Genomic DNA, 576,716 nt, shown 5'->3' on the forward strand with positions numbered 1-576,716 from the left:
TGCTGGCATCTCCACATCCAAGCCCAACACCACAGGACAGATGTTAACCATCCATTGACCTATCCTTCAACTATACTAATCTATTACTCTCAACTACATATATCCTTTTCTTGTGTGTGGCACCTGATCGAATGCCTTTTGGAGATCCAAATATAGTACATCGCCTAGTTCCCAATATCTACCCGACTAGTTATTTGCTCGATATGGCCACAACAGGAAAGGAAGCGAAATGTAAAAACAGACAAACAATGAAGAGAAAATAAATGTCCTAATGAAATTTTAATCTAATGAAGTGTGATTGACCTGAAATGTTTATTTCTGTTTTCTCTCCACAGAAGCTGCCTGATCTGCTGTGAGTTTCCAGCAATTTTCTGCTTTTATTTCAGATCTCCTGTACTTGCAGAATTTTGGTTTTGAAATACTTTTCCTATTTTATGTACAATTGTATGTTAATTTAAAAAAAACAAGTATATTGCAGTTTGTGCATTTTCGAAGTACAATTCAGTAAATCGTACTTGGTTTAGCACACTCGGCTAAATCGCTGGCTTTTAAAGCAGACCAAGGCAGGCCAGCAGCACGGTTTGATTCCCGCACCAGCCTCCCTGAACAGGCGCCGGAATGTGGCGACTAGGGGCTTTTCACAGTAACTTCATTTGAAGCCTACTTGTGACAATAAGCGATTTTCATTTCATTCATTCAAATGACAGAGTGACTCAATTGTAAGTAAGAACTGAAAAAGCTGGAAATACCTAGCAGGAACTGAGGAACAAATTTAACATCCCAAATTGATGATCTTTCATCAGTGAATCAATTACTTTGTTTGGTAATTTCATGTGTTGATAACCCTCTGGTGCTGCTTAACATCAGACAGAAGGGAAGAAGCTATAGAGGAGCAGTCATGTCCATTAATCATCCACTTATTGCCTGCAAACTTGAGTCAACCAGCCGATGGAAGAGTTTGCATGCATGCATTTCATCCTCTCATTAAAAACTCGACCAATTTTACTTTCCCCTCTTCTCCTGAACTTCTGGAACTTTCTAGGTTTTCAACTCGGTAGATGTGAATTCACCCAAGTGAGGCCTTGTCCTAAGTAGCCATTATTGCATCCTGACATTGGGCAGAATCTTCCCATAATTAGTCAGAGTGTTGGTTTCAGCACTAATACTGGCGTATAGCTCTCCAGCTGCACAGCCAGGTTTCTCTCCAAATTATCTGGCAATCGGTGCACAGAGACTCTGGGGGCATGGTTTGCACCATCACTCTGGCAGGAAGTGGGCCTGACAGAATCAGCAACCCCAGCTCCACAGAGATTGGGGTGCAATCTTTAAATGATGCTCCGATCTGCATCTGAGATGTACTCCACTCCCACCCTCTACGGTCACGGGTGCCACCACTGTGCCAACTTGCCATGCAACAGTGGGCCAGGAAGGTAAATTTCAACCTGAACAAAAAATACAAATAGAGAGATGAGAATCCAAAATGGGAGAATGAAATGAAAATCGCTTATTGTCACAAGTAGGCTTCAAATGAAGCTACTGTGAAAAGCCCCTAGTCGCCACATTCCGGCACCTGGTCGGGGAGGCTGGTACGGGAATTGAACCGTGCTGCTGGCCTGCCTTGGTCTGCTTTAAAAGCCAGCGATTTAGCCCAGTGTGCTAAACCAGCCTGAAGCAACAGTGAAACATAAAATATACTGTGCAAAGGAAGGAACAAATGGGGGATTAAATCCAAACAAAATCCTCGCAATGAGCAGAAGAGATCAGGGAATCCAGAGATTTATAGTTGCAACTCAGAGATTAAAAGGGTGTATGGTTACACACAATGAGCATGATCACAAAGCACGGCTATATTAACAAACCATTTTATCATTCAAAATCAAAAATAATGACCAAATGTAGCAACATCGCTCAGCACAAAAATACATTATTTGGCCCATTTGCAAGAAGGGCTGAAATTTCTAAAATACGACGTTTCAGCTGTTTTACAATACAGAAAAGCTTTAAAATAATGGAGGTCGTGCGATTGCACTTTAAGCAGGCATGCCCGAGGTGTGCTTTGTGTTACATATAGAATGATACCATTATTCTTTTAATCTCGCAGCAACTATCTGGTGCTAGGTTTACCTGTTACTACAGAAAAGGCCCATATTTTGGTTGGTTGTTCTGAGTTATTTAATAATTTCTGGTCTGTTTCATAACTGCTTTTGTATTTCTAAGCTCTAATTTCAAAATAATTTATTGATGATTAAAATCCACTTGTTTCTATTTATAATTTATAACATTTGCAATAAAATATTACTTTTTTTTTGCTGAATTTAGATATGCCACTCATTCCAGATACGCAAAATATTGTTCATCAGTTGTACTGGTAGAAGTAGTCGAAGGCTGTATCTTATAAAACTGTATCACCTTAAATACACTTCAAATACTGATACAGGACACTTTAATCAATGGAAAATATTTAAATAGTAAGGCAGTTTTGTTCCAAGCAGAGAGCCATATGTTGAGAGAGCCATTTTACGAGGAGGCCTGCCTTCTCTTGTTAATGTTGTAACAGTGCCGGTGATGCACGTGATCGTGAGTTTCCTTTGTAGAACTGTATGTAGTTCATTATGAGCTGGAAAATGTGGAATAAAACAAATGGGAGTTCCCAATGAGAATGGTTAATTCCAACAGTGTTCAAAATGGACATTATGTTACAGATTTCTTCTCTTTTGCTTAAGAACAGCCCAGCAATGTTAATCATAAGGTTTTCCTTTCACAACCAGAAGTAGCAGATTAGAGATCCCGAAGATGTCATTTCTCGAATCTGCCTTAAACAGCTTTATAATGTGTTTTAGTTGTTGTGGTTTCATAGATTTTATAGAATTTATAGTGCAGAAGGAGGCCATTCGGCCCATCGGGTCTGCACTGGCCCAACCTATCCCCCGTAACCCAGTAACCCCACCCAACCTTTTTGGAAACTGAGGGCAATTTAGCATAGCCAATCAACCTAACCTACTCATCTTTGAACCACGCGAGGAAACCGGAGCACCCGGAGGAAATTCACGTTGACATGGGGAGAACGTGCAGACTCCGCACAGAGTGAGCCAAGCTGGGAATCGAACCTGGGACCCTGGAGCTGTGAAGCAACTGTGCTAACCACTGTACTACCATGCCGCCAAGCCTGCTATGGCAAGATCAACTTGTGTTGGGAGAATTTAATTTCTGGAGAACAAGGCTGCAAAGAAATGTTCAGCACAGGAAAGGGGCTGTTTAGCACAGGGCTAAATCGCTGGCTTTGAAAGCAGACCAAGGCAGGCCAGCAGCACGGTTCAATTCCCGTAACAGCCTCCCCGAACAGGTGCTGGAATGTGGCGACTCGGGGCTTTTCACAGTAACTTCATTTGAAGCCTACTTGTGACAATAAGCGATTTTCATTTCATTTCACTGTCAGTCAGTTACCCTGGAAATGGAGATTGCATCGATGGGGAGAGACTAGGGCTAAGGGTTGAAGGTTATGCCTTTACTGATTTTCTAATATGGACGTTGCATAACGCGAGGCTGATCCCAATCAGGCATACAAGGCCCTCAAAATCCTGTAAATTTCTACGTAACAGCATTGTGGGAGCATCTTTACAACATGGGCTGCAGCAATTCAAGTAGCAGGCACCATCAGCTCAGAGTGCAGTGCAGTTGGGCAATTAATACTGGCCCTGCCCGCGACTGTCTCATCCCGCTAGGACTCCAGCATGTGAGCGCTGGTACTGATAGGGTGCAGCAATTTTTGCATACTTTTCTTTCTCTGTGTGTCTTCAAAATCCTCCGTTCCAATTTAACTTTTACTTATGCGATGCGCCGGCCTCCTGAAGCTGTGGTTCAGGTGCCTGGACAGCTCTGGAGGAGCCTCTAGTATAATGCTGAGGGTCGCCTGCATTGTGGCGGCCTGCTGCGTCCTCCACAGCACCGCACAGCAGAGGGAGGGATGTGTTGGAGGAGGAGGAGAAATGGCAGGCTTTGTCTGACGAGGAGGATGCAGATGGGCAGGACATGGAGCCCAGGCGCGCACGATGTGTGCGCCAGGGTCAATGCACACAGAATGCTCTGATCACCACCAGGTCACCGACTGCGGGGGGGATTGGCAAGGGACACGGACACCGCATCCCAACCACACCCTCCAACACGCTCCCCCCAACCCCCCCACTGCAACTCCCTCCGTGATACATACCTGTCGCACAATGGGGTGGGGGCTCTGGGTTGGCAGTCACACCAGGTCTGGTCCATGGGATGGAGGATGATGACAACGCGCTTTGTGATGAGCTCTGGTGCTCCACATCGATTGACAATGTCTGACTCATGCCCACAGTAGCACCCACAGGATCTCCTATTCCCTCCCTCCAGCATCCACCCATTCCAGCCCCCACCCCGGTCAGACCAGGCCAGCCCACCGATCAGACAGAGCTCCAAGACAGTTGTAACGGTGGCAATGTGAACAGATATATACAGATTTGTGCCAGGCCGCTATAAGTAAACTATGCCCTGCACCCATGCCAACTTAACTAGTGTCTAACATCCTGGCTATAGGGGCCCTAATGCTACGTCTAGGTGGTTCCCCAGACGGTACAGCAGAAGTGAAGTCGGCCTGCTGTGATTCCATCCCCTCAACCTGGGTCCCCGTTGGCGGGTGTCTTCTGGAGCGGAGTCACCGGCAATAGAGCACAGGGAGTGGACCATCTCCATCTGGGACAGTGCCATCTCACCCATTAACTGTGCCATCACCTTCTGGGTTTGCGTCACATCAGCTAGTGACTGTGCCATCTCCCTCTGGCACTGGGCCACCTCATTCTGTGTCTGCGCCACAGCGCTAGGGCAATGCCTCCGATGTTCCTAGCCATGGCCTGCTGTGACTAGGCCACGCTCAGGAGCGCCGCTGCGATTTCCAGGTAGCTTTGGGACATGGTCGCCTGTGAAGTGACAACCCTGCCCTGGGCCTCGGCCAGCGCCTGCACAGAATGCCCCAGGTCTTAGACATGCTGATCCATAGCCGAAACCATCGCCCCCAATGCCTCCACCGCGGACGCCACTCGTGCGGTGTTGGCCAGGGTGGTACGCATGGTGGGCACCACCTCCTGCTCCTGCAAGGGATTGGACTCCTCCAACTGCACCTGTAGGTCTTGGATGCTCAGCAACAAGCCCTCATGCAGTCCCTCACTCTGCGACTGCATCTCCACTATAGATGGGAATGTTTGTTCCAGAAGATCGTGATGGCAGCTAGTCCCTGGGGTTGGCCTGCCCTATGACCATCCACCCCCTCGGGAGTTCTTACCTCTACCTGCTGTACCGGGACAACTGTGTGGTGCGCACCAGATAGTGGGCTGGATTCTCCAACCCCCGATGCCGAAATCGCGTTTGGCGACGGGGCGCAGAATCCCCGATGACGATGAAATCGGGGACGCCGCTGCTTTCGAGATGCTCTAGGAGTACGCCACGCGCCAGATTCACGGCCTCCGAAACTTGGCTGAGGCCCGCCCTGCGATGCTCCGTCCCCGACCAGCCGAGTTCCCGACGGCGTGGGCAACGCTTGGTCTCACCCGTCAAGAGCTCAGCGTGGTGGCTGCGGACTCAGCCCAGCACCGCTACAGTCGGGGGAGGCTGATCCGCGGGCAGGGTGGCATTATTCGGGGCTGGGGGCACTGTGGTGGGGCGGTCCGAGGTGCACGCGCCGGCACTATTTCGTGGGCCAGGTCCACGGGCTGTATCCTCCATGAAGCACGCCACGTCCGCTGCAGGCCGCCGGCATGCGCGGCCACGGACCCGGCAATTCTCCAGGCCGTATCGTCAGCTAGAGTCGGGAGCCTGGTTGCTAGGCACCCCTCCACCCCCCGAACAGGGAACCGGTGGCCGTTTTGCGGCAGTTTTCCTGGCGTGATTCGCAACCGTTTTCACGCTGGTGTGGGGACTTAGCATCCAGAACGAAGAATTCAGCCCAGCTCCGGCCCCCCCCAAAAAAAATCCCGTCGATGTGAATCGCGCAGCGCGCCTCAGAGAATGTCGAGGACTGGCGCAACGCAATGGGCCCCGGGGCCGCCCCAATTCACCGGGGCGGAGGGGCCGAAGTCCCCTCGACGTGACCACGGGTCACACCGAAGTAAATCGAACCACCTATTTAACGGCGTCAACCAGCACAGTCATGCTGGTTGACGCCGGCCAGTGCGGAGGTAGGGGTCGGCGTGGGTCGGCCGCCGGAGAAGTGACGGCACGGCTGCAGGTGGTTGGGGCGGTCGCAGGAGACGTTGGAGTGTGCGTGCCGGAGGGGGGGGGGGGGGGGGGGGGCTTGTGGGGAGGGGAGGAGGGGTTTGGGAGGGTACATGATGGAGAGAGTGCAGTGACGGACGCCCTATATGCCATTGCGGACCACGACATCCAGTTCCCTGTGGACCAGGCCAGCCAGGATGCCCGGGTAGCGGGCTTCGCTGCCGTGGCCAGGATGACCTTGGTCCAGGGGGCGATCGATGGGATGCACGTCGCCGTGCGGCCACCTGCAGATAACAGAGCCGTGTTCACGAATAGGAAGGGGACCTATTCCATGAACATTCAGGTGGTCTGTGACCACCGCATGAGGATCCTGCACGTCTGCGCCCGGTATCCGGGCAGTGTACATGACTCATCCGTATTGGTGGAATCTTTCATTCCACCATGTTTGAGGGATGCCCCCCCCCCCCCAAACGGCTGAGGGACTGGTTGCTGGGCGACAGGGGTTACCCATTGCGGTCGTGGCTGATAACGCCTATACGGAGGCCACAGACTGACGCGGAGAACCGCTACAACGATGCCCATGCAGTGACCAGTGGTGTGGTCGAGAGGTGCTTTGGGTTGCTGAAAATACGCTTCAGGTGCCTGGACCACTCTGGAGGGGACCTCCAGTACCCGTCAGATAGGGCCGGCTGCATCGTTGTGGTCTGCTGCATCCTGCACAACACAGCCCAGCAGAGAGGCGATGTGCTGCAGGCAGAGGAAGGGGAAGAGGAGGCGCAGACCTCCCCAGATGGGGGCAATGGCTAGGACAGACGGGCTGGACATAGACGGAAGGCTGCCCACCGTTACCGGCTAGGCCAGTGGGCACGGGGCAGGCTGATAGCCGCCAGGTTCACGGGATAGGGGAGCGTGGGAATCGCCGAGTATGGACACAGACTGCACACTACGGTACCAGCCTACCACCCTCACTCCACCCACCCAACACCAACCACCCTCACCCCACCCGCATGCACACCACCCCTCCATTGCACATCCACCTGCGGCACAACGGGCCGGGCTCACACGGTTGCCAGTGAAAGCGTGTCTATTGCAGGCCATGGAGGATGATGACGACCCGCTCTGCGATGAGCTCTGGGCTCTACATCGTTGGACAATGTCTGACCCATGGCCTCAGTACCACCCTCCACCCGGACCGTCCCTGCATGCGGCCGTGACACAGCAGCGCACGGTCCCGTCGTCTGCCCGGGGGGATGGCGAGGACGACCTGGGAGGGGGGGGGGGGCACACTCACCTGAGGCCGACGTTCTATCACCCCTCACACACACACTGGCGCTCACCTCACACCACGCACCCGCACGCATCGGACAGAGCACAAAGGCAGCTTCTGTGGGTGTGCAAGTGATTTTAATAACGAACAGTTCACTAATCTGTGCCCTGCACCTGTGCCAATTTACTCAGTCAAATTTTTTGGCCTTACGGGCCCTATGACTACGTCTAGGTGGTTCCCCAGACGGTACAGCAGAACTGGAGGTGGACTCCTGTGATTCCTGCCCTGTGACTAGGGACACCTTTGGCGGCCGTTTCCTGGGGCGGCCCGGCCTAAATGGACCAGGCTGCGGCTCAGGCGACTGGGATGGCGAGCTGCCAGCCTGTCCTGCCCGTTGCCCACCAGATGCACCTGGGACGGAAGGGGGGGGGGGTCCGAGGTGGCGCGGTGTTCCGGGACCTCCCCAACAGGGGGACCCGGAACGGGCCTCAGCACCTCCTCCTCCCTCGGGGTGCCCGATGGTCCCCGGGCCTCTACGTGGGTCGGGGATGCGAACAGACCGAGCATCTGACGAACCCCCAACACCTGGCGCTGCCAGTCCTGGAGGCCCACCCTGGCATCAACAAGGGTCTGCAAGTTTGCAGCCATGGAGCTCAGGGAGTTGGCCATCCCTGTCTGTGTCTGGGCGACGCCGGCTAGCACCTGGGCAATGGCACCGATGCCCTGTAGAGACTGGGCCATTGCCTGCTGAGATTGAGCCACGGTGTTGAGCGCCTCTGCGATCTTCTGCTGGCTCTGGCTCATGGCTGCCTGTGAGAGGACAGCCATGTCCTGGGCCACGACGCCGCCTGCACAGAAAGCCCCACACCTTGCATACTGCGACCCATGTCTGACACCGTCACCACCATTGCCTCCACCGCGGACGCCACCCGTGCGGTGTCATCCTGGGTGGCGCATGACCGGCACCACTACCTGCTCCTGCACGCGGGTGGACTCCTCCACCTTCGTCTGCAGCTGCCGCAAGCCGGCCGTTAGCCCCTTTGATCGTCCCTTGGTCTGTGCCTGCATCGAGTCTATGGGTGGGTGTGGTAACTCCAGGAAACCGGGACCCGTCTGGGCAGCAGATGGTTACTCGCGCCGGGCTGCCCTCCGACCGCCCGGCCCCTCGGCTGCTCCTGCCTCCACCTGCTGGACCAGGACGGCTGTGTTGTGTGCACCAGTTACTGTCCCAGATGCCTCATCGCTAAGTGCCTAACCGAGGTGAGTGTCTCTGCGATGGTGGAGGGTGTAGGAGATAGCAGTGGCGTAGTGGCGTGCTCCTCATACAACTCGAAGTCCGGGTCCCCTGGAGTGGTGATTCCTGTCCATCCGTCCCGTGTGTGTGGGTGTCGTGTGCGTCAGTGTCCTGGGTGTCGGTGTCCTGGGCATTAGGGTCCTGTGTGTTAGGGTCCTGCGTGTCGGTGTCCTGTGCGTCAGTGTCCTGTGCGTCAGTGTCCTGGGTCGGCTGCGACGGGGGCCTGTTGCTGTGGCTGTCCGCCTCGTCGCTGGGTGTGGCCCGCCGACGTCGCCGCTCTCACACTAGATGTGGGCGGCATCCGCCTGGTGCTCCGGGTCTGTCCCTGGCTTGTGGCTGCCCTGGAACGTCCTGGGGGCATTGTTTGCCTCATGGGTTGGTCTGTCCCCCCTTCCCCCATATCCCCTTCCCCCATATCCCCCTTCCCCCATATCCCCCTTCCCCCATATGGAGTCACGGGGAACTTATGGGGGACTTTCCTCTCTATAGTTTTTTAAATCTCGATGGGCCGAAGGACCTCCTTCTGCACTGTTACTATGATTCCCTGTGAACGTTAAAACCTGCCATATTTCGATCCCAGTCTTGGTCACCTAGCAACCATGTATTTTTTTAAATAATCCATGTCCCTCATTTTTTTTTCATTTTTAAAAATAAATTTAGAGTACCCAATTCATTTTTTCCAATTAAGGGGCAATTTAGCGTGTTCAATCCACCTACCCTGCACATCTTTGGGTTGTGGGGGTGAAACCCACGCAAACACGGGGAGAATGTGCAAACCCCACACGGACAGTAACCCAGAGCCGGGATCGAACCTGGGACCTCGGCGCCGTGAGGCAGCTGTGCTAACCACTGCGCCACCGTGCTGCCCTATTGGCAACCATATCTGAGTGATGGGGAACATGTCATGCCCTCCAAATTGAGTTTACACCTGAAATTCATTCAGTTCTTCCTTCCTGAGTGTTTATTTGGGCCAGATGCCCTTATCTGTCCTCCTGTTCTAAAGTTTGAGTCACACATTTTCTATTTCTCTTTGTGGCTTGGATTTTAGTTTTCCTTTCATCTGTAGTACCCAGAGCACAATTTCTAACTCTACTCTCCACTCTTTTTTTCAAATTATTATCCTTGTTACTTTTTCCACCTGGGCCGTCCCCCCCACATACTGGTTCAACCATAAAAGTTGGGTGGATGGTGAACCTACCTTATTTTACATGTTGCTAAAGATGTTGTGGGCCTGTTTGGTAGGAATGAGGCCGCTGTACACCAAATGCTGTGATGAAAATATTCACAATGACAATTATGAATACTAGGCCGGTGGTGATGTTGTTGAGAACATCCAGCTTGGCTTGCTTCCTGGGGTCATTCAGATCATACTTGACTGAAAAGCAGAGTGAGAACAGTAATTGAGCAATTGTAACTGAAACACTCAACATTTATCATTAAATAATAACGGCGAGGCAAAAACGTCAAACCTTACAAATATCATTGCTATTCTTTCTGGTCATCAAGTGCCATCCAGGCAATTTTCAAATTGCAACTCAAATTATAGCATTAACTTTGAACACTAACAGCCAAGCTGCAATGTTAACCATATTTCAAGATTGACTGGATTACAGTGTTGACAAAGACTGCTCACACACATAAAGCGACCAGATACTTTCCACTGCACATTCTTTTAAAGTGACAGTTTTGTAATATATTTTCTGTAACAGAAAGTCTAGCTGTGGGGTGGCACGGTGGCGCAGAGGTTAGCACTGCTGCCTCACGGCGCTGAGGGCCCGGGTTCGATCCCGGCCCCGGGTCACTGTCCATGTGGAGTTTGCACATTCTCCCCGTGTCCACGTGGGTCTCACCCCCACAACCCAAAGATGTGCAAGGTAGGTGGCTTGGCCACGCTAAATTGCCTCTTAATTGGAATTTTTCTTTTAATTTTGAAAAAGATAGTCTAGCTGCAATAGCATATGTGGTGCCAAAATAAAACACAAAATGCACATCTGGCTTATTACCAATGCAGGAAGAGCTTCTAATTAGAGCTACTGTCCTTGTTTACATCATTACCTTTCAGATGGATTACAGAAAGGATGGGGAAATATCGGGCTGGATTCTCCGATCCCCGACGACGAAATCACGTTCAGCGACGGGGCGGAGAATCCCTGATGACACCCAAATCGTGGGCGGGGCCGCTTTCACGATGCTCTGCCCCCTGAAAAACGGCAAACTCTAGGAGTATGCCACACGCTATATCCATGGCCTCAGGCCATTGCCTTGCGATGCTCCGTCCCCGACTATTCCCGATGGCATGGGACACGTGTGGTCTCACCCGTTGTGAGCTCAGTGTGGCAGCTGCAGACTCAGTCCAGCGCCGCCACAGTCGGCGGAGGGCCGATCCGGGGGCAGGGGGGGCTTTGATCGGAGCTGGGGGCACTGAGGGGGGGGGGGGCGGGCAGTCTGGGGCGCACGAGCGGCCGAAGGGGGGTATTATTTTTGCCGTCCGGGTCAACGGGCTGCGTCCACCATGAAGCACGGCACGACCACTGCAGATGGCCGCCGTGCGCATGCGCGGCAGCCACGGACCCGGCAATTCTGCAGGCCGTATCGGCAGCTAGAGCTGGGAGCTCTTCGCTGCCTCCCTGCCAGCCCCCCTCCCCGGACATTTTCCTGGCATAAAACGCCACCGTTTTCTCACCAGCGTCTCCCAAACGGAGAAACCAGTTGCACCCATATAGTTCATTTTACCATAAGGTCCGCAATGTTTCAATCTGATTATGGGACCAATCCACATTGCTGATGCTATATCAATAAGGCCATTACTGTTGTGCTCAGTCTGCCGTGAGGCCGCAGTAAATTTATTGCTAATGAAGTAAACAAAATACTACAGTTCCAGAGATTAGAACTAGGAGCCAAATACAAGGCACTGGTTTATTCCTGATCCCAGCTGTGGTCTGGGGAGTCGATGAGTGGGTGTTATTTTCAGCAGTGCAAGTTGCAACCCTGCTGAAACCTGGTATTTTGAGTAAATAGGCTGAATCGTCAGACAATAAAGTCTGTCACATCGCTTTATGATCTATATTGTGCATGTTGCTCATCGGTTTGAAAAATAATCACGTTGCATTAATTGTCAAATTATGGCATTATTATCGAACCTCAGAGGAGTTATGCTCATTCACGTACGTGGTTTCACCCTATGCCCAGTGCCCTAATTAAACCTGTAAATTCAGCCAACAACAACAAAACACAAACCATTGCTGGAAACACTCAGCACTGGGTCAAATAAATGTGATACAGAAAGACTAATGTCAAGCTGCCATACTGACTTTGCTCAAAGGCTGTTCTGTTCAGTGAGAAATTAACTGATGGAGAGATTATGGACATAATTAATAAATACCAGGGGACAAGTTTAAAAGTTTAACTGTCATAACTTCCAAATAGTTTTAACGGCATGACGTTTTTCTTTCTGACGCTGAATCTCCTTGGAACATAGTTTGTCCCCTTTACAGTTGAGTACTGCCTTAAGATCCAAAAGGTGGTGAAGTGGGCTTTATACCACAACACGGTCATTCAGGTTGCACACAATTGATGGCTCACTGTTAAAATTCTAGCTGAATTGGGCAAAGTTTCCCCCAAATCTCAGATTTGAGCAGGGTTGCAGCTTACACTGAATTGCTATTAACCCTGGAAATAACACCCACTCAGTGGCCACAGCTGGGATCAGGAATAAAGCAGCCCCTTGTTTTTGGCTTCTCGTTCTGATCTCTGGAAATGTGGTATTTTTATTTACTTCATTGGCAATAAATTTACTCTGGCCTCATAGCAGACTGAGCACAACACGAGTGCCATATTGATGTAGCATCAGCACTGTGCAGTGCCCCCCCCCCCCCCCCCCCCCAATCAGATTGAAACAATACGGACATTATGAGAAAGGAAACTTAGTGGTTGCATGTGAGCATTATATTTCCCCCTGTTTTTCTTGTAATCCAGCAAGTACCTGAGTATAGTGCAGGCTCTGGGTGTGCCAGTGGTGTTCCTGTTTTTATAACTGCTAATTCATCCATATTGGTAGGACCTTGCTTTCAGATGATTCATAATAGAGTAAGTTTGCCTTTCATACAGACTTAATTCACGATACGGTGCTTCATATTTCCAAACAGCAGTCAATTTAGTTTCTTTTTTTTTGTACTTTCACCATGCAATCGCCATCAATCAAAACTGCCATTATTCAACACCCACTCCATTAGAATTGAGATATCTCCAAATGGCTGAATGAGTAATAGACTACAAGCTCTGCAGCCCAGATGATGCCAAGATTAATTCTTAGCTGATATCATCCAGGGTCCAGAGACCGACCTTGGCACACATGCTTTGGAAAAGTAAATAATGCAAGACAGGATTCCCGCTCTGAATCACCAATAAATGTGTTGTTGGCGAGGGTGGTGGGGGTGGGGAAGAGCATCGAGTGATCAGGCACTGGCTCAGATAATGCCCTCTGTGTTCAAATTGCCTGCCAGCGCTCATATAAGTCACTTGGATCATTTTTTAGCTTTGAGCTCTCTGCTTTAAGAATTTTCTAAGTGGAAGGATTCACAGACTGACAAACTTTGACTTTGGTCATAATCGTCTTTTTAGACCAGCTGATGAAGTGGTTCTCCGGCAGAGCAGAAGGCATCTCAGGTTCCCACGGCCCCTACAATGGGTGGGGAGAGCAGGCAACTGAAAACATGAGCATTACTCCCAATGTCAACACCCAACTGAGAGTCAGCGCTGAACCCTCCACTTGCCAGCACCATCAGGAGTGGGCTTTGAAGCCTGTACCTTCTGATTCCAAGGCAGGAATATTACTACTGAGGTAAAGCTCAGACGAAGTAGCAGAAGGTGACCACAACCTGTGGGACTGTACCCGAGAAAGCGAAAGAAGAAAAATTCAGAGGGATTGGAAATTTGTGTTTCATTGGCCGTGAGAATGCATTAAAACTCCACAGCATAACAATGAAGATATTTTCTTCTTCAAAAAACCTGTGAATTTATACAAAGTCGTAATCAAATAAGTGTCCGACTGGATATTATTTGTAAAAATGCTGAGTTCCTTGTTTTTTTAAAGATTTTCAAAGCACATAATTCCCAAATTTCTCTTCTGCAAATTATCTTGCACCATTATCCTATACTGTAAATTGATACACTAGGAATATATATGGAGTATTAATAACAGACAAATGGACTTTTTATTCAAAATGTAATTATCTCATTGTGACTCAGCATTAACTCACCAATGAATATCAGTAAGATGCCCACTATTATCTGAAATATGAGTGATATGCTAATGAGAATGATGAGTGGCACGTAGTAGCTGAAGCCAGACCCTTGATCAACCACTGCTTTGAGCTGTGATGCATTGGCCATCAGCAAGGCAACATCCAGCATGCTTTCTGCCGCACTCTTCTTGTTGGCATAGTGATTGAAGTTGATGGATTGTCGTCGTCCCCTGTGCGGATTCTGTTGTGTGAAAAACATGTTGAGAACAAAATGAGGTTTTGTGGAACAGATAAAACGTTACATTTTATGCCGTTTGACTGTAATTCCCAAAAGTCTGACTCATTCTTTACCACAAAGGTAGCCCGGTAAAGCTTTTCCCTGTGGAACACTATCCAACACACAGTGAGCACGATGTGCGCAATAGGTACTGAGGGCTCATTGCATTTTAAGCTAGAAATCATTTTCTAAAGCAATTTTTATCAGTCTGAATTGCCAAAGTGCCCTTATCAGTAAAACAGAAAGGACAACTACTTGCATTTATATAACACCTTTATAATAACATGTTCAAAGGCACTTCACTGGAACATTATCAAACAGAATTTGACACCTGTTGCCATCCGCACATACTTTAGAAAATCTTACATCTGTGTACATTCGCTATCTTAATTCCGATTGTCATAATTTCACTTCAATCTTTTCCATTATAATTCCATATTTATAATGGAAACTGTCTGTGCAAACTTGTCTCAATGTAATGATACCCTCCCACCCATGGTGGTTCAGCGGTGGTTCTTGACAAAGAGGCTCAAGATTCCGTGATAAAACTGGTCTGTGCAACTGGACAGTTCCACGCCAGTTTTCTGCCTGAGTCCGACACTTTGCCAAATTCTGGTAAGAGTCCGCCATTAATTTTCAGTAACTGAGAAAGGATTATTAAAATAATGTTATAATTGCTAAGATTGCATTAGAACCATAGAATTCCTACAGTGCAGGAGAAGGCCATTCGGCCCATCGAGTCTGCACGGATACTCTGAAAGAGCACCCAACCTAGGCCCATTCCCCTGCCCAAGGCCTGCAACCCCATAACCCCGCCTAACCTGCTTTGGACACTAAGGGGCAATTTAGCATGGCCAATCTACCTAACCTGCACATCTTTGGACTATGGGAGGAAACCGGAACACCCAGAGGAAACCCACACAGACACGGGGAGAATGTGCAAACTCCACACAGTCACCCAAGGCCAGAATTGAATCCGGGTCCCTGCCGACGGGAGGCATCAGCACTCAGCACTGTGCCACGGTGCCACATTGTTCTAATTTTTAAACATGACTGCTGAACCTCTTCTGCTTCATAAACATGGAAGAATTTAAACAATACTAGTCTCAGATATGAAAGATCATCAGCTTCGGAAGTTCAGTCTGCTTGTCTGTCTGCAGATGCTGCCTGGCCAGCCGAATATTTCCAGCATTTTCTGTTTTTATCAAGCGCTTTTCTGTGTCCATGAGGAACTTTTATGTGTGGCTGGTTGACTACCCCTTTATTTAATAGCATTTTGTTCTGCACTTCATACTAAATATGGCAACATTTCTATCACCAAAATGTCAAATCAAATGCATCCAACATTTTTATGCCAGAACATAAATGTCATAATTCATGAGTGCCTAACAGTCTCTTTGCACGTTTACCGTCAAGAGATGCTGCAAATGTTTTTGCCAGAAGGATAAATGTTTAGGAAATACTTTCTTTCCTCTCGACATGAACAACAATGTTGGGTGGTTCTAATCCAAGGTCAGGAAGTATTGAAAATCCTTTAATGCACATGATGTGATAATTAAAGATTTAGCTTTTAGAAACAGTGCAGTGGAAATATAATTTATGTAAATATTTATATTTTTGAGGGACTAAGACTTTACACTGTATATATTTTTTGTACAAACTACACAGAAAATCTGTTCATTGCTATCTCTAAAAATTTCAAACAGGCAAAGACTTAAAATGACTGAATCTATGGCTTGGATTTTTCGTCCATTGGGTGCACACACTTGACATGTCCGGAGACAGATGTGAAACTCACTTTTGGCCGAATCAGCGGTGGCACATGGTTTCGCGCTGGCTGGCCAATTCATGGGCAGCCAACTTGACACGTGCGCTGGAAAAGAATCAGTGCTGCCGGGGAGGCCGTGAAGAGGGCATTTCATGCGCTTCCGAATCAACCACCAAAGTAGCGCAAAATCCTGGCCTATGTCTGTCTCTGATCTTGAACAAAAGGAGCTACCTGACTGCATTGAGGAAACGCACACATCGTTATCCCTGAAGAGCCATTAATTATCCTCAGTGGGGGCTGCGTAGACCAAATTCAAATGCCATCTGCATTTCATAACATTCAATTCAACATGCATTCAATTATTTTTTTAAGTAATTTTATTCAAATCTTTTACATTTTAACATTTGAAAAACATTACAACATGAAAATAAACTCAAAGCAAAACCCCGCACCCCGGTCCCCCCCAACCCCCCATCCTAACAGTTGACGGTAACTAGTTCTCCAAAATGCAGAATAAACAAATCCCATCATTTGTGGAACCCCTCATTCATTCCTCTTAGGGCAAATTTCACCTTCTCCAAATGCAGGAAGTCCATTAGATCCCCCAGCCACACTGAGGCAGAGTGTGGAGAAGCTGACCTCCACCCCAACAAAGTCCACCTGCGAGCGATCAGCAAGGCGAAGGCTAAAACATCTGCCCCCACTCCCGCCTGCCACTCTGGCAGGTCTGACACCCCCAACATGGTCCCCAGGGGACCTGGCTCCAAGTCCACATGCAAGATCGCTGATATGGTGTGAAAAACCTCCAACATTTCTCCAACTTTGGGCAGGACCTGAACATTGGCACATGATTATCTGGGCCCGTTCCCGCACCATTCACAATAAACCCTACCCCCTCAAACAGCCAGCTCACCCTGAACTTCATCAGATGCACTCTGTGTACTACCTTTAGCTGTATCACAAGGTTGAGGCATTCATCCTCCGCAGAACCTCACAACACAACCCCTCCTCCATCATCATCCCCAACTCCTTCTCCCATTTAGCATTCACCCCCCCCCCCCCCCCGACGCCTTATCCTCCTCCATAATCGTCCCATAAATCGCCAAGATGACTTCACTCTCCAACCCCATCATCCACAACACCTCCTCCAACAACGGGGAGGAAGGTGTTACTGGAAAAGTTGGAAAGACCATTCTCGCAAAGTGTTGCACCTGCAAGTACCTAAAACTCTCCCCACAAAGGAACCCAAACTTCACCCCCAATTCCCCCAAACTTGTAAACCACCCTGCCAAAAACAAGCCCTTCAACTCCAACACCTTCTTTCCTCCCATCTCCGAAACCTCGCATCGATCCTCCCGGACTCAAACCCATAGTCGTCGGATCGGCATCAATCTCGACTCCACCCCTAACCTAAAGAGCTGCTAAAGTCCATATTTTCAGGGAGGCCCACGCCACCGGACTCCCCAAATATCTACCTGGGGTAAACGGGAGTGGCACCATTGCCAGCGGTCGCAACCCCGAGCCCCATACAAGAACCTGCCTCCATCCTCACCTACAAAGCCTCCGTCTCCTACTCCAACACCACACCTTCTCCCCATTTCCCTCCCATAATAGTCTTTCAATTCTTAATGGTTGCGACATTTAACAATAAAGATGAGGAATCCACGTTCTTTGTTAAAAGACAGTTTGGGGAGGCGGGAGTCATGTGACATGGGCCTCTGGTTTGTGTAACCAGTAATATTGCCCTGCTGAACTGCAAAGTTTCAGTCTTATTTTGTTCCATTTGATTATCAGCCTCTCAGACAAGTAACTCTGATTTGCTTTGGCAGTCAGGAGTCTGACATCCTAAGCACATGGCCGGCGAAGCAGAAGTGGCTTTGGATGATTATGGCCTCTCCACTGGGAAGCTTGTTCTTGACAAGATGAAGGGTGATGGTGATGAAGATGGAGAAAAGAGTGGGGGCGATGACACATCCCTGCTTGACTCCAGTCTTGAAAAGGTTTTTGTCTTATTTCCACCGGTGAGGACTGTCACCTACACCTCATTGTGGAGGAGTCGGAGGATGTTGATAAATTTCTCTGGACAGCCTTTGACAGGGTTTTCCATAGCACTTGCCAATTGACTGAATTTGAAGCCTTGGTCAGATCGATGAAGGCCATGTAGTGATTGATGTTGCTCTTGGCATTTCTCCTGAAGTTGCCAAGCAGTGAAAATCATGTCCGCTGTTCCACCATTTGGTCAGAAGCCACACTGGCTTTCCAGAAGGATTTCTTCAGAGACTGGATCACGTAACTAACATGTAAAAGGTGCAAACCAGTGATGGGAGAATTTGGCTTGTGTGGGACAGAGAAAATCACATTTGACATGATTTATTGTAGCACAAATACATTTCTTCTGTAATTATAGTTCCTCACCGCAACTTCTTCCTACCACCAGTGATGGACATTGTGAGCACCCAAGGAAAAAGATAATGAGCGGGATTTTCCATCAGCGGGGTTCTCCTATCTTCCAGCAGTGTACCCACTCCTGTCGGTTTCCCAGTGGCGTGAGGTGGCCACAATGGGAAATCGCGTTGTCAAGTGGCTGGACGGAGAATCCAGTGGACGGTGATGACGCACCGCCGGGGAACACACAGCTGGCGGACCAGAGAATCCCACAGAGTGACTTACTGAACATTTTCCACTATTCAGATGGATAGTGTGAACATTTCTTATACATACACATATCAATGCACTTTATTTAAATAAAGATATTGCAAACCTTTTTTAATAGTGTAAGTTTTCTGCCCACAACAGAAATCAATTCAAACAAAGCCCCTAATTCCTAACAAATTTGGAATATTCTATATCTGTCATACTCTCTGGTCTCCATTTTGAAATTTGGTACGAGTATCCATCTTCCACTTCAACTCGAGTCACTTTATGTCAAAATGCCCCTTTTTTGTATTTTCATTAAGACCATAAGACATAGGAGCAGAATTAGGCCACTCGGCCCATCAGGTCTGCTCCGCCATTCAATCATGGCTGATATTTTCTCATCCCCATTCTCCTGCCCTCTCCTCATCCCTGATCCCTTTATTAATCATGAACCTATCTATCTCTGTCTTAAAGACACTCAGTGAATTGGCCCCCACAGTCTTCTGCGGCAAAGAGTTCCACAGATTCACCACCCTCTGGCTGAAGAAATTCCCCCTCATCTCTGTTTTAAAGAATCATCCCTTTAGTCTGAGATGGTGTCCTCTGGTTCTAGTTTTTCCTACAAATGGAAACATCCTCTCCACGTCCACTCTATCCAGGCCTCGCAGTATCTTGTAAGTTTCAATAAGATCCCCTCTCATCCTTCTAAACTCCAACGAGTACAGACCCAGAGTCCTTAAACATTCCTCATACGACAAGTTCTTCATTCCAGGGATCATTCTTGTGAACCTCGTCTGGACCCTTTCCAAGGCCAGCACATCCTTCCTTAGATACGGGGCCCAAACCTGCTCACAATACTCCAAATGGGGTCTGACCAGAGCCTTATACAGCCTCAGAAGTACATTCCTGGTCTTGTATTCTAGCCCTCTTGACATGAATGCTAACATTGCACTTGCCTTCTTAACTGCCGACTGAACCTGCACATTAACCTTAAAAGAATTGTGAACAAGGACTCCCAAGTCCCTTTGTGCGTCTTATTTCCTAAGTGTTTCCCCATTTAGAAAATAGTCTAAGCCTAAATTCCTCCTTCCGAAGTTCATAACCTCACACTTTTCCACATTGTATTTCATTTGCCACTTCATTGCCCACTCTCCTAGCCTGTCCAAATCCTTCTGCAGCCCCCTTGCTTCCTCAATACTACCTGTCCCTCTACAGATCTTTGTATCATCTGCAAACTTAGCAACAGTGCCTTCAGTTCCTTCTTCCAGATCATTAATGTAAGCTGCCAATGTGAATTGCTACAAAAATAGAAATGTACAACTGAGCCCTTTTACTGAGCTTTTCTCTCAACAGTTTATGGTGACTGTCAGAGTTTACTGAACAGCAGTTCCTTGCTTTAAACCCTGTGGATTGGCAGACTTAAGGATGCTCCTGTGTGAAGACACATTCACCTGAGCTAAGATATACACAAGAAGAAAATTGCTGCACCTTTAACTTTGTCAATTATATTCAATAATACCCTCTACTTAACCTTGAACTGTAGATGTCCCAAGTAGCCAAGCAGAAATTCCACAAAGACTTGTGCCTCTTCAAAGTTCCCATTCAGGACCTGTTGTGGTGGGTGCTCTGGATCCGTGGAACACATACAGGTCACCAACACTTGAAATAGTGCAACACTATTTTATTGAATCATTAACTGTTTAACATACTCTGACTGTGGGTTAACACGATACTAGCTTTAACTAAAGACCTTTGCCTTGTCCTAGCCAGTCGATGCACTCAGCACATGGTGAATGTCTGTGCTGCAGGCTGTGAGCTCTGTCCTCCTAGCTAGCTGCAGCTCAATTGAACGGGAACTCTGATGCCCCCTGTCTTTATAGTGCGTGTGCTCTAACTGGTGATTGGCTGCGGTGTTGTGTGTGTTGATTGGTCCCACTGTGTGTCCATCAGTGTGTGTCTGCACCATGATATAATGGTGTATATTATGACAGGACCCAGGCAGCACATTTGATGTCCCAAAAAAAAAACACCATACAAGTACGTGTACTGTAGAAACTGGAAGCATGCAGACCACTTGGTGTGATGCATCCAAGTCCATGCCATTTTCTACACAAATAATTTCTAACAAGATATTATTGATTTTACAATAAAATGCAGGTTATTGGAAGGAGTTCAAATTCCAGTTAGCACTGATTTCTACCTCATCAATTAGTGGACATGAGTTTTCATCTCCTGGCCTGAGCAAGTAGGTACCATGTCATACAGGGGACAGTTAATTTGTACCAGACAGTCCCATTTTCCTAAATGAAGTGAATAAGATAGATGTGGGAAGGAAGAAAAGAGAATACGCAGTCTTGGTACAGTAGCATATTCAGGGAAGAGGACAAATAGAAGTACAAGGAGTAATACAAATACGTGCTTGCAACAACCCCATTCCTCAACTAATATACAAACAATACACAATGTAGATTGCTCAGCAGAATTTTGATGAAAGTGAAAACTATTCTGGGTGACTGCTCATTTCATGGAAATAACAAAACTTATTTGTGTTGAAACTGAGCCACGGAAAGACTGACACAAGCGGGAAGTCCCTATTGGTGACTGAGGTTATCTTATCCGGCCACAGGACAAACACAGAAGTTTACCCAAGTTGTTTATTGAAATTTAACTTCAGGAATATGTCCATGATAGCTGCAAATAGAAACTGTTATTCCTGGGAAAAGGTAAACAGCTTATTGCATGAAGACACCGCAGCCTGTTCAGTGATGGCAAAATGGCAATAGTGGGTCCATGTGGATATACCATTGCAGACAAGATTGTTATGATCGTTTTAATTATTCAATCCTCACTCAAGAGTTAGAGACAGTCCAAGATATCCTGCAGCTCTGAAGCCAACAGCACTAAATTCAAATTAAGTGTTTCTGTTCACAGAAGAAGAAAGTGTTCAGTTTTTATGATGCCGCCTCTTCCAGTTTACAAGACATTTACACAAAATTAATGGATCAGTTGAATTGTTATGTTTCTATGATTCTCAAAGGTTAATGGGTTTGCTGTGACTTCTCTACAGCCTAATTGGAGGTATGACTGAACTTACTGCTTTGGGCACAGTACTTACTAAACATGAGAACACTACCACCCACAAGTTCCCCTTCAGTCACACACCATCCTGACTTGGAGCTATATTGCCTTCACTGCCGCTGAGTCAAAATTCTGGAACTCCGTTTGTGACAGCACTGTGGTTGTATCTACACCACATGGATTACAGCGGTTCAAGTTGGCTCACCACTACTATTTCAAGGGCAATTAGGGGTGGTCAATAAATGCTGGGCTTGCCGTTAAAGTCCACATTCCATGAACGAATAAAAAACATGGATTCCCATAACTTCCTGCACCAAGAGTCACTCGGGAGGATTTCAACTACTATGGCAGGAAGGTGTAATAACAGAAGGGGAAATAGAGAACGAAAATATAGGGCGGGAAGGAGTGGCGTAAACCACTCCGGCGTTGGGCCGCCCCAAAGGTTCAAGAGCTAGGCCGGCCTCGGAGTGGTTTGTGCCACGCCAGTCGGCGGGGAAGGGGCTTGGCGTCATGCCAACCGACGCCGAAGGGCCTCCGCAGACCGGCGCGAGTTGGCGCATGCGCGGGAGCGCCAGCATGTGCTGGCGTCATCCCAGCGCATGCACAGAGGGCTTTGTTTCCGCACTGGCCATGGCGGACCGCTACTGCCGCCGGTGCGGAATAGAGTGCCCCACGGCACAGGCCCGCCCGCGGATCGGTGGGCCCCGATCATAGGCCAGGCCACCGTGGGGGCACCTCCCGGGGCCAGATCCCCCGCGCACCCCCGAGACCGTCCGCGCTGCCAGGTCCCGCCGGTAAGGACCTACTCTAATTTACGTCAGCGGGACCGGCAAAAAACAGGCAGCAATTTGGCCCATCACGGGCCAGAGAATCGGCGGGGGGGGGGCCACTGCCGGCGGCCGCCGACCGGCGCGCCGCAATTCCCGCCCCCGCCAAATCTCCAGCGTCGGAGAATTCGGCAGCCGGCAGGGGCGGGATTCACGCCGACCCCCGGTGATTCTCCGACCCGGCAGGGGTCGGAGAATCCCGCCCAAGAGAACAACATCACCCTGTCTGCTCAAACGCAGTGGTTTGAAGTGTATTTGTTTCAATGCCAGAAGTATAGCAAATAAGGCAGATGAACTTAGAGCACTTATTAGTACTTGGAACGATGACGTTGTGGCTATCAGAGAAACATTGTTTAAAAAAGGGCAGGATTGGCAGCTGAATGTTGGAGGATGTAGATGCTTCAGGAGCAATAGAGGGGGATGTAAAAAGGGTGGGGGAGTAGCATTACTGGTTAAGGAGAATATTATAGCCATACTGTGGGAGGACACCTCGGAGGGCTGATACAATGGGGCAATCTGGGTAGAGCTCAGGAACAGGAAGGGGGCAATCACAATGTTGGGGGTTTATTACAGGCCCCCCAGCTGCCAGGGAGAGATAGAGGAGCAGATAGGTAGAGAGATTTTGGATAGGTGCAAAAGTAACAGGGTTGTTGTGATAGAGGATTTTAACTTCCCCAATATTGACTGGGACTCGCTTAGTGCTAGGGGCTTGAATGGGGCAGAATTTATAAGGTGTATCTAGGAAGGCTTCTCGATGCAAAATGTAGATCGTCCGACTAGGCAAGGGGCAAAACTGGACCTGATATTAGGGAATGAGCCTGGACAGGTGGTTGAGTTTCAGTAGGGGTAAATTTTGGGCGGGATTCTCTAAAAATGGGGCTATGTCCCCACGCCAGCAGGAAAACGGGTGCCAACGACTCCGGCATCAATGGTCCCCGAAAGTGAGGAATTCTCACCTTTCTAGGAGGCTAGGTTGCCGCCGGAGTCGTCCCCGCAGCTCCAACCGGTGCCAAAGGGCCGGCCCGAGTTCGCGCATGCGCGGAACGGCTGGTGTGATCTCGCGCATGCGCGTACTTGCCGGCGTATTTCCACGTATGCGCGGAACAGCCGGCGTATTTACGCGCATGTGCAGGGGTTCCCTTCTCCGCGCTAGCCCCCGGGCAATATGGCGGAACCCTACATGGGCCCGGCGCGGAGGAAAGAAGGCCCCCATGAAACCAGCCCTCCCGCAGATTGGTAGGCCCCGATCGCGGGCCAGGCCACCATGACACCCCCCCACCCCCCGGAGCGCCCCCGCACACTTACCTGCCAGGTCCCGCCATGTGTGAGGTGAGTAATTCACGCCGGCGGGACTGGGCAAAACTTTACGGCCACACGGCCCATCGGGGCCCGGTGATTCGGGGTTGCCGCTGTCAAAGGCCCCCGACCGGCGTGGCGGGAATCCTGCCGGCCCCCAAAAAACGGCGCCGGACAATAGGGCAGCTGGCATTATGGCGGCAGGGCGGGATTCTCGCCTCCTCCCAGGATTCTCCGACCCGGCGCCGGGTCGGAGAATCCCGGCCAAAGGGGCGAAATTCTCCCGAAACAGCGCGATGTCCGCCCACTGGCGCCCAAAATGGCGCCAATCAGACGGGCATCGCGCCGCCCCAAAGGTGTGGAATGCACCGCATCTTTGGGGGCCGAGCCCCAACATTGAATGGCTAGGCCGACGCCGGAGGAAATTCCGCCCCGCCAGCTGGCGGAAACGGCCTTTGTTGCCCCGCCAGCTGGCGCGGAAATGACATCTCCGGGCAGCGCATGCGCAGTGGAGGGAGTCTCTTCCGCCTCCGCCATGGTGGAGACAGTGGCGGAGGCGGAAGGGAAAGAGTGCCCCCACGGCACAGGCCCGCCCGCGGATCGGTGGGCCCCGATCGCGGGCCAGGCCACCGTGGGGGCACCCCCCGGGGTCAGATCGCCCTGGACCCCCAGGACCCCAGAGCCCGCCCACGCCGCCTTGTCCCGCCATTCAAAAGGTGGTTTAATCCACGCCGGCGGGACAGGCAATTTATCGGTGGGACTTCGGCCCATCCGGGCCGGAGAATCGAGCGGGGGGGCCCGCCAACCGGCGCGGCCCGATTCCCGCCCCCGCCGAATATCCGGTGCCGGAGACTTCGGCAACCGGCAGGGGCGGGATTCACGGCAGCCCCCAGCGATTCTCCGACCCGGCGGGGGGTCGGAGAATGACGCCCCTGATATGTGGGAGTCTTTCAAGTGACAGTTGATTAGGATTCAGGAAAGTCAAGTTCCTGAGAGAAGGAAGGATAAGTACGGGAAGTTTAGGGAGCCTTGGATAATGAGGGATATTGTGAACCTCGTCAAAAAGAAAAAGAGGCTGATGTACAGTCTAGAAGGGTGGGGACAGTCAAAACCCTTGAGGAGTATAAAGAAAGTCGGAAGATGCTTCAGCGGGAAAGTAGGAGGGCTAGGAGGAGTCATGAAAAGTCCTTTACAAGTAAGATTAAGGTGAATCCCAAAGTTATTTATTCTTATGTAAAAGGCAAGAGGATAGCCAAAGAAAGGATTGGACCACTTGACAGTGGGGGAAATCTATGCTTTGAGCCAGAAGAAATGGGCGAAGTGCTAAATGAGTACTTTGCATCAGTGTTCACCATAGAAAAGGACTTTGTGGAAGATGATTCTTGGGTAGGATATGTGGACAGTCTGGTTCATGTTAACATTGAAAAGGAGGAAGTATTGGGTGTTTTGAAAGACATTAAGGTAGATACATCTCCTGGGCCGGATGGGATTTACCCCAGAATACTGAGGGAAGCAAGGGTGGAACTTGCTGGCACCTTGACTGGCATCTTTGTATCCTCATTGACTGCAGGTGGGATCGCAGAGGACTCAAGAATAGCTAATGTGGTACCGCTTTTTAAGAAAGGTAGCAGGGATAATCCATGAAACTATAGGCTGGTGAGCCTCACGTCAGCAGCAGGTAAATTATTCGAGAGAATTCTCAGGGATGAGATTTATACCCATTTGGAAACAAATGGACTCATTAGTGATAGACAGCATGGTTTTGTGAAGGGGAAGTCGTGCCTCACAAAATTGATTGATTTTTTTGAGGAGGTGACAAAGATGATTGATGAGGGGAGGGCGATTGATATTGTTTCCATGTACTTCAGTAATGCCTTTAACAAGGTGCCTCATGGCAGACTGGTGCAAAAGGTGAAGTCACATGGGATCAGAGGTGAGGTGGCAAGCTGGATACAGAACTGACTCGGTCACAGAAGGCAACCAGTAGCAGTAGAAGGGTGTTTTTCTGAATGGAAGGTTGTGACTAGTGGTGTTCCACAGAGATCTGTGTTTGTACTACACATAAATGATTGAGGAAAATGTAGTTGGTCTGATTAGCACGTTCGCAGATGACACCAAGGTTGGTGAAGTGGCAGAGAGTGTTGAGGATTATCAGAGGATATAGCAGGTCATAGATAGATTGGAAACTTGGGCAGAGAAATAGCAAATGGAGTTTAATCCAGGCAAATGTGAGGTCATGCATTTTGGTCGGTCTAACGTAGAGGGGAAATATACCGTAAATGGCAAAACTCTTAGGAATATAGAAAGTCATGGAGATCTGGGCGTGCAGGTCCACAGATCTTTGAAAGTGGCAACACAAGTGGATTAGGTAGTCAAGAGAGCATACGCAATGATTGCCTTCATTCGACAGAGCATCGAGTATAAAAACTGGCAAGTCATGTTACTGTTGTATAGAACCTTGATAAGGCCGCACTTGGAATATTATGTGCAATTCTGGTCACCACACTACTGGAAGAATGCGGAGGCTTTGGAGAGGGTGCAGTGGAGGTTTACCAGGATGTTGGCTGGTCTGGAGGGTGTTAGCTATGCAGAGAGGCTGAATAGACTGGGACTGTTTTCATTAGAACAACGTAGGTTGAGGGATTATCATAGATTATCATAGAATTTACAGTGCAGAAGGAGACCATTCGGCCCATCGAGTCTGCACCAGCTCTTGGAAAGAGCACGCTACCCAAGGTCAACACCTCCACCCTATCCCCATAACCCAGCAACCCCACCCAACACGGAGGGCAATTTTGGACACTAAGGGCAATTTATCATGGCCAATCCACCTAACCGGCACATCTTTGGACTGTGGGAGGAAACCGGAGCACCCGGAGGAAACCCACGCACACACGGGGAGGATGTGCAGACTCCGCACAGACAGTTGCCCAAGCTGGAATCGAACCTGGGACCCTGGAGCTGTTAAGCAATTGTGCTATCCACAATGCTACCGTGCTGCCCATAATGTTTACTTTTGTACATCCAACTCTTTATCACTTTAGAACACGAATGAAAACTCTTCTCTCTAGACTTATCATTGGAATTTAAGTATTTTTGTTTGACGCATTCATGTTCTTAAGAACTCTGAATGCCCTAACTTCCTTTAGCATTACTGCCTTGTGGTATCTATTAGCAAAAGGCTCAAAAGAAATGAGGCCTCTTTAAATTCTAAAGCTCTCATGAATGGTTGATTAGTTTTAAGTATCTGTTGAATCATAGAATTTCATAGAATTTACTGTGCAGTGTTGGGGTTCTCATTGTGTTCCTGGTGTATTTGTAGACTTGGAATTTCAATAAAGAACATATAAACAATAGTCTAAATATTATTATATGAGAGATTTTCTTGGTTTACTTGCCAAAGATGGAAACAAGCCCAGACTTTGGAGCGATCAACTTGTTTATAAGCAGGTTACATAGGTCCCCTTGAAGGGCAGTGTTAAATCCCCCACAAGACCCATGGGGACAACCCCATTGATCTCCCCCTTACTTGTGGAGTACGAGCTCCCCCACTGAGGGGCGGAGGCCCAACAGCGGGCTCATTAATTCCTCGAGTTAAAAGCATGCCCAGGAAGGAGCCAGTATCTCAGGATGGTCCTAGCTGGGACTTGGACTGTTGCTTAGTTGCTGTATTTCCTAGCTGTGAGTAGGAAATAAACCACCTTTTCGGGACTCCCCATTGACGACAATTGGCAGATAAATACCATGCTTATTCAGCAGCTACTTGATGCAATACAGAAGAAAGTTGATAAAAGCTTCAAGCACGGGTCACTATCTTTATTGAGAGAATGAAATACCTCCCAAGGATAGAGATAAATCTGAGACATATGCAGAAAGAGTAAAAGAGAAATTGTAGTTAAGCAGCATTTGCCTGAGAGTGAAAAATAATCAAAGACAAATATGGAAAATCAACAGACATCACACAGAGCACAACATCTAGTCTGGCACCCCTTGGTTCTCAGGCATTGGTTAATTCTATGTGGGTATTCCAGAATTAAGAAAACAGTGCGACAAGCGTTGACTCATTTCTAGAAATGAGATTATTAAGGGGAAGCCACTGCAGTTCATGTGTCTGGGAATGATTTGATTTGTCTGAATTCTAGCCCGTCCCGTGTTTCTTTCCGGCATCGCCATTAAAAGCGTCTTGCCAAATTTCTGCAATGATGCAAGGGCACTTTTGGCAGCAAGTAAACTGTTAAGTTCATCCGACAGTTTAACTTTGGACTGTTCTGAATTCAGAGACAAAGAGGTTTTCTGCAAACCATGAAACAGGGTTACAGAATTCTATTACTTAGATCTCTAAGCATTGACATTTAATGGTAGGGAATTTGTCGCAAAGAATTGTGGAATACAACGTTCTTTTTGATTTGAGGATTTAAGCTTTCGTTATGCCTTCCAAAATCCTCCCTCGTCAACCTTTTTCCAGTTCAGATGGCAGCAGGAACAGAAAGCTACTCCAGATTACTTCCAGGTACCTTCTCATCATTTTCTGGGAACCAGTCCCCTGGGAGACGAATGGACCCATGTAACGATGGGCAGGCATTTTGTAACAACATTTAAATGTGGGAAATGTAGCTTCTGCCATATTCTTCAAATGCAGAGCACAGGGGCTGTCTGTTACGTGTTTGGTGCTCAAGAGTTGGCGGCTGAGTCCTCAGCGCATAAAGCCTGTAAAAGAGCAGGTCCCAACATCAGGAGAAACTATGCTATGGATTATTCACTGACTGTCTGTGTGTCGACTCACGTGAGGCCTGGAAAACCTCTTCACTCAGTCTGTCTGCCATGTGTAATTGACTACAAGGCCGGAACAGGAGCCAGCAAGAGGGATGCAGTATCTCCCGTGTATCCTACAGGAGCAGCACCCTAACCAAGATGAAGGTGGCTCCCTCTTACTTTGTTTCACATTGCCATGGGAAAGAGGCCAAAGAATGCCATTTTTGAGATCAGGTTACAGGCTACTCTACAAATCAATGAATATCACAGGCAGACAGACAGCAGTTTTGTATGGCTTTCAGAGACAAGAGGCTGCCTGTGGCTTTGTGAACTACCGCAGCCAGATGCAGGAGACAGACGGACTCTAGCTGGTGAGACACATCCTGTAGCCTTCTACAGATTCCAGGAGATTCATCCTGGCATAGCAGGGGGTATGGAAACCCATCATTACAGGTTATATTGCTGGTGGTGGATTTAAGGAACTCTCTGAAAAATGAAGAAAGCTGTAGCAATGGCCACTCAAAATTATTAAGCAGCGAAACAGGAATATGGGGACCATTTGGAAGCTGGGAGCAACTGTAGATTGTTTCATAAGAGGACTGTAATTCAGTGGAGAGTGTGATTGTGTTAAGCATAAAAGGGAAACATTCCTTTTTGTATTTTAAAGTATAGTTGCCTACTAAAAGGAAAGTGCAGTCTGTAGCGTTTTTAACTATTTGTTACAGTAAATGTTTTAAAATGTGAAATCTTGAAATCCTTTCATCTACTACCTGGATGTTTGAAGTTTTTCTTATAAATGTTATAGATCTCCACCGAGATCGTAATAGAAGTCTTTCTGCTATTCCTGTAAAATCACTATAGCACTCTAGTTTCACGTATGCAGAAATAAGAGAAGAAAAGCTTTGAAAATTGCCATCTACACAATGAGTTGGAATGAGCCATTGGTATCATCAGTGGGTATGGTTACTACCGAGAACCATTAGCCTTTGTTTCTACAACGCAAGCCAGACAAGGAAATTGATTCACAATTTCAATGGTTATTTGATGTCAGTGGGACAAAATGGTTAACTTTTCTAAAACTTTACTTGATATCATAATATATTTAGTTATCGCAACTTATGTGCCATTTTTAAGGTTTTATCACTGTGGAGGTCCTCTTAGATTCTTTGATCTAGCTCCTTGATATAGTTTCCCGTATGGTTAACGTAAAAAGCTATCCTTGTCAGTTCATCCTCTGGGACATATTAAACTCACCGCCCAATAGAACTGTTGACTTAATTTCAATATATTCTGCAAGAGATAAGCCTCTCTTGTTAGACTGAGGTGAATCATTTACTTTGTAACTGCATTGCAAAACTCTATGCATGAAATTTGCTCGTTTTAGGTTTTCCTTTAAAGCTCCAATGTTAACAGCTAATAAACATTTCTATTCAGTTACAAAAGCAGAGCAGCAGATTGTCCCGAGCTTCTTCCAACTATGTTGCTGTTTGTGGACCTCGCTGTGCCCAAGCTGGCTTCCTAAGGCAGAATTTGTCAGATGGCGGGATCTCGCTTCCCGGAAAGTCGGCAGGCAGCCCTCGAATGAGTGTTAAGTGGCTTCACCTGCCCATCACTCAGGAGGAAGACCTGCCTTAGAGGGTAGCCAGCCAATCTGCTTGGCCGGCAGCCCTCCAGTCTGCAGCGAGAGCACTGCAGTGGATAGAAGAAAGTCAGGAGGAGGCCTGACCCTAAGTTCAAGTACCAGAGGCCTAGCTAAAGGGTGCCATGGCAGCTTGCAAGGATGGTAGGGAAGGCCTAGGGGGGTACGCAGGGGTGGTCAGGGTCGCACGGTGAGGTGGGGGGGGGGGGGAAATCTGGAAGTCACAGGGCTGTAAGTGGGGGGCACCCAATTTCAGAAAGGGACTTCTGATGTAGGTGTGGTAAACCACTATTGTATTGTACTGTTGTACTATCACATGCCTGGGCTTGTCCCTGCTGGGTCCGAACCACTGTAGTATATAACCTGCGTATTGTGGTAAACTGCCACTGTATTATATGTAATGTGGAAGACTACTACCTGCTGGCTCCGCCTACCCCCGGGCTCGGTATAAAGGTGGCTAGTCTCCGTCGCTGCCTCAGTTCGGGATCCAAGGCCAGGAGGCTTTCTGTTTAGTTTATTAAAGCCTCAGTTACGTTCACCACTCGTCATGTGTTCATTGATGGAACATCAATTTAATACCGTAAACATCTAATATGAATTTGTCACTCAAGCCTGATCGCCTAGAGCTGGACCCACAGGCAGCCGACATCACTGCAACATTCGAGCACTGGCTAAACTGCTTCGAAGCGTACCTCGGATCTATCACCGAAGACTTCACCGACCTCCAAAAGAAGCAGATCCTCCACGCATGGGTGAGCCCGCAAGTCTTTCTTCTCATCAGAGACACCACCTCGTATACGGAGGCGATAATGCTGCTGAAGGGACACTATGTAAAGTCTGTAAACGAAGTGTATGCTAGGCACCTACTTGCCACGAGACGACAACGCCCTGGGGAATCACTAGCAGAATTGCTTGCGTGCCTTGCGAGTACTCTGCCGGGACTGTGACTGTCAGGCAGTATCGGCTACCCAACACGCGGAGCTGTTGGTCAGGGGCGCTTATGTCGCAGACATGAAATCAAACTACATCCTAGAAGAGGGTACACTCGGCCTCCCAGAGACAGTGCAGCTCTCAAACTCACTGGTGGTGGCCTTCCAGAACATGGAGGCCAACACTTCCGACCGCTCGGCACCCTCGTGGACCTCGTGGGCACCGCCACCATCCGACTCGAGTGCAGCGCAAGCCTGTGCCGCGCAGCAGCCCGCCAGCGCCGGAGGCCCAAAGAGCCAGGGTAAGCATCCCAGACAACGCTGCCCTGCACAGAACGTGACTTGCTGTGGGAGGAAGGGCCACTTTGCGAAAGCCTGCCAGGCCCGATCGCTCCCGAATACTCCTAGGCCGAGCAGCGCTGCCTGCTGCCTGTCAGGGCCACCCCCTGCTGCCACGCCACCCGCCATGTGCGACCCATGAGCGCTGCCATCTATGCCGCGATCTTCGATTTCGCCCACCACGTGCGACCCATGGGGGCCGCCATCTTTGACGCCATCTTGCACTCCACCCGCCACACGCAAACCACTGGGGCCGCCATCTTTGACGCCATCCCCGATACCACCCGCCACGCGCGACCCAAGGGAGCCACCATCTTGGGACCACTCCGCAACCTCCCGGGAGCCCTGCTCACCCGGTCGTACGCTGGCCGCCGCTACCTCCAACCGGCCTACCTATCACCTTCCGAAGCTCGCTTCCAGCACACTCGACCAGTCTCGGCCTCATCACCTCACAAAATCTACGATGACCGACCAGATCAACGGGCACGAGACAACCTGCCTTTTCGACTCCGGGAGCACAGACAGCTTCATACACCCAGATACCGTAAGGCGCTGCTCCCTCCCAATTTTACCTGCGACCCAGAAAATCTCCCTGGCTTCCGGATCACATTCAGCAGCAATCCGGGGCTACTGTGTCGCGACCCTTACCGTACAAGGCGTAGAGTACATTAACTTTAAACTCTACGTCCTTCCCCATCTCTGCGCTGCCCTATTACTGGGGCTCGACTTCCAGTGCCACCTCCAAAGCGTTACTTTAAAGTTCGGCGGACCCCTGCCCCCCCTCACCGTCTGTAGCCTCGCCACCCTTAAGGTCGCCCCACCCTCGCTCTTCGCTAACCTCACCCCAGACAGTAAGCCCGTCGCTACTAGGAGCAGGTGATACAGTGCCCTGGTACGACCTTTATCAGGTCGGAGGTCCAGCGACTCCTGCGAGAGGGGATCATTGAGGTTAGTACCAGCCCCTGGAGAGCCCAAGTTGTGGTCGTCAAGACTTGGGAGAAGCACCGGATGGTCATCGACTACAGTCAGACCATCAACTGGTACACGCAGCTCGATGCGTACCCCCTCCCCCGCATATCTGACATGGTCAATCAGATTGCGCACTATCGAGTTGTTTTTCGGCCTTCTCTCTCAGAGATTCAATCTTCCTGGCAGCCAACAAATTGAGGCTGGGTGAAAAACAGCCTTTGGGTGACCATTACTTAGCCATTTAAGGGCCCCAATGGGGGAAAGGGCGAGTTCCCATCCAAGGCCTTGCCTGTCCCAGGGTAAAATCACTGTGTGGTCAGAGCAGGTTGGAACTGAGAGGGAATCCCACCCCTTCAATTTGATACTCTCTCCTCACCCTTAAAATCCTGCTGGAGCGGGAGCCTGTAATTTTGGCCTATATTAAAAACGACTGCATTTCAATAAGTGCACCATTTGCTATAAAACTCATTGGGAAGTCCTAAGATGACAAATGGTGCTTTACAAATGTAAATCGTGCTCTGCCTCGAACTGGTAGAAGGAAGATCAGTGGATTGGCTTGTCTTCCACCAGCCTATCTTTCTACCTCCCCCGGGAAAGCCCTTACAATTAATAATGATGTCAGGGCAGTAGAATGATATTTTTTTCACTGAACTGTTATGGCAGCTGTTGTCAATCTGTATAATACAATTTTGTTAATATACTACCGAATGGTCCATTAAATTCACAAGCCTGTGCTATTGATCCACAACTTTCTCCTTGTAATAAAAATCCTGAACGATGACCTCCATTGTGATTATACTTCACAAACTTGCTACACCAGCAGGCTCCCTAATCAATGTGGGGTCGTCTTCTTTGCTGCACAGAATTACATCTGTTTCATGTGGAGTATTCAGCAGGTAGAACAAATTCACAGTAGTTTTCTGCATCACCCTCATTGGCCTCATTATTGTAAAGTGCTTCGGGAAGTTGTGAGCGAAAAGGACTACATAATTACGAGTTAATCCTACTTTGGTAAAAGTGCTCTACCTTCCTTGTCAAGATGGAGGAAAACCTGTCAGAACAACAGAAACTCCTGGTTTTGCTAACAGAATTGAAGCAAACAGTTTGAATAGTTTATTCTCTTGCCTAAAACTATGGACATTTGTCAGCCACGAAAACCAGTTACAGTAGGAGCAACATTTTTCTTTATAGACTGTGCTTTCTAAGTTATTTCTGTGCTTATGGCGATTTCCACATTCTCATGAAAATCACTGATGCACCACTGTGGGAAAAAGCCATTGATTTCCTACATTAGAACCAAAGTAAGTATGAACGGCTGTCATTGAATTACAATGATATGCAGACATCTTAACAAAACTCACATTGCACTGATAAAGCTGCCTGCTCCCATAACTCTGCAGCCAGTTGCTTACTAAAAACCTCCAAAGGGGTCTGGTGCCATGTAAACATAGCAGAGATATACCGTATCTCGTTAATTCCCACTTTCTCTTCAAGATGCTTTAAATTAAGTGCACAAAGTATTAGAACTATAGAATTTTTACAATGCAGAAGAACGCCATTCAGCCCATCGAGTCTACACTGCCTCACAGAGCCAGGGACCCAGGTCTGATTCCGGTCTTGGGTGACTGCCTGTGTGGAGTTTGCACATTCTCCACGTGTCTTTGTGGGTTTCCTCCAGGAGCCCCAGTTTCCTCCCACAGTCCAAAGATGTGCAGGGGGATTGGCCATGCTAAATTGCCCCTTAGTGTCCAAAGATATGCATACCAGGTGGATTAGTTGGGGTCAATCCACTGGGTTATGGGGATGGGGAAGGGGAGTGGAGCTAGGTAGAGTGCTCTTTCAGATGGCCGGTGCAGACTCGATTGGCTGAATGGCCTCCTTCTGCACAGTAGGGATTCTATGGATATGGAATCTATATTTGTTTAATCTTTGAATTTTTTAAAAGAGATTCAGAATCTGTTACATTACAAAGAGAAGATGCTTCAAACTTATTTTTTTCTAAGAGGATAAAGAGAAGCTGAAAACAGCATCTTTTAAAATGTCCTTACCCCATATCTGCTTCTCTTACCTTCATTCATTTTTGTATTGCAGCATATGCTAACCAATTCACAGAAACTTACTTCAGTCTGACCGAAGAAATTCCCACCCTGTCTGTAGCCACAGACCAACAGCAGTGGTGGAAATATCTTTGAATTAAAGCCTGTACTTCCACTATCATTTGGGAACAATTGCTGCGTGTTCATTGAGAGCATTTAATCAATGTGAAGTAGCCAATAAGGCCAAGGAAATACTGGAATGTATTGTCAGAATGTTAAGACTATGGAATTCATTTTGACCACAACAGAGAGCCTTTCCATCATGGTGAAAATAGTGGACAAGTCTGAAAGTTGCAAGTTCTAGCCCTGAACACAGTACTTCCCAATTTTGTGGGAATAGTTCTTGCTTTGTAGAAGTGCAGCTCATGGGGGCAGCTGTCCATTTAAATCATCAGCTGCCTCCACTCCACTCAAGTCAGATACTGGTAGCTCAGGAGTATGTGCAGAGTAGATCTGGTAAAAGCAGGTCTGAACTTTCTGAATTTCTTTGGAAAGTTACGGTACACATTTGGAGAGGTATGGTAAGATACCGCTTTGGATCTGGTCCCAGAACACCTTTGCTGAAGGGCAGGTGCCCTTTGGGGGAGTTAAGGTACCCTTTTGAATTTCTAAAAGTAGGCTTGAATGTGCATAAAAAGTGCATTAACTGTCAAGCTTATTGGAACTGTCAACAAACTAGTCAAAATCAACTGTCAAGAGGACCTGTAAGAAGTGTCAAGAGGTGTTCTCAAAAGCAAAGGGAGCTGTCAAGCTATCAAGGCTTTAAAGTCTTGCCCTTTAAACATTTGAAAAAGATATCTAGTGTTTTTTTAAAAATCAATGCTTGCTTTTTCATTCTGTTGATATTAGTCTGTGGGCTTCCATTACTAGATTACTGCTGCATAATAGATTTGTCAACCATCCATTATCACAGTAGGGTGCCTGCCATATCACAGTTTGATTGACAGCTGCTGGGATTAAACAATTGAATTAAATATTTATTGTCCTAAGACTTTATGTAGTTGCAGGAATGCAAATGTAGTAAATGTTTTTTTATGAATGAGAGTGTTTTCTTCAATAGACTGAAGTCTGCAAAAGACAATTTGAACTTTATTTTGTAAAAATTAATTTTATCTCATCTCTGAATGGGTCTAAATTCTTTCCGTGGGGGATACTGGGTGAGTTAACATGGGAGATGTAAGGGCAAAGGGTGGTAGATGGGGGACATGTGTTGGCATGATTTGGCACCATGAGGGCTTAGGGGTTATAAAGAGCCATGTGCAGTGGGTACAAAGGCATTGGTTGGAATGGAGGATATGAGGGACCTAGGGGGTGGCTATGGGTTATGAGTTGGCAAAAATGGGGCATGGGGAGTATTTGGGGGGAATGAGGGGGTGAAGGTTGAGAGCTGGAGGGATGTCTTTTGTTTAAATTATTGGACACAATGCCAAGGAGGGCCTTCCACCCAGCTCACCTCCATACCTGGCTTCCTCCACATTACCTCTCGGGTGGCTCACACTAACTTCCAATATAGCACACCCACGCCACCCCAGACTGAAAGTCTGACACTCAGATAACCATTTTCAAAAGTGGGGTTTGTGGAGCCGAGTATTCTCTCACTCTGCACAGCCAACCATGGATGAAATTCAGGCCTACCTGGACTGTTTTACAATTAAACCTTGAAGAGATCATTGGTGGATCTTCATTGGGAATAGTGTGTGGCACTTGGCTCCCTCCCTTCAAGAGAACATTGATACATTGGAGAAGGCTCCGAGAACAAGGATATTCAAATTGTAAGTTAGGTAAAATTGTACCGATACAAGTGCCAAAGCAAATGAGAATAGGCAGATGTTAAGCATAATCATAAATAATGAGCCAAATGGTTAATTTAATAACAGCAGATTTCTAGAGCTCAGTTTATATTAGGCAAATCATGAAATAACATTTTCCTCAGAAGATTATGGATGATCCATATTCTTAATTCTTGGGCAGCTGAAATTTATCTGGAGTTTGAATTCAAACCTTAATCAAACCAAGGAACCCAAAATGTTATCAATTATATATCTCTTCTGAAATGATTAGCAACAAATTAAATTCAGGCACCTTAAATTAGTTCAATGAATTAATGAGCAATGATAAGTGTATTAGCATACTAACAAGAATTTGCATTTATATAGCATCTTTAACATAGTAAAACATCCAAGGCACTTCACAGCAGCATAAACAAACAAAAATTAATACGGAGCCAAAGAAGGAGATGGTAGGCTAGATAGTCAAGTATTTGGTCAAAGAGAGAAAGTTCCGGAAATACTCAGAAGGTCAGGCAGCAGATGCAAGGAGAGAAATGGAGTCAATGATGCACTATCAATTACGACGAGACGAGAGTAGAGAGTAATCGAGGCTTTATTAAGCAGAGATGTGTTGCCTCCTGCAGCTGCTGCCGAAACGGCTGCAGCTCAGAGAGCCCACACATTTATACTCCGCCGACTGGGCGGAGAAAATAGGCAGGGATCTACCCCCGTACCTGTAGTACAGGAGCCTTACCGTATTAACTCTCATATACGTATTATACAAACAGTGGTGACTACCATAGTCAACAAACTGGATTTTACAGCCATTCCTGCGAGCAGAATCTTCCAGCCCAAACAACGGGAAACCCCGTTAACAGCGGTGGGACCAGGTCAAGAAGTGGAAGTGATGGTGGCAATGGACACGGAGAAGCGTTTGATCGGGTTAAATAGACGTATCTGCTTAAGGTGTTGGGTCGGTTTTGGGGGGGATGGCATTGCCGAGCTTGTTGGATTACTACTGGGCGGCAAACATTACTACTGGGGAGCAAACGTTGCAATGACTAGGAAATGGGTGGTGGAGGAGCAATCAGTTTGGGGGTGGATGGAGGCACTGAGGGTTTGGAACCAGCGTCGACAGCACTTTGGTTTTGAAGGCATGTCGCTGTGGTCGCCGATTTGCAACAATCATAGGTTTGCGCCGGCGAGGTTGGATGAGAGGTACCGGGGGTGGCGACAGGTGGGGATAGAGTACTTCAGTGTTCTTTTCATGGGAGAAAAGTTTGTGGATCTGGAAGGGTTCAAGGAGACATACCCGTTACCAAAGAGGAATAGGTTCAGGTATCTGCAGGTTAGGAACTCTGTTGGAGGGTGTAGGTCTGGAGGGGAATGGGGGCTGGCGATGGAGGCGGTTGCGATTGAGGTCATGGAGGGATTTGGAGACAAGGATGAGAAATAAGAATCTCAAAACCAATAACAACTTGCATTTATATAGTGCTTTTAACAAAGTAAAATGCTCCATGGCACTTCACAGACCTTTTATCTAACAATGTTTGTCACATAGGCAGGTATCTGGACAAGAAGAGCTCACCACTTCCTTCTCAAGGGCAATTAGAGATGGGCAATAAATGCTCACCTAGCCAGTGATGCCTACATCCCGAATGAATTAAAAATAAAAGGGCAGGTGACCTAAAGCTTGGTCAAAGAGGTATGTTTTGTGGAATGCCTTATCAAGGAGGAAAGGAGTTGAGAGGCAGGTGTTATATTCCTTGCCTTTTCCTCCAAGATAGCCAGATATGTAGAGAAATGAAAATGAAAATCACTTATTGTCACAAGTAGGCTTCAAATTAAGTTACTGTGAAAAGCCCCTAGTCGCCACATTCCGGTGCCTGTTCAGGGAGGCTGGTACGGGAATTGAACCATGCTGTTGGCCTGCCTTGGTCTGCTTTCAAAGCCAGCGATTTAGCCCTGTGCTAAACAGCCTGGTGTTGACAAAGAATATCAAAATAGGAAGTTTGAATCAAAACAAATGTATTTTACACTACTAAACTTGATTAGGTTTGCACGCTTTACTGAGTAACAGATACTAAACTAATAATACTGAATCTGCAGTACAGTAATCAATATTCCATCTAACTATTAAACTACACTATCACTTGACCTTGTGCTATATCTCTACAATGAATTCTCACTCTGCTCTCATCAGCTTCTCATCATGTTCTCCCAGAATTCCTAGAGGTGCTGCCTTATATACAATACCTTAGTAACACTGTCTAGTGTTTGATTTACACATTGTGTCTGATGTTAACCCTTTACTACACTTGTACTATACATATCATTACAGCAGGGTGGTTTAGCAAAGGAATTTGAGCTGAAGGCCTTGGCATCTGAAGGCCCAACTGCCTCAGTGGGGTGGAGGAAACTGAGATTGTTCCAGGAGCCAGAATTGGAGAAACACTGAGATTTTGGGGAGTTGTGCAGCGGGAGGTGTTTGCAGAGAAAGGAAGGGGTGAGACTGTGGCGCGATAAAAAAAAAGGATAAGAACTTTAAATTTGAGGCATTGCTGATCTGGAGCCAAATTTGAGGCATTGCTGATCTGAAGCCAATGTACGGAGTGAACTTAGAGCCAATTAGGATTTGGGCATAAGACTTATGGATGTGCTGAAAACATTTGAAGGATGGAAAATTGGAGGCTGGTCAGGATCATAGAATCCCTACAGTGCAGAAGTAGGCCATTTGACCCATCGGGTCTGCACTGGCCATCCGAAAGAGCACTCTACCTTGGCCCACTCCCCACCCTATCCCCATAACCCCGGAACCTAACCTGCGCATCCCTGGACACCAAGGGGCAATTTAGCATGGCCAATCCACCTAACCTGCACATGTTTGGACTGTGGGAGGAAACCGGAGCACCCCGGAGGAAACCCACGTAGACACGGGAAGAACATACAAACTCCGACAGCAAAGCTGGCATTGAACCCGGGTCCCTGGTTCTGTGTTTGCAACAGTGCAAACCACTGTGTCACCGTGCCACCCATAACAATGGAGAGCATTGGAATAGTTGAATCTGGAGGAATAAACGATGATGAACAAAATATTTCTCTAAGCTTAAGCCAGCATGTTGAGTCAAACATTACAAAATAGTTATGAAATGATTGACTGTGTTTGTAAATGTCAACATTTTAGGCAAAATTAACTTTTTGAACGATAGTAACAATTTCCTTATGGCAACTAAACTTTAAAATACTCACTTGATTTAATATTCTGGCTAAAATTATTTCCCCTTTAATTGAAATACAGGGCAGGATTTTGGGTCAGGATCCCAATATTGGGTCAAATGGGGGTCACAACCACACACAGTGAGGGAATCACCATGCAGTGATTTTTCTCAAATTGTCCTCTTAGGGCCAAAGGAACAGCCGCCTGCTTTTTCAGGTGAGAGAGAGAGAGGGAGAGAGGGCGCACTTCCTTCATTCATTAGAACCCTTCCACAATTCAGTCACTGGCGCCAGCTGAAGCCAGGTAGGTGGAAAGGGCCTCAAAGTATGTGCCCCCGGCCTACTGCCAGGAGCCGCCAGGAGGCAGTTGGCCTCACCCACTATGACAAAGTTAGAAATGCATGTCCCTTTAAGAGTAAACCAGGTCTTGTTTCAGAGTGAATTGAGAGCAGCTGATGCTCATTGAAGCTTATACTTAAGAGCTGGGTTTCCCCTCATTTGGGGTTTGCCTCTGGATAGGGAGAGGATTGAGCAGAAACCAGTGTGTGTACTGAACTGCAATATCACAATAAAGCCTTTGTGAATCATCAGGATATCTTCTGCTGCCAAACTTGGTAAATGGAGATTCACCAGTAAAACACTCTATGCCTTGTGGGGACTGGAGTCAATAGCCCCTACTTTGCCGTTAACTAGCTTCAATTGAGTATCCTACTGACCCGTCCTGCCTTCAAAAAAATAGTCTGGGGCGGAATGGCGCTGACAAATGCTGGCTGGTGCATGAATCTCCAAGCTCTCCCGCCTCCATACTCCCCCCTCATCTGCGAATGAAAGTCCTATCCAGTGTGATGATGTCATGGTTGTGTTGTAATTCACCGACTGACCACTAGGAGTCTCATGTACTAGTGAGACTTAGTAATAAGTGAATGATAGAGTCAGGTGACCTTAGACTGACTGCAGAGCTTGGAGAGAGGTTGCTTGTGCATGATCATACTGTTATTCATCTGTTGTTTTGTATATTGTTCATCCACAGCTAATGTTAATAAATTGTTTATAGCTTTAGCTACAAGTGGTCTTGTAATATGAATCAGGCCATCTGACAAGAATGTCACATGGTACCAGGGTTGGATGGAGCCTGCCATGAGGTCCACAGAGATTTGAAGATTTTGCAGACTGCCAGAATTAACAGCAACTGGCGTGTGTTTTAAAAGCAATTTAATCTGTTTTTTACTGCAGTAAAGGGGTTTCCTCTGGGTGCTCTGGTCTCCTCCCACAAGTCCCAAAAGACGTGCTGTTAAGAACATCACATCCAGGATTTCTATTTAATCTTATAACTATATTAATACTTTCTCCTGTACATGTTTATATTTTAAACTTGCATGCTGGTAAGTCAATGTACATTATCTTGGCAGTGAATTCTCCAGTGGTTTAGGATGCAAGGATTTATCTGTCTCTAAGACAACTTTTGTTAAATATCCAGACTTGTCAGAGAATAAAAAGCTGTTTGAAAATGATTTCATGCCAAAGTGTGAAATTGTTCACATTATCATGTTGACTTTCCAGCTGGTATGTTAGTGGGTTTGATGTTTTTGTCCTGCAGATATTTGGGAAGTTTGATTGGCTTGAAATTTCTAATCTGCAGTGTTTCAGAGTGTAAAATAATGTGAACATTAATGCTCTCATGTTTTTCCTTTAGATATTTAATCAAAAAGTCACATTTAACAGTAATCCTGCTTGTTTCTATATTCATCAATATTCTGGATCAAAGGCTGGGATTTTGCAGAGCCTTTGGGGGCAGGCCAGAGGCAGGAAGGCTGGCAAAGTGGCAAGGGAAGGTATCGGGTGACAACCCTGACAACCTCTTATGCCATATGATTCTTTTCAGTAGAGCGAAAGATAGCCCACCCACCGGAGCTCAACTGAGCTAGGCTATCTTCTGCTGCCTAACTTGGTAAATGGCCATTCACCAGTAAAACACACTATGCCTTGTAGGGACAGTCAATAGGCCTTACTTGGCCATTAACTAGCTTTAATTGAATATCCTGCTGACCCCTTTCCTGCCTTCAAGGAAATAGGCTGGAGCGGAATGGTGCTGACAAATGCTGGCTGCCACATGAATCTCCATGCTCTTGCCATGTGGAAAGACTGCAAGGTAAATCCTGGCAGCCTCCAAGTGGGCTCCTCGGGGGTCCCTACTTTTTGGATACTCTTGACCAACAAAGGCCTCCTCCCCTGACAATAATTGGACCCCTGTGGCATCAGCACCACCTGGCCTCAGCAGCGACTAGCCAAGACCTACCTGACTGGCCCTGGTGCCCCCAGACCTCACTTACCTGTCTGAGGGTACGTGTTCAGCCATGCATCCTCTGCTGCAGAGCAGTGGTCATCATTGCAGGAGCACTGTTGATGTTGCTGGCCCTCAGATTGGGCAGCTCTTGTTGATGGCCGCCTTGTTGACAGCAACCACTTGATTGGCTGCCGCTTGTAAAATGTATCCCTCCTATCCACTGATGCAGGGTTTCAACCCACTAACCACCACTCCTCTTCCCCACCCATCCCGCAAAACAACCCCTTTCAACCCTGGTTGCAAAATCTTGACTAAAGTTTTTATCTGTAGCATTCAGTGCCGTGCACATTTCTTTCTTTTTTAACTGGACAAATGTTACTTAATAGACTGTATCTATTAGCAGTTGAACAATTATGTTTCAGCCTGGCACTTTGGATCACATCCCATCGAGATTGGTGAGGTGACAGTTTACGCAATCATCTACAGACTAACTGAATTTTATATAATCCTGAGCAGTGTTAGTACTGACCCCGGGTCCATGGTGCTAGCAAAATAGCACCCTATCTAGGCCCACACCCCTGCCCTATCCCCACAACCCCACCTAACCTATGCATCTTTTGATGCTAAAATTGCCGCTTCGTGTCCAAGGATGTGCAGGTTAGATGAGGTGGTGGGGATAGGGTGGGGGAGCGGACCAAGATGAGGTGCTCTTTCAGAGGGTTGTTGCAGACAAGACTGGCCGAACGGCCTCCTTCTGCACTGTAGGGATTGTAGTCTATGAAAAATAGCGGCCACAGAATGATGGTGTGGAAAATCCTATAGCAAAGCAGGATTGTTCATTTAGCCCAAATGTCATCCAAACTTTTTTGAGTTGATTTAACCTGAAATTGCTCCCTTTAATCTTGTGTTCATTAAAGCTTTCGATTGCTGCACATTTTCACATTTCTTGTGGTATGAGATACTTGGTGGACTGTAAAAGTAGAGGGTAATAAAATCAAGGTCTTTGTTTATTGTATCATTTTTAATAATAATCCTCTTTCCATCATTTCTACTTGAAAGGTTTAGGTTTTGCCAATTGACTTAAGGCTTCACTCTCATTATTCAACTGAAGTGTGTTGGGGAATTAAATGCTACGGTGCTTACGTAACATTGTCTTTTGACCTTGGAACACGTGTTCAAGTCCAGCCTGGACTCAGGAAAGGAGGTCACATTCTTTTGCTGGCAATTAGGATCTTATCCAATTATGTCACTGGGAATTTAGTAAAGTACAATGTGGGCATACCAAATGTTTTGATTGCACTCATTTGATCTGTTAATAATGCCCAGCAGCACTGATGTAGTTTTTTCTCTTCCAAGTCTGGATTCTGTCTGGAGAGAGTGTTTTGAGCTGTGGGTTGGATTATAGGAGTGATGAATTAAGCGGACCTTAATGCTGGCATCGTTCATCATGCTTACAGCTGTATATTGGATTTCGCTGGCTTCTCACTTGAAGAATTCACCTCACCTTTTTAGTTTCATCCTATTTTCTGTCTCCCTTATCAGCCACAGAGCAATAGCTTGGATTGCTCTACCTTTCCCACATGTTGAAATGTGCCTGCTGTATCTCCTCAATGATCATCCAATCATTCTTTGTTCCGCTGGCTTTGGTTCCATTTTAGATCTCCTCTCACCCCATTAAAGTTTCTAATTTTGATCTATTTTAAATTGTTCCCTGTTCTGCTTCATTACTTATCTAAAACTTCTGACTCAATAATAACTCTTACCCAAGGGTTCCCCCATAAACATTTGGTCTCTGTGGGCCATCCCATTTCACAGTACCAGGTTGGCAATGCTGCCTTCCTCGCTGGACCGAGAACATACTGGTCAGGGAAGTTCTTAATGAAATTCAGAAATTCCTTCCTCTCATTTTCCCTTTACGCTAACATTATCCCAATTGATATAAAGTCGCCAATATCACAACTAGTTTTTGCGCATCTCTGATTTCCCTATGAATTTGCTCCTCTATTTCTCTAAATAGTTGGGAGATCAATGGAATATCCCCAGTAGTGTGATCATATATTTCTTTTCAATTCCCAAAAAATGGATTCTGTCCATAAAAGCAAATTACTGTGGATGCTGTAATGCAGATTCTGCCCATGTTATCTTGAGGATATTGTTTCTTCCCAATACTACAATGTCTTTCCTCATACTGCCACCCCACTTCTTTTTCTCCTTCTCTATCTTTTCAGAACACTTTGGGGTAAATTTTCCTGCAGCGGGAATTATCGTGGGTGGATGGAAAATTTGGCAGACCATTGAAAGGTCCGTTGACCTCAGGCAGGAAGTTCTGGTCTCGGAGCTGGAAAATCCCACCCCTTGTAACCATGAATATTAAGCACCCAGTCCTTACAATTTTTAAGCCAGGCTTCCTTTACTGCTACTACATCATATTCCCATGGACATATTTCTGTGTGTAGCTCACCAACCCTATTCACCACACTTTGTTTACATACATATGTTCTAAATCTAAAGTCTTCCTAGTCTTCTGGTCCTTAGTCTCCTGGTCCTATCTAATATAGTATTACTTCTTCCTTTAGTAATGTCCAATGCTCACTACTTTATGCATCATCTTCCACTTACGGACGTCTACATGCTGATGACCACCCCCTTCCAATTTGGTTTAAACTCTCCCTCACCACATGAGTGAACCTCTTCAGGACATTGGTCCCAGCCTGTTGAGGGCAACCCTTCCCTTTCAAAAAGGTGCCTTGTGCCCCAGAATTGGGTCCCAATGCTTCTCAGTCTGAAGCTCTCCCTCTTGCACCATGCCTCAAGACACATTGATCATCCTATCTCTATGTGGCACTGGAAATAATCCAGAGAGCCTACTTTTTAACTTTCTCCCTAGCTCCTGGAAGTTTGACTGTGGGACCTCAATACCCACCTGTGTCATTGCTACTGATGTGCACCACAATTTATGGCTCACTCTCCTCCTGTAGAATAATCTGTTATTAAGGCAATAGACCATAGGGGACTTGGGATGAAGGTTACAGAAATGACTGTCTATCCCCTTAACTATGGAATCTCCCAGAACGACTGCATTTCTGCTCTTTGTTGTTCCTTCCTGTGCAGTCCCTGGTCAATTAGGACCATGGTCTGAACTGCACTCCATCAAGGGGTTGTTACTCCCAACATTCTCAAATGCGGACTGCCAGTTTAAGCATGAAACCCACCTCAAAGACCCTTAAACCTCCCTCGTCCCACTCATTTGGGTGACCGTGCGGTCTACTATCCTGAACATTCTCTGGGCTGGAATCTCCGGTTTCCCAGCCATGTATTTCTTGGTGGCGCGAAGGGATCCTGACTTCCCACAGTTTGTCAATGGGATTTCCCATTGAAGCCACCCCACACTGCTGGGAAACCTGGGTGCGGGGGTGCGCTGCTGGCAGGAAAAGTGAATTGCAATGGCTATGGAATTCCGGCCTCTGTCCAAGTCCGGAACCTTTGCCAAAACCACTTCATGAATTGATCCAGAAAACGTGGCCTTCCCTATGGTCTGCGGTGTCTCCAGCTGTCCTTCAAGCTCGGAGACTATGAGCAGGTGCTCCAGCTGTTGCCGACAGTCCCCACACGTGTGGCACCTAAGACAGATGAAGTGTTCTGAAGTTCCCAAATGGCGCAGGGAACAGATCTCCGCTGCCCATGCATGATCTTAAAAAATTATATTCCCTCTCTTGGAATGCAGTTAGTACCTCGTCCAAACAATTAATTTTAATTAATGCCTCTAGACCTATTCTGCGTTCAATATTTATTAATAACTTATACTCACTCCAATTCAATGTTTTTAAGTTTCCAGCTGCTAGGTTAGACCAAGGCGCTAATTTAAAGAGGTGGGAGGGGGAAAGAGAGAAAAAGAAATGTTCACCTACCAATTACTTACCTGGCTTCCAGTGATGCAATGCTTTGATTTTTGATGATGATTTGTATTGTTGCTGTTGTAAAAATCCCACCTCAACCCACTCCAATAATAATCAACACCTTTTAGCATTCACGTGGAGGGGAAAAAAAGACCCAAGTGGAGAGAAAGCAAAAAAAAACTCAGCCTCGAGGGAGTCGGAAGGAACCCAATCCTCCCCAAGGTAAAGAAATTTGCCCAGGCCTTCGCAGGTTAAAGACATGCTGGATTTTCCGAATCTGCGGTTATGACCCCAGCACCAATGCTCCTTCCGGTGGGGGGCTAGCAGCCGCGCCACTTAAAGCCCCCGGCTTTACCTGCTAATGTAGAAGCAGAATGGCCGGGTCCATGGCTGCGAACGGCGGCCGTGCCGTACAACATGGCAAATACTGACCCCTGTAACCCCCTTGTCACCACCGGACCACCTCCCACCACTCCCCCAGCCCCCGTCGATGCCCCTCCTGCCAGCGGAACGCCCCCCCCCCCAACTGTGGCGGCGCTGGACACAGTCCGCAACCACCACGCCAGGTTCACGAAAGGTGAGAGGACACGTGTCCTGCGCCTTCAGCAAGTCGGCCCATCGGGGCAGAGCATCGGGGGAGGTCCTCAGGTGACGTCCTGAGGCAGTCCCACCGGCATGGTACGCCATTTTTCAGGGGACGGAGCATCCGAAAAACGGTGCCCCCCCCCCCCCCCCCCCCCGCCCCGCCCGATTTTGAACTCTCCAGGATCTCCCAAGTATTCCAATGATTGGAGCACAAGATACCATCACTTCTACCATGCCATCTATCTCGCGCTCAGGCAGACAAAACCTAGACCCTAGCTGGGGGGGGGGGGGGGACCCAGCAAGCTCAGCCACCTCCAATCCCTCACAACAAGCATCGAGAACAGGATAACAAAAGGACCAGTGATCGCTGGGCCCAACCGACCCCTGGCTTTGAAGACAGAATACGTTGTGCTCCGTCAAAACTGATGCACCCAGCCTCTAAATCAGGATTACCAAAGCACAGCAGCCAATCCTTTGAACTCAATCAGGAACTTGCCTCCTGCTTCTCGACAAGGGTCCAGGCTTAGGGACACATCCTGCCCGGCCCACACTCTCCTGCACCACAGGACAGACGACACACCATGCAACAGGAGTTTGACAACACGAGGGCAGGCCCTCACCAGGAAAATGCTCTTTCAAGTGCAAGAACCTTTTCGTACCCCTCCACCATTCTCATAAAAGTACCCCGCAATTCTTCAAAATGAGCCTCAAAGACCTGAACCTCAAGCCAAGATCCTCAGCCAAGACCACACCTTCTATGACGGCCATCATCCAGATGTACGCAGCACCATCGAGGCGAGAGCCCGCTCAACAGGAACTGCGTCACCCCGGCTCACTCTAACCGCCATGAACAAGTAAGGATTTTAACATGTTATCTTGGCTCTTCCTCACAGAAATACTGGTCAGGAACTTCCTGGGACATAGTACCCCCAAAACGAAAGTTGACAATAAAGCATGCAGCAGGATAAAATGCTGGATTGGCGGATGAGTGGAGCGGAGTTTACAGAAACACGCCCACTCCTGTGCTCACATTTCATGAATACCCCCCCGCCCCCCCCCCCCCCAAATAAATGTTTTTTTTTAATTACTGTCTTTTAGTAAATGGAACCTGCTGTCCTTAGCTATACACCTGTCCTATGTATGACTGGCAAGCCAATCAGTTATAGGGATGATCACTAAGTAGCAGATTTGCCAGTGACATACATGCTGAGTGCATGGAAATAATCTGTGTCAGTCACACACGTACATTGTGACAACTATTTACAACAACTGGATATCTGAATGCAGAATATGGACTGCAGGGGGAAATACTTCTGCCACTCATTAATATTTTTCAGGATTCAAACATCTCCAGGTTTGCATTTCACATTATCTGCCCTTTCCAATTTTGGTCTGTCCTGTACACATTATTGCTGGGGGACCCTCCTGCCCTGTTTACAAAATAATGCAATAATAAATACGTGATGTTCAAGGCAGCCTCTTTCATTCACTTGGAACCAGGAGGATGAGCAGCTCTCACCCAACATAACTGTTCTTTATCCCCGTTATCTTGGCAAAGGGATTCCCAGTGTCCACCGACTGGCATTGGGAAAAAGCCGCCGGTCTATTCTGAGATTTCAAATAAAATATTTAATGGGCGCGTCCATCTATGGATGTACATATATTTTTCACATTCCCGGGCGCTGTTTTTCTGGAATCCCCACATTACAATGAAGCGTTTGCAGGTCGGATGGAAGGCAGCTGGGCCTAACTCGTGGAGCTAAATCCAAACATGCCCACCTGTGGCCGGCAGCAGTAAGTGGTGCGGCCACGGGCTGGCTTTGGGTCCGCTCTGAGCGCCCGCAGCCCGCAGTGGCGGGAGCTGGCTGTGTGTGTGTGTGTGAATGAAGCCACTCTGCCCCTTCCTTACCTCACCCACACCCCCATCTCTGCCGCCGTTCCTCGGATCGCCGTTCAGCTCAATGTTTTCCGACTCCATCGTGTTACACCACTCTTCTCCAGAAACAAGGGAAGTTATGTCAAGTGCAGGAAGGTGCTCGGCGCCCGCAATGTAACTCTCGATGTGTGACTGTAGTACAGTATTCCAGCGGTCTCACAGGATGAGGGCGTCCCCCCGGACTAACTGGCCAAGCAGCACTGACATCTACACTGGAGGGGAACTCCACCTAGTGGGATCATGTCGACCAGAAGCTTTCAGTTCACTGTTTGAGTTTTAATTGTAAAGTCCACTTAACTGCTCGGTTCCTCAAATTAGACAGCCTCTTAATGTGCATTTTTGTGAAGTTAGTGAATCTTTTTAAAAAAGATTTTTAAAATTATTCTCCTCATTTTAATCAAAAACACAACAAAAGATAACCAACAATAACAAATGCAGGATCAATCCCCCAACCATTATCCCCTTCAACATACAAACCCAAGTGAATCTTAACCCGCTGTACATTTCAACAATGTACTTATAGAATCATAGAATCATAGAAGTTTACAGCATGGAAACAGGCCCTACCAGTCCATGCCGCCCAGTTTTTACCATTAAGCTAGTCCCAGTTGGCTTTATGAGTTTCAGGGCCCTCCCCTGATTGATGCACAATCAATACTCTCGAGACAAAGAGGAGTCATATCTAATCGGCTTTAATCAGCTAGAACTGTACCCAGCAGCGATGATACAGAAAGTGAAGGCTGCTGGGACGGCATTGGTTCCTATACCCCACCTCTCAGGGCGGGGCTATGTGCATTAGCCAATGGTAGACCCCTAGGTCTAGCCAATGGTCATTCACCTCTCAGGTACTGCAATACCTGGTATTACCACACAGATGTTCCCAGGTAAGCTTTGCACTATAATTGCTGGGAAACGTAAACGTCCGGTGGGCAATTGCCCTGCACTGGGAACCATCTGAAAAAATTATTTAAATTACAAACCTTAGGGGCGGCATGGTGGCACAGTGGTTAGCACTGCTGCCTCATGCTGCGGAGGACCCTGGTTCGATCCCGGCCCCGGGTCACTGTCTGTGTGGAGTTTGCACATTTTCCTCCTGTTTGCCTGGGTCTCACCCCCACAAGCCAAAGATGTGCAAGTTAATTGGATTTGCCACGCTAATTTGTCCCTTAATTGGAATATTTTTTTAAATGACAAACTTTGGATGGTTTTGACTGGTTTACATCAATAGTTCCCAGAAAAAGTTAGAAGGATTCAAGCTGCTTCTGCGTAACTACAGTACAGATCCACCCGGACCCCTCACTGGACTGCTCTCACGGGACTCCCCTCACACTCTCAAATGCCCAGGAGACATCCCCCACTTTCTAACTACCCCACAACTGGACTCTCCCAATGCCCACCATCCCCCCAATGGGGCACAGCCCCCCATGCCTCAACCAGCCCCATCATGGGACTCCCCAACCCCCTTACTTCCCCTTCATGGAAAATCTCCCCCATGGGGACGCTTCCCCACCACTGCACCCCCATCGAGACCCCACCTGCTGGGCCCGACTGCCAGCCTCCCCCAAACCCCGTGCCATTGCCAGGACTGGCTCACCCCACCCACCCCCAAAACTCAAACAGAAACACCCCCCAAGTGTCAACCCTACCCCTCATGCCTCCCTCACCCACCTCACTGCTGCCATGTCCGACTCTTAACACTCCCCCCACCAAAGTCCAATTTGACACAACACGCACACACTCTCTGCCCCCTCCTAAGGCCCAACTCGCATTACCCCAACAGGCCCGAACTGACCCCCCCCCCCCCCCCCCCCCCCCCACACACACACAAAAAGGGCCCAACCCAACCTGAAAACCCCCAGGGCCCAACCCAACCAGACCAAACGCAACCCGATGCCGCCCCCCCTTCCCCCAGGGCCCGACCACGTGATATATCCAGCTACCATTCCCAGTACATTCTGCTGATCAATTTTCATGCCATCTATTACCTCTATCACCTCCCGCCAAACAATAGTTTAGCAGCATCCTGGGTAGGACGGTGACACAGTGGTTAGCACTGCTGCCTCACAGCGCCAGGGACCCAGGTTCGATTGCGATCTCAGGTTGCTGTCTGTGTGGAGCTTGCACCATCTCCCCATGTCTGCATGGGTTTCCTCCGGTGCTCCTTTTTTCTCGTACAGCCCCAAAATGTTCAGGTTAGGTGGATTGGCCATACCAAATTGCCCCAAAGTGTCCAAAAGATAGGTGGGGTTAGAGGGATAGGGTCTAGGTAGGGTGGTCTTTCGGAGGATTGGTGCAGACTCGATGAGCCAAATAGCCTTCTTCTGCACTGTAGGGATTCTATGAATCCTCTTCCTTAGTAAACACCAATACAAAGTGCTTATTAAGTATTCTAGCCTCGTCCTGTGCCTCCATGCTGGAGCAGCCTATTTGTCCCTAATAGCCACTAAACTGCCTGCTATTACTCACCTTTTATATGTCTGTAGAAGATTTTGGGGTTGTTTTTTATGATAAATGCCATTCTATTCTCATATTATCTTTTTGCCAGTCTTACCTTTCCTCTTCACTTCCTGTCTCAGTTGATTGTAATTTAGCCTGGTTCTTGTTGAAGAATTCACCTGACATACACCATACACTCTTTGGTTTGGTTGCCTCTACTTTCCCTCATTTGGAATGCAATAGCCTGTACTTGAAACACCTCCTCCTTAAAGATTGTTCATCATTCTGTTACAGTTTTTCCTGCCAAATTTTGGTTACATTTTATCCCGGTTAGATTCATTTAGATCCCGTTGAAATTAGTTCTCTTCCAATTTAGAAGTTTGACTTTAAACTGTTCCTTTCTCTTCTCCATTATGATTTAAACATTATGTTACCATGATCACACACTGAAGTGTTCTCCCACAGCCACCTAATCCACTTGACTCACTTCATTCCCCAGCACCAGATCCAGCAAGTTTATTTCGTAACCATAGATATCACTCCTCCTGCTGGATAATCAGTGTTACTGAATGTTACTGAATATCCTCCTGAATTTGATATGATTTTGATATGTAGATTTTCTTCAAGCTGACTTAATCTTCTACAGAAAGCCAATAAACAGTTAAATGCCATCACCACTTGCAATACTTCATCAGCTTTGAGCTCTCTCCACAAATACTAGCAATAATCTCCATGCTACAATTGAGTCCTCTAAAGGGGTTTGACTTGTAACATTACTATGATAGCTTTTGAATGACGATGATAGATATTGGAACTCGGACCAGGGCCGTGGGTTCAAATTCACCCCAAAACAATGAAGTGAACATATTCTTTCTTCCTGGAATGTAGAAAATAATTACTAATGGGCATAGCCACAAAGCTGTTCCACATATTTCCCCTGCCAAACCCAAGCTCTCTTATAACCTTCCAGTTGTTCATTGCATTTGTAATTGTCCACATTTCAGGAAGGTGCATCTTCAAAATGCAATGCAAACCATCTAGACAATTCCAATTGACTCAGTAGCTACAGACTTTCGGGGGGGGGGGGGGGGGGAGGTGGGGGGAGTATCAGATTTCCACAACCCTAATGAACAAGGTGCTGACTGGCTTCACTCCTTATCCCCATGAGACTCCTCCACTTTCTAATTTTAAAATCATTCATAATTTTATGACATAACAGTTCCGGAGTCCTCCACCAGAGGATATTGCCTGTATTTACTCTATTGAATCACTACCATTTTAAAGACCTTAATTAGAACACCACTCAACCTTCAAGGTGGACACAGAACTGGCTAGGCCATAGAAGGCAGAGAGTAGCAATGGAAGGATGCTTTTCTAATTGGAGGGCTGTGACCAGTGGTGTTCCACAGGGATCAGTGCTGGGACCTTTGCTCTTTGTAGTATATATAAATGATTTGGAGGAAAATGTAACTGGTCTGATTAGTAAGTTTGCAGACGACACAAAGGTTGGTGGAATTGCGGATAGCGATGAGGACTGTCGGAGGATACAGCAGGATTTAGATTGTTTGGAGACTTGGGCAGAGAGATGGCAGATGGAGTTTAATCCGGACAAATGTGAGGTAATGCATTTTGGAAGGTCTAATGCAGGTAGGGAATATACGGTGAATGGTAGAACCCTCAAGAGTATTGAAAGTCAAAGAGATCTAGGAGTACAGGTCCACAGGTCATTGAAAGGGGCAACACAGGTGGAGAAGGTAGTCAAGAAGGCATACGGCATGCTTGCCTTCATTGGCCGGGGCATTGAGTATAAGAATTGGCAAGTCATGTTGCAGCTGTATAGAACCTTAGTTAGGCCACACTTGGAGTATAGTGTTCAATTCTGGTCGCCACACTACCAGAAGGATGTGGAGGCTTTAGAGAGGGTGCAGAAGAGATTTACCAGAATGTTGCCTGGTATGGAGGGCATTAGCTATGAGGAGCGGTTGAATAAACTCGGTTTGTTCTCACTGGAACGAAGGAGGTTGAGGGGAGACCTGATAGAGGTCTACAAAATTATGAGGGGCATAGACAGAGTGGATAGTCAGAGGCTTTTCCCCAGGGTAGAGGGGTCAATTACTAGGGGGCATAGGTTTAAGGTGAGAGGGGCAAGGTTTAGAGTAGATGTACGAGGCAAGTTTTTTACACAGAGGGTAGTGGGTGCCTGGAACTCGCTACCGGAGGCGGTGGTGGAAGCAGGGACGATAGTGACATTTAAGGGGCATCTTGACAAATACATGAATAAGATGGGAATAGAGGGATACGGACCCAGGAAGTGTAGAAGATTGTAGTTTAGTCGGGCAGCATGGTCGGCACGGGCTTGGAGGGCCGAAGGGCCTGTTCCTGTGCTGTACATTTCTTTGTTCTTTGTTCTTTGTTCTTCCCATCTTAAGGGAATAGGAGCCAAGTTTGTGCTACCTATTTTCATTATTTAGCCTTCTAAGCCCTGATAATCTGCTGAATCTGAACTATATTACTTCAAAGGCCAATATATCTTTCCTGGGCTCAATGCCCAAAACTTATTATATCTCTGGAGAGGTATTTAAAAAAAGACTAAAACAGAAATACAAAAGAGAAAACTACTACTAAATACAACAAAATCAAAGAAAAAAAGCAAAAATAAAATTGAATTAATCATCAAACGTGTAAGTACACAACTTCACAATGTATTGGATCTAGTTGTATACCATACCATAGATATGGCCTAACTAGGACTTTGTAAAGCTGTAGCAAACAGGGCCAGGGAGAGAAATCATGGGCCCTGGTGCTCCTCCTGTTTCCAGGACCCTTATTCTCACCAGCCAACCACCTCCTCTGGCACCCACTACATTAATCCACCCATTGAATCATGCATGATACTTTTCCCCTTTAAAGATTGACCGATCAATTCACCAATCACAGAAAAGTCCTAGTAAAATAACAACACCCATTGTTGGCATCTGGTTACAAATATTATCCAATATATATGCAGCACGGGTCGTTAAAAGCAGCAACATTATGATGCAGTGTCTATTTGTGTACGCCCCATAGGTGATCTCACCACGACTATTAAACAAACCAGAAAGGAATCATTTTACTTTAACAGCATTGTGCAATATTGTTAATTTGCCAGGAAAGTATCCCAGTATTTATAACACTGTGTGGGCAAAAACACTGATTTCAGTGACTGTTGCAGGCTTCATTAATATGCATCCTGTGCAAATGGTGACAAGAAGTTCATATTTGGGAATATATTATTTATTTGCAACCCAGATAAACAGCACAAGATCTTTTCCATTCTGTAGACGCAGAAGACAATTTTCATCTTCAATATGGTTATTTCATGCAAGGGGTGTAATCATATAAGATAAAATTACTTTTGAGTAATAAAGTGGAATGATTGAAGAACATAGGTCATCACTGTTGTAACACACAGGAGGGGTTTTAATTTAAACAACCCTGATTTCATCCATCACCACCCATTCGTAAACAGAAAGGTGTTTTGGATTTTTGATTTCCACCTGTATAAGTTGTACTTTCCCCGACCCTTCCATTTTGAAGTGATCCGATCCTCTGTTATTAAGCCCACAGTAAACTCGAAACAGGGTAAAATCAGAGATTAAAGCAAATTACTGCTGATGCTGGAATCTGAAACAAAAACAGAAAATACTGGACAATCTCAGCAGGTCTGACGGCATCTGTGGAGAGAGAAGGGAGCTAACGTTTTGAATCTGGACGACTCTTTGTCAAATCAGAGATTAGTCTATTTTACACACACTCAAAACATGGAAAGTGAGTTCACAACACCACCCCCTCAGCCACCCCCAATACATTCAGACAGTAAAAGAGGGATAATGGAAGGAAAAAGGTTCAGGGCAAAGACCACAGACAAAGTAAGAATTCTAATTTCATATGAGTCCAGAGTCCAGAATTAAAAGTCCAATGGGGTATTACTTCAGAGACTTTAGGCTGATGCTGATGAGAGGTAATCCACTTTTCCGGTAGCGCTGACTTCCACAATGGCAGAAGCTTTTAGAGGTTAATTAGCCTTGTAGCAGGCACTGGTACAGTTCAGATGTCCCAGTGGAAACAGTGTAGATGTGGGCCAGGCAATTTAAACCCGGACAGAACTCACAGGCTGCTTTTTCCTATTGATGGAAGGTGGCATAGTGCCTCCTTTGGCCTCACAAGGCAATATTACGGGTTTTAACAGCTTTGGGGAGGAGTGGTGGATGTGACATACTCCTACTTCTTCATCTTGGTTTGGACAAAGGATGAATATTCCTGGTCTGGAATTTTCAGGTGATTACTGTTTCATCCATGAATGAGTTTGCCAGAGGTTTCAGGGTCATTTGTCCTCACAGATGGCGCACCTCTGTTGGCCAGGGCTTTGCCTTGGGAATGTAAAGGGGCCTTTTCGCATTTTCTTGGAGTTTGATTTCTGTAATCAAATGGGGGCATTAGCACATCTTTAGGGATAACAAAGTTGCTGTGGTTTTCTGAAAGTAAGTAAACAAAATGACAAGATTAAAGCCAATGGAAAAACTTCTTGAGAATCACATGCAGGATAAAACACGTTACTGATTCACTATGAGCCCATTGTACTATCGTATCCTGACAATTTCACCCCTCAAAGCCCACTTACAGTAAACTTCCATTAGCAACAAAATACGTCAAAGTCCAGTTATGATTCCACCCTATGTTCACAAGATGATTGTGGATGGCAAAGTCATCTAGCCCAGATGACCTCATCCATCCAGATTGGCATATGCATTAGAAGCAGGTGTTGGCCATTCGACCCCTCGAGTCTGCTCCGCCATTTGATAACATTAGACCACAAGACCATACAATCATAAGACGTAGGAGCAGAAGCAGGGTATCCGGACCATCGAGTCTGCTCTGCCATTCAATGAGATCTGGAACGCGATTCTCTTCGGCCGACGCTGGAATTGGGAAAAGCGATTGGGTGGGGAACCGAGCATAAGGAGAAAATCATGGCTGGCGCCGGGCACTCAACAGAATACCACGCTCCAGTGCCTTGACAGCACTGTCAATGCATTCTACTCTGCACGTTCAGTAAACGCCATTGGCATATCATTAGTGGTCCTGACCCGGTATTCTCCAGGTCTCCACGGTACTCCGTCTCCGCCCAGAGGAATTACCGAAGGTAAATTTCACTTCTGGTTTTAAAAATCGGGCAACAGGCGCCGTGGCTGACGAGGGAGAAAGAGGAAGTAGGATGTGCGGAAGTGCGACTATGGGCAGCCGGTCCTGCCGCTGGCAGGGCAGGCAGGGGGGTTAGCGGTCTGCCTGGGCCAGGGGGGAGCAGCGAGGGTGAAGGGGGTGACCAGGGGATGGGCCGTGGGGTGAGGGTGACCCCCCTTAGGACCAGGGCATCCAGGCATGGACAACCATTGCCGCAGCCATCTTGCTACACACCCCACTGACCACCCACCATGGCCTGTGGTTGCGCAGAGTGACACCGGCCGTATGGGTACCCGTACCCCACCACCCCATCTCCCACCCTCCACCCCACCAAGTCCAATCCCCCTAACCAGCCGCCACCCACCAACGGGGCATGATGTGGCTATCCAAGGGTAACGCCCACAGTAGTCCTACAGGAGGGTGCCAGACGGGTCCGTGGAATGTACCGCTGGCATGTGTGGCAGCAACCAATGGTATCCTGACAGCAGGGACAGGCGGCAGAGACAGAAGACCCCACAATGCCGAGCACCGACGGGGCCAAGGGTGCAGAGGGCAGAGTGGCATGGGGAACAGCTGGGTGTGGGCGAGGGGATGGGGGGGGCAGAAGGGGACCCGCAGGGGCAGTGGCAACAGTGCAGACCAGAGCCCCCGTGTATCCCAGTGGACCTGGTTGAGCATGGTTATACACCATGTTAATAGATCTGACTTTTCCCCTCTGCAGACAATGGCTATCGGCACCCAACTAGGAATCTTAGCTGTCACAGCCCTGGGGGATGCACTGAGGCTGTACAAGCAGGAGCTGCTCGAGGAGGACCCTGCACCAGCGGAGCCCGCCCCAAAGAAAAGTTTATTTGGAGCAGCTCCGCTGCTGCAGAATCCTCCTCGAGCCAGCCAGTGAGGATGGAGAGCCGGCCGCCCAACAGGCCAAGGCGGACGTGGAAAGGAGGCACCGCATCAGGCCTTGTATGTACCGGTGGCGCCCGTCATTCGAGGACTCATCGGACCGGGCATGCCATTGAAGACTACTGAGCAGGGGGACAGTGCAACATAGCTTCCGGATCATGGTGCACCCTGCACCGCAAGGGTATGGGGGAGGACACCCGCTCTCGGTAGCCATCACCCACTCCCGTTTACGCCACGGGATCCTTCCGGGTGCCCAGTGGGAACCTGTCTGGGATCTCACAGACCTCGGTGCACATGTGGATCTGCGGTTTCACTGAGGCCCAGTATGGGCAGCGGAGTTCGCCTCCATGGCTGAGGTGCCCCAAGTCCAGCACAACACCTTCATCCTGACATCTTCGAGATGCACCCCTGGCTGAGGGGTTGGCTCCTGGGTGATAGGGGCTACCCGCTGCGGTCGTGGCTGATGATGCCTATCCAGAGGCCACAGACCGTCAGAGACCTGCTACAACGACGCCCATGCAGCGACCAGGGGTGTGAACGATTGGTTTCTGGACCGCTCTGGAGGGGTCCTCCAGTATAGCACTAGGAGGGCCTCCGACATTGTGGTGGCCTGCCTTGTCCTCCATAACATCGCGTAGCAGTGGGACAACGTGATGGAGGAGAATGCACGGCAGACTTCATATGACGAGGAGGATACGGGGGAGGACGAGGATGCGCAGCCATGGAGCTAATGATATGCGGACGACATTTACCAATGGTATAGTGTAGGTTAGATGGCTTTTGTTTCGGTGCAACATCGTGGGCCGAAGGGCCTGTACTGCGCTGTATTGTTCTATGTTCTATGTTCTATGCAGTGTAGAACACATTGATGCCGCTGTCGAGGCACTGGAGCATGGCATTCTGTCGGGCGCCTGGTGCCCAACGCCGACCACTATTTTGGCCTCACGACCGATTCTCCGCCCAATCGCCTTTCCGAATTCCGATGTCGGCTGGTGGAGAATCCCACCCAGGATCTTGAGTCCTTTTGAGGAGAAGGCCATGGAGCTCACAGGGAAGGAGTGGGCTGCACAGACAGCGAGGTTGGCCTGTGACAGAAAAGTGAGGAGTCACTGTACCTTCATCCAGATGACCAGCCTCAAGTGAGTTTTTTGTTGTCCAGCTCCTTGACCAGGCCATGTACTAAAACTATGTCCCTTGCCTTGGAAAAACATCAACCGATGAGGCTGGACTGACAGTCAGCAGTGCCCCCCCACCCCGGCCACCCTCGACACCACCTCAGAGGAAATCTCCAAGGAGGACATGGATGACTCGGACCAGCTTTCACCCCCACCATCCACCGTTGCAGAGACACACACCTCGGTGTGCGAACTTAGCAGACAGGTGTCTGGGTCACTATCTGGTGAGCACCGCACTGCTTCTGATTCACATCAGTTGGAACAGGAACGTCCCAGGGATCAGATAGTCGGAGGTCTACTGGATCCCAGGGCTCAGCTATGCCTTAGCAGGTGCCATGTCTTTGGATGCATTTATCCCATGGCTGCTTGAGATACAAAGGCAGAACCAGGAATACCAGGAGGAGTGTGACCGACATTCCTGCAACTACAAGACCAAATGAAGGAGTCCCAAAATCGCTTGCCACAGGAAATTGTCCCATTGGGCAGACGCATCATGAGTTCATGAAAAGCAGGTCATGTTTAACTAGTTTACTGGAATTCTTTGAGGACATTACAGTGGACAACGGGGAACCGGTGGATATAGCGTATCTGGATTTCCAGAAGGCATTCGACAAGATGACGCACAAAAGGCTGCCGTATAAGATAGAGATGCATTGTGTTACGGGTAATGTAATAGCATGGATAGAGAATTGGTTAACTGACAGAAAGCAAAGAGTGGGGGTAAATGGGTGTTTTTCTGGTTGGTGATCAGTGGCTAGTGGCATACTTCAGGGATCAGTGTTGGGTCCGCAATTGTTTACATTTTACATAGATGATCTGGAGTTGGGGACCAAGTGTGATGTGTCAAAGTTCGCAGATGACACTAAGACGAGTGGTAGAGCCAAGTGTGCAGAGGACACTGAAAGTCTGCAGAGGGATATAGAAAGTTTAAGTGAGTGGGCAAGGGTCTGGCAGATGGAGTACAGTGTTGGTACATGTGAGGTTGTCCATTTTGGTAGGAATAACAGCAGAACGGACTGTTATTTAAATGGTAAAAAAATTGCAGCATGCTGCTGTGCAGAAGGACCTGGGTGCCCTTGTGCATGAATCGCAAAAAGTTGGTTTGCAGGTGCAGCAGGTAATTAAGGAGGCAAATGGAATTTTGTCCTTCATTGCTGGAGGGATGAAGTTTAAAAGCAGGGAGGTTATGTTTCAGCTGTAGAGGGTGACGGTGAGGCCACACCTGGAGTACTGTGTATAGCTTTGGCCTCCTTACTTGAGAAAGAATGTACTGACACTGGAGGGTGTGCAGAGGAGATTCACGAGGTTGATTCCGGAGTTGAGAGGATTTGCTTATGAGGAGAGACTAAGTAGACTGGGACTATACTCATAGGAATTGAGAAGAATGAGAAGGGATCTTATAGAAACATATAAAATTATGAAGGGAATAGATAGGATAGAAGCTGGGAGGTTGTTTCCACTGGCGGGTGAAACTAGAACTAGGGGCATAGCCTCAAAATAAGGGGAAGTAGATTTAGGACCGAGTTGAGGAGGAACTTCTTCACCCAAAGGGTTGTGAATCTGTGGAATTCCCTGCCCAGTGAAGCAGTTGAGACTACCTCGTTGAATGTGTTTAAGGCAAAGGTAAATAGATTTTTGAACAATAAAGGGATTGAGGGATATGGTGAGTGGGCGGGTAAGAGGAGCTGGGTCCACAAAAAGATCAGCCATGATCTTATAGAATGGCGGAGCAGGTTCGAGGGGCCAGATGGCCTACTCCTGCTCATACTTCTTATGTTCTCATGAAATGTTGCTGCCGACGCGTGGCACCCAGGCCAACATTGCAAGGGTGGCATCTACAGTGGAAAGCCTGGGTCAAGGGGTCAGAACCATGAGTGGAAAACTCCGAAGTATGGTTCTGTTATAACCCCCACGAAGACCACAGGGACACCATTGTTGATCTCCCCGTGGGACTCGTGGAGTACGAGCTTCCCAGTTAGGGGGCAGAGATCACCTAGCTGGAGCTCATTAAAGGTCAGCCAGGAATAGCAGCGACCGATGACATTGAGGTTTCTAGAGCTGACTCCAGCTGCGTCTCCATCCCAGGGGGAAGTACTGGAGCAAATCCCTGGGTCTTCCACCCAGGAGACCGTGGGAGTGACCAGCCCTTCTGAATCACTGCTTCCTGAAACCGACGCAAAATAATAATTTTTATTAGTGTCACAAGTAGGCTTACATTAACCCTGCAATGAAGTTACCGTGAAAAGCTCCTAGTCGTCACATTCCGGCGCCTGTTCGGGTACACGGAGGGAGAATTCAGAATGTCCAATTCACTTAACAGCACGTCTTTCGGGACTTGTGGGAAGAAACCGGAGCACCCGGAGGAAACCCACGCAGACATGGGGAGAACATGCAGACTCTGCACAAACAGTGACCCAAGCCGGGAATCAAATCTAGGTCCCTAGTGCTGTGAAGCAATAGTCCTAACCACAGTGCTACTGTGCCATTCATCACAAGGGCAGTGGGCAGAACAGGGATGACGCAGCAACATCGGTGCCACCTGAAAGTAGGCCAGGGCTCTACAATCCCTGGCCTTCCAGAGGGTGCCGGTCAAAGGTTCTCAGGCAACAAGGCGTGGAAGGCAGCAGGACACCTCCATTTCTGATGTGCATCCTGGCAATATACCGAGACATTATAGAACGGTGCGCAAGGGGGAGGCAGTGGCGTAGTATAATAATAATCTTTATTGTCACAAGTAGGCTTACATTAACGCTGCAATAAAGTTACTATGAAAAGCCCCGAGTCGCTACACTCCGCGCCTGTTCGGGTACACGGAGGCAGAATTCAGAATGTCCAATTCACCTAACAGCACATCTTTCGGGACTTGTGGGAAGAAACCGGAGCACCCGGAGGAAACCCATGCAGACACAGGGAGAACGTGCAGACTCCACACAGACAGTGACCCAAGCCGGGAATCAAATCCGGGTCCCTGGTACTGTGAAGCAACAGTGCTAGCCACTGTGCAACTATGCCGCCCAAACGGTATTGTTGCTGGATTGGCAATCCAGAGATCCAGAGTCATCCCCTGGGGACTAGTGTTCGAATCCTGCCATTGCAGGTGGTGAAATTTGAATTCAATAAAAATCTGGAATTAGAAGTCTAGGGGGACCATGAAACCATTGTTGAATATCGTAAAAACCCATCTGGTTCACTAATGTCCTTTAGGGAAGGAAATCTGTTGTCTTTACCTGGTCTAGCCTACATATGATCCCAGGTCCACAGCAATGTGGTTGACTCTCAAATGCCCTCAGGGATGGGCAATAAATGCTGGTCCAGCCAGCAACTCCCACATCCCATGAACGAATAAAAAAAAGTAAGGAGTTGTAACCATGCAGAGTGAGCATGGTTGAAGTTAGGCTCAGATAGTTGGGGGTCATAATGAAATTGCACTTGCCACCTTATCAAAACCTCTTGTTGTTCACACACTTAAGGCCTCACTCTCTTTGACCCTCCTCCCACTGGGATAGATTTCCACCCCATCAGGACCCTGCTTTTCTCACAGGCCCTCAATGTAAGGGAAATGGTCCCACTCACAAGAGAGTAATATACGTCCTGGAAGGAGTCTGGCATTAATCAGTCAGTCCTAGACCCTCACTCCTAATCCACCCTCTAGTGTAGGAATGTAGGCCCCGCACATGAGCCGGGTAGTCAGCATGCGGGTAGCAGACAGCTAGGAGTCAGACAGCTGAGGAGAATCAGAGTTTTCCTCACTGCAAGTCGTCATCACCCTCCTGCATTGACAGGATAATCAGGCAGAAGGACTTCCTAGGACCAGGAATCTGGAAACTTGCAGACCTCCTCCCTTGGTCGCAGAGGGGTCACAGGCTCTTGGTGGGGGGATATTGTACAGCTGTCGGACAACATGATAGTCCTGTTGTGCAAAGCAGGAAGAAATGAGGGCATCTTTGGTCCTCCTGCCCATGCAAACCCACGCCCATCCTGGCCTCAATCCTCCAGCTCCACTTCGAATTCTCCCTCCACTTCCTCTTGGACTTCCTCCTCATCGGAGGAGACGTTCCGCTCCTCCTGGTCTTCATCATGATGGACGCTGCCCTGCTGCTGTGCCAAGTGATGCAGGGCACAGCAGACCACCACGATGCGGGAGACCCTCTGGGGACTGTATTGCAGGGCCACACTGGACCTGTCAATGTAGTGGAAATGCATCTTAAGTGTCCCGATGCACCGCTCAATCACAGAGCGGGTAGCACTGTGAGCCTCGCTGTAACAGCCTCTGATTCAGTCTCAGGCCTCCACAAAGTCATCATCAGCCAAGACCTCAGCGTGTATCCCTTGTCCCCAACGAGCTATCCCTGCAGCCTGGGGTGTTCTTCAAATATCCCAGGGATTTGAGATTGCCCAAAGATGATACTGTCATGGACACACCCTGTAGAATGTGCACACACGTGCACGATCCACATCTGGTGGTTACAGCCCATCTGGACATTAAGGGAAAGGAACCCCTTCCTGTTAATAAATGGGAATCCCTGATGCCACGCAGGTCACCCCTTGAGCCCTAGAACAATCGCGTGGCATTGAGGTTTAGGGCTGCCATGACCTTCACGGCCACTGGGAGCAGGTGCCCTCCCCATCCACGAGGCGCCAAGTTGGCAAGAATGTCACACAAATGCCACACTGTCTCCCTGTTGAGGCAGAGTATCCTCATGTCCAACAGCTCCACAAAGACACATGGATCCTGTAAACATTCAGTCTCCTTCATCTTTGAGCCCCCTGTTCAGCTTCTGCTGTGCCTGGCCCTTGAGCCTGCCCTGCGGCGCCCTGGCCTCCTGGTGCTGGGTTCTCCCTGGGTGCAACTGGCAGTTGCTGCTGGAGTCTGTGCTCCTCCTGCGTTGTTATAAGCAGCATTGCCAGCTCCATTGACTCCATCCCAAGACTCTCAGAAAGCTGCGAGGGATGAGAGTCAGAGAGAGAGTCAGATTGGTGTTCCAGCCGGTAACCTTCAGACCCACCCCTCAACCTTTGTACTCTCGGTCCTCGAAGCAGCCATTCCTACACCTTCTCTGGCAGTTAGCGCTCATTCACATGTCTGGTGCCCTTCCAAAGTCATCACGTGACCAACCCAAGCCCTCGCCACTTCAGAATCAACTGTGGCCTCCTGTCTGGTTGTCCCCTCCCTTAATATATACATCACTGTGGGTTCTGACAGACTGTTTCAATGGTCGCCTATCCCTCATGGGCAGGGTAACTGGACACTTATGTTTTCCTTGAGGGCTAATGGCTCTTCTATGGTGGATGCTGGGGTCCGGCAATTATGCTTACATATTTGCATCGATCCCCTGCACCCAACCCTTTTTCTTTGAAACACGAGTTTTCATCCATATCCTTGACTTTGACAATGTGGACAGCTGACATTGTTAAAGGTTAACTCATGATGGCCAATTAGTTTGACGAGCATGAGTCTCAGGAATGTTAGAGGGCACTGGTTAACTCATGTGCTTAGAGCATGGTGCTAATAACACCAAGGTCATGGGTTCAACCCTCATTCTGGCCAAAGAGACTTGCCCATCTTGTTTATAGGAGGTCTATATGTGGTTCAACGGGCTGATAATCTGCTCCTTTCACCACTATTCCAAAGGGTTAAAAAAAATCAGGATACGGGCGTGAAGGTACGACAACTACTGCGACCATCCTGTGTACAGAAACAGGCACAATTACTCTCCGTATCAGAGATAGGCAAGACTAAGAATCACTATTCTTACTCAGGCTGCATCATGCCAAGATCTCATTGATATCAGGCCTTTAGACTTGAGATTCCTGGACAGTCACTCCATTTATTTTAAATAGATCCGTGGGGGACACCAAAAGTGACTTTTTGGGTTTGGAAAGGGAAGGTATTGCAGGTGATTATTTGGCTATGATTAGATAGATAAAGAGTAGAATCAAATGAATGAAGATGTATGATGGCGGAAACACACCAGAGGAAGAGGATGTGTGGTTAATCGAGCATTATGGCTAAAGCTCCTGCAATTTCCTCACCTACTTCCTTTATAACCTTGGATGGAAGTTACCAAGCCTTTGGGATTTGTCAGCCATTCAATGCCATTGTTTATTTCTAATATTCTTTTCTTGCTTCAGTTAACATTAGTGAGTTCCAACTCTTGATTCATTATTAATTTCCCAAGACTGACACAAAGTAATTATTCAATGCATCTGCCATTTCCTTATTATTCCCATCTATTTTTAAAGGTCCCACATTATCCTTGACTATCAATACTCTGCTAATGTGTGTAAAAAACTTTTAGCATTTATTTTAACATTCTTCACACATTTCTTCTTGTATTCTTTTTGTGCAACTCTTTCTGTCTTTTTGTCTTTTGCTTTTCTTTATCCCCTAGACCTTCCGTGGAATGGCAATCGTTGTCACACCGTTATGCTACTCTGTATTTCTTGCATGGTCTTACGAGATCAGCTTCTCCAGAAATGCAGAATGCATTAGTGGCATTAGTGCATCACAGGAGCAGACTGATAGAAGGACGTTGATTCACGTGAAGCTTGCACCATGGCTGCATGTGTTGAGGGTTCTCACTTGTGTCTTTGGCCCCCACCTCCCTCCCTGCACAAGTGTGGTCATACTCCTCGCCAGCCTGTTCAAGGATTTTTTTCCTCAAACAGTGTTAGGGTCTTCAACTCGAGCATGACTCCACCAGGCTGTACCCGCTCACAGTGGTTGTACTCAAATTTATCCTGTAGTGAGACAAATGGGGAGAATGTAGGCAAGACACGTGCCAGGCCAGGTGGTAATGATGTCTGGCATGCCTGGGAGATGAGTGGGAATGAGTTGTGAGGAGCAGAGGAGTTACTGGATGGATTGGGGGAGGGGGGGGAGGGGGGGGGGACCATAAAACATAGGAGCAAAATTAGGCCACTCGGCCCATAGAGTCTGCTCCACCATTCAATCATGGCTGATATTTTTCTCAACCCCATTCTCCTGCTTTCTCCCCTGATCCCCTTATTGATCAAGAACCTATCTATCTCTGTGTTAAAGACACTCAGTGATTTGGCCTCCACAGCCTTCTGCGGCAAAGAGTTCCACAGATTCACCACCCTCTGGCTGAAGAAAATCTTCCTCATCTCTTAAAGGATCCTCCCTTTAGTCTGAGATGGTGCCCTCTGCTTCTAGTTTTTCCTACAAGTGTAAACATCTCTCCACGCCCACTCTATCCAGGCCTCACAGTGTCCTGTACGTTTCAATAAGATCCCCCCTCATCCTTCTAAACTCCAACGAGTACAGACCCAGAGTCTTCAACCGTTCTTCATTCAACAAGCTCTTCATTCCTGGGATCATTCTTGTGAACCTCCTCTGGACCCTCTGGGAAGGGAGGCAGCATTACAAGAGTTGGGACCCCAGAGGTGGCTGGGAGAGAGATCACCGTGGAGTTGTGAGGGCTGTGTTCAGGGGTGCTGAGGGAGACATGAGGAGGCAAACTTACCCTGGATGCACAAAGAAGTTCATTCATCTTCTTTCGGTACTGTAGCCCCGTCTGCTTATGGAGTGAACTGGCGCTCGCTATGATGGCCACAGCCTTCTAGTTGGGATTGGTGACATTGCGTGCTGGGCAACTGCCCAATTGTGGGTATAGGATGTAATGCCTCTGCTCAACACCATCCAGGAGTTTGATGCTGGCTTCCTCTGTGAAATGTGGTGCTGTCTTCTTGGCAGCCATCCCTCCCACCTCAACCCCCCGGACTGGACATGGAACAAGTGCTGGTGAGCAGTTTAAAAGGAGCTCCGCACTGATTACAGGGGCGAGAGAATCCGAGGCAAGCTGTGAAACACGTGAAAAGTATTTTTTTCTAAAAGTGGCTGAATGTCCAAGGATTCTTTTCACTAACGCAGCTAGAGGGAGTCTCTCCAGTTTTCTCGTTGAGTCCGACCCTTAGAAAAAAAATCGGACGAACCGGGAGTGCAGGAGGCGAAAGAGGCCGGCATTCTGGCCTTTGCGTCCCTAGTAGCCCAGCGAAGGATCTTGCTAATGTGGAAGGAGGCGAAGCCCCCCAGCCTGGAGGCCTGGATAAATGATATGGCTGGGTTCATAAAGTTGGAGAGGATTAAGTTCGCCTTGAGAGGGTCTGCGCAGGGGTTCTACAGGCGGTGGCAACCGTTCCTAGACTATCTCGCGGAGCGTTAGAGGAAGGTCGGTCAGCAGCAGCAGCAACCTTGGGGGTGGGGGGTGGGGGGGGGGGTGGGGGTGGGGGGGTGGGGGGGGTGGAGGGGACGTCCTGGGAGGGGGGGGGAGGGGGGACTGCCTGGGAGGGTGGATGAGCAAGAGATAACATGAAGGGTTGGGGAAACCGGCATGTACGGGTGAGGGCCAGTGTACAAAGCTGTGTAAATATATCATTTTGCCATGTATATATCTTGCTCTGCGCGATTTCTCGTTGTTTTTTTTGTTACGAGGTGGGGGGGGGGGGGTTATTGTTTGTAAAGGGAGAAAAATTGTGTTAAAAAACTTTAATAAATATATTTTTTTTTAAAAGAAAAAAAATCGGAAAATTTTGCCAAATTAAATAAAGTTTCCTCCACAATTCTTTGGCAAATAAGTTGTCATGTTTCTATTCAGTTTCTACTTTGAGACATTTTTGTTTCTCGCTTGATATTTTTCCTGCAATTGCTCCTACAGTTGGACAGTTTATGATTTCAGTACTGTCTCAGTGTGTACTCCAAATATTATGATGTTGATTTTCAATCTTTTATATAAGATTTGAGGTCTTGTGCCGCAGTGGTAGCATTCCGCCTCTGGGTTCAAGTCTCAATCCAGGACTTGTTGGTCATGGAAGTAAGATTCACAATGTAGCCAAGCAGGATGCATATCAACTTGTAAATCCTCCGAACATACACCATTAGCAAGTGGTAAGAGATTCCTGGTCAGAAATATGATCAAAAGAAATTGGAGCCTCCATTGGGCTCCTGTCTGCAACAAATGTGTAAAGTTGCCGTAGCAACTCAGACTCCTTGGGGGATCAGTTAACTCGACAGTCAGTGCAGATCAGATTGGTGCCAATCCCCATTCTGGCTGGGGTGAATTCGGGACATGCCTCCTTGCCTTAGCCGTGGTGGAGATTGCAGCGTTATTGGCTGAACCTGCCTTCGTGTAGAGAACAGAAGAAGAAGGTTCGATGTTTAACTGGAGAATTTTGAATGGGGATAAGGAGTAATGTTAATAGAAATTAGTATTTAACATTAAATTGAACATATTAAAAGCATTTGTATAATCACTTTCCACATACTTGATGGGTCCTTTTCTGACAATCCAGGCAGGCAGTGGCTGGTGGGGTACCGTAGGGATCTGTGCTCGGACCCCAAGTGTTCACATTATACATTAATGATTTGGACGAGGGAACTAAATGTAGTACCTCCAAATTTACAAATGATACAAAGTTGGGTGGGAGGGTGAGCTGTGAGGAGGATGCAGAGATGCTTCAGCGGGTTCGGACAGGCTGAGTGAGTGGGCATATGAATGGTAGATGCAGTATAACGTGGATAAATGTGAGGTTATCCACTTCAGTAGCAAAAATAGGAAGGCAGATTATTATTTGAATGGGTGTAAATTGAGAGAAGTGGATACTCGGTGAAACCTTGGTGTCCTCATGCATCAGTCACTGAAAGTAAGCGCGCAGGTGCAGCAGGCAGTAAAATAGGCAAATAGTATGTTGGCCTTCATAGCGAGAGGATTTGAGTATATAGGGATATTTTACTGCAATTGTATAGGTCTTTGGTGAGGCCACACCTGGAGTATTGTGTGCAGTTTTGGTGTCTTTATCTGAGGAAGGATGCTCTTGCTATGGAGGGAGTGCAGCGAAGGTTTACCAGGCTGATTCCTGGGATTGTGGGACTGTCATATGAGGAGAGACCAAATCGAATAGGATTATGTTAATTCGGGTTTAGAAGAGTGAAAGGAGATCTCATAGAAATTTATAAAATTCTAACAGGATTAGACAGGGTAGATTCAGAAAGAATGTTCCCGATGGTGGGGGAGTCCTGACTAAGGATCATAGTTTGAGGTTAAGGACTGAGGTGAGGAAAAATTCCTTCACCCAGTGAGTGGTGAATCTGTGGAATGCAGTACCACAAAAAGTAGCTCAGGTGCAAAAGTGTAATTGTGAGAAGGAATTAAATATAGCTTAAAGCGATAAAGCGATCCAGGGATATGGGGGAAAGTGGGATCAGCCATGATCATAATGAATGGCAGAGCAGGCTCAAAGGGCCTATGTATGTTTCTATGTAGCCATAATTGTGACAGTGGCCCGATTTGGGTGATCATTGGTGAAGAAATGGAGCTCACCATTCATGCTTACAACTGCCCAACGACCTTTTGTGGAATTTTGCAATATCAATTTAGAATAATTAGAGATCCATTTTAGCGACATGTACTCAATGTACTCTGTTGATTATTCTTTTGTCTACTATGTACATACTGTGTACGTTCCCTTTGCCGCAGAACAATACTTTTCACTGGACTTCGGTACATGTGACACAAATATCAATCAATCAACATACTCTTTATGGGGTTTCTGGAACCTGCGTAAGTGGTTTAAGCAACGACATGTCTCTTCAACCAATCAGATTGAAGGACCGTTATTGAGACTCGCAGAGGGGGTTTTTAACTTCCAAAAACAGGTGGGTTTGTGTTGGGTGGGATGTTAAAATATTAAAAATATGAAATCCAGACCCCAATCTGCTCACTTGTGGTTTTAACAAAGATGGGAGATGGGATGGGCAACCCACCTGCTCCCAGGAGGTGCATCAGTCATTTAATAATATAATGAATTATATTTAATGACTGATTCCCAGGCCCCTCTACTTATATTCTTAATCCAGCTGCCTGCTTCACCTCCCCACAACCGAGCCTCCAATCGTCCCTCATTGCTCAAACTTCCCCTCTGCTTTGCCATTTGATCTCTCCCCTCCTCCAGCCTCCAATCCTTCCTCTGGCCTTGGATCCCTTCACCCCATTCCCCAGCCTTCCAGATCTTCCGTCTGATCTCCTCACTTACCTCCCTACAGTGCAGAAGGAGACCATTCCACCCATCGAGTCTGCACCGGCCCTCTGAAAGAGTGCCTGACCTCAGCCCATTCCTACGCCCTATTCCCATAACCCCACCTAACCGACACACCTTTGGATACTATTTAGCATGACAAATCCATCTAACCAGCACATCTTTGGACTGTGGGATGAAACCAGAGCGGCCAGAGGAAACCCACGCAGACACGCAGAGAACATGCAACCTCCACACAGTCACCCAAGCCAGGATTTTAACCCGGGTCCCTGGCACTGTAATGCAGCAGTGCTAACCACTGTACCACCGTGCCACCCTGCTTAGGATCCCAATCTCACACAAACCCCTCTTTGCTGCCTGACTTGACAGCAGCCTACTGCCGAAGGCCTACTCGCCCAACAGCCAGCCTTTCAACCTGCTTAGCGATGGCCATGAAAGGGAAGCGAAAATGGTAATCAGTTCCTGCTTTTAAATCTGGTAGGCCCTGAGGGAAATCCATTCTTCTGTGTTCCCTGACTGTGAAATTGCCCATTTACATCCCACCAAGCTAGATTGGTGCCACCGCCTCTAAATCAGGAAATGTGAGTTAAAATATGCCATTCAATGCGTAATCATGCACACAAATCAAAATAAAGATTGGGAAAGAAATGTGGTAATACGCCTATGGGCTATATCATAGGTGGAAGGTGTGCGACCTCCAACCAGCAGGTGGTGGTACAGACACACCATGCAGTCTCAAGACTACGGTCATAAGACCTGTGACTCTGATATAAAGGGAGACACATCCAGACATCTTTGGAAGAACATTGAGAGGGTAATAAGGCATACGTGTGAATGGTCAGTGCTACACAGAGGAGTAAAAAGACTCCATGATAATGTGCTCTGTATCAGATGCTATCTTACCACACGAGACTCAATAAAAGATTCTGGTTTGGACAAGTCGAAGTGTTTGGTGAGTTCCTTCTTGAAGTACAAAGGACCAAACACAACCAGAAAGATGGGAGTAAAAGAACGGTTAAAGATAGACTGAAAAAGTAAATAAAACTCCAACAATAATTAAAAGTGAAGGGATGGGATTCCACATTTGTGGTATTAATTAAGACTTATTATGCCGTTAAAATGTCACTCATCCTTGAATGGCCCTCCCCCCAATATTTTTTGACATATTTGGTGGGTATCTAATGGATAAAAATTACAATGTGGCGTCCTCCGTGTGTTTTAATGTTGAGTCTCCGGCAAGGTAATGGTAAAGCAGCAGACAAATCAGATAGCAACATTCAGCCACTGCATTGCCCTCGGCATGCGCAACAAGCGAATCACGCAAGAACCCCAAATCAAGCTCCGTGCCGGGTGGATAGCGAGTCCCCGACTTGCTCCGCCTGGCGCAATCTGGATCTCGCCCTCGCTGGGCATGATCCAGATCAGCATATTTAAATGAGCCATTAGGCCACGCCTGCGAACCCTCGACCGTTTAGCACTGGTTTCCACAAACGTGGACCAGGCGTGGTGGCACCTCTGGAGGTCTCGCAGGCCAATAGAGACCCCTGGGTGGTCGGAGACATGGCAGAGTGGTACGCCGGCACTCCCCTTGGCACCCAGCACTGCCAGGGTGCTGGGGTGGCACTGCCATGGTGCCCAGCTAGCAGTGTCAATGTGCCCAGGTGTCAGGTTGGCACTGCCAGGGATCCGGCCCAGAGGGCTTTGCCCATTAGAAGGGGGGATCCAGGGGCCACAGGAAGGTTAGGAGGGTATAACGGGGGGGGGGGGGGGGGGGGTGGTACAGAAACAGGGAGAGGCCAAAAAGGAGGAGGTATAGACATTGAGGCTGCTGTTGAAAATGGCGCCCGATCTGTGAGGAACCGGCCCTGCTGATGAGCTCAGATCGCCAGTGCAGGAAACCGACTAAAGTGTGGCCTCAATGGGAAGAATCTCCCCGAGGCTCAAAAACTCTGGTAAAGTGCCGGTGAATAAAGGGGTGAATCTCAGCGATGCAGCCACTGAGAAACACCGGCTAAACGTGCCCAAAAGCGGACTTTGATTTATGTCCGCTGAATCGTGCCTCTTGGCTTTCAACCAGTTCTGAATTTTCTATATACCGTCAAAGATTCAAACACTATGGGGCGCGATCCAATTACCACGCTGCACCTGAACGTCAGCTCGCCATGCGCAGCGTAGCCGATTAAAGCCGGAGTTCCCCATTCCTGGGATCTACCCGCTCGCAATGCCTCTCGAGATCTAATATGATCTCGAGAGATGTTGTGATGTAAGCCCTGCCCATTGTGGGCGGGATCACATTTTGGCAAATCTGCATATTAGAGTAAGACAGCTAGTCTCACTTTAATGTGCAGATTCCTGAGGTACCTGAAGCTTTGGGATCTACCTTGTTTGCCTTGGAGACTTTGGGTGAGTGCCATTTGGTACTGGTCTCCACAAATGGAATAGTACTTGTGGGGATCTCCCAGGGGATTAGATGCCCCCTAGCTGCATGCCCTTTGGGCAGGCTGGTGCCCTGGCATTGGTGCCACCTGGCCACTGCCACCTGGCCACTGCCAGCTGGCATGTGCACTGCCAGGGTGCCAAGCTGGTATTTTTTGTATGTGCATGATTGGGCTGGGGTGCCCTGTGTGGTTGTTGGGGATGCTGGGAGACCTCCTAAAGTGTGTTTGGAGGGCTTGGGGGTCACCTCAGGGCCTTGGAGTTTGGGATGCCATTTAAAAATGGTGTCATGGTCCCTATCTTCCCAATTAGTTGAATCATGCCCTATGCATTCATTCCCAAATGCTTTCAGTTTGCCACATTACAAGTTTCAAAATACCCTTATGCTGGAAGAGACCTCTGCAGATACAGTAGTCCTCTGGTATCTTTCCCAAGTTATAATATTTAATATGCATGCCTCGAGAGCAGGTGTTCAGAGTGTTTAACCAAAGAGACATTGTATTCAAACTTGTTCCCCCTTTTATCAATTTCTACCTGAAGACTCTTTCCAGTAAGTATGACTATGGAACAAACGCGATGGGAATCTTGAAGAATTTTATTGCGACCTTCCTATCTGTTTGGCCCAATACAACAGCAAGAAAAACATTTCAATACTGAGTCACTGTTATTACTTTTTCGAGAAATCCTGCCTTAATATGATATGCAAAATTCTGGTCCGCATGTTAGGACTCAGCATTATGTCAATGGATTTCATTACCCTCTCTGAAAGAGACAAAATTATAGTTCAAATGGAATAATTACATGCTGCATATTTTTCCTTGTGCATATGTGTTTGTACTGATAAAGTATATGTTATTGTTCAAGTGCAGCTGTCTGGAACAGTTATAGCTGAGATTGCATGAAATTGCTGAATACTTCATTCAACGAGGTTCATTAATGCACAAGAAACCCGATCCCATAAGGATAGATATAAACTCGTCAGAAAATGTATGATATACATTTTGAAAGTCTACGGGTGGGATTCTCCAACCCCCCGCCGGGTCGGAGAATCGCCAGAGGGCGGCGTGAATCCCCCCCCCGCCCCCGGCTGCTGCCAAATTCTTCGGCCCCCAAAGAATTGCGTTGACGTGAATCGCGCCGCCCGCCATTGGAGAATGGCGAAGACCGGGGGTGACGCAATGGGTCACGGGGCCGCCCTAATTCTCCGGGCCGGATGGGCCGAATGCCCCACTGACGTGACCACGGGTCACTTCAGCGTAAATCAAACCACCTATTTAACGGCGTCAACCAGTCGTGATGGTTGACGCTGGCCAGCGCGGAGGTAGGGCTCTGCTTTGGGCGGCCGCAGGAGAAGTGATGGCACGGCCGCAGGTGGTGGGGGGGGCACAGGACCCATTGGAGTGCGCGTGCCGGGGGGGCGGGGGAGGGCGAGTGCCGGGGGGGCGGGGGGGGCGAGTGCCGGGGGGGCGGGGGGGGGAGGGCGAGTGCCAGGGGGGGCGGGGGGGGCTAGTGCCGGGGGGGGGGCGGGGGGGTGAGGGCGAGTGCGGGGGGCGGGGGGGTGCGAATGTCGGGGGAGGGGGTTAGTGCCGGATGGGGGGTCGAGTGCCGGGGGGAGGGTGTCAGCGAGTGCCGGGGAGGGGGGGGGGGGGGCGAGTGCCGGGGAGGAGAGGGCGCGTGCCATTAAGGGGGGGGGGCGAGTGCCGGGGAGGGGGGGGTGAGTCCCGGGGAGGGGGGTGGGGCGAGAGCCGGGGGGGGGGGGGGCGAGTGCCGGGGAGGGGGGGGGCGAGTGCCAGGGAGGGGGAGGGCGAGTGCCAGGGAGGGGGGGGGAGTGCCGGGAAGGGGGGGCGAGTGCCGGGGAGGAGAGGGCACGTGCCGGAGAGGGGTGGGTGCGACTGCCGGGGAGGAGAGGGCACGTGCCATTAAGGGGGGGCGAGTGCTAGGGAGGAGAGGGCGAGAGCCGGGGAGGGGGGGGGGGGCAAGTGCTGCGGAGGGGGGGGCACGCACTGGGGAGGGGTGGGTTTGGGGGGGATGTCTGCCTGGCTAGGTGCCAGCTTCTAACAGTCGCGACCATGTAGCCCATGGCACCTGGCTGCCGGGGGGGTGGGGGGCGTATATGGGCAATGGTGACATGTCGTCTATCCCCCCCCCCCCCCCACCCCACCCCCTGCAGGCCATTATGTTTGGTCATCACCCAGCGATGTTGGCCGCCGTGGCGGGAGCCGCAGTACTACATGTTGCCCTGGGGGAGCAGGAGCAGGAGCGTGCCCACAGCGGGCTTCGCTGTGGCGGCCAGGATGCCCATGGTCCAGGGGGCGATCGATGGGATGCGTGTCGCCATGCGGCCACCTGCGGATAACAGGGCCGTGTTCACGAATAGGAAGGGGACCTATTCCATGAACATTCAGGTGGCCTGTGACCATCGCATGATGATCCTGCACGTCTGCGCCCGGTACCCGGGCAGAACATAGAAAATACAGCACAGAACAGGCCCTTCGGCCCACGATGTTGTGCCGAACCTTTGTCCTAGATTAATCATAGATTATCATTGAATTTACAGTGCAGAAGGAGGCCATTCGGCCCTTTGAGTCTGCACCGGCTCTTGGAAAGAGCCCCCTACCCAAACTCAACACCTCCACCCAACACCAAGGGCAATTTTGGACACTAAGGGCAATTTATCATGGCCAATCCACCTAACCTGCACATCTTCGGACTGTGGGAGGAAATCGGAGCACCCATAGGAAACCCACGCAGACACGGGAGGATGTGCAGACTCCGCACAGACAGTGATCCAAGCCGGAATCGAACCTGGGACCCTGGAGCTGTGAAGCAATTGTGCTATCCACAATGCTACCGTGCTGCCCTTAAGAATAAATAAATCTACACTATAACATTTTACCGTAATCCATGCACCTATCCAATAGCTGCTTGAAGGTCCCTAATGTTTCTGACTCAACTATTTCCACAGGCAGTGCATTCCATGCCCCCACTACTCTCTGGGTAAAGAACCTACCTCTGATATCCCTCCTATATCTTCCACCTTTCACCTTAAATTTATGTCCCCTCGTAATGGTTTGTTCCACCCGGGGAAAAAGTCTCTGACTGTCTACTCTATCTATTCCCCTGATCATCTTATAAACCTCTATCAAGTCGCCCCTCATCCTTCTCCGTTCTAATGAGAAAAGGCCTAGCACCCTCAACCTTTCCTCGTAAGACCTACTCTCCATTCCAGGCAACATCCTGGTAAATCTCCTTTGCACCTTTTCCAAAGCTTCCACATCCTTCCTAAAATGAGGTGACCAGAACTGTACACAGTACTCCAAATGTGGCCTTACCAAAGCTTTGTACAGCTGCATCATCACCTCACGGCTCTTAAATTCAATCCCTCTGTTAATGAACGCGAGCACACCATAGGCCTTCTTCACAGCTCTATCCACTTGAGTGGCAACTTTCAAAGATGAATGAACATAGACCCCAAGATCTCTCTGCTCCTCCACATTGCCAAGAACTCTACCGTTAACCGTGTATTCCGCATTCATATTTGTCCTTCCAAAATGGACAACCTCACACTTTTCAGGGTTAAGCTCCATCTGCCACTTCTCAGCCCAGCTCTGCATCCTATCTAATTCTCTTTGCAGCCGACAACAGCCCTCCTTACTATCCACAACTCCACCAATCTTCGTATCGTCTGCAAATTTACTGACCCACCCTTCAACTCCCTCATCCAAGTCATTAATGAAAATCACAAACAGCAGAGGACCCAGAACTGATCCCTGCGGTGCGCCACTGGTAACTGGGATCCAGGTTGAATATTTGCCATCCACCACCACTCTCTGACTTCTATCGGTTAGCCAGCTCGTTATCCAACTGGCCAAATTTCCCACTATCCCATGCCTCCTTACTTTCTGCAGAAGCCTACCATGGGGAACCTTATCAAATGCCTTACTAAAATCCATGTACACTACATCCACTGCTTTACCTTCATCCACATGCTTGGTCACCTCCTCAAAGAATTCAATAAGACTTGTAAGGCAAGACCTACCCCTCACAAATCCGTGCTGACTATCCATAATCAAGCAATGTCTTTCCAGATGCTCAGAAATCCTATCCTTCAGTACCCTTTCCATTACTTTGCCTACCACCGAAGTAAGACTAACTGGCCTGTAATTCCCAGGGTTATCCCTAGTCCCTTTTTTGAACAGGGGCACGACATTCGCCACTCTCCAATCCCCTGGTACCACCCCTGTTGACAGTGAGGACGAAAAGATCATTGCCAACGGCTCTGCAATTTCATCTCTTGCTTCCCATAGAATCCTTGGATATATCCCGTCAGGCCCGGGGGACTTGTCTATCCTCAAGTTTTTCAAAATGCCCAACACATCTTCCTTCCTAACAAGTATTTCCTCGAGCTTACCAATCTGTTTCACACTGTCCTCTCCAACAATATCGCCCCTCTCATTTGTAAATACAGAAGAAAAGTACTCGTTCAAGACCTCTCCTATCTCTTCAGACTCAATACACAATCTCCCGCTACTGTCCTTGATCGGACCTACCCTCGCTCTAGTCATTCTCATATTTCTCACAAATGTGGAAAAGGCCTTGGGGTTTTCCTTGATCCTACCCGCCAAAGATTGTTCATGCCCTCTCTTAGCTCTCCTAATCCCTTTCTTCAGTTCCCTCCTGGCGATCTTGTATCCCTCCAACGCCCTGTATGAACCTTGTTTCCTCAACCTTACATAAGCCTCCTTTTTCCTCTTAACAAGACATTCAACCTCTCTTGTCAACCATGGTTCCCTCACTCGACCAGCTCTTCCCTGCCTGACAGGGACATACATATCAAGGACACGTAGTACCTGTTCCATGAAATGTACATGACTCATTCGTATTGGTGCAATCTTTCATCCCACCATGTTCGAGGGACGCCGCCCCCAGCTGAGGGGCTGGTTGCTGGGCGACAGGGGTCACCCGTTGCGGTCGTGGCTGATGACGCCTATACGGAGGCCACAGACCGATGAGAGAACCGCTACAACGATGCCCATGCCGCAACCAGGGGTGTGTTAAAGAGGTGCTTCGGGCTGCTAACGATGCGCTTCACGTGCCTGGACCGCTCTGGAGGGGACCTCCAGTACCCATCAGATAGGGTCGGCCGCATCGTTGTGGTCTGCTGCGTCCTGCACAACACAGCCCAGCAGAGGGCCGATGTGCTTCAGGCAGAGGAGGGGGAAGGGGAGGAGCAGCAAGGGGAGGCGCAGACCTCCCCAGATGAGGAGGATGGGGGCAATGGTCAGGACAGATAGGCTGGACATGGATGGGAGGCTGCCCACCGATACCGGCTGGGCAAGCGGGCATGGGGCAGGCTGATAGCCGCCCGGTTCATGGACTAGGGGGGGCGTGGGAATCGCCGAATATGGGCCCAGACTGCACACTACGGCACCAGCCTACCACCTTCACCCCACCCACCCACCAGCCTACCACCCTCACCCCGCTCACCCACCACCAACCACCCTCACCCCACCCGCATGCACACCACCCCTCCATTGCACATCCACCTGCGGCACAACGGGCCGGGCTCACACGGTCGCCAGTGGAAGCATGTCTATTGCAGACCATGGAGGATGATGACGACCCGCTCTGCGATGAGCTCTGGGCTCTACATCATTGGACAATGTCTGACCCATGGCCACAGTACCACCCTCCACCCGGACCGTCCCTGCAGGCGGCCGTGATGCTGCAGCACACGGTCCCGTCGTCTGCCCGGGGGGGTGGCGAGTACGACCCGGGGGGAGGGGGAGCACACTCACCTGAGGCCGACGTTCTATCGCCCCTCACACACACACTGGCGCTAACCTCACACCACACACCCGCACGCATCGGACAGAGCACAAATTCAGCTTCTGTCGGTGTGAAAGTGGTTTTAATAACAAACAGTTCATACACGTGCCTTAGCCCCTATAACTTATCTGTGCCCTGCGCCCGTGCCAACTTACTCAGTGTCTAATTGTTTGGCCTTACGGACCCTTTGACTACGTCTAGGTGGTTCCCCAGACGGTACAGCAAAACTGGAGGTGGACTCCTGTGATTCCTGCCCTGTGACTAGGATCCCTTTGGCAGCCGCTTCCTGGGGCGGCCTGGCCTAGATGGGCCAGGCTGCGGCTTGGGCAACTGGGATGGCGAGCTGCCAGCCTGTCCTGCCCGTTGCCCACCAGATGCACCTGGGATGGAAGGGGGGGAGTCCGAGGTGTCGCGGTGTTCCGGGGCCTCCCCTACAGGGGGACCCGTAACGGGCCCCAGCACCTCCTCCTCCCTCAGGATGCCTGATGGCCCGAACGGTCTAAGCATCCGACGTCCCCACGATACCTGCCACTGCCAGTCCTGGAGGCTCACCCTGGTATCAACAAGGATGTGCAAGTTTGCAGCCACGGAGCTCAGGGAGTTGGCCATCCCTGTCTGTGTCGGGGCGACGCCGGCCAGCACCTGGGCAATGGCGCCGATGCCCTCAGCGATGGCCTGCAGAGACTGGGCCACTGCCTGCAGAGACTGGGCCACGACGTTGAGCGCTTCTGCGATCTGCTGCTGGCTCTGGCTCATGGCTTCCTGTGAGAGGGCAGCCATGTCCTGGACCATGGACGCGCCCGCACGGAACGCCCCAGGCCTTGCATACTGCGACCCATGTCTGACACCGTCGCACCCATTGCCTCCACCGCTGACGCCACCCGTGCGGTTTCAGCCTGCTCCCTGCTCCTGCATGTGGGTGGATTCCTCCACCTTCGTCTGCAGCTGCCGCAAGCCGGCCGTCACCCCCTTCGATCGTCCTTGGTCCGTGCCTGCATCGGGTCTATGGGTGGGTGTGATAACTCCAGGAAACTGGGACCCGTCTGGGCAGCAGATGGTTGCCTGTGTCGGGCTGCCCTCCGACCACCCGGCCCACGGCTGCTCCTGCCTCCACCTGCTGCACCGGGGCGGCTGTGTTGTGCGCACCAGTTAGTATCCCAGATGCCTCATCGCTAAAGTGCCCAACCGAGGTGGGTGTCTCTGCGATGGTGGAGGGTGTAGGAGATAGCAGTGGCATAGTGTCGTGGTCCTCATCCGACCCAAAGTTCAGGGTCCCCTGCCGTGGTGATTCTTGCCCATCCGTCCCGTGTGTGAGTGTCGTGTGCGTCAGTGTCCTGTGCGTCAGTGTCCTGTGCGTCAGTGTCCTGTGCGTCAGTGTCCTGTGTGTCAGTGTCCTCTGCGTCAGTGTCCTCTGCGTCAGTGTCCTGTGCATCAGTGTCCTGTGCGTCAGTGCCCTGTGTGTCTGATGCACGATCAATTTCACAAAGACTAAAGTTGGGTACAACTGTGGCTTTATTACAGTCAGATACGTGGCCTCCTGCTGCAGCTGGCAAAATGGCAGGGCACTGGAGGTCATGCATATTTATACAGTTCTCCATGGGCGGAGCCAGCCGGCAGGAGCTACCAGCGAACCTGTACTGCAGGTCCTACCTTACATCTCCTATTACAGTGGTTCACCACATTCACCCCCTGTTAAAAATGAGTCCGGCGGGGGTGACGTGAAACTATATACAATTAGTGCAATTATGTACAGTGGTAGGGAAAGAAAAGTCCATGTTGACGGTCCGGAGTCCGTCAAAGGTTCAGCCGGTCCGGTGCTTTGGTGCTTCGTTGGGAGCGGCGTAACGGTGGCAGAGATGTCGGTGCTGGCGGTGGTGGAGGTGGCACCGATGGCAGTGGTGGCGGTGCTGATGCTGGCCAGTCATCGGGGAACTCCGGGAGCGTGCAGAAGTCCTCCTCGTCCTCTTGTGCGGAAAAGAGGAGGAGGGGTGGTCCAGTGGGGTCAATATTGGCGGCGCGGTGGGAGGTGGGGGGGGGGGGGGGGACGCATTGGTGGGGGGGGGTGTTGGGGTGGAAACTGACGGTGCCAGGTCCCTGAGTGAGTCAGTATCTTGGCGGCCGTCGGGGAACTCAACGTAGGCATATTGAGGGTTGGCGTGGAGCAGGTGAACCCTGTCCACCAAGGGGTCCGCCTTGTGGAGTCGGACGTGCCTACGGAGAAGGACCGGTCCTGGAGCAGCGAGCCAAGTCGGGAGCGACACCCCGGATGTGCACTTCCTGGGGAAGGTAAAAACACGTTCATGGGGTGTGTTATTAGTGGCGGTGCGCAATAGTGACCTGATAGAGTGCAGAACGTCAGGGAGGACCTCCTGCCAGCGAGAGGTTGGGAGGTTCCTGAACCGTAGGGCCAGCTGGACGGCCCTCCAAACCGTCCCATTCTCCTGTTCTACTTGCCCGTTTCCCCGGGGGGTTGTAGCTGGGCGTCCTGCTGGAGGCTATATCCCTGCTGACCAGGAACTGACGCAGCTCATCGCTCATGAATGAGGATCCCATGTCACTGTGGATGTAGGCGGGGAAACCGAACAGAGTGAAGATGGTGCTGAGGGCCTTGATGATGGTGGCAGACATCATATCGGGGCCTGGGGTGGTGAAGGGGAATCTGGAGTACTCATCGACCACACTGAGAATGTACGTGTTACGGTCGGTGGATGGGACCGGCCCTTTGAAATCCACGCTGAGGCGTTCAAAGGGGTGGGAAGCCTTCACCAGGCGCACACGGTCCGGCCGGTAGAAGTGCGGCTTGCACTCCGCACAGACCTGGCAGTCCCTGGTGACTGTCCTTACTTCCTCGACAGAGTAGGGCAGATTGCGAGCTTTGACCAGATGGTACAATCGAGTGACCCCCCGGGTGACAAAGGCTGTCGTGTAGGGCCCGGAGTTGGTCCACTTGTGCGCTGGCACATATACCTCGGGAGAGGGCGTCTGGGGGCTCGTTGAGTTTACCGGGGCGATACAAGATCTTGTAATTATAGGTGGAGAGTGATGCGCAATCAATTACACTCAAGACGAAGTGATTTCATAACTGAGGGCTTTAATCTACTAGAACCTTTTCCCCAGCAGCTTCGATACAAAAAGTGAAGGCTGCTGGGGCGGCACCATCTCTTATACCCCGCCTTCAGGGCGGAGCTACGTAATACAGCCAATGGTAGACTCCTGGGACTAACCAACGGTCATCAGCCTCTCAGGTACCGCAATACCTGGTACTACCACATTCACCCCCTGTTAAAAAGAGCCCGGCGGGGGTGGTGGCCAGCGTTAATAGTCGCCTTTAGCATGGTATGACCAGGTATGGAGGTACCGTGATGTCGAGGATATTTACAAAGTGTTCATCGTGCAGTAATCAGTCGATCGATAGGCCTGGTCGTCCTTCTGGAGCGTCTGGGCCTCGGCGGTGATTCTGATGAGGGTCCCGGCGGATGCGACTCCGGGAGCGTGATGTCGTCCTCCCTGGCAGCTTCGTCACCCCTAGGCGGCGCTGTGGGGTCAAAAGGTTGATAGGGAGAGGGGCGCCTGTAGGGGACGTCGGTGGGTGGTCGGGCCTAGGCAGGAGCGGCGGGAGTACTGACCCTCCAGTGAGGTGCTGTGGGGGAGGTGGGGGTGGGGGCAATGGTTCGGGTGCACGTGGGGTTCCGGCGGGCGCCAGGTCCCGAAGGGAGACTGTGTCTTGCCGGCCGTCAGGGAACGCCACGTAGGCGTACTGGGGGTTAGCGTGCAGCAGGTGGACCCTCTCGACCAACGGGTCCGACTTGTGCGCCCGCACGTGTTTCCGAAGTAGGTGTCGCTAGCCAGGTTGGGAGCGAGGTCCCAGAGGAGGACTTCCTGGGGAAAACAAGGAGACGTTCATGAGGCGTCTGATTTGTGTTTGTACAGAGCAGCGACCGGATGGCGTGGAGGGCCATCGGGAGGACCTCTTGCCAGCGGGAGACCGGGAGATTCCTGGACCGTAGGGCCAGTAGAACGGTCATCCAGACCGCTCCGTTCTCCCTCTCTACCTGCCCGTTTCTCCGGGGGTTGTAACTGGTCGTCCTGCTCGAGGCGATGCCCCTGCTGAGCAGGAATTGACGCAGTTCGTCGCTCATAAAGGAGGACCCCCTATCACTGTGTATGTACGCGGGGAAACCGAACAATGTAAAGATACCCTGGAGGGCCTTGATGACGGTGGTTGCGGTCATGTCTGGGCAGGGGATGGCGAATGGGAACCGGGAGAACTCATCAACCACGTTCAGGAAATACGTGTTGCGGTCGGTGGAGGGGAGGGGGCCTTTGAAGTCCATGCTGAGGCGTTCAAAGGGACGGGAAGCCTTTATCAGGTGCACCCTCTCTGGCCGGTAGAAGTGCGGTTTGCACTCTGCGCAGATTTGGCAGTCCCTAGTGACTGGCCTGACCTCTTCGATGGAGTAGGGCAGGTTGCGGGTCTTGACAAAATGGAAAAAACGAGTGACCCCCAGGTGGCAGAGGTCCTCGTGGAGGGCTCGGAGGCGGTCCACTTGTTCAGTGGCACAAGTGCCGCGGGACAGGGCATCAGGAGGCTCGTTTAGCTTCCCCGGACGGTACAAGATCTCATAGTTGAAGGTGGAGAGTTCTATCCTCCACCGCAAAATATTGTCGTTTTAGATCTTGCCCCGCTGTGCATTATCGAACATGAAGGCAACCGACCGTTGGTCCGTGAGGAGAGTGAATCTCCTGCAGGCCAGGTAATGCGTCCAGTGTCTCACAGCTTCAACTATGGCTTGTGCCTCTTTTTCGACCGAGGAATGGCGAATTTCGGAAGCATGGAGAGTACGGGAGAAGAAGGCCACGGGCCTGCCCGCTTGGTTGAGGGTGGCCGCCAGAGCGACGTTGGACGCATCGCTCTCAACCTGGAAGGGGAGGGACTCGTTGATGGCGCACATCGTGGCCTTTGCAATGTCTGCTTTGATGCGGCTGAAGGCCTGGCGGGCCTCCGTCGACAGGGGGACGTTTGTGGACTGGATCAGGGGTCGGGCTTTGTCTGCGTAATTGGGGACCCACTGTGCATAATAGCTGAAGAACCCGAGGCAGCGCTTTAGGGCCTTGGGGTAGTGAGAGAGGGGGAACTCCATAAGGGGGCGCTTGTGCTCAGGGTCGGGGCCTATGACTCCACTTCGCACTACGTAGCCTAGAATAGCTAGACGGTCGGTGCTAAACACGTATTTATCCTTATTGTATGTCAGATTAAGGATTTTCGCGGTCTGGAGGAATTTGCGGAGGTTGGTGTCGTTGGAGGTTGGTGGTCATGGCCGCAGATGGTGACGTTATCCAGATACGGGAACGTTGCGCGTAAGCCGTACCGGTCAACCATTCGGTCCATCTCTTGCTGGAAGACCGAGACCCCATTAGTGACACCAAAGGGGACTCTTAAAAATTGATAGAGCCGCCCATCTGCTTCGAAGGCAGTGTACTTGCGGTCACTAGTACGGGGGGGTAGCTGGTGGTAGGCGGACTTGAGGTCCACCGTGGAGAAGACCTTGTATTGTGCGATCCTGTTTACCAGGTCGGCTATATGGGGGAGAGGGTACGCATCCAGCTGCGTAAACCTGTTGATGGTCTGGCTGTAGTCCATGACCATCCTATGCTTCTCCCCGGTCTTTACCACCACTACTTGAGCTCTCCAGGGACTGTTGCTCGCTTCGATGACCCCTTCCCCAGCAGCCTTTGGACCTCTGACCTGATGAAGGTCCGGTCCTGGGCACTGTACCGTCTGCTCTTGGCGGCGACAGGTTTGCAATCCGGGGTGAGGTTCGCAAATAGGGAAGGTGGGTCGACCTTAAGGGTCGCGAGGCCGCAGACAGTAAGCGGAGGTTTAGGGCCGCCGAATTTAAAGGTCAGGCGTTGCAGATGGCATTGGAAGTCCAGCCCCAGGAGGGTAGCCACGCAGAGGTGCGGCAGGACGTACAGGCGGAAATTGTTGAATTTCCTGCCTTGGACAGTGAGGTTCGCTAGGCAGAACCCCTTTATCTCCACCGAGTGTGATCCGGAAGTCAGGGAGATCCTTTGGTTTACAGGGTGGGTTACAAGTGAACAGCGCCTTACCGTGTCGGGGTGAACAAAGCTTTCCGTGCTCCCAGAGTCCATCAGGCACGACGTCTCGTGGCCGTTGATGAGGACCGTCGTTGTAGCCATTGCGAGTGTCCGGGGTCAACTTTGGTCCAGTGTCACCGAGGCCAGATGAAGCAATTGCGAGTTCTGGTCGTGCAGCGTGTAGTCGGCCGTGCTGGGGGCCTGGGGCCCCATCCAAGATTGCGTCACCCATGGGTCGCACATGGTTTCCGGGGATGAACAAGATGGCGGCAGCGATGGACAAAATGTCGGCGCCCACCCATCCAGCGTGGGGTCCGGGGGGCAAGATGACCACGCAGCCCAGGGAGCTCAAGTAGTGGTGGTAAAGACCGGGGAGAAGCATAGGATGGTCATAGACTACAGCCAGACCATCAACAGGTTTACGCAGCTGGATGCGTACCCTCTCCCCCATATAGCCGACCTGGTAAACAGGATTGCACAATACAAGGTCGCACGTGGCCCTAGGATATGGGGGGTGACGGTGAGTGCTGGCCGGTCGGGGCCTGAAGGGGGGGTTGCTGCAGCGGTCCATAGTCGCTGGAGACCGCGGGTCTGGAAAACCCCCACAAAGTGGCCCTTCTTGCCGCACCCTTTGCAGGCAGCGGTGCGGGCCGGGCAGCGCGGGCCAGGATGGTTCGTCTGCCCGCAGAAGAAACAGCGGGGCCCGGCGGTGTTAGCGGGCCGTCTCACCGCGCAGGACTGCGGGGTCAAGGGGAAGGTCTGAGGGGCTGCCGCTGCGGGGTGCCACGCAGCCCAGGGGGCTGCAGCGCAATCGGGTGCAAAGGACTGCGCGTTTTTGTAGGCAACGTCCATGGACCCTGCCAGGGCCCGTGCCTCTCTAAGTCCCAGAGTGTCCCTTTCTAGGAGTCTTCGGCGGATATCGGGGGAGCTCATACCTGCTACGAAAGCATCCCTGATTAAAAGTTCCGTGCGTGCGCTCCCCGAAACTTGCGGGCAGCCACAGTTTCGGCCCAGCACCAGTAGCGCCCGGTAGAAATCTTCCAACATTTCCTCGGGGCTTTGCCGCATAGTCACAAGCAGGTGACGAGCGTAGACCTGGTTTACCGGGTGGATGTAATGTCCTTCCAGCAGTTCGATAGCTGCAGCATAGTTCTCCGCCTCCTCGATAAGGGGTTAGAACCCAGGACTGACCCGGGAGCGCAGGAGATGCATCTTCTGTCCTTCCGTGGGGGTGCCTACGGCCGTGTCGAGGTAGCCCTTAAAGCACACCAGCCAGTGTTTAAAAATAGCAGCAGAGTTCTCCGTGTGGGGGCTGAGCTGGAGGCACTCCGGTTTGATTCGGAGATCCATCGTTGCAACTTAAGTTGTAGTAGATTAAATTGATGCGCAATCAATTACACTCAAGACGAAGTGATTTCATAACTGAAGGCTTTAATCTACTAGAACCTTTTCTCCAGCAGCTTCGATACAGAAAGTGAAGGCTGCTGGGACGGCACCATCTCTTATACCCCGCCTTCAGGGCGGAGCTACGTAATACAGCCAATGGTAGACTCCTGGGTCTAACCAATGGTCATCAGCCTCTCAGGTACCACAATACCTGATACTGGTACGAGAGAGCTCGATTCTCCACCGCAAGATTTTATCATTTTTGATCTTGCCCCGCTGTGTGTTATTGAACATGAAGGCTACTGACCGTTGGTCGGTAAGGAGAGTGAATCTCGGAAATCTCTAAGTACGGAAAGGTGGCCGCAAACCGTACTGGTCGACCTTTCGGTCCATCTCTCTTTGGAAGACCGAGACCCCATTTGTGACACCGAAAGGGACCCTAAGGAAGTGGTAGAGACGACCGTCCGCCTCGAAGGCAGTGTATGGCCGGCCCGACTTCCGGATGGGGAGCTGGTGGTAGGCGGATTTCAGGTCAATTGCTGAGAAGACCCGGTACTGCGCAATCTGATTGACCATATCAGATATGCGTGGGAGGGGGTACACGTTGAGCTGCGTGTACCAATTGATGGTCTGGCTGTAGTCCACGACCATCCTGTGTTTCTCCCCAGTTTTAACCACTACCACTTGGGCTCTCCAGGGGCTGTTGCTGGCCTCGATAATTCCCCTCCTTATGCAGCCGCTGGACTTCGGACCTAATGAAGGTCTTGTCCTGGGTGCTGTACCGTCTGCTCCTAGTGGCAACGGGCTTGCAATCCGCAGTTAGATTGGCAAAAAGGGAGGGAGGATCGACCTTGAAGGTCGTGAGGCTGCAAACGTTAAGGGGGGTAAGGGCCCGCCGAATTTGAGGGTGAGGCTCTGGAGGTTGCACTGGAAGTCCAGGCCCAACAGGAGTGCAGTGCAGAGATTAGGAAGGACATAGAGGCGGAAGTTACTAAATTCTACGCATTGGACCGTGAGGGTGACTGTACAAAAGCCTCAGATGGGGACGGAGTGGGATCCGGAGGCTAGGGAGATCCTTTGATTGGCAGGGTGGACCGCGAGGGAGAAGCACCTTACCGTATCTGGGTGAACAAAGCTTTTGGTGCTCCCGGAGTCCAGCAGGCACGAGGTCGCGTGGCCGTTGATTTTAACTGTCGTCGACGCGGTGGCCAGGTTGTGCGGGCGATATTGGTCCAGCGGCATCGAAGCGAGCTGCGGGTAGCCATCGGATGCTTCGGGTGGCGAGCGTGTGCGGTTCTGATATCCGGAGACCCTGTGGGGGACAAGATGCCCATTGCAGGGTTGGGACAAGATGGCGGCGCCCATGGTGTGCACATTGCAGGATCGGGCCAAGGTGGCGGCACCCATGGGGCGCACGTGGCCGGAGGGGGACAAGATGGCGGCGCCTATTGGTCGCACATGGATCCGGGAGGAGAAGATGGCAGCTCCCATTGTGCGTCTGGCGTGGGGGTGGGGGCGATAGCGGGCGCGATCGCAGCAACTGCATGGGCCTGGCACACAGCCGCGAAGTTACCCTTTTTACTGCAGACTTTACAAGCTGCAGTGCGGGCCGGGCAGTGTTGGCGGGAGTGCTTCTGCTGACCTCAGAAGTAGCAGCGGGGACCCCCGGGGTGCGCGGATCAGCGTGCGGCGCAGGCATATTGGGAAGCAGGGCCCCGGCTGAGGAGGTTGTCGGCGGGGTCCCGGATGGGTAGGAAGGAGTAGAAGGGTGGGCAGCGTGGCAGGAGAGGTACGATTGACGTTACGGGATGCGACTGTCATGGAAAGTGCCAAGGTTTTCATCTCCGCCAGTTTGAGCGTGGCCCCTTCCAGTAATCATTCTCGGATGCGGTCCGACACAATCCCCATCACAAAGGCAGCGCGCATGAGGAGATTCGCATGTTCGGCGGCCGTAACCAGCGGTTGTGTGTATGTTGGCAGAGGTTCACAACACATCCTGCCAATGCAGCCTGCATGGGTGGGTGCAGCCAAGTCGGTTGCACCTCAGGCTGTGCCTCCCAACGGATGTTGGAGGGGGGGAGGGGGGGACGGACGCGGGGGTGGCGTCCTTTGTGCTGCGACGCGGGGGGGCTGTCCTTTGTGCTGCGACGCGGGGGGGGGGGCTGTCCTTTGTGCTGCGATGCGGGGGGGGCCGTCCTTTGTGCTGCGACGCGGGGGGGCCGTCCTTTGTGCTGCGATGCAGGGGGGGGCCGTCCTTTGTGCTGCGATGCGGGGGGGGGCGTCCTTTGTGCTGCGACGCGGGGGGGCCGTCCTTTGTGCTGCGACACGGGGGGGGCGTCCTTTGTGCTGCGATGCAGGGGGGGGGCCGTCCTTTGTGCTGCGATGCGGGGGGGCTTCCTTTGTGCTGCAATGCAGGGGGGGCCGTCCTTTGTGCTGCGATGCGGGGGGGCGTCCTTTGTGCTGCGACACGGGGGGGGGCGTCCTTTGTGCTGCGACGCGGGGGGCCGTCCTTTGCGCTGCGACGCGGGGGGGGGGCCGTCCTTTGTGCTGCGATGCGGGGGGGGCGTCCTTTGTGCTGCGACGCGGGGGGGCCGTCATTTGCGCTGTGATGTGGGGGGGGCCGTCCTTTGTGCTGCGACGCGGGGGGGCCGTCCTTTGTGCTGCGACGCGGGGGGGCCGTCCTTTGTGCTGTGACGCGGGGGGCGGGCCATCCTTTGTGCTGCGACGCGGGGGGGCCGTCCTTTGTGCCATGACACGAGGGGGGCTGTCCTTTGTGCTGCAACACGGGGGGGCCGTCCTTTGTGCTGTGACGCGGGGGGGAGGCCGCCTTTTGTGCTGCGACGCCGCACGGCGTCCTTGACGGGTGACGCCGTCACGAATGGAGTCACGCCGCTGCTAACCCATTCTAGGCCAGAGAATTCGCGACTTTTCGGGGGGCCCGACGCCGGAGTGATTTGCGCCTTTTTTGTCGCCGGGTTCAGGCAATCGCGCCGATTATCGGAGAATCCCGCCCTACAACTCCTTCTCTTTAACATCACAATAATTGCTGAAGGAGCTACTCATGTCACCAGTTTTTCTGAGCAATACATAGACATGCTCTTTGTAAGTTAAAGTATCAAGATGAGGGAAAGCTGGGCAGCACGGTGGTGTAGTGGTTAGCACTGCTGCCTCACGGCGCTGAGGACCCGGGTTCGACCCCGGCCCCAGGTCAATGTCCGTGTGGAGATTGCACATTCCCCCCGTGTCTATGTGGGTTTCACCCCCACAAGCCAAAGATGTGCAGGGTAGGTGGATTGCCTCTTAATTGTGAAAAAAATGAATTGGGTACTCTAAATTTTTTTTAAAAATAAGATGGGGGAAAGCTTTTCACATGAACTGGCATGGTAGTGATTTAATGACCCCCTACTTCTTAGTAACATGTCTTTGACTGCAGGTTCATAGTTCCCCTTTATCCTTAAAAATAGCTGTAAATATACATAATTACATGAAGAACCTTGGAAAAATGAATGGTCCACACAAACATTTACAAACAAACACCACGTGAAAGACCCAACATAGAAGGACCTTGGTTTTGACTTCCCACAAAGCTCAAGGGTATCGCACAAACCATGACAGATGTGGCTATGTGGCTACATGATGCACAAAATGGAGAATTAAAAACTCTCCTGTGTGTGACTTTGGTCACCCAAAACTGACCATGGATACCAGCTCATAAATACAAAGGAGGTGTTACGGCGATACACACTGCCACTCCTGAAATAATATCCTGGCTGGGCCACCTTGACGTAAAATGACATGTTGTTGCTCTATACCCAGCCATACAAAAGAAGAAAAATTACACGATGGTGTGAAAATGCCAGATTCATTTATTTAATTTAGAGGTGCAGGGGTGCAACAAAATGCAGGGAAAGCATCACATTTCCAGAGGACATATTCCCCAGAAAGGGCTACACATAACAAAAACATTTTTAAATGAAAATATAGAACTTCTGGCAAAAAATGTTTTAGCATAATTTTAATAATCCTTTTCAGAAACATACAAGAATAGCTGAGAGGCAAGCCTCAGTATAAGTATTATTCATAAATGTAAAAACCAAGACCATTCTGTGTTCATGTTAAGAAGGACTGAAGAAAGACATTCAGTCCATCAAGCTTAGTCCTCCTACAAACCATGTTCCTTTTTCCAATTATGGAGTCTACCCAACTTATTCTTCTGAGTCAAGGTTCTGCAGTACCTTGTCAGCATGCTGTGTATCCAACTTTTCTGGAAGGAGTAAATCTGAAAGGGTAAAACTTAAACCAGATCCACCATTGCCAGTAAAACAACTATTTTTTCAATCTTTATTTTCATTTGAAGCATGACAGCTTCCAAATGCTTCCATGATGTTAGGCTGCCAATCTGAGATCCAATCTTGGATGAATCACAGTTTTCTCCTCAACACTGAAAAGACTGAAGCCATCATTTTCAGCTCCTGCATCAAACTCTGTTCATTTGCTATTGAGTCCCGTGCCAACCTCAGACTGTTTCCCAAGCCGTATCAACTGTAATCAACTGTAATAAGACCTATGAAAGTTTGGAGGATAAGATAAAATTCCCTCCCGTTTGGTGCAAAACGGGCTGCGTGAATGGGAAACAGCAGTTACCCGTTGCCACTTTGCTGTTATGAACTTTCTCATCAGATAAAACCAACAAACCACCCAGCAATGACCTAGGATTTATAACTGGCTTCACAAAGAGCACTAGCATTTGTTCGCTGGTCCTCCCATTGAATGCAAAGAATGCAGTGGAGGCACAGCTGATGAAATTTCTCTACCGCTCTTTTGTGTTAATGCATACCCCATGTCTCAATTCACTACAAGAGTGTGGTCGCAACAACTGCTCTGTACACTAGGATTTGAAGATCTCAACTGGAACACCATCTGGGCCACAGGCTTTGTTGTGTTTCATCTGTTTGATTGCTTGTTGCAGCTCCCCCACTAATGGTGGCTCACCCACGGATTCTAGCACAGGATACTGGGATAGCCTGGATGGGCTGATGGTAGAGAAGCTGTTGAAAATGGCCTTACCAGCATCGACAAATAACATTGGCATCTTGAAGAAGAGAAACACCAACCTGTGCGCAAAGGAGATTTTGTCCATTTGACCTTGATCTATAAATGGCTCTGGAGGTCTCAAAAAAGCTTTGCATGTCATGATGGTCAGCATATTGTTGGATAAGTCAGGCTTTCCCTTCCCACCATAAGTCCTTTATTTTCTGGATTTTAAGCTGCACGTTTGTTGTGATTTGTTTGAAAACTGTCTTCTTGACTTGTGACCTTGGTTCACAAGACTCCAAATTGACATCACTACCCTTAGTGAAACTCACATTCCTGAGGAGGGACAGCTGAAGGGAGTACACCTTTTACTGGAAAAGAAAAGCTGGCAAAGGCCCTGGTATCTACAGAGCTGGTTTTCCACCTGGAATAGGATCTTGGATGCATTGTCAGAACTCCGAAGCTGTATAAGTGAAAGACTCGGGAATCTTCACGAACATCTCTGTTGGAACCAATATGCTGCCATCAACATTTATGCCCTGATTCCAGTGAAGATGTTTAAGAAATCTTCTCTTCTGACCTTGGTGATGTCCTCAGTGCCATCCCTAAAGAAGAAAAGATCATCCTTCCAGAAGAATTTAATGCCAGAGTTGGCCATCACACTAATATCTGCAGCAAAAGCATAGGGAAAACCGCTGAGGGAAAAGCCAAAGCAAATGGCATCCTCTTGCTGAAAAAGTGTGCCCAGCATTGTGTCATTATAACAAATCGCCTTTTCCATCATCAGGACAAATACAAGATCAATGTACTGACAAAGGGTGGCATGATGGCACAATGGTTAGCACTGCTGCCTCACAGCACTAGGAACCCGGGTGCAATTCAGGCCTCGGGTCACTGTGTGTGGAGCTTGTATGTTCCCCCCGTGTCTATGTGGGTTTCCTCCAGGTGCTCCAGTTTCCTCCCACAGTTCAAAAATGTGCGGGTTAGATGGATTGGCCAAGCTAAATTGCCTCTTAGTGTCCAAAGATGCGCAGGTTAGGTGGGGTTACGGGGATAGGGCAGGGGAGTGGGTCTAGGTAAGTTGCTCTTTCAGAGGGTCAGTGCAAACTTGATGGGCCGAATGGTCTCCTCCTGCACTGTAGTAATTCAATGGTTCTATGTTTCTAAATCCTGAATTCCATCATTGTTCAGGTCAAAGATCTAAGTCATACCTGTGTCATTTAGAACATAGAACATAGAACATTACAGCGCAGTACAGGCCCTTCGGCCCTCGATGTTGTGCCGACCTGTGAAACCACTCTAAAGCCCATCTATACAATTCCCTTATCGTCCATATGTCTATCCAATGACCATTTGAATACCCTTAGTGTTGGCGAGTCCACTGCTGCTGCAGGCAGGGCATTCCACACCCTTACTACTCTCTGAGTAAAGAACCTACCTCTGACATCTGTCTTATATCTATCACCCCTCAATTTAAAGCTATGTCCCCTCGTGAAAGACATCACCATCCGAGGAAAAAGGCTCTCACTGTCCACCCTATCCAATCCTCTGATCATCTTGTATGCCTTAATTAAGTCACCTCTTAACCTTCTTCTCTCTAATGAAAACAGCCTCAAGTCCCTCAGCCTTTCCTCATAAAATCTTCCCTCCATACCAGGCAACATTCTGGTAAATCTCCTCTGCACCCTTTCCAATGCTTCCACATCCTTCCTATAATGCGGCGACCAGAATTGCACGCAATACTCCAAATGCGGCCGCACCAGAGTTTTGTGCAGCTGCAACATGACCTCATGGCTCCGAAACTCAATCCCTCTACCAATAAAAGCTAACACACCGTACGCCTTCTTAACAACCCTCTCAACCTGAGTGTCAACTTTCAGGGATCTATGTACATGGACACCGAGATCTCTCTGCTCATCCACACTGCCAAGAATCTTACCATTAGCCCAGTACTCTGTCTTCCTGTTATTCCTTCCAAAATGAATCACCTCACACTTTTCTGCATTAAACTCCATTTGCCACCTCTCAGCCCAGCACTGCAGCTTATCTATGTCCCTCTGTAACTTGTAACATCCTTCCGCACTGTCCACAACTCCACCGACTTTAGTGTCATCTGCAAATTTACTCACCCATCCTTCTACGCCCTCCTCCAGGTCATTTATAAAAATGACAAACAGCAGTGGTCCCAAAACAGATCCTTGTGGTACACCACTAGTAACTGGACTCCAGTCTGAACATTTTCCATCAACCACCACCTTTTGTCTTCTTCCAGCTAGCCAGTTTCTGATCCAAACTGCGAAATCACCCTGAATCCCATGCCTCCGTATTTTCTGCAGTAGCCTACCATGGGGAACCTTATCAAACGCTTTACTGAAATCCATATACACCACATCAACTGCTTTACCCTCATCCACCTGTTTGGTCACCTTCTCAAAGAACTCAATAAGTTTGTGAGGCACGACCTCCCCTTCACAAAATCGTGTTGACTATCTCTAATCAAATTATTCCTTTCCAGACGATTATACACCCTATCTCTTATAAACCTTTCCAAGATTTTGCCCACAACAGAAGTAAGGCTCACTGGTCTATAGTTACCGGGGTTATCTCTACTCCCCTTCTTGAACAAGGGGACAACATTTGCTATCCTCCAGTATTCTGCCACTATTCCTGTAGACAAAGATGACTTAAAGATCAAGGCCAAAGGCTCAGCAATCTCCTCCCTAGCTTCCCAGAGAATCCTAGGATAAATCCCATCCGGCCCAGGTGACTTATCTATTTTCACACTTTCCCGAATTGCTAACACCTCCCCCTTATGAACCTCAAGCCCCTCTAGTCTAGTAGCCTGAATCTCAGTATTCTCCTCGACAACATTATCTTTTTCCTGTGTGAATATTGACGAAAAATATTCACTTAGCACCTCTCCTATCTCCTCGGACTCCAAGCACAACTTCCCACTACTGTCCTTGAGTGGCCCTACTCTTACCCTTAATTTGATCCCTGTGTGGGACGAATGCCTAGTGGACAGATCATCAACCTATTTGATCACTGATGAACATCCACATAGCACTAAAATATTTCAAGGACCAAAATTCAAACAGAAAGAAGATCAATGTCTCTGCCCTGAAACAGTCCAAAAAAAATGGAGTGCAGCTCCCGCCCGTTCTGGAAGGTTTTCACACACCCAACTCAGTTACAAAACAGTGGGATCTAATAATGGCAGCTGGAATAGATTCCTGTGCCCAGGCCATTGGTTTTGAGCATTGTCATCACCAGGACTGGTTCAACAAAAATGATGCTAAAATATGTGATCTTCTAGAACAAAGATGAGCTGTCTTAATTGCCTGACAAAATAACCTAAAGCACCGCATTTGAAAGTCGCCATAGTCCCACAAGCTGCTCTCCCCTTTGAGAGAAAGAGCTGACTGATGGCAATTTAACCTGAGGGTCGCCACAACTTAGGCAAGGGACAAGATTGAGACAGTGGGCCTTCATGGTAACCGCAACCAGTACGGGAATTGAACCCATGCTGATGGCCTTGCTTTGCATCATGAATTAGCCGCCCAGCCAACTGAGCTAACCGACCTCACTAAAGCACTGGTTACAGCTAAGGCTATGGGCCCTAACAACAACCCAGCTATAGTCCTCTAAAACTAGCCGCACCCTTGGTCAGGCTGTTCGAATGTAGCATGGATTTGTTCAGGGAAAGTTTTGTCTGACGAATATCGTTGAATATTTGAGGAGGTAACAAGGAGGGTCAATCATTTGACGTAGTCTACATGCATTTTAACAAGGCTTTTGATAAGGTCGCATTTGACAGACTAGTTAAAAGGAAAAGCCTATGACATCTAAGTCTAAGTGGCAAGTTGGATCCAAAAGGAAGGAAGAAAAGTGTAATGGCTGATGAGTATTTCTGTGACTGGAAGGTTGTTGCAGTGGGCTCGGTACTGCTTTCTGTGGTACATATCAATGTTTTGGACTTGAATGTATGATTCAGAAACTGGCAGAAAATACAAACATTTGGCCATGTTGTCAATAATGAAGAAGAAAGCTGTTGACTGCAGGAAGATTTCAATGGACTAGTAAAGTGGGTGGAACAGTGGAAAATAGAGTTCAATCTGGAGAAGTGTGAAAACATACATTTGGGGCAGGTTAGCAAGACAATGATAGAATACTGTTGTAGAGGGGGCATGGAGATGGTGGGTAACTTTTCCCCTTGCTCTTTGCCTCTCAGTCAACCTCAACAAGATGTGTGTTTAGAGGAAGTATTTTACCTTTTCAGAGTTGTGACCTTTATTAATAGGCACAAAGCAGGCTTTTGGTAAGATCAAATCAGAAGGAATGATAACATTCATTCACACAACAATGTTAGCTCATTGAAAAACACTCACTTGCTCAAGCACAAGACAAAACACAGACAAGTTAAGATAGATTCTAGAGAATGAAGTATGCAACTAGAATATAACAGATTAGAAGAAGCAAATCAGATTCAGATTGAATTCTTTAAGGTCGGTACAGGACTGGATGGATTCTCTCTGGGGCTATTTGGAAATGAATGGAAGTTGAAAGTCTCTGGCTTTCCAGGTGAGGTTGGGGGTGGGTTTCTATAGAGGTAAAGTTTTGTAGGCCAAAACTAATTAGCACCCCTCGCACTGCCTGGGTTGACTGATTGTTAGGCAGGATTCTGTTCTTCTGGTTGGAAGAATGGTGTCTCTTGTCCTGATGATGTCCAGATTGAATGCTTTCCCTCTGGTGTTTGAAGTAAAAGATTTGTCATCTAAAGACAGTTTTAATCACATCATCAATACTCATATTGTCCACCTTTAATGTTTTGGAAGTCCAATGTCGTTGCTGAACAATGATTAAATGGATGGGTTATCTGTGCCTACTTATGATTAACTGGTTTCTGCAGTTCTTTTTTTAAGTAGCGAGCTTGGGGATAACGGGTCTCGAAATCCATTGATTTTGAGTTTGGGTTGGCCCACAAACAATAGAAGGTGCAAATTCCACAGATGGTTTTCATCTTGGTATATCCATTGAAGGGAGGACACACCACCCATGATCATTTACATTTTAAGAATTTTCCAGATGCGTGCTCAGATATGTGTTAATCCTTTGAGCAGAAATCACAGAAGGTTACCTGACCTGGAGGAGGAGGCTCCACAAATATCCACATCTTCAATAATAGGGGAGCACAGCACATCAGTGCAAAAGAATCATATCATGCACAAAAGAAGATGGTTGTGGTTGTTGGACATCAATCATCTTAGTTCCAGGACATCACTCCAGAAGTTCCCCAGTGTAGTGTCCTAGACCCAACCATCTTCAGCTCCTTCATCAATGACCTTCCTTCCATCATAGGGTCAGAAATGTTTGCTGATGATTGCACAATGTTCAACACCATTTGCAACTCCTCAGATATTGTAGCATTCCATGGCCAAAAGCAGCAACACCTGAACAATATGCAGGATTGGACTGACAGGTGAGAAGTAACATTTGCACCATACAAGTGCCAGGCAATGACCATCTACAACAAGATATAATCTAACCATCACCCCTTGACATTCAATGGCTTTACCATCACTGAATCTTCCACTGTCAACATCCTGGGAGTTACCATTGACCAGAAACCGAGCTGGATCAGGCATATAAATACTGCTACCCTGTAAAATTCAGTATCTCAAAACCAACTGCAACTCTAGTCTCTGTGTTCTAGTCTGCTGTTCGAGTTTCATTGTGCTACTGTGTACTGTGAGGATCACAGCTGAAGAACATCGACTAGGTACCCTTGCACTGGCAGGTTAAGCCACTCTCGCTCTGATTGCTCAAGCAAATCAAGTTAGCAAAGCCACAGTTGAAAATGAAGCAGGCCAACTTCTTTCAGCTAACCTGCACAACCAAGAATCTCCAAACACAACAGCTGAAGTCAGTGCTACCAGAATCACAAATCTTAATGGCCACAACATTTCATCATCTACTCCTCACGGACAAGACAAATACTGATTTGTATATATTTTTTAATTTAATTTTTGGGACTCAATTTTCATTTCTAATTTGTGTATGCATTACATTTTATTATCTTCTTCTCACATTTTAGCCATTAATAAACTCACTCTTTCTTTGACTCAAAAAAGCCAGGTTAAATTGCCTCCTTTTAAAACATAAGTACATCTGGACTGGGAAAAGATATACACAACGGAAGGGATCCTTTTAAAATTAACCTAGATACGACCATCCAAGGGGTTGAATAAAGAAAGGGAACCAGTCATTCCTCCTCTCTCAGGGGCTTAACGATTTGTGGTTATCCCACCCGAATAATAACAAATTTGGGCTTGTGCCAGGATAGTTCCTGCAGAGGGGATGGAAGATAACAAATCTGGGGACCTCTCCTGGAGACCGGTCGTAGCACTATCTTTCTGCCTATGTTGCTGAAACCAATGTGGCTGTTCAGCCTCCCCACAGAGAAATGTCCTGCAACCGCTCTGTGACATCCTTGACTTTGGCACCAAAGAGGCAACATATCATCCTGGGGTCATGTCTCCAGCCACAGAAATAACTGTCTGCTCCTCTAACTAATAATTCCCCGATCAATATTGCTCTTCCACCCGCAGCACAGTGGCACAGTGGTTAGCACTGCTGCTAGCAGCGCAGGGGCCCGGGTTTGATTCCGGCTTTGGGTGGCTGTGTGGAGCTTGCAGATTCGCCCCATGTCTGCGTGGGTTTCCTCCCGGTGCTCCAGTTTCTCCCCACAGTCCAATGATATGCAGATTAGGTCGGGTTACGGGGGTAGGGCTCGGGAGCGGGCCTGGGTAGGGTGCTCTTTCGAAGGGTCGGAGCAGACTCGATGGGCTAAATGACCTCCTTCAGCCATGTAGGGACTCTATGAATTCTATTCTTCTTTGGATTCTTCCTTTCCCCCTCATGTGCAGCTGAGCCACCCATGGTGCCATGGGCTGGGTGCTTGCTACCCTTCTCTGTGGACCAGTATCCAAAATGGAAAACCAGTTTGTGAGCAAGATAGACTCAGGGGATTCTTGTACTATCTGCCCAGTTACCTTAGGCTACCTGGCAGTCACCCATTTCCTCTCTGCCTGCATGCTCCTAACCTGCTGTGTGGCCACCTTCCTAAACGTGCTATCCACTGAGTTTTCTGCCTCATGGATGCACCATGATGACTCCAGCCACGGCTCAAGTCCAAAGCCCAGAGCTCAGGCTTCAGAAGCTGCTGACACTTTCTGCAGTGTGCTTGTCTGGGACACATGGTGCATCCCTGACTTCCCACATGTACATTCCACTCAACCAAGCTGCCTTACCATACCTTAACTTTACAAACTATTTATCGAGTCACTCACCGATCAGCTTTTTTCCTGTACCAGAGTGAGAACCAAATATTGGAGACTGTAATAGGTAGAAAAAGAAAGACGCACCTCCTTCCCCATTTCACAAAACTCCCTCACTTACCAAACTCCCAGCTGCCCACTCTGTCCAAGCTGCGCTTTGATAACCATCTACAGCAAGTTGCCAATGTTCTTTTGACAGAAACTTTCAAGCTAACAACCTTTTAACGTAAAGTGGTTAAGGTCTGGAATGCATTGCCTGTGGTGGAGCAGGTTCAATTCAAGCATTCTAAAGGGAATTGGGCTGTTATTCAGAGATGAAGACTGGGTTAGGGTTATTGGGAGAAGAAGGGAGAATAATACTAAGAAATTTGCTGATTTGGAGGGCTGGTGCAGATATGATGGTCTGAATACCCTCCTTCTGTGCTGCAATATTTCTACGATGCTGTGAACCTCTACCATCTGGAAAGTGAGGACGACAGATGCATGAGAACATCTTGACCTGGAAGTTCCCCTCCAAGCTCCGGCCCATCCTGACTTGGAACTTTATTGCCGTTTCTGCACTGTTGCTGGGTTAAAATCCAGGAGTTAACAGCACTGTGGGTGTAGCACCACATAACCTGCAGCAGTTCAAGAAGGTCTTGCCAACAATGTACACAGCCCATGAAAGAATAAAAAAGAGCAAAACGCCCTTAAGGGGCAAATGGTAGCATCCTGAAATAAACTTAGAGTCATATGATGGAACTAATAAACAGAAATTGGAGGGCCCATCCTCACCCAATCTGCTGGATAAAACCTGGCAGAGTTGCTTCAAAGGGCTTGAAGATGCTAATGAACATGTTGGAATTATAGTGACTGCTGAAATTGGACATTGCTTATCTCTGATAGTTTCTTTAGTCTGCAGCTCCACTCAAGCCGTCAAAGCCTCTTATGGTCCTGTTCTTGTTGCATTGCTCTGGGTGGAAGAGGAGGAAAAAAAAGATTAGCAGAAACATCAGCATCATGGAGCAGGAATGGTGACTCTGTAGGAAGAGAAGGCATCCAGCCAACAGGGTGACCTTTCTGGGCCTCACTGTGAAAAGCAGTAAAGGAGGAATCTGCTGCTGATCTTTTGCATCCGCCTACAAGAAAACCTGTTGCTTGCTGAGCCAGGAGGGGCCGCTGCCTTGTCAGCACCTATAAAGTGATCACTTCCTCACTTGTTTGCCTCCTTCCATGTGGCTACAGACATCTCCCAGATCTGGCAGGCTGCAGTCCGCAAAAGCATCAGAGACAGTGTACAATTTGCCAGGGAGAATCAGTATATTGCTTTTACTGCAGATGAAAGCCGTCAAACTGAGAGAGCCTTGGGGTTTGAAACATTGGCTGGCTTCCCTCGAGTACATGGTGCTATTGACTGAACTCATTTTGCCATCAGGGCAACCAGGATCTGACAGACGTTTCATAAACAGGAAATGGCTTCACTGCATGAAAATGTATCTTGCATATAATCACAACAGAAGCTTGTGCCTGGTTCCCAGACAGCTGTCACAATAGATGACATCACAATGATTTGCAGCCAGAAATCATAGCACACAAAAGGAGGCCATTTGGCCCATCATGTTTGTGTTGACTCTCTGCGAGAGCAGCTCGCTTAGTTTGATTTTATTGCCTTTTCCCCAAATTATTTCTCTTCAGCTAATTATCCAAAGTCCTTTTGAAAGAGGCAGTTGAATTTGCCGCCTGCTATGACGGGGCCAAGATCTGTGCTCCAATCGATTTCTCCCTTACACAGCTGAGAATGAACTCCCCTGATAATTGGGAGCAGGTTTCCCCTTAACAAGGGGAAACTACTCCGTGTAAAAACCCTGACCTGGGTGCAGGTCAGTGTCATAATATACACACAAGTATATGATGGTGCAGAGACAGACACTCACTGACACACTGAAAGACCAATCAACACACAGAACACAGCAGCCAATCACCAGACAGGACACGGCCACTATATAGCCAGAGGGCACTAGTTTTCCCGCTCATTCGGGATGCAGCCTCTGAGACAGCCAGAGCCCGTGATCAGTAACACAAACATCTACCATGTGCTAGCAGTATAGTCTGGTCAGCTAAGCCTCAGGTCTCCAGTCAACCTAACATAGTGTCAACCCACAGTGCAAGTATGTTTAACAGCTCATAGCTAAATAAAATAGAGTTGTACTTCTACAAGTGTTGGTAGCCTGTCTCTCTCACTGCTCTGGTAAACGCAGTCCTCGCAGACCCAGCATACCCAACACATCAGTCAGGGAATATGGCCCTTCGGGGAGAGGAGTAGTACTTTTATTATTTTATGTATACCGTAATAAACTAGTCATTAATTTCTACCCTACCCCGTGTTCCTGTTATCTCTCCCGTTTGGGTTCTACACCTCCACTGCATGTTCAGGCAGTGTATATCAGACCACTCTGCATGGAAAGGATTTCTCCTTATGCTGACTCATTCTGCCAATGGTAAATATTTCTCCCTGTCTAATTTGCCTGGACCCCTCATGATTTTGAAAGCTCTATCAAATCTCTCAACTTTTTCTTCTCCAAGAAGAACTGTCTTGAGCTTTGACAACCATGGGCGGGATTCTCTGTCAGCTGACGCCGGAATCGGGATACGCGATTGGGCAGAGAATCAGTTCTGATGGCAAAATTGGGGTGGGCACCCGTTTCACGCCAAATCTTAATTCTCCGTCGCCTCGACAGTGGCACCAATGCGTTCTAGGATGCACATACAGTGAACACCCATGGTATATCATTAGCGGGCCTGACCCGGTATTTGCGCCCTCCCCAATTTTGGCGTCAGAACTGATTCTCTGCCCAATTCCGGGGGGGCCTTCCAGTTGGGCGCTGGGAGGGTCGCCCGCATCGTGGCGGCCTGCTGTGTCCTCCACAACATCGTGCAGCAGGAGGGCAACGTGCTGGAGGTGGAGGATGAATGCCAGGCCTCCTCCGACGGGGAGGATGCGGGAGAGGGCAAGGATGGACAGGACTTGGGTCCCGGGCAGGCACGACGTGCGCATCAGGGCCAACACACACAGGATGCTCTGATAGCCTCCAGGATCATCCTTGGGGCAGGGCGGAGGGGTAAAGGGCACGGACACCGCATCCCACTCTGTTCAGAAGCCCAAAACCTGTCTGGACGGCAGCTAGTCCCTGGGGTCAGCCTGCCCTCTGACGATCCGCTCCCTTGGCCCCTTCCCAGAAGCCCCCAGCCATTTCATCTTTAAATCACTTCTCCTAGTAAATCACTCTCCAGAGCACCCCAGCCCCCCACAATTCACTCCTCCCATGCCCATTGAAACCTGTCCATACAGATTCCAACGACCGCAACCCCTCCCCCCATCTCTCTCCCGTTGACTAGCCAACTTACGTTAGCTAGTGAGGTGGCCCCTGTCAGTATCCCCTCCCCCACATGCCAATATCAAAAAGAAAACCAACACAAAGGCCCCCCTCACGCAGACCTTCCAAACCCCCACCACAATAATCCCTCAAACCAAGAAGAAACAAATCCCAACAAATTACCCCAAAGTCCCAAAACCCCCCCCCCCCCCGCCCAACACAACCTGAAAGAAGGAAAAAAGATAAAAAGATAAAAACAAATTCCAAACTCAATTCAGTCCCAGTCCTTCAGCCTTCATGAACGCCTCTGCCTCCACCGCCATCTCAAAGTAGTAGTCACCTGAGTTATGTGTGACCCTCAGCTTCACCGGGTAGGCCACCCCAAACATCACTTTGCTTTCCCGCAGCCTTCGCCCAACCAAAGGCCATCCGCCTTCTTGCCAGTTCTGCCGTGAGATCCTGGTATATATGAATGCCACCGCCTTCCCACCTCACCTTTCGATTCAGCTTCGCCCATCTCAACACCTTTTCCTCCACCTGGTGGCTGTGAAAACAGATTATCACAGCTCTTGGTGTTCGCCTTTGGTTTCAGCTGGAATGACCAGTGAGCTTTTTCCAGCTCGGGGAGGGATCCTCCTCCTTCGCCAACAACTTGGCGAATATCTCCCCAAAATACTCCATCGACCTCATGCAATCCCACAATCCGAAGATTCTGCCTATGAGACCTGTTTCCCAGGGCCTCCACTTTGGCTCTCAGTCCTTTGTTACTCTACTCCACCCTCCGTAGCTCCTCACCTATCAAGATGAACTGTGTGGTAGTCTGTGTAGAGGTATTACGGTAACTGGTAATGCTGGAACACCATTGGTAGATATTGCATGTTTCCTATTAGTCAAGCTGTATGGTAGCCCCACCCAGCAAGGCGGGGTATAAGAGCCCGTGCCGCCCCAGCAGCCTTCATTCTGTACCTGAGCTGCTGGGGGAAACATCTAGCTTATTAAAGCCTTCAGTTGGACTACAACCTCGCTTTAGTGGTCATTGATCGTGCAACAATTTAATAAGCTAGATTTAAAAGGGTGGAGCTCTGAATCAAGCCAGAGTGTCTGCAACTCAGCCCCCACGCGGCGAACTCAGCGGCAATCTTCAAGCACTGGCTGGCGTGCTTTAAAGGGTATCTTGGAACGGCCGAAAACACACCCACGGGAGAACAGAAACTACAAGTTCTGCACTCGAGGGTGAGCCCGGAAATTTACACCCTCATCGAGGACGTGGAAGACTTTGATGCAGCAATAGAGCTGCTAAAAGGACATTGTATTCGCCCGGTAAACCAGGTCTACGCCCGACATCTGCTAGCAGCGAGGCGACAAAACCCTGGGGAATCGCTGGAAGAATTCTACTGTGCGCTCCTGGTGTTGGGGAGAAACTGCAGCTGCCCGCAAGTTTCAGCGAGCGACGACACAGAACTCTTGATCCAGGACGCTTTTGTGGCAGGTATGCTGTCCTCCCAAATCCGCCAGCGATTGCTGGAAAAAGACACCCAAGGCCTCAAGTGCCCTTGCAGGCTCCCTGGATGTGGCCTCCAGAAACGCCCACGGTTACGTTCCCGACCGCGCGGCAGCCCCCTGGGCAGCGTGGAACCGCTCCGCAGCCGACGCTGAGACATCCCCCATCCCCCCACAAGCTTGTGCTGCAAGGTGGCCTGGCAACCCCGGGGGGCCGCGCTGCTACTTTTGCGGGCAGGCCAAGCACCCCCGGCAGCACTGCCCGGCCCGCGCATCCACCTGCATCAGATGCAGTAAAAAGGGCCACTTCGTGGTGGTATGCCTGGCCCGTGCGGTTGCCGCGATCTCCGGCGGCGAATGCGGACCGCCACCGCAAACCTCTCCATGGTCCCCATGCGGCCAGTGGGCACCGCCATCTTCCTACTCCAGGGCCACGTGCAGCCCCCGGGCGCCACCATCTTGTCCCGCGGATGCCACGTTCGATGGGTGGGCGCTGCCATTTTGTGCACCCCCAGCCATGTGCGACCAATGGGAGCCGCCATCTTGGATGGACTCCCAGGACCCCAGCTCGGCTGACCACACACCGCCCGAAGAGAACACTCAACTGTTGAGATTAGCCTCGGTGACCTTGGATCAGTCCCGGCCTCGAACACTCTCAACTGCTACAACAACAGTACTAATCAACGGGCATGAGACGTCCTGCCTAATCGACTCTGGGAGCATGGAGAGCTTCATACACCCCGACACTGTAAGGCGCTGTTCTCTCCTTGTCCACCCCGTTAATCAAAATATCTCCCTCGCCTCCGGTTCCCACTCAGTAGAGATAAAGTGGTTTTGTGTAGCAAACCTGACAGTCCAGGGAAGGAGTTTAAAAATTACCGGCTCTACGTCCTTCCCCACCTCTGCGCGGCCACACCCCTAGGTTTAGACTTCCAGTGTAATCTCCAAAGTCTAACTTTCAAATTCGGCGGCTCAATACCCCCCTCACTGTCTGCGGCCTCGCGACCCTCAAGGTCGATCCTCCTTCCCTGTTTGCGAACCTCACCCCGGATTGCAAACCCGTCACCACCAGGAGCAGACGGTACAGTGCCCAGGATCGGACCTTTATTAGGTCAGAGGTCCAAAGGCTACTGAGGGAAGGAGTCATTGAAGACAGTAACAGCCCCTGGAGAGCTCAAGTAGTGGTGGTTAAGACCGGGGAGAAGCATAGGATGGTCATTGACTACAGTCAGACCATCAACAGGTTTACGCAGCTGGACGCCTACCCTCTCCCCCGCATATCCGACCTGGTAAACAGGATCGCGCATTACAAGGTCTTCTCCACGGTGGATCTTAAGTCCGCCTACCCATCCGCACTAGTGACCGCATATACACTGCTTTCGAGGCAGATGGCTGGCTCTATCACTTCTTAAGGGTTCCCTTCGGTGTCACCAACGGGGTCTCGGTCTTCCAGCGCGAGATGGACCGAATGGTTGACCGGTACGGTTTACGGGCAACATTCCCGTATCTCGATAATGTCACTATCTACTGTCACGACCAGCAGGACCACGACACCAACCTCCAAAAATTCCTCCAGACCGCAAAGATCCTTAACCTTACATATAACAAGGATAAATGTGTGTTTAGCACCGACTGCCTAGCCATCCTCGGCTACGTAGCGCGAAATGGAGTTATAGGCCCCGACCCTGAACGCATGCGCCCCCTTATGGAGTTCCCCCTCCCTCACTGCTCCAAGGCCCTGAAGCGCTACCTAGGGTTTTTCTCTTACTATGCCCAGTGGGTCCCCAACTATGCGGACAAGGCCCGTTTCCTGATCCAATCCACAGCTTTTCCCCTGTCGATAGAGGCCCGCCAGACCTTCAGCCGCATCAAAGCAGACATTGCAAAGGCCACAATGCACGCCATCGACGAATCCCTCCCCTTCCAGGTTGAGAGCGACGCGTCTGACGTAGCTCTGGCGGCCACCCTCAACCAAGCGGGCAGACCCGTGGCCTTTTCCTCACGTCCGGCAGGGATGGTGGCCTGATATTACAACATGGTAACGTGGTAGAAATTATAGTTATGGATGTACCGTAATACCTCCGTACATTGTTTTGTAACTATTTACAATTCTATTTACTATTTACAATTTATGATTCACAATTAACTATACACTTTAAAATGAAGCAATCAGTCGATCAGGGGCCCTGGTCGTCCTCGCCCCAGCAGCCTTCATTCTGTACCTGAGCTGCTGGGGGAAACATCTAGCTTATTAAAGTCTTCAGTTGGACTACAACCTCGCTTTAGTGGTCATTGATCGTGCATCAAACTGCGACACTGCCTCCTCCACCCCCTTCAACAGCTCATCTTGCTCCCGTGCCTCTGTCGACATCTTTGCCGAAGACTCCTTCATTGGGGCAGGCGTCTCATCCACCCACTCCTTGAGCAAGGCCATCATCTCCTTTCGATGCCTGTCGACGTGCTTGGAAAACAGTCGCTCAAACTCCCAATACCATCACTTCAGCCAGCTTACCCAAAGTTATGGACGAAGGCCCACCCAGCAGTCTTTCTCCTGCCATCTTTCCTCCCACTGAAAACCCCACCAAACACACCGGCGGACTATCGCACGGACCCTTTCTTCCCAGGTTATTTTTCTGGTATTTTGTTGCCTCAATCATATAAATTCTCCCTAAAATCTGGGTGAAAAGGGCCAAAACGAGAGCTCTAACAGGAGCCCCCCAACATGCGACCTTTACCTGCATATCGCGATTGGATGTCCGTCGCCTTCATGAATAACCTCAGCTCGTACGGGAAATGAACCTGTGATGTGTCCTCACTCTACATCTCGAACCAGCTGTCCAGCCAACTGAGCAAAACTGGCCTCCATTGAGGTGTACAAAATTATGAAGGACATCGATAAGGTTCATAGGAAGAAGATTTCCCCCTTAGTGGAGGGTCAGTAACCAGGGGGCATAGATTTATGGTAATGGGCAGCAGACTTAGAGGGAATTTAAAGTAAAACCTTTTCACCTAGAGGGTGGTGTGAATCTGGAACTCGCTGCCTGAAAGGGTGGTAGAGGTGGGAATCCTCACAACTTTTAAGAAGTATTTAGATGAGCACTTGAAATGCCATAGCATACAAGGTTATGGATTAAGTGCTGGAAAATGGGATTAGAATAGATAGGTGCCATAATGGCTGGCGCAGACACGATGGGCCGAAGGGTCTCTTTCTGTGCTGTATGACGTTGTGACTCTAGAACACACCTGAGCAATGTTTTGGGTAGATGCTAGTATTGTAAATATACTGTCTAGAGACAGGCTAGTTCTGGAGCATAAGTCTTCAGCACTACTGCTAGGATATTGCTGAGGCCGATAGCCTCTACTCTATCCAGTGTACTTACTGTGTCTTCATATCTCGTGCAGTGAATCTAATTGACAGAAAACAGCATCTATGACGCTAGAGATTTAAAAAGAGGCCAACTTGGCACTTCCAGTTGAAAATGGTTGCAAGTGCTTCATTCTTGTCTCCTTCAGTCATGTACTGGGCTCCATCATCAATAAAGAGGCTGTTGGTGGAATCTTCGCCTGCTGTTAGCCGCTTAATTGTCAACTGCCATTCATTGCTGGATGTGGTGGGATTGCAGAACTTTGATCTGATCCATTGGTTGTGACATCGCTCTTTTTAGCCTAATTCATGCTGCTTCCACATGTATGTTGTCCTGTGTTTCAGCTTCACCAGGTTGTCACCTCATTTTTCTCCTTCCTGTCCTCCTGTGAGGAAGAATGGCATTCCCGGTCCTCCTCTTCATCCAGCTTCAGGTCTTTTTGTTTATTCACGTTACACAGTGCACAGTAGAATACCACAATATGACACACCCTGGCTGGTTTGTTTTGGATCCTGAGTGATCAAGGCAAGGGAAGTGTGTCTTCTAGATGCCAATGGTCTGTTTAATGCAGGGAGTAGGCAGAATGTGGTGTCAGCCCACAATCAGATCAATATTGAATGGTGGACAGGCTCTAGGGACTGAATGGCCTACTCCTGTTCCTAATTCATATTTCATACGAGGTTGCAACATCTCACTATCTCTGTGTCTGGATACCAGACAGACATCAGGAAGCATCCCTTCGGGGATTAATCCTTAACCCCAGCAGCCACCAAGGGATAATGGTCTGGCAAAGTGCGGCACATGGAATTCTCACAGGATAAAGAAATCATGACAGCTGCCCAGGAAACGAGCGCACATCGGCAAGATCTTGTGGTCATCGACCAGTTGGACATTCAATGCGTGGAAGCCTTTTCTTTTCTAAATCTAGCTGGTTGCTCTCTCCGTGCATTGATGGCTCAGTGGATACAATCAGTGACCCTCCTGGACCTGAGGGAATCTATTTATAGCAGCAAACACAATGCTGCACAGCTGCATCTGTCTCAAAATGGATGTAATTGCTGCCCTCTTGAATAGGGCATCAATGACCTACCTGATGGAGTGATGAGCTGCCAATTATTAGGTGCCTCTCATGTCTGTAGTGGATCCCAGGTAAACTGGATGCATAAAGGCTGGGGCCATGGTGACTATACCTTGGGGGCCGTGAGGCCTCAGGTTATTATGCAGCAGAACACAAAGCCCAAGACCAATTGCCTGGATAGGCACTGTCTCCTTTGGCACTTGTACTCTAGTCATTTACATGTAGCTGACTCTTGGGCAACATACCTGATGTCTTGGTTAGTGCCTTGTAGAGATCTACCATGCGGATCTAGTGAAGTCTCGCAACACTAAAACTCAGTCAAAATTTGAGCTAAATGTCTCAGATGCAAATAAGAATCTTTTATTGCCTCTACTTGATTACAATTGAGAGAAACTTAAATCTATTCTCAATAAAGTCCGGCTAGCAAAGGACTTAAAGAGAAGTAACTTATAAACAATTTGACTTTCAAAATAATACAGAAAAGGTTTCTTGCTTACGGCAAAACAGCTTGATTTACTTCAAGAGTTAGAGTGGAAAAGTGAAAATATGAAAATAGAGATAGCGAATAGTTAGATCAAAGTATAGAATGATCCTGGAATAAAGATGGCCGTGCGGACCATCATGTTTAAGGAGAATTTTATCAGTCTGAAGCCATCTGTCTACACCTCTATGTCGTCCTAATTGGTTTGGGTGAGAATCAAATACATTTGATTCGATGGTTAACTATCAATCCTCAATGTGCAACATAAGTTCTGAATGTTTCATGTTTGAATGTTTGTGTATGCTATGGAATGCGATTTTGTGCTATTACTGTGCTGTATCAAGACTGGTTTTTACTGGTTTTCTACTGACTTTGCTTTATCCATATTCTGGACAATGGTGCCTTCATATTACAATGGTGCTTACTTCGACCTTGATCTCGATTACTGGTACAGTTCATTTCTTAATATGAAACTAACTTTAAAATCTGTTCATTAGAACAATAGTTTGTTCATTTTGTCAGCAAAATGTTGTTTTTATCTCCAATTAGTTTGTAGATGTGTCAGGCTTTTGCGCTTCTGTTGAAGTTATGTTTTGTCATGGTCTAAGGTTATGAGTACTGAAATCCTTATTTTAAAATGGGTATTAAAACTGGGCTTTAATATTTACATTAAAATAGCCTTTTTACCTATCTGAAAATAGTTGATTCCCTTCATGCCTTCTTCCTCTTGTAGTTCTGGCTCTGCTCCTCTGGTTTCCTCCTGACCAGCTGGATGCACCTGCTGAAGCTTCTCCTTCCTGCCCTGTCCAATGTCAGCATAGGTTGCTTACACCACAACTCACTCGCCTGCTGCTGCTCACTTACCAGGGCTTCCTCTGCTTCCTAAGTGATACCAGCAGCTTCACATCCCTCTGAAGATTCCAAACACCCACTGTTGATAAATGCAAGTGTTATGGGCCAGGGTTTAGAGAAGCCCAAAGTGTATCATGGAATTCACCTGACCCACAACTTTTACTAGATTGTGGTATGGGGAGCACATGGCCCACTCTACAGGTATGGTACAACAGAAATGGAAAAGTATTTTTTAAAACAAAACAATGTTTACTCTATGAACTCAAGTTAACCTTTTTAAAACATACAGTGAACATCTTAGCAACCATCAATTCAAATACAACCCACAAAGAATACACTAAGTAATCCGTAAGCTGTCCTTTTAACATCCAGAAGACGTAAAACACCTTTTAACAGAAGCACATTAGGTTTACATTCACTACTGAGAACATTTATAATTCAGAATTCACCAAATGATCAAGAGATAGTCTTTTGATGGCAGAGAGAACAGCAATACACCTGCTTGGTCTGGCTTCAGCTCCAACACTGAAAACAAAACTGAAACACACCCTGCAGCAAACAGCCTGAAACGAAAGTAAAAAGCTGTCAGACAGCGCAGCTCCACCCACACTCTGACATCACTGCAGTAGTAAACACCCATTTCTTAAAGGTACTATCACTACAGATATTTATATAGACACCCATTTATAAACACCCATTTCTTAAAGGTACTCTCACATGACAGCAAGTCTCTCAGCAACACCGGTAACCACTATATGCCACTGGTTGAGCAGCTGAGTTGAAATCTCCCTTTTTCACAACTGTTGAAGTCTAATGGGATTAATTCGCACTCCTGGCTCTTGGCTCTGTTCTTGACAGCTGCAGCCTGACGTGTCTCAGACCCTCCGTTTTGCCAAATTGAAAACCTCAAACTGTGGCGTAAATGCTAATGAGCTCTACAACAAATTCAACCAGCTGTCAATTGAAGGTGTTGCTGGCTCCCCCTGCTGCCCTCCATTTGAAAATCACATTGCGTTCAAAGGCATCAGCAAGCAGTGATGGCACCCAAGATCGTAATTTTCAATGTGCGTTTGCACTTGACTTCGAACTTACGGACTATTGAAAATCCAGCCCGTTCTGACAGCATTTATCCTGTCAAACTCCCTCAGAATCTTACATATTTCAATAATGATGTGAAGATGCCAACGTTGGACTGGGGTGGGCACAGTAAGAAGTCTTACAACACCAGGTTGAAGTCCAACAGGTTTGTTTCGAATCACTATCTTTCAGAGCTCAGCTCCTTCATCAGCTCCTTCACCGGATGAAGGAGCTGTGCTCCGAAAGCTAGTGATTCAAAACAGACCTGTTGGATTTTAACCTGGTGTTGTAAGACTTCTTAATATTTCAATAAGATCACCTCTTATCCATCTAAACTCCAATAGGTCTAGGCCCAACCTGGTCAACCTTTCCTCATCAGACAACTCCTTCATCCTAGGAATCAAGCTTCCCTGAACTGCTTTCAATGCAAGTATATCTTCTCTCAAATGAGGAAGACAACACTATACACATCATTCTAGGTGTAGTCTCACCATGTCCAGTTCCCACTTTTATAATCAATAAAAGTCAACATTCCATTTGCCTTTCTAAATACTTGCTGTACCTACATGTTAGCTTTTGTATTTCTTGTATTAGGACACACCCAAATCCCTCTGGACTGTAACATTCTGTAGTCTCTTTCTATTTAAGTAATATTTTGCCTCTCTATTCTTCCTACCATAGTGAGTAACCTCATATTTTTCCACATTCTACTCCATCTGCAACTTTTTGCCCACTCACTTAACCTTTGGTCTTTTGCAGACCCTTTGTGTCCTCCTCACAACTTGGCTTCAGCTCCACTTGGACCCTTCATGCAAGTTATTAATGTAGATTGTAAATAGTTGAAGCCCAGCACTGGCCCCTTTTGCACCCAACTAATTACAGTTTCCAACTTGAAAATAGACTATTTCTCCCAAGTTTCTGTTTTCTGTTAGTTAACTATGTTGTCCATGCAAATATATTGATTATCTCTAACGCCATGAGCTCTAATCTTGTGCAATAACCTTTATGTGGCAACTTATCGAATGCCTTTTGGAAAACCAAATACACTACATCTACTTGTTCCCCTTTATCCACCCTGCTCATTATATCCTCAAATAACTCCAATAAATTTGTCAAATATGATTTGCCTTTCATAAAACCATATTGATCTGGCTTGATTATATAATTATTTTCTAAGTGTTTTGATACTTCTTCCTTAATAATGGATTTTCTCCATGACTGATGTTAGGCTAACTGGCCTCTCGTTTCCTGGTTTTCTCCTTTATACCATGGGCAGCACGATAGCACAGTGGGTAGCACAGTTGCTTCACAGCTCCAGGGTCCCAGGTTCGATCCCCGGCTTGGGTTAGTGTCTGTGGGGAGTCTGCACGTTCTCCCTGTGTCTGCGTGGGTTTCCTCCGGGTGCTTCTGTTTCCTCCCACAGTCCAAAGATGTGCAGGTTAGGTGGATTGGTCATGCTACAAATTGTCCCTTAGTGTCCAAAGATGTTCAGGTTAGGTGGATTGGCCATGCTAAATTGCCCTTAGTGTCCAAAAAGGTTAAGTGGGGTTTCGGGGATTGGGTGGAGGCGTGGGCTTAAGTAAGGTGCTCTTTCCAAGGGCCGGTGCAGACTCAATAGGCCGAATAACCTACTTCTGCACTGTAAATTCTATGATTCTATGAATTATATTTGTAATTTTCCAATCTGCTGGGACCGTTCCAGAATCTGGGCAATTTTGTAAGATTAAAACTATTGCATCCACTATCTCTGCAGTCACTTCTATCAAGACCCAAGGGTGCAGGTCATCAGGTCCAAGGAACTTGTCAGCCTTTAATCCCATTAATTTGCCTAATATGTTTTCTCTAGTGAAAATAATTGTTTTATGTTCCTCCATCCCTATTGTCCCTTAATTTTCTATTACGATTCTAATGCGTTTGGTGTCATTTAGGGTGTCACATACGGGGCTGTTTAGCACACTGGGCTAAATCGCTGGCTTTGAAAGCAGACCACAGCAGGCCAGCAACACGGTTCAATTTCAGTACCAGTATAGCCACCTAAAATGGCTGATTCCCCATTAATTTGGCCAAAACCCGATATGAAATGGCTAACTGAAAAGGCTGATGGGAAAAGCAGCCAACAGGACACAAACGGACAGCTGCAGACAGAATAGCGTATTCGGCTCTGGGGAAGTCGGCCCAGATCGATACCTGCGAGTATTAGCAGCACATCAACACAGACATCTGCAGTTTAATCGGCTATCCCCGGGAGCAATTGCAACATATTAGCAATTGAATGCCGGGCCAGACCTCTCGGCACCTGCAGTGGCCGAAACAAAGACAGGTGAACCACCACCCCCCGAAAAATGTACAAAACCCCAGTAACAGAAAATGTATGATCCTGCGCTTGACTGCCAAGCCAGGAAAGAGTATATTGAATGTTATAATTGTTGTTGTATGTTTTAGAAAGATAGGATGATGCAATGCTTGATGAGTGTATTTAGGTAAAATTAGAAGTTCCAAGTTTTTTATTTTGTAGATACATGCCCCTGCCTGACATAGCGTCCTCAAGAATTGTTTAGGTAAATTTTTGTACATAGCTAGGGTCAGAGTAGTGGCCATGTTGGAGGTGTCCCCTCGGTCAGGGAACGGAAAGGCCAAAATTTATGTAATCCTTCACGCTTCGCGTTAGGATCACAAGGAGGGTTTGTAGCCATCTAAAATGGCTGATTTCCCATTAATTTGACCAAAACCCGATATAAAATGGCTAACTGAAAAGACTGATGGGAAAAGCAGCCAACAGGACACAAACGGACAGCTGCAGACAGAATAGCGTATTCGGCTCTGGGGAAGTCGGCCCAGATCGATACCTGCGACTATTAGCAGCACATCAACACAGACATCTGCAGTTTAATCGGCTATCCCCGGGAACAATTGCAACATATTAGCAATTGAATGCCGGGCCAGACCTCTCGGCGCCTGCAGTGGCCGAAACAAAGACAGGTGAACGACCACCCCCCGATCGAGGAATCGCCCCATTATTGGAGCATATCGAACCCAGTGATTGGGAACAAGTCCAATCACTTGGGACTCAGGGTCAAGGGCCGCCCCGAGAGGCGGGAAGCCCCTGGGCCCTATAAATTGAGGGGCCAAGTTCAGAGCTCTCTCTCTCCCTTCTTCTCCTGCTCGCAACCTTCGCAAGAACATTGGGGCAGCACGGTAGCATGGTGGATAGCACGATTGCTTCACAGCTCCAGGGTCCCAGGTTCGATTCCGGCTTGTGTCACTGTCTGTGCGGAGTCTGCACGTCCTCCCCGTGTGTGCGTGGGTTTCCTCCGGGTGCTCCGGTTTCCTCCCACAGTCCAAAAATGTGCAGGTTAGGTGGATTGACCGTGATAAATTGCCCTTAGTGTCCAAAATTGCCCTTGGTGTTGGGTGGGGTTGCTGGGTTGTGGGGATAGGGTGGAGGTGTTGACCTTGGGTGGGGTGCTCTTTCCAAGAGCCGGTGCAGACTCGATGGGCCGAATGGCCTCCTTCTGCACTGTAAATTCTATGACATCTATAACATCGACCAGAAACTGTAAGTTTGACTCCAGCGATCGCGACCCGATAGAGACTCCTAGCCATCGACCCGTATCAGCCTTTTGAATCCCGCAGGCCAGACCCAATTCGATAGACCATTCGTTTCCCTGACCTGGTGGGCCATCCCCAAAAGTTAAGTATTAGCCAGTAGTGGTAGGTTTTGATATAGACAGTAGGATTATTGTGTAAGTATTTATTGCTGTACATGATAAATGACCGTTGATTTCAATCTTACTAAGCGGTGTGCTGACTTATTAATCATAACTCAAGCTTGAACCACGTGGCGGTATCCGAAAGATACCTGGCGACTCGTGAGCAAAGGTGACATAATCAGAGCTAATAAAACTAAGGTTAATAAGAGCAACACCAGCCTCCCCGAACAGGCACTGGAATGTGGCGACTAGGGGCTTTTCACAGTAACTTCATTTGAAGGCTACTTGTGACAATAAGCGATTTTCATTTCATTTTCATTTACCATGACAACGATGATAAATTTTTGTTGAATAGTGAGATGGAAGCCCGATCTAACTGCCTCCTGTGATCTAACCGGTTCCCCAGTAAATGGTCATGCGGGCACCGATTAGTACAATTGCGGACCAGGCATCATGGCACCTGAGGTCTCCCAGGGACATGGAAGAGTGGCACCCTGGCTCTCCCTCTAGCACCTGGGCACCTTGGCACTGCCACCCTGGCACTACCAAGGTGCCCATGTGGTGCTGCCAGGCTGACAAGAGCACTGACATGATTTCAGGGTAGCAGTGCCTTGGTGCCCAGGTGCCAGGGTAGCACTGCCAAGGGTCGGGGCCTGAGGAGGGCCAAACCCATAAAAGGAGGGATGAAGGGGGTATGACGGGTAGGGAGGTGGAGGGTGAATATGAAAGGGCCTCTGAAAGGTTGGGGGGGGGGGGTGAAGGGTGGGGGTGCTGAATGGGGGAGCATGAAAGGGGCTTGGGAAGGTGTGAAAAGAGGGGCCCCCAGCAACTCCATAGTGGGGTATCCTCACTTGGGGGAGGGGGATTGGGGGATAATGCCCATGTGTGTGGGGGGGTGACATTGTCCATGGATTGGGGGTGTGGGGAACCCTCAAGCTCACTTAGAGATCGGGGTACCTTTACAAAATGGTGGCCCGATCTCTGAGGAGCCGATCTGGCCAGTTAGTTCAGTTCCCCAGTGATGAAAATAATTCCAAGTGTGGGCTAGCCCAGAGAAGAATTCCCCAGGGTCCACAAAATTGATTAAATGTGGTTAGATCGCGGTGGGGAGCTCACTAACAGAGTCCGGGTGAAACTCCCAGCCAATCCATCCTGAAATGACACTTAGAAACCTTTCCTTTAGTTTGTGCCCAAGGTGTCTTGTGCACAGTGTTCAAAAACTTATTTTTCTTCAGTGAGAAAAGGAGATGAAAAGTTCCGTATGCTGCTTCAACTGAGCACCTCAAAGTGTCACATGTCACCCATCCCAAATTTGGTGAACACCAGCCAGGTGAAGCACAGAGCACTAGTAAGGAAGAGCAAATACAGGGGAAATTGGAGGTGTTGCACCTCCTGTCTTTGACTTAGCTCATTGGAACCAACAAGTGCTGAACCAGACATTTATATCTCACATGTCTTGCTTACGAATATTTGGTCCCCCAATATCGTCAGTTCATGCAATTATTCAAGAATGTGCCAAATTGCCTGTATGTATGTATGGGATGTTTGCAGAAAGGCCCACAACCCACAGCTGTGCAATACAGGGTAAGTGGGATTAAATGTCCTTGGACTGCAAATCATATCTATCCTTTCTGCCTTAAACAGATAAATCAGGCCCTCGTCATCTTTTAGTTGCACAGTAGTCTCCTCCCATAGGAATGTCAAATCCAGGTGAGCCATCAACAAGATAACATTCCTTTGCAATAACTACTCTGAAACTATCATTCCAGTGTGTATTAATTGATACTTCCTGAATGTTTTGAAACAAACAGGCCACAGATCAAGTGCTGTAAACTGTAGAATAGATAGGTGTTTGATGGCTGGCACAAGCATGATGGGCCGAAGGATCACTGTCTATGAAATCTCAATGACAATGACTAAAAGATAAAAAACTTTGTAAACCTTTACTGGACAAAATGATTCAACAGTGAGATGGGAAAGAAAATAGGGCGGGATTCTCCCATTTGGCGGCTGAGTGTCCACCCCGTCAGAAACGGCATCGCGTTTCACGACAGCGTGAACGGGCCACTGGGAGTACCGATTCTGGCCCCTATAGGGGGCCAGCACGGCGCTGGAGCGGTTCACATCTCATCCGACACAAACTGTGCGCCACGCCAACCCGCGTATGCGCGGTGGCCTCCCTCAACGTGGCGGCCCCGACGCAACATGGCACAGGAGTTCAGGGGCTGGCGCATAAGAAAATAGGCCCGGGGAGCAAGAGGCAGGCCCGCCGATCGGTGGGCCCCGATCACAGGCCAGGCCACATCGGAGGCCCCCCCCCCCACCGGTGTCGGAGCCCCCCTCCCGCCCCCCACAGGCCACCACCCGACCCTGCGCGCAGAGATCCTGCCGGCGGCAACCCGGTGTGGACGGCGCCGGCGGGACTCTGCCTTCTCAGAGCGGCCGCTCGGCCCATCGCGTAGAGCGGCCTGCGACCGGCGCCGCGCCAAACGCACCGGCGTCGGGGTGGCGTGGTGTGGTTGCGGGGATTCTCCAGCCTGGCGTGGGACTGGGAGAATCCTGCCCACAGCCTTTGGAACCTCGATACTTCGAAACATTAGCCATAATATTTTTTTAAAAATAAATTTAGAGTACCCAATTCATTTTTTCCAATTAAGGGGCCATTTAACTTAGTCAATCCTCCTACCTGCACATCTTTGGGTTGTGGGAGTGAAACCCACACAAACACGGGAGAATATGCAAACTCCACACGGACAGTGACCTAGAGCCGGGATCGAACTTGGGACCTCGGCGGTGTGAGACAGCAGTGCTACCCACTACGCCGCCGTGCTGCCTAAATTATCCTAAATATGAACAAACGTGTTCAGTTGTTTTTCGGGCCAGGTCCTATATAATGGAGAATTCACTATCTAGCACTGTTTAGTGAACCTAACAACTATAAAAGGATAATGGGTGGAATTTTCCATTTTCCTGACTAAGTGTCAACTCAGACAGGGAAAGCAGTGTGTAACCAATAGATTTTTCCCGCCATATGTTTTGACACTTGGTCAAAAAAGACCCTGGAGGTGGGTCGCAAAAATGCACAGCAACAGCAGCCTTCCAGAGATCGAGGCGTTGTTTTTAAAGGACGCCCGATCTGAAACAATAAGAAAAAAACTTCACCCCCACCCCGGCCACATGGACAGGGGAATCCTCCCCAACAATGAATGATGAATTAAGTTAAATCCCCAACTTACTTGTTAGGGGGCCATCGAGCTCCCCTCACCCCACCTCATAAGGACAGGGCACCCCCATCCCCGGCATGGGAAACCTGTCACCCGGGCACCTTGGCACTGCCAGTGTGGCGTGCTACCCAAGCACCCTGCTGGTGCCAGGTTGGCACTGCCAGGGTGTCCAAGTGGCACAACCAGGGTGCATGTGTGGCAGTGGCAAGGTAGAAGCGGGTGTGCCAGGGTGCTATCCTGTCCACAGCCCAACCACCAGGTAACCTCCGACATCCTGGGAGACCCTCCCAGGTGCTGTTACACCTGCTGCACGTTTGTGTGGACCAGTGCTAAATGGTGCCGTGGAGTGGTCTCCCAGGCACGAGCGTTCAATCCCGGGCCTTGGGAGGCTCCAATGCAGACATATTTAAGTGAGGCTTACTGTTCTCGTGAGGCATCCCGAGCGTCACAAATCTCGCCATGTCCGGAGTCGGGTGCGACGAGGCTGTTAATCAGCCCGTTAACTCTATTTCTCTCACCACAGAAGCTGGCAGACCTGCTGAGCTTTTCCAGTATTTGTTTTTAAAATTCCAATCTGCAGTTGGCCGATTACAGACCAACTTCTGAAGTATGAAGAAACCATGACACAGAGCTGCATCTTTTCGACAATGAATGATATGTGCTTCATGATGGCTTAAACTTTAAAAATCAAGTCCTTTAGCATTTAACGTATTTTGGCAGGCTTCTCTGCCATTCTTCACCCGAATTCTAAGAACCCTGCAAGTGTTTTCATGCTTATCCCTCAAGTGCACGCTTATGGAGAGATGGAAGAGTTATGTTGTAGCACAGAAGAAATTCCAAGAAAACTGGATGGTCAGATCTTTCCTTTTCTTAATGTTTATTCCTTTTTCAGTTATATTAGTTCCTCTGACATGAAAAATGTCATTCGGGAGAAAAGTAATATCGGCGATGTTTGGTATCCAGCATGAGTAACAACCTTTTGCAGGTTCCAGCTTTCAGTTGGACTTGCGTCCAGTCAGAAAATATAGGTCATTTTGTCAAAGCCTTAAACTGTGTGACTGCTGAAAAATTTCAATGTCTACGCTACGATGCTTGTTTCATCTTGTAATGACAGAGCTGTGGTCACAGTTTCGAAACCACTGAAAAAGTGATGTCACTGAAAAATTGTTGCCAGGATATGTTGGGCGGCACAGTAGCACAGTGGTTAGCACTGTTGCTTCACAGTGCCAGGGACCCCGGTTCGAATCTCAGCTTGGGTCACTGTCTGTGCGGAGTCTGCACGTTCTCCCCGTATTTTTTTTTTTTTTTTTAATTTTTTATTCTCCTCCATTTTCACATTTTCTCCCACATTTACATCCATCAACGATAAACAATAATCAGCAAGATATGTCAGTCCCCATAATAACAACAACGATCCCATCTACCCACCAACCCCCAAACCTCAACCCACATGTTTACATAAACAAATGACAAAAATAAATCAGGGATTACCCGTAGTCACCCTTAATCTTACACAGCTCCCACCCCCCCCCACCCCGCACCCCCCCACCCCAGGTCTCCAGCTCTTCCCGTCCACTGCCTCTTGTAAAACTCCTCCCCCTACCCTCGGTTCCTTCCCCCCCAACTTTCGACCCCGGCTAGACCACTCGGACCCTGTTCTGCCAGGCTCCGATGGCCGCAGCCCCTCCCCCCACCTCACTCCCATTCACTGGCCGACACACACCGGCCAGCGTGGAGGCCCCCGCCCGGGTCCCTTTCCCACTTGCCCGGCCCCAGGAAAGCCCAAAGATCCCCTTTTAGCCCACAAACCCCACCTATCCACCTACACCCCAAAGAACTCTCATTTCGAGTGAAAGTCCCGTCCCTTCCCTCGTCCAAATATATACCACCTTGGCTCCTTTAGTCTCTACACCCGCGCGCAGTGATACAAAAAAGAAGAAAATACAGTCATGAGGTTACATCGGCACATGGCCATTCCTCAGTTTGTCAGTTCTGCCACAGACCTTCTGCTTTCGCAAACTCCTCCGCTGCTTCCGCCGTTCCAAAATAAAAGTCCCTGAGCTTGTAAGTCACCCTCAGCTTCGCTGGATATACAATGCCGCACCGCACCTTGCTAATGTACAGTGCCCTCTTCACCCGGTTGAAGACAGCCCGCCTCCTTGCCAGCTCCACCGTAAAGTCCTGGTACACACGTATACCAGCTCCAGCCCACTGCACCACCCGCTTCTGCTTGGCCCAGCTCAGGACCTTCTCCTTCACCCTGTACCTACGGAAGCACAGTCACTGCCCTTGGTGGCTCACTCGCCTTTGGTACAGGCCTCCACGACCAATGAGCCCGATCCAGTTCATATCGGGAGGGGTCCTCCCCCTCTCCAGTAGTTTTGCCAGCATCGCGGCAAAATACTCAGTCGGCTTCGGTCCTTCAACTCCTTCGGGCAGCCCCACAATCCTCAAGTTCTGTCGCCTGGATCTATTTTCCAGGTCTTCCATTTTTCCTCACAGATCCTTGTTAGTATCCATCACCTTCCGCATCTCTTTCCCCATCGAGGCAAGTTTTTTTTAAAATATATTTTATTGAAATTTTTTTCCCTGAGCAACATTTTTCCTGCTTACAAAACAAGCGAAACGATAACAGTAACAAAACAGAAATGTTTAAACTTTTTAACAATAATAATAATAGTAGTAATAATATACAAGTAACAAAACCTCGTACTCTATTGACCTATACTCAACTGCCTCCCCCCCCCCCCCCCCCTCCCCCCCTGGGTTGCTGCTGCTGGTCATCCTTCTTCCCTCTAACGTTCCCCTAGGTAGTCGAGAAATGGCTGCCACCGCCTGGTGAACCCTTGAGCCGATCCTCTCAGGGCAAACTTTATCTGCTCCAGTTTAATAAACCCCGCCATATCGTTTACCCAGGCCTCCAGTCCGGGGGGTTTCGCCTCCTTCCACATGAGTAGGATCCTGCGCCGGGCTACGAGGGACGCAAAGGCCACGACATCGGCCTCTTTCGCCTCCTGCACTCCCGGCTCTTCCGCAACTCCAAATAGAGCTAACCCCCAGCCTGGTTTGACCCGGGCCTTCACCACCTGCGAAATCACTCCCGTCACTCGCTTCCAATACCCTTCCAGTGCCGGGCACGCCCAAAACATATGTGCATGGTTTGCCGGGCTCCCACCACACCTCCCACATTTGTCCTCCACTCCAAAGAACCTGCTCAATCTTGCCCCCGTTATGTGTGCTCTATGTAGCACCTTAAATTGAATCAGGCTAAGCCTGGCGCATGAGGAAGAGGAATTTACCCTGCTTAGGGCATCAGCCCACATACCCTCCTCTATCTCCTCCCCTAATTCTTCTTCCCACTTTCTTTTTAGTTCGCCCACCGACTCCTCCCCCTCTTCCCTCATCTCTCTATAAATCTCTGACACCTTGCCCTCTCCGACCCACACCCCTGAAAGCACCCTGTCCTGTATCCCCTGTGTCGGGAGCCGCGGAAATTCCCTCACCTGTTGTCTAGTAAACGCCCTCACCTGCATATATCTCAAGAAATTCCCCCGGGGTAACTTATACTTTTCCTCCAGTGCTCCCAAGCTCGCAAAAGTCCCATCTATGAATAAATCTCCCACCTTCATAATTCCCAACTGGTACCAGCTTTGAAATCCTCCATCCATTCTTCCTGGGGCGAACCTATGGTTGTTCCTGATAGGGGACCCCACCAGGGCTCCCCGCACCCCTCTCTGTCGCCTCCACTGTCCCCATATGTTCAGTGTTGCTGCCACCACCGGGTTCGTGGTGTACTTTTTCGGTGAGAACGGTAGCGGCGCTGTCACCAGCGCCTCTAGACTCGCCCCTTTACAGGACCTTCTCTCCAGCCTTTTCCACGCCGCTCCCTCACCCTCCATCATCCATCTACGTATCATTGCCACATTGGCGGCCCAATAATAATCTCCCAAGTTCGGTAGTGCCAGTCCTCCTCTGTCCCTACTGCACTGAAGGAACCCCCTCCTTACTCTCGGAACTTTCCCTGCCCACACAAAGCTCGTAATGCTCCTATCTATTTTATTAAAAAAGGTCCTGGTGATTAAAATAGGGAGACATTGAAATACAAATAAGAACCTCGGGAGGACCATTATCTTAATTGCTAGCACCCTGCCCGCCAGCGATAAAGGCTGCATGTCCCACCTCTTAAAGTCCTCCTCCATTTGTTCTACCAGCCATGTCAGATTAAGTCTGTGCAAGGTTCCCCAGCTCCTAGCGATCTGAATCCCCAAGTATCGGAAGTTTCTTTCCACTTTCCTTAGCGGTAAGCCTTCTATCTCTCTACTCTGGTCCCCTGGATGTATCACATATAATTCACTCTTCCCCATGTTTAGCCTATACCCCGAAATTCCCCGAACCTCCTCAAGATTCGCATAACCTCTATCATCCCCCCCGCTGGGTCCGACACGTATAGCAATAGGTCATCCGCGTATAACGAAACTCGGTGTTCTTCTCCCCCTCTATTCACCCCTCTCCATTTCCTGGAGTCTCTCAGCGCCATGGCCAGAGGTTCAATTGCCAGCGCAAACAACAATGGAGACAGCGGGCATCCCTGTCTTGTTCCCCTATATAATCGGAAATACTCCGATCTATGTCGACCTGTAACTACGCTTGCCGTCGGTGCCCCATAAAGTAGTCTAACCCAGCGAATAAATCCGTTCCCAAACCCAAACCTCCTTAACACTTCCAATAAATACTCCCACTCCACCCTATCAAATGCCTTCTCTGCGTCCATTGCCGCCACTATCTCTGCCTCCCCCTCCACTGAGGGCATCATTATCACCCCTAATAGCCGTCGCACGTTAACATTCAATTGTCTCCCTTTTACGAACCCTGTCTGGTCTTCGTGCACCACCCCTGGGACACAGTCCTCTATCCTCGATGCCAGCACCTTTGCTAGCAGTTTGGCGTCCACGTTCAATAGTGAAATAGGTCTATAGGACCCATACTGCATCGGATCTTTGCCCCTCTTCAAAATTAACGATATCGTCGCCTCCGACATTGTCGGGGGTAGTGTCCCCCCTTCCCTGGCCTCATTGAACGTCTTCGCCAGCAACGGGGCCAACAAGTCCACATATTTTCTGTAGAATTCCACCGGGAACCCGTCTGGCCCCGGGGCCTTCCCTGCTTGCATGCTTCCCAGTCCCTTAGTAACCTCGTCCACCTCAATCGGCGCCCCCAGGCCTGCCACCGCCTGCTCCTCCACTTTCGGGAACCTCAACTGGTCCAGGAACTGCCGCATCCCCTCCTCTCCCTCTGGGGGCTGAGACCTATACAGTTCTTCATAAAAGGTCTTAAACACCTCATTTATCTTTCCTGCCCTTCGCAGGGTGTCTCCCCTTTCATCCCTAATTCCTCCTATCTCCCTCGCTGCTGCCCTCTTTCGCAGTTGGTGCGCCAACAGGCGACTAGCCTTTTCCCCATATTCATACCTCCTCCCCTGTGCCTTCCTCCACAGTACCTCCGCCTTTCTGGTGGTCAGAAGGTCAAACTCGGTCTGGAGTCGTCTCCTCTCCCTGTACAGCTCCTCCTCTGGGGTCTCTGCAAATTCCCTGTCCACCCTTAAAATCTCCCCGTAATCTATCCCTTTCCTTGGCCTCTGTTTTCCTTTTGTGGGCCCCAATAGAAATCAGCTCTCCTCTGACCACCGCTTCCCATCGAGGCAAGTTGATCACCGTGCTGCAATAACGTCTCCTCCACTTCCTTCAGCGCCTCCCCTTGCTCTCGCACCTCCGCCACTGTGCTCGCCACCTCCGTCCTCACCGGGGAAACCGCCGCCTCCACCAACACACTCAAAGCCTCCCTCATCTCCTTCCTCACCGTCTCCATGCATTTCGCAATCTGCGCCAACTGCTTTTCAAATTCCGCAGCCATCACCTTGGTTATTTCTTCAGCCGTAAGCAGTGCAGCCTTCCCTGGTGCTCCAGCCTCCATTTTTCCTGGTGACCCCACGGTGACCTTTCCACTCCCCGACGGACCTCCAGCTGATTTTTTTTCGGCCGTTTTTCTGCTCACCCTCGACATTTGTCTTTGGGGGGTTTTTCCCTCCTGTGTCTTCTCAGTGCCTCCTCCGTGCCTTCTCCCTTCTTCTGCCGCCTCCGCGGACCCTGGGACCGTGCTTAAAGCCCCGAAATTGCCGTTCCCGAGCGGGGGCTCTCCATTGTGCGGCCGCCTCCCGCCCACCGTCACCGGAAATCCGTTCACCCCGTATTTGCGTATCGTCCTCTGGGCGCTCCGCATTTCTCCCACATGTCTCGAAAGACGTGCTTGTTTGGTGAATTCGACATTCTGAATTCTCCCTCAGTGTACCCGAATAGGTGCCGTAGTGTGGCAACTAGGGGATTTTCACTGTAGCTTCATTACAGTGTCAATGTAAGCCTATTTGTGACACTAATAAAGATTATTATATTCCTTGAATATATTATATTGATTTGAAAATTTGTATTTCTTTTTATTAAATGGAGCTTCTGTAAGAAAGTAAGTGGCAAAGGGCAACTGCAAGTAGGCTACAGGAACTGAATAAAACAATGCAGCACAAAGTAGAAAAACGTGAAGCAGCATTTTGGAACGTAACCTAAAGCTAACTTATTCAATAAATAATAGATAGAATGTGGCCTTTTGATTTGGCGACAATCCATCTTGGGAATCACACAAGCTGTGAATTACATAACCTACCACCTGGAATGCTGCTGTACTCTTCTCAAATTCATACAATCCAAATAATGGTATTCAGCACACACTTTACCTGGCTGCTTCCTGTATATTTAAATTTTCTTTCAAAATTTAATGAAACCAGTATAAAAGAACTTACATTTCTTAAGAATGTATAAATTAACAAATGTTTCCCAAGCACATGAAACATATTAAGGTTAAATCAATGTATAAAAGTCATTAATGGCTCTTAAACCTGCTGATGAAAGGTTATTATTAATGTTTATTCATAAATACCTGAAGTTCAATTTAAAATCCAGGTAGATTTCATGTCTTGATGCCATTTAGTTGTAATTTTAGGCCCATTTATATCTTTCAGGGCCTCTCTCCTTCCTAAACTGGGCCCCGCAACAATCCATGAACTCTACAATCCTCCAACTCTGGCCTATTACACATCAACCACTCCTTTTGCACCACCACTGGTGGCTGTGCAGTCAGCCGACCGCATCTTAAACTCTAGACTTCTCTTGCTGAAGATCGCCACCTCCCTCTCCTCTTTTAAGACTCTCATTTAAAAGCTCAACTGTTTGACTAAGCTTTTAGTCACTCCTCTTAATAGCTCCATCTTTGGCTCATGTTTATTTTTTATCTGCTTCTGTGAAGTGCTTTACAATGGTTTTTCTACATTAAACATGCTATTGAAATTAAATTTGTTGCTCGTCATGAGAGTTTAGTTTTGCCAAACCTGTGGCTACTTCTGAGGTATATGGCAGAAGAAACATACCTAGATTTTGGTTATAACCAATTTTGTAAGACACAGACAGGATTTTAAGCTTCAGATGATTAGAAATTAATCCTTTAATTTAGTTGTATACTTGAGATTGAATTCTAAGTATACATTATTACACCTGCTGTAAAATATAAAAATGCTGCTTTAAACAAAACAAGTTGGTGTAGAGATAAGCTTCATAATGCAAGCCACAATATTTTTATATGTTTGTATATATTTACTCAATCACAGGATATGGACGATGTTGATAAAACCAGAATTTTTCTCCATTTCTAATTGCTTGGTAGCGGGCCACCTTCTTGAACTTGAACGACAGCTGAATGGTTTGCTGAGCAAGCTCAGAAGTCAGTCAGCCATGTTCCCTCTTTTACTTTCTGTAATTTTCAGGATATTTCTGAGGAGGAAAGAATACTGAACGGAACAGAACTCCCCCAAAAGTAGATGCAGGGATTGCAGGCATCACACAGACTTGGTGCTGTAACGTGGTCTCCATCATCAGTGATATAGGATCACATGACACTGGCATGTGCTGAGAGACAGTTCTCTGTGAAGCCCTTAATCTGCACATAGTCAGAAAAATGTTTAATAAAGGTTAAAGTTCATCATCAGCCTTGCCTCCAGCAGTCACATTGGATCCGAACCTAAGCTAAATCCCACAATGAAGATGGAAGATAGTGGCAGTGATAAAGACAACAGAAAAAGCACAGAGTAAATGGCCCAGTAACTGAAAGAGCAGCAGATGAAATGTCTGCAAGGAAAGGACAGTGCGGAAACAAACATCAATAGAAATTGAAGAAAAGTTAGAGTGAAGAAGAGCCATGGAGAAAATGGTCCCTTTGTCAGAGTGCTTCAACCATGTGGAAGGTGCAGATCAAGCTGAGAAGTGGCAGAACTACCGTCATAAGTTTACCGAGTACAAAACCGCATCAGGACTAACAGACAAACTAGAATGAAACAAGGCAAGTGATGTGTTGGGTGTTCTGGATCACAAACAGGTCACCAACACTTGAAGTGGTGCAGCTCTATTTTATTATAAGGTTAACTATATTAACATACTTGAACTGTGGGTAAATGCAATACCAGCTTTAACTGTTGACCCTTGCCTAGTCCTAACCAGGTGATGCATTCAGCACATGGTAAATGTCTGTGTTGCAGACTGTGAGCTCTGTGCTCCGAGCTGGCTGCTACTAGAATGAGCGGGAACTCTCCTGCCCCCTGTCTTTATAGTCCGTGTGCTCTAACTGGTGATTGGCTGCGGTGTTGTGTATGCTGATTGGTCCCACTGCATGTCCATCAGTGTGTGTGTGTGTGTGTGTGTCTGCACCATAATATACTGGTGTATATTATGACATCCCCCCTTTTATATAAAGAACATGTGCCTGCGTGACAATAAATATTGTGTAGTGAATGTACCTGACTATGTGTGTGCATGTTATTTACATGACTATGTACATGAGGCTAATCTATTTACACGGGAAGAAATAGGATGTCACACCAACAACAAAATGAACATTATATACAAACTACTGGAACGATGAAACAGGATAACAGAACAGATCAAAGTGTCCAACATTATAAAACTCATAAGTCAAGTCTCTGAGGTGGGTGACGAATTCTGGTTGACCGCCTCAAGGGTGGGTCAGGAGCCACCGGCTGAGGAACGGGCTGGGCATCGGCAGAGTGAGGAGGATGCAGAGTATTCGGAATCTCCACATAGTCCAGGTTGGGGACAACAGGAGGGCGTGGCACCGGTGGAGGATCACGTAGTGAGCGTGGAACGAGACGAAGGGCACGCCAGTTGCGGCGGCGAATGGAACCATCTGGCAGATGAACCAGGAACGAGCGGGGAGCCACCTGCCGAAGAATCACAGCAGTTGCAGACCAGCCACCCTCCGGAAGATGGATGCGGACGTTGTCATCCGGCGCTAGAGCAGGGAGATCAGTTGCCCGAGCGTCATGCGCCACCTTGTGTTGTGCAAGAAACTGTTGCATCCGCTGAAGGACCGGAACGTGGTCGAGGTCTGGGACGTGAATGGACGGCACCGTGGTCCTGAGGGTGCGACCCATGAGCAGCTGGGCTGGCGACAGGCCCATGGAGAGTGGGGCTGAATGATAGGCCAGCAAGGCGAGGTAGAAGTCGGATCCTGCATCAGCAGCCTTGCAGAGGAGCCGTTTGACGATGTGGACGCCCTTTTCTGCTTTGCCATTGGATTGGGGGTGCAGGGGACTGGATGTCACATGCACAAAGTTGTACCTGCTGGCAAAGTTGGACCATTCCTGGCTCGCGAAGCAGGGGCCATTGTCCGACATCACAGTGAGTGGGATGCTGTGACGAGCAAAGGTCTCCTTGCAGGCACGGATGACCGCCGATGATGTGATGTCGTGCAGGTGTACGACCTCCGGGTAGTTCGAAAAATAGTCTACAATCAGAACATAGTCCCTGCCGAGAGCATGGAACAGGTCAACGCCTACCTTAGACCAAGGGGACGTGACCAACTCATGGGGCTGTAGGGTCTCACGTGGTTGGGCCGGCTAGAACCGCTGACAGGTGGGGCAGTTGAGCACTATGTTGGCGATGTCCTCATCGATGCCGGGCCAGTACACAGCCTCTCGGGCCCTCCATCGTCACTTCTCCACACCAAGATGGCCCTCGTGTAGCTGTTCCAAAATGAGCTGGCGCATGCTGTGCGGGATCATGATGCGGTCCAGCTTCAGGAGGACACCATCGACTACTGCCAGATAGTCTCTGATATTGTAGAACTGCGGGCATTGGCCCTTGAGCCACCCGTCCGTCATGTGGCGCATGACACGCTGGAGTAGGGGGTCGGCCGCAGTCTCGCGGCGAATGTGGATAAGGCGTTCATCCGTGGCCGGCAGATTGGAGGCCGTGAAGGCCACATGGGCGTCAACCTGGCAGACGAACCCCTCTGGGTCACACGGGGTGTTGACTGCCCTGGACAGAGCATCGGCTATGATCAGGTCCTTGCCCGGGGTGTATAGGAGCTGGAAATTGTACCGCCGGAGTTTAAGCAGAATGCGCTGGAGGCGAGGAGTCATACCATTCAGGTCTTTTTGTATAATGTTGACCAGCAGGCGATGGTCGGTCTCGACAGTGAATTGGGGGAGGCCGTACACGTAATCATGAAATTTGTCAACCCCAGTCAACAGGCCCAGGCACTCCTTTTCGATCTGCGCGTAGCGCTGTTCCGTGTGGGTCATGGCACGTGACGCATATGCAACGAGGGCCCATGATGAGGCCTCATCGCGTTGCAGGAGCACCGCCCCAATGACGGATTGGCTGGCATCCGTTGAAATTTTTGTTTCCTTCGTGGGATCAAAAAATGCCAATACCGGGGCCGTGGTGAGCTTGGTCTTAAGCTCCTTCCATTCGCACTCGTGGGCGGGAAGCCATTGGAAGTCTGTCGTCTTCCTGACCAGGTTCTGGAGAGCTGTGGTATGGGAGGCGAGGTTGGGGATGAACTTCCCCAGGAAGTTGACCGTGCCCAGAAATCAGAGGACCGCCTTCTTATCCGCTGGCTTCTGCATGGCCGTGATGGCTGCCGCCTTGTCCGCATCCGGCAGCACACCCAACCGGGAGATGTGGTCCCCGAGGAACTTGAGTTCCGTCTGGCCGAAGGAACATTTGGCTCTGTAGAGGCGAAGGCCTGGGTCCCGTACTCGTTTGAAAATGCGCTGGAGGCGACTGATATGCTCCTGCGGGGTGGTGGACCAAATGATGATGTCGTCAACATAGACCCGCACACCCTCAATGCCCTCCATCATTTGCTCCATGATCCGGTGGAATACTTCTGATGCCGATATAATCCCAAACGGCATCCTGTTGTAGCAGTATCTGCCAAACGGGGTATTAAAGGTACACAGCTTTCTGCTGGACCTGTCCAGTTGAATTTGCCAGAATCCTTTCGAGGCATCAAGTTTGGTGAAGATGTTGGCCCGAGCCATCTCGCACGTGATCTCCTCGCGCTTGGGGATAGGGTAATGCTCCCTCATTATGTTGCGATTCAGATCCTTTGGGTCAATGCAGATCCGGAGCTCGCCGGAAGGCTTCTTTACGCACACCATGGAACTGACCCAGTCGGTTGGTTCCGTCACTCTGGAGAGCACTCCTTGGTCCTGGAGGTCCTGCAGCTGCTGCTTGAGGCGGTCCTTGAGGGGTGCTGGGACTCTGCGAGGTGCATGAACCACAGGCGTCTTGTTTGAGCAGGATTGTGTAATTGTATGGAAGTGTGCCCATGCCTTCGAAAACGTCGCGGTGCTGGTCGATGATGGCATTGAGTTGCGCCCTGAAGTCCACATCCTGGAAGGCAGACGTGTCCTCTGGAGAGAGAGAGTGTACTCGTTGAACGAGGTTTAGGAGTTTGCACGCCTGTGCACCCAGCAGAGAGTCCTTCGAGGAGCCCACGATCTCAAAGGGAAGGATGGCTTTTCACGAGTTGTGCATCACTTTGAGTTGGCATGAACCGGTAGCAGGAATGACGTTGCCATTGTAGTCCACTAGTTGGCAGGTCGACGGAAGAATGGTTGGTTTAACCCCAAGGGTCTGAAAGGCTGACCACGCTAGGAGATTAGCGGAAGCACCAGTGTCCAGGCGGAATGGTATCTGGGATCGGTTGACCGTCAGGGTGGCACACCACTCGCCGTCTGGATCAATGCTGTGCACCGACAGCGGCTGGTGGTTTTGAATCGGGGACAGCCTGTTCTTTGTTATAACAGCGACTCGAAAAGGCTCCCTCGGGTCCTCGGTGTCACTGGTCTGCGGGAAGTCGGAATCGGACTCGGTTTGGGGGTAGGTTAACTGCTTGCTGCAGGGTTCTTCAGAGGTTTATTTCATTTCCTGGTACAATTTGAGGCATTGTGCTGTCATTCCAGGTGAAGGAAGGTTGTTTTACAGCTTTAAAAGATTTTTTCTTTGATTTGGGAAGTTTCCCCTTTAAATGGGTGTGGTCCGGGGCCTCTGACGTCATGACGCGCGTGACGTAGCACGTAGGAGGCGTTTGCACATGTGCAGATCATGGTTCATTTACTGATGGCCGTTTTCGTGATTGCGCATGCGCGGCGTCGCGTAACTGCGCAAGTGCAGTCTCTTTAGAAAGATGGCCGCCGACCAAAATCATTCTCTGCACCGGGATTTCGGCCTCGAGGTGAATACTGCCGCTTCTCTTACCTTTCCTTGCTGGCTGGAGTGCGTTTTCCTCACAGTATTTGCCGAATTTGTCCAGGACTGCCTGGAAGTCGCTCCTGTTTTGCCCCTTGGAGAACTTGAATTTTTAAAAGATTTCTTCTGCTCTGGCACCGGCGATGGTGAGGAGAAGCTCTGTTTTTTCAGGATCGGCCAGGTCTTCTAGTTCGGCTGCCAGCAGGAAGATTTCAAACTTTTGCCAGAATGCCCGCTAGTTTTCGCGGAGATCGCCGTGGCACTGGAACTGCTGCGGAACCCGGATCTTGAACATCTTGCCTGGGTGTCGTTGCTGGTTGTCACTGTACGCTGAGGTGTGGCTATCTGGACTGAACCAGTTGACTCCTGGTATCATGATGTGTTGGGTGTTCTGGATCACAAACAGGTCACCAACACTTGAAGTGGTGCAACTCTATTTTATTATAAGGTTAACTATATTAACATACTTGAACTGTGGGTAAATGCAATACCAGCTTTAAATGTTGACCCTTGCCTAGTCCTAACCAGGTGATGCATTCAGCACATGGTGAATGTCTGCGTTGCAGGCTGTGAGCTCTGTGCTCCGAGCTGGCTGCTACTAGAATGAGCGGGAACTCTCCTGTCCTCTGTCTTTATAGAGTGTGTACTCTCACTGGTGATTGGCTGCGGTGTTGTGTATGCTGATTGGTCCCACTGCATGTCCATCAGTGTGTGTGTGCGTCTGCACCATAATATACTGGTGTATATTATGACAGCAAGCACCCTTCTCTGCACCATAGGCATTGAAAAAATTTAAATAATTTTTTTTTTAAAAAGGTTACTCTCTGTGTGAAGTTTGCACATTCTCCCCGTATCTGTGAGGGGTTCCTCCAGGTGCTCCGGTTTTCTCCCACGGTCCAAAGATTTTTTTAAATTTAAAGTTGCCAATTTTTTTTTCTCTCCAATTTAGTAGCAATTTAGCATGGTCAATCCACCCACCCTGCACATCTTTGGGTGTTGGGGTGGGACCCACGCAAACACGGGGAGAATGTGCAAACTCCACACGGACATGACTGGGGGCCTGGATTGAACCCAGTTCCTCAGCACTGTGAGGCAGCACTGCGCCACCATTCGGCTCTCCAAAGTCCAAAGATGTGCAGGTTATGTTGATTGACCATGCTAAATTGGCTCTCAGTGTCCCTTAGCGGAGAGGAGTGGATATAGGTAGAGTGTCCTTTCAATGAGGTGGTGCAGTCTCGATGGGCCGAATGGCCTCTTTCTGCACTGTAGGGATTCTATGATTCTATTATTTGCAATTCTCCAGTTATCCTCACCACCTCAGTATCTAAGGAGGGTTGGCCGGTCCTTCTACAACTTCTGCCCTCTTCTCCCCTTATCCTCATTTGCATCTGATTCAGTATTGGAGACTTATCAACCTTATGTGCAGCAGCCTTTCTAACACCTCAACTTCATCAATGTTTAGCTCATCCATTGTTCTCAGCTGCATCCTCTTGCACTATGACTTTGGAAGTACCTTCCTCCTTGGTAAAGACTCTCATTTCGTACCTCAGCAATGCCCTGTGCCTCCATACTAAATGCCTCATTTGGTCCCTACTCAGCCCCGCCCCTCATTTTAGGATGCTCATACTATTTATATACCTATAGAAGAGCCCATCGCTCTGTGCAGAGCTTGGATTTCGTAATTGGCGATCGAGTGGAGAATCCGTTTTGATGCCGAAATCAGTTGCGGCGCCTGTTAGACACATGTTTTGTCTGCTCCGCCCCCTCCAAAACGGTATTATCGTGGTACGCGCCGCACGATGTTGGGACGACCTCAGCGCGTCACCTGAAGGCCATTCCCCCCAATGCTCCGCCCCCGATGGGCCGGGTTCCCGACCGCGCGGTTGACGTGTGGTCTCAGCTGTGCGGGAACCCTGCATGGCGGCTGCGGACTGTGTCCAGCGCGGCCACAGCCAGGCGGGAGCCATGCTGCTGGCCCGGGGGGCTTTTGTGAGGGCTGAGGGAATTGGTCGGGGTGGCCAAGGCAGCACTATCTGGCAGGTCAGGTCCGTGCACGGCTGGCGCCATGTTTTACAGCGTGACCGCTGGAGGTCTTTGCCGTGCACTTGCACAGCCATGGACCCGGCCATTCTCTGGCCGTTTGTTTTGTGGAGGCCGGGGGTTTTACGGTACGCGGCACGACTGCTAGCCCCTCACCGGTCGCAAGATCGGTGAGGGGATGTCGCCGATTTTCTTCACGTAAAACGCCACAGATCCTCTACACTTAGCCTCAGAAAGAGAGAATCTGGCCACATATCTTGGGGAGCACAAATGTAGGCGGTTTCTGGGCAGTGGTTTCGGAGACTCTGTTAGAAATAGTGGGGGTGAGGATGTGACCGTGCCCTTTGGTGGCGATTTTTGGTGTTTCGGATCTGCCAGAGCTGCTGGAGCGGAGGGGCCGATGTTGTGGTCTTCGCCTCTCTAATTACTTGGTGGCAAATCTCACAAAGTTGGAGGTCGGCAGTGCCCCGGGGTCACGGCGTGGCTGGGGAGTTGTATGAATTTTTTTAATTGGGAAGATCACGTTTGCTCTCAGGGGGTTGGAAGAGGGGCTCAATGTAAGATGGACGCTCTTTCTGCCCTTGTTTGAGGATCTATTTGTCGCCAGTGGGTAGTTGGTGATTGGTTGGCGGGAAGGGGGCTTTGGGGTGGCTTTGGGGAGGAAAAGGGGAAAATTGACAAACTGAATCATGTTATGTTTGTTTGTTGTATGTGTCTATTACTGATTGTGCTCGGAATTTAAAAAACATTTTAAAAAAGAGGAAAGGTGACGTGTGGGATCATTGTTGAATCGGGAATTGGGGTTGTGGTCACTGGCACTTGCAGTTGGATGTGTTGACCATGGACAGCTTGGTCAGGAAGGTGTATTTGGTGGCTACTTCCACAAGCCTCCTCCTTCTTAAGGGCAGCACGGTAGCATTGTGGATAGCACAATTGCTTCACAGCTCCAGGGTCCCAGGTTCGATTCCGGCTTGGGTCACTGTCTGTGCGGAGTCTGCGCATCCTCCCCGTGTCTGCGTGGGTTTCCTCCGGGTGCTCCGGTTTCCTCCCACAGTCCAAATATGTGCAGGTTAGGTGGATTGGCCGTGATAAATTGCCCTTAGTGTCTAAAATTGCCCTTAGTGTTGGGTGGGGATACTGGGTTATGGGGATAGGGTGGAGGTGTTGACCTTGGGTAGGGTGCTCTTTCCAAGAGCCGGTGCAGACTCGCTGGGCCAAATGGCCTCCTTCTGCACTGTAAATTCTATGATAATTATCTATGATAATTCTTTTCTGCTGCTCACTGTATACATGATGGCAAGGTTGTGCAGGATGCAGCAAACCCTGACAAATTGTGCTCTTAAGTGTACTGCAGGGCTCCCCTAGTGTTCAGGCTGTGGAAGATTGCTTAAGCATCCCAATGATCTACTTGATGACTTTTTCTGTGGCAGCATTGCTCTCAGTATAATTATGATACGCAGATGTGTATGTGTTACACACCAGAGTCATGAGCCAAGTGGTCAGCAGGTAACTTGCTGCCCAATAATTATCATAAAATCCCTCCAGTGCAGAAGGAGGCCATTCTGCGTTGGCCCCTACTCCAAGAGCACTCTATCTAGGCCCAATCCCCACCCCAATCCCCGTAATCCCACCTAACCTTTGGGCAATTTGCCATTGCCAACTCACTTAACCTGCACATCTTTGGACTGTGGGAAGAAACCGGAGCACCAGGAGGAAACCCACGCAGACATGGGGAGAACGTGAAAACAGGCAGTCAGCTGAGGTCAGAATCGAACCCAGGTCCCTGGCGCCTTGAGACAGCAATGCTAACCATTGTGTCACTGTGTTGCCCTAGCCAGCTCTAGTTTCTCATGGTGGCTCAAACACTGATCGTACAGAGGGCTGGTACAGAACCAAAGCAACTTGATAGCTGCCAGTATACCAGGCATTGACCACATGATGCCCTGAATGTTAATGCATCTCTGAATTTACATGCAGCACCTCCAACATGATGAATGTGCAGCCAGCGATACCCTGCACCATAGGAAAACTATGTCTGCAATACAGAGTGCCAGTGATACCCCTTATGTAACAGTAAAATGACAAACTGGAAATGTCACCTGCTTTAGCCTGGAAGGAGTGCCATGTAAAAAATATTCATGGCCACAGTCACCTCCATAGCAACTGGCCATGTTGTCCTCGTCGTTCTCTGAGCTGCAAAAGGTGACAACTTTTATTAGTGACACAAAAGTCATACACTATTTCCTCAATGAAGTTGAGCTAGAATTGCTCCGTGAAGACCGTGGGTGAATATGACTTGGTGCAAAGCTTTTTTTCCTCCTTTATTTGAGCAACTTGTCCTCCTCTGTGTCACCTCTGATCATTTTCCCTGTCAATCTGCAGGCCACGGGGGGTGGAAAAAAGAGTGCCCATGACTGGGAGGAAGTGGTCTGAACATAATCTTTGAACATTCACCACATGCACACCACTCCCTGTAAATCAGCATGCAGCAGTACCAATCAGTCAAAAATGTGCTCCTTCCAAAGCAGGCTTATGTCCTAACTGGTGACATGATCTGGCTATTTTGCACACTTCCACTGCACATTCTCACTGTTCACACTAACTACCTTCCCAAAATTACATCCACCACATTCTGCACCGAAGTGGACATGCAAGGTGGGAATACTGTTTTAGAAAAAGGCACCTTTAATGCCAAAAATACACATGATAAACAGCCATGATTTGTGGCTGTTTCATGGGGCGCGATGTAACCGAATTGCAACAGAGTCCCATGATGAGTGCGTTTAGCCGGGTGTTTCAATTTAAAAATGGTGTCCCGATCTCTTGATCCCCCTTCCACAATGCGATCCCTGGACACCCCCCTCCCAAGAGCCCCAATTCACCTAGTTCTACCCTCCTCCCCTGCACTCCACCTCACATGTGCAGGCAACCCCAGGCCCAAGCCCCGGCGCAGTCACAATGCCAGTCGGGTATCTTGCCACTGCCAGTTGGGCACTTCCCTGGCAGTGCCACCCGGGTGACAGTCAGCAGTGACAGGGCACAATCTGGCAGTGCCAATGTGCCCAGTTGGCAGCAGCAGTGCCACCCTGCCCAGAGGCCAACCAGCTAGGGGCTTCCGATTCCCTGGGCGACCCCCTTCCGCTGCTGTTACATCTGGTCCCCATTACCGGGAACCAGAACTGAACGGTGCTCACCGGGGGTCTCCAAGGTGAAGGGTTAGATCTCATTACCACAGGTAGATCAGGCAAGATGCATATTAGATTGAGACTAGCTACTCACTCTAATATGCAGATTTACCAAATACTGATTCAGATCGTGACGTCTTGCAAGATCCCGTTTGATTTCGCAAGGCGTGGCCAGCCGGGTAAATCCCGGAATTAACCTCTCCCAGCATCTACTGGCATGTTGCAGCCCATTCTCCTGAATGGGGGCACGACATGTCCATTAGATCGCGCCCATCATCTTACCTGACAATTACTGCGCACCACTGTAGTAATCAATATAACTGCTTAACATAAGTGACAGATTTTGGATTAATCTTAAAACTGTAAAATGAATTTTACACATGCCAACCCTTTGTGTTAAGGTTGACCTGTGAGCTCACCTGCAACACAACTCAGTTTATACTTCCCTAATTGCTGGTCCCTGAGTCTCAAATTTTATGCTGTCAGTCTCACAACTGAGCTAACTCACTAATCCAAATCCTGCCCATAAAACCAAATCTAATGTAATTTGTGAGTCAAGGTTTTTTTTTAAAACATATAATCATGATTCTTTTTCAAGTCTTTCTGAAAACGCCCCTCTTCAGTGATTCATTTGGCATTTGGACATCTGGGTTTCGTGAGTTTGCGCTAAACCCTGTTGACTACATTTTCCTCTCAAACAAGATTTTACTTTGCTTGACTGTTGAATGTGGCAAGTAGAAAGTTGGTGCTACAAATTTTGTGCGTATATTTCAGTAGCTAGATTTATACAGTGTCTTCAAATGGAACGCCCCCTCTGACATGGGAGAATGCTCGCAAGGTTCCTCTTGCTCGACGCTTTGATGACCACATGGGTGCAATCAGTGATGCCCTGCACATGTGGGAATCCAGATATGGAGGTAAAAGCCACTGTGCCTGCAAAGTCCTATCTGTTAGAAATGAATGTACTAATAAATAGGGCGTCGGTGAACTGCAAGTTGCTGTAGTGTGCGCTGCCTGCAAGATGCCATCAAAATCTATTGCTGATACTTGTAACAAGCCAGAGAACATCAGATCTTAAGAACATAATAACTAAGAGCAGGAGTAGGCAATTCAGTCCCTCAAGCCCGCTCCACTATTCAATACAATCCTGGCTGATCTCTTCTCTGCCTCAACTCCACTTTCCTGCCCAGTCTCCATAACCCTTCAACCCATTACTAATTGAAAACCTGTCTATCTCCTCCATAAAATTGCTCAATGTCCCTGTATCCATCACATTCGTGTAGTGGATTCCACAGATTCACGATCCTTTGAAAGAAATAATTTCGCCTCATCTTTATTTTAAATCTGCTACCCCTTATCCGAAAACTATGATCTCCCATTCCAGATAGCCCCATAAGAGAGATAATCATAGAATCCCTATTGTGCAGAAGGAGGCCATTTGGCCCATCGAGTCTGCACCAACCCTTGGAATGAGCACTATGCCTATTCACAAGTTTCCAATCCTACCTATCCCCATAATCACATAACCTAACTTGCACATCGCTGGTCATTAAGGGGAAATTTAGTATGGCCAATCCACCTAACCCGCACACCTTTGGACTGTGGGACGAAACCAGAGCACCCGGAGGAAACCTAAGCAGACTTAGGGAGAACATACAAATTCCACACAAACTGTCACCCGAGGCAGGAATTGAACCCGGGCTCCTGGCGCTGAGAGGCAGCAGTGCTAACCACTGTGCCGCCATGCTACTCGACGTCTACTTTGTCAATACCTTTTTTTATCATCGTATATACCTCACTTAGATCTCCTCTCTTTCTTCTAAACTCGAGATATAGGCCTAAACTTCTCAATTACATAGTACAAACCCCTCATCTCTGGAATCAATTTAGTTAACCTCCTCTGAACTGCTTCTAATGCAACCACATCCCTCCTCAAATAAGGGGACTAAAACTGTACACACTACTCCAGGTGTGGTCTCACCTTGTACAGTTGCAGCAACACTTCCTTAATTTTACACTCTAATCTTTAGCCATAAAGGCCAACATTCAATTAGCCTCCCTTATTCCCTGTTGTACCTGCATGGTAGTTTTCTGCACGAGGACATTCAGATCCCTCTGTATCGAATAGTCTGAAGTTTCTCTCCATTTATATTAGACACCTCTAGATGTGCTCCTTCCAGCTTTGCAGTGATACCCAGTTACCTTGGCAGTGCCACTTCCTATAAGTCCCTAGGGTGTAGGCCATCAGGCTCTGAAGACATGTCGACCTTCAATCTCAATAGTTGGTTTCGTACTTTTTCCCTATTGATGATGATTGTTCTAAGTAGCTCCCTTTCTATTACCTCCGCATTGCCTGTTACTATTGGGATGATACTAGTGTCAAATCAAAAAACAGCACGCAACTGAAAAACCACCCTGAGTAAAGGTCAACAACTAAGGCAACTGCTTCAAGGTGAATGAATAAGTATGTTCAACATCTCTTTACTACATTAACATGAACCTTAGTATCAGCTGGGGCTCAGCTGGTAGCATTCTTGCCTCTGAGTGGATTCATAGAATTTACAGTGCAGAAGGAGGCCATTCGGCCCATCGAGTCTGCACCAGCTCTTGGAAAGAGCACCCTACCCAAGGTCAACACCTTCACCCTATCCCCATAACCCAGTAACCCCACCCAACACTAAGGGAAATTTTGGACACTAAGGGCAATTTATCATGGCCAATCCACCTAACCTGCACATCTTTGGACTGGTTCTTCAAGACTCACTCCAGGACTCGAGCACAAAATCTAGGTTGACATTCCAGTACAGTACAGAGGGAATACTGCAGCATCAGAACTGCTCGTTTACTGTATACCCTGAATATCCTCTCAGGTGAACAAAAAACATTCCATGGCACTATTTTGAAGAAAAGTATGGGGAATTATTCCCAGTGTCTTGGCTATATTTATTCCTCAATTAACAGTACAAAAGAATTATCTGATCATCATTAGCTTTTTGTTTGTGAGAGCTTGCTGTGCGCAAATCGGCTGTCCCGTTTCCTCCATTACAACAGTGACTTCACTTCAAAGATTGTTGGTGCCGACTCGATGGGCCGAATGGCCTCCTTCTGCACTATAGGGTTTCTCTGATTCGATGATTGTCACTTGCAAAAAGCATTTTGGGGTGTCCTGAGATTGTATGAGATGAAAAATAGAGCTGGATCTTACACTCCTCACTGGCAGATTTGAAGGCGGGGCACCTAAAATGAAATGGGTGGCATGCTCACTGCTTACCCGCCCTCCCTGCCCCCTCCACAATTATATGTGTGGCTGGGGAATCAGCAGGTGGCCCCTTGCTGTAATCATTCGTCTGATCCAGCGCGGCACAATCTCTGGGGATTTATGTCATGTGGAAGCAAAGGAAGAAACAGCATACCTCGTAACCAGTCCAGATGAAAAAAACCTTCACTGGTTCACACACATCTAAACCAAGAAGCATAAATTAGATTCAAATCATACACAGAAAGTGAAATAAGAATTTGAAAAGAAAGATGGGAATTAAGAGAGAGAAAAATGGTACAGAAAAAGTGAAAAAGTGTAATGAGAGAAACTGCCCTTCTTGACATTGAATGTGGTATCACGGAGTCCTAGCAGAATTTAACTCAATGGGAATCGGAAATCTTTCCACTGGTTGGCATCATTTCTAGCACAAAGAAAGGTTATTGGAGGCCAATCATCTTCTGGATTTCCATCTTTAACTGAGCATGTGCATAGTCCAGAATTTGCTGTGTGATTTACACCACATTGAGTTCAGTTAACTTTGCTGGTGTTCTTAGTGCAAAGCCTGGTCCAAGTTGTTTTTCTCTTTTTCTTTACACTCTAGGACTTTGTCCTTTGAATATTTATGCTTGATAGTCCGATTAAATACTAACATTCATGCTTGATAGTCAGTTTAAATACTATGTCCTGTAACAAAGTTAAAACCTGGATTGAGAGCTTGGATTGATAACAATATCAAGCAATTAGAATTGACATCTAAGGACTACATGTGTCAAACTGATTTATAAGATATATGCCTGAATAGTAGCAAAAAATAGATATGTGTACGTCTGTCATTAAACCAGGAGGGGACCTAATAAGATATCTTGCAAGACAAATTGAAGAGAAAACACATTATGTAAAACTGTACGGAGAGACCCATTTTCTGAGGTGTTTAGATTTTTGGTAAGAATCTGTCTCACAGTAAAATATTTAGGATTGCTCCTGAGCAAAGACTGAACTGCCTTTGATCTCCTGGTGTATTTCCTTTCCCATTTCTCCCAGTTTTCTTGATGCTGGTGACACCTCCCGGGATACAATCATGATGCCAAAAGCCCTCCAAAATCGTCCTTAAGGGTTGCAGCCTTAGTATGTGGAATACAATTTAATAACTACTATTTTGATTAGATGTAGTGGAAACCTGCAGCTTGTGGTGCCTTTCTGATAGTTCTAAATATATTTCTTTTTCTCCCCTGCCATTGGTTCTTTTTCATTTACCCCATACAGTGCCTTGAGCAAACCTTAATTTCCCAAGAGTGATTATTGAAGATAAAAGCAAGTTGTGACTGTCCCTGTTGGCATTACCTGATGAGACCAGATGGTACCATCATCAGCTGCAGTTAATATAGCAACATTGTTCTGCACATATAACGGAGACGCCTTTCAGAAAGGCTGACTCGGTATTTTCACGTGGCCAATCTTTCTCACCTAAAACATACATGACAGTGAGTAGCATCCTGACCACAATGGATTTGTGTTCTTAAAGGGCCCCTTGGGTGAAACAAAAGACATGAAAACGAAAATTTCAAAACTGACGACAAACTATATTTTTCTTTTTTCTTGTTTTTTGAGAACGTCCACAAGATTATGATAAAAGTTAATATCTCAGAAGGGGTATGAATGTTTTTGTGTTTCTGATCTAGCTCTAATTGGAGATTATGCTGAGATGAAATGGCTGAGGGAGTGGGAGTTGCAGCTCATCTCCTGAGCGACTTTCTTAAATGGCCCAGTAGACGGATGAGCCCCTTAACCACAATCACAGTTGCCAAATGTTCAGCTTATTTTTCCCCCATGTGACACATTGTACGGTTCTAAAGTTCTTCTTCTGACACTTTGCATTGTCTTTTGAAGCTGATTTGCTGCTCTTTTTTTGCAGAACCAAATCTTGAATATTCTACTAAACAGAAGCAATGGAGCTGACTGGCGGTTGATATCTATGAAAGAGGCTTGATATGTACAGAAAGCAATTCACGATAGAAGTATTTCCCAAAGTAACTTTTAGCATATTGCCACCTTTAGTTGCAACCTGTGCTACTGCTTGGTTGGGACAGATTTCCCACTACAAGTACTACAATATATGAATAGTGATGCTAACTGTGTGTTTATGCACACATTGAGCAACATGCAATAGGCACAATCTACAATCCAAAGCTACCATTATGTTTAGTGGACTGTGGTTGAATGTGACTCAGTGTTGTTAAATATGCTTGAAAAGGCATTGTATATGAGAGTGTCAAGTGTATAAATGCCTTACATACTTTTCCCTACGAGGAAGATCATAGGAACATAGGAGTAGGAGGGAGTAGGCCATTCTGCCCCTCAAGCCTGCTCTACCATTCGGTTGGATCATGTCTGATCTTCTATTTTAATGCCACTATCCCCATAACACTTGATAGCTTTAATATCGCAAAATCTACCAATCTTTCACTCGAGCTTGCTCAATGACTGAGCCTTCAAAGCCTCCAATGGTAAAGAATTCCAAAGATTCACTACCACCTGAGTAAAGAAATTCCTCCTCATCTCAGTCCTAAATGGCTTTACTCTTATTTTGAGACTGTGTGCCCAGGTTCTAGCCCCCCCTCTCCCTCCCCCCACCCCCTCCCCCCTCCCCCCTCCCCTTCCCCCCTCCCCCCTCCCCCTCCCCCTCCCCCTACCCCCTTCTCCTCTCCCCCTCCCCTCTCCCCCTCCCCCTCCCTCCTCCCCCACCCCCTCCCTCCCCTCCCCCTCCCCCTCTCCCCCCCTTGCCCCCCCCTTCCCCCCCTCCCCCCTCCACCCCCTGGCGGAGGTGAAGGTGCTTCGTTCGATGGAACTATTGAGGGATCCTGAAGGTTGTTCAATGATCATGTCATGGCTTTGGCCTTTCCAAGTGGCATTGGTGGTGTTATTATCCTGAAGTTTGTCAATAATTCTGGATTTTATTCCCTTTTGATTATGCTATTGTTTTCATGATTCATCTTTTCTCCTGACAAGGGTGTGCAATATTCAAGCACAAGGGCAAGGGTCGCTTATTATCCTGTTTTGGCAAAAACCTTATTGAATCGGTAAAGTGATATGTGGTTTGTGAACACTTTTGCCCCTTTTTTATGTGCTGTAATTCTTGCATTTACGAGGTGGGAATGTATTTTGGACACCCCTTGTCTTGTTTATAGAGAATGTGAGTAGAGCCATGGTAGGGGATTGGTGAATGGTTGGTATAGTGGCAAAGGGTAGGGTTGGATAAGGCCTCACTTGGTTTTAGGAAAGCCCCCAGTTAGAGTGAATTGTATTGGGGTTTTATTTTGCTTTTATTTGCTTCTTTGAATCTTGAGAATCCGTGCTTATCTCCTATGAAGGCCCAGGACAAATCATGTATCCTGGTGAGGACTGGTTCCTTGTGATTCTTCCTTGTGGTTTACATTTTTGGAACTGTTGGAATAGGGGGAAATGAGTGGTGGTGTGCATCTGGGTGTGGTCGGTTAATCCTTATTTAAGTTTCTGAAGTGAGAGTCTGTATGCTATGCCTCTGCGTTCCTGGAGCCCTTCTTTGGGTTTGGGATAGGCTTGATGCTTTCCTCCAAGCAGTTTTATATAATGGTTTCCTGAATGCTGCGTTTGTTGTATTTGGGTCTTCCAAGGGGGGGAGGGGCAGTGTCTTTGTCTCTGTTGATTCTTATGTTCAAGAATATGCTGAAATAGGCCAGGCCCGGTACCGTGGCTGATTTCTGTTGCCCCCTTATTCTTGGGACATCCCTTCTCGCAGGCACTTATTGGGAATGTCCTAAGAGGCTCAGCCTTGAAGTTTTTGAGTATTCTTGATCTACTGATTCCTAAGTGAACGTGGGTGTGGGCTTGGGTCGGGTCCTGTACTGTGATTGATACCCTGACTTGTTTCATTGAATTCTTTCAATAATAACCGTTGCCTGCCTACTGTTATACCTTTTAATGTAGTTTCCCAATCTACCACACCTAATTTGCCCTGATACCTTTGTGGTTTCTTTTTTAGATTTGTTTAGATTTAAGACCCTAGTTTAGAATTGAACTATATCACTTTCAAACTTAATGTAAAATTCTATCAGTGTACTGGTCGAAGGAAGAGACTTCATGGAACGCACGGTAGGCTGGATAAGAACAAGGCTTATTTTTGCGAGGGCCACGAAGAATCCAGCATGAGTTTTAAGGATACAAAGTAATAACATTTATTTACAATAACATATATACATAACAGTAGCAGTAACTTCCCTTGCTACATACTAATTCCTGCTGGTTCCTGAACTGGCCAGCTTTATTTATATGAGGAGTTTACTAGTGGTTTCTCCGCCCCCCTCATTGGGGAAGCTCATACTCCCACAGGATTGTGGGATAGTCATTAGTCCCCAGCCAATGGTAAGTAGGCAGGTGATAACACTTATTTACACGATACACAATTACCACAAGTACTATGGCACTTCACCCCAAAGGGACATCCTCTCCGACCTGCACCCAGGCCAGGGTTTATATACTGTGAAGCTCCTCTCAGTCAGGGGGAAGCTCCGTCCCCTCAATTACCAGGGAAGTTCATATTCCATGGTGTAGGAGAAGAATCCCCCTGAGGGGGTCGTAACACCCATGTTCTAGTCACCCTTCTCTAAAGGTTCCTTTATAATGAGATTATTATTTTATTAATAATTACTTAAAGCACTTTACTTGAAACTCAAATTGTAAAAGATTATTAAATCCCCTATGTCATCCTCAGTGCTATGATTGGAGACGATTCACCTCTCCCCCATCTGTTTTGGTCAACATTTATTATAATAGGATGCCCACCAAGGAATTTATGCCTAGCCTTACAGAGGAATATTGAGACAGGTGAAGGCCTTGAGCCTGTTCTGTCATTAAATGAGATCATAACTGATTTGTGACTATATTCCATGTACCTGCCTTGCCACATTTCCCTTGACTAAAATCTATGAATCTCAGATTTAAGATTCACAACCAAGCATACTCACTTTAGGTACAGGGGGTGCAGGTTGCTCGGGATTGCGGGGGGCTCCATAGGTACAACATTTCTAGTTTGGTGGGGAGGGTGAAAGCTTACCTGGCAAGGTGTATCAACCCCAACCTCTGTCTCCCTCTGTCATTGGTGGGTCGGGTACAGGCGGTTAAAATTAACGTGTTGCTGCGATTTCTGTTTATTTTCCAATGCCTGCTGATTTTCCTGCCAAAGGCATTTTTTTAGAGAGATTGAAGGGATGATTACCTCATTCATATGGGGAGAGAAGGTGGCCAGAATTAGAAAGGTGCTATTACATAGAGGAAGGCAGGGAGGGAGTTTGGGTCTTCCGAACCTGATGTATTATTACTGGGCGGCGAATGTGGAGAATGTATGGAGCTGGGTCAGAGGGATTGACTCCCAGTGGGTCAGAATGGAGGAGAGTTTGTGTAGGGGGTCGGGATTGAAGGCACTAGCAACAGTGCTGCTCCCGACGGCCTCGGGGAAATACTCAGAGAGTCCGGTAGTAATAGCTTCATTGAGAATTTGGAGGCAATTCCTCCAGCACTTCGGGTTGGGCCAGGGCCAAGGGAAATGCCGAAGGGGAATCATAGATTTGAGCCAGGGAAGTGGGATGGAAGATGGGAGGAGAAAGGAATTAAGGCACTAAAAGATTTGTTTCTTGGGGGTAGGTTTGCAGGATTGAAGGAGCTGGGAGCGAAGTATGGGCTGGAGCAGGGGGAAATATTTAGATACATGCAGGTTCGGGTCTTTGCCCGAAAGGACATACAGAGCTTCCCAGTAGAGCTGGCTTCCACATTGCTGGAGGAGGTGCTGACGACAGGGGGACTGGAGTAGGGGTAGTGTCGGCTGTTTACGGGGCTATATTGGAAGAGGAGAAGGCTAGAAGGGATCAAGGCAAAGTGGGAGGAAAAGTTGGGAGAGGGTATGGAGGATGGATTCTGGTGTGAGGTGCTCGGGAGGGTGAATGCCTCCACCTCATGCGCGAGGTTGGGGCTGATACAACTGAAGGTGGTATATAGAGGACACCTCACGAGAGCGAGGATGAGCCGGCTCTTTGAGGGTGTAGAAGATGTGCGTGAACATTGGGGGGGGGCGCGCAAACCACGTTCATATGCTTTGGCCCTGTCCAAAACTGGAGGATTACTGGAAAAAGGTTTTTAGGGTGACCTCTAAAGTGGTGCATGTGAGACTGGACCCAGGCCCTCGGGAGGCCATATTTGGGGTGTTGGACCAGCCGGGGTTGGAAATGGGCGCGGAGGCAGATGTTGTAGCCTTCGCCTCATTGATCGCCCGAAGGCAGATCCTGTTAGGGTGGAGATCAACCTCTCCACCCTGTGCCCTGGCGTGGCGGGGGACCTGCTGGAATTCTGGACTCTTGAGAAGGTCAAATTTGAACTGAGGGGAAGGATGGAGGGGTTCTACAATTCATGGGCATTATTCATTATGCACTTTCGAGAATTGGATACATCAAAAATTTGGGGGGGTGGTTGTGAGAGTTGGGGAGAGGGGGACTGTATGTGTTAATGGTGACTGGGTGATTCCTGATTCCTTTTTGTTATTTGTTTATGTTAACATGCGGGCTAATGTTTGGGGGTTTAATGGGAGGATGGGATTGTTGTTATTGATATGGGGATTGGCATTGCATTCGTTACTGATTATTGTTTATTGTTGGGTGTACATTTGGGAGAAAATGTGAAAAAGGAGGAGAATAAGAACATTTTTTAAAAAAAACAACTAATCTAGCATCAGTCAACATTTATGGGAGAGTTCCTAACTTCTACTACCCTTTGCATGGAAAGTGTTTCCGAATTTCATTCCTGAAAGTTCTGACTCTAAGGTTTAGAATATGCCACCTAGTATTAGGCTGCCCAATCAGCAGAAATAATGTATTTCTATCTACTCAAACAGTTGTTCTTAATATCTTGAAAACTTCTGCTTTTTTGATTATTTTCTGCACCTGTTCATGACATTTTAACGATTAATGTACCTTGACCCCAAATCTCTTTTGACTGCCAGTTAGAAACTTTTCGACATTTAGAAAGTATCCTGCATAATCTTTTTAAAGACCAAAGGGAATAATCTCACATTTGCCTGCACTGAAATACATTCCCCACAGTTTTGCTATTTATTTAATCTATCAATATCCCTTTGTAACTTTACGTTTCCATCTAAGCTGCTTACTATGCTGCCTATCTTTACGTCACTGGCAAACTTGGATATATGGCTTGCTATTGTCTCATCTAAGCCGTTAATAATGTTACAATCCCTTCAGAGACCAATTGCTTTTAAAAAGGTATTTGAATTCCCAATGACTAACTAGAAAGATCATATGACAAGATTTCAAGGTTTCAGGCTTTAGTTTAACAAATAGACTGAACGTAATATTGACTAAACAATATTGTTTAGGCAACTACTTCTATTCCTAATTCATATGTTTGTGCGTATGTTCATATGTTATGCTTTAAACTACAGGAAATTAACTCCTTGTTTAACTGTTAACATGACCAATAATCCCCCTGCATTTATATTTCATGCTAACACTTAAGTGGACACATTTTTCTTCCGGAACCAGTCCAAAGTTATTTGCCACTCCTGATGGGCTGCTTCCATTTTCCTTTCACAGTCGGATAACTTCAAATACAAAAACTGACTTTCAATGTGGCACTGGGTGTTCCCTTTCTCTAGTTCAAGCTAGGTGAATCTTCAATCCTCCTTTAAATCCTCATAAACCCAGTCTCTTCAATCTGAGTGGGAGCTCATTTAACCTCCCATTGATTCAGGCCATCAAATCTAGGGGACGTGTCACATAGAATCACAAAATTGTTACAGCCCCATCTTTAGTACCTACTACTTCTCTAATGATAATGAATGTTTTAAGTTCCCCCCCTCCCTTTTGCCCCTAAATTTTCTACTATTATTATTGGGATGCTTTTAGTGCCTCCTACCGTGAAGCCAGATATAAAATATTTGTTAAAAGTCTCAGCTATTTCTTTATTTCCCCAGTGTTATCCTCCAAAGGATTAACTTTAGCTATTCTGTTCTGTTCCTTTTCATAAACTTGTTGAAGATCTTAGTGTCTGTTTTTTTTTACTTACTTGCCCTCACAATCTATTTTCTCCCTCTTCATGATTTTATTACAGTACGAAGACTTACAACACCAGGTTAAAGTCCAACAGGTTTGTTTCGATGTCACTAGCTTTCGGAGCGCTGCTCCTTCCTCAGGTGAATGAAGAGGTATGTTCCAGAAACACATATATAGACAAATTCAAAGATGCCAAACAATGCTTGGAATGCGACCCCCACCATCTGGCCTGCGAAATCCTACCAACTGTCCTGGCTTGATGCAATTCACACCTCTTTAACCTGGGGTTACCCCATCTCTGGATCTGTAAAGATTTAATCACCTGCTAATGGTCGCATTCCAAGCATTGTTTGGCATCTTTGAATTTGTCTATATATGTGTTTCTGGAACATACCTCTTCATTCACCTGAGGAAGGAGCAGCGCTCCGAAAGCTAGTGACATCGAAACAAACCTGTTGGACTTTAACCTGGTGTTGTAAGACTTCGTACTGTGCTCACCCCAGTCCAACGCCGGCATCTCCACATGATTTTATTAGTCATCCTTTGCTGGTTACTAAACGTTTCCTCTATCTTCTTTTCTACTACTAATCTTTACAATATTATATGCTTTTTCTTTCATTTTGATACCATCCTTAATTTCCTTATCCCCTGTCTCCTGCTGCTCAGCAGATTTCCTAATGAGGCCAATAATTTTCCTTCAATTCCACACAATTCATTGTTAGCACCAATCTCTTATGAGGGACTTTATTGGCCAATTGTTCTCTGTTCTTCTCTTCAAAGAGGCACTATTTAGGATGAAAATAGGCTGTGAAAGGCGGATAGAAATGTCAACTGGATGATTCCTTCTTTAGCTTTTGTCCACAATTATCTTAAATAACCACTGCGGGTACCAAAAACACTGACATGACTCACTAAGTAGTGCCAGTTTATCCCATTTCATCATATTATTGTACTTTATGTTCTGACTGCCAATTCCAAATGCTGTGAGATATAAATAGTACAATCAACAAAATTGAATATGCTTTTTTTCAGAACAGTTTGCTTTACTTTTCTTTATTGTCATGTGGTAGATTCCAATTTAATTCCGGTTCATTTATAGACAAATTAAAGAACGATCTCTTCTTTTTCCTAATTTTGAATTTTACTGCAACCTTTACTGAAAATGTTGTAATGAAAGTTTGAATTGTGAATAGCAGCGCAGAAATGAAGAAGGTTAGGTGACGGCTCTTTGTTCCTGAACCTTGAGATCTAGTAAGGTTGGAGTTACAATTATGAATAATGGAACAGTTTATAAAATATTGTAGTGATTTCATCATAAAAAAGAAAGGCGGCACAGTGACGCAATGGTTAGCACAGCTGCCTCAAGACGCTGAGGACCCGGGTTCGATCCCGACCCTGGGTCACTGTCCGTGTGGAGTTTGCACATTCTCCCCGTGACTGTGTGGGTCTTACCAACACAACCCAAAGATGTACAGGGTAGGTGGATTTTCCACGCTAAATTGCCTCTTAATTGGAAAAAAGTAAAAGAAATAGAAGAGATTCCTTCACTGAAAAGAAAGCAATAATAAATTCTTTCCTTTTCCGAGGTGGGCCGATGGAAATAAGATGAAGGTTTATGTATCCAGTATCTCCTAGATTTGAGATCTGTCCACACAAAATTAATGGCAACAATGTGTCTATGTATTTATATCCATTGTTCTTTCTATGTGTTATGTTATGCTATGTAACTATGTATACAATTCAGTGCAGTGCACATATTTAATCAATAAATGCATCTTTATACTTGAGCACATGATTGTGCATATATATATACAATACATGTGTGTACTTACAGTGTCATTTCTGTTTCTATGTGCATTTGCATGTATGTAGCATCATTCCTGCTGTGTAGAGTATCTCATACCTTAAGCGCAAATATAAGTTTGTTAACAGATTTAAGGATTTTATTACAAGAAAAAACTTATATTTAGATAGCATTTTTCACAATCTCAGCACAACCCAAAACACTTCATAGCTAATAATTTCCCTTTTGAAGTGCAGTCACTGTTATTATGTGATGACACAATTGAGCCAATTGTCTCCAGTAAGATCCCACGTAAAGCAATGAGATGAAAGAACGACATAAAGGAATTTCACCTCCTGTTGCATCTTACTATGTTGTTCAAATTATGCAGTGCTCAATCAATGACATTTATATTCGCCATATGAATAAGTAGTTTTTAAAATTGTGATTCTTAAAAGTAAAAAGAGAAAATACAATTGCACTGCACACAACAGTAAATAATAGACAGTGTTCATGAAGAATTATTGAGCACAAATGAGTAAAGAAAGAAAAACTTGCATTTATATAGTGCCTTTCACATCATCGGCACCTCCCAAAGCACTTCATAACTAATTATGCACTTGTTGTAAAGTAGAAAATGCGGTAGCTAATTTGCATACAGCAGGGCTCTGCAAACTGCAGCGAGATAATGACCATATAGTCATCTGTGGTCATTTGAGGGGTAAATATCATCCAGGAAACAGAGGATTACACCCATGCTCTTGTTTGAAATAGTGACGTGGGACTTTTCATGTCCACCTGAGGACAGCTAGGCTTTAATATCTCATCCAAAAGATGGAATCTCCAACAGTACAACTCCCTCAGTGTCAGCCTGCCCTAGACTGTGTGCTCAATTTTCTGGAGTGCTATGTGAACTCACAACTTTCTGACTCAGAGGCGGCAGTGCTACCAACTCAGCTACAGCTAACACCATGAGGTGTAAACTTGTTTGGTGCACATGGAAATGTGTTCACCCTCACCAATCTCAGTTGTACCATATGGAGAGATACTCAATAAAGGCAATTATGTCCATACCCTAATGGATGCAACATCCTGAGGTGATTTGTGTGGACAACCCCTGTACACAGAATAACACAAGAAAGCAAGAGACAAAAAATGCATTTGGCCAATCAAATCCACACCTTTGAATCAGTTATGTGCATTGTGTGCTGTTATCACCTCTTCCCCAATTGATTAATATCCTAAAAAAGTGAATAATCGCTGGTAAAACCTTCAAAAAAATCCTGACACATTTCTGTGTCTATTGAATGTAATTTAGTAAAAACTTCATGATACAAAATTAAAAGTGCAACCATTATTAATTTTGACATGGTTGAAACCATGGTTTTCTAAACGTATTTTATCATCTGTCTATATTTAGCCTTGTAACCATTTGTAACCAGATATTAATTCAGTTCCTTTCTAAAGGGGGTAATTGACATAACACTGGCCACTTTTTAATGGTAGTCGTCCAAATAACGATCTCTCTGTGGAAATTTGTTGCTTGAGGTCTGCTGTTTGATATTTGGGTTCTAACTTTTCAATCATATAGCCGCCTAGAAGTACAAAACTTGAGCATTGCTGTAAAAAGAGACGTGCTATTGAAGCTTTGCATCCTGTCATGGAGACAGCATGAGAAAGCAGTGTACACACAATGGGCCAAATGGCCTCCTGCTGTGCCACAGCAATTCTGTGATTCAGTAATTGCCAAGCTTTTGTCTAAATTCAAACCAGGCATGTCAATTGTGATCGGTCAAGGCATTGCCATGGGGAATGAACCAGGAAAGGGCTGTCCCCCAAGCATTTGTTTAGTTGAAAAAGGTGCAATGCATGGACATGTTTTTTCTGTCTGCAAGGGACAGGCTTTGCATGTGAATATCTGTGGTTTATAGCACATGTAAGTGAGCCACACTGTGAGCCTGACTGATAATGTCAAATTGGTTCTCGGTGCAATTCTTAGCACAATCAGGATTGTTTGGTAATTGTTGTCAATCATGGAATAACATCTCATGTTGGACACTATGCTTTGAATTTTACAACCATGGGCTGGTTGGGTACTGTCAGTACTTTGTTTTTCGCGAACAGCCAAAGGGATGTTCTGTTTGATGTGATCTGCCAGTTATTGGGACGTATCACACTGGCACTGAAATTCTTATACCATATTATTCATTTGTGTGATAGGCAGAATGTCTTTTTGGTTTGACACAAATGGTATAAGACCATAAGACATTGGTGCAGAATTAGGCCACTTGGCCCATCGAGTCTGCTCCGCCATTCAATCATGGCTGATATTTTCTCATCCCCATTCTCCTGCCTTCTCCCCATAACCCCTGATCCCCTTATTAATCAAGAACCTATCTATCTCTGTCTTAAAGACACTCAGTGATTTGGCCTCCACAGCCTTCTGCAATAAAGAGTTCCACAGATTCACCACCCTCTGGCTAAAGAAATTCCTCCTCATCTAATTTTTAAAGGATCGTCACTTTAGTCTGAGATGGTGTCCTCTGGTTCTAGTTTTTCCTACAAGTGGAAAGATCCCCTCCATGTTCACTCTATCCAGGCCTCGCAGTATCCTATAAATTTCAATAAGATCCCCCCTCATCCTTCTAAACTCTAACGAGTACAGACCCAGAGTCCTCAACCGTTCCTCATACGACAAGTTCTTCATTCCAGGGATCATTCTTATGAATCTCCCCTGGACCCTTTCCAAGGCCATATGACCAATGAGAGTCAACCTGTCTGGTTTGAATTTTAACAAAGCTAACTTTGTTTAAGTTAACAAAGTTGGCAGTTAACTGTTCTCTGGTGATTTCACCAACTAGAGTCTTCTTGTCAGCTACTCAGCACAATCTTTTCATGCAGTATAAATTGTTGTTTCCTTTATATTTGGTATTCTTACGAATCTATCCTGATGAATGCAAGACAAAAAACCTCAATAGCACGTCTCTTCTTTCAGCAATCTTTAATCATATTTTAAGTTAATTAGCCTATTTGTATCTGTGTTTAATTAACTGCTACAAAACAATGTTGAAAGAGAGTCCATAAATCCTTTCCAAATAAAATTACTGACCTGAAAAATAAGAATAGAGAAGAGTTTGGGGAGCAAGCAGGAATATGAGATTAAAATAAATTACTGAAATAGAAAATTACATTAGCAAAGCCAGCATCTGTGCAATAATGCTTTATGAATAAACAGTAACATTTAAGATTTTAAATGTGTGCAATACCTCTCATCAGTTTTCTTTACTGTTCTGAAAAAAGTATTGTCATCTCTCCTCTAAAGTTAGGAAGATCAGCAAGATGTGCAGAAGGAATCAAAAAGTTGCCAAGGGATATAGATGGATTAAGTGAGTGGACAGGTTGGTAAAAGGAGTCCAATGTGCACCAGTTGAAAGTCATCTGCTTTTGATATAAGAAAGGCAGTTCAGAACATTTTTTTAATGGTGAAAGAATATAAACTGTGGGAGAACAAAGGGTTTGGGTGTTCAGGTAAACAAATCATTAAAACCTATTGCACACGTAAAAGTAATCAAAAGGCCTAATGGAATATTGACCTTGATCTCAAATTGGGAGGAATACAAAGGAGATTATGTTATGCTTCAATTGGATGAAACGTTGGCAGACCCCATTTTATGCATTGAAATTTCCAAGACTGAAATAGATTTTGGATTTTGTTCGGTAAAGACATCAAGGGATATAGTGCAAAGACAGATAAATGGAATTGAGGTATAGATTAGCCATAATCTAACTGAATGGTGGAACAGGAGTGAGGGGCTAAATGGTCTACTCCTGTGCCGAATTTGGAGATTGAAGTCTGAATCATTCTGATGTTCTTCAAAAAGTTTCCAGTGTGCCAGATTTATTTTCAAAGCAGAGTGCCCAAAACAATACAAATATATGTCATTACTATAAGAAAGGGTTAAAATGATCTTTTTAAAATCTTATCATCAAATGCTTTGGGGATGTATGCCCTATTTGATTAGCCTGGTGACAGCTTTTCATTAAGAGGGTGCCATCAGTGTGTGTGATCAACAATCATACCCAAATTATTTTCCATCAATTAAATTGGCATTAATGAATGCACAGGCATATTTATGTTGACAGTGGAAGCATCCTTGAGATCTGTGCTGCAACCTAAATTTATATTTGTAACTTGAACATAGGCATAAGGGAATGAGATTGAGCTTTGGTGATAAAACCAAAATAGTGGACATAGAAAACTGAGGGTAAGTGCAGGGTGTTGGAACAGATGAATAAATAGGTTTGCAGAGTGTGACAATAGATGCAGTTCAATGTGAAGCAGCACAAATTGGAGGGAAAAAAATGAAAATGAAATTGGCCCTAAACAATGACATTCTTTTCTAAAATATTTTTATTCAAACAACATTTTCAATATAACAAACCCCACAACAATACAATCAACCCAACCCTGTCTTATTCCCAAAATGCACCCATCCAGTCCCCCTAAACCCCCTCCCACTCAACCCCCCGGAAAGAAAACAAAACTTTAACAAACCCTTAACCCAACTAAAAAGATGAACCCCCCCACCCCGCCACAGCTGATGGTAACCAGTTCCCTGAAAAATTAGATGAAGGGCTGCTACTAGAACTATACCACCAACCCCCTCCTGGTATAATTCATCTCCTCTAGGTGCAAATATTCCATCAGGTCCCTCAAACAAGCCGAGGCCTGAGGCGGCATCGGGGACCTCCACATAAGCAGAACTCACCTCCAAGCTATTAGCGAGGTGAAGGCTAGGACATCTGCCTTTGTCCCCATCTGCAACACTGCTGAGTCCAGTACTCCAAAAGTGGCCACCAATGGGCACGGTTCCAGCTGAATGAAAAACATCCCTGACATTGTATCAAAAAAGGAGACACAGAAACTAACAAGCTTGGGGCAAGACAACACATGTGCGTGTGATTCGCCGGTCCCCTGGAGCACCGCTAACACCTACCCTCCACACCCGAGAAGAACCCATTTATATGCACCCTAGTCAGGTGCACCCTGAGCACCACCTTGAACTGGATCAGGCTTAACCTCACACACCAAGATGTGAAGTTGACCCTGTCATATGAGAGTACCTTTAAGACATGGATGTTGAAGCAATATACCTTTAAGATAACAGTGATGTCAGATAGTGGGTGGAGCTGAGCAGTGCAGCCATTTTGAAGTTTCAGTTTGAAAAAGAGCTTGCGTGTGTCTGTGTGTTTCCAGAGAGCTGCAGTTTGAAAAAGCAGCTTGTGTGTGTCTGTGTGTTTCCAGAGATCTGCAGTTTGAAAAAGCAGCTTGTGTGTGTCTGTGTGTTTCCAGAGATCTGGAGAAAAAGAGCTTGGGGAGTGTTATAACCTGCCTGCTTACCATTGGCTGGGGACTAATGACAATCCCACAATCCTGTGGGAGTATGACCTTCCCCAATGAGGGGGGCGGAGAAATCACTAGCAGACTCCCTGTATAAATAAAGCTGGCCAGTTTGGAACCAGCAGGAAGGAGTAAGCAGCAAGCGAGGTTGCTGCTGTTGTGTATATATATGTTATTGTAAATAAATGTTATTTCTTTGTATCCTTGAAACTCGTGCTTGATTCCTCGTGGCCCTGACAAAACTGGCGACGAGGGTTAAAGTAAATAGCTGTCTACACTGCTGAAGCCACCTCCCTGGATTTTTGTTGGATACAGGTTGGAAGTTGTTTTCTATTACACCATGCCTCTGTACGGACGTTTGAATGTTTTTGATGCTGCGCTGGAAAGCTGGAACCAGAATGCACAACGGATGCATTACTATTTCCGGGCAAACAATATCACCGAAAACGAGCGCCAGGTGGTCATATTGCTCACCGCCTGCGTCCCGCATACATTTGGGGTGATTAGGAGCCTTACGTACCCAGCTGCGCCGGACACCAAAACGTTTGATGAACTTGTGGATTTAGTGGGTCAGCATTTTAACCCAACCCGGTCGACGATGGTCCAACGTTACCGGTTTAATACCGCTGAGAGGACCCCAGGAGAATCCCTTGCCGACTTTCTATCCAGGCTACGCAGGATTGCGGAGTACTGTGACTATGGTGAGACCTTGTCAGAAATGTTACGCGACCGTTTGGTTTGCGGTATTAACAATGCGGCCACCCAGAGAAAGTTGTTAGCTCAGCCAACATTGACTTTTCAACAGGCCATTCAATGAGTATTGTCCCGAGAGAGCGCAAAACGAGGAGTGCAGGAGATACAGGGAATGGAAGTGCATGCCTTGGGGCACAACCCCTTCCGTCCGAAAACGTCCCCCCGCACCCCTGCGGTACCTTGGCGAGCCGACGTCCGGATCGACGCCAGTGGCCGTCGGACATTCCTCCCCGAAGGGAGCCTTCTCCAGAACCAATGGACGAGGAGCCATGTCCGTGTCAGACTTGTAGGCGCCGACCCCGTCGCGGACGGCAGTCCTGGGGGCTCCAGAGGCGCCGTCGTTCTGACCGAAACTGGGACCAGCCCAGGGGCCGTACCTTCCATGTGGATGAACCTGCGGCGACTACTCCTGAGGACGTGGAGATGGAGGACGACTGCCTGCAGCTGCATTGTGTGGCAGCTCCCCGTGTGGCCCCCATTAAGGTGACAGTACGGGTCTATGGTCACCCGCTTGAGATGGAGTTGGACACTGGCGTAGCGGTCTCCGTGATTGCCCAGAGGACATTCGACCGCATCAAGCAGGGTATACAGACCCTTACATTAACCTACACACAGGCCAGGTTGGCCACCTACATGGGGGAACCATTGGACATTGCAGGAACTACGATGACCCCTGTTGTTTATGGACACCAGGAGGGGCGTTTCCCACTTATCGTGGTGCGCGGCCATGGGCCCAGCCTGTTGGGTCGCGACTGGTTGCGCCATTTGCGCTTGCAGTGGCAGCACATCCTCCAAACAGTTTCTGGAGGGTTGACTGAGGTGCTAGGATGATACCCAGATGTATTCCAGCCCGGTTTGGGGCAAATAAAAGGGGCCGTAGCCCGTATCCAAGTTGAACCAGGAGCCACGCCGCGCTATTTCCGGGCGCGCCCGGTGCCTTACGCCTTGCTCAAGAAGGTAGAAGGGGAGCTCACTCGTTTGGAAACTTTGGGTATTATCATGCCCGTCCGTTTTGCTGACTGGGCAGCACCAATTGTACCTGTAATGAAGCCAGATGCCACAGTTCGCTTGTGCGGTGACTATAAACTTACAGTGAATACGGCTTCCTGACTCGACCGATATCCAATGCCTCGCATAGAGGATCTCTACGCAAAGCTTGCAGGTGGACTCTCGTTCACAAAATTAGATATGAGCCACGCCTACCTACAGTTGGAGTTGGACCCTGCCTCCCGACCATACGTAACGATTAATACACACCAGGGCCTGTATGAATATACATGTTTGCCCTTTGGAGTATCCTCTGCCTGCGCTATTTTTCAACGCATTATGGAGGGCATTTTGAGAGGTTTACCGTGTGTCGCTGTCTACTTAGATAACGTTTTGATCACAGGGACGTCAGAGCAGGAACATTTGGAAAATCTGGAGGCTGTCCTTAGACGCTTTTCGGAGGCTGGAGTCCGTTTACATCGCACAAAGTGCGTCTTTCAGGCGAAGGAAGTAGTCTACCTGGGTTATCGGGTGGACCGCGAAGGTTTGCACCCCATTGCAGAGAAGGTACGTGCGATTCAACTGGCCCCCGCCCCGACTGACACTTTGCATCTTCGATCTTTTCTCGGCCTCTAAACTATTACGGGAAGTTCCTCCCCAATCTGGCAACTGCGCTGGCCACGTTGTATCTTCTGCTAAAGAAAAATCACACCTGGGTTTGGGGTCAGCTGCAAGAAACCGCTTTCCGGCGGGTAAAACAACAATTGTCGTTGTCTGGGTTACTAACCCACTATGATCCTGGAAAGCCTTTGCTCGTCACATGTGATGCATCCCTGTATGGTATTGGGGCTGTCCTGTCCCACAAGATGGAGAATGGGGCCGAATGGCCGATAGCGTTCGGCTCCCGCACATTGACTGCAGCGGAAAAAAAGTACGCGCAGATCGAGAAGGAGGGCCTGGCAGTGGTCTTTGCGGTGAAACGTTTCCACCAGTACGTGTATGGCCACCACTTCACTATCGTGACTGATCATAAGCCTCTGCTGGGTCTTTTCAGAGAGGATAAGCCAATACCGCCCATTGCTTCCGCTCGGATCCAGCGCTGGGCTTTGTTGCTCGCTGCATACGAGTATTCTCTGGAGCACAAACCAGAAACGCAGATAGCGAATGCCGACGCGCTGAGCCGATTGCCTTTATCGACCGGCCCCATGTCGACCCCCACGACCGGTGAGGTGGTTGCAACCCTAAATTTTATGGACACCTTGCCTGTCACAGCATCACAGATCCGTGAGTGGACCCAGACGGAGCCAGTCCTGTCAAAGGTTCGACACATAGTCCTGTATGGTGGGCAGCAAAGACAGCTCCCAGGCGAGTTGCGGGCATTTTCCTCCAAGCTGTCAGAATTTAGCGTGGAAGACGGCATCCTCTTGTGGGGGACGCGTGTGATTGTCCCGGAAAAAGGACAGGAGCTGATACTAAGAGACTTGCACAATGGGCACCCAGGTGTGACCAAAATGAAAATGTTGGCCCGGAGTTATGTTTGGTGGCCAGGCCTCAATGCCGACATTGAGAAGGTGGCCCAAAACTGTTCCATTTGTCAGGAGCATCAGGAGCTTCCGCCCCTACATCACTGGGAATGGCCAGGGTGGGCTTGGGCACGCTTGCATGCGGATTTCGCAGGCCCTTTTCAAGGATCCATGGTCCTTTTATTAATTGACGCCCAGTCTAAATGTTAGAGGTGCATAAGATGCTAGGCACAACGTCCTGCGCAACAATTGAGAAGATGCGTTTGTCTTTTAGTACACATGGCCTCCCCGAGATGCTGGTCACGGATAACGGCACTCCATTCACGAGTGAGGAGTTTGCGAGGTTCATGAAGATGAACAGCATACGCCATATCCGCACTGCCCCTTACCACCCGGCTTCAAATGGGTTGGCAGAGCGCGCAGTGCAGACATTCAAACGAGGCCTAAAGAAGCAGTCTTCCGGGTCAATGGACACGAGACTGGCTCACTTTTTGTTTTCGTGTAGGACCACCCCGCATGCGGTGACTGGGGTAGCTCCCGCAGAACTCCTAATGGGCTGGAGACTTCGCTCCCGCCATGGTATGGTTTTCCCGGACATTGGCGCAAAAGTAGGCCGCACACAAGAACGGCAGGGACAGGGTTTTTCTCGGCATCGGCCGATTCGGCAGTTTGCGACGGTGACCCAGTGTTCGTTCGCAATTTTGCTGGTGGTGCCCAGTGGGTCCTGGCGTAATCATTCGCCAAACGGGCCCTATATCTTACCAGGTGCAAGCCCAGGGTTGTCTCTAGCGCAAACATGTAGACCACGTTCGGTCCAGAAGACTATCCCTTCCAAAGGTTCCCCGCCCCCGGAGCTCATTTCTACAGCCGCAGAGACCAGAGACAATGGAAAGTAGTCCTCACAATCTTCCTCTAGTGCCTCACTCAAAGCCTGCGCAGGTCATTACAGAACCGAATGGAGATAGAGACGCCGAGATGACAGAGGCAGCAGACTCTGACTCCGAGATGGAGACACAGGACGCATCAGAGGGGGAATCCTCGGGCCCACGGGCCTTGCATGTACAACCGTTACGCCGTTCATCACGGAAGCGCCGGTCTCCGTCTCGTTACACGCCGCCCGATCCAGCGCCTCATGCAAATGGTGTCCGGCCTGCGGCAAAACAAGTCCGACGCCCTCCTTCGCCAGGGTCTTCAGTGGATTCCTTGGACTTTGGGGGGGAGGGATGTTATAACCCGCCTGCTTACCATTGGCTGGGGGCTAATGACAATCCCACAATCCTGTGGGAGTATGAGCTTCCCCAATGAGGGGGGCGGAGAAATCATTAGCAGACTCCCTGTATAAATAAAGCTGGCCAGTTTGGAACCAGCAGGAAGGAGTAAGCAGCAAGTGAGGTTGCTGCATTTGTGTATATATATGTTATTGTAATTAAATGTTATTTCTTTGTATCCTTGAAACTCGTGCTGGATTCTTCGTGGCCCTCACAAAAGGGAGTGTCTGTGCTTTGCAGTGAGCTGGATTTGCTGTGATCTCTGCCATGAAAGACTATCTCTGGATCATTTGGGTGATTTAAACTCATAATAGTAAAGCCTTTAACCTGATGTGATTCTGTTTAAAGATGTTAAGTCTCTTGGAAGTTTGAAGGAATATTTTGAGGGATTATTTACTGTTGTAATATTTTCGGAGTTATCTTTGAAGTAAGGGGTGTTAAGAGATCCAATGTTTATTTAAGATGTTAAGTTGAGTTCATGGAATAAACATTGTTTTGTGTTTAAAAACCCACGTGTCCATAATTGTAATCCCATACCTAGGGAACAAGCCGTGTGCTCGGAAAAGCAACAAATACATTAAAGGGGGAAGTTGGTTGAACTCCATGATACATTTTGGGGTTCCAAAATCCACAATCCCCCCATATTGACCAAACCCAACTCACCCTCCCACTTCCTTTTTACTTCCTCCAACTATACCTGCTCTGTCGCCAACACCTGCCCATAAACCTCCAAAATCTTACCCTCTCCTAACTTGGCTACGGACAGGACCCTGTCCATAAACGAGGGTGACAGCACCAGAGGAAATGAAAGTAATTCCTTGTGTAAAAATCACGCCCCTGAAAGTATCTAAATACATTCTCTCTCGGGAGCCTGAACTTCTCTAACAGTCATCTAGGCCGGTAAATCTACCCTCCAGAAACATGTCTCTAAACCTCTCTAACCCCTTCCTCTCCTCTGCCCTAAATGATGAATTTAACCCAAACGGCACAAACCTATGGTTTCTGCAAATCAAAGCCCAATGGAGAATTGGAACCCAATGTAATATGCTGCCTAAACTGATTCCAAATCCTCAAAGTGGCTATCACCACCGAACTTGAAGAGAATCTAGCAGGGGGAAAATGGGTGTGGCGCTGTAACCAGGGCCCTCAGACCCGACCTTATGCACAAAACCTCCTCCATCTGCCCCATATAGAGTCTGGATCCTCAAACCACCCCACACCTTATCAATATTTGCCGCCCAGTAATAGCTTAACAGATTGGGCAATGCCAAACCGTCCGACTACCTATCCCTTTGCAAAAACATTCCTCAAACCTGAAGAGCCTTACCAGCCCAAACAAAAATAGATATCAATTTGTTAACCCAACAGAAGAAAGCCTTGGGAAGAAAGACTGGGAGACACTGGAACAAAAACAAAAACCTTGCGAGAATATTCGTCTTCACCATTTGTACCCTTCCTACTAGGGTTAGAGGGTCACCTTTCCAAATCGGCCTTCACCCCATCTACCAGACTAGAAAAGCTAAGTTTATGAAGCGTGGCCCAATCATGGGCCACCCGGAAAAGCCAGATACCGGAAGGTAGACTTGGCAGGACGAAACGGCAGCCTCCTCAGATCAGCTCCCATCCCCGGGGGGGTTCATTGGAAAAAATTCTCTCTTACCCAGATAAAGTTTATACCCTAAAAAGGAGCCAAACTTCCTGTGCAGCTCCATTATATCCCACACATTGTAGAGAGGGTCCATAATATATAGTAATTGATCATCCACATACAAGGACACATTATGCTGCCTAACCCCATACTCTATCCCCCTCCATCTGGTAGACAACCTCAATGCAATGGCCAGCAGTTCGATTGCTAAGACAGACAACAGTGGAGACAAGGGGCACCTCTGTCTTGTACCCCTCTTCAGTAGGAAATAACCCAAACTCAGGTCATTAGTATGCACACTCACGGTGGGGGCCCTGTATAAAAGCCTAATCCATGAAATAAATTTGGCCTGAAGCCAAACTGCCCCAGGATCTCAAAGAGGTACGCCCACTCAACCCCATCAAATGCCTTCTTTGCATCCATCAAAGTAATCACCTCTGGCCTGGTCTCTAAGGAGGGCAACAACACAACATTTAACAATTTCCTAATATTGGCCGACAACTGCTGACCTTTAACAAATCCAGTCTGCTCCTCCGAAATCACCCCCGGTAGGCAGGGTTCCAATCTCATCGCCAGGACCTTAGCCAACAATTTAGCGCCAACATTTAACAATGAGACAGGCAATACAACCCACATTCCACGGGATCCTTGACCTTCTTCAGGATCAAGGAAATCATGTCTGCGGCAGCGTTGCTGGCAACACCCCCTGGGACATGGAATCATTAAACATATCCAGCACAAGTGGGAGCAGCTGACCAGCAAACTGTTTGGAAAATTCAATGGGGAACCCATCCGGTCCTGGTGCCTTGCCCATCTGCATTAACCAAATACAACTCTTGATCTCCTCCAGCCCAATCAGCATCTCCAACTTCTGCCTTCTCTCCTACTTTACCGCTGGGAAGATCAACCCATCCAAAAATTGTCTCATTGATGAGCCCCCTACTGGAGGCTCTGACTCATACAACCCATGGTAGAAGGCCTCAAACACCTCATTAACCTTCTCTGGGGCAGAACTATCCCGCCACCCGAGTCCCTGACCTGCACAATTTCCTGGAAAGTTGTCTGCCGCCTAAGCCGGTGAGCCAACAGATGACTCATAGAAAGTCACCCTCGAGCGACACAGCTTACATGTTGTCCATAACCCAAGCTCCATTTGCAACTTCTTTCTGCCCGCCAATAACCATGGCATCGGGGCGATTGAGTACTGGTGGTCCGCCTCGAGAATGGAGTCCACCAGTCTCTGCTTGTCAACCCAAATTTATCCCTCTACACCCTAAACAAGATTATTCCCCCCTAACCACCACCTTCAGGTCCTCCCAGAGCTTTGATGGCGAGGCCGCTTCGTTCTTGTTGAACTCAACATACTCCGCAATGGCAGAGGATACCCGCTCACAAAAACTCTTATCCACGAGCAACGCCATGTCCAATCTCCACAAGGGTCTCTGAGAGTGCCCTGACTCCAACATCAGGTGCGCAAAATGCGGACCATGATCCGATATAAGGATTGCTGAGTAACTTGCACCCTCACCCCATAGAGAAGAGACCCACCCACCACAAAGGTGTTCATTTCGGAGTTGACCCGGTGGACATGAGAGAAATAAAAAAACTCCTTATCCCTTGGAAACTTGAACCTCCACAGGTCAGGCCCCCCCCCCCCCCCCCCAAGCATCCATTCAGTGAACACCAATAACTCTTTCGCTGAGACTTGGGACTCGACCTATCCAAAGTCGGATCCAAAACACAATTAAAGTGGATAGACGCCATGAATGGACTTTAATGAATGCCGAGTCATTCCAGTTCAGTGCATAGACATTAACACCAGTACCGCTGGTGTGCCTGCCAACGTCGTTTGATCCTGAATTCTTAAATGGGTCTCCTGTAAAAAAAAATCACATCCACTTTCAAACTTCTCAAGTGTGCAAAAACCCAGGACCTTTAACTCTCTCACGTTCCAAGATATCAACCAAATCGGGGACTTCTGGCCACTCCCCCTCCCCTCCCTCCCCAACTCAGGATTAGCCATTTCCACCCTAGGAGGCAATCCAGCAGTGCCTCAACCTGCGCCAGCTCCAGGCTTACAGGTGGCTGCACATCCCCCATAAAGCCAGTCCCAAAACAAAGGAATCGTCACTGTCAGCAGTCTCCACCACGTCAAACCTCACGTTGCTCCAGTACAGCACTGCCTTGGATTATTAAACGCCGCAAATCTTCTCGCTAGCTCCAGCCCAACATCTTGGTATATTCTGATGGCATTGCCCTACCATCTACAGTCTCCATAGTCCTTCACCCACCTCAGGACCGACTCCTTATCCAGGTACCGATGAAACCTATGATCGCCCGAGGTAGCCCCCCCCAAATCACTGCTTCTGCCTTGGCGATCTATGGACATGGTCCAACACAGGAGGGGTCAAGAAGACCCCCTCCCCCACCAATGTTCCAAACCCCTTGGACATATAGGGCTGGATTCTCCCGCCCCGCCCGTCGCAAGAACACCACAGGCGGGCCGCGTACAAAGGAGGATTCCATTGACCTTGAGCAAGATTCTCTGGTCGCCAGGCAGACGTGACCGGGGTACCCCCCCAAAGTTTGTGGAGTTGGAGCGCTCTAGGCCCTCCGGGAGCCCAATGAACCTTAGGATTTGTTGCCTGGAGCGGTTCTCCAGATCGTCAATCTTGGCCTTTAGCACCCTCCACTTCTCCGCCAGGAGGCAATCCAATCAGTGTGGTCAGAGAGCACCACCTCAACCTTCTGTATCATCGCCCATGTACCTCCATCTGCTGATCCATCGTGTCCATGGTCCCCCGAATTGGGGCCAAAGCCCCCTCCATTGTCTTCTCCAGATCCTCAGCGATTGCCTGCTGCTGCTTCTTAAATTCGTTGCTCTGGAACTTACGCAACTTCTAAGTTGTCAACTGAGGGGCCACAAACTCAGCATACACCACCGCCATGTTCCTCCCTGCTGGGGATTTAGGAACTTTTGATTCCGTTGATGCTCCCTTGCCTGACTTCTGCTTTGAACTACTTCTGTTGGACATTACTCGAGCGAGAGGGCCTTATTTAATAAAATTCTGAAAATTGCCCAGAAACCAGACAGAAAGGGCCAAAACCAAGTACCTTGCTGGGAGCCATTGCATGTGCAACTGTTCACCACATCGCCACCACCAAAGTCTCCCACAACAATGACATTCTTATTCAAGAGGAGGAACAAATATCCAAGAGTCCAGATAAGGTGAAATTGCAGAAAGAATGGGCATTTTAAAAAGCCAATAGGATTCTGGGTGTTTAATATATGGGACATTGAATATTAAAGCAAGAACTTGTGCGACAAATGGGTTAGTTGCAGTTAGAGTATTGTATGCAGTTCTGGACACCTCATTATAGGAAGGATAATAGAGCGCTGGAAAGATTACAGTGTAGATTTGTTATAAATATACCATGAATAGAAGGTTATATTTATTAAGAATAGCCTGAAAGTTTTTTTGCAGAAAATTAACAAGTTTTCAAAATTAGGAAAGTTTTTTGAGTGCAAACTGGTAAAGATTATTTTGACTGGCCAATCAATGAATGGCAAACTCATGGTTATTACATAAAAAATTACAGTGGAAATTTACTACAAGATCTTTTTTTCTTGGAGTTGTTAGAACCATGGGAAATCTGGACAAAAATGTATTTTAAGTTGGAGACTATGACATCAACGAGGAATATACTGAGAGGAAATAGCTTCAGACAAGGATCTAACATTATCACAGATAATATGCATCAAATAGGCTCCGACTGAACTGTCAGTTTTCTGAATCTATGTTTTCTATACTATAAGCGTAGGTTACCTTTTTGCATTAAAATCTCTTTGTTACTCTTTCAGCAACTAGGTTATTTTAAATGCTAACAATTTTCCTTGTACTGTAACTGTACTTAAAAAAAAATAATGTGGACTCAGACTAGACCAGCATTTATTGCCCAACTCTAATTGTCCTTGAGGAAGTGATGGCGAGCTGCATTCTTGAACCAGCACATGGTGCAGCAACGTCCACAGTGCTGTTAGGGAGGGATTCCAGGATTTTGAGACTTCTTTTCACGGCCTGATAGAACTGAGTGGCTTGGTAGGCTAGTTCAGAGTCAACCACATTGCTGTGGGTCTGGGGTCACATGTAGGCCTGAGACCAGGTAAGGATGGCAGGTTAGTGAACCAAATGGGTTTTTCTGACTCTGGACAATGGTTTCATGGTCATAAGTAGACTCTTAATTCCAGATTTTTACCGAATCAAATTCCACCATCTGCTGTGGATTACCTCACCAGAGCATTATAAGACCATAAGACCATAAGACATAGGAGCGGAAGTAAGGCCATTCGGCCCATCGAGTCCACTCCACCATTCAATCAAGGCTGATTTCAACTCCATTTACCCGCTCTCTCTCCATAGCCCTTAATTCCTCGAGAAATCAAGAATTTATCAACTTCTGTCTTAAAGACACTCAACGTCCCGGCCTCCACCGCCCTCTGTGGCAATGAATTCCACACACCCACCACTCACTGGCTGAAGAAATTTCTCCTCATCTCTGTTCTAAAGTGACTCCCTTTTATTCTAAGGCTGTGCCCCCGGGTCCTAGTCTCCCCTGCTAATGGAAACAACTTTCCTACGTCCACCCTATCTAAGCCATTCATTATCTTGTAAGTTTTTATTAGATCTCCCCTCAACCTCCTAAACTCCAATGTATATAATCGCAGGATCCTCAGACGTTCATCATATGTTAGGCCTACCATTCCTGGCATCATCCGTGTGAATCTCCGCTGGACCCGCTCCAGTGCCAGTATGTCCTTCCTGAGGTATGGGGCCCAAAATTGCTCACAGTATTCGAAATGGGGCCTAACTAGTGCTTTATAAAGCTTCAGAAGTACATCCCTGCTTTTATATTCCAAGCCTCTTGAGATAAATGACAACATTGCATTTGCTTTCTTAATTACGGGCTCAACCTGCAAGTTTACCTTTAGAGAATCCTGGACTAGGACTCCCAAGTCCCTTTGCACTTCAGCATTATGAATTTTGTCACCGTTTAGAAAATAGTCCATGCCTCTATTCCTTTTTTCCAAAGTGCAAGACCTCGCATTTGCCCACGTTGAATTTCATCAACCATTTCTTGGACCACTCTCCTAAACTGTCTAAATCTTTCTGCAGCCTCCCCACCTCCTCAATACTACCTGCCCCTCCACCTATCTTTGTATCATCGGCAAACTTAGCCAGAATGCCCCCAGTCCCGTCATCTGGATCGTTAATATTTAAAGAGAACAGCTGTGGCCCCAACACTGAACCCTGCGGGACACCACTCGTCACCGGTTGCCATTCCGAAAAAGAACCTTTTATCCCAACTCTCTGCCTTCTGCCTGACAGCCAATCATCAATCCATGTTAGTACCTTGCCTCGAATACCATGGGCCCTTATTTTACTCAGCAGTCTCCCGTGAGGCACCTTATCAAAGGCCTTTTGGAAGTCAAGATAGATAACATCCATTGGCTCTCCTTGGTCTAACCTATTTGTTATCTCTTCAAAGATCTCTAACAGGTTTGTCAGGCACGACCTCCCCTTACTAAATCCATGCTGACTTGTCCTAATCCGACCCTGCACTTCCAAGAATTTAGAAATCTCATCCTTAACGATGGATTGTAGAATCTTGCCAACAACCGAGGTTAGGCTAATTCGCCGATAATTTTCCATCTTTTTTCTTGTTCCCTTCTTGAACAGGGGGGTTACAACAGCGATTTTCCAATCCTCTGGGACTTTCCCTGACTCCAGTGACTTTTGAAAGATCATAACTAACGCCTCCACTATTTCTTCAGCTATCTCCTTTAGAACTCTAGGATGTAGCCCATCTGGGCCCGGAGATTTATCAATTTTGAGACCTCTTAGTTTCTCTAGCACTTTCTCCTTTGTGATGGCTACCATATTCAACTCTGCCCCCTGACTCTCCTGAATTGTTGGGATATTACTCATGTCTTCTACTGTGAAGACTGACGCAAAGTACTTATTTAGTTCCTCAGCTATTTCCTTGTCTCCCATCGCTAGATTACCAGTGTCATTTTGGAGCGGCCCAATGTCTACTTTTGCCTCCCGTTTGTTTTTAATGTATTTAAAGAAACTTTTACTATCATTCCTAATGTTACTGGCTAGCCTACCTTCATATTTGATCCTCTCTTTTCTTATTTCTCTCTTTGGTATCCTCTGTTTGTTTTTGTAGCCTTCCCAATCTTCTGACTTCCCACTACTCTTTGCCACATTATAGGCTTTCTCTTTTGCTTTGATGCATTCCCTGACTTCCTTTGTCAGCCAAGGCTGCCTAATCCCCCCTCTGATAACCTTCCTTTTCTTTGGGATGAACCTCTGTACTGTGTCCTCAATTACTCCCAGAAACTCCTGCCATTGCTGTTCTACTGTCTTTCCCACTAGGCTCTGCTCCCAGTCGATTTTCGTCAGTTCCTCCCTCATGCCCCTGTAGTTACCTTTATTTAACTGTAACACCTTTACATCTGATTCTACCTTCTTTCTTTAAAATTGCAGACTGAATTCTACCATATGATGATCACTGTCTCCTTAGTGTTCCCTTACTTTAAGATCTTTTATCAAGTCTGGCTCATTACATAACACTAAGTCCAGAATGGCCTGTTCCCTCGTGGGCTCCATCACAAGCTGTTCCAAAAAGCCCTCCTGTAACATTCAATGAATTCCCTTTCTTTGGGTCCACTGGCAACATTATTTACCCAGTCCACCTGCATATTGAAGTCCCCCATGATCACTGTGACCTTGCCTTTCTGACATGCCCTTTCTATTTTGTGGTGCATTTTGTGCCCCTGGTCCTGACCACTGTTAGGAGGCCTGTACATAACTCCCATTATGGATTGTTTGCCTTTGTGGTTCCTCAACTCTACCCACACAGACTCCACATCATCTGACCCTATGTTGTTTAGTGCTATTGATTTAATTTAATTCCTAATTAACAAGGCAACCCCGCCCCCTCTGCCCACATCTATGTCTTTTCGATAGGTTGTGATTCCCTGGATATTTAAATGCCAGTCCTGAACCCCCTGCAACCACGTCTCTGTCATGCCTACCACATCATACCTGCCAGTCACAATCTGGGCCACAAGCTCATCAACCTTGCGCGTACACTGCGCGCATTTAAATATAGCACCTTTAATTCTCTATTGACCGTCCCTTTTTGTTTTCTTAGTGTGGTGGACCTTGGTTTACTGAGCCTTTCCATACGCTGTGTCATATTTTGTGAGATGGGGACTATTGTAACCTCTCCTGAGTTCTGTCTTTTCGTGCTTTTTTGTATTCCTAAGCAGCTACCCTTCCCACTGATTACTTCACCTCTTGGTTCCCTGACTTTCCCTTCCCCCCCCCCAATCTCTAGTTTAAAGTCCTATTGACCACCCTATTTACTCTTTTCACCAGAACACTGGTCCCAGCTCAGTTCAGGTGGAGACCATCCCAACGGTATAGGTTCCCCCTGTCCCAAAACTGATGCCAGTGCCCCATGAAAAGGAACCCCTCTTTCCCACGTCACTCTTTCAGCCACGTGTTAACTTCCCTTATTTTTGCCTCCATATGCCAATTTGCACGTGGCTCGGGCAGTAATCCGGAGATTATGACCCTTGAGGACCTGTTTTTTAATTTGAATCCTAGCTCTTTATAATCTCTAACCAGGTCCTCTTTCCTAGACTTGCCTATGTTGTTGGTAACGACATGGATCTCTGGACGATTAACCGAGTATAATATTACGTTGCCAATTATGATTTTTATATAGATTCCACTAGCATTACTACAGTAGAAATTGAATTGGAAAATTTTAAAAGATCAAAAATCTTTGGATATTTTCTTGGTGAATAGACAATTTGACAAAAACTTGTTTATTGAATTAATTGGTTAACAGCCTATGAACATAAGAACATAAGAACTAGGAGCAGGAGTAGGCCATCTGGCCCCTCGGGCCTGCTCCACCATTCAATGAGATCATGGCTGATCTTTTGTGGGCTCAGCTCCACTTTCCGGCCCGAACACCATAACCCTTAATCCCTTTATTCTTCAAAAAACTATCTATCTTTATCTTAAAAACATTTAATGAAGGAGCCTCTACTGCTTCACTGGGCAAGGAATTCCATAGATTCACAACCCTTTGGGTGAAGAAGTTCCTCCTAAACTCAGTCCTAAATCTACTTCCCCTTATTTTGAGGCTATGCCCCCTAGTTCTGCTTTCACCCGCCAGTGGAAACAACCTGCCCGCATCTATCCTATCTATTCCCTTCATAATCTTATATGTTTCTATAAGATCCCCCCTCATCCTTCTAAATTCCAACGAGTACAGTCCCAGTCTACTCAACCTCTCCTCGTAATCCAACCCCTTCAGCTCTGGGATTAACCTAGTGAATCTCCTCTGCACACCCTCCAGTGCCAATACGTCTTTTCTCAAATAAGGAGACCAAAACTGAACACAATACTCCAGGTGTGACCTCACTAACACCTTATACAATTGCAGCAGAACCTCCCTAGTCTTAAACTCCATCCCTCTAGCAATGAAGGACAAAATTCCATTTGCCTTCTTAATCACCTGTTGCACCTGAAAACCAACTTTCTGCGACTCATGCACTAGCACACCCAGGTCTCTCTGCACAGCAGCATGTTTCAATATTTTATCATTTAAATAATAATCCCTTTTGCTGTTATTCCTGCCAAAATGGATAACCTCACATATGAATAGGTCCTCTGTGTATCACAGAGATATCTAGAGGGATGAGAAAGTATAAATATCAACATTAGATTGAGGTACATCAGAAATCATTGCAAGATATGTGGTTTATAATTAAATGGTCACATGCATGTTGAAATGCATCTAAGGAATATTTAGCTTTTATGGTTTAGAAATGCACCTGCTTCATTGATGAGAGAAATTATTTTCTTTTTAAAGCAAGGTTTTTCAAACTGTGGATCACGACCCATGGGTGAATCGTGGGCAGGTGTTGAGATGGTCATGGAGCAAACTACTGCGGAGTGCCCGATCACGGGAGAAGCGTCCAATGGCCACGATCGGCTTTTAAGTTGGGAATGCCGGCCGCTACTGGGTTTTAAATGTGAAGGTACAGTCTTCCCACCAGAAGCGGCACAGAGAGCAGATCACACACCTGGCACGTAAACTGACGCCACGTGTACATCCGTGCTTTTGCCGTGAAATCACAGAGGAGCGATTCCTCAATTTTCTAGCTGTGAGCAAGCAAGCCACAGGACTGTGAAGAATTGAAAATTGATTATTTTGTTATAAGGAAGAAAGGGCCAAAAAACAAATAGGCCAGGAGCTCACAACTGAATCTGCTAGAGAGAGCTGCCCAGGAGAGTCCATGACAGACAAGGCAGTGCTCATGAGAGCTACTCAAGAGAGTCCACGGCAGGACAAAGTTATGCTAGTGTGAGCTATATTCAGAGCTCTAGGGCCTCTGGTGAACAGCAGAATAAGGAGAAACTGAAATTGGGAACATGGCAGAATAAAAGTGATTTCTTGAGGTATGACTTTGTTAATTGTGCCAATGCAAATCAGGATGCAAAGTCCATGTGTGTTATATGCAGTGAAGTACCGGTAAATTAGAGTTTTAAATCCTCAAAACTTCAAAGGCATTTGAAGACAAAGCATGGCGAGTTTGAGGACAAACCTCTTGATTTGTTTCGAAGGATGCAGCGAGAACCTAATCCATCAGCTGATGTCCTTAGCAAATATGTAACATTGAATGACAAAGCAAATGAGATCGTGAGGACCAAGCAGTCTCACCCGACGCATTAAACGTGAGCAAAAATGATGTATTGCAAATGTTGGCCAGTGTGGGTCGCGAAGGTCGGCCACTTGGTGAAAATGGGTCCCAGGGAAAAAAGTTTGAAAAACACTGTTTTAAAGCATACATACTTTATTGAACATATTGTTTGGGGCAGCATGGTGGCGCAGTGGTTAGCACTGTTGTCTCACGGTGCCGAGGGGGTTTCACCCCCACAACCCAAAAAGATGTGCAGGTGAATTGGCCACGCTAAATTGCCCCTTAATTGGAAAAAAAATAATTGGATACTCTAAATTTATATTTTTAAAAATTTAATGTATTGTTTTATCACATCACCCTTTATGGGGAGGCTTTGCTATAAGATCAAAGGTCTCAAAATGATTTGTAGTCAGATCCATTGGTAAGACTAAACACAAGTAAAATTAGCAAATGAGAAATTATTACACAATATTTTGGCATTTTATTAGTTAAATGATGCCTCAGTTAAAAATAACCCTCTTGAAAACAACTGTGATGACAGCTAATTGATATTTCTTCTTGTAATCCTTTGAATGACTGTTCTGGATGCCTTCAAAGCTCCTGGTAAATGTAGAATCAAGATAAATGCATCATAAGCGCCCAAAACATGAGCAATTAAAATGTGAATTGTAAGGAGTATATTATCCCAATTGTTTATTACGTTTTACTTATTGTCCAATAGACAATTGAATACCAACAAAAAATAAATTGTATTGAGTTATCAAATAATTTGCATTTTTTTCTTTTGATTAATTATTTTTAGTTATTTTTTCTTTGGCACTTTTGAATGATTTCTTACATTTTTTGTGATTCGTATTTTACCTGGTTGATCCTGCCAGTAACATATGCTTGTCTCAAAGATTAAGCCGTGCATGACTACGTACACACGGCCTGTACAGTGAAATTGCGAATGGCTCATTAAATCAGTTATGGTTCCTTTGATCGCTCCAAACATTATTTGGATAACTGTGGTAATTCTAGAGCTAATACATGCAAACGAGCGCTGACCCATGTGGGAATATGTGCATTTATCAGATTGCTTGTCATTTATATAAATTACATAGATGACAATGTGGGGGGGTAGGATCAGTAGGTTTGCGGATGACACAAAGATTGGCCGGGTGGTTAACAGTGAGTTGAGTGCCTTGGGTTACAGGAAGATATAGACAGGATGGTCAAATGGGTGGATAAGTGGCAGATGGAATTTAACCCTGAAAAGTGTGAGGTGATACACTTTGGAAGGAGTAATTTGGCAAGGAAGTGTACTATGAAAGGTCTGACATTGGGAAGTTCTGAAGAATAAAGGGATTTTGACGTGTTTATCCATAGATTTCTGAAGGCAGAAGGGCAGGTTGAAAGGTGGTGAAAAAGGCAAATGGGACACTTGCTTTTCTCAATCGGGGCATAGATTACAAAAGCAGGGAGGTCATGATGGAGCTGTACAGAATTTAGTGAGGCCACAGCTGGAGTACTGTGTGCAATTCTGGTCGCCACATTATAGGAAGGATGTAATTGTACTGGAGGGGGTGCAGAGAAGATTCACCAGGATGTTGTCTGGGATGGAACATTTAAGATATAAAGAGAGGTTGGATAGGCTTGGGTTGTTTTCTCTGGAGCAGAAAACACTGAGGAGTGACCTGATTGAGGTGTACAAGATTATGAGGGGCATGGACAGGGTGGATATGGAGCAGCTGTTCCCCTTAGTTGAAGGGTCAGTTATGAGGGGACACAAGTTCAAGGTGAGGAGCAGGGGGTTTCGTGGGGATTTGAGGAAAACCTTTTTACCCAGAGCGTGGTGATGGTCTGGAATGCACTGCCTTGGAGGATGGTAGAGGTGGGATGCCTCACATCCTTTAAAAAGTACCTGGATGAGTACTTGGCACACCATAACATTCAAGGCTATGGGTCAAGTGCTGGCAAATGGGATTAGGTGGGCAGGTCAGAGCCTTTCATGCGCCGGTGCAGACTCAATGGGCCGAAGAGACTCTTCTGCACTGCACTATTCTGTTGTTCTGTGATATGTAATTATATTTTGTGTTTATAATTATTTCTTTCAAGCATGAGCATAAAGAATAAAAAGAATCATAAAGCATATATTTTAAAAAGAATACCAGAGAAATTGGGGTGAAAACAGAAAATGGAATGTTAAATGTAATTATGGTGGTAACAGAAGATCCTGAGAAATCTTAAGAAGGCAAAATTTGCTATCAAAATAACAGCAAGGCGAATTATTTATCTGTACAAATGCTTTAGGCAAGAAGCATGCTCCGCCTTCAACTTTATAAAAATTGCATTTTGCTTATAGTCTTTCCTTTAAAGAACTTGCGGGGTATTAACCCATCAATTGCCCATTAAACATGCCAAAAAAAATTAAGGCATGCCATTCCAAGCACAAGTACCCTTTTAATTATGTGAACATTTTAATGACTATCAATGCTACTCTCTGGAAGCAAAAAATAACTGCTACAAATGTGGAATCGCATTAATTCAGGTTGCGCATATTTTGAAATGATTTAAAAATGTCCATTTTTTAAAAAGAAGCTTCACTTTCTTTTCTGTCAATCCCATATTTCCCTCCCTTTATTTCTGTTTCTGTTCCTTGATTGACATTGAATTCACCCGCCTGTAATTTATCCTCCATTTCAGTCCTTCTACTATTTATTTCCAATCATTAAATCACATTAGTTAATGAGATACCCTGTTGGTTCATCAGTTCACTCAGGTCCCAAATGTTCTGTTTCCCTCACAGTGCCTCCATCAGTTCACACTATCAGCAACTTCATAGTAGGCAAAAACCTTTTTGAACAAAGGGTGTGGGCAAGTTTAAACAACAACAAATATCATTAGATGCCTTACTGCTGATTCTGATCAAAAGTGTTTCTTTGGGAAAAATAGGTTGGAAATGGGTGATGTATCTTAAATATTTTTTTTAAAACAAGTTATAGCATGCTTGTTGGGGGGTTCACATTAGTATTAATCTTCCTATTATATAAATGTATAAAAAGAGGATAACTTTTCTTTGCCTGGGGTGGAGTGAAGCTTTGTGCTTTTCAAAATGTGGGATATCTGTGAAATAGAATATTTTCCCCCATCATTTTAACCCATTGCTAAACTAAGTCTAATTTGCCAAGGATTGGGAAGGAACCAAAGCTATGAGCTGTATGCCTCAGGTACAAAAGTAAAACTCACTGATGGTCAAAATCTGAAATGAAAACAGAAAATGCTGAAAATACTTGGCAGTTTTGGCAGCATCTGTGGTGAGAGAAACAGCATTACCGTTTCAGGTCAATGACCTTTCATCAGAACTGGCAAAACAATAACAGCACCTTGTACTTATATAGTGTCTTTAGCATAGTAAAATATCCCACAGGAGCATTATAAAACAAAATAGGACATTAGGGCAGATAACCAAAAACCTGGTCAAAGAGGTCGGTTTTAAGGAGCATCTTAAGCAAGGTAGAGAGAAAGAGATTTAGGAAAGGAATTCTAGAATGTAGGTCTCGGACAGCCAAAGGCTGTCCAATAGTGGGCAAATTAAAATTGGTGATGCTCAAGAGGCCAGAATTAGAAGAGCACAGATATCCTGCAGTGTTATGGGGCTCTGGGAAATTACAGAGATGGAAGGCAAGGCCATGGAGAACTTTGAAACAAGTATGAGAATTTTAAAATAATGTCATTGCTCAAGCAGGAACCAATGTAAATCAGCCAACACAGGCATGATGGGTGAGTAGGGCTTCGAGCAGAATATTAACTGCCAAGGGGAAGCAGGTACGGTGTGGGCAGGTGGTGGTTTGTAGCCTTCAGAAGTGGTGATAGTTTGGAACCCGACAAGGTCCCGTTCACTTCTGGGTCTAATCCAAATGGATTTGCATGGTGAGCAGGAAACCCCTGGGTGTAGTCAGGTAAGAAATTAAAATCTTTAAACTTGCAATAACTCAGCACATAACGCAGAATTCTGGCTTTAACAGCCAATAGACCTATTTCCTGAGCTGTGTGGAACCTGCCTGGGTGAGACCAGTGGAGACTACTTCTTCAGTGAAAGTGACTGACTGGGAAGCCTTCAAACAGTGAAATTGATAGGCTGCAGCCCTGCGCAAGTGAGAGATTGGTGCCCCTAACACTTCTTTTGAGAGTGTACTTGCACCACTTGACAGCCAATTTCCAGCTTCTTGGAATTCAGTTCATCTGCCTCAGACTTTACTTATCTTGATCTGCACAGCTCTACTGTCAGCCTTCACCACAGCATGGGAGCAACATAAGGAGCTTGACCTTGCACCTCTGATGAGGATCAAGAGAAAGAGCAGGAGTAACACCGGTGTCAGCACCAGAACTAGCCTCAGCCACATGTTGCTCTACAAGACAGAGGGTTGGACACAGGAGCCAGGATCCCCAGCACAGGCAGAAGATCAGATTTATCGACACATGTAAGCACCAATATCTTGGGAAGCTTCGACTTCTACAGAAAATCATTCCTGACATCTGCAGCCTCCTGGAACAAGACCTCATTCCCAGTGCATCAGGTGGCAAACAGTGCAAGTGGCTGTCACAGGAGGCCCCCTCCAGCTCTGTGCACCTCTCTGCAGTTCTGCACATACTTCTCATGCAAGGAGAGAAAGCAGAAAATAGTGAGTGTGAAAATGGATTACGTCAAGAGGAGAGAAGGACAACATGTGCAGGCCGCGAGATGGCACAAAAATTAGGAAGAGAGGGGCACGGTGGCACAGTGGTTAGCAGTGCTGCCTCATGACGCCGAGGACCCGGGTTCAATTCTGGCCCCGGGTCACTGTCCGTGTGGAGTTTGAACATTCTCCCCTGTGTCTGTGTGGGTCTCACCCCACAACCCAAAAATGTGCAGGGTAGGTGGATTGGCCACGTTAAATTGCCCCTTAATTGGGAAAAAATATGAACGTGAGTGTGTGTGTTCTTTTTATGAATTCAAGGAATGTAGGCTTTGCTAGTTAGACCAGCATTAATTGCACATCCCTAATTTCCCTTGAGCTTCCTTTTGAGCCACTGCCGTGCATATATTGTAGATACACCCACAGTGCAGTTAGGGAGAGAGTTTCATGACTTTGACTGGCGACAGTGTAGGAACAGCGATATATTTCCAAGTCTGGATGGTGAGTGACTTGGAGGTGGTGGTGTTCCCATGTGTCTGATGCTCTTACCCTTGTAGATGCCAATGGTTGTGTGTTTGGAAAGTGCTGTTCAAGGAGTCTTGGTGAGTTTCTGTAGTATATCTTGCAGATGGTACACACTTCTGCTACTGTGTGTCAGTGGTGGAGGGAGTTAATGTTTGTGGATGGGGTGCCAATCAAGTGGAGTTGTTGGAGCTGCACTCATCCAGCCAAGTGGAGAATATTCCTTTACACTCCTGACGTCTATCTTGTGAATTATGGCTAAGCTTTGGGGAGACAGGAGGTGAGTTTCACACCACAGGATTCCTAGCCTCTGACCTGCTCTTGTAACCATAGTATTTATATGGCCAGTTCAGTAAAGTTTCTGGTCAATGGTAACCCTCAGGATGTTGATAGTGGGGATTCAGCATTGGTAATGCCATTGAATGTCAAGGGCTAATGGTTAGATTCTCGCTTGTGTTGCACGAATGTTACTTGCTACTTGTTAGCCCAAGCTTGGATATTGTCCATGTCATGTTGAATTTGGGCATAGATTGCTTCAGTATCTGATGAGCCACGTGAATGGTGCTAAATACTGTGCAATCATTAGTAAACTTCCCTACTTCTGACCTGGTGATAGAAGGAAGCCTGAGGAATTCCTGCAGTGATGTCCTGGAGCTGAGATGACTGACCTCCAACTACCAAAACCATTTTTCTTTGGGACAGATATGACTCCAACCGGCAGAGAGTCGTGTCCGCCCCCCCCCCCTCCCGGCCCCCCCGATTCCCATTGACTCCAGTTTTGTTAGAGCTCCTTTATGCCACACTTGGTCAAATGTGGCCTTGATGTCAAAGGTGGTCACTCTTGCTCCAGCAGAAGCTGAATGTTGTTTGTTCCGGTGGGGTTGTGAGGAGCTGCTTAGAGTGAGAGGAGTGAGTGGAGCTGCTGAGGAGTGTTGTGCTGGAGAATGCTGGGAAAGTCAGAGTGTGAGGGTTGGTACCAGAAAGTGTTACTCCATTCACTTTCCTGCCCTTCTGTGGTCCTTGACTCCTTTGGGGTGCTGCCTACAACTTCTAAGGATCACAATCCTGAAGCTCATTTCCTCAGCCACTTGTATCCACGCCTACTTAGTTTGAAAGGCTGGACATTAAGCTCGAAGAATATTAGCTCAATTTGGATTGGACACGTTGCAATTTTATGGATTCAATATTAAGTTCAACAATTTCAGGTCATAACCTCATCTCCCATTATTTTTATTTTGTTTATGGACAAAGGCTGTTGGTGATGATTCTGCTATTCTCCTCCAACTCATTTATTTATTGTCCCAGCATCATCTCCTTTTTGTCCTCCACCATGATCCCTCTTGCCTTCCACCCTATCTCAGACCTTCTCTTTTGTTCTTCCTGCCACTCTACCCACTCTTTCCCTGTACTTGCTTAAAACCAGCTGTATCCTTAATCATCCACCATCATCCAGTTGGTTGGGACTGTGTTCACCTACCTCCATGCATATGTATCTAATCATAGCTGGAAAATTATCCTCAGTGGCTTCTCTTTCTGCTCCTACATCATTACCTTTGTTGTCCCCTAAGGGTGGCACGGTAGTACAGTGGTTAGCACAGTTGCTTCACAGCTCCAGGGTTCCGGCTTGGGTCACTGTCTGTGCGGAGTCTACACATTCTCCCGGTGTCTGCGTGGGTTTCCTCTGGGTGCTCCGGTTTCCTCCCACAGTCTAAAGATGTGTAAGTTAGTTGGATGGCCATGCTATATTGCTCTTAGTGTCCAAAAGCATTAGGTGGGGTTACTGGGTTACATGGATAGGGTGGAGGTGTGGGCTTAGGGAGGGTGCTCTTTCCAAGGGCCCGTGCAGACTTGATGGGCTGAATGGCCTCCTTCTGCACTGTAAATTCTATGATTCTATGATCTATGCCTTCCTATTTCTCATCTACATGCTGCCCATCAGTGACATCATCTGAAAACACAACATACATTTCCACATGTACCCTGATGGCACTCAGTTTTATCTCATGGCCAACTCTCAATTTTGATGCCTCCATTTCCTCTGAATTGTCAGACTGCTTGTCTAATACATTTACCTTATCTGGTGCCAGTGCACAAATTACCTATTTACTTATCTCAGTTTCATAACTTGCTACGGCATGATCACTATTCAGTCAGTAACACTTCTATGAAGGCTGTGACTAACCTTGATCAAATACATTTATAATTTCCTGAATCAACTGTTTCAATCCATTTTTAATACTCTAAATGCATTTTTACCCATCTTACACTTACCCATCTCTTACAAAGTTACAATTTTTCTAATCAAGTTAATATTCTGAACCAACTCTGGCCTTCATGTAAAACCTCGCTCTTTCCTTAACATTTCACACTTATTAGTTTCCAAATTCTGAAAAATTAAAGATATTAGAAAAGGTTTATTGAATTAATTTATCTCAATTAATATTGCAATAGGAAGGCTACAATTGGTGTCACTACCATTGAGTTAGGGAAAGCACAAAAAAACCCTGGATTAGCTCATTACAAACCAGTTGCCATTGCTGAAAGTACAGTAGAAGACAGAATTGGCAGTCTTTTATGCCATCACTGTTAAATAGCCTGATAATATTCACTCAAGGTAATTTGCCTTTTCTTGGTTCTGTCAATATCAACTACAATTTTCCAACCATTGTAGCAAATGACTGGGAAATGGTGGGTTGGAGAGGACAGTGGATGCAGAATTCCCAAAATATGTGACTTCTGGATGAGACTCCCTGCAATATGAACCTGGAAAATTGGTCTCATTGACGAGGTTCAGATCTGAAGACTGAAGATGTGGACAAAATAACGGAAAGCTTTTATTATTATGGCATTTCAGCAGAAGTGGAGGGGGTTAGGGTTAGAGAAATCAGACATTTATATAAGATTTTAATTTTATTGTACTGCATTAATAAACGCGCTGAAAAGTTTGAGCATTATAACAGATGCAACTCCGATCCATGTTGCCGCTCACTTGTCCTGGTTGTTTAAGTTCCATGACAGTACTATAATTGTCCCTCATACCTCAAGTCTTCTCATTAGAACAGCAATGTATCATTAAATAACAACTAATGCTTGTCCATTAGTTATAGATTTAAAAAAACTGCAAGTGACATTGTAAGAATTATGTTTATGTATTTGTGAATGAGCATTTACCACCAGCGTTTCTTGAGTGCGTTGACCACGAAAATATAAATATTTATCACAATAATCCATAGCTCAGTGTGACATAAATGAAAAGTTAATAAAGATGTTCCTACTAAAAGATTTGAAGGCATAACATACTGGCACAGGTATTATGCAATGGGTTTATTTTCTAACAGAACATTACAAATGTACTCTCTGCAGGCTTCAAAGCCTGTTTATCCTTTGCCGTGTACCGCAGGGTATTGACTGTCCAACTGACACAAACAACGCTATTGTGATAAAAGCAAAATACCGCGGATGCTGGAAACTTCCTGAAATAAAAACTGAAAATGCTGGATACACTCCGCAGGTCTGACAGCATGTCTGTGGAGGGAGAAACAGAGTTAGCGTTTTGATTGCGTCGAGTCCAGCTCTTCAGCTAATGTCACTTTATGTCTAAAATAAATCACATTAATGTCGCCTCATTAAGACTTGTGGGGCCGGTGAGGTCGGGACGAACCCCGCGTCAAGTGTATTGGATTGGCACTGGGTTGAGTCGGGTTTGACCGGTGTGTGTGTGAGCAGCAGTGACAGCGCGCGCGGCTGGATGGAGCCACCGGCGAAGCCCACCTGGGGACAAGTCTCGCGCTGCGGCTCGCGCGGCTGCAGGTGGCCGCGCGCACCGACACTGGCGTGCCGCCGACGTCACGGGGCGTGCGTGCGCCCGGGAGCCGCCCGCGCCGCCGCCGCCGCCGGAGGGAGGGAGCGAGTTAGCGGGAGAGCGCGGGCATGTCGGAGCGCTCATGACGACACGGGGCTGGAGGCTTTAGCTGTTCCCCTGAATGGATAAAGTTGCAGCTCCGGGGCTGTTGTGCGAAGGTGTCTTTTGGGCGGGGGGACAGTTGGTGCCGGGGTGGTGGTCGGGGAGGGGGAGTTGAACACCGAGAGAGCTGCGTCAGTCGGGGCTGCGGTCTTTGCAGCGAGGCATCGTGTCAGCTCCCATCCCCGGCGCGGCTCCCTCCAGTTTGGTCATTTTATTTGCACGCACATCTATATATTTATATATTTTTTTGTTTTCGGACATAATTTAAATGGAGCCCCGGGAGAGCGGGAAGCCGGGGCTGACGGAGATAACCGCCGCCGCCGAAGGGAGTGATAACGGCGGCTCAGGGGGAGACGACGCCGCCGGCGGTGTGGTGTCTGCGGTCGGCGCTGCCGCTGGGAATGGCCCCGAGTGCGGCGAGGGCGGACCGGAGGCGGCGGCGGCTCACACCGGCAGCTGCGGCAACATGGACTCTGCTGCAGTGATGATGAGGAGGCGGCGAGCGGCGGCCCCCGGGCTCAATCCCCTCGGCCAGGATTACCCGCGCCACACTCAGCGCTTCATCAGGCGGATCGTGCCGCTCTCGGTGCCGCTCTCGGTGCCGCCGCCGGTGTCGGCGGAGCGGCCGAGCCGGCTGCTGCAGAACGGGGCCGAGCCGGAGCCGCCGCAGAGCGTGGCGCTGAGGGCTCTGCGGGGCGAAGCGGCCGCCGAAGGCTCCAGCACCGAGAGCCAAGCCGGCAAGAAGGGCAGCGCCACCGAGAGTGTCAGCGCCGACGAAGAGAAGGACGGCAAAGCGGGCGAGAGCGCGGCCAGGGAGCCGGCGGAGAGCCCCAAAGACCTCACCAAGTCCAAGAGCGAGGAGAACGAGGAGGAAGCGGAGATGAAGGCGGTCGCCACTTCCCCCGACGGCAGGTTCCTCAAGTTTGATATTGAACTTGGAAGAGGCTCTTTCAAAACTGTCTACAAGGGTCTGGATACGGAGACGTGGCTGGAGGTCGCCTGGTGTGAGCTTCAGGTAAGGTGCTGACACTGACCGCCTGCCTGTACTCTTGTTAAATAACTCTTAACTCTCCCAGCTGTCCCACTTGTAGTAAAAATTCAATTCGCTCACGGGAGAGAGGTTTTGGGTTTGTTTGAAACTCCATGCCCGCTTGTTTGGGTACATTTCGACGGTAGATGTCAAACTGCTGTGCAATCCACACCGGTTACTCTCCCAAGTCCCAGTCACTGAAAATGTGAGCAAAGCATTAAAGGGACATGTTGTATTCTTGTAACCGTTGTGTTTGCAAATCTGGCCAATGTCATTTTAATGTATCAATGGTATCGAAGATGGCCGAATGTCGATAGATGTACGTCGTTTAATAAATGTAAGAAGGGGGGATAAAGCCACTGCCAACAATCTGGAGGATTGGGAGATCGGGCAGGTCTTTTCTTTTGACGCAAGAGGTTTAGCGTGACACTTGTCAAGCTGGGAAACTACCCATTCCCCGAGTTTACAGCATGTTTTTTTTTCATTCCACCCGCGCGTCACCTATTTACTTCACGTTAATACTCTTAGTCATCCCGGAAAACTATCTTTTCCCCTGGATATGAAGAAGTCTGGGAGCGAGGTGAGGATGCTGGCTAACCTATTTGAAGTTTCTACATTACTTCCCTAGACCATTTTAAAATTGCCCTGTTCTGAAACGCCCCTTGTTCTGTCCGTTATTAAATCGTGGGTTAAAATTAGTCCATTTGTGTATGAATTAACATTCCATCGTTTTACCTTTCAAAAAATAATTTCGGGTTAGACGCAATGAAGCTCGTATTTTCTTTGGTTTTATCGCTTTAAAGGGAAAAGTCGATTGCGCAGCAGCCTGTTCAGCGCTGGTGAGATGTCTAAAATAGATGATTCAGTCCAGATTCTGATCAGCAATTACATCCAAGTTTGATAAACTCAATTTTCTTATGATTGCAGTGCAACTTAAGCTTAAAGGAAATCCTATTTGAACCTTCCAAAACATCAACATGATGTATGTGATTATTTCAAGTTGAATATGAAGAAACTTTCATTACAGTATGAGGTTATAGTATTTGCGTACCGAAAGAAACAGAGTTGCTGTCTAGAGTCAGGTGGTTATTGTGTAGAAACATCTTCCTTCTACCATGAGTGCTTTTTGGGATTGAGAGCAGCAACTGCTATCCTGTGTACAAAATATGTCAAATCCATTGGAAGGTATTTAATCTCTTTTACTGCATAAAGAGGTGGTAATTGTCTCTGCAAAATCCACTTTCACCATCCTAAATGTTACTTCTCTTTAGTAAGGGGTTAAGCCAGTGCTTACATTTTTTTTCTCCTGGTGTGACCCTGTTTTAATGCCTCAGATTTCATGTGACCTCCCCCGGAGTGGTAGCGGGGGAATGGTTACCTCCTGAAGGAGTTTGGGGTGGGTTTAACTGGATGGAGGGGGTTTAGCATGGTGGGAATTGTTTAAACTGCAGGGTATTTAAAAAGCAAAACAGTTCCCTTTTCACAGGCTTCTGTTCCAGCAGCAATTGGTCCTCAAAGATCCAAAGATCCGTCTGTTAAGCCATGCCCACCAACAGGAAAAAAAGGAGGAATTAAAGGGGCCTTGCAGTTGTTGGTGTTCAGGCGGAGCTCCATGATAGCCTTGGATCTCTCAACCCCACTGAGATGGCGATCCACAATTTGGGAAGCCCTGGTTTAAGCACTTTTGCTTTAATGGCAATAGGTGCAAATGTTATCTCATTTTGCATTGTATGGCACTGGTGCTTTTATGTATATTTTGGCATTGGGGCAAATTACAATTGCTGGAAGTTCCTTGTGTAGGGAGAAAATGCACCATTTCTGTAGAAAATATGGCAACCTGTGAGTTTCCTTTGGGTTTGAGATGGGGTTGAACAGAAACTGCAGTAATACATTATAGGTCCTCAGTCACAAGTTTCAGATGCTGGTCTCGTTGAACAAATTTTTCTAACTCTTCTGGGCCTTGATTAAACTTGGTGGTTTTTGTAGAGTCTTGTAGAGTCTATCATGAGAACAGAGGGGGGGGGGGGGGGGTTGCCGATGAGACTGATTCATACAACCATCACAGAAATAGATATGTAGAAGGGATTAAAGACAAAATACCGAAGGTGCTGGAGATCTAAAATAAAACCGTGCTGGAAAAACTCAGCAGGTCTGGTAGCATCTGTGGAGAGTGAAACAGAACTAATGTTTCAATTCAAATATAATTTTGAGTCACCGACTCAACATTAATTCTGTTTTTCTCTCGACATGTGTTGTCAGACCTGCTGAATTTTTTCCGGCACTTTGTTTTTAAGTAGAAGCAATTATTCTCCAATTCCTTCATGAATGGGTGCTGTGAATCGTGGTCAGTACTCCATTCCTGTGATGAACCATTAAATGAGGATGTCCCACACACGCAAAACATTGCAAAGCTTCCTCTATCAATTCAAAGCATGTAAGGGTGGCTAACTAACACATGCATGCACCTTTTTTAAAAAAAAAAAATGTTTTATTGAATTTTTTTTCCCAAACAACAATTTTTCCCCTCTTACAAAGCAAACGCAACAATAACAATACAGAAATTTTTAACAATACACAAGTAACAAAACCCCATTATCTTTGACCTAAACTAAACTAAACCCCCCTCCCCCTGGGTTGCTGCTGCTGGTCATCTGTCTTCCCTCTAACGTTCCCCTAGGTAGTCGAGAAATGGCTGCCACCGCCTGGTGAACCCTTGAGCCGATCCTCTCAGGGCAAACTTTATCTGCTCCAGTTTAATGAACCCTGCCATATCGTTTACCCAGGCCTCCAGTCCGGGGGGTTTCGCCTCCTTCCACATGAGTAGATCCTGCGCCGGGCTACTAGGGACGCAAAGGCCACAACGTCGGCCTCTTTCGCCTCCTGCACTCCCGGCTCTTCCGCAACTCCAAATAGAGCTAACCCCCAGCCTGGTTTGACCCAGGCCTTCACCACCCGTGAAATCACTCCCGTCACTCCCTTCCAATACCCTTCCAGTGCCGGGCACGCCCAAAACATATGTGCGTGGTTTGCCGGGCTCCCGCCACACCTCCCACATTTGTCCTCCACTCCAAAGAACCTGCTCAATCTTGCTCCCGTTATGTGTGCTCTATGTAGCACCTTAAATTGAATCAGGCTAAGCCTGGCGCATGAGGAAGAGGAATTTACCCTGCTTAGGGCATCAGCCCACATACCCTCCTCTATCTCCTCCCCTAGTTCTTCTTCCCACTTTCTTTTTAGTTCGCCCACCGACTCCTCCCCCTCTTCCCTCATCTCTCGGTAAATCTCTGACATCTTGCCCTCTCCGACCCACACCCCTGAAAGCACCGTGTCCTGTATCCCTGTGTCGGGAGCAACGGCAATTCCCTCACCTGTTGTCTAGTAAACGCCCTCACCTGCATATATCTCAAGAAATTTCCCCGGGGCAACTTATACTTTTCCTCCAATGCTCCCAAGCTCGCAAAAGTCCCATCTATAAATAAATCTCCCACCCTCCTAATTCCCAACTGGTACCAGCTCTGAAATCCTCCATCCATTCTTCCTGGGGCGAACCTATGGTTGTTCCTGATTGGGGACCCCACCAGGGCTCCCCGCATCCCTCTCTGTCGCCTCCACTGTCCCCAGATATTCAATGTTGCCGCCACCACCGGGTTCGTGGTAAACTTTTTAGGTGAGATAGGTAGCGGCGCCGTCACCAGCGCCTCTAAACTCGTCCCTTTACAGGACTTTCTCTCCAGTCTTTTCCACGCCGCTCCCTCACCCTCCATCATCCATTTACGTATCATTGCCACATTGGCGGCCCAATAGTAATCGCCCAAGTTCGGTAGTGCCAATCCTCCTCTGTCCCTACTACGCTGAAGGAACCCCCTCCTTACTCTCGGAACTTTCCCTGCCCACACGTAGCTCGTGATGCTCCTGTCTATTTTATTAAAAAAGGTCTTGGTGATTAGTATAGGGAGACATTGAAATACAAATAAGAACCTCGGGAGGACCATCATCTTAATTGCTTGCACCCTGCCCGCCAGCGATAGAGGCTGCATGTCCCACCTCTTAAAGTCCTCCTCCATTTGTTCTACCAACCGTGTCAGATTAAGTCTGTGCAAGGTTCCCCAGCTCCTAGCGATCTGAATCCCCAGGTATCGGAAGTTTCTTTCCACTTTCCTTAGAGGCAAGCCTTCTATCTCTCTACTCTGGTCCCCTGGATGTATCACAAATAATTCACTCTTCCCCATGTTTAGCCTATACCCCGAGAAATCCCCGAACCCCCTCAAAATTCGCATAACCTCTATCATCCCCCCCGCTGGGTCCGACACGTATAACAATAGGTCATCCGCGTATAACGAAACTCGGTGTTCTTCTCCCCCTCTAATCACCCCTCTCCATTTCCTGGAGTCTCTCAACGCCATGGCCAGAGGTTCAATTGCCAACGCGAACAACAATGGAGACAGCGGGCATCCCTGTCTTGTTCCCCTATATAGTCGGAAATACTCCGATCTATGTCGACCTGTAACTACGCTTGCTGTTGGAGCCCCATAAAGAAGTCTAACCCAGCTAATAAACCCGTTCCCAAACCCAAACCTCCTTAACACTTCCCATAAATACTCCCACTCCACCCTATCAAATGCCTTCTCTGCATCCATTGCCGCCACTATCTCTGCCTCCCCCTCCACTGGGGGCATCATTATCACCCCTAATAGTCGTCGCACGTTAACATTCAGTTGTCTCCCTTTTACGAACCCTGTCTGGTCTTCGTGCACCACCCCCGGGACACAGTCCTCTATCCTCGATGCCAGTACCTTTGCCAACAATTTGGCGTCCACGTTCAATAATGAAATGGGTCTATAGGACCCGCACTGCAACGGATCTTTATCCCTCTTCAAAATTAACGATATCGTCGCCTCCGACATCGTCGGGGGTAGAGTCCCCCCTTTCCTGGCCTCATTGAACGTCCTCGCCATCAACGGGGCCAACAAGTCCACATATTTTCTGTAATACTCCACCGGGAACCGTCTGGTCCTGGGGCCTTCCCTGCTTGCATGCTTCCCAGTCCCTTAATAACCTCGTCCACCACAATCGGTGCCCCCAGGCCTACCACCCCCCGCTCCTCCACTTTCGGGAACCTCAATTGGTCCAGGAACTGCCGCATCCCCTCCTCTCCCCCCTGGGGGTTGAGACCTATACAGTTCCTCATAGAAGGTCTTGAACACCTCATTTATCTTTCCTGCCCTTCGCACCGTGTCTCTCCTTTCGTCTCTAATTCCTCCTATCTCCCTCGCTGCTGCCCTCTTTCGCAATTGATGAGCCAACAGGCAACTAGCCTTTTCCCCATATTCATACCTCCTCCCCTGTGCCTTCCTCCACAGTACCTCCGCCTTTCTGGTGGTCAGAAGGTCAAATTCCGTCTGGAATCGTCTCCTCTCCCTGTACAATTCCTCCTCCGGGGTCTCTGCAAATTCCCTATCCACCCTTAAAATCTCCCCCAGTAATCTTTCCCTTTCCTTGGCCTCTGTTTTCCTTTTGTGGGCCCCAATGGAGATCAGCTCTCCTCTGACCACCGCTTTTAGTGCTTCCCATACCACTCCCACAGGGACCTCGCCGTCGTCATTGACCTCAGGTATCTCTCAATACACCCCCGCACTCTTGCACACAATCCCTCATCCGCCATCAGTCCCACATCTAATCGCCAGAGTGTTCTCTGCTCCCTTTCCTCTCCTAATTCCAGGTCCACCCAATGTGGGGCATGATCCGAAGCCGCTATGGCTGAGTACTCAGCTTCTTCCACCCTAGAGATCAACGACCTTCCCAAAACAAAAAAATCTATCCGGGAGTACACTTTATGGACATGGGAGAAGAAGGAAAACTCCCTAGCCCTAGGTCGAAGAAATCGCCATGGATCCACTCCCCCCATTTGGTCCATAAACCCCTTAAGTACCTTGGCCGCTGCCGGCCTTCTTCCGGTCCTTGAGCTGGATCTATCTAGCCCCGGGTCCAGCACCGTATTAAAGTCCCCTCCTAAAATCAAGTTTCCTACCTCCAGGTCCGGTATACGCCCCAGCATCCGTCTCATAAATCCCGCATCGTCCCAGTTTGGGGACATGCATGCACCTTTGAACACACCGAATGATGGGATTGAAAGATATTTTTGACAGTGAATTTTATAAAGTCCGTATTTTGCAAATGATAGAGCTTTTAACTGCCACCACTTGGTACATACTAATCTGTCGTCTTGATGCTGTGTAGCTATTAAACTGAAATTCACTCCATTCAGGTTACATAGGTTTGGCATAATTTGAAAACAGCTACTTATATAACCTAGATCACAAAAGGAATAGCATCCATATAAAGATTAAAAAAAAAGTATGAATCTCATGCATGTTAACATATTTAACATTTAAATATTGGGTTTTATTTATTCAGTTTGACTCTTGAATGTTTCCAGGAATGCAGGGTTACATAAATTCTTGTTTCCAGTCTGTTTATTTATGTTGGATGTATAAGAATTGGCAGCCTGCTGTATTCTTGCAGGTGCTATGTTTTCATTTCCACAATGAAAATAGTTTATTTTGAATGTTTGTGTTTAGTAGTTGGCCTGACAAATCTATTGAGTTTATTGAGAAATCTAATGGTAAAACTAAAAACCAATTGAAATGCACAAAGTAGTATAATTAGTGGTAAGTAGAATAACGCTGGCATTGTTCTATGTTTAGCCAGCAAAACATTGCTTTAATGACATGTTCTAGAAAGCAGGTAGTATTCTCCCAAAATGCTATTGCTATGGTGAAATGGAATAAACCGTAACTTCACCAGTCTGGAAATCTATTGTTCGGAAATGCCACTTATCTGGAAATTTTGAGCAGAGCCAAGCAACTTATGGAATTGTCTTAGCTGAAACATGGAAGATAAGGTAATTGGATCAGTAAAGAATCTTTATTACTGCTTTTATTTTTTATCACTGCTTTGTCTTCAGGTAAATCTTTCTGTCTGCAGTATTTTCTGGTTCATGTACTTGTGAAACATAGGAACGTAGGAATTAGGAGCAGAAGTAGGCAATTCAGCCCTTCAAACGTGCTTTGCCATTCAATCGGATCATGGTTGATCTCTTTTTGGCCTCAAAGCCACCTCCCTACCTATTCCCCATATACCTTTAACCGGTTAGATATTGTAACATCATTCTACAATCCAGTAAATTCCAGAATGCAGCAATGTGGGCACAAGTATTTTGGACTGCAAAGGCTGCAGATAATTTTGAAATAAGATTATGGACAATTTACATCAGGAGGATAATGTCATCATCCGTTTGAATAATATTCCAGTTTGTTACCACTGAAACTATCTATCTTGGTGCTAGCTATTGACTCATCTACCTCTCATGGCTCCTTATGCGTTCTGTCCTTTGCAACTGTGAGTTGAGCTGACCAAGAATACTTGGCCTCTGTCAAAGTTACCTTTTTCTCTTTGTATGTTGCTGAACCCTTGGCCATTCTACAACTCCAAATTCTTATTCCAATGTGCTCATCATTTGGTGTCTTTGTCGACCCTCCATAAAAGGCTTATGTTTGTTGACCTGGAACTGAGTGGCTTCCTGGGCCATTTCATAGGGCATTTTAAGGGTCAAACACATTGCTGTGGGTCCAGAGTCACATGCAGGCCAGATCCGATAAGGATGGCAGGTTTCCTAGGACAGGTGGGCCACGATGCAGACGGGTGTTAGAATTTTACAGTGCAGAAGGAGGCCATTCGGCCCATCGAGCCTGCACCGGCTCTTGGAAAGAGCACCCTACCCAAGGTCAACACCGCCACCCTATCCCCATAACCCAGTAACCCCACCCAACACTAAGGGCAATTTTGGACACTAAGAGCAATTTATCATGGCCAATCCACCTAACCCGCACATCTTTGGACTGTGGGAGGAAACCGGAGCACCCGGAGGAAACCCACGCACACACGGGGAGGATGTGCAGACTCCGCACAGACAGTGACCCAAGCCAGAATCGAACCTGGGACCCTGGAGCTGTGAAGCAATTGTGCTATCCACAAGGCTACCGTGCTGCCCTGTTGGGAGGGTCACGGAGCTCCTGGCATTTTTTGAGATTGGTGGCCGCTGTCATCTTGTAAATCGAAGCGGCAGCAGTATGCACCACACGTGTCCTGCACGTACACTTAATTTCAAGCACTCTGTGTATGTGATTTTGTTGCCAAATCACGGAGGAGAGCTTCTTCCATTTTCCAGCTGCTGAAAAGCAAGCAAAGAGGACTGTGAAGATGTGCCTCTGGCTATGTTGCCCCATGGTGTCCAAAAAGTTAGGTGGGGTAGTTTGACAGCATGGATTTGGGTAGGGTGCTCTTTCAGAGGCTCAGTGCAGTTTCGATCAGCTGATTGGCCTCCTTCTGCACCGTAGGGATTCTATGTTATGCAGGGAAGTACTGGCAAATGAGAGAAGTTTCAGATTTTGAAAGAGAACTGGCGGGTGAAAAAATCCTATTGCAGTTGAGACCGCAGAGTCAGTTATTAACTTATAGCTCACTCCAAATGTAAAGATGATACTGCTGTACCTGAACTGTGATACCACATTTTCAAAACTCATCAAAAGCCCATGAGGCTGTCAGCATTCTGGAGTAGCATCTCTCAGGAGTATCTAGTGCTGAGTAAAACCAGCATTTTGTTGCTACTGCCCTTCATGACGACCTACAAGTGCGAGGTTGGATTTCCTGTTTTCATAAAGATGAAGACAGCACAAAGGAACTTACCAAAGTCTGCACCTGATATGCACATTGCCCTCTTCTCCTGTGAACAAATTGCCCTCTTCTCCTGTGAACCTGGTTTTGGAGTGAGACTGTGAGGATGAAGCAGGCTCCCTGTTTGCCCTTTAAAGGTCAGTGAACGTGCTGTGGATTGCGAAGGTTGGCAAAAGTGGGCCCCGTGGGGGTGGGGGGAGTTTGAAAACATGTCCTAAGAGATGCATGACCCACATAATTACATAATTAATTAATTATAATTTAGAGGGGTATCTAAGCCAGAGATCGAGAGTACTGTATTTAGCTTTCACATTTATAGTGGAAGTCTAGTGCTAGGAAACATATAGTTAACAGTAACTTTTAAAAAAACTTTTAATTTAATTTACTAATTAATTGACGCAATGACAATTAGGGGGGTGCAGTGCTCTGACTGTGAGATGTGGCAGGTCCGGGAGGCTTCCAGCGTCCCGGATGGCTTCATCTGCAGAAAGTGCACCCAACTGGAGCTCCTCATAGACCGCATGGTTCGGTTGGAGCGGCAGTTGGATGCACTTAGGAGCATGCAGGTGGCGGAAAGCATCATGGATAGCAGTTATATAAATGTGGTCACACCCAAGGTGCAGAGAAATGGGTGACCACCAGAAAGGGCAGGCAGTCAGTGCAGGAATCCCCTGTGGTTGTCCCCATCTCGAACAGGTATACCACTTTGGATACTGTCGGGGGGATAGCCTATCAGGGGAAAACAGCAGCAGCCAGAGCAGTGGCACCACGGCTGGCTCTGATGTTCAGAAAGGAGGGTCAAAGCGCAGAAGAGCAATAGTCATAGGGGACTCTATAGTCAGGGGCACAGATAGGCGCTTCTGTGGACGTGAAAGAGACTCCAGGATGGTATGTTGCCTCCCTGGTGCCAGGGTCCAGGATGTCTCCGAACAGGTAGAGGGCATCCTGAAGGGGGAGTGCAAACAGGCAGAGGTAGTTGTACGTATTGGTACTAACAACATAGGCAGGAAGGGGCATGAGGTCCTGCAGCAGGAGTTCAGGGAGCTAGGCAGAAAGTTAAAAGACAGGACCTCTAGGGATGTAATCTTGGGATTACTTGGATGAGGGAGTTGAAGGGTGGGTCAGTAAATTTGCAGACGATACGAAGATTGGTGGAGTTGTGGATAGTAAGGAGGGCTGTTGTCGGCTGCAAAGAGACATAGATAGGATGCAGAGCTGGGCTGAGAAGTGGCAGATGGAGTTTAACCCTGAAAAGTGTGAGGTTGTCCATTTTGGAAGGACAAATATGAATGCGGAATACAGGGTTAACGGTAGAGTTCTTGGCATTGTGGAGGAGCAGAGAGACCTTGGGGTCTATGTTCATACATCTTTGAAAGTTGCCACTCAAGTGGATAGAGCTGTGAAGAAGGCCTATGGTGTGCTCGCGTTCATTAACAGAGGGATTGAATTTAAGAGCCGTGAGGTGATGATGCAGCTGTACAAAACTTTGGTAAGGCCACATTTGGAGTACTGTGTACAGTTCTGGTCGCCTCATTTTAGGAAGGATGTGGAAGCTCTGGAAAAGGTGCAAAGAAGATTTACCAGGATGTTGCCTGGAATGGAGAGTAGGTCTTACGAGGAAAGGTTGAGGGTGCTAGGCCTTTTCTCATTAGAGCGGAGAAGGATGAGGGGCGACTTGATAGAGGTTTATAAGATGATCAGGGGAATAGATAGAGTAGACAGTCAGAGACTTTTTCCCCAGGTGGAACACACCATTACAAGGGGACATAAATTTAAGGTGAAAGGTGGAAGATATAGGAGGGATATCAGAGGTAGGTTCTTTACCCAGAGAGTAGTGGGGGCATGGAATGCACTGCCTGTGGAAGTAGTTGAGTCGGAAACATTAGGGACCTTCAAGCAGCTGTTGGATAGGTACATGGATTACGGGAAAATGATATAGTGTAGATTTATTTGTTCTTAAGGGCAGCACGGTAGCATTGTGGATAGCACAATTGCTTCACAGATCCATGGTCCCAGGTTCGATTCCGGCTTGGGTCATTGTCTGTGCGGAGTCTGCACGTCCTCCCCGTGTCTGCGTGGGTTTCCTCCGGGTGCTCCGGTTTCCTCCCACAGTCCAAAGATGTGCGGGTTAGGTGAATTGGCCAATGATAAATTGCCCTTAATGTCCAAATTGCCCTTGGTGTTGGGTGGAGGTGTTGAGTTTGGGTAGGGTGCTCTTTCCAAGAGCTGGTGCAGACTCGGGGGGCCGAATGGCCTCCTTCTGCACTGTAAATTCAATGATAATCTAGGACAAAGGTTCGGCACAACATCGTGGGCCGAAGGGCCTGTTCTGTGCTGTATTTTCCATGTTCTATGTTCTATTACTCCCTGTGCCACGTGCCAGTGAGGCTAGAAATAGGAAGATAGAGCAGCTAAACACGTGGCTAAACAGCTGGTGTAGGAGGGAGGGTTTCCGTTATCTGGACCACTGGGAGCTCTTCCGGGGCAGGTGTAACCTATATAAGAAGGACGGGTTGCATCTAAACTGGAGAGGCATAAATATCCTGGCCGCGAGGTTTGCTAGTGTCACACGGGAGGGTTTAAACTAGTATGGCTGGGGGGTGGGCACGGGAGCAATAGGTCAGAAGTTGAGAGCATTGAGGGAGAACTAGGGAATAGGGACAGTATGGCTCTGAGGCAGAGCAGACAGGGTGAAGTTGCTGAACACAGCGGGTCTGGTGGCCTGAAGTGCATATGTTTTAATGCAAGAAGTATTCCGGGTAAGGCAGATGAATTTAGAGCTTGGATTAGTACTTGGAACTATGATGTTGTTGCCATTACAGAGACCTGGTTGAGGGAAGGGCAGGATTGGCAGCTAAACGTTCCAGGATTTAGATGTTTCAGCTGCAGATAGAGGGGGATATAAAAGGGGTGGCGGAGTTGCGCTACTGGTTAGGGAGAATATCACAGCTGTACTACGGGAGGACACCTCAGAGGGCAGTGAGGCTATATGGGTAGAGATTAGGAATAAGACGGGTCCAGTCACAATGTTGGGGGTTTACTACAGGCCTCCCAACAGCCAGTGGGAGATAGAGGAGCAGATAGGTAGACAGATTTTGGAAAAGAGTAAAAACAACAGGGTTGTTGTGATGGGAGACTTCAACTTCCCCAATATTGACTGGGACTCACTTAGTGCCAGGGGCTTAGGTGGGGCAGAGTTTGTAAGGAGCATCCAGGAGGGCTTCTTCAAACAATATGTAGACAGTCCAACTAGGGAAGGGGCTGTACTGGACCTGGTATTGGGGAATGAGCCCGGCCAGGTGGTTGAAGTTTCAGTAGGGGAGCATTTCGGGAACAGTGACCACAATTCAGTAAGTTTTAAAGTGCTGGTGGAAAAGAATAAGAGTGGTCCTAGGGTGAATGTGCTAAATTGGGGGAAGGCTAATTATAACAATATTAGGCGGGAACTGAAGAACCTAGATTGGGGGCGGATGGCTGAAGGTAAATCAACATCAGTCAGTTGAAAGGAATTCAGGACAGGCATGTTCCTGTGAGGAAGAAGGATAAATACGGCAATTTTCGGGAACCTTGGATAATGAGAGATATTGTAGGCCTCGTCAAAAAGAAAAAGGAGGCATTTGTCAGGGCTAAAAGGCTGGGAACAGACGAAGCCTGTGTGGAATATAAGGAAAGTAGGAAGGAACTTAAGCAAGGATTCAGGAGGGCTAGAACGGGTCACGAAAAGTCATTGGCAAATAGGGTTAAGGAAAATCCCAAGGCTTTTTACACGTACATAAAAAGCAAGAGGATAGCCAGGGAAAGGGTTGGCCCACTGAAGGATAGGCAAGGGAATCTGTGTGGAGCCAGAGGGAATGGGCGAGCTACTAACTGAATACTTTGCATCAGTATTCACCAAAGAGAAGGAATTGGGTGATGTTGAGTCTGGAGAAGGGTGTGTAGATAGCCTGGGTCACATTGAGATCCAAAAAGACGAGATGTTGGGAGTCTTGAAAAATATTAAGGTAGATAAGTCCCCAGGGCCTGATGGGATCTACCCCAGAATATTGAAGGAGGCTAGAGAGGAAATTGCCGAGGCCTTGACAGAAATCTTTGGATCCTCACTGTCTTCAGGTGATGTCCCGGAGGATTGGAGAATAGCCAATGTTGTTCCTCTGTTTAAGAAGGGTAGCAAGGATAATCCAGAGAACGACAGGCCGGTGAGCCTTACGTCAGTGGTTGGGAAATTACTGGAGAGAATTCTTTGAGAGAGGATCTACTCTCATTTGGAAGCAAATGGGCGTGTTAGTGAGAGGCAGCATGGTTTTGTGAAGGGGGGTCGTGTCTCATTAACTTGATAGAGTTTTTCAAAGAGGTCACAAAGATGATTGATGCAGGTAGGGCAGTGGATGTTGTCTATATGGACTTCAGTAAGGCCTTTGACAAGGTCCCTCATGGTAGACTAGTACAAAAGGTGAAGTCACACGGGATCAGGGGTGAGCTGGTAAGGTGGATACAGAACTGGCTAGGTCATAGAAGGCAGAGAGTAGCAATGGAAGGATGCTTTTCTAATTGGAGGGCTGTGACGAGTGGTATTCCACTAGTGCTGGGACCTTTGCTGTTTAAAGTATATATAAATGATTTGGAGGAAAATGTAACTGGTCTGATCAGTAAGTTTGCAGACGACACAAAGGTTGGTGGAATTGCGGATAGCGATGAGGACTGTCAGAGGATACAGCAGGATTTAGATTGTTTGGAGACTTGGGTGGAGAGATGGCAGATGGAGTTTAATCCGGACAAATGTGAGGTAATGCATTTTGGAAGGTCTAATGCAGGTAGGGAACATGCAGTGAATGGTAGAACCCTCAAGAGTATTGAAAGTCAGAGAGATCTAGGTGTACAGGTCCACAGGTCACTGAAAGGGGCAACACAGGTGGAGAAGGTAGTCAAGAAGGCATACGGCATGCTTGCCTTCATTGGCCGGGGCATTGAGTATAAGAATTGGCAAGTCATGTTGCAGCTGTGTACAACCTTAGTTAGGCCACACTTGGAGTATAGTGTTCAATTCTGGTCGCCACACTACCAGAAGGATGATGAGGCTTTAGAGAGGGTGCAGAAGAGATTTACCAGAATGTTGCCTGGTATGGAGAGCATTAGCTATGAGGAGCGGTTGAACAAACACGGTTTGTTCTCACTGGAACGACGGAGGGTGAGAGGCGACCTGATAGAGGTCTACAATATTATGAGGGGCATAGACGGAGTGGATAGTCAGAGGCTTTTCCCCAGGGTAGAGGGGTCAATTACTAGGGGGCATAGGTTTAAGGTGAGAGGGGCAAGGTTTAGAGTAGATGTACGAGGCAAGTTTTTTACGCAGAGGGTAATGGGTTCCTGGAACTCGCTACCGGAGGAGGTGGTGGAAGCAGGGACGATAGTGACATTTAAGGGGCATCTTGACAAATACATGAATAGGATGGAAATAGAGGGATACGGACCCAGGAAGTGTCGAAGATTGTAGTTTAGTCGGGCAGCATGGTCGGCACGTGCTTGGAGGGTCGAAGGGCCTGTTCCTGTGCTGTACTTTTCTTTGTTCTTTGTTCAGACAGCTCTGAATTGGTAATCCAATGGCATTGCCACTACACCACCATCTACCTCCTTTTGTTGTCCTTTACCTAGCCCAGCTTATCCATCAGGCCGGTTCTTATGGAACTACAATGGTCCTCTACCATCGATTGCATGTAATTTAGATTTCTCCATGGTTTCAGCCCATTCCATCCTGCAATCGTCTCCAGACTTGTTTTCCCTTTGCTCGCTTTTTCGATTCCTGCTTTTTGCTTCCTTTATCCCATGAACAGGTAGTTAGCTGTGCCCATAATATTTAACTGAACTTCCATTTCACTACTTCTCTTGCTTTCTTTTAAGACCTTTACCAAATTTGTCTTTTCTCCCAAATATTTGATTACTCTTCCTAAATGTTTTCATCTGGCTCAGTGTTCCATTCCTCTTAAAACAAAGAACAATACTGCATAGATACAGGCCCTTCGGCCCTCAAAGCCTGTACCGGTCATGATACCAACCTTTGCCAAAACCCTCAATACTTCCTTGTGCCGTATCCTACTATACCCATCCTACCCATGTGTTTGTCAAGATGCCTTTTGAGTGCTGTTAATGTATCTGCTTCCGCAACCTCCGCTGGCAATGCGTTCCAGGCACTCACCACCGTCTGCATAAAAAAACCTGCCTCGCACATCTCCTCTAAACTTTGCCCCACGGACCTTAAACCCATGCCCCCTAGTGACTGACCCCTCCACCCTGGGAAAGAGTGCCTGCCCGTCCACTCTATCCATGCCCCTCATAATCTTGTAGACCTCTATCAGGTCACCCCTCAACCTCCGTCTTTCGAATGAAAACAGTCCAAGTCTATTCAACCTCTCCACATAGCTAACATCCTAATAAACCTCCTCTGCACGCTCTCCAAAGCCTCCACGTCCTTCTGGTAGTGTGGTGACTAGAATTGTGCGCAATATTCCAAGTGTGGCCTTACCTAGGTTCTGTACAACTGTAGCATGACTTACCAGTTTTTAAACTCAGTGGCAGTTCCAATGAAGGCAAGTATTCTGTATGCTTTCTTGACTACCTTGTCCACTTTTGTTGTCACCTTCAAAGATCTGTGGACCTGCACGCCCAGATTTCTCTGTCTTTCTATATTCCTAAGAGTTTTGCCATTTACGGTAAATTTCCCCTCTGTTAGACCTGCCAAAATGCATTACCTCACATTTGTCCGGATTAAACTCCATTTGCCATTTCTCTGCCGAAGTCTCCAGCCTATATATGTCCTGCTGTATCTTCTGACAATCCTCAACACTATCTGGCACTCCATCAACCTTGGTGTAATCCATGAACTTACTAATCAGACCAGCCTCATTTTCGTCTATACTACACAAAACAGAGGCCCAAGCACAGATCCCTGTGGAACACCACTAGTCACAACCCTCGATTCAGGAAAAACGCCCTTCTACTGCTAGCCTTTGCCTTCTGTGACCGAGCCAGTTCTGTATCCATCTTACCACTTGAGCTTTGATCCCGTGTGACTTCACCTTTTGTACCAGTCAGCCATGAGGCACCTTGTCAAAAAGGCTTTACGAAAGTCCATGGAAACAACGTCCACCGCCCTCCCCTCATCAATAATCTTTGTCACCTCCTCAAAAAATTCAAACAAGTTAGTGAGGCATGACCTCCCCTTCACAAAACCACGCTGTCTATCGATTATGAGTCAGTTTGTTTCCAAATGGATATAAATCCTGTCCTTGAGAATTCTCTCCAATAATTTACCTGCTACCGACATGAGGCTCACCGGCCTATGGTTTCCAAGGATTATCCCTGCTACCTTTCTTTTTTAAAAAATATATTTTATTCAAGATTTTTTGGCCAAACATAACAGTACATGGTTTTTCTTTTAAACAACAATAAAGCAATATAAATAACAGTGGCCAGTTTTAAACAAGTAAATAAATAATATATAAACAGAAACAAAACTAAATGGCAACTGCCTTGTCAAAAATAGTTACACTCCAAAAATACAATCCAACAGTCCCATATACATTACCTATACAAATGTGTATACATATACAATGACATCCCTAAGAGCCCGCCTGGATCTCCCCCCCCCCCCCCCCGGTTGCTGCTGTTTTTCTTTCTTTTCATTCCCTCTATCGTTCTGTGAGGTAGTTGACGAACGGTTCCCACCGCCTGGTGAACCCTTGAGCCGAACCCCTTAATACGAACTTGATCCGTTCTAACTTTATAAACCCTGCCATGTCGTTTATCCAGGTCTCCACGCCCGGGGGTTTGGCTTCCTTCCACATAAGCAATATCCTGCGCCGGGCTACTAGGGACGCAAAGGCCAAAACATCAGCCTCTCTCGCCTCCTGCACTCCCGGCTCTTCTGCAACCCCGAATATAGCCAACCCCCAGCTTGGCTCGACCCGGACCCCCACCTCCTTCGAAAGCACCTTCGCCACCCCCCACCCAGAGCCCGAAGTGGCAGTCTACCGGGTATCGGACCAGACAGATTTCATATGGGGAAGAGGGCTGACACCCTTGCCTTTGCTTCCCTAATTGCCTACCGGGGAGTCCTGCTCGGCTGGCGATCAGCACCACCCACAGCTGCAGACCTATTGGAATTTCTCCACCTGGAGAAGACCAGATACACCATTCGAGGGTCTGAAGATGGTTTCCACAAAGCGTGGCAACCATTCACCAACCTGTTTGAAGCCAACAACTGAGTGGGGCGATGCATGGGAACCACCGGGACCACAGAAAGCAGACAGGAACGAGAGGTGGGGGGCAACAGGGGGGAAACGCCAAGGGGGAGGCCAGAGAGTGACCAACACAGGGACTAGAGGGCTCAACACAATGCCGCACGAAAAAGAACCCTCAAAAGACGAGCCGACAACAGGAGAGAACGAGCGGAAAAGAAGGGAGTGGAGGCCAAGCGACAGGGAGAGGAAGGACAAATAGGAACAACAGGTAAAATGTAGCCGCCTCATCTATTTCTATGTACAGTGTAAAAATGTAAGCTTTAATAAAAATATTTTAAAAATTCCCAATTGCTCTGTCTCTTCTTTAGATATAACGTCACCTTTCTATGAGGACTCCGTATGATGAACTGGATGGGAATAACATTCTTTAATTAGGATTTTAAATTATTCCAGACCTTCTCTGTTGTGTGGCACTGCCACCATGCTAAATGGGATAGATTTCAAAAATACCTACAAGCAACTGAAAACTGGAAGTCCATAGTGCTGTGGGCCAGCAGCAACAAGAAAGTTGTACTCCACTATCTGTAATCTCATGGCCTGGTATATCTGCCACTCTACCACTACCATCAAGTTGGAGGAATCTATCCTGGTTCAGTGAAGAATACAGGAGGGCATGCCAGGGGCAGCACCAGGCACATCTAAAATCGAAATGTTAAACTGGTGAAGCTACAGCAGAAGCAGCATGCAAGAGGCAGAGCTAAATGATCACACACCGACTGATCAGATCTAAATTCTGCAATCCTGCCATAAACAGTCATGAATAGCGGTGGACCGTTAAACAACTCCATGGAGGAGCAGATTCCACAAATCCCCATCCTCCCATGTTGGGAGTACCTGACACACCAGTGCAAAAGGCAAACCTGAAGCATTTGCATCTTCACCCAGAAGTGCTCGATGGTTGATCCATCTTCGCCTCCTCTTGAGAGGATGAGCAAAGTGATGGAAGATGTCATCGCCCATGCTATCAAGTGCTATCAGTTTGTCAACAATAACCTGCTCACTCATGCTCCGTTTCGGTTCCACCACTGCCTCTTGGCTCCTGACCTCATTTACAACTGTGGTCCACTCGAGTAGAGTACAATTCTGCTGTTGCTGATGGCCCGCTAAATCAAAGGCTTCCAGTTTTCAGTTGCTAGATATATATTTTTGAAATCTATCCAATTTAGCATGGTGGCAGTGCCACACAACAGAAGGAGGTCTGGAATAATTTTAAATCAACAATCCTATTAGGGAATGTCTGATTTGGCACCAAGGAGCCCTGGAAAAACTGAAGTCATTGAGAAGCAGGGGAAAACTCCACTGAATCATACTTGGCACAAAGGAAGATCATTGTGTTTGTTGAATGTCAATCACCTCAACTCCAGGGCATCACTGTAGGAGTTCCTCAGGGCAGAGTCCTAGGCCCAACTATCTTCAGCTGCTTAATCAATGAGCTTTCCTCCATCATAAAGTCAAAAGTGAGGATGTTCGCTGACGATTGTGCATGTGCAATGTTCAACATCATTTGCGACTCAGATACTGAAGTAGTCTGTGCCCATGTGCAGCAAGACTTGGATGCTATTTAGGCTTGGGCTGACCATTGGCAAGTAACATTTGTGCCCCACAAGTGCCTGGCAATGGCCATCTGCAACCAGAGAAAATCTAATCATAATTCCATGGCATTGCCATCACTGAATCCTCCACTATCAACATTCTGGGGTTACCAGTGATCAGAAACTGTACTACCACATAAAGCACAGGTCAGAAGCTGGGAGTTCTGCAGAGTAAATCAAGACCTCGCTGCCCAAAGCCTGTCCACTATCTACAGGAGTGTGCTGGAATGCACTTCATTTGCCTGGAGTGCAGCTCCAATACCACTCTAGTAGCTTGGCACTATCCAGGACAAAGCATAGTGTTTGATAGGCACCCTGGTTATCGTTGATGGACAGTAGCAACTGTGTGTACCGTCTACAAGATGCGCTGCAGCAACTTCCCAAAGTTCCTTCAATTGCACGTTCCAACCCGGTGATCTGTCCTGCTTCGAGGGCAGTGGATGCGTGAGAACACCACCACCAGGTTCCCCTCCAAGCTATGCACCATCCTGACCTGCAACTATAAAGCCATTCCTTCACTGGTCAAAATCTTGGAATTCCCTTCCTAATAGCATTGTGGGAGTACCCACACTACAAGGACTGCAGCACTTCAAAAAGGTGGCTCACCACCACCTCGAGGACACATTATGTAAATGAATGAAACGCGTATCTATACCAATATATTTAAAAGCCACGCAAGCTTGACTCTCCATTTCAAAATCTAATCTAATAACACCCCTATCATTCCACAGTATCAACCCATAAGATATCATGTGCACATCATGAAGATGCTTGTAAGTTGCCCCCTTGTCAGTGCAAAGTTGTAGAATCTTTCAGCTGAGCACCACATTTCTCAACAAAATGTAGATCTTAAAAAATACTGCACCCTGGAAAAATGATTCGGATCACAAGACACATTTGTTTACTTCCCATTGTTTTCCTTCTGCATCTGCTGCCTCTTGGAGGGTTTCAGAATCGCTTATTTCTGTTGCTCTGCAGAAATGCAAAGCTGATTGATCTACACTCCGATGACACTTGGCCAAAAGAGCTAAAAAATGTTTTCATACTTTTCCAGCTGTGGTTGAGTTCTCGGTGTCATCCAGTTGCTCTTCAAAACCCCTAGAATATTGCTGTAGCCTTAAATGCTATCTTCGAGGAAATACTTGTCTTCGAGAGTGGGCAACTGTGATTCACTAGACTAACTTCTAGGATGAAAGGGTTGCGCTTGAATGAGATGAGTTGTATGGGCTTATATTTTCTCTTTTTAAGTGATAGGTTATTAAAACATTTAAGATGCTGAGTGGCAGTTTTCCATGGCTGGAGACACCGTCTCAGAATAAGGGGCCTGTCATTCAGGACTGAAGCGAGGAGACTTTTTAAACTAAAATTGTAAAGATTTCAAGTTCTCTGCCTCCAAGGGTTGTGGATGCTTAGACATTGTGCTCAAGGGCAATAAGAGAACAGCGGGATCGCGTGGAAAAGTAGAGCAGAGTATAGCTGCAATCTTGAATGGCAGAATAGGCTCAAAGGGCTTTGATGGGCTCTCATTTTATAAAATGTAAAACATTAAAAATATATCTCTACATTTTGGAGTTTTCAATATGTTCTATAGTACTAAATGAGTATGACTTCGGAAGCCCCTTATAGAAGTACTTCTTCCACCACCCAACCTGTATGGACATGAACACAACCAAATTAAAAATTTGTAACAGCCCAACATTTTGGATACTTCTGCAGAGACATCTGCTAATGGAAAAAAATACAACTATTTTTCTTTCTTGAATCTCACAATTGTATCAAGTTGTGTCATAGTTGTCAGATAAAGAAATTTGAGGGTTCAAAGTCCCATGAATTGAATACATACTTAGGATAACATCAGTGGAGTGCAGTATTGCCAAGAGATATAGCCGTGTCAGCCAGAATGATGGAGAACCATTTTACGCAGCAAGTGTAAATGACCTAGAACTTGCTGCCTACGAAAGTGGCCAAAGTGGAAGCATTGAATGATTTTAAATAAGAAATAAGCACTTGAAGGAAATGAATAAGAGTGGGAAATGGAACTGTTTAGATTGTGCTACAGATAGCCAACAAATGATTCTACTATGTGTTGAGATCTCTGGAACCAACAGCCCTCCCAAGTGAGGGTGCTATTGCTTAGCCATATTTTAGTACTTTGAACAAATTGCAGGCTGGTAGCTGGCTTCTAAAAATGATACACAGTAAAAAGCTGCCGTGTGCCATTATAATCATTAGAATGTAATATAGTCTTAGATGAATAAGATGGTAAACCAAGGAGAAAATATTAATTTTGAATGCTCATTTAAAATAAACAGTGGGAAAAGCACCAAAAGATAGTGGTTTAAACTAGTAAATGGCAAATTTAAGACAAAAAAGAGCAGGTTCTTCACAATGATCAAAGCGTGGAATGGACTTCTGGGTAAGTTGAGGAGGGAGAAATCTTGAACTGTTCAAGAGTAAAATGTTTCCTTGGAGTAGTGGGGGAGGTGTGGATTATGGAATTCTGGATGATACCCATATCGAGCTTGTGATTTGTGAGAAGGAAGAAACTGAATAAAAGAATATCTGTATGTGCTTCTCTTTTAAATAAAAGTAGAAAAAAGGCTAAGAAATATATTATATGCCTTTTGTTTCATAGTCATATAGTACAAAATAATGTAGTTGTTGACCAGTCTTGGCAGTTGATATTTATCAATTAGCCTGCACTTCGACTAGGTTATTTTAATTTTATAAATGAAATATCCAAAATTAATGTACATTGTATTATGCCCGTGAAATACATTTTTTATTCTTTACCTCCACCTGCCAGTGGAGGTAATGTTTTCACCCCCATTTATTAGTCTGTTTGTCTATAAACAATAAATTTGAAGAACTAATGGACAGGTTTCAACAAATGCTGGTACACAGCCAGTGAATGGTCCAAGGAAAAACTGATTATCTTTTGGCAAAGTTGTGGATCATGATCCTGGAAACTTTTTAAAGGATCCGTTAACATTGGGAGATGGGGGTGAATTGATTTATTTTTAGAATGCTGTGACAACTCAAAATATGTCACAAAACTCTATGGACAGAGTTTTCAGAGCAGATTATAGGATGAGGATTGGCTTGAAACCTCCTCATTGAGGTAGAATTTTTTTTCTTCCGCTTTGTAGTTACGGAGCATCAACCAGACAGGGAACCTCATCAAGGAAGTGCTATGTAATTATGGTAATATTTGAGTTAACACAGCGTGGCAGAGGTATAAACTCTACTCCGTGCTCTCTTCACGTATTTGATTATTGCAGTTAGATACTCTTGGTCTAAGGGGTGGTTGGAATTTCTCCCCCTAATGTTTTTAACTTTGCATAAATTACCTGAATGCTTAATGCAAATTGGTCAGGATGATCATTACAGAGAGGCCCATCAAGTCCCACCTACACTCTGCAAGAGGTATTCAGCTAACCCCACTCACCTGCCCTTCCTGTAACCTTGCATGTGTTTTATCCTTGGATGTTTAATTTATTTTTGATAGCAATGATAGAATCTGTCTCCACCACCCTCTCATGCAGTGTTTCCGATTCTAAACACTTGCCGCATTTAAGAATGTTTTCACATCGCCTTTGGTTCTTTTGCTAGTCACCTTAAATCTGTGACCTGAGTCTCCGCCCTTCCCTCAAGGGGAACAGTTGCTCTATTTACTCAGCCTAAAGCCCTCATGATGTTGAACATTTCTATCAAACCTCCTCTCCTACAGGAAGACAAGCCCAGCTTCTCTGATTTATCTATGTAACTGAAGTCTCACATTCCTAGAATAATTTTTGCAAATCCTCCCTGAATCCCTGCTAAAGCTTGATATCTTTTTAAAGTGTCTATCCATAATAATCTAGTCCAGAATAAAATTTGGCCATATGGCTTGAGAACCATTTATGCCAGAGTTTTTGATATTGAATCGGATAGGATCCCCGTTGGCAGCTCAGGTTGGAGAATCCCCCCTCATCAGTGTTCGACCTATCAAAAGAGGAATTAAAAAAAAAAAAATTTGACTAAAATTTTTCCATCTATACCAATAGTTTCAAGTGGGGGTATGCTTGAAATATTTGGTCTTCTAATGTGTTGTCATTTCCCAAATCCATGCCCATCCTTCCTGTTTGAATCGCCCCAATCAAATTTCTTATACTGTCACAGAATCAAAATGACTCTTGCCGAAGTCTTGAAAGACTTCCTACATGATTGACAAAGGTAAACAATCCATCTGCGCTCTGGGTACTTCTGCAGTCATTGACCACGCATCCTTCTCACAACACCTCTCCACCGACATCCAGCTGGGACTGTATTCGTCTGGTTCCGTTTTTATTTACCTAATCATAGCTAACATATCACCTGCAATTGCTTCTCTTCCTACTATTGCATTATTACTTTTGATAACCTGGAGGGATCTATCCTTGGCCCCTTCTACTTCTCATCTACACGCTGTGCTTCCTTCAGCGACATCATCTGAGATCGCAGCATCGGTTTTCACTGACACTCAGCTTAACCTCATCACCCATTCTCTTGACTCCACCATTGCTAAGTTATCAGGCTACTTATCAGACACCCAGTCCTGGATGAGCAGAAAATTCCTCCAGTTAAATAATGGGAAGCTGAAGCCATTGCCGTGCGGTAGTTTCTGTTCACTAGTTGCTGATTCCATGAGGTTAACCAGATTGTCCACAAATTTATTGTCTTATTTGACCACAAGATGAACTTCTGTCCAGATATCCATGCCATCCTAAGACCACCTATTTCCACTTCAGGAACATTGCTGATTCTGTCCACTGCTAACATTGCTGATTCCATCTGTTGCTGAAACCCTCATTCATGCCTTGTTTTTGTTTTTAACCTCTAATCTCAACTATTCCAGTTAACTCTGCGCTGATCTCCAACTTTAAGTCATCTGTTGGTCCTGTCCCTAAGTCCCCTTCATTCATCATTCCTGTACTCACTGATCCATACTGGCTCCTGATCCAGGATAAAGCAGCCCACTTGATTGGTACTCCATCCACCAAATTAAACTTTCACTTACTTCACTACTGATCCACTGCGGCAACACTGTACTATATACAAAATGCAGTGTCAAAAACAGACCATTGGAGTGTTTAAATAAGTGTTCCACTGTGTGGGTTGCTCTGGTGAAACCCTATAGTACCTGCAATTTGCAAGTCATCTTGGCTTGCTGTATTGTATCCTACACGGCACGATGGTATAGTGGACGCCGGCATAGCGGTTAGCATTGCTGGCTCACAACGCCATGGACCTGGGTTCAATTCCGGCCTTGGGTGACTGTCTAGTGTTTGTACTTTCTTCCCGTGTGCGTGGGTTTCCCCCAGGTGTTCCAGTTTCCTCCCACAGTCGAAACATGTGCAGGTTAGGTGGATTGGCTATGCTAAATTGCCCCTTGGGAGTCCAATGGTGTGCAGGCTAGGTGGGGCTATGAGATTGTCATAGTAGGGTGCTGTTTTAAAAAAAATATATATATATTTTATTCAAGATTTTTTGGCCAATCATAACAGTACGTAGTGTTTCTTTTAAACAACAATAAAGCAATATAAATAACAGTAGCCAGTTTTAAACAAATAAATAAATAATATATGAACAGAAACAAAAACCAAACTAAATGGCAACTGCCTTGTCAAAAATAAATACTCTCCAAAGATACAATCCAACAGTCCAATATACATTACCTAAAACAAGTGCCTATACATATACAATAACATCCCTAAGAGTCCGTCCGATTCCTCCTCCCCCCTGGGTTGCTGCTGTTGTCGTCTTCTTTTCCATTCCCTCTATCTTTCTGTGAGGTAGTCGACGAACGGTTGCCACCGCCTGGTGTACCCTTGAGCCGAACCCCTTAGTACGAACTTAATCCGTTCTAACTTTATAAACCCTGCCATGCCGTTTATCCAGGTCTCCACACCCGGGGGTTTGGCTTCCTTCCACATTAACAATATCCTGCACCGGGCTACTAGAGACGCAAAGGCCAAAACATCAGCCTCTCTCGCCTCCTGCACTCCCGGCTCTTCTGCAACCCCAAATATAGCCAACCCCCAGCTTGGTTCGACCTGGACCCCCACCACCTTCGAAAGCACCTTTGCCACCCCCACCCAAAACCCCTGTAGTGCCGGGCATGACCAGAACATGTGGGTGTGATTCACTGGGCTTCTCAAGCATCTCGCACACCTATCCTTTACCCCCAAAAATTTACTGAGCCGTGCTCCAGTCATATGCGCCCTGTGTAACACCTTAAATTGTATCAGGCTTAGCCTGGCACATGAGGACTATGTGTTTACCCTACGTAGGGCATCAGCCCACAGCCCCTCCTCAATCTCCTCCCCCAGCTCTTCTTCCCATTTCCCTTTCAGCTCATCTACCATGATCTCCCCCTCGTCCCTCATTTCCCTATATATGTCCGACACCTTACCATCCCCCACCCATGTCTCTGAGATCACTCTATCCTGCACCTCCTGCGTCGGGAGCTGCGGGAATTCCCTCACCTGTTGCCTCGCAAAAGCCCTCAGTTACATATACCGAAATGCATTCCCTTGGGGCAACCCATATTTTTCCGTCAGCGCTCCCAGACTCGCAAACGTCCCATCTACGAACAGATCTCTCAATTGTGCTACCCTTGCTCTTTGCCATGCTCCAAATCCCCCATCCATTCTCCCCGGAACACACCTATGGTTATTTTTTTATCGGGGACCGCACCGAGGCTCCCGTCTTCCCCTATGCCGTCTCCACTGCCCCCAAATTTTCAATGTAGCCACCACCACCGGGCTTGTGGTGTATTTCTTCGGTGAGAACGGCAACGGTGCCGTCACCATAGCTTGTAGGCTAGTCCCCCTGCAGGACGCCCTCTCCAATCTCTTCCACGCTGCTCCCTCCTCTTCTCCCATCCACTTACACACCATTGAAATATTGGCTGCCCAGTAGTACTCACTTAGGCTCGGTAGTGCCAGCCCCCCCCTGTCCCTACTACGCTGCAAAAATCCCCTCTTCACTCTCGGGGTCTTCCCGGCCCACACAAAACTCATAATACTCTTCTCGATTCTTTTGAAAAAAGCCTTCGTGACCACCACCGGGAGGCACTGAAACACAAAAAGGAATCGCGGGAGGACCACCATTTTAACCGCCTGCACCCTACCTGCCAGTGACAGGGACACCATGTCCCATCTCTTAAAGTCCTCCTTCACCTGTTCCACCAACCGCGTTAAATTAAGCCTATGTAATGTACCCCAATTCTTGGCTATCTGGATCCCCAAGTACCGAAAGTCCCTTGTTACCTTCCTCAATGGTAAATCCTCTATTTCTCTGCTCTGCTCCCCTGGATGCACCACAAACAACTCACTTTTCCCCATGTTCAATTTATACCCTGAAAAATCCCCAAACTCCCCAAGTATCCGCATTATCTCTGGCATCCCCTCCGCCGGGTCCGCCACATATAGCAACAAATCAACAAATCATCCACATACAGAGATACCCGGTGTTCTTCTCCTCCCCTAAGTATTCCCCTCCACTTCCTGGAACCCCTCAATGCTATGGCCAGGGGCTCAATCGCCAGTGCAAACAATAACGTGGACAGAGGACATCCCTGCCTCGTCCCTCTATGGAGCCAAAAATAATCAGACCCCCGTCCATTCGTGACCACGCTCGCCATCGGGGCCCTATACAGCAACTGTACCCATCTGATATACCCATCTCCAAAGCCAAATCTCCTCAGCACCTCCCACAAATAATCCCACTCCACTCTATCAAATGCTTTCTCGGCATCCATCGCCACCACTATCTCCGCTTCCCCCTCTGGTGGGGGCATCATCATTACCCCTAGCAGCCTCCGTATATTTGTATTCAGCTGTCTCCCCTTCACAAACCCAGTTTGGTCCTCATGAACCACCGCCGGGACACAATCCTCTATCCTCGTTGCCATTACCTTGGCCAGAATCTTCGCGTCCACATTCAGGAGGGAAACAGGCCTATAGGACCCGCATTGCAGCAGGTCTTTTTCCTTCTTTAGGAGGAGCGATATCGTTGCCTCTGACATAGTCGGGGGCAGCTGCCCCCTTTCCCTCGCCTCATTAAAGGTTCTCATCAGTAGCGGGGCCAGCAAGTCCATATATTTCCTATAGAATTCAACTGGGAATCCGTCTGGTCCCGCGGCCTTCCCCGCCTGCATGCTCCCAATCCCTTTCACTACTTCCTCCGTCTCAATCTGTGCTCCCAGTCCCGCCCTCTCCTGCTCCTCCACCTTAGGAAATTCCAGCTGATCCAGAAAGCACATCATTCTCTCCTTCCCATCCGGGGGCTGAGCTTCATATAATCTTTCATAAAATGCCTTGAACACTCCATTCACTCTCTCCGCTCCCCGCTCCATCTCTCCCTCCTCATCTCTCACCCCCCCCCCCCCCCCCCCATCTCCCTCGCTGCTCCCCTTTTCCTCAGTTGGTGGGCCAGCAACCTGCTCACCTTCTCCCCATATTCGTACTGTACACCCTGTGCCTTCCTCCATTGTGCCTCTGCATTACCCGTAGTCAACAAGTCAAATTCTACATGTAGCCTTTGCCTTTCCCTGTACAGTCCCTCCTCCGGTGCCTCCGCATATTGTCTGTCCACCCTCAGAAGTTCTTTCAACAACCGCTCCCTTTCCCTACCCTCCTGCTTTCCTTTATGTGCCCTAATAGATATCAGCTCCCCTCTAACCACTGCCTTCAGCGCCTCCCAGACCACTCCCACCTGAACCTCCCCATTATCATTGAGTTCCAAGTACTTTTCAATACACCCCCTCACCCTTAAACACACCCCCTCATCTGCCAATAATCCCATGTCCATCCTCCAGGGTGGACGCTGTTCTTTTTCCTCCCCTATCTCCAGGTCCACCCAATGTGGAGCGTGATCCGAAATAGCTATAGCCGTGTACTCCGTCCCCGTCACCTTCGGGATCAGTGCCCTTCCCAAAACAAAAAAGTCTATCCGTGAATAAACTTTGTGGACATAGGAGAAAAACGAAAACTCCTTACTCCTAGGTCTACTAAATCTCCAGGGGTCTACTCTTCCCATCTGCTCCATAAAGTCCTTAAGCACCCTAGCTGCAGCCGGCCTCCTTCCGGTCTTGGACCTCGATCTGTCCAGCCCTGAGTCCAGCACCGTATTAAAATCTCCACCCATTACCAACTTCCCCACCTCTAGGTCCGGGATACGTCCTAACATACGCCTCATAAAGTTGGCATCATCCCAGTTCGGGGCATATACGTTCACTAAGACCACCGCCTCCCCTTGCAATTTGCCACTCACCATCACGTATCTGCCCCCACTATCCGCCAGTATGGTCTTTGCCTCAAACATTACCTGCTTCCCCACTAGTATAGCCACCTCCCTGTTTAGTAGGGTGCTGTTTGAGGGTTGGTGCAGACTCGATGGGCTGAATGGCCTCCTGCATGGCAAGGTTTCTATGTCTGCACTTCAGAAACCCGGTTTTTGGAATCTCGCAACATTTAAGGATCTGGATGAGCTATTGTAAAGCTCACCCTCAAATGCATCCATGTTTTTCACTTCCACCACTCACTATGTTAGTGAGTTCCACATCCTTGCCACTCTTTGTGCAACAAGGTTTCTTATTAATTCCCTAGTAAAGTTCTTGGTGATTATCTTTTCTTGATATCTCCCAGTTACGCTCCTCCTTAACCAAGCCTTTGGCCAGGTGCTTAACATCACCGTGTGGCTTGTGAAATTTACCATTTATAATCCTTCAGTCCAGATGTTTCATTGCATTAAAGGTGTTAATAAATACAAGTTGCAGCTAAAGTGGGATAGGTTGTGTTCATTATGTAACTCCACTTCTCACAGTTGTTAGACTGGTGTTGGTTTAGTGGATGTTCTGTTTTTTTGTCTGGTGTAACCATTCTTTCAGCTTTCCAAAAAACCCATGAATTATTTGTAGATCAGTGGATTTGTTTGTGATGAGTATTATGTTGTAGCAGTAATAGTATATTTGACGGTCGGCATAAACATGGTGGGCTGAAGGGCCTGTTTCTGTATGACTCAATGACTCACTACAACACACATCCACTGATCTACTAATAATTCATGGATTTTTTGGCACCCTGCTGGTCATGGGCTTCCAAACACAAAAGCAACCCTCCACCATCACCTTTAGGCTCCTATTAATCTAATTTTGGATCCAACCTGCTTTAGATGACATGGGCTCTGACCTTTTGGACCAGCCTTCCATTGAATTATAGAATTCCTAAGAGGGCAGAAGGAGGCCATTTGGCACATCGAGTCTACACCAACCCTCTGAAAGAACACCCCAGTAACCCATAACCCCACCTAACTTTTGGACACAACAGATAATTTATCATGGCCAATTAACCTAACCGCGTATCTTTGGACGGTGGGTGTGTAGTAGTGTGTTAGGAGGATTACGGTACCTGGTAATGCCGGAATACCATTGGTGGAGAATGTACTTGTTCCCATTGGTTAAGCTTGTACGTTAGCTCCGCCCTGCAAGGCGGGGTATAAGAGTCTGTGCCGCCCCAGTTTTCTTCTCTACCTGCGCTGCTGGGGGAAACATCTAGTATTAAAGCCCTCCGTTGTCTCCAATCTCGCTTCTGGGGATATTGATCGTGCATCAATTTAATACGCTAGTTTTTAAAGAATGGAGCTCCGAATCAAGCCGGAGTGTCTGCAACTCAGCCCCCACGCGGCAAACTCAGTGGCAACCTTCAAGCACTGGCTTGGCGCGCTTTAACGGATATCTCGGAACGGCACCCACGGGAGAACAGAAACTACAAGTTCTGCACGGTGAGCCCAGAAATCTATACCCTCATCGAGGACGCGGACGATTTCGATGCAGCAATGGAGCTGCTGAAAGGACATTATATTCACCCTGTAAACCAGGTCTATGCCTGACATCTTCTAGCGACGAGGCGACAAATCCCGGGGGAATCACTGGAAGAATTCTACCGTGCGCTCCTGGTGTTGGGGAGAAACTGCAGCTGCCTGCAAGTTTCGGCGAGCGACCACATAGAACTTTAGATCCGGGACGCTTTCGTTGCAGGTATGCTGTCTTCCCAAATCCGCCAGCGATTGCTGGAGAAAGAGACACTAGGCCTTAAGGAGGCATGGGTCCTTGCCGACTCCTTGGATGTGGCCTCCCGTAACGCCCGCGCTTACGTCCCCGACCGCGCGGCAGCCCCCAGGGCGGCATGGACCCCCCCCCCCCCCCACCGTGGCCAACCCCGAGGCATCTCCCGTCCCCCCCACAAGCTTGTGCTGCGAGACGGCCTGGCAACCCCGGGGGGCCCCGCTGCTATATTTGCGGGCAAGCCAAACCCCCCCACCCCCGACAGCGCTGTCCGGCCCACGGCCCATTCATCCATCTGCAAGGGATGCGGCAAAAAGGGCCACTTCGTGGCGGTATACCAGGCCCGGGCTGTCTCTGGGGTCTCCGGAGGCGAATACGAACCGCCACCACAATCCCCTCCACGGTCCCCGTGCGGCCAGCGGGCGCCGGCATCTTCCTCCTCCAGGGCCACGTGCGGCCTCCGGGCGCCGCCATCTTGTCCCGTGGACGCCACGTGCGATGGATGGGCGCCGCCATTTTGTGCATCCCCAGCCATGTGCGACCAATGGGCACCGCCATCTTGGATGGACTCCCAGGACCCCAGTTCCGAATGGTTGACCGGTACGGTTTACGGGCCACATTCCCGTACATCGATAATGTCACCATTTGCGGCCAGGACCACGGCACCAACCTCCGAAAATTCCTCCAGAACTCAAAAATCCTTAACCTCACGTATAACAAGGATAAATGCGTGTTCAGCACCGACCGCCTAGCCATCCTCGGCTACGTAGTGCGTAATGGAGTTATAGGCCCCGACCCTGAACGCATGCGTCCCCTTATGGAGTTCCCCCTCCCTCACTGCTCCAAGGCCCTGAAGCGCTACCTAGGGTTTTTCTCTTACTATGCCCAGTGGGTCCCCAACTATGCGGACAAGGCCCGTTTCCTGATCCAATCCACAGCTTTTCCCCTGTCGATAGAGGCCCGCCAGGCCTTCAGCCGCATCAAAGCAGACATTGCAAAGGCCACGATGCATGCCTTCCAGGTCGAGAGCGATGTGTCCGACGTAGCTCTGGCGGCCACCCTCAACCAAGCGGGCAGACCCGTGGCCGCCTTCTCACGCACCCTCCACGCCTCCGAAATCCGCCATTACTCCGTCGAAACGGAGGCCCAGGCCATAGTAGAAGCTGTGCAACATTGGAGGCATTACCTGGCCGGCAGGAGATTCACTCTCCTCACTGACCAACGGTCGGTTGCTTTCATGTTCGATAATGCATAGCGGGGCAAGATGATAAACGACAAGATCTTATGGTGGAGGATCGAACTCTCCACCTACAACTATGAGATCTTGTATCGTCCCGGGAAGCTAAACGAGCCTCCTGATGCCCTATCCCGCGGCACGTGCCAACGCACAAGTGGACCGCCTCCGAGCCTCCACGAGGACCTCTGCCACCCGGGGGTCACTCGATTTTTCCACTTCAAGACCCGCAACCTGCCCTACTCCATCGAGGAGGTCAGGACAGCCACCAGGAATTGCCAAATCTGCGCGGAGTGCAAGCCGCACTTCTACAGGCCAGCGAAAGCGCACCTGATAAAGGCTTCCCGTCCCTTTGAATGCCTCAGTATGGATTTCAAAGGCCCCCTCCCTCCACCGACCGCACCAAGTATTTTCTGAACGTGATTCACGAGTACTCCCGGTTCCCATTCGCCATCCCCTGCCCCGAAATGAACGCAACCACTGTCATAAAAGCCCTTCATAGTATCTTTACGCTGTTCAGTTTCCCCGCCTACATCCACAGTGATAGGGGGTCCTCCTTTGAGCGACGAACTGCGTCAATTCCTGCTCAGCAAGGGCATTGCCTCGAGCAGGACGACCAGTTACAACCCCTGGGGAAACGGACAGGTAGAGAGGGAGACAGGACCGGCCTGGAAGACCATCCTACTGGCCCTGCGGTCCAGGAATCTCCCAGTCTCCCGCTGGCAGGAAGTCCTCCCGGATGCCCTCCACTCCATCCGGTCACTGCTCTGTACCACGACCAACCAAACACCTCACGAACGTCTCCTTGTCTTCCCCAGAAAGTCCTCCTCTGGGACCCCGCTCCCGACCTAGATGGCAGCTCCCGGACCCGTCCTGCTCCGAAAACACAGGTGGGTGCACAAATCGGACCCATGGGTCGAGAGGGTCCATCTCCTCCATGCTAACCCTCAATACGCCTACGCGGCGTACCCCGATGGCTGACAGGATTCGGTCTCCCTACGGGTCCTGCCACCCGCCTAATCCCCATACACGCCCCCGCCACTAGTCCCACCCTCCCTCCCACTGGCGCACCCCACAGCTGCCCCCTTCCCAGGTGGATCGGTTCTTCCACCGGCCCCGTCTAGGCCCTGCCCACCGGTGCACTCCACAGCCTCCCCCTTCCCAGGTCAGTCGGTCCTTCCACCGGCCCCGTCTAGGGGTGATGAAGCTGCCACAGAAACCGAAACCGCACTCCCGGAGTCACAGACGCCCGAACCTCCACCAGCATCACCACCAAAGCTACGACGATCGCAGAGGGCGACCAGGGCCCCCGATCGACTAATTGCTTCATTTTGAAATGTACATTACATAGAGGCAGAACGCTGTACGGAGGCATTTTGGTACCTTCATAACTGTAACTTCTACCACTTTTACCACGTTGTAATACGAAGCCACCAACCCCGTTGGACATTTTTTAACGGGGTGAATGTGGTAATCTGTGTTAGGAGGATTACGATACCTGGTAATGCCGGAATACCATTGGTGGAGAATGTACTTGTTCCCATTGGTTAAGCTTGTATGTTACCTACGCCCTGCAAGGCGGGGTATAAGAACCCGTGCCGCCCCAGCAGCTTTCTTCTGTACCTGCGCTGCTGGGGGAAATATCTAGCGTATTAAAGCCTTCAGATGTCTCCAATCTCGCTTCTGGGGTTATTGATCGTGCATCAGGGAGGAAACCCACAAACGTACAAACTCGACACAGTCACCTGATGCTGGAATTGAACCCGGGTCCCTGGTGCTGAGGCAGTAGTGCTCACCAGTGTGTTACCGTGCTGCCCATGTGAGACCTTGTTGAAGGCCTTACTGAAGTCCATGTAGACCACATCAACTGCGCTGCCCTCAATATATTTAGTTAACTTTTCAAAAAACACTAGTTAGACAGGATCTCACACCAACAAATCCGTGTGACTGTCCCTGATTAATCCTTGCCTTTCCAAGTGTTGATTAATCATGTCTCAGAATTTTTCCCAATAATTTCCCTGCCACTGACGCTAGATTAAACTGGCCTGTAATTATCTGTTTTCTCCCTGCTGCCCTTCTTGAATAAAGGTACCACATTAGCTATCTCCAGTCATCTGGTACGTCACCTGCGACCAGCGAAGATTATAAGTTTCTCTCTCAGCAATCTCCTCTCTTGCCTCTCTTCGCAGCATAGGATACATCTCACCAGGCTGTCGGGGTTTATGTATCTTTATGCCTGCTAAAAAAATCTTGTACTTCATTTTTATTCATCTTGCTGTGCTCTGGAACTTCACTGTTGTAACTGAAATCTCCAGCTATCATATGTTTCTTCTTGGTGAAATACAGATGAAAGATGGTCATTTTCAGACCTCGCCCACGTCCTCTGGCTCCACGCACAGATTGCCTCTTTGGTCCTTTATGGGCCCCACTCTTTCCCTGGTCATCCTCTTGCTCTTAATATATCTGTAAAATGCCTTGGGGTTTTCCTTAACCCGATCTGCCAACGATTCGTGACCCTACTTTGCCCACCAAATTTATATTTTTGCACCCCCATACTTTCTGTACTCCTGAAGGCCCTCTGTTTTTAGAGTTCTTTACCTACGATATGCTTCCTTTTCTTTCTTTATCAAACCTTCGATATCTCTTGACATCCAGGGTTCCCTGGATGTGCCACCCTTGCCCTTCACTCTTGGAGGAACACGTTGGCCCTGAACTCTTACTATTTCACAATGGCAAAAATTCTTATTCTAGCTGGTCGCCTATTTTATTATAATGCAGCTCTGCTTTTCCCTTAAGTAATTTTTTTTCATTCCCCCTGTACCCTACTATGACTCCAAAGAATAATGAGTACTAAATGTAAATTTGGGCGGAAGGTAAACCAGTAAAAGTGCTCACGCTGGTTAGCACTGTTGCTTCACAGCAGCAGGGATCTGGGTTCAATTCTGGCTTTGGGTGTCTCTTTATGTGGAATTTGCACTTTCTCCCAGTGTCTGTGTGGGTTTCCTCTGGGTGCGTGGGTTTCCTCCCGCAGTCCAAAGACGTGCAGGTTAGGTTGATTTGCTAAATTTCTGCTTGGTATTTTTTGTGAGGGCCACGAAGAATCCAGCACGAGTTTCAAGGATACAAAGAAATAACATTTATTTACAATAACATATATATACAACAGCAGCAGCAACTTCGCTTGCTGCTTACTCCTTCCTGCTGGACCCAAACTGGCCAGCTTTTTTTATACCGGGAGTCTGCTAATGATTTCTCCGCCCCCCTCATTGGGGAAGCTCATACACCCACAGGATTGTGGGATTGTCATTAGTTCCCAGCCAATGGTAAGCAGGCAGGTTATAACATCCCTACCTCCCCTAAGTCCAAGGAATCCACCGAAGACCCTGGCGAAGGAGGGCGTCGGACTCATTTTGTCACAGGCCAGACACCATTTGCACGAGGCGCTGGATCAGGCGGCGTGTAACGAGACGGAGACCGGCGCTTCCGCGATGAATGGCGTAACGGTTGTACATCCACGGCCCGTGGGCCCGAGGATTCCCCCTCTGATGCGTCCTGCGTCTCCATCTCAGAGTCAGAGTCAGAGTCTGCTGCCTCTGTCATCTCGGTGTCTCTATCTCCACGGGGTTCTGTAACGATCTGTGCAGGCTTTGAGTGAGGCACCAGAGGAAGATTGATAGCACTACTTTCCATTGTCTCTGGTCTCTGTGGCTGTGAAATGAGCTCCGGGGGCGGGGAATCTTTGGAAGGGATAGTCTTCTGGACCGAACGTGGTCTACATGTTTGCGCTGGAGATGACCCTGGGCTTGCACCTGGTAAGATATAGGGCCCGTTTGGCAAAAGACTGCGGCAGGACCCACTGGGCACCACCAACAAAATTGCGAATGAAGTCATAGAAGTCATAGAATTTTACAGTGCAGAAGGAGGCCATTCGGCCCATCGAGTCTGCACTGGCTCTTGGAAAGAGCACCCTACCCAAGGTCCACACCTCCATCCTATCCCCATAACCCAGTAACCCCACCCAACACTAAGGGCAAATGGGAACACTGGGACACCGGGCACAAACTGCCGAATCGGCCGATGCCGAGAAAAACTCTGTCCCTGCTGTTCTTGTGTGCGGCGTACATTTGCGCCAATATCCGGGAAAACCATACTAAGGCGGGTGCGAAGTCTCCGGCCCATTAGGAGTTCTGTGAGAGCTACCCCAGTCACCGCATTGGGGGTGGTCCTATACGAAAACAAAAAGCGAGCCAGTCTCGTGTCCATTGACCCGGAAGACTGCTTCTTTAGGCCTCGTTTGAATGTCTACACTGCGCGCTCCGCCAACCCATTTGAAGCTGGGTGGTAAGGGGCAGTGCGGATATGGCGTACGCCGTTCATCTTCATGAACCTTGCAAACTCCTCATTGGTGAATGGAGTGCCGTTATCTGTGACCAGCACCTCGGGGAGGCCATGCGTACTAAAAGACAAATGCATCTCCTCAATTGTTGCGCAGGACATTGTGCCTAGCATCTTATGCACCTCTAACATTTAGACTGGGCGTCGATTAATAAAAGGAACATGGATCCTTGAAAAGGGCCTGCGAAATCCGCATGCAAGCGCACCCAAGGCCGCCCTGGCCATTCCCAGTGATGTAGGGGCGCGGCCGGCTGAAGCTTCTGATGCTCCTGGCAAATGGAACAGTTTTGGGCCACCTTCTCAATGTCGGCGTCGAGGCCTGGCCACCAAACATAACTCCGGCCAACATTTTCATTTTGGTCACACCTGGTGCCCATTGTGCAAGTCTCTTAGTATCAGCTCTTGTCCTTTTTCCGGGACAATCACGCGTCCCCCACAAGAGGATGCCGTCTTCCACGCTGAATTCTGACAGCTTAGAGGAAAATGCCCGCAACTCGCCTGGGAGCTGTCTATGCTGCCCACCATACAGGGCTATGTGTCGAACCTTTGACAGGACTGGCTCCGTCTGGGTCCACTCATGGATCTGTGATGCCGTGACAGGCAAGGTGTCCATAAAATCTAGGGTTGCAACCACCTCACCGGTCGTGGGGGTCGGCATGGGGCCGATCGATAAAGGCAATCGGCTCAGTGCGTCGGCATTCGCTATCTGCGTTCCTGGTTTGTGCTCCAGAGAATACTTGTATGCAGCGAGCAACAAAACCCAGCGCTGGATCCGTGCGGAAGCAATGGGCGGTTTTGGCTTTCCTCTCTGAAAAGTCCCAGCAGAGGCTTATGATCAGTCACGATAGTGAAGTGGCGGCCATACACATACTGGTAGAAACGTTTCACCGCAAAGACCACTGCCAGGCCCTCCTCGATCTGCGCGCACTTTTTTTCCGCTGCAGTCAATGTGCGGGAGGCGAAAGCTATCGGCCGCTCGGCCCCGTTCTCCATCTTGTGGGACAGGACAGCCCCAATACCATACAGGGATGCATCACGTGACGAGCAAAGGCTTTCCAGGATCATAGTGGGTTAATAACCCAGACGACGACAATTGTTGTTTTACCCGCCGGAAAGCGGTTTCTTGCGGCTGACCCCAAACCCAGGTGTGTGATTTTTCTTTAGCAGAAGGTGCAACGGGGCCAGCGTAGTTGCCAGATTGGGGAGGAACTTCCCGTAATAGTTTACGAGGCCGAGAAAAGAACGAAGATGCGAAGTGTCAGTCGGGGCGGGGGCCTGTTGAATCACGCGCACCTTCTTTGCGACGGGGTGGCTAACCTGGCCTGTGTGTCGGTTAATGTGAGCGTCTGTATACCCTGCTTGATGCGGTCGAATGTCCTCTGGGCGATCACGGAGACTGCTGCGCCAGTGTCCAACTCCATCTCGAGCGGGTGACCATTTTGACCCGTACTGTCACCTTAATGGGGGCAACACGGGGAGCTGCCACACAATGCAGCTGCAGGCAGTCGTCCTACGGAGTAGCCTCCACGTCCTACGGAGTAGTCGCCGCAGGTCCATCCACATGGAAGGTACGGCCCCTGGGCTGGTCCCAGTTTCGGTCGGAACGACGGTGCCTCTTGCGCCCCCAGGACCGGCATCAGCGACAGGGTTGGCGCCTACAAGTCTGACACGGACATGGCTCCTCATCCATTGGTTCTGAAAAAGGCTCCCTTCGGGGAGGAAAATCCGACAGCCACTGGCGTCGATCCGGACGTCGCCTCGTCCAAGGTACCGCAGGAGTGCGGGGGGACGTTTTCGGACGGAAGGGGTTGCGTCCCAAGGCATGAAGCTCCATTCCCTGTTGCTCCTGCACTCCTCGATCTGCACACTCTCGGGACAATAGTATTTGAATGGCCTGTTGAAAAGTCAATGTTGGCTCAGCTAACAACTTTCTCTGAGTGACCGCATTGTTAATACCACAAACCAAACGGTCGCGTAACATTTCTGACAAGGTCTCACCATAGTCACAGTACTCCGCAATCCTGCGTAGCCTGGATAGAAAGCCGGCAAGGGATTCTCCTGGGGTTCTCGGAGTGGTATTAAACCGGTAACATTGGACTATCGTGGATAGGGTTGGGTTAAAATGTTGCCCCACTAAGTTCACAAGTTCATCAAACGTTTTTGTGTCCGGCGCAGCTGGGTACGTAAGGCTCCTAATCACCCCAAACGTATGTGGGCCACAGGCGGTGAGCATTATGACCACCTGGCGCTAGTTTTCGGTGATATTGTTTGCCCGGAAATAGTAACGCATCCGTTGTGCGTACTGGTTCCAGCTTTCCAGCGCAGCATCAAAAATATCCAAACGTCCGTACAGAGGCATGGTGTAATAGAAAACAACTTCCAACCTGTATCCAACAAAAATCCAGGGAGGTGGCTTCAGCACTGTAGACCGCTATTCCCTTTAACCCTCGTCGCCAGTTTTGTGAGGGCCACGAAGAATCCAGCACGAGTTTCAAGGATACAAAGAAATGACATTTATTTACAATAACATATATCTACAACAGCAGCAGTAACTTCGCTTGCTGCTTACTCCTTCCTGCTGGTTCCAAACTGGCCAGCTTTATTTATACCGGGAGTCTGCTAATGATTTCTCCGCCCCCCTCATTGGGGAAGCTCATACGACTACAGGATTGTGGGATTGTCATTAGTCCCCAGCCAATGGTAAGCAGGCAGGTTATAACCGTATTCAAAAGGTTAGGTGGGGTTAAGGGGAAAGGATGGGGGCTTGGACCTAGGTAGGGTGCTCTTTCCAAGGGTCAGTGCAGACTCGATGGGCCGAATGGCTTCCTTCTGCACTGTCGGGATTCTATGAAAAGACTCCCACTTTCCAAATCTAGTGGTTGAAGATGTGCTGGTTTGGAGGCGTAAACCTGGCATTATCTACTCCAGGTGGTTTCATAGCAAAATCATTGGCCAAGATTTTGCAGTCAGCTGTGCATAAGCACCTGTTTGTTACATTTTGTGCTTGCCCATAAACCTTTTGGGAGTTTTGTGCTGGGTCTTGCAGAAATACATTTTGATGGAGCACCCTCTAGAGGGGATTTGGGACTTGTGCAACAACTAGACAACTGTGCATCATCTTAACCAACCAACCAACCAAAGTGAACAATTATTACAGTACAGTGTCTGTACCAAGAAGTATACATTAGAATATTTAATTCCTATGCAGAAAGCAATATGAAGAGAAGGAATAGAAAGATAGGATTAAGTGAGAGATGAGAAGCAGAAAGGAAATTTAAAGATTTTACTTTTTGAGCAAATCTCCAACAATAACTGAAATCAGAGAATGAGACTGCATACTGGTAAAACTAAATTTTCCGTGCCAGAGAGGTTGTTTGGGAGTAATTAAGATTTAACACGCCATTTAAAAATTTACTGACAAGTGGATGGAGAACTTTTTTCTGTTTTATAATAATTTTTATTCTTGTCACAAGTAGGCTTACATTAACACCGCAATGAGGTTACTGTGAAAATCCCCTAGTCGCCACATTCCGGCGCCTGTTGGGGTACACGGAGACTTTAGAATGTCCAATTCACCTAACAAGCACGTCTTTTGGGACTTTGGGAGGAAACCGGGTCACCCGGAAGAAACACGCGCAGTCATCAGGAGATTCTGGCATCATAACTGATTTTTCTTGGTCGTGGCCTTCTCCCCCGCCTTGATTTTCGCTTCCTGCGTCTCCGGCCACCTTTCTGTCTTGTCCATTGCCGCTTACCGGGTGCCCAATGCCTCCACTGCTGCCACCATTACCATAATTTCCATTTTAATGGCATCCTTGAACTCTTGCGAAAGGAACTCCCCTCCATTCGTTCGTGGAGAGTTGGGGGTGGGAGTTGGAGTTGGGGTGGGGGGGAGGAGATGCGGGATCTGCGTCTGCTCCGGCAGTCCTTCCCGCTCAGGTGTGGCCGGGGTCTCGTTGCCCCGTGTGCTTGACATAGCCTCCGTCCTCCTCTCACAGCTCTTACTGCCTTTGCAGTCTCTTCAGCCCCTAGGGTTACTGCTGCTAGGCATGTCTTTATGGTGTTGGAGGAGTTTGAGGGTTTTTTCCCTGGATTTAGAGGGCTATTTTGGGTTGAAAGTACCTAAATTCTTGCAGGGAAGAGTCACCTTTCGTGTGTCTGCTCAGCACATCTCTGTCGCCGGAAGTCCAATATATGGTATCCTTAAGAATGACCATGCTAGTAAACGACAAGATGTTTTGGATCGTGACATTTTCAATATTCAGTTGCTGCATCTGGGCAATAAAATGAGGTTGCTCCATTGTAGCATGCGGTGGAATTGAGCAAGATTGACTTTCTGCTTATTTGGCATATTTGCAAGACTGTGTATAGCTTCACTCTCTCTTGGGAGCTACTGCTAATGCCATTTAATGAGCAAGCTGTTTGTGGGAATCAGTAGATGAACTGTTGAAATAAAAATGAACATGTATACTACCATAGCTATCTGATTAAAAGTCCCCTTCTCCGTCACACAAATGACAAATTATAGGAAAGTTCAACAACAACCAGTCATTATAAATTGCTGTCAGAATACTGAGGTCACGGAAGGATCAAAAGTGATCTTGGTGAGTAAGAGCTAGGGATTCTGACATATCTTTCGATGATGTCACTGAGAGGCAGCATGTGGATGTGAAATAGGAAATGAAAGATGGGGGATTTTACAACTAACTGAATGGGGATGGGAGGGGGGAAGAGAAGGCATTGTAAATGGAAACCCGCACAGGTACTGGGAGAACATGCAAACTCCACACAGTCACCCAAGGCCAGAATTAAACCTGATCCCTGGTGCCTTGAGGCAGCAGTGCTAACCACTGTGCCACCAATAGGACTGATCTAGCAGATGGTGTGTTTTGTGGATAAGATGAGCTTGGAGAAGGCATAGAGAGAAGCCAGAAAAAGCAGCAAGTTGAGACCTCGGGTGGAGGTAACCGTGAGGGATCGTTCAGCTTCGTGAGGAAGGGGAAGGGAAGGATTTGGCAGTAGCACGCAATTGGCTGGTCATAATGACAAATAAATCCCTGATCCCCCCTCCTTCATTGCAGGAGGAAGCAGAGAGAGTAAGGATGATGGTTGGAAATGGAGAAAATAAACTCTGGTTATCCTGCAATTTCAAGACCATTCTGGTAGAGGTGAGCTGAGTTCAGAGCAGAGAAGGTTGGCTGTACTGGGGCAATAGTCATGCTGGGAGTTAAAGTGCTTTACTGGGAGCAAGGATAATTAATTGAAGAATACTTTGGGGCATCTGAGGGCATGAAAAGGGGCATCTGAGGGCTGCCCTGGATCCTGATGGATTACCTATGTCTGAGAACTTGCAGGAATTTCTTCAAAACCCTTTTCCCCCCTCAAAGCCAATTTAATAGGCAAGGCAATGTGAACCACATGGACCTTGTGTCCAGGTAGAAATGCTGATTCAATGTTCTAGAGACCCCAATCTTCTTGGAAGTAAATGGACAGTTTAAAGCAACCTGTTTTCAACAGTTAAGAAATGTTCGGAACACCTTCATAGAACTTTGTAGACTAACAGTCTAACCGGTGTAAATGCAGATGTTTCTGCTATTGTCACCTTTCTAGCAAAGAACCTGCGTCTCCTTTGAATCTTTAACAGTCATGTCACCCTGGCCTGTTTTCAGATAAACTTCAGAACCTGCCACATGACTCCCTTTGTTTCATCCTAAATTCAAGACATGGTCCCAGAGCATAACAATCTTAACCTCATTTGTAATAGTATACTGTAAAATGTTTGCCATGTATCACATTTTTAAGGCTATTCTGAATTTCAAGTAGTACACTTTCAAAGAGTTTGAAATTTCAAAAGTATCAAAACATTTTGAAATCTAGTAGTTTTACTGAATTTGCTTGAAAAATATCTGACTTAAAAACATCCTATAATCTTGGATTAAAACTTTGTCTAAATGTTCCAGGAGTTCTATAACTAACTCTGCAGTCGAAGAGATTTAAAAAAACAGGTTAAGTGACCCTATCTGCATATCCAAGGAAACCTAGACACTAAATATTGTTTGATAAGTTTGAAGAACTGGGTAGAAAAGTTAGACAGACAGTTAATAAACCACCAAAAAATCAAATATAAGATGATAGATTTGAAATAAATCTTACAAAAGATGAGAAATTAGAGTTTCATTGCTAGTTTGAGACTTGAAGGTATATGATAAAGTTAGACCTTGTAAACCAATTAAGAGCGTAGAAAGTGGAGTCTATAAGGAAATGTGAAAGAAGGCTAGTGGGTAGTCTCAAATTCTCTTTTTACTCCGTATTTAGTATTGAAAAAAATTTTCAGGCTGGACAGGTGGCACGGTAGTACAGTGGTTAGCACTGTTGCTTCACAGCGCCAGGGACCTGGGTTTGATTCCCGGCTTGGGTCACTGTCTGTGTGGAGTCTGCACGTTCTCCCCGTGTCTGCGTGGGTTTCTTCTCAAATCCCGAAAGACGTGCTGTTCGGTGAATTGGACATTCTGAATTTTCCCTCTGTGTGCTGTCGTGTGGCGACTAGGGTATTTTCACAATAACTTCATTGCAGTGTTAATATAAACCTACTTGTGACACTTATAAAGAACATTATTAGTTTTGCAATGAAGGACTAATGAGAATCTTGCAGAATATTTTTAAAGAAATTATTGTGGCAGTGTAAACATAGACGTACTAGAGAAAGATATGGAACAACTATTAGCTGCAGAAAAGTTATTGTTCTGGAAAAACAAACTCCTAGGTAGACCACCAAGCCTGCAGAACAGGCATCCTAGGCTGTTCAAAGGAGGGAGTAGCAGAGATTTGGGCCATATTGTTTCAATCTCTAGTAAGTGTACAAGTTGTGCTACGTGACTGAACATGGTTGATACAAAGGATAAGCTAGTCATGATAATTTATAGTCTAATGTCTGTTGTTGGAAATCTGGCAGCTGGGTTAGTTTTGGTTCCTTCTCATGCATTCTGACTTCATCTACAATTTTTAAAAAAATAAAGCAATAGTGAAAACTTTAACTGCAAATAGGAATTGGTTTTCTAGCATTTTATTTTCCATCTAATTTAGAAAACAGAATTATATCATCTTGGAGGCTATTGAGAGTGAATTCCATTTGGGAATGTTCAAATGCATCCTGGGAATAAGGCACACTCTGCATGCTCCGATCACAGGATCTGCTAATTGGAGTCACTGCTCTGTGCAAAAATATTAAGACCAAATCCAGATTTTTGGGAAAGCCTGAGGCTTTCAAGTACCAACACTAATGAAGGTACTTAAAGTCACAAAAACAGTATTTATAATTGAGTTTAATCATGCAATTGTGAAGTGTTTTATTGCCCTTGTATGTGAGTTAGAAATGTGAAATTATAGATCAATTGCTCCGAAACCTGAAATAATTCATTATTTTCTGAAGCTTGCAATACAACTCTCCTGTTAATAGAAGCATAGAAAATAGGAGCAAGAATAGGTCATTCAGATATTCAATATGATCATGGCTGATCCTCTATTTCAACACCATACTCTGTTCTCTCTCCATATCCCCTGATACCTTTAGTGTCTGGAAATCTATTTTGTTCTTAAATCTAGTGACTTGGCTTCCTGTGGTAGAGAATTCCACAGGTTCATCACCTTCTGAGTGAAGAGGTTTCTCCTCATCTCAGCCATAAATGGCCTACCCCATATCCTCAGATTGTGACCCCTTGTTCTAGACCCTCCCCCTTCCCAGCCAGAGTAAACTTCATCCCTGCGTCCAGTCTGTCCAGCCCTATCAGAATTTCATGTTTCAATGAGATCCCCCCTCGTTCTTCTGAACTTCAGTGAATACAGGCCTAGCTGATCCAATATCTCCTTGTATGACAATTCTGGCATACCAGGATAAGTCTGGTGCACTCCCTCCATAGCAAGTATATTCTTTCTTCGATATAGAGACCACAACTGCACACACTATTTCAGACCAAGGTCCTTTACAGCTATTGTAAGACATCCTTGTTCCTTTACTCAAATCCTCTTGCAATGAAAGCCAGCATAATATTTATTTTCCTAACTGCTTGCTGAACCTGCATGATTGCTTTCAGTGACTGGTGTGCAAGGACACCCACAAGTACATCAGCATTTCACAATATGTCACCATTTAAATAATAGTCTGCCACTATTTTTCCAATCAAGTGGATAACGTCCCACTTATCCATTATATGCACATGCCATGTGTTTGCATACTTATCATCCTGAAGCCTTTTCACAGCCTCCTCACCATTAACATTCCTGTAGAGTTTTGTGTCATCAGCAAACTGGGGCCTAAGCATTGATCCCTGCGGTGCTCTAGTAGCCGAAAAAGACCCATTTATTCCTACTCTGTTTCCTGTCTGCTAACCAATCCACAATCCGAGCCAATATATTACCCCCATAGAACATAGAATTTACTGCGCAGAAGGAGGCCATTCGGCCCATCGAGTCTGCACCGTCTCTTGGAAAGAGCATCCAACTTAAGCCCACGCCTCCACCCTAACCCCGTAACCCAGTAACCCCACCTAACCTTTTGGACACAAAGGGCAATTTATCATGTCCAACCCACCTAACCTGCACATCTTTGGACTGTGGGAGGAAACCAGAACAGACACTGGGAGAACATGCAGACTCCGCACAGCCAGTGACCCAAGCTGGGAATCAAACCTGGGACCATGGGGCTGTGAAGCTACTTGTGCTGTTCTAATCCCATGTGCTTAAATTTTGCACACTTTGTGGGACTTTGTCAAAAAGCTTTCTGAAAATCCAAATACATTGCACCCACTGGTTCTCCTTTATCTATTCTACCAGCTGCATCTCCAAAAATCTCCAGCAGGTTTGTCAAACATGATTTCCCTTTCAAAAATCCATTCTGATTTATTCAAATCCTGTTGATATTTTCTAAGTTGTCCTGTTATCACATCATTTATAAAATACTCTAGCGTTTCCCTACTACTACTGTTAGGCTCTCTATTATAGGCGTTTGAAAGATGACAACCAACACATCCACTATTTCCTTGTTCACCTTTTAATGTCCTGGATGTAGATTAGCAGGCCCTGGAGATTTATCGGCTTTCAATCCCATTAATTTCTTAATTTTCTTCAACATCGCTGCTGAATGAACCCTTGTAAACTAGCCATTCTATCTTGAGTAAATGTTTTTACTGCTCTAGGTGTAATTGCATAAAAGCATTTAATGTAATAACTTGTTTTTTTTGCATTCCTTTTGTTTACTGCTGTTTGTCTAAATTGGCTTCAAAATTAAGTGTTTGTGATGTATGCTTTAGTTGGTGTTTAATAGCATGGCTTTAATGTGACCTGTTCCTGGAATTATTTTCCAAATTGCAAATAGCTTTGTTTCTATTTACGTTATACTCGGAGAAAAGTTTGTTGTTGTAGTTAAAAAGCTATGGTAAAAGTGCCCAACTGGGTTGAATTGTTCTAACTGAACGCTTTTAACTTTGGCAATTACAGGCACGAATCAGACAATTACCTTTAAATCTAAGCTTAAGTGTTGAGCTTTGCAGAAGGAAAATCAAATAAAAGAAGATAAAAGATGGTTATCACCATGATTTCAGATACAGAATAAGGATTTAAGTGCTTAAATGTTTTCAGGATCATTTGTAACAAAATAGTGAATATGTAGTTGCATTATCTAGAAAATGGCAAAATACAGGAGATAGATAGCACTTTCATTTGTTAGTATAGATTCTCATGGAAAACAGTATGTTGAGGGTATTTGTACTTGCTGCCACATAAAGCAGGTAGCATTGACAAGAACAGGAGCCTTAATACATAAGGGAAATGGTAATAGAGGCATGCAGGGTGAGAAAACATTAAAATGAAAGGCAGTGATGATATATTCAGGAAAGAAAAAAAGGTGGGTGTGATAATTTAGACCTTATGCCAGTGTTCTTCAAACTTTTTTCCGGGGACCCATTTTTACCAACCGGCTGACCCGCGCGACCCACCATTTTCTCTTACCTTGTTTGCTGCTGACAAAAATGGCGGAAATGGTTTTGGGCCCCTTTGGCCCTTGTACGCGCTCCTCCAATGGAACCTTGTTGGATGAAGGTGAAGCCTTCCGGTGTCGGAAAGTATGGAGTCTCCATCTGTCCAAAGTTCTGTTTTTTTTTCCTGTAAAACTTTATCAAATAAACCCCCCCCCCCCAACTTGTAAAAAAAATAAAATGATTAAATAAATGAAAAAAAAAATTAAATGAATAAAATAAAATGAATAAAACCCCCATAACTTGTAAAACAAAACCTGCGACTGTTTAAAAAAGAAAGTGGCTGCACTGCGCACCTGTGCCCGATAATCGGCGCGCATGCGCAAAACTAGCGCATGCGCGCTGATGATCTGGCACGCATGCGCAATGCGGCCATATTTTTTTACCTGTTCACAGCCATTTTGAAGGCCGCTTGCAGCCAGCGTTATTAACAGGCGGCTGTTGCGCGCAGATTTGCGCGATCGGGAGCGCCGCGACGGACGGCTCAGCGACCCTCCCGACATCCCCCCCGCGACCCACGGGTGTGTCGAGCCCCCGAGTTTGACACTGCCTGAAATATGCTATTGCACTCGAGGGATGTTAAGTGTTTATTTGGTTATAATTAAGAAACAATAGAAGAACTGTGAGGAGCATACTAAAGGCCACCAAATAATGAGATGAGAGGAGAAAACCGCAGAAAGACAAAAGGGCTACAAAGTAGTGATAATGTGGGACTTCTCTCATGTCAAGACACCAGGGGGAACCCCCCTGTCCTTCATTGAAATCATCTTTTATGTCCATCTGAGAGCAGAGAGGACTTTGGATTAACGCTTCATCCGAAAAATGGAACCTCTGACAATGCAGCAATCCTTCAGTACTGCACTTGATTGCCAGCCTAGATGTTTAAGTCATGTAGAGGGACTTGAACCTGGAACCGTTTAACTCGGAGGTGAAAGTGTTGCCATTGGTGCCACAGCTGACCCAATAAAAATGTAAATTGCAGAGTATGTTGCAGTAAAGGAAGAGGTAGTAGTGAAAATGGGTAGGATAAAAAATAAAGAGGAAGTACTTCAAAGGTTGGTAGAACTTGTAGTAGAAAGGTCACCTACTCTGGATGGGAAAATTCATCTACTCTGGTTGTGATGCATGTTAAATCATTGAGAGAAGTTAGGGTGGAATTTGTGAAGGCTTTGCTCCAATAACCAATCCTTAGATTTGGGAGTGGTGCCTGGGAAATGGCAAATTGCAGATGTTACACCCATGTACAAAAAGAAGCAAAGGATATGATCAACAATTATTGACTAGTCTAACGTTTCAAGGGAAGGTTAGAGGCAAAGTTGTTTAGCACTTGGAAAAATGACTTAATAAAGTGTAATTGGGGAGGGGGGGGGTCATTTTTAACAGCCCTAATTTCTCCTCTCACCAGCTGTCCATAAACAAAGGTGTTTTGATTTGTTTCCTTGTAGTGGCATATTTCCTAACCCCTCGAGTCTTTGTGTGTGGTCTAATTTTCTATTGTTGACTCCCACGCAAACATGAGATGAGGTGAATTCTGACGCAGCTAAAACGCAGGAGAAGGGTTTGCAATATCACCTCCATACTCAAATAAAGAGAGGAATAGAGAAAATGAAGATTTGCAGTACAGAGACCACACAGAAAATAAATATTACATGGGTATCAAAGTCTAGAATGAAAGTCTAATGAAGTATTCCTTCATGAATGTCAGTGGATTGAAAACTGCTGCTGTATAATGTGCTTTTCTGGTGGTGTTGACTTCACGAGATGAGTATGCAGAGATGAATCATTCTTGTAAGCAATGGTGCAGAACTTTCAACCGAGGCAGAGTTCCACCAGAGCGGAACTCCTGGTCTGTGAGGCTGCTTGTCAGATGACAAGGAGTTGACTGAACTATTCAGCTCAGCGAGGCACTGTTACTTGCTCCACAAGCCATAGGGTGAGGTTCTAGTCAATCAAAAAGAAAAGTCAGCATTGATTTGTTAATGGTAAGTTGTTTAAAAATAAGAGGTATTTAAGTATGTCCAGTCAGTAGGTGAGCCCCAGCTGAGGTCAAAGCCTAGATGATGAATTGTGGTGGCCTCCTGAAGAAAGTCTGATCTGGCAGCTGTGGTTACTTTTTATTTTCAATCTTTGAAAAATTCTTCATAGGGCACCTCTATCTTGAGGCCCTGCTATTTCCTCTCTAGTCTGGGAGCTCACTTACTGACCTGAAGAGGACAGGGCACATAATTGGACATCCCCATAAATGTCCCGATGCTGGTATTTGTTAGGTTCCTCATCCGTATATTTTGCTGATGTTGGGATCAGGGCCTGGGAATGATTCGGCTTTGTGCACTTGCTGTTCACCAAACCTTAATTTCTGTTGTCCGGTTTTCATCTCTATCTCTAATAATAATTGAAACTACACGTGTTGGTGCCATAGCAACTCATGTTTTTGTCTCCCAAAGGGCGGCACGGTGCTCCCACTTATTTAGTCTGCACTACAAAGATGTATATATGCCCCAGCAAAAATTATTATATTTGTTTTTCAAATTAGCATGTTTTGCTATTTAACTACAGGTAATATTTTTTAATGCAGCACTTTAATTTTAAAAGAACCAATTGATTAAATTTAAAAATGGGGACTGAATTACATTTGCATGTCCTGCTGCAGATTTCTGTGCTCTGTTTCATTTGAAGATTGCATGTGGTTGACTTCACCTGATGACTGCCATGAACAATCTACTGGTTGCATTGTAAAAGTTAAATTATTCTCGTCCTTTTTTTTTCTGTTTGAATAATTGCTTAATCTCTGAAATGCAGGATTCAAAGTTAGGCGTTGTATGATAAAATCAGGACTAGCAGACCGTGCATTATTTAACTACGATGAGGTAACAAATTTATAAGAGTAAAATGACTACATAATCTGGAACTTAACTGGTAGGAAACTATGTTAGACGTTTTAGTTGCTGTGAAATGAAGAGTCTAAAGTTCTTGTTCCTTTTCACCAAACACCATTTATTTCACTTCCACAGCTTCTGCACAAAACTCTTAACAACACACCACCTGACAGAGTCCACCTGAAGCCCCCGTTACATATCAGTGTCAATTAATGGATACTTAACATAAAAGAGACAACTAATTGCAATGTCTCTTAACCCATTACTTAACACTGTAAGGGAGGTAAGCACACTGTATTCAATATCCCATCTTGTTAGTGTGCTGTAGCTGCACCGTATACAGAATGCACTGCAGAAACATGGTTAATATGAGGTAGATCTACTCAAAACTCTTAATGACTTTTACCACTGAAGAACAGAAACAGTAATGTTGTTGGAACATTGGCCTAAATCTTGCGTCCTTGTTCGCGGTTGAGAAATTCTGGTGCCACTGAAAGTCAATGGAGTTTTGGCTGGAATGCCAAATTTTCCATTCTTAGATCATAGATCATGGAATTTACAGTGCAGAAGGAAGCCATTCTGCCCATTGAGTCTGCATTGGCCCTTGGACAGAGCACCCCACTTGAGTCCCCGCCTCCACCCTATCCCCGTAATCCAGTAATCCCACTGAACCATTTTGGACACGGGAAAGTAGATTGGCCAATCCACCTAACCTGCACATCTTTGAACTGTAAGACGAAACTGGAGCACCCGGAGGTGTTGTGGGAAAAATCAACCACTTCAAGAGTCAGACTTGCTGTGTTCAAATAAGTGCAGTTTTATTGTTACACGAAGCTTCGGGAGAAAGCGTACGTACCCCGCGGTACAGTAGCCAGCCTTTCTCCCGGTTTGAATGGCAGTCATTCATTTTATACTTTGGGTTCACAATGAGCCCAGATACAAAACAATTATCACCTTGTTATCTTTAAACAGCCACTTCGTGTTCACAATGAGCCCAGATACAAAACAATTATCACCTTGTTATCTTTAAACATTTTATAGATTGTACATCGCTATTTGTAAGCGTTTTGCCATTTACACATGGCCACAGTCAGAGGTTTTACAGGTTACAGGCAGCAGCAGGAAAGTAGTATCGATTGTCCCTTTGTTTTAGGAAATGGCCCAAGACATTCGTATTAGCATACTATTGTGTACATCTTGGCTGAAGTCAGCTTTATTCAAGTGGTGTCCCGCATTTATGTATTTCTTAATCTTCCTGTCTGGCTCCCTTTGTCCTGGATCTGTACCTATCTGTCCTACTGGACTCCAGGCATCAGTTATGTCTGCTTTATTCTCCGTGTCTCCATCTTGTGTCAGGCAGCCAACTACTGTGCCAAGTGCCCTTTTGAACCATTTCCCACTTCAGGAGGAAACCCACGCAGACACTGGGAGAACGTGCAGACAGTGACCCCCAAGATAGGAATCGAATCCAGGTCCCTGGCGCTGTGAAGCAACTGTGCTACCATATCATTCTTGCTCGGAAGAGATCATAGAATCCCATCCATTGTCTCTGAATTTCCCTCCTAGTCACAAACACTGACTTGAACATCTATAAGCTTTGATGTATAAAAAAAGAAGCCATATTTGACTAAAAATGTAAATTATGTTTTTCTTTCTCCATCCACGGATGTTGCCAGACCTGTTGAGTTTTTCCAGCATGTTCTGGTTTTAATGAGCATCCCTTTTATTTTTGCAGGAATTTTGCGGTATCCTGGAATTCACAATCTAACACCATTGTGGTTCAGGATGGTGGCCCAAGGAATATGCAGTAAATTTGGCTTTGCCAATGTCATTGAAATCTTGGGAACAAAAAATAGGAAGGCTTTTTTTTAAAAGCAATTTAAAAAGTAAAAGGGCCGTTAATGAGGGTGCGACCACATCAGTAAAGAAGGGAGCCTTTCGAAGAATACAGTGGTGGCAAGCGATGTTAAATAAATGCTGACTTTATACAATTAGGAGACAGTGACAACATAGAAATAACTAGAAAAGGAATTTGTTCTGAAAAAATAGAATTGTGGATGAACCGGAATTGATGATGTGCCCTGAGGCTGTTTAAACAAGGCCAAAGACTCTGACCACAACTTTGATTTTATTTATTATTGTCACATGTATTAGTATACAGTGAAAAGTATTGTTTCTTGCATGCAAGGCAGACAACGTATACAGTACATAGGGAAGGAAGGAGAGACTACAGAATGTAATGTTACAGTCCTAGCTAGGGTGTAGAGAAAAGATCAACTTAATATGAGGTAAATCTACTCAAATGTCTGATGGCACTTCCGGTGACCGCACGTTGGAGGGATCCTGCTCAGGAATAGAATTTTCGGGGTTTTAATGCCCGGTCCCAGGGACAACGGATGCTGAAAAAGTTGTAGGAAGACACAGTGAGGAGAAATGTCCAAGTTTTTGAAATAAATGGCTGTGAAAAAGGGGGCTAATGAAAGTCCGCCGGTGAGTGGAAAATTCGGCGCAGGAACTATAAGGAAAGCGGAGGCTGGGGCGCCGGGAGAGGCCGCATTGCTCACGGCAGAAAGAATGACTACGGTGATGGCCGTAGAACTTGAAAAACAGTTCACAAGGCACATGGAAGCAATGAAGAAGGAGATGGGGGTGGTATTGAAAGTGCTGGTGGAGGAGGCGATTGCCGCGGTGAGGACGGAGGTATCGAGCACAGCAGCGGAGATGCGGGAGCAGAGTGAGACACTGAAGGAAGTGGAAGAGGCATTATCGCAGCACAGTGATCAACTCACCTTGATGGGGAAGGAGCTGCAGAGGGTGATAGAGACCAACGAGGGTCTGCGAGCCAAAATGGAAGACCTGGAAAACAGATCCAGGCGGCAGAATCTGAGGATTGTGGGTCTGCCCGAAGTGGTGGAAGGCTCGAGGCCGACGGGAGTATTTTGCCACGATGTTGGTGGAGGTACTGGGGGAGGGGGACGATCCCTCTTGATACAAACTGAATCGGGCTCAAGGTCGTGGTTCGTAGAGGCCTATACCAAAGGCGAGTGAGCCGCCAAGAGTAGTGACTGTTTGTTTCCATAGGTATAGCATGAAGGAGAAGGCCCTGTGCTGGGCAAAGCAAAAACGGGTGGTGCAGTGGGCTGGAGCTGGTATACGCACGTACCAGGACTTTGGTGGAGTTGGCGAGAAGGCGGGCGGCTTTCGGCCGGGTGAAGAAGGGACTGTACAACAGCAAGGTGCAGTGCGGCATAGTGTATCCAGCTAAGTTGAGGGTGACCGACAAATCCAAGGACTTTTAGTTTGGGACGGCGGAAGCGGCGGAGTGGTTTGCGAAGGCAGATTGACTGTGGCAGAATTGAGAAATGGCATTGAGAGCCGGTCTTGTACTGATGTAACCTCATCTAACTTTATTTTTTCACTGCGTGTTGGTGTATGTACTAAACGAATCGACGCTGTATATTTGGAAGCTGTATATTTGGACGAGGGAAGAGTTGGGACTTTCATTTGCAATGATGGTTCTTTGGGGCTTGGGAGTGTATGCTGCGGTTGTGTGTTAAAGGGGATTTCTTTGTTTCCCTGGGACCGGACAGGGGAAGGAGACCCGGACGGGGACCTCCACGCTGGTTGATTTAAGCCAGCCAGTGAGGGGGAGGGGCTACGGCCATCGGGGCCTGATAGAACAGGTTTCAATGAGTCTAGCCGGGGTGAAAAGTTGGGGGAAGGAACCGATGCTGGGGGGAGGAGTTTACAAGAGGAAGTGGAGGGGAGGAATCTGTGTGGGTGTTGGGGGGGGTGGGATACAATTCATGGGTGTCATTCACAGTACACTTTGGGGGATTGGATGGCTTTGCATATTGGGGGGGTGGGGGGGCGGTGGTGCGGATGGTTGACTATATATATTAAAGGTGACTCACCATGGGCGATTCCTGATTCTTTTTTCTTGGGAGGTTCTTTTTATTTGATGCTTATATTGTCATGCGGGCCGTTGTTTGGGGGTTGGTGGGAGGATGGGATCGTTGTTGTTAATAAGGGGATTTACATTGTATTCATTACCGTTTACTGTTGGTGGGGTGTAAATTTTGAAGAAAATGTGAAAAGAATAAAAATATTTTTTTAACAGTGATGGCAGCAGGGAAGAAGCTTTTCTTGAGTCGGTTGGTACGTGACCTCAAACTTTTGTATCTTTTTCCTGATGGAAGGGAGTATGTCTGGGGTCCATGGGGTCCTTAATTATGCTTGTTGCCTTTCCGAGGCAGTGGCAGCGGGAATTGTAGACAGTCAATGGATGTGAGGCTGGTTTGCATGATGGATTGGGTTACATTCACGACCTTTTGTAGTTTCCTGCGGTCTTGGGCAGAACAGGAATCATACCAAGCTGTGATACAACTAGAAAGAATGCTTTCTATGGTGCATCTGTAAAAGTTGGTGAGAGTTGTAGCTGACATGCCAAATTTCTTTAGTCTTCTGAGAAAGTAGTCGTTGGTGCCAAAGAGAAAATGCTGGAAAATCTCAGCAGGTCTGGCAGCATCTGTAGGGAGAGAAAAGGGCTAATGGGTCATCTGGATTCGAAACTTTGGCTCTTTTCTCACCCTACAGATGCTGCCAGACCTGCTGAGATTTTCCAGCATTTTCTCTTTGGATTCAGATTCCAGCATCCGCAGTAATTTGCTTTTATCTAGTCGTTGGTGGGCTTTCTTAACTATAGTGTCGGCATGGGGGAACCAGGACAGGTTGTTGGTAATTTGGACACCTAAAAACTTGAAGCTCTCGACCCTTTCTACTTCATTGGCCGTAGACAGGGGTAAGTCCTCCTCTACGCTTCGTGAAGTCGATGACAGTCTCCTTTGGTTTGTTGACATTGAGGGAGAGATGATTGTTGGCGCACCAGTTCACCAGATTCTCCATCTCATTCCTATACTCTGTCTCGTCATTGTATTCAAAATGTTTGAATTCTTGCTTAATGTTCAAAATATGACATGGAACTGGGGAGTAGCCAAGATGAGAAATATTAAACTGAGTATCGATACTCCAAATAGTCTCATCAATTGTGGGAAAACACTTGGTTGATGCTGACCAGTTGTTGCATTTATGTGTTTGGAATTAGAGTTAATTTCAAAACCATCTGGAGTACACTAAAGGGAAGGGAGTAGATGTAGCATTTGCATTTTGAGTACATATATTGCTGTGGCTGTAATTGAAAAACAATGCAAGACAATATTTACAAAATATATCTCACTTTCTACAGTTTCCAAAATATCTGGCTGAATTGTTCAAAAGTAGCGTATTTACAAATCTCCTCTTGTATTTCATACTATATTGGAAAGTTTTTCTACGCACATAGTTTAGTGTAGAAGCACTAAATTTCTACTCTGATTAAACTGAAGTGCAAACATCGGAAAGGATAGGAAACTAGAATATTATTCTAATGGAGAGAGACTACAGAAGGATCTAAGTGTCTTTGTAATCTCAATGTTAACATATAGGCACTTAGGCAAATGGAATGTTGGCCATCAGTATAAAAGTAGGGAAATCACTGTTCAACCTTACAGGGTGTCAATGAGAACGCACCTAGAGTGCAGTATCCATTTTTGTTTTCCTTATTTACGAAGCAATGTCCTTGCAATAGAAGGGAGTTCAGAGAAGGTTTTGTAAGTTGATTTCCTGGGGTGGAAGAGGTTGTCTAATGAATAAAGACTGAACAGGTTGGACCCTTGAGCATTGGAGTTCTAAAGAATGAGATGTGATCTTATTGAAACATTAAAGTTTTGTGGGGGTTTGCCAGGGTAGATGTTGAGAGAATATTTTCACTCATGGGGGAATGTGCAACTTGGGGTGGGAGAAGTTTCAGAATAAGGGGTCTCCCGTTTAACACTGAGATGAAGAATTTCTCCTGAGGGTCATTAATCTTTGGAATTCTCATTAGAGAGAGGTGGAGGCTGGTCATTCAATATATTCAAATCTGACATGGACAGATTTTTGATCTACAAGGAAGTCGAAGATTGAAGTCAGGCAGGAAAGTGGAATGGAGGCCATGACCAGATCAGCCATGTTTTTATTGAATGGCAGAACAGGCTCGAGAGATTGAATAGGCGGATACTCCTATTTCTATGTTCTTATACGCAAAGCCTCTTTGAGTTTGTCATGGTGTAACTTTTGCTCCATCTATTTTACCATTGCAGCTAATCATGTAATCTGTCAAGGAGAAAACCCCCAAAAATAAATCCTATTGTCAACTGTGCAGGTGGTTTGACATGGGAGTCTGTGTGTGTAAAACACGTATGTAGTTTCCTATAGGTTTGAAATCATCTAACGTGTGAAATTTTAGTTTATTTTCACAGGTGTTTTGTGTTTTTTCACTTATTTATTGGTTTGGTGGTTAACGTTGTTTTACACATTTGACACTGCCAAACACTATTTTCATTTTATGTATGCCAAAATTTTATATCCAAAATTAGGCTACATAATTTCCTTTAACTTTAGGCCCAGGAAATGGAAGACAATATTTATTTTGAGCAAAGAGCTGCACAACAGGCAAATTTTCAAAAAGACTGTACACTAAATTTCTTGTGTGTGTGTTTTTTAAACTTTCTATTACGTTGGAATATAAGTTGTCTCTGATGCATAGATTGAAAACAGCAGAGGCACAAGAATATGACCAACTCCCACATGAGAAAAGATACATATTTTCATGTCCTGAAGTGGTGGTGGACCATTTGCAACGGGATGCATTTTTGATTCAGTGAGTAGAGTGCATGTATCTGTGAAACAGCAAAATATTCATTTTGAGAGATGTTAAAGCGCATTATTGGTGTGCAGCGGAAATAACTTAATCTTACCTATACCCCATAGTACTAGATCTCTCTCTACTGTAACTTTGCAGTTCTCTTTCGCATCACAATATCCTCGTTCTGCCTGGCTGCTGAACAGCTGAAATGTATTTGACATTGTTGTTTCCACTGCTCCAGTAATTCTTCCAATAGAAAACCATTTTATCTATTGCGTCAGTCCCAGCTTTATGAAGGAACAATCCATTTCCCTGGATTTTCTCCATTGCCCTGCAATTTTTAACTTCCAAGCAGTAATCTAATTCCCTTTTCTGATCATCATGACTCATGTCACGTGAGAGTACTTTTAAGAAATGGGTGTGTATATAAATGTCTGTAGTAAGAGTACCGTTAAGAAATGGGCGTTTACTACTGCAGTGATGTCACAGAGTGGATGAAGCTGGGCTGTCTGTCAACTTTTTACTTTAGTTTTTGAGCAGGTTGCAGGGTGTTTTAGTTTCGTTTTCAGTGTTGGAGCTGAAGCCAGAACAAGCAGGTGTACTGCTGTTCTCTCTGCCATCAGAAGACTATCTCTTGATCATTTGGTGAATTCAGAATTATAAATGTTCAGTGGTGAATGTAAACCTAATGTGCTTCTGTTGAAAGGTGTTTTAAGTCTAATGGATGTTAAAAGGAAAGCTTAAAGGATTACTTAGTGTTGCATTCTTTGGGGGTTGTATTTGAATTGATGGTTGCTAAGATGTTCACTATGTTTTAAAAAGGTTATCTTGAGTTCATAGAATAAACATTGTTTTGCTTTTAAAAAATACTTTTCCATTTCTGCTGCACCACACCTGTAGAGTGTGCCGTGTTCTCCCCATACCACAATCTATTAAAAGTTGTGGGTCAGGTGAGACCGTGAGGGGTGAACATATTGTGGTTGCGTATCATGTGTGGTATTCTAGTTTAAGTAGGGAGTGTGTTGTGGACAATGGCTCTTTCAGAGGCTCTCTAGTGTTTGGGGTTGGAGACGGTCACGTGCAGTTCCTTACGGACAGAGACTAAAAGCAGACTGTTAGATTTGGCAAAAACATTGCAGTTAACATTACCTGACAAAATGCAAAAAGATGAGATGGTTAAGCATTTAAAGTTGCCTGAGATACAGTTTAACTCATTGGAAATGGCAAAAATTCAATTACAACACAAATGGAACATGAGAAAGAATTAAAGTAGCTTGAATACGAAAGAGATAGAGAGGAAAAAGAAAGAGAGAAGAAAGGAGAAAAGAAAGAATAACCCGAGCAGAACAAAAAGAAAGAGAAAGGGAGATACAGATCAGGGAAAAAGATAGAGAGAGAGTTTGAAAGTCAGAAAATGGCCATGAAACATGACAGTCAGTTAAAATTGGCAGACGTAAACGGAAACGTACAGTTGGATGATAGTGATGAAGATAGTGAGAAAGAGCGTCAAAAGTCGAAGGCTTGGTGGGAACTTATTTAAATATGCCCAAGCATTGCCAAGGTTTGACGAGAAGGAGGTAGAAGCCTTTTTCATTTCATTTGAGAAGGTGGCTAAACAAATGAAATGGCCACAGGACATGTGGGTATTACTGATTCAAACAAAGCTGATAGGTAGAGCTAGTGAAGTGTTTGCATCACTACTGGAGGAGGTATCTGGGACGTATGAGGAGGTGAAAAAATCCATCTTTAGGTGCATGTGAACTAGTGCCCGAAGCCTACAGACAAAGGTTTAGAAATTTAAGGAAAGAATTTGGTCAAACATACATGGAGTTTGAAAGGATCAAACAGAGTAATTTTGATAGGTGGATAAGGGCTTTGAAAATAGACCATACCTATGAAACTCTGAGAAATTATACTTTTGGAGGAGTTTAAAAATTCAATTCCTGATGTAGTGAGAACTCATATGGAAGAACAGAGGGTTAAAACTGCAAGATTAGCAGCAGATATGGCAGATTATGAATTAGTTCATAAATCAAAGCTTGGCTTCCGACATGAGTTTCAGCCTGTGAGGGATACAAACTGGGGACATGAGAAATACTCAAGTGGTAAAGGTAAAGGTGATCTGATGGAAGATAATAAGGAGAGTGTACCTCAGATTAAAAAAGAAATCCTGGCGGCTGGAAGAGACATGAAAAGTTTCAAATGTTTTCACTGTAATAAACTAGGCCATATAAGTCCGTGTTGGTGGTTGAAGAAAAGCACTGGGAAGGCTGATGTGGTAAAACAGGATAAGACAGTGGGGTTTGTTAAAGGGGTAAAGGAAAGCCCAAGTGAAGCAAAGGAGGTGCAGAAGATTGTACAGCCGGATGAAGAGGTGATTGATAAGGTGCCAGATGTCTTTAAAGAATTTACTTGTGTGGGTAAAGTTTACTCGTGTATCAGGAGGAGCAGGTAAAGAAGTCACAATTTTAAGAGATACGGGAGCTCGTCAATCTTTAATGGTAAGAGATGAGGAGTTATGTAGTCTGGGAAGAATGTTGCCAGAAAAGGTGATAATATGTGAAATTCAGGGTGAGAGGAGGAGTGTTCAATTATATAAGGTAAGGTTGGAAAGTCCAGTGAAGAGTGGTGAAGTGGTAGTAGGAGCAATAGAGAAACTATCTTGTCCAGGAATACAGTTTATCTTGGGTAATGATATAGCTGGATTGCAGGTTGGAGTGATGCCTACTGTGGTTGATAAGCCAGTGGAAAAACTAGACAACTGAAGTGTTGAAGGACGAATATCCTGGGATTTTTCCGGATTGTGTAGTAACAAGGTCGCAAAGTCACAGGTTAAGACAAGAGGAGAAATCAAAGTGAAGATGAAGTGGAAGTGCAATTATCAGAAACTATTTTTGATCAGATGGATGAACAAGAACAGGTGGAGGATGAGGCAGATATTTTTAGTTCAGGAAAATTGGCGGAGTTCCAACAGAAAGATATAGAAATAAAATGGATGAATCAAAGCATACACGGAAGAGAAATCTGCGTGTATACCAGTGTTATTACCGTAAAGGTAATGTCTTGATGAGAAAATGGAGACCTTTACATATGCAGGCGTATGAAAAGTGGGCAGAAGTTCATCAAGTAGTATTGCCGTAGGGTATAGAAAGGAGGTGTTACGAGTTGCACATTGAGGTACCAGTGTGAGGTCATTTGGGAATAAGGAAAACTCAAGCTAAAATACAGAAACATTTTTATTGGCCTGGACTACATAAAGATGTAGTTAAATTTTGTCAAACATGTCGCACATGTCAAGTGATAGAGAAACCTCAAGCAGTGATAAAAACCAGTGCCCTTAATACCCATTCTAGCATTTGAGGAACCTTTTACAAGAGTCCTAATTGATTGCGTAGGACCGCTTCCTAAAACAAAAAGTGGGAATCTTAAAGTGTTTTGAGGATAATGGATGTGTCTACTAGGTTTCCAGAGGCCATTCCAGTATGTAATATTACAGCTAAAAAGATTGTGGTGGAATTACTTAAATTCTTTACTAGATATGGACTGCCCACAGAAATACAATCGGATCAAGGATCAACTTTTACCTCGAGGTTATTCAAAGAAGTTATGGATAGCTTCGGACTAAAACAATTTAAATCAACTGCGTACCTCCAGAATCGCAGGGAGTGTTAGAAAGGTAGCATCAGACATTAAAGATAATGTTGAGGGCTTATTGTCATGATTATCCCAAGGATTGGGATAAAGGAATTCCATTCGTACTGTTTGCAATTAGGGATGCACCTAATGAGTCAACCAAATTCAGTCCTTTCGAACTAATATTTGGTCATGAGGTAAGAGGACCACTTAAATTGATAAAGGAAAAATTGGTGAATGAGAAATCGGAAATTACATTATTGGATTACGTGTCAAATTTTAGGGAACGATTAAATAGAGCAGGTGAATTGGCTAGACAACATTTAAAAGTTGCACAAAATGTGATGAAACGGGTAGCGGATAAGAAATCCAAAGTTCGTAGTTTTGCCAGTGGAGATAAAGTTTTAGTGTTGTTGCCAGTGGTAGATGAACCTTTAAAAGCTAGGTTTTGTGGACCTTATCAGATTGAAAAAAATTAAGTGAGGTGAATTATGTGGTAAAAACACCAGATAGAAGGAAAAGTCACCGAATGTGTCATATGAATATGATTAAAAGGTACTTTGAAAGGGAAGGAGAGAAAAAGGAGGTTTTAATGATTCTAACTCCGTGACGAACCAAATCCAGATGACTGTGAATTTGACATACCTCAAATTAAATTGGAAAACGAGGTTGTTGTTAAAAATTGGGATAAATTGTTGAGTTACCTTCCAGATGAAAAACGGACTGACCTGAAAAGAGTTATTGATATCACATGGGCATATTTGTGGAGATAAATTGGGAAATGCTAAAATGGCTACACATGATGTAGATGTGGGAAATGCTGTTCCAATCAAACAACATCCATACAAACCATTTAAAGTTGGCACAGGTTAACAAAGAGATTGAGAGTATGCTTAAAAATGGCTTAATTGAAGTGGGTTGCAGCCAATGGAGCTCACCCATAGTGATGGTACCTAAACCCAGACGGTACCCAACGGTTGTGTGTGGACTATAGAAAGGTTAATGCAGTTACAAGAACAGACTCTTATCCTATCCCACATTTGGAGGCTTGCATTGAGAAAGTGGGACAATCCGCTTTTATTTCCAAACTAGATTTACTTAACGGTTACTGGCAGGTACATTTATCCGAAAGGGCGAAGGAGATTTCAGCTTTTGTGACTCCAGATGGTAGATACCAATTCAAAGTTATGCCATTTGGCATGAAAAACGCGCCAGCCACATTTCAACGGTTAACTAACCAAGTTGTTTCAGGATTACCCAATTGTGCGGTATACATCAACAATCTGGTAATTTTCAGCCAGACATGGACAGAACATTTAAAACATCTGATGGAGTTATTCGATCGACTTCAGGAGGCGGGTTTGGTGATAAACCTCGCCAAAAGTGAATTTGGAAAGGCCCAAGTCACTTTCCTTGGCCATACAATCAGACAGGGTCGAATGGTCCCACGGGATGTGAAAACAAAAGTTATTGGGGAGTTTCCGATACCCTCGACACGATGGGAAATAATGCGATTTCTTGGTATGAGTGGATTTTACCGGAAATTTATACCCAATTTTAGCAGTGTGGTCGCTCCACTGACTGACTTGCTCACGAAGCATAACAAATTCCAGTGGACAGTGGAGTGTCAACAGGCATTTGACGGCCTGAAGGCTGTGTTAACGACTGCTCCTGTGTTAGCCATCCCAAATTATACGAAACATTCAATGTAGCGGTTGATGCGAGTGATGTGGGTGTAGGTGCGGTGCTTCTCCAAGACGACGACGAAGGGCTTGAGCGGCCTATTGGTTATTTTTCAAAGAAATTGAATTCTCACCAGAAAAAGTATTCCACGATTGAGAAGGAGACTTTGAGTTTGGTGCTGGCTTTGCAACATTTTCACATTTATGAGACCAGCAATCCGTTTGACTCCGTTATATATATTGATCATAATCCGTTGACGTTTCTGGAGCGATTCCGGAATAACAATGCAAGGCTGTTTCACTGGAGTTTATTGTTGCAGCCATTTCATTTAAAAATAGGCCATGTGGCAGGACGAGAAAACATGATAGCCGATGCTTTGTCACGAATGTGATGAACGGAAGCAGTTTCAGTTGGAGGAAGAATAACTAAAACAAAATGGACTATATTATTATACATGTTTGTGTGTGTTGATTTTTGAAACTAAAAAGTATATTTACTGGGTGCATTTCTTAAAGAATAGTGAAAAGGTGAAAAATGAAACCATCTTGAAGTTGATGGTTTATTTTATTTTCTTGGGGGGAGTTGTCATGTGAGTACCTTTAAGAAATGGGCGTTTATAAATGGGCATGTATATAAATATCTGTAGTGTGAGTACCTTTTAAGAAATGGGTGTTTACTACTGCAGTGATGTCAGAGTGGGTGGAGCTGGGTTGTCTGTCGTTTTTTTACTTTCGTATTTGAGCAGGCTGTGTTTTAGTTTCGTTTTCAGTGTTGAAATGAAAATGAAATGAAATGCAAATGAAAAGTGCTTATTGTCACAAGTAGGCTTCAAATTAAGTTACTGTGAAAAGCCCCTAGTCGCCACATTCCGGTGCCTGTTCGGGGAGGCTGTTACAGGAATTGAACTGTGCTGCTGGCCTGCTTGGTCTGCTTTCAAAGCCAGCGATTTAGCCCTGTGCTAAACAGTTGGAGCTGAAGCCAGTCAGAGCAGGTATACTGTTAATCTCTCTGCCAGCTTTTTATGATGTCAGAGTGTGGATTGAGCTGGGCTCTCTGTCCACTTTTTACTTTCGTTTGCGGCTGTTTGCTGCAGGGTGTTTTATAGTTTCGTTTTCAGTGTTGGAGCTGAAGCCAGAACAAGCAGGTGTACTGCTGTTCTCGCTGCCATCAAAAGACTATCTCTTGATCATTTGGTGAATTCAGAATTATAAATGTTCTCAGTAGTGAATGTAAATCTAATGTACTTCTGTTGAAAGGTGTTTTAAGTCTTATGGATCTTAAAAGGAAAGCTTGAAGGATTACTTAGTGTTGTATTCTTTGGGGGTTGTATTTGAATTGATGCTAAAATGTTCACTATGTTTTAAAAAGATTAACTTGAGTTCATAGAATAAACATTGTTTTGCTTTTAAAAAATACTTTTCCATTTCTGCTGTACCACACCTGTAGAGTGGGCCGTGTTCTCCCCATACCACAATCTATTAAAAGTTGTGGGTCAAGGGAACTCCATGATACACTTTGGGGTTCTCTAAACTCTGGCCCATAACACTCGCCTCATAATTTTCTTTTTCCTCATGATGCCCCTGGTTCTTAAAATATTTTAAACTTATGGCCGCTGTTTACTGGACACTTTTCCGTTACTGGACACATGATCTTCACATCTCTGTTCCAACGAGAACAACCTCAGTTTCTTTAGTCTCCACATAAGTCTTAGCACTGGTAACATTTTAGTAAATCTCCTAGTTCCTCTCCTAGGCCTTTATCTACTTTCTAAAATGTGGTGTCCAGAATTAAATGCATTGTGCCAACTGAAGCTGAACCAGTGCTTTGGAAAGGTTAAGCATAAGCCCCTTGCTTTTGTTCTCTGCTTTTAATAAATCCAAGGTGAGGAACTTTTATAAAAAAGAAATCTTCTCAAATTGTCCAGTCAATCTTCCAATAATTTTTGTAGGAGCATTTTCGGGTCTGTTTTTGCATTTCCTTGAAAAGTTCAATCATTACCTCTGCCACAGAAGGTGGGCAAAGGTAATGCTTATTCCCCTGTGTATTAAAACAATAAATGTCAAAGATTAACTGACAGATTTCTACGCAATTTGGCACACTGGTACTGCCCATGATGAACTGATTAGTTTGTGGCAAAGATACGCATACTGGTCCTGGAATTTTTTAAAGGATCTGTTAGCATTAGAAGATGAGATAAAATTACATTTTTGTTTTAGAATGTTGTTGATTGTTTTAGGAAATTGTGGTTGTCTCAGCTGATGTGGTGAAATTTGTCATCGCTGTCGAAATATGAGCTGTTAATGAAATGATTTATTTTTTCAGCTTCATAATTACAGAGCATCAACAGGCAGCGAAAAGCCTTCAAGAGCTGCATAATTGTAATAATGTTAAGTTAATGCAGCATCGCAGACATCTGCGCTCTACTGCATTCCTCATTTATATTGACCGTCTTCATTCATGCTACTGAAATTATTTGCGGTGCGTGGCACAATTTGAAATTTGCAAATGACACTAAACTTGGAAGTGTTGTAAATAGTGAGTTCAAGAGTGTAGATCAAGTGGTGACGTGATGAGGTGGCTACCAAAAGTGTCATGTGTTGGGAGTGTGAGAATTCTCCCTGGGAGAGTAGAATCATGAAGTAGCTGTTCAGCTATTGAATAGAATATGGTTTGTTACAAGTCCTTGTTGTCCCTGTTGGGGAACCCAGCACTTCTTCATGGTGTCAGGAGTTGGTAATGTGACACAAGGACTTTGCTGTATTAACCTATTCGTCTTTGATGAAAACATTGCAGACAGGTGGGAAAAGTTTTGGAAGGAGTGGCACATTTACTGTGGTGCTGCATTATCTGACTAACCAAAAAGGTACAAGCTTACACCTTACTGAACTTGGCAGCACTTGAGGGCGTTGAGAAATTAGAGGAGGAGAAAGAGGACCCTGAAATAACTCTTTTTTTTTTTTAAAAAAAAGTTTGAAAATATTTGGCTTCTGATGATAAATATGATTCTTGACAGGCATGTGTTTAATTCAACAAACAAAGAGCAGATGAATCAGTGAGTGCAATCTTATAGAGCGACCTTGACAATCTTAGTGAAGAAATATGCTTTTGGCACCCTCACTGATAAGCCAGTAAGGGATCGAATAGCCTGCAAAGTCCACAGAAAGCTTGTTCGCAAGCAGCTGCTGCTAGAGAAGGATTTAACACTGCAAACAACCATTAGCATCTGATAAGCGAACAATCAGAAAAGAGCTGCATAGGTTTTAGGTGGGAAACACAGGTTTTTGCAGCACAATGCGTGCTCTGCTACAAGTGCAGAGGCCATCACCCCCTGAACAGAACAGCTCACCTATTCATCATCTGAATTTTGAAACTTTGCATACGTATGGGCCTTTGAGCATATTACGCGCAACCCCCTGTACCCATAGTCCAACAGCTTGGCGGAATGGGCGGTATGGTCAATTAAGCATCTTCTGGAGAAATGTGCCCAGGATCGCACAAATTACTGTGTTACACTCCTCAACCTGTGACATCTGCCATGACGGCCTTCCCTCGTCAGCCCAAAGACTTTTTTCCAAGTGAACCAAGACCACAATTCCTACTGCTAAGGATCTGCTGCAACCCAGACTTGAAATCAATATGAGTGATACCCTCATGCAACACTGATTTGAGAATTATGATCGAAATGCTCACAGACTCTGCCCTCTAACACCTGGTCAAACGGTCAGGATGTTCAGACTGCATGTGGCCATGACAAATTGGCAGTGGTACACAGTCATGTCCTGATGCCCCACAATTGAACAGTTACGTGGTAGCCTCAGACGGTGTCCACTACATATGCACCTGCTGTCACCCATTACAGGTATCAGAGCCAGTCCCAACAGATGCCACAGCACAACTTCCCACTACTGTCCTTGACTGGCCCTACTCTTACCCTAGTCATTCTTTTATTCCTGACATATCTATAGAAAGCTTTAGGGTTACCTTGATCCTACCTGCCAAAGACTTCTCATGTCCCCTCCTGGCTCTTCTTAGCTCTCTCTTTAGGTCCTTCCTAGCTAACTTGTAATTCTCGAGCGCCCTAACTGAACCTTCATGTCTCATCATTACAAAAGCCTCCTTCATCCTCTTGACAAGTGTTTTGACTGCTTTAGTAAACCATGGTTCCCTCGTTCGACCACTTCCTCCCTGCTTGACTGGTACATACTTATCAAGGACACGCAATAGCTGTTCCTTGAACAAGCTCCACATTTCCATTGTGCCCATCCCCTGCAGTTTTCCTCTCCATCCGATGCATCCTAAGTCTTGCCTCATCGCATCATAATTGCCTTTTCCCCAGATATCACTCTTGCCCTGCGGTATATACCTATGTCAGTTTTAAAGTCTACTGATCAAGTCAAATTTTATGCGAATACAGAATCTAGAAAGTTGTTTGTCCAACGCAAATATAGATGGTTGAATTGAATTCAAAATACAATTCAGTTTGTGGTAATTTCTTCAGATCAAAATGCACAATACAAAAATGAAACGAAAGGAAATAGCTGTTTGCAAAGCAAAGTGAGAATAGGTTTCAAAGGTTAGGTTAAAGATGAATTCGGAGAGAGATGATTTTGGAACGAGCAAAAAAGGTTCTCTCCTGGTCTCATAAGGTAATCATAATCTTTTGAGGTTCTGTCTCCTTTCTAACTGTGATTGGGTTAAAATAATTATAATTCATCTCATTGACCGAAATGTCTGTCTATCAAGTTTTAAGAGATAATGTAGCATGAGAGAATTTCTCCATGTTTCCATAATTTGATGTGATTGAACCACCTGTTTCCCACCATGTTTTCTAGAACTGGGATGTTTGCCCAGTAATGGTAACAGTGAGTCTATTCTGCAATGTGAATACTGTTTGAATACTGACTTCCTTATCAGATCTTTTCCCATGCTCTCCGCATTCTCTGCTGTCATGGCTAATATATGGTTTTTAATAGTATAATGTCACTAAATCATTTCTTCCCTTAAACTTTTATTACCTCTAAGAAAAGTAGATTTCTATTTGCGGGGGGGGGGCGGGTAGTTTGCTGACGGTGACTGCAGATTTTTCTTAATTTAATCTTGTTAGTAGGTTTGGCAGCAATCTTGGGTGGGCCTGGTTGCTGTACTTGCATAGGCTGTTGGATAATATCCCTCTTGGTAGAAATAGCTGACTCCAGATTGAGGTGGAGGGAGGGTAGGAGGCCCCCAATTCGATTGGTCATCTGGAATGTCGGGCTTGGATGGCCCAAGGTATTTGCTCACCATAAAATTTTAAATGCTGATGCGATAGTGTTTCTGCAGGAGACTCACTTAGGTCAGACACCAGACAAGCTTGCGGGAGGGGGAGGAAGCGGTGGGGGGTGCGGTGGAGGAGACTTAAACTGTGTTCTGGACCCCAGGATGGATCAGTCCAGGCCCTGACTCCCATCAGGGGGGGGCGAGTGGCGAAGGCATTGTTGATTTTCATGGAGCAGGTGGGGAGGGGCAGATCTCTGGTGTATTTAGCATTCGGGTGGCGAAAGATTCCCCCGCCCCTTCCCAATGGTTCACCAAATATACTTGCGGATCAAGGGTGGATAGCGCTCTCCTCCTTTTGGTGGAGGGGGTTGGTTACTTGGTGGATGTGAATTCTGACCATGCCCCACATTCTGTTGATTTGGCAGTAGAATCTGGTTCTCTTTCTTCTCCCCCCCCCCCCCCCCCCCCAATACATCATGGGAAGGACCAGACACAGCATTATTAGCCGGCAGGAGATTCTGTGAACGCATGGCCACCCTATTGGGGAATATATTAAATTCAATAAAAATGAGTCTATCTCAACTTCAATGCTGTGGGAAGCCTTATAAGATGGTTATCAGGGAGGGGAAAGTTCCGACAAAGTATACATGGAAAAGACTGCGAGGGTGGAGCGGCAGAGGCTGATGAACCCCACCCTTGAGGTGGACAATCGGTACTCACTTGCCCCAACCCTGGAGTTGCAGGCAAGTAGGAAAAAGGTACAGACACATTTTTAATTATCAAAGGATAAGGCGGATGGCCAGCTGCAGCAGTCAAGGGGGTATTTTATGAACCCCGGGAGAAGGCCAGTTGTCTTTTAGCACACCAGCTGAGGCAGCAGGCGGCTTCCCGGGAAATTGTGCGGATATGGGACTCGAGTGGTAGCCTGGTTTCCGCCCCACCTCCGGTCAATGCGGCTTTTGAAACATTTTATCGGGATCTCTATGGATCGGAGCCCCTGGCGGAGAGTTTGGTCATAAGTGGGTTTTCCATCCCTGTGGTGGAGAGGGAGAGTTGGAATACCCGTTGAGCCCAGAGGAAATTAGAAAATGCGTTGGGTTGAAGGAGACGGGTAAAGAAACCCCCTGGGCGTGACAGTTTCCCCATTGAGTTTTATAAGAAGTTTGCGGAACAATTGGTCCCTCTAATTTTAGATATGCTTAATGACTCCTTGTCCCAGTGTTCGTTGCCCGTTACACTTGAGCAGGCATCTATTTCCCTGATTCTTGTGCAGGGCTCTATTTCCCTGATCGGTAGGGCGTTCCTTCGGCAATCAAAAGGTTTGGCTTTACCTATTTTATTATTGGGTAGCCAATATTGAGAAAGTACTGGGGTGGTTTAGTGATCCGGGTTCCATATGAGGGACAATGGAGGTGGGTTCCTGTGAGGGTTCTAGTCTGGGTGCATTAGCAACCACATTGCTACCGTTTTCTCTGGCAAAATTTTCCTCTAATCCGGTAGTGGTGTCCACCCTGAGAATCTGGAAGCAGTTCAGACAGCATTTTTAACTTGGGGCTAACAAGGACATGGAACAATCTGCAATAATCACCCCTTTTTGCCAGTGGGTTTGGGCTCGACGTTTAGGTCATGAGAGGGGAAGGGTTTGGAGCGCTTTGGGGACTTTTATATGGAGGGAAGGTTTGCCAGCTTTAAGAAGCTGTCGGAGAAATTGCACCTCCCTGGTTCCAATCTGTTCAGGTACTTTCAGATTTGCGATTTTTCACTCTAGGCTTTTCCCTCTTCCCTCTTTCCTCTTGGCGCCACCACCCTCCGTGTTGAAGAGGATTTTGCCTTTGGCTGAGTTTGGTGGAGGGGGGGGAAATTATATTGAGCATATATGGCCAGATCCTATCCATGGCACTGACTCAGTTGTCCATGTACTCCTAGAAGCTATTGCTGTCCTCTCTCTTTATTGCATTTCCAAGTTTCATATCATCTGCAAACTTTGACATAATGGCGGGTATACCCAACTCCTGTATAAAAATAGGGCAGTGAATCGGATGATGTTGCAGTTCAGATAAATGTAACCCTATTTTTAAATGAGGAACAGCATCTTCTTGGTTCTTTGATCTACCATGTTTGTTCCTGAAGTTAAACCGTCCATAAGCATTGTGATTAACTATTTTATTCTGTTTAGTTTGATGATAGCCCTCTCATCAGTGTAACGATGAACCAAAGGGAATAGGTCTTGATAGACCTAAAGTGGCTTGGTTTAGGGTGGCATGGTGGCGCAGTGGTTAGCTCTGCTGCCTCATGGCGCTGAGGACCCGATCACTGTGTGGAATTAGCACATTCTCCCTGTGTCTGCGTGGGTCTCACCCCCACAACCCAAGCTAGGGAACGTGAAATGGCCACGCTAAATTGCACCTTCATTGGAAAAAAAGAATTGGGTATTTTAAATGGGGGAAAAAACCCTAAAATGGCTCAATTTTGGATTCTGCAGCTCCTCAGTCTGTACTGAAGGAAACACCTAAGAGTTAACCCACTGCTTTTGAAACTGCTGTTTTCTATTTAACTATAATATAAAAATCTAAATATTAAATAATGCAGCCCCAGGTAAAATGATAACCAGATTATGTCTTCATCCTACTTCAATTGTCCACTCTTCTCCAACATAATTTCAGACGCTGACACTTTTACATGGAGTCCAGACTATCGGAGATTCAACAGTGTACGGGATAATTTGACAGATGCATTGAGAAGGACAATTACGGGGCGGGCATCCATGACTACATTTCATAAGTATTTCAGAATGTTTTGGAACACCGATTTAGGGGCTGTTAGCACAGGGCTAAATCGCTGGCTTTGAAAACAGACCAAGGCAGCCCAGCAGCACAGTTCAATTCCCGTATCAGCCTCCCTGAACAGGCGCTGGAATGTGGTGACTAGCGGCTTTTCACAGTAACTTCATTTGAAGCCTACTTGTGACAACAAGCGATTTTCGTTCATTTCATTACAGGATCACTTTTTTTCCTGAAAGAACAATCATGCGGATAATAAAACCTTGTTTTTGACATTCAGCATAATTTTCAGCACCTCCTTAAAAACTGTGTACGTTCTACTCCATTCCCCTTTCGCTCGGTAGAAGGAAGCAATTTTAAGTCACTTGTAAACTTAAAATAAAGCATCCAAGACCAAAGGTTCAATCAGATTCGGCAGGTTTAGTTAAATCAGGGCAGTCTCATTAGCCTAAGATTCCTGTTGCACACATCTGTAGATAATTGATCTTTGTCCAAGAATTAGTACAAACAATGTAATGAATTTTGAAAAGCAGCACTTCTCATAGTGTAATTATGTATGCTACTGAACCATCCAAATTGGAAAGCATCTTTTTTGCTTGCAAATTTCCCAGCATAAATAGGCATATTGTTTAGAAGGTGGAGGTCAGATTGAAGAGCTTTGTATTTGACTATGGAACACATCTCTTTTTAGTGTGTAGATAATGCATCTGTAATGCAATACATTGTTTCAAAAAGCTGAGCTGGGCAGTATTTTAGTGTCTTGCTGTTATTAACCTGAGGGCTGGCAAAGCATTGCTGCATCAAAAGCATTTTCATAGGGCAGCACGGTGGCCTTGTGGCTAGCACAATTGCTTCACAGCTCCAGGGTCCCGGGTTCGATTCCGGCTTGGGTCACTGTCTGTGCGGAGTCTGCACGTCCTCCCCGTGTGTGCGTGGGTTTCCTCCGGGTGCTCCGGTTTCCTCCCACAGTCCAAAGATGTGCAGGTTAGGTGGATTGGCCATGATAAATTGCCCTTAGTGTCCAAAATTGCCCTTAGTGTTGGGTGGGGTTACTGGGTTATGGGGATAGGGTGGCGGTGTTGACCTTGGGTAGGGCGCTCTTTCCAAGAGCCGGTGCAGACTCGATGGGCCGAATGGCCTCCTTCTGCACTGTAAATTCTATGATAATCTATGATAATAGAAATGCAATGCTGTTGTAGTAGAATTCAGCACTGGATGTTATCTATCAACATAATTTTTTTAAAAAAATTAGCCGACTTGCAAAGCAAAATATTAATTCCTCATTAAATTCCAAATCAAACTTTAATCAACTTTATTTTATCCATTTCTTCTGCTACTCCGCTCCAAAGAGAAGAGGAAAAAATGTAAGACATGCATTTATATAGTGCTTTTCATGCCCACCCAATGTCTCAGCACCCGACAGCCAGTGAGAAGGTTTTTTAAAAAAAATGTAATCCGTGTTATACTGTAGAAAACACAGCAACCAATATGTGCTCAGCAAAGTGAAGATGATGATCTGTTTATTGTGATGTTGACTGAGATAATTAAGAAATATATATATTTTTATTAAAGGCATTTTACATGTACGTGAAAACATCAGAAGATCAACATGAACAGAAACCACAGGGCCCCAACACCCCAGCTCACCCTGCCTTGCTAATTTTTCCCCCTTATCCCCACCCCGCTGACCCCTCAATTCACCTTGAAGAAATCAATGAACGGTTTACACCTCCTGGTGGACCCCTCCTCCGATCTGCGCAAGTCAAACTTGACCTTCTCAAACTGAAGGAATTCTGCCAGGTCACTCACCCATACCCTCTCTTTTGGTGGCTCCGAGTCCCGCTAACTCAACAAGATCCGTCTCCAGGCAAAGGCCAATACATCTATCTCTCTCCCCACCTGGAAATCTGGATATTCCGACACACCGAAAATCGTCACCTCCGGACTTGGGGAGGCCACCCTCACCCCCACCCCCAGAATCTTGGACATCACATCTGAGAGTCCCCTCAACCTCTGACATGCCAAAACATGTGGACGTGTTTCGCCGCCCACACCTATCCTCCACCCCTGCAAAGAACCAGATCATTCTTACAATCATCATGTGGGCCCTATGCACCATCTTAAACTGGATGAGGCTTAACCTTGCACACAATGAGGACACGTTCACCCTCCGCAGAGCCTCTTTCCACGTCCCAGCCCGGACTGGCGAGAATGGAAGGGGTGCCAACAACAGTGCCCTCAGACTTGTCCCTCTACACAAGGCCTCCTCCATCCGCCTCCACAATAACCCCATCTCCACAGCCCATTTCCTCACAATCGCGATGTTCACCGCCCAGTAATGGCAGCATGGTAGCGCAAGTGGTTAGCACTGTTGCTTCACAGCACCAGGGTCCTGGTTCGATTACTGGCTTGGGCACTGTCTGTGCGGAGTCTGCATGTTTTCCTCGTGAATGCGTGGGTTTCCTCCGGGTGCTCCAGTTTCCTCCCACAAGTCCCGAAAGACGTGCTGTTAGGTAATTTGGACATTCTGAATTCCCCCCCCCCCCCCCCCCCCCCCCATGTGTACCTGAACAGGTGCCGGAGTGTGGCAACTAAGGGATTTTCACAGTAACTTCATTGCAGTGTTAATGTAAGCGTACTTATGACAATAATAAAGATTATAATTCATGAAACCTAGCAATGCCCGCCCCCGCCTTGCCCCCTCTCCAAAACACCCTCCTCACCCACGGGCTGAGAGATAAATATTGACCAGGATGAAGTGGATAACTCTGCTTTTCATAGGAAGTATTTTACATCCACTCAGGCAGGCAGATGGGCTCTCTGTTTAACGTCTGGCCCAAAAGGTGGCACCTCCTATAGTGCAGCTCCCTCAGTACTGCATTGGAGTATCACCATAGATTTTTATGCTCGAGCCCTGGACTTGAATCTGGAAAAGCTCAACAATTCTACCACCGAATTGTGTTTAAATTTGAATCTAGCAAATGTTAACTTTTCATTAAGTTGCTATTTTAGAACTTTGGTGATAGTACTCAACAATCATCTTTAAATTTTGAAAAATATAATATTGCAAGATATCCAACAAACAGTATTAATTTAGGGCATTGAAGATTCTTTGAGAAACAATACAGGCATGAACTGAAAATAGCCTGTAATTATAACCTGTATGAAAGTAAATTAACAACTGAGGTTAAAAAGAAGTACATTACATTAATAGCGTATTAACTTGGCCACTTGAGTCTAACAGCAGCATTTTTTAAAGATGAGACCGATCTAACACTAGTCTGGCATGTTTACAGTACTAACATTGTGAAACTATCCATGCTTTTGAGTATTTAGGGACATTTCATTTTATTGGGCATATTAATGTAACAACAATGGTTTCTCAAGTACAGCAGAATAGCACCAACACAGCTACAGGGAGGAATGGTGATGCAATTCTAAATGTTAAATTTCAAATGCAAAAGTGCAATTAAGAGTAGCACAAACAGCCAATTTCCAATATTAATATGGACATAGGATGCATGTCCAGCGACAACATTTTTCACATGTTGTATACATTTTTGTTTCTCATACCATTTCCAATTGTTAGGATTTAGGAATACGGTAATGCCTACTTCTATAATTTAGGTTGCCTAATCCATACTATTCAGCCCTGATACCACCTTTTCCAAATGTAACCATCTGCCATTTTGTCAGGCATGGCTCAAAGATGTGCTGTTACATGTGACTAATCATAAACAATACCATAAGAGATTAGCCAGCTTGTGCTGATCTTACAAGTATGAAAGACTATGGTAAATCTTATTTTGTGACCTGTGAACATAGGAAATGTTTCAAACGTTACAGATAAATCCTATTTTAAAGTCCTGGCTGTAAAACCAAAATGTCAAGCTTGGCTCAGTGGTAGCACTTATTTTTTTTGCAACTATCAGAAGAATGAGTTTAAGACTTGAGTAGATTATCTTGGTTGACAGTTCAGTGTAGTGCATTACTGAGGGGCTCAGTAATTTTAATACAAAGATCAACAACTGACAATGGCATATAACTGATTTTCTATCCGCATCCTCCTTAATTCAATGCCTGATAATTGGAATCAGTTGTCATTTATCCCCAGGAGGGATAAGTAGATGATCAAAATTCAATGGCTCTGAGTCAGCCATTTTATTTCTTAATCAAGCAATTCATAACCATTTCAAAATTGCACATCTCCAGTTTAAAAGACAAATGTACAAGAATCTCATGTCTATTGAACCAAAAATATTAGTTCATGTACGGTGTTCAATTGAGGGAACAATATCTAAACTGAGCTTGACTAGGTGTAAAAATGCAAGTGACCAATGTGGTTTTGGGGACATTAGGGAACAGTGAAATGCACCACAAGGTGAGGAAGATCGTCTGGTGGGAAGGGATAATGTGTTCTTAAACTTTCGATATACAAAAAGCTTTGTTTTTGAATCACGGGGGCACACATGGCTTTTGCATCATGCCTTTTGTGATGAGGATGCAATATTTTTTTAATGTTTAAAGGTATGAAGAATAGGCCTTAAGATAACTCTGAAAATTGGTGCAGGTATAATGTGCAATAATGGTCTTTTTAAGAAATGTTCTGGTGTGGATGATTCTTGCGTTGCATATTTCATTCCCATTCCTAGTTCCCCCAAGAAGATACTTTGAGCTGCTGAAAGTTTTTGATTTATTGTTGAAGGATATTTTCAAGTTGGTGTTTTACAAGGCCACTTCAGAACTGTTCAAAGTGAACATGTGGATTGGAGTACTGTGTAGGCCATATCAGTTAGGGATGGTAGATTCCCTTCCTTGCCATGAGTAAGTGGTGGTTTAAGAACAAACTAGATGCTCTTGTGCTGTTAAAAAATATATATAATGTTTCTCATAAAGCACCATTATATACTAGCAATGGATGAGGATGTTTTTAGCATTTTGGAAGACCATATAAGTTCGTAAGATATAGGAGCAGAATTAGGCCATTTGGCCTATTAAGTCTGCTCTGCCATTTGATCATGGCTCATCTCACCCTTCCTTAACTCCACCGTTCTGCCTATTCTCCATAACTCTTCAAACCATTACCAATTAAAAGTCTGTTGTAACTCCTCCTTAAATTTACTCACTGTCCCAGCATCCACCGCACTCTGGGGTAGCAAATTCCACAGATTTACAACCCTTTTGGAGAAGTAGTTTCTCCTCAACTTTGTTTTAAATTTGCTACCTCTTATGCTTTTGTACCTCTTGTTCTAGAATGCCCCACAAGAGGAAACATCCACTCCATGTCTACTCTATCCATCCCTTTTATCATCTTGAATACCTCAATTTGATCTCCCCTCATTCTTCTAAACTCTAGAGAGTATAGGCCTAAACTGTTCAATTTCTCTTCATATGACAAATCCCTCATCTCTGGAATCAACCTAGTGAACCACCTCTGAACTGCCTCCAACGCCACTACATCTTTCCTCAAATAATGGGGCCAAAACTGTGAATAATACTGCAGGTGTGGTCTCACCAATGCCTTGTATAGTTGCAACAACATTTCCTTATCTTTGTACTCTATGCCATTTGCTATAAATACCAACATTCCATTCGCTTGCTTTATTATCTGCTGTACCTGCATGTTAGTTTTCTGTAACTCCTGAACAAGCACCCCCAGATCCCTCTGCAACGGAGCACCCAAACGTGTCTCCCTATTTGGATAATAAGTTGCCTTCCCATTTTTCCGACCAAAATATAGGTTCACTGTCTAGGCAAAATATATATCATTTTTTAAAAAAGTATTTTGTTCCAAATTTTCAACATTTTTACAACAAACACAACAACCCCCCCTACACATTAAACCCCCTTCCTCACCCCCACCACCCCTCCTTCATCAGTCAACATTAACCAACTCTCCAAAATGCAAAATGAACAAACCCCAACTATTGTAGAACCCATCACTCGCCTCCCTGAGAGCAAATTTCACTTACTCCGGGGCCAAAAACTCCATAGGTCTCCCTGCCATGCCAAGGCACAGGGTGGAGAAGCTGACTTCCACCCCAACAAGACCCGTCTGCGAGCAATCAGCGAGGCGAAGGCCAAGATATCTGTCCCCGCACTGGCCTGCAGCTCCGGGCAGTCTGACACCCAGAATATAGCTTCTAGGGGATTGGGCTCCATATCCATGTGCTGAAAACTGTCCTCCAAAACCCTTCCAGGTTCGGGCAGGCCCAATACATATGCACATGTTTCGCAGGGCTCCTCCCACATCACTCACAGACGTCCTGAGCTCCCTCGAACAGCTGGTCATCCTCAACTTTCCCAACCTAAAATGCTAACATGCACCATTTTAAATTATTTGCTGAATTAGCCATGCTAATCTACAAGGGGAAAAAAAGGAAATTTGAGAGAAGATTATTGCAGAATTGAAGCTGTCTCTGGGGTGAATGGAAGATTTTTTGGGGGGCGCGGGGTGCAATGAGGTGATGGGAGAGTACTCCTATTTAAATAGAATAAGCAGACACAATGTCCTGTTAGTGCAAAGAGAATGTAAGGAAGCAACCCTGAAAAGGTCCTACTTTTGTAAGAAAACTGAATTAAGGTTGTGCTTTAGAAAGCTTGTTAGAACTAAGTATGTCTCTGGTGATATCAGGTTTCAATTACTCAATGTTAAGCACACATAGGATTGACTAGTTTGAATGGAGGAGTTATGTGAATATAAATGTACTTATTTTGTTCTGTCTCTGCTCTTACGAGTTTTTGCAACTGATGAGCAGATCTAACTTTTGTCAGACAAATAGAATTTGAGTGTTATAAATTCTTAATTTGTGTCTATTTGGATCTGGATTTGTTTATTGTCACATGTACCAAGGTACAGTAAAAAGCATTGTTTTGTTTACAGTCCAGACAGATCATTCCATACATGGGAAAAAACATAGGGCATACATAAATACCAAAATGTAAATACATAGACGGGCATCGGGTGAAGCATACAGGAGTGCAGTACTACTCAGTAGAGAAGATGTGTGAGATCAGATCAGTCCATAAGGGAATCATCAAGAGTCTGGAAACAACGGAGGAGATAAGTATTCCTTGTAATGAAATCAAATGATTGGTCAGCTATTTGAATGGGAAAAGATGTTTTTAGCCTTGTGGAGTTAAAATATAAAGGAGTTCTTGACTCTGAAACCAGAACAATGATTGGAAAATAACTTGATGGGACTTGAGTAGCTTGGATAAATCTTAAGTTTGGAAAATAAAATATCCAGTGCAGCATAGCCTCTAAATTAGGAACTTTTAATGAAGATTCCAAATATTTATACATCACTTACGAGGTGCCTTCCGAAACAGAGCAGACATTGAAAGTAGGAAGGAATAGCACAACTATAAACAAAGATTCAGCACACTGGCCAACCCAGTTAGTGATAGATGAACTTTGAGGGATAAATTGTAAAACTGAAGAAAAATCTGAAACAGTAGCATTTCTTTCTAATATTAAAAGAAAATATCATATCAAATACTGTATATCTAATCCTCTCAAGAATTTGAGAATTTAAAAAAATTGTGCTTCCAACTGTTCCAGAGTTCTTGCTGCTCGCACATACAACTCAATTGTTTTACTCTGCTTCAGATACTTGCTTTACTTTATAATGTATTAAAATATGATGTGCTTAGTCCCTCCTCCCCGTTTATTTCATTGTCTGTTTAGGGGAGGGTATACCCCCTCAAGCAGTCACCCATACATGTCCCCACAGCTCTCCTCCCCTAGGTTGCCTACGTTCAAAATTCTTTCTACTAGTGAGTGTCCTGTTATCTGGGGGTACATCGTTATTTCTTTGCGGAGGAAGTTTTTTGACTTGAATGTATCTCAGGTCGTTCCCTCTTGGTAACTGGAACCGCTCCATGAGTTCCCCAGGGTCGCTACTCTGGCGGTTAGGGACATGTACACTGATGATAGAGTCCTCTCATCCTGTCTTCACCTTTTAAAGGTGGTGCCCATTATTATGAGAGTGAACCTATGGTTGTTGCAGATGGAGGCTACGGTGGACATTTTGGTTGGGCCAAAGTGTTACCTCATTTGGTACCACATTCGGAGTGTGGCGACTACCACTGGGCTTCTCGAGTATTTGGCCAGGTGGTGATGGGATGGGGAAGGAATGAGTGGGCGGTTGTAACTAGAGCTCGGAGGGATGTTCCAGTGCAGGAACTCTCCTCCATCCTCACCCACTCTGCTCCTGATTCCTTTTTTTTTTTTTTTTTTTATAAATGTTTTATTGAAAATTTTTTCCCAAACAACAATTTTTCCCCTCTTACAAAGCAAACGCAACAATAACAATACAGAAATTTTAAACAATACACAAGTAACAAAACCCCTTTATCTTTGACCTAAACTAAACCCCCCCTCCCCCCCCCCCCCCCCCTCCCCCTGGGTTGCTGCTGCTGGTCATCTGTCTTCCCTCTAACGTTCCCCTAGGTAGTCGAGAAATGGCTGCCACCGCCTGGTGAGCCCTTGAGCCGATCCTCTCAGGGCAAACTTTATCTGCTCCAGTTTGATGAACCCCGCCATATCATTTACCCAGGCCTCCAGTCCGAGGGGTTTCGCCTCCTTCCACATGAGTAGGATCCTGCGCCGGGCTACTAGGGACGCAAAGGCCACAACGTCGGCCTCTTTCGCCTCCTGCACTCCCGACTCTTCCGCAACTCCAAATAGAGCTAACCCCCAGCCTGGTTTGACCCGGGCCCTCACCACCCGCGAAATCACTCCCGTCACTCCCTTCCAATACCCTTCCAGTGCCGGGCATGCCCAAAACATATGTGCGTGGTTTGCCGGGCTCCCGCCACACCTCCCACATTTGTCCTCCACTCCAAAGAACCTGCTCAATCTTGCTCCCGTTATGTGTGCTCTATGTAGCACCTTAAATTGAATCAGGCTAAGCCTGGCGCATGAGGAAGAGGAATTTACCCTGCTTAGGGCATCAGCCCACATACCCTCCTCTATCTCCTCCCCTAGTTCTTCTTCCCACTTTCCTTTTAGTTCGCCCACCGACTCCTCCCCCTCTTCCCTCATCTCTCGGTAAATCTCTGACACCTTGCCCTCTCCGACCCACACCCCTGAAAGCACCCTGTCCTGTATCCCCTGTGTCGGGAGCAATGGAAATTCCCTCACCTGTTGTCTAGTAAATGCCCTCACCTGCATATATCTCAAGAAATTTCCCCGGGGCAACTTATACTTTTCCTCCAATGCTCCCAAGCTCGCAAAAGTCCCATCTATAAATAAATCTCCCACCCTCCTAATTCCCAACTGGAACCAGCTCTGAAATCCTCCATCCATTCTTCCTGGGGCGAACCTATGGTTGTTCCTGATTGGGGACCCCACCAGGGCTCCCCGCACCCCTCTCTGTCGCCTCCACTGTCCCCAGATATTCAATGTTGCCGCCACCACCGGGTTCGTGGTAAACTTTTTAGGTGAGATCGGTAGCGGCGCCGTCACCAGCGCCTCTAAACTCGTCCCTTTACAGGACTTTCTCTCCAGTCTTTCCCACGCCGCTCCCTCACCCTCCATCATCCATTTACGTATCATTGCCACATTGGCGGCCCAATAGTAATCGCCCAAGTTCGGTAGTGCCAATCCTCCTCTGTCCCTACTACGCTGAAGGAACCCCCTCCTTACTCTCGGAACTTTCCCTGCCCACACGAAGCTCGTGATGCTCCTGTCTATTTTATTAAAAAAGGTCTTAGTGATTAGTATAGGGAGACATTGAAATACAAATAAGAACCTCGGGAGGACCATCATCTTAATTGCTTGCACCCTGCCCGCCAGCGATAGAGGCTGCATGTCCCACCTCTTGAAGTCCTCCTCCATTTGTTCTACCAACCGTGTCAGATTAAGTCTGTGCAAGGTTCCCCAGCTCCTAGCGATCTGAATCCCCAGGTATCGGAAGTTTCTTTCCACTTTCCTTAGAGGCAAGCCTTCTATCTCTCTACTCTGGTCCCCTGGATGTATCACAAATAATTCACTCTTCCCCATGTTTAGCCTATACCCCGAGAAATCCCCGAACCCCCTCAAAATTCGCATAACCTCTATCATTCCCCCCGCTGGGTCCGACACGTATAACAATAGGTCATCCGCATATAACGAGACTCGGTGTTCTTCTCCCCCTCTAATCACCCCTCTCCATTTCCTGGAGTCTCTCAACGCCATGGCCAGAGGTTCAATTGCCAACGCGAACAACAATGGAGACAGCGGGCATCCCTGTCTTGTTCCCCTATATAGTCGGAAATACTCCGATCTATGTCGACCTGTAACTACGCTTGCCGTTGGAGCCCCATAAAGAAGTCTAACCCAGCTAATAAACCCGTTCCCAAACCCAAACCTCCTTAACACTTCCCATAAATACTCCCACTCCACCCTATCAAATGCCTTCTCTGCGTCCATTGCCGCCACTATCTCTGCCTCCCCCTCCACTGGGGGCATCATTATCACCCCTAATAGTCGTCGCACGTTAACATTCAGTTGTCTCCCCTTTTACGAACCCTGTCTGGTCTTCGTGCACCACCCCCCGGGACACAGTCCTCTATCCTCGATGCCAGTACCTTTGCCAACAATTTGGCGTCCACGTTCAACAATGAAATGGGTCTATAGGACCCGCACTGCAACGGATCTTTATCCCTCTTCAAAATTAACGATATCGTCGCCTCCGACATCGTCGGGGGTAGAGTCCCCCCCTTTCCTGGCCTCATTGAACGTCCTCACCATCAACGGGGCCAACAAGTCCACATATTTTCTGTAATACTCCACCGGGAACCCGTCTGGTCCTGGGGCCTTCCCTGCTTGCATGCTTCCCAGTCCCTTAATAACCTCGTCCACCCCAATCGGTGCCCCCAGGCCTACCACCCCCCCGCTCCTCCACTTTCGGGAACCTCAATTGGTCCAGGAACTGCCGCATCCCTCCTCTCCCTCTGGGGGTTGAGACCTATACAGTTCCTCATAGAAGGTCTTGAACACCTCATTTATCTTTCCTGCCCCTTCGCACCGTGTCTCCCCTTTCGTCTCTAATTCCTCCTATTTCCCTCGCTGCTGCCCTCTTTCGCAATTGATGAGCCAACAGGCGACTCGCCTTTTCCCCATATTCATACCTCCTCCCCTGTGCCTTCCTCCACAGTACCTCCGCCTTTCTGGTGGTCAGAAGGTCAAATTCCGTCTGGAGTCGTCTCCTCTCCCTGTACAATTCCTCCTCCGGGGTCTCTGCAAATTCCCTATCCACCCTTAAAATCTCCCCCAGTAATCTTTCCCTTTCCTTGGCCTCTGTTTTCCTTTTGTGGGCCCCAATGGAGATCAGCTCTCCTCTGACCACCGCTTTTAGTGCTTCCCATACCACTCCCACAGGGACCTCGCCGTCGTCATTGACCTCCAGGTATCTCTCAATACACCCCCGCACTCTTGCACACACTCCCTCATCCGCCATCAGTCCCACATCTAATCGCCAGAGTGTTCTCTGCTCCCTTTCCTCTCCTAATTCCAGGTCCACCCAATGTGGGGCATGATCCGAAACCGCTATGGCTGAGTACTCAGCTTCTTCCACCCTAGAGATCAACGACCTTCCCAAAACAAAAAAATCTATCCGGGAGTACACTTTATGGACATGGGAGAAGAAGGAATACTCCCTAGCCCTAGGTCTAAGAAATCGCCATGGATCCACTCCCCCCATTTGGTCCATAAACCCCTTAAGTACCTTGGCCGCTGCCGGCCTTCTTCGGTCCTTGAGCTGGATCTATCTAGCCCCGGGTCCAGCACCGTATTAAAGTCCCCTCCTAAAATCAAGTTTCCTACCTCCAGGTCCGGTATACGCCCCAGCATCCGTCTCATAAATCCCCGCATCGTCCCAGTTTGGGGCATACACGTTAACCAACACGACCTCCATTCCCTCCAGCCTGCCACTCACCATTACATATCTACCTCCGCTATCTGCTACGATGTTCTTTGCTGCTCCTGATTCCTTAACCCATCCCTGTACTCTTTCTGCAGTAGCCGCCCAGTGGTAGAACTATAGGTTTGGCAGGGCCAGGCCTTCCACAGTTCCCCCTCCTTTGCAGGACCTTCTTTGGATCCCCCCCCCCCCCCCACCCCTACACGCACCATGATTAGCTTGTCGACTATGTTGAAAAAAGCCTTGGGGATATAGATCAGGAGGGATCTGAACAGGAAGAGGAACCTGGTAGCACGTTCATCTTGATCATCTGTATCCTCCCTGAGGGGCAGAGTGGGAGTGAGCCCCACCTCTGCAGGTCCTTTCTGACTTCCTCCACCAGACTTGTCAGGTACCATTTATGGATTGGTGTCCAGTCATGGGCCAATTGGATCTCCAGGTAGCTGAATTTGGTCTGGGCCGGTTTAAACAGCAATGATGGTGTTTGTGTACGCTCACCATGGGAGCACTGTACAGCAGTTTCATCCAGGAGGTGAATCATGGCCCAAACCCAAATCGTTCCAGCCATTTGACCCTGTTGAAGGCATTTTTCTGCGTCCAACATGATTACTTCTGGTGTTCTCTCCCCAGTTGGGGTCAGTATCACTTTCAGTAGGCACCCGATGTTCGATGTTAGCTGCCTGCCTTTGACAAAGCCCCATCTGGTTCTCCGCAACTATCTCTGGCACGCAGCTCTCCAGCCGCCTCGCCAGGATCTTTGCGTCCACTTTAAGGAGTGAGGTGGACCTGTAGGACCCACAATTAGTCGGGTCTTCGTCCTTTTTTGGGATCCGTGGCTTTGAGACTTGGGGCCAGTGTTGGTTGACTAGCGAGTCTGAGAACACCCCATGCAGGTGTGGGGGCCAGTGCTGAAGCAATTTCGTTGTAGTAGTCTGCCAGGAATCAATCTGGTCACAGCGCCTTCCTCTTCTGCATGGAGTTGATACTTTCCATGACTTCCCCCAATTCCAGTGGTTCTGGTGCTTCTAGGCCCCATCTCTTATCTTCCCCCACGGACCGGCATGTCCAGTCCATCGCGGAATTGCTTCATCTCTGAGTTTACCTATGGGGGACTCGGAGATGTACAACCCTCGGTAGAAGGTTGTGAAGGCTTTGTTTATCTTTTTCTGGTGCAGCAAACTAGCCTGCCGCTTCTGTCTTTAACATGAGCTATTTTCTTTGTAGTTGTCAGCTTTCTCAGATTGTGAGCTAGCAGGCAGCTATCTTTGTCTCCATGTTCACAAAAGGTCCCCCATGTCTGGCGGAGTTGGTTGACTGCTTTCCCAGTGACTATCAAGTCGAAGTCCATTTGCAACTTTTTCCCCTCCCTTAGAGGGAGGGGGAGGACTCCGAATCGAAGCGCTGCACAGGGTGAACTTCACCTCCACATGTGCAGGGCTGAAGCTAACACAGTTAAAGGTGGTGCACAGAGAGCGCACCTAACCAGAGCTTTTATGAGCAAATTCTACCCGGAGGTGGAAGACAAATGCGAAATCTACCAGGGAGGCTCAGCCAACCACACCCACATGTTCTGGGCACGGCAGAGAATCCTGCTTGACTGGCGTTCGGCAGCACCCTCCAAGGTTGCAGGTTGGCTGGCTGACCTGCCGGAATTTCTCATGCTGGAGAAAATCAAATTCGCCACCCACGGATCGGAAGAAGGCAGGCGGGGGAGGGGGGAGGCAAACAAAAAGGAACATGAGGTACGAGCAGGACGGACAAAGCCACAAGGGACCGGTCCGATGGCAAGCTAATGCCCAAACCAAATTGTATACAAATACCTGTAAATATGGTGTCTCGGCCATATTGGAGAATGTACAATAGTTATGCCAATTAACGGGGTAGGGGTGTGGGGAGGGGGTGTTGGGGGGGGGGGGGGGGGGGGGTGGGGGTGGTCACGGCCATAGTTGAAGATGCTTGCTTGTAAATATGTGTGGATTTTTCATGGGTTTTTCTCTCTGATCATGTATCGATTATAATTTGGATATAAAATATGAAAGCTCAATAAAAAGAAAAAAGAGATATGCTGGTACTGGAAGTGGCATGAACCAATTTATGGAATAAAGTGCATTATGGGATTTTATGTTCGGATCTGTGGTACTTTCTGGGAGCACACTCCTCATTATGGGCAGTTTATCGGAAAGGCACAGTTTCCAGATTGTGGGACACAAGCATATTGAGACAACTGAATATGCATTTTACAATACAGCTTTAACATGGCTGTCAAATGGTCCTCTGCAGTTTGCTGACCATGGTGTGTAAACCCATGCACACATCTCGTGCTTAGGCCAGTGGAATTCAAATACCAGCCAGGTAATGTGAGCAAACCTGCACTACAACTACTGATCTCAGACTGACAGCTGCAATGAGAATGCTATTTGACCAAGAATGAGAAATTATATAGTTAATTAAGATGACAAAATCCTACATATTATTGATCATCACGGCCTTTGTATAATTAGTAAATGTACTGCAAAATGATTTGGTTGCATTTTTAACTGGAATCATATTAAAACATTGATCGTACACTCCTCAATTTATGATTAGATTTTTAAAATCGGACCTTCTGTTCTAACTTTCCATGCAGGACAGAAAACTTGCAAAGGCAGAACGTCAACGATTTCGAGAAGAGGCAGAAATGCTTAAAGGATTGCAGCATCCCAATATTGTTCGATTTTATGACTCTTGGGAAAGTACTCTGAAAGGGAAAAAATGCATTGTCCTAGTTACTGAATTAATGACCTCAGGAACTTTGAAAACGTAAGTATTTCATCTAAAATATTTGCATTGGTTCTGTTGGCAAATAGTTTATTACATTTTTATCAAGAAGTAGATGATATTCTTCAGTGTAGTGAATAAAGCTGATTAAACGTTAAATGATTGTATACATTTTACTGTGCTGATAAATGGAATGAAAATCTATTACATATTGAAATATTGAGTGGGGGTTTAAGATTAGAAAAGTTCTGTATCTGCAGGAGATGCTGCAAATGTAAAGTTATATTACTATTTAATTACAAAGGCCTGAAGTCACTTGTAACAAACCTCGACCGAAATTCCCTACTGATCACAGAAAAATCACCTTTGAAGCCTCTCAGATATGTGCCATTATACAGATAAAATATAGACGCGATCAAAGAACAAAGAAAAGTACAGCACAGGAACAGGCCCTTCGGCCTTCCAGGCCCATGCCGACCATGCTGCCCGACTAAACTGCAATCTTCTACACTTCCTGGGTCCGTATCCCTCTATTCCCATCCGATTCATGTATTTGTCAAGATGCCCCTTAAATGTCACTATCGTCCCTGCTTCCACCACCTCCTCTGGCAGCGAGTTCCAGGCACCCACTACCCTCTGTGTAAAAAAACTTGCCTCGTACATCTCCTCTAAACTTTGCCCCTCGCACCTCAAACCTATGCCCCCTAGTAATTGACCCCACTACCCTGGGGATAAGCCTCTGACTATCCACTCTGTCTATGACCCTCATAATTTTATATACCTCTATCAGGTCGCCCCTCAACCTCTGTTGTTCCAGTGAGAACAAACCGAGTTTGTTCAACCGCTCCTCATAGCTAATGCCCTCCATACCAGGCAACATCCTGGTAAATCTCTTCTGCACTCTCTCTAAAGCCTCCACATCCTTCTGGTAGTGTGGCGACCAGAATTGAACACTATACTCCAAGTGTGGCCTAACTAAGGTTCTATACAGCTGCAACATGACTTGCCAATTCTTATACTCAATGCCCCGGCCAATGAAGGCAAGCATGCCATATGCCTTCTTGACTACCTTCTCCACCTGTGTTGCCCCTTTCAGTGACCCGTGGACCTGTACACCTAGATCTCTCTGACTTTCAATACTCTTGAGGGTTCTACCATTCACTGTATATTCCCTACCTGCATTAGACCTTCCAAAATGCATTACCTCCCATTTGTCCGGATTAAACGCCACTGCCATCTCTCCGCCCAAGTCTCCAAACAATCTAAATCCTGCTGTATCCTCTGACAGTCCTCATCGCTATCTGCAATTCCACCAACCTTTGTGTCGTCTGCAAACTTACTGATCAGACCAGTTACATTTTCCTCCAAATCATTTATATATACTACGAACAGCAAAGGTCCCAGCACTGATCCCTGCGGAACACCACTAGTCACAGCCCTCCAATTAGAAAAGCACCCTTCCATTGCTACTCTCTGCCTTCTATGACCTAGCCAGTTCTGTATCCACCTTGCCAGCTCACCCCTGGTCCCGTGTGACTTCACCTTTTGTACCAGTCTACAATGAGGGACCTTGTCAAAGACCTTACTGAAGTCCATATAGACAACATCTACTGCCCTACCATTGGTGCCTACCATTGCAGAGAATAAAATTGAGATCAGGAAAGCAAATATTGACTAACAATCTGAACTGGCTGATGTCACAAATAAATGGCACAGACTGGAGAAGGTAAAAGAGCAATTTAAGCACAGTAAAAATCATAAAACGATGGAGCAAATTAAAACAACACCTCCCATCTGAGAAGCATTGGCAACGATAACCCTATTCCCACAAAACAGAAGCCTGCAGACCATAAGATATAGGAGCAGAATTAGGCCATTTGGTCCATCGGGTTGACTCCGCCATTCGATCATGGCTGGTATGCGTCTCACCCCCATTCTCTTGCTTTCTCCCTGTAACCCCTGATTCCCTTATTAATCAAGAACCTTTCTGTCTCTGACTTAAAGACACTCAGTGACTTGGTGTCCACAGCCTTCTGTGGCTTTGCGCAGGTGGTAGCGAGGTTTGCTAGAGTCACACGGGAGGGTTTAAACTAGTATGGCAGGGGGGTGGGTACCGGAGCAATAGGTCAGAAGGTGAAAAAATTGAGGGAGAACTAGGAAATAGGGCCACTACAGCTCTGAGGAAGAGCAGACAAGGAGATGTTGCTGAAAACAGCAGGACTGGTGGCCTGAAGTGCATATATTTCAATGCCAGAAGTCTAACCGGTAAGTGTCATGAGAATGTCACTTTAAGAAATGTTTGGCTGATCGTGTTACTGCAGTGATGTCAGAGTGTGGGTGGAGCTGAGCTCTGGCTCTGCTTTTTAGTTTCACTTTGAGAAAAGCTTGGGTGTGTCTGTTTTTTTGGTTTCGTTTTTCAGTGTTGGAGCTGAAGCCAGACAAAGCAGGTGTACTGTTGATCTCTCTGCCATGAAAAGACTATCTCTTGATCATTTGGTGAATTCAGAATTCTAAATGTTCTCAGTAGTGAATGCAAACCTGATGTGCTTCTGTTAAAGGTTTTGTTTTTAAGTCTTATGGGTGTTAAAAGGAAAGCTTAAAGGATTACTTAGTGTTGTAGTCTTTGGGGGTTGTATTTGAATTAATGGTTGCTAAGATGTTCACTATGTTTTAGAAAGATTAACTTGAATTCATAGAATAAACATTGTTTTGCTTTAAAAAAAATACTTTTCCATTCCTGCTGTACCACACCTGTAGAGTGGGCCGTGTGCTCCCCAGACCACAATCTATTAAAAGTTGTGGGTCAGGTGAACTCCAAGATACACTTGGGGGTTCTCTAAACCCTGGCCCATAACAGATGAACTTAAGAGCTTGGATTTGTAGTTGGAACTATGATGTTGTTGCCATTACAGAGACCTGGTTGAGGGAAGGACAGGATTGGCAGCTAAACATTCCAGGATTTAGATGTTTCAGGTGGGATAAAGGGGTATGTAAAAGGATGGAGGAGTTGCGCTACTGTTTAGGGAGAATTTCACTGCTGTACTGCGGGAGGACACCTCAGAGGGCAGCGAGGCTATATGGGTAGAGATCAGGAATAAGAAGGGTGCAGTCACAATGTTGGGGGTTTACTACAGGCCTCCCAGCAGCCAGCAGGAGATAGAGGAGCAGATAGGTAGACAGATTTTGTGTTATAACCTGCCTGCTTACCATTGGCTGGGGACTAATGACAATCCCACAATCCTGTGGGAGTATGAGCTTCCCCAATGAGGGGGGCAGAGAAACCATTAGTAAACTCCATGTATAAATAAAGCTGGCCAGTTTGGAACTAGCAGGAAGGAGTGTGCAGCAAGGGAAGTTAAACTCGTGCTGGATTCTTCGTGGCCCTCACAAAATTTTGGAAAGGAGTAAAAGCAACAGGGTTGTTGTGATGGGAGACTTTAACTTCCCCAATATTGACTGGGACTCACTTAGTGCTAGGGGCTTGGATAGGGCAGAGTTTGTAAGGAGCATCCAGGAGGGCTTCTTAAAACAATACGTAGACAGTCCAACTAGGGAAGGGGCTGTACTGGACCTGGTATTGGGGAATGAGCCCGGCCAGGTGGTAGAAGTTTCAGTAGGGGAGCATTTCGGGAACAGTGACCACAATTCAGTAAGTTTTAAAGTGCTAGTGGACAAGGAAGTGCTGGTGGAAAAGGATAAGAGTGGTCCTAGGGTGAATGTGCTAAATTGGGGGAAGGCGAATTATAACAATATTAGGCGGGAACTGAAGAACATAGATTGGAGGCGGATGTTTTTTTTTTTAATAAATATTTTATTGAAAATTTTTGGTCAACCAACACAGTACATTGTGCATCCTTTACACAATATTATAACAGCACAAATAACAATGACCTATTTTATATAAGCAAAAAACAAAAAATAAATAAATATTAAATAACAAAAATGAAAACTAGCCCTAATTGGCAACTGCCTTGTCACAAGTTACACCCGCCCCCCCCCCCCCCCCCCCCCCAAATCCTGGGCTGCTGCTGCTGCCTTCTTTTTCCCCTTCCATCTATCTATCCGCAAGGTATTCGACGAACGGTTGCCACCGCCTGGTGAACCCTTGAGCCGACCCCCTTAGGACGAACTTAATCCGCTCTAGCTTTATAAACCCCGCCATGTCATTTATCCAGGTCTCCACCCCCGGGGGCTTGGCTTCCTTCCACATTAGCAATATCCTGCGCCGGGCTACTAGGGACGCAAAGGCCAAAACATCGGCCTCTCTCGCCTCCTGCACTCCCGGCTCTTGTGCTACCCCAAATATAGCCAACCCTCAGCTTGGTTCGACCCGGACCCCCACTACTTTTGAAAGCACCTTTGTCACCCCCATCCAAAACCCCCGTAGTGCCGGGCATGACCAAAACATATGGGTATGATTCGCTGGGCTTCTCAAGCACCTCGCACACCTATCCTCCACCCCAAAAAATTTACTGAGCCGCGCTCCAGTCATATGCGCCCTGTGTAATACCTTAAACTGAATCAGGCTTAGCCTGGCACACGAGGATGACGAGTTTACCCTACTTAGGGCATCCGCCCACAGCCCCTCCTCGATCTCCTCCCCCAGCTCTTCTTCCCATTTCCCTTTTAGTTCATCTACCATAGTCTCCCCTTCGTCCCTCATTTCCCTATATATATCTGACACCTTACCATCCCCCACCCATGTCTTTGAGATCACTCTGTCCTGCACCTCTTGTGTCGGGAGCTGCGGAAAATCCCTCACCTGTTGCCTCGCAAAAGCCCTCAGTTGCATATACCTGAATGCATTCCCTTGGGGCAACCCATATTTCTCGGTCAGCGCTCCCAGACTCGCGAACTTCCCATCCACAAATAGATCTTTCAGTTGCGTTATTCCTGCTCTTTGCCACATTCCATATCCCCCATCCATTCCCCCCGGGGCAAACCTATGGTTGTTTCTTATCGGGGACCCCCCCAAAGCTCCAGTCTTTCCCCTATGCCGTCTCCACTGTCCCCAAATCTTCAGTGTAGCTACCACCACCGGGCTTGTGGTGTAGTTCCTCGGTGAGAACGGCAATGGGGCTGTCACCATAGCCTGCAGGCTAGTCCCCCTACAGGACGCCCTCTCTAATCTCTTCCACGCCGCTCCCTCCTCCTCTCCCATCCACTTACTCACCATTGAAATATTAGCGGCCCAATAGTACTCACTTAGGCTCGGTAGTGCCAGCCCCCCCCCCCCTATCCCTGCTACGCTGTAAGAATCCCTTCCTCACTCTCGGGGTCTTCCCGGCCCAAACAAAACCCATGATGCTCTTTTCAATCCTTTTAAAAAAAGCCTTCGTGATCACCACCGGGAGGCACTGAAACACAAAGAGGAATCTCGGGAGGACCACCATCTTAACCGCCTGCACCCTCCCTGCCATTGACAGGGCTACCATATCCCATCTCTTGAAATCTTCCTCCATCTGTTCCACCAACCGCGTTAAATTTAACCTGTGCAGTGTGCCCCAATTCTTAGCTATCTGGATCCCCAGGTAACGAAAGTCTCTTGTTACCTTCCTCAACGGTAGGTCCTCTATTTCTCTACTCTGCTCCCCAGGATGCACCACAAACAGCTCACTCTTCCCCATGTTCAATTTATACCCTGAAAAATCCCCAAACTCCCCAAGTATCCGCATTATTTCTGGCATCCCCTCCGCCGGATCCGCCACATATAGTAGCAAATCGTCCGCATACAAAGATACCCGGTGTTCTTCTCCTCCCCTAAGTACTCCCCTCCACTTCTTGGAACCCCTCAGCGCTATCGCCAGGGGCTCAATCGCCAGTGCAAACAGTAATGGGGACAGAGGACATCCCTGCCTCGTCCCTCTATGGAGCCGAAAATATGCCGATCCCCGTCCATTCGTGACCACACTCGCCACTGGGGCCCTATACAATAGCTGCACCCATCTAACATACCCCTCTCCAAAACCAAATCTCCTCAACACCTCCCACAAATAATCCCATTCCACTCTATCAAATGCTTTCTTGGCATCCATCGCCACTACTATCTCTGTTTCGCCCTCTGGTGGGGCCATCATCATTACCCCTAACAGCCTCCGTATATTCGTGTTCAGCTGTCTCCCCTTCACAAACCCAGTTTGGTCCTCGTGAACCACCCCCGGGACACATTCCTCTATTCTCATTGCCATTACCTTGGCCAGGACCTTGGCATCCACATTTAGGAGGGAAATTGGTCTGTAGGACCCGCATTGTAGCGGGTCCTTTTCCTTCTTTAAAAGAAGCGATATCGTTGCTTCAGACATAGTCGGGGGCAGTTGTCCCCTTTCCTTTGCCTCATTAAAGGTCCTCGTCAGTACCGGGGCGAGCAAGTCCAAATATTTTCTATAAAATTCGACTGGGAATCCGTCCGGTCCCGGGGCCTTTCCCGTCTGCATGCTCCTAATTCCTTTCACCACTTCTTCTACCTCGATCTGTGCTCCCAGTCCCACCCTTTCCTGCTCTTTCACCTTGGGAATTTCCAGCCGATCCAAAAAGTCCATCATTCTCTCCCTCCCATCCGGGGGTTGAGCTTCATATAATTTTTTATAAAATGTCTTGAACACTTCATTCACTCTCTCCGCTCCCCGCTCCATCTCTCCTTCCTCGTCCCTCACTCCCCCTATTTCCCTCGCTGCTCCCCTTTTCCTCAATTGGTGTGCCAGCAACCTGCTCGCCTTCTCCCCATATTCATACTGTACACCCTGTGCCTTCCTCCATTGTGCCTCTGCAGTGCCTGTAGTCAGCAAGTCAAATTCCACATGCAGCCTTTGCCTTTCCCTGTACAATCCCTCCTCCGGTGCTTCCGCATATTGTCTGTCCACCCTCAAAAGTTCTTGCAGCAACCGCTCCCGTTCCTTACTCTCCTGCTTCCCTTTATGTGCCCTTATTGATATCAGCTCCCCCCTAACCACCGCCTTCAACGCCTCCCAGACCACTCCCACCTGGACCTCCCCATTGTCATTGAGTTCCAAGTACTTTTCAATACATCCCCTCACCCTTAGACACACCCCCTCATCCGCCATTAGTCCCATGTCCATTCTCCAGGGTGGGCGCCCTCCTGTTTCCTCCCCTATCTCCAAGTCCACCCAGTGTGGGGCGTGATCCGAAATGGCTATAGCCGTATACTCCGTTCCCCTCACCTTCGGGATCAATGCCCTACCCAGCACGAAAAAGTCTATGCGCGAATAGACTTTATGGACATAGGAGAAAAACGAGAACTCCTTACTCCTAGGTCTACTGAATCTCCACGGGTCCACACCTCCCATCTGCTCCATAAAATCTTTAAGCACCTTGGCTGCTGCCGGCCTCCTTCCAGTCCTGGACTTCGACCTATCCAGCCCTGGTTCCAACACCGTGTTAAAGTCTCCCCCCATTATCAGCTTTCCCGTCTCCAGGTCCGGAATGCGTCCTAGCATCCGCCTCATAAAATTGGCATCATCCCAGTTCGGGGCATACACGTTTACCAAAACCACCGTCTCTCCCTGTAGTTTGCCACTCACCATCACGTATCTGCCCCCGTTATCCGCCACTATAGTCTTTGCCTCGAACATAACCCGCTTCCCCACTAATATAGCCACCCCCCTGTTTTTCACATCTAGCCCCGAATGGAACACCTGCCCCACCCATCCTTTGCGCAGCCTAACCTGGTCTATCAGTTTCAGGTGCGTTTCCTGTAACATAACCACATCTGCTTTAAGTTTCTTAAGGTGTGCGAGTACCCGTGCCCTCTTTATCGGCCCGTTGAGCCCTCTCACGTTCCACGTGATCAGCCGAGTTGGGGGGCTTCCCACCCCCCCCCCCTTGCCGATTAGCCATCATCTTTTTCCAGCTTCTCACCCAGTTCCCACGCAGCTGTATCTCCCCCAGGCGGTGCCCCCCCGCCCATCCTCTCCCGTGCCCGCTCCCCCCTTTCCCCAGCAGCAGCAACCCAGTAATTCCCCCCTCCCACCCCCCCCCGCTAGACCCCCCGCTAGCGTAATTACTCCCCCCATGTTGCTCCCAGAAGTCAGCAAACTCTGGCTGACCTCGGCTTCCCCCCGTGACCACGGCTCGCACCGTGCGACGCCCCCTCCTTCCTGCTTCTCTATTCCCGCCATAATTATCATAGCGCGGGAGCCAAGCCCGCGCTTCTCCCTTGGCCCCGCCCCCCATGGCCAACGCCCCATCTCCTCTCCCTCCCCACCTCCCCCCATCACCCCCTGTGGGAGAGAGAAATGTTACCACACCGCAGGATTAGAACATAAAACCCCTCTTCGCCCCCCCCATTCGCCCCACCACTTTGTCCAAACGTTCTTTTTAATAATCCACTCATTCCAGTTTTTCTTCTACAATAAAAGTCCACGCTTCATCCGCCGTCTCAAAGTAGTGGTGCCTCCCTTGATATGTGACCCACAGTCTTGCCGGTTGCAGCATTCCAAATTTTATCTTCCTTTTATGAAGCACCGCCTTGGCCCGATTAAAGCTCGCCCTCCTTCTCGCCACCTCCGCACTCCAGTCTTGATAAACCCGGATCACCGCGTTCTCCCATTTACTACTCCGAGTTTTCTTCGCCCATCTAAGGACCATTTCTCTATCCTTAAAACGGAGGAATCTCACCACTATGGCTCTGGGAGTTTCTCCTGCTCTCGGTCCTCGCGCCATAACTCGGTATGCTCCCTCCACCTCCAACGGACCCGCCGGGGCCTCCGCTCCCATTAACGAGTGCAGCATCGTGCTCACATATGCCCCGACGTCCGCACCCTCCACACCTTCAGGAAGACCAAGAATCCTCAGGTTGTTCCTCCTTGCGTTGTTTTCCAGTGCCTCCATCCTCTCCACACATCGTTTCTGATGTGCCTCCTGTATCTCCGTCTTCACCACCAGGCCCTGTATATCGTCCTCATTCTCGGCTGCCTTCGCCTTCACGACCCGAAGCTCCCGCTCCTGGGTCTTTTGTTCCTCCTTTAGCCCTTCAATCGCCTGTAGTATCGGGGCCAACAGCTCTTTCTTCATTTCCTTTTTTATCTCTTCCACGCAGCATTTCAAGAACTCTTGTTGTTCAGGGCCCCATGTGAAACTGCCACCTTCCGACGCCATCTTGGTTTTTGCTTGCCTTCCTTGCCGCTGTTCCAAAGGATCCGCTGCAATCCGGCCACTTTCCTCTCCTTTTTCCATCCGTGTCCAGGGGGAATCCCCTTCTGGTTTACCGCACGGTGTTTTTAGCCGTTAAAATTGCCGTTGGGGCTCCTATCAAGAGCCCAAAAGTCCGTTTCACCAGGAGCTGCCGAAACGTGCGACTCAGCTGGTCATCGCCGCACCCGGAAGTCTGGAGGCGGATGTTTAAGGGTAAATCAACATTTGACATGTGAGAGGTTTACAAATATCAGTTGAAAGGAATTCGGGACCGGAATGTTCCTGTGAGGAAGAAGGATAAATATGGCAAATTTCGGGAACCTTGGATAACAAGAGATTTTGTAGGGCTCTTCAAAAAGAAAAAGGAGGCATTTGTCAGGGCTCGAAGGCTGGGAACAGACAAAGCCTGTGAGGAATACAAGGAAAGTAGGAAGGAGCTTAAGCAAGGAGTTAGGAGGGCTAAAAGGGGTCATGAAAAGTCATCGGCAAATAGGGTTAAGGAAAATCCCAATGCTTTTTACACGTACATAAAAAGCAAGAGGGTAGCCAGGGAAAGGGTTGACCCAATGAAGGACAGGGGAGGGAATCTATGTGTGGAGCCAGAGGAAATGGGCGAGGCACTAAATGAATACTTTGCATCAGTATTCACCAAAGAGAAGGAATTGGGTGATGTTGAGTCTGGAGAAGGGCGTGTAGATAGCCTGAGTCACATTGAGATCCAAAAAGACAAGGTGTTGGGAGTCTTGAAAAATATTAAGGTAGATAAGTCCCCAGGGCCTGATGGGATCTACCCCAGAATACTGAAGGAGGCAAGAGAGGAAATTGCTGAGGCCTGGACAGAAATCTTTGGATCCTCACTGTCTTCTGGTGATGTCCCGGAGGACTGGAGAGTAGCCAATGTTGTTCCTTTGTTTCAGAAGGGTAGCAAGGATAATCCAGGGAACTACAGGCCGGTGAGCCTTACATCAGTGGTAGGGAAATTACTGGAGAGAATTCTTCGAGACAGGATCTACTCCCATTTGGAAGCACGTGGTCATATTAGCGAGAGGCAGCACAGTTTTGGGAAGGGGAGGTTGTGTCTCACTAACGTGATAGAGTTTTTCGAGGAGGTCACGAAGATGATTGATGCAGGTAGGGCAGTGGATTTGTCTATGTGGACTTCAGCAAGGCCTTTGACAAGGTCCCTCATGGCAGACTGGTACAGAAGGTGAAGTCACACGGGATCAGAGGTGAGCTGGCTAGATGGAGACAGAACTGGCTAGGTCAAAGAAGGCAGAGAGTAGCAATGGAAGGGTGCTTTACTGATTGGAGGGCTGTGACTAGTGGTGTTCTGCAGGGATGAGTGCTGGGACCTTTGCTGTTCGTAGTACATCTAAATGATTTGGAGGAACACGTAACTGGTCTGATTAGTACGTTTGCGGACGACACAAGGATTGGTGGAATTGCGGACAGTGATGAGGACTGTCAGAGGATATAGCAGGATTTAGATTGTTTGGAGATTTGGGCGGCGAGGTGGCAGATGGACTTTAATCCGGACAAATGTGAGGTAATGCATTTTGGAAGGTCTAATACAGGTAGGTGTTATGGGCCAGGGTTTAGAGAACCCCAAAGTGTATCATGGAATTCAACTGACCCACAACTTTTAATAGATTGTGGTATGGGGAGGACATAGCCCACTGTACAGGTGTGGTACAGCAGAAATGGAAAAGTATTTTTTAAAGCAAAACAATGTTAATTCTATGAACTCACGTTAACCTTTTTAAAACATAGTGAACAACTTAGCAACCATCCATTCAAATACAAACCCCAAAGAATACAACACTAAGTAATGCTTAATAACGTCCCAAACAACATCATGAAGACAAAAGAAACACCTTTTAACAGAAGCACATTAGGTTTATATTCACTCCTGAGAACATTTATAATTCTGAATTCACCAAATGATCAAGAGATCAACAGTGCACCTGCTCTGTCAGGCTTCAGCTCCAACACTGAAAACGAAACTAAAACACACCCTGCAGCCTCCTCAAAAACGTAAAAAGCTGACAGCCCAGCTCCACCCACTCTATGACATCACTGCAGTAGTGAACACCCATTTCTTAAAGATCCTCTTACTACAGATATTTATATGCACATCCATTTATAAAAGGTACTCACATGACATAGGGAATATACAGTGAATGGCAGAACCCTCAGGAGTATCGACAGTCAGAGAGATCTTGGTGTACAGGTCCACAGGTCACTGAAAGGGGCAACACAGGTGGAGAAGGTAGTCAAGAAGGCATACAGCATGCTTGCCTTCATTGGCCGGGGCATTGAGTATAAGAATTGGCAAGTCATGTTGCAGCTGTATAGAACCTTAGTTAGGCCACCCTTGGAGTATAGTGTTCAATTCTGGTCGCCACACTACCAGAAGGATGATGAGGCTTTAGAGAGGGTGCAGAAGAGATTTGCCAGGAGAGGTTGAATAAACTTGGTTTGTTCTCACTGGAACAAAGGAGGTTGAGGGGCGAGCTGATAGAGGTATATAAAATTATGAGGGGCATAGACTGAGTGGATAGTCAGAGGCTTATCCCCAGGGTAGTGGGGTCAATTACTAGGGGGCATAGGTTTGAGGTGCGAGGGGCAAAGTTTAGAGGAGATGTACGAGGCAAGTTTTTTTTACACAGAGGGTGGTAGGTGCCTGGAACTCGCTGCCGGAGGAGGTGGTGGAAGCAGGAATGATAGTGACATATAAGGGGTATCTTGACAAATACATGAATATGATGGGAATAGAGGAATACGGATCCCGGCAATGTAGAAGATTTTTGTTTAGACGGGCAGCATGGTCGGCGCAGGTTTGGAGGGCCAGAAGGGCCTGTTCCTGTGCTGTACTTTTCTTTGTTTGTTCTTTGTGGCAATGAGTTCCACAGATTCACTTCCCTCTGGCTGAAGAAATTCCTCCCCTCATCTCAGTTTTAAAGGATCATTTGTTCAGTCTGAGTCTGTGCTCTCGGGTTCTAGTTTCTCCTACTCTTGGAAACCTCTACACTGTGTATCCAGCGCAGAAATCCAGCAACTAAACCGATGACACTTCATTTGCAGAAATTCAGCTGGTTTAACACATCTATGCCATCAGGAGAAATGTGAGCTTCCTCGCACCTGATTAAGGGCAAATCAGTGTTGCCACACTACGCCACCATTGAGGACATGGAAAACTTGGGCTTCCTGCCTTATCCCCCACAGAGGATAAATGTGAAGTACCCCTTTCCCCATGATGATATTTTTTTTGAGAAACTCTACCACTACACCCCAGCCCCACGTGCTTCCACCCTTCAGCATAAATGTATCTATTTCTGATCCATGACAGCCAAAGCTGGCAGCAAGCAGAAAATTACATTGATGTTGAGTCCTTAACAAAGAAAAACATCCCAATGCATGCTAATTGTGTACCTTGTGTTGCCCTATTATGTTTTCTTTTTTCTTTTCATGTACTAAATGATCTGTTTGAGCTGCACGCAGAAAAATACTTTTCACTACCTCAGTACACCTGAAAATAAACTAATCCAATCTAAAGAGGCATCATCGGGAAAAGGATTTTGAGCCAAAGGAGGAGGTATTAGTGGGGGGTAGTCAAAAGCTTGAACGAAGAGGTAGTTTTCAAGGGTGTTAAGGGAAAGGAGTCGGTGAAAATGTTTGGGGAGGAAATTCCACCACAAGAGGACCTATATTACTGAAAGTATGCCTGCCAATGGCTGGGAAATGTATGCCTCAGAAACCTGGAAAATAAGTAGAGATCTTTGGAGGCATTTGAAATTTAGATACCAAGACATAAATTCCACATATAGACCATAAGACAACTAAAGAGGTGCTTGAAATAGTCAAGAGTGAAAATAATTCTTCTGAAGAGCTCTTCTGGAGAGCGAAGTGGAAGGCAGCAGAATGAGGAATCAATCTAGGTGTAATTGGTTGACCCATGTCAGAGCAATTACAGATGAGCTACGTGGATGTGATGAGGATGGCGCAAGACAGATGAGCGTGGCATACTGTGACAGGAGATCGCCTGGAAGAATAACTGCAAACAGTAGCAATACTTTATTGTGCACTGAAAGCATAAAATATTTACAATAGTAAAAACAAAATGCTGAAAATACTCTGCAGATCTGACAGCATCTTCTCTCTTGATAGTTGTTGCTTGAATCTGCTGAGTATTTACAGCACTTTCTTTTTTCAGATTTCCAGCATCCATATTCTTAACTAGTTTTCGAAGTAAATTTAATGCAAAAGGTGAAACCAGTGGCGTTGATTTTTCTAAATTGTTCTTTGCTCCTTCAATTATCCAGTTACACGTGGGCAGTCAATTTGCTAAATATTATACCTGGCTTTGTTAATGGGAGGTCACTCAGCTATGACATTTTGCTGATTTAAATCTTTTTAAGGAAAAAAAAACGTTATTCCAATTAGATGGGAAAAAAAACTGGAATGCAGTGTGTTTAAAATGTAAATAAAGCTCTGTGTCAGGCAAAATAGAGGCTGTACATTAGGGAACTGTGCATCAGTTTGTGATCAATAGAGGCTACTGAACAATTAATGAGGGACGTTCTAGCCAAACTCCGTGTTCTGTATGAAATGTTACAGTATATTAGATAAAGTAATCAATCCGCCATAATAGTCACTGGGAATGCAGATGATGCAACTCAAGTTTGTGTGATTGTAAGGGAACATTTGTTGGCATTTGACTTACCATTACATGGGTGAAGGAAAGTTGCTGATTTGATTTCAAATGGTGAGCACTTTTGAACTATGCTCATATGCAACTAAAATAATTAAGCATTATATCATGTGGGTTTAACAATAAATGTTTTGTTGCAAAATACTGCATTGGGATGACTTTCATTTATTAAATCTTTTCCATTTTCTGTGACCTTTTGTTACAGTGTGTAACATTTAATGAAGCAATCCTATGCAATCAGTTTGTATTTTAGCTTTATAAGAAACAAGCTTACTGGTTAAATTCACTGTTGGGCAGTGTTTTAGCTATTTAACTATTGAAAAAGAATGTGCTGTGGTAGTTATGCCACTGGAACCAGATTAAGGTTTCAGGACCACCATGGAGCAAGGGAATAAAAATTCAATTAACTAAAATTAATCTGGAATAATAAAGTTAGTCTATGGTGAATGTGCAGTTTTGTTTTCCTGAGGAGGTGGGCGGGCCTCCAATTTCCTGGGTTTGGAGTCACATGTAAGCCAGAAGGCTTCCTTCCCTAAAGTTATTAGTGAACGATATGGGTTTTTACAACAGTTGACTATTTTAATTGTCTTTTAATTCCAGATGTTTATTGAATTCAAATTCCACTGTTGGGATTTGAACATGCCTCCCCAGAGCATTACCCTGAGTCTCTGGATTACTAGTCCAATGACAATATCACTGCGCCATTTCACTCTGGGATCAGGATCCTGACCTCCTCCTTCAACATCGCATCAGCACCCTGATGCCCAATGAGATTTTTAACAAATTCTGTTAGTAGTCAGGTTGCATGCTTGCTATGGGTCAAAATCCTGTAGCTCTCTCCCTAAAAACATTGTGGGTGTACCTACACCTCAGAGACTGCAGCAATTTAAGAAGGCAGCTCACGCACCACTTTTTTGACGGTGACTAGGGATGGGTAATAAATGCTGGCCTAGCCAGTGATGCCCATATCCCATGAATGAATTTTTAAAAAATATACTTGTCACCCGCCTCTGGGCTAGTTTTAGAATGGAATCCCTGCAGTGTAGAAGGAAACCATTTGGCCCATCGAGTCTGCACTGACCCTCCAAGGACACCCTACCTAGGAGACTAAGGGGCGGTTTAGCATGGCCAATCCATCTAGTCTGCACATCTTTGGACTATGGGAAGAAACCAGAGCACCCTGAGGAAATCCACGCAGTCACGGGGAGTATGTGCAAACACCACACAGTCACCCAAAGCTGGAATTGAATCCTGTTCCCTGACGCTATGAAGCAGCAGTGTTAACCACTATGCCATCGTGCTGTCCTTGGAGAATCAGATAGGATGGTGAAGGTCTGTGGCGGTAGGTTGGCGTGTTGGTGACAGCCAGTTAGCATGAAGGCCCCTGTTGAGGCCAAAACATGGGCAAACCTAGGGGAGCTGGGAGAAATGCTCCCCAAAACCCACCATAACAATAGGTACACAACTGCAGCCCCAGTCCATCCGAAAAGGGGAGGGAGGGATTGCCCCTCCATGATAATGGTCTGGCAACTATGACCTTTTTGAATGTTAAAAGTTTATAAAAATTCTTAAGAGGATGCCTCCATGTTGATGGGCCTTTTGTCCTGTCTGATCTTTTAGTGCTTTAGGATCTCTGATTGGCACCTCCAGCTTCTGGAGCTATCCGCTATACTTCATTGGATGGCAAGCATGCATCCTGACTACTAATCGCGTTTTGTCAAAAAATCTCATTCGTCATCAAGGTGCTGATGCAAGATAGGAACGTCTGGGTCCCGACCCTAGGATGAAAATTTAGCTCCACAAAACTATTGGATCTGGTATACAATGGTATACAAGGGAAAGAAATCTGATCGTATCCGGTCTGGCCTACATACGAGTCTGGTTTGTGGCAAAGCGGACAGGTCAGAGGCAGGAAATCCTGCGGCGAGAAACTCACTGCTTGACTTCCCAAAGCCTATCCACCATCTACACAAGTCAGAAGTGTGATGAAATATTCTCCATTGGTCTGGATGAGTGCAGCTTCAACAGCACTCGACAAGCTTGACATCATCCAGGGCAAAGCAGCCTGCTTGATTGGCACCCCATCCCTCACTTTAACATTCACTCCCTCCTCCACCAATGCACAGCGGCAGCAGTATGTACCATCGACAGTTGCACTGCATCATCTCACCAAGTTCCCTTTGACAGCATCTTCCAAATCTTTTATCTCACCTAGATAGGACTAGGGCAGCAGATGCATGGAAACGCCACCACCTAAACACAAGATACTGACTTCGAACTGTATCACTGTTCCTTTGCTGTCGCTGTGTCAAAATCCTGGAAACTTCCTCCCAAACAGCACTGTGGGTGTAACCTCGCCATATGGACTGCACCAACTCACCACCATCCTCCCGAGGGCAATCGAGGATGGGCAACAAATGCTGGCCGAGCTGGCGACAACTGCATTTCGTGAAATAATTTTTTTAACTCCGTTGAATTCAAGAAGGGAGCACTCACTCCCATTTGTAGGGCAGTTAGGAACAGGCAGTAAATATTCGCCTTGAAAGTGATTTTCCCATCTTTTGGAATTTTGTTTTTAAAAATTAAGATTTGAATTGAATGAAAAAAAAAAAAAAAAGAAAATTGCTTATTGTCACAAGTAGGCTTCAATGAAGTTACTGTGAGAAGCCCCTAGTCGCCACATTCCGGCGCCTGTTCGGGGAGGCTGGCACGGGAATTGAACCGTGCTGCTGGCCTGCTTGGTCTGCTTTAAAAGCCAGCGATTTAGCCCGGTGTGCTAAACCAGAATAATCCTGAGATATTCACAATTGCTATTTTAATTTTAAGAATGCTGCTGTAACTGAATATTTCTATTTACTTGCAGATATTTAAAAAGATTTAAAGTGATGAAAACAAAAGTTATGCGAAGCTGGTGCCGGCAGATATTGAAAGGATTATATTTTCTACACACAAGAACCCCACCGATTATTCACCGGGATTTAAAATGTGATAATATTTTTATTACTGGTCCTACTGGATCAGTGAAGATAGGAGATTTGGGTCTTGCAACTCTAAAGCGTGCCTCTTTTGCCAAAAGTGTTATAGGTAAATACCTGACGATTCCTTCAGATTTATTATGTTACATAAGGACTTAAGAAATAGGAGCAAGTTTAGGACATATGGCCCCTCAAGCCTGCTTCTGTGCTTAATAAGATCATCGCTGATCCTCAATCTCAATTCCACTTTCCTGCCCTAGCTCCACATCCTTTTATTCTCTTGGAGTTACAAAATCTATAGATCTAATATTCTCCGTGGATGGATAGAGATTTCAAAAGATTCACCAACCTCCTGAGTGCGCATCTGATTCTGAAATGGCAGTCCTCTTATCCTGAACCTATTAGACCAGCCATTCGGCCCATTGAGCCTGCTCCACCATTCAATGGGATCATGACTGATCTAATATGATCTTCATCCACACTCCTGTCTTATCCTCATAACCCCTGATTCGTTTTCTGTCAATCTCATCCTTGAACGACACAGCCCTCTGTGGTAAAGAATTCCCCAGATTCACTACCCTCTGAAGAAATTCCTCCTCCTCCTTTGCCTTAAATGCCTACCAGTTCTAGATACTCTAGACCGAGGAAACTGTCTCTCAGCATCTACTCTGTCAAACCCTCTAATCAGTTAAATTGACGATCATTTTTCTAAACCAGACACACTTTAAGCCAAGTATACTCAATCTCTCCAGTTGGACAATCCTATCATTCCAAGAATCAGTCTGGTGTGCCTTTGTTGCACCTTTTAAAGGCAAATAAAACTTAGTGGGAATCGAGACAAAAACTGTATTTTGTACTCCAGGTGTGTCTTACCAAAACCCTGTACAAATGCCTTTCTAATTGCTTACTGTACTTGCATATTAACTTCCAGTGTTTAAGGGCGGCGTGGTGGCGAAGTGGTTAGCACTACTGCCTCACTGCGCCAAGGACCCGGGTTCGATCCCGGCCCCGGGTCACTGTCCATGTGGAGTTTGCACATTCTCCCAGTGTCTGCGTGGATCTCACCCCCACAACCCAAAGATATGCAGAGTAGGTGGATTGGGCACTCTAAATTGCCCCTTAATTGGAAAGAAAAGAATCGGTTACTCTAAATTTATATTTAAAAACTTTCAGTGTTTCTTGCACAAAGACGACAAAAATCTCTGAGCATCAACATTTAACAGTTTTGTATCATTTAAAAAATATTCTACTTTCCTATTCATCCCACCAAAGTTTCAGCTGTTACTGCAACTGGCCAGTTATACTAGTGCTGGTTAACTCACAGCCCAATCAGCATTAAGGAACAATCATCCCCAACTGGATGAGTCCCATGCAGGGTATAACACTGCCATTCTTCCACCTTCTCACCATAACCCTGCATATTCTTCTTTTCCAGACAAAGGTCTAATTCCTCTTTGAATGCTTTGATTGAACCTACCTCCATCACACTCCCTCACTAGGCAGTGCATTCCAGATCTTATCCACTTGAGCACCTCTGTCAAAGCTCCCCATAGCCTTTTCCCCACAGCCATCAATCCTAACTTCCCCGACCTATCTTGTGAAGTTCTTCATCCCCAGAACCATAGGACAGGAGTAGGTCATTCAGCCCCTCGAGCTGCATGTTCTATGAACCTGTCCTGCGATTCAATGAGATCATGGATGATCTGTCACCGAACCATGAACTTGCCGTTGGCCCATATCCCTTAATATCTTTGCTTAACAAAAACTTATCTATCTCTGATTTAAAATTAACAACTGATCTAGCTTCAACTGCTGCTTGTGAGCGAGAGTGCCAAACCTCTACCACTCTTTGAGTGAAGAAGTTCTCCCTAACCATCTCTCTTGAATGGTCTAGCCCAAATTTTTTTTTAAAAGTATCCAATAATTTTTGTCCAATTAAGGGGCAATTTAGCGTGGCCAATCCACCGACCCTGCACATCTGACCTGAGGCAGCAGTGCTAACCACTGCGCCACTGTGCCGCCCATTTCTAGCCCAAATTTTTAGAATATGCCGCTAGTTTTAGAATCTCAAACCAGTGGCAATAGTTTATCATCTTGGTGAATCATTTCTTCACTCTCTCCAATGCCTTCAGATCCTTCCTAAAATGGGGCACTTAGAACTGGATGCAGTACTCCAGCTAAGGCTGAACTATTGTCTTTTTCAAGTTAAACATTAGCTCCTTAATAAAATCGAGGACATTAAATGCTTTATTAACCACTCTCTCAACCTGTGCTGCATTCTTCAGTGACTTATATGCATATACCTCAGGGCCTCTGCTCCTGCAACCCCTTTAGGGTTGTACCCTTTTGTATCATCTCTCCATGCTATTTATACCAAAATAAATCACTGAATTTGTGGCTTGATGGCTTGAGTGCTTGGAATCTTGACTCCAACTCTGTTTGTAAATTTGGTGTACCTCATTTGGGTAATTAATTGCTTTCTGTTGGCTTGCTATGTGGATCGTAAGATCACAGGGATGAAATGGAGAGGAAAATCTGCTCATCTTCCAATTTCACTGTTGCATTCGCAGTTTGAAAATTCATAACTTTATTTGATCATGTATGCTTTAAAATGGCCTAAGAATCTTGTTTACATAAGACTTGTGTAATTTGAAATTCACAGACATTAAATATAATGTTTTGTATGATGTTGTGTTTAGTTGTGATGTTATCAAAATAATGCAAATTGATGCCCGGTTCAGTTCAGAATTATGAAGATGAATTCCTACAATGAGTGGTTTTATTTATTTGTATAAGTATTAGTGGCACACCCAAGTTACTGATGCAGATGTCCCTCCAGAGCACAGAAAAAACCTGGATAATTATACTTGGTGCTCGTGAGAAAATTACAGTTTCACAATGTTTAATATATGCTTTTGCAGTCCACTTAAATAAGTGATGGTAGTAGCTCCCTTCTGATTTATACTTTGAATCTAATCGTTCCAGAAGATGGCACCTTCTCAGACAGTTCCACAGACATATCCACAAATAAAGCCAATGAAATGAAAGTTTGTTGCTACGACTCTGTACATTTTGGATGGATACAGAATGTTTCAATGTAGTCTGCAGCATTTATTGTGTTTCCCTGAGCAAAATCTGGAAATTGTCTTGTTCTATAGTCACGCTGTATTCTGAGTTGACCATTTGACTGTCTTTTTTTATGTTGGAGAACTCTTGCATAGAGTAAGCCAACCTCATTGAGTCCACTATTCTGCATGGTTTTAGAGTCTTTGTGCAGGAACAGGGAATTCTTGTTTTATATTAAAAATATTTGTGTTTTTAAATTTATTGGCGACAATATAAGAGTTGCCTGTATACAAGAACAGCTAGCACATACAAGGAATCATGCGCGCACAGTTCATGGTTTCCTATTCATGATTATCTGAGATAACAGTTTTTACCGTCAGTTAAGTTTTTGGGATGTATTGGAATGTTACATTTGCTTTTAACTATCTTCAGGTACTCCAGAGTTCATGGCCCCAGAAATGTATGAAGAACATTATGATGAATCTGTGGATGTGTACGCTTTTGGAATGTGTATGTTAGAAATGGCTACCTCAGAATACCCATACTCAGAATGTCAGAATGCTGCCCAGATCTATCGGAAAGTTACAAGTGTAAGTGTTCATTATCCAAATGAATAACTGTTAAGATTTTGAATGTAGCAAGCATATTTTTGGCTAGATGAGAAGTTTGTGTAGTAATATTAACTAACATGTGTGAGCTTTTTTTTGTGCACTGAAATTCTATGCTTTCCAAATCCATTTGAATTGTGCTGTGAGGGAATAGAACTATTCCAAGAATTCTTGAGTATTTTCCTCAAGGTTTTGTGTCTGCTACCTTCATGTATACAGTTTCAGTATGAATATTTCAGATGGCATATTGTACTGACAGTTTTAGGATCAAATAGGTTCATAGTATTTTTGATACTGTTCTGGTGGTAATCTGAAGTTCAAAGGATATAGCATTGTTTTTATGTGAGAATTAAATGTATTATGCGGCTTTTTGTTTTAGACCGTTCCAATTTAAGAAACTACAGCCTTTTAATTCCTCTCGTGTCCCCACCCTTTTTCCATTTTCTTTTTGTTGGTTTCAACAAATATATTTTAATTGTTCACAGGCAGTAGATGCTGCATACAACACAGCTGCACAGGAAGAGGACTACTGTAATGTAAATCCTGACACCTTGGAAGTCTTTCCAAAATAAATACTGCTTCACATTTTGTGAAAGGGAAGCATTTATACCGTGCCTCAAAATTATTGCTGAATAATTTCCACTGAGGGCTACTTTTGTAGATCCCAAATTCAAGCTCATCAAACTAATGAAATCGAAGCCATGGGATCTCTTCATGCAATACTATTATAATTCAGTCTTGGTTCCATTAAAGTTTAAAATCTCAGTGAAAAATCCCTTTCTATAATAGTCCCTCATCTGAACTAAAACTTGTTTTCTTATGATTTTTTTATGTGAGGCAAATAGATATAGGAGGTTAACAATTGTTATTTGCCCATTGAATTTCACATTAAAGTTACATGGGTGACAACTAAGTTATCTCAAGGTGGCAGGAATTCAAAGGGGAGGACTAACTTTTCAGTTATTCGGGTTGGACCGCATCCAGAGTATTATCATCGTTCTGGTGACTACAACAAAACATATGTTGACCTTGTAATTGAGCCCAGCACAGATTCACCAGACTGATACTAGAGCTTAAAGGGTTAAATTATGAGGGTAGGTTGCATAAACTTGGCTTGTATCCCCTTAGAAGATTGAGAAGTAACCTAATTAAGGTATTTATCATGGGAGAATATAAGTGCTCTCTTTCCTGTAATCAGTATATTTTGTATGGAAAGAACTGTGCCTTTTCTTAGCCTTGGCTGGGTGTATACCAATTAAATAATTAGGCACATTTTTGAGACTTTAATGTAAAGGTTATTTATTCTCACAAGTTTATCCTGAATTTCAAGGTCACTGAATTGGTCTTGCATGCCAGGAAATGCACATGTGCACAAACATGCACACATGGGGCCCCCATGATACAGATAAAGATAGTGCGCATAGTCAATTCAGTCTCTGATTTATGATGTCTGGTTTCCCTATGGCAGGCGTGCGGGTTCCTAAATTGATTCCATAGTTTAATGTTGAAGTGATAGCCTTGTAAAGAGAATGGTTGTGAGGTTTCTTGGAGTTGAATATCTAAGAGATGAACTTTGAAACTGGAATAGGCCAAGTACTTTGGCTGCTTGATGACTTGCAATGTAGTTTCAGAATTGGGTTCTCAGATTGGCTGACATCTGATGTTTTAATAAATTTGCTGAGGTAACAAGGGATGCAGTCCTGAGGCCAGCTTTGATTATGTGACCACTGGGTTAAAAATTCTGAGGTCTACCCAGTCTGGTTGGGATGGAGGAGGCCATTGTGATACAATGACATATTGATAGTGTCCATTGAGTTTCAATTTCACGAAACATGGAGACAGGTAATCTGGAAACTCTACAGTCTTTGGATGTTGACTCATCCTTAAACAATGTGTGTGTGAATTTCATAGATGGCTGTGAGGTTCCCTCACTTCTGTCCATATTTGATTAGGTATTTGCTGGAAACGTGCTGCTATCTGTAGTCCCAATGCCAAAAGGCATATTTACAGCAGCTATCTTAACAACTTTCTTTGTGTCCAATCTTTAAAAAGTATTGTCTGAAAGTTTGTAATATGACATGCCTGTACTGGGCATGGCATGTAGTTAAAATGTAGGGGAGTGAAAAACAAGGAGGCACAGTTGTCTTACAATTCAAACTATATCATCTGGGAGTAAGACCAATTCTGTCTTTCACAGGGTAGGGAAAACTCCTGTTTCAAGCTTTTGGATTTGTGGTAAATTGAAACATTCAGGGCACGATTGAACGGGAAAGTTTCTAAGTGTCATTTGTGACAGGTTTTGCTCGGAGTTTCCCGCCAGCTCTGCTGGCAAGCTCCCCATCACTATCTAATGACACTTGGAGGTGATCCTATGGCCACACTGTGCCAGAAAAGCTGCTCGCCATGGCCCAGCGTGGCCATTGAAAGCCGGGAGATCCCGCTCCCAGGATCTATCCAGCTCGCCACTCCTCGCAAGATTCAACGCGATCGCGTGGGATGTTGCGAGGTGAATCCCGTCTTTGGCAAATCTGCATATTAAACTCACTCTAATGTGCAGATTCCTGAGGTACCTGTAGCTTTAGGATTCAATGCCTCAGAGACCCCGGGCGAGCGCCGTTTGGTACTGGTAAGATGGGGGTAACACCGCAACTCGACCCCTATTTGGCAGCTGAGTACTCTTTCTCCTGACGTGACATCACACAGACTAGGAAAGTTAACTCGTTTCTCTCCATACAGATGCTGTCAGCCTCCTGGGGTTTTCAACTATTTTCTATTTTTACTTCGATTTCAAGAATCCGCAGTATTTTGCTTTTACTCTTTCCTACAGTCTGTTGACTTTTGAAAGCAAGACTAGTTAACCAACCTAGAATGGAGTTCTTAAAAAGCATCCAACACTGGACTATCGTGAGGCACATATAACTATTCCATGCTTTTGCGATTCCTGCGTTAAAATTATATGGAACTACAAAAATGAACAAGATAAGACATCTAACAACATCTGTGTTCATCAACTCACTATATAGCATACATCCCAACTGAGAGAAAAAATCCTCGGACAAATTTTATCAAAAGATCTGGAATATTTCAGGAGACATTAGTTGCCCCATAAGCATCAGATGAGCATAACTAATGCCTACCAGCCTTCCACAAATATGCTGCAATTCTTAATTAATTGTAAGAATTATGTTTAGCAGTCATCATTGATTTAGGTTTTTTAATAACAGCACAATTGACTTGAGAGCAAAGACATCTGTAATGCTGAATTATTTATTTATGAGTAGCCTCTGGTTGCAACTGCTTCTCAAGTTATGAGCCCGAGATCAAAACTTTGAAATGTCATTTTATTTAATAAACGTCTAATCAATTATATTGAGTCTTTGTGCAGGACACATGGAATAGCTTGAAGACCGAAATTGAAAAACCTTTGAATTTCACATTTTTAAATCATTGCCTATATTTTGAAGATGGAGTGTTGCAATGTGAATGTTTGTTGTAACGTGTGTAAAATATTCTATTATTTACCCAAAATACAAATCAATTAGTCAATTAAAATTTAACAAAAACAGGGAAAGAACAAAATGGCGAGGTCCATTATAGGGTAGAGAGCAGGAGTGAGTAAATGAAAATAGTTATGATGGTGAAAGGAAAAATGAGGTGGTAATGAAACTGTCCAGAGGAGATCAAAATAATTGCAGCAAAAGGGGATGGAAATCTGGCCAAGAGGAGGCTCCCATAGCCCAGGAACATGGTGGAAGGAAAGCAGATAGACCCCATGGGTGCTGGGCATCCAGCTGGCCCTGTGCAAATAGGAGATCTTACACCCCGAACACCAGTCCTCACCTCTTCTACTTCCTGTGTCACTAGTTGCCCATTACCAGACCTGCAATTGGAAATAAAATTGAAGAGGTGGTGAAGACCTGAAGTTGTTAACTCCTGAGGCTGAGGCTAAGTAATGAGGTCCTGTTCCTCAAATTTCCCTTGCGCTTCACTGGATCAATGCAAGGTGCCAAGAACGGAGGTTAGAGATACAGAAAATTAAAATGGCAAGTTACTGGAAACGCCAGGTCATACTGACAAACCACATTGAGGTGGTCAGCATAGCAATAACCCATTTTCTGCAGTCCACATAAATTGAAAGGAAATTATAGCTCCTCTGTATCTGTATTTACAGTGCCAACAGTATTTCATACCAATATGCGAAGCACACTGAAAGGATGTTTACTTTTACTTTGTTTTGGAAAGTGACTCCTAGGCTGTTAATGTTATATAAGTTAACTCTATGAAGAGTTTATTATAAATTGATAACTGTAGGTGCAAATGTCTGTTGCAGTGACGTAGTAATATCTCTAATTTATCATCCCCTCTTTCTCCCCTCCTGTTTCTGACAATCAGATTTCAAAGAATATTCTCTTTTTCAACTGTTTTTTTCCTATCCTTGTGTTTTCTCTTCATATTATGAATACACTCAATCGGTAGTGAAATCTTCGGGTGTATTGTCCTTGAAGCATTTAGCTGGAGTTAGATGATTCTAAAGTTTACATTGAATGTCTTGGATTGTCTCTGCCACCTGATCCATAACATCTGTTCATACTGTTTTCTGATGTAACGAATTTCAGAAACGTGAGGCATCCAGCAAATGCTGTTAAATGTGTGGCTGTGATTTTTTTTTTCTCCCCTCCCATTTGAAAGTCTACCCCGACAGTAAGGTTGTCCCAGTTTTGTTTCTTCCATGTACATGGAGGTCTGTATTTGCATCTGACCAGAAGCATACTTGAACTTCTAAGTAAAAAAGGAATTGTGGGTCGGAAGGGATTGCTTTCATGAACATTTCAAGAAACATGCACTAGCTAAGCAAAATTCTGTCCTGTAAAGGCATTGGGCGCTTTCTGTGGCACAACTGTCGTCTAGTATGCGTCACAAATGTCAACAAATCAGTTCTCAGAAACTGGACCAGTGCTACTTGGGTGACTGTTTTATTGCCGTTGACTGCTGAAAGGCTTTGGTGCAGTTTTAGGCAGTTGCCATGGAATCACTGTCAATTTTCTCTCCATTAATATGAGGTAGGAAAATGATCTATTTGCTACATGCTTGACCACCTCCTCCTACATGAGTGATTGAAGTTTCAACAATTTTTAAAGAAAAAGCTGAGACAATGAAGGATACTTTTGTGAAATCTTTTGTCCATAGCAATCCTTTAATAATTCTGTTATTTAATGGGCATGCCTACGACATTCCCCAAGTTTCAGCTCCGTCCCATGTCAGTAACAACAATTTGTCAGTCCAGTAACCTTTATTTCCAGATAAAGTACACTGTGTCAATACTGATGCCCACCATTAGCAGTGTCCTTGTTATTTGTCATGGTCAAACAAGGTACGGGAAATCTACTAAAGAAGGCAACATTCCCAATTTAAAAAGTAAAACAGTTGGATGTCTGTAAAATAAATTGTTTGTATTGCCATGGCTAACGCTTGGATCCTTTGAAATTGAGATGAGATAACATTTTTAGCAGTATCTAGGTATCTTTGCTGCAATAATGTTTCCATTGATCTTGACATCGGTACTAGAACAATGGACCAAGGTATCAAATTGCAAGGATCTTTAGTTTTCTTGTAGATCTTCAGAAATGATCATCTATTACATTGTTTCCAAATAATAAAATCTTGCTGCTCAAATATTCTTCTTTGTTTTCTGTATGGTAGCTATCTCAATCAGGTTTCAGAGTTTTAAACTATTGCTGTATTTATTCCACACCTTACCATCGAATTATAGAATCCCTACAGTGCAGAAGGAGGCCATTCGGCCCATCGGGTCTGCACCTACCCTCCAAAAGAACACCCTAACCAGGCCCCCACCCTATCCCTGTAACCCCACGCATTGATCATCGCCGATCCATCTAACCTACACATCTTTGGAATAATCTGAGGACAGTACCTTGTGCTGATTAAGAGGACCTGAAGATGTACGCCAGTCAATGGTTATGACAGTAATATTTTCGTTTTGTAATTCTCAAAGCTGTACTTAGTCGCATTTGAGGTCCAATGAGCAACATTGATTCCTGTTCTTTCTGACTTAATATTATGGCTTAGGAAGTACATAAATATAAATCTGTTCAATTGAATGATTGTCCTGATGCCTATTTTCTATCCATTTGTCTTTTAATCTGAGATGGTCTTGGTAGAAATTCTGCTTGCTTGTGCAATGCAGTGCAGCAATATTTTGAGAAGTAGATCAGACTTTTTGTGTCAACAGAAATTATTTGCTCGGACATAATTTGCTTTGGCAATGGGATGCAGAATCTGATGATTAAAGCCAGACCTGGACAGTTGGTTATAGATTTATGACAAAGCACAGCTTGGATTTAAGCCCACATGCTTGAGTATGCATTTGAAGCAGTTGATATGCTGTGTGCTACAAGATTTTTTTTAGAGCCGAGTAAACTATCCTATGGTAATTGTTAACTGCAATATTTAAGCACATGTTCTGTGAGGTGGTTTTGGGGGGGGAGGGGCTGGACAACAGAAGCTGTGGTCCGTGATAAAACCCATAACGTAGGTAGAAACAATTATGGCATCTTTAAGGTAGAATTTCAGGAGCTAGGGAAAAAATAAACTGTGTTCATGAGTATATAAATATGAAGATCAAGTGCATCAAAAAGCATGGCTGGAAAAGTCGCAGGTGGAAATGTTTCCGATTCTTGGGCATTCTTGGGATCCTCGATTTTTCTGACCAACAGACCACAATCAGTAAGAATGAACAACAACACCTCCTCCACAATAGTCCTCAACACCGGCGCCCCGCAAGGCTGCGTACTTAGCCCCCTACTCTACTCCCTGTACACACACGACTGCGTGGCAAAACTTGGTTCCAACTCCATCTACAAGTTTGCTGACGATACGACCGTAGTGGGCTGGATCTCGAATAACGATGAGTCCGAATACAGGAGGGAGATAGAGAACCTAGTGGAGTGGTGTAGCGACAACACACTCTTCCTCAATGCCAGCAAAACTAAAGAGCTGGAAATTGACTTCAGGAAGCAAAGTACTGTACACACCCCTGTCAGCATCAACGGGGCTGAGGTGGAGATGGTTAGCAGTTTCAAATTCCTAGGGGTGTACATCTCCCAAAATCTGTCCTGGTCCACCCACGTCGACGCTACCACCAAGAAAGCACAACAGCGCCTATACTTCCTCAGGAAACTAAGGAAATTCGGCATGTCCACATTGACTCTTACCAACTTTTACAGATGCACCATAGGAAGCATCCTATCGGGCTGCATCACAGCCTGGTATGGCAACTGCTCGGCCCAGGACCGCATGAAACTTCAGAGAGTCGTGAACACCACCCAGTCCATCACACAAACCTGCCTCCCATCCATTGACTCCATCTACACCTCCCGCTGCCTGGGGAAAGCGGGCAGTATAATCAAAGATCCCTCCCACCCGGCTTACTCACTCTTCCAACTTCTTCCATCAGGCAGGAGATACAGAAGTCTGAGAACACGCACAAACAGACTCAAAAACAGCTGCTTCCCCACTGTCACCAGACTCCTAAATGACCCTCTTATGGACTGACTCCATTAACACTTACACCCTGTATGCTTCATCCGATGCCAGTGCTTATGTAATTACATTGTATATGTTGTGTTGCCCTATTATGTATTTTCTTTTATTCCCTTTTCTTCTCATGTACTTAATGATCTGTTGAGCTGCTCGCAGAAAAATACTTTTCACTGTACCTCGGTACACGTAACAATAAACAAATCCAATCCAATCCAATTGGAGGCAGTTCTGGTGGAAGGCACACTTGTATGAGATGTAATTTCACCTGAACAGAGATGAGATCAATATTCATGCTCAGATGATAACTAATATTGTTGGGGTATGTTTTAAACTAATTTGGCAAGTGGATATGCACCAGAAAATAAAGGAGGAGCAGCAATGAGGTCAGAGCTCAACGATATTCTCAGAAATATCCCAAACATTGCAGGGAAGTTTGAGTAAAAGCAAAAGTGATGGAAGATATTATTGGAAGTCACTGCTCATAGTGTTTAATACTCTGATTATTTCCCTTCAATGGGGCACTAGACAGGGCTGCCCACTTTCTCCACTCTTGTTAGCTCTGGCGATAGAGCCGCTCTCTTAAAGACGAGATCCTCTAGTCACTGGAGTGGTATTAACTGAGATGAGTGGAGCATAGGGGTCTCTCGATGCAGATGACCTACTTCTACATATTACAGTGCCAGCTCCCTCCATCGACAGCATAATGAAGTTACTTAACACCGTTGGCTCCTCTGGATATAAATTGAACTTCGGCAAGAACGAATGCTTCCCGGTTAACCCTCCTGGGAGAAGAGTCTAATTGTGGGTGTTATCTTTCCGACTCTATAATACAAGCTTTCGTTATCTGGGGGTCCTGTGGCCCACAACTGGGCCTCACGTCATAAATTGAATTACACAAGCCTGATAGTGTTAAAACGGATTTACAGAGGTGGAAACCTTCCTCTATCTTTGGCGAGTAGAACTCAAACAATTAAAATGTATGTGCTCCTGGGAGGTTCTTATTTTTGTTTTCAATATCTTCCCATTTTTCTGCCCAAATTCTTTTTTATTAAAGTTAATAAATTGATATCTGTTTTTATTTGGGCGTCTAAGACCTAGAATTCGTAGCATTCTACTCCCAATAGGATAGACAGACTGGTTGCTTGGCCCTCCCCAATTTATTGTGGTGACTTTGTCTCCACGAGGACTGTGTGGTGGTCACTCATACCGATACTGTCATGGACAGATGCATCTGTGGCCGGCAGGTTGAGGATGACGTTAAGAATGTTTTTCCTCCTCTCCTCGCCACCTGTCGCAGATGCATGCCAGTCTATCAACTATGTCCTTTATGACTCACTCTTTGACGATGCTGCCAAACCACTCGGCACCCTTGCCACCCTCTGCTTCGTCCAGGTGGTGTTCTACATGGAGTACTACTGATTCATAAGCTGAGGAATGCGGTAAATAACAGGAAGTTTCCTTGCCAATGTTTGACCTGACGCCATGGGGTCCAGCGTCAATGTTGAGGACTCGCAGGGCAATTCCCTCCCGACTGTATACCATTGGCTGCTACCTCTGCTGGGTCTGACTGTCGGGGCAGGCATACAATATGGCAATTTGTCTGGGACATGATGATCATGTGAGTATGACTAAATCAGGCTGTTGCTTGACTAGTCTGAGACAGCTACAACTGAGTAGCTTGCTGAATTTGCGAGTCAACCACATTGCTGTGAATCTGAAGCCACATGTAGGCCAGACTGGGTAAGGTTGGCAGATTTATTTTCCTAAAGGACATTCATGAGCCAGATGGGTTTTACGACAATCGACAATGGTATTAATTACAGATTTTTATTGAATTCAAATTTTGCCATCTGTCATGGTGGGGTTCAAACCCAGGTCCCCAGAACATTACCCTAGGTCTTTGGATTACTCGTCTAGTGATTGCTTCTTCACTGTCTCCCTCACATTTGGCTTGAATTAATGAACATGGGGGAACTCTTTACTTTGTTTTTTTCCCAATAGAACAAGATGGCCAAATTTATTGTCAAATTCAAACGTGCAAATAGCAAAAATATAGTAATACTAGGAACCTTGCAGTACCCTGATCTCGATTGGGAAAACAGAGTACAAAGACTTGCGAATGAGAAGTATTTCTGACAGAGAACAGTTTTGATCAATGCATCTCCAGCCCAACAAGGAAGGAAACAGTGTTGGATCTGATTCTGGGAGATGGAGTGTGTTGCACTCTTGAGATCCTCTAGCTAACTGACTGTTTCCTAATTCAACTTGCACCAATAATTGACAAAGATAGAATACATCAAAAGTAAAAATGCTGAACTGGGGAAGAGCTCATTTCAATGGCGATCCAGCACAGGTAGATTGAAAAAGGCAATTGCAGGGCAAAGCTAAACCGAGCAATGGAGGGCTTCCAGGGAAGAGATGGTTCAGGTACAAGTTACACATTTTCTTGGAAGGGAAAACCAAAGCATCCAAAGCTAATAAGCTGGGTGATAAAACAAACAAAAGGTAGAATAAAACCAAAAAAGAAGTCTTGTGACAAATGCCAGGTGTAAGGTTCATTTAATAACCAGGAAGATTATGGGAGCTAAAAAAAATGAATATGGGAAGGAAGGAAAGGTTATGAGAAGATTATCAGGCAATATCAAGTTGAACCCTAAAACACTTTCTTTCTGAACATATCAAGTTGTGCTGATTGAAGGAACCAACCGACCTTCACGTTGAGTTAGAGGCTAAAGTACTTTGCATCTGTCTTCACAAACAAAGCAGTTGATGTGAAGGTCATACTGATAGAAATGAGGGATATTGTGAACAGGATAATATATAAAGTAGTATGAAAATGGTAAGCACTATTCAAAGTTGGCAAGTCACTATGTCCAGGTGGAATGCATCCAAAGTGCTGAAAGAAGCAGAGGTAGAAGTAGCAGAGCCATTGTCACATTGTTTCAATCTCCATTGGAGTAGTGCCAAAGAATTTGAAGATTGCTAATGGTATATCACTTTTCAAGAAAGATAGAGGAATAAATTAGGAAACTATAGGCAAGTGTCTAACATTGGTGATGAGGAAGTGAGAAGTTGTTGGAAAGCATCATCCAGGATAAAATAAACTTTTATTTGGAAACGCAAAGGAGAGCCAGAAAATAATTGTTGAAGGCAATTTGTGTCTGACTAACAATTGAATTTTTTGAAGTAAAAGAAAATGTTGACCAAGGTAGTGCTTTTGTATCAATGGACTTCAAAGCAAATTTTAAAAGGGCCACATAAGCATGTTTGGATGCAAGCCCATGATTAAAGAAAACAGAGTTGTGGATATGGAATTGGCTTAGTGTCAGGTTACAAAGGGTGTGATGGTAGATGGATTTTTTTCAGACTGGGAGTTCATTGCAGTGGTGTTCCCCCATTGGGTCTGCTACTTTTTCACCTTTGGTAAATGACGTGGACTTGGGTATAGGTGCAGCATTATAAAGTTTGCAGATAATATGAAACTTGGCAATGTATGTTATAAGGATATTTGTAAACTCTCGGGGTATTGAAATGTACGTAAGCATGGTAGATGAGTTCAACAAGAAATATGAAGTGATGCGCATTCGGAGGAATAATATGGAAAGATAATACGCCATAAATGGCACAATTTTGGGCAGTGTGGATCAACAGGTGTCCATATGCACAAATCCTAAGGGTGGCAGGACAAGTTGATAAAGTGATTCAAATAATATGGACTGCTTTGGTTTATAAATAGAGGCATAGGATATAGTGTTTTTCATAATTTGTTTTCAGATATTCAGAAAACGAAAATACTCCATGGGCAAACTCTGAATGCACATGCCCCAGTCACATGAGTCATGATGAGTGTCTAAAATGTGGAACACTTCCAGTACCTTGGAAGTTATCTCTCACAGAACGTGACATTGACAAAGATATCCAGCATCGCCAAAATCTGCTGGTGCAGCCTTTGGCCACATGAGGAAGCAAGTATTTGAAGATCGTGACATCAAAGCTGAAACCAAGCTCATGGTCTACCACACGGCCACAATCCTTTCTTATTTATGGGGCTGAAACACAGACAATGTATACGAGGCACCTCAAAGCACTGAAATCATACCATCAACACTGCCTGTGGTATATCTTTTATAGCAAGTGGAACAGATGCACCAACACCATTGTCTTTGCATAAGCAAGCACCACAAGCAGCAGCGATATTATAATCAACCACCTTCAGCTTTGTTAGGTTTGTCATGTAGTTTGGATGTCGGAAACCAGGCTACCAACCAGGGTATCATCACCCACCTCAGTTCAGGCAAATGCACCAGAAGAGGGCAGAAGAAGCACTTTAGGATGAGTTGAAAGCCAAAATGAAGAAATGCAGCACTGACAACCCCTGGCAGACAAGGGTGGCACAGTGGTTAGCACTGCTGCATCACAGCACTGAGGACCCGAGCCTGGTCCTGGGTTACTGTTCGTATGAGTTTTGCATGTTCTCCCCTTGGTCTGTTTGGATCTCACCTCAACAACCCAAAAATGTGCAGAGTAGGTGTGTTGGCCAGAATTGGGTACTTGTTTTTTTAAAAAAATGTTTTAAATCCTGGATTTCAGCGATGCTGGATATTTTTGTCAATGTCAGCGTTCTGTGAGAGAGAACTTCCAGCCGGTCGTCCAGGAGTGAACCAGATGGTGGCAGCCTAAGAATTTTGAGAACCAGCAATGACAAAATTAAGAGGAAAAGTGAAAGTGGTCAAAAGAACATGCCATAACCTGAACTAATGTAAGTGCCCTATGTACCATAAAATCTGCTGATCCTGAATTGGCATCATCAACCACCTTTGGACTCATGGACAACAATCATCCTGGCTAGTGAGGTATTGTTTCTTTTCCTGCACCTAGTAGTGCACAAGGCAAAGTTTCATCTGTTCTCATAGTGAGTTTTTTTTTCCTTGAACAGGTCGCTAGCCTGTTGCCAGAGCCTTAAAGCTTGAGGGGCGCCACTTTGCATCAAGCTTTGCTGACCAGGAGTCTCTTCTCTCTCCCCCCCCCCCCCCCCCCCCCCCCCCCCCACACACACACACACACACACTCTTCTTGCTTGCTATTGACTGGGCACTACATTCCAGAGAAGTTATAAAGGCCTTGAGCTGCATGGAAGTTTGCCATGATGTTACCAGGGATTATAAGGACTTCAGTTATGAGGACAAGTTGGAAAGGTTAGGCCTGTTCTCCTTAGAACCAAGCAGATTGAGGTGATCTAATAGTTTGCAAGATGATCTGGAAGAAGGAACTGAAGGCACTGTTGCTAAGTTTGCAGATGATACAACGATCTGTAGAGGGACAGGTAGTATTGAGGAAGCAGGCGGGCTGCAGAAGGACTTGGACAGGCTAGGAGAGTGGGCAAAGAAGTGGCAGATGGAATACAATGTGGAAAAGTGTGAGGTTATGCACTTTGGAAGGAGAAATGGAGGCATAGATTATTTTCTAAATGGGGAAATGCTTAGGAAATCAGAAGCACAAAGGGACTTGGGAGTCCATGTTCATGATTCTCTTAAGGTTAACAGGCAATTAGGAAGGCAAATGCAATGTTACCATTCATGTTGAGAGGGCTAGCATACAAGACCAGGAATGTACTTCTGAGGCTATGTAAGGCTCTGGTCAGACTCTATTTGGAGTATTGTGAGCAGTTTTGGACCCTGTATCTAAGAAAGGATGTGCTGGCCTTGGAAAGGGTCCAGAGGAGGTTCAGAAGAATGCTCCCTGGGATGAAGAGCTTGTCGTATGAGGAACGGTTGAGGACTCTGGGCCTTTATAACTTCTCTGGAATGTAGTGCCCAGTCAATAGCAAGCAAGGAGGGGGGGGACTCCTGGTCAGCAATGCTTGATGCAGAGTGATGCCCCTCAAGTTTTAAGACTCTGGAGTTTAGAAGGATGAGGGGGATCTTATTGAAACTTACAGGATACTGCGAGGCCTGGATAGAGTGAATGTGGAGAGGATGTTTCCACTTGTAGAAAAAATTAGAAACAGAGGGACGATCTTTTAAAACTGAGATGAGGAATTTCTTCAGCCGGAGGATAGTGAATCTGGAACTCTTTGCCTAAGACAGAGATAGATAGGTTCTTGATCAATAAGGGAATCGAGGGTTATGGGGAGAAGGCAGGAGAATGGGGAACGAGAAAAATATCAGCCATGATTGAATGGCGGTGCAGACTCGATGGGCCGAGTGGCCTTGTTTTGTTCCTATGTCTTATGAGGGGTTTTGAAAGAACAGATGGAGAAAAAACTATTCCTTCTGGTGAGTGAGTCAATAACCAGTGACCATGGATTTATAATCATTGGCAGAAGTTCTAGAAAGGAGACGAGATTTTAAAAAAATTGTTGAGATCTGGAATGTTCAACCTGAAACGTCGGTGGTAACTGCATAAATAATTCTTAAAAGTTCAACAGGGACTTTGAAGGTGCGGAACTTAAAATTATGGGCAAAAAACAGGGGCATGGGGTTAAATGTGACTGCTCTTTCACAGAACATGGGCATGACATGCCAATGCATCCTGTGGTGCAAAGCTTCCAGGTTGACTGGCAAAAAAAGCTTGTATGAAAACTCCATGCCGCCCTTCAGGTTTTTCACAATGTTATTTTAAATCCAGGTGCCTTCCATTAACAGAATTATTATATAGATTGGTGACATTTATAATAAATAGTAATGCATTCTGGATTAATTATCATCTTTCAATGGATTTAAATATGCCCACTATTAACTATGAAACTAATATTACTGTTGAGCACTGCTCTGTGATTAATTTAGCTTTCATGCAGGTGTGCACTTGGGCATTGTGTACTGAGAATTGTCTGCCATGAAAATGTTTTGTTGGACAAAGAGTGTATTGTGATTCGGTTGGAGACCGTTAACATGGAAATTTGAACACTTCATAATTAACTGAACTGTGCCACAATATTTCACATTTCTAAACAAAAAATCATACTTTATTGCTTATAAAAAGAATGAAGTAAGCACACTAGCCTAGTATTGTGGTTTCTAACCACTTATGCTATGAAATCAGTTGTACAATTTACTTCTAGCTGCTTTTTCCGCTCTCAAAATCCAAATTGAACTTGAGCCCAAGCCACATTGCACGCTGAACAATAAAGTTAGTATTGCTTTGTTTAAAGTGCAAGTCTGGCTAACAATCATCTCTTGTTGGCTGTATTAACCCAGTGAGATAATCTACACCAAAGCAAAATTACAATTGTTTGCTTTCTGAGTGAACTCGCAGATAACCTGGGTCATTGACCATTTCTATGACAACGTGGCATACTTTGTGATGCCATCAAACAGAAATGTAAATTAATTGTTTTCCCTTTAACTCAATTCTTTGTTTTGTAACCCATATGAATAATTAATATTTTTAATGGATTTAATTAACTTCTCCCCAGAATCCCTGGTTCTACTATGCAACATGCTTCTTTTCATTAACAAATCTGATCTTGTAAAATGAACACAGGTTAATTAAAACTAGGCACTTGTTTGATTTGTCATTTCATTAAGGTTGTCTTTCAATTTCTTGACCAGGTCTTTTCTTTTATTTCTAACAATTTCTAAAACTAAAAGTTATGTTCTGTGAACTAGATATTCGTAACAAGTGTAAAAGAGTAAGAGTACATGGAATGCATGCCTCCATGATTGAGCATATAGTGTGACTTGAACACTGAGCAACTAATTTTTTTAATTGGCCATTTAGTTGTGACATGGTGTAAAAAAAAAAAAAAATAAGGGCAATTCTGAAAAGTTTGCCGTAAATCAACACGTCTTAATTATTTTAAGAGTAGCTCTCTCAAATTTTTAAAGCATGACAAAGTGAGTGGATGTTTGTGTATCTGGGGCCAGACATAGCACATGCTGTGAGGATACTGTTTTGAGTTCTGCGTTTTGAGATACTGTTTGCAATCGGTAGCCGTAGCCCACAGTCTAAAATATTCACAGCATTCTGGGCAAGTTATTAGTGTCACTCGAATGATAACGGAAGGTGGTGTAGGAATTAGTGCCACCTGGATCAAGCTACACTGTAGGCAAAGTAAAGGACGCTTTGTTTTGCACAGAGCCATGTTGTACATGAGGTTGCAAAGTAGAATTTCAAAAACAGCAAAGAACACTGCTTGAATGCAAAAGCATACTGCAGATATTAGAAATCTGAAATAAAGAACAAAATAATCAGCCTAAAATAAATTGAACATTGCTAAAGATCAAGTGGTTTTGAATGTGGGAGTTTAAAGTGCAATATACAGTAACATTTCTTAAAGTGAGGTACAACTCCTTTCAAAGATGCAATGCTCCTTTTTATGATGATTAACCATCTTAATTTGTTTAAAGAAAAAAACGCTATCACAAGATTGGATTGGCAATGATTAAACTGACATTGCACTTCCATTTGTACCAGAATTAAAAGAAAGTCCACATTTTTGTTAGAACAAAATTATCTGGATTTAAGTAACTACTTTTCAAGTCCTTTTCTGTTTTTTTTTACCTCTGAGCGATCACTTAGATATTTTCCTTTGATACCAATTGCTTTCTCGGTAAATCATACAGTGAATTCTATCTGGCTCTTTGCAAGGAAATTAGGTAATTCCATCAGGTGAATACTCTATTATTATCTTAGAAATTGCTTTGTCTCAAAGTTGGTCGAGTGGAACCAAAACATACTGCCTGAAGGTCATCAAAGTGGAATAAAAAAATATAAGGTTTTATTTTGAGTGAAAATGATTTAAAATAGTTTGTGTTCTCTCCTTTCTGACTTAATTGTACCCACATAGCTTTAAGTCATCAGAGAAGTAACTTGTGCCTCAATTTCGGCATCTGTGTACCTGTATGCCAATAGACCATTGTCAAAGAAGGAAAAAAATGAAAATCGCTTATTGTCACAACTAGGCTTCAAATGAAGTTACTGTGAAAAGCCCCTAGTCGCCACATTCTGGCGCCTGTTCGGGGAGGCTGGTACAGGAATTGAACCGTGCTGCTGGCTTCCCTTGGTCTGCTTTCAAAGCCAGCGATTTAGCCTGTGCTAAACCAGCCCCTCCATGAGTAGGGCACAGTGACACACTTTAATAATGGCTGTCATTTCAAATTTATAAAATCCTTTGTGATATACATTTTTGCTGGTCGTAAATATGTTTCACCTGGCTGATGTGAAACGTGCAACGTATCAATAATATGCAAACTATTTGACAGGGAAAATATTGCAAGTAAATTTGCTAATTTGATGGTGATTTTCTTTTTGTCAAATATCAGCCTGGCCACAATTAAAATGCGTCTACTTGTGCGGTGACAAATTAAGTCACCTTCAGTTGAATTGTTCATCAGTTTGGATAAATTCTTACTGTAAGCCCAGACCCACATGGCTATTTTACAAAGCCGTCAGACATAAGTTTACAATTACATATTAAAAGGCATTCACACGTTTTTAAAAATAGTTTTATAATTCTTCTGTCTGTACTGATTAATTTGCTGAACAAGGGACAATGGCAATATTGAGGATAAACTGGATTATCCATTCATGAATACGTACTTCATGTCCCTGTCTTGATTTCCACCCCCATGCAGCAAGGTACTGAATGATTCCTTTCGCAGGTAACCAAATGATGGCAGTCATCTTCTGGCACTGTTCAACTGTGTTTCTTGGTGGACAGTAAAGAAGCAGTACTTAAGTCTTAGTGAGCAGGACGCCACGGTGACGCAGTGGTTAACACTGCTGCCTCACGGCGCTGAGGACCCAGGTTCAGTCCCAGCCCCGGGTCACTGTCTGTGTGGAGTTTACACATTCTCCTCTTGTCTGTGTGGGTCTCACCCCCACAACCCAAAGATGTGCAGGGTAGGTGAATTGGCCATGCTAAATTGCCCCTTGATTGAAAAAAATAATTTGGTGCTCTAAATTTTTCAAAGAAAAGTCTTGGTGAACTTGGTAGCTTCTATCTTGGAGATAAGTTATTTATTACTGTATGAGACTTTTGATATAGGACCATAGAAAAGTTACAGCACAGAAAGAGGCAATTCAGGCCATCGTGTCTGCTAGCTGAAAAAGAATCTAGCCATCTATTCTAATTTCACCTTCCAGCACTTGATCTGTAGCCTTGCAGTTACAGCACTTCAAGTGCTGATTTAGGAACCTTTTTAAATGGTTGCCGGTTTCGACTTCCACTACCAAACCAGGCAGAGAATTCCAGACACCCAGCGCCCTCTGGTGAAGTTTTTCCTCATGTTCTGTCTCATCCTGCCTGCCAATCACCTTAAATCTGTGCCCCCTGGTAATTTACCCCTCTGATAGGGGAAGCAGGTCTTTCTGTCCAGTCTATCAAGTCCCCATATCTTAAACACCCCAATTAAGTCACCCCTCACCCTCCTCTGTTCCAAGGAAAATAATCCTAGCCTGTCCAATCTTTCTTACAGCTGCAATTTTCAAGTTCTGGCAACATTCTTTTAAAAAATCTCCTCTGCTCACTCTCCAGAGCAATTATGTTCTTCCTGTAATGATGCGATCAGTATTGTAGAAACAATTTCAGTTGTGGCCTAGTTTTAGCATTATATCTCTGCTTTTGTATTTTATTCCTCATTCAATAAGGGAAAGTGTTATAACCTGCCTGCTTACCATTGGCTGGGCACTAATGACTATCCCACAATCCTGTGGCAGTATGAGCTTCCCCAATGAGGGGGGCGGAGAAACCATTAGTAAACTCCAAGTATAAATAAAGCTGGCCAGTTTGGAACCAGCAGGAAGGAGTGTGCAGCAAGGGAAGTTGCTGCTGCTGTTATATATTTGTTGTAAATAAATGTTATTACTTTGTATCCTTAAAACTCGTGCTGGATTCTTCGTGGCCCTCACAAAAGAAAGCATTCCATATGCTTTCTGTATCACATTATCCACCTGTCCTGCCACCTTTTGAGATGGTAAGTTCAATAAAAGGTGATAACCATGTTGAGGGCTTTACGGTATGCATAACACACAAAAGTGCTAAGTAGAATGCTGGTGCAATTATTGAACTTGAGATGTGAACTCACTGATATGTGAGCTCCCTAAGTATTACCTGTGGATATTCTTGAAAGGCATGAAATAAAAGGCAAGAAAGTACTTCAATGAACCAATTGTTGCAAAGGTTACAAGCTGAAAAAGAAAAAACTGGCAAGTATTTAACAAATGAATGGTCTAGATAAGCATAATAAAGAAAAAGAATCTTGCACACATATATGGTACAATGTATTCTCATCACAGCATTTATAGGAGGGTTTATTGACTGCAAGGTTGTACAAAATTGTCCAGAGTTTAATAGGGTCTGAGGGAGAGACTGATAGAGAAACTCAAGCCAGACAAAGCTGATTGGCTATCTTCACTAGAGGTTTTAAGACTGACTTTTAAAAAAAAATATCCTCTATAAGTGAAGATCAATAGTGCTCTGACTGGCAAGAATCTATCCCCCACACTATAGGGATGTGGTACTGGGTTTGTGAAATGGGATAAGGGGATTTATTATACTTCTACAGCCTCTTCTGGATCTGAGAAAAAAAATCAAGTTGTCACCACATCATTTGTTGCTATAGTGCTTGAAGTACATTTTCATTCAATATGCAAAACATATCTGGCTTCTTTGAGTTTCAGCTGAAATTGATTGCTGAGCAGAAAGCATTTTGTAGTTGTGGCATTCTTTGGGGTACCAATATAATGCGTATGTGAGAGATATAGCACCAGTTCTTCCTTTAATAATTTGTGTATTGGTATTTTTGTTCTAATTTGCTTTTCCACATTTGGTTTTAAATGTTTTTAACCAATGGGATGTTCTTTTGAAATTTCATCTTGACTGCCCATATCTAAAAATGGAAATTATTATTGTGATGGAATACTCCCTTTGAATCGAGATATTTTTTGTGAATTGCCAATTGTACTTACATAATACTAACATAGATTAAGTTCAATATAATTTAAAGCTACAGTTTTGGAGAATCCACACTAAAACTAGACTACCGTTTGTAGTTTATGTTGATTTTGATAACTGATTATGAATATTTGAAGCTTGGAGGAATATTGTCCAATGGAAAAAATGACCAAGTTTGTGCAACTTTGTGTTCTAAATTTTCAGGGTGTAAAACCAGCAAGTTTTGGCAAGGTCACAGATCCAGAAATAAAAGAGATCATTGGGGAATGCATCTGCCAGAATAAAGAAGAAAGGTTTGTAACAAAGTCATGAACAAGTGCGTATTGTTTATCAGGCCTGTTAACTCATTACTATATATTACTAATAAGGCATTTGCAATAAATGTTTTTTGGCCAGTTATCAGCGAGTCCTTGACTTAGTTTACAAAGTGTTATTTTTTGCTTTTAATATTTATTATTAAAGAACAATATATTGCATTCAACATAGAATGATACAATTCAACACTTGTGTCTGGTGTTAATCATTTAACTAGAAGAGAGCCCCAAAACATTGGCAGTCATACTAGTATATTTTAATAAAACACTACTTTACAGCATTTCTAGTTATTCTTTCACCAAAGACTTTAACAGAACCCAAACTTATTAATCTGGAAAAAATCTACATAAAACTGTCACTGCATTACCAACAGCCCTAGGAATATAAATGCAAATTTTGTCAAGAGCCTGGCATTGTGACTTGCTTATAGTTGTAGAATATGAAAGTCTAATTGCAACTATTGTCTCCTAAATTGAAAAGACCGGTTAATAGACTTCATTTTTATGAGGAATAAATCCTTGTCTTTAAATCTGCCTATTGTAATTTCCGCATCTATCAATGAAAGAAACTGTTTCCAAATGACCAATCTTGTTCCAGGACCCAATTCTTGTTTTGGATTCAGGTTATTGTAGAAACATTAGAACTATTCCCTTGAGTCTTAAGTTGGTGTGTGGACAAAACCATTGAAGTGAGACTGGGGAGAAACTTTAAATGATATAGACTGTTATCACCTTTGTCAATAGAATCAACACCGATGTATTTTTAAAAAATATATTTTTATTCTCCTTTTTCACATTTTCTTCAAAATTTACACCCACCAACAAACAATAAGTGGTAACAAATACAATGTCAATCCCCTTATCAACAACAACAATCCCATCTTCCCACCAACCCTCAAACAACAGCCCCCATGTCAACATAAACATCATATTAAAAACAAAAAGGAATCCGGAATGGCCCATAGTCACCATTAACATATATAGTCCACCCACCCAACCCCAACCGCTAATATTCGAGGCCATCCAATCCCCGAAAGTGTACCATGCATGACGCCCATGAATTGTAGAACCCCCCCCACCCAAAATCCTCCCCTCCAAAACACCTTACCCAGTATCAGTCCCCTCCCCCAGCTTTTCACACCTCCTAGGCTCATCAAAACCTGTTCTACCAGGCTCTGATGGCCTGCAGCCTCTTCTCCCCCCCCCACCTGATGCAACCATCAATTCACACAAGACGAAGAGTTGAAGTGAACAGTGGTTTTAATCAGCTAGATCTGTGCCTGTCTGCGACTGCTCTGTACTGAGTGCCGCCTACAGGCTGCAGATCTATATACCTCCCCCGAGGGGGCAGAGCCATAGGCGGAGCCGGCAAGGGCATCAACATAATACAATACAATGTAATGCAATACAGTGGTGAATGGTAGCAGTAATACATTCACCACATTCACCCCCTGTTAAAAAATTGAAGTCCAGCGGGAGTGAAGTGTGCTCACAGATCGAGTCTGTCCGGCGCCTTGATCGTTCGCTGCGATCGTCTGAGCTCTGGCTTTGCTGCGGGCTCGGGTGATGAACTCGTCGCTGCGGGCACGGGTGTTGGGCTCGTTGACTCTGGGAGCGTGTCGGCTGGAGCTTCATCACTGTAGGTCGGCAATGGGGGGAGGGGGGGGTGTAGGCCATGTAGGGGCGGGGCGGTGTTCGCTATAGGGTGGGGGGGTAGATGATGGTCGCAGGGCAACTGGCGGGTGCCAGTTCCCGGAGGGAGACTGCACCTTGTCGGCCGTCATGGTGCGCCACGTAGGCATACTGAGGATTGGCATGAAGGAGCTGGTACCTCTCGACCAGGGGGTCGGACCTATGGCTCCTCACGTGCTTTTGGAGGAGGACAGGCGACGGCGTTGTCAGCCAGTACGGTAGCGAGACCCTGGAGGTGGATTTCCTGGGGAAGACAAATAGGCGGTCATGAGGGGTCTCGTTCGTGGCTGTGCAGAGGAGCGACCTAATTGAGTGGAGCGCATCGGGGAGGACCTCCTACCAGCGGGAAACTGGGAGACATTTAGACCTTGGGGCCAGAAGGACGGCCTTTCATACCGTCGCGTTCTCCCTCTCCACCTGTCCGTTTCCCCGGGGGTTGTAACTGGTAGTCCTGCTCGAGGCAATGCCCTTATCGAGCAGGTACTGATGCAGTTCGGCGTTCATAAACGAGGAGCCCGGGTCACTGTGGACGTATGTGGGGAAACAGAACCGGGTGAAGATGTTATGTAAGGCCTTAATGACAGTGGCTGCGGTCATGTCGGGGCATGGGATGGCAAAGGGGAAGTGGGAGTACTCGTCAACGACGTTAAAAAAATACACGTTGCGGGCAGGGGAGGGGCCCTTTGAAATCGAAGCTGAGGCGTTCAAAGGGACGGGATGCCTTCAGGTGGGCCTTGTCTGGCCGATAGAAGTGCGGCTTGCACTCCGCGCAAACTTGGCAGTCCCTGGTCATGGCCCTGACCACCTCGGTGGAGTAGGGCAGGTTGCGGGCTTTGATGAAGTGGAGAAGCCGGGTGACCCCCAGGTGACAGAGATCATTGTGGATGGCCTGGAGTCGGTCATCTTGCGCGCTGGCGCATGTGCCGCGTGACAGGGCATCTGGGGGCTCGTTGAGCTTCCCCGGACGATACACAATATCGGAATTATAGGTGGAGAGTTCGATTCTCCACCTCAAGATTTTATCATTCTTGACCTTGCCCTGCTGTGTGTTGTTGAACATAAAGGCTACCGATCGTTGGTCGGTGACTAGGGTGAACCTCCTACCAGCCAGGTAGTGCCTCCAATGCCGCACAGATTCCACAATGGCTTGAGGTTTTTCGACCGAGGAGTGTCGAATCTCGGAGGCGTGAGGGTACGGGGAAAAAAAGGCCATGGGCATGCCTGCCTGGTTAAGGGTAGCGGCCAGGGCGACATCTGAAGCGTCGCTCTCCACCTGGAAGGGGATGGACTCGTCTACCGCGTGCATCGCGGCCTTGGTAACGTCTGGCTTAATGTGGCTGAAGGCCAGGCGGGCCTCAGTCGTCAGGGGGAAGATGCTGGTTTTGATAAGTGGGCGGGCTTTGTCCGTATAGTTGGGGACCCACTGGGCATAGTATGAAAAGAATCCGAGGCATCTTTTCAGGACCTTGGGGCAGTGGGGGAGGGGGCGTTGCAGGAGGGGGCACGTGGTCGGGATCGACCCTAGGACTCCGTTTTCCACGACATAGCCGAGGATGGCTAGTCGGGTTGTGTGGAAAACGCATTTCTCCTTGTAGGTGAGATTGAGGGCTTGGGCGGTTTGGAGGCACTTCTGAAGGTTAGCGTCGTGGTCCTGCTGATCATGGCCGCAGATGGTGACGTTATTCAAGTACGGAAACGTGGCCCGCAGTCCGTACTGGTCCATCGTTCTTTGGAAGACCGAGACCCCATTGGTGACGCCAAAGGGAACCCTGAGGAAGTGGAAGAGGCGGCCGTCTGCCTCAAAGGCAGTGTAGTGGCGGATTGGGAGCTGGTGGTATGCGGACTTCAGATCTACCGTGGAGAAAACCCGGTAGTGTGCAATCTGATTCACCATGTCCGCTATCCGGGGAAGGGGGTAAGCATCAAGTTGCGTGTACCGATTTATGGTTTGGCTGCAGTCTACAACCATCCGGTTCTTTTCCCCTGTCCTGACGACCACCACTTGGGCTCTCCAGGGGCTATTCCTGGCCTCGATAATCCCCTCCCTCAGGAGCCGCTGGACCTCTGACTTGATAAAAGTCCTGTCCTGGACACTGTACCGCCTGCTCCTGGTGGCGATGGGTTTACAGTCGGCGGTGGGGTTCACTAAGAGCGAGGGAGGGGTGACCTTGAGGGTCGCGAGGCTACATACGGTGAGAGGGGGTAGGGACCCGGCGAACTTCAGGGTCAGGCTCCTGAGGTAGCACTGGAAGTCCATTCCTAACAGGAGAAGAGCGCAGAGATGGGGGAGGACATATAGTTTAAAATTGGCGTACTCGGCGCCCTGTATCGCAAGGTTCGTGACACAGTACCCCCGGATCTGCACGGAATGTGATCCGGAAGCAAGGGAGATTGTTTGGGATGCGGGGGAAATCTGGAGAGAACAGCGCCTTACCGTGTCTGGGCGTATGAAGCTCTCCGTGCTCCCAGAGTCAAACAGACAGGGCGTTTTGTGCCCATTGACCCGGACGGTCATCATCGAGTTCCTGAGGTGCTTGGGCCGTGACTGGTCGAGGGTGACAGCGCTGAACTGCGGGTAGCCGGCGTGGTCGGAGGTAGCGGAGTGGTCCCAAGATGGCGGCCCCTGTCGGTCGCACATGTCAGGCGGCGTTGAAGATGGCGGCCCCCATGAGTCGCACCTGGCGGGCTGAGTTCAAGATGGCGGCCCCCATGAGTCGCACATGTCGGGTAGGGTTAAAGAAGGCGGCCTCCACGGATAGCATGAGGCAGATGACACGACAGAAGGGGGCGCTACCACCAGGCACGCAGCCATGCTGCGGGATCTGCAGGCCAGTGAGTCTGTGAGCCGGGCCTGCAATTTAGGAGCTTTGGATCTGGCCAGGCAGACTTTGGCAAAGTGTCCTTTCTTGCCGCAGTCGCTACAGGTCCCGTTCCGAGCCAGGCAGCGCTGCCTGAGGTGCTGGTTCTGGCAGCAGAAATAGCAGTGCAGCGCCCCGGGTTGGGCGGGCAGCCGCGCGGTACAGGCCTGAGACACCCTCTGGTCAGGTTTCCATGAGTGAATCGCGTGGTTGGAGGGAAAGCATTGAGGCTCTGGAAAGCTACTTTTAAGGAGGTGGATAGTTTTACCGTCTCTTCTAGGTCGAGGGCGCCCTTTTCGAGCAGGTGCTGTCAGACATAGTTGGACCGGACTCCAGCCACATAGATGTCCCGGATGGCGAGTTCCATATGCTGCGAGGCCCTGACGTCCTTGTATTTGCAGTTTCGAGCGAGTACTCTCAGGTCGTGTAGGTATTCCTCCAGCGATTTTCGCCATGGCGTTGACGACGAGTGGTGAGGAGATGCCATGCGAACACTTCGTTCACTGGCCTCACGTAGTGTCTTTTCAGGATCGCGACTTCGTCAGCGTACAAGGTCGCTTCCTCAATAAATCGGAGATTCAGTGGCTCGCCCGGGCGTGGAGGAGACTCAGTTTCTGTGCCTCTGTGACGGCGGGCGAGGAGGAGGCGGCGAGGTAGGCCTCAAAACAGCGGAGCCAGTGCAAAAAGATTCCTTCAGCTTCAGTGCCTGTGGGTCGAGTTCCAGTCGATCAGGTTTGAGGGTGGCTTCCATAGCGATATCTTAGCTGATTAAATTGATGCGACCGTATATTCACACGAGATGGAGTTGAAGTGAACTGTGGTTTTAATCAGCTAGATCTGTGCCTACCTGCGACTGCTCTGCTAAATCTCCACGGGTCTACACCTCCCATCTGCTCCATAAAATCTTTAAGTACCTTGGCTGCTGCCGGCCTCCTTCCAGTCCTGGACTTCGACCTATCCAGCCCTGGTTCCAACACCGTATTAAAATCTCCCCCCATTATCAGCTTTCCCATCTCTAGGTCCGGAATGCGTCCTAGCATCCGCCTCATAAAATTGGCATCATCCCAGTTCGGGGCATATACGTTTACCAAAACCACCGTCTCCCCTTGTAGTTTGCCACTCACCATCACGTATCTGCCCCCGTTATCCGCCACTATAGTCTTTGCCTCGAACATTACCCGCTTCCCCACTAATATAGCCACCCCCCTGTTTTTCGCATCTAGCCCCGAATGGAACACCTGCCCCACCCATCCTTTGCGTAGCCTAACCTGGTCTATCAGTTTCAGGTGCGTTTCCTGTAACATAACCACATCTTGCCTTAAGTTTCTTAAGGTGTGCGAGTACCCGTGCCCTCTTTATCGGCCCGTTCAGCCCTCTCACGTTCAACGCGATCAGCCGGGTTGGGGGGCTTCCTACCCCCCCCCCCCCCCTTGTCGATTAGCCATCCCCTTTTTCCAGTTCCCACGCAGCTGTATCTCCCCCAGGCGGTGCCCCCCCCGCCCATCTCCTCCCATACCAGCTCCCCCCTCTCCCCAGCAGCAGCAACCCAGTAATTCCCCCCTCCCACCCCTCCCCACCCCCGCTAGATCCCCCGCTAGCATAATTACTCCCCCCATGTTGCTCCCAGAAGCCAGCAAACTCTGGCCGACCTCGGCTTCCCCCCGTGACCTCGGCTCGCACCGTGCGACGCCCCCTCCTTCCTGCTTCTCTATTCCCGCCATGATTATCATAACGCGGGAACCAAGCCCGCGCTTCTCCCTTGGCCCCGCCCCCAATGGCCAACGCCCCATCTCCTCCACCTCCCCTCCTCCCCCATCACCACCTGTGGAAGAGAGAAAAGTTACCACATTGCAGGATTAGTACATAAAACTCCTCTTTCCCCCCTTTTTAACCCCGCTCTTCGCCCCCCACATTCGCCACCACCACTTTGTTCAAACGTTCTTTTTAATAACCCGCTCATTCCAGTTTTTCTTCCACAATAAATGTCCACGCTTCATCCGCCGTCTCAAAGTAGTGGTGCCTCCCTCGATATGTGACCCACAGTCTTGCCGGTTGCAGCATTCCAAATTTTATCATCTTTTTATGAAGCACCGCCTTGGCCCGATTAAAGCTCGCCCTCCTTCTCGCCACCTCCGCACTCCAGTCTTGATAAACGCGGATCACCGCGTTCTCCCATTTACTGCTCCGAGTTTTCTTTGCCCATCTAAGGACCATTTCTCTATCCTTAAAACGGAGGAATCTCACCACTATGGCTCTGGGAATTTCTCCTGCTCTCGGTCCTCGCGCCATCACTCGGTATGCTCCCTCCACCTCCAACGGACCCGCCGGGGCCTCCGCTCCCATTAACGAGTGCAGCATCGTGCTCACATGTGCCCCGACGTCCGCTCCCTCCGCACCTTCAGGAAGACCAAGAATCCTCGGGTTGTTCCTCCTTGCGTTGTTCTCCAGTGCCTCCAACCTTTCCACACATCGTTTCTGATGTGCCTCATGCGTCTCCGTCTTCACCACCAGGCCCTGTATGTCGTCCTCATTCTCGGCTGCCTTTGCCTTCACGACCCGAAGCTCCCACTCCTGGGTCTTTTGTTCCTCCTTTAGCCCTTCGATCGCCTGTAGTATCGGGGCCAACAGCTCTTTCTTCATTTCCTTTTTGAGCTCTTCCACACAGCATTTCAAGAACTCTTGTTGTTCAGGGCCCCATGTTAAACTGCCACCTTCCGATGCCATCTTGGTTTTTGCTTGCCTTCCTTGCCGCTGTTCTAAAGGATCCACTGCAATCCGGCCACTTTCTCCTTTTTTCATCCGTATCCAGGGGGGATTCCCTTCTGGTTTACCGCACAGTGTTTTTAGCCGTCAAAATTGCCGTTGGGGCTCCTATCAAGAGCCCAAAAGTCCGTTTCACCGGGAGCTGCCGAAACGTGCGACTCAGCTGGTCATCGCCGCACCCGGAAGTCACCAAAGATTTTCAAGAGGCAACCACGGTCACAGTAGAATGTAACATGCAGGAGTGCACCACCAGCTCACCTGGAGGGAGAAGCACACCTTGGAGATAAATTCTTCACTGTAGCACTGAGGCGAAGCCAAGTCAGTCCATTATAAGTCTGCATTCAGTCAGAAATAACCATGTATTCTGCTTTTTGATTAATGCCCTTGTGTTATCCCCAACAAGCGTGAATCAAGGCAATGTCCTCTATTATAGAATTTCAGCACCAGAGCTGATACCTCTTTTCGGTTTCCCAACCTAATATTTTATAAGGGTCAGGTCTTGGGTCATGTAAATCCAAATTCTTTAAGAATATAGAAGTTTCTTTAGACCCCAGATGTTTTGTCAATCATTTAATTTGTCCTGTCACACTACCAAAATTTAGCTATGTATATCATGAAGCCATGATAATTGGTCAGAAATTAAGGCGTGTTACCGTTATTCAACAGATGGTATGACAGGGAAAGGATAATTAAGTGGAAGGCAAGAATTTCCTTCCTTATTCATCATTTTGGAAAGTAACTATTCCAAATTTTTTTTTAAAAATTCAAATATGAAACAAAATAATGGAGTCTCTTCCTGTCGCTATTTCTGGTGGGAACATTCATGTCCTAACAACCCAACCCCTCAATTCCTATAGTTGTCATATCATTTGGTGGAGAAAACAATTGCTGCAGATAACCTGTTGTAAGAAAAAGAATGGGTTCAATTTTCAGATATAAAGAAAGTTTTCAAAATTGAATATTGAGGCGTGCTGGTTGATGAAAATAAGTTATAGATGAGGGGAAAAAAGTTGTTTCCTTCGTCAAAGTAGCTGGAAAAATATAATTTCACAAGTACAAAAATTGGCAAGATTGCATGTGTCGGTATCAGATGTAGCCAAACTGAACTAAAGCTGCAACTGGATGCATTGGATGAAACAGCTGGTCAGGTAGTATTGGTCTGTTAATGGCCAGAAAACTGATAGGTCCTTTGAAAGATTTTGCATGGTGGTTTGGGTTGAGTAGGAGGATAGGGCTGCAATATAAATATATATGTTTGTATTTATTTTCACCATTGAAGATTATATGGTGGTAGGTACAAATGTTTTGGATATTGACTCCTTGAATGTAAATGTATAAATGGCCTTGGATTGATTTGAGGCACTGAGTATTGATCAGGTTGCTGGACCTGATAACATTTAACTTCAGGTACTGGAAAAAATCAGAGAGGTACTATGTCAGCCATTAACATAGCTGCCTAATAGTTCTTTGAGATTTGGACTAGTTTGAATTGACTGAAGAAAGAGCTTGATGCATGAATGCTTGCACTTGTGCCAACCCCATACTTTAATATCTATACAGGAACATAGGAACAAGAGTAGACCATTCAGTCCCTTGAGCATTTTCTGCCATTATGGCTGATGTGTATCTCAACTCTATCCAGTTTTCCTCCACATCTTGTAACTAATGTTTTCTGTAATTCACTTTTAATAGGCTTGAATAGGCGACTGTGGGGGGAATGGGTGAAGAGAGAGGGAATGGGTAAAGAGAGTGAGGGTGTGTGGATGTAAAAGTCAGTAACTTAGTATCAGGTTAATCACAAGTGATGGATTGACATTGATTAAAACTGCTTTTTTTGTTGTGAACTTATTTTCAGTTGTATTGCTTCAATTCTGCCAAGTTAACACAATGTAAAATTTTAAGTAATGTATGTTCTAAGATGCTGTTCGATTTGCGCTGCTTCACAAGCAGACATTGCATTCGACAATATTAGAGGACCATGAACCTCTCAAAACAGGTGCAATTGTGGACTCAGTTTGCACCTGGATTGCCGACTGTGCCCAAAGCAGAAACTCTACCCTCAGCTGATTGAGTGTTGTGTTGTTTTCCAGATATGCTATAAAAGACCTGTTAAACCATGCATTCTTTGCTGAAGAGACGGGGCTAAGGGTTGAGCTTGCTGAAGAGGATGATGGGAGCAAAGATTCAATTGCAATGAGACTCTGGGTCGAAGACCCGAAGAAGCTGAAGGGCAAGCCCAAAGATAATGGAGCTATTGAGTTCAGTTTTGACTTGAATAAAGAAAATCCTGATGATGTTGCACAAGAAATGGTAAGGTTCATATACTGCAATGAGAGTGAGATGAAGCTTAATTATAAATGAAAGACGTATATACAGATAGCGTGAGATCACATTCATGGAACATCCTGAATTGCTTTTGGAATGCAGTCACTTGTTTTTTAAGCCAATGCAGCAGATTCACAAACTGCAAACAAATGCATGATGGACCAGTTTTTGGTGATGATTAAGGCAAGAAAGTTGGCACAATGGTTAGCACTGTTGCTTCACAGCCCCAGGGTCCCAGGTTTGATTCCCGGTTTGCGGCACTGTCTGTGCGTTTTCCCCGTGTCCGCGTGGGTTTCCTCCAAGTGCTCCGGTTTCCTCCCACAATTCCAGAAAGACCTGCTGTTAGGTGAATTAGACATTCTGAATTCTCCCTCCGTGTACCCGAACAGGCACCGGAATGTGGTGACTAGGGGATTTTCACAGTAACTTCGTTGCATTGTTTATGTAAGCCTACTTGTGGCAATAATAAAGATTATTATTAGATGAAGTCCCTGATCATGTTCTGTTGACTGGCCAAAGTGAATGGTGAACTGTAGAAGCTTTTGAACTGTCGAAGCTTTTGCTGTCAGCCTCATTTTCAAAGACAAAATTGTTAATTTATCGCGCGTTGAGCACCAGATGCCAGTAACTAGCAAGGTTAGTAGCAAAGATGTGTTTTCTTCCTTATCCTTCAAAGTTATCCTTAATGGTTCTGATTTTTTCATACAGAATCTTCGAGTTCTTCGTAAAACCTGGTACCATGTCATGTTCTGTAGATTGGCCGAAGTGAATGATGCACTACAGAACATCTAGTTTAAATAATTTATTATGAAACAACTGCGTGGTAAGATAACTAGGATAAATAAAATAAGAAACTACTAACATTAATTAACTATTGTTAGAGGTACTGCAAAATACGTCTGTCCTCCAGTACGACCTACTCCCAACTCCCCAGCCACAGGGTCATATGGTGGGTTTACACTGCCACCTATTGGTCGGAGGTCATGCATAACATTATGTACAAACTTGCTTTATGCATATCATCACATCCCCTTTCCTTTTGAAAATGAAATTATTTACATACATTAAATTACTTTTTTACATTTCACCATGATATGAAGAACTATTTACATGTACATAATCTTTTACAGTCTGTCATAAGTTCAGTATTTCTGACTTCCACCGTATCCTTGTAGACCTTCTCAGTGCCTGCTAAACTTGCAAAGATTCTTCATGTTGTTTAGTGTTTATTGCTTGAGTTTGATGTTCTTCATGTATTTATGTATCATCCTCTTGTTGTATAATCTTCAGATGTTTCAGGATTGTTGCATGCTTCTAGTGGTTGCATCACAAATGGTTTGAGGCATTTCATTGACTCATCGGCAAACATCTTTGTGGATTTGGTTCAAAATCTCTCCCTTGCCTCCTTTTTTTGTCAGAGTCTGTTTTTTTGACAGAGAAGCCTTTCTGCTTCTGGATGAGCAGATTTCTCCAACACTTGGCACTGAAGCAGGTTGCCACATGTGCCTTTTGTTTGCTTAGACGTACACTCTCCTGCAATGTGTGCAGTTTCGTACCATTGTTATGGTATCCCGGAGTATAACCCAGTTAATAGACTGTTTTCGGTTCTCTTTTTACACTTTTTTTGTTTCATTGTGCTCTGCATGGAGTTCGCTCAGAACCACCGATCTTAAAGATTTCAGAATAATTGTTCTTTTTTCGTAGCAAAACTCCATCTGCAACACTCAACTCTGCTCTCACGTTGTAAAAAACAGAGCAGGATTCTCTGGGCCATCCATTGCGAAGATATCTTCTCACCTTTTATGCAACATTGGATCTTTCTTAGTTTCCTTCTTAGTTTCTTTCTTAGTTTGACACCATCAATACAGGCCATCCATTGTGGAAGTTCTTTAGTGCGCTTCTTTATCCATACCATTGAATTAACCTAGTCTGTAGGGACTTCAGTACGCTAAATGACACCCAAGGCAGTCATTCTCTCTTGCTCTGCCTTTAGTTTATCCCTTAATGGCACTGCCACAGGTCTTGCCGCATGCATCACAGGCTTCGCATATTCCTTTAATTGAATCTTGTAGGTGTATGGTAACGTACCAAAGCCTTGGAAAATTCAGGGAAATCATTCAGAATGGAGTCTCCTGAGGGACGAGGGCCTGTTGCAGCATTGTCTGCACTACAGACTCGTTGGACTAGCTGTAGCTCCTCACACGCTTCAACTCTAATTAAAGACTCGTGGTCTGCCACCATCATAGAAAATTTCAACTTCTAAATTTTATTTTTGACATCGACATCAAGCTCACATGCTCCTAACAATACCATTCTGGTAACTATTTTTCGTTGAATTCGCAGCTTTTTTACATCGGACAGGTTGAGGTTGGCCGTCGCACCAGTGTCGAGCTTGACTGTTATCACTGTGCCATTTATCTTTAATGGCACTGTCCATTTATCTTTATGATTTTCTGCCTTCAATTCACTATTGCTGCATATTAGTACAAATACATTGTTATTTGGTATGACGAGTCTCCTTTGTCTTTGCTGGAGATGGTGTCTATAAAGAATGTGTCCTCTAGGCACACTTCATTAATAGCGCTGATACTCTTTGTTGAGACCTTCTCCTTGAATAACATTGGGTTGTAAAATGATTCTAGCCATTACAAATGGCTCATGTTTTTCCATAAGCAGGGCACTGCCGTTGCAAATGCCGTTTGCCACATCGCAGACATAAAATGGAGGATTGGGTTAGCTGCTCAAAATGGCCACCCGCACTGGGAGCTTGCTTCTTATTCAGCTGCATCACCACACTAATGGCGCCTGCGCCTCTTCTGCCTTCGCACCAAAATGTCGGAGATTCAAGGTGCTGATCTGCTTTGCTGCAAGCTCACTAGCGTGACATATTTGAATTGCACTTTCAAGTTGCAGGTCTGTTTCCTACAGAAGCCACTCCTGTACTTTATCATTGGAGATTCCGAAAACTACCTGATTGCGTATCATTGACGACTGGTGTGTGCTGAACTTGCACGACTGCGCCTTCAATCGCAAGTCAGTGAGGAAGCTATCGAATGCGCCTCCTGCGTTCTGGGTGCGCGTATGGAATATATAGCACTCTAAAAGATTTCTTTCTTTTTTTTTTAATGAACATTTTATTGAGGTTTTTTTGGTTTGACAGCGACAACAAAATAAACAATATACATGAATCTATAAACATAGTGCAAAAGCCGTCTTTCTCCCTTACAGGTCCCACCTTTATTAACCCCCTACTCTAAGCTAAATTAACCCCCCCCCACCCCTTCTGCTGACGATTAATTTTCCGCAAAGAAGTTGACGAACGTTTGCCACCTCCGGCGAACCCTACCATTGACCCTCTCAAGGCGAACTTGATTTTCTCCAGAGAAAGCTAGCCATGTCCGATAGCCAGGTCTCTGATTTTGGGGGCTTTGAGTCCCTCCAAGCTAATAATATCTGTCTCCGGGCTACCAGGGAAGCAAAGGCCAGAACGTCTGCCTCTTTCTCCTCCTGGATTCCCGGATCCTCCGACACCCCGAAAATTGCCACCTTTGGACTCACTGCCACCCTTGTTTTTAACACCGTGGACATGACATCTGCAAACCCCTGCCAAAATCCCCTAAGCTTTGGACATGTCCAGAACATGTGGACATGGTTCACTGGCCCTCCCGCACACTTTGCACACCTATCTTCTGCCCCAAAGAACCTGCTCATCGGGACCACTGTCATGTGAGCCCGGTGAACAACCTTGAATTGTATCAGGCTGAGCCTGGCACATGTTGTGGACTTGTTGACTCTACTCAACTGCCCATAGACCATCCTCTATCTCTCCTCCCAACTCCTCCTCCCACTTGCGCTTCAGCTCTCCAGTCTGCGTCTCCTCTGACCCATAAGTTCCTTGTAAATGTCAGAGACCCTCCCTTCTCCCACCCACCCTCTGGAAACTACCCTGTCCTGTATCCCCCTTAGTGGTAGGAGCGGGAAGGTTGAAACCTGCCTGCGTAGGAAGTCCCGCACCTGCAGGAACCTGAATTTGTTTCCCCTCGCCAATCCAAATTCCTCCTCCAGCTCCCTCAAGCTAGGAAAGCTCCCCTCTATCAACATATCCCCCATCCTCTCAATCCCTGCTCTCTGCCATCTCTGAAACCCCCCCATCCATCCTTTCCGGGGCAAACTGGTGATTATTACAGATTGGGGACCAGACCGATGCTCCCTCTGCTCCCACATGCCTCCTCCACTGCCCCCAGACTCTCAGGGCCGCCACCACCATGGGGCTGGTGGAGTACCGTGCCGGTGGGAACGGCAGAGGCGCCGCTTTCAACGCGCCTAAGCCGGTGCCCTTACATGAAGCCGCCTCCATACGCTCCCATGCCGACCCCCCCCACCACCACCCACTTCCTGATCATGGCTATATTCGCCATCCAATAGTAGCTACTGAAGTTTGGCAGCACCAGCCCGCCATCTCCCTGGCTCCGCTCAAGCATCCCCCTCTTTACTCGCGGGGTCTTGCCCACCCATACAAGGCCAGTGATAACTTTGTTGACCCGTTTAATGCGAACAACAGTGGGGTGAGGGGGCACCCCTGTCTCGTCCCCCGATGCAGCCTAAAATAGTCTGATGTTGTCCTATTCGTCCGTACGCTCGCCACAGGAGCCTGATACAGCAACCTGACCCAGTCAATACAGCCCCGCCCAAATCCGAACCATCCCAGTACCTCTCACAGATATTTCCTTTCTACTCGATCAAAGGCCTTCTCTGCGTCCATTGCGACCACTACCTCCACCTCCCTACCTTCCGAGGGCATCATGATCACGTTTAATAGCCGCCTTACATTGGCCACCAACTGCCTTCCCTGAACAAACCCCGTCTGGTCCTCCCCAATAATGTCTGGAAGACAAAATTCAGTCCTAAGAGGGCAAAATTTTGGCCAGCAGTTTCGCGTCCACATTCAATAGGGATATCGGCCTGTAGGACCCACACAGCTCTGAGTTCTTGTCCTGCTTCAGGAACAGCGAAATTGTGGCCTGTGACATCGTCGGGGGAAGCACCACTCTCTCCCTTGCCTCATTGAATATCCTCATCAACAACGGCCCCAATATCCCAGAGAACTTTTTATAGAACTTCACTCGGTACCCGTCCGGCCCCGGGGCTTTACCTGACTGCATGGCCTTCAGACCCTCCGCTATCTCTTCCATCCCGATCGGGGCCCCCAGCCCTTCTACCAGCTCCCCGTCCACCTTCGGAAAATTCAGCTCCCCTAGGAAGTGCCTCATCCCCTCCGCATAGAGCCTACTGTAAAACTCCCTAAACATCTTATTCACCCCTGCTGTGTCTCCAATCAGTTTCCCAACTCCATCCTTTACTTTCCCTATCTCCCTGGCTGCCTCCCTCTTTCTAAGCTGCTGTGCAAGCATTCTGCTGGCCTTCTCGCCATTCTCATAAATCCCCCCCCCCCTCGCCTTTCTCAGCTGCTCCACCGCCCTCCCTGTAGTTAACAAGCCGAACTCCGCCTGTAGCCTCCGCTGTTCCTTTAAAAGTCCTGCCTCTGGGGTCTCCGCATAACTCCTGTCAACCTGTAGTATCTCCTTTACCAGTCAGTCCATCTCTGCCCTGTCTACCTTCTCCCTGTGGGCCTATATGGAGAATAGCTCCCCTTGAACCACTGCCTTCAATGCTTCCCAGACCACCGCTACCGAAATTTCCCCTGTGTCATTGACTTCCAGGTAGTTCTGAATACATTTCCTCAGTCGCCCGCACACCTCTTCGTCAGCTAAAAGACCCACGTCTAACCTCCCAGTGCAGGCGCTGGTTACTGTCTTTACTAACCTGTAGGTCAACCCCCCCCCCCCCCCCCCCCCCCCCCCCCCCCCCCCCCATCTGCTCCATGAATCCTTTTAGTTCAAAGCAAATTACTGCGGATGCTGGAATCTGGAATGAAAGAGAAAATGCTGAAAATTCTCAGAAGGTCTGGCAGCATCTGTAGAGAGAGAAAAGAGCTAACGTTTCGAGTCCGATGACTCATTGTCAAAGCCTTTTAGTTCCTTTGCTATTGCTGGCACCCTGCCCATTTTCGAGCTTGACTGGGCCAAGCCAGTCAATAACTGTTGAAGTCCCCTCCCAAGACCAACCTGTGCGAGTCCAGGTCCGGTATCTTCCCCAGCATCCTCTTTATAAACTCCACATCGTCCCAATTTGGAGCATACACATTTACTAATACCACCTGCACCCCCTCCAATTTCCCACTGACCATAATGTACCGGCCTCCCACATCAGAAACTATTATTCCGGGCTTTTTCCCGCGCTAGGGAAGGACGGCACACTGATTGGGAGATTCCCACACCGGGGGGGGGGGGGGGGGTGGTCAATGGGACGGCGGGGGAAGCCGGGGTCAGCAGGAGTCAACTGACTTACGGGAGTGCTATGGGGGGAGCAAAAGAGCTAGACATGGGCCTAGCCGGGGGGGGCGGGTAGGGTTGCTGCTGCACTGGCCGAGGGGGAATTGGACACAGAAGAGGTGGGCGGGGCGGGGGTCCCCCGTCTGGGGGACTGGAGGGTGAGGGCGGCGCGGGCACGGGACTGGCCTAGAAAAGGGGATGGCTAGTCGGTGGGAGTGAGAGGCCCCCCAATCCGGCTGATGACGTGGAATGCGAGGGGCCTGAATGGGCCGGTAAAGAGGGCCCGAGTGTTCGCTCACTTAAAGGACTGAAGGCAGACGTGGTCATGCTTCAGGAGACACATCTGAAGGTGGCAGACCAGGTCAGGTTAAGAAAGGGATGGGTAGGACAGATATTCCATTCGGGGCTGGGTGCGAAGAACAGAGGGGTGGCAATATTGGTGGGGAAGCGGGTGTCGTTTGAGGCCAAGAATATTGTAGTGGACAATGGTGGTCGATACGTGATGGTGAGCGGTAAGTTGCAGGGTACGTGGGTGGTATTGGTAAATGTATACGCCCCGAACTGGGATGATGCTGGATTCATGAAGCGTATGTTGGGGCGCATTCCGGACCTGGAGGTAGGAAGCTTGATAATGGGTGGGAATTTTAATACAGTGTTGGACCCAGCACTGGATCGCTCCAGATCTAGGACCGGAAAGAGGCCGGCTGCGGCCAAGATGCTTAGGGGGTTTATGGACCAGATGGGGGGGGGAGTAGATCCGTGGAGATTTGCCAGGCCGCAGGCCAGGGAATTTTCTTTTTTCTCCCACGTGCACACAAAGCCTACTCCCGGATAGATTTTTTTGTTCTGGGCAGGGCGCTGATCCCGAAAGTGGAGGGAACGGAGTATTCGGCCATAGCCATTTCAGATCACGCCCCGCACTGGGTGGAACTGGAGTTGGGAGAGGAGAGGGACCAACGCCCGTTGTGGCGGTTGGATGTGGGGCTGCTGGCAGATGAGGCGGTGTGTGGGAGGGTGAGGGGGTGCATTGAAAGGTACTTGGAGGCCAACGACAACGGGGAGGTGCAGGTGGGGGTGGTATGGGAGGCGCTGAAGGCGGTGATCAGGGCTCATAGGGAGAAGATAGAGGGCATGGAAAGGGAGAGGTTAGTGGGGGAGATTTTAAGAATGGACAGGAGATACGCAGAGGCCCTGGAAGAGGGACTACTTGGGGAAAGGCGACATCTCCAGACGGAATTCGACCTGTTGACCACAGGGAAGGCAGAGGCACAGTGGAGGAAAGCGCAGGGAGCGACGTATGAGTATGGGGAGAAGGCGAGCCGGATGCTGGCACACCAGCTCCGTAAGAGGATGGCAGCGAGGGAAATAGGTGGAGTCAAGGATGGAAGGGGAGCTACGGTGCGGAGTGCGACGAAAGTAAATGAGGCATTCAAGGCCTTCTATGAGGAGCTGAACAGATCCCAGCCCCCAGCGGGGGAAGAGGGGATGCGACGATTCTTGGACCAACTGAGGTTCCCGAGGGTGGAGGAGCAGGAGGTGGCTGGTTTGGGGGCAGCAATTGGGTTGGAGGAGCTGATCAAAGGTCTGGGGAGTATGCAGGCAGAGAAGGCCCCGGGACCGGACGGGTTCCCGGTTGAGTTCTATAGGAAGTACGTAGACCTGTTAGCCCCGTTGCGAGTGAGGACTTTTAATGAGGCAAGGGAGGGAGGGACCCTGCCCCCGACAATGTCTGAGGCGACGATCTCTTTGATCCTGAAGCGGGACAAGGACCCACTGCAATGTGGGTCGTACAGGCCGATCTCGCTCCTCAACGTGGATGCTAAGTTGCTGGCAAAAGTGCTGGCTGCGAGGATCGAGGACTGTGTCCCGGGGGTGATTCACGAGGACCAGAGGGGATTTGTAAAGGGCAGGCAGCTAAACACCAATGTGCGGCGGCTCCTAAACGTGATCATGATGCCAGCGGTGGAGGGAGAGGCGGAGATAGTGGCGGCTATGGACGCGGAGAAGGCCTTTGACCGAGTAGAGTGGGAGTACCTCTGGGAAGTGCTGCGAGGTTTGGGTTCAGGGGAGGGTTTATTAGTTGGGTTAAACTCCTATACAGAGCCCCGGTGGCGAGTGTGGTTACAAATTGGCGGAGGTCGGAGTATTTTCGGCTGTATCGTGGGACGATGCAGGGGTGCCCCCTGTCCCCCCTGTTGTTTGCATTAGCAATTGAACCCTTGACCATGTCATTAAGGGAGTCTAGGAAATGGAGGGGGGTGGTCCGAGGGGGAGAGGAGCATAGAGTGTCGCTTTATGCAGACGACCTGTTGCTGTATGTGGCGGATCCAGTGGAGGAGATGGTGGAGGTCATGCAGACTCTAAGGGAGTTTGGGGTTTTTCGGGCGATAAGCTTAATGTAGGAAAGAGTGAGCTTTTTGTAGTAGAGTCAGGAGACCAGGAAAGGGGGATAGACGATCTACCGCTGAGCAGGGGGGAAAGGAGCTTTCGGTACTTGGGGATCCAAATAGCTAGGAGTTGGGGGGGGCCCTACATAAACTTAATCTGACGAGGCTGGTGGAGCAGATGGAGGAGGACTTCAAATGCTGGGACATGTTGCCGCTCTCGCTAGCGGGTAGAGTGCAGTCGGTCAAAATGGTGGTCCTCCCGAGGTTTCTTTTTGTGTTCCAGTGCCTACCAATTGTAATCACCAAGGCCTTTTCTAAGAGGGTAGGCAGGAGTATTATGGGTTTTGTGTGGGCGAATAAGACTCCGAGGGTAAGGAGAGTGTTTCTGGAGCGCAGTAGGGACAGAAATCTGGGTGGCTACTACTGGGCAGCAAATGTGGCGATGATCCGTAAGTGGGTGATGGAGGGAGAAGGGGCGGGCATGGAAGAGGTTGGAGATGGCATCCTGCAAGGAAACGAGCCTGGGGGCGCTAGTGACGGCACTGCTGCCGCCCTCGCCGACAAGGTACACCACGAGTCCAGTGGTGGCGGCAACGCTAAAGATCTGGGGCGCAATGGGAGCCTCGGGTGTGGTCCCCGATCAGGGGTAACCATCGGTTTGTCCCAGGAGGGGTGGACGGGGGTTTTTAGAGCTGGCATCGAGCAGGGATTAGAAGAATGGGGGACCTGTTCATTGACGGGACGTTTGCGAGCCTAGGGGCACTGGAGGAGAAGTTTGGCTACCCCCGGGAAATGCTTTCAGATACATGCAGGTGAGGGCGTTTGTGAGGCGACAGGTGAGGGAATTCCCGTTGCTCCCAGCACAGGAGATTCAAGACAGGGTGATCTCGGGTGTATGGGGTCGGAGAGGGCAAGGTGTCGGCGATATACCAGGAGATGAAAGAAGAGGGGGAGGCGTTGGTAGAGGAGCTGAAGGGTAAATGGGAGGAGGAGCTGGGGGAGGAGATTGAGGAGGGGGCTATGGGCTGATGCCCTAAGTAGGGTTAATTCCTCTTCTTCGTCTGCCAGGCTTAGCCTGATACAATTTAAGGTGGTTCATAGAGCGCACATGACGGGGGCGAGGCTGAGTAGGTTTTTTGGGGTAGAGGACAGATGTGGGAGGTGCTCAGGAAGTCCGGCAAACCATGTCCATATGTTTTGGTCATGCCCGGCACTGGAGGGGAGTGGCAGGAACAGTATCGAAGGTGGTGAAAGTCCGGTTCAAGCCAAGCTGGGGGCTAGCACTATTCGGAGTAGTGGACGAGCCGGGAGTACAGGAGGTCGGAAAATGGCCGGCATACTGGCCTTTGCGTCCCTAGTAGCCCGGTGAAGGATCTTGTTAATGTGGAAAGAGGCGAAGCCCCCCAGCGCGGAGGCCTGGATAAATTATATGGCAGGGTTTATCAAATTGGAGTGGATAAAGGTTGCCTGGAGAGGGTCTGCGCAGGGGCTGTACAGGCGGTCGGGCAACCGTTCCGAGACTATCTCGCGGAAGCGTTAGATGAAGGTCGGTCGAGCAGCAGCAGCAACCCGGGGGGGAGGGGTGGGGGGGGATGTCTTGTGTGGGGGGTGGGGGAGGGGGGGATGTCTTGTGTGGGGGTGGGGAGGGGGGATGTCTTGTGTGGGGGTGGGGGAGGGGGGATGTCTTGTGTGGGGGTGGGGGAGGGGGGATGTCTTGTTGTGGGGGAGGGGGGATGTCTTGTGTGGGGGTGGGGGAGGGGGGGATGTCTTGTGTGGGGGTGGGGAGGGGGGATGTCTTGTGTGGGGGTGGGGAGGGGGGATGTCTTGTGTGGGGGTGGGGGAGGGGGGATGTCTTGTGTGGGGGTGGGGGAGGGGGGATGTCTTGTGTGGGGGAGGGGGATGTCTTGTGTGGGGAGGGGGGGTGGGGGAGGGGGGATGTCTTGCGTGGGGAGGGGGATGTCTTGCGTGGGGGGGTGGAGGGGGGGATGTCTTGCGTGGGGGGGTGGAGGGGGGGGATGTCTTGCGTGGGGGGAAGGGGGGATGTCTTGCGTAGGGGGGATGTCTTGCGTGTGGGGGGGAGGGGGGATGTCTTGCGTGGGGGGGAAGGGGGGCTTGTTTGGGGGGTATTTGAGCAAGAAAATACATGAAGAATCTGGAAAACTGACATGTACGGGAGGAATCCAATGTAGAAAGCTCTGTATCATATCGATTTACTATGTTCATGTCTTGCTCTGTGCACTTTTTCTTTTTGTTATGGGGGGGTTTGTTTGTAAGGGTGAAAAACTGTTAAAATTCTTAATAAATATATATTTTTTTAAAAGAAAACTCTTTAGGATGAACCATCTGTGGCTAACTTTTAAGGATCGTTTCAAATTGCAAAAAGGCATATTTAGGAATGCCTCAAAAGTTAGTGGTTGGCCAGAAGATCTGGAAAATTTGAGAAACCAGCAAACCATTAAAAGAAAATATGAAAAATGAGAATGTGACAAGCTATCAGATATAAAAAACAGATAGTAAGAGAGTCCAGAAGATCATAAATAGGAAGAGAGAAGCCAACGTATAAGTAAAGTAAATTGGCGGCACGATAGCACAGTGGTTAGCACTGTTGCTTCACAGCACCTGGGACCCGGGTTCGACACCCAGCTTGGGTCACTGTCTGTGTGGAGTTTGCACGTTCTCCCCGTGTCTGCGTGGGTTTCATCCGGATGCTTCGGTTTCCTCCCAGAAGTCCAGAAAGACGTATTTGTTAGGTGAATTGGACATCCTGAATTCTCCCTCTGTGTACCCGTACAGGCGCCGGAGTGTGGTGGCTAGGGGATTTTCACAGTAACTTCATTGCAGTGTTAATGTAAGCCTACTTGTGACACTAATAAAGATTCTTATTATTATTAAAGGTTGGTCTCTTGGAGAATTAGACTCCGAAATGGCAGAAACTTTAAACAACTATTTTGTGTCTGTCTTGATGATAGAAGAAGCAAAAAGGATTCCAAAAATTGTAGAAAATCAAGGGAAAAAGGGAGTGAAAAATTTAAAACAACAATTACTATGTGTAGAGAGAAGTTACTAGGAAGACTAATGCCTGACAATTCTGTGACTGATCACATATCCTTGGTCTTAGAAGAAGTGGCTGCAGCAATAGTAGTTCTCGTCTTCCAAAATTCTCTATATCATGGAAAAGGCCCAGTGGAATCTCAGATTTCAAATGTAACGCCCCTGTTCAAGAAAAGAGGGAGACAAAACCAGGAAGCTATCGGTCAGTTAACTTAACATCTGTCAAATGTTTAGATACATGCAGGTTCGAGATTTTGCCAGAAAGGAGATACGGCTTCCCGGTGGAGCTGGCCTCCACATTGCTGGAGGAGGTGCTGACAACAGGGGAACTGGAGAAGGGGGGTAGTGTCAGCGGTTTACGGGGCTATTTTGGAAGAGGAGAAGGCACCACTGGAAGGGATCAAAGCAAAGTGGGAGGAAGAGTTGGGAGAGGATATGGAGGAGGGGTTCTGGTGTGAGGTGCTCCGGAGAGTGAATGCCTCCACCTCGTGCGCGAGGTTAGGGCTGATACAGCTGAAGGTGGTATGCAGAGCACACCTCACGAGGGCGAGGATGAGCCGATTCTTTGAAGGAGTAGAAGATGTCTGTGAGCGTTGCGGGGAGGGGGCCCCGCTAATCACGTTCATAGGTTTTGGTCCTGTCCAAAGCTAGAGGATTACTGGAAGGAGGTTTTTAGGGTAATTTCTAAAGTGGTGTACGTGAACAGGCCCCCGGGAGGCCATATTCGGGGTGTCAGACCAGCCAGGGTTGGAAACGGGTGCGGAGGCAGATGTTGTAGCCTTCGCCTTGTTGATTGGCCGAAGGCAGATCCTGATGGGTTGGAGAGCAACCTCTCCACCCTGTGCCCTGGCGTGGCAGGGGGACCTGTTGGAATTCTTGACTCTTGAGAAGGTTAAGTTTGAACTGAGGGAAAGGATGGAGGTTTCTACAATTCATGGACATTATTCATTATGCACGTTCAAGAACTGGATAACATCGAACATTAGTTGGGGGGGGTGTTGGGAGGGTTGGGGGAGGGGGGCGGTGTGTGTTAATGGTGACTATGGGTGATTCCTGATTCCTTTTTGTCATTTGTTTCTGTGAACATGCGTGCTAATGTTTGGGGTTTGGTGGGAGGAAGGGATCGTACATAAAAAGCAAGAGGGTAGCCAGGGAAAGGGTTGGCCCACTGAAGGATAGACAAGGGAATCTATGTGTGGAGCCAGAGGAAATGGGCGAGGTACTAAATGAATACTTTGCATCAGTATTCACCAAATTGGTAGATGTTGAGTCTGGGGAAGGGTGTGTAGATAGCCTGGGTCACATTGAGATCCAAAAAGACGAGGTGTTGGGCATCTTGAAAAATATTAAGTCCACAGGGCCTGATGGAATCTACCCCAGAATACTGAAGGAGGCTAGAGAGGAAATTGCTGAGGCCTTGACAGAAATCTTTGGATCCTCACTGCCTTCAGGTGATGTCCCGGAGGACTGGAGAATAGCCAATGTTGTTCCTCTGTTTAAGAAGGGTAGCAAGGATAATCCCGGGAACTACAGGCCGGTGAGCCTTCCTTCAGTGGTAGGGAAATTACTGGAGAGAATTCTTCGAGACAGGATCTACTCCCATTTGGAAGCAAATGGACGTATTAGTGAGAGGCAGCACGGTTTTGTGAAGGGAAGGTCGTGTCTCACTAACTTGATAAGAGTTTTTCGAGGAGGTCACTAAGATGATTGATGCAGGTAGGGCAGTGGATGTTGTCTATATGGACTTCAGTAAGGCCTTTGACAAGGTCCCTCATGGTAGACTAGTACAAAAGGTGAAGTCACACTGGATCAGGGGTGAGCTGGTAAGGTGGATACAGAACTGGCTAGGTCATAGAAGGCAGAGAGTAGCAATGGAAGGATGCTTTTCTAATTGGAGGGCTGTGACTAGTGGTGTTCCACTAGTGCTGGGACCTTTGCTGTTTGTAGTATATATAAATGATTTGGAGGAAAATGTAACTGGTCTGATTAGTAAATTTGCAGACGACACAAAGGTTGGTGGAATTGCAGATAGCGATGAGGACTGTCAGAGGATACAGCAGGATTTAGATTGTTTGGAGACTTGGGCGGAGAGATGGCAGTGGCGTTTAATCCGGACAAATGTGAGGTAATGCATTTTGGAAGGTCTAATGCAGGTAGGGAATATACAGTGAATGGTAGAACCCTCAAGAGTATTGAAAGTCAGAGAGATCTAGGTGTACAGGTCCACGGGTCACTGAAAGGGGCAACACAGGTGGAGAAGGCATAAAGCATGCTTGCCTTCATTGGCCGGGGCATTGAGTATAAGAATTGGCAAGTCATGTTGCAGCTGTATAGAACCTTAGTTAGGCCACACTTGGAGTATAGTGTTCAATTCTGGTCGCCACACTACCAGAAAGATGTGGAGGCTTTAGAGAGAGTGCAGAAGAGATTTACCAGAATGTTGCCTGGTATGGAGGGCATTAGATATGAGGAGCGGTTGAATAAACTCGGTTTGTTCTCACTGGAACAAAGGAGGTTGAGGAGCAAGCTGATAGAGGTGTACAAAGTTATGAGGAGCATAGACTGAGTGGATAGTCAGAGGCTTTTCCCCAGGGTAGAGGGGTCAATTACTAGGGGGCATAGGTTTAAGGTGCGAGGGGCAAAGTTTAGAGTAGATGTATGAGGCAAGTTTTTTTTACACAGAGGGTAGTGGGTGCCTGGAACTCGCTACCAGAGGAGGTGGTGGAAGCAGGGACGATAGTGACATTTAAGGGGCATCTTGACAAATACATGAATAGGATGGGAATAGAGAGATACGGACCCAGGAAGTATAGAAGATTGTAGTTTAGTCGGGCAGCATGGTCGGCATGGGCTTGGAGGGCCGAAGGGCCTGTTCTGTTCTGTACTTTTCTTTGTTCTTTGTTGTTATTGATATGGGGATTGACATATTTGTTATTGATTATTGTTTATTGTTGGTGGGTGTAAATTTGGAGAAAATGTGAAAAAGGAGGAGAATTAAAAAATATATATTTTTAAAAAACTTAACATCTGTCATTGTAAAAATGCTGGCATCAATTATTAAGGAAATAGTAGCAGGACATTTAGAAAATCTTAATGCTATCAAGCAGAGTGAACATGATTTTCTGAAAGGAATATCAAATTTAGTACATTTATTAGATTTATTTGAGGATGTAGCCAGTAAGATAGATAAAGGAGAACTGGTAGATCTAGTGTATTCTGATTTCCAAACTGTGTTCAATGAGGTGTCACATAATGGTTGCTGCACAAGATATGAGCTCATGGTTGGATAATGTATTATGGATTGAGGATAGGGCAACTAACATAAACAGAGTTGGGATAAATGGGTCATTTTCAGGTTGGAAGCTGTAACTTGTGAAGCTGTAACTTGTGGGTTAGTGCTGGAGCTTCAACTATTTACAATCTATATTAATGACTTGAATGAAGAGACAGTATACATTATAACCAAATTTGCTGACAGGCAGCGATGAGTAGGAAAGCACAAAGAGTCTGCAAAGGGATATAGATAGGTTAAGTGAGTGGACAGAAAAAAAATGGCAGGTGGAGTATGATGCGGGAAAATGTGAGTTTCAGAACGTTTCTGCGAAGAAAAGAAAATCAAAATATCACTTAAATGAGAGAGACGTTAATATGCTGCAGAATGGGTGTGTTTTACCCGAGTCACAAAGTTAACATGCAGGAACATCAAATAATTAGCATGACAAATGGAATGTTGGCCTTTTATTGCCAGGAGGATTGGTTTATAAAAATAGAAAAGTCTTGTTACAACTGTACAAAAACCATGCCTGGAGTAGTGTGTGCATACAGATTTGGTCTCCTTATTTAAGGATGGTTATACTTGCATTGGAGGCAGTTCAGAAAAGGTTCATTTGGTTGATTCCTGGAATGAATGGGTTACTTTATAAGGAAAATTTGAGCCTATACACAGGAGAACGTGAGGTAATCTTAGTGAAGCATAATAATAATCTTTATTGTCACAAGAAGGCTTACATTAATACTGCAATGAAGTTACTGTGAACATTCTCTAGTCTCCACACTCCGGCGCCTGTTTGGGTACACAGAGGGAGAATTCAGAATGTCCAAATTACCTAACAGCACGTCTTTCGGGACTTGTGGGAGAAAACAGGAGCACCCGGAGGAAACCCAAGCAGACACAGGGAGAACGTGCAGACTCCCCACAGACAGTGACCCAAGCTGGGAATCGAACCTGGGACCCTGGCGCTGTGAATCAACAGTGCTACCGTGCTGCCCCTTCTAAGATTGAAGCTTGATGTCGAGAGGATGCTTACTCTTGTGGTGGTATCTAGAACTTGGGGGCACAGATGCAGAGTAATAAGAAGTCTCCCATTTAAGATGGAGATGCGGAGTTTCTTCTCTCCAAAGGTCAATAATCTTTTGCGCTCTCTCCCCCAGAGAACAGTGGAGCTTCTGCCTCCCGGCCTTGAATACATTCAGATTTTTGATCTACAAGGGGAGTCGGGGGTTATGGGGAGCAGGTAGGATATTGAGGCCGTGATCTGATCATCCCGATCTGATTGAATACTGGAGCCGACTTAAGGTGCCAAATGGCCTACTCCTGCTTCTATTTCATATGTTCTATTAGCTGTTTCAGTTATCTCTGACAACCATCACATTGGAGCAGAGTGCAGCAAGTTATCTCCACAAAATATCATGAACAAACCCTGGTAACTACACACCAGTATTATTGCAAACTGTGCTGAAGCTATTAGAAATCAGTCAACGAGAAGCGCTTTAAATGCCTCATGGTATTGTTACAGGATACTTTTATTTGCTGTTCTCTCTCCTCAAAATGAAGGAGGTCAATGTTCATAGTTCAATAAGCATACGATACATGCAGTCATGGTTAACATACTCTTAGTGCTTAACTGAAGAAGGGAATGGGTAGGTTGGGAACTTATACATGTTAACATTTCTCGGCTCAGCATGGTATTTGACCAGGTCATACCTCTGTACAAACTGCCACATTTTGCAAATTTCTCTGATGCCAGGTGACAACCCACAAGTCTTTGCACTATGTTAAAATATAACTGAATTTAAGGAGCATTTAATTGAACTTTTCCCTGGACATAACTTTTTAAAGTAAACTAGTTTTCTTAATGAGCTCCTTTTTTCCATTGGGCAAATAGGATTGCTGTAATCATGTACTTTATTTATCAACAGTTTTACTTTTGTTATATACAGGACTGCTATTGTGCCAATTGACACCTTATATGTAGGTTTTCAATTGTTTCATATCCCATTCTACAAAGAGGTAGGGTTGATGAGTACGAAGAGTTTGAGTACTTTACAAACTTACTCCGCTTTCGATCTGTGCATCAGTGCAAGTTCATAAAGTGCCAACGCTCCTGCTGGGATTGAGTTTTAAAATTTTTCCAGAAGACTGCAAAGCACAGGAGACAAAATTCTGCAAAGGACAGGGCACTGTATGAATATATGTAGCTTCTAGCATGCATGAATGGGGCACACTGCGATCCCGACTGATCTTCAATTGTCAGTGTAATTCTTAACACAATCAAGATCGTTTAGCAAGTGTTGTCCAATTGCAGAATCACATCTAATGTTTAGAGTTATGCAAACAAAGGGCTAGTTGGGTCAGTAATTTGCCTGTTGTGAAAACAGCTGAAGGGACGTGCAGTTTGATACAATCCACCAGTTGGAACATATGGTATACACACCTGACACTGAGATAGGCAGAATGTATTTTTGGCTTGATGGTAGCATCCTGATATTGGGGAATAAGGTAGACTGGGCACTTTTCAAGACACAAAATTTCAGCCCATTCATAAGTTTGTGCGATATACAGCGAACAATGATCTGGTCAAGATTGTCATTATCCGATGGGATGGCTTTGCCCTCTATTTCATGTAGGGTGACTATATCTATAAAATGCGTGCCATTTTTAATGATGGGTCCAAATTTCGATCCATTGGGCCTGCCACTAAGTGATTGGACAGTCCTGCTCGAAAACAAGTTACAAAAATACTTGTTGGACTTGTGTAAGAAGAATGGGCTGACCGGTGGTATATGTTTTTAGATTCATCCTCAGTTCACTACGTTCTCCTGTGCATGAGCTGTGCAAGCCACACAAGTGATGCCCCTTGTCCATCTTATCTATGACTGCTTCTGTATAACATGTTTTGGCCAAATGGTTGAGCAAGTTGTTGCAACTAATTCTGAGCAAGTATTCCACATACATGGTGAAGGATTCCTTCACCTTTGTGAAGACCATACAGGACTACCATATCAATAGCAATGTTTTTTTGCCCATTCGACATTACTAGCCTAGTCACTAATGTGACGCTCAAGGAAACCATAGACATTTGCATTGCATTATTATATCTCGGTGATCTCGGCGTTCCACCTTTATCTGGATTTGTATTCGTTAAACTTCTGAACTCAATCACCCATGCACCTGAGTTCAGTTTTAGCAACACCATGTATGCCTATATAAATTATTTTGCCATGGGATCCCCTCTGGGCCCAGCTCTCTCAAACATTGTCAGTGTCCACAGTAAACACCTTTGCGATGGAATGATGCCTAACGTCCTACCCATTGCATATTTTGGGTGTGTAGATGATGCATTTGTTATATTTGAATTCGCAGCTGCATGTAGAGTTTTTTTCCGCACCTTAATGGCTCCATCTTGTGCTCAAATTCACCTTTGAAATGGGGCAGTCAAATAATTTTCCTTTCCTCTATATGCTCATTGAGAAATCTGTCCATGGTTTCTTTACTTCCGTCAACTGCAAGCCTATCTTCACTGGTCAATATGCACATTGGAATTCCTGCAGCTTTGTAAGATTGGCCTTATTGGCAACCTTGTAAAAAGGACCCAAACCATTTCCTCACCATGCAAGCTTTAAACTCCGAACATAGTGTTTAGCATTAGATAAGATTCTATGATTCTGGTCAACACTTGCTAAATGACACTGGCAACTAATTTAAGATAATTTTGGCTGGCCATGTGGCTCACTAACACGTGCTAGAAGCTACATATATTCACACATTTCTTTGCAAATGGAAAGTGCATGTCCACGCATTATGCCTTTTTCAACTAAATAAAAGCTTTGAGGACAGCCATTCCTTGGTTCATTCCTCATGGCAACACCTTGACCAATTAGAGTCCATAACCAATCAGCTTCTCATGCAATATAAATTATTACATCCTTTACAATTGATATTCTTGTGACTATGTCCTGAGTGCAAGGCAAAGAGCTTTGACAGCATGTTTTTTTCAGCAATCTCAATTTTTGTACTGCAAAACAACTATTAAGAGAAGTATCTGTTCAGTAGGTACAGTTTGGTAGCAGTGTGCAAATATGGGAATGAATCTTAATTGTTGGCAGGTGATTATGAACTGAGAAACGGTCAAGAGGTATAGGGCCCATTATTTTGCTAGGTGCACATAACACCCTCTTCGAGATCATAGCCCTAATGAGTTGGACAAGGTACCAGTTAAGATGCTCATCGTGTCAGCACTTGAGGCAGCCAAACATTTTGCTTGGTTTGTAGTTCCAGATATAGTCTGTTGAATATCTGATTTGATAAGCACATGTCCAAAAAGTATTTTTGCCTACATTTTGGTGGGAGCCATTTTCTACCATGGCTAATCATGCTACTCAATGGGCAGCAGACCTGATGCAAAGTTTTTAAAGATTATATTTATTGAGGTTTTACTTTTTAATGAAAAATTCAATAAAACTACAGGAATGTTACAGCACAGCAAGAAAAAGTAAAGGCTCAGCATATCTGAATACAGAAGAGCAAGGGAAAACGACAGTGCAACGAGGTCAATACAATTATTAGACATAACTTGATACCTCTAAAAGCCCCACCAGAGAAGAGGGGAAAACAGCTGAAAGCCATGAGAATATGGTGAAATGGTGCACACCTTCTCACGTGGCGATTGCTCGCAATTACCACGAGAGTTCAGGATAAATCTTTTGCGCCATGTTCTGGCGGGCACCAATACCCAACTCCCTTAAGTCCTGCTGCACCAGAGACACCACTGACACACCACCACCTCCTTCTCTCTGATGCCAGGCCTGGCTGTGCACCTGCAGCATTCAATCCTGGATTCTTTCTACCCACCCATAAAAATAAAACAAATTTGCGAGGATCCCAGTTATATGAGGAAGCTACATATACACCACACAACGTAACATAACCCCAGTCTCTGACCCAGTACAGAACCAACTTTATTCCACACAATTATGCAGAAAAGACCAGCAGCTATATATTCGATTGTGATCAGTGCTGTCAACATCTCCCAACAAAATGGACGGAGAACTACCAGGAGTGGATCACAGGATAACAAAAGGTCAGGGCCTAATCATGGGTCCATATTGCCCAGGTGCACACTCATCATCATTGGTGGGAAAGAGAAAACAAAAACTGCTCAAATAAAAAAGCGTCCCGAACAAAATGGGGGTAACAGGATAGCAACTAAAGTCTAGAACTATGCTCAACCCCAGGCTCCTTTGCATAGAAGAGTCCTCCCAGCATGTCCCTAATAAGTGCCTTTGCGAAGGGACTACCCAAAAATCCAGGGACAATAGGATATCAATCACAGCACTGGACCTGACCTAGCCCAGCGCACACCAACCCACAAAAGGCAGTACCTCCAGGATCCTCAGCACACTCTGAAACCTATACCCCAGCCAGTCCGACACTGCCTCTACCCCACCCAGGGCAGTGCATCTCCCCAACCGTTATCAAATCAAAATAATTCGGCAACCGCAATCGGGAAGACCCCATCGCTGAAGAGAAGAAGAATTGTCAAGACACCAGGTAATTGGGTGCCCTGGGAGAGGAGGAAGCGGGGGGGGGGGGGTGACTCCCTCCACTTCTGTATAATAAACTTCCTACCCATTGCATATATTGGATGAGTAGATGATGCATTTGTTATATTTGAATTTGCAGCTTCATGCAGAGTTTCCTTGCGCACCTTAATGGCTCCATCCTGTGCTCAAATTCACCTTTAAAATGGGGCAGTCAAATAAGTTCCCTTTCTTCTATGTGCTCATTGAGAAATGCCCCCCCCCCCCACCGGACCACCAAACCAGGATTTATAACCGCATAATGCTCACCCCGATGAAAGGAAGAAAACAATCCGAAGAGAAAAACAGCCAAATGAGAAAGAAAAATCTACTTAGTTTTTTTTTACTGGCGTCCTGACCACAAGGAAGGTAACAGTATCAACCAGAGTGCAGGACTTGGCTCAACCCCAGGCTACCGTGTACAGAAGAGTTCTCTCAGGAAGTCCCTATCATGCTTTTGGAAAGGAACATCCCAAGCTCCGGGGACAACAGAATACCAAGCACCGCACCGGACCTGGCCTAGCCCAACATCCTGTGACTCAAAAATCTGCTTTCCCAGAACACCGCAAAATCGATACCCCAGCCGGTCCTGCACCAACTCAACCACACCCAGGACAGTGCACCTCCCTCACTGAAAAGCACACTGCTCACTCAGATGAAGAGAAGAAAAAACCTCAAGGGAAAAACACCAGTTGGTCTAGGAACAATCAACAAATCAATCTACGATTAACTGAGTCCACCTCAGCGTGCGCCATCACTCATCCCCTAAAAGCACCGACCTCAAGGAAAAGTCAGAAGGGACCCAGTCCTCCCCCGGTACATAATCTGCCCAGGACGTCAACAGAGATAGGCACCGATTCTTAAATTCAAAATAACACAAAGCTAAATTAAAATCTGATACGGTTAGCTCCAACTGGGGGGGCTATCCTCCATCTCAGTGAGGACTTAACTAACCCTACCAACCAACTCCACACTAACTAGCCACCCAGCATCCTGCCATGGCTACTCTCATCTTCACTATCAACGAGATAAGGGGTGTCCAAAATACACTCCCCATAACCGCAAGGATAACTACGTAAAAGAAAAGGAGCAAAACTGCACAGACCACGTAAGCACACAATCAACCTAATTTGTTTTTTGCTAGAACTGGATAACCGGCAACTTTCACCCTCATGGTCATGCCTCGCATAATTCTAAGGGATAACGTCACGGATTATTGAAGAACTGCAGAATAACACCCATGTTGCTTGAGAAGGCCAAAACCATGGCAGGATCATTGAACACTTCTCTGGATTCCTTGAGGATTCAACAAATGAAACACCTTCACTTAACAGGATAATATAAGACCAGCAGTCAGGGTGCCCAACTGAGCACAGACCCCGAAGATTGGATGCATCATGCTCCGTCGAACCTGATACAACCAGCCTCCAAATCTGGGTTACTAAAGCATGACGTCCAGTATTCAAACTCAGTCAGGAGCTCGCCTCTCACTTCCAGTCAGAAACCAGACACATGGAGACTCTTTGCCTGGCCCTTGCCTCCCGAATCAGCCAGGATATGTGACGTGCAATGCAGCAGGATCTCAACGAATTAAAGGTGGACCCTTGCCAAGGAAAGTGCTCTATCAAACGCATGGATTCTCTCCTGCGCCTCCACCATTCTGTCAAGGATACTTTGCGGTTCCTCGAGTTGAGAACTAAAGACTTGCGACACTAGCTGAGATCATCATCCAGAACAACACTCAGAGGCGGTCATCATCCCAATGCCCACTGCACCGTCGAAGCTCATGCCCATTCATCAGCTCAATGCCACTGCAAGCTGGGCCCACTCCAGCCGCCTCAATCACACGAGGATTCTTTATGATTTAGCTCGGCTCCTCATAGCAAAACTCCAATCAGGATTGTCCAGGGACATATGACCAAGCATATGTCCCTAAAAAAGACATTGCAAATGTGCACAAGGATAAAGTAAAGGATCAAAAGTCGAGCAGAGCCAGAGCTCGCAAGAACACAAGTGCTCCTACACTCACATCATGTGACCCCTCCCCAACCTTTGGGCTAGGTATGCTCACTGATTCTGGGATATCTCCTTTCATTGTTGTCGGTGGAAATTGTGATGTTTAACCTACATGCTGCTGTTTAGCTCATGGTTTTAGTTCAACTTTTCACATTTTCAAGCTCAGTAACTCTTCTAAAGTAGCAACTATCATTCGTTGAAGTAATTAAAATATTTAATGTGGGAATGAGTACTTGTTTTTTTTAAAAGCTAATTCATGATAATAGCCAGTCTTTAATTTGCGTACTTTTCAATTTTAGCTTCATCAAACTCCAAATTGTAACTACTTTAAACCTGATATCCACTATACATTGTTAATCAAAATGTACAAATGTCTTTCTTCTCTGCATTCAGTGCTTGTGCAATAATGTGTCAATTGATTTCTTCTGCAATTTTGAGTCTGAAGGTTTTTTAGCTTCAACAGTTAAGATCATTGATTATACCTGAAATTTACAGCAACCTTGAATAGTTTGGTTTAAATTTTCCATCAGATTCTTGTGTAAGCGGGACAGCATTTTTTGTACATTTATAACATTTATTCATGTTGATGTTTTGGTTGCAGGTTGACTCTGGTTTCTTTCAAGAATGTGATTCCAAGACAGTTGCCAAATCGATACGAGACAGAGTAGCCTTAATTAAGTGGAGAAGGGAAAGGTGTCAGCAAGTAAATGTGACTAATGCACAAAGAGAAAAGACCGAATTGGAAAAGCATCATCAAGTTGTTGGTACACCCCAGTCAGGCCAGCAAATCCCCTCAGAACCGGAAGAACCTGAAGCAGATCAACATGTGCATCAGAACCTGCTCATCAGCGTCACGTCAGTTATGTGTAAGTGTAGTCATCAAAGTGTAGACTTTGTGCTTCGCAATGCAAAAATGTTTTAAAATTCTGTCTGGTATGAAATAAAAATAATCAGTTTTAATAACGTTTTATTGCCATCTAGCATTTGAGATTTATGTTTGGTCATCGCCACAGAAATTCTGAGATCAAAGTGTGTTGCACTTTTTTTTCTTCCATCTACCCCCTTTAAAATGCTGTTTAGGGACATAAAACGTAACTAAATGTTAGAGCCTCTCTATCGTGCTAAGATGACTGTCATCACTCCATTTGTCATAACATCCCCAGCAGTTTCATTTTAAGATTGTGTGTGATCAGAAAATGCATTGTTACAGAATATGTATGTGCATACAGGTAGGATATTTTTCAATGAAACCGACATTTAATTTCATCAAATTCATTCGTCAATAAGATGTCAAAATTAGCTTTGTGGTTGGCATTTAACAAATCTTTGTCATTCTGAAAGAGTTTGCAACTTAGTGTAGATAATATTCAGACAGTTAAAAAAGCCATAGCAGCCCATTGGCTGTAAAGATGCGACCTATCACCAAGAAGCTGTATGATTGCATTCTCTGCTCCCAGGACTCCACCGATATATTGTTCTAGGGGACATTCATTATACTTGATTATTGGATAATTTATTGAAAAGCAGCTTTTTATATTTGCGTTTCATAAAGCGTGAATGTTTTCAACTGTTTTGAAGACTATTCCATATTATTGGCCCAAATTGTGTTCCCATATGCATTTTCCAAATGAACATTGAAAACAAAATCTAACATTAAACTAACTTGCCTTGAAAGCAAGTAAGCAGGCAAAAGCTTGTAGAAAAAATAAAGTTAAAAAGAATGCGTGAACATCGTTTTATTGTCACAAATTACAATTAGATATAATGAACGTTGACCATAAGAGAGAACACAGTTGACTAAATTTGAAAATGATGTGAAAAAGAATAGTTAGTGAAAATATTAACTGGATCCATCATTCTGTTTCCACTTCTTTTCTCTTTACCCTTCAAGATCCTTCTCTTCCTTCTTTCACTTTTCCACTCTCGGTTGCTGTACCCTCCCTCCCTCCCAAATTCCTATCCCAACCCTTTTTTTATTCCTCGACTTTCCTGCTCTTTTGCTCCCAGCCCAGGCTTGACTTCCACGTGGATAAACCTACAGCTTACTGCTGTGCCTCTCGCAGCACCATCCTATGTGCTTGCCAAGATATTTGGCACAGACATATTAATGAACAGTGACTCCAATTGCCTCATCTTTTTGTTGACTTTTCCACTTCATGGGCCCACTAGTGGCAAATCTTGCATATCTCTTTCTTGTCCAACTTGTCTCTCCCACTGTTGATCCCATGGACTCAGCCAGTGCATCAGCTCTCGTCACTCTGCTACAAATCTCCCATCTTAATATCTATTCACTCGTGAATGAGTCACTTGCAGTCTATGAACATGTGGTGGATGATTGCATGGACATAATGGCCTTAACAGAAACCTGGTGGAGGGTGATGCTACCTTCCCCTTAAATGAAGCCTCCCTGCCTGGCTATATCTTCAACCATTTTTGGTACAACTTGCCTGTTGTACCAAGAGACAACTGTCTTTTTGCTTTTGTGCAGTTAGAATGGAGGTTCCTCCTCATCTAGATGACTTGTTATGCTTGCACCCAAGCAGGGACAAGACCAGATACTTCCAGTTTCTGGTTATCTAGAAGTCATAAACAAGAATGGGCTGTTATGACTTGCATCATTCTTCAGGATGTACTGGCTCTGACCACCCAAAAATGAGTTTGAAACATATGGGAGCAGTGTGTGTTCTGAACATATATCTTAATACTTCATGGTACAGGGTACTTACTACCTGTCATTTGGATTGTCCGAATTGACCAGCTGTTTTACAAATGCATTCTGTGGACTTATAAGAAAATATTACTATTTATCAACTGTGTATTTTAAAGCCGACAGCACTTGTGACAGTGGCCAAGGGTCAACACTTTACTCTGACTCTCAAGGAAGCCAGCAGAGTGTAGTCTACTCATCTGTTCATGAGCCAGTGCCCCCTGGAGTACAGCAGATCAGCAGTCCACCTCAGAGTGAGATTCAAGCATCTTCCATTAGCTCACAACAACTGTTGGCTCAATACCAGCACACAGCTACAGTAAGTTTAAAAAAAAAAAAAAAAAATGTTATCATGCAACTTCAATGTTTATCTTCTGCATTACTGTAAAACCATCTTTGTTCTTTTAATTTGAGTATCTGCCAACTAAAAATTGCATGACTGGACCAATAACTATTAACAAATGTAAAATAATTTAATTTCATCCCAAAGCTGATTTATGATTCCATTAATTCATCAGTCTCCGAATGGAGACTTGAGTATAGCATGAGCTATTACATGCAAATGTCATCAAAGTAATCAAGTTTAATAACTGTAAATTGTAATGTTGAAATCTCTAAATTAGTTTGGTTTGCTAGAAAGCTCTTAATTATATTATTTACTGGCAAGTTTCAAAATCCACTAAGGATCGAAACATAGCTCCACTGTGGTCTTCATAGAGTAAAAGTGGGAAGACGAGTTTTTAAAAAATAAAACAACTTTGCAAACCGTACTGTTCTGTGGCTGGGCTGGCCTCATCTGTTCAAGTATCTCGAGTATACAGATTGGGGTGCTGAAACCTATTGTCGTCTTAATTGTGAATTATTGCTTTTTAACTGAGGGGCTTGAAGATGACATTCAGTCATGCTTTACCCTTGGGAAAAATTGAGATGAAGCCCGTCCACCATATAGCACATCTTTTTTAAATGCATTGTGTGGGACCTTATTTTTTCTGTGTGTCACGAGTTTTACCTTTTTAACTGGAACTATCTCTGACTTTGCAAGTAAGCAATTTAATTATTACAAAACTGCAGTTGTATTTTGCTGGCTGAACTTAAATTGTGAAGTTATCAATTCCATGGTAAAGAATGGATGTGTTATAAACAGCAGATAAACTGAGACTGGGTGGATTGAGAATGTCACAGAGGTGGCTACAGACGGTCTTTGTATTAGAGAGGAGGTAGGGTAGATGGTCAAATAGGAAGCTGAGCATGCAGACAATACAGTGGCCAAGGAGAGGGTTGGAATTTGTTGTGATGGAATGAATTTGTGGCAAAGGCTGAAAGAGATGGCTTTAGTAGGCCCAATTCTTAATTTTAAACATTTGCTGCTCACCAGGACTAGATGTTGGGCAGTGGTTGAGATGTCATCAGTGTGTGTTTGCCACTTGTTATTGTGCAATTTTGATATTGGCAAGAGGCAGCATATAGATGAGAGAGGAGGATGCAAAGGATCGTTCCTTGGAGTGCAAAAGTGATAACGTTGAAGGAGACCACATTTGAAGGAGATTTTCTGCTTATGACTGGATAACACAGAAATTAGGAGCAGTAACAGGCCATTCACCCCTTCGAGCCTGCTCCTCCACATGATATGATCATAGCTGACCTGATTGTGGCTTCAACTCCACTTTCCTGTCTCCATTGCCGATCAGAAATCTAACTCCGCCTTGAATGTATTTAATGATCCAGTCTCCACTGGAAGAGAATTTCACAGTCTAATGCCTCAGAAAAAGAAACTTCCCATTTTCTCATTCTTAATGGAGAAGCATAAAAAAGAGGAACCGGAGAAGGCTATTCAGCCCTTTGAACCTGCTCCCCCATTTGTTACCATTATGGCTGATCATCCAACTCAAAAGCTTGTTCCTATTTTTCCCCCATAACCGTTGATCCCTTTAGCCCCCAGTGTTATATCTAACTCCTTGAAAACGTAAAATGTTTTGGCCGCAACTGCTTTCTGTGGTAATGAATTCCACAGGCCCACTCTGGATGAAGAGATTTCTCCTCATCTCAGTCCTCAATGGTTTATCGAGTATCCTTAGACTGTGATCGCTAGTTCTAGACTCCCCTGCCATTGGGAACATCATTCATGCATCTACCTTGTCCAGTTCTGTTGGAATTTTATAGGTTTCTATGAGGCTCCTAAACTTTAGCGAATATAATCCCAACCGACTCGATTTCTCCTCATACATCAGTCCTGCCATCCCTGGAATCAGTCTGGTAAATCTGTGCTGCAGTTCCTTTATAGAAAGAACGTCCTCCCTCAGATATGGAGTCCAAAACTGCACATACTATTCCAGGTGAGGTCTCACCAAGGCCCTGTATAATTGCAGCAAAACATCCCTGCACCTGAAATCGTCTCGCAATGAAGGCCAACATCCATTTGCTTTCTTTACTGCCTGCATAATTACTTTCAGCAACTGGTGTACAAGGACACCCAGGTCTCGTTGCATATTTCCCCCTCTTAATCTACAGCCATTGAGTAACCTGCCTTCTTGTTTTTGCTACCAAGTGGGCAACCTCATATTTATCCATATTATACTGTATCTGCCATGCATTTTCCCACTCAACTTGTCCAAATCACACAATCATCTGTGCATCCTCTCTCAGCTCACATGCCCATCCAGCTTTATGTCATCTGCGGGTTTGGAGCTATTACATGAAGTTCCCTTGTCTAAATCATTAATGAACACGGTGAATAGCTTGCACCAATCACTGCGGTACCCCACTAGTCACTGCCTTCCATTTGGAAAAATACCTGTTTCTACTGTTTCCTGTCTGCCAAGCAGTTTCCTCTCCATCTCCAGACACTACCCCCAACTCCATGCGCTTTAATTTAACACATTAATCTCTCTTGTGGGACTTTGTCGAAAGTCTTCTGGGAGACCCTTAATTTTTAAACTGTGGCCCCTAGTTCTCGACTCCCTCGCAAGTTGAAAAATTCTCTCTCCATCCACCCTGTCAAGTCCCCTCACGATCTTATATGTTTCAATAAGATCACCTCTCATTCTTCTAAATATCAGTGGAAATCCAAGCCGTTCAACTTTTCCTCATAAAATAATCCCTTCATCCCAAGGATCAGTCGAGTGAACCTCACTGAACTGCTTTTAATGCAATTATATTCTTTCTTAAATAAAGAGACCAAAGGTGTACATATTACTACAGATATAATCTCTGCCAACACCTGTATAACTGTAACAAAACTTCCCTACTTTTGTATTATGTTCCTGTTGCAATAACCAACAACATTCCATTTGTCTTCCAATCACTTGCTGCCCCTGCATATCAGCTTATTGTGATTCCTGCACCAGGGCATCCTGATCCCTCTGTACTGTAGAGTTCTGACATCTCTCTATTTAAATAATAAACTGCTTTTCTATCCTTCCTGTCAAAATGGACAAGTTCACATATTCCCACATTTATACTCCTCTGCCAAATTTTTGCCTGCTCAACCTGTCTATGGCTCAAGTCCTGTTGACAACTGCCTAACAATTTGTCATCAGCAAACTTAGCTACAATACATTTGGTCCCTTCATCCAGGTCATTGATACAGATTGTAAATAATTGCGACCCCAGCAGTGATCCCTGTGGCACTCCACTTGTAACAGCTGTAAACCTGAAAATGACTCATTTATCATTACTCTCTGCTTTCTGTTTGCAAACCAATCCTCTATCCCTGCTAATATGTTACTCCCTGCCCAATGAGCTTTTTTTTGTGCAGTAACCTTTGAAGCACCTTACCCTAATAATGCCTTTTGGAAATCCAAATACACCACATCTGCAGATTCCCCTTTATCCACGTTGCTTGTTATTGCCTCAAATAACTTTAAATTAGTCAAACATGATTTCCCTTTGACAAAACCATGCTGACTCTGCCTGATATTAGGATTTTCCAAATATCCTGTTATTATCTCCTTAATAATGAAATCTAAGCCTCTGGGACCTTTCAAAAATCCGAGGACTTTGGTGGGTCATAAACAATGCATCTGCCATCTCTGCAGACATTTCTTTTAAGACCCTCATATTACCGGTGGCAAAGTGGTTAACACTGCTGCCTCATGGCGTTAGGCATCTGGGTTCAATTCTGACCTTGGGTGACTTGTCTGTGTGGAGTTGGCACATTCTCCTGTGTCTGCGTGGGTTTCCTCCGGGTGCTCTGGTTTCCATAGTCCAAAGATGTGCAGGTTTGGTTGATTGGTCATGCTAAGTTGCCCCTAAATGTCGAAAGGTTGGGTGGGGTGCTCTTTCGAAGGGTCAGTGCAGACCCGATGGGCCAAATGGCCTCCCTTTGCATGAAAAGAGATTCTATGAAAAGCTATCAACTTCAGGGGACCTGTCAATCTTTAATTCTAAGTCTTCAGTTTTCCAAGTAATTTTTCCCTTGTGATTGTGTTGAAGTTTCTTCCTTTTACCTCTTGATTTTTAAACATTTTTGGTATGATTTTGTATATTCTACAATGAAGTTAGATACGATATCTGTTCAACCCTTCTGCTACCTCCTTATTTCCCATTATTTTTTCCCTATTCTCACCCTCTTAAGGGACCAATGCTCACTTTAAGTTACTCTCCTTTTTAAATAATTGTAGAAACTATTGCTTTTTAAAATATTTCCAGCTAGCTTCCTCTCATACTCTAATTTCTCCCTCATTTTTTAGCCATTCTTTGATTTCTAAAATCCATCCAATTTTCTGACCTACCACTATTCTTCGCAGTTTTATACACTTCCTTCAATTTGATGCGATCCTTAACTTCCTTCGATAACCATGATGGTTCATCCTTCACTTGGAGTCTTTCTTCTTTAGTGGAATATATCTTTGCTCAGAGTTGTGTAATATTTTTGTAAATGATAAGTAAGCATAAAACAAAGCGAGGCCAGTCCCACTCTGCTGGTTTACAGAGGAGAGATGTTTGTGGAGGATGGCATGGTCCAACATTCTGGGTTTCAGAGAAGTCAAGAAAGGTGAGAGGGGGAATAATGCACCAATGTTGCAGAGGATGTCATCTTGAAGGAAAAAAGGGGAGTCATCAAAATTAAAGATCAAATGAGAAACATTTAGAAAGAAATATATAATAAAGAAAAGGTAAGAGACGTAGAATTAAAGAATCTGGAATCGATTAAGAAAATAATTTGGAAGAGTGAGGAAACAAAAAATAGAGGGAAAACTATTGACAGATCAGGGTTTATGTGCTGGTACTAGTTCAGAGAACTTGTTAGGTTGAACCCTCTATTTGTTACCTTTCCATCCAAAATAACACTGTGCTCTAGATCATTAACAGGGGAGACTAGGACCCGGGGACACAGCCTTAGAATAAAAGGGAGTCACTTTAGAACAGAGATGAGGAGAAATTTCTTCAGCCAGAGAGTGGTGCGTCTGTGGAATTCATTGCCACAGAGGGCGGTGGAGGCCGGGACGTTGAGTGTCTTTAAGACAGAAGTTGATAAATTCTTGATTTCTCGAGGAATTAAGGGCTATGGAGAGAGAGCGGGTAAATGGAGTTGAAATCAGCCATGATTGAATGGTGGAGTGGACTCGATGGGCCGAATGGCCTTACTTCCACTCCTATGTCTTATGGTCTTATACTCCTCTCTGTTACATTTCTTCTAAAATGCAGCTTCATGGAAAACACTCTTTATCAGTCGTTGCACATAGTCTTTTTTTGGTTTAGCATTACATCATAAGTTAATGAATGGGAAGTTATATTCTTGCTAATTTAATATCCGGCAATTCTATTTTTTTAACTTGTAATTAACTTGTTTCTAAAATGATGGGGACCTGGAGTGAAAAGTAGGACAATTCAAAAGTTATAGCCTAAAATATTTTTGGGGGACGGCACGGTGGCATAGTAGTTAGCACTGCTCCCTCACAGTGTCGAGGACCCGGGTTCGCTCCCGGCCCCGGGGCACTGCCCATGTGGAGTTTGCACATTCCCCCCCCCGTGTCTGCGTGGGTCTCACCCCCACAACCCGAAGATGTGCAGGGTAGATGAATTGACCATGCTAAACTGCCCCTTTATTGGAAAAATTAAAAATATATATGTATATATACTTTTGTGATTTGGGACAAGTGTGGCAGATTGCTGATAAGAAATTGGAACCTACTTCCACTAAGACCCCATTCTCTTTAGCAAGAGAACAAAATTTGAGTGGGGAAGGTGGTTGCAGTACTGTTGGTGAGGGAGACATGAGGAAAAAATCTGCACTTGTTCAGTTTCAGTCAGGAAGCAACTGATTATATTTGATCTAGAAGCAGTAACAGCTAGAAAAAAATTGTAATGACTTTAAAATGTAATTGTTTCAAAATTAGTTTGAAAAAGACTTTTAAGTAACTTGCAAAGGGATTCGTTATAATTTTGGACTAATAAGAAATACTGATCCATGTTTCCTGGCGAATCTTGACCTGGAAGCAGTACCAACAGGACGGAAGATAAAGTACAGATGCTATGTGGGTTCAGTGCTGTAGCAGGGACACAATTATAGAACTACTAGTGTATTTCGGAGCAAACTAAGCTCCCCCAAATGATCAGTTTTCTGACTGGCTGTAAGAGAACTCCCGGTACTGGTGAAACAATACATAAGCGAGCTAAAAGGGACTGAATCCTAAAAGCAGTGTGAATAACAGGCATGCTAAAGAGCTGAGTGTTGGGTAATCACACCATGAACTGGTGAGTTGATCAGTTGCAAAGGAACTTTGGAAAGCTCTGCCATCAAGACTGCTGTGACCCAATTAGAACTCTACTCTCAGTGTTATCTGGATCCTCTATAGAATAAGGTTGCTGGTGAAAGTTAGTGAGGCCCAAGTACATTGAGTGAGGAAACCATGTCAGGGAACTGGAGCTGAAGATGGATGAACTTTGGATCATCCGGGAGGCAGAGGGGGTGATTGAGAAGAGTTACAGGGAGGTAACCACACCCAAGGTACAGGACAAGAATAGCTGGGTTACAGTCTGGGGGAAAAAAAAAAACAGGCAGACAGTGCAGGGATCCCTTGTGGCCGTTCCCCTTCAAAACAAGTATACCGTTTTGGATGCTGTTGGGGGGGATGACCTACCGGGGGAAGGCCCTAGCGGCCAGGTCTCTGGCACTGAGTCTGGCTCTGGGGCTCAGAAGGGAAGGGGGGAGAATAGAAAAGCAATAGTTGTAGGAGATTCAATGGTTAGGGGAATAGATAGGAGATTCTGTGGTCGCGAGCGAGACTCACGGAAGGTATGTTGCCTCCCGGGTGCCAGGGTCAGGGATGTCTCGGATCGTGTCTTCAGGATCCTTAAGGGGGAGGGGGAGCAGCCAGAAGTCGTGGTGCACATTGGTACCAACGACATAGGTAGGAAAAGGGGTGTGGAGGTAATAAACAAGTTTAGGGAGTTAGGCTGGAAGTTAAAAGCCAGGACAGACAGAGTTGTCATCTCTGGTTTGTTGCCGGTGTCACGTGATAGCGAGGCTAGGAATAGGGAGAGAGTGCAGTTGAACACGTGGCTGCAGGAATGGTGTAGGAGGGAGGGCTTCAGGTATTTGGATAATTGGAGCGCATTCTGGGGAAGGTGGGACCTGTACAAGCAGGACGGGTTGCATCTGAACCAGAGGGGCACCAATATCCTGGGAGGGAGGTTTTCTAGTACTCTTCGGGAGGGTTTAAACTAATTTGGCAGGGGAATGGGAACCGGATTTGTAGTCCAGCAACTAAGGTAGCCGATATTCAGGATGCCAAAGCGTGTAATGAGGCAGTGGGGAAGGGAACACTGACAAAGGAGAGTACTTGCAGACACGGAGATGGGTTGAAGTGTGTATACTTCAACGCAAGAAGCATCAGGAATAAGGTGGGTGAACTTAAGGCATGGATCGGTACTTGGAACTACGATGTGGTGACCATCACGGAAACTTGGATAGAAGAGGGGCAGAAATGGTTGTTGGAGGTCCCTGGTTATAGATGTTTCAATAAGATTAGGGAGGGTGGTAAAAGAGGTGGGGGGTGGCATTAGAGATAGTATAACAGCTACGGTTAATTAGAGATAGTATAACAGCTGCAGAAAGGCAGTTCGAGGAGTATCACCCTAATGAGGTAGTATGGGTTGAAGTCAGAAATAGGAAAGGAGCAGTCACCTTGTTAGGAGTTTTCTATAGGCCCCCCAATAGTAGCAGAGATGTGGAGGAACAGATTGGGAAACAGATTTTGGAAAGGTGCAGAAGTCACAGGGTAGTAGTCATGGGTGACTTTAACTTCCCAAATATTGAGTGGAAACTCTTTAGATCAAATAGTTTGGATGGGGTGGTGTTTGTGCAGTGTGTCCAGGAAGCTTTTCTAACACCGTATGTAGATTGTCCGACCAGAGGAGGGGCAATATTGGATTTAGTACTTGGTAATGAACCTGGGCAAGTGATAGATTTGTTAGTGGGGGAGCAGTTTGGAGATAGTGACCACAATTCTGTGACTTTCACTTTAGTAATGGAGAGGGATAGGTGCGTGCAACAGGGCAAGGTTTACAATTGGGGGAAGGGTAAATACGATGTTGTCAGACAAGAATTGAAGTGCATAAGTTGGGAACATAGGCTGTCAGGGAAGGACACAAGTGAAATGTGGAACTTGTTCAAGGAACAGGTACAACGTGTCCTTGATATGCATGTCCCTGTCAGGCAGGGAAGAGATGGTCGAGTGAGGGAACCATGGTTGACAAGAGAGGTTGAATGTCTTGTTAAGAGGAAAAAGGAGACTTATGTAAGGCTGAGGAAACAAGGTTCAGACAGGGCATTGGAGGGATACAAGATAGCCAGGAGGGAACTGAAGAAAGGGATTAGGAGAGCTAAGAGAGGGCATGAACAATCATTGGTGGGTAGGATCAAGGAAAACCCCAAGGCCTTTTACACATATGTGAGAAATATGAGAATGACTAGAGCGAGGGTAGGTCCGATCAAGGGCTGTAGCGGGAGATTGTGTATTGAGTCTGAAGAGATAGGAGAGGTCTTGAACGAGTACTTTTCTTCTGTATTTACAAATGAGAGGGGCCATATTGTTGGAGAGGAAAGTGTGAAACAGACTGGTAAGCTCGAGGAAATACTTTTTAGGAAGGAAGATGTGTTGGGCATTTTGAAAAACTTGAGGATAGACCAGTCCCCCGGGCCTGACGGGATATATCCAAGGATTCTATGGGAAGCAAGAGATTAAATTGCAGAGCCGTTGGCAATGATCTTTTCGTCCTCACTGTCAACAGGGGTGGTACTAGGGGATTGGAGAGTGGCGAATGTCGTGCCCCTGTTCAAAAAAGGGACTAGGGATAACCCTGGGAATTACAGGCCAGTTAGTCTTACTTCGGTGGTTGGCAAAGTAATGGAAAGGGTACTGAAGGATAGGATTTCTGAGCATCTGGAAAGACACTGCTTGATTAGGGATAGTCAGCACGGATTTGTGAGGGGTAGGTCTTGCCTTACAAGTCTTATTGAATTCTTTGAGGAGGTGACCAAGCATGTGGATGAAGGTAAAGCAGTGGATGTCGTGTACATGGATTTTAGTAAGGCATTTGATAAGGTTCCCCATGGTAGGCTTCTGCAGAAAGTAAGGAGGCATGGGATAGTGGGAAATTTGGCCACTTGGATAACGAACTGGCTAACCGATAGAAGTCAGAGAGTGGTGGTGGACGGCAAATATTCAGCCTGGATCCCAGTTACCAGTGGCGTACCGCAGGGATCAGTTCTGGGTCCTCTGCTGGTTGTGATTTTCATTAATGACTTGGATGAGGGAGTTGAAGGGTGGGTCAGTAAATTTGAAGACGATACAAAGATTGGTGGAGTTGTGGCTGTTGTCGGCTGCAAAGAGACATAGATAGGATGCAGAGCTGGGCTGAGAAGTGGCAGATGGAGTTTAACCCTGAAAAGTGTGAGGTTGTCCATTTTGGAAGGACAAATATGAATGCGGAATACAGGGTTAACGGTAGAGTTCTTGGCAATGTGGAGGAGCAGAGAGATCTTGGGGTCTATGTTCATACATCTTTGAAAGTTGCCACTCCAGTGGATAGAGCTGTGAAGAAGGCCTATGGTGTGCTCGCGTTCATTAACAGAGGGATTGAATTTAAGAGCCGTGAGGTGATGATGCAACTGTACAAAACTTTGGTAAGGCCACATTTGGAGTACTGTGTACAGTTCTGGTCACCTCATTTTAGGAAGGATGTGGAAGCTTTGGAAAAGGTGCAAAGAAGATTTACCAGGATGTTACCTGGAATGGAGAGTCGGTCTTACGAGGAAAGGTTGAGGGTGCTAGGCCTTTTCTCATTAGAACGGAGAAGGATGAGGGGCGACTTGATAGAGGTTTATAAGATGATCAGGGGAATAGATAGAGTAGACAGTCAGGCTTTTTCCCCGGGTGGAACAAACCATTACAAGGGGACATAAATTTAAGGTGAAAGGTGGAAGATATAGGAGGGATATCAGAGGTAGGTACTTTACCCAGAGAGTAGTGGGGGCATGGAATGCACTGCCTGTGGAAGTAGTTGAGTCGGAAACATTGGGGACCTTCAAGCAGCTATTGGATAGGTACATGGATTACGGTAAAATGATATAGTGTAGATTTATTTGTTCTTAAGTGCAGCACGGTAGCATTGTGGATAGCACAATTGCTTCACAGCTCCAGGATCCCAGGTTCGATTCCGGCTTGGGTCACTGTCTGTGCGGAGCCTGAACATCCTCCCCGTGTCTGCGTGGGTTTCCTCCGGGTGCTCCGGTTTCCTCCCACAGTCCAAAGATGTGCAGGGTAGGTGGATTGGCCATGATAAATTGCCCTTAGTGTCCAAAATTGCCCTTGGCTTTGGGTGGAGGTGTTGAGTTTGGGTAGGGTGCTCTTTCCAAGAGCCGGTGCAGACTCAGGGGGCCGAATGGCCTCCTGCACTGTAAATTCAATGATAATCTATGATTAATCTAGGACAAAGGTTCGGCACAACATCGTGGGCCGAAGGGCCTGTTCTGTGCTGTATTTTCTATGTTCTATGTTCTATGAAAGTGAAACACCACAGGCGGGATTCTCCGTTGGCCGACGCCGGAATCGGGGCGTGCAATCGGGCAGAAAACAGCTCCCAAGGCCAAAATCGCGGCAGGTGCCAGTTTGACGCTGAATCCCGATGCTCCGCCTCAGCGTCAGTGTGACACACAGCGCGCGTAGTTGAAACACTGTTCACATATCATTAGTGGGCCCAGCCGCAATTCTCCACCTCCGATGGGCCGACAGCCTGCATTAAACCTGGTGCCCTGGGTAGTCTACGTGACCGCCCCGGGGCACTCCCCTGGGTGCCCTCTGGCCCCAGCTGACCCATCAGCTGTTTGGGTTCTCCAGCACAACCTGTCCCATCGTTTCAGCCCCGATCAGTGTGTGTGGTGTGTGTGTGTGTGTGTGGTGTTGTTTAAGCGCGGCTGCAGTTTGTCAGCCTTGCAAGTGTCCATCACAGACCCAGCGATTACCGCACCTTTTTTTGTGGGTTTCAATGGTGTTCCAGGCGGCACTGGTGCTAGCTCTTCACAGGTAGCAGAATCGGTACAGGTGAGGCACTGATTTTTCTGATGTGAAAATGATGCTCCCTGATCCCTTGCCACTCTGCCAACCTCCTAAGAGCCATTGCCAGGGGCTCTATTGCTAGCACTTACAGTAGCGGTGATAGCAGGCACTCCTGCCTTGTTTCCCTGTGTAACCCGAAGCTTCGTGAGCTCATATTGTTGTTCCATACACTCAACACCGGTGACACATATAACAGGCGCACCCATGCCACAAAGGTAAATGTTATAATTTTCTCATAAGATAGGTGGTCAACTGAGAAAAGCTTTGAAGATTGTATTAATGACCCATTAACCTCTCCCTTATTGGAACTGATAGTAGTGTGCTAAATGTTCCTTGTATTGTTAGGTCCCATTTTGCAATCACAAAAAGACAATTTTGGACGTCAAGAAACTTGCTTTAGGGATAGAACCACTCAGTGTCACTGTCAGTAATTCAAAATGGATTAAGTATCAAGCGCAATCACAGTGGGCGGGTTCTTGATGTAAAACTGCAGAACCCTCATTCCATGGAATCTGAAGAATGATAACTTCTGTGTATGTTTCAAATCTACTACATAGAATGTTTATCTTTTGCAAGAATATTATTCCATCATGCTGATTTCATTGTAATTTTGCATTTGCTCTGGTTGCCCATATTTTAATTTACTATTCCTAATTTTGTAAATTCTGTGACTATTGAAAATGTTTTTCATTATTTTCATTAGTTTAAATGTTGTTTTTGTTTTGCCAAGTTTTGCCTTATAACTAATTGAAATGAGAAACTTACTTCATGCTTTACCACCTATGTACTAGTCATTTATATATATTTTTTGAAAGTATTTTTATTCCAAATTTTCAACATTTTTACAATTTACAACAGTAACAAAAACCCACCCAAGACGTTAACCCCCCCCCCCCAACAAACCCATACTTCCGCCTCACCGCCCCTCCCTCAGTAGTCATTGGTAACCAACTTACATGCAACCCGGATATGACTTCCAGGGGATCGGACTCCACATCCACATGGAAAACCCCTGAGATGGTGCTGAAGACCACCCTCCAAAACCTTTCCACTTTTGGGCACGACCAAAACATATGTACATAGTTCACAGGGCCCCTCTCGCATCGCTCACAGACATCCACCATCCCCTCAAACAGCCAGATTATCCTTCACTTTGTCAGGTGCACCTGTACGCTACCTCCAGCTGTACCAGCCTCAGTCTCGCACACAAAGATGAGGCATTCACCCTCCACAGCACCTCGCACAACAATCCCTCTTCCAGCGCCGTCCCCAGCTCATCCTCCCATTTAGCCTTAGCCTCCTCCCAGGACACCTTATCCTCCTCCTCAAATCCTCCCATAAATCGTTGAGACAGCCCCTCCCCCCTCCAGCTGGCAACACCGCCTCCAGCAAAGAGGAGGCGGGTGCTTTCGGAAAGGCCGGGAAGACCTTCCCCGCCAAGTCCTGCACCTGCATGTACTGGAAACTCTTCCCCGTGCCAACCCAAACCTCTCATTCAGCTCTTCCTTATCCTGGCCAACTAGTGATTTTTATAAATGAAGTTCATTATCATCGATGATATATCATTACTGAATTTCTCGAGTATGCAATGTGCTCTTTCAAACACTGACCACCGTTTTGACAGCATTGTCTAATTCTTATAGCGTATTCCTACTTAGTGCTCAACATTAAAGTACCTGTAGTTAAAATTAAACTTCAGGAGCACATGATGTCAGTGGAAAATAACACAGGATGTATTAAGGGCAGCTTTTCCACTTTGCATCTTTGAAAATATGTCTTACACCCTAGGTTCTGGAGCTTTTGGTAAAATAGTTACAATGCTTTGAAACCTTTATGAAATATAGAAAATTAATACTTGAGGGATGTCTGGTGGCAAATGGAAGTAACCAGCCCTGAACTGCCTAATTATGCGGCAGTGTAAAGTTTCAGTTTTGCACACTAGCCTGAATTAAATAATTATGGGACCAAAAGAGAAAATGCTGTGAAATCTCAGCAGGTCTGGCAGCACTTGTAGGGAGAGAAAAGAGCCAACGTTTCGAGTCCAGATGACCCTTTGTCAATGCTAAAAGGCATAGAAAGTGGGAGATATTTATACTGTGGGGTGAGGGAGTGAAAGATTTATAATAATTATATGAATGTATTTTGTGTTTGGTATGCTGTATTTTTATTTACAAGCACTTCGACTATTGCCGCTTTGAAAGATAGCCATATGGCAAATAGTAAAAGAAAATGTGAATTTGAGTAAAAGAGCAAAGCACAAAATTAAGGAAATAGTATTTTTTATTATAGCCCAACCCTATGATGCATGCCCCATCTTTTGCATTGCCTATACAATCTCATCAACTTGGGCTCCAGCAACATTACCAGGAACCAGCAGCACTTGTTGCAGTGCAGATGGGACAACCACAACAGGTGAGCACTCTATCCAGTAAATTTTGTTGTTAAACTAAGGGTCCTTTACAGAATGAACTGCATTGCTGTGCAGTTTGTGAATCTTTCTAGTTTTGTTACCTTACCGATATATTCTGATTTCTCATAGTTGGACCCTTATTTCTGCACAGCAACATTCCATTTTCAGGTAGATATTATATTCTAATTGCACATGATGTTCTCATTGGTTTGTCCTTCATTGGATGGCAAAATCTTATTCTAATTATTCTAAACATAGTGGGGTTACTATTGGAATCATTTGCATTTTTGCCTCTTGGTCCTGTTTCACATACAACACCTTGTGTAAGAAGGGTGTCTTAAAGGAGCTAATTTTACTGAGTGGTTTATATTATCAGTGGATGGAAAAGGACAGATGACAAATAGCTTTGAAGCTATTGACAGCAACTTGTGTCGGGGTCATCTTACTTGAAATGTTGATGGTAATTGTACATCGATACAGGTAAGTAAAACAAATTGTATGCAGCATCTGTCGATGGTGTTCAGTTGTGCAGTGAATTCTTGCGTATTGTTTTTTCAGAAACAGGTGCCAACAGTACAGCCGCTTGTCCAGCCTGCATCTCAGCCACTGCCACAGTATCAGGTTCAACAAGCTCCGATGCCAGCACAGCTATCCCAACCTCCTACACAATTGAAACCATTACAGATTTCTTCAGTACCACTTCAACTTAACCAAGCAACTCCGGTATATCTCTTATTTTAATATGAACATTATATTTTAAAATTATTGTTGCTAGAGCATAAGAAAGCAATTTATCAGGTCATTGCTTGTTACACTTGAGTCAAACTGTTTTACGTGCACTTGCACTCTCTCACTGCCCTCAAACATCATCCCCGATTTGTTAACTCGTCGGGGGAAGCATTGTTGAGGGCTTTTAGGACGTGAGAATTATTGAAGAATTAAGACCAATGCTAAAAAAATGTACCATCCTTATCTACAGTAACACCTCAAAAGTTTTTGAGAGCCAGCCAAAAATGGCTTGAAATTAAACCTCTAATTTAATGGGAATGTATTGATTTTATATTCTGCAGCATTATCCTGGTTTGATGCTTTACAGACTTTTCTAAATACCATGGAATATTAATCATGGAGCTCCTGTTTTGCATTTCTATCTAATTCCAGCTCAATTAAAACTACTTAATTTACCTAGATTTGCTATTTAGGTTGACTGCCACCAACTTATGCTGCAGTTATTCTTTAGCAATGAATGCAGTGCCCATAATTAAATGGCAAAAAATGCCTTTGGCCGTATATGAATTAAATTAACAAGTTAACACTTAATGCTATAAATGATCTAATTAATAAGAAACTTGCATTTATGTGGCACTTTTCATGACCTCAATGCCCCCAGGAACACTGCTGCCAATAAGGTACTTTTGAAGTATAGTCATTGTTATAATGTCGCAGCCAATATGTGTGCAATAAGGTTCTATAAAGCAGCAATGGGATAAATGGTTGGTTGGAGGATAAATGTTGGTCAGGGCACAGGGAAGGCTCAACTGTGCTTTCTTTAGTAGTACCAGAGGATATTTCATATCTATCTGAGCATGTAGGTGAGTTTAATGTTTCATCAGAATGATTCCACCCATCTCCAATAATGTAGTTCTCCCTGCTTCCTGCACTGAAATGCAAACTTCGATAATGTGATGAAGTTTTGAAATGGGACTTCAACCCATTACTTTTTGTTTCTGAGGTTGGTAGCAGATCTACTCTTGTATTCCATTGCAAACTACAAGATTATGAAATAGCAGTTGAACAAAAACAATTTGGCTTTCCTACTGAGCTTTTCATCCACATTAGTAATGCTAGACAGCCTTGTTTTTATATGCAGTTGTTTCTGATAAATTAAAAGGATAGGTACTTTAATATGATTTATTAATGTGTCATATATTTAAGTGTATCTTTATTTTGAGACAGATTTGTATATTGAAATCTGTCATGTGGTTGGATGTATTTAGTGCATTTGGGTTTTGTGCATCTCTTCTCCTTTCAAAGTTGCCTATTTAACATTGTACCGACTTCCGGTTGCGGCGATGCACTGCTAAGCCGCACGTTTCGGCAGCTCCAGTTCTAACGGACTTTTGGGCTCTTTTTGAGAGCCCCGACGGAAATTTGTTCGGACCAAACCCAGTGTGGGGTGACGAAGTAAGGCGTCCCCCCTGGTGTGTATGGAAAAGATCGGTGGTAGTGGCCAGATTGCGAAGGATCCTTTGGAGCAGCGGCAGAGAAGAGAAGGAAGAAGCAAGATGGCGACGGATGGAGCCCAGACGACATGGGGCCCGGACCAGCAGGAATTCCTTCGACTGTGTGTGGAGGAATTAAAGAAGGAGGTGCTGGCGCCGATGTTGTTGGCAATCGAAGGGCTAAAAGAAACGCAAAAAGCCCAGGCGATAGAGCTCTGTGGGGTGAAGGCGAAGGCAGCTGAGAACGAGGATGAGATTCTGGGTCTAGCGGTAAAAATGGAGTCGCACGAGGCGCTACATAAGAGGTGTATCGAGACTTCCGGTTGCGGCAGGGATGAGCTAGCCGCACGTTTCGGCGGCTCCAGCTCCGACGGAACTTCGGGCTCTTTTAAGAGCCCCAACGGGGACTTGGACGGCCGTAAAACCCGGTGCGAAGCGCGAGGGAAGGGAGTCCCCCCCGAACGACGGAGGGAAAAACCGGCGGCGGCGGCTGCAGCCCGAAGAATCTGCAGCCAGAAGGTCAGAGGGAGTGGAACAAAATGGCGGCGGAGAAACCACAGGTGGCATGGGGGCCTGAGCAGGACGAGGTGGTGAGACGGTGCGTGGACCTGCTGAAGAAGGAGGTAATGACCCCGTTGTTACAGGCAATTTGAGGGGCTTAAGGAGACTTTAAAGACCCAGGAGACTGAACTTCGCGTGGTGGAGCAGAAGGTATCAGGTATTGAGGACGAGGTCCTGGGCCTGGCGGTCAAGACTCAGACGCACGAGGCACTTCATAAAAAGTGTGCTGATAGGATTGAGGCCCTTGAAAATGGAGCGCGAAGGAAGAACCTTAGGATACTAGGTCTCCCGGAGGGTGTGCAAGGAGTGGACTGTGGAGCGTACGCAAGTAAGATGCTGAGCTCACTGATGGGTGCTGAGGCCCCTGCGGGCCCCATGGAGGTGGAGTGGGCAAATCGGATCCCGGCGAGAAGACCAAAAGCGGGAGAACCACCCAGGGCGATAATAGTGTGATTCTACCTCCTTAAGGACAGAGAAGAGGTCCTGAGATGGGCTAAAAAGGTGCGGAGTAGCAGATGGGAGAATGCGGTGGTAAGGATCTACCAGGATTGGAGTGCGGAGGTGGCGAGAAGGAGGGCGAGCTTCAACCGAGCCAAAGAGGTTTTGCACAAAAGGAAGGTGAAGTTTGGGATGCTGCAGCCGGCAAGACTATGGGTCACGCATCAGGAGAGACACTATTATTTCGAGACGGCGGAGGAAGCATGATCCTTCATCAATGAAGAGAAACTGGACCGGAACTGAGGGACGGATGCTGCAGGGAACTGTTATTGTTGTTATTATTGTTTTTGTTAATGGGATGGTGAAAGTTAATCGAGAAGTAAACAGGGAAGGGGGGACACACTGGGGAAATGTGGGCGCCGGTGAGGGGGGAGAGGCGGGACATAGTCAGAGAATGGGGAAGGAGAGGGGGAGGGTAAAGGGAGCTGCGCCATAAGAGGCGGGTCAGGTAAAGGGATGTTCCCGCGCCAGAAAGAATAAGGCGGGAAAACAGGCGCAAGGCGGATGGGAGTTCCCTCACACCGGGGGGGGGGGGGGGCCGAGGAGCGAGCAGGAATAGCCGGGGTCAGTTGAAGTCAGCTGACTTACGGAAGTGATATGGGGGAGCAATCAAGCTAGATAGGGATCTAGCGGGGGGGGACAACTGGGTTGCTGCTGCGGAAATCCAAAAGGAAATGGCTAAAGAGAGGGTGGTCGGGGGCGGAATGCGACGCTGGGGGAGCGAGCGGGAGCGCGGAGGCGGGATATGGGACTGGCCTAGAGAAGGTAATGGCTAGTCGACACGGGAGGGGGGCAGGTAGCCCCCCAGTGAGGCTGATCACGTGGAACGTGAGAGGCCTGAATGGACCGATAAAAAGGGCCCGAGCGCTCGCGCATTTGAAAGGACTAAGGGCAAACGTGGTTATGCTCCAAGAGACGCACTTAAAGGTGGCGGACCAAGTTAGGCTAAGGAAAGGATGGGTGGGACAGGTGTTCCACTCAGGACTGGACGCAAAGAACAGAGGGGTGGCCATTTTGGTGGGTAAACGGGTAGCATTTGAAGCAAAGAACGTCGTAGCAGATAGTGGAGGTAGATATGTAATGGTGAGTGGTAAGCTGGAGGGAATGGAGGTCGTGTTGGTTAATGTGTATGCCCCAAATTGGGACGATGCGGGGTTCATGAGACGGATGCTGGGGCGTATTCCGGACCTGGAGGCAGGAAATTTGATTTTAGGAGGGGACTTCAATACGGTGCTGGACCCGGGGCTAGATAGATCCAGCTCAAGGACTGGAAGAAGGCCGGCAGCGGCCAAGGTGCTTAAGGGGTTTATGGACCAAATGGGGCGAGTGGATCCATGGCGATTTCTTAGACCCAGGGCTAGGAGTATTCCTTCTTCTCCCATGTCCATAAAGTGTACTCCCAGATAGATTTTTTTGTTTTAGGAAGGTCGTTGATCTCTAGGGTGGAAGAAGCTGAATACTCAGCCATAGCGGTTTCGGATCATGCCCCACATTGGGTGGACCTGGAAGTAGGAGAGGACAGGGAGCAGAGAACACTCTGGCGATTAGATGTAGGACTGATGGCAGATGAGGGAGTGTGTGCAAGAGTGAGGGGGTGTATCGAGAGATACCTGGAGGTCAATGACGACGGCGAGGTCCCTGTGGAAGTGGTCTGGGAAGCACTAAAAGCGGTGGTCAGAGGAGAGCTGATTTCTATTGGGGCCCACAAAAGGAAAACCGAGGCCAAGGAAAGGGATAGATTACTGGGGGAGATTTTAAGGGTGGACAGGGAATTTGCAGAGACCCCGGAGGAGGAGCTGTACAGGGAGAGGAGACGACTCCAGACCGAGTTTGACCTTCTGACCACCAGAAAGGCGGAGGTACTGTGGAGGAAGGCACAGGGGAGGAGGTATGAATATGGGGAAAAGGCTAGTCGCCTGTTGGCGCACCAACTGCGAAAGAGGGCAGCAGCGAGAGAGATAGGAGGAATTAGGGATGAAAGGGGAGATACTGTGCGAAGGGCAGGAAAGATAAATGAGGTGTTTAAGACCTTTTATGAAGAACTGTATAGGTCTCAGCCCCCAGAGGGAGAGGAGGGGATGCGGCAGTTCCTGGACCAGTTGAGGTTCCCGAAAGTGGAGGAGCAGGCGGTGGCAGGCCTGGGGGCGCCGATTGAGGTGGACGAGGTTATTAAGGGACTGGGAAGCATGCAAGCAGGGAAGGCCCCGGGGCCGGACGGGTTCCCGGTGGAATTCTACAGAAAATATGTGGACTTGTTGGCCCCGTTGTTGGCGAGGACGTTCAATGAGGCCAGGGAAGGGGGGACACTACCCCCGACAATGTCGGAGGCGACTATATCGCTGATTTTGAAGAGGGACAAAGATCCGATGCAGTGTGGGTCCTATAGACCTATTTCACTATTGAACGTGGACGCCAAACTGCTAGCAAAGGTGCTGGCATCGAGGATAGAGGACTGTGTCCCAGGGGTGGTGCACGAAGACCAGACAGGGTTCGTAAAAGGGAGACAATTGAATGTTGTTTTTTTTAATAAATATTTTATTGAAAATTTTTGGTCAACCAACACAGTACATTGTGCATCCTTTACACAATATTATAACAACACAAATAACAATGACCTATTTTATAAACAAAAAATGAATAAATAATAAATAACAAAAATGAAAACTAACCCTAATTGGCAACTGCCTTATCGCAAGTAACACTCTCCAAAGATATAATTTAACAGTCCAATATATAATTATGTCGCAACGACATATACATATTATACAGTATATATTAACAACCCTGAGAGTCCTTCTGGTTCCTCCCCCCCCCCCCCCCCGGATCCTGGGCTGCTGCTGCTGCCTTCTTTTTTCCATTCCATCTATCTTTCTGCGAGGTATTCGACGAACGGTTGCCACCGCCTGGTGAACCCTTGAGCCGACCCCCTTAGAACGAACTTAATCCGCTCTAGCTTTATGAACCCTGCCATGTCATTTATCCAGGTCTCCACCCCCGGGGGCTTGGCTTCTTTCCACATTAACAATATCCTGCGCCGGGATACTAGGGACGCAAAGGCCAAAACATCGGCCTCTCTCGCCTCCTGCACTCCCGGCTCTTGTGCAACCCCAAATATAGCCAACCCCCAGCTTGGTTCGACCCGGACCCCCACTACTTTTGAAAGCACCTTTGTCACCCCCATCCAAAACCCCTGTAGTGCCGGGCATGACCAAAACATATGGGTATGATTCGCTGGGCTTCTCGAGCACCTCGCACACCTATCCTCCACCCCCAAAAATTTACTGAGCCGTGCTCCAGTCATATGCGCCCTGTGTAATACCTTAAACTGAATCAGGCTTAGCCTGGCACACGAGGACGACGAGTTTACCCTGTTTAGGGCATCTGCCCACAGCACCTCCTCGATCTCCTCCCCCAGCTCTTCTTCCCATTTCCCTTTTAGTTCATCTACCATAGTCTCCCCTTCGTCCCTCATTTCCCTATATATATCTGACACCTTACCATCCCCCACCCATGTCTTTGAGATCACTCTGTCCTGCACCTCTTGTGTCGGGAGCTGCGGGAATTCCCTCACCTGTTGCCTCGCAAAAGCCCTCAGTTGCATATACCTGAATGCATTCCCTTGGGGCAACCCATATTTCTCGGTCAGCGCTCCCAGACTCGCGAACTTCCCATCCACAAACAGATCTTTCAGTTGCGTTATTCCTGCTCTTTGCCACATTCCATATCCCCCATCCATTCCCCCCGGGACAAACCTATGGTTGTTTCTTATCGGGGACCCCCCCAAGGCTCCAGTCTTTCCCCTATGCCGTCTCCACTGTCCCCAAATCTTCAGTGTAGCCACCACCACAGGGCTTGTGGTGTAGTTCCTCGGTGAGAACGGCAATGGGGCTGTCACCATAGCCTGTAGGCTAGTCCCCCTACAGGACGCCCTCTCTAATCTCTTCCACGCCGCTCCCTCCTCCTCCTCCCATCCACTTACTCACCATTGAAATATTAGCGGCCCAATAATACTCACTTAGGCTTGGTAGTGCCAGCCCCCCCCTATCCCTGCTACGCTGTAAGAATCCCTTCCTCACTCTCGGGGTCTTCCCGGCCCACACAAAACCCATGATGCTCTTTTCAATACTTTAAAAAAAAAAAAAAAAGCCTTTGTGATCACCACCGGGAGGCACTGAAACACAAAGAGGAATCTCGGGAGGACCACCATCTTAACCGCCTGCACCCTCCCTGCCAGTGACAGGGATACCATATCCCATCTCTTGAAATCCTCCTCCATTTGTTCCACCAACCGCGTTAAATTTAACCTATGCAATGTGCCCCAATTCTTGGCTATCTGGATCCCCAGGTAACGAAAGTCCCTTGTTGCCTTCCTCAACGGTAGGTCCTCTATTTCTCTACTCTGCTCCCCTGGATGCACCACAAACAACTCACTTTTTCCCATGTTCAATTTATACCCTGAAAAATCCCCAAACTCCCCAAGTATCCGCATTATTTCCAGCATCCCCTCCGCCGGGTCTGCCACGTATAGTAGCAAATCGTCCGCATACAAAGATACCCGGTGCTCTTCTCCTCCTCTAAGTACTCCCCTCCACTTCTTGGAACCCCTCAACGCTATCGCCAGGGGCTCAATCGCCAGTGCAAACAATAATGGGGACAGAGGGCATCCCTGCCTTGTCCCTCTATGGAGCCGAAAATATGCAGATCCACGTCCATTCGTGACCACGCTCGCCATCGGGGCCCTATACAACAGCTGCACCCATCTAACATACCCCTCTCCAAAACCAAGTCTCCTCAACACCTCCCACAAATAATCACACTCCACTCTATCAAATGCTTTCTCGGCATCCATCGCCACTACTATCTCCGTTTCCCCCTCTGGTGGGGCCATCATCATTACCCCTAACAGCCTCCGTATATTCGTGTTCAGCTGTCTCCCCTTCACAAACCCAGTTTGGTCCTCGTGGACCACCCCCGGGACACATTCCTCTATTCTCATTGCCATTACCTTGGCCAGGATCTTGGCATCTACATTTAGGAGGGAAATAGGTCTATAGGACCCGCATTGTAGCGGGTCCTTTTCCTTCTGAGACAATTGAATGTTAACGTGCGACGGCTATTAGGGGTGATAATGATGCCCTCAGTGGAGGGGGAGGCAGAGATAGTGGCGGCAATGGACGCAGAGAAGGCATTTGATAGGGTGGAGTGGGAGTATTTGTGGGAAGTGTTAAGGAGGTTTGGGTTTGGGAACGGATTTATTCGCTGGGTTAGACTACTTTATGGGGCACCGCTGGCAAGCGTAGTTACAGGTCGACATAGATCGGAGTATTTCCGATTATATAGGGGAACAAGACAGGGCTGCCCGCTGTCTCCATTGTTGTTTGCGCTGGCAATTGAACCTCTGGCCATGGCGCTGAGAGACTCCAGGAAATGGAGAGGCGTGACTAGAGGGGGAGAAGAACACCGAGTCTCGTTATACGCGGATGACCTATTGCTATACGTGTCGGACCCAGCGGGGGGGGGGGGGGGGGGGGGGGGGGTGATAGAGGTTATGCGAATCTTGAGGAGGTTCGGGGAATTTTCGGGGTATAGGTTAAACATGGGGAAGTGTGAATTATATGTGATACATCCAGGGGACCAGAGTAGAGAGACAGAAGGCTTACCGCTAAGGAAAGTGGAAAGAAACTTCCGATACTTGGGGATTCAGATCGCTAGGAGCTGGGGAACCTTGCACAGACTTAATCTGACACGGCTGGTAGAACAAATGGAGGAGGACTTTAAGAGGTGGGACATGCAGCCTTTATCGCTGGCGGGCAGGGTGCAAGCAATTAAGATGATGGTCCTCCCGAGGTTCTTATTTGTATTTCAATGTCTCCCTATTTTAATCACCAGGACCTTTTTTAATAAAATATTTAGGAGCATTACGAGCTTTGTGTGGGCAGGGAAAGTTCCGAGAGTAAGGAGGGGGTTCCTTCAGCGCAGTAGGGACAGAGGAGGACTGGCACTACCGAACTTGGGAGATTATTATTGGGCCGCCAATGTGGCAATGATACGTAGATGGATGATGGAGGGTGAGGGAGCGGCGTGGAAAAGGCTGGAGAGAAGGTCCTGTAAAGGGACGAGTCTAGAGGCGCTGGTGACGGCGCCGCTACCGTTCTCACCGAAAAAGTACACCACAAACCCGGTGGTGGCGGCAACACTGAACATATGGGGACAGTGGAGGCGACAGAGAGGGGTGCGGGGAGCCCTGGTGGGGTCCCCTATCAGGAACAACCATAGGTTCGCCTCAGGAAGAATGGATGGAGGATTTCAAAGCTGGTACCAGTTGGGAATTAGGAAGGTGGGAGACTTATTCATAGATGGGACTTTTGCGAGCTTGGGAGCACTGGAGGAAAAGTATAAGTTACCCCGGGGGAATTTCTTGAGATATATGCAGGTGAGGGCGTTTACTAGACAACAGGTGAGGGAATTTCCGCGGCTCCCGACACAGGGGATACAGGACAGGGTGCTTTCAGGGGTGTGGGTCGGAGAGGGCAAGGTGTCAGAGATTTATAGTGAGATGAGGGAAGAGGGGGAGGAGTCGGTGGGCGAACTAAAAAGAAAGTGGGAAGAAGAACTAGGGGAGGAGATAGAGGAGGGTATGTGGGCTGATGCCCTAAGCAGGGTAAATTCCTCTTCCTCATGCGCCAGGCTTAGCCTGATTCAATTTAAGGTGCTACATAGAGCACACACAACGGGGGCAAGATTGAGCAGGTTCTTTGGAGTGGAGGACAAATGTGGGAGGTGTGGCGGGAGCTCGGCAAACCACGCACATATGTTTTGGGCATGCCCGCCACTGGAAGGGTATTGGAAGGGAGTGACGGGAGTGATTTCGCAGGTGGTGAAGGCCCGGGTCAAACCAGGCTGGGGGTTAGCTCTATTTGGAGTTGCGGAAGAGCCGGGAGTGCAGGAGGCGAAAGAGGCCGATGTCGTGGCCTTTGCGTCCCTCGTAGCCCGGCGCAGGATCCTACTCATGTGGAAGGAGGCGAAACCCCCCGGACTGGAGGCCTGGGTAAACGATATGGCGGGGTTTATTAAACTGGAGCAGATAAAGTTTGCCCTGAGAGGATCGGCTCAAGGGTTCACCAGGCGGTGGCAGCCACTTCTCGACTACCTAGGGGAACGTTAGAGGGAAGACGGATGACCAGCAGCAGCAACCCAGGGGGGAGGAGGCTCAGTTGCGTATAGGTCAATAGAGTGTGAGGTTTTGTTACTTGTATATTATTATTATTATTATTATTATTATTGTTAAAAAGTTTAAAATTTTCTGTTTTGTTACTGTTATCGTTTCGCTTGTTTTGTAAGCGGGAAAAATGTTGCTCAGGGAAAAAAATTTCAATAAAATATATTTTTTTAAAAAAATAAGAGGTGTATCGAAAGGCTCGAAGTCCTGGAGAACAGCTCGAGGAGAAAGAACCTCCGGATTCTGGGTCTCCCCGAGGGAGTGGAGGGAGCTGACATTGGGGCTTATGTGAGCACGATGCTCCATTCGCTAATGGGAGCTGAAGCCCCCTCGGGCCCCCTGGAGGTGGAAGGGGCTCACCGGGTCCTTGCGAGGAGACCAAAGGCTGGAGAACCACCATGGATGATAGTGGTGAGATTTCACCGCTTCACCGACAGAGAGGCCGTTTTGAGCTGGGCCAAGAAGGTACGGAGTGGCAGGTGGGAGAATGCGGTGGTACGAGTGTATCAGGACTGGAGCACGGAGGTGGCGAGAAGGAGAGCGAGTTTTAATCGGGCCAAGGCGGCGCTTCACAAGAAGAAAGTAAAGTTTGGGATGCTGCAGCCGGCGCGATTGTGGGTCACGTGCCAAGATAAACACTACTACTTTGAAACGTCGGACGAGGCATGGACCTTCATCCAAAAAGAGAAATTGGACCAGAACTGAGGGACTGATGCTGTGGGGAAGATGACGATGTTGATGTACAGAAATGTAAATTGGGGAATGGGAGGTTCACAGTATCGGGACGATAGATGTTTTTTTATCTCTTCTTGACGGGGGACACTGAGAAATGTGGCCGCCGGTAGAAAAAGGGACAGAGGTGGGGAATGGGGGAGCTGCGCCATAGGGGGCGGGGCTGATCCAGGAAAACGTGTTTTTTTTTCCTGCGCTAGGGAGATGATGGCGGGAAGATAGGCGCAAGGAGAATGAGAGCTCCACACCGGGGGTCAGTTGGAGTCAGCTGACTTTTGCAAGCATTATAGGGGGAGTCACCATGCTAGATAGGGATCTAGCGGGGGGGGGGGGGGGTGTCAACTGGGTTGCTGCTGCTGGGACCGAGAGAAAGCTGGCAAGGGAAGAGGTTGTCGGGACGGGGTTGCGCCGCCTGGGGGACGAGTGGGTGCACGGGACCTGGACGTGGGACTAGCTTAGAGTAGGGGGGGGGGGGGGGTCAGCTGGTTTGCTGCTGCCGGGACCGAGAGGGAGCTGGCAAGGGAAGAGGTGGTCGGGACGGGGTTGCGCCGCCTGGGGGACGGGTGGGTGCGCGGGACTTGGACGTGGGACTGGCTTAGAGTAGGGGGGGGGGGGTCAACTGGGTTGCTGCTGCCGGGATCGAGAGGGAGCTGGCAAGGGAAGAGGTGGTCGGGACGGGGTTGCGCCGCCTGGACGTGGGACTGGCTTAGAGTAGGGGATGGCTAGTCCGGGGGGCAGGTGGGGGGGCAGCCCCCCAATCCGGCTGGTCACATGGAATATGAGGCCTAAATGGGCCGATTAAGAGGGCCCGAATGTTCGCGCACCTATAAGGACTGAAGGCAGACGTGGTCATGCTTCAGGAGACGCATCTGAAGGTGGCGGATCAGGTTAGGTTAAGGAAAGGATGGGTGGGACAGGTGTTCCACTCAGGGTTGGACGCGGAAAATAGAGGGATGGCGATATTGGTGGGGAAACGGGTGTCATTCGAGGCTAGGAATATAGTGGTGGACAACAGTGGTAGATATGTGATGGTGAGTGGTAGATTGCAGGGAAGGGAAGTCATGCTGGTAAATGTATATGCCCCGAACTGGGATGATGCGGGATTTATGAAGCGGATGCTGGGACGTATCCCAGACCTGGAGGTAGGAAGCCTGGTAATGGGGGGGGATTTCAATACTGTGCTGGATCCAGGGTTAGATCGGTCTAGATCCAGGATCGGAAGAAGGCCGGCAGCGGCCAAGGTGCTCAGACGGTTTATCGAGCAAATGGGGGGAGTGGATCCGTGGAGATTTGCTAGGCCGTTGGCCAAAGAGTTTTCCTTTTTCTCCCATGTTCATAAGGTATACTCACGGATAGATTTCTTTGTTTTGAGCAGGGCACTGATTTCGAGGGTGGCAGGAACGGAGTATTCGGACATGGGCGTTTCAGACCATGCCCCGCACTGGGTGGATCTGGAACTAGGAGAGGAGAGTGAACAGCGCCCACTCTGGCGACTGGATGTGGGACTATTGGCGGATGAGGGGGTCTGTGGAAGGGTGCGGGGATGTATTGAGAGGTACCTGGAGGCCAATGATGATGGTGAGGTCCAGGTGGGGGTAGTATGGGAAGCGCTGAAGGCGGTGGTTAGGGGAGAGCTGATCTCCATTAGGGCTTACAAGGAGAAAAAAGAGGGCAAAGAAAGGGAGAGATTAGTGGGGGAGATTTTGAGTGGATAAAAGATATTCGGAGGCCCCGAACGAAAGACTATATCGAGAGAGGCGAAGACTTCAGACGGAGTTTGACCTGCTGACCACAGGGAAGGCAGAGGCACAGTGGAGGAAGGCACAGGGGATGAGATACGAATATGGGGAAAAGGCGAGCCGGCTGCTGGCCCACCAGCTTCGTAAGAGGATAGCGGCGAGGGAAATAGGGCGGAGTTAGGGATGAAACGGGAATTACGGTGCGGAGTGCAGGGAAGGTAAATGAGGTGTTTAAGACCTTTAATGAGAGGCTATATAGGTCCCAACCCCCGGAGGGAAAAGACGGGATGCAACAGTTCTTGGACCAAGTAAGGTTCCGAGGGTGGAGGAGCAGGAGGTGGCAGGTCTGGGGGCGCCAATCGGGGTGGACGAGGTGACTAAAGGGCTGGGGAACATGCAGGCAGGGAAGGCCCCGGGACCAGACGGGTTCCCAGTGGAATTTTATAGGAAATATGTGGACTTGTTGGCCCCGCTGCTGGCGAGAACCTTTAACGAGGCCAGAGAAAGGGGGACTCTACCCCCGACAATGTCGGAGGCAACGATATCATTAACCCTGAAGCGAGATAAAGATCCGCTGCAATGCGGGTCATATAGGCCTATCTCGCTTTTGAATGCAGATGTCAAGTTGCTGGCAAAAGTGCTAGCGACGAGGATCGAGGATTGAGTCCCAGGGGTGGTGCATGAAGACCAGACAGGGTTTTTAAAGGGGAGACAATTGAATGTCAACGTGCGACGGCTGTTGGGGGTGATAATGATGCCTCCAGCGGAGGGGGAGGCAGAGATAGTGGCAGCGATGGATGCAGAGAAGGCATTTGATAGGGTAGAGTGGAGTATCTATGGGAGGTGTTGAGGAGGTTTGGGTTCGGGGAGGGGTTTGTCAGTTGGGTCTAGCTCCTCTATGGGGCCCCAGTGGCAAGTGTAGTCACAGACCGGCAGAGATCGTAGTATTTTCGGTTACACAGGGGAACAAGGCAAGGGTGCCCCCTGTCCCCATTACTGTTCGCACTGGCAATTGAACCACTGGCCATAGCGTTGAGAGACTCTAGGAAATGGAGGGGGTGCTTAGAGGGGGAGAGGAACACCAAGTGTCACTCTACGCAGATCATAGAATTTACAGTGCAGAAGGAGGCCATTCGGCCCATCGAGTCTGCACCGGCTCTTGGAGAAGAGCACCCTACCCAAGGTCAACACCTCCACACCCTATCCCCACAACCCAGCAACCCCACCCACCACTAAGGGCAATTTATCATGGCCAATCCACCTAACCTGCACATCTTTGGACTGTGGGAGGAAACCGGAGCACCCGGAGGAAACCCACGCACACACTGGGAGGACGTGCAGACTCCGCACAGACAGTGACCCAAGCCGGAATCGAACCTGGGACCCTGGAGCTGTGAAGCAATTGTGCTATCCACTATGCTACCGTGCTGCCGTGATGACCTACTGCTGTATGTGGTGGATCCTGTGGAGGGGATGACAGAGGTTATGCAGATATTGAGGGAGTTTGGAGTTTTTTCGGGATATAGGCTTAATATGGGGAAGAGTGAGCTTTTTGTAGTACACCCCGGAGATCAGGGAAGAGGGATAGACGGCCTGCCGTTAAGGAGAGCGGAAAGGAGCTTCCGATATTTGGGGTTTCAGGTAGCCAGTTGCTGGGGAACTTTACACAAACTCAATCTGACGCGGCTGGTGGAGCAGATGGAGGAGGATTTCAAGAGGTGGGATATGCTGCCGCTCTCACTGGCGGGCAGAGTGCAGGCGGTCAAGATGATGGTCCTCCCAAGGTTTCTTTTTGTGTTTCAATGTCTCCCCATTTTGATCACTAAGGCCTTTTTTAAGAAATTATATAGGAGTGTTATGAGTTTCGTGTGGGCAGGGAAGACCCCGAGGGCAAGGAAGGGGGTTCCTGCAGCGCAGCAGGGACAGAGGGGGACTGGCGCTGCTGAATCTGGAGGGTTATTACTGGGCCGCCAATGTGGCGATGGTTCGCAAGTGGATGAGTGAGGGAGAGGGGGCGGCGTGGAAGAGGCTGGAGATGGCGTCCTGTAAAGGAACGAGCCTAAAGGTGGTGGTGACGGCACCGCTACCGCTCTCCCCAAAAAGGTACCCCACGAACCCAGTGGTGGCGGCAACCTTAAGGAACTGGGGGCAATGGAGGCGACATGGGGTGTGACGGGTGCCTCGGTGTGGTCCCCGATCAGGAACAACCATAGGTTTGTCCCAGGAAGGATGGACGGAGGGTTCCAGAGCTGGCATCGGGCAGGAATTAGGAGATTGAGAGACTTGTTTATTGACGGGGAGTTTGCGAGCCTGGGAGCGCTGGAGGAAAAGTATGAGTTGCCCCCGGGGAATATCCTTAGATACATGCAAGTGAGGGCGTTTACGAGGCAACAGGTGAGGGAATTTCCGCTGCTCCCGACACAGGGGATCCAGGATAGAGTGATTTCGGGGGTATGGGTCGGGGAGGGCAAAGTGTCCGAAATATATCAGGAGATGAGAGACGAGGGGGAGGCGCTGGTAGAGGAGCTGAAGGGAAAATGGGAAGAAGAGCTGGGGGAGGAGATTGAGGAGAGTCTGTGGGCTGATGCCCTAAGTAGGGTAAATTCCTCTTCCTCGTGTGCCAGGCTTAGCCTGATACAATTCGAGATTCTACACAGAGCACACATGACGGGAGCAAGGCTGAGCAGGTTCTTCGGAGTGGAGGACGGGCGGGAGGTGCTTGGGAAGCCCGGCGAACCACACACATATGTTTTGGTCGTGTCCGGCACTGGATGAGTACTGGAGGGGAGTAGCAAGAGTGATTTCAAAGGTGGTGAAGGTCCGGGTCAAGCCAGGCTGGGGGTTAGCTATATTTGCGGTAGCGGAGGAGCCGGGAGTGCAGGAGGCGAAAGAAGCCGATATTCTGGCCTTTGCGTCCCTGGTAGCCCGGCGAAGGATCTTACTCATGTGGAAGGAAACGAAACCCCCCCCGGCGTGGAGGCCTGGATAAACGATATGGCAGGGTTCATAAAACTGGAACGGATGAAGTTTGCGTTGAGAGGATCGGTTCAGGGGTTCTCCAGGCGGTGGCAACCGTTCCTTGACTATCTCACGGAACGTTAAGGGAAAATAGATGGTCAGCAGCAGCCCAGAGGGGGGGGGGGGGAAGCAATATATTTTGTTACTTTGTTAGTTCACTATTTTATGTAAATAATGTTACTTATTAGTTATTGTATTATCTTTTATGTTGATTTGTAAGGTGGAAAAATTGTGTTTGAAAACTTTAATAAAATATATTTTTTTTAAAACAAAAAAACATTGTACCAATTTTAAAAAGTGTAGTGATTTTAATTTATTGGAAAGCATTCTCAAAGAACAAAGGAGTAAATAAGTTATAGATAACCCTGAAGGGCTAATATTACCTTGTGATAACTATACTTGTTTAAGAATATCAGTAAGGAAGAAATATGTCATAATTTATTTCTTAGCTTCAAATTTCTGGTGTTGCTGTAGATTTTATCTCCTATTTGAGGTAGCACCTCGCACTGAGAGAGATATTAGGTCCTCATATAAATATAAAAAGGGGTGGCACAGTGATTAGCACTGTTGCCTCACAGCATCAGGGACCCGGATTCAATTCCAGCATTAGGTGACTGGCTGTGTGAAGTTTGCACGTTCTCCCCATGTCTGTGAGTTTCCTCCGGTTGCTCTGGTTTCGTCCCATAGTCCAAAGATTTGTAGGTTAGGTGGAGTTCTACCAGGTTAGGATGGGGAGTCAGCCGAGGTCGGGTACTCTTTCAGAGGATCAGTGCAGACTCAATGGGCCAAATGGCTACAATATCATTAAATAATATAAAAGAAATAGATGCATACTTTAAAAATCAATTAATTGGGAATAGTCACTGCTGTTTGGGGAAAGCTTATTTTATATTAAATTTGTCAGGTAAATTTTCATCCAAAAATATAAAATATGCACATGTGCTGAGTGTTTTGGAAGAACTAACTGTGACAACTAAATCATTGTAAGAATCCGACTGAACACAGGAGATGTGTGACTTATGGGGGTGAAATAGGATGTCAAAAACAAAACAATACAGCACAGGAGCAGGCCCTTTGGCCCTCCAAACCTGTACTGGTCATGATACCAACCTTGGCCAAAACCCTCAGCACTTCCTTGTGCCGCATCCCTCTATACCCATCCTATCCATGTATTTTTCAAGATGCCTTCTGAACGCTGTTAATGTATTGTGCGCAATATCCCAAGTGCGGTCTTACCAAGGTTCTATACAACTGTAGCATGATTTGCCAGTTTTTATACTCTATGCCCCTTCCAATGAAGGCAAGCATTCCATAAGCTTTCTTGACTACCACTTTCAAAGATCTGTGTTGCCACTTTCAAAGATCTGTGGACCTGCACGCCCAGATCTCTCTGACTTTCTATATGCCGAAGAGTTTTGCCATTTATTATTAATAATAATCTTCATTGTGACAAGTAGGCTTACATTAACACTGCAATAAAGTTACTGTGAAAAGCCCCTAGTCGTCACATTCCGGCACCCGTTCGGGTACACCGAGGTAGAATTCAGAATGTCCAAATTACTTCGCAGCGCGTCTTTCGGGACTTGTGGGAGGAAACCGGAGCACCCGGAGGAAACCCACGCAGACACTGAGAGAATGGGTAGGCTCCGCACAGACAGTCACCCAAGCTGGGAATCTAACCTGGGACCCTGGAGCTGTGAAGCAATAGTGCTAACCACTGTGCTACTATTTTCCCTTGTATGTTAGACCGACCAAAATTCATTACCACACATTTGTCTGGATTAAACTCCATTTGCCATTTCTCTGCCCAAGTCTCCAACCTATCTATATCCTCTGACAACCCTCAACACTCTCTGCTATTCCACCAACCTTGGTGTCATCCATGAACTTGCTAATCAGACCAGCTACATTTTCCTCCTCTGTTTGTGTATACGACAAACAACAGAGGCCCCAGCACCAATCCCTATGGAACACCACTAGTCACAACCTTCCATTCAGAAAAAGACCCTTCTTCTGCGACTGAGCCAGTTCTGTACCCAATGTCAATGCGCTTATTCTTCCTGTACAGAAATGAAACTGTCAGAACTCCATTGGACCATATGGAGCTTTATAATCTTTCCATTTGGTTCAGTTGGTAGCACTCTTGCCTCTGTGCCGGCGATTGAAGTCTTACTCCAGAGACTTTAGCACAAAAATCTAGGTACTCTGCTGCACTGAGGGAGTGCTGCCCTGTCAGAGGTTTTGTCTTTTAAATTAGGTTTTAAACTGAGGCTCTTTGAGGTGCATGCAAAAGATTGCATGCCTATATTTCAAATAAGAATAGAGAGTTATATCTGATACCTCGTTCAATATTTATCCCCAAGTCAACATCACAAGAATGGGTTGTCTGGCTTTTATCAGAGATGTTTGTGTGAGTCTGCCGTATACAAATTGAATGCCATATTTTCTAAATTACAATAATGACTGCACTTCAGAGCTACCTCATTGACTGTAAAGCGTTCTCGGACATCCTCCGGTCTTGAAGTTGCTTTATGACGTGCGTTTTTCTTTAATCACTTCTAGGATATAGCTTCAGACCCAGCCCACTCTGTCAGGATAGTCTTTTAAAATGCACTCTAAGCTAAATAACAATTTAAACCCCTTTGCCAGTAGACGTGAAACTGCATAAATTATTAATGATAGCTTGGGAGGCAATAAAGTTGATTGATGTAAGAAATGGGTGAGAAAATTCCTTGGTCCAGTTGCAATCAAGGCAAGCTTTTGGGCAAAGCAGAGAGGCCCAGATCTTCCAATCGGGATCGGAAGCCCCATTTCCAACCCTGGTCAGACAAGGAAATGCACACTTACCTTCCTCCAATTTTTCTGAGCGATTTTCCGATGGAGGATTATTCACCTCCAACCTAGCGTTGCAAACTAAGGAGGGAGCAATGCAGAGAGTCCATGTAGCAGTCAATCCTCCCGCCGTCACGAGCTGCCGTATTCCAGTAAGTGAAGAGTTTAAATGCCCCACAGCAAATGGGGGGAGGGAGTTGAGGTGAGAAGGGTGGGTGGGGGGGAAACGAGGAGAGTGTTTGGAGGGCAGCAGTGGTGAGGTGAGGTGGTGGGGGGCAAGATGGGGAAGGGCAAGGCAGGGAAGGGGTGCGGTGGGGGATGCGGCGAGACGGGGGCAGCAAGGGGATGTGGCAGGACAAGGTGGTTGGTGGTGGAGTGATGCGGCAAGATGGGCGGGGAGTGGAGGGATGTGGCGAGGGAGGTGGGGGCACGGGGGGGAGGGGGATGTGAGGTGAGTGGATGAGGTGTGGTGGGGAAACAGCGTAGTATTGGATCGGTAGGGAAGCAAGGGAGTATGGGGAGAACAGTGTGAGCGATTATGGGTTGGGCTAGATTTTATTTCCCCTCTATATCATTTCCTACGACAACAATCCAGGTAAGTCGGAACCGTCTGAAGTCTCCAACTTTAACTCAAGAATGGGAGATTTTTCAGAGTTCCCAGGGAGCCCTCCGTACTTTGCAGCATTAGGTTGTATGTGAATAATCCTCCATCTGAAAATCGCTCAGAAAAACTCTTCCTGCCCGTCTGCCCCCGGACTACCCATAACCCCCACTGATTGCCGAGTCTCTGGCTGCTCGACTGAAGGCTATAGAGAATTGGCAATCGTGGTTAAGTGAGCACTTCACACAACTCAAGTGTATTCCTGTGGGTGGGCAGGCCATGTAGCATGCGGGAATCATTGCCGAGCATCCCAATCAGGAGGAACCTGAGGCCCAGCCGGAGGCTGCAGGATAGGCGGCAGCGGTGAGGTTCCGGCAAGCCCGGAGGCCCTCGTACTTGCCCAATTCACTTAGCATGTGGGTCTGGTCCATCACCATACTTACCAACCCACCATTCCCATTTCCCTCCCTCCCAGGATATGTGTCACATCACTCCAGGATACCAGGACTATATCGGCACTGTCCATGGGTCACTATCGAGGGCAGGGGGGGCAGTGATATCCCACAGAGAGCTGTGAGCTGGTGCTCCTCAATCTATGCCATAGTCTGACCACTGCCACTACCTGTCTGCTGAGTGCTCGCTCACACCCAAGAAAGTGACAGAGGCATACTACTGGTTGTGCACAAGGGTGTTTATTGTTCAATATAGGTCCCCACTCTCCAAATGGTGCAGCCCCCCCCCCCCCCCCCATCCACCCCTCATCCCCTACCTATCCTGTCCCCCCTCCACCGGTACCCTCAGTGATTGTTGCCCTCCTAGCTCTACCACTACATCTAGGTGTGTCCCCAGGATGCATATCCGAGGTAGAGGCAGCCAGCTGCTTACGTTGTCCTGTGGTCTTCGATGGCCCTGGCGGGGGTCCTCTGGAGGCTTTGGGGCCGGAGGGCCCTGGCTCACTTGTCGGCGGCACATGCACAACCATGCCGCCCTGTCCCGTGTGCTGACCCCGAGACATGGCTTCATCAGAGGGGTGGACCTCGGGAGAGCTGGTGGTCACCGTCACCGCCCCATGGGATGGGCCTGGGTTGGCACTCCGCCCCCTCCTCCCGGTCGGTGCCCATAGGGCCCTGAGGTTCACCTTGAGACAGAGGAGCAGCTGGTTTGAGCCCCAGCTGTCCCTGCGTCATCTGCCCCAGCTAGTACTGGCGGTCACCCATGGTCCACACCATCGTGTCGACGCCCTCGGCGATGCTCCTCAGTGATTGGGTCATGCTCTGCAGTGCCTCAGCCGTGCTCATCTGAGAGCGGGACATCCCCGAGCGAGGATGTCACCCAGACATACTGCTGAGACCCTCCGCCATGGCCGTCACTGACTGCGTGACGCCATGGACACCTTCACTCATGGTGCCAACATTGTACACCAGGCTTTCCACTGCGGTCACCACCCTAGCAGTGTTGGCCTCAGTGCCACTCATTGCCGGCGCTGTCTCCTGCGCCTGTAGTCTCTGGGACTCCTCCAATTGGCTGGAGTGACGCTGACACCTCCCTCCAGATGTGCATCATCAGCAGTGTGGTGCTCACCAGATTATGCCCCAGAAACCTGTTCGCTAACCTTTCCACCGAGGTGTGTGCATCTGCGCTGGTGGAGGGTGGGAATGACAGCTGTGCCACGACTATTAACAGTTTCATCCTCTGAGCTCTCCTCCAAGGTGTTCTCCTCGGGGTCAGGAGAGGGTGCTGCCCGGGATGGGACGGTGTCGTCGGCTGCTGGAGCTGCGGGAGAATGGACATGTGGTCGGTGGGAGAGATTGGTCAGTCAGTAAGGCTATCACTACTCCATGTTTGACAGGTCCTCCGGGTGAAACCTGGTGGTTCCTCACCCCTGCGACATCCACCAGCCTCCGCGTTGATGACTGTCCTGTCCTCGGCCACACGAGTCACCTCGGGGCCCGCTCCTCGGAGGAGGTGAGGATCTCGAGTGGCACCCCACCGCCAGTCTGAGCCCCTCCCGACGATTATGGGAGATCTTTTCCTGAGGGGGGACACTGAGGGCATTATTAGCCACACACGTGGTTCACTGTTTTGGGTGGAGGGAGGATTGAAGGGGAGGGGCTGGAGAGAGGGTTGGGGTGGATGGAGGGCTGAAGGGTGGACAGAGGGAGTGCCTAAGGGGGAGGGTGATGGAGGGAGGGTTGGGGTCATCTGGGGGTGGTGCTCCCTTGGGAGGTGGGGGCAGAAGGACGTTGGTGTCTACTCACTTGTGCTGCCCGGTGTAGGTCATTGACCACATCCTGACACTGGCCAGTCCTGGTCACACTGCCCGAGCTGATGGCTGCTGCAACCTCGTCCCAGGCAGCACTGGCTGCTTTGTGGCTCACCCTCTGGGACCCTCAGGGGAACAGGACATCCCTCCTGGCCTCAACCCCATCCAGGAGCCTCCCCAGGTCAGCATCCCTGAATCTTGGGGCCGGTCTCCTCGGTGCCATTGTTGTGAGCTGGCAGGGGTTGGCTGAGCAAGTGCAGCTTAAGTGTTGCTCGACCTTGTTAGCGGGGGGAGGGAGTAGCAAATTGCATTCTGAAAGTCCTGTCCAAGAATAACACTTTCTCAAAAAACATTTGTTCTAGTGGAACCACAAACGCAAGAGCAGCAATGCAAACACATATGGATGTCACCGAGCAGCCAAGTAAACACATCTTCAATCAGCTCTGCTGTATTATGAAAAACAAATAGAAATAAAAATGCAAATTCCACTCATGATAAACGAGCACGGTGCCGGCGAATCAGCTGGCGAGCTGGCATTTGGGGTAAGAAGCCCGTGAAGCCTCGTTAAGTGAACCAACTAATTTTGAATAGCGTTGTCGGCCTCGCTGGGCAGAGCGCCGGGAAACTCGCGACAATTCCCGCTCACTACCACACTTCGAAATTTTTCTGGAGAATCGCGACACAGTATTTAAAAGCTACTGAAACGTAATTGTGTACAAGAGTATGTTTTCCATTTCCTTTGATATTCATGCATTGATGTAGGCATGTAAGCATACGTCTCGCTTATATACAGGATTCTGTTACAATAAGTTGAAATTTTTTGTATCTTGAAAGTTGTATTTTAAATTGGTAAATAACCTGTTTTTTAAAAAAAATACTAGAATTGTGCCTCAGATTCTCGCAATGTGAAAGCTGAACATATATAGGAAGTGGAGTTTCAAATTGTATCAAAGAAACTTGCACTGTAATATGTTAAGCCTGTGATTGCTGCAATACATTCTGTACTGGTACATTGATATGGTGTCTGTTAGAGAATTCCAAGAATCAGGATAGTGTTCCTTGCCAAGTGATTTGACAATGAGAATTATTGAGGTTCATTTCACTTTTAGACAGTTTTTTGGTTGACTGTTAGAATGTGTTTAATTTGTATCGGAAAAATGATGAATACAATGTAACAAGTAGTTCCAGTGAGAGAAACTTTTCAAGAAACAAACTATTAATTACTTTTTACTTGAGAAATTCCTCTTATGGTTTATCATGAGTGGAATTTGCATTTTTATTTCTATTTGTTTTTCATAATACAGCAGAGCTGATTGAAGATGTGTTTACTTGGCTGCTCGGTGACATCCATATGCGTTTGCATTGCTGCTCTTGCGTTTGTGGTTCCAATAGAACAAATGTTTTTTGAGAAAGTGTTATTCTTGGATAGGACTTTCACAATGCAATTTGCTACTGTATACAGTCCTCTGTGATGGGCAGATACTGGACTGGATAAAGATTTGGCTGGATTCTCATAGATAGAAGGGTGTTATTAATGGTAGTGGTCCTGCATCTGGACCAGTTACTACTGGAAACACAAGTGTTGAGATAATTACGGGGATCATTGCTCTTTAAAATCCTTTATACATGACTTGATCTAAGGTATTGATGGACTATCTGGAAGTTTATAAATAAATTTATGCAAGTATTGAGACATTAGCTGAGAAATAAAACCGTTACAGTGTGATCTAAATGCAGAGGAGGAATGGTTATGGGAGGAATGATTAATCTAATTTAAGTCAAAGTCGAGCATGAGTATGCCATGTCGCATTTCAAACTAAAGACTGCAATGTGGGCAAAAATATTGGGTGTTATGTACATGAATCTTAAAAGATTCAAAACCCTTGCTGTGAGATTAACCAAATTTTTGGCATGTGTTGTTAGGACAGCCCAATAAAAAATAAAAAACACTATATTGTCATCGTGTAAGACATTGGTTATGCTTCCTTGAGGGTGCTGTATCTAGTGTTGGCCCTTTTACATGGTGGATGATATAGAGAAGCAACATTAGATTAATACCCAGCTTAGAAGCCCTTAGTTAGCACAATAGGCTTACCATAGAATTTACAGTGCCGAGGAAGGCCATTCGGCCCATCGAGTCTGCACCGGTTCTTTGAAAGAGCACCCTACCCAAGCCCTCACCTCCACCCTATCCCCATAACCCAGTAATCCGACCCAACACTAAGGGCAATTTAGCATGGCCAATCCACCTAACCTGCACATCTTTGGACTGTGGGAGGAAACCGGAGCACCCGGAGGAAGCCCACGCACTCATGGGGAGAACGTGCAGACTCCGCACAGACAATAAACCAAGCCGGCAATCGAACCTGGGACCCTGGAGCTGTGAAGCAATTGTGCTAACCACCATGCTACCGTGCTGTTTCGAGAGTTGGGTATTTTTATTCTATGAAAGTAATGTGATGAAGTGACAAAACTCTGCTCATATTAGTAGACTAATCAAATTGGGTTAGGAAGGAAAGGGAGAGATGCATGTAAGTTACCTGATGTAAATCTACTTGCAAAAGAAACTTGTGGGCAGTATGAAACTGCAAATCAAATATTTGCTGTTTCTCTTGTATTCTGTTCAATTCTATTTAATTTTGTTTAATGATGAGTTCTGGTTAGATCATTGGGAGCATTACTTTTTAAAGCATTTACTAAATTTTGTTAAGGTAGAAAGAAACTGTATTCATGTGCAACATTTCATAAGCTCAGAACATCTCTGTTTTACAGCCAATTAACAACCAGCACGGTTGTCTCAGTTGTAATAAGCCAATTTGTGTGCACAACAATGTTCCACAAGCCATTATGAGATAACTCGCCCGATATTCTGTGTTTTTGTCATGTTGATTGAGGGATAAATGTTAAACAGGGCACAGGAAAATTGCCCTACTCTTAGAACAGTGCTTTGTAGTTTATATTTACTTAAGGTTCTTGGGTTCAATCGCAACCAGAAAGACAACACCTGCAGCAGTTGCAGTATGGCCTCGGTATTACACTGAAGTGTAGGTTAGATAAGTTTAAATGGAAATTAGCCCAAGTTTTCTCTTGCACAAATTATACTTCTAAATTTGCACAAGTGTGCAGGGGCTGAGGCATTCACAACTGCTTTCAACCAGACGCGCTATGTGGATGATCCATCGCATTCTCCTTCTGAAATCCCCACCATCATTGAAGCCAGTCTTCAGCCAAAATGATTCACCCCACGTGATATCTAGAAGTGGCTGAGCACACAAAACAACATCCCAGCCACAGTGCTTCTAACCAGTGCTCTGGAATTTGTTGTCATTCTAGACCAGTTGTTCCATTGCAGCTGCAACAATGGCCTCTACTTAACAATGAGGTAAGTTGCTTTGATACATCCCGTCCACAAAAATCAGGACATATCTAATCCTGTTGGTTGCTTCCTCTTCAAGCTTCTCTCATTCATCAGTAAAATATCTTTCGCTGTGCTATAAAGCGCCACTTCTTTAGCAGTAGACTGTTCACTGCTCAGTTTGGATTCTGCCAGGACCACTCCGTTCCAGACCTCAATATAGCCTTGGTCCAAACATGGGCAAAAGATCTGAATTCTGGAGATGACTTGAGTGGCTGCCCCTTGATATCAAGGCAGCATTGAATCAAGTCTAGCATCAAAGAGCCTTCGTAATATTGAACTCAATGGGGAACAAAGGAATAGCTCTCCACTGCCTGGAGCCAAATATATCACAATGGAAGATGGTTGTGGTTGTTGCAGGCTAAACATCTCCATCCAAGTCACAACTGCAACAGCTCCCTGGGTATTGCTACAGACATAACCATCTTCAGCTGCTTTGTCAATGACTTTTTCTCCATCAAATTAGACACTTGTTAATGATTCCACTGTGTTCGGTTTCATTTGTAACTCTTCAGATAATGAAGCAACCATACATACTGGCAGCATGCAGCATGGCCTGAGTAACTTTCAAGCACAGGCTGATGAGTACTATTGTGCTGCACAAGTGCCAGGTAATGACCATCTCCAACAAGTGATAATTTAACCATCTCCCCATGGCGTTCAACTAAATTACCAGTGTCTGATCCCCCATCAACATGAAGTGGTTGAGAGGTTTGAAGGAACTCACCATTGACCAGAACCTTAACTGGACTAGCCACCAAATATTGTGGCTACCAGAACAGATCAGAGGCTTGACTACTGATGGGTTTCCTCCGGGTGATCCGGTTTCCTCCCAAAGATGTGCAGGTTAGGTGGATTGGCCATGTTAAATTACATTTAGTGTCCAAAATTGCCCTTAGTGTTGGGTGGGGTTACTTGATTATGGGGATAGGATGGGGGTATGGGCTTGGGTAGGGTGCTCTTTCCAGGAGCCGGTGCAGACTCGATGGGCCGAATGGCCTCCTTCTGCACTGTAAATTCCATGATCCCCACAGATTCAACAAAGCCCTTTTGTCACCAACAAGGCATATGTCAGGAGTGCAATGGAGTACTCTCTTTATACTTGGACGAGTGCAGTTCCAACATCACTCAACAAGCCCTTCGCCATCCAGGACAAAGCAGCCCACTTATTGCATCATATTTCGTACCCCATTCCCCATTACTAACTTAAACATTCATTCTCTCCAATGCCGTTGCACTTCGGCAGTAGTATGGTCCATCTGCAAGATGCACTGCAACAACTCATCAAGGCCTGTTCAATAAACCACCCAACCCATGACCTTTAATGATTAGGACAAGATAGCAGTTGTATGGGGTCGTCACCACATGCAAGTCGCACGCTACCCTAACTTGAAAATAAATTAAATTTCTTCTTCTTCCCTACCCAACAGCACTGTGGGAATACTTCACCTGAGTTGTGGTTCAAGAAGGTGGGTTCACCACCACCACCTTAAGGAAAATTAGAGGTGGCAATGTAAGCTGGACTCGTGCAATGAACAGATTTATCGGGGGGAAAACTACCTCAAATTAATGGGGAACGTCTGACAATCAGTAGACTGGTATGAAAGGTCACTTTGAAAATGATGAGATTTCATCAAAAAAACCATGTACAACTACTTTGCAGAAATGTGCAAAAATCTGAAACCAGACCGTTTTTAATTTTAAAGACTACAGTATGTAAAATGACAGATGTGAAGATAAATATGTTTAATGATTACTGAGGCTTAAACTAAATGTATTCATGAGGTTATGAGGGTGAGAATCAACTCGGGTTCTAAATTCAGTTTTTGGATTCTAAATTCTGTTGGGTTCTGTAACAATTTAACTTGGGGGGGGGGGGGGCGGTGAGGATCAATGAAATATATTGACTTCAGATCATATATATATCATTGTTGAAATACATTGACTAATAAAAAATGAAACTTATTTGCAGATGATCATTCCACATGTTTCAGTTCACTATTCGATTGAAATAGGAGATCCATCACAAAGGCATCAAATAACAATTATACCAGGGCAGCCTTTAGCTTTGCCACCACCTCTGACCGAAACTGTTCGAGCAACTGGTACCTTCTACGCTGAACAACGAATACAAGTGCAATCCAGTGACCTCTCACAGTCAGTGCAACAAACAATGCCAATGCAAGTCAAAATTCCTCAGTCATTAAGCCAACGGAACAAAGATGCTCCTTTGTCAACCATGCAGATCTCTACTAATGTTTCGCAAAGCGTACGTCAAAGTTTTGTTGTTGGAGAAACCAATTTTAAGGCGCAGTTCGCAATTAGTTATTTAGAAACACAAAATAGTAGGAACAGAAGTAGGCTATTTGGCCCCTCATGCCTGCTCTGTCAGTAAAGAAGATCAGAGCTGTTCCTCAAATTCACCTCTGCTTTCCTGCTTGATTGCCTTAACAATCTCAGTCGATAAATTGTAAATAGTGGAGGCTGAGAACTGACCCCACTGTGCTCCCATCAGTAATGGCCTGCCAACCTGAAAATAATCAGCTTATTCCTGCTCTGTTTCCTTTAACCAATCCGTTTATCCTTGCTAATAAATTATCTGCAATTCCTTGAGCTCATAACTTGTGCAACAACCTATTGTATAAGCCTTCTCAATTATTTCTAGGTGATGCAATAGTACAAATAAGCTATATTCTATTCCATATGGTAGCAAAGGTTCTGCTGTGATTGCTTGCACTTCTCCATTCTCACTTGCATCGTTACTTGAGTAAGAAAGGAAGTAAATGATATCTTTCTTGGAGACAACAGTGGATGCTGAAGTTCCCAGTTTTCAGATCTTTCCCATGGTGAAGCATGCTTTTAATACTTGTGGCCTTCCTGATGAAAGTTACTCCTTGTTAGAAATTATGGATTTGTCTGCAATTTGTTTTCTTTGAGCTTCAACTCGAGTGTGAAAACATAACCAATCACAAAGTACTAATGTTGTTTAAAATCTCTATCCTTCAGGGATGCTATCTCTACTTATTTTAACTGAAATTCTAAAACTTTAGATTGTTTGATATTTTGAATTGTTGCATTAAAAGGTTATTTTTATAAACAGGAGAGTCACCCTCAACAAGATAAACAACAGACAGCAACACATGGTGGCTGTTATGATAAGTAAGTAATGTGACATCCAGTGTAACTAACCCATTCAAACTCTTAGTCTAAGGGAGTTATCCTATTCAAATTATTTAGTTTTAGATTGTAAATAGATAAACCAGTTAAAAATTCTATTGACATACTTTACAATTTTCAGTTTCCTTTAAGAATTTCACTTCTCCGTTGTTGCTGGATAATGTCTTTGTATCTTTCCTTGAGGATGTATAGAGCAACTACATACGGTCTGAAACTTGATGCAGAGTTTCATGATCACGGAAGAACCATGCAATCTGCCGAGTACTTTGCAACTGCAACTAATAGCATGTTTTCTTTGAATTACACATTAGATCATCTCTTGGTCTAAAGTTCAGTTTAGAATTTGTTCAGTGAGGTGGGTTATCCCTATTGTTTTATATCAAGTAGCCTCAAATAAGGAAACCAGAATACTTATCTATGTAGTGTTTAACCATGAAATGGGTATTACATGGTATCCAGACTTCCTTTATAAGGAATCCTAGCTAAGTAGCTTTGTGTTAAGCGAAATAATAATCGTTTGTTGTCACACGTAGGCTTCAATGAAGTTACTGTGAAAGCCCCTAGTCGCCACATTCCGCCGCCTGTTCGGGGAGGCTAGTATGAGAATTGAACCCGTGCTGCTGGCATTGTTCTGCATTACAAGCCAGCTGTTCAGTCCACTGTGCTAAACCAGCCCCTGACAAATACAAATAAGAATGGTGAAAACTGGGGTTAGATTAGGGTTTCTGCAGTGCACACAGCCCTAACATAGTACATTTTTGTGATTATTTGGCTCCAAACAGTATATGTTCTGATGCTGCTTCAGGAAAAGAGATGAGTGATGGATACGAAGGAATTCACACCAGCGGGAAACAGGAGAGCAAAGGTTCAAGGAAGCATCACAAGAGGTCTGCACGCACGCGTTCACGTCAGGAAAGAGCCAGTAAGCCAAAGCTGACACTTCTTAATGTGAGTATTTCAAAGCCTTTTTATGCAAAATATCATAGCCTGACAATTAGTAGCTTTAGTTATCTTCAAAGCACAACTAACATCTACTTCCTTACAGGTGTCAAATGTAGGAGATAAGATGGTAGAATGCCAGCTGGAAACCCATAATCACAAAATGGTAACCTTTAGATTTGATTTGGATGGCGATGCTCCAGATGAAATAGCAAATTATATGGTAAGTTTTATAGTTTAAAGAAATAGTTGAAAAAGATTTGGATTTTATTTATTGAAGTATAATCAAACAATTTTTATCAAATGGAAAAGAACAAATACTTTTTTTAAATTTGTTATTTTTTAAATAGGTAGATAATGATTTTATACTGGAAATTGAGAAGGAGATTTTCATTGAACAAATGAAAGACATAATGGATAAAGCAGAGGATATGCTCACTGAAGAAACAGGGGGAGAAAGATGCTCTACTCACAATATGGGTTTACAGCAAGTTGCTGGCAAATCTGAAATTGAGGGTCAGGTATGTAAGTTATTTTGTGCTCTTGATGTTTCATTGTACTCTGAATAATCAAGTCATACCATTTGACTTTTGTGATTCATCTGATAAATAGACATTTGTTGATTGACTAATAAATAAGTGAAATGCTTTTAAATATTCACATTTAGAAGTGTCAGCTTTCGCTTATTGACTCCTGACGCCAATGAGTGCGTGCAAACCTCTTGTGATGCTTCCTTGAACTTTTGCTCTACTGTTTCCAACTTGCATGAATTCCTTTGTATCGATCACTCATCTCTTTTCCTGAAGAGGCTCAATGTTATTACCTCTTGAGGTTTTTCCTTGCCTGATTGATGCTCTGTAACTACAAAGGTGGAAAAGCATTGATTAACGACTGTCATCTCACTTGAGGCCAATCCAGATCCAACAACCTGCTCTGAAAACGCTGTGCACAGTTTTGACAGCTGCAATAAATTCCAACATAGCAACTGAGATAATCCACAGCATCATAACACAATCAACAACATTCTAAATAAAATAACCCACACTATTATTTTTTTTTTAAAGTCTATTTGCCCTATCTACCAATGTAAAGTTCCTTTTAAAACAAACAATTTTAAAAATCCAGGATCCAGATCTGCATCGAAATTAATCGTTTCTTCCTTGGATCACGCCCTATACATATACCTAGTTTAATCAAAATCCATGTGTTAGTTTTTGAGATATTTTGTTGACAGACAAATGGACTAATGGGTGAAAACATTAACTTTCATGTTGGAGGTAATAAGCATGAGAAAATAAATTGGATTGTAGCATGCTTGCTGAAAGAATACCAGTATTAATAAATTCTGCTGGTTTCCCAATTTGTTTTAAGATTCCAGAGGTAGTATTACCAAAATAACAATTTGGTGTTTAGGTCTGGGTATATTCACCAATTCTCAGAAGATGACATTTTTAATTTAAAAATTAATTCAGACACTTGTAGCAAACTAGGAATAATGTGGGGCGGCACGGTAGCACAGTGGTTGGCACTGCTTTTTTTTAAAATAGTTTTCATAAAATATCAATAACAAAATGAGAAAGAAAAAAGATCCCAACAGGGTCAAGTACAAAACACAAACTAAAAAAGCAACCCCCCAAACCCCTCCCCCCTGTACCTAAATAATAAATTAACATTAACACCCCGACTTAAGACAACAGGTAGTGGTTGGCACTGTTGCTTCACAGCGCCAGGGTCTCTGGTTCAATTCCTGGCTTGGGTCCTGTCTGTGTTGAGTCTGCATGTTCTCCCCGTGTCTGCGTGGGCTTCTTCTGGGTGCTCCGCTTTCCTCCCACTAATCCCGAAAGTCGTGCTGTTAGATGAATTGGATATTCTGAATTCTCTCTCAGTTTTCCAGAGTGTGGCGACGAGGGGATTTTCACAGTAACTTCATTGCAGTGTTAATGTAAGCCTACTTGTGACACTAATAAAGAATATTATTAAATCAACATTCCGATTATGGAATGAATTGCGACTGCCTTAAATCTAAGATTCTAAGCTACATGAAACACAATTTCAGTCTTACAGTAATTTATTAGATAAGACAGTGGTACAAAAAAACTGGTTTAGTCTCAGTAAAGGTATTTGGTTTCTTGGTTTGTGTTCCCCTGTTACCTGAAATTAAATAATTTTAGAGTAATTTTCCATCCATTGCAATTTGGGAGTCATTCAGAAAATGCAAATAATCTGTTGACTTTTTTTGTAAATCACGTTTTTGTGGGGAAAGATATGTTTTGGTGCGCGCCCAAGCCTAGCGTGGCAATTTTATCCTATTTTCTTGTTGGTTGTATGAACAATCGCTACACATGAAGGTATGCACCACTTTTCCATGTTCTCACAGCTTTATTCTCTTCTCATCCTCCAGTTTATCTGCTTACCGACTTTTCTGGTCTAAGCAGAGGCACCAAGATTAATGATTAAGCTGAACCAACTTTGTTGCTGTTCTCTTATCTTTTTCTGTTACTATGGACACGGGAGCATTTATATTGTACTGCTCCAGTTTTGAGGATTTTGTTGCATTATTTGAAAGAATGGGAAAATTCTAATAAAAATATGCACTTTATAAAAATAGGCTTTGCCTTGTGTTCCTGTAGGTTCCAGACTAATGCTCGTACCATTTTTCTTGTCATTGCAGATACTAGCTTCTCAACAATGCCAACAGAATGGTAAGCAATGTTAGCTATCTTCTGTTGAAAAATTTAATGCAGTTTATTATAAAGTTTATTTTTTTAGAGTAGGATCAATATGTTACAGAAATGCTGCATGTCCAGGCGATGATGACAACAACAACTTGCATTTATATAGGTGAGGTAATCATTGTTTTAACCATTTACTTGTTTACAGAGAGATGGCTAATGGAATATTGTTTACGTCCTTTTCCCTGGGGTGTAGATAATAAATGAGGAATGCTGTTTATTCCATATCAGGTCATGGGACATCTTAGTGGGATACAGATGATGTAATTAATGGGGAAGCCAGATCTGCCTGTGGTTTTTGCAGTTTGTAATAATTTGAGTCCGACAAGACAGAAGGATTTTTATGGTTGTTCCTGAGAGGGTATCTCTCCAAAGGTCTGCGCAGAGAACTGCAAGTCACATGATTGCTAACTTATATTTGAGTGGATTTTGAACTGTATTGGATTGTTCTGTTGCAATATATATAGTGGCAGGTGTAATGAAATGAAAAATGGAAATCGCTTATTGTCACAAGTAGGCTTCAAATGAAGTTACTGTGAAAAGCCCCTAGTCGCCACATTCCGGCGCCTGTTCGGGGAGGCTGGTACGGGAATTGAACCGTGCTGCTGGCCTGCCTTGGTCTGCTTTAAAAGCCAGCTATTTAGCCCAGTGTGCTAAATCAGGTGTAGATAGTGAGTTAAAGTTTTTTTTTTTTTTCTTTTTATTTAAGAATTGTTTAACTGTTCATTGTAAAGCAATTTATTTGATAATGTGGTTAATTCAGTGTTTAAATTAAAGTTTGTTTTCACATAAGATACCTATTGATCAGAGTCCTCACTCTTGGGGTGAAATATCCTTTTCTCAGTATTACAAATTGCAAATTGTTTGGGGTTTCTCGATTGGTATTCTAATTTAATATTGGCAGATTTGAAGGGGAGGGAATTGTTAATAACTTCAACTGACCTAGGAGTCAGGAGGGGAAGGTGGATGATCATTAACTCAAAGGAATAAGGTCTAGGGTGCAAGAGATTGGGTCGAATCAACAAGATGAACTTGGAGAGAGCATTTGCAAGGAGAGAAACTAGAGATAACTGCAAACTCGGGTTGGGCAGAGGGAAGTTTGGCATTCCTCATTTATTATCTACACCCCAGGGAAAGGAGGGAAGCAGCAGAGGTGGTTGATTGTGATGTCTCAAGCTTTATTTCACACATATCCAGGAGCTTGCTGCACCTATTATTAGTGGTGAACATAAAGAGAAGCCAGGTGTTCTCTGGCTTCCTTGGTGTTTTTTGAATCGTGGACAAATTTTGTGATTGAGGCTACAGCCTGATGAAGCTTGGAAGTGGCCTAGCCAGATCTGGTATTGAATATTTTAATATTTTAGATCGCAAAGACTTTCAAGTCTCTAACTCTTGGATTTAAAGGACTAGAGATAAGGGATGCACCAAGAGCAAAGAGTAATACTTCTGGTGAGGACAAAGGGCATAAAGGTGGACTATCAAATAGCTTGTAATGGTGGTTGTTAATTTCCAATCCAATATCTTTAATTTGATTTAATTTCAACTGATTGGAACTTAATTTGTGAATTTGGTAATTGATAAATAACTGCTTGACACACTGCTTAAGATTGCAAATGATATAACTACCAGTAAAAATGGATGAGTGATCCAAACAAAGGCTAGCACGGGGCATCATTAACGTTTATTTGGAAGGTGACATCATGTCCGTAGCTATTGTCGCCAAACGTCAACTTGTAAAGAGGCCCACAGTTCACTCCATGCTGGACTCGGGAGGTAAGTGTGGAGGCAAGAGGGAAACACATTACTGAGATGCTCTGACTCTGGTGACCAGAATCAAGTGAAAGGAAGTGAGGCTGGTCCTACTGAACTAAGCAAGTGATATTGGAAGAGAATGATCTGGTCGACCGTGTCAAAGGTTGGAGAAAAAGGTGAGTATGTATTACGTACTGTGGTCACAATAGGTATCATTTCTGAGTTTTGCAAGAGCTATTTGAGAGTTACTGCAAGGATGGAAACTTTAGGGAGATTCAAACATGGAGGTTCAGGAAAATGTGCATGGATTTTGGAATGTGACAGTATAATAATAATCGCTTATTGTCACAAGTAGGCTTCAATGAAGTTACTGTGAAAAACCCCTCGTCGCCACATTCTGGCGCCTGTTCGGAGAGGCCGGTACGGGAATTGAACCCACGCTGCTGGCCTTGTTCTGCATTACAAGCCAGCTGTTCAGCCGACTGTGCTAAACCAGACCCATGCTGAAGGGCTTTTGAGAGTACTGAGAAGTTATAGTTGGGATGGAGGATTTGAAGTAAGGCAAGGGTGGGGAAGTGATGATTGTGAAAATTTGGGTGTCAGTACCCATGGAGATGGTTGATAGCTTTAAGTTCTTGGGAGTCACCATCACCAACAGTCTGTCCTGGTCCACTCGCGTTGATGCAACAGTCAAGAAAGCCCAACAACGTGTCTACTTCCTATGTAAGCTAAAGAAATTTGCATGGCTGCATCGCCTCTCTCAAACCTCTGCAGATGTGCCATAGAGAGCATCCTATTCGGCTGCATCAGAGCTTGGTGTGGCAACTGCTCGGCCCAAGATCGCAAGGAACTGCAGAATGTGGTGAACTCAGCTCAACGTATTACAGAAGCTTGCCATCCTCACATTGATTCTGTATACACGTCTTGCTGCCTCAGGAAAGCAGACAGCATTATCAGAGACCCCTCCCACCCAGGCTTTGCCTTCGTCCAGACCCTTCCATCAAGCAGAAGATACTGAAGACCCGCACATCCAGACATAGGAACAGCTTCTTCCCCACAGCTAGTAGACTCCTCAACGACTCTCCCTCGGACTGATCTGTTTCTGTAAGAACACTATTCACGACACCCTATGCTACTCTTGCTCATGTATTTGCTTTATTTGGCCCCTTGTTCTGCACTGTAACCACTCACTGTTTGTCGATGTACCATTTGTCAATGTACTCTGTCGATTATTCTTTTTTTTGTCAACTATGTACGTCCCCTTGGCCACAGAAAAATACTTTTCCCTGTACTTTGGTACATGTGACGATAAATCAAAATCAATCAATCAGTTCATTCATTAATGAATATGGGTGTCGGTGGCAAGGCTGGCATTTATTGCTGACCTTTAATTGGTCATGAGAAGCCCGTAATAAGTTGCTGTGACCTTCTGCAGGTACTGTGTTGTTCGGAAAGGAATTATGACTGAACCACTTTTTTTTTTTAAAAAGCAGTACATTTTGAAGTTAGGATGGCGTGTGACTCAGGAGCGGAACTTGCAGGGGGTGATGTTCCCATGTACGTACTATTCTTGCCTTTCTACGTGATGAGCTTGTGGGTTTGACATGTGTTAAAGAAGCCTTGGTGAGTTGTGGTGCATCTTGTAAATTTCATGCACTGCAACCACATTGTACTGGTGGTGAGGAGAATGAACATTTAAGATGGTGTATGGCATGCCAATCAAGCTGGCTGCTTTATCCTAAATGGTGTCAAGTTTTTAAAAATGCATTCCAGAGATTTGGCCAGCATTTATTGCCAATTCCTTTTTTAAATATAAATTTAGAGTACCCAATTCATTTATTCCAATTAAGGGGCAATTTAGCATGGCCAATCCACCTAGCCTGCACATTTTTGGGTTGTAGGGGCGAACCCACGCAAACATGGGGAGAATGTGCAAACTCCACACGGACAGTGACCCAGAGCCGGGATCGAATCTGGGCGCCGTGAGGCAGCAGGGCTAACCCACTGCGGCACCGTGCTGCCCATTTATTGCCAATTCCTAATCACCCTTGAGAAGGTGGTGGTAAGGTGGTGGTGAGCTGGTGCCTTGAACCGCTGCAGTCCGTGTGGTATATAGGGAGAGAGTTCCAGGATTTTGACCCAGCAACAGTGAAGGAACGGCAATATACTTCCAAGTCAGGATGGTTAGTGGCTTGGAGGGGAACTTGCAGGTAGTGATGTTCCATGTATCTGCTGCCCTTGTTCGCTCAATGGTAGTAATTGTGGGTTTGCAAGGTGCTGTCTGAGGAGGATTTGTGAGTTTCTGCAGTGCATCTTGTAGATGGGTGTACACTGCTGCAACTATGCATTGGTAGTCGAGGGAGTGAATGTTTGTGGATGAGGTGCCCATCAAGCGGGAGGCTTTGTCCTGGATGGTATCAAGCTTTTTGTGTTGTTATAGCTGCACTCATCCAGGCAGTGTAGAGTATTCCATTACACTCCTGACTTGTGTTACAACATCCTGGGCTAGTTAATTCCAGCCCCAGAGTCACAACACCAAGTGAATTAACCAACTATTCTTATAAAAATACCCAACGTTTTTGGCCCTTGGCTGCCCAATTATTAGTCACCAGATTTGTAAATTGATGCACAATCACTGTTCATTTATAAAAAGAATAATGATGAAATATGCAACAAATACAGTCTTACAAATATTAATAAATACCTAACTCCTACTTAACTTGCCTCCCCAATATATATATTACACACACACACACTTACAAGACAGACAAACACAGGGGTGGAAACAGGAAAAATCATAAGAGAAAAAAGTATTTGCTTCAGATGATGGTTCCTTGCATGCTTTCTTCACAGTCTTTGTTTTTCAGCCTGTACTCACATTTTTCCTGGAAATAGTGTCCCTGCTTCATCAAACTTTGCCGTCAGTTCATGGCCTGCCTTCAGGCCTCTATCGTTTCAGCAAATGCAGTAATCACAGGCTGCAGGCCTTCTGGAGAAAGATCTATGTTCTCTAGTTGATTCACACCAGCTTTTCTGAGGCGAGTTAGCAAATTCTGAACTTGTCTACCCGGCTTGTAATGGTTCTCATGTAAACCAAGTCAGGTTTTCTGCCAGTTGAGAAACACAGCCTTTCTGAAAATGGAGCAGGACCTTTTCCAGGGCTGCCATCAGTCAAACCGAAACCAAACTCAACCCTTGGAGCTCTGAAAAACAATTCCAGAGGGACCAGATCCAATCACCACTTGCCAGGCAGAGCACAGCCTTTCGGGCCAATTCATTGGCCATCAACCAAATCAATCATACCGAGACCCAGTCAATCTCTGATATTGGTGCCAGTCAGTCCAGCTCTAGTTTGAACAAGCACGGTGATCTCTCCTGTTGCTGAAATCCTCTGTTTGAATTAAAGATACAGGCCACTTGCCTCAAAAGACACCTGTCCATTAATCAAAAATGCAACAGCATGAGGGAATAAACAGGAAGGACCCTTACACTTGTGCCTTGTAGATGGTGGACAGGTTTTGGAGAGTCAGGAGGTGAGTTCCTTGCTGCAAGAATCTGAGCCTCTGACTTCTTGTAGCCACGATATTTATATGGCCTAGTTCAGTTAAGTTTCTGGCCAATGGTAACCCACAGGATATTGATAATGGGGAATTCAGTGCTGGTAATGCCATTGAATGTCAATGGGTGATAGTCATCGCCTGGCACTTGTACGTGTGAATGCTACTTACCACTCGTCACTCCAAGCCTTGAGATTGTCTGAATCTTGCTGCATTTGGACATAGACTGTTTCTGTATCTGAGGAGTTGCGAATGGTGCTAAACATTGTGCAGTCATCATCAACAAACATCCCCAGTTCTGACCTTTTATAATGGAAGGAAAGTTATTGATGAACATCTGAAGATGGTTTGGCCTAAAAATCTACCCAGACATACTCATGCAGTGATGTCTTGGAGCTGAGATGACTGACTTCCAACAACCACAACCATTTTCCTTTGTACTAGGTATAACCCCAACCAGTGGAGAGTTTTCCCCAATTCCCATTGACTCCTGTTTTGCTTCATGCCATGCTTGGTCAAATGCAGCCTTGATGTGAAGGGCAGTCACTGTCCCCTCATCTCTGAAGTTCAGCTCTTTTGTCCATGTTTGAACCAAGGATGGTCAGGAGCTGAGTGAGCAGGTGATTACTAAGCAACCCCCACTTGATCGCACCGCTGACTACCCCTTCCATCACTTTGCTGATGATCGAGTGTACTTGGCAGTAATTGGCTGGGTTGAATTTGTCCTTTTTGTGTACAGGTTATATTTTGGCAGAGTTATGATTGCACTGAAACAGCTTGGCTGGACTGTGGCAAGTTCTGGAGCATGCTATTGCTGGAATATTGTCAGGGCCATAGCCTTTGCAGTATCCAATGCCTTCAGCAGTTTCTTGATACCACATGGGGTGAATTGATTTGGCTGAAGACTGGCATTTGTGATGCTGGGGAATTCCAGCGGAGACCGAGATGGATCATCCATTTGGCATTTCTGGCTGAAGATTGTCGTAAATGTTTGAGTGTTATTGGTGCTGCTGTACTCATTGAGAAAGTGGAGAGTACTCCACCACACTTCTCACTTGTGCCTTGTAGGTGGTGGAAAAGCTTTGGTGAATCAACAGGAGAGTCAATACTTACAGAATATCCACCCCCTAACTTGTAGTCAAAGTAATTTTGTGGCTGGCTTAGCTAAAATTTGGGCCAGTGGTGATCCAAAATGTTGATGGGGGATTTGATGATGATCAAACCCTCAAATTTCAAGAGGAAATGATTGGACCCTTTCTTGTCGAACGTAATCATTGCCAGGCACATCAGTGGCATAAATGTTGCTTGCCACTTATCCCAAGCCTGAATATTGTCTGGGTGTTGCTGCATGTGGACTTGGACTACGTCATGAATTGAGTTGTGAATGGAGCTGAACACATTGTGATCATCAGTGAACATCACCACTTCTTAATTTAAGATGGAGGAATTGTCAATGATGAAGCCGCTAAAGATGATCAAGCCCAGGGCAATGCCCCGAGAAATTCCTGCAGTGATATTTTGGATAATGAGGTGGTAAAGCTGGGGGGGAAGAATCGCACTGATCAACTACAGAGCATGAGTTTGCCAACAGTGGATTTTCTTTCCCCCTCCCTTCCCCCCCACTTCTCAGAAGTTTCTGGTTGGTTCCTGTGAAATTGTCAGGTTTGCTTTGTAATAACATCCCTGCTGTCTTTATGATCACGGGCAGCACGGTAGTATTGTGGATAGCACAACTGCTTCACAGCTCCAGGGTCCCAGGTTCGATTCCGGCTTGGGTCACTGTCTGTGCGGAGTCTTCACATCCTTCTCGTGTGTGCGTGGGTTTCCTCCAGGTGCTCCGGTTTCCTCCCACAGTCCAAAGATGTGCAGGTTAAGTGGATTGGCCGTGATAAATTGCCCTTAGTGTCCAAAATTGCCCTTAGTGTTGGGTGAGATTACTGTGTTATGGGGATAGGGTGGAGGTGTTGACCTTGGGTAGCGTGCTCTTTCCAAGAGCCGGTGCAGACTCGATGGGCCGAATGGCCTCCTTCTGCACTGTTAATTCTATGATAAACAGCAATGAAATGACACTCTTCTGTTTGACGACACTACAAATTGGGGAAAATCATTCATTCAAATATTTCAGCCATGTAATAGAGTCAGCAGTATTTTGTGATTGCCCTTCTTTTCTCTCCCTTCCAACTTCGACTGCACACATAAAAGTAGTTTAATTCATGGATCATAGAATGTCACAGAATCCTAGTGCAGAAAGACCATTCAGCCCATCGAGTCTGCACCTTCCCTCTGAAAGAGCACCCCCCCCCCCCGGCGAGTTGCTCGCCCTATCCCAATAACTCCTTAAAATAACCTGCACATCCCTGGACACTAAGGGACAATTTATCATGGCCAATCCACGTAACCAGAACATCTTTGGACTGTGGAAAGAAACCAAAGCACCCAAAGGAAACCCACGCAGACACGGGAAGAAAGCGCAAACTCCACGCAGTCACCCGAGGCCACAATTGAACTTGGGTCCGTGAAGCTGTGAAACAACAGTGCCAACCACTCTGCCGTCACAACAGAAAAACATTTCACTTGCCCATCAAGCCTGTGCTAATATTTTTTTCTGCATGAACCACCTACTGTACTTCATGATATTCTAAGAACCCCCATGCTATTTCTTTTAAATTCCATGATCATCTGCCAATGCTACAAAATCCTAACATTGCTCAGACCATCTTTTGCAGAATAATGAAAAGAATCCTGTATTAAAAAAAACTCTCAACATGAATTTGACTGTTTCAGTCAATGCGTAAACCAGTGGTTCTGATGTTACGGCCTACAAGGCATTAGCAGCCTATTAATATAAAACTCTGCCTTCCAGTTTGCATGAAGAAATTCTGAAAGTATAAGTGCCCCTATCATACTTCAGTTATCACATTCGCTTGATTTGGTGGAAAGGAAACGGTAGCAATTTGAAATTCAAGGTGTAGGGATGGTACAAATGAAAAGTAAGGCGCCTGACTAGGAAAATCAGTGACTCGTCTAGTGTATTGAATGGCATAACATTCCATTGTCATGATACAATGTTCCTGTTTAACACAAGGGCTGTTTAGCACAGGGCTAAATCGCTGGCTTTGAAAGCAGACCAAGGCAGGCCAGCAGCACGGTTCAATTCCCGTAACAGCCTCCCCGAACAGGCGCCGGAATGTGGCGACTAGGGGCTTTTCACAGTAACTTCATTTGAAGCCTACTTGTGACAATAAGCGATTTTCATTTCATTTCATTTTCATTTCATTCCTCTACAGGAATTCTGCTGTTTCAGGTGGCTGTGACTTGTGTAGCTGACAGCCTCTCTCTAAGTTTGTATGGAGCTGGAATATAGGTGAAACTAATACTTTGATAAGTTGTTTTGTTTAAGTTGATGAACAGCTAAATTCTAATGTGCTGTTTAACCTCTATTAGTACTGCATACTGGCCGAAGATGGTTTATTGTATGTCCAGTTGTGGAATATCTTGCAACAGAACAGTCAGAATCTGCACCAGATGCCCCTTCAACTCAACCACAGCCAACTTCTGTTCCGGGTATGATTTAAGTTTTTCCAACTGTAGAGGTTTGAAATGCAAGGAGAGAAACACATTTTGGCATATCTTGGAGCAAGATGAGGAATTAGAATGAAAGATAAATATTTCTTGTAAAGTGTAACAGTAATGTTTTGCATACAAATCCCTTAAATAATTCAATATTTTACATCCCATTTTGATGTTTGTCTTTTAATATTAACAACATTGGTAGTATCGTATTGTTTGTTACTTTAAATATTAATTATGTGCAATAACTTTAAATTAGCTTGAATGAATAGATGCAAAATACGTCAAATCAGGTTTTAGAAGCAGTTCTAATTTAACAGGTCATCTAAATTTGCAAAAACATCCTTCAACGATGACACCTTTCATATTCGCTTTTTCAGAGGCAGAAAGTGGAATTGATGATGAGCAAGTGGAATCTATAGGAAAACAAACATCTGTTAATGATAACACCTCTGGACATCACATTGCATTGCCACCTTTGGTACCACCACTATCTAATATTACTCATCCTACAAATTTGCCTGTTCAAGTAATAATGCAGCCTGTTATTTCTGCACTATCAATCCAGAAAGAGGATAAAACTGGAAATGAAGCACAAGAGAACAGTCACCAGATACCTACTGCTATTTCTAAGGGACCAAATGTTTCACTTCAAAATAAATTTGTGGCTCATGAGCATTTAGAACTTCAATCAAAAACTATTGGTCCGCTGCAGTCAGGAGAAGAACAATCAGATTTGGTTTTTAGCCCCCCTACAGTTGTAGACATGCCATATTGTCCAGTTGTTCAGCCTCTTCCCATCCAATCAATATCTATCCAAGCAGAACATTCATTTCCTATGGAATATGCTGTACCTAGTCCAATTCACAGCCTGGCCTTGGAGCACCAGTCTGTACCACAAGCCTATGTGCCTGATGTTAACCCACAATCTGTTGTAATGCATCAACCTTTTGCAAATCAGGTGCAATCAGCCATGGGAGTTTCTGGAACAGTCAGTAATACAGCAATAGGTTCTCAGCCCCAGAGTCCTGCACAAGTAGTTCCAGGTGTTAACCAACAGTACACAGCACAAGCACAGTCTCAGTCGATTACTTTGACTGGTATTATTAGCAGTCAGCAACAACTTTCTCTCATGGTTGAATCAGATAGCGAAGGCCCACGTAAAATTGAATTTGTAGATAATACAATAAAGACACTGGATGAAAAATTACGTACTTTATTATATCAAGAACCAGGAGGGATTCTCCCTGTACATGCTACCGCAGAGACTTCTGAGACTGCTCCGATGGGAGAGTTGGGTTGCGCTGAAGAGCTTTATTCTGAGCCACTTGGTGAAGTCCTCAATGCTGCGCTTTCTGTGGCTGTTTCTTTTCATGATGTAAAGAATATAGATGCACCTATCCATTCTGTTTTACCAATTACCCAAGTTCCTGTTATGGGGTCACCACCAAGCTTCCCCACTCTACCTGCAGAGTTGCCAGAAGAAACGTCTAATCAAGTTCTGAGAGAGGTTCTGTATCAACATGTGGCAACCCCAGTATTACCCGTAGTAGGAGACTCAATTTTGGCTTCTAAAGCTCCAGAGACTGGATCCACTTATATTAATGTAAGTCATGTTTGGTTTCTTTGTCTTTGGAAGTTGATCTGCTGTTGGATTTTTAAAATTAGCATTTCTGTGTAACTACATACATCTGTTTTTATTTTGTATAATAAATGCTCACAGTGCCAGAAACCTGTGTTCAGTTCTGGCCTCGGGTGACTGGGTGGAGTTTGCGCATTCTCCCGTGTCTGCGTGGCTTTCTTCCCACATTCCAAAGATGTGCAGGTTAGCTTGATTGGCCATAGTAAATTGCCGCTTAATGTCCAACGGTTAGGTGTGGTTACTGGGATAGGGTGGGGGAGTGGGCCTAGATAGGGTGCTCTTTCGTACGGTCGGTACAGACTCGATGGGCCAAATGACCTCCTTCTGCCTTGTAGGGATTCTATTCTATGATTCAATATATTGCTTGAAGTTAGTATAGAATCAGGTTTTTTGTTAAATTTCATACTTTTGGGGCTGGTGGGAAAATGCTGACTTGCTGGCTAACCTGTGATGCCAACTGAGGAGGTTTTCTCAGCTGCTTTCCTTCCATTTGTATAATAGTCTATTCATTTGTACCTGAATGTAGGACAACATTGAAAGATTCAGTAAGACCATATGAATAGTGGTTAATCAGTCCTTCAGCTTCATGTTCTGACTACACAACCAAATGCAATCTCCTTTTGTTTAAGCAGGTGCCTAATTTTAAGGGATTATTTTTTGGTGCAAATTTTTAAATGCATGTTAAAAAATTCAAACTGACATTTGTTCTAGTATGGATAATGTGAAAAAGAGCTCAAAAAAGGTTATACTGGGGCGGCACAGTGGTTAGCACTGTTGCCTCATGGCACTGAGGATCCAGGTTCGATCCCAGCCCCAGGTCACTGCCCATGTCGAGTTTGCACATTCTCCCCGTGTCTGCGTGGTCTCACCCCCACAATCCAAAGATGTGCATGATAGGTCGATCGGCCACACTAAATTGCCCCTGAATTGGAAAAAAATTAATCTGGTATTTTAAATTCATTTTTTAAAACATTTATTGTAGTGATTGAATATTTTAGTTGCTTGACGTAACTGGGCCATTTGAGAATAATAGTTCAAAAGCAAAGCACTGCACATACTGGTCAGGCAATATCTGTGAGAACCCCAACCCTTAGAATCATAGAATTTACAGTGCCGTAGGTGGCCATTCAGCCTATCGAGTCTGCACCAGGCCTTGGAAAGAGCACCCTACTTAAGCCTACACCTCCACCCTATCCCTGTAACCCACAAACCCACCTAACCTTTTAGACACTAATGGGCAATTTATCATGGCCAATCCACCTAACCTGCACATCTTTGGACTCTGGGAGGAAACCAGAGCACCCGGAGGAAATCCACGCAGACATGTGGAGAAAGTGCAAACTCCACACAGACAGTCACCCCAGACCGGAATTGAACCTGGGGCTCTGGAGCTGTGAGGCAGCAGTGCTAACCACTGTGCCGCCGTCCCGTCCCTTGTTTGAATTAAGTTAATAATCTCCACAAAATACTTTTAAAAGGTGCAAAACTTTAAATGTTGATGTTCTGAGAGATTTGGGTGTATTTGTACAAGGAATACAAAGCCCGCATGCATGTACATCTAACAGTTGGGAAAACAATTAGGGACCAGAGTACATGATCAAGGAAGTCTTTCTCCTATTGTACAGGGCTTTGGTGAGACTCACACTTAGTGCGCAATTTCGGTCTCCAATTTAGGCACGGATATACTTGCAATGGGGGCAGTACGAAGAAGATTAACGAGATTAGTTCCTGGGATGAGAGAATTATCCTATAGTGAGAGGCCGAGTAAATCGGCCTATGCTCTCTGGAGTTCAGGAAAATGAGACACTATCTCATTGAAGCATGCAAGATTCTGAAACATTGCTAATCTAGCAAAGTCATGTTCTGTTGTGAGCACTATCTGCAATGAATGCTGAGGTCACTTTGGTGATCTTATGCAAATTGGTTTTGTTTTTTTAAAATCCTTCGATCAGGCAGATAAGCCAAAAGTGCCAAGCCTGCACAGGAGCCAGCAGAGATGCAACCGCTACTTCATGCCGCCACACCGGAAGTCCTTATACAAATTGTTATGACCACAGCAGGTGTTATTGCTGAACAAGGCAGATCCCAGAAAGGAGGCAGCATGGTAGCGTAGTGGTTAGCACTGCTGCCTCAAGGCGCCGAGGACCCGGGTTCGATCCCCGCCCCAGGTCACTGTCTGTGTGGAGTTTGCACATTCTCCCCATGTCTGCGTGAGTCTCACCCCCACAACCCAAAGATGTGCAGGGTAGGTCGATTGGTCATGCTAAAGGGAGGAGCATTGAAAGACTTTTGGTCAGGTGGTGATGGATGCTGTGAGATGGACTTCAGAACAGTGAATGCCACTATTGTAACCAGCTCATTAAATAAAATGTGATTATTTCCTGAATGTCTCTGAGTAATAGAAAGGGAACCACTGAACATATTCTTACACAGAATTACTTTTGTGTATATTCTTGCATCGCATTTTGTTTTCTTTCTATATACTAGTCAAATGCACATGAAATTATATGCGGTCAGCCTATGTAATGTTGTAGCGAGTTGCCTGACTTTAAATAGGAGTGTCAAGAATATTGACTCCTTAGCGACAGCTTGATAGACATTGGAGTACGATCTGTTCAATCTCTCTCTGGAGATGCAACCAGATGCAAAATACATTTCATCTGAAATAATGGCATTACATTTATTGCTATTATGAACATTGATTACTTCTCTGAAATTGTGATGCAGTAAGTACACTTGATACAATTCTCTTGTTGGTGTTTTAGCAAACATTACAGCCAATTTCTCTGCGGCAGGATCCCACAAATAGCAAATTAAAGTTGGCCAGATATTGGTCAGGATTGGTTAATAATAATGAACTCAATAAAAGTATGATGCAAGTCCGACATCAGCTTCTGATATCTGCAAATGCATGGTAAAGCATGCTCCAATTTTCCTTGTTCCTCTAAATGAATTTCTACATTGTACTCCCTGAGTTACTCATGTAAATTCATGAAGTTGCAGTACATACCAACTAAGCATGCCAGAAAGCTTGGGGACTTATCAATTCAAGTGTAAATGAAGTTTTAAAGACTTCATCAATTTTGATTACCTCCAAACCCTCTGGCATTGAAAGTTAACTTTATGAGCGTGGAGTCTCAATCCTTCAGATATTAATTTTTGCAGATTTTACAACACATTCTTTTTACTTTTTTCCTCATTTTGCTTTCTGTACCTAATTTTACATTGAGTTAAATATTCTGACTTCGGCAGATTCTAAACCAGGAAGCCCATTTGTGAGGATGCATCAGTCTGGTTGAAGAGATATACACTTGCTATGCTCTTATAGATCCTAGCTGCGCTGAGGGTGCTGCTCTGCAGATTGACAACCATATGCTTTTATTTCAAAAGCCCATGAATAAGCATGGCTAATCTCTGCTGACTGCAAAATCTCTATCATGGCTTTTGGTGCTGGTAATGGAACGTTGGTCAGTACACCAGGGAAGCTCTGTGCTCTACATAGAATAATGCCACAGAATCTTTTACACCCACTTGCACTGTGCAGATGACCTTGGTATAGCATCCCATGGAAAAGACAGCACCTCCAAAAAATGTAACACTCCCTCAGTACACAGTGGCCTTAAACCCAATAGAAAAGCATGAGTGCAACCAAATGAGACAAACTAACAGCCTCTTATAAGAAAAAGAATCAACTTTGTCTCTACATCATTTAACCTGACTAGAGAGCCAATTGAATTACAATTTAATACAATTCAAGATGTGAATTTATCACTTAATTATAATTTAGCTATTTGATAGTAACAGGAGTGCTCCATCTGTTTTATAACCGTGCAATTATTTCAGAAACCCACTGTGAAAATTTTTTGATCCTCGAGTTCTGAGATGCCAAACAATGATCTGTGTGATTCAGGTTTTAAAGTTTGTTTGTTACCCACATGATGACTAAAATTAATAGATTTTCCTTTTAGCCATTCATCTTTAGTGAAATAGTTTAATACTCTTTTTTTTGTATTTTTATCATAGAGAACGGTCTATGATTTATTTTGGTTCTTATTTTTGTGCATTCTTAATTTCCCTTCTTGTCACAGTTAACAGAATGATCTCAACTTTCTAGTCACTGCAAGAAAGATTTAGATTATATGTAACAAGATCTTAAATTCAGATCGAGATAATACTTGCAGGATCGCAAAAGTAAAAAGACCCTGATGGGAGTTACGTACAGGCCCCCTAGCAGTCGTCAGAATGTGGGGCAGAAAATACATCAGGAGATTAGGCATATAAGAAAGACAATATTACAATAAAAGTAGGGGACTTCAATATGCAGGTGGACTGGGAATATCAGGTTGGTAGTGGATACCAAGAAAAGGAATTTGTGGAATGTCTGAGATGTTTTTTTTGGAGCAACTTGTGCCAGAGCCTACTGAGGAATAGGTAATTCTGGATTTGGTGATGTGTAATGAGGCAGATTTGATTAGGGAACTTAAGGTGAAGAAACCCTTGAGGGACAGTGATCACAATATGATAGAATTTACCCGGCAGTTTGAGAGGAAGAAGCTGGAATCCGATGTAATGGTATTACAATTAAATAAAGGTAACCACAAAGGCCAGAGCTGGCCAGAGTTGATTGGAAGGGGAGCCTAGCAGGGAAGACAGTGGAACAGCAAGGGCAGGAGTTTTTGGGGGTTATTCGGGGGGCATATCAGAAATTCATCCCAAGGAGGAGGAAACATGCTAAGGGGAGGACAAGGCATCCATGACTGACGAGGGAAGTCGAGGACAACATAAAAGCAACAGAAAAAACATACAAAGGGGCGACCATTAGTGGTAAGCCAGAGGATTGGGAAGCCTTTAAAAGCGAACAGAGGACAACTAAAAAAAGCAATAATGGGGGAGAATATGAAATATGAATGCAAGCTAGCTAGTATTATAAAAGAATATTGGAAGAATTTTTTTCAATATATAAAAGGTAAGAGAGAGGCAAGAATAGACAGTAAACCACTGGAAAATGAAGCTGGAGAAGTAGTAATAGGAAACAAAGAAATGGCAGAGGAACTGAATAGCTACTTTGCATCAATCTTCAGTGTGGAAGACACCAGTGGGATACCAGAACTCCAGGTGAATCAGGGAGCAGAGGCAAGTGTCGTGGCCATCACTAAGGAGAAGGTTCTGGGGAAACTGAAAGATCTGAAGGTGGATAAATCACCTGGACCGGATGGACTACACCCTATGGTTCTATAGCTGAGGAGATTGTGGAGGCATTGGTGGTGATCTTTCTGGAATCACTGGAGGCAGGGAGGGTCCCAGAGGACTGGAAAGTGGCTAATGTACCACCCCTGCTTAAGAAAGGAGGGAGTCCGAAGACGAGAAATTATAGGCAGGTTAGCCCGACTTCAGTCATTGGTAAGACTTATGAGTCCATTATTAAAGATGAGATTGTGGAGTACTTGGAAGTGCATGATAAAGTTGGACTGAGTCAGCACGAGTAACAAGGAAGTTAGACAGAGGAGAACCAGTGGACGTGATTTATTTAGATTCCCAGAAGGCCTTTGACAAGTTGCCACATAGGAGATTTAAATAAGTTTAAGAGCCCATGGTGTTAAGGGCAAGATCCTGGCATGGATAGAGAATTGGCTGACTGCAGAGAGTGGGGATAAAGCAGTCTTTTTCAGGATGGCAGCCAGTGGCTAGTGGTGTGCCTCGGGTTGGTGCTGGGACCACAACATTTCGCAATATACATTAACAATCTGGAAGAATGAACTGAAGGCTCTGTTTCTAAGTTTGAAGATGATACAAAGATATGCAGAGGGACCAGGTATGACGGGGAATCTTATTGAAACTTACAGGATACTGCGAGACCTGGATAGAGTGGACGTAGAGAGGGTGTTTCCACTAATAGGAAAAACTAGAACCAGAGGGCACAATCTCAGACTAAAGGGATGCTCCTTTAAAATAGAGATGAGGAGGAATTTCTTCTGCCAGAGGGTGGTGAGTCTGTGGAACTCTTTGCTGCAGAAGGCTGTGGACGCCATCTGAACATCTTTAAGACAGGGATAGATAGATTCTTGATTAATAAGGGTATTGGGGGTTATGGGGAGAAGGCAGGAGAATGGGGATGAGAAAAATATCAGCCTTGATTGAACAGCAGAGCTGACTCGATGGGCCTAGTGGCCTAATTCTGCTCTTATGTCTAATGGTCTTATTATTCCTATGGCAAGATGGGATACAGAACTGGCTCGGTTATAGAAGATAGAGGGAATATAGGTCGAAGAGTGCTTTTCTTTATTATAAAACTACAAATACCCTAATAAAATGCTTTTTTTTTTTTTAAAAGTGCTTTTCTGAATGGAAGGCTATGATTAGTGGTGTTCTGCTGGAATCAGTGCTGGGACATTTGTTGTTCGCAGTATTTATAACTGATTTGGAGGAAAATGTAGCTGATCTGATTCGTAAGTTTGCGGACAACACAAAGATTGGTGGAGTTGCAGATACTGAAGAGGATTGTCAGAGGATATAGCAGGATATAGATCCGTTGGAGACTTGGGCTGAGAAATGACAGATGGAGTTTAATCCAGACAAATGTGAGAATGCATTTTGGAAGATCTAATACAGTGGGAATTATAGAAAATGACAGAACTATTAGAAGTATTGACAGGCAGAGAGATATTGGCATATAGGTCCACAATCACTGAAAGTGGCAACCCAGGTGGATAAGGTAAAGCATATGGCATGCTTGCCTTCGTCAGTCTGGGGCATTGAGTATAAAAATGTGCAAGTCATGTTGCAGCTGTACAGAACCTTGGGTCACATTTGGAATATTGCATACAATTCTGGTCGCCACACTACCAGAAGGATGTGGATGCTTTGGAGAGGGTACAGAAGAGGTTTACCAGGATGTTGACTGGTCTGGAGGGTATTAGCTAGGAGGAGAGATTGGATAAACCCCAATTGTTTTCACTGGAATGGCAGAGGTTGAGGGGCGACCTGATGGAGGCATACAAAATTGAGAGGATGGACAGAGTTAATAGTCAGATGCGTTTTCCCAGGGTAGAAAAATCAATTACATGGGGACATAGTTTTAAGTTGAGAGGGGGAAAGTTTAGAGGAGATGAGAGGCAGATTTTTTACGTCGGTGGTGTGTGCCTGGAACGCGCTGCCGGGGGAAGTGGTGGAAGCAGATTCGATAGCGATGTTTAAGAGGCATCTTGATCAAATACATGAATAGTATGGAAATAGAGGGATACGGTCCCTGGAAGTGCAGGGATAGTTTAGTCAGGCATCATGATCGACGTAGGCTTGGAGTGCTGAAGGGCCTGGTCCTGTACTGTTCTTTGTATACTTAAAAACACAATTTGTTAAAAGCCTGTGCCTAGAAATGTTTGACTGTGGGGTGCCTGCAGCATCAGACCATGTGACTGATCATACCACAAGCTTAGCATAAACTAAATCGAAAAATAGAATACTGCAGATGGGAAATTTGAAATTAAAAACAAATTACAACATTGTGGCGAGAATAACAGTTAACTTTTCAGATCAAAATGACCTTTCATCAGAACCTTGACCTGATTAACTCTGTTTATCTCTCCACAGATGCTACCTGGCCTGCTGTGCATTTCCTGCATTTTATGTTTTTATCTTGGCATAGACCAGATAAACCCAAAACCAAAAACAGAATTGAGCATTTGGGAGCTGAATGAACAGGGCAAACAACTTTAAACAATCAGAATGAGGCACTGAGAAATTGCACACTGGAAGGATTGAGAAGGAAGTGAGAATTTAATGTCAAATCAGATACAGAAAGGGAATAGCGAGAAGGAAGGAAAGACGAGTGAGGGGGAAATATAGAAATGAAAAGTTTTTTAATTAAAAAAAAAATCAAATTTATCATTTAAAAAAAAATCTCCAATAACAATCTAACCAGAAAGCAATGGGACTTCACACTTATAATAGTTAATTTTCAGTGCTGGTGAAGAAGATGTGGCAAGTTTAGTTCATATCTACCATGCAAACAGCAACTTTGTGACATTCCTTGCATGTCAGTGGTAAGGTGGACAGCAAGATGTTGTCCTTGCAAATCTAATGGTGGATTGGTTAACCTTTAGTAGCAATGTTTGGTTTTTGATCTTTACCCATGCATTTGCTGCTCACTTCAAGGGCACGATTCTTTGGCCACGCCCGCCTGGCAACCGGAAATTCCCGGCCGAGGTCAACAGACCTTTCCATGGTCCCCGTCCTCTCCATAGTGATCTAGCGGTGGGCGTGGCCGAAGAATCCAGCACGAAGTTGCTACATATAACCATAGAACTAGAACCAAGAATTCCTACAGTGCAGAAAGGGGCAATTTGGCTCATTGAGTCTGCACCAACCCTCCGAAAGAGCTCCTGACCTAGGCCCACTGCCCCGCCTGAACCCAGTAACCCCACCTAACCTGCACATCTTGGACTGTGGAAGGAAAGAGTCGTGGAGAAAGTGCAAACATCACAGAAGTCAGTCACCCAAGGCCTGAATTGAACACAGGTCCCGGTGCTGTGATGCAGCAGTGAATCTATTTAAATAGAGTAACAGTATTAGCAGTACCATTATTTGAATGTAACATCTAGCCATCTAGCCCCACTGAATGGCATACCAGAGGCTATTTGGCCTACCAGGTTTGTGCTGGTGAATTATTTTTCACACCGGTCATTTGGGTTTTGTCTAACTCTTCACTCCACACATCTTAATATTCCTATTTTGCAAGCAATTGTCTTAATTCCTTTCATAATTTATGCAATCTCCTTCAACTATAATTTGTGGCAGAAAATTCAACATTCCAACCACCCTCTGTCAAGATTTTTAAAAATCTAACCTCCTTACTAATTCTGTGTTAACCGTGTAATTTTGCGGTTATGCTACCATCTTTCTAATGACTCTAAACAATCTGTCACTCTTTACCATATAAAACATTCTAATTTTGAAAAGAGATCCATTATAGGAACAATGGAATAGGAGTAGGTAATTCAGCCCTTCAAGCATATGAATCATAGAATCCCTACGTTGCAGAATGAGGCCATTCGGCCCATCGAATCTGCACCGACCCTTTGAATGAGCTCTCTACCCATATCCACTCACCCAACGGCCCCTCCCTTCCCTTGTAATCCCACAACCTAACTTTCACATCCCTGGACACTAAGGGGCAATTTAGCATGGCCAATCCACCTAATGCGTACGTCTTAAGACTGTGGGAGGAAACCGGAGCACCCGGAGGAAACCCACGCAGACACAGAATGTACAAACTCTACACAGAAGTGACCCAAGCCTGAATTGAATTGTATGATGCTATTCAATTTGGTCATGGCTGATCTCAATCTAATTTCCATCTTTGATCCCCACCTCTTGTTACTGTTACTTGCATTACAAACGAGTTGCCACTTTCAAGGTACTTCATTGACTGTACACCAGTTTTGAATGTTTCGAGGTCATGAAAAGTGCTATATAAATGAAAGTCTCTCCTGCCTGATAAATGTCAAATTAGTTTTGTAAATTCCAATTCTCCTAACATTACAACATTTTGGAGGAAAGAATTGTGCATTTCCACCATTGTGTGTGGGGAAAGCACTTTCTAATTTCACTCTGAATAGTCTAGCTCTAATTTTAGCATTGTGCTCCCTTATGAATTCCCCCCACCCCTTAATCTTAACACGAGTGAAGGCCCATCTTCTCAAATCTCTTAATAACTGATGACGCCTTTTCCATGGCTTTTATATACTTTCTATAATTGTGTTCCCAAATCTGTAGATGACAGGACATCAGGGCTTTCAGTGTGGAGTTTGGACTTTCTCCCCATGTCTGCGTGGGTTTCCTCCGGGTGCTTCGTTTTTCTCCCACAGTCCAAAGACGTGCGGGTTGGGTGGATTGGCCATGCTAAATTGCCCCTTAGTGTCCAAAGGATTAGGTGGGGTTTCCGAGATAGGGTGGAGGGCTGACCCTGGGTGGGGTGCTCTGTCAGAGGGTCGGTGCAGACCCGATGGGCCAAATGTACTGTCGGGATTCTGTGATCACCTAGACTATAGACCCTATTACTGAGCAAAACAAGCAGGCACATAAAAGTCTCTTTGTATTCTCCCTTGTCAAGACCATGAATAACATGAAGGTTCCTTGTTCGTTTATTTTTGTAATTTGCCATTATGCTAATGTAAATCCTTCTCCGCTGCTATTACACAAACCTGATGTTGGCAGTGACATAAAATAAAAAACCTGATTTCAGATGTTAATTGTGGTGAAATGCAATGGATGGAAGGGAAAAAAGGCTTGCAAATCACCTTCCAACTCCCAGGACTTCAAAGTGCAAAATAAAATGATTTTGCTTTTCAATTCCTCTGACCGAATTACATATTTTGTAGACAAACCTGACTGCCAACTTGCAGCCAGCAAGGTCTTACAACATACAATGAACTGCCTCATTAATCCATTTTGATGGAGTTTGAGAGTTAAATGCTGACAAGAGCATCAAAAGGAAAACCCTATTTCACGTGAATAAAACCAATGGATTATCCAAAAAGACGAGGGAAATTTACATGGTTATGTTAATTAATAGTGACTGCAAGTCTTCTGGTATCTGGCTGCTGCTGCTATTGACATGTATTCCCCAAAATAGTGACATGGAAGGCAACACACTTTGGGTGGAGGAAAGATTTAGGGAATACGTATAGGAATATATCTGGAAGAATCAGTGAACACATGAAGTGCAGAAAAGGCAAATAGAATGGCTTTGGAATGACTCGAGTCAATTATCTTTTGTTCTAAGTAAACATTCAGTTGAAAGATTTTTTTTTTCTTAATTGTTTTTGGTAATTAAACGTTGATCTACCAACTTGTGTTATCTGTACATTTTTGTTTCCTGTTCAGCAGTGTCAAAAGCTAGAAGTAAAAGAGTGTATTCAAAGCTACATACAACCACACACAACCACATTGTCTGCCGGAACATCGATTATAAACAGTCAAGGTGTGTTAACTGAAGTGTCTCTTATATTCAAACAAAAAAAATATTTAATCTTGAAAATAATTAAATGGATCACAAAGCAAATTAAGTCTTGGAGCAGCACTTTTGATGCATTTTAAGTTGGATGCATGGTCTAAAGTACTGTCCTGTAATGTTCCTGGATTAATACTAAATCTATTTCAGCCGTGTGTTTAAAATATATCAGATATAACCTGAGATGTAGGCAGTAATAAACTTGCATTTCAAGTAGATGACAGGACATCAGGGCTTTCAGTGTGGAGTTTGGACTTTCTCCCCATGTCTGCGTGGGTTTCCTCCGGGTGCTTCGTTTTTCTCCCACAGTCCAAAGACGTGCGGGTTGGGTGGATTGGCCATGCTGAATTGCCCCTTAGTGTCCAAAAGATTAGGTTATTATTCCATTATTTTATTAATGGAAATGTGCCAAAGTGCTTTGTTTAGTGGTGAGGCAAAAGCTGACGTCAAACCAAAGATGGAGCAATTAGCAGGGGTGATCAAAAGCATTAAGTGAAAGGAAAGGTTTTCAGGAGGATGCTAAAGAAGGAAAGAAAAATGGATATTCCAGACAGTGGGAGCAAAGTACAGCCTTTAATGGTTGGATAAGCTGAGGAGGGAATCAGGGGCTGGAGTCAGAGTAATGGAGAGTTTGGCGGAGGAGTGGGGAGGGCAAGGTATGATTTAATGCAAATTGAGGAGGCTCTGGAGATTGTGAACGGCAATATCAAAAGGACATTTAAACACAAGGATAAGATGTTTAATTTGAAATTTGGGGAGCTTTTAGCAAAGGAGGGCAGGAGAAGATGCAGGACAGTGACAGATAAAGGCAGCAGAGTTTTCAATGAGCTGAGGTCTGCAGTAGGTGAAGGACCGGAGGTTTGCCAGGAGAGGATTAGAATAATCAAGACAGAGGTAACAATGGTGTGGCTGAGGATCTGAACAGCAGAAGGGCTGAGATAAGCATAGATGTGTTTGATAGTGCAGACAAATGGCCGCTTCCTGCGCCGTAACAATTCTTGTTATATGAAAATGGAAGCAGGTGATCTTTAAAATGCATTCTCTCATTGGTTAAATATGTATCCAATATACTAAGGACACAAAAGTTATCTGGGAAGGTAATCTGTGAGGAAGAAGCAAAATGGTTGCAATGGGATATATAGACAGATTAAGTGATCAGGGAAGAATGTGGTAGATGGAGCATAATGTGAAGAAATCTGAAAATATGTAATTCGATCGGAGGAGTTGAAAAGCAGAATCTTTTTTAAAAGATGAGAGACAAGTAAATATTTGTACTCTAATTTAGGTGTCCTTGTATATGAATCACTGAAAATTAACAGGCAGGTAATCAGGATAGCAAGTGTTATATTAGCCATAATTGTGAAGGGACTACAGGAGTAAAGAGGTCTTTTTGCAGTTATATCGGGGTCTGGTGAGACCACACATGGAGTACTGTGCACGGTTTGTTTGCCTTACATAAGGAAGGATATACTTGTTTTGGAGAGATGAAATAGAATAGACCTGTAGCTCTGCTGCTTATGAGAGCTGACCTCATTGAACCATAGAATTCTCGGAGGGCTTGATTAGGTAGATGCTGAAAGATTGTTTCATATGTCTGGAGAGCTTGGAACTAGGATTCAGTATCTCTGCTTAAGAGCACTTAGCACTGAGATGAGAAACTACTTGGAGGGTTATGAATCATTGGAATTCTTTACCCATAGGGCTGTAATACTATCCCATCTAGTATATTGAAGACGTTAATTTTTGGATGCTAAGGGTGTCACCACATGTAAAATGGAAGATGTGCATCAGGTCCCTGTGGCAGTCCTGATGTAAGGATCTACATGCTAATTGCCCAGAAAGGTTAAACATTCAATGGGCAATTTCTCTGCTGCCTGGGACACTAGGCGAGTGTTTTGGACTCTGCGCTGAAGATTTGGGGCCTTCATTAATGCCACCTCCCCCCATTAAAATGAGCAGACCGGACTGCTGCCACAACTACCAAAACCCCATCTGCACACTTGTCCCCCCCCGTCCCCCCCCCCCATGCTCCTGTTCCTTTCACCACCCCCCATGCCCCGTTCCTCTCGTCCCTCCCCCGTTCCTCTCGCCAAGCACCCCCGATCCTCTCGCGCCCCATTCCTCTCGCCCGCCTGTCTCTCCCTTCACCCCGTCCCGCTTACCAGTCTCTCTCTCTCTCTCTCACCCTTCTGGCTGTCTCACTCTTCTCCCCCAACCCCCCCCCCGTCCACCCGTCTCTCTCTTTCCCCCCGCCCCCTCCCCTTGGTCCTCCTGTGTCTCTCTCTCCTCCTCCTCCTCTTCCACTGCCCGCCCATCTCTTTCTTTCCTCTCCGCCCATTTCTCTTTCCTCCTGCCCACTCGCCTGTTTCTCTTCACCCCCTCCCCACATTCGTCCGTTTCTCTCTCTTCCCCCTACACCCGCCTGTTTCCCTTCACCCATGTGCACCCGTTTCACCCCCTACCCAACTTCAGCTGTCTGCCTCGCCTCACCATACCCGTCCGCCACGCCACAATCTGATCAGCCATGATGTAATTGAATGGCAGAGCAAGCTTGAGGGGCCAAGTGGCCTCCTGCTCCTGATTCAATTGTTCACATGTTCGTAATTTTGGCATATTGAGTGCACCGGAAACCTAATTATTCTATTATTAAACTTCAGTTTCCATTGCTGACATCCGTGGGGCACGATCATCTGATACAGTGATTGTTATGTCATCTACAGTGGATCGTCTTCCTCTTGCAATAGACCGGTTTCAGGTATGTCTCAAAATGTTGCCAAAAAGAGTCAAGAGCTACTGCACAAAAAAATATTCTGTATATTTTTGTATTAATTGTAATTTTGATTCTGGTTCATATTTTTCTTTTTGTTGAACTTGATTTTGAGATAGGATGCTTAGACTAACATTTTCACTGCGGCAAATATATGTAATTTCAGATCCTATTCGAATCGAGATCCCATATGTATGTATTTGTGTAGTTGATTCAGACCACTTGCATTTTTGTTTTTTCATTTGTAGCAGTTGCTACATTATTTTTTCTCCCTGAATCCTCTTGAGCTATTTAATAAAACCTATTAATTTGTTGTCAAATTTGTCGTTCATAATTGAATGGGCACATATGACAGTTTCACTTTGTGAACAGTGACACAAGTGCACAATGATTGGTGTTCTATAATTTCTGCTCCAACAAAATGCAACTGGAAGCATTTAATTAGAACAAATATCTTATGAAATGCATATGATCTATGTGTTGTATCCAGTTTGTGCTGAGGTGCCAGTGAAAAATGAAGATCATTAACATCAATTAATTTGTGTATGATTGTTTATTTGCTTGACCTGAAGCAATGTCGGTGATGAGTAAAATCTAAAGAGACTCCAGATCAATTGGGCTGCCAGAGGGTGTGCAATTTAGTATGAAAAAATTTAGGATAATCCATATACGAAGAGGTAGAAATCACTATCCAAAACATGAAAATTTAACACATGATCACAAAATGAGGCCATTCAATCCCCCATTCGACCATTAGGTCTATGCTAACAGCCTATGCAGCAATCCAGTAAATCCTACTCCTCTGCTCTGTCTTGTAGCCCTGAAAATGTATTTCCTTCCACGTGTCCATCCAATTTCCTTTTAAAATCATTGATTCCACCTCCACCACTCTTTGTGAGCAGTTGAACTCCACTCATCGCCACTCGCTGCATTTTTTAAAAAAAAACCATTTCTCACATTCTTCGGCAAGTGCGAGGTCTTGCACTTTGGACAAAAGAATAGAGGCATGGACTATTTTCTAAACGGTGACAAAATTCATAATGCTAAAGTGCAAAAGGACTTGGGAGTCCTAGTCCAGGATTCTCTAAAGGTAAACTTGCAGGTTGAGTCCGTAATTAAGAAAGCAAATGCAATGTTGTCATTCATCTCAAGAGGCTTGGAATATAAAAGTACTTTTGAAGCTTTATAAAGCATTAGTTAGGCCCCATTTAGAATACTGTGAGCAATTTTGGACCCCACACCTCAGGAAGTATATACTGGCGCTGGAGCGGGTCCAGCGGAGATTCACACGGATGATCCCAGGAATGGTAGGCCTAACATACGATGAACGTCTGAGGATCCTGGGATTATATTCATTGGAGTTTAGGAGGTTGAGGGGAGATCTAATAGAAACTTACAAGATAATGAATGGCTTAGATAGGGTGGATGTTGGGAAGTTGTTTCCATTAGCAGGGGAGACTAGGACCCGGGGGCACAGCCTTAGAATAAAAGGGAGTCACTTTAGAACAGAGATGAGAAATTTCTTCAGCCAGAGAGTGGTGGGTCTGTGGAATTCATTGCCACAGAGGGCGGTGGAGGCCGGGACGTTGAGTGTCTTTAAGACAGAAGTTGATAAATTCTTGATTTCTCGAGGAATTAAGGGCTATGGAGAGAGAGCGGGTAAATGGAGTTGAAATCAGCCATGATTGAATGGTGGAGTGGACTCGATGGGCTGAATGGCCTTACTTCCGCTCCTATGTCTTATGGTCTTATGATCTCTTGCCAAAATCTTAAATCTGTATTCCCTAATTCATATATAGTCACGTAATGGGATTAATGGTCTGTCTGTTGTCTACCCATAATACTTTTTCTGATTCTCAACTCTGAACCAAATGGACTCTGTCCTTGCTCCCTGAAGGAAATTCCACTCCAATGCCCAAATGTTTTTCCTAATCATTATTGCTACTCTTCTCTCTTTTCTTCCATCTTCTCTTTCTTAAAATAAATTTAGATTACACAATTTTTTTTTCCAATTAAGGGGCAATTTCGCGTGGCCAATCTACCTACCCTGCACATCTTTTCAGGTTATTGGGGTGAGACCCACGCAGAGACTGGGAGAATGTGCAAGGTCCACATGGTCAGTGACCAGAAGCCGGGATCAAACCCGGATCCTCGGTGCCATGCTAGCCACTGCGCCACCGTGCTGCCTGCTTCCATCTCTATCTTTTTGAGCACTTTGTATCCTGCCATATTGAGTGTCCAAGCCTCACCATTTTTCACATTTCCATTATTGCCTCGACACCATATTCCTACACTGCTATTGGCGCTTGTTGCTCACCAATCTTATTCACCACATTGTGTGTTTATGTACATGCATTGTAATCCTGTTTTTGCATTTGGTGCAGACTTCCTTAGTCCAGTCCTATCTAATATCGTGTTCCTTACTTATCTAGTCCTGTCCAAAACAGTCACTTTATGCAATGTCTTCCTCTTTTCTGCTTCTGTATGCTGGTGCCCATCCCCCTGCCAAGTTAGTTTAAACGCTAAAGCACACTGATAAGCATCCCTGCAAGAATTTTGGTCCCAGCCCTGTTGAGGTGCAACATGTCCCATTTTGAATAGGTGCCTTCTGTCCCAAAACTGATTCCAGTGCCAGAGAATCTGATGCCCACCCTACTGCATTATGCTTCAAGCTACATATTGATCCTCCCTATCTTCCTATTTCTACTCTGGCTAGGACATGACACTTGGAGTAAGCTAGCGTTTTCTACCCTCCATTTCCTACTTTGTAGCTTTCTCCCTAGCTCCTGAATATCTGATTGTTGAAGTTCAATAGCAGCCATCTTTGTATTGTTTGTACCAAAGTGCACCTTAACCTCTGGCTCACTTCCCTCCCTGTGCAGAATATTCTACACCCTCTCCATGATGTCCTTTACACTGACACCAGCGATCAGCACATCTTGCAGCACTTTTAATGATGGTTACAGAAATCTCTGTCTGTTCCTCTAACTATGAAGCTCCATTTCTGCACTTTGCTGTTCTCTCCTGTACAGCCCCTTGCCCATTGGTGTTGGATGCCACTTGTCATCGCCACTTCCAGTAGTCGTATGAACATGTGAATTGGAAGAAGGAATAGGTCACTCAGTTCCTTAACCCCACTCTGCCATTCAGTAAGATCATGGCTAATCTGATTGTAACGTCCCACCCACCCATGATAATCTTTCACCCACCTGTTTATCAAGAATCTATCTACCTCTGCCTTAAAAATATTCAAAGGCTCTGCTTCCACTGCCTCTTGAAGAAGAGAGTTCCAAAGACTGCCCTCAAGAGAAATAATTCTCCTCATCTCTCTCTTAATTGGGTGACTGATTATTTTAATCAGTGACCCCTAATTCTAGATCCTCCCATAAGGAGGAAACATCTTCTCCACACCCGCCCTGTCATGACCCCTCAAGATCTTGTATTTTTCAATTAAGTCACCTCATACTCTTTTAATCTCCAGAGAACACAAGCATAACTTGTCCAACTTTTCCTCAAAAGGCAACATGCCCATTCCTGGCATTTGTCTTGTCAACCTTTTCTGAACTGCTAACACATTTACATCCATCCTCAAATAAGCAGATTAATACTGTACATAGTACTCCAGAATAGATCTCATCAGTGTCCTGTCCAACCGAGGCACAACCTCTCTACTTTATGTTTCATTCCCCTTGCAGTAAACAACATTTTATTAGCTTTCCTAATTATTTACTTGCTGTACCTGTGATTAATGCACTGGGACACCTAGGTTCCCTCTGAATCTCAGAGTTGTGCAATCTCTCACCATTTAGATATTTTTTTTATTCTTCCTGACAAAACAGGAAATTACAATTTCACTTTATACTTCATTTGCCAGATCTTTGCCCATTCAGTTAGTCTCTCTATATCCTTTTGTAGCCTCCTTATGTCCTCTTCACAACTTACTTTCTGACCTATCTTTGTGACATCAGCAAATTTAGCAACCATACCTTCAGCCCTTTCATCCAAGTCAGTTAAATAAATTGTAAAAAAGTTGATGCCACAGCACTGATCCCTGTGGCACACCCTGCCAATCAGAAAAATACCAGTTTATGTCTACTCTGTTTCCTGTTAGCTAGCCAATCTATCTATGTCAATATGGTATTCCCCTACACCATGAGCTTTTATTTTCCGCAGTAACCTTGCTGTAGTACCTTATCAAATACTTCTGGAAATCCATGTACAATACATTCACCAGTTTCCCTTAAACCATAGCACCTATCTTCACCAACCACTGTACCCCACACCCTCTGTTCCACCCATCTTCCCACTGACATCGTGCTTATGTGCTCTCCTCAATCAACCCTTGTCTCACATACACACATGCATATGCTTGCACACTCATCCTCTCGCTTTCTCTCTTCCCTGTCCTTCCCTCGCGCTCCTTCCCCTTTTCAGATAACCTGTAACTGGTTTTGTTCCCGTGTAGGAAATCAATCAATATTTTGTTTTGATTGTCCATGCTGTTTTAAAAATGGGTGATTGCAGAGTTTTGTGTTCACTGATCAGCTGTGCAGATGGACATCTGACTCACATATATTTTTCCAGATGATCAGTGCAATATATAGTCACATCAAAAACAAATGAAAAATTACAGATGTTGATTTCCAGCTGCTTGGAAGAGAATTACTGAAGAGAGAATGGACAGACCTTTAACAGATAAAAATATTAAATGCACTGGTTTCTCTTTTATTAAAGGTTGATGAAAATATATTATAGGATTAATTATTTTTATAGTATTTGTCACTTGACAGATCTATTTCTCCGAGATAAAGCATAATTAATCCTGAGAAGGATTGATTTCAGAACAACAGAAAAAGAATTCCTTCATCGTCCAAATAAAGGTGCCTGTCAACCATCTTGCTCAATTCAGTGAGGCCTAAATGAAGTAAACTTTGGACTTGCCTGTATTCCTGGAAGTAACAGAATATCTGATAACAAGTAACTCATAGGAGAAAAGAGTAGCTCATAGGGGAAAAGAGGAAATTATTATATATAAAATGGGTTAGCAAGTGTTGCACGCTATGTTGCATTTATTCAGAAATTTGCACGAAACGAGCATTATTATAGTAAAGCATGCTAGTATGTCAGAGTCCCACTCTAAAGAATGGTTCTGATCTTGTGAATAAGATTGTTCACTAATTTATTTCAGGTTGTTCCAACATCTCAGGACATTGTTAATAAAATTGACCATTATGCAAAATATGAAGCTAAGCCAAATGAAGCACCAGATCCACCTGGAGGAAATTTATCCTGTCCAGCATTAGCAAATGGTGAAAGTGACCCAAAGAGAGAAAAAATGGAAAATAAGTTGCTGTCCATTACAAGAATCAACACTATTGGCAGATTTTCAGTTATCAGTACAAAAGATGAAGTGACTTTAAAATATCCGTGTCGCAACAGATATTCTGCACCTCCTGAGCTTTATACAAATGAATTGCCTCCAAGCCCTGATTTAAAGCCTTTGGTTACTCGAACTCAAACCTCTGTTCCTGTGGAAGTTATGCTTTGCAGTCATCCATCTTCGGACTCTGACGAATCATTCAATGCAGAACGGAACATTATTCAAACATCAGTTATTTGCAATCAGATGAGCACAACTGGAGAGTTTCCTTTACCAAGGAAGTCAACTACATTGTTGAAAACTGGTGGGCAGAATACTGAATTTGCACATGGCCAATCAGCAGCTCCTCCAAGCATAACTATTAATTCTGCATCTCCTTCCCAGTCATCTTATATGAGCAGTGACAATGACTCTGAATTTGAAGAAGCTGACATGAAAAAAGAACTACAGACACTGCGAGAAAAGTGTGTTTGTTCATATTTGGGTTCAAGTATACATTGTCTACTTTGATAAATTATTAGACTGTATATTATTTTGAAAATAACACATTAGTCAATTAATACAAAAAATAGAAAAAAGTTATATTCGTGATGCATAAAGAATAAATTAACATGCTGTAATGATGTGGGAAATTGATGCACTCGTCAACTTCTGCAGGTTAATCTGCACGTGTACAATTAATTTATTTTCAGTCTGCATTGATTTATGCAATTAAACACTCAATTAACAAAACCTTCTTTATAGTTAACCAACATAGCAATAATTCAAGCGATTTTGTGTTATAAAGTTTAAAATATGATAAATTTTAATTCCCCTCTCCTAGACACATGAAAGAGATCTCAGAACTTCAAGTTCATCAAAGGCATGAAATAGAGGAATTATACCGACGTTTAGGGAAGTCTTTACCAACAGCTTTAGGATTCTTGCAAGCTGTGCCACCTACAGGCAGACGAAGGAGAGCCAGCAAGAACAAACTAAAAGCTTGCAAGCTACTGAATCCATTAGTGCAGTCACTGAAGAATACGGCCTCCAATATAAGTGAGTGCACCTATTCGATTGAACAGTCATCAGTCAAGAATCAAAATGTTTCAACTTAAAAACATTAATATTCTATTAACCTCTGCGAAGAACTGATGAATGTGACAAGGTATCAATACTTCTCTTGTCTAAAACCTAATTCCTTCTTCAGGAGCTATCTGTAATGGATTGCCAAATGGAGTAAAAGGGCTTTTCTTGTGCAGAAGTTTAGCTTAATATATTTTTTGATATGGTGAACCATCTAGATGATTTTGTAATTTTCTCAATATTGTGGAGTCGTTCAGATACTTAATGCGCTCTATTTCCTATTGCAGATCTTCATACCGATAATTACACAATTTCTACAGCCCAAGGTGACCCATGCAGCTGCGAAACACCTGAACTTTCTCAATCCCAGGCAGTGCAGACACAACAGCCCTGCTCTATCAAGTCCTCCTTATCCTGTGATGATGTCTATTCAGGCTTTATTAGTGATACATCAGGTGCAGCACAAGGAGACGCTGGCCAAGGTAACAGTTCATTAAATACAAGGCACCATAATGAGCACATTTTGGTGACTACAAAGCTGTTAGATTTTAAAGTGGGTATGCAAAATTAAATATCAGCTTTTGCCAACTTTCTTTTTATATTAGATCAGGAGCCTTCCTTGACAATTGCAAATATAATGGGGCATTGTCGCATATAAGTTGCCAGGTCAATGGCAAATAAAATTTGATATGGCAGAGTACACCACAAGAAACTGGACAACATAAGTATGAATAGTTAAGATTCTCAATTACTGTTGAACCCGATGCATTTGGGTGCTGAAGAACAACAATTGGTATAGCAAGTAGAATGCTGAACAGTATAACCAAAAAACACATTGATACCTTGGAGGAAATTCAGAGAAGGGCTAGAAGATTGATCTATAACATTAGAGAATTGAATTATAAGGAATTGTTTGAGAAACAAGCTTTCCTGCCATTAAAGAACTGGCTGAGAGGTAAACTAAGCAATAAACAGTGAGGACACTATTCATTCAGAACGAGAAAACAAAAAATGCGTATAATAAAGGAGCGTTTTAAAAAATGTGTCCTTGGGATGTGAGTGTCGCTGGCTAGGCCAGCATTTGATGTCCAGCCCTAATTGCCCTTGAGAAGGTGGTCATTAGCTGCTGCCTTGAACCGCTGCAGGTCATGTGGTGTAGATACACCCACAGCGCTGTTAGGGAGAGAGTTCCAAGATTTTGACCCAGCGACAATGAAGGAACGGTGATATATTTCCAAGTCAGGATGGTGGGTGACTTGGAGGGGAACTTCCAGGTGTAAGTGTTTTCCATGTGTCTGCTGCCCTTGTCCTTGTCGATGGTAGTGGTCTTGGCTTTGGAAGGTGCTGCAGGAGGCTTTGTGTGTTCCTGCAATGCATCTTATAGATGGTACGCACTGCTACCACTGTGTGTCTCTGGTGGAGGGAGTTAATGTTAGTGGATGGGGTGCCAATCAAGCAGGCTGCTTTGTCCTGGATGGTGTACAGTTTCTGAGTGTTGTTGGAGCTGCGCTCAAACAGGCAATTTGAGAATATTCCATCAAGTTCCTGACATGGCCTTAAAATTGGTGGACTGTCTTTGGGGAGTCAAGAAGTGAGTTGCTCACCACAGGATTCCTAGCTTTTGACCCCTTGAAGCCATGGTATTTATATGGCTAGTCCAGTTCAGTTTCAAGTCAATGATAATCCCCAGAGTGTTGATAGTAGGGGGTTCAGTGATGGTAATACCATTGAATGCCAAGGGAAGATGGTTAGATTCTCTCTTGTTGGAGATTGTCATTGCCTGGCACCTGTGTAGTGTGAATGTTATTTGCCACTTGTTGTCCCTAGCCTGGATATTATTCAGATTTTGCTGGATTTGGACATTGACTGCTTCAGTACCTGAAGAGTCGCGAATGGTGCTGAACATGTTGCAATCATCACTTGTGACCTTATGGAGGGAAGGTCATTGATGAAGCAACTGAAGATGGTTGGGTGTAAGCCAAGGAACTCCTGCAGTGATGTCCTGGAACTGAGATGATTAACCGCCCAACAACCACAGCCATCTTCCCTTGTGCTAGATATGATGACAACCAGTGGAGAGTTTCTCTCCTGATTCTCATTTACTCCAGTTTTGCTAGGGCCCCTTGAGGCCATATTCGACCAAATGCTGCCTTGATGTCCAGGGCAGTCACTTTGACCTCATTTCTTAAGTTCAGCTCTTTTGTCCATGTTTGGACCAAGACTATAATGTTGTCAGGAGTTGAATCACCCTGGCAGAATCCAAACTGAGTGTGAGCAAATTATTGCTGAGCACATCCACTGGCTAGCACTGTTAACTTGCTCCTTCACTTTACTGATGCTTGAGAGTAGACCGATGGGTTGGGATTGGCCATATTGGAATTGTCTTGCTTTTTCTGCACAGGACATGGGCAATTTTTCACATCGCCAGTGTTGTAGTTGCACTGGAACAGCTTGGCTAGGGGCGTGATGAGTTCTGCAACGCACTTCTTCAGTACTATTGCTGAAAAACTATCAGGGCCCATAGTCTTTGCAGTACCCAGTGCCTTCAGCCTTTCCTTGATATTGTGTGAAGTGAATTAAATTGGCTGAGGACTGGCGTCTGGGATGCTGGGGACCTCCGATTGAGGCTGAGATGGATCATCCACTCAGCACTCCTGGCTGAAGGTGATTGCAAATGCTTCTGCTTTATCTTTTGTATTAATGTGCTGAGTTATGGAGATTTGTAGAGCCGCGTCCTCCAGTGAATTGTTTAATAGTCCACCACCTTTCACGACAAGATGTGGCAGGACTGCAGAGCTTAATCCTGATCTGTTGGCTTTGGGGTCGCTTAGCTCCATCTATCATTTGTTGCTTATGCTGTTCGGAACGCAAGTTGTCCTTTGTTGTAGCCTCACCAGGTTGATGCCTCATTTTTAGGCATGCCTGGTGCTGCTCCCCGGCATGCTCTCCTACACACCTCATTGAACCAGTGCCTTGTGGATGCCCAGTCTTGAATTGCTAGATCTGTTTTGAACCTATTCTATTTAGCACAATGATAGTGCTGCACACCGTTCTCAATGTGAAGATGGGACTTCATCTCCACAAGGACTACTGTGGACAGATACATCTGTGGCAGGTGGGTTGATGAGAATGGGGTCAAGTATGTTTTTCCCTTTTGTTGGTTTCTTCATCACCTGCTGCAGATCCAGTATTGCAGCTATGTCCTTTAGAAGTCAGCCAGCTTGGTCTGTAGTGATGTTCCTCAGCCATGGTCTATAGTTAATTATAAAACGGAAAATTGTGGCTCATGACAGGAAGTCCTCAACATCAAATGATCATCGCATGAAACGGGTTTCCAGATAAAGAACCTCGTGTCGTTGGGGAAACAACTGGTTTCTACCATTGGAAGGAAATTGAAGGGTCTTTTTGGGTGGATCAGCTGAGATATTTTGCATGTTCCTCTTCATGTGCATCAATCCCGAGAAGTTTCTTCTTAACATTATCTTCCATTTAATGGAATAGATAACAATTAGAAGGCCGAGCAGCTGTGCGCGCCAGCCAGCCATCCAGTCGTTTCAACAGTGGCAAGCTGCACATTACAAATGGCTGTTCCAATGTAGCTTGCTAACTCTGGCACAATGTCATCCCGACTTGCCTGGAGGAAGGCAGGTCATGATTTGCATTTGGAAATGGAGGACAGCCTGAGTGACTGCAGTCAATGTTGTTCTTTGTCCCAAGAAAGAATTTGGCATTTTTACAGTACTGCCAAGTTTTTCTCATCATAATATCCACAACACATGTTCTGTCTAGTTGTCCATTAAAATGGCATTGGAGTCCTACTGATGCCATGGGACTCAGATTTGCATAGATTAGAGTGTATCCTGCCTGATTCAGGCCTAAACTGTCTAAGAAGATGTTGGCAAGTTCACACCCTACATACTAATTCCCCTGCAACCCTATTTCCAAGGGTGTGTTGTTGATTTGTGAATTTTACGATTAGAAACACCTGGTGTTTCAAATAAAGGGAGAGTTAGAGTCTTTCCTGCTCAGAATTTACTTCATGCAACACTTTTTAATCCTAGCCTTCATGGTGATTTTATAAGGCGAAAATGAGACCGTTCAGCTCATGGTTAGTCCCAATGATGCCACCCTGTTTCTTGATCATTCTAGCAACTAATCTGCTTGAATCACATGTAGTCGTGGCCAGTCTCTCTTCCATCCATCAGATATGGAAAACGAAAGAAACTTCTGAGTGAGTCTCAGTCAAGAAAATTTAATTTTCTCTGGCATAGAGCTGTCCATGAATGCAGCAGGGGAGATGTTCAATATTTAATTTTATTGAATTTTAAACTAGTGATTAGAATATTAATCTGCTCTAGTATTAAAATGTATGTTTTACACTTCTGTAGATGCAATATACATACATTGTATAAAGATGAGATCGCGGAGTACTTGGAAGTGCATGATAAAATAGGACTGAGTCAGCACGGCTTCCTGAAGGGGAGGTCATGTCTGACAAATTTGTTAGAGTTCTTTGAGGATATAACAAGAGCGTTAGACAGAGGAGAACCAGTGGACGTGATTTATTTAGATTTCCAGAAGGCCTTTGACAAGGTGCCACATAGGAGATTTAAATAAGTTTAAGAGCCCATGGTGTTAAAGGTAAGATCCTGGCATGGATAGAGGATTGGCTGACTGGCAGAAGAAAGAGAGTGGGGATAAAGGGGTCTTTTTCAGGATGGCAGCTGGTGACTAATGGTGCGCCTCAGGGGTCGGTGCTGGGACCGCAACTTTTCACAATATACATTAATGATCTGGAAGAAGGAACTGTATACATTAATGATCTGGAAGAAGGAACTGTATACATTAATGATCTGGAAGAAGGAACTGAATGCACTGTTGCTAAGTTTGCAGCTGATACAAAGATCTGTAGAGGGGCAGGTAGTATTGAGGAAGCAGGCGGGCTGCAGAAGGACTTGGACAGGTTAAGAGAGTGGGCAAAGAAGTGGCAGATGGAATACAATGTAGAAAAGTGTGAGGTTATGCACTTTGGAAGGAGAAATGGAGGCTTAGACTATTTTCTAAATGGGGAGATGCTTGGGAAAGCGGAAGCACAAAGGAACTTGGGAGTCCTTGTTCACGATTCTCTTAAGGTTAACGTGCAGGATCAGTCAGCAGTTAGAGGGCAAATGCAATGTTAACATTCCTGGCGAGAGGGCTAGAATATAAGACCAGGGATGTAGTTCTGAGGCTATATAAGACTCCGGTCAGACCCCATTTCGAGTATTGTGAGCAGTTTTGGATTCCGTATCTATGGAAAGATGTGCTGGCCTGTGAAAGGGTCCAGAGGAGGTTCACAAGAATGATCCTTGGAATGAAGAGCGTGTCGTATAAGGAACGATTGAGTACTCTGGGTCTGTACTTGTTGGAGTTTAGAAGGATGAGGGGGGATCTTATTGAAATTTACAAGATACTGCGAGGCCTGAATAGAGTGGACATGGTGAGGATGTTTCCACTTATGGGGAAAAACTAGAAGCAGAGGACACAATCTCAGACTAAAGGGACAATCCTTTAAAACCGAGATGAGGTGGAAGTTCTTCAGCCAGAGGGTGGTGAATCTGTGGAACTCTTTGCCACAGAAGGCTGTGGAGGCCAAATTACTGAATGTCTTTAAGACAGAGATAGATAGGTTTTTGATCAATAAGGGGATCAGGGGTTTTGGTGAGAAGGCAGGAGAAAGGGTATGAGAAAAATATCAGCCATGACTGATCGATGGGCTGAGTAGCCTAATTCTGCTCCTATGCCTTATGCTCTTTTTGTACAAGAACTTGCAGATCTTGCATTGATGCCCTTTTCCACACAGTATTTTTACTCATCAAAAACTATGAACGCAACTCGCCTTGAGCATTTTTCAGAAAGCGTAACAAAAAACAATGTGACAAATGATGAGGGAAGAATTAGACTTTGATTTACTGCTGCCTGTACACAGTATACACAACATTCACCCTAGCTGTTCATGCTGCCTATTCAGCCTTGCTAATAAAGGCATATAATGCTTGGACAATTAACAGCAAAGCACTACAATCAGAAATACAAGAAAACTATTTCTGTTGATGCCTTATACAGAAACTATTAAATTACTACTCATTTCCGTTCCAAAACAGGAGTGCTTATTTTTTTTTAAATTCCAATATCTGGCCGAACAAGTGCACAATAAGTTCTGATTCTAAACCACATTTAAAATTGTGGAAAACCTATTTATGAAATTGATTGCACTGATTCACGCTTTGAAGGATCGTTTTCAATGCAACTATCGTTTAATGGTCACTGGAATACATTCCCAGTAATCCAGTTGTCTAACTAGTGCTAAATTGCTACATATTGGGTGGGATTGTCCGTAGCCCGACGCCAAAATCGGGACTGGCGATTGGGCAGAGAATGGCTTCCGACGCCAGAATTGGGGCAGGCGGCGGTTTGATGCCAGTTCACGATGCTCCGCCCCCTCCAAATCGGCATCATCGGGATTCGCGCAGCTAAAACGCCATTGGTGTGTCATCATCCGGCCCACCCACAATGCTCTGTTCCGATGGGCCAAGTTCCCGACAGCACGGGTCACGTGTGGTCCCAGCCGTCTGGAACCTGGCATGCCCGCTGCAGAGTGTCCAGCGCCGCAACTCGGCCGAGATCCGTGCTGCTGACTGGGCTGGGGGGTGAGGGGGGAGACTTTTGCTAGGGCTGAGGGAAGTGGTTGGGGGTGGCCAGGGGGTGACCGGTGAGGGATTTGTGCTGATTTTCCCATCGTGGAAGACCACTGATTCGCCGTTGTCTCTGGCCCCTTAGCCTCAGAAACGGAGAATCCAGCCCATTGTCTTTCTTTTCTCCTCTCACCTCTTTAATTTGCCAATTCCAAAAGCAAACCAGATGCCCAAGGCACAAAGCCACTTTCTCAACCTGCAGTTTTCCCTGATAAAGTCCATGAACACTTTCACTTCTGCTGGCTGAAGTTATACTGCATATAAACTCAGAACAGTTAGAAGATGGCTCCCATGGTTTTAATGTACTCTGGAATCAGATCAAAACTATACCCATGAGTTAACAGTCATTTATGTGTAGATGGATAATGCACCAATGTGAATCATAGAATTTACAGTGCAGAAGGAGGCCATTTGGCCCATCGAGTCTGCACCGGCTCTTGGAAAGAGCACCCTACCCAAGGTCAACACCTCCACCCTATCCCCATAACCCAGTAACCCCACCCAACACTAAGGGCAATTTAGCATGGCCAATCCACCTAACCTGCACATCTTTGGACTGTGGGAGGAAACCGGAGCACCCGGAGGAAACCCACGCACACACGGGGAGAATGTGCAGACTCCGCACAGACAGTGACCCAAGCCAGAATCGAACCTGGGACCCTGGAGCTGTGAAGCAATTGTGCTATCCACAATGCTACCGTGCTGCCCTAAAACTGGCAGTATAACTGCAGCATTAGCTTAAATTCAGCTTGACCTTGGAAAGACTGGGTAGTTTTCTGCTGGCATAAATACAAATATAAGGAATGTGCTAAGTATAGACAGAATAATATATTCTGGGGAAAGTAGTGCTTAATTCTGCTTGTGAAAGTTAACTGTAAGCATGTCAAATACGCCGTTTTATAGGACAGGCTAGTGGTAGTGTTTTGTGAAAATAATAGGTTTGCAACTGTAGTTTTTTCATTCTCTGTTTCGAATCTTGGCTGTGATAGCAAGATCGATGTAGAATGGAATATGTAATTCAGTTCAAAGAGACTGGAAGAAACATTTGATTGAGCCATGTGCACCCTTCAAAAAATGTACAGGAAATTGATGGAGATAGACAAGGTCCCTAAATGTAAATGAGGACTAAGAAGTATGGTACTTAATTAGAGTAGCAGCACAAATGATTAATTTGATTATCTAACTGCAGTGCACTATTGGACCAATTGCCTTTTCCTGAGATGAGTCTGCTATTAAATTTTGCATGTCTATCCATGTACATAGCTGTTCAGAAAATCTTGTTTGGTGGGCACTATACTAGTATGTGTTTACTTTCAGCATTGTGGCTTCTTTTGCTTGAAGTTGCATTGTCTTTTTTTTAAGTGTTAAATCCTCCTGCAATGAACAAAATTCGTAAGCATGTGACTACTGGGCAGCAGCAGATAAGTAAAGTTATTCCTCTGTCCTGTCTACCCCTTCTGCCACTTATCTTGAATCTATGCCCCGTGGTTCTAGAATTCTGCACCAAGGGAAACAATTTTATCCTGTCCACTCTATCTCTTCCCCTCATAATTTTGTATACCTCTATTAAGTCACCCCTCGGTCTTCTTTGTTCCAAGGCAAATAACCCCAACCTATCCAATCTTTCCTCGTAGCTACAATCTATCTGCCAATCAGAGCATGGACTACATATCAGGTTAGGCAACATCGAGAAATAATGGGTACCTTTGCTAGTAATAGTTAATACATTCCAACTGAAGTCAGACCTGGGCTGACACTTAAACAACAGGCCACATGTTCACTCAATTCTTGTAGACCTACAGTCCTATAGTCTTAGCCCACTCCCTGGTGAAGCTCCTGTAACCCTAGCCAAGGAATAACCTTGAGCTTTTCACTGTGCATTCCGAGCAAGCAGATAAAGCTGTATAACTACATTAACAACATTCAACTTGGGCAACTAAATATATTGTTATCTGTTTCCTTTTGTTATTAAAGATGGCCATTTCTTTCGCATGTAGAGTTGTGCATTCAAGTGGCTGTGGAACCCATTGCATATCTGCATGGTTTTCTATAGTGTGGGCAAGGATGAATTGTTGATTTTGTTGAGACTAGTCAATCTTTCAAACTTGTGCTTGTCATTTGCTGTTTGAAGGGAACAATGCTGCTACTTAAAATGACCCCTGAAGTAATTCTTGCGCATTTTTCTCCCAATCTGTGGCGGGCATGCCAGATCTCCCGAGGCTCGCTATCAAGGAATTCTTGAACTTTAGTCGGCCTACCTAGCAGATGTGTCCAAGTTTAAGTTGTTATTATGCTTTAAGGATTTTATAATCAGTCGTACGTGCTACATGGTCCACTCCATCTGAACTGTACTTTGATGATGAGTGCTTCAATTCCAAACATTTTTACTGTTTTAAGTACCTCCATGCTGGGCTCACAGGCAGGAGGAATGTAGGTATTGCCGCAGTTTTGTACACAGCAAGTTTTGTTGCAAATTTAAGACCATGGTGGCACAGTGATTAGCACTGCCGCCTCACAGTGCCAGGAATTCGGGTTCAATTCTAGCCTTGGTGACTCTGTGTGGAGTTTATACGTTCTCCCTGTGTCTGCGTGAGTTTCCTCCGGGTGCTCCAGTTTCCTCCCACGGTTCAAAGATGTGCAAGATAGATGGATTGCCCATACTAAATTGCCCCTTAGTGGACAGAGATGTGAAGATTAGGTTACGAGGTAGGGTGGGGTGAGCAGAGGAGTGCACCTGGTTGGAATGCTCTGAGGGTCGATGCAGACTCAATAGGCCAAATGCTGCCTCACAGCGCCATGAACCGACTTCAATTCCGGCGTTAGATGACTGGCGGTGTGGAGTTTGCATGTTCTCCCCGTGTCCGCAAGGGTTTCCTCTGGGTGCTCCGGTTTCCTCCCACAGTCAAAGATGTGCAGGCTAGGTGAATTGGCCATGCTCAATTGCCCCTAGGTGTCCAACGGTTAGGTTGGGGTTACAGGAGTAGGGTGGGGGAGTGGGTCTATGTAGAGTGTTCTTTCAGAGGGTCGGTGCAGACCCGATGGGCCAGATGGCCTCCTTCTGCAATGTTGGGGTTCTATATCTGTGTTTTTTCCAGTCCCTTACATAAACAGCAAGTGCCTAGCTTACTCTTAAAATTCTATTTGCCAATTCACTGTCAATGTAGCGATGATTTTGTGAAAGAGAAATCATGTTTAACAAATTTATTAGAGTTCTTTGAAGGATTAACATGTACTGTGGATGAACTGAAGCTTATAGATGTACTGTACTTGGATTCCCAGCAGGTATTTTACAAGGCGCCACATCAAAGGTTATGACGGAAAATAAAAGCTCATAGTGTAAGGGGTAACATATTAGCATGGATAAAAGTTTGTCTGGAACGTAGAAAACAGAATATGCATAAATGTCTTTTCCCTGATTCGCAGAATGTGACGAGTGGAGTCTCTTGGGAGTCTGTGCTGGGCCCTCCACTTTTTACAATTTCTATCAATGACTTAAATGCATATTTTACAGACAAGCATAAAGGTTGGAAAGTATGTTGTGAAGAGGACATAAGGAGGTTGTAGACAGATAGTTTGAGTCGGCCAAAATTTGGCAGATGGCGTATAATGTGGGAAAATGTGAAGTTGTTCACTTCGGCAGGAAGAATAAAAGAGCAGAACAGAGAACAACTACAGAACTCCGAGGTGCAGAGGGATCTCGGTGTACTCGTGCATGAGTCACAAAAAAGTTAAAATGCTGATCCGACAAGTAATTAAAAAGGCTTATTACAATTCAAAATACACAGGACATTGGTGAGACCACATCTCAACTACTGTATGCAGTTGTGGGCTCCTTATTTAAGGAAGGATGTAAATGCATTGGAGGTGGTTCAGAGATTTACTAGATTAAAACCTGGAATGAGCAGGCTATTTTGAGAGGAAGGTTTAGGCAGTCTGGGCTTGCTTCTGCAAGAGTTTAGAAGAATGAAGGATGTCTTGATTAAGTAAGAAAGATCCTGAACGGTCTCAATAAGGTGGATGTGGAAGGGATATTTCCTCTTGTTGGTGAGTCCAGAACTAGTTTTAAAATTAGGGGTTGCACATTTAGGACCGAGGTGAGCAAATATTTTTGAGGATTGTGCGACTTTTGAATCTCTGCCTCAGGAGGCAGGGTCTTTGAATATTTTTGAGGCAGAGATAGATTCTCGTTAGTCAAGGGAATCATAAGTTATCGGGGATTGATTGGAAAGCAGAATTTGAAACACAAACAGATTAGCCATAATCTTATTGAATAGCAGTGTAGGTGCGAGGAGCTGAATGGTCTACTTCTCCTATTTCGTATGTCCATATTCAAGGAGATTATGCTTTCATTTTTTTTTTTCTTAAACTATTTTTATTAAGGTATTTGCAAAATTTTTAAACAATAACAAAAGCAATAACATTGACATGGTAAAATAAACATTTCCCCACCCGACCCAAACTTCATACACCTCAACCATCTAACACCTATCCGCACCCCCCTCCCCCTTCAGAATGCTGCTTCAGCCGACATTTTCATTTTCCCCGAGAAAGTCGACGAACGGCTGCCACCTCCAAGAGAGCCCCAACATTGGCCCTCTTAAGGCAAACTTTATTTGCTCGAGACTGAGAAACCCAGCAATGTCACTAACCCAGGTCTCTTCACTCGGGGTCTTCGCGTCCCTCCACATTAAAAGGATCCGTCTCCGGGCTACTAGGGAGGGAAAGGCCAGGATGTTGGCCTCTTTCACTCCCGGATCCTCTGACACTCCAAAGATCGCTACCTCTGGACTCGGCACCACCCGATTTCCTAGCACCGTGGACATTGCCTTCGCAAACCCCTGCCAAAACCCTCTGAGCTTCGGGCATGCCCAGAACATGTGGACATGGTTTGCTGGGGTTCCCGCGCACCTCACACATCTACCTACGACCCCGAAAAACTTGCTCATCCTCACCGCCGTCATGTGTGCCCAGTGGACCACCATAAATTGTATTAGGCTAAGCCTGGCACATGAAGAGGAGGAATTGACCCTGCTTAGGGCGTCCGCCCATAGACCCGCCTCTAACTCTCCACCTAGCTCGTCCTCCCACTTGCCCGTAAGTTTCTCCACCGGGGTTTCCTCCGCCTCCAACAGCTCCTGGTAGATATCGGACACCTTCCACTCCCCCATCCAGGTACCGGAAACTACACTATCCTGTATCCCCCGTGGCGGCAGCAGCGGAAAGGCTGGCACCTGCTTTCTCAGAAAGTCTCGCACTTGCAAATATCTAAAACCATTCCCTGGCGGCAGTTTAAATATATCCTCCAGTGCCTTCAAGCTGGAAAGCTCCCATCTATAAACAGATCCCCCATCCTTCTAATTTCTGCCAGCTCTGGAACCCGCCATCAAGCCTGCCCGGTGCAAACCTGTGGTTGTTACAAATCGGGGTCCAGACCAACGCACCCTCCACCTTGTTGTAACTCCTCCATTGCCCTCAGTGCCGCCACTACTACCGGACTTGTGGAGCGTCGGGCTAGCAAGAACGGCAGAGGTGCCGTTACCAATACTCCCAGACTGGTGCCTTTACATGACGCCGCCTCCAACCGCTCCCATGCCGACCCCTCCCCAATTACCCACTTCCTAATCATGGCTATGTTAGCCGCGTAGTAGTTGCAGAATTCAGCAGCGCCAACCCACCCACCCCCCGACTACGCTCCAACCCAATTTTCTTACCCGCAGGATTTTATTCGCCCATACAAAGCCCGAGATGATCTTGTTCACCCGCTTGAAAAAGGCCTTAGGGATGAAGATGGGGAGGCACTGAAAGACGAACCGAAATCTGGGGAGGATTGTCATTTTCACGGTCTGTACCCTCCCCGCCAGTGACAACGGGAGCATGTCCCATCTCTTAAAGTCCCCTTCCATTTGCTCTACCAACCGGGATAGATTAAGCTTATGCAGTGCCTCCCATTTCCGAGCCACTTGGATTCCCAGATAGCGAAAACTCTTCCCTACCTTTCTAAGCGGCAGCTCTCCCAGTCTCTCCTCATGCCCTCTGGCCTGAATCACGAACATCTCGCTCTTCCCAATGTTCAATTTATACCCGAAAAACTGCCAAATTCCCCCAAAATCCGCATAACCTCCCCCATCCCCACCAACGGGTCCGAAATGTACAAAAGCAAATCGTCCGCGTAGAGCAAGACCCAGTGCTCCCCCCCCCCCCCCCCCTCCGAACCAGCCCCTGCCAGTTCCTCAAACCTCTTAGCGCCATGGCCAGTGGCTCTATAGCTAGAGCAAATAATAATGGAGAGAGGGGGCACCCTTGCCTCATCCCTCGATGTAATTTAAAATACCCCAACCTCAGCCGGTTCGTACGCACGCTCGCTACAGGCGCCTGGTAGAGCAATCGCACCCAGCCAATTAAGCCTTCACCAAACCCAAATCTTCCCAGCGCCTCCCACAGGTACTCCCACTCTACCCGATCAAAAACCTTCTCCGCATCCATCGCCACCACCACTTTCGCCTCTCCTCTGAGGGCATCATAATAACATTTAAAAGCCTCCGAACGTTGGCCTTGAGTTGCCTGCCCTTAACGAATCCCGTCTGGTATTCCCCTATCACCCCCGGAATGCAGTCTTCTATCCTTGTGGCCAATATCTTAGCCAACAACTTGGCACCCACATTCAAAAGCAAGATTGGCCTATTTGACCCATACTGCTCAGGATCCTTCTCCTGTTTATGAATAAGTGAAATCAAGGCCTGCGACATTGTCGGGGGGAGGATTCCCTTCTCTCTAGCCTTGTTAAATGTCCTCACCAGCAGTGGGCTCAATATCTCTGAGAACTTCTTATAAAGTTCCACCGAGTCACCTTCCAGCCCCGGAGCTTTGCCCAACTGCATGCCCTGCAGCCCCTTGATAATTTCCTCAATCTCAATTGGGGCTCCCAGCCCCCCCTCCACCCTCGGAAACCTCAACTGATCCAGAAATTGCCTCATCCCCTCCACTCCAGCCGGGGGTTCCGACTCATATAATTTACTGTAAAATTCTTCCCCTGCCCCCCCGGTCCAAGACCATGTTACCATCCCTATTCTTCACTCTACCAATCTCCCTGGCCGCCTCTCTCTTACTAAGCTGTTGCGCCAACATCCTACTCGCCTTTTCTCCGTACTCATAAACCGCCCCCTTTACCTTCCTCAACTGTTCCACTGCTTTCCCTGTGGTCAACAACTCAAACTCCGCCTGCAACTTCCGCCGCTCCCTCAGGAGCCCCGCGTCCGGGGCCTCTGCATATCTCCTGTCCACCCGGAGTATCTCCTCCACTAATCTCCCTCTCCGTCCGGTTTCCCCTTTTCCCTGTGGGACCGAATCGAAATTAGTTCCCCTCTAACAACCGCCTTCAGAGCTTCCCAAACCGTCGCTGCAGATACCTCTCCCGTGTCATTTGTCTCCAGGTAGTTCTGGATGGACTTATTCACCCGCCTGCAGACCGCTTCATCCGCTAGCAACCCCACATCCAGTCTCCATAACGGATGTTGCCCTCCCTCCTCACTAGTCCGCAAATCCACCCAATGCGGGGCATGATCCGACACTGCAATTGCCGAGTATTCTGTCCCCACCACCTTCGGTATTAGTGCCCTGCTCAGAACAAAAAAGTCAATACGAGAGTAAACCTTATGGATGTGAGAAAAAAAAGAAAACTCCTTCGCCCTCGGCCGTGCAAACCTACAATGGTCTGTACCCCCCATCTGTACCATAAAGCCCTTCAATTACTTTGCCGCAACCAGCCTCCTCCCTGACTTGGATATTGACCGGTCCAATTCCGGATCAATGACCGTGTTAAAGTCCTCCCCCATGATCAGGTTATGTGAAGTCCGGGATCTTACCTAACACACGCCTCATAAATTCCACATCGTCCCAGTTCGGAGCATATATGTTCACGAGCACCACTCTTACACCCTCCAACCTTCCACTCACCATTATGTACCTACCCCTCTTATCTGACACGATTCTCCCAGTCTCAAATGCCACTCGCTTACTAATCAAAATTGCTACCCCCCTGGTCTTTGAGTCCAGCCCTGAGTGGAACACCTGGCTAACCCATCCCTTCCTCAATATCATCTGGTCTATGACCTTAAGATGTGTCTCTTGTAGCATTGCCACGTCTGCCTTCAGTTCCCTGAGATGCGCGAACACGCGAGCCCTCTTGCCCGGCCCATTCAGTCCTCTCGCGTTCCACGTAATCAGCCTGGACCGGGGCTTCCACAGTTCTCCCACTTGCTGCTCCGTTCTTTCTTGGCCCACCGCAAGACGTGTTCCTTATCCGTAAAACGGTGAAAACGTACCACCATGGCCCTCGGCCGGTCATTCGCCCTGGGCTTCCTCACGAGGGCCCTGTGCGCTCTGTCCACCTCCAGGGGCCGAGGGAACGCCCCAGCCCCCATCAACTTCTCCAGCATGTCCGTCACATATGCCCTCGCATCCGATCCCTCACTGTCTTCAGGGAGGCCAACAATTCTGAGGTTCTGCCTCCTGGACCTATTCTCCAGGTCCTCCAGCTTCTCCTGCATCCTCTTCTGGTGGTCGTCCAATACCTCCACCTTGTTCTCCAGCACGGTTATATAGTCCTCCTGGTCGGATAACTTTTCTTCGATCTCCTGTATCACTTTCCCCTGGGTCTCCTGATTCAAGACTACTTGATCAATCGAAGCCTTGATCGGGTCCAGCGTATCCTTTTTCAGCTTGGCGAAGCAATCCTCAAAAAAACTTCACCAGCTGCTCTGTCGACCACTGTGCCGTCTCTCCTCGGCCCTTGCCCTCCGCCATGCTGCCCTGCGGTACCAGCTCCGCTTGCTTCTCAGCACCAGGACTGTGTCGTTTCACACGGCCACTTCAAGTCCAATTCTCCATACACCAGAGAGGAAATCCTCCTTACTGGAGCACAGTTCACCGATTTATCCCACAAAACCCGAGAAAGGTTGGGGGGGGAAAGGTCCAAAAGTCTGTTTCAGGCGGGAGCTATCGAATGTGTGACCTACTCCTCCATGGCCGCCACCGGAACGAGATTATGGTTCCAAAATAGTCGAAGTTATCTATGTGTTCATAATTATCGTAAGTTTGGTATAGTCAGACTTTGGTGGTGGTTGGTGGAATATCCCTGTCTTCCTTAAGCTGATGGTTAAGCCATTGTCGTCAGCCGCTTTTAAAAATAGTCCATGATCCTTTGAAGGTCATAATGTGACACAAGGGCACAGTCATTGACAAACAACAATTTGAATATATGATCCAAAGTGTGATGTAACAAATTTAAATGGGAAAACGTTCAAACATTTAGAAGATAACACAAAAAGGGGTTTAAAAAAAAGGATTTAAAATGTGAAACCTAATTTTAAAATTAATATGTATATTGCTGCCTGATCCAAAGAAATCAGGTTCTGTATTGGCCAAACACATTTTTACATTTCTACTTTGATCTTGTACAATAGAACTTCTCACTGGTAAACTACAAAAATAAAACTTGTTATTCCGAAAAAGTTAAAATGCCAATTCAGCTTGGACTCTATCGTATCCTTTCTAATTTCTGTTTGATTTTAATCTTTTTCGTGCTTAATCTAACATCTCCTATTTTGCTTATGTTCCATGAAACTTTTACACTATCTGCTTATCTCCTTTCGTCCGTCTGAACCCCACTCTACATTTTGAAGATGGGAGGGAGACTGTTTGTACATGTAATAAAGGGAAATAGGCAAGTTAATTTACTGTTTGCCCTCAATGCAGCAGAGCGTCTGGATGACGCAACTTGGACGAGGTTAAAATGGAAAATTGTTCCCTCACATTCATTTTTCTGGCCCTTAATATTAAAATGCCTCTTTTTCAAAGGCTGTGGGCCCGATTGAACGGCCTTGAAATGCCCAACTCTGGACATGATGGGCTGTTAAATCTCGTGAGAGGCGTCTCGCGAGATTTGCAATGCTCAGGTCACCTCGTGAGCTCTCGTGAGATATGGATCACGCCTTCACTGGACAGGATCCAGATTTGCATATTTAAGTGAGCAGTTAGCCTCACTTAAATATGTCTGCGCTCTTGAGTCCCCCAAGGCCCGTGATCGAATGTCCACCCCTGGGAGACCTTGCCATGGCACCATTTAGTACTGCTCCTCACAAACATGGACCAGGCTTAACGGCATGTGGTGGAGGGGGGGGGGGGGGGGGGGGGTCTCCTAGGCCATCAGAGGCCCCTGGGTGGTTGGTCTCTGGGCAGGGTGGCACCTGAGCATCTGGGGCACTGTTGGGTGGCACTGGCAGGGGCAGTACCAAAGTGTCAGGCTGGCAGTGCCAAGGCATCAGGGTGGCAGTGCAAAAGTGATCAGGTACCAGTTTTGGCACTGCCAGTGATTGGGCATGGAGCTGCCCTGCCCTTATGAAGTGGGGTGAGGGGGGGCTTGTGGTCCCCTTAGGTAAGTTGGGAAGGGGAGTCCAGAGATCGGGCCAGCATTTAAAAATGCACAGTGCAAGAAGTTAAGCTAAGTGCGTCCTCAACGGGGGTGTTCCTTGCCGAGGCCAGGGGGAAAACAACGTCCTGTTTTGCCTTGCCGAGAACGACCTGGCTAAACGCACCCAATACGGGACTCTGTTTTTCCCCGTTAAATCGCACCCAAGATGTTTGCTAGCATGTGAAAAATATACACATTCAAAACCAGAAATTTGAAAACATGAGCATTGTAAAATACGCTTTTGATATTATCTGATTGTAAAGTCGATATATTAAAATACTCACCAAATGTAGATTTTACAGTTAGTGATTCATAATTAATAAAACACAGGTTTATATTTGCAATTTATCTGTATATTAAGAAGCCTTGTTAATAAATTATGATAGATTTGTTTATCTCAAGCTGTCATATTTCAAATGCAAATTAATCAGGCAGTGTTATCATCAAAATGTAATAAATTGTCGGTGACTTTTGTGTAAATAGTTTTAACCTTTTCCTGGAATAAATAAGATAACCTTTATTTGAACAACAAATTAATTTCTTCCAAGGCTTGGGGAATATTTTTCTCACAGTGCAAATTGCATCCAAATGCAAAGTGATAGTTGTAGTGTTAACTGAAGGTCTTCCAGCATTTATATCTAAGGAAAGAAAATTATTAGACCATCATGCTAACATTCTCACCATCTTTAAGTTTAATTTTATAAAAACTAATTTTATAAAAGATTCTTTGTTATGTTTCAAAGACACAAGTGTCGTTTTCAATTATATAAAACCTTCTTTGCTATGTTTTCAAGATAAAATTGTTCTTTCAAAGCTTGTTTTGGAAAAGCTAAACCGGAACAACAAGGTTAAGTAGGCTTGAGGTAGAAATCTAGGTACCACAGCTTTCCAAACTTTAAAAATCATTATACTGTGTGTTTTAATGTTTCCAACTCTGGTTATCCTGTTGGTTATATGTACTTTTAATGGTCAGAAATGGTCCCTGTCCTGCCAAACACAGTTTAATGGTTAAGTTGCAGTTTGTGCTAATAAAATATTGTTGTTTTACCTAACACTAACATGGAATTGTTTTATAAACTCCACAGTGATTTATTAGCTCTGATGTCCTAGGGATATTATGAATACTCAAGCAAAACAATATTGGGCCAATTTTAAATAGCTATTTAGTGTGCATTTCCAATTTCATCAAATAATTAAAACAAGATGCTGATTTACCTGTTCATATCTCTGAATGTTGTGCCATTAAGTACTTGGTTACAATCATAAATGTCTGCTATGATATAGTGCCTAATCTTGAATAAAACTACTCTGAGCAGATATTGCTGTAACACTTACTATTTCAGCAACACATTGGTTTGATGTAGGAACACAAGACAGTACAGAACCGGAAGATGTGGATTGGCAGCTAATAACTCCAATATCAGAAACTAGTCAATTGGGAAATACCAGATTTGCTGTAATCCAGTTCCATGGTAACTGTGGGAATACTCTGGCTAATTAAGTAACACAATATTTAATAATGCTATAAATATTGCTCATTAATGTTTGGCATCATTTGGGTGTAATGAATATTGATTAAGCGTTTACTTAATTCACCATGGGTGCCGAATCTGGGCAGTGTAGCTTTGCATTATCTGATGGGTATGTTATTTAACTTTATATCTAATGGCAGGAATCTTCACTAATAATGCAACTTTTTCCAATATGTTCAAAGAATAAAATAACTTGCATTCATGACACCGCAGAGCACTTAATTAAATTACTTGCATGTTTTTCATGAGTGCTTAATAGGCAAGTAGGTGGCCAGCAAGTTCCCACAAAGAACAATGAAGCAGATGACTAGGTAATCTCTTTGTCGTGGACCTTGAGGGATAAAACGTGGAGAACGTCCCTGCCTTAGGCTCATTTACCTGTATTTGAACAGACGCATAGGACCTTGTTTCAATGTTTCTTCTAAAGGATGGCACCTCTGAGAATACAGCACACTCTCTCCTATCTACAGTATTGCTTAAACCCATAACCTAAGTCAAATTCTGTATGCTATTACTGAATCTGACAATTTCACAATCTTTCTGCTAAATATTAAGTGAGCATTGGACAATAAAATGTGTCTTTAAACTCTGCAATAGGAAAGCAATAAATATGTGGTTCTTTTTTCAGAAGAGCCTGGGGACTTTTCTGTTCAAAGAAATAATAGATATTAGATGAAAGAACCAAACACAGTGCAAATGTGTATTTAAGTATTTCAGAGCTTGATTTTGATATTGATGGAATGAAAGTTTATAAAGATTCACAAAAATGCTTAAGGGGATGAGGAACTTCAGTTATGAAGATAGATTGGAGAAGTTAGGCCTGTTTTCTGCAGAGAAAAGAAGGCCGAGATGACATTTAATAACTTATTCAAAATAATGATGGGTCCGGACTCAGTAGATGGGGAAAAACTATTCTTACATTTGAAAGGATCGAGAGCGAGAGGACACAGATTTAAAGTAATTGGTAAAAGAAGCAAAAGTGATATGAGGAAAAACCTTTTCACATATGGACTGCCTGAGGGTGGTGGTGGCAGGTACAACTGAGCATTCAAAATGGAATTAGACTTATCTGAAAAGAAAGAATGTTGCAAGGTTACAGGGAGAAAACAGGAAAGTGTCACTAAGTGAATGCTCTTCCGACGAACAGGTGCAGACATGGTGGGCTGAATGGCTGCTTCCTGCGCTAGAACAGTTCCATGATTATGTGGAGTAATTCTTTTATTTATAAACTCACTAAAATTTTAGGAAGCAAACAATATAACAGCTTTTTATTTTTACTAATTTTATAAGCATTGCTTTGATTCAAAAATAACTAATTCATTGTATATGAGGGAGCTGATTGCAAGTTTATTCAAGATGATGCACTACTTTATAGCAGATCATTAAGGGAAGTTATTTGTGTTGAGTAAATTTTCCATAATTTTCCTTCATGAAATCTTGTTGATAAAGATTAAACTTTGATTTTTTTTTTTCCTCTCTGCATTTATTTGCACATGATCAATTTTAACTATAATTCTTTCATAGTTGTATTAGTAGTAAGCTGTGGAGGCTAAATCCACCCAGCTAAATTAATTATGATTTCGAGTCACTGCTGTGTGGTATGTACTTTACGAGTGTCTTGTTTTTTTCCCCTTTATATTCATTCGCAGGCTGGACGGTTTTCCACCAAACGTCTGAGAGAGTGACCTATAAATCTAGTAGCAAACCTCGTACCAGATTCCTCAGTGGACCTGTGTCTTTGTCCATCTGTTTGTATTTGTTCTTTTGTATTTGAACTAATCATCCCCATCACCTTCTCTTGCTATCTCAGTCCATTTTATATTTCTGCAGGAAGCCTGCTTTTTAGCCCACTTTTTTAATTTACTGTTTACCATAATTGCATATTTTCATTTTACATACAAATGCTTTAGTGCACTGCTTTTGGCTCATCACTAAGTACTAAAGGCATATGTGGAAGAGCTCATCTTCTGTGTGCGTATAATATATATATTATATTATATATATTATACGCACACATTATATATGAAAAGCTGTTGTGGAAAGTTTACTCAGAAAATTTACCGAGTGTACCAAAGCTTTTGTATTTTAGTGTAATTTCTTTTTAAGTAATTATTTTAATTTTCTCAAAATGTGGCAAATATACAAGTCTGCTCCCCTAGCCCCTCATTTCACCAAAAATGGGGAACTCCGAACTCCTGTAGAAGACTGGTCTCTTTCACACATGTTTCGACAACGAAGACTTGCATGTAACAAGCTGGATACTTAGCAGTGTATTTCCTTGATGCAATACTAGGAAGGTCACTGGAGGCTACAACTCTTATTTAAGGACTGTGTTGAATATTTTAATATTTTTACACTATTGTATCTTTGAGTTGTCTGCATGTGAAAAATGCTGATGCATCAGTGCTCCAGTTAGTGTTCAGTCAAATAATCTAACATGGTTTTCAATGAGCTTTGTGCAGCCACATTCATTTGAATATTTTCTGCTCTCATTAATCACACTTGTAACCACTCCTCCATTTTCCTACCAGTTTATTAACTATTAAATAACATATTTAGGATGTTCGAATTGTGTTCTGGGTTATAATAATTTTTGTGCCAGATACACCTTACTGTGAAAATCCTGGCTGGAGCACTAGAACTGATCAATTCTGTTATACTGTTGTGTAAATTGCCACAGTAATTGTGATGTAGTTTGTTTAAGCACTACCTTAATTCTCTAGTATTCTCCCACGTAAAATCCACTTTTAATTTTTTGAGAAATCTTAATTTAGGACAAAACTTTGTGCTCTCAGTGATGCTTGAAAGCAAAGTTTTTGGAAAAGCATTTCAAATCTGCTTGGAAACATCACCAGAATGCAAGGACTTGGACAGGTGCAAGCTAACTGTTTTATTGAGAATACAGTCAGGGGAATCCAACCTGTGGCCCTCAACACCAAGGTTCAGGAGTGAGGAGTAAATACTGCAAACAATAACCTGAAAAAACACAAGCAGATGAGCTGGTGCTTGGGCAGCATGGTGGTGCAGTGGTTAGCATTGCTGTCTCACGGCACTGAGGTCCCAGGTTCGATCCCAGCTCTGGATCACTGTCCATGTGGAGTTTGCACATTCTTCCTGTGTTTGCTTGGGTTTTGCTCCCGCAACCCAAAGATGTGCTGGGTAGGTGGATTGGCCACGCTAAATTGCCCCTTAATTGGAAAAATGAATTGGGTACTCTAAATTTTTTTTTTTTAAAGATGAGCTGGTGATTCAACAGATGACAAGTTTGCTGTTTTTTAGCAGCTCTCTCATGTTTGGGCACCCACCTGGCATTTCTGTTGATTGCATATCAGACAATTTATTGGAAGTTCTGTCTGTGAAACTGGTGAACAAAACATACATAAAGGACTGACTGGTCGTCTTGAACCACTTGTAGTAGCCATCGCATGCAATTAAAGAGCTTCAATTACAAAAAATCTGCACACAAGAAAAATATTGTCTCAAATTGGCACATTATTTAGAATGGGGGAATCTCTTCAAATTTATCTATTGAGCAGTTGTGAAGTATTGGTGCACGAACCTCCTGTAGAATAGTATACTTTTAATTCTTCAAGGGGAAGATAATATATATTTGTCTAGCTACATTCCTGCTAGAATTCTTTCCAGCATTCATTGTTCCAAGTGGCTATTTTAACATATTTATTGATTGGTTAAACATATCTATAATATATCAAGATATAAATGGTAATCTATAAGCTGCACTCTGAGCACATAGTTTTATACTTTTTGTGCACCATAATTTGTACAGTTTTCTTAGAATAAAAAGTATTGGTTTCTTTCAAGAATTTATTTCAAAAAAGTCTATCTCTGTGTTGGTTTGAGTATATAAAGGTATATTGTCCTGATCAGGTACTGAAGGCCACTTAAGTATTGTAAAATGATTTTATTTTTAAGGAAGAAATGTGGATACATTTTCAAATTGCTATGTTAGAGCAGAGGTCATCTTGAGTTTTGGCTTTGTTGTGGATTTTTTGACAATTCAAGTACTTTTGTTTAAATCAAATGCAGAAAGATTGCTTTTTCTAAAGAAATCCTGCAATAAAACACCCACTTCAGAGTAATTCCAACTTAGTGTTTGAAATTCTGCAGTGTCATATTGGCAATGAATTCTCTCTATTCATATGAAATTCCTTTATTATTTTAGAGAATGTTTATTTATTTTGATACTTATGCTAATTTTACACAGTATAAGTTCAACCCATCAGCTTTGCAGATTGTTGCCATCAAAACTGAGCTAGTGAAGGTATTCTGCCTGAAAACTACAACTTGATTTGTGTTACTACAACCTTGTGGGGTAATAGATAGATGAAAAGAGAGCTTTTAATACATGAAAAGCAAAATACTGCAGATGCAGGAAACCTGGAAACATTCTAATCAGGCAACATCCATGGAGAGAGGAAGGTAGTTTTAATCTTTCAGGTTTTATGACCCTTCATGAGAAACCATCCAGACCCTTTGTTATTCTTCTTATCATTGGTTGTTATAAACCAATGATTTACGCTGTCTGGTTCATCATTGAAGTCCAGGTGGGTGTTGGATATTGAATCCATCACATCTGCATTGTCATAAAACTTGGCCACCAAAGCACTCGAAGCCCGAGTACAAGAGCCTGTGATAACCCCACCCATCTTCCAACTTGGGACAGCTGTTGGAAAATAATAATTGGACAGGTAAGCTTTTTAAATTAATTTTCAGTGCCAGCTAATTGCAGTCAAAAGAAGGAATGTTCCTCTTTGTGTGAATCTCTTTTGAAATGTTCCCTTAAAGAGTGGATAATTTAAAACAATTCTCTTCAACATATTAGTTCAACCAGAAGTTTGGCTGTATTTCACAATGAAGCATGCACCCTCCCCAGGAAGATGTTTATTATTATTCACAGTATGCTGAAACCAATTGAAATAATTAGTGATTCCCTTCGGGATTTCTACTGGCCACTGTTTTGTGATGATGCTGAATTTCAGCTATCCATAACAATGTCTAGGTTTATATTTGACTCGCTTTACAAACTAACATAATTACACAGAAATTTTCCTTTAGGTGGTCATGAGCATACTAGTGAAATGTTTCAATCACATTTGATATTTTTTTGATCTTTTACTTTAACCAGGCTAGGTGGTCTCACTACAGGCACCCAAGTTCTCACAAGCCTTGAAACCAGCAGGAATTTTTATCATAAACTGATTTCTATTTGCAAGAAATGGAAATTGAAATACATGGACTCCTCATGCTAATGTTCGACCAGGATACAAAGTGCATGATGTTCAGCTGAACCTCCTGGTACACTTTCTCCTCGTATCTCGTCACATCTGTTTCCTGCAGAACTCACTGGGACACTACGGAATGCAAATTATCTTACTCTAATATCAATTACTCTGAGAAATGTAGATTGAGATTATTTCGGGATTTCATTTGATCTGTGCCTTAGAGCAAGTACATGCTTTAAATATCGATAAAGAGCAGCAGTTTTACGTATTTGCATTAACCATGTATTGACAAATTTACTTCATTCTCATGTTATTAATATCTCCCACTTTAAAGTTGATAGTGCATCAAATTTATCTGATGAAATTACAATGGTAAACAGAATAGGTGATTTTAATCCAGGGATTTCACCACCACCTAATAATTCAATTAACTTTGTAGCCTCAGTTTCTGCCATTGCAAAAGATGTTGTAAATCAAGGAAGAGCAGCAGCAGATAATGGCCATGGAACCTGAGGCGTAGGTGGCAGATACAATTGTTTCTAGCCTGTACAGAGAATGTCACAGGTCAACTACCTAGACCACAAGAGCAACATATTGGGCGGGATTTACTGACCAACGCCCCGTGTTTTTCAGCTGCGGAGATGGGCTGCCAGCGGGATTTACTGGCCCCGCCGTTGTCAACAGGATTTCCCATTGACTGCATCCCTCGTCGCCGGGAAGCCCTTGCGCCGGCGGGAACAGCCGGTAAATCCCGCCCTCTAAGATAAAATGTCTTGTCATTTCCCTTGATAGATTGCTGTCAGCTGATGGAACAAAGGGTGCGATTTAATCAAATGAGAACTATATCCTGTGTCGAGCACGTTTTGCCATGTTTCCCGTCACTCTCAGCGTCGAGAAACATTATGCTATCTAGCATGATTCCGGTTAGATATGAGCCCATAGTGGGAAATGCACAGTTGAGGTCGTACTTGGTGCCGTTTCCTGCACTTAGGAGCCCCGCTCGCCAACACTCCTCACTGCAGGGTGGGATCGGGACGCCGATAATTGGCGTCCCGATCTCTCAAGCCCCTGATGTGACCCTTGAACCCCCACAAGCCCCAACTCACTAAAGGGGCCCCCTCACCCACCCACATCCACACATGACATCCCAGGGTCCGATCACCGCTGTGTAAACAATGCCAGCTTGGCACCTTTGGCAGTGTCGGCCTGGCACCCTGACAGTGCCAGGCTGGTGCCCCTGTGGCATCAGCAGTGTCAGGATATCACACTGTCCGGAAGAAATACACCTGGGATTATCCAATCCCCTGGGAGACCCCCATGAGTGCCATTCTGTCTTCTCCCTGTTTTTGGAGACCAGTGTTGAACGGCGCTCACTCAAGGTCTCCCAAGGCGAAGGGGATAGATCCTAATGCCTTGGTTACCTCGGGGAACTGCAAATTAGAGTGAGCCTAGCTGTCCCACTCAAATGAAAGAATAATTCCGCCCACAATGGCAGGATTCACATCACAACGTCTCATGAGATTGCGGGATCTCCCATCATTTTACCGGACATGTTGTACCACCGTGGCTGCTTTTCAGGAGCAGCATGGCTGGTAGATCGCACCCAAGATCTTCAGCTGCAGAGTAATTTTTCAACAGCAATCTAGAGTGAAAGTGATCTCACTGAATTTCTACATGGCCGGCGCCAACAAGACATGGCACTTTGATCAAGTTTACAGTCCACACCTACATCATTCAAATGACTTTCCTGATACAAAGCAGCATGTTTCAAGTTCCGTAGTGGCATATAACACCAACTGGTGAGAAAATCCCAATATTGAGCCAAATGGCATTCTTGAATCATTGTTTTCATTTTCTTTTTGGAAAATAAGATTTAGTTTCCTCGAGACACAGGTTATTCCCTAAATGTGATTGAAACTTCTGTCAGACCCACAAATCTCTTCTCTCTTCCCCTTCTCGCCCTATAATTGAGTATGATTAGCTCTAGACCATTGTTCTTTTACATCAGCATTTTCATAGATTTTAAACCTCCCTCTGCTTCTACATAAGCCTGTGGGTGGTGTGGTGAACTGGTCACATGGTGAAATCCATATTCAGCTGAGAACTGTCAGAAATGTTCAGAAACTGGCCCGTCGTCCAAGACTTTTAGCACAACTTCTGCAGTTGTGGTATGGAGTCTGGTGATTTCCAACCAACAAGTCACAGTCAATGCCATTACAGTAGATCTTTCTGTGGAAATAAAACCAATCCATTCCAGTCCTTTGCAGAGTTTGTATGGAAATGTTGATGGTAGTAATGGTTCTAGTGGTATTTTGCTGTTGATGGCACAAGTATAACATATCGCAATAGATTCTTCTATGGCTTTGAAATTCCTGGCTGCCATATTGATTATTGTGACTATACCCTGCATTTGGTAATGCAAAAATTACCACCATTGACATTTTCATGAATATGTTCTCGCATCGCTCTTGGGATTACTAGGCTTTCATGGAAGACTAGCAGGTTGTCAACAATCGTATGTTTTTATTATTAGTATTGTCCTAACAGGCGATTGCTTGGGACATATTCAGGCTAACCATCTTGGCAGTATGTTCTGATGTGATTGCATCCTGAGCTCTTCAACTGGGCTTCTCCAATTCTCCTCAATTAGTTCACAGAGGCTGGTACGGTGCTTGTTATTGATGAAGAATATACTTCCACCTCTGAGATCAGAGTCAAGTCTTTTTAGGTAGCCTGGTCGACTGTAGCTCTCACCAGTGTATCGGCAATTGTCTGACCTTTCCCCAGCACGTACTGTGCTGTCAAGCCATAACGCTGGAGTCTTAGCTGAAAATAGTGTATCCTTGGAAGCATCTTTTCAATTTCCTTGGAGTTCAAAATGGTTGGAAGCTTTTTCCAGCTTTCTTCCTTCAAATTATGCTTTAGGTCTGCGGAATTGTCTGAAATATCCAGTCTTGTCACAAATAATTCATTCCGCTCCCTCAGCTGGGAAATCTCTGCAATGATGCTGCGTTTTGATGCCACATCTGGAACATTTTTAAATAATTGGAAATTATTTAAATCTTCCCGCCCCTTTGGTAGTTTTGGTGGGCTTTTCCGAGAGCTTTTTGGTGTGCCCACATAATTTGGGCCTACATACTGGATCAAGCCCTGCTGAGCCTTGACATATCAGCAAAGTACACTCCAGTTCTACTTTCACAGCACCACCTACCTTGTAAACTGTTTAGCCTTCTCTAAACTTAAATCTTCATCGGTTTGCAAGAAGTCTGACAGCTCCTTGTCAAGCACGCTGACCATAATGTGGTCGTGAATTAACTCCTGTTTTAAAGCTTCAGAGCCACAATTACTGGCCAGTCGATAAAAGTCATCAATAAATGAATCGAAGGATTAATCCTGCCTTTGGCTCTTTTAGTTGACCCTCCCATTCAATGACCAGATTATTTTTGGAACTGAAGTAATTGTTGAAGGACCTCAAAACCTCTTTGGCTTGCAGAGGCTTCCTCAACTCCTTGTCTTGCTAGGACATCATCAGCTGTGCCTCCAATTGCATATGGAAGGGTAATGACCTGGTGTTTTTGTGACTGTCCTAAGCCCAAAGCTGTTTACTACCTTTTCAACTGTTGACACCAGAGCTCTCATCGTTGTCCTTGCTATGTACCCTTAATGCATTGGAAAGTGGCTGATCGATAGCTGTAGACATAGTGGTTATTTCATTGTCCCTTGCCAAGATATATCTTATTTCTGTTCTTTGCAAAGTCAAGCTGTTCCTAGGTCTGCACCTGCAGGTTACCAATTTGTGGTATCTGCTTTCTTAAACTATGGCCTCAAACAACACCACCAAGGTTTGTCTTGTTGCCCTTTATTTGTGGTGTTTTCTAGGGCAGCACGGTGGCGCCGAGGTCCCAGGTTCAATCCTGGCTCTGGGTCACTGTCCGTGTGGAGTTCGCGCATTTTCCCCGTGTTTGCATGGGTTTTGCCCCCACAACCCAAAAAGATGTGCAGGGTAGGTGGATTGTAAATTGCCCCTTAATTGGAAAAAATGAATTGGGCACTCTATTTTTTTTAAAAATTCTTTTTTAAAATGTTTTTTTAAAATTTGTGGTGTTTTCTGACTCGATACTTGAGGAATGACTTGGAGGTCAGTATTTAGTTTTCCTTTTTTTAAAATAAATTTCAAGTACCCAATTATCTTTTTTCCACCCAATTAAGGGGCAATTTGGTGTGGCCAATCCACATCTTTGCGTTGTGGGGGTGAGACCCACAAAGACATGGGGAGAATGTGCAAACTCCACACGGACAGTGACCCCGGGCAGGGATCGAACCCTGGTCCTCGGTGTCATGAGTATTTCATTTTTCTTAAAACTATTTGCTTACCCTATTTAAATCAAGGACCCCCTGGTAAATGCATTGTTCTCTGAACATTCTGTTCTGTGTCTTGCTCCCCTTGGAGTCTCTTGGTCATCTGACTGATATTAACAACATTGTATAATGAATATCACCATTAACCCTTTACATGAAAAGCAGCAGGAAAAGCATGAGAGCACCATGTATCCCTGCAGCTAGTACCCTTAGCAGCTCATATCCCTGCAGCAAGTACCCTTAGCAGCAAGTACCCTTAGCAGCTCGGGGGGATTTATTGTTCCTGGAGTTCCGCAATCGATGTTTTTTCTACAAGCAAGATATCCTGCTGTCTCATGTTTTGAATTATATTGCCCGATTGTGGGGTTGGGGGAGGAGAGAACAATACTGAGCGTTCCCCAATTATCGTGTTCTCCAATGTTACAATATTTTTACATTCGTTAATGCGAACAGAACAGCTGGAAAAAATGAAGTATGAATATCCTGAGGTTTTCTGAGGGCTGCTTGGTGGTTCTGCTGGCCTAGAAAGCAAATTCAATTCTGGGATGAGAATCTGTATGCTTTGGATTGTTCTTCTCGTCACTTGCCAAATAGAAAGGATGGGCCATGATTTGACAGCTCACAATTGACTGTTGAAGTGAATCTGCATGTGTAGGAACTATTGCACAGCTGAGAGATCTCAGAATTCCTCCTTATGACAGTATTTAGTATGTTTCCAAGCACATCTAAATGTGTTTCCGTGCTTCAACATGTCATGGGCGTGGATTACAATGTTTTGACATTATCAGCAGGAACATTTCTGACATGCTCAAATTATGCTCATCATCTAAGTGCCAGAAGTCCCTGTTGCAGATGTTACTGATGCTTTATGTTACTCAGTGATGGTCTGCAGAATAGACGACTGTTGCACAATGCTTCTAACTGATGGTGGATCTATAACTGTCCAGACACTCTTGAATTGATTGCTGTAGTGAGACAACAATAGCCTCTTCATCCTTATGAACAATCTTGCAATTAGTCGATAGCTCCATGAGTTTGTCCCATATTCCCTTCACAAAAGGAATTAATGCTTTCCAAAGTTTGTCTGGCTAGATGGCAACTTCAAGTGAGAATGTGGAATGCTGAAGTAACCACAGTGGTTCCCATCGATTTCCTCCTTTGCAAGTTCCTGTTTAAAAAAAAAAAAAAATGGACATTCTTGCTCCAACAGTAAATTCTTTTATTCGTGTTCCACAATGCTTTGAATCCGGCAAAATAAAAAATCATTTTCACGGTAAGTAGGATGTAGTCCACAATATAAACTGCTCACGAATCAGACCCCTGCAAAGGGAACTGTATTCATGCCATGAGATATAATTCTGTGCACAGGAACAAAATACAATATATATATATATATATATATATATATATATATTTGCAGTGTACATGATAGAAAGGAATGTGTCGGGTAGCACGATGGCGCAGTGGTTAGCACTGGGACTATGGCGCTGAGGACCCGGGTTCGAATCCCGGCCCTGGGTCACTGTCCGTGTGGAGTTTGCACATTCTCCCCCTGTCTGCGTGGGTTTCATCCCCACAACCCAAAGATGTACAGGTTAGGTGGATTGGCCACGCTAAATTGCCCCTTAATTGGAAAAAAAATAATTGTGTACTCTAAATTTATTTAAAAAAAGAAAGGAATATGTTCTTGGTAGCTGAAACTGGAGTAGCAAAGTTCTATTTACACACAAGGCCACCTAGAACAGCTGTAAAAACATAAGAACTAGGAGCAGGAGTAGGCCATCTGGCTCCTCGAGCCTGCTCCGCCATTCAATAAGATCATGGCTGATCTTGTTGTGGACTCAGCCATTTTCCCACCCGCTCACCATAACCTGTTATTACTTTACTGTTCAAAAACCTATCTACCTTTCCCTTAAAAACGAGGTAGTCTCAATTGCTTCACTGGGCAGGGAATGCCACAGATTTACGACCCTTTGGCTGAAGATGTTCCATCTCAACTCAGTCCTAAATCTGGTCCCTCTCATTTTGAGGCTGTGCCCCTAGCTCTAGTTTCACCCACCAGTGGAAACAACCTCCCTGTTTCTATGCTATCCCCTTCATAATTTTATATTTTTTCTATAAGATCCCTCCTCATTCTTTTAAATTCCAATGAGTATAGTCCCCAGTCTACTTTGTCTTTCCTCATAAGCTAATCCGCTCAACTCCGGAATCGATCTAGTGAATCTCCTCTGCACATCCTCCAGTGCCAGTATTTCCTTTCTCAAGTAAGGACACCAAAATGTTACACAGTACTTCAGGTATGCCCTCACCAGCACCCTATACAGCTGCAACAAAACCTTCCTGCTTTTAAACTCCATCCCTGTAACAATAAAGGCCAAAATTCCATTTGCCTTAATTACTTGATGCACCTGCAAACCACCTTTTTGTCATTCATGCACAAGGACGCCCTGATCCCTCTGCACAGCAGCATGCTGCAATTTTTTACCATTTAAATAATAGTTCATTTTGCTGTTATTCCTACCAAAATGGATATCCTCACATTTATCAACATTGAACTCCATATTCCAGACCCTTGCCCACTCACTTAAACTATCTGTATCCCTCTGCAGACTTTTGGTATCCTCTGCACACTTGGCTCCACCACTCGTCTTAGTGTAATCTGCGAACTTTGGCACATTACACTTGCATCCCAACTCCAGATCATCTATGTAAATTATGTACTTTAGATTTGTTTCAACTATAACTTAAAATTTCTTGTTGGTGGAGGATAAAAAAACAAAGCAAATATTTATTTTGCATCGGTTCTGGTACAGTTTTTCTCTATTAATATACATATCTACTTTTTCTAGAATATAATCTTTTGATTACCTCTCCTTTGTGCTTCATGTCGAGCTAAATTTGGATTAACAATATTATTTTGTGAAAGTACTCGACCATTGCTGATCACCCTACTTCGATAAATGTTTACCAAGGTAGAATAGTTGAGAATCCTGGCAATACCAAAGTCATACCGGAAAAATTGTGGAGACCTACGATCACCATGCTGGCTGAGTTCTGCTTTCTCATGGGCTGCATTTATGATGCAGAAACAGCATTTTCCTGGTCCTTCCTACTATTCACAATAATCTGCATGGCCTGCCTTAGTCCATTAATGTGTTGTCACCATTGTGCATTTCACCACCGGAATATTGCATTAACTGCAGAATTTGCAAGCCTATTTAAAAAGCCTTTTTATGTGGTATCTTGTCACATCCTTTGAACCTACCTAAACATTTTACAGCCAATTGAATGCTTGTGAAGTACAATCTATGTTCTGTAGGGAAATTCTGCAGGTAATATACAAACAGCAAGATCCCACAAACAGGAAATTAATGAATGACCAGAGAACCTGTTTGTGGTACAGTTTGAGAAAGGAATATCAGCCAGAACAATGGGAGAACTAACCCCCTGCTCTGTGATACCATGACATATTTTGTATCCATCTAAATAGGCGAACTTGGGTTTCAGTTTAGCATTTCATCTGAAAATTGACACCTCTAACTAGGGAACAGCATTTCATTAGTGCAGTGCCAAACATTTTAATTGAAAGACAAGAGTGCTACCAAGTTGTTATGTGGTTGCAATTCATCTCAGATCCAGAAATGTATAATGACTAAACCTGTAAATATTGATATTCATTTAACAATGTACTGAAAGAAAATTCAAGACCACAAATGGTTACTTTGAATGGGGCCTGCTTGTTTTAGAAATTATGGCCGAGCTTGGGTCCCTGGTACTTTCAGTGAAATCAACCCAAAGAACAACATGTCAAATCACTTTTTAAAAATTGGCTTGCAATGGTCAATATTGTCAGCATGACTCAGTGGAAACTTGATTGTTTTAGAGACCAAACTGTCAGGTGAATCTTGTACTTTTCCAGTGAGCACAACAGGCTGGAGGATGAACTTGAAAGATTTATTAGTAGCAAATACCTTTGCAGATTTTCCAAATGGTTGGGTAGCAGAGCTAATGGACAAGGTCTCTTTTTTTTCTGGTCAAGGTTTGAACACTTAAAATATTTTGCCATCCAAGACATCGTAGACACCTTCACTTTTCAGTCCATCTTTGTCAACCAATGCAATATTACTTTGAGAAACCAAGGAAAATTTTGTAGTTAATCAAGTATTACTATACTGGCCAAATGAATACAGGTTCTCAAGAGCTATTAACCTTTGTGGAAGAAAAAGTGGACTTGAGCTTACAAAACCTTCTATTTTGATGTTTATGCTCCGCATAAGCCTCATCTCAACTTTCTTTATCTTGAAACATTTTTCGTCCTGCTGGAGAGCAAGTTCTGGGACTCCAGACATAAATTAGGCTATTGAGAAAATGGATCTCCTAGATTTCTAATTTTGAGATTGCAGTTTTTGTGACTTGAGGAATAGCACTCTGGGTGTGCCAATACTACATGGACTGCAGTAGTTCATGAAGGTGGTCCGCCACCACCACCACGTTCTCCAGGATAATTGGGGGTAGGCTAGAAATGCTGGCCCAGCTAGCAATGTCCTCAACCTGTAAAAATACAATTATTTTAAAAATAGATTATGCCAGCTTTAGAAATCGCAACAGGAATGGTACATCTGTTTTTGGCATAACTCGTCTCTCGCTATTATACTTTTTGTTCTGTTTGCAATTTTCGATAACTGTAAAAATTCAGACAATTCCAGTTGTGACATGTGTAAGAAAGTGAGTGACTTTCATTTGGGTTGAATCTGTGATATTGGATTATTCAGACAACTTGAATGTCGATTTGTTTCCTCAACACCTGAATTTCAACTTTCAGAGCTTCTTCGAGTCGCAGTTTAAATTTATCACTTGTGACCACTTGTAATGTTTTCTCTTGTGGAAAGAGCATAACTAGAAGCCACCTATATAAGCTAGTCATCAAGAAATCCAATAGGGAATTCTGAAAAAACTTTTTTACCCAGAGTGGTGAGTAAAGTAAAATCGCCACAGTCCCAGATGACTATTGGCTGCTTTCCCCTTTGAGGAGGAGAGCTGACTGGTAGTGATTTAACCTGAGGGTCACCACATCTCAGGTGAGGGGCAAGGTTGAGAAGATGGGGCCTTCATGAATAACCTCAGCCGGTACAGGAATTGAACCTGCACTGTTGGCCTCACTCCGAATCATGAACCAGCCGCCCAGCCAGCTGAGCTAAACCGGCAACCAAAAGCGAAACTGCTGGAAAATCTCAGCAGGTCTGGCAGCATCTGTAAGGAGAGAAAAGAGCTCATATTTCAAGTCCAGATGACCCTTTGTCAAAGCTAAACGGCCCCCGCGGAGAATGATTTAAGTGAATTGTACAGTTACATTTAAGGAGAAGCACGACAAGCATTTGAGTGAGAGGTTGATGATTACAATGGTAAATTTCAATAAGAACAGATGGGAGAGAGGTCGAATGGAGCATACAAGCTTGCATGGGTTGTTTGGGCTGAGTGACCTGTTTCCGAGCCACATATCCTATCAAAGCACTTGTCACGTAAGTTTCTACATATCCTGCCGCATTTACCTGTGACCAAATCCTGAGAGAGGTACTGTTATATTGGCAAATATCTTATTGGGCCAAGTCACATGGCAACTCTAGGTAGACATTGCATCTCTTTTTGGTTTAGTTTTTGGTTGAGACACAGAACAACTGGATCAACTTGATTTGCATTAGAAATATATTTTCTCATCGGTAAGTTCCATTCTTTCAGTTTTAAAAAATAAAAGCTACACAACAATAAATTCCCATGTCTTACAGCTAACAATTATGTAAGCAGTTGATAAGTGCTTGTAAATAATAGTTAGCACTAAGGTGACTAGCCTATATATATATATATATAATAGAATATGGGGCTATCATTTCTTTCTCATTTGTACTGTTTTGTCCTTGAATTGAAAATTGAATCTTTCAAATAAGAGGAATAAATTTCTTTGGAAGAACACTTATTCATGTTTTTGTACTTTTGGACTTGACTTTTCTAATATTCTGTTGCAATCTTTTCAATATTCAATCTCTCAAATATCCAGCTTATCTCAAGCTTAACTTTGTTTATCTTTTTCCTTCCCCCACCCCCCTGCAACTTTCTTCAACCCCATTTAACTCCTTATCCTTCACCTTATCCCAGACCCTGAACTTGCCTCTAATAACATTGAAATTTAAAAAATGAATATTTTCTTCAAATCCCTCCATAGCTTTGTCCTACTCTACATCTACAATCTCCTACAGCCATTGCATCCCATTCTGTGCTTTTCGGGCTACCAGCTCGAGCCTTCTGTGCACCCTGATCTTCACCACACCATTGGTACAAACCTTTAACTGCTTTGGTTCTCTTCTCTGTATATCTTTACATAGAACCAAAGAAGTTTCTAAAAAGAGGCTATTCTGCCAGTCATAATTTTGTTAACCTTTAGAGCAAAATACTCCCTCTCTAATCCTCTCTCCATCTTTAAAAACCTCCTCGAAACCCATTCCTTTAGCCAGGTTTTGGTTAACTCTTGGTTTCCTTTTATGACTCATTGTGTGTTTGATTTTTTAATTATTCCCCTCTTCACACATTCAAAACACTTTTTGCCATCTTGGAAGGGGCATAATTTATAAATGCAAATACTTTTATTATAAAATCATTGGGCTACTGATAATACCAGATGGGAACTGAGAATATTCAAATATCATATTGCTAGATCTTAGGTTTTTTTTGGTAACTGCTGATTGGCAGTTTTTATAACTGTTTATTCATTTTTAGGTTCACTACCTGTTCCGTTGGCATTGGCTCAAACATAATTTATAAAATAAATCATGTGACAACCTCTGAATATATGGAAAGGTGTAATGTTTGAGCTGTGACCAATGCTGCTAGACACAAGATGTGAATATCTACACAGAATATCAAATATACTGTGTATGCAAAACTTTCAAATCTGTTAATTAACCCCAGGAGAATGGTTTTGTTAGTTTAGAACACAAAATATGTATTGAGAAAAAGTAGCTTATCCCTTATGTCTGTTCCTTCCAACAGACTATTAAAGATTGTAATGTATTTCTTATCCGAGGTATACCAATTTTGAGGTATACCAGTACTTCAGCTATACTTAGTACACAAAATATCTACTTCTCCACTTTTATCAATAGACACTATTCCATTGCACGAACCTTTCATACTTTCTGTGGTAGTGTTATATTTATCCACATAATTTCTTTCCTTAATCTATTCATTCGGTTGGTTGAGATAATTATGGATATTAGTCATGTGGTTAAACATTTCTTATGGGATTTGAACCCACGTGATCTGCATCACAAACCAGCTGTCTAGACAAGCGAGTTAACCGGCCCCCAGTTGCAGTAACAGTACCAGTTGGTAATAGGATAGCTAACAATGATATTTATACTATTCTTAGCAGACTAATTGTACCTAATTAAAGTGAATTTATACACCAGCAAGAGATGATGTGAATCAGTATTGCTATTTACACAAATTCCAAATTCCCAGTCTTCTGGATTAATCTGCTTCCAACAACTGATTCATATACCATATTATTTGGCTGTCCTCCAATACTAATATGAGGCTTCAGGCTGCAAGCTTTAATTTCTGAAAACCATGGGGGAACCTTGTGTAGGTGTAGGCAGTTGACACCGCTGTGGAAACGTTCCACCCTTTCAAAGCTTGAAACTATCCATAGACCGATGTGTATTATCTCACTTCCTCCCAACGTGCACCACCCCCCCACCCTCCACCACTGTATTATCAGGCATTGTATATTCACTTTATATCCATACTGACGTCCTTTTAGAGCACTTCAGAATGTAAAATAAACATTGATAGCACCCTGTAAAATCCTGCTGACATTTTTTACCTGTTACTAGTCGGACATCAGCCCAGTTTGTCTTAATAATACCTAAATGTAAGCTCAGTGAAGGTAGAATAAAGAAGCAAAACGTGGCATGATTGGAATGTGCAATTAAAGTAAAATTTAAATAAAATATACGTTGGATGCTGAAGTGATGTCCCAGCAGCCACTATTTATGTCATCTTTGTTTGGAACTCCGGCATAGTAGAATTGCAATCATTTTGAAATGTGTGATGTCACCTATTAAATTTCATGTAAAAAAAAAAAAGGAAGACCAAGGGGTGATCAGATGGAAGTGTAAGATTGAGATATTTTCACTTGTGGCAGAGACCAACACTAGGACCTTTAAATGCAGAAGGGAATTCATTATCTGGAGTGTGTTTAGAATGTGGAATTCACTGCCACAAGGATTTCCGCGAAAGCTAGATAAACAAATGACAGAAAAGTGAGAGAAGGATTTGTTGATGAGCAATAGAATAGGGGAAGGTTTGTGTGGAGTAATGTCACTGAAATGGACCAGTTGGACCATATGGCCTCTTTCTCTAAGTTTGTCATATTTCCCATGTTAAACTTGTCCAATTCTTTTTGAACATTGTGGCTTCATTTGAAAGTTGGCTGAATGAATGTCTTGGATCTCACAGTGTAGAGATTGTCACTGGTCTGACTCTGCGGTTAACAGGCAAGTGTTTTTCTGCTATATTGAAATTAATATTCTATAGTTTTCAGATGAAAGATCCCTTATTGTGAGACAAGATATATTGTTACAGTTTCCTCCAAGTTTATGTACTGAAGAGTCCAGCAGTTGTGTACATTTGGGAGCTGTGTGATATCAGCACTGCAAAATGAGATATCCTAGTATCTCCATGTCCAGCATTAGCATTGAGTAGTTCAAGAGCAGAGTGCGCAGTCAATGTAGTACATGGCAGTGCATTTCTCACCCAGCTCAACCCAGGGCTTGAAGTGAAACTATTATTGTAAAGTTGAAAGGGTACGTCTGATCTTTTTTTCATGACCCAGCATTTCACAAAATGTGTCCCAGGCAGCAAAGAAATAAAATTTTGATTGGGTTCAAACTGAGCGAAGGATTAAAAATAATCCAGTTGTTCACCAGTCCCCCAAGTTTGCTTTTTCAGCCAGTGTTACAGCACACAATGCCTGCATAATATCTAGTCATTGATTCATGCCCAAATATATTATGCAAAATTGTTCTTATTGCTTTGTTCTAAATGAGTGGTATTTCTTTGCTACCGTAACATATTTTGTCATATTGAACCCATGGGAGAGAGGAAAAATGAACACTTTGAAAGGGAAAGGAGGGGAATCTACTCTTCGAAAATAAATCTTTCCCTATTATCCAACTATTTGCATTTTTTGGTTAAATTTAGCGGACCCAATTATTTTTTTCCCAATTAAGGGGCAATTTAGTGTGGCCAATCCACCTAACCTGCACATCTTTGGGTTGTGGGGGTGAAACCCATGCAGACATTGGGAGAAAGTGCAAACTCCACACAGACAGTAACCCAGGGCCAGGATCGAACCCGGGTCCTCGAGGATGTAGGCAACAGTGCTAACAACTTCACCAATGTGCCGTCGTCAACTATTTGCATTTATATAAATTTTAACTGAAGGCAGGTCAGTGACTTATTTTCAGAATAGTGATTCTAACAAATCAATTTCAGTCATTTGCATATCTTCCCACATTTTTTTTTATAAATGTTTTTTATTGGGTTTTTGAACAAAGTATATTTACCGTTATATACACAGGATAAGAAACATATATAAGGGCACACCCAAACATACCAGAGAAAAAGAAATAATAAATAGTTTTAAAAATTAATAAAATATAACAAAAAATAAAATAGGATAACTGATAGGGTATTGTGCACCTGCTCAACAGCAGCAACTCTGTACAACTGGCAAGGTTATTTACAACACATAAGTAGGCGACTGTTTGCGGGAAGGCGGGGGGGGGTGGAGACCGGGGAAGTAAATATACATTTGGGTGCCGGAGAGACAATTACAGTGGGCAATACTCAAATGGGTTTGGTGTTGTTGTCGCTTGCTTCTCCTGGACGGGTCTCGCGTTCACCGCCGCATCTGCCATTCCTCCCGTCTTTCGTCTTCATTCTCCTCGTTCCCTACTCCTGGAGATGCCATGTTCGTTATTGTGTCCCGTGCCTTCCTTCCGGCTCTCATTTCCCTGCCTCTCCCCCACCTCCCTGGTTCTCCTCTCTTGTTCCCTGTCTCTTCCCTCTCCCCTCCCCTCCCCCTCGCCCGTGGTTCGCCTTTCTTTCCTCGTAGGTTTAGCAGTCCCCCCACCCTTCCCGGTCTATCTCTCCCTTTCATGCTTTGGCTACTTTCCCCTGATTCTCGGCTACCTGGCTATTCTTCCTCTTGTTTGTTGGCCACAAACAGGTCCTGGAACAACTGCGTGAATGGCTCCCACATTCTGTGGAAGCCGTTGTCTGACCCTCGGATGGTGAATTTGATTTTCTCTATTTTTAGAGATTCCGAGAGGTCGGACAGCCAGTCTGCAGCTTTGGGTGGTGCTGCTGACCGCCAGCCGAACAGGATTCTATGGTGGGCGCTCAGGGAGGCAAAGGCAAGGGTGTCCGCCCTCCTCCCCAGGAATAGATATGGCTGGTCCGAAACCCCGAAGACTGCCACTTTCGGGCATGGCTCCACCCTCATCCCCACCACTTTGGACATTGCCTCAAAGAAGGCTGTCCAGTACCCTGCAAGTCTAGGGCAAGACCAGAACATGTGGGCGTGGTTGGCCGGGCCTCCTTGGCACCGTTCACATCTATCCTCCACCTCCGGGAAGAACCTACTCATACGGGTTCTTGTTAAGTGGGCTCTATGTACCACTTTAAGCTGTGACAGGCTGAGCCTTGCGCACATGGAGGTGGAGTTGACCCTATGTAGTGCTTCGCTCCAGAGTCCCCACCCGATTTCAATCCCCAGGTCCTCCTCCCATTTCTTTCTTGTTGCGCCCAGTACAGTGTCGGCCCTTTCTATCAGTCGGTCATACATGTCACTACAATTTCCTTTGTCTAGTATGCTTGCGTCCAGTAGTTCTTTCAGTAGTGTCTGTCGGGGCAGTTGTGGGTACGTCCTTGTCTCCTTTTGTAGGAGGTTTCTGAGCTGTAGGTACCTTAGCTCGTTCTCCCTGGCTAGCTGGATTTTCTCTGTCAGTTCGTCCAGTGTTGCGATCCTGCCATCCGTGTATAGGTCCCTGACTCAGTGTCCCTCCGTCCTGCCCCCACCTTTTGAAGGTGGCGTCAGTCAGCGCTGGTGGGAACCTATGGTTGTTGCAGATGGGAGCTTTGTCCGACATTTTGGTCAGGCCAAATTGCTGCCGTAGTTGGTTCCAGGATTGGAGGGTGGCTATCACCGTCGGGCTGCTGAAATGTTTTTTGGGTAGGGATGGGAGTGCTGCCGTGGCGAGGGCCCCGGAGGGAGGTCCCCATGCAGGAGGCCTCTTCCGCGCGCACCCACTCGGCTTCTGGTTTCTTGATCCATCCCCTTATTCGCTCGGCCGTCGCTGCGCAGTGGTAGAATTGTAGGTTTGGGAGTGCTAGCCCTCCCCTGGATTTTATTTTTTGTTGGACCTTCTTTGGGATGCTAGCACCTTCCCACATTTATTTGAGGTTTTTACGGGTGTTAACAGTGGTGTGTTTTTCATCCATTGATATGTATTGGCCACAGACCTGCAGAACAATGTATCTTTATAAGATTAACAAGTGTAACAGTTTACGTGCAGCCAGACCAGATTAACCTTGATTCTGGCCACATCACTTGTTTGTGGCAGTTTATCGCTTTCCCATGTCCCATTTAATTATGTAGCAATTTTTCCATTTGCTGGAAAACAATTTTGTTTCTATTCAGGGAACGTTGCTTATTTTAGTATAATATTTCTGAAATTAATAATATTACTGCATAATAAGTTTTTAAATTAATATCAATGCCATGTTTAAAGATTAGAGAATTAATTTTTAAAAATATATTTTTAAAGCTGCAACATGTAATGTTTATGCTCAAAATATCCATTTGAAAAGAAAATATGTAAACCTCTTTTCCTTGGAGAATAAAATGCCACCTTTGAAACCTTCTCGTAAGGGAAAGAAAAGAGGAGGCCTGCAATTTTTTTAAGACATCCAAATACACATCCTAATACTAAAAGAATAAAAAACTTGATCATAGTGTGTCTCTCTTCCAGAGGTCACAGATGCGAATACACTGGTGTGGCTGCACAATGGCTTTTATTAGATTGTGTTCTTTTTTTTTTAAATATAGGCAGCAGGATGACTCTATTCATTTCTTAACATTTGAACCACTGATTAATTGATCAAATGAATAGCTTTGTATTGCATCAGCAGAGTATTTCGATCAGAGCGGCTTCAAATATTTTAAGGCCTAACTGTGTGTGTCTTCTATTAATTTACATTCTAGGGTCTACCCTGAAACGGCTATGCCTAGGCAAAGATCGCAGTAGTAACTATCCAATTTTCTTTCTATTGTATAATTGCATGAACTGTATTTTTGGATTGAAATTAACTGCTTCTGTAATTGCCATGGAATATATATTACTTTTCAGGTGACCCATCACTGATAAATTGTTTTACTTTATTAGAATTACAAATGCATGCGCATCTGCATATGCCTGTTCTGTACTGAAGCTGTGTTAGATTTAATTTGTATCAGTATTCTAACGCTTTGATTTCTTGTTTTAGTGGCTGAATTTACAGTTGCACTTCCTCTTGCAGAATTTTAGCCGTTTTTTTGTAACTTTTTTTTTTGCAGGATCATCAAGTAGCAGCAGTACAAGTCACTCAGTACAACAGATTCTGCAACACCATCAACACCAGCCCCAACGTCATCAGCCAGCTCAACAGCAAAATCAAACCAACAACAGTAACAACAAGAAGGGAACTTTTACAGATGACCTGCACAAGCTTGTAGATGATTGGACGAAGGAAACTGTTGGAGCTGCACAGTTCAAGCCTTCTTTAAACCAATTAAAGCAGAACCAACATAAATTTGAAAAGGAACCTCGGCAAAAATCATCCCAACCTGATGTGAGTGGGAAGGACTTGTGCCTTGAACTTGAGCTGTGTGATAACATTGAATATTTGAACATATTTTAATTGAAATTCAGACAGAAGTAACCAAAATAGGCAGGAATTTCATTTAACTATAACACCAACATTACACGGTACTATTTTACGGCATTAATTCTGAGAAGTTGTCAACTGGTTTGTGTTTGTATGTTTCATTCCTCCTTTAGGGTCACTACACTGCAAGTAATTCAATTACACAGATTTGACATCCACGTCATGCAATGCCTGGCTTTATAGGTCTTATTTGCACAATAAACAAAGTGGTTGTAATTGTAAAACACAAGAGTAATTAAAAAAGAACTCAGAAGAGTGCTTTGGATCCTTTGCAGCTTAAATGTGAACTGGAAGCTATGTTGTGGCATCAAGTCAAACATGGGTAAAGAATCCTCTTGCTGATTACCACTTATCTCCCCCCACCTCTCCTCTCTCGCCCCCTCTCTCTTATTTTTTCCCCCACCCCAACACCCCGGTGATGAATCGGTACTCGTCCATGTTGAACACCGATTGGAAGAAGCATTGTGGGTGGCAAGGGCACAGAACATACTCTGGATTGGGGAATTCAATGCTCCTGATCTCGTCAAGGAACCCTGGCAAAATTGAAGTCGGTGGGAATTTGCAGGAGTGGGGGGTGCAAAAATCTCTCCATTGGTATGAATGATACCTAGCACAAAAGGAGGTGGTTATGGTTGGTGGATGCCGATCATCTCTGGCCCAGTACATCACTATAAGCGTTCCTCGGGGTGATGTTCCAGGCTCAACCTTCAGCTACTTCATCAGTGACCTTTCCTACATCATAAAGTCACAGTGGGGATGTCTGCTGATGATTGTACAAAACGTTCCCAACTCTCCAGATACTGAAGCAGTCCATGTCCACGTGCACAAAGATCTGATAAATGGCAGTATCGTTCGTGCCACACAAGTGCCAGGCAATGACCATCTCCAACAAAAGAGAATCTAACCCACCTCCTCTTGATTATCACAGTAACTTAATTGCAGTGTTAATATTCGCCTACTTTGTGACACTAATAAAGATTATTATTAAAGATTATTGACATTCAATAGATGTCACCATTGACTAAAAATTGCACCAGCCATATAAATACTATGGTTACAAGAGCTGGTCAGAGACTGGGAATTCTGAGACAAGATCTTGACTCCTGACCCCCCCCCCCCTGTCAATCATCGACCAAGGCACAAGTCATGAGTGTAATGAAATACTCTCAGCTTGCCCAAATGAGTATAGTTCCAACAACACTTGAGAAACTGAACACCATACAGGATAAAGCAGCCTGCTTGATTGACACCTTATTCACCAACTGCCCTCCACCATCAACGCACAGTGGCAGCTGTGTGTGTCATACAAAATGCACTGCAGCAATTCACCAATGCCCCTTTCCAAACCTGTAACCTCTACCACCTAGAAGGACAAGGGAAGCAGACAGATGGGAATATTCCATCTGCAAGTTCCTCATCAAGCCACGCACCATCCTGACTTTGAATTATATGGCCATTCTTTCACTAGATCTAAATCCAAGAGTACTCTTCCTCATAGCACCGCAGGTGTAGCTGCATCAGATGGTCTGCAGTTGTTCAGGAAGGAAGCTCGCCTCCACCTCCTTGAGGGCGCAACAAATGTTGGCCTTGCCAGCAACTCTCACATCCCATAAAATATTTTTTTATACAGTTTTACAAAAAGTCTGTTCTTGTCCATTGTTTTTACACTTTTTAGGAAAGTGTCCTAGAATGTGGTTACACAGGTGTACTTGTTGCTGAAAAAATGCATTTTGTTAAAGCTTTTCAACTTCCACTCATCAGGACAAAGAATGAAAAGTGAAAGTCGTCATAATCCCTGAGGACTATAGCCTGCTCTCTCCTTTAGAGAGAGTTGATTGATAGTGATTTAACTGACGGTGACCACACCTCAGGTGAGGCGCACGGTTGAGAATGTGGGGGCTTCATGGACTCAATGGGTACAGGAATTGAACCCGCGACTGTTGGCGTTGCTGCGCATCACAAACCAGCCGTTCAGTCAGCTGAGCTGACTGACCCACAAGAACATGCACACACATTGTGTCTGCTTCAACTGAACTAAAGAAATGATTGCCCTGTGGAATGGACCAGTGAATGGCTATGCTTTGACCAATCATAGTCAACCTGTCTGATTTAATTTTCAAACAATGCTTGGCAGTTAACTGTCAGTCACCATTCTCCATGAAAACACCTCTACCGAACCAGAGTCCATTTGACTGCCAACCAATCAGCACCCTCTTTTCAGAAGAGATTTACGAGGATGCTACCAGGACTTAATGATCTGAGCTATAAGGATAGGTTGGGACTTTTTTCCGTGCAGCGTAGGAGGCTTAGGCTTAGGAGATCTTATAGAGGTTTATAAAATAATGAGGGCTTAGATAATGTACATAGTCAACATCTTTTCCCAAAGGTAGAGGAATCTAGAACTAGAGGGCACAGGTTTAAGGTGAGAGGGGAGACATACAAAAGAGACCAGAGGGGAAATTTCTTCACACAGAGGGTGGTGAGCATTTGGAATGAGCTGCCAAAGGCAGTGGTAGAGGTGGGTACAATTTTTTCCTTTTTAAAAAAAAAAAAACAATTAGACAGTTACATGGGCAGGGTGGGTATAGAGTGATATGGCCAAATGCGGGCAAGTGGAACTAGCTTAGTGATAGAAACTGGGCGGAATGGACAAGCTGGGCCAAAGGGCCTGTTTCATCTGTAAACATCTTTGACTCTATACAGTATAAAGTTGTTGAATCCCCTGATATTGGTATTCTTGTGTTCTAATGAGTGTAAGATGATGTTTTGATGAACTATCATTTACCAGCAAAGCTCAAGTTCTGTACAACCAAAACGACTATTTGTATTTAATTTATTTCATGTCTCATTTCAGAAAGCTGCTCCATAAACATTGTATTGTACCATTATGCCAGTTTATCATGCAGAATTATAAAACATTGTTCTCTTCATTTTAGGGAATAGCTGCACAAGGGATGACGAGAAAGTTCTCTGTTCCGGCGGCATGCCATATGTCAGCTGCTTTAACACCAGGAAAATCAACAGTACCAGCAGGATTGCCAGCTACTCCTATCCCTGGTACAGTACCTGCTTACATGCTGCCTCTGTGCCAGTATGGTGGCATGATCCCAGCACCGCTGTATGGTGTACAATGGCCAAGTGTCTCAGGTCCAACTTCACAGCCTGGGGTATTGAATACTCAAGGAATATCCTCATTTCCATCTCTTAACAAAGGAGGCTTACAGATGTTTCCAGTACCACTCCAAAAACCTATTATAAACCCATCTGGGTCCAACATGAGGACTACCTAGCATTATTGTGAAGAATTTGAGATAATAAGGGCATGGTTGGGGGGAGGGGGGAGAAACATTTTTGAGAACAGTTTCGTTTAGCTGCTTTCTTTGTAAAGACAAAATTAAATATACTTGATTGTAGCTGAATACTATTGGCAGCCAGAGTGGGCTTGCTAATACATATAGCCATACTTTGCAATGAGCAATCACTGTGAAATATTTTCACAACGCATTGCTGAAAGCTAGATAGTTCTTGGGCGATAGTTGCATTTGTCTTGCAATTCAGACACTTTATATTTTGCTTTGTACATTTAACACTAGTAACCTTAAACTAAGTTTAATCAACTTGAATAGATATTGAGATAAATGTAATAACCCTGCAGGAGTACAGTGCCTTGAATTATGCTTTTCAGTTTCCACTGGAAAGAAATATTTAGAAGGTTTTTTAAGTTTCTGCTGTGGTCTGTTGGACACGTTTTAGTTTATTTATGAAAGGCCTGAAGGTTTACAAGATGTCTGTTACTGGTAATTTAGCTACATGCACATGAACAATTAATATTTATCTGTTGCTTTACTGTCTTTGTCACATGAAAGTAACTAAATTAATGCTGCTAGAATTGTCACCCTTTATCCAGGGATTTAATATCACATACAAAATAATTTAGCTGCTGCTCAATCCACTTGCTTCTGTAGGGATAACTTGAGAGTTATTTTGATTCTAACTTTGTTTTGTAGAAAGAAAATGTGACCTTTGTCTGCTATGTTTAAGTAATCTGCACATAAATTCACTCAAGTTGTGGTATTATTTTAGAGAAGCATTGAACTTTGTTTGAATTGCTGATATACCAACAGTATTAACACTGCACAGCAATCTGTCATGTCTTTTATATTATCTTATGCTTTTCAAAGATATGAACCCTTATTGTTTATGTATGCTTAACCATGAATGGACTTGGCTGAAATGAATATTCATCAGATATGTTTGTAGCTGGGACAGTAGAGGATGATTTTTGTTTGTTTAGTTTAACTGTAACTTATTCAGCATATAAGTTGCTTTATTTTTGAACATTATCTGAGTTGATGGCATGAGGGAAACAAATCTTAACTGTTGTATTGTTGAGCCTCATGCAGAACTTGAATTAATAAAACACCTAGTGGAACACTTTGGGACAGAAAGGCAGATGAGAGGTAAGCAAGGTAGATGTGACACATTGCAAAGTCAGTCTTGAAGGCATACTACTCTGATTTCTTTCCTGCAATGTTTTATACTACACGCTGAAAGGCAGAGATGTCCTGTGCTGCCAAGCTGTGAAGAATTATATTGTTACTGTACTTCTGATTGTTAATGTCTAAATTATTTTGTTTATACCCTTTAATATTCCATCAATTCAGTTAGAATTGGAATTTTATAGAACATTGTGCAGAGTCTTCTGCCTTGGCAAAATACTTCCTGTAGTAAGAGATTTCTGTTCTCTGTTATTTGTATCTCACATTTATTTGTTTATATTTATGTCTGTATGCTTCATGAGCAAAAATGGAAAATCTAACCTAAAATCAGACATCTAATGCTTGCACTAAGAACAATTGGATTGCTTTGCCTGTTAAATTGTTGACTTTTGTTTTACTGACATGGGTAGTGGCATTCAAATCACAGATTGTAACTGTTTAAAGATATAAATAAAACATATTTTGTGCTTGACTTTGTTTATTCAATTGTAACTTTTTGGATGTTATTCTATATTATCCAATCTCTGATGGCACTGAGGACCCGGGTTCGATCCCGGCCCCGGGTCACTGTGCGTGTGGAGTTTCCACATTCTCCCCTTGTTTATGTGGGTGTCCCTCCCCCCCCCCCCCCCCCCCCCCCCACCCAAAGATGTGCAGGCTAGGTGGATTGGCCATGCTAAACTTGCCCCTTAATTGGAAAGAAAATTGGGTACTCAAAATTTATGGGAAAAAAATGTATATATTATCCAATCTAATTTTCAATTGGTAATGGAAGCAGAGAGCCCAATATTCTATTTTTCATTTGCTTCATTTTAATTGGCCACATGGCCAGTGCCCAAATCAATGCTGGCAAGGGAGCAATCTCAAGTTGCCTTGGTAAAAAGTGTGAAATCAGAGTCACATACAGGCCAGACTGTAACTCGGCTGAACCACAAGTGAATTATTTGCATTCCTATAACAATCAAACAGTTTTGATGGTCAATTTAGCAAATTCACTTTCTCAACTTGTCGTGGTGAGATTTGACCTCACTACTACTGGGTTACTAAAACAGTACCATAATTATGGCACTACTATGGCACTAACTTATTGTATTTCAAACTTTTATATGACTTTAAGATAAGAATGTGTATTGGCATTAGCTAAGTTAGGACAAAATATTTTTATCTATATAGTATCTTATGATCTTTGATGTTCCAAAGCACTTCACATAATGAATTAGTCAACTTGTATATGTGGTAAACATGTTAATTAATTAATATGCCCCAAGATCCCACAGCAGTAAATTAGGTTGAATTATATAGTCTGCTTTCAATGGTATTGTTTGAGGGGAGAAATGCTTGATGCATTTAAAATACTACTGTGGGATCTTTTAACCACCTGAACAGGCTGATAAAGCCTAGACAATGTTGGTCCAAGAGATGGCACCTCGAGTAATCCAGCACTTCAGTACTACATTGAATTATCTGGTTAAACATTTATGAAGTGCTGGATGGTGCTTGAATCTCCAAACTTCTGACTTTTGTTTTTAATGTTTTTATTCTCCATTTTCACATTTTCCTTCCTTTACACCCCACCCACAAACAGTAAACGGTAACAAATATAAAATCAATCCACTTAACAATACCAAAGGTCCCATCCTCCCACCACCCCAAACAACGGCCCATCTGTCAATATATGCATCCAATAAAACAAACCCTCCCACGGTGGCAACAAAAAAACAAAGGAGAAAAAGAAAAAGGAGTCCGGGACCACCCATGGTCACCATTGACCTATAGAGTCCACTCCCCCCCCACCCCTCCCACTACACTCAACGCTCTCCAACCTCTGAAAGAGTACCGTACATGATACCCAAGAGTTGTAACCCCCCCCCCAGTCTCCAAGTCCTCCCGTCCACTGCCTCTTGTAAAACTCCTCCTCCCAACCTTGGTTCCTTCCCCCCCAACTTTCCACCCCGGCTAGACCATTCGGACCCTGTTCTACCAGGCTCCGATGACCCCTGCCCCTCCCCCCACCTCACTCCCGTTCACTGGCCGGCTTAAACCGGCCAGCGTGGAGGCCCCCGCCCGGGTCCCTTTCCCCCTTGCCCGGTCCTAGGAAAGTCCAGAAATCCCCTTTTAGCACACACACCCCGCATATCCACCTACACCCCAAAGAGCCCTAATTTCGAGTGAAAGTCCCATCACTTCCCTTGTCCAAATATATACAACATTGGCTCCTTTAGTCTCTACACCCGCACGCAGTGAAACAAAAAAGAAGAAAATACAGTCATGAGGTTACATCGGCACATGGCCATTTCTCAATTTCTCAGTTCTGCCACAGTCCTTCTGCCTTCGCAAACTCCTCTGTTGCTTCCGCCGTTCCAAAATACAAGTTCCTGAGCTTGTAAGTCACCCTCAGCTTCGCTGGATATACAATGCCGCACTGCACCTTGCTAAAGTGCAGTGCCCTCTTCACCCGGTTGAAGGCAGCCCGCCTCCTCGCCAGCTCCACAGTAAAGTACTGGTATACACGTATACCAGCTTCAGCCCACTGCACCACCCGTTTATGCTTGGCCCAGCTCAGGACCTTCTTCACACTGTACCTACGGAAGCACAGAGTCACTACCCTTGGCGGCTCACTCGCCTTTGGTACAGGCCTCCACGACCGATGAGCCCGATCCAGTTCATATCGGGAGGGATCCTCCCCCTCCCCCAATAGTTTTGCCAGCATCGCGGCAAAATACTCAGTCGGCTTCGGTCCTTCAACTCCTTCGGGCAGCCCCACCATCCTCAAATTCTGTCGCCTGGATCTGTTTTCCAGGTCTTCCATTTTTCCTCGCAGATCCTTGTTAATGTCCATCACCTTCCGCATCTCCTTCCCCATCGAGGCAAGTTGATCACCGTGCTGCAATACCGTCTCCTCCACTTCCTTCAGCGCCTCCCCTTGCTCTTGCACCTCCCCCACTGCGCTCGCCACCGCCTTCGTCACCGGGAAAATCGCCTCCTCCACCAGCGCACTCAAAACCTCTCTCATCTCCTTCCTCATTGTCTCCATGTATTTTGTAAACTGCCCTTCGAATTCCGCAGCCATCACCTTAGTTATTTCTTCAGCCGTAAGCAATGCGGCCTCCCCTGGTGCTCCAACCTCCATTTTCCTTGGTGACCCCACGGTGACCTTTCCACTCCCCGACGGACCTTCAGCTGTTTTCCTTACAGACATTCTTTTGCTCACCCTCGACATTTTTCTTCACTCTGCCGCCTCTGTGCCTTCTCCCTGCTTTTGCCGCATCCGTGGACCTTGGGACCGGGCTTAAAGCCCCGAAAATGTCGTTCCCGAATGGGAGCCCTCCATTGTGCGGCCGCCTCCCGCCCGCCATCACCAGAAGTCCCCCAACTTCTGACTTGGAGAGATGAGTTTTTATTCTTTCAAGGGATTTGGACATCTCTGGCTAGGCCAGCATTTACCACCCACCCCTAATTGCCCTTGAATGTGATAGGGAGCAGCTGCATTGAACTGCTGCAATATATTTGGTGTAGTTACACCCACGGAGTTGTTAGGAAGGGATTTTGATCTAGTGGCAGTGAAGGAACAGTGACATAGTTCCAAGTTGTAATGGTGGCTTGGAGGGGGATTAAAAGGTGCTGGTGTTTGCATGCATCTGCTGACCTTGTCCATTTAACTGGCAGAGGTCATGGGTTTGAAAGTGCTACATAGTGGGGGGAAGGGTTCAGTGGTATGGAGAATTAGAAAATCAAAGTTAAAGGAGAGGGTAAAAGTACAGGTCAATGACGAGGACTTCAAACTAGTTAAAGGAGCCGAGGGCTCAGGAGAGGTTAGTAAAGGTTCCAGACCACATAATAGAACAGAGAGTATGGAAGGTGGCAGGAAACTAAGCTCAGGCAGAGCGAAGTGTGAGAAGTGAGGTGGTCAATGCAGGACTGAGCACGTTGTACCTAAATGCGTGCAGTATATGGAACAAGATAAATGTGTTTGTTGCGCACATTGAAATTGACCGGTACGATGTTGTGGGCATCACAGAGACGTGGCTGCAAGAGGATAAAACTGGGATCTAAATATCCAAGGATATGTGTCCTATCGAAAGAACAGGCAGATGGGCAAAGGGGTGGGTTGCATTGTTAGTAAGGAATGAAGTTAAATTGATAGAAAGAAGCGATAGAGGATCAGAATGCATTGAATCTGTGTGGGCAGAGTTGAGGAATTGCAAAGGTAAATCGACCCTGATGGGAGTTATGTACAGGCCCCCGAGCAGTAGTCAGGATGTGGGGCAGAAAATAAATCAGGAGATAGAAAAAGCATGTAAAAAAGGCAATATCACAATAATCATGGGGGACTTCAATTTGCAGGTGTACTGGGAAAATCAGGTTGGTGATGGATCCCAAGAGAAGGAATTTGTGGTGTGTCTGAGATGTTTTTATGGAGCAGCTTGTGACAGAGCCTACTAGGGAACAAGTAATTTTGGATTTGGTGATGTGTAATGAGACAGACTTGATTAGGGGACATAAGGTGAAGGAACCCTGAGGGCGCAGTGACCACAATATGATAGAATTTACTCTGCAGATTTGAGAGGAAGAAACTGGAATCAGATGTAATAGTATTACAATTAAACAAGGGTAACTACAAAGACATGAGGGAGGAGCTGGCCAGAGTTGATTGGGAAGGGAGTATGGCAGGGAAGATCGTGAAACAGCAATGGCAGGGGTTTTTGGGGGTTATTCTGGAGGCACAGCAGAAATTCATCCCAAGGAGGAGGAAACATGCAAAGGGGAGGATGAGGCATCCATGGCTGATGAGGGAAGTCGAGAACAGCATAAAAACAAAAGAAAAAGCATACATTGTGGCAAGGATTAGTGGGAAGCCAGAGGACGAGGAAGCCTTTGAAAGCAAGCAGAGGACAACTTTTTAAAAAGCAACAAGGGGGGAGAAGATGAAATATGAGTGTAAGCTAGCTAGTAATATAAAAGAAGATAGAAGAGTTTTTTTACAATGTCTAAAAGGTAAGAGGGGCAAAAATAGACATTGGACCACTGAAAAATGAAGCTGGAGAAGTAATAATAGGAAACAAAGATATGGCAGGGGAACTGAATAGTTACTTTGCATCAGTCTTCATGGTCGAAGACACCAGTGGAATGCCAGAGTTCCAGGAGAATTGAGGCACAGGTGAGTGTGGTGGCCATCACTAAGAAGAAGGTTCTGGGGAAACAAAGGTCTGAAGGCGGATAAATCACCTGGCCCGGATGGACTACACCCTAGTGTTCTAAAAGAGATCGATGAGGAGATTGTGGAGGCATTGGTGGTGATCTTTCAGGAATCACTGGAGCCAGGGAGAGTCCCAGAGACTGGTAAATGACTAATGCAACATCCCTGTTTAAGAAGGGAGGGAGGCAGAAGATGGGAAATTATAGGCTGGTTAGCCTGACTTCAGTAATTGGTAATATTTTACAGTCCATTATGAAAGATGAGATTGAGGAGTACTTGGAAGTGATAAAATAGGACCGAGTCAGCAAGGCTTCGTCAAGGGGAGGTCATGTCAGTTCTTTGAGGAGGTAACAAGGAAGTTAGACAAAGGAGAACAAGTGGACGTAATTTATTTAAATTTCCAGAAGGCCTTTGACAAGGTGCCGCATAGGGGACTATTAAATAAGTTAAGAGCCGATGGCGTTCAGGTTTAGATCCTGGCGTGGATTGAGGATTGGCTGACTGGCAGAAGGCAGAGAGAGGGGATAAAGGGGTCTTTTTCAGGATGGCAGCCGATGACTAGTGGTGTGCCTCGGGGGTCGGTGCTGGGACCACAACTTTTCACAATATAAACGATCTGGAAGAAGGAACTGAAGGCACTGTTGCTAAGTTTGCAGATGATACAAAGATATGCACAGGGATAGGTAATATTGAGGAAGTGGGGGGGGGGGGGGGGGGGGGGAGGTGCTGCAGAAGGACTTGGACAAGCTCGGAGAGTGGGCAATGAAGTGGCAGATGGAATACAATGTGGATAAGTGTGAGGTTATGCACTTTGTAAGGAGGAATGGAGGCATGGACTATTTTCTAAATGGGGAAATGCTTAGGAAATCAGGAGCACAAAGGGACTTAGGAGTCCTTGTTCAAGATTCTCTTAAGGTTAGCAGTTAGGAAGGCAAATGCAATGTTAGCATTCATGTCGAGAGGGCCAGAATACAAGACCAGGGATGTACTTCTCAGTCTGTATACGGCTCTGGTCAGACCCTATTTGGAGTGTTGTGAACAGTTTTGGCCCCGTATCTAAGGAAGGATGTGCTGGCCTTGGAAAGGTTCCAGAGGAGGTTCAGAAGAATGATCCCTGGAATGAAGAGGAATGGTTGAGGACTCTAGGTCTGTACACGTTGTAGATTAGAAGGATGAGGGGGGAATCTTATTGAAACGGACAGGATACTGCAAGGCCTGAATAGAGTGGACATGGAGAAGATGTCCCCACTTGTAGGAAAAACTGGAACCAGAGGGCACAATCTCAGACCAAAGGGACGATCCTTTAAAACAGAGATGAGGAATGTCTTCAGCCAGAGGAAGGACAAATCTGTGGAACTCTTTGCCGCAGAAGGCTGTGGATGCCAAATCACTGAGTTTTTTTCAGACAGAGATAGATAGCTTCTTGATTAATAAGGGGAATCAGGGGTTATGAGGATGAGAAAAATATCAGCCGTGATTGAATGGTAAAGCAGACTCGATGGGCCGAGTGGCCTAATTCTGCTCCTATGGATTATGGTCTGTCTAAGGAGCCTTGATGAGTTGATGCAGGGCTACTAATTGAGCTAATCTGATAGTTTGTACCAGTCAGAGAAAGAAATGTACCAAATCTATCCAGCAATGATCTTAATGCCAATGTTTGTGTTTGCAAATCAATTCCATTGTGAGTTGCGTCATGCATGCAAATGCACAGGACATCTATAGGATACTCCCAGGTTGTGCATCTGTTTGAGAAGGTAAGCTGAAAGGCAGATGTCAAAAGCAAGCAAAAACACCAGAATGGAAGACTGGTGTTCATGTAGCATTGACTATTATACAAGCTTGCCTACCTAGTGGGAAGAATTTCTTCCATCTTGCATATTGTAATTAGGCTCAAAGGAATTGCACATGAGATGTAGACTCCTCTGTTCTGGTAGGTGGTAGTGGGTCTCTGAGGGGATAAATACCTGTCTTATATTCATTCAATGATCTGTAAAAAGATTCCAGATTCATTTTTTTAATTTCAAGGCAGTCAAAATCATGCGCTGGGTCAGTGGCTTCATTCTTTTGCTTTTTCGTGTAATAGAAGTAGATGTTCAGAATGTTATGCACTGGTGTAGGAGGAGAAGCAGCAGATCATAAAATCCCAAAATAGGCCTCATCCTCCAACCAAACTGTGCCGAGACCTTTGGATGATATCGCTGCTTTTATGCCTCCACAAATTATGTCAATTAAATTTGCAGTTATCTTGCTGCCATTTTACAGACGTGTCACTTAATTGCTGAAAGCATTGAATAAAACCGAATTGCTAATTCATTTGACCTTCATGAATTAATTCATTAAAGATCTGTTAAGGTCAGTTGTTAGTGAGGAAGTAATCTAGTTTTTATGGGCAGGATTGCCTTTGATTTGGTCTTTACTTTATTCTGCATTTTTGCCATTTTACTGGAATATTTTCTTTTTCTTTTCACTCTAACAATCAAATGAAGTCATACAGCAGAGAAATAGGCCACTCAGCCCAAGTGAACCATGCCACACAGTCATCTCCAACCTTCTTTATTTAATCTCATCAACCTATTCTATTTTTCTTTCCACATGTTTATCCAGCATTTTGTAAATGCATCTGTAAGTTGCCTCAACTACTCCTTGTGATAGTGTGTTCCACATATTCAGTACTCTCCGGGTAAATAAATTTCTTCTGAATTCCCTTTGGGCTTTATTAGTGTCCCCTAGTTCAGGTCTCACCTACAAGTGGAAATACTTTCTACCTATCTATTCCTTCTGCACTGTAAATTCTATGATAAAAAAACCCTTAAATAATCTTGAACTTTTATCAGGTCACCTCCCCCACCTGTCATTTCCTTTCTAGAAAAGAAAGCCCAGCATGTTCAATCTTTCCCCACAGAAAGACCAGTTCTGGTATAATTATTTTTTTTGCACTTGCAATCTTTCCCCACAGAGAGACCAGTTTTGGTATAATTTTTTTTTTTTTTGCACAACCTTCAGTGTCTCTATATCCTTATATAATATGGAGATCAGAACTGTTCGCAGAACTCCCAAGTGCAGTCTGAAGTATGATTCTCTCCAAGTTGAATATAATTTCTTTGCTTTCTAATTCCATTGCTGCAGAAATGAATCCTAGTGCTAAATTATCATTTTATCGCCTTTGTCACATGCATCTCAACTTGTGATTTGTGTATCTGCACCTCTAGATCCTTCTGCTTCTCTCCCCATTTCAACACTTGTTTTCCGCAGGATATTTAAGCATCTTGAACAAATAGATGGGCATTCCAATGATGTGTTCTTACTCGAGGCCCAAACAATTTGCAGAGGCTGGACTGTACGCTGCTGATGCTGTTTATTCCAAGAAACGACTATCCAGAAAAATTGGTCTGTAAATTGTGCCAGACTTGTCTGAGAATATTTGCCTTAAATGCCTACATTTTACTTGAGAAACTGCTTAAGTTTTACTGTCTCCTGGAATGGAAACAGTACTACCTGCAAGTAACTTGATCACTTTTTCCAATGGGAATCGGCCAGCAACAGAAATTGATTGCAATTTTCAGGATAACCAAGTTTCAAAAAGTGCATGGAATTCATGATCCATATTGGCACCAATACTGTGCCAGTTATGAATAGCAAGCAGCTCCTATTGTGTGTCCCCACATGCTAGGTAGTGCAGAGTCAGCCACCAATGCACTTATCATTCACCATTTTTAAGGGATTATCTGCTGAAGTCCTTGAACTCTTTCCCTGTACCTCCCTGGTACATTCTTCTCCTTTAAACAGCTGTAGTGTCCCACTCCTCTCAGTATTCCTAAAAAGATCTTTATTGTTTACCATCCAATATGTGTCACTAAATTTCTCCCAAGAAATTCTCTTTTTTTCCCTCCCATCAGTTTTGTCTTTGGTGATTTCAAATTCCACATTGGCTCCTTCGCCCTCACTTCTGGATTCATTATCCTAAGGAACCTTTCCCTTTACTTAATTCTCACTACCAAATCCCCCTCAACACCCAGCCCCAACACCTCCAACCCCATTTCTTTCTGCTTATGGTCTGGGGAAATTAATCTTCCGTCAAAGTCTCTTACAACCACTTTCAAACTTCCAGCTGCTTAGTCTTTTTTCACCTCAATAATCTGCAGCCTTTGGTTTGCTCAGTCACTCTCCGTTTCACATTCAAAAATGTACACTCTCTCCCATGTTAAATCACTCATCCTCAAATTACCTCCACCTTTGCCTGCTCAAATCCATGTACACAGCCTTCTCATACTTGTCTACACTTGGAAACTTAAGCAATTTGAGCATAACTGCTGCGGATCTTGGTTCCAGGTTGAGAAACTTCAGTTATGAGGATAGATTGGAGAGTTTGGGACAATTCCCCTTGCAGGGAAGAAGGCAGAGGAGATTCGATCGAGATGTTCACAGTCATGAGGGGCCCGGACAGAGTAGTTAGGGAGAAACTGTTCCCGCTTGTAAAAGGATCAAGAATAAGAGGGCATAAATTGTGATTTTGCAAAAGAAGCAAATGTGATGTGAGAAAAAACTTTTTAACGTGGCGTGTAGCTCAGGTCTGGAATGCACTGCCTGGAAGTGATTAAGGCAGGTTCAATTGAGACATTCAAGAGGGAAAAGGCAGGGGAATGACACTACGTCATGATGTTCATTTGGAGAGCTGGTGCAGACACAATGGGCCAAATAGTCTTGTGACAATGCTGCGAACTGGTTCAGTTGTCCTGGGTCTTGAACAGATAGATGGATATTCCTGTGGAAAGTGTTCTTACCAGTAATTGCTATTGTTTGAAAATATGCAGTATTGAAAGGATGGATGAAATATTTACTTAATTATATAATGATCAAAATGCAAGGTGGAGTAATAACAGAACATTAAAAGGCCCTTGCCAAAATAGAAATGAAAGTGACAACAGAAATGTATGATCAAATATATACAAAAGATACATTCCAAGAGAGTTATTTGTTAGTGTACCTAAGAAACCTAAAGGCCAAAGAGTCATCTCAGTAAAGTGATCTTGAAAATCATAATAGCAATAATAAAACATTTGAAGCCAAGATTAGGAAAACACAGTCTGGATGTAGACCCAGAGTAGGAACAAGACAGGAAATATTTAACCTACGAACAATCTTCGATAAATATCTGTAAGTAAGCAAGTAAACCTATGTATCTTTATAGACTATGAAAAAAATGTTCAGTCGTGTTTATCACCAAAGCTAATAGATGTGCTGCTGAAACGTGACATTGACAAAATATGAACTTTATCCATAGCCAAATTGGAAGCAAATAGTGAGCGTTAGGCTAGAAGAGGAACGGTCAGATATGTTTCCAAGTGTAGCGAGGAGTATGAGAGGTTGTGTACTTTGGCTCAAATTATACAGAACAAATATTCAGCTGTACTTCCAAGGGTAAAAATTGGAGGCAAGAACATAACAAACTTGTGGTATCCTGATGAGACAGCATTATTTGCAGAATCAGAAGAGGTGCCACAAAATGTCATAGACCACATAAAATCTAGAAGCTTAAGAGTATGGATCAAGAATGGACATCAAAAAGGTAATCAGAAGAAATACATTAGAAGAAACTACAAAGAAGATTAAAGTGGATGGTGTTGCTCTGGAACAAGTGGATACGTGTCTATTTAGGACAAATTGTAACGATGATAAATGTGATGCTGAAGTCTGAAGGATAGAGACAAATAATTTTATGAAGACGAAGGATGTGTTATCAAGAAAACAAGTAACAAAACAAATTGTAATATGCTACATTCTATCTACATTTCTGTCTCAGACCCCTGGACAATAAATAAAGGTCTGTGGAAGAATGCAGAGGGCTGTGAAGTATTGATACTAATACATAAGCTTTAACATTTTGTACACAAACCATAAGATCCAATGAAGAGGTACTTGAAATTGCAAGAGAAAAAATTACTCTTAAAAATTGACATTCAGAAAAAAAGAAATCAGTATTTTAGCCATTTTTTTGGAGCTGAAAAGCCACTAAGATCTAAAGGGCAAAGTGGAGAGTAGCAGAAGGAGGTAGACCTAGGTGTAGTTGAATGATGGGCATTAGAGGGTTGCAGATAAGTTATAATGAATGTGAGAGAAAGGTGCAAGACCGAGAAGTGTGGCATTAGCATGACAGCAGATGTCCTGGTAGATGCAGCTACAAGCAGGACAGGAGGATGCAGAGGCAAGACTTGGCATGCAGATCAACTCATGCACCAAGCAACCACTCTCAATAAGGTTTGGTGTACAGCAGGTGCTCCTCGGCCCCACTGCAAGAGCTGCCCACAGCCCCATGATCATTCTGAAGAGCTTCCATTCCCTACTACCAATCACACTCCCCATCCTCATTTCCAAAACATGTAAGGAGCTCATAAATTTATTAGTCACCAAAGTTGGGGATTTTGTTAAGCTGCTATTGCTGTTTCTTCTCCATCTTTCTATCCCATCTTCCTTCATGCCTCTTCTAACCTCATTTAATCTGAGACCCACCCCCTACCCAATGACCACATTTGTTCACCCCAATCTTCACTTTCTGGTCCCCATGCTAGCTGACATTGTAAATTGCTTACTTTCCAGCAGTACTGGCATCCTGCCTTTCAAAGCAAGTGCACCACCCTTTCCTTTCAATAAAAAATCTTGTTCTCTCTGCCTTTGTAAACTACCACCCTATCACTAATCTTTTTCTCTCACTTCCTTGAAATGCCATCTTTCACAATAGTCAAATTTGAATCTCCTCTATAATGTTTCCGTCCCTGCCATCACACTGAAACAGCCTTAATCAAAATCACATATCATAGTTTTTGTGATTGTGACCAAGTCTCCTCCGGCTGGCATGGTCAACCAGACCACAATCACAGCTCAGTGGGACTGCCTTAGGTTTCTTCCTCTCTTGCCTATTTGGTTTTGACCAGAGTATCTACAGCAGTGGATTTTCTTTTCCTAACTGCATCCTTTTCTTTGGAGTTATCCAAGGATACATCATGGACCCCCACTGCTTCCTTGGGAATTCTGGCAGACATGTAGAAGGTAAAACTGAGTTTATAACATAACACTAGTGCTTACTTTGTTTCATACTTTTTGATAAAGTTTTTGTTTAAAATGTGAAATCTTGTGATATAGTTCTGTCAGTTCATTGCCTGGTATTCAGATTTCAACTTTGTCAAGATTGTAACAGCAGTTGGTCAATCATGACAGCAGCATCACTCAAATATTGCAAGACGCTCATTCATTCTCTTCTCTTTTTTTGCAGGTAAAGGTGGCACGTAACAGGAGGCAGCAAGAAAGAACTAAAGGAGGAGAAGCACACCTGCATGATTTAACACAGTAGTGCTGGCTGTCACAGCAAGAGGTATCACTAAGGCCTTGGCCACTGGTGGGACTGAAGCAACCGATGACATGGGTATCTGCGCATCTAATATTCCTCTCATCCCGCTTCTCCCTTATCCCACAGTTTTCTGACTCTAGCTTCAGAATATGTAAGCACTCGTATTATTTTTCCCTTTACCTTTTCCTTTACCTCACCATAAATTGATCTTTTTTCATTTCATGTACCCAAGAATTGGAACTTTCCTAGTCCAAGCAGCAAGAGGTCAGCAAAGATGACGAGACACCATCACTTGATTGTACACTCTTCGCCCACATGCTCAGAGGCTGAAACTGCATAATTTAGAGACCAAGCTAGGGAGGGATCTGCACATGATGAGACTCGACCCAAGAGCGCAGGTGCCAAGGCAGGGGGAGAAAGAACATAGAACATACAGTGCAGAAGGAGGCCATTCAGCCCATCGAGTCTGCACCAACCCACTTAAGCCCTCACTTTCACTCTATCCCTGTAACCCAATTACCCCTCCTAACCTTTTTGGACACTTAAGGGCAATTTAGCATGGCCAATCCACCTAACCTGCACGTCTTTGGACTGTAACAGGAAACCGGAGCACCCGGAGGAAACCCCACACAGGTACGGGTAGAAAGTGCAGACTCCACACAGTGACTCAAGCCGGGAATCGAACCTGGGATCCTGGTGCTGTGAAGTTACAGTGCTAACCACTGTGCTACCGTGCTGTCCAGGAGGGATAGGAGAAGGCCCTTGAGAGTTACTTATGTGACATGAGGAGACCGGGGAGAAGGAAGATCATTTCCATCACCTGGAGATGGTCAGCTCTTTTCACCCTGTCTGGAATCCACATCCTCGGGCACTACCGCCACCATGGCAGTCAGAATGACTAGATGTGGCACACTACCTGACTGAGCCTGTTCTCTTATGTTTAAACTTAATTCAAGTTATGTGGTTTGCTTCCTTTCTCGAGAAAAGTACATGAAGACAATCGACTAGTTATTAACTATTGTCCATAGTTAATTGAAGACAAATTTTCTAGTTTTGAAACTTATTATGTACTGTGACTGAATTGAAGAACCTCATGCAAAAATGTGGGCAAAAACGCTATATCTTTTCACACCATGTTTAGGCCTCTTTAATAATGCTGAGCAGTTCCCAGACTTTGCTGAAAAATATCAATGTGTGAATGATGCACAACTGCAAATCGGTAAGGAACTTATGGCAAATTGCCACAGTAGATGGCCATTTTAGAACATAGAACATAGAACGATACAGCGCAGTACAGGCCCTTCGGCCCACGATGTTGCACCGAAACAAAAGCCATCTAACCTACACTATGCCATTATCATCCATATGTTTATCCAATAAACTTTTAAATGCCCTCAATGTTGGCAAGTTCACTATTGTTGCAGGTAGGGCATTCCACGGCCTCACCACTCTTTGCGTAAAGAATCTACCTCTGACCTCTGTCCTATATCTATTACCCCTCAGTTTAAAGCTATGTCCCCTCGTGCCAGCCATTTCCATCCGCGGGAGAAGGCTCTCACTGTCCACCCTATCTAACCCCCTGATCATTTTGTATGCCTCTATTAAGTCTCCTCTTAACCTTCTTCTCTCCAACGAAAACAACCTCAAGTCCATCAGCCTTTCCTCATAAGATTTTCCCTCCATACCAGGCAACATCCTGGTAAATCTCCTCTGCACCCGTTCCAAAGCTTCCACGTCCTTCCTATAATGCGGTGACCAGAACTGTACACAATACTCCAAATGTGGCCGTACCAGAGTTTTGTACAGCTGCAACATGACCTCATGACTCCGGAACTCAATCCGGAACTCCGGAACTTGCACCGCTACCGCTCTGACATTAACTTTATGACAGCAGTATCTAACCCCTATCCTCCTCATCGCTTTCATGAAGTTGCTGCATTTACACATTAACTTTCTATTAAACTCTACATAGAAAGTTATGTTTTGCAATTATTGGCATATGGACCCTTTTAATGTTAACTGTTGATGACTGCCAAAAACTGCTCTTGCCCAGAAAGTGAATAATTAAAACACGGCATCTCATTCCTTCAGGTGATGATTTATTCTAGTTAATTTTTTAATTTATTTTTTCTTACTATTCCTGTCTCTCTGAATCCAATCCCTCTCTTTTCTATACTTGCTTTAATATTGAATTCACTCGCTCTTATTCATCCTGCTCATCAGTCCTTCCTCTGTGTATTTCTTAGTCCTGTTGTGGTATGCTTCTTCGTGTAGCATAAGCTGCTTACTTGATGTATGCTTTGACAAAGGAAGCTTCTGACCCGGAGATAGGTTTAACACATTTATTGAGCAGTTAACAATTCTCCTACTTGAGTTCAACTCTCCTGCTAATCTTGCTATAGTAACTCAGTCTAATTAACCAGTCTGCTCTGAGCCACGTGGCGGGTGTGATGCTTCTGATCTGCCCCTGTCCTACTCTCTAAGTGTTGCCTGTGGAAAGAGACAGAGCATGTGTGCCCTGTCCTTGTATACGGGTTATGTAATGCCCCCTTATGGTCGTGTCACCTCTGGGTGTCTTGACTGCCCATTGGTTGTGTCCTATTCTGTGTTCATTAGCAGTATATCTGCATGTCATCAGGTCTCTGGTGCTCCCTCTAGTATTTACTTAGTCGTAGTGTATTTACATTAACCCCTTGTGTATTTACAGTGATGCGTATCACCACAAGTCCTTCAGTCTTATTGGTTAGGGAGGAATACAGTTTATCCCATTATTCACCAGTCCACATATGCCCTGTTGCCCTCACTGCGCTGTTGTCAACTCACACTTCCAGAAACTATCTAGGCAAACATATTTAAATCCTGAGCCTGCACATCAAATCTCATCAACAGGACACAGCAGGAGATACAAAATGTAGACCACGATTTGAAGTAGTGTCTAAATAGGCAAGATGGGAGAACATAGAACTGTACAGGCCCTTCAGCCCACAATGTTGTGCCGACCACGTATCCTAATCTAAGGTCAAGCTGACCTACACCCCTTCAATTTATTGCTGTCCATGTGCCTGTCCAAGAGCCGCTTAAATGTCCCTAATGACTCTGTCTCCACCACCTCCGCTGGCAATGCATTCTACGCACTGGCCACACTCTGTGTAAAGAACCGACCTCTGACATCTCCCCTATACCGTCCTCCAATCACCTTAAAATTATGTCCACTTGTGACAACCATTTCCGCTCTGGGGAAAAGTCTCTGGCTATCGACTCTATCCATGCCTCTCATCACCTTGTACACCACTATCAAGTCACCTCTCTACCGTCTTTGCTCCAGTGAGAAAAGCCCTAGCTCCCTCAACGTCTCTTCATAAGACATGCCCTCCAGTCCAGGTAGTGTCCTGGGAAATTTCCTCTGCACCCGCTCCAAAGCATCCACATCCTTCCTATAATGAGGCGACCACAACTGGACACACTGTTCCAAGTGTGGTCTAACCAGGTGATGCATGATCAGTGACCACTAAAGCGAGGTTGTAGTTCAACTAAAGGCTTTAATAAGCTAGATGTTTCCCCCAGCAGCTCGGGCACAGAAAGAAGGCTGCTGGGGCAGCACGGGCTCTTATACCCCGCCTTGCAGGGTGGAGCTACCATACAGCTTGACCAATAGGAAACATACAATATCTACCAATGGTGTTCCAGCATTATCAGGTACCGTAATACCTCTACACAGACTACCACATTCACCCACTGTTTAAAAAAGAGTCCGGCGGGGGTGGTGGCTTGATATTACAACATGGTAACGTGGTAGAAATTATAGTTATGGAGGTACCGTAATACCTCCGTACAGCGTTTTGTAACTATTTACAGATTCACAATTAACTATATACACTTTAAAATGAAGCAATCAGTCGATCAGGGACCCTGGTCGTCCTCGGTGATCGTCGAAGCTTTGGTGGTGACGCTGGTGGAGGCTCGGGCATCTGTGACTCTGGGAGCGTGGCCTCGATCTCTGTCGCAGTTTCAACACCCCTAGACGGCGCTGGTGGGGAAAATGGTTGACCTGGGAAGGGAGCGTCTCGGGGTCGGCTGCGGAGGGGTTCCACGCTGCTCAGGGGGCTGCCGCGCGGTCGGGAACGTAAGCATGGGCGTTTCGGGAGGCCACATCCAGGGAGCTTGCAAGGGCCCGTGCCTCCTTGAGGCCTAGGGTGTCTTTGTCCAGCAATCGCTGGCAGATTTGGAAGGACAACATACCTGCCATGAAAGCGTCCCGGAACAAGAGTTCTGTGTGGTCGCTCGCCGAAACTTGCGGGCAGCTGCAGTTTCTCCCCAACACCAGGCGCGCACAGTAGAATTCTTCCAGCGATTCCCCAGGGATTTGTCGCCACGGGCAGCACGCTAGCATTGTGGCTAGCACAAGAGCTTCACAGCTCCAGGATCCCAGGTTCGATTCCGGCTTGGGTCACTGTCAGTGCGGAGTCTGCACATCCTCCCCGTGTGTGCGTGGGTTTCCTCCGGGTGCTCCGGTTTCCTCCCACAGTCCAAAGATGTGCAGGTTAGGTGGATTGGCCATGATATATTATCCTTAGTGTCCAAAATTGCCCTTAGTGTTGGGTGGCGTTACTGGGTTATGGGGATAGGGTGGAGGTGTGGACCTTGGGTAGGGTGCTCTTTCCAAGAGCCGGTGCAGACTCGATGGGCCGAATGGCCTCCTTCTGCACTGTAAATTCTATGAAATCTATGTTGCTAGCAGATGTCTGGCGTAGACCTGGTTTACCGGGCAAATATAATGTCCTTTTAGCAGCTCCATTGCTGAATCAAAGTCATTCGCGTCCTCGATGAGGGTGTAAATTTCCGGGCTAACCCTTGAGTGCAGGACTTGCAATTTCTGTTCTCCCGTGGGTGTGTTTTCTGCTGTTCCGAGATATCCTTTCAAACACACCAGCCAGCGCTTGAAGATTGCCGCGTGGGTGCTGAGTTGCAGACACTCCGGCTTGATTTGGAGCTCCATCCTTTTAAATCTAGCTTATTAAATTGATGCACGATCAATGACCACTAAAGCGAGGTTGTAGTCCAACTGAAGGCTTTAATAAGCTAGATGTTTCCCCCAGCAGCTCAGGTACAGAAAGAAGGCTGCTGGGGCAGCACGGGCTCTTATACCCTGCCTTGCAGGGCGGAGCTACCATACAGCTTGACCAATAGGAAACATACAATATCTACCAATGGTGTTCCTGCATTACCAGGTACCGTAATACCTCTACACAGACTACCACACCAGGATTTTATAAAGCTGCAGCAAAACCTCTCTGCTCTTAAACTCAATCCCCCATTAATGAAAGCCAACACACCATACGTCTTCTTTTGTTAAATATTTTATTAAGGCATTTGTGATTTTATAACAGTAACAGTAAACCATATACAAACAACTATAAACATAGTGCAAAGACCATTTACCTCCCTCGCCGGTCCCACCTTCCTTAAACAGTAATCTAGACAAACCCCCCGCCCCCTCCTGCTGACATTTAATTTTCCCTAAAGAAGTCGCCAAAAGGCTGCCACTTCTGGACGAACCCTATCATTGACCCTCTCAGGGTGAACTTGATTTTCTCAAAACTGAGAAAGCCAGCCATGTCATTGACCCAGGTCTCTGATTTCGGGGGCTTCGAATCCCTCCATGCTAAAAGTATCCGTCTCCGGGCTACCAAGGAGGCAAAGGCCAAGACGTCATCCTCTTTCGCCCCCTGAACTCCCGGGTCCTCCGACACTCCAACAATCGCCACCTCCGGACTCGGTGCCATCCTAGTTTTTAACACCGTGGATATAACATCTGCAAACCCCTGCCAGAATCCCCTAAGCTTCGAGCATGCCCAAAACATGAGGGCATGGTTCGCTGGTGTTATGGGCCAGGGTTTAGAGAACCCCAAACTGTATCATGGAGTTCACCTGACCCACAACTTTTAATAGATTGTGGTATGGGGAGCACATGGCCCACTCTACAGGTGTGGTACAGCAGAAATGGAAAAGTATTTTTTAAAGCAAAACAATGTTTATTCCATGAACTCACGTTAACCTTTTTAAAACATACAGTGAACATCTTAGCAACCATTAATTCAAATACAACCCCCAAAGACTACAACACTAAGTAATCCTTAATAACTTCCCAAACAACATCCAGAAAACAAAAGAAACAGCTTTTAGCAGAAGCACATTAGGTTTACATTCACTACTGAGAACATTTATAATTCTGAATTCACCAAATGATCAAGAGATGGTAGAGAGCACAGCAGTACACCTGCTTGGTCTGGCTTCAACTCCAACACTGAAAATGAAACTATAAAACACCCTGCAGCCTGCTCAAAAACGAAAGTAAAAAGCTGACAGACAGCCCAGCTCCACCCACTCTCTGACATTATTGCAGTAGTAAACACCCATTTCTTAAAGGTACATTTCTTAAACACCCATTTCTTAAAGGTACTCTCACATGACACTGGCCCTCCCACGCACCATGCACCTTGCACACCTGTCTTCTATCCCAAAAAACTTGCTCATCCGGGCCACCGTCATGTGAGCCGGTGAACGACCTTAAATTGTAACAGGCTGAGTCTGGCGCATGATGTGGATTTGTTGACCCTGCTTAATGTATCTGCCCAGAGACTTGCCTCTATCTCTCCCCCTAACTCATCCTCCCATTTGTACTTTAGCTCCTCTGTCTGCGTTTCCTCTGACTCCATGAGTTCTTTATAGATATCTGAGACCGTCCCCTCTCCCATCCCTACTCTAGAAATTACCCTATCTTATATCCCCGTGGCGGTAGGAGCGGGAAGGTTGGAACCTGCCTTCGCAAAAAAATCCTGAATCGGCAGATATCTAAACTCATTCCCTCCCGTCAACTCAAACTTCTCCTCTAACTCCCTCAAACCGGGGAAGCTCCCATCTATAAACAAATCTCCCATCCTCCCGATCCCTGCCATCCCCGAAACCCTCCAACTAGTCGCCCTGGGGTAAACCGATGGTTGCTTCAGATTGGAGCCCAAACCGATGCTGCCTCCACTCATGTTTCCTCCACTGCCCCCAGACTCTCGGGGCCATCACTACCACCGGGCTTGTGAAGTACCGGGCCAGCGAGAACGGCAGAGGTGCCATGATCAATGCCCCAAAACTCATGTCCTTGCAAGCTGCTGCCTCTACTCGCTCCCACACCGACCCTTCCCCCACTACCCACTTCCTAATCATGGCTATATTTGCAGCCCAGTAATAGTAGCTAAAGTTCGGCAGCACCAGCCCCCCCCCCCCCCCCCGCCACGCTCCAGCATTACCTTCTTCACTCGCGGGGTTTTACCCACCCAACCAAAACCGGTGATCACCTTATTTACCCGCTTGAAAAAGGCCTTGGGGATAAAGATGGGGAGGCACTGAAAAACAAACCGGAATCTCAGGACGATCGTCATTTGCACTATCTGTACCTTCCCCGCCAGTGATAACGGGAGCATATCCCACCTTCAGAAGTCTTCTTTCATTTGTTCCACTAACCGGGTCAAGTTTAGTTGACGTAACAGCCCCCCCGTCTTGAGCCACCTGGATCCCTAAATAACGGAAGCTTCCTCCCACCATTCTGAATGGCAGCTCTCCCAGTCTCCTCTCCTGCCCCCTTGCCTGGATTGCAAACATCTCTCTTTTTCCCCCATGTTCAATTTGTACCCCAAAAACCGGCCAAATTCCCCTAAAATCCTCATGATCTCTCCCATCCCCTCTAATGGGTCGGAAACATACAGGAACAGGTCGTCGGTGTATAGCGAGACTGTGTTCCACTCCACCCCGGACCAGCTAGAAGCTCTTAACGACATAGCCAGTGGCTCAATGGCCAGAGCAAACAGCAACAGAGAGAGGGGGCATCCCTGCCTAGTCTCCCGATGCAGTCTAAAATACCCCGTCGTCAGCCGGTTCATTCGAACATTCGCCTCTGGTGCCTGGTACAGCAGCCTGACCCAGTTGATGAAGACCCGACCAAACCCAAACTGCCCCAACACCTCCCACAGATAGTTCCATTCCACCCGGTCAAAGGCCTTCTCCACCTCCTTTCCCTCTGGGGGCATCATGATTACATTCAAGAGCCTTCTGACATTGGCCGCCTACCCTTAACGAACCCCGTCTGGTCTACCTCTATCATCTCCGGGACACAGTCTTCTATCCTTGAGGACAAGATTTTCGCAAACAGTTAGGCATCAACATTCAACAGGGAGATCGGCCTGTAAGGCCCGCATAGCTCAGGGTCCTTCTCCCGCTTCAGGATCAGTGAGATCGAGGCCTGTGACATTGTCGGGGGAAGAACATTGCGCTCCCTTGCCTCGTTAAACGCCCTCACCAACAGTGGGCCCAGCATCTCAGAAAACTTTTTATAAAATTCCACTGGGTAACCATCTGGTCCCGGGGTCTTGCCCGACTGCATGGCCTCCAGTCCGTCTGCTATTTCTTCAATCCCTATCTGGGCTACCAGCCCTTCGTCCACGTTTGGGAACTCCAGCCCTCCCAGAAATTGTCTCATTCCTTCCACTCCAGCAGCATACGCCTTCTTAACAACCCTATCAACCTGGTTGGCAACTTTGAGGGATCTATGTAAGTGGACCCCACAATCCACCTGTTCCTCTGCACCTATTATTCAGGACGCCAAAGCGTGAAATGAGGCAGTGGGGAAGGGAACACTGACAAAGGAGAGTACTTGCAGGCACGGAGATGGGTTGAAGTGTGTATACTTCAACGCAAGAAGCATCAGGAATAAGGTGGGTGAACTTAAGGCATGGATCGGTACTTGGGACTACAATGTGGTGGCCATCACGGAAACTTGGATAGAAGAGGGGCAGAAATGGTTGTTGGAGGTCCCTGGTTATAGATGTTTCAATAAGATTAGGGAGGGTGGTAAAAGAGGTGGGGGGGGGTGGCATTGTTAATTAGAGATAGTATAACAGCTGCAGAAAGGCAGTTCGAGGAGTATCAGCCTACTGAGGTAGTATGGGTTGAAGTCCGAAATAGGAAAGGAGCAGTCGCCTTGTTAGGAGTTTTCTATAGGCCCCCCAGTAGTAGCAGAGATGTGGAGGAACAGATTGGGAAACAGATTTTGGAAAGGTGCAGAAGTCACAGGGTAGTAGTCATGGGTGACTTTAACGTCCCAAACATTGAGTGGAAACTCTTTAGATCAAATAGTTTGGATGGGGTGGTGTTTGTGCAGTGTGTCCAGGAAGCTTTTCTAACACAGTATGTAGATTGTCTGACCAGAGGAGGGGCAATATTGGATTTAGTACTTGGTAATGAACCAGGGCAAGTGATAAATTTGTTAGTGGGGGAGCATTTTGGAGATAGTGACCACAATACTGTGACTTTCACTTTGGATGGCAAATATTCAGCCTGGATCCCAGTTACCAGTGGCGTACCGCAGGGATCAGTTCTGGGTCCTCTGCTGTTTGTGATTTTCATTAATGACTTGGATGAGGGAGTTGAAGGGTGGGTCAGTGAATTTGCAGACGATATGAAGATTGGTGGAGTTGTGGATAGTGAGGAGGGCTGTTGTCGGCTGCAAAGATACATAGATAGGATGCAGAGCTGGGCTGAGAAGTGGCAGATGGAGTTTAACCCTGAAAAGTGTGAGGTTGTCCATTTTGGAAGGACAAATATGAATGCGGAATACAGAGTTAATGGTAGAGTTCTTGGCAATGTGGAGGAGCAGAGAGATCTTGGGGTCTATGTTCATACATCTTTGAAAGTTACCACTCAAGTGGATAGAGCTGTGAAGAAGGCCTATGGTGTGCTAGCGTTCATTAACAGAGGGATTGAATTTAAGAGCCGTGAGGTGATGATGCAGCTGTACAAAACTTTGGTAAGGCCACATTTGGAGTACTGTGTACAGTCCTGGTCGCCTCGTTTTAGGAAGGATGTGGAAGGTTTGGAAAAGGTGCAAAGGAGATTTACCAGGATGTTGCCTGGAATGGAGAGTAGGTCTTACGAGGAAAGGTTGAGGGTGCTAGGCCTTTTCTCATTAGAACGGAGAAGGATGAGGGGTGACTTGATAGAGGTTTATAAGATGATCAGGGGAATAGATAGAGTAGACAGTCAGAGACTTTTTCCCCGGGTGGAACAAACCATTACAAGGGGATATAAATTTAAGGTGAATGGTGGAAGATATAGGGGGGATGACAGATGTAGGTTCTTTACCCAGAGACTAGTGGGGGCATGGAATGCACTGCCTGTGGAAGTAGTTGAGTCGGAAACATTAGGGACCTTCGAGCAGCTATTGGATAGGTACATGGATTACGATAAAATGATATAGTGTAGATTTATTTGTTCTTAAGGGCAGCACGGTAGCATTGTGGATAGCACAATTTCTTCACAGCTCCAGGGTCCCAGGTTCCGGCTTGGGTCGCTGTCTGTGCGGGGTCTGCGCGTCCTCCCCGTGTCTGCGTGGGTTTCCTCCGGGTGCTCCGATTTCCTCCCACGATCCGGGGATGTGCAGGTTGGGTGGATTGGCCATGATAAATTGCCCTCAGTGTCCAAAATTGCCCTTAGTGTTGGGTGGAGGTGTTGACTTTGGGTAGGGTGCTCTTTCCAAGGGCCGGTGCAGACTCAATGGGCCGAATGGCCTCCTGCACTGTAAAATCAATGATAATCTATGATTAATCTAGGACAAAGGTTCGGCACAACATCGTGGGCCCAAGGACCTGTTCTGTGCTGTATTTTTCTATGTTCTATGTTCTACTTTCAAGAATCCGATCTTTTACCCTGTATTCGCATTCAAATTCGACCTTCCAAAATGATCACTTCACAGGTTGAACTCTATCTGCCACTTCTCAGCCCAGCTCTGCATCCTGTCAATGTCCTGTTGTAACCTGCAACAGCCCTCAACACTATCTACAACTCCACCAACCTTTGTGTCATCGCCAAACTTACTAACCCACCCTACCATGTCCTCATCCAAGTCATTTATAAAAACCACAAAGAGCAGATGTCCCAGCACAGGTCCCTGCGGGGCATCACTGGTCACCGATCTACAGGCGGAATACTTTCCATCCACTACCACTCGCAAAAGTACATACTTCTGTAGTGGCAAAATATTCAGACAACAATATGGGCATTTACTAGCAAATATTTCTTCACAAATATGACTTGTTATTCAGATGGTCAAGGAATTGGAGGTCTTTTTAGAAATTATGGTTGTATTTAAGATTGTACTTTTCAATGGTGTTCAGTCTTCATTCCTTATTTTAGTTTGTTATTCTAATAGTATTTTTAGTAGAAAGTATTGAAGTTCTGTATCTTGTATATTTAGAAAGATTATCTTGAAAATCAGAGTGCATAAATGAGGGAGCTAGGTTACAAAACATAAGGGCAGAATTCTCCCATCCTGTCCACGGCAGGTTTGGTAGTGGGTAGGAGCAGAGAACCTGGAATCTAGTGGCTATCATTAAGTCAGAAATCTTCCAACATAAAATCAGGTTGAATTCTCCCAGTGTTGGGTTGATCTTCCCACTGGCTGGTGGTGTGAACGTCACTTGCATCTCATGAATGCTCATTGAAACAGCTGGCCGCTGGCATTCTGTCAGGCCTTCCAACATTGCGTCACACTAGCATGAAATTACATTGGTCTAAAACTTGATTGCTAAAGACTGGCGTGCACAATGTGGTCTTCAGTTCACAAGAGAGGAGATTGCAACAGATTTCTGCCTTCGTGCTGCACTGTTCCTGATGTGCTGTTCACCACTCTGCCAGGGCAGACCAGTTCCTGCCTTCCATCTCAATGCTGAGCTGGTCTTCATGGACAGCACCCTGCTGCTGGACCCATGGATCCTCCTGTTTCACCATCTCGGATTAGTACTGCATGAAGTTAGGAAGTATGGAGGTCTCCTTCCCCCTGGTGCCAGACACCAGTGGCTAACTGGACAGCACTGCTGTGTGGCACATGTAGCCACCGTAACAAAGGTCCGAAGTTTAACCGGGGATGGTGTGCGAGGGGAGGGAGATTTCCTCATGAAGACAAGGGGGGCAATGTGGAAGGAAGGCTGAGTTAGGTGGTGGAGGAGTGGGCAAGGTCAAAGGCTCATGATGCCAGGCAGAGGGGCAAGGAGGGGGATGAAGAAGATGAACAATAGAAGGCCGAGGGAAGACCAAGGGATGGGAAGCTGGAACTTGACAAGGCTACATGAGAAGCTCAAAAACAAGGGGTTCAGAGGAATCTCGCCTTGTTTACTGGAAAGGGATGCATGAGTACTCCAGATGTGGTAGGTAAGAGGTCCAAGTGGAGCATGAGCAGGTGATGGGCTTGGGTGGGGGGGGGGGGGGGGGGTGGCTGAATCAAGGATCCGACTTTTACTTGAGGCTGCTAGCCTTTTTCATCTGGGTTGCTGACATTCTGCACAATCTGGTGAAGAAATGTTTTCCTGCAGCGGAGGGAGCTCACCACTGGCTGCTGGCAGGAGCTTCAGCATTTTTCATGGCTCACCTGTCCCGCCGCCGGGCAACCTGCCGCAGAGGGCCGCCTTGGTGAGATCAGAAAATCCCATTGGGAAGGGCAGGAAAATCCAACCCATAATCTTTAATCTTGCATTGATCTCGACTGTAATTGTAACTAATTCAGTGAATGTTCTAGAACTATTTGAATACTTAATGGTTATATGTGATTCTAATGTTTATGAATAATTGTTAATTTATGACTTTGATTTCTTTAATAAGATCGAAGGGGCTAATTTATTCACTCGCTTGTGGGGATTTCAACGTCGGGTTACATGCTAATATATGGTACGATGTTTTTTTAAATGTATATTTAAAGTACCCAATTCTTTTTCCAATTAAGGGGCAATTTAGCATGACCAATTCATCTACCCTGCACATCTTTGGGTTGTGGGGGTAAGACATAGAAACGGGAAGAATGTGCAAACTCCACACGGATAGTGTTCCGAGGCCGGGATCGAGCCCAGGTCCTCAGCACAGTGAGGCAGCAGTGCTAACCATTACGCCACCGTGCCACCCTAATATGATATGTTGATTTAAGACAGTTCAGTGAGTCAAATTTAAGCATCACTAGGTATAAACTTGGTTATAAACGCCAGGTAATTCCTAATATGGAGTTACGGTGAAGAGGTAAGGATTTGTTCAGAGCACTTGATGAGCATACTTGTTGGTGCATTAGTCCCATTGTTCCTGCATGGTCCTTAAAGGAATGATAAAAGAAAGTTGCAAAAATAATTAAAACAATACTCGAGTAGCCAGCAGCATTAACTCTTTTGGCCCCACAAATATTGCCTCCCTCCAATATCCTAAACCAACCGTGGCCCTTCCTGAGATTGTCCCCCCCCCTCACCCCATTCCAGCGTATCTCAACTAGGATTTGTGATGGAGCCGTCAGATATTTCACCCAATCAGAATGGTGAGATGCTCCAAATGCAGAATCAGCTTGTGATGGAGTAGCGATTCCCCTACAACTTTACTTGCAACTCTCTAAGACAGCCAAGCAAAAGCAAACAGATAAGTGTTAGTTTACTGTGATCAAGCATCACAAATGCTGTGTATACTATATTTGAAATGTTCACATCCGTTTCAATAAATAAATTACATGGAACAATTTCCTCAGCAACTTGTTATGTGGAGCATTACACTGACACTATTTAGGGTAATTATAAAGGGTTCTTAAAGTTTGGAAAATAAATGATTTTGTTACATTTAACTTATCTCTGCAATGACTGTGGGCCTTTTGTAAATTAAACAATCCTCAGTAGAAATATAACTTGTAGCCAATTTTAAAATGACTGAAATGCTTTCGGTGAAAATGTTTTTAACATTTATTATCTTGTTTTTAGTCTCTTTGAATTAAGCAATGCATGTACTTAAATTCAAATGCAAAGGTACAGTTAAAATATTAAATGAGTGGAAAGATCTGTTTTACATGGGACATACAGCACAGAAGCCATTCAATCCAACAAATCCATGCCTTTAAATTCATAACTAGCCATCTGTTTAGGTTGGATTTTAAAAAGAAACGGAATTGCATAGTTACTGCTGCCGAAACATGATGTGTTTCCTGCAGTCCCTCAGGTCTGTGGACCCTCAACTTGGTTCTTAGTTATTGGTACGCGTGACCTATCTTCCTTTATATGGATTGTAGTCGTGCTCTGGCATTTGCTGAGTACGCATGTTAGTCCTGAGTATGGTGTGTAGAAAGAGAGAATCAAACATATTACTGACTGATGTCAATATCACATCATCATCTCCATAATATGTAATACTGTTACCGCACTAATTTCCCCCAAGTATGCTATCTACCTTTTAACAATAATATGAAACTGTCTTTAACTATTTACACTGTATGTCTATAATTCCGTTTTTACAGTGACAGATTCTACTGAAGTCCATTTCCTACTCTATCCCCTCCCGATCCTGAAGGATACAATCTCCTACAGTATTCTTGGCCCATGGGAAGATGTCTATGTCACCATTTGTGCCCGGAGTAAATACAGGCACAAAATCCCAAGTTTACAACAGGTTTTTCAAAACGTGAACCAGTCAAAAGATGCACATGTAGGAATAGTCCCCAGAAGAGAGGAACATGCCAGAGCAGTACACCTGGCACCATGAAAGGCAGCCGATCTTGGGATTGCAAGCTTTTCCCGAGCCCACATCACCAGACCAGCGTGGGCCAAACCTGCAGAAGAGGAGCAATTATCCTGCATTTGATTGGAAGATTTGTGCAACCTGGACCATGCAATTTTGATGTTTGATGGATGAAGAAGAGGTATTGGCTGAACCCAATCTCGATTATCTGGTATGCTAATGCCAGCTCCAGCATCAAATGTTAACGATGGTATAGAAGCCTTTAACTTGCACTGTAACTGACCAATAGTCTTCATGATAGGGAGATATGGGGACTTCCAGTGAGGGGATGTTCTGAGTAGTCGCACATCAGGTGGCTCACCTCCATACAACAGAAAAATGGGCACTTTTGACCGGATTCAGACTTCAACATCCCCTCACCCTCAACAATAGTACAAACAACAAAATGGCAGGAAGCAACAGCTCGATAGGCCACAGGGTCACCAGAAACTGCAGCACAGGAGTGGCGACCCCCTCCCCCGGGCCAGGCAATGGAGGGAGGATGTTCCTAACCAAGGCACTAAATGCAATGAGATGACATTAAGACTGCGACACCAGCTGTCATGCAGACATGTTCATCGCCGTGGGGAGGAAACTGGAAGCCCAGGGGAACATAATCCAAGAGCTGGAAAAGGCGTCGATAGATCAAGGCGAGCGAATAATCACTCTGGAAGCCGAGATCAAGATGTTGGTGGTAGGGCAGCATGGTGACACAGTGGGTAGCACTGCTGTCTTACGGCGCCGAGGGCCCAGGTTCGATCCCGGCCCTGGGTCACTATCCGTGTGGAGTTTGCATATTCTCCCCGTGTTTGCGTGGGTTTCGCCCCCATAACCCAAAGATGTGCAGGCCACGCTAAATTGCCCCTTAATTGGAAAAAATGAATTGGGTACTCTAAATTACTTTTTTTTAAAGATGTTGGTGGTGACCATGTGGAGCCTGAAAGGGAACGTCAAGGATCTGGAAAATCGGTCGAGGATGCAGAACATTCGGATGGTAAGTCTGCCAGAGGGAATTGAGGGCAGGAACCTAACTGACTACGTGGCCCAAATGCTGGGCAACCTGGTTGGGAGGGGCAACTTCCCTAAACCACCAGAGATCGACAGGCTTACGGGTCGCTCCAACCAAAGCCCAGGGCTGGGGAGCAGTCGAGGGCAATAATAGTCAAGCTTCACAGATATCAGGACTGGGAAAGACTCCTTCACTGGGCTCGACATAAAACTGGGAGGGACATAAAATAAGAGTCTACCAGGGCATTGGGGCGGACCTGGCAAAGCACAGAGCCGAAGTTAACCATAGAACGGGCGGCCCTGTGCAAGAGCAAAGTCAGATTCCAAAAACTATTCCTAGTCAGGCCCAGGGTAATTTACCAGGGCAAAGAACATTATTTCACTGCCCAGGCAGTGGCAACCAAGTAAGACCGTAAGAACGGTTTGGACAGGTAACAAGAGAGGCAGCGGTGAGGAAGACATAGAGGAAGCAAAGGGGGAAAAGACTTTTTGGGTTCTTGACAGCCTTCTTCGAGGCAATGGCCAAGATTGTGGATGTGAGGGCGGTGCCGTGCCCAAGAGCGGCAGTCTTCGGAGGATTGGACCAGCCAGAACTGCTCATGGAGAAGAGGGCCGACGCCCTTGCCTTTGCTTCTCTAGTCACCCGCCGGAGAATCCTGCTCGGTTGGCGATTAGCTGCAGACCTATCGGAATTTCTCCACCTGGAGAAGATCAAGTTCACCATCCGAGGATCAAAAGATGGCTTCCGCAAAGAGTGGACGCCATTCACCAATTTCTTCCAGGACCGGTTTGAAGCCAACAGCTAATAGAACAGGGGGAGGGGGGTGGATGCACGGGAGCCAAAGGGACCACAGGGAGCAGACAGGAAATGGAGAGGGGGTGGGGGGTGAGGTGGAGAGGCCAGGAAATAACCAACACAGAGACCAGAGAGCATAGAACAAGAACATAGGAATATGAACCCCCAGGGGAAGGCTGAAAACAGGGCGGGGGGAGGGTGAGAGCCAAAAAACAACAAAAGGGGGAAGGGGAGGGAGATAGGGAGGGCACCGCCCACTTGTAAATAACAAATAATTGCCCATTGTACAGTGAAGGGCCCAGAATAGGGCCCTGAAAAAATGAGGGAAGGGGGCTGGGGGGACCGACACACAGGAAATTGATATGTACAGTGTAATCGGCACAGGTTACCCTTACTACTTGTATAGTGTATAATATGTAAAAACGTCAATACAACTATTTCAAAATAACAAAAAAGGTGGAGGGGGGGCGGCGGGGTAAGGCAGTTGGGGTTTTGGGGAGCTATTTCCAATGTTGGGCTTTTGCAAATTGTATCTGGTCCATACAGATTTGTTTATTTTGTATTGTATAAAATGAAAAACATTAATAAAAACATCTTAAAAAATGATAGGGCGATATTAGGAACTTGGGTCCAGAAATGGGGTCCAAAATGTAGCAAGAAATTTAGGGTTTAAACAGACTGAAAGAAAAGACTGCTAGTGGCAGAGTCCAAGGGATACGCCCACAGCTTGAGTTACCTTGTCCCATTCAGGCTTGACCTCGTTAACAGGATGCCCCGGTTCAACCAGTATGATCTACTCGAGATCCATTGTTATTCAGGACAACCTTGTTTGACCAGCCAGCGTCCCATCCTAGTGTCTGATGACCTATTTGTCGATCAATGGGAAGTTAATTGCGTATGAATGGCATAGCTCTGTTTTTTTGTATAAACGGGAGTGGGCAATCATCCAAGATCACGGTAAGGGATTATCAGGTCTGGCGACCTCGGGAGAACTTTTGTTTGAGGGTGAGCTTGGAGAGAGAGAGAGGAAGAAATGCTTTTTTGAACAGCTACAGGTCAAGCTGTTCCAGATTACAGACTTTTGAAAAGGGTTCTAAAGAAACTTGACTTACGGCAGAGAATTGCTTTGTAAATACAAGAATCACCTTTGCCTGTCTATGTAAGCTAAAATAGAACTGTATTATTAGTGATGTTTAATGGGAACTGATTGTGTTGAGATTAATAAACTACATGTAATTTGTTACTGGTTGGGTTGAAGTTTAAGAGTTTAAATATTTTATTTTCTTTTGTTTTAATAAAGTTTGTTTATAAAATAACCAAGCCCTATTTCTTATGTTACTACTCCCACAACCATCTTTTTGCACCGTCTTAAAACTTTAAAAGGTTACGCGTCTGCTTTGGTATCTTAGTCATTGTTGAGGACTGATCAGGGTTCGGTAATGGACCATTAACGTCCCCTCAAAACTAGTGTTTCATAAATATTTTCTTCTCCTCTACCTCGTTTAAAGCTGTTGGATTTGCAGAAATGCTTGATATGTTCAGTCTTCCCACACTTGAAGCCCTCCGCTCACCTTGCTGGGCAGTCCTAGTGTCCATATTGATTCTTTGCTCTGCAACATAAACATTGCAAAGTGCCGCTGTGGAGTTATCTGCCCTTTGCATGGTTTGGTGGACATTTTTGTGTGGGGCTGTGTCCTTGGGCTTTCCTAGTCAACTAAGTCATGTGAGGCCTCAGAGTTGCACCGAATTCCACCCAGTTTATTTTTTTAAGCTAGGCCTGCCTCACATGCTGGACCGCTTGATCAAAATCAAGGTTGTCTTTGGTCTGCAGAAGGTTCTAAGAGTTTTCATCACGGATGCTCACGACTCTGTAATCACGTATTAGTTTGTCCTTTAGCGCCCTGCCTATGCAAGAACTAGCTAGACTAAGTGTCAAAGACCTTGAGAACGGTCTCAAATGTTCTTGGTGGACTACTCTACTCCCTGCCTCCGGAGAACATAATCTGCTATTGGATCTACAACACCAAGAAAGGAACTAACTCAATAAATTCTTGATATTGCTCGATACCGAAGAAAATGCCGTTTCCATAACTCCCACTTTTGACATCTGGGGGCCCTCAAAACCATCAAACCGGCAGGGTAGGGACAATGACTGCTGACTAGACATGGTCATCATTACCTCTCTCGGCACATTGGAAACAGATCCAGAAAAGGTCAACAAAACCTTTGAAGCCTTTTACCGAGGGCTGTACACCTCAGAGCCCCCAACAGGGGACTCTGGGATGAACCAGTTCCTCAATGGACTGACATGCCAGTTTTGGGGAGGATAGAAAACGGGACTTGGAAGCACCAATAGAACTAGGAGAGATCATGGAGAGTATTAGCTCCATGCAGGCAGGGAAGGCGCCAGGACCAGATGGGTTCCCGGCAGACTTCTACAAATACTTTGCGACAGCACTGGCCCCATACCTGCGGGAGATGTTCACCGACTCACTGGCAGGGGGCACACTGCCACCATCGCTAGCAAAGGCCTCAATCTTGGTAATACCTAATAAAGACAAAGACCCAATGGAATGCGGGTCACACAGACCCATCTCACTACTAAATGTAGATGCCAAAATACTGGCCAAGATCCTAGCCAAAAGGCTGGAGAACTGCCTTCCAGACATGGTCACAGAGGATCAGACGGGCTTTGTCAAGGGTAGACAGCTAACATCGAACATCAGGCGCCATCTGAACGTGATCATGACCCCATCTGAGGAGAGAACACCAGAGGTGATCGTCTCCCTGAATGCAGAAAAGGCCTTCAACAGAGTTGAGTGGAAGTACCTCATAGAGATACTGGAGTGGTTTGGGCTTGGAACAGGGTTCACCTCCTGGGTAGCCCATAACGCTACCATCGCGAGCATACGGGCAAACAACACCAGCTCCCAGTACATCCAGCTGCACAGGGGCACCAGACAGGGATGCCTGCTGTGTCCCCACTGCTGTTCGCCCTAGCGATCGAACCACTAGCGATCGCTCTCCAAACATCAAAAAAATGGAGGGGGATCCAAAAGTGACATTTCAAACTGTATTTGAAAGATTGACAAGGTTATTTTAGGCTGAGGGTAAAAACTAAGTGCTGTGTTCGTAAAACATGCCTGTTTTATAGTCTAATTTTAACAGGCAATTTTGGTTGTATTCACAAATTACCAGAATTTTAATTTTAAAGGAGGGGCAAAGAGCACAGAGTCTCGCTCTATGCGGATGACCTGCTCCTCTACATCTCGGATCCACAAAGCAGCATGGAAGGAATCATCGCGCTCCTGAAAGAGTTTGGCGCCTTCTTGGGTTACAAACGCAACATGAGCAAAAGCGAGATCTTCCCAGTGAACCCGCAAGGGGGGAGGGGCAGCACTGGGGGGACTGCCATTTAAACAAGCCCAACACAAATTCCGCTACCTGGGGATACAAATCGCTCACGACTGGGCGGGGGTTCACAAGTGGAACCTGACCAGTCTGACCGAGGAAGTCAAAAGGACCTGCAGAGATGGAACACACTCCCACACACTCCCACTCTCCCTCGCGAGGAGAGTGCAGACGATCAAAATAAACGTTCTGTCCAGGTACCTCTTCCTATTTAGATCTATCCCGATTTATATCCCCAAGGCCTTTTTCAATTCAGTGGACAAATTATTCATGGCTTTTGTATGGGGGGACGGAGTGGGGGGGGGATGAATGCTAGGATCCCAAAGAAGGATCTACAAAAAACAAAGTCCAGGGGAGGAGAGGGTTCGCCCTCCCAAATCTACAGTACTACCACTGGGTGGCGACAGCAGAAAAAGTAATAGAATGGATTAAGGAGCCGAAGGCAAGTGGGTGCGCATCGAGGAGGCCTGCAGGGGGCTCGCTTCGGTCCCTCGCCACAGCAGCACTCCCATCCTCACGCAAAAAACACTCCAGCAGCCCAGTGGTGGTAGCCACCCTCCAGACCTGGAACCAGTTACGGCAGCGATTTGGCCTGACTGAAATGTCCGACAAAGCCCCCATCTGCAGCAACCATAGGTTCATGCCAGCACTCACTGACACTACCTTTAAAAGGTGGTGACAGTCCGGGACCTATACACCGGCAGTGTCACAACACTGGACAAACTAATGGAGAGATTCCAGCTAGCTAAGGGCATCAAATGGAAATGCCTGCAGCTTAAAAACTTCCTACGGAAGGAGACTAGGACGTACCCGCGACCACCGCGACAGACAATACTGGAGGAAATACTGGACGCAAACATTCTAGGTAGAGGAAACTAGCAACATGTACGAATGACTGATAGAGAGGGCTGACACTACTAGACACGACGAGGAGGAAATGGGAGGAAGATTTGGGGCTTGAAATAGGGTGGGGACACTGGAGTGAAGCACTACATAGGGTGAACTCCACCTCCACACGTGCAAGACTCAACCTAACGTAACTAAAGGGGATACATAGAGCCCACTTAACAAGAACCCGAATGAGTAGGTTCTTCCCGGAGGTGGAGGACAGATGCAAATGGCCAAGGAGGCCCGGCCAACCACGCCCACATGTTCTGGTCTTGCCCCAGACTTGCTGGGTACTGCACAGCCGTCTTCGAGGCAATGTCCAAAGTGGTGGTGATGTGGGTGGAGCCTTGCCCAAAAGTGGCGGTCTTCGAGATATCAGACCAGCCAGATCTCTTCATGGGGAGGAGGGCGGACACCCTTGCCTTTGCCTCCCTGATCGCCCACCACAGAATCCTGCTTGGCTAGCGGTCAGCAGCACCACCTAAAGCTGCAGACTGACTGTCCGACCTATCGGAATTCCTCCAAATGGAGAAAATCAAATTCGCCATCCGGGGGTCGGAAGATGGCTTCCTCAGACCATGGGTGCCATTCACCCAACTGTTCTGGGACCTGTTTGTGGCCAACGAATAAACAAATAAATAATCAAGTAGCCAAGAGCCAGGGGAAAGTAGCCAAGACATGAGAAAAAAGAGGGAAGGGATGGAGGGGCCCGGGGGGGAGCAGTGCAAGAGGAGGTAGCCAAACACAGCTGAAAAGAAAGGGGAGGGGGGAAAAGGCGGGTGGCAGGAAAGGAAGAAGGATAAGGGGGGGGAGAATAATAGAGGGGAGTCAGAGGAGAGGAAAGAGGAGGGAATACAAACTGGAAGGCACAGGAAAAGACAACGACCGCAACAAACACAGCAGGATAAAAGAGAGTAAGAAAGTACCAGGATGTAACGACAGACGGCCGATGCAGAGGCAACAAAAAAGAAGGGGGGGAGAAAGCCCCCCACCCCTCCCAATGGCATGCATAATGACATCTTCTCTTCATTGCTTCTCCTGTTTTCCCCGTTTTTATTTTCCCACCCTTTTGTTTTTTAGTGATTGTAATTTCTTTTTGGTTTCTGTGTGTGTACATCTGCAAATATACCATGTATAAAACCCAATAAAAAACATTCTTTAAAAAAAATCATTGCCTCTCTCGAGTTTGCCGCTTCCTTCCGTCGAGTTTGTTATGTTCTAGTACGTAGACAATGGTTGAGTCGACGTGCCAAAGAACATCTAGTTCGAGACTTGTCAAAATTATTATTATATAACAAACTGTGGGTTGGAAACTTATTCTAACAAACTGGAACAATCACAAATGCGTCTAACCACGACAAAGTCTCCTATAGACTCCCCCTAGGTTACAGTGTCACATGGTATAACTTGCCTGCCACCTAGTGGTCGGAGGGCGAACATATTTACATGTATAATTGCTTCTGCATATCACTATAGAGTTGTAAGAATGAGCTGCGATCAAGTTTTTCTTTACTCTCTGGCTGTGGTTCCATTGATGGCACCAATGTATTTTTTTACATTGATGTCTACACTACTGTCACCATGTTTTGGAAGGCCCCTCTGATCTGTGGACTCTCAGTGTAGTTGGGGGCCGGTTTAGCTCACTTGGTTATACAGCTGGTTCATGATGCAGAACAAGACCAGCAGCGTGGGTTATTCATGAAAGCCCCGCCTTCTCAACCTTTCCCCTCACCTGAGGTGTGTTGATCCTCGGGTTAAATCACCACCAGTCAGCTCTCCCCCGCAAAGGGGAAAGCAGCATATGGTCGTCTGACACTATGGTGACTTTACCTTCTTAGGTATATGTATTTGTAATCTATCTTCCCTTGAACAGGTATCATGTGAGAGTACCTTTAAGAAATGGGTGCTTAAGAAATGGAGCTGCTCATGTTACTGGAGTGATGTCAGAGTGTGGGTGGAGCTGAGCTCTACTTCTGCTCTTTAGTTTCAGGTTTCAGTTTGAGAAAAGCTTGGGTGTGTCTGTATTTTTCAGTGAGCTGCATCTGAAGTTGAAACAAAGAGCTGTACGGTTTATCTCTGCCATCCAAAGACTATCTATGGATCACTTGGTGAACCCAGAATTGTAAAATGTCTCCGTATTGAATGTAAACCTAATGTGCTCCTGTTTGAAGGTTTGTTAAGTCTTTTGGATGTTAAAAGGACAGCTTACAGGGTTACTTAGTATTGTCGTCTTTGGGGTTGTATTTGAATTAATGGTTAGAACTGTTTGTTTTTAAAAAGGTTAACTTGCATTCATAGAATAAACATTGTTTTGTTTTAAAGAAATACTTGTCCTTTTCTGTTGTACCACACCTGTAGAGTGGGATGTGTGCTCCCCATACCACAATCTATTAAAAGCTGTGGGTCAGGTGAACTCCATGATACACTTTGGGGTTCTCTAAACCCTGACCCATAACACAGGCTATAGTCATACTCTGGCACTTGCTTAACGCTTATATTAGTACTACATCTAAGTAGGTTACAGAGTAGGCACATTGTTCCCATCCATGATCTAATCTCTCTCTCCAGTCTCACACATGACTGACTTGTTACAGTAATACGGCATCATCTATGTAATACCTGAGCATATCCATTCTGCTAAACCTTACACTACACAGTAAAGTAGTTTCCAGATAACCCTTAGCATGACACAATACTCTGTCCCTTACAATGTATACTTGATAAGGCAATTAGTTTAACAAGTCTTTTAATATCTAAATAATTCAGGTCTACTTGAAACGTTTTTCTGTCTCCTGCTTGCCCTTAAATGGGGAACAAGTTTGAAAAGGTATCACACCAACCATTCAGATTTTTAAGAATTGTTCATGATTTTCTTACTCTCTCTACCCAAGATGTTAATTGTTACGAAATGCCTTCCACGTAGGAAATATATGACTTAGCACTAGCAAGAGGGTTGCTATTGGTAACTGTAGGGTTCCAGGTACAAGTTTATTTCTTGCCATTTCATGGCACCATGGGCTCATGCTACATACAGTGGGTTACACAATCACATTAGTTGTGGATTCCTCTGTACCTTTATATTTTTATCTGCTAAGCAGCATTTGGAGGAAACTAATTATTGTCAAATAACCATATACACACAATAAACTGACTGTAAAGCAATCTAATTTCCACAATAATAAAGGATGCATCTATTGTAATAAATATTTGGATTCTTAATTTTAACAAAAAATGTCTTGCATGCATGACTAGGATGTTTTTAGGGTGCACGAGATAATTGCTGACTGAAAATGCTGGGTTTCAATCAGAACTAGTATGGTGTCTGATCATTTCTGTTCAAATTTAGCAGTGACTAGGAAGCTGAATCATTGTAACATACAAAACAAAGCTAAGACAAAACTAGTACATTGTTTATATATAAGTCATTAGTTCTTTAAAAGGCTAATGAGTAAGATTGGAACATTTGTATTTCATTTTATTCGGATTGGCTGTCTTTACACAGATTCCAGTACATGTCTCGGAGAGATATTGAATCACTCCCAAAAAAAGAACTTTATCAGAGATTAGCTCATTTTTGCATACATAGAGTCGTAACATTATGCACTGAGGAATCGCTATTCGAAATACAGAATAAGAGTAGTCAATTAAATTAAGTTATGGCCCAATCTGTAACAATACTTTTTGCTTAACTTTAAAACAGATAAACTAAAGGAGAATCCACAATGTGATTGCGTGACCCAGTGAAGAACGAGCACATGCACCTTGAAATGGCAAGAAATAAATTTGTACCCGTTATCGTTTATTTGGGCAGCATAGTAGCACAGTGATTAGCAGTGTTACTTCACAGCACCAGGGATCCGGGTTCAATTCTCGGCTTGGGTCACTGGCTGTGCGGAGTCTGCACATTCTCCCTGTATCTGCGTGGGTTTCCTCCGGGTGCTCCGGTTTTCTCCCACAAGCCCTGAAACACGTGCTTGTTAGGTGAATTGGGCATTATGAATTCTCTCTCAGTGTACCCGAACAGGTGCCGGAGTGTGGCGACTAGGGGATTTTCACAGTAACTTCATTGCAGTGTTAATGTAAGCCTACTTGTGACACTAATAAAGATTATTATTAACTTGCCAATGGCAGCTCTCTTGCTAATGCTAAGTCATGTACTTCCAATGCTCTAAAACAGATATAACCTCTGTCCATATCTCTGATGGGTTATCTAATTGTAATCTATTATAAGAAGCTGTGGAGATCAGTGACAGTTTTATACTTTAATTTGTATCCTTTGACTTATTGTTGGGTTTCAAGATGTCGCAGGCACAACAATAAATCCTGCTTTCTCATCAGAGTCTACTTTCGATATCTATCTGACTTAGGAAAATGTAAAAGTATTAGAATATACCTGGCTGCTACCAGCTTCATTCACAATGCAACATCATTGCTATTCACCCTGAAAAACCAATAGAGGTTCGATTTGTTCTTTTTGCTTCACCAAATTCTGCATTTGCTGGACATCTCCACAAGGAGTGATGTTGGGGGTGACGATTACAGGTACAAAGTGTTTGTATTTCCAAAATGTAAACGGTCATTCAGGTCAACCCCACTTAGCCACCTTTGGTCCGTATCACTTGATATTCTCATTCAACAATAATCTATGAATGTCAGTTAACATTTCAATTGCTCCCACCATTCACAGTCTGAATTCTGCATGGAATGTTCTCCATCCAGAGTTCATCAGATGTCACATTGACCTAAAGACCAATTTGTTCTTTGATTTATTTTGTGTTTTGTTTTCTTCGGCTAGCTGGATACAAATTTTTGTTATATCTTATGAACCATCTTTTGTCACGTTTTCCTGTTGCAAGCATCATGCTCCCATGTCAGTTGAATTACCACATTTTTTTCATAGATTGGTCTTTCCTTAACCTTTGGATCATTTGAGCTGGCTGTCACAAGTATTTACCAAACTTCACTCCAGAATACCTTGGGTAATTTTTTATCCATTGTTGGGCTAGTTGACCAGCCCACCTTTGCTCTGTCTTCATCATTATTTGCTCTTCTAAGGATCTCCATGGCACTAGCAAATTTTCATGATCCTCCGAGGCAACCAGGGTGGAAATGACTGAGGCTTAATGGAAATTGAATGAGAACGAGTTTGAGGGAAAACTGAAAACATAGAGGATAAAAAGACAATGCAGAAACACGGAATAATGAGTCAGCCTGCATAGGATGGCTTTTCAATGGCCTAGAATAAAGTACCGCTGAATGTTTTTCTCAGGACAAGCATTTGTGTAACTCTCAAAGTAAAATGTTGAACATAGAACATAGAACATAGAACATTACAGCGCAGTACAGGCCCTTCGGCCCTCGATGTTGCGCCGACCTGTGAAACCACTCTAAAGCCCATCTACACTATTCCCTTATCATCCATTTGTTTATCCAATGACCATTTAAATGCCCTTAATGTTGGCGAGTCCACTACTGTTACAGGCAGGGCATTCCACGTCCTTACTACTCTCTAAGTAAAGAACCTACCTCTGACCTATATCTATCTCCCCTCAATTTAAAGCTATGTCCCCTCGTGCTAGACATCACCATCCGAGGAAAAAGGCTCTCACTGTCCACCCTATCTAATCCTCTGATCATCTTGTATGCCTCAATTAAGTCACCTCTTAACCTTCTTCTCTCGAACGAAAACAGCCTTAAGTCCCTCAGCCTTTCCTCATAAGATCTTCCCTCCATACCAGGCAACATCCTAGTAAATCTCCTCTGCGCCCTTTCCAATGCTTCCACACCCTTCCTATAATGCGGTGACCAGAATTGCACGCAATACTCCAAATGCGGCCGCACCAGAGTTTTGTACAGCTGCAACATGACCTCATGGCTCCGAAACTCAAAAATATGCAACAGTTGAACAGCTTCTTAAAAGGTTGAAAATGTCAAAACTTTGATTGAAGCCCCTTATTATAAATTCTTTCTTACTCAACTAGATATCAGAAATCATAGTAACCTATATATCTGCCTCCATTCAAGCCATTGAGAAATGTGCACTGATGGTGGGTTTGTTTTTTGCTTGACGTGGAGTGCTCATTTTCTCCCCAGAGGGACAGCCTAATTTACCTTAAGAGACAGTGAACGCAGGTTAGCAGGAGCCAAGGTGAAAGAACTCTCAAGTGAACATGTACATTGTGTATAAAAAGAACTTACATTAACGTAACAACCTGCACGTTATTAAAGCAAGTGCCCAAAACTCTCAGATTCAAGTCCACCTGAAATAGCAGACATGGCTTCGGTTTAACATCTGAATGATGACAGCACTGGTAATCCAACGATCCTGCAGTACTGCACGAGAGTGAGAGCCACATTGTGTTCATTTTGGAGTGGGACTTGAAGCCATGACTTTCTGCCTCCGCGTGCCTTCACTAAGCAGAGGCTGAACCTGCTAAAGCCACACAGTTCACAAGAAGATATCACTGGTAAGCTTCTACTATTTGTCCAACCAGAATTATTACAGAACTGGCTCCTGGATTCGGGTGGGATGAATCACAGTCCACAGGTCACTTCAGCTCCCATTATTGAGTTTGTTTGACTGATCGATCTTGATTTGTTCTCTCGTATGGCGGAGTCTGAGCCGGTATGCTTATATTTTCAGAGATTTATATTATTCGTTTCCCAACATTCCCTATTTTTTCTTGCAAATTTAAAAATTGGAATCCGTATTCTTTTTAGTATTCTGGAAATTGGAAAAATAGAACTTGCATTTTTATAGCATCTTTCTCATTCTCAAAGTACCAAATTGCTTCATGCCAATGATTCTTGAAGTATAGATAAGCATGGCTGTCAACCTCTGTCCACAGAGGTCCCATAGACGGCAGTGATATCAATGATCAGTTAATCATTTTATGATGGAGTTCGTTGAGAGATATAGAGTTGAACTGTAATAGTGCATCAGCAAATAAAGTCAATTCAGGGAAGAATAGCAAGTTTAAAAATTAATGGTTTTGTTTCTGAATGTACAAAATATTCCCAACGAGACAGGTCAATTAATGACATGAATAGAGGTAAATCTAAATAAAGATTAATCTAATTTTCATTACAAAGACACGGTGGAATGGTGACTAAGGTAAATAATTCAGGGTACTTGATGTTTTGATAAAACAAACAAAATGGAAAATGAGGGGTGAGGTAGCCATGATAATTAAGGAGGGTATCAAGACTGCAGTCAGGAAGGATCTTGGCATGGAGGATCCATAAGTAGAATTATTACAGGTGACCGAAAAAATAACAAGGAGTAGAAATCGCCGGCAGAGTATCAACTAAGAAATAAGAGGAGTTTGCAACAGCGCCAAAATAATAATCATAAGAGGCTTTAATCTTATAGACTGGACAAATCAAATTGACAAAAGTAGTCTGGAAGACCAGATCATGAAATGCATTACAGTTTGAAAAACGATGTCATGGAACCAACCAGGGAAAGGCTATTTTATATCTCCTGTGTCAATGCACAAGGTTAATTTGTAATCACATAGTAAGGAATGTGACATGATTTCACATTGAGTTCAAGAGTGATGTATAGTTTTTTTTTAATTAATCTCCACTTCATTTTCCACTTTTTCATCAAATATGCAACAAACAAAAGATAACCAACAATAACAAATACAATAGCAATCCCCCAACCAGCATCCCCTCCAACTTACAAACCCAAACATCACCCCTACATTCCAAATACAAAACAAGAAAGACCAAGATTTAATAGCAGAGCACTTGGAAAACAGTGGTAGGATTGGACAGTGTCAGCATGGATTTATGAAAGGGAAATTATCCCACATAAGAGAGTAGTGAGTAAAATTAAAGCGCATGGGATTTGGGTAGTGTATTGAAATTATTATGGGCCAGGGTTTAGAGAACCCAAAAGTGTATCATGGAGTTCACCTGACCCACAACTTTTAATAGATTGTGGTATGGGGAGCACACGGCAGAAATGGAAAAGTATTTTTAAAAGAAAAACAATGTTTATTCTATGAACTCAAGTTAACCTTTTTAAAACACTCAGTGAACATCTTAGCAACCTTTTAATTCAAATACAACCCCCAAAGACTACAACACTAAGTAATCCTTAATAACTTCCCAAACAACATCCAGAAGACAAAAGAAACACATTTTAACAGAAGCACATTAGGTTTACATTCACTACTGAAATGAAATGAAATGAAAATTGCTTATTGTCACAAGTAGGCTTCAAATTAAGTTACTGTGAAAAGCCCCTAGTCGCCACATTCCGGCGCCTGTTCGGGGAGGCTGGTACAGGAACTGAGAACATTTATAATTCTGAATTCACCCAATGATCAAGAGATAGTCTTTTCATGGCAGAGAGATCAACAGTACATCTGCTCTGTCTGGCTTCAACTCCAACACTGAAAACGAAACTAAAACACCCTGCAGCAAACAGCCTAAAACAAAAGTAAAAAGCTGACAGACAGCCCAGCTCCATACACACTCTGACATCACTGATAAACACCCATTTCTTAAAGGTACATTTCTTAAACACCCATTTCTTAAAGGTACTCTCACATGACAAAATGGATAGAAAATTGATTGTCAGACAGGAAGCAAAGAGTAGAAATAAACGGGTCTTTTTCCAAATGACAGGCAGTGACTAGTGGGATACCACAAGGATCAGTGCTAGGACCCCAGCTATTCACAATATATATTCATGATTTAGATTGGGGATCTAAATGTAATATCTCCAAATTTGCAGATGACACAAAGCTGGATGGGAGGATGAGCTGTGGGGAGGATGTGGAGATGCTTCAATATGATTTCGACAAATTGAGTGAGTGGCCAAATGAATGACTGATGCAGTATAATGTGGATAAATGCGAGGTTATCCACTTTGCTAACAAAAACAGGAAGGCAAATTATTATCTGAATGGCTATAGATTGAGAGAGGGGAATGTGCAACGAGACTTGGGTGGCCTTGTACACCATGCAGGTGCAGTAGGCGGTAAAGAAGGCAAATGGCATGCTGGCCTTCATAGCGAGAGAATTTGCGTATAGGAGCAAGGACGTCTTGCTACAATTATACAGGGCCTTGGTTAGACCACACTTAGAATATTGTATATAGTTTTGGTCGTCTTATCTGAGAAAGGATGTTCTGGCTGTAGAGGGAGCGCAGTGAAGGTTTACTAGCCTGATTCCAAGGATGGCTGGATTGATGTATGAGGAGAGATTGGGTCGGGTAGGATTATATATTCTGGAGTTTAGAAGAATGAGTGGGGATCTCACAGAAACCTATACAATTCTAACAGGAATAGACAGGGTAGATGCAGGAAGGCTGTTCCCGATGGTGAGGGAGTCCAGGACCAGGGGTTACAGTCTGAGGATACAGGGTAAACTATTTAGGACTGAGATGAGGAGACATTTGTTCACCCATAGAGTGGTGAGTCTGTGGAATTCTCTACCACAGAAGGCAGTTGAGGCCAAAACATTGTTTTTGCTCAAGAAGAAGTTAGATATAACTTGAAGCTAAAGGGATCAAAGGATATGGGGTGAAAGCAAGAACAGGTTACTGAGTCGTATCATCAGCCAGGATCATAATGAATGGCAGAGCAGGCTCGAAGGGCAGAATCGCTTACTCATGGTCCTATTTTCTATGTTTCCATGATTTATGCATATCTACACCTAGGCCCCTCTCCTGCACCCCTGTAAAATTGTAGCCTTTATTTTATATTGGTTTTCTGCATTCTACCAAAATGAATCACATTACTTCTCTGCATTAAATTTTATCTGCCATATGTTTGCCTGTTCGACCAACCTGTCTGTCCTTTTGAAGTTCTACATTATCCTCCTCACAGCTCACAATACTTTCAAGTTTTGTATCGTCTGTAAATTTTGAAGCATGCCCTGTACATCAAAATCCATGTCATTTATATATCTCAGGTAGACCAATGGTCTTGACACTGATGCCTCAGTATGAATAAACATCCATTAACCACTACTCTGTTTCCTATTACTCATCCAGCTTTGTATTCATGTTACTCCTGGCCCCTTTCCCTCGACCACCCCCGGAGTCCCCCATTGTAAGTACTCTAACTTTGCTGACAGGTCTGAGGTGCAGCACTTTATCAAATGCCTTTTGGAAGTCCTATGTACACCAGGTCAACAGCATTACCCTCATTAACTCTGTTACCTCAGTCGTTACATCACTGCATACTTTCCTTAATTAACCCGCATTTTCCCAAGTGGTTATTAGTTCATTTTTGAATTATTGCTTCTAAAATCTGCCCCACCTCCAAAGTTAAACTGACTGGCATGTGGTTGCTGGGCTTACTTTTATGCCATTTTTGAGCAAGGGTGCAATATTTGCAATTCTCCTGTCCTCTGGCATCATCCAAGGAAGTGAATCTAAAGAAGACTGGGAAATTATGGCTATTACCGCTTGAATTTCCACCCTCGCATCCCCCAGTATTCGTGGCTGCATCCCATCCAGTTCTGTTGCCATATTAATTTTAAGTACAGACAGACTATCCAATACCACCACCTTATCAATTTAAAACCATTCGAGCGCCTGAACTACAACCCACGGCGTGTTTTGTGCAGGCAGCTATTGGCTGGCGGCAGGATCTTCTGGTCCTGTCGATGTCAACGGGATTTTGCGTTGAATGCACCCCTCGCCACTGGGAAACCCACAGCAGGGGCAGGACCAGAAGATCCCGCCGGAAAGTTCCAGCTTATGTCCTCAGCCCTATTTGATATCCTCTCTCTCCAGCACTGCAAAATTCTCCTTAATACAGCCAACCCACCACCTTTCCTTCCTTTGATATCTTTCTTGAACACCTTGTATAAAGGAATATTTAATACCCAGTCCTGCCCATCTTTGAACCAGGTCTTGGTTATAGCCACATCATATTTCCATGTGGCTATCTGTGCCTGCACCTTACTAATCTTATTTACCTTTAGGAAATAGAAATGCTTGAAGTAATTCGTACTTGTGTATGTTAGTAATAAGGTACAGGTTTAAGTTTAATTTGTATTTCTGTATTTGTGTGTTGAGAAAGGGGAAGAACTTTGCCTGCAAGTCTGTGGGTTTGTTTAGATGCCTACATTTTAATGAGGTTTACAATGTCAAATCAAACATGGTTTAAAAAGACTGGGCTGTTGCCCAGCAACAGAAAGGTGATAGGAGCACAGAAAGCTGTTTTAATTCAGTGAAATAAGGTGACCCAGAAGAAAACACAAGTCCACAGAAACTGCTGGACTAGGGACATGAAGAGAGACTGCAGAGAGCAGAAAGGTCCCTAAAACCAGGGAGAGGCATAGAAGGCAGTCCCAAGAAGATGCTCTAGTCAAAGGCAAAGAACAGGAATCTGAGCGGGGTGGGGAAGGGAAAGGTTCTGTTCAGTGAAGTTAAGAATGAGGAGCAGAGAGAGACTCCAAAAAGACATCTGCAGGAAGCAGATTCAAAGCAAGATGGGCTTGTCAAAAGCCAGAGATCCAAGGCGACCAGAAGGTTTGGTGACTCATTAATACGGACCTGTGGTTCTGTTGGCACGGTTGGGTATCTAAGAGATTACATGGAAGGCAAAGCTTGAATTCACGTGGTGCTCCAGGGCAGAGGAAATCTTGAAGGAGCAATTGAAACCCTGAAGGCAGATCCTTGGTGAAGACATCTGTTTGGGAGAAGATTCCAAGCAGCATTCTTCAAGAGCAGAGATTGGAGGCCCCCTGTGTAGAAGACAAAAGTTCCAGTGAGACCAGTTGTCTCTCGATGTGACAAGCATCTGGGGGGGAGATTGATGAGAAATTTGTAGACGTTGTTTGGGTGGCATCTGTCACTTGGTTTCATAGAGTGGAGTGTCTGACCAAAGTTCACCTATTGATTTACATGGACTCTGTACATTAGAGTATAAGTTGGATTTTGTAACGTGTCATCCTTACAAAGCTGTTTCTATAAGGTATAGTTGGGGTGAAGGAGTGCTGGAGATAGTAATCTTTATTTGTTTAATAAACACCTTTTATTTTTTGTTAAACGTTCATCATCTGACTCCTGTGCCTTTTCAGTCGCTCCACTTTTTAAACAAAAAATAAAAGTTAGGATCTATCAAGCCAGGTTCAACTCTGGGATCTGACTTGTCCAGTAGGAATATCAGCTGGGATCCACATGCAAGCACAGTAATTCTAATTTATTTCTTCCCCTTATCTTGAGCCCACTAACCGCTTACGATTTATTACACTAGTGCTAAATAAATCCCCGTATTCTGTGAACCTTGGTTTCCTCTCCGATATTACCTTCTGGTCCATCACCCCTGGCAAGTTACTTTAAACTTTCCCCAACAGCAATAGCAAATTGTCCTACAAGGACATTTGTCCTGGCTCTATTTAGGTGTAACCTGTCCTGTCTATACAAGTCCCATCTCCCACAGAGCGGGCTCCAATGTCCCAGGAATTTAAAGCCTACCCTCATGCACCATCTTTCCAGCTACGCATTCGGTGACTCCATCCTCCTATTTCTATATTCACTAGCGCATGGTACTGCAGGTAATCCGGTGATTACTTCTTTTGAGGTCCTGCTTACTCGTTTTCTACCTCGCATCCTAAATTCTGACTGCAAGTTCCCCCTTTCTAGCTATGTCATTGGGAGGGGGGAGAGAGGGAGGAGAAGGGGGTGGAGAGGGGTGGGCGGGGGAAGAGGTCTACACCTGCCTATTTCATCTTGACTGCCTGGTGGTTACTCATTATATCAGGGATATACAGCAGTTGATCAGGAGGAAAAGGGAGGTTTATGGCAGATATCGAGGGCTGAAAACAGCAGAAGCCCTAGAGGCGTACAGAATGTGCACACGGGAACTTGAAAAGGAAATTAGGAAAGCAAAAAAGGAACATGAAAGGATACTGGCAGGTAAAATAAAGGAAAATCCTAAGTTGTTTTACAAGAACATTAAGGGTAAAAGGATAACTAGGAAATGATTAGGGCCCATTAAGGACCATGGTGGTAACTTGTGTGTGGAGCCAGAGGATGTAGGTAGGGTTCTAAATGAATACTTTGTGTCAGTGTTCAACAGTGAGAGTGACAGTGTGGGTATAGAAATCAGGGAGAAGGACTGTGATAAAATTAAAGAAATTAACAGACGGAGAAGAGGTCCTGAATGGTCTGGCTGGCTTAAAAGTAGACAAATCTCAGGGCCAGGTGAAATGTATCCCAGGCTGTTGAGTGAGGCAAGGGAGTAAATAGCAGGGGCTCTGGCAACAATTTTCAATTCCTCTCTGGCCACAGGAGAGATGCCGAGGACTGAAGGATAGCCAACGTGATACTAATATTCAAGAAGGGAGAAAGGGATAAACCAGGCCAGTCAGTCTGACCTCCGTGGTGGGGAAAATATTGGAAGCAATTCTGAGGGACAGAATTAATCTGCATTTGGAGAGGCAGGGATTAATCAGGAACAGTCAGCATGGTTTTGTTAAGGGGAGGTCATGTCTGACCAACTTGATTGAGTTTTTCAAAGAGGTGACCTGGTGTGTAGATGAAGGAAATGCATTTGACGTAGTCTACTTAGACTTCAGCAAGGCTTTTGATAAGTTGCCATATGGGAAATTTATAGCGAAGGTAAGAGCCCATGGGATCCAAGGAAATTGGCAAATTGGATTCAAAATTGGCTTAGTGATAGGAGACAGAGGGTGATGGTCGAGGGGTGTTTTTCTGACTGGAAGCTCATGTCCAGTGGGGTTGTGTTGGAGACCTTGCTGTTTATGGAATACATAAATGATTTAGACATGAATGTAGGAGGGTTAATCTGTAAGTTTGCGGATGATACGAAAACTGGTGGGGTGGTAAATAGTGAGGTTAGCCTCCGATTACAGGAGGATATAGACGGGCTGGTCAGCTACGCTAATCAGTGGCAAATGGTATTTAATCTGGATAAGTGTGAGGTGCTGCACTTGGGAGGGCCAAACAAGGCAGGGGAATACATGATAAATGACAGGACCCTGGGAAACACCAAGGATTAGAGCGACCTTGGTGTCCACATTCACCAGTCCTTTAAGGTAGCAGAGCAGGTGGATACTGTGGCTAAGAAGGCATATAGTATACTTGCCTTTATTAGCCAGGGCATAGAGTTTAAGAGCAAGGACGTTATGCTGGAACTGTATAAAACATTGGTTAGACCACAGCTAGAGTATCGTATGTAGTTCTGAAATCCACACTATAGGAGGTATGTGATAGCATTGGAAAGGGCGCAGAGGAGATTTACCAGGATCTTACCTGGGCTGGAGAGTTTTAGTTATGAAGAGAGATTGGATAGACTTGGATTGTTTTCCTTGGTGCAAAGGAGACTGAGGGGGAACATGATGGAGATGTAAACAATTATGAGGAACAGAGATAAAGTATACATGAAGAAACGTTTCCCCTTGGTGGAGGGATCAATGACCAGGGGGCATAGGGGATGAGAGGGGGAACTTTTTTACACAGAGGGTGGTGGGAGTTTGGAATTCGCTGCCTGAATGGGTGGTGGAGGCTGAGACCCTCATAATATTTAAGAAATATTTAGATGTGCACTTACGATCCTAAGGCACGCAAGACTATGGACCAAGTGCTAGGAAATGGGATTAGAATGGTTAGGTGGGTGTTTTTGACTCCACAAAGTCCCATCTTCACATTGAGGATATCCTCTATCGTGCTGTGTGGCATAACCACCATTCCAAATGGGATAGTCTTCAAACAGATCTACCAACTCGACTGGGCATCCATGAGGCGCCATGAGCCATCAGCAGCAGCAAAATTGTACTTGGGTCCAATCTGTAACCTCATGGCCCCACATCCAGCCATGAATGGTGGTGGACAATTAAACAACTCACTGGAGGAGGAGGCTCCACAAATATCCCCATTCTCAATGACGGAGGAGCCCAGCATATGTGCAAAAGACAAGGCTGAGACATTCGCAACAACCTTCAGCCAGAAGTACCGAGTGGATGATCCATCTCGATCTCCGGAGATCCCCAGTATCACAGCTGTCACTTTTCAGCCAATACGATTCACTGCATGTGATATCAAGAAATGGCTGAAGGCACTGGATACTGCAAATGCCAAGGGTCCTGACAATAGTACTGAAGACTTGTGCTCCAGAACTTGCTACATCCCTATCCAAGCTGTTCCAATATAGCTACAGCACTGGCATCTACCTGGCAATGCAGCAAATTGCCCAGCTGTGTCCTGTACACAAGAAACAGGACAAATCCAACCCAGCCAATTCCTGCCCTGTCAGTCTGCTCTCCATCATCAGTAAAGTGATGGAAGGAGTCATCAACAGTGCTATCAAGTGGCACTTACTCGGCAATAATCTGCTCACAGATGTTCAGTTTGGGTTCCGCCTGGGTCACTCAGCTCCTGACCTCATGGTTCAAACATGGACAAAAGAGCTGAATGCCAGAGGTGAGAGTGACTGCACTTGACATCAAGGCAGCATTCGACCGACTACGGCATCAAATAGCCCTAGTAAAACTGGAGTCAATGGGAATCGGGAGGGGAAACTATCCACTGGTTGAAGTCATACCTGGGACAAAGGAAGATGGTTGTGGTGGTTGGAGGCAATCATCTCAGTTCCAGGACATCACTGCAGGAGTTCCTCAGGGTAGTGTCCTAGGCCCAACCATCTTCAACTGCTTCAACCTCCCTTCCATCATAAGGTCAGAGTGGGGATGTTTGTGGATGACTGAACAATGCTCCGCACCATCCGCGACTCCTCAGATAATAAAGCAGTCCATGTCCAAATGTAGCAAGACCTGGACAATATCCAGGCTTTGGCTGATAAGTGGCAAGTTACATTTGCACTACACAAGTGCCAGGCAATTACTATCTACTACAAAAGAGGATCTAACCACTGCCCCTTGACATTCAATGGCATTACCATCGCTGAATCTTCCACAATCAACATTCTGGGGGTTATCATTGATCAGAAACTGAACTAGACTAGCCATATTAATATTGTGGCTACCAAAGCAGGTCAAAGGCTAGAAATCCTACAGCAAGTAATTCAACTCCTGACCACCCCCACCTCCCCTCCCCCAAAGCCTGTCCACCATCTACAAGGCATGAGTCAGGAGTGTGATGGAATACTCTCGCCTTGCTGCTCCAACAACACTCAAGAAGCTCGACACCATCCAGGAAAAAGCACCCCGCTTGATTGCTCCCCCTTCCACAAACATTTAAACCCTCCACCACCGACGAACAGTGGCAGCCATGTGTACCATCTACAAGATGCACTACAGTAACTCATCAAGGTTCCTTAGACAACACCTTCCAAACCCACAACCACTACCATCTAGAAGGACAAGAGCAGCAGATACCTGGGAACCCCACCACCCGGAAGTTCCCCTCCAAGTTACTCACTACCTTGTCTTTGAAATATATCGCCATTCCTTCACTATCACTGGGGCAACATCCTGAAACTCCCTCCCTAACAACACTGTGGGTGTACCTGCACCTCAGGGACTGCAGCAGTTCAAGAAGACAACTCACCATCACCTTCTGAAGGGCAACTAGGGTTGGGCAATAAATCCCTTAGGGTGGTTAAATCACTTAATTATAGGAAAACTGAATGCTTTACTTATCATATTTTCTAAATTTATAATCACAGATGCTTAGACTAACTGCCTATCTTTGGAGAGAGGGAAAAGGCACCAGCAATACTCACCAGCCAACCAATTAACAGCTTTCCTGCAGTATCAATTTTTCAATGTCTGGCTCACCCAGGTCCACTCCACTTCCTGATTCACTCCTCAAATAAGTGATAGGCCCTTGGATTGAACCTCAATTTATCTTCTCCCTGATGCTCCCGATATTTAAATATTTTGCAATTCTGAATTATTATTCATTCCACTGAGAGAGTTAAAAAGTCCACAGGAAAGCCATCCATCCGTGACTAACTGAAGATGTTGAGGGTAATAATAACTAAGAAGATGATTCTTATCATAATCTCAAGAGGAGTTGTTTACCTGAGGATTGGGAGAGTTTTTGAAGCCAACGAAAGATTGAATTAAGTGTTTTAAAAGAGTTGGCTACAAAGATAGTGGGTGGACTGGTCCAAAATTTCCTGGATTCCAGAATGATTCCAGTGAATTGGAAGGCAGTAAATGCAATATTGCTTTCAAGAAAGGTGGGAGAGAGAAACCGGGACAACAGGCTAATCAGCCTGACATCAGTCACCAGAAAAATCCTGAAATCCATTATTAAAAGAAGTGATAACAGGTAATTTAAAAATTATAATATGGTTCTTTGAAAGGGTGATCATATCTGACAAACATACTTGAATTTATTTTGAGGATGCAGCTAACAGCAGATAAAGGGGAACAAGTAGATGTGTATTTGGATTTTCAGAAGGCTTTGACAAGGTGCCGCAAACGATAGAAGGTTCATGGCGTTTGGAGTAATATATTACCATGAGAACAGGATTGGCTAAAGGATAGAGAATAGGAATAAATAGGTCATTTTGCAGGCGATTACTAATGGAATGTCACTAGCATTAGTGCTGTATGAGACTTCCAATGGCGGCCATGGTGTGAGCGGTCGCATATTTGGCAGCTCCCGTTCTAGGCTGTTTTTTTCGGACCTTTTCCCCGTTCGGAGGGTGGATGTGTGGCTGAAAAAGGTGTAGGGCTGGCCAGAGGGAGGTTTGACTCCACTGGTGGATGGATCCACAGACCAGAAGTGGGTCAAGAAGAAGGAAGCAGTTGGAGCAGGGGAATCTTTGTGTGCCACCTCTTAAGATGGCGAAGAGTGCAACCTGCACTGCCTACCCAATGCTCGATGGACCAATTGATGGACCTTTTAAATAAGTTCAGCCAGCAGAGGAGAGAGGCACATGAGGACTTAGCCAAGGTTGTAGCCCTGTTGAAGTCGGGAATCGATCAAGTGGAGTCCCAGGGCCAGGCCATCCAGAAAGTGGAGGAGGCGATGGGGAAGCAGGAGGAGCAATTGGCTTTGTTGGCGGCCGAGGTGGGAGTAATGCAAGAGACCCAGAAGTGACTACAGGAGAAGGTAAGGACATTGAGAACCGCTCCCGGAGGCAGAACTTGAGAATTGTAGGGGTGCCTGAAGGCATCAAGGAAGTTGGCGCTGCCACGTATGTGACTGGAATGCTGGAAAAGCTGATGGGAGAGGGGGCCTTTGGCCGGCCCTTGGCGGTCGACCGAGCGCACGGGGGGCTAATGAGGAGGCCGCAGGCGAATGAGCCGCCAAGGGCAATGGTGGTGCGTCTTCACCGGTTCCTAGATAAGGAGAGGATCTTGAGATGGGCAAGGCAGACGAGATGCACGTGGGAAAGAAGTGAGCTGTGAGTGTATCAGGGCCTGGCTCCGGATGTGGCGAAGTGGAGGGCCGGGTTTAACCAGGTGAAGGCTGCCCTCTTTAAAAGAGGGGTAAAGTTCAGGATGCTGGAGCAAGCTCGCCTCTGGGTGACCTTTAATAACAAAGAGCACTATTTTGGAACACCAGAGGAGGCGATGGAATTTTTGAAGGACAATGGACTGGTAGGTGAAGGAGGACATTGAACTGTGGAGGAGGAGTGTGGAGATGAATGTAGTTTTCCTTTTGTTTCTGGTACTTTGGTAATTCTTATATGTTTTGTTCGGTTGGTGGTTGGGGAGCGGGGGAGGGGGGTGGGTTGGCCTTGCCAAAGTGTGTTGCTGCTGTATGGTGAGTGTAAAAGTTGCAGGGCTGTGTGTCTAGGTGTGTTGCTGCTCTGTCGTGAGTGTAAAGATTGCAGGGCTGTGTGTCTAGGTGTGTTACTGCTGTGTGGTGAGTGTAAGGGTTACAGGGCTGTGTGTCTCGGTGTGTTGCTGCTGTGTGGTGAGTGTAAGGTTTACAGGGCTGTGTGTCTAGGTGTGTTGCTGCTGTATGGTGAGTGTAAGGGTTACAGGGCTGTGTGTCTCGGTGTGCTGCTGCTGTATGGTGAGTGTAAGGGTTACAGGGCTGTGTGTCTAGGTGTGTTGCTGCTGTGTGGTGAGTGTAAGGGTTACAGGGCTGTGTGTCTAGGTGTGTTGCTGCTGTATGGTGAGTGTAAGGGTTACAGGGCTGTGTGTCTAGGTGTGTTGCTGCTGTGTGGTGAGTGTAAGGGTTACAGGGCTGTGTGTCTAGGTGTGTTGCTGCTGTGTGGTGAGTGTAAGGGTTACAGGGCTGTGTGTCTAGGTGTTTTACTGCTGTGTGGTGAGTGTAAGGTTTACAGGGCTGTGTCTAGGTGTGTTGCTGCTGTCTGGTGAGTGTAAGGGTTACAGGGTGTGTGTCTCGGTGTGTTGCTGCTGTGTGGTGAGTGTAAGGTTTACAGGGCTGTGTGTCTAGGTGTGATGCTGCTGTATGGTGAGTGTAAGGGTTACAGGGCTGTGTGTCTAGGTGTGTTGCTGCTGTGTGGTGAGTGTAAGGGTTACAGGGCTGTGTGTCTAGGTGTGTTGCTGTGTGGTGAATGTAAGGTTTACAGGGCTGTGTGTCTATGTGTGTTGCTGCTGTATAGTGAGTGTAAAGGTTACAGGGCTGTGTGTCTAGGTGTTTTACTGCTGTGTGGTGAGTGTAAGGTTTGTAGGGCTGTATGTCGAGGTGAGTTGCTGCTGTATGGTGAGTGTAAGGATTGCAGGGGTGTGTGTCTAGGTGTGTTGTTGCTGTATGGTGCGTGTATGGGTTACAGGGCTTTGCCTGTATGTGTGTTGCTGCTGTGTGGTGAGTGTAAGGATTGCAGGGGTGTGTTGTTACTGTATGGTGCGTGTATGAGTTACAGGGCTTTGTGTATAGGAGTGTTGCTGCTGTGTGGTGAGTGTAGAGGTTGCGGGGCTGTGTGTCTGGGTGTGTTACTGCTATATGGAGAATGTAATATTTGCACGGCTGTGTCTCTAGGTGTGTTGCTGTACGGTGAATGTAAGGGTTACAGGGCTGTGTCTAGGTGTGTTACTGCTGTGTGGTGAGTGTAAGGGTTACAGGGCTGTGTGCCTAGGTGTGTTGCTGCTGTATAGTGAGTGTAAGGGTTACAGGGCTGTGTCTAGGTGTGTTACTGCTGTGTGGTGAGTGTAAGGGTTACAGGGCTGTGTGTCTAGGTGTGTTGCTGCTGTGTGGTGAGTGTAAAGGTTACAGGGCTGTGTGTCTAGGTGTTTTACTGCTGTATGGTGAGTGTAAAGGTTACAGGGCTGTGTGTCTAGGTGTGTTGCTGCTGTGTTGAGTGTAAGGTTTGTCGGGCTGTATGTCTAGGTGTGTTACTGCTGTATGGTGAGTGTAAAGGTTACAGGGCTGTGTGTCTTGGTGTGTTACTGCTGTGGTGAGTGTAAGGTTTGTCGGGCTGTATGTCTAGGTGTGTTGCTGCTGTGTGGTGAGTGTAAGGTTTGTAGGGCTGTATGTCGAGGTGAGTTGCTGCTGTATGGTGAGTGTAAGCGTTGCAGGGCTCTGCCTGTATGTGTGTTGCTGCTGTGTGGTGAGTGTAAGGATTGCAGGGGTGTGTGTCTAGGTGTGTTGTTGCTGTATGGGGAGTGTAAGGATTGCAGGGGTGTGTGTCTAGGTGTGTTGTTGCTGTATGGTGCGTGTATGGGTTACAGGGCTTTCTGTATAGGAGTGTTGCTGCTGTGTGGTGAGTGTAGAGGTTGCGGGGCTGTGTGTCTGGGTGTGTTACTGCTGTATGGAGAATGTAATATTTGCACGGCTGTGTGTCTAGGTGTGTTGCTCTACGGTGAGTGTAAGGGTTGCAGGGCTGTGTGTCTAGGTGTGTTGCTGCTGGTTGGTGAGTGTAAGGGTTTCAGGGCTGTCTGTCTAGGTGTGTTGCTGCTGTGTGGTAAGTGTAAGGGTTACAAGGCTGTGTGTCTAGGTGTATTGCTGCTTATGGTGAGTGTAAAGGTTACAAGGTGTGTGTCTAGGTGTATTGCTGGTGTATGGGGATTGTAAGGTTTGCAGGGCTGTGTGTCTAGGTGTGTTGCTGCTGTATGGGGAGTGTAAGGGTTACAGGGCTGTGTGTCTAGGTGTGTTGCTGCTGTATGGCGAGTGTAAGGATTGCAGGGGTGTGTGTCGAGGTGTGTTGCTGCTGTGACGATTGTAATATTTTAATAAAATTGGATTATAAAAGTGTTGGTCAATTTAAGGGTTAAAAGCCTGAGGTTCGAGTGTGTGTGACTGCAATGGGTATGGTTGTTTAAAAATAATTCTGTTTTACGGAGCCTGAGTGCTTTTTGCAGTCAGAAGGTGAAATTGACAATGGTTTGACTGGGGAAGTCCCTGCGCTTGCAGTGTCTGGAAAGTTAATTTATTTTTTTAGCTTGGGGAGATTATGTCAGTGCTCGGTGGAGCTAAGACAGACAGAATTACTGAGAAAGGTTTTTGGAAGTGAAGTCTTATCTGGCAACCCTCGTTTTTTAGACCACAAGTAAAGACAGTTTACTTCCCCAGCAGGATAGTTTATAAAAAGGATAATATTTTAAAAGCAAAGCTGTCTTGTCTGAAGACAGGAAGAGGCTGAAACAACAAAGTTGAAGTAGGTATTTGAAGATATTCAGCCAGAGTCTGAAAGGGTTTAACAAGAGCCAGAATCTGCTCTGTAAAGCAAGTATTACTCTATGCCTTGCTGATTTTTAAGCTAAAATGAGAGCTGTACCTTTCTTATTGTTTAATGGGAAATTGAGTAGTAATGTTAAGGGGAAATTGTAAGCTGTTCTTTTCAGCTGCGAAGTTGAAAGTTTAATATTGTATCCATAATAAAGTTTTTGGTTTTAGAAATACCAAAGCTACTACAGGTCGACAGGAGTTATGCGGAGACCCCAGAGGCAGGGCATTTAAGGGAACGGTGGAGGCTACAGGCGGAGTTCGGCTTGTTAACCACAGGGAGGGCGGTGGAGCAGCTGAGAAACGTGAGGAGGCGATTATGAGCATGGAGAGAAGGCCAGCAGAATGCTTGCACAGCAGCTTAGAAAGAAGGAGGCAGCCAGGGAGATAGGGAAAGTAAAGGATGGAGACGGGAACCTGGTGGGAGACTCAGCAGGGGTGAACAAGTCATTTAAGGAGTTTTATAGTAGCCTGTATGGATTGGAACCCCCACGGGGGCCAGACGGGATAAGGCACTTCCTAGGGGGGCTGAATTTCCAGAAGATGGACGGGGAGCTGATAGAAGGGCTGGGGGCCCCGATCGGGATCGAAGAGATAGCGGATGGGCTGTGAAGGCCATGCAGTCGGGTAAAGCCCCGGGGCCGGATGGCCAGCGGAGTTCCATAAAACGTTCGCTGGGATATTGGAGCCGCTGTTGATGAGGACATTCAGTGAGGCAAGGGAGAGAGGGGTGCTTCCCCCGACGATGTCACAGACCACGATCTCGCTGATTCTGAAGCAGGATAAGGATCCGGAGCTGTGTTGGTCCTACAGGCCGATATCCCTATTGAATGTGGATGCCAAATCTTTGTCCTCTAGGATTGAAGACTGTGTTCCGGACGTGATTGTGGAGGACCAGACGCGGTTCGTTAAGGGAAGGCAGTTGGTGTCCAATGTAAGAAGGTTGCTAAATGCGATCATGATGCCCCCAGAAGGTAGGGAGGTTGAGGTAGTGATTGCAATGGATGCAGAAAAGGCTTTTCACCGGGTAGAATGGGATTATCTGTGGGAGGTACTGGGATGGTTCAGATTTGGGCGGGGCTTTATTGACTGGGTCAGGTTGCTGTATCAGGCTCCTGTGGCGAGCGTACGGACGAATCGGACGACATTGGACTATTTTAGGCTACATCAGGGGACGAGACAGGGGTGCCCCCTCTCCCCACTGATGTTCGCGCTAGCTATAGAGCCGCTGGCAATTGCGCTGAGAGCCTCGAGGGGCTGGAAGGGGTTGGTTCGGGGGGGGAGTGGAACAGTCTCGCTTTACGCAGATGACCTCCTCTCTGTATCGGACCCAGTGGAGGGGATGGAAGAAATCATGTGGATTCTGGGGGAATTTGGCTGGTTTTCGGGGCACAAACTAAATATGGGGACAAGTGAGATGTTTGCGATCCAGGCTAGGGGACAGGAGAGGCGACTGGGGGATCTGCCGTTTAGAGTGGTAGGGGGAAGTTTTAGGTATCTCGGCATCCAAGTGGCACGGGAATGGAAACGGTTGCATAAACTTAATTTGGCCTGTCTGGTGGACCAAATGAAGGCGAATTTTCGGAGGTGGGACGCGCTCCCATTGTCACTCGCTGGGAGTGTCCAGGCGGTGAAGATGACGGTCCGTCCGAGATTCCTGTTTGTGTTCGGTGACTCCCCATCTTTATTCCGTGGACCTTTTTTAAACGGATTAACAAAGTTATCACTGGCTTTGTACGGGCGGGCAAGACACCGCGAGTAAAAATGTGGATGATTGAGTGGAGCCAGGGGTGGGCGGGCTGGCACTGCCAAACTTCAGTAACTATTATTGGGCGGTGAATATAGCCATGATCAGGAAGTGAATGGTGGGGGGAGGGTCGGCATGGGAGCGAATGGAGGTGGCCTCATGTAAGGGCACCAGTTTGGGGGCGTTGATAACGGTGCCTCTGCCGTTCCCACCGGCATGGTACTCCACCAGCCCCATGGTGGTGATGGCCCTGAGAGTCTGGAGGCAATGGAGGAAGCTTGTGGGAGCGGAGGGAGCATTGGTCTAGTCTCCAATCTGCAATAATCACCGGTTTGCCCCAGGAAGGATGGACGGGGGGTTTCGGAGATGGCAGAGGGCAGGAATTGAGAGGATGGGGGATATGTTTATAGAGGGGAGCTTTCCGAGCTTGAGGGAGCTGGAGGAGAAATTTGGATTGGTGAGGGGGAACAAATTTAGGCACCTGCAGGAGTTCCTACGTAGACAGGTCTCAACCTTCCCGCTCCTACCGCTACAGGGGATTCAGGACAGGGTAGTTTCCAGAGTGTGGGTGGGAGAAGGGAAGGTCTCCGACATCTACAGGGAACTCATGGGGTCAGAGGACATGCAGACTGAGGAGCTGAAGCACAAGTGGGAAGAAGAGTTAGGAGGAGAGATAGAGGATGGTCTCTGGGCGGATGCGTTGAGTAGAGTCAATGCGTCCACAACATGCGCCAGGCTCAGCCTGATACAGTTTAAGGTCGTTCACCGGGCTCTCATGACAGTGGTCCGGATGAGCAAGTTCTTTGGGGTAGAAAAGACGTGTGCAAGGTGTGCGGGGGGGGGGGGGGGGGGGGGCAGCGAACCATGTCCACATGTTTTGGACATGCCCAAAGCTCAGGGGATTCTGGCAGGGGTTTGCAGATGTCATGTCCACGGTATTAAAAACAAGGGTGGCCCCGAGTCCGGAGGTGGCGATTTTCGGGGTGTCGGATGACCCGGGAATCCAGGAGAAAGAGGCAGACGTTCTGGCTTTTGCTTCCCTGGTAGCCCGGAGACGGATACTATTAGCTTGGAGGGACTCAAAGCCCCCAAAGTCGGAGACCTGGCTTACTGACATGGCTAGCTTTCTCTGTTTGGAGAAAATCAAGTTCGCCTTGAGAGGGTCACTGTTAGGGTTTGCCCGGAGGTGGCAACCGTTCGTCGACTTCTTTGCGGAAAATTAATCGTCAGCAGAAGGGGGATGGCTGGGGGGGGGGGGGGGGGGGGGGGGTTAGTTTAGAGTAGGGGGTTAATGAAGGTGCGACCTGTAAGGGAGGAAGCAGGCTTTTTGCACTATGTTTATAGACTCATGTATATTGGTTACCTTGTCATTGCTGTAAAACCAAAAATACCTAAATAAAATGTTTATTAAAAAAAAAAAGAAATACCGAAGCCCTATTTCTTCATGCAATCACTCCTGAAGCGAATCATTCTTTCTGCACAGTCTTACAAATAAACTAAAATATTGGGGTTTTGGGCAAGTATTCTAGCCATATTTGCCCTCTGGTCTATGATCGTAAAACTGCTATATGGTGAGTGTAGAGGTTACAGGGCAGTGTGGAGGTTTTGGTGAGTGTAGAGGTTGCGGGACTATGTGTCTAGGTTTTGGTTAGTGTAGAGGATGCAGGGCTATGTGTCTAGGTATTGGTGAGTGTAGAGGTTGCAGGGCAGTGTGGGGGTGGAGGTTACAGGGCAGTGTGGGGGTGGAGGTTACAGGGCAGTGTGGGGTTGGAGGTTGCAGGGCAGTGTGGGGTTGGAGGTTACAGGGCAGTGTGGGGGTGGAGGTTACAGGGCAGTGTGGGGGTGGAGGTTACAGGGCAGTGTGGGGGTGGAGGTTACAGGGCAGTGTGGGGGTGGAGGTTACAGGGCAGTGTGGGGAGGAGGTTACAGAGCAGTGTGGGGGTGGAGGTTACAGGGCAGTGTGGGGGAGGAGGTTACAGAGCAGTGGGGGTGGAGGTTGCAGGGCAGTGTGGGGTTGGAGGTTGCAGGGCAGTGTGGGGGTGGAGGTTACAGGACAGTGTGGGGGTGGAGGTTACAGGGCAGTGTGGGGGTGGAGGTTACAGGGCAGTGTGGGGTTGTAGGGCTGTGTAGGGGTGGAGGTGGGTTTAGAGGTTGTCGGGCAGTGTGGGTGTAGAGGTTGCAACGCTGTGTGGGGGTTGCAAGGCAGTGTAGGGTTTGCAGCGCTGTGTGGGCTGGAGGGTGCAGGGCACTGTGGGGGTTGCAGGGTGGAGGACTGTAGGGGTTTCAGTGCGGTGTGGGGGTGGAGTGTACAGGGCAGTGTGGGGGTTGCAGGGCTGTGTGAGGTGGAGGGTGCAGGGCAGTGAAGGGGTTGCAGTGCTGTGTGGGGTGGAGGGTGCAGGGCAGTGTGGGTATTGCAGGGTGCAGGACTGTGTAGGAGTTGCAGGGTGCAGGTCTGTGTATGGATTGTTGCGCAGTGTGGGGGTGGAGCTGTTGGCTTTTTTACCTACTGTAAATACGGCAATCAGTGATTTTGCCCTCCTTTCTTTGGATATCAGTATTCTATTGCTCAGAGTCGCCAGGTATCAAATGATACCACCACAAGGTTCAACCGGCTATCGATCAAAGCGCCAAACACCAGTTAGTTAGTTCAAGATCAAGGGTACTTTATTTACACGCAATTAGTCATGCAACATAAACACTGCTAATTAACTACAGCTATCGACTAAGACAACCTGTACTTAACTTCAGGCACCCGGCTTAGGTCAGAGGATCATTGGCCGCTGTCCGATTCTGGATCTATCGAGTCTGGAGAAGTAACTGCTGCTCAGCTAGGCTCATCCGTCTGGTAGCGAGCGTTGAACTTGGACTTGCTTCTGGTGGTGCCGCACTTGGAAGTAGACGTTGCCGGAGCGCCAGGTCCAAGAGAGACCGAACACATGGTGGTCTCTCTTTTTATACTTGGGGGTTTTCGCGCTCTTTTGGGCGGTCCTTCAGTTTGGACCCCACTAATTGGGTGATTCCTGATGACTGTGTTTGATTCGAACCAATAAAGGGGCGGGTGCCTTGATGGTTGGGCGTGAGGGGCTGGTTTAGCATAGGGCTAAATTGCTGGCTTTGAAAGCAGACCAAGGCAGGCCAGCAGCACTGTTCAATTCCCGTACCAGCCTCCCCGAACAGGCGCCGGAATGTGGCGACTAGGGGCTTTTCACAGTGACTTAATTTGAAGCCTACTTGTGCCAATAAGCGATTTTAATTTCATCTAAGCGGTCATTGACCCCGTTGTTTACGCTTCCCGAGTACAGGGAGTGGCGCCGAAATGTCTGGGGTTGTATCGGTCGCTCAAGTATCAGTCCTTTGTCTGGCGGAGATGGGCCATCAAATGCTAATCGGTTGGGGGTTTCGATACCGTCTGGATTCCTCACTCGCAAATATACATTCAGGCTCTGAGCTTGCCTGAATCTCGCATTGTCCATTTATCCCGCTATGCTTTGCGAAAATTCCCTGTTCCTGGTTGTAAGTGGCCATCCCAGATGGCTATATTCCATCTTCTTGATCCTCAATGCGAAGCATGATGGATCGCACTACTGGATCTTCTCCTGTTCTCTGACATGCCGGGTACCCTCCATCAAGGACAGGTTCTACCCTACTCTGTCCTATGCGTCAAAATATTTACCTAAATTTCCCTAATACAACACATATCTCTAAGAATTCTAAGGGGACACTTAACCTTCAAACATACATTTCAGTCTCTTTACACAAAAAGGGGAAACCTCTAACTGTCTTTAACTAAACTACACTCATGCTGCTATCCAATAACTATTACAATACAAAATACACAATAGCAGCATCATATTCCTACTTATCACTAATGTCCATGTACAAAGAAAGTAAAAAAAAAAACTGTGGAATTTATTAGGGACGAAGGATTCAGAAAGAGTGTGGGGTTTGCTGGAGTCCGAGGAAAGGGGCTCAAAGTATACTGGAGGGCGGGACGCCATTTCCGAAGTCTGATCGTCTGGATGATACTGCAGAGTATAACTATAATCAATAGGGCCTCTACTGTGTACGAAAGGGAGTACCATTTTATGATATTCTCAAACCATGTGGGGGTATCAGTGGCTGTGTCTGTGTGTGGTGTAGTGTCCGGGCTGGGGGTGTTGTGTTGGGTAGTCGTGTTTGGGGCCTGTGTGGTGAGGGAGGTAGAGGTGGGTAACGCACGCAACTGTACTGTTCCAGCGACGATCATGATGCAGATCATCAGGTTCGTCTTCATCTTGTCCATGTCTTTCTCTGTCTTCAGGTACCCGTATCTTCCTGGGGGTACAAGCATAATATCTGTTATTATCTTTTTGCTTAATATCTCGTTTGTCTGTCTGTTTCTCCTTATCATCAATTTCCCATTTAGAATCATCACCATATGTGACTCCCTCATCTTTTTTTTTTTTAAACAACCATTTGGGAGATGAGACATCTGAAAAAAATAAATGCCGTCACAGTGCGAGCACCTGTGCTTGATGGGCTGAGTGGGCGGACAATTTCTCCGTCCTCTGCAAACTCGTTTCAATCAAGTGTTTTGAACATGTAAATAGCAGGTGGGGGGATAGCAACCGAAGGGTCGCCGGAAAGGGAACAAAAGTTGTGGCAAAAGTGCATTCTTTAAACCACAGTTGCAAAAAGAACAGCAAAAGAGTTTCAAAAACAATTCTTCGAATGGGGTGCGTATGAGCCGTGGCAGGGCAATAATGGGTGGAATCCCCGGGTAGGGCAGTGATCAGTGCCGTTACTCCACTACCCGAGTTTGGCTGACCAAATGCATAGGGGGTCCTCAGAAAGGGTGGGGATCAGTGCCGTTACTCCACTGCCCTGAGTGACCTTCCAAGAGCGGTAAGAATTTGAGGATACATGGACTTCAGCAAACTTGTGCCTTTAACTGCCATGTGGCGTCAGAAGAGTAGTCATTACTGTATCAAGAAATGTGTCTGAGGTCGACACACAGCCATCCAAGAGAGAGAACATTCAACATTGAAAAAACAAACTAAAGAAGAAAGCGGGCAGATTCCATCAGAGAGTAGGACACCGTAAATCTCAATATGTTCCTTTCTCTCATCATCTGGACACCTCAAGGTTCCATTCCAAAAAGGGTCTCAAAGGGGTTAGCATGGTGGGAGTCAGTCTCGGAGTCATCACCATCTCCCGGATGCCAAACTCGTGCATGGAGGTTTAGTGCCAATGCGGCGTGTGCCGATGTGGGGTCCATCTCATCGTTCCGTGTCAGACGACAGGAATTATCGCGGTGCCAATGTTTTGAACTCTGTCGGGCGGTAGGGGCAAGGGGGGTGTCACTATCGTTGGGTGGTAGGTCAGGTTCTGGTAACGGCAAATAAATTGTCTCTAAGGGGCTGAACATATCTTGGTCGGTGTTACTGAGGCTGTAGTGACTGGGGCCTGGTCTGTGTTTCCATTGTTCGTGTCTATCAAGGGCGTCCGTTATGCTATCGCTAGCGGCCAAATCAAGTGTTTGGGTGAAATTGGACTCTGGGGGCGGAGTCAAGATCGTGTCTGTGGACGTGCTGTCGTTGCTGGGGGAGGGCGGGATTGGGTTGTCAGTGGGCGGGTCTTCGCTGTCTGCCATTGCCAATGAGAGGTGGTGCGAGTGGCTGCACTGCGTTCCATAAACCTTAAGCTGGTTTAAATGGAACCATCCTGACTTTCCATTCGGATACGTGATTTTGTAAACTGAGGGGCTTACTTTATCGGAGATTGAGTAGGGTCCTGCAAATTTAGGGGAGAGGAATGAACTGGGATTGTACAGGGAGATCATGACTTGCTGTCCGACTGTATACTCTGTCGGGTGTACTGTCTTATCAAAGCAGGCCTTACTCTGCTTTTGTCTAGTGCCTAGTCAAACAGCTGCAGCGAACTGTGCTGCTTTAATATTCTCCAACATGTTTTGGACTGCTTTTTCGTGGGTAAAGGCGGTGACTGCGGGGCTGGCCAAATCAAGCCCAAATAAATACTTGGTACCCTTCATGGGTCGTCCGGTCATGAGGGTATGGGGGGCGTAACCTGTCGAACTCAACACCGTGTTTCTAATAAACATCAGTGCGAATGGGGGCACTGTGTCCCATGTCGTATTATGCTGCTGTACCATCTTCCTAAGTGTGGCCTTTAGTGTCTGATTCATGCGTTCCACAATGCCGCTGGACTGCGGGTGATAGGCAATGTGAAACTTCTGTTTTATGCCAAAAATCGTCATGACATTTTTCATGACCCTGTCTGTGAAGTGCGAACCTTGGTCCGACTCAATACTACAGGGGAGTCCCCATCTAGTGAAAATCTGCACAGTTAGAATTTTTGCCGTGGCTTTGGCCGTATTTGTTCATGAAGGGAATGCTTCTACCCATTTTGTGAATGTGTCGATGACAACCAACACATATTTATATCCATTTCTGCAGGGGGGAGGGGACCAATATAGTCTAACTGCATGTTTGTCCATGGGCCATTAACAGGGCGGGTGTGTCTTAGCTGACCTTTCTTTGCATATCTGTCCGGGTTGTTCTGGGTGCAAATCAAACAATTATCAACGTAATGGTTTACTTCAGTTTTTAAATCAGGCCACCAGCAGAGAGGTGTGAGGTGGGCAAGGGTGGATTCTATCCCTTGGTGTCCGTGTCCATCATGGAATTTGCAAATAATCTCATTCCTGTCCTGGGTGGGGACCACATAAATACCATCCTTTAAAACAATTCCCTCATGAATCGTATCTTAAAATTATCATAGGGAGCTGGGAAGTTTCCTTTTAAAATTTCCTTTAGTGTCTCGTCTTCTTTCTGTGCTTGGGCTAAGTCTTGAATGTTGGTCTGTGAGACCTGAACCGCGTGTACTGGGGCACTCTCGGGGGGGGGGGGGGGGGGGGCGGGGTTGCCAAAAGTGGCCATGTCGTGAGCCTGCCTTCGCTAGGGCATCTGCTTTCACGTTACCGGGTGTGGAGGAACGATGGTGGCTTCTAACTTTAACTATTCCGTATTTTCTACCTTTCGCTGTCTGGAGGATGTGTTTGAGCAATGGCGCTGAGGGTAGGGGTTTTCCATCGGCGGATATAAATCCTCTAGATTCCCACAGGGGGAGGAATTCTGTCAGGCTGTTGCAGACGTACAAACTGTCTGAATATATGTCTGCTGGGGTCGGGAACAAATCTGGGTGCTGGACAATGTAAGCGATGACTGCTAACTCGGCTGCCTGTGAACCTAAATGTCCAGGCAATTTTAATGCGATTTCTTCTAACGCACGTCCCTGCGCATCCTCTACATAAGTTCCACATCCTGTGATTCTTTTTCCATCAAGAACTGTGGAGGAGCCATCTACATAAATTTTCAAAGCTTTATCTGTGGGCTGGGTCATCTGTGGTCGGATGCCTGTCTTTTTCGGTACCGATTTGGGAACAAAGGGGCCTGTGCTCTGCTTGGGTGCTATGATCTTGCACTCGTGGGGTTCCTGCATAGTGTAAATTGTCGGCCAGAAACGTGTGCATTTTTGTTCGTTTTACAGTAATGTTGCGTCCTTGTAGGAGTAGGGTCCAACACGCTGCTCGAATTTGGCTTACTGTGCTGTCTTTTAGTCTACCGTCTAATAAAAGCTGTGTTGGGGTGTGCTCGGTCAGAATGGTTGCGGGGTTGAGTCCTGTTATGTACGAGAAGTACTGTACCGCCCAGAAAACCGCTAGCAGGTGTCTTTCGCAGGCTGAAAATCCCTGCTCTACTGGATCTAAAACTCGTGAAGCATAGGCTACGCGTCCTAAACGATCGTGCCTTTCCTATAGGAGTACGGCCGAAAGGGTTCGGTCGGTGGTCGCTATCTCTATCACGTATGTGGAGTGTGGATCTGGGGTTTGCAAAGCGGGAGCTGTGCTTAGAGCGCGTTTCAATGTATCTACGGCATCCGTGTGCCATTTCCATGGGGCCTGTTTCTTAAGGAGCTCAGAAAGTGGGGCTGCTTTTGTGGCAAAACAGTATGTGTTCCCTGCAGTAACCGACCAGTCCTAAAAATGACCGGAGTGCTTTAACGTTTTGGGGCAAGGGCAATTTTACAATCTAATCTCTCCGTTTTTCTGTTCTATTTCACGCTTACCATGCGTGATGACCGTACCTAAATAAGTGACTTTTTCCTGGAGAATTTGGGCCGCCTTGGGGTTAATTTTGCATCCAATTTCTTTGAGGAGTCCTAATAATTCCGAAAGAAGCGAAATGTGCTCTTCCTTGGTGTCAGTCTGTAGGAGCAAGCCGTCCACATACTGAACAAAGCATTCAGGTCGGGAGAATTTTGATAAGCCGTTCGCCAATTGTCTGTGAAAAATGGAGGGGGAGTTGTGGAAGCCTTGTGGAAGGCACGTCCATGTGTACTGCTGTCCCTGGAAAGTGAATGCAAATCTGTACTGGCACGTTTTGTCCAATGGAATGGACCAAAAGCCATTGCTAATGTCCAAAACCGTGAGAATCTTTGACTGGAGTCCCTGTTTTAATATGGTCTCGAGACTCGTGGCAACGGTGGGGGCTGCTAACGGAGTTACTTTGTTTAATTCGCTATAATCGATGGTCAGTTGCCATGAATCATCTGGTTTCCTTCCAGACCAAATCGGGGCATTGTTCGTTGATGCTACGGGCCGAATCACTCCTTGGTTCAATAAACTCTGGATTACTTTGGCTATCTCTCCCTCTGCTTGCTGGGGAAAGCAGTATTGTTTCTGGGGCTTAGGATCTGGACCTGTAATGTTAACCACTCCTGGGATCTTACTGTCGTCGTGCTTGTGCTGGGCAAACAATGCTTTATGTCTTTTCAAGACTTCTCTAACCATTTTGTCAGTAATAGTTTGTGGATCAAACCAGTACTCTCCCACTGAGCTAATCCTGTATGCATAGTCTCCTACTTTGAGCGTGGCGGGGCTTGTGCTACTCTAGCCATTTTCCCCACACATTTATTTACGGGGTCGAAAGAAAGGTTGTGTGCACTCATAAAATCTATTCCCAAGATGTGTTCTGCTGTCTGGGGTAAATCTACCAAAACGACCGAATGTTTCGTTTTAATGTTACCGATCTGGACATCCGCAGGGGCTGTAATGTGTCCCTGCTGGAGGTGACCTGTGAAGCCACTAAGGGTAATGGTGTCTGTAGTGGGCCATATACCTCGCTGGTTCATCGTGGAGGAGTTTAACGTGGTTCGGGACCCTCCTGTGTCCCAAAGGAACTCTACTGGGTGTCCCCGGACTGTGCCTGCAACTACTGGTCTTCCGGACGTATCCCAAAGGGTATCGCAGACCCAAGTTGGGGAGCCCGTACACCGTCAATTGGTGCCGTTTAAGGCCAAATTATCTGCTTGGGCACGAACGCTGTGGATGGGTCTGGCATTGTTTCTAGGGGGCGCATTTGTGGGCTGATTCCATTGCTGTCTTGATGGGTGAATTGCATTCTCGGGCGTAATGTCCTTCGTGTCCGCAATTGTAGCATCCCTGCGCTTTAGGGTGCTGTGTGTTACTTCTGCCTTCATTTACCCATGTGGGGTCTTGGTGTGCCCTTACTGGATTCATGGCGGCATCTACTCTTTCTTGGTCTGTCTTTCTCTGTAGGGACTGTTCCCAAGCTCTCGATAATCGCTTTAGTACCCATACTTCATTATGTGCCGGGTCTGAGGGGTTGTAGTTAGCACATGCCTTTTGTCCTGTCTCCGTGGCATGGGATACTCGAATACGGGTCCATTTGGCCGTATTGTCTCTGATAACTGGGCGCGGGCTAACTCAACAATTACAGCGGTAAAGTGGATCCAGAGGCGTCCAGCAAATGCTGTTGGATGCTCTCCCATTTTCTGTCTGCGCCGGTTGAGTCCTTCTACTCTATCTGCTTTCTTGTAGCCAATGGCATCTAAAATGGCTGTTTTCATATCTTGGAGGCTACCTCCTCCTACGTTTTGTGGGTCGGGAAGGGCTGAACTAACCGACGGGTCAAGGCTCATCACTATGAGCTTTACTTCTTCCTGCTCGTCCAGACCGTACATGAGGGTCTGTTGCCTAACTCGTTCGAAAAAGTGGTGTGGGTCTGACGTGGGGTGAAAAGTCTCAATTTTATCGCGGGCATCTCTTAACTGGGTGATGGTTAATGGGTTGTATACACAAAATCGGGTTGGTCTTCTGTTGTGACTCTACGCTGTGTGGTGATGGGATTCATTGGGTTGGGTGCTGCCTGTGCAGTCGGTGGTGCGGGTGCTTTTCTTTTCTGGGCCTGGGGGGCTCTATTCTGGCTTTCTGTCTCGTTCATGTACCGTTGGGCCGTTTCACTAAGTTCCTGCCAATCGGGGCCATCTTCCTGATCTAACTGTGGGCCAAAGGTGAACCGATTCTGACCAGATAGCAGTGATTGCAATCTTGCAATTTGCTGCCTGCACTTGGCAAGATCCACCGAACTCTGCCTCTGTTCCGTGGTGGAACTGTAGAGTGCTCAGAAGGCTGCCTTCAAATCCTCGCATTGTTTTCTCAACTGTTCTACTTGGTTCTCTGTTTCCTCTCTTACCAACACCGCACGTTGCGTGTCCTGGTAGGCCTTATCATACTGAATCTGGAAGCTGCTGAGGTGGGCGAGACAGGATTGATGTGCCCTCTTGACATCATCTATCTCCTTGTCCTTCGCCGCTAGCTGCACTCGGAGTTGCTCATTTATCCTCTCACACTCGCTAATGTTTCCCACTCTACTTCTCCCGTCCTTAAGCTGTCTACGGAGCGTCCTCACGACCTCCTCTGTGCCTCGCAATTGTGCCAAGCAGGACACGATTGCCATCGGCTTACGAACCTTACTCAAACTCTTCTTGTGGATCTCGGTCAGCCTGTCCCACCAAGCCTGTCCTATGCTGCCAGGACCTGTTTCCTCATTCGCACAAAATTCCGACCATAGGGGCCATTCCTTCCAGTTTAGGTATTTCCTAATCTCTCCTTCCCATATGGGACACTGTTCTGCTCCGTTGGTCGCTGCGACCTCGGGCTCTTGTGGATGCATAAGGCGTTCCATTGCCTTCATTGACATCCCTACGATTATCTCTGTTTCTACCGGGAATTTGGAACAAGGGGGATAAAGTGGGGGTGCAAACATGGGTACGGCTCAAGATATTTTCCGGTTTACGCAACTCCCGAAAGTTTCAGACAACAAAATCTATCGAGGTTGCCTTATATCCTTTTGTTAGTACGCATGCAAATTACACACTTCCGAATTTGGAGGTTTGATCGATACTGGTCTCGCTTGTGTTTTTTTTTTACTTTGCCAATTTGGAATTCCAATTCAAACGTTTTGTGGGTTCTCTCGGAGTGACACGGTCACTTATGGGTCGAGTCCCATCAGATGTCGCCAATAACTGTTGCCTTTTTTACCTACTGTAAATATGGCAGTCAGTGATTTTGCCCTCCTTTCTTTGGATATCAATATTCTATTGCTCAGAGTCGCCAGGTATCAAATGATACCACCACAAAGTTCAACCGGCTATCGATCAAAGAGCCAAACACCAGTTAGTTAGTTCAAGATCAAGGGTACTTTATTTACACACACTAATTGTGTAACATAAACACTACTCGTTAAACTACACCTATTGACTATGACAACCTGTACTTAACTTCAGGCACCCAACTTAGGTCAGAGGAATAGTGGCCGTTGTTCGATTCTGGATCTATCGGGTCTGTAGAAGTAACTGCTGCTCAGCTGGGCTCATCCGTCTGGTAGTGGGCGTTGAACTTGAACTTGCTTCTGGTGGTGCTGCACTTGGAGGTAGACGTTGCCGGAGCACCAGGTCCAAGAGAGGCCGAACATATGGTGGTCTCTCTTTTTATTCTTGGGTGTTTTTGTGTCTTTTGGGCGGTCCTTCAGTTTGGACCCCACTAATTGGGTGATTCCTGATCATTGTGTTAGATTCGAACCAATAAAGGGGCAGGTGCCTTGATGGCTGGGCGTGTCCTAAGCGGTCATTGACCCTGTTGTTTACGCTTCCCGAGTACAGGGAGTGGCGCCGAAATGTCTGGGGTTGTATCAGTCGCTCAAGTACCAGTCCTTTGTCTGGCGGAGATGGGCCATCAAATGCTAATCAGTTGGGGGTTTTGATACCGTCTGGATTCCTCACTCACAGATATACATTCAGGCTCTGAGCTTGCCTGAATTTCGCATTGTCCATTTTTTCCGCTATGCTTTGCGACCTTCCCTGTTCCTTGTTGTAAGTGGCCATCGCAGATGGTTACAGAGCGTACAGGCAGTGTGAGGGTTGCAGGACTGTGTAGGGGTTTCAGAGCAGTGTGGGGGTTGCAGGGCTGTGTGGGGTGGAGCGGTTAGGGCAGTGTGGGGGTTGCAGCGCTGTGTGAGGTGGAGGGTGCAGGGCACTGTGGATATTGCAGGGTGCAGGTCTGTGTATGGGGGTGGAGCACACAGGCAGTGTGGGGGTTGCAGGGCTGTGTGGGGATGGAGCGTTCAGGGCACTGGGGGTTGCAGGGTGCAGGGCTGTGTTGGAGTTGCAAGGTGCAGGGCAGTGGCGGGATTGCAGGGCAGTGTGGAGGTTGCAGTGCTGTGTGGGGCTGGAGGTTGCAATGTTGTGTGGAGGTGTTGGTGAGTGCAGAGGGCAGTGTGGGGAAGGAGGGTGCAGGGCAGTGTGGAGATTGCAGCGCTGTGTGGGAGTTGCAGAACAGTGGGGTGTTGGTGGTGGAGAGGTTGCAGGGCAATGTGGAGGTTACAGGGCTGTGTGGAGGTTGCAGGGCAGTGTGGGGGTGGATGTTGCTGGGCAGTGTAGGGTTTGCAGGGCAATGTGTGGGTGGAGGTTGCAGGCAGTGTGGGGATGGATGTTGCAGAGCTGTGTGGAGGATGGAGGGTGCAGGGTCTTGCTGCATGGTGCCCGGGCTGCTGGGCAATGTGGGGGTGGAGGGTGCGGGGCAGTGTGGGGGTGGAGGGCAGTGCATCGGGTGCAGGGCTGTGCCCAGGGTCTTGCTGCATTGTGCCCGGGCTGCTGGTTGATGGGCAGTGTGGGGGCAGGGCAGTGTGGGGCTGGAGGGGATGCAGGGCTGTGCCCAGGGTCTTGCTGCATTGTGCCCCGGCTGCTGGCCAGTGTGGGGGTGGAGGGCACAGGCGGTGCAGGGCAGTGCCCAGGGTCTTGCTGCATTGTGCCCAGGCTGCTGGCTGATGGGCAGTGTGGGTGCAGGGCAGTGCCCAGGGTCTTGCTGCATTGTGCCCGGGCTGATTGACAGTGTGTGTTTAGGGCAGTGCCCAGGGTCTTGCTGCATTGTGCCCGGGCTGATTGACAGTGTGTGTTTAGGGCAGTGCCCAGGGTCTTGCTGCATTGTGCCCGGGCTGATTGACAGTGTGGGTTTAGAGCAGTGCCCAGGGTCTTGCTGCACTGTACCTGGGCTGCTGACTGATGGGCAGTGTGGGTGCAGGGCAGTGCCCTGGGTCTTGCTGCACTGTGCCCGGGCTGCTGGCTGCTGGGCAGTGGGTGTTCAGGGCAGTGCCCTGGGTCTTGCTGCACTGTGCCCGGGCTGCTGGGCAGTGTGGGTGCAGGGCAGTGCCCAGGGTGATGCTGCACTGTGCCCGGGCTGCTGGCTGATGGGCAGTGGGTGTTCAGGGCAGTGCCCTGGGTCTTGCTGCACTGTGCCCGGGCTGCTGGCTGATGGGCAGTGTGGGTGCAGGGCAGTGCCCAGGGTGATGCTGCACTGTGCCCGGGCTGCTGGCTGATGGGCAGTGTGGGTGCAGGGCAGTGCCCAGGGTGATGCTGCACTGTGCCCGGGCTGCTGGCTGATGGGCAGTGGGTGTTCAGGGCAGTGCCCTGGGTCTTGCTGCACTGTGCCCGGGCTGCTGGCTGATTGACAGCCGCCCCTGAACCTGACCCCGGAGTGGGCGAGTGCTGACGTCAGGGAGGCGCGGGCAGTGCGCCTGCGCGCCGGCTCTGACAGACATGGCGCCGTAACAGCACATGGCGGCGATCGGTGCGGTCACTCTCAGCGACTGGCAAAGTGCGCTCACACCCCACCGAAAGCCTCCTTGCAGCAGTCGGAGCTCGGCCCAGGGGCCGCGCTGGTGATCCGCTTTCCCCCGGGGGGTCTTTCCCTCCACCCCCCCCGCCCGGTTTTTTTTTTTTCGCGGCCCTGTGCCCGCAGACAGAGAGTGAGGCGGGGAGCGAGGTTGAGAGACGGCCATGGGGGTGCAGGGCTTTCAGGAGTACATCGAGAAGCACTGCGCCAGCGCCGTGGTGCCGGTGGAGCTGCAGAAGCTGGCCCGGGGCAGCCTGGTGGGTGGAGGCCGCAACCGGCCTCCGCAGAGCCCGCTCCGCCTGCTGGTGGACGCCGAGAACTGCCTGCACCGCCTCTACGGCGGCTTCTACAATGACTGGGTGAGCGGCGGCCAGTGGAACCACATGCTCAGCTACCTGGCCTCCCTCTCCAAGGCCTGCTTCAGCGGCAACATCGAGCTGGTCGTCTTCTTCAACGGCGCGCTGGAGAAGCCGCGCCTGCACGAGTGGGTGAAGAAGCAGATCAACGACAGGCAAACGGCCCAGCAGATCATGAGCCACATCCAGAACAAAGGCACCCCGCCGCCCAAAGTCTGGTTCCTGCCTCCCGTCTGCATGAGCCACTGCATCCGCCTCGCTCTCCTTCGCTTCCGTGTCAAGGTAAATGCCCGGCCACAGGGAAAACATTGTCTAATATTTAATGGTGAAAATTAGCCTGAAGGTTTAACCCCCCCCCCTTTTTTTTTTGTTGCCCCGATCTGGTGTTTGAGGTACCGATTAGCAGCACAGATTGGATGCTCAACATGTCATTCAATCGGAGACTTCCGCCGGCAGGATTAGTTGGTTAACATACCCCCTGTGCCCCAATCAAGTTCTGTGGAACATAAGTCGTCCTGATACAGGTTAATATGTACAAAATCTCACCGTTAGTGAAAAATATGTAATTATTTACAAGTAGGGAGAAATGGCAATTAAACAGTAGCCTTTTCACTTCAGCGGGACGGCCCACAGGGTTAGTCAATGAAGCACTCGAAGTGTAGTTACTATTGTAACGTAAGAAGGGTAGCAGCCAATTTAAGCACAGACAAACTACCAGTAATCTCTTTTTCAGCGTGGTTTGAGGGATAAATATTGGTCAGGAGCACTCCTCTTGGAAAAGTGCTATGGGATCCTGGGGTCTAATGTCTCATTCAAAAGATGGCTAGCCTGACAGCTCATTGATGTGTCAGTTTAGATTTTACACTCAAATCTCTGGCGTGAGCTTTGCAACTGCTACCTCTGACTTGGGTGCAAGCCAAAAATACAAATGGGAAGGGAGGTGTGGAACTAAAATACAATATATTTTTTTACATTTGAAGTAATGAGTAGTCTATTGTGCAAAAGATTTGAGTCTTGAGATAGTCCAAGGCTCCTACAGTCATTATTAACCCCCCCCCAAAAAAAAAACAGTACAGCATGATAATGACCAGATAGTCTTATTTTGAAGGATTTTGTCTTAAGGACTAAATATCAGCTAATTCACTGGAGAGAAATTTCCTTTTCTGTGAATAGTACATGGAATCTTTTATATGCAGGTGAGGTCTCAGTTTAATATAATTCCTAAATATCTTAGTATTGCCACTGGAGCGTTGGCCTCGATTTTGTGTTTGTCTTTGGAGTGGTACTTGAACTCAACCACTTGACTTAGACAGGGGGTTAGTACAGACGATTTGTCATGATCGTTTTCTGAATCCTTATGCTGCACAGTGAAGTACGTGTAGCTTCTTAGAAGACCCTCCCCCTGCTACGCATTTCTTAATGGTAACTTGTTGAAGGTAATCTTTTCGTAACTTGATTTTGTAGTTCGTAAAAAAAAAACGTGGGATTTTGGGACTGTATAGAATCTTTAATGATTCTCCATATTTCCAGTGAATTATAGACCAGCTAACCTAATATCTTTTGTTTGGAAATTATTTGTGTCTATAATTAAGGATGGGGTGGCTGAACACCTTGAAATTTTGTCGCTGATGAGAGAGCCAGCATGGATTTGTAAAGCCATGACATTCGTGATGAATTTGTTTGAATTTTTTGAAGAGTTGGCTAAAGTAGTGGACAGAGAAATGTGTACAGATATTATTTATGAACTTCCAGAGGGCATAAGAGATTGTTAACTAAAGTTGAAGCTCATGGAATTGAAGACAAGTTATTGACCTGGCTAGGAACATAAGAACTAGGAACAGGAGTAGGCCATCTGGCCCCTCGAGCCTGCTCCGCCATTCAATGAGATGGTTGATCTTTGTGGACTCCGCTCCATTCTCCGGCCCGTACACCATATCCCCGAATCCCTTTATTCTTTAGAAAGGTATCTATCTTTTTCTTAAAAACGTTTAAAGAAGGAGCCTCAACTGCTTCACTGGGCAAGGAATTCCAGAGATTCACAACCCTTTGGGTGACGAAGTTCCTCCTAAACTCGGTCCTAAATCTACTTCCTCTTATTTTGAGGCTATGCCCCCTAGTTCTGCTTTCCCCGATCAGTGGAAACAACCTGCCCGCATCCTTCTAAACTCCAATGAGTACAGTCCCAGTCCCAGAAATTGATGGAGCGGCAGGAATTAAAGATGGGGATAATGAGCAGGTACTCCAATTGGCAGAATGTGGTGTGCGCAAAGATATGTGTTGGACCTAAACAATTCACTTATTTATTAACAATTTTGTTGGAATAGTAAGGTACATATCCAGATTTGCTGAAGACATAGAAAGGTGACCGTGTAGCTGAGAAATAAAATCATAAAGTTGCATTGATAGATTAAGTGAATGGGCAAAAATGGATTTGAATGTAGGGAAATATCAGGCAATCCAATTTGGATTAATACGATAGTAGTCCAAGGAAACTTGTGGATCGAAGCGTATAGATCGTTGAAATGGACAGGTGCAACTAATAATGAAAAAGAGATGCTGGTCTTTATCGTAAGATAGATGAAGACCAGAAGTCATGCTTCAGCTATACAAAGCCTTGGGGGCCAGTTTAACTCAGTTGGCTGAACGGTTGGTTTGTGATGCAGAGCGAGGCCAGGAACGCGGGTTCAATTTTGGTACTGGCTAAGGGTATTCATGAACGTCCTTCTCAACCTTGCCCCTCGCCTGAGGTGTGGTGATCCTCAGGTTAAATTACTATGGTCATCTGGGACTATGGGAACTTTGCTTTACCTTTATACAAAGCCTTGGTGATCGTACCTGGAGTACTGAGCACCACAGGATATATTGGCCTTGGAAGGGTTGGTAGCATAGACACACCGGAATGGTTTTTAAAATAAATTTAGAGTACCCAATTATTTTTTTCCAATTAAGGGCAATTTAGCATGTCCAATCCACCTACCCTGCACATCTTTGTGTTGTGGCGCTGAGGTCCCAGGTTCGATCCCGCCTCTGGGTCACTGTCCGTGTGGAGTTTGCACATTCTCCACGCGTTTGCGTAGGTTTCGCCCCACAACACAAAGATGTGCAGGTTAGGTGGATTGGCCACGCTAAATTGCCCCTTAATTGGAGAAAAAAAATTTAATTGGGTGCACTAAATTTAAAAAAAAAAACAACAAACCCTGCTTCACCATTCAGTATGATCATGGCTGATCCTCTGTCTCAACATTATACACCCGCATTTCCCCCATACCCTTTGACACCTTTAGCGTCTAGAAATCTATCTATTTCCTTTCCTTCTTAAATATACTTGGTGACCTGGCCTCCACAACCGTCTGTGGCAGAGCATTCCACAGGTTTCACCATCCTCTTGAGTGAAGATATTTATCCTCATCATGGTCCTAAATGATCTACCCCGTATCTGGAGACTGACCCCTGGTCCTTCAACAATAGTTTGAGCCGAAGCACTGGTGCCTGCGCGACCCCACTAGCCATTGCTTGCCACTTTGAAAAAGACCCATTTATTGCTACTCTGTTTCCTGTCTGCTAACCCATTCTCAATCCATGGAAATATATCACGCCCAATGTCATGTGCTTTAATTTTACGCAGTAACCTCTTAATGTGGGAATTTATCAAAAACTTTCTGAAAATGTAAATACACCACATCCGCTGGTGTTCTCTTATCTATTCTACTTGTTATGTCATCAAAACACTCCAGCAGGTTTGTTAAGCGTGGGTTCCTATTCCTAAATCCATCTTGCCTGAGTCTAATCCCATTGACATTTTCTAAATGTCCTGTCATCACATCCTTGATAATAAACTCTAGCCTTTTCCCTCTGACTGTTGTTAGGCTAACGGTCTGTAATTCACTGTTTTCAACCTCTTTTAAATAGCGGGGTTAAGTTTGCCACCCTCAATCTGCTCAGATTGTTCAGAATCTACAGAATTTTGCAAGCTGACACCCATTGCATCCTCTATATCCATGAATGCCTCCATTAGTACCCTGGGATGTAGATTATCAGATCTTTGGGATTATCGGATTTCAGTCCCATTAATTTCTCGTCTACATTTCTAATAACATTCATTTCCTCCTCACTGGACCCTGATTCCTTGGCATTTCTGGGAAGTTATTTGTGTCTTCTGTGAAGACTAAACTAAAGTATTTTATTCTCCTTTTTCACATTTTCTCCCGCATTTACACCCATCAACAATAAACAATAATCAGCAAGATATGTTAGTCCCCATAATAACAACGATCCCATCCGCCCACCAATCCCCAAACATCAGCCCGCATGTTTACATAAACAAATGACAAAAAGGAATTGGGGATTACCCAGAATCACCCTAAATGTACACAGCCCCCCCCCCCCCCCCCAAAAAAAAACTAATGTTCGATGTTATCCAGTTCTTGAAAGTGCATAATAAATAGTGCCCATGACTTGTAGAACCCCTCCGAGCTTCCCCTCAGTTCGAGCTTAATCTTCTCAAGGGTCAAGTATTCCAGCAGGTCCCCCCGCCACGCCAGGGCACTGGGTGGAGAGGCTGCTCTCCATCCCAGCAGGATCCATCTTCGGGCGATCAACGAGGTGAAGGCTATGATATCTGGCTCCGCACCCGTTTCCAACCTGGCTGGTCCGACACCCCGAATATGGCCTCCCGGGGACCTGGGTTCAGTTTCACACGCACCACCTTGGAAATTACCCTATACACCTCCTTGCAATACTCCCCTAGCTTTGGACAGGACCAAAACATATGAACGTGATTAGCCCCCCCCCCCCCCCCCCCCCCCCCCCCCCCCCGGCAACGCTCACACATCCTCTACTCCTTAAAAAAATCGTCTCATCCTCGCCCTCGTGAGGTGCGCTCTATATATCACCTTCAGCTGTATCAGCCCCAACCTCGCACAAGAGGTGGAGGCATTCACTCTCCGGAGCACCTCACACCAGACCCCCTCCTGTATAACCTCTCCCAGCTCTTCCTCCCACTTTGCTTTGATCCCTTCCAGTGGTGCCTTATCCGCTTCCAAAATAGCACCGTACACCGCTGACACTGCCCCCATCTCCAGTCCCCTTGCCGTCAACACCTCCTCCAGCAATGTGGAGGCCTGTTCCTCTGGGAAGCTCTGTATCTCCTCCCTGGCAAAATCCCGAGCCTGCATGTACCTAAACACTTCTTCCTGCTCTAGCCCATACTTCGCTTCCAGCTCCCTCAGTCTTGCAAACCGACCCCGAAGAAACAAATCCTTTAACGTCTTAATCCCCTTCTCTTCCCATTTCCGAAAACTTCCATCCCACCTCCCTGGCTCAAATCTGCATTTGACCATCGCATGGTCGGCATTTCCCTTGACCCTAAACCCAACCCGAAGTGTTGGCGAAACTGCCTCCAGATTTTCAATGAAGCTATTATTACCGGACTCCCTGAATATTTCCCCGGACCTATCGGGAGCGGCGCTGTTGCTAGTTTCAGCCCCGACCCCCTGCGCAAACTCTCCTCCATTCTGACCCACTGAGAATCAACCCCTCTGACCCAGCTCCGCACCTTCTCCACATTCGCCGCCCAGTAGTAGTACAACAGGTTCGGGAGACCCCAAACCGCCTGCCTGCCTTCCCCTCTGTAGCAGCACCTTTCTCACTCTGGCCACATTCCCTCCCCATATGAATGAGGTAATCCTTCCCTCAATCTCCCTGAAAAAAGACTTTGGCAGGAAAATCGGTAGGCTTTGAAAAATAAATAGGAATCGCGGCAACACATTCATTTTAACCGCCTCTACCCAACCCACCAGTGACAGAGGAAGGCCGTCCCACCTTGCCAGATCGGCTTTCACTCTCCCCGCCAAACTAGTGATGTTGTACCTGCGACGCCTCCCCCACTCCCGGGCAACCTGCACCCCAGATACCTAAAATGAGTCCCTGCTCTACGGAATGGCAGCCCCCCTTCCCCTGCCCCTACCCCCGGCCGAGACACCACAAAATACTCACTCTTGTCCAGGTTCAGCTTGTACCCCGAGAAAGACCCAAATACCCGCAGTAGCTCCAATATTCCTCCTATCGACGCACTTGGTTCCGACACACAGCAGCAAGTCATCGGCAGATAAGGACACCCTATGCTCTATCCCCCCCCCCGCACTATTCCTTTCCATGCTCCCGAACTTCTCAATGCGATGGCCAACGGCTCAATCGCAAGTGCAAACAGCAGGGCGGACATAGGACATCCCTGTCTCGTCCCACGGTGGAGAGAAAAGTATCTCGAACTGATATTATTTGTGCGGACACTCGCCTTCGGCTCCTTATATAATAGCTTTACCCAGTTCACAAACCTTGGTCCAATCCCAAAACGCTCCAGCACTGCCATCAGGTACCCCCATTCTACCCGATCAAACGCCTTCTAGGCGTCCAATGCCACAACTACCTCTATTTCCTTCTCTTCCACCGGTGCCATAACAACGTTCAAAACCCTCCTAATGTTCAAAAACAGCTGCCTCCCTTTCACGAATCCCGTCTGATTCTCCCCTATCACCTTCGGGAGGCACTCCTCCAGTCTACCCGCCAGTACCTTCGCCAACACTTTTACGTCCACATTCAGAAGTAATATGGGCCGATACGACCCACACTCCGTCGGATCCTTATCTTTTTTTAGCAACAGTGAAATCGATGCCTGCCCCACAGTTTGCGGCAACACCCCCTTCCCTATCGCCTCCTCAAACATCCCCACCATCAGGGGTGCCAACCTATCCTTAAATTTTTTATAATATTCCACCGGAAACCCATCCGGCCCTGCCACCTTTCCTGACTGCATCCTCCCAATTGCATCCTTTATCTCCTGCTCCACTATTGCTCCTTCTAATGTAGCTCTGTCCCCCTCCCCTAGCCTCGGGTACTCCAACCCATCTAGAAATCCCTGCATCTCACGGTCTCCCCCGGGTGGCTCTGACTTGTACAACCTCTCATAAAACTCCTCAAAAACCGTGTTAATCCGCACTGGAGCCACCACCAACTTCCCTGCCCTATCCTTCACCTGAAGAATTTCCCTTGCCGCTGCTGCCCTCCGGAGCTGACCTGCTAACATACCTTATCTCCATGTTCATAAACTGCACCCCTTGCTCGTCTCAGTTGGCGCACCGCCTTCCTGGTGGACAGTCGGTCAAAGCTCGCTTGTAGTTCCTGAAGTAGTTATTTAATTGCTCTGCCATTCCCTTATTCTCTATTATAAATTCTCCTGTTTTGGACTGTAAGGGACCTTTGTCTTCACTCACCTTTCTTTTGATATACTTATATACTTCCTGTCTGCTTTTATGGTCCTTGCTAGCTTACACTCCTTCCATTTCCCCCCTTAATCCCTTTGTCCGCCTTTGTTGAATACAGAACTGCTCCCAATCCTCAGGCTTGCTACTTTTTCTAGCAACTTTCTATGACTCTTTGAATCTAATGCTATCCTTAGTTTGTTTTGTAAGCTCTGGTTGCGCTGCTTTTCCTATTGTGCTTTTGTGCTAGAAAGGAATTTAAAACAGTTGCAACATATACATTTGTTCCTTAAATATTAGCCATTGACTATCCACCATCATACCTTTTAATGAAGTTCCCCAAATTCTTACCAATCTCGTGCCTCGTACGCAGTACTCCAGGTGAGCGATGTTACCAATGACCTTAGTAATTGTGGTAAGGCTTCTTTTACTCTTGTACTTCAATCCTTTAGTAATAAAGGCCAAGGTATCTTTTGCTTTTACTAATTGTTTGCCGTACCTGCATATTAACTTTCTGTGATTTGTATTAAGAACATCCACATCACTCTAAATACCAACATTTCCAGTCAGTCTCTCTATTTAAAAAAAATCTGCTTCCCTATTTTTCCTTCCTGTGGGTAACTTCACTCCACATTATATTCTATCACCTTCTTTCCCACTCACTTTTTAAAAAATAATCTTAGAGTACCCAATTTGTTTTTTCCAATTAAGGGGCAATTTAGTGTGGCCAATCCATCTACCCTTTGGGTTTGGGGGGGTGAAACCCATGCAGATACTAGGAGAGTGTGCAAACTCCACACAGACAGTGACCCGGTGCTGGGATCGAACCTGGGTCCTCAATGCTGTAGGCAGCAGTGCTAACCACTGCACCACCATGCCGCCGCTCCCCCACTCACTTTTAATCTGTGTATATCATCTGCTGTCTCTGTGTCATAAGAACTAGGAGCAGGCCATCTGGCCCCTCGGGCCTGCTCCGCCATTCAATGAGATCATGGCTGATCCTTTGTGGACTCAGATCCACTTTCCGGCCTGAACACCATAACCCTTAATCCCTTTATTCTTCAAAAAACTATCTATATCTTAAAAACATTTAATGAAGGAGCCTCAACTGCTTCACTGGGCAAGGAATTCCATAGATTCACAACCCTTTGGGTGAAGAAGTTCCTCCTAAGCTCAGTACTAAATCTACTTCCCATTATTTTGAGGCTATGCCCCCTAGTTCTGCTTTCACCCGCCAGTGGAAACAACCTGCCCGCATCTATCCTATCTATTCCCTTCATAATTTTATATGTTTCTATAAGATCCCCCCGCATCCTTCTAAATTCCAACGAGTACAGTCCCAGTATACTCAACCTCTCCTCGTAATCCAACCCTTTCAGCTCTGGGATTAACCTACTGAATCTCCTCGCCACACCCTCCAGCGCCAGTACATCCTTTCTCAGGTAATGTGTCCTCATGTTATTTTGCATCATTAGCAAACTGTTCCGTTTAAATGATGAATAAAGTATAAATAGCTGAACCCCGAGTACTGATTCTTGTGGTAACCCCTTGTTACAGCCTGTCAGAGAATAGCTTTCAGTTTTTTGACTCTTAACCGGTTATCAGTCCATGCTAATATCCTTTGAGGCCTAATTTTGTGTATTAACCTGAATGAATGTGCCACTTTATTGAATGCAAAAATATCATACTCAGGACATTGGGAAGACCTGTTCTGCTTCTCCACTTTAGGCTAAATCTTGGTTTAATTAGAAATTAAAAATTTAACCTAACTCGCCAGGATGAATCCCATTAGATTGCATAAGATGCTGGCTCTTCATCCTGCCTAATTATACTCTCCATTGGTATACCCTCAACCTCTGAAAAATGTCATCCCCAATGCCTAGATTTTATGCTCAAGTCTCTGGAGAGGGACGTGAACCCATAACTCTCTAATTAAAGATCAAAGCTGACACCTGTAGCTACATGTAATAGATGTGATGACTTCATTTGTACATTGACTCGTGCCTAATTGTTTCAACATGATTCTAAAATTCCAGTGCTATTGTGTTTTTAAGTTGCCAACTGAAATAGTGTTTAGTCAATGTTTTTAGTTTGTGTGTTGCAGTAAAACTCTTTGACTTGAAACCTTGAAGTGTGATCCTTTCAGCCATTCACTGGCAGGTTGAAGCCTTTTAAAAAAAGTTATTGATCTCTATGGGGTTCATAACATTTTACAAGCTAGCGGAAACGAAAATTGGTCAATGTCTTTTGTTATCCTACCCATTCTTATTTGTCCGACATACCTTTCTGTGGCCAGTGTACAGAAAGAAGACATGATGAAATCTTGACATAAAAATGGATGATGTGTCCTCATGTGCAACTTGTATGCACAACTTGTGCATACACATTCATTTTTTTTGCCTCACTTTTCTATTCCAGATTTCTTTAAGCAGCTAGCAACGTGAGTGGCGAGGAAACAGCTATTTTTGTTTTCAAGATATGCAAAACTCAGATGAGGCACTTGTTGACTGTCCGGTTCTCGGACCAAGCTGAGTTAATCCTGTTTGGAAATTGCAAAACAGTTAGTTGGCAAGCAAATATTCGATTCATTAGTGTATTTGTTTGAGATGTGAACCATGTCTAGAAATGGCTAGCTCGCTGTGTAGGATGGTTGGTGTAAGTACAATTACAGTTATGTTTGTGAATCAGTGATCATGGACGGCAGCTTCACCTGTTTAATGAGTTTGCAGCTTTTCTTGAGCCGTAATTGCTACATTTACTTTGCCATCTCATAATGAGAGTAATTGGGATCATTTTGGTAATCATATCTTTGTCCGTTACAACTGCGTGCATAGGGCCAAACCATTTTAATAAATTCTCTTAGGATTTGGTTTCGTTTTCACTCCTGATTAATTTGGGATTGAAATACTGATATGTAATTACTCTGACGCTTGAAACAAAGGTTATGGCCATCTTGGCCATATTGTTTAAATTTGAAACTAACCTCATATTCTCACGTTTAACTAGGATTGGGAACTTGCTGCAAGAACAGTTATCATTTTCGGATGGTTTACTATATTAGTAACTAATTAACCAAATAACAGACAGACTTTTAATCAGTAAGGGAATTGAAGATTATGGGCATAAGGCAGGAAAGTGGAGTTGAGAATTATCAGATCAATCATGACCTGATTGAATGATGTAGAAGACTCGATGGATAGAGTGGTCTACTTCTCCTGTGTATTATGGTCTAATTAAATAAGGTGAGGTGGGCATACAGAGCAATTGATCTGCTGTAACTAGCACGTTGAGAGCATTGTGATCCTTGACAGCTAGTAAGTGCCTGCAGCTTCAGCAACTGCAGCTCAGATTTGTGAGCTCAAGTTCGAGTTGTGGGGCTTAGGGAGGGAGTAAGTTACATGGATACTTTGTTCCAAAGGGATGTCACATCCCTTAGGTTAAGTAGAGATTGAGAGCTGGTTAATGGTCAGGGACAGGAAAGTGTGATGGCAAGTATGGGGATCCAAAATGTAGTGGTGGAGGAGGCTTGGCCCTTGACTATAACCAACATATACAAGCTGCTTGCTAGCTGTGTGGGTAGAGCAAGGACTGCCAAGTAGATGGGCAAACGGACATAGAACCATGGTGCAGGAAACAGTGCAAGTGGGAGGGGAGTGAAAAGGAATGTTGGCAGTGATGGGGATAGTTTAGTATAGGTGATCCAAATGTTGTGTTGTCTACCTATTGCCAGGTTTAAAGTCATCTCCTCATGGCCAGAGATTAACCTGGAGGGTGAGGATATAGTTGTCATGGCCCATGTAGGAACCATCGACATAGGTAGAATTGGGAAAGATGGTCTATTGAGAGAGTTTGAGGAGTTAGGGTCCAAATTAAAATGCAGAACCTCAAAGGCAATAATCTCCAAATTGTTACGTGAGCCACACACCAATTGCCATATGGTTAAGCTAATTTAAGAATTAAATGCATGGCTCAAATAGTGGTGTAGGAGAAAGGGTTTTGAGTCATTGAGCATTGGCACACCGAGCGGTACCAGGGAAAGAGGGAGTTATTCATTTGGAATGGGCTCTACTTTAACTGAGTTGGGATCAGCGTCCAGCTGAATCTTAAAACTAAGGCTGCAAGGAGGGGTCAGATGAACATTAATGACCTATGATTATATAGCACTTTTTAATGTAATAAAACATCCCAAAGTGCTTCACAGGAACATTTTAAGACACCATGTAGTGTCGAACCACTTAAGGTATTAGGTCAAATGACCAAAAGCTTGGCCAACGAAGTAGGTTTTAAGGAGGATCTGAGTAGAAGAAAGGGAGGTTGGGAGGTATTACTCCAGGGTCTAATCAATTGCAGCTGGGGTCACCATTGGGGAGCAATGAAAATCAGGGATCCTAAAGAGGCCAGAATTAGAGGGATGGAGCAATCTCTGACTGCTGTGGGGTTAAAGGAGATTACAAGGATAGGGAGGGGCGAAGAAATGGAGGGATTTGAAAATAACAATGAGAATTGTAAAATCAGCATTTCTTGACCAGCATGTGTTAGCGAGTATTGGGATAATAGGAGAACAGAACTTTGTGCGAGTTAAGACATGGGCAGCTGAGTTTTGGATTACCATAGAACAGTACAGTACAGGCCCTTCGGCCCACGATGTTGTGCCGACCATTTATCCTAATCTAAGATCAACCTAACCTACACCCCTTCAATTTACTGCAGTCCATATGCTTGTCCAAGAGTCGCTTAAATGTTCCTAATGACTCTGACACCACCACTTCTGCTGGCAGTGCATTCCATGCACCCACCTTGATGGACAAAATGTGGGAGACCGGCCAGGAGTGCGTTGAAATTTTCAAGTCCATCGGTAATGAAGACATGAATGGGGATTTCAGTAGCAGATGAGCTGAGATGGGGCTGAACACGCAAATTAGGAGCAGGAGTCGGCCACTCAGCCCTTCGAGCCTGTATTGGCAATGTTGTGGAGGTGGAACTGGGTGGCCTTTTTGATGCTGTAAATATGAAGTCGCAACCTCATCTCAGATCAAATGTAATACTGAGGTTGCAAATTGACTGGTTTAATCTCTGACTGGTTTAAAGAGAGCACAAAGCATTGGTGTGCTCCTCCTGCTCTATTTGGGAAGTCAGGAACTTTTCCAGTGCCCGGGGCCAGCATGTGTGCAAGGAGTGTCTCCAGCTGCCGCTCCTGGAAGCCCGTGTTTTGGAGCTGGGGATACTATGGAGCATCCGCGAGGCGGAAAGCATCGTGGATGGCATGTATAAGAGGTGGTCACACCACAGGCTAAGACTCCACAAGCAGGAAGGGAATGTGACTACCAGGTAGGGAAAGAATATTAGGCAGGCAGTTCAGGAATCTCCAGTGACCATTCCCTTGCTAAACAAATATACTGTTTTGAATACTGTTGGGGGAATGGCCTCTCAGGGGAAAGCAACAACAACCAAATTTGTTGCACCACGGTTGGCTCTGCTGCATAGGGGAGGAATGAAAAGTGTGGGAATGCAATAATTATAGGACATTCAATTGTAAGTGGAATAGATGGGTGTTTCTTTGGCTGCAAACGAGACTCCAGGGTGGTATGTGGTCTCCCTGGTGCTAGGAACAAGGATGTCTCAGTGGCTGCAGGAGGGGGAATTCTGTAGGGGGAAGCTGTGAATAGTTTGTGGTCGTGGTACACATTGGTAAGAACGGCATAGGTAAAAAAAAAAAGGATAAGGGCCTAAAAGCAAAATATAGGGAGTTGGGAAGGAAGTTGAAAAGTAGGACCTCAAAGGTGGTGATGTCAGGATGACTATCAGTATCATGTGTGAGTCAGAACAGAAATAGCAGGATCTATCAGATGAACACATGGCTGAAGAGATGGTGCAAGGATAGGATTCAGATTCCTGGGGCATTGGGACCATTCTGGGCGAGGAGGGACCTGTACAGACAGGGCAGGTTACACCAGGGCAGGACCGGCACTGATATCCTCAGGGGTGTTTGCTGAAGAGGTTGGGGAGGATTTAAACTAAAATGGCAGGGGGGTGGGAACCTATGCAAGGAGTCAGTGGTGGGGGAAAAATGGACAAGAACAAAAAATAGAAGGCTGAATAAGAAAAATGACAGGGCCAGAATCAAACAGGGCCACAGTGAAAAATAATGGGAACGGAATAAGGAATGTTAAAAACACATGCCTTGGTCCGCACGGCGGCACAGTGGTTAGCATTGCTGCCTCACGCTGCCGAGGTCCCAAGTTCAATCACTGCTCTGGGTCACTGTCCGTGTCGGGTTTGCAAAATTTCCCTTATAGAATCCATAGTATACACGCCCTGACCGCCACTGAACAGGTAAGCGCCATAGAACCCATGGGATACACTGCCGGTCCGCCACTGAACAGGTAAACCCTATAGATTCCACAGGGTATATTCCCTGAACGCCACTGAACAGGTAAACTATAGAATCCACAGGATATACTGACCTTCCACCACCAAACAGGTACACCCTATAGGATCCATAGGACGCAACTCACTATGTACGCTGCCCGCTCTCAGGTAAACCTCTGTAGGATACACCTCACCCTGTGTAGGTTACCCTACACTGTCACCACAGGTGGAACACCTATAGGGTCCAAAAGGTACAACACATGATATAGGTTATTGTACACTGATAACCACTAGGTCCTCTGCTGTTTCTGATTTTCATTAATGACTTGGATGGGGGAGTTGAAGGGTGGGTCAGTAAATTTGTAGACGATACGAAGATTGGTGGAGTTGTGGATAGTGAGGAGGGCTGTTGCCGGCGGCAAAGAGACATGGATAGGATGCAGAGCTGGGCTGAGAAGTGGCAGATGGAGTTTAACCCTGAAAAGTGAGGTGGTCCATTTTGGCAGGACAAATATGAACGCGGAATACAGGGTTAATGGTCGGGTTCTTGGCACTGTGGATGAGCAGAGAGATCTCGGGGTCTATGTTCCATAGATCTTTGAAAGTTGCCACTCAAGTGGATAGAGCTGTGAAGAAGGCCTATGGTGTGCTAGCGTTCATTAGCAGAAGGATTGAATTTAAGAGCCTTGAGGTGATGATGCAGCTGTACAAAACCTTGGTAAATCCACATTTGGAGTACTGTGTGTAGTTCTGGTCGCCTCATTTTAGGAAGGATGTGGAAGCTTTGGAAAAGGTGCAAAGGAGATTTACCAGGATGTTGCCTGGAATGGAGAGTAGTAGGTCTTATGAGGAAAGGTTGAGGGTGCTAGGCCTTTTCTCATTAGAACGGTGAAGGATGAGGGGCGACTTGATAGAGGTTTATAAGATGATCAGGGGAATAGATAGAGTAGACAGTCAGAGACTTTTTCCCCGGGTGGAACAAACCATTACAAGGGGACATAAATTTAAGGAGAAAGGTGGAAGATATAGGAGGGATATCAGAGGTAGGTTCTTTACCCAGAGAGTAGTGGGGGCATGGAATGCACTGCCTGTGGAAGTAGTTGAGTCGGAAACATTAGGGACCTTCAAGCGGTTATTGGATAGGTACATGGATTACGGTAGAATGATGGGGTGTAGATGAATTTGTTCTTGATCTAGGACAAAAGTTCGGCACAACATTGTGGGCCGAAGGGCCTGTTCTGTGCTGTATTTTCTATGTTCTATGTGTTTGCGTGGATTTCGCCGCCACAACCCAAAGACGTGAAGGGTAGGTGGATTGGCAAGCTAAATTGCCCCTTAATTGAAAAAAATGAATTGGGTACTCTAAATTTAAAAAAAGACATGCCTTGAGGCGGCACGGTAGGATACTGGCTAGCACTGCTGCCTCATGGCGCCAAGGACCCAGATTCGATCCCTACCCCGTGTGGAGTTTGCAAATTCTGTCCGTGTCTGCGCGGGTCTAAGCACCACAACCCACCCAAAGATGTGCAGGATAGGTGGATTGACCATGCTAAATTGCCCCTTCATCGGAATTTTTTTTAAAAGACAAGCCTTCGGCTTTCTGTATTAATGCGTGGAGCATTCGCAATAAAGTGGATGAATTAATCTCACAAATCGATGTAAACCTGTATGATATAGTCGAGACAAGACTGCAGGGTGACCATGGATGGGAACCCCGGGGTATTCAGTATTTAAAAAGGACAACAACAAGGAAAAGGTAGTGGTGGGGTTGCATTGCTGGTTAAAAAGAAATTAACGCAATAGTGAAGGAGGCTATTCGCTCTGACAATGTGGAATCTGTACGGGTAAAGCTGAGAAACACAAAGGGGTAAAGAACATTATTGAGGGTTGTATATGGATCCCCGAACTGTAGTGCTGGTGTTGGGAATGGGATTAAACAGGAAATTAGAGACGCATGCGATAATCATGGGTGAATGTTTTTAATGAGTATGTTTATTAAAATTTTACATTTTAGAGAGTAATGCAACAAAGTTACAAAATAATATATTACCATAAGCAAGGAGAAAATAATGGCTCAACATACCTGAGTATAGAATTCAACAGGAGAACAACTTCACAACTGGCTCAAAACAATCATTCGACAAAACAGATACTCGTATCACCCCACTAGAGACCGAGGGAGAAACAGGATAAAATAATAATCTTTATTCTCACAAGTGGCCGTACATTAATACTGCAATGAAGTTACTGTGAAAAACCCCTAGTCGCCACATTCCGGCGCCTGTTCAGGTACACAGAGGGAGAATTTAGAATATCCAATTCACCTAACAGCACGTCTTTCGGGACTTGTGGGAGGAAACCGGAGCACCCCCGTGCAGGCACAGGGAGAACGTGCAGATTCCACACAGACAGTGACCCAAGCCGGGAGTCGAACCTGGGACCCTGGAGCAGCGAAGCAACAGTGCTAACCACTGTGCTACCGTGCTGCCCGATAATGAAAACATGATAAAACAGTGTGGACCCTCCCATGCCGCACAAACCTGCAATCATCATGAGAAAGACGGATTAACTCTATGCCGTGATCGGGTGCGCACCAATTTACGTCCCACTCAACTGCAGCTGCGCCAAGGACCCATCACAAACCTCCTCTTTTCGGATGTCAACCCCACCTGTACCCATGTAGGAACCAAGAATGAATTATTCATATCCGCCCGTAGAAAAACAGAAGAAAATACATGAAAAGCGAAGTTACAAACAATGCCGCACAATGCAACTAAACCCCAGGGCAGAACCAAAATCATTCCACACAATTGTAAAGAGAGAATTGGCAACAACATGTTCGGATTATGGTCAAGCCTTTAGTGCCTCCCAGGAGAGAAAAGATGAACTAAAACTACCAGAATTAACCCACCAGATGACAAAGGTTCAAGGCCTTCCAAGAGGGAAAAGGAGGAAGGAAGAACTAACATCACCAAAGCTAACCCATCATTACGGCTGAGTTTAATCTGTATATAGATTGGGCAAATCAAATTAGTAACAATACCGTTGATGAATAATTCCTGGAGTGTATACGGGATGGTTTTCTGGACCAATATGTTGCGCCACCAACGAGAGACCAGGCCATCCTAGACTGAGTATTGTGTAATGAGAAAGGAGAAAATGGCAATCTAGTTGTGTGAGGCCCTTGGGAATAAGCGACCGTAATATGATAGAATTCTTCAAGATGGAGAGCGAGTTGATTCTGAGACTAGCGTTCTGAATCTAAATAAAGGAAATAGCAATGGTATGAGACGTGCGATGGCAGTGATGGATTGGAGAACATTACTTAAAGGATGGTGGTGGAAAGACAATGGCAAACATTCAAAGAGCACATGGGTGAACTGCAACAATTGTTCATTTCTGTCTGGCACAAAAATAAAATGGGTCAAGTTGCCCAAACCATGATTTACAAGGGAAATTATAGATGGTATTAGATCCAAGGAAGAGGCGTACAAATTGGCCAGAAAAAAAAACAGCAGGCCTTAAGATTGAAAGTAGTTTAGAATTCAGCAAAGGAAGACAAAGGGATTAAAAAGAGGGAAATAGAGTACGGGAGTAAGATTGCGGGGAACATCAAACCTGACTATAAAAGCTTCTATGTGTATGTGATGTAAAAAAGGTTGGTGAAGACAAATGTAGGTCCCTCCGCGTTGCCAACTAGCACGGATTTTCCGTATTTTATACGGAAAATCCATTTGAATATGGAAGTACGCTTTCTCTCATTGAAATACGGAAAAGGAGACAGCTGATTTACGGCCATGGTGTGAGTAATCGCACATTTGGCAGCTCCCGCTTGTGGCGGTGTTTTTGGGCCTTTTTCCTAATTGATGAGCGGATGTTTGGATGGAAAAGGGTGCAGGATTGGTGGAGGAAGAGTTTATTCCACTGGTGGATAGATTTGTGGACCTGAAGGGCAGCACGGTAGCACTGGTGAGCACAGTTGCTTCACAGCTCCAGGGTCCCAGGTTCGATTCCCGGCTTGTGTCACTGTCTGTGCAGAGTCTGCACGTTCTCCCCGTGCCTGCATGGGTTTGCTCCGGGTGCTCCAGCTTCCTCCCACAGTCCAAAGATGTGCGGGTTAGGTGGTTTGGCCGTGATAAATTGCCCTTAGTGTCCAAAACAAAAAGGTAGGGTTGGGTTACTGGGTTATAGGGTGGAGGTGAGAGCTTGGGTACGGTGCTCTTACCAAGGGCCGGTAAAGACTCGATGGGCCGAATGGCCTCCTTCTGCACTGTAAATTCTATGAAGTGGTTTTAGGCAAAAGGAGCTGTCGGAACAAGAAACCTTGCCTGCAGCACAGGGGAAGATGGCGGAGGGCAAAGGATTGCCCCTTCCATCTCAGTGGTATATGGAGCAGCTGGTGGACTTCTTGAACGAGAAATTCACCCAGCAGAAAAAGGAGTCTCTGGAGGACCTGGCCAGGACGGTGGATCTGCTTAAGGAGGGAATTGACCGTGTGGAGCTGAGGCTGGAATCTTAAAGCCAGGCGATCCAGAAGGTGGAGGAGACGAAGGGAGCAGCTTACTTCGTTGGCGGCTGAGGTGGGGGTGATGCGAGATACCCAGAGGCGGCTTCTGGAGAACCACTTCTGGAGACAGAACCTGAGGATTGTGGGGTTGTCGGAGGGCATTGAGAGTGCGGACGCTGACTCGTATGTAGCCAAGATGCTGAAGAAGTTGCTGGGAAAGGGGGTATTCAAACGACCCCTGGAGGTGGACCGAGGTACTCGGCGATTCTGCGTTGTCGCGAGTCATGAAGGCTCCCTTGGAGATCGCTTACCCGAAGATCAGAGGCTGAATGCCCTTGACTGCTGAAGTGTTCCCTGACTGGAAGGGAATATTCCTGCCTGGCTGGACGCGCGACAACGCAGAATAGCCGAGCAGAAACCTATAGCCAAGTTCCGCACACATGAGTACGGCCTCAACCGGGACCTTGGATTCATGTCGCATTACATTCACCCCCCACCATCTGGCCTATGCTTGCAAAATCCTACCAACTGTCCTGGCTTGAGACAATTCACACCTCTTTAACCTGTGATAATCCCTCTCCCCAGTTGCTCCGTTTGGACCTGAAAAACTTAATTACCTGCAAAGACTTGCATTCAAAGTATGTCTTGCATCATTGACTTTGTCTTTATATATGTTTCTGGAACCCACCTCTTCATTCACCTGAGGAAGGAGCTGTGCTCCGAAAGCTAGTGATTCGAAACAAACCTGTTGGACTTGGTGTTATACGGCTTCTTACTGTGCTCACCCCAGCCCAACGCCGGCATCTCCACATCATGGCTGTAATAGTGGGTATGGGTGTGCCCAGGGCTGTTGGGGCAGGTGGCACTGATGCATTGGCTGACTGCTCAAAGCGGGCATAGAATTTGTTCAGATCATCGGGTAAGAATGCTCCAGCCCCAGATATTCCACCTGGCCTTGCTTTATAGCCTGTGATCTTGTGTAGGCCCTGCCATAGTCGTCGTGGGTTAGTGTCATTGGCCTGGGACTCTAGTTTGATGCAGTAGTGTCTTTTTGCATCCCTGATGGCTTTTCGTACATCGTACCTGGATTCCTTATATAGGTCAGGGTCGTCAGACTTGAACACCTCCGTATGGGACTTCAGCAGGGAGTGAACCCTTTGATTTTGCCAGGGTTTCCAATTGGGGAAGACCCGTATTGTCTTCTTTGGTACACAGTCCTCAACACACTTACTGATGAAGTCTGTGACGGTGGGTGTGTACTTATTCAGGTTCGCTGCCGCGACCTTGAATATGGACCAGTCCACAGTCTCCAAGCAGTCGCGGAGGATGTCCTCGGATTCCTCGGACCAGCACTGCACGGTTTTCTTGACTGGCTCAGCACGCTTGAGTTGCTGTTTGTAAGCCGGAAGTGGGAATACCGAAATGTGGTCGGATTTACCAAAGTGTGGTCGGGGAATGGAGCGGTAGGCACCTTTGATGCTAGTGTAGTAGTGGTCCAGGGTGTTTGCACCTCTGGTGGGGCAGGAGATATGTTGATGGAGTTTGGGTAGGACCTTCCTGAGGGTGGCCTGGTTGAAGTCTCCAGCCACGATTGTCAGGGCTTCGGTGTGATTTGTTTTTTGGTTGTTGATTGTGGTATGTAGTTTGTCAAATGCTTTCTTCACTTCTCCCTGGGGTGGGATGCAGACTGCTGGGATGAATACAGAGGTGAATTCATGGGAGGTAGAAGGGGCGACACTTCACGGTCGGTCCATTGAGTGGACTGGGGGAGGGGGGGGGGGTGTCAGCATCCGCAGTGGAGGTTGTATGTGGGGCTGTTCGTGAGTGGTGAGTGTTGCTATTCAGGCATATGTGGAGCTGAATGACACGGGTGAGGTTTCTGTCGCCGCGTATGAGAGGCACTACTGAAGGCATTGATTGAGGGGGGAGTTTATTTCAATATGGGTGCACAGAGACAAGATGGAGTGGGCAGAGATGGCAAGGTTAGTGGATGAGATTCTGCAGGTGGATAGGAGGTACACGGAGGCCCCGGAGGCGGGCTTGTTGAGGGAGCGGCAGAAACTTCAGATGGAGTTTGGACTGATATCCACGGGAAAGGAGGTAGGGCAGTTGAGGAGGGCTAAGGAGGCAGTCTATGAATATGGGTAAAAGGCGAGTAGGATGGTGGCACATCAATTGAGGAAGATGGAGGTGGCGGGTGAGATTGGAAAGGTGAGAGGCAGAATACGGTCTTGGACTCAGTGGCGGGTGAATGGGGTTTTCGGGGACTTTTATAAGAGTCTGTATGAGTCAGAATCCTCGGCCAGGGTGGAAGTAATGAGGCATTTCTTGGATGGGTTGGCGTGGAGGAGAACCTGGAAGAGGGACTGGGAACCCCCATTGGGCTGGTGGAGGGTATGGGGGTGATGCAGGTTGGGAATGATCCGGGCCTAGATGGGTTCCCGGTGGAATTTTCTTAAAAGTGTTCGGGGGCTTGGGGCCCCTGCTGTTAAGGGCGTTCAATGAGGTGAGGGAGCAGGGGTGCTCCCCCCTTGATCTCCTTAATTTTAAAGAGGGATAAGGATCCGGAGCAGTGTGGGTCTTGCTGGCTAATTTCATTATTAAATGTGGATGCTAAGTTGCTGGTCAAGATCCTGGCCTCCTGGATTTAGGAATGTGTGATGGGGGAGACCAGACGTCGTTTGTTAAGGGGAGACATCTGTCGGCTAACATCAGGTGGTTATTAAATGTTATGATGCCCCCAGAGGGACGAAGAGTGGAGATGGTGGCCGCCATGGATTCAGAGAAGGCCATCGAACGGATGGAGTGGGACTATTTGTGGGAGGTGCTGGGGCGGTTTGGGCAGAGTTTGTGGATTGGGTACGGCTGTTGTATTGGGCGCCGACAGCGAGTGTGCGAACGAACCGGGTGAGTTCGGAGTATTTCAGGTTGCACTGGGGCACGAGGCAGGAATGCCCACTCTCCCCAATGCACTTTGCCTTGGCTATAAAGAGCGTCAAGGGGTTGGCAGGGGTTAGTGGGGGGGGGGGGGGGGGGGGCATAGGGTCTCATTGTACGTGGACGATTTACAGCTCTATGTAGCAAATCTTTTGTAAGTTATTGGGGGGGATCATGGGCATATTGGAAGAATTTGGGCGGTTCTTGGGATGCAAATTGAATATGGGGAAGAGAGAGGTTTTTCCGATCCAAGTGAAGGGGCAGGAGAGGAGGCTGGATGAGTTACCGTTTAGAGTAGTGGGGGGGGTGAGCTTTCGGTAATTGGGCATTCGGGTGGCGCGGGGGTGGGAGCAGCTGCATAAGCTGAATCTAGCTCGATTGGTGGAACAGATGAAGGGGAATTTTGGAAGGTGGGACGTGCTCCTGCTGTTGTTGGCGGGACAGGTGCAATCGGTGAAGATGACGGTTCTCAGTGGGAGGATGAGTTAGGGAGGGATGTGGAAGCTGGGCTGTGGGAGGAGGCTTTGAGGAGGGTGAATGCGTCCCCATTGTGTGCTAGGCTTAGCCTTATTCAGTTTCAAGTGGTTCACAGGGCACACGTGTCTGTGACTAGGATGAGCAGGTTTTTTGAAGGGATGGAGGACAGGTGTGGGCGTGCGCGGGTGGGCCCGCGAATCATGTCCACGTGTTTTGGGCCGGCCTGAAGCTTGGGGGATTCTGGCAGGGCTTCGCCGACATTATGTCACAGGTCTTGGGGGTGAAGGTGGTCCCAAGCCCAGAAGTGACAATCTTTGGAGTGCCTTTGCCTCCCTGGTAGCCCAGAGACTGATCTTATTGGAGTGGCGGGACCTGGCGCCACCAAAGCCGGGGGTTTGGGTGAGCGGCCTGGCAGAGTTTCTCAGGCTGGAGAAGATAAATTCTGCCGTGAGAGGGTCTGTGGAGTGGTTTACCTTGGGATCATAGAATTTACAGTGCAGAAGGAGGCCATTTGGCCCATCGGATCTGCACTGGCTCTTGGAAAGAGCACCCCACTTAAGCCCTCACCTCCACCCTATCCTCTTGAACCAGTAATCCCACCTAACCTAAAGGCAATTTAGCGTGGCCAATCCACCTAACCTGCACATCTTTGGACTGTGGGAGGAAACCGGAGCACCCGGAGGAAACCCACGCACACACACGGAGGATGTGCAGACTCCGCACAGACAGTGACCCAAGCTGGGAATCGAACCTGGGACCCTGGAGCTGTGAAGCAACTGTGGTAACCACTCTGCTACCGTGCTGCCCAGCCGCGATGGCAGCCATTCATCAACGACTTTGAAAATAGTTAAGATGTCGGGGGGGGGGGGGGGGGAAGTTGGAGGCGGGACGGTGCGGGGGTTTATTTGTTTTGAATATTGGTATTCTTGTTTGCTTTCTTTTTTATGATTGTGTTTGATGTATATAAAGAAATGCCTCAATAAAATATTTTTCAAAGAAAAATAAATGTTGGGGAACACAAGGTTTAGTGAGAGGGAGGAACTGAAGGAAATCTGTATGAGAAGAGAAATGGTGTTGGGGAAATGGAAGGGATTGAAGACAAATAAATCTCCAGGGCCTGATAATTTACATCCCAGAGCACTTAAGGAAGTGGCTCTAGAAATAGTGGATGCATTTGGTGGTCATCTTCTAAGACTCTATAGACTCTGGAATAGTTCCTACAGATTGGAGGGTAACTAATGTAGCCTCACTATTTAAATAGGGAAGCAGAGAGGAAACGGAGCTATAGGCCAGTCAGCCCTACGTCTGTAGTGGGGAAATGTTAGTCCATCATGAAATATTTAAGAGCAGAGCACTGGGAAAATCGTGGCAGATAGAGTCAGCATGGATTTAGGAAAGGGTAATCATGCTTGACAAATCTACTGGAATTCTTTGAGGTTGTAACTAGTGGAGATGATGAGCGATGAGGGGGAGTCAGTGGATGTGGATTATTTGGACTTTCAGAAGGCTTTCAACAAGTCCCACATAAGAGATTAGTGTGTAAAATTAAAGCACATGGGATTGGCATAGTGTATTGAAATGGATAGAAAACTGGTTGGCAGACAAAACCAATAAAAGGGCCTTTTTCAAAATGGCAGGCAGTGACTAGTGGGGTACCGCAGGGATCAGTGCGAGGACCTCGGCTATTAAAAATATATATTAATGACTTGGATGAGGAAATTAAATGCAATATCGCCAGATTTGAAGATGACACAAAGGAGGGTGAGCTGTGAGGAAGATGCAGAGATGCTTTAGTCTGATTTGGACAAGTTGAGTGAATGGGCAGATGCAGTATAGTGTGGATAAATGTGAGGGTATCCACTTTGGTAGCAAAAGCAGGATGGTAGATTGTAAGGCCTCTTCCTGTTGATTCCCCTTTTCCCCCATTTATTTTTGCTGTTATCATTTTGATGCATGGATGCTTAATGATCATATACCTTTAAGTCGAGCAGGGGAAATGAGTGCTAGCTAGCAGTGCTAGCTTTGGACAGCAGAAGTCAAATTTTTTGGCTCAGAGGAAAGAAGCTCACTTTCCCTCGGGTTTTCTCCAGAAAAGCGACTGGCTGAGCATCCACTCACTGAATAATTTCTCCTTTAACATGACTCACTTCCGTTAAACCGAAGGTGTAGCCATGGGTCCCTGTTTTGCCTATCTCGTCATGGGGTATGCAGAACATTCCTTGTTTCTGTCCTACTCCGGCCCCATCCCACAACTCTTATCGGTACATTGACGACTGTTTTGGTGCTGCTTCATATTCCCGTCTGGATCTGGAAAATGTTATTAATTTAGCTTTCAATTTCCACCCCCTATCACCTTCATTTGGTCCATCTCCACAACTTCCCTTGCTTGACCATTCTATCTCAATTTCTGGAGATAGACTGTCACAAGTATCCATTATAAACCAACCGTCTCCCACAGCTATCTCGACTACAGTTCTTCACACCCCACATCCTGTAAGGACTCAATGCCATTCTCCCAGATTCTTTGCCTCCGTCTCATCTGTTCCAATGATGACACTTTACAAAACGGTGCTGGTGACATGTGTTTGTTCTTCTTTAATTGTGATTTTCCACCCACTGTGGTCGACAGGGCTCTCAACCTTGTCCAACCCATCTCCCATACCTCTGTTCTCACCCCTTCCCCTCCCTCCCAGAATAGAGTCCGCCCTCACCCTCCTGTCCTCACTTTTCACCCCACCAGCCTCTGCATTCAAATAATCATCCTCCGCCCGTTCTGCCAATTCCAGCATGATCCTCCTTCCCCAAACACATGCCCTCATTCCCTCCGTCAGCATTTTGCAGGGACTGCTCCCTCCGAGATACCCTTGTCCACACCTCCAACATTTCACGCTCTTCCCACGGCATCATCCCATGCAATTGCAGAAGGTGTCAAATCTGTCCCATTGCCTCGTCCCTGCTCGCCATCCAAGGGCCTAAACACTCTTCAGGTGACTCAGTGCTTCACATGCACCTTCTTCAATCTGGTCTATTGCATTTGTTGCATCCAATATGGTCTACTCTACATTGGAGAGACTAAACGCAGGCTGGGTGATCTTCGCAGAACACTGTCGACCAATCCGCAAGCAGGACCCAGACTTTCCTGTTGCTTGCCATTTCAACTCACTGTCCTGCCCACATGTCGTCCATATGTCCGTCCTTGGCCTGCTACAATGTTCCAGTGAAGCCCAGCGCAAACTGGAGGAACAACACCTCTTCTTTCGTTTAGGTATGTGACAGTCTGTTTCTAGTTGTCCTGACATACTGCTTACCTTTGTTCTGCCATTAACACATTCTGATCTCTTAATGTGCCACTATCAGCACCCTTCTTAACTTTCCTTTGTCTTTCTGTCCACAACAACTTTGTCAATCTCCACCTATCGCTGGCCCTCTATCCAGCCCCACCGCTCCGTGCCCCCCTCACAACAACAGTGTTAATCTAACCCTAATTCCAGTTCTCTCTGACTTTGACAAAGAGTCACCCAGACTCAACATTAGCTCTCTTCTCTCCACAGATGCTGTCAGAGCTGCTGAGATTTGTCCAGTATTTTCTGTTTTTCGAGTTCCAGCATCAGCAGTAATTTGCTTTTATCTAAAGCAAATGGAACTTCATAGCGAGATCATTCGAGTACAAGAGCAGGAATGTCTTGCTGCAATTATACAGGGCCTTGGTGAGACCACACTTGGAATATTGCACGCTGTTTTGATCTCCTTATCTGAGGAAGGAAGTTCTTGCTATGGAGGGGGTGCAGCAAATGCTTACCAGACCGATTCCTGGGATGGCAGGACTTATTATGTATGAGGAGAGTTTGAGTCGGTTAGGATTATATTCGCTTTGTTTAGAAGAATATGGGGGGAATCTCAGAAAATATAAAATTCTCACTGGACTAGACAGGGTAGGTACAGGAAGGATGTTTCCGATGATGGGGGAGGCCAAAACTAGGGGTCACAGTGTAAGGATACGGGGTAAACCATTTAGGACAGAGATGAGAAAAAATTTCCTCACCTTGAGAGTGATGAGCCTGTGGAATTCGCTACTACAGAAAAAGCAGTTGAAGCCAAAATATTGTATGTTTACAAGAAGAAGTTAGGTATAATACTCTTGGGGCTAAAAGAATCAAAGGATATGGGGTGAAAGCAGGAACAGTTTACAGAGTTGGATGATCACAATTAATGGCAGAGCAGTTCGATGTGCTAAATGGCTTGCTTATGCTCCCATTTTCTATGTTTCTTTCTAATCTGTCCTGCTAGGGAAAGTAATGTAGTTGACAGGTAGGGAATGAAGTTTGGTGTGGGTTCTGAAAATAATGGCGTCAATCTTCCCAGTATCTAACTGGGAGACTTTTGCTTACCCAGTATTGGATATCGGATAGGCAGTCTAATAAGTTAGCAACAGTGGAGGAGTCCAGAGAGGTGGTGGTGAAGTCGAGCAGGGTGGTTGTCAGGGACTGTGTGAAATCTAATACTGTGATTTCGGTTAATGTGACCGATGGTCAGCGTATAGGTGAGACCTAGGAGGAGGTGAGGGATAATTTTTTGGGAGACACATTAGGTTGTGGTGCAGGAGCAGGAAGAGAAGCCATTCAAGTGATACTCTGGCTACAATTTGATAGATAAGAATGGAACTAAGTGAGAACAGACCCAACCAGTTGGGTAACGATGGAGACGTGTTGCAGGAGAATGATGTGATCAACCGTGTCAAGGCTGCTGACAGGTTGAGAAAGAGGAGGAAGGAAAGTTTACATCTGTCACATCGGATGCTATACGTGAGGGGAGATTCAGAAATCTAAGGAGGTAGTCGAGGCGATTGAGCAGTTTAGCGAGTTGAATAAAGAAAAGCAGAAAGGGACAGTGAGGCAACAGTGCATCAAGAGTTCAGCCTATGGAAAGAATATTGGTTAATAGCATTATACACTCTATCTAAATGGATACATCATTAGTCACAAATAGACTAACCATTGGCACCAACAGAGACAAATGGATTTGATATAATCAGCAGTATAGTTGGGAAATAAATATATCAGGATACACAACAAAAAGGCATAACTTCATTGCAGTGTTAATGTAAGCCTACTTGTGACAATAATGAAGATTATTATTATTATAGATTGGAGGAGGAGGAGGAATAGCCCTGATAATCAAGAATGATACAAGGGCAGTAGATCAGAAGCTCTGGTACGAGCATGGGTGGGGATTAGGAATAGCTAGGGTCAGAAAACATTGGTGGAGTAGTTTATGGGACCCAAAGAGTAGTTATACTGTTGAACAGAGAAAGCATTCGGCATGAAATAATTGCACCTTGTAACAAAGGCAATGCGATAATTGTAAGGGGCTTAAATCTTCACATAGACTGGACAAATCAATTTGGCAAAGGTAGCCTGAAAGTAAAGTTCGTAGCATGCTTTCCTGACATCTGCCTGGAATAGTATGTTGTGGCACCACCTCAGGGCAAAGCTATTTTAGGACTAGTATTGTGCAATAAGGCAGGGTAAACTAATAATCTCATAATAATGGACCAGGTGGGGGAAAAGTGATAATTCAATTGAATTCCATATTGAGTTTGTGAGTGACACATTCAAGTTCAGAACAAGAATCTTAAATTTAAACAAGGCCACTTACGTAGGTATGAAGTGAGAGCTGGCTATGGTTGATTGGGTGAATAGACTGAAAGGAATGGTGGTAAGTAAAATGTAGGAAACATTATTTTAAAAATCAAAATGTCCAACAACAATGCATTCCATTTTTTAAAAATTCCATTAAAAATCATCTCTAGTTTACGAAGCTAGAATATTACTAGATTAAAATAAGAGGTTCAAGAGGGCATAGATTTAAAGTAATTGGCAAAAGAAGAATATGAGAAAAATGTTCAATGTAGCGAATTGTGTGGAATGTACTACCTGAGAGTAGTGGAGGCAGGTTCAATCTGAGCATTCAAAAATTAGACTGTAACCTGACAAAGACTGTACTGAGATATGCAGGCTTTTAATTAGTAAGGAAATCCAGGGTTATGGGGATAAGGCGGGAAAGTGGAGTTGAGGATTATCAGATCAATCGTGATCTCATTGAATGGCGGAATGGACTGAATGGCTTACTTCTACTCTTACGCCTTGTGGTCTTATGGCACAGTGTTACAGGGAGCTTCTATGCTGTAATGATTCTGTGGTAATGTTGCCAAGTAAGCTTGAAATTGGAAGAATTTTAGAAACCAGCCATGGGGTGAACATGAAGTTGATAAAAAGGGAAAAAATAGCCAGGAATATCAAAATGAATGTAAGATTTTTCACAAGTATATAAAAAGAGTAGCTAAAGTAAATATTTCCCTTAGAAGCAGAAACAGGAGGTATTATTACGGGGAATAGAAAAAGAGAGAGACGTGTAGAAGACAGACCAAAAAAACCCCCCAGAAATTGAGGGCAACCAAGGGGCTAATCAGTGCAAGGAACCTAAAATAATATTAAAGGAATCATAAGGGACTAAACCTGACACATGCCCAGGACCTTTTATGACCTAAATCTTGGGGTTCTGAAAGACGTGGCTGCAGAGATAGTGGATGCACTGGTTAGGCTTTTCCAGAACTCCCAAAATTCTAGAAACGTTCCAAGAGGTATGTTCCAGAAACATATATGTAGACAAATTCAAATATGCAAGACAATGCTTTGAATGCGAACATTTGCAGGTAATTACAGAAAAAGGAACATACCTCTTCATTCACCTGAGGAAGGAGCAGTGCTCCAAAAGCTAGTGTTTGAAACAAACCTGTTGGACTTTAGCCTGGTGTTGTAAGACTTCTTACTGTGCTCACCCCAGTCCAATGCCGGCATCTCCACATTACGGGGATAGGATGGGGAGTGGTGCTCTTTCAGAGGATTAATGCCGGGACTCGATTGGCTGAATGGGCACTGTAGGGATTCTCTGAAATGTGTGAGATTGGAGGTGGTGGCATAGTGGTATTGTCTCTAGGCTAATAGTCCAGAGCCCCAGGGCAAGATCTGGGGACCCAGGTGCAAATCCTACCACGGCAGATAGTGAAATTTGATTTCGATAATGTCTAATGATGACCATGAAAACATTGTCAATTGTCGGGAAAACCCATCTGATTCACTAATTCCTTTAAGGAAATCTGCAGTCCTGACCTGGTCTGGCCTACATGTGATTCCAGGTTCATAGCAATGTGGTTGACTCTAAAATGCCCTCTGAAATGGAGGGCAGTTAGGGGCAGGCTATAAATTCTGCCCCAGCCAGCGATGTCCATATCCCGTAAATGAATAAAATAAAAGAAGCCAGCTATGATTGGAGGAACAACAGTGAGTTGGTGCCTGGGGAGCCGAGGACTGAAGAATCAGGGAGCCGAAGGCGGGTTTAGTGCAGAATCTTGGTAGGCTGGAGCAGGCACAGACACTCTGGAGCAGAGCCTGAGGCAGAAGGCGGTAGAGCTCACAGGCATCTAAATGAGTGAGTGACTGGAGAGGGTGCGAAAGTGACTGAATGTGTGAGGGGTTGGATGCGAGGAGGTTGGGGGGGCAGGGGGTGGTCACGGTGAGAGTGTGCAGAGGGTGGGATGACTGTGTAGAGCAGGATATGTCCATAAGTTTGGCTCACTATCCGTATTCTGGCTTCTCACGCACCCTCACCCACACACTCCATCATGCACTGTTATCCACTTTCACAGTGGGTGAGGGTGACTGAGTAATCACCCTGAATCTGGGAGTGAACAGGAAACACACACATTCACTGTCTTACACTTATCTTTATTTATTACGCATTGTTTTTCTTTTGCTCCGCACTGTTTCTTCTCATGGCTCAATTTTTAAAAAATTGGCACATTGGATGGCACTGCTGCTTCACAGCGCCAGGGACCCAGGTTCAATTCCGCCCTTGTGTGACTGTGGAGTTTGCACTTTCTCCCCGTGTCTGCGTGGGTTTCCTCCGGGTGCTCCGGTTTCCTCTCAGTCCAAAGATGTGCAGGTTAGGTGGATTGGCCATGCTAAATTGCCCTTTAGTGTCCAAAGATGTGTAGGTTAGGTGGGGTTACGGGGATAGGGTGGGGAAGTGGGTTTGGTAGGATGGTCTTTCAGAAGGTTGGTGCAGACCTGATGAGCTGAATGGCCGCCTTCTGCACTGTCGGGATTCTATGCTCCAATTGATGTTTGATGTGACAAACTTTATCTTTCCAAAATTTGCCGCTCGATTGAGAAAATGTTTGAAATGTGCTCCCCACACAAAAAGGTTGGACCCCTTTGGCTAACAAAAATCTACCGTTCGCAATTAAAATTAACAGTTGATATGCCATCACTTGCCATTTCAGAAGAGAGTTCCAGACACATGACCGTTGCTGAATATATTTTTGCAAAATTCACTCCTGAAAGGCCTGCCTATAATTTTTAGACACTGTCCATAACCCAAGTCTCACTGTGAAGGAACCGTTTCTCTCTGCCTACCTTCTTGGTTCCCCTTAATATCTTGAAAACTTTTGATCAAATCACCTCATAACCGTGTAAATTTGAGAGAATACAACGCAAGTTTTGTAATCCCGCTTTTCTAATTTTGGGATTCTGGTATCATTCTGGTAAATCTATGCTGAATTCCTTCCATGACCTCTGGCCTATGTTGTGGTGCTCCCAAACAATTCATAGTGTTCAGGTGTGGCATAATCTTTGTATAACTGCAGCATGACTTGTATCCCCTTGTTTTCTAGTTCTGTTATTTAAAGGCCAGCTTTCAGTTACCTTTTATTTGATTATTTGCTGTACCCGTTCGTGATGTTTTAATCTGGGCCTCCAAGTCTCTTGGGACTGATAACTGATTTTAACTTCGCCATTTAGAAAGTTCTTTGTTACCTCCTCTAAGTCCAAATTGGATGACTTCACATTTGCTAACATTAAAATCTATTTGCCACACTTCTGACCAGTCACTTAATCTATTAATATCACTTTTTAATTTTATGCTTCTATCTTCATGGTTTACAACACTGTCAGTCCCTGTGTTATCAACAAACTGGCTTGTGGCATTGTTTCCTGTCATCTTATGTGGTTAACAAATACGGTGAATAGTTTGAGATCCTTGATAAAGGATGCAAATAGATACAGACCCTTGCAGGACATCAGTAGTCACATTCTACCAATGGAGTACCTGCCCATGATCCTTACTCTGTATTCCGCCATTCAACTAATTTCCTAATTAAATTAATAATTTGTCTTCAATTACGTGAGCTTCAACTTTAGCTAATAGTCTCTTTTGAAGGACTTTATTAAATGCCCTCCGGAATTTCATATGAATGACATGCTTGGCACCCCTTGCAGCACGGTGACACAATGGTTAGCACTGCTGCATCACAGCGCCAGGGAACTGGGTTTGATTCCAACCTCTGGTTACTGTCTGTGAAGTTTGCACATTCTCCCCGTGTCTGCGTGGGTTTCTCTGAGTGCTCCGGTTTCCTCACACCAAAGATATGCAGGATAGGTGGATTTGCCATGCTAAATTGCCCCTAATGTTGGGTGGGATTGTGGGGATAGGGTGGGGGATTGGGTTTAGGTAGGATGGTCTTTCAAAGAGTTGGTACAGACGCGATGGGCCAAATGCCCCTTTTCTGCACTGTAGGAACTCTAGGATTACTCTAGTCACCTCGGGTTCATTAAAGTTCGCCATGTTACTCTTTAATTATAGATTTTTATAATTTCCCAGCAGCAGATGTTAGGCTAACTAGTTTATAGTTCCCTTGTTTCCCATGCACAGTTTTCCATTCTAAAAATAATGGCCCTTGAATCAAGAGGACGTTACAAGATTATAGTTAGGGCATCTGCAGTGTTCTCACCTATCTCCTTTAAAACTTTAGATGGAAACCATTTGGTCTTGATGATTTGCCACTCTTTAGTGTCATTATTTTCTTCTTTAATGTGATTTAGCTTATGTTAATTTTGGCACATGCCTGTCCCTGATTCAATATTCGTTTCCTTGTGATTATCCAAAATGCTAACCTCTTTCAATACTGTTAATATTGGCATGAACATTGCTGATTTTCATTGACAGTATTGCTGTTGTCAGTTTATTTTAAGAGGGTCACATTTCTCATGGCCACCCTCTTTTCCTAGTAGAATTGTAAAATATTTTTGTGAAGATTTTGATCTTTTCATACTTCCTATTTAGATGCCATTTTTCTTAGTTTTATGTTATCTCTCACCTTCTGCAGTCCTCCATTGCTGATGTTTTTTTACAAGTAGAACTCTTGCCTGTTAGGAGCACAAACCGATTCTTTATCAGCTTTACCCAAGCCTTGACTCTTAGTGGCTATTTTGCATTGCTTTATTTAAAACACTACTTGATTGTTGTTAGCTAGATATTTACACATTATTAGGCTGTTAACTAAACCTGGCTTGCTTCTCATTATTGAACATGGCCTGACCCTTTGCTTCTTGAATATATTGTTGCATTTTGAAATTTACTGCCGTTTTGATGAGTGCTGGATGTCTTATCCCAACCTATAGTTAAGTTACGAAGTTAAAACCCTCCATTAAACCGTGCTTGTCTTACCTGAATTTATACACTTCACTACTTTGTAGTTGTACTACCGGGGGGGGGGCAGGCAGTACTCCTGCTACAGCTTTAAATCGTTCTTAATTCTACCCATAAAACCTCTATTGCAGGGTTGGCCAAACCTAGGCTCGCGCCTATAATGTAGGTCTCTGACACCCAAGAGTGCAGCTCATTCCTTGTGCTGTGAAACCCGTTAATTTGCAGAATGGGGGAGGTAAACAGCCGGGTGCAGTTTTGGCCACAAACAACTTCATAGAGGGAGAGACCAGAGAGCAGGCAGCAAACCGGGATGAGGGAGAGGAGCATTAAGGTCAACAATTCGTTCCAGCACCATCGTGAGATTTATTTTGTGGTTCCCCACTGGTCTCAAGTAAGGCACTGTGACCTTCAGCATCATTTTCTCTGACCCCCCCCCAACCCACCCTCTTGCTACTGACTCTCCAACTTTTGACCTCTGTCTGGAAAGGGAGGAAACGGTTTAATACAAAACAGGAATGTAAGAACGTACTGTACTGGGACGAAAGGTAATCTGATTTAAATTTTGTTGTTCAGTAGGTGGTTACAACTTTTTTTCAAGTAAAATTAATCTTATTGTTAAGCAGTGAGCATGTGCTGGTTCTGATGCGAGTCTGCGAAGCAGGTTTGTTTTTACCACAATCTGCATTCTATGTGAAGGACGCCTGGAAGATTAGAGAGGAAAAAGTGAAGGTTTTTCTGTCTGTAATGGCTGTCTGTGTCTTGCGACTCTCAAATACCTGAAGATTATCATATATAGCTCTAAAGTTCAGACAATTGGCCACCCCTGCTTTGTTGCTTGCCCACTTCTCGTTACATTCCCTCTTCTAGAAGTGATTTCATCCATAATCAGTAAGGCTACATCTCCTCATCTACTATTTTGGCTTTCTTTCCTGCGGACCTTATGATTTGGCATATTTAATTCCCTGTCATGATTGCCTTGCAGTCCTGTCTCAGTAATAACTACCATGCCGTACCCTCTCAAATCAAATTTGCACATTACATGTTTTAGTTTATTCTGTATTTGTATAAAGATTGTTTGTTTGGACCGCACTCCAGAACCTGTCATTGTGCTTTGTTTGTTTTCCTTGCATGTTTTGTTCTTTCCCCTGATTTAATTAGTTCTCATCTTTTAGTTTTCCCTTTTATGTGTGATGCCCAAAGCACAATTTCTGACTGTTAATCTTCTCTCTTTTGAGATTATAATCTCTTGAGGACCTGTTTTTCAAGTTAGTTCCTGGCACTTCAAAACAGCAACTCTGATTACTCTTCACTATGTTGTTAGATCACTTTTGGATACCCCTCTCCGATATCCTTTCAAACCAGTTCAAGATGTCTTTCAACTTGGCACTAGACAAGCATATACATGGGACTGTTGGTCCATCCCCTAATTACTGAATCTCCTATAGGCACCACATTTCCACCTTTTGGACAAGCACATGCTCCAGAATGCTATGGTCAGCTTTCTGACTTTACTTCCGACAACAATCTTTATTCTTCTCACGGGTAGCAAATACATTGTACCTATTTCATGGATTCCGCTTCTGTGCATCATCGTTCTCTATCTCATCTGGAATCCCCTTACTGTGTCCACTCGGTCACAACAACCATACTGATTCTAAACCTCTGATTGAGATCTGGAAATAAATCTGTCCAGATACTTCTGCCCTTCCCTTGTATGTCAGAGACTGTCTTCAACTTGCACTCCAATGCAACAACTCTGAGCCAGAGGGATGTGAGACAGGAAAATCCACTGCAATGAATTAATTTGCAATAGTTTCATTGCCCACAACATCTCATGTCCTGCAACATCAGGTTCACAACTTGCTCTACCATATTTTAGTCAGATCATTTTAATCTATTTAGTTAGTAAGTTTTTTCTTTTTCTGCGGATTAATTTGAACTTGTACTAATGATGGGTTGTCTGAGGAAATTTGACATTTATAATATTTATACATAAGTAACAAGAATGCCTTTTAAAAATTATTCGCTCTTGGAATACGAGTGTTGCTGGCAAGACCAGCATTTATTACCCCGTCCCTAATTGCCATTGAACTGAGTAGCTTTCAGAGAGCAGTTAAATGTCAACCCCATTGCTGTGGATCTGGGCTCACATGTAGGCCAGACTGGGATGTCCTCCTCTGAAGGACAGTAGTAAACCAGATGAGGTTTTATGACAATCTCATAGTTACATGATTATTAACAATATGATTAGGATTTTATTCCAGATTTGATATTTACATACATACACAATTTAGAGTGCCCAATTATTTCTTTTTCCAATTAAGGGGCAATTTAGCGTGGCAAATCCACCTAGCCTGCACATTTTTGGGTTGTGTGGGTGAGACCCACGCAGACACAGAGAGAATTGCAAACTCCACACCGACAGTAACCCGGATCGAATCGGGGTCCTCAGTGTCAAGAGACAACAGTGCTAACTGCTGCACCACCGTGCAGCCCTTGCACACATTTTTTTAAGGCATTATGATGGGGTGGCATGGTGGCACAGTGGTTAGCACTGCTGCCTCATAGCGTCGGGTATCCAGGTTCGATTCCGACCTTGGGTGACTGGTGACATTCTCCCCATGTCTGCGTGCAGGTTAGGTGGATTGGCCATGCTAAATTGCCCCTTAGTGTCCAGAAGGTCAGGTGTGGTTACTGGGTTACGGGGAAAGGGTGGTGAAATGGACCTCGGTGGGGTACTCTTTCGGAGGGTCGGTGCAGACACGATTGGCCAAATGGCCTCCTGCTGCACTGTGGTGATTCTATGATGTAAGGATGTTGACGTAACAAATTTGGAGGCTGAAGTTCTGTTAATTTTGTTAATGCTTCAGTATTTAAAGTATATTTATTGAAGTTTTACATTTTAACAAACAATGCAACAAAACCATAGGAACGGTACAACTCAGCAAGAAAAAAAAAAACCAACATACATGGATGCAGAGGGAAAAAGACGAACACCATTATAGTTGGCTAAATACATTCATTAGACTCAACTTGATGCCTCCATACGCACCACTAGAGAACAAGGGAAAAAAGGATAAAGTCGTAAAAATTTGGTAAAATGATGCACACCATCCCATGTGGTGATTGCTCGCAACGAGTTCAGGATAAATTTTTCGCACCATGTTCAGGCGCGCACCAGCACACATCTCCCTCAACTCCAGTACCAGAGGCATTAATGACACTCTGCAATCTCCTCCCCTCAGATAACAGACCCATCGTGTACCTCTGCAGGAATCAATCACGGATTCTTTATACCCACCATAACAAAAAAGGAAAAATACACAGAAAATACACAAGAACCTGGTTCTAAAAGGATGCAATGCATATACCACACAACATAACCCCAACCTCCGGCACCACTGTAGCACAGGCCTCCGCTCAACCACAGGCCCTCGTGCAAAAAGGTGTCTGTCAACCAAGGATATTTAAGGGTAGCACGGTGGCACAGTGGTTAGCAATGTTGCCTACGGGGCTGAGGACCCGGGTTCGAATCCAAGCCCTGGGTCACTGTCCGTGTGGAGTTTGCACATTCTCCCCCGTGTCTGCGTGGGTTTCGCCCCCACAACCCAAAAGATGTGCAGGATAGGTGGAATGGCCATGCTAAATTGCCCCCTAATTGGAAAAAATAATTGGGTACACAAAATTTATATTATATAAAAGAAAAGAAAAAAACCAAGGATATTTAAACCCATAAAAAGAAAAACTCGAGAAATGAAGTCCCAAGTATAAAGGGGCAACAGAATAACAACTGGCCTAGCCTAGTCCAACACACAGGAATCAGTATTCCCAGGGCACCGAGCACACACCAAGAACTACGACTCAACCGGCCCTGCATCTTGTTGACTACGCCCAGGGCAGTGCACCAACCCCAGTAACACTAGAAAAAGCACACCAGCCTCAACCGGGGAGATCCCACCACCGAAGAGCAACCACCCTAAGGGAGGAACGTCCTAGCTAGCCCAGGAATGTTAGCCACGTCCAACACTGCCATTGTAAAGGGGATGCGTGGGGACAAGACAGCACCCCTTCAACAGAGACGAAGACACTGCTTCCCCATGGAAGACCTAACCACAATGAGGAGGACTCCCAGGAAACCACTATATAAGACCATTTGGAGGAAGACGCCTAACTCCTCCATCAAGCCTACACCCAAACCATAAAAAGGCTCCAACAACATAGAGGCACAGCATATAAACTCTCACTTCAACAATTCGAATGATTAACCAACCCCACCCTGAGCAGCATGACCAGCCACTTCCAACTCCTCACAATGAGCATCGAGAACAGGATAATATGGTATTCAATCGGGGAACATTGGGTAAAGTGTGAGGGAAAAGGTACAGGAAATAATTGTGACTTTAAGACCAGGTGCTATGAGTCATTTTGAATAATTAGAAAATATAGGTGTTTGAATTACTGACTACTATAGGAACAGCATAATTGTCATCCTAATTTGAGTTTTCTAAACAATTCTGAGAAATAAAGACCACATCATTGGATTTATTGAAAATATAAACGTTCTAACGTTGACAAGTATTAGATGGAGGCAGTGCACAGAGGGTCAGAAAGAACTTCATTGAACAATACCAGCTTTATTTGTGCAAAGATCTCCTGGAGATCTGCAAACCAATGCTGACTGATGTCGAATCAGTGATTCCTTCATGGTTGACAGGCACAAGGAGTCCACCAGTGAGACCAGCCCTATATTTCCCTCAGTCAAAAGCAAGACATTGCAGATACTGGAAACTTTTAACAGAAAATGCTGGAAATAGCAGGTCTGGCAGCATCTGTGAAGCAAAAAATAGAATTAACGTTTCTGAAATATGAACTTTGTTTTTATTTCTCCCTCCTCCCTCAGCATTTTCTGTTTTTATCCTATATTCCTCTCTACCAAAAAAATGCATTCCATCTCCATGACGATGACAGCGGAAAGGATACCTTGTGCTCCACTGCAGTATTGCAAAACTTTCGTGATCTGTATCCCCAGTTGTGCCAGATCCCAGCTTTATACCTTCACAACACTAAAGCGAAGGACTGTCCCCACTCACCCTATTCACCACTGCTATATATGACCAGATATCAAACTTCAAAAGGTACTTGTATATCATCTTTTCTCTGCATTACAAGTCTAAACACATGTAAAGAGTTATATTTAATTTCTTGTATCATTAACCGTTTTCATTGAGTTCCTCTAATCTCCATTGTTCTATTACCAAAGCAAATTTCAAAATACCATTTAATAAATATTAAACTTGACTTGTATCATTTAATCAGCGACCTTGACATTATAGACTATTCAACATATGCACCCTTATTATGAAACCATGTATCTCCTGACTTTGAACAGCATTACAGGAGATATATTAGTCTATCTATCTCCTTTTTAACTAGTTTGAAATGAATGTTTCAAACAAAGTTCAAGTATGTGAAATAGTATAAAGCTGATAAACTTTAAACTTTACCAAATATTGGAACTTGGGGTTCTAACCTAAAATGTCCCAAGTTTAAAATAAGCATGCAATTTCAATTGAATCAAAATCCTGAAAAGTAATTTGTGAGGAATTATATTTCTTGTAGAAAAAGGTAATTTGTGAGGACTATGTTCAAGTTGGCATATTTTCACCGATATGGAAATTCTGTGAAAAATTTACTTTTAACCTTGTAATCACTAAACTACTTTACGGTTATCAGCTGCATCCACACAAAAGTGCTGTTTTTAAATAGTATTCTGGATGAAGCCCTGTGGTTTTCATGGAAGTTTTTAAGATTGGATTAAAGTGTCCATTGGGCTTTGGTCAGACTTTCTGGGCAAGGATTATTTTCCGAGTGGTTTATGTTTATTAACTGGTCAGTTAACTAAATACACCGGTTCTATGATTGTCAATCAGAGTAACAAAATGGAAGAATAGTAAATATGTCCAGGCTACCTTTGGGTGATTGGATGGTTGAACTTATAGTAGTAACAATACAGATGTAAAATGATGTATATGATGCATCAGCAAATGGAGTATAAATGTAATTTGCTCCCTAACTTATAGAATCATAGAAGTTTACAGCATGGAAACAGGCCCTTCGGCCCAACCAGTCCATGCCGCCCAGTTTTTACCATTAAGCTAGTCCCAGTTGCCCGCACTTGGCCCATAACCCTCTATACCCATCTTACCCATGTAACTATCTAAATGCTTTTTAAAAGACACTATTTTACCCGCCTCCACTACTACCTCTGGCAGCCCATTCCAGACACTCACTACCCTCTGAGTGAAGAAATTGCCCCTCTGGGCCCTTCTGAATCTCTCCCCTCTCACCTTAAACCTATGCCCTCTAGTTTTAGACTCCCCTACCTTTGGGAAAAGATGTTGACTATCTACCTTATCTATGCCCCTCATTATTTTATAGACCTCTATAAGATCACCCCTGAGCCTCCTACGCTCCAGGGAGAAAAACGTCCCAGCCTATCCAGCCTCTCCTTATAACTCAAACCATCAAGTCCCGGCAACATCCTAGTAAATCTTTTCTGCGCTCTTTCTAGTTTAATAATATCCTTTCTATAATAGGGTGACCAGAACTGCACACAGTATTCCAAGTGTGGCCGTACCAATGTCTTGTACAACTTCAACAAGACGTCCCAACTCCTGTATTCAATGTTCTGACCAATTAAACCAAGCATGCCGAATGCCGCCTTCACCACCCTGTCCACCTGCGACTCCACCTTCAAGGAGCTATGAACCTGTACTCCTAGATCTCTTTGTTCTATAACTCTCCCCAACGCCATACCATTAACTGAGTAGGTCCTGGCTTGATTCGATCTGCCAAAATGCATCACCTCACATTTATCTAAATTAAACTCCATCTGCCATTCGTCGGCCCACTGGCCTAATTGATCAAGATCCTGTTGCAATCCTAGATAACCTTCTTCACTATCCACTGTGCCACCAATCTTGGTGTCATCTGCAAACTTACTAACCATGCCTCCTAAATTCTCATCCAAATCATTAATATAAATCACAAATAACAGTGGACCCAGCACCGATCCCTGAGGCACACCACTGGTCACAGGCCTCCAGTTTGAAAAACAACCCTCTACAACCACCCTCTGCCTTCTGTCGTCCAGCCAATTTTGAATCCAATTGGCAACCTCACCCTGGATCCCGTGAGCTTTAACCTTCTGCAACAACCTACCATGCGGTACCTTGTCAAAGGCTTTGCTAAAGTCCATGTAGACAACGTCTACTGCACTGCCCTCATCTACCTTCTTGGTCACCCCCTCAAAAAACTCAATCAAATTTGTGAGACATGATTTTCCACGCACAAAGCTATGCTGACTGCCCCGAATCAGTCCTTGCCTCTCTAAATGCTTGTAGATCCTGTCTCTCAGAATACCTTCTAGCAACTTACCTACTACAGACGTTAGGCTCACCGGTCTGTAGTTCCCAGGCTTTTCCCTGCTGCCCTTCTTAAACAAGGGCACAACATTCGCCACTCTCCAATCTTCAGGCACCTCACCTGTGGCTGCCGATGATTCAAATATCTCTGTTAGGGGACCCGCAATTTCCTCCCTAGCCTCCCACAACATCCTGGGATACATTTCATCAGGTCCCGGGGATTTATCTACCTTGATGCGCTTTAAGACTTCCAGCACCACCTCCTCTGTAATATGCACACTTCTCAAGACATCACTATTTATTTCCCTTAGTTTCCTGACATCCATGCCTTTCTCCACCGTGAATACCGATGAGAAATATTCATTCAGGATCTCACCCAACTCTTGTGGCTCTGCACATAGATGTCCTTGTTGATCCTTAAGAGGCCCTACTCTGTCCCTAGTTACTCTTTTCCCCTTTATGTATCTGTAGAATCTCTTTGGATTCTCCCTTGCATTATTTGCCAAAGCAATTTCATGTCCCCTTTTTGCCCTCCTGATTTCCCTCTTAACTCTATTTCGACAATCTCTATACTCTTCAAGGGATCCACTTGATCCCAGTTGCTTATGTACGTCATATGCCGCCTCCTTCTTTTTGACCAGAGTCTCAATATCTCGAACCATCCAGGGTTCCCTACTTCTACCAGCCTTGCCCTTCACTCTAAAGGGAATGTGCTTACCCTGAATCCTGGTTAACACATTTTTAAAAGCCTCCCATTTACCAGCCGTCCCTTTGCCTGCCAACAGTCTCCCCCAATCTACCTCTGCAAGTTCCTGTCTGATACCATCAAAATTGGCCTTGCCCCAATTAAGAATTTTAATTCTTGGGCCAGACCTATCATTCTCCATAGCTATCTTAAAACTAATGGAGTTGTGGTCACTTGTCCCAAAGTGATCCCTCACTAGCACTTCTGTCACTTGCCCTTCCTTATTTCCCAAGACGAGGTCAAGTTTTGCCCCCTCTCTAGTCGGTCCATCCACATACTGAATGAGAAATTCCTCCTGAATACACTCAACAAATTTCCCTCCATCCAAGCCCCTAATGCTATGGCTGTCCCAGTCAATGTTGGGAAAGTTAAAGTCCCCTACTACTACCACCACCCTATTATTCTTGCAGCTATCTGTAATCTCCTTACATATTTGCTCCTCAATTTCCCGCTGACTATTTGGGGGCCTGTAGTACAGTCCTACCAAGGTGATCTCTCCCTTCTTATTTTTCAGTTCCACCCATATAGACTCAGTGGGCGAACCCTCGGATATATCCCCTCTAAGTACTGCCGTGATGTTCTCCCTAATCAAAAACGCCACCCCCCCTCCTCTCTTGCCTCCTGTTCTATCCTTTCTATAGCATCTGTACCCCGGAACATTGAGCTGCCAGTCCTGCCCCTCCCTTAGCCATGTTTCAGTCATAGCTATAATATCCCAGTCCCATGTGCCCGTCCATGCCCTGAGTTCATCCGCTTTGCCCGTCAGGCCCCTTGCATTGAAATAAATGCAGTTTAATGTAGACTTTCCTTGCTCTCTGCCCTGCTTTCTCTGGTCATGCTTTACACACTCTCCCTTCCTGCCTTTTGTTTCTGTCCCCACTGACTTCCTACATCGGTTCCCATCCCCCTGCCACATTAGTTTAAACCCTCCCCAACTGCACTAGCAAACTGGCTTATAATAATTGGTCTGGTTTGTGTTGAACGACAGGGTGCTTGGTTGAGTGTTCTGAAAAATTGTGGTTGAACTAAGAGCAGTACACTGCAGTTCGATTAGGTTTCGCTGCAACCCTTTTTTTTTCTGGCTACAGTTTGCTTTCATTTCTGTCCCAGTCAATAGCAACAAGAAAGCCAAGTCAGTCAATTTTTAGAGGTTAATTTATGATTCACAAAACAAATGTCTGATTTATTTTTGCTTACAGTGGCAGAAATTAGCTTTTTCAACTTCATATCTTTTTTTGCAATGCTTCTGTGAACTGGCTTTGAATCATATCATAACATCCCTACAGTGTGGAAGGTGGCTATTCAGCCCATCGAGTCTGCACTGACCCTCGAGCACCCCACCTGGACGTACTCTCCCATCCTAACCTCGGAACCCCATCTAACCACATGGGCAATTTAGCATGGCCAATCTACCTAACCTTCACATCTTTGGACCGTGGGAGGAAACCTGCGCAGACACGTGGTGAACGTGCAAATTCCACACAGTCACCCAAGGCCGGAATTGAATCTGGGTCCCTGGTGCTGTGATGCAGCAGTGCTAACCTCTGCTTTATTATGTTAAAGGGACTTGAATGTATATATAAGTTGCTGTTGTTTGTGCAGAAGAAGTATGAAGTATGGCATACGTTCAGTGGTGTTACCTTTCTGCTTGTGAGGGACACTGCAATAATATCAACCCCTTTGAAATGCCTGAGGACCATTGATAATTTTGACATTGTGTGCCTTGGTCCAGTTGCTGCTGAAACCTTATCAATGCAATTATCACATCCCATATCTGGCTGGATTCCCATTCTCTGACTTCTGTAAACTTTAGCTAATTCAAAACTCTAGCTGTCAGTATCATGTACCACTCATCCATTGTTTGTTCCTTGATTTACTTTTGCTCCTGATTCACCAGCATCACAAATATAAAATTATCATTCATGTTTAAATCCCTCCATGTCCTTTCTCCTCCAATGTTTCAGACACTCACCCTGAACTCTTCAGCCCTTTGACTTGCATCTCCTTCCATTGACCGTTACCATTAGCTTTCAGCCACCTTGGTCCCACCTCCTGGAAATCATTCCCTGCATCTCTTTGCGTCTCCACCCTCAGCTCCTACTTTAAGAGCTCCTTTTCAGCAAGCTATTATTTGCTTTTAATATCTCCTCCTTTGGTGCAGCATCCATTTTTAAAAATTCTACCTCTGAGGCACTGAATTGCCAGTCATTTTAATCCAGTGTACTAATGAATATACTTTCCATTCCTGCAATTTCCATCTCCCTTAGAAGGACCATGAGATTTTTTTCTACATTATAGGTGTTGCGTAAATGCAAGTTGTTGTTGCATTTGGACATTAGCATTCTTTTTGTAAATTGTGTATTGGGGTTTGTGCATTGTCTTATTGCCCAATATTTGAAGTACTACCAATTCCCAAAGTTTTATTTGTTCATTTTTTCTTCTTCCTTTGTTTACTTTATGCAATTTCATGTTTACCTATTTTCCTATTATCCTTGCTTCTACTTGTTTGTTTTACTTGCAATTTCTGGCCATGTATGCTCGGATTATTTTGGGAATTTGTATTAACATTTGTTATCACACCCTTTCCCAGCTTTGTATCCACTTAACTGATGCTCTGGGGTATTTCTGTACAGATACATCTGCCCTTGTTAAAATGAAACTGGCTTATAATAATTGATGGATGATGTACGTTGTTCCCATTCAGAATTTTACCTCTGTTAATTTGAAGCTAATTAAAGCAGATTCTGTGATCCATAGAGAGAGTGGGAGTGAGGCATAACAATTATAGTAACTGCAGCTGTTGGCATATGGCAGAAAATGGATGCTTCATCTGGGAAACATTGTAGTGCCTCACATCAGAAGTAATGTGTTGTGTTGACAAGGTAAATGATCTGATAGCTACTATAGAGATGTGGTTGCATTCTGACTAGAGTTAGGAACTGAGTATTCAGGGGTGTTTGACATTTGGGAAGGATAGGCAGAAAGAAAATGGAGTGATAAAAGCTGAGGCCAGTACCAGAGGATGATACTGGTTTAAGATAATTAGCAAAAGAATCAATGGCGACATGTGGAAAATCTTTGTTACGCAGAGAGTTATTAGGATCTGGAATGCACTGCCCGAGAGTGGCAGAAGCATATTCAATTGTGGTTTTGAAAAGGGAATCGGATAATTATTTGAAATGAGAAAATTTGCAGGGCTATGAGTCAGAGGTGGGGAAGTGGGATTTAGTTGAGCTGCAGAGCACTGGCGTAGATACCACTTGGCCTGATTTGTAAGAAAGGCACTGCAATATTTGCAATTTGAACCTTCATATAGATTGGACAAGTTACTAGTGTATTTGGGACAGTTTCTTTGAAAAATACATTGTAGAACCAACCAGGGAGCAGGCTATTTTAGACTTGCTAATGCAACAGGATTAATTATCCTCATAGTGAAGGATCCTCTAGGGAAGAGTGATTATAACATGATAAATTGCACATTCAGTTTGAGAGTGAGACACTTGGGTCTGGAACTAGTGTCTTAAACTTAAATAAAGGCAATTATGAAGATCTGAAAACACGGTTGTAGTGGCTCATGAAAATTGATGAAAAGGTAAAATGGTAAGGAGCAGTTGCAGATATGGTAAGTAAAAAGAATAACGAAAGTAATGTTAGTCCATTGAGGATGAGTCTGGGAAATTAATGGGAAACAAAGAGGTTATGAACAAATATTTTGAATCTATCATCACGGTCAAAGACTCTAAAGGCATGCCAATAAATAGTAGAAAATCAATGCGCAAAAGGGAGGGATGAACTTTCATCATATTAGAGAAGAAAACTAGGTAACCTTATTGGACTAAAGGCTGCAAAATCTCCTGGACTAATGGCCTGCAACCTAGCATATTAAAAGAAGTGCTTGTAGAAATAGTAGTAGATGCATCTTCCAAAATTCCTTATCTGGTCATTATTGCCTATTTGTGGGACCTTGTTGAATGAAGTTGCCTGCTTATTTTTCCAACATTATAGCGTTGACTGTGCCCCAAACGTACTTCATTGGTTCTAAAACACTTTGGAATATCCTGAAGTCATGAAAGGAGGTTTATGCAGTAAATGTAAATCTTCTTTCACAAAGTTATTGTGTTTTGTACAGACAGTTCATGTGTGCGCGGTTTACTTTATAAAAAAAAAAAATTCATGGCTTACGGCAGTTCTTAAAAGCTAGTAACCTCAATCAGCTTAATTTCCCCAGGTATCATTTTTATCCCTGCTGTTTTTCCTACTCGCCTTCCCTTCTCTAACACATTGTGCCCCATCCCACCCCACAAAAAAACAATAAGAACAAGCTTAGATGTTGGTGTGTCACTGAACAGGTCCAAGAAAAGTTGCAGGGTTAATTTTCCCAGCCTGTCTTGCCAATTGGAGCCTGTAAGTAGAGGATTTGGTACTTTGTTGGCGGAATAGGAAAATCAAATGAAGGTTTATATCCATCCTGTGACAGTTAGCAGTGATGTATTTTGTTTGAGTTAGACAAGGAATCTACTGAGACCCTGGGGACCTGTAAAATTGGGGAGAAAATTGAGTGATTTATTTTGTTGCAGTGCTGAGCGCTACAACCTAGAGGAAAAGCTCTTGAGTAGCATTTTAATATTAAACTCTGTTGTATTGCTGGTAACTGTTTTGGATACAAATGTTTTATAGATGCTTATTTGCCATAATATTTGAAATGTATCAGAAATATAAAGTTAATTGCACTCATGTCTATGGAGCATCAGGCACATTTGTTATAATCAAAAATGTGTTTATGATTTCAAAGTTAAATTCAGAATCGTTTAATTACCTTCTGACGTATTCATATAATAGCTTACTAACTGTTCATGTCCATTCCAGGTGATGTGTGTAGATAAAATGTCTGATTATTTTGCAGGTTGCACAGAGCATTGAAGATCACCATCAAGAAGTGATTGCCTTCTGCAGAGAGAATGGTTTCCATGGCCTCCTTGCTTATGACTCAGATTATGCGTTGTGTAACATCCAGTACTATTTCAGTGCCCATGCCCTTAAACTGAGCCGGAATGGCAAAAGCCTCACTACCAACCAATACCTGATGCATGAAGTTGCCAAGCAACTGGATCTGAATCCTAGTCGCTTTGTTATCTTTGCTGCACTCTTAGGTGGGTGGACATATTTTCTGTAAAAGCATTATTGAAAGCATGCTAATTTGGATGGGAAAAGAGTTTCTTTTCCATTGTTTTGGAATTCCTTTGAAAATGATGCTGTTAAATTTAGATTTTATTATAGTAGTTTAAACTGTTTTACATTTTTGAAACATCTGAAGACTAGCTTTACTCTCTCTTAATGGGCACCTAGCATTTTTTTTAATGACTGCTTTGCTTTACCCTTGGGTTGCTTGTCGTTCACTGTTCATTCTGCTTTCTTGGTGCCATTTTGTGGTTATGACATGAGAGCAACCCAATGCAACTAACACTTATCGTCTCTATAATACATCCATTATTTTAAAAAATAGTGAAGCCTTTCAGTTTTCCATATAAATATTACTTAACAAGTGTAATGCTTTGCATTTGATTTGTTAACAAAAATTTTTTCCAAAAACCTACCAGAGTACATCCAGAATGGTAAAGTGCAAAGATACATCTATTTTACAACTGGAGAATTCTAATCTCAGCTGGGCTGTCGGACCCAGATACCTCTTAGTAAGTTTAAGAAAATTTTATTATTAAAGAGTAATTATAGCTTCACTGGTTATTTAAAGAATGGGTGCATTATAAAAACCATAAGCAAGCTTGTATTAGGCCTTTTTGAGTTGAGTGCATTTTAATTATGTTATACTGGGAGGCACTTTATTTATACAAGTCGAGAAAAAATTAAAGTTCTGTAAATATTCTTGTTTCTTTTCCACACATCAAGCATTATTTTATCTATTTGTATGAAATAATCAAAAACAAATTTGCAGCAACTGCCATTTACACTGATTTATGCAATCGCACTGAGGTTTGTGCTTTAAAATGGGAGAGTGTTGTTCAAGGTGGTAGGGCTGCTAAGAAGTCGATGCACCTCGCCTCTTTTAAGAAAAGTAGTTGTGACTAGCAGCCATTAAATATGAACTACAGTTCAGGGAGCATGTGCAATGGTAGGATGGAGAGTAGGAAACTTTGATGGCATCTATTACATATTGCAAGGAATATCATTACTGGATGAAGACATTTAAAATAGAAGAGTATATATTTTTTAAAAC

General features: G+C 45.7%; 3 protein-coding genes across 8 annotated transcripts in view; 2 read left to right on the forward strand and 1 right to left on the reverse strand.

Annotated features, from left to right (window-relative positions):
• Positions 1-1,850: 1,850 nt before the first annotated feature.
• ninj1 (ninjurin 1) lies at positions 1,851-48,585 on the reverse strand. Its single transcript, XM_072472510.1, has 4 exons — positions 48,305-48,585; positions 14,054-14,279; positions 9,994-10,170; positions 1,851-2,617 (listed from the first exon to the last, which is right to left on the reverse strand). Exons 1-3 carry the CDS (start codon positions 48,371-48,373, stop codon positions 10,010-10,012), a joined length of 456 nt encoding a protein of 151 aa, XP_072328611.1. The 5' UTR covers positions 48,374-48,585; the 3' UTR covers positions 1,851-2,617; positions 9,994-10,009.
• Positions 48,586-177,521: 128,936 nt separating this feature from the next.
• Positions 177,522-459,759, forward strand: LOC140388402 (serine/threonine-protein kinase WNK2-like). 2 transcript variants are annotated; one of them, XM_072472511.1, is made up of 28 exons: positions 177,522-178,420; positions 261,288-261,460; positions 278,143-278,363; positions 281,753-281,910; positions 301,589-301,677; positions 311,102-311,321; positions 334,643-334,907; positions 336,868-337,067; positions 350,599-350,721; positions 350,849-350,887; positions 351,278-351,442; positions 377,792-378,088; positions 378,920-378,978; positions 379,779-379,944; positions 380,042-380,158; positions 380,286-380,456; positions 382,607-382,637; positions 391,421-391,540; positions 391,927-393,152; positions 404,070-404,166; positions 406,854-406,951; positions 412,152-412,807; positions 413,167-413,381; positions 413,696-413,890; positions 433,792-433,890; positions 454,067-454,108; positions 454,418-454,692; positions 457,725-459,759. In XM_072472511.1, the coding sequence occupies exons 1-28, from the start codon at positions 177,674-177,676 to the stop codon at positions 458,076-458,078; spliced, it is 6,618 nt and encodes a 2,205-aa protein (XP_072328612.1). In that variant the 5' UTR covers positions 177,522-177,673; the 3' UTR covers positions 458,079-459,759. The 2 variants fall into 2 exon arrangements, with proteins under 2 accessions (XP_072328612.1, XP_072328613.1); XM_072472512.1 differs by lacking the exon at positions 377,792-378,088.
• A 70,009-nt stretch (positions 459,760-529,768) lies between these two features.
• LOC140388403 (constitutive coactivator of PPAR-gamma-like protein 1) overlaps positions 529,769-576,716 on the forward strand; it is a 209,436-nt gene continuing 162,488 nt past the window's right edge. For 4 of the 5 annotated variants that reach the window (XM_072472518.1, XM_072472515.1, XM_072472517.1 and 1 more), the window contains exons 1-2: positions 529,769-530,506; positions 575,388-575,634. In XM_072472518.1, coding sequence (XP_072328619.1) covers positions 530,033-530,506; positions 575,388-575,634 — 721 coding nt within the window. In that variant the 5' untranslated portion in view covers positions 529,769-530,032. The remainder of the gene's footprint in view (positions 530,507-575,387; positions 575,635-576,716) is intronic. The other variant, XM_072472513.1, reaches the window with a different exon arrangement.

Source organism: Scyliorhinus torazame, chromosome 13, assembly GCF_047496885.1.
Source record: "Scyliorhinus torazame isolate Kashiwa2021f chromosome 13, sScyTor2.1, whole genome shotgun sequence".
NCBI lineage: Eukaryota > Metazoa > Chordata > Chondrichthyes > Carcharhiniformes > Scyliorhinidae > Scyliorhinus > Scyliorhinus torazame.

Bases quoted from the DNA above. Each gene is read 5' to 3' on its own strand.
- LOC140388402 (XM_072472511.1), top strand. From the start codon at position 177,674: ATGGAGCCCCGGGAGAGCGGGAAGCCGGGGCTGACGGAGATAACCGCC. The intron at 301,678-311,101 runs GTTTGTAACAAA...GTTGTTTTCCAG, and splicing joins TGCCAGAATAAAGAAGAAAG to ATATGCTATAAAAGACCTGT. The intron at 350,722-350,848 runs GTGAGCACTCTA...GATTTCTCATAG, and splicing joins AGATGGGACAACCACAACAG to TTGGACCCTTATTTCTGCAC.
- ninj1 (XM_072472510.1), bottom strand. From the start codon at position 48,373: ATGGAGTCGGAAAACATTGAGCTGAACGGCGATCCGAGGAACGGCGGC. The intron at 14,280-48,304 runs GTAAGGAAGGGG...TTCACACAACAG, and splicing joins GAGATGGGGGTGTGGGTGAG to AATCCGCACAGGGGACGACG. The intron at 10,171-14,053 runs GTGAGTTAATGC...TCTGCTTTTCAG, and splicing joins CATCTTACTGATATTCATTG to TCAAGTATGATCTGAATGAC.